The sequence below is a fragment of the Schistocerca serialis genome, chromosome 5 (genome assembly GCF_023864345.2).
Source record: "Schistocerca serialis cubense isolate TAMUIC-IGC-003099 chromosome 5, iqSchSeri2.2, whole genome shotgun sequence".
NCBI classification, from domain to species: Eukaryota; Metazoa; Arthropoda; class Insecta; order Orthoptera; family Acrididae; genus Schistocerca; species Schistocerca serialis.
Window position 1 is genome coordinate 66,160,439 of NC_064642.1, and position 576,716 is coordinate 66,737,154.

The window sequence follows — 576,716 nt, forward strand, 5'->3', positions numbered from 1 at the left end:
GGATGTAGTTTCAGTGTTTCTTCTAAAAATAAAACATACGCTCAGTTTTAACAATTCAGCTGCCCAGTGTCATCTACCGTTCTTCATATCCAACTAGCATGGTTATTTATAATTGTATCTATAAGAGTACATATTATGTATCTTAATATCCCTGAAAACGTTTTTTACGTAAGTCATAAAAAACATCAATAATAAAATTGTGATCATGCCTTCCTCCATTAACTTTCAAGCAGAAGCATACTCGCGAGCCTGAAACTAATAACAAGAACGAAAAATACATAATTAATGCAAAAATGATGGATCTTTGCATTTACATTTCCAAAACGATACGATTTTGATGTTACGACAGATGCCGAGATTTTAGTCTTCTGCCTATAGAATAAGAAAGAGGTGGATGGAGAGGAATGTAGCTCTTGCAAAACGATCATCAGTATTGCTGGGCGGTGTGTGGGTAATTCAGAGAGGCATCTGATAACGAAACATCGCAAGACAACTGTGCGCGGAGCTCGTTGTATGTCTGCGTCTAAATTATCAAAACCTACAGGACCAACAGAATTTTCCGGGTGATCCACCCGGACCTCTACCGCCTCAGACTCTGCTTCAACTGCAGGAAGCGAAAAGAGGGGACCCGTGACTGGAGTTGATGCACTACCACTGAACAATTTGATGGATAGGGCAACTGCATATGCCAGGTTCGAACCCGCTTTGGTAGGAGTACCATGATTATCTTCACCAAGATTTGTCAACGTTATTAAGCTCCTTCCTATAATTTACAGAAAAAAATTATTTAACATGATCTGTAAAGAATACCAACCGCTTTCCGTTGTGGAAGATAAGGAAGTCTACGCCCCTGCTCTGCTCTACTCACCAACTTCCACATAGGAAAACACTTTCGACCAAGTAGCTCCGAACTCCAAGTCATCACTTGTACGTTAATTTTCAAAGTAAACTGAACTCGACGAGAGCAGTTGCCTTAACGAGCGGTTGACTTCCTCAACTAACCAGAGTTTGGTCGCTAGTACAGCGCACTAACTTGATAGGAACACAAAGGTTCATTTAAATGTTTTGGATTGCTTGGAATTTTCACCACTGTATACTGTCGCAAATATAGCTAATATTCTAAAAAGGATTTGGTCAACTGACCTAAAAATGATAAAATATTGGCAGTTGTACACGAAAATCCAGAGCAGTCAAATGGGCCCATGTCTCTTCCCATCCCTTCGCTATCAAGTTAGTTGTAAGGTCAGGTGTAAGCCCAATTGAGAGTACACTCGAGGAACTTAAAAATGACCAAAGAAACATTAGCAACCAAACTGTTTCAAACAAATGAAACATATAATAAATGAAAAGCAACACCTAGAAACCACAAAAATAGTATCACACAAACTAGGCAACATACCCACTCTAGATCACTGAACACTATGCCATACAAAGTAATAATTTGCACCCACAGAAGTTAGCACGTATTAGCTCTCCTTACACACAAAAGTTGACAAAGAAACACACACACAACAGAGCAGTAGCAGGCGGTTCTCCTACCAACAACACAAAACAGACGAATCCATCCCGAAATATCAAAGCGAAGTCCGCGAAACAGAGAGATGGCAGTGGGCCTGCGTAAGTGCAAACGTATCTAGTGTTGGTGAAAGTTTTGTGTGCTAAAATCTACCATATACGTGCAGAATAACGTGAAGAACGATGTAAGAAAAAAAATAACCCTGAGTAACAAAAATAATTTAATACTCTTTGTAGAAGTAAGTGAAAGCATGAGAAGTATTCATGACCCTATGGAACAAAATTTTAAGAAAAACCATATTGTCTGAGTGGCCACTGAAAATGTTTCAAAGAAAGCGAAACACGTTTGGTCTTAAGAAATCTTTTATTACAGTCACAAAAGACTGTATGAACTGTTATGACTTGAACTTAAAACCGTCGTTCGATGACTGACAAAGAAACATTTACATGGAATAAACCGAAATCAACGCTGACGCAAATGAATTTCTCAATATTGAAATTTGAACGTCTCGACCTTTCTCACTGACTTAAATCAATGGACACTCGCAGCTAATGTCTGTAATCCCTCAATGTCTTAATACATTTTTACTGGATTAGAGTGTGTATGACGAGAGAAGAAGTTTTCATTATTCGTGTGGTGTCGCCGAAAGAGCAAGGCGCCAATGCAAGATTGTTACTTCGCAAAGCAACCACAAGAGAAGATAGTCGCAGGAAGCCGCATCGACAATGAAAAACACCGCCGTAGCCACGCCCACAAACGTTTTCCTGCCCCACTGCAATCTCTTTTCTGTTAGCGGCCTATCACACGACCGATGAGGCCAGCTGCGTGGTCAATGTATTAGGCAGAACTCTAAGCGAAAGTTATTGTTAAACGTAGTCAGAGTGAGAGATCTATGCTTCATTTATACCAAATGGTACGTTAATGTTCAGATGCAGTTGTAAATACTCATCATATTCCCGTGGAAATGCACTGTACAAAGTTAAGTAATCCTTCTTATCTATATAGTGAATTCATATTTTATATTTTGTGGTACCCTTTCAGTCTCCTCCCACTGTAATGTAAATAACCATCTGGTACAAGTAATACTACATGAATTTTCATTTTAATCAAACTTTACTTAATTTTTTTCTTTAGTGTTCTAAAACGTTTTTGTTACAACCTACGATACTTATAATTTTCCATTTCTAATTTTTTGTAAGCCATACAGCATTGCAGGATTAGACAAAGAAATGGGAGCGTGAAAGAGTAAGGATGGGAATGCCAGGTTGTAAGCAGCCTGTCAATAGGTGCGTGGTTAATGTACTCACTATGCTGGTGGCTGGAGCCTGTAATGTTCGCGTAACTAATGTGCCGCGACACATTTAGCGACGTATTCCTGTAATTTATTGGTATATCCAGGGTTAGGGATAGGGCACACTTGTAAATGGCCCACACGAGCCTCTGTTAAACCGGTCTATCATCTGGGACCTAATCAGTTTACGTAAATGTGGGCTGCACTATTCACAGTCGTTACCTACCCGCAGTTTAACTGTAGTTGCTGACAGATGAAGTTTGGCATATAGTAATTATTTTTTGCCCTGATGTTCACAGATTACAATAATTGCGTAACGCAGTTCCAATCCACGATTACGCTCGTAGCTGTCGCCACGCGGACTAATGTGATTTTCCACGGCACGGTAACGCAGCGAATTTTCTAATCATTTGTGAAGTATCGTCATTTAATACATACGTTGTCTTACACTGAAATTACGCGCGAAGGTATCAGTTAAGATCCTTGTAACGTCCTCCTTCCCTTCTATCGACAATATTAGAAATATACGACCGTGCAAGCATGTGCCTAAACAATTGGAATAAAATTTTGAAAAGGCTATCGTTCCGAAGATTCAGTATAAAGTCGATAAATGAGGTGAAGGTGAACAACAAGATGCCTTCTAGGACAACTTATTCTGCCTACTTAATTACTGTAAATTTAAGAATGGTTGTTCGAAAGGTTTGTGCTATCATTCACGTACTGTGCCAACGAGAAGGGGTACCACGTGGATCCGAACAGAATAATAAGTGTTCCTGAAATAATTATAGCGAAAAGAAATACCGTCGCCAGCCCAATTGGGCAAAATTTCTGTTCGGTAGGTGAATTAATGAGCCGAACACGAGCGGCAACAGAGGGCTGCACGCACGTTAGCAAAGACAGTTGAAACATTTACGTAATAAGGCGAGAAAGAAAATAGTTTGCACTCTAAACATCACTAACTAATAGACCTCAAATTTTGAAAACATACAAGATAACACTTACATTAATGGTTACTTACTGTTGTAAGTGACAATGGCGCTACCTCACAATAACGTCTACTATTTTCATGTGAATTTTGGGAAATAGCAAAAAATAATTAAAAGAAACTATATTGACTTCTGAACAGGGAAGTGGAAATTGATAATTACTCTATCAAAAGGTAATTATTATACTTTAGCACGACTGCAAGTCAAAGTTTGAACCAGAACTTTACTAACAACAAATTACATAATCACTGATATTTGCAATCACTCATTAATTCTAGTTAGTGCTTTTGTTCATAGAGCAAGGAATCATTTTAATTTGATTAGTTGATTTACTATTTGCAACAATTAGATTGCCTCAGATTAAAGTTCAAATTTAAAGTTAGTGAGACTGAAATTACTGAATGCTTTAAGTTCAAATATGTAATGAAACTGAATCATTTAGTTCATACGCAAAATTAACTGGCACTGAAATTTTCATTTTTCGTAAACGTGACTTGGATTATTGTAACAATAGGACAGGACAGGAACGTACTTGGTTAATGATTTTAGGAGAATCATGGGTAAACAGTTTTGATTAAACTATGGTAATTATTCACTCGCAAAACACCACAAAGCTGCGTAACGCCGTTACAAAACTAGTTGACAATAAGCTGTGACGCAGCAGCCTTACTTCAGTCCATTCTCGCCGTGACGAAGTTTCTGACGACGATACTGCTGCTGGCTCCTTTCCATGATAATTAGCGAGCACGGGAGTTATTGGCAATGATGTTGGCGTGGCCGGTTCTTGATGTTGCTGCAGCCAATATTTCCACAGCCCACACTCATCACTTGCCAATCACTCCTCCAGTACAGTGCACGGCATCCATGCGTCCGCACTTAACCAAGTCTCACACCAGAGATCTCTCTCTGTGTAGCGCGCCCTCTGACGTAACATCCTCCCGCGTCCAGAGACGCCGCTACTCCAGCGATACTTATTCGTTGACAAAAACCTAACGTTTCCCTAACATTCCCTCAGTGATTACTAAGCGATATTTACATAATATACATAACTGATTATACAGCAAAATAAACAAATTAATTCATACATCGTGTACATATAAATTTACATAAGGATGAAAGCAAGTATATATTCAACAATAAATGGTCAAAGAGCACATCGGCATGAAAGTGTTACACCCTTGAGGTCACATTAATAAAACCGTCCCGTCACGGGGGACTGCTAATCTGCACGATACGACACAACACGACACAACACACTCATCCAGTATTTAAATATGACATTCCTTAGCAACAATGAGGCTCTGTGGAAGCGATTTTATCGTATATGTCTCACTAGCACTTAACAATCCCGGTAGCTATCATTTCCATATACACATTACCTTACAACCGTAACTCCTACCTTCAACAATTACATTCGACGTACCAGAAGGAGCATGGTGTTAATATGGGTAGCAATCAGCGATATGACTGTACACCCTGTTTTATTAATTTTTTTTACTGCTACCATACATACGTTTGTCACATCATAAATCAAAAGCTTTTACAAATACGTAAAAATAACATTTGCCACCAGACGTGCTTGGTTAGCTCAGTTGGTAGAGCACTTGCCCGCTGAAGGCTAAGGTCCCGAGTTCGAGTCTCGGTGAGGCACACATTTTTAATCTGCCTCGAAGTTTCAACATTTGCCACCTTTACGTACACGTTTCAGGGCACACATTCGTAAATTGACCTTCAGATTGAAATTGTTATACATTTTTAGTTATACTACTGGGTAATACTTGACAGCTGAACTTCTCTGTATTAAAACTTTTAACTCAGTTCTTTAATTAAGTTCAGTAAGTGTCGTTACGTTTACATTTTGATGCCTTCTTGTGCTATAAACCTGGCTAAACACTCCTGGATGAATCTCAAAAAACTGCGATAACGCAGAGCGGCAGACAATGACCAGCCCTCGAGAGCTGTATGCTTACATCGACATGAGTGGAGATCCCAAAGGTAAACGGATTTGCCCACTCTCTTTCATATAACAACAGCTTAATGTGATCGCACAGAAAAACACGATAGCAGTGAAATGTAGCACCAATCGCGCTGTCTATGTCACAGGTTCTTCCATTCCTAAGAAGGGTATATTTGTTGTTTAGGGCATTACAATCGAAGTGGAAAGATACACTATCGGGTTTATACCATATCCTCTCACTAGCAACAAAAAGTAGTGTATCTAACAACATCTCGAGTAAATATCATGGAAAATGAAAAATTCAGACGGTCTGACAATAAATAAGGTGGTGTTCGTCTATTTGTGATTATTTGCAGCTTATACAGAAACCGGCCTGAATTTCTAACAGCCGAAGACATGAAAGGGAGATACTAGTAGAGAAAGGACTGAGGTGTGGGTGCCAACCAATCTCCAGTTCTGTCCAGCGTGCACATGGATCAAGCAGAAAAGGGAACTAAAGAGAATTTTAGAAGCTCATGGGAAGGTACGTTATAACTGTGATTGAGATGACATTAGGTTTGAGAGATCAGTTTGCCCAAACGGATAGTGTCTTCAACAGAGATTATAATAGAAACGGAAATAAACATAAAACAACGGTAATTGAATTCATTCGCATTACGTCTGAATATTTTGACGTACCGCGTGGTTATAAGTGCAGTGCAGCTACTCACAGAGTTCTAGTGTGGGTAGTTATCGTATGCCAGCGACACTTGATAGATGCTCTAATATGTTAATCGGAAAGATACTTATGGTGTAGAATCATGGAACATATTTTGTGTGCAGACACAATGACCTTTCTAGACTCTGAGAAGCTCATCTGCAGAAACCAGCACGGTTTTAGGAAACAACGGTCATGCGAGACACAGCTGGCCCTCTTTGTGCATGATACACAACAGGCTCTAGATACCTGTTCCCAGGTTGATGCCATATTCCTCGACTTTTGAAACGAGTTCGACTCAGTTCCGCACTGTCGCTTCCTCCAAAAAGTGAGCGCTTACGGTCTGTCCGATGACATACGCGGTTCTATGGAAAGTTTTCTAACAGACCAGGAGCAGTATGTCGTCCTGAACGGGGTGACTTCAACAGAAACAAGCGTAACTTCAGGTGTGCCCCAGGGCAGCGTAATAGGTCCGCCGCTTTTTTACGATTTACATAAACGATCTGGTTGATGGTATTGACAGCGGCATTAGACTGTTTGCCGATGATGTTGTAGTCTACAGGAAAGTAGTATCACACGAAAGTTAGGAACAACTCAATGAGGATTTGCAGAAAATAAATGAGTGGTGTAATGACCGGCAATTATCTCTCACTACTAGTAAGTGTAGCCTACTGCGTATACAAGGCGAAAATCCCCGTTAATGTACGAGTACAGAATAAATGCATAGTCTTTGGGAGCGATAACATCCGTCAAGTATCTGGGTGTGACTATTTGAAATTATCTCAAATGGAATGATCAGAGTACACAAGTAGCGGATAAGGCGAACTCTAGATTGCAGTTTATTGGTAGGATCCTGATGCGATGCAGTCCTTCAACAAAGGAAATAGCTTACAATATGTTGGTTCGTCCAGTCTTAGAGTATTGTTCGTCTGTATGGGACCCGTACCAGTTGGGTCTGATTCAAGAGATTGAGAAGGTCCAAAGAAGAGCAGCAAGATTCGTGACTGATACATCGTCATGCCATAGAAAGTTTGAAGTGGGATATACTTGCAGATAGGCGACGCGCTAAATGGAAGGGGCTGCTCACTGAACTCTGACATCCTATTTCACCAAGGATGTAGAACATATATTATTACTACCAACTTTCAAATCGCGGCCGGCCGGGGTGGCCGAGCGGTTCTAGACGCTACAGTCTGGAACCGCGCGACCGCTACGGTCGCAGGTTCGAATCCTGCCTCGGGCATGGATGTTTGTGATGTCCTTAGGTTAGTTAGGTTTAACTAGTTCTAAGTTCTAGGTGACTAATGACCTCAGCAGTTGAGTCCCATAGTGCTCAGAGCCATTTGAACCATTTGAACCTGCCTCGGGCATGGGTGTGTGTGATGGTCCTTAGGTTAGTTAGGTTTAAGTAGTTCTAAGTTCTAGGGGACTGATGACCTCAGAAGTTAAATCGCATAGTGCTCAGAGCCATTTGAATCTTTTTTTTTTTTTTTTTCAAATCGTGCAGTGATCACCACTCAAAGGTCGTTCACCCCTGGCGCAATCCGCGAGTGGAACAGAGAGGGGAAGTATGACTTTGGCACGAATTGTGCTCTCCGCCACACACCGCTTGGTGGCTAGCTGAGTATATACGTAGATGTAGAAAAATTAGTTCCAATTTTGGCCACCAGGTGCAGATTTGACGATGAGAATCCAAGAATGTCTTGTAGAAATGTTTTTACATATAATGTATTAGGGATTGGATGTGGAAAGAAAGGGTCAATAACTGCCGCCATCATACCATCATACAAACAGTGTATAGCGCCAGATATATACCTCGCCGACAAAAATTGAACTAACCTTTTCGCATCATAAATCGGTTTCACGTTAACGTATTTTCAAATCTATCACGTTCCGCTGCCATACGATAACGATAAAGCACATTGGAACTCCATGAGTAGGCTAATTGGCACCTGGTATTTCGTTTAGGAAATGAGAAGCTGAAGATGAGAGAGACGTTCTACTATTTTGATAGTGCAGTATCATGTAACGCTAGCACTGTACTTTCGTCTTTAAGTTGGCAGTTGCAAGTTTCCATCAGACGCAGTTAGCGGTCGTGCGGGATCCGGTGGACCCAATGGTGCGTGCCCGCTGAGCAACTCCTCCAGTGGCTCTGGACTACGAGAGCCCATTGCCGCCACGATACACAACGGAGGCAGCAGCCACTCAACCCACCCGCACTTGGAGCCTCTTCGCTACGTGAAGCTAGGCAGATGTCGTCTAGTTGCGGCTCTGCCACTATCGTTCATGCTTTACGTCACAGAGCCTAAGCCTTGTTGATATTGAAAGCTGGACTTTATTTCTTGCTGCAGTATTTATAAAGAGTCTTCGTATGCTTGGAGAAATACAAATTAAGTAAATCTTCTGTTTACAGTTTGAACTTCTTCGTTAATCGTTTCTGCTCCAGTTCAGCTTACTTACAGCAACAGTTCCCTCAGCACTCTGTAGCCCACCTCTCCTTAAAGTTGTGCACGAAGTCGTAAACAACAGAAAACAAAACAGCTGACGGAGACAAAAGTAAAAAGGATATGAAATGTAGACTGGCAATAGCAAGAATGAATTTTGCTTGAATAGAGATATAACATTCAATGTAAATTTGTGATAGAAATAGTTCTCAGTGTGTAGTTTAGAGTGCGGTCTTATATGGAAGTGGTACGTGGACCATAAACTGGATAGACAAACAGAAAATATTTTCAAGAGAAAGTCCGCTGGTAATGGTGAAGACAACTACCAAAAAATTACACTTGCGTATTCAGGACCTGAACTTTTGATCTGAAGATCCGGACACCAGATAATGAACGTAGTTGATTACACAGTTACCTGCTAAGATCTTTAATCATACTGATAGGCCGGTACTATGGAAGAAACGCTAACATCGTGAAGCCTTTTCTAGATGAACCCGTCTGAGAGCGACGCGTGTGTAGTTGCCTCTGTCAAGGTATGCAGATTCATTGACTATGGCTTCGTGTACATTAGGACAATAACAGGTTCCCCGCGCAGCTGGTATACGTTATTATGGAGATTTCGGGTTATAAAAACTGAAGTCTCTTGTTCTGGTTTAATATCCTGCCCCCTATGCGAATCTGTAGTGATGTTAGACACCCTGATTTTGGATGATTGCTTCTGAATGTAAGAGCCGTACGGTATTAATTGCATTTACTAATGACAAACTGCATCCTGGGATTGTAGCCTTGTTAATTTGTAGTAAGTGCGCAGTATTACACCACTTTGTCTCGCAATGCAGCCCGAGAAGAAATGCTCAAGCTACCAGAAAAATATGTGTACACTTGTTTCAAACAATGCCAAACCTTCTCTAGTTCCGTATAGAACACAGTTTGTTATCTAACTGAGGATTGTGGACATACACGGCAAAAAAAAGCAATGTTCTTACACAACAATTTACCAAAACACTTTTTGGCTTTCTTATTATGGCGCCGAAATACAGTTGCTGACAACAACTATGGCGTTTAGCGAATTGTATAAGAAGCAATTCCGAAATTTTTCAGAACAGACGCAAGAAACCTCATAGTTTTAAGAAAACTCAACATATCTTTGAGATGTTGTCACCGTATCGATTTATAAACTTAGCACCTGATGTATGAAGACGACGGAGGACTGCCAGTGAAAATTAAACATATACTGTACTTTGTGTTCTGTTTGATGGAAATAAAATACAACTATGTTTTTCCTGCAGTTGCGGCAATGAAAGAACAATAGGGCATAAAAGGTTCACTACTTTTGCGATAAATTCTAAACGCTGAAGAGGAAATGAAATAAATGAAAGACAGCTTTACAACAAGATTAAAACAACCACGGTAAACAATACCTACAACGTTAAAGGTTTCCATACGCAGCGGCTGCTGAAGACTTACTTACGTCAGAGCTGAGTGTCGCTCGCCGCACTCTGCAGCCATCGCCGAAGGCGACAGGATCACAGCCAACTGCGCGAGAGTTGTACGAGGACTATCCGGGATGTAAGATCCGATAGGCCGCGAGCAGTGGTGCCTCATGAGTATTCATTCAGGGTGTCCCCAAATTTTTTAGATTTAGATAATTTTGGGAGTGTGAAAGTAATAGCAATTGATGTCAAAAAGTTATGGTTATCGAAAAATTTACTGTATCTTCCGCCGGTTCTTGGTAGAACAACGTTGTAGTATATGAAAATCGCTAGTTTGCTTTTGTTCTACAGTAATACATTTCTTGCGTGAACCTGTTTTCAGCTTACAAGGCCATCTTCAATAGTGTATTGAGTATGGTAACCCGTAAAGTTACAGTATTTGTAAACAACATTGGAAGAGAAGCTACACAGAACTGTACAGAAAATAACATCTTTGATAGTGTGATGGTAATGCAATGCAAAAAGTAAAAGGCTGAACAGTAACTAAATAAAAACCGAGTAACAGGCCAGCAAGCCTATATAACACTTTACATAACAAACAAAACCAATAAAACAAAATAAAATTAGTACTTGATAAGGCTACTTCAGGTGCTATAGGACACGGAGGATAATATACAAACCAATGAAAAAATATTAGTGTAGGTATAGAATATATAAGCTACTTAAGCAATATCAGTAAGATAAACAGAAATGAATAAATTCAGGAAAATGGACAAGTGTGAGGGAACATACAGTAAATGCAATATTTGAGAGCCGGCCGTTGTGGCCGAGGGGTTCTTAGGCGCTGCAACCGCACTGCTGTACGGTCGCAGGTTCGAATCCTGCCTCGGGCATGGATGTGAGTGATGTCATTAGGTTAGTTAGGTTTCAGTAGTTATAAGTCTAGGGGACTGACGGCCTCAAATGTTAAGTCCCATTGTGCTTAGAGCCATTTCAACCATATTTTGAATCTTTGAGACTGTGGTGGCACTGCATTGTAAAAGGTAAAAAAGCTGAAAAAATCACAAATACGAAAGGAACAAACAGGAAAAACATTAGCACTAGAATCAAAACTGTGCCTATGTAACACTTTGTAGTAAATAAATGAACCAAGTAAAATACGAGTAAAAACATTGCTTGATGAGACAACGTGAGATATTAAACATGGAAAGCAATACAAGTACCAGTTAAAAGAAAGCTCTAACAATTGAAACTACAGCTATACGGATTACATAGACAATTGCAATAAAATAAAAGAACTCACTAAATACAGGAAAATGGAGGAATGTGTAGGAACATACAGTGTGGGAAGTAATGAAAAACAGGGAGGGTTATGTAAATTTAGAGAAGGGAAGTGTTAAGCTGTGTCTGGTCGTGTAGGATTAGCTGTAACATCCTGAATTAGCCTTGTCAAGTACTTATTTTATTTTATTGGTTTTGTTTATTAAAATTAACTGTTATGTGGGCTTACTGTTCCTGCTTTATGTCAAAGTTTTTTCCTGTTTACTCCGTTTTTATTTATTTTCTGTTCAACTTCTTACTTTTGTATTGCATTACCACCGCGCCATAAAAGATATTATTTACTATACGTTTCAGTTTCAGTCTAGATATGTAACTTTCTTCCAATGTTGTTTACAAACATTGTAACTTCTTTGGTGACAATACTCAGTAAACGTCTGAAAATGACCTTGTAAGGCGAAAACCAGTTAACACAATAAAAGTAATACTACAGAACAAAAGCAAACTAGCGCTTTTCATTTATTACTTATCAACAGGTTTATACAACTACAGCCACTGCCAATAATAATAACAACAGTATAATAATAATACTAATAGTAATAAGATGCATAACTTATCTGACAAAATGAAGAATTGTTTTTGTGAAATTTTGCTATTTTGTGCTTAATTAAGTACATTTTAGGGCAGCAACGAAATAATGTGTAAGCTTTCGCTCCTCTCCATTTCGCGTTTTTGTGAAAGTGCGAGTTTTTGTGCTTTTACATTTCTTCAGATAAATGCATAAGATTCTTAATAAATGTATTACTTCACGATTTTCATTCTTGGCTACAAATCAAATGTCCTTACATTGCACCCACACAACATTGTGCTAACTGTACACTTATCTTGTTTAAAGTTCGCTTGTGGTCACGGAGGCTCTAATTCCTTTCCAGCCAACTTTCCCTGATAATTTATTAATATGTTCCCAGAATGAGATTTTCACTCTGCAGCAGTGTGTGTACTGAAATGAAACTTCCTGACAGAGTAAAGCAGTGTGCTGGACCAAAACTTAAACTCAGAACCTTTGCCTTTCGCGGGCAAGTGCTACCGACTGAGTTACTCAAGCGCGACACACGACGTGTCCTCATAGCTTTACTTTTCTGTTAACGCTTAAATTAGATTCTACATAGTTCATATTTACACTGTACACGTAAGCCGATTCCCGTGTAGTAAAATCCCAACTCCAAACACAAACTGCCGTTTGCGGGAATGTGTAAACTCAGGTAGTAATGTCTACCAACATGGTCACTTGACTAGAACACAAACGAGGCGCTGAGGTCCATAAGGGCCTAAAGCACATTTAAGTTGAAACGTCCCCTATTGAACAATTACAAATGACTGTGCTTAAACTGACACACAATATTTGGTTAGCGCAACGCAATCTGACTTTCAATAATCCCTACAAAAGAATGGGCCCTGACTAACATTAAACTATACCTTTCACAAATCACTTACCTCCCAAAAATCTTCGCTACTCAAGCTATTGCAATACAGCGAGCGCCACTACTGCCAGCTAAATAAAAGATTCAAACTACTGAAGGCACTAACTACTGATAGGGATAGTTAGCAAATAAAAGATATTAATAGAGAACAAACAATGTATTTACCTTGATATCATCATATATAAATATAGCAGTTCATGACAAATTTCAAAACTCCGCCATCTCTCTCCCCACATCCACCACTGCTGGCGGCTCACCTCCAACTGAGCAACGCTACGCGCTATTCACATCCAGCTGCCGCTGCCCAACACTACAATGGCAGACAACAATGCAAACTAGACACAGACTGCACACAGCACAGCCAGTGATTCTCACACAGAGTGCTACGTGGCGTTACCAAGAAGAAAACCTAAACAGCCTACTTACATAGCCCCCATGCTCCCCACAAAAAAATTTACAAATTATTTTGGGCAGTGGCCAATAATGATTTGATAAAATTGTTCATAATTACAGTAAGAAAGATATCAAATGCACACACTTATTAATACAATGTTCGTCAAAAGCTAAAATTTTCTCACAGTCCATAAAGACAGTCCTGATCATTCATCACAGTAACATTGCAGTGTTTTTCTCAAAGTCTGAGCAGTAAAAGAAAATGCACACGGAAGTAGTGGATTTCCATGCAATCTTGAAGAAGTAGTGTTGTCCTTCCAACGGAAAGACAGTGCTGACTCTTGACATGCAGACAGGTAATGGGCCACAACAGAGCAAACCCACAGCAGAGTCAATCGAAGTTTTGAAGAGTATTGGTAGGTAGGTCATCACACAGTAGACCCACTGTAGTCTTGGTAGAGATTACGGTATTGGTGGGCCACCAGAGGTGCAGACCCACTGCAGTCCTTGTAGAAATAATGGTATTGATGGATCATCAAAGATGTAGACCCACTGTAGTCCTTGTAGAGATAATGGTACTGATGGGTCATCAAAGATGCAGACCCACTGTAGTCCTTGTATAGATAGCCAGCAGCCATCTGTTGTGACTGTGCAGGTGCACAATCACCATTGACGAGTCTTGCGGAGCAGATAGCAAGTCCATAAACCACCACTTGTGCACGCACAAAGTTTTAGGAATTGTCCTTAGAATCAGCAATGCTGTTATCCAGTCCCTTGCTGATTTATTAACACACGTGCAAACACTATCAGTCCCTACTTCTCACATATTGTCCATATACTATGACCAATGGAAATGTGTGCAGTGAACTGAATGCTTACAAGTTACTTAGTTTGATAAACTGGTGTCAATTACAATTTTATAACATGAGAATACAATAACAAAGGTACAGAATACATCATTAAAGAACATAACAATACAGATAACATTTGTAGTACAGGCTTTACAAAAGAATCGAACTAACATATACATCAGTGGAATTATGACATGAGTACATACATAAAAGATCACAATAACTTTTGAAACATCAACTTCACACATGAGCATTAAACAGAACAGAATTAATAATGTCTAACATCTTTACAAAGTAAATAACATATTATTAATGCCAATTATATTCGAGGATAACAGCATTCCTCATCATAGTGAATGTAGCTTAATATTAAAAGAAGAAAAAATTCTATGAAACTACACAGAGACAGGAAGAAAACAAATACACAAGGGTACACAAACATATAGTGGGATAATACAAAAGGAAAGGACAGGGTTTGTTGTACTGCAGTATTTTGCAAACAAAACTTTCTTTACTTCTTGGAGATCTCCCTTCATTCATCATTATTCCCAAAAAGTCCTATCTATACCTGCTTTCTGTATTCTATTAATATTTCTTTCAATATAATTATTTCTCAGTGTACAATACTCATTTTGGCCCAAATCTTTTTCATATAACTTCGCAATGCATTTTTTCCCTATTGTCCATAGTCAGTTTCTTATATAGTCTACCCCCTCTTAAGTTAACTTAAATCTACTGAGCTCAGATGCTAAACTAAGGGACGAGGCAATGCAGCAGCACAGAACAATTAACACAAACAGCAATGACAAAAAAATACAAAAGGCAAAGCAAGCAGCATAAACTACAACTAAAATAAGGCAATGAGCAGCAAACAAGAAAATAAATCAGTAGTAAAACTGGCTTAAAAGAATAATACAAAGTGAAATTTAGTAGCACTATGCCTGGCAAACAGCAGCAGTAAATGCTATAACGTATACCTAAACATGACAAAGCTCAAGCAGAAAAAATAGTACACTAAAAATGGCCATGTCTAATACCTATGTCACACCTTAATACTAGAGTGATGCATCACAATTTATTCTAGAAAAGAAATTACCAAGTCATTAAAAATAGTATTTATGCAATTCCTGTGAAGGGAAATGTCTATTTGTGCTCTCTCATTTTGTTGGAGTACATCCATCATAAAGTTATTTTTTACTGGATCTGTAGGCATAAAATATCTATATTAGTACATCTATAAAATTTTATTTTAACCAATGCTGCAGTGCAGCTAGAAACTAGATATCAAATAAAATAAGCAACTATGTACAAAGTAAAGCGTAAGAACATCATTCAGTAGTCATTAGGCATTTCATAAGTTAGTAGAAAAATCTCTCAACTGGAGAGACAGTAGTCATAATCAGGCGTATAGACATAAAAATATTTCTCGTCATTTCATTAGGCATTTCAGTAAATCATAAATTAAGAGCTCCACAGTGTAATCATATGTTACCATGTTCGACCGTGTCGTTTATCTGATGCTTTCTACAAAGGAACATCAATAGCAAGGTTAATGGCATCCCCTTTTTTTTTCTACCACCTAATGGCTTTTTCTCAAGGCGGCTGGCACACCTGGCCGCTCAGAACGAATTACGTGCAGGTGGTCACTTAACTTTCTTACGGAAATATTTACGACAGCAGTTTCCGCGACAGTGGCAGTCTCATATAAAAAATTTCAGAGGTCGAGAATTTGCGTTGCAAATGTGTAGATACAAAATCTTATTTCATAACTCTTAAAGTACGATTCTTGGTTTCCAACAAACTTTTCCACAAATCAGAGTCCCTAAACACTACTCATTATTCCTTACCTCATTATACATATACATATTCATCGACACTTCTTCAATATTTCATCATGAGAAATACGTAGCATAATAAACATTCCTCAACAACATAATACACATCGTCGTCGTAATAATAACATCATAACACCTCAGTCAAATCTCAAAAACGTCGTAGCTTTCTGCAATAATTTCAAACCCTAAAAAATATTCTCTGCTCATTTCAATAATGTCATCTACCTCAAACGTACTTTAAAAATCATGAGCTCATACCAAATACATCATTCAAAGCTCTCGTAGTATCACAATGGTTCCGAAAAAATATGAACAGTTCACAAAGCAGAGACAAAATACGGTTTCATAAGTGTGAAGTTATCCAACTGTGTAATTGCGTAAACATGTGTCACTGATGTATTAAAAAAGTTTATTTCTCTGTTAAATGATCAGATAGGTGTGTAATTTGTGTGTTAGAGAAATATGGTATCGGTGTGTAGAGTTGTATAAGCAAATACCATATTAGCTAGGGTTCCTTGTGCTTGCCAAACACATGATACACAAAGTAAGCGTGTACCCCCCTGAGGATTAATGTAATTATACCCTCAGGTGTTACAGATTACAGCAATGAAATGAAATGTATCACTGAAAACCTTTGTATCATTGTACTTCAAATATCTTTAAAAATAAATGTTTTAAGCATAAAATTAATCACTCAAATGCGTGTCCTGTAGCGCTAAATGTGCGTCTTGCTGTAAGATAACTCTGTGGAAGTGTCGTACTTATCGTCCTCCGAAAGCTAAGTTCTGGAGAAGTCAATGTACTTACCTCATGATAAACAAAAGTGAAATGCTTTATGTACAGATATCTTAGTTATTACGCTTATTGCCATGATGAAGAAAGTACTGTGCTGTAACGTATTGTTGTGCTACGGAAAAGGCAGTCTCATTGTAGCTATACCACAAAAGTTACTACTAAAACATGTTTTACTTTCCAGAATAAAACAGAAAACTGTGCAAATATAAAACAGAAACCGCAAAAGCAACATTGTAAATTGTCACTCATTAGTAGCGGCGTGATAAAAATCGTGTAGCTGCCACATAAACTAACCTCTGTGTCATCTGGTATCTCACTGAAAGTACATTAAACCCAGAATGTATTTTCAAGTAAATCAAAATGTTGCATTAAAATCTCATTAGCAGTACCAGTATGTGTCCAAAGTATGTAAGCCTGATAGTCGTTACGTAATCGTGCAACTAACAAGCAAGAATGTACAAATACAACACTGTGTCGTCTGTTCACTATAACAATGCATTCGTAATTTCTGTTTAAAAATGTTCCCTAGGTTCTAGACTGGATATTTAACTTCAAACATTGTTGCATGTTAACAGTTTCTTAAGTCTGACAAAGCATACTAGAAATGTGAAGTGAAAAGTTTTATGGCAAAGACAAAGTTAAAAAGCAGATTATCTTTCAATAAACGGTTTTACATGTGAAATGTGGTGTAAACCTTTACTCTTCCTAGTGCACAGAGTTCAAAGCCATTATCATGTGGTATACATCGGTAAAGAATGCTAAAATTTTTCTCAAGGCTAGCGTCTATGTTATTTTTCTCGGAGCCAGCGGGCGCAAGCGGCTGCCTGCTGTGCGAGTCATTGTCTGTCTCTTTGTTGGTGCGCGCCGTTATTGTGATTTGGAGACCTAACTTCTACAAATTCACCGTGACGAGAGGGCCCTGCCCTGTTTAAATCCCGCCAGTTCTGATGCAATTCAGGTCTGTCGTTACGATCACATCGTCTGTCGTCATGTCGGTAGTTCCTGTAGTTTCTTTCTTGTCGGTTAAGTGGTGGAGAATTTCTCCCTGAATCGTAACTACGCGCTGGACCGTTGCGTCTAAAGTTATTCTGTCTCCCTTGATAATAATTATTTTGGTTCCCAAATTGTCTGTTTCTCTGATTGTCTCTGTGATAGTCACTACTGCGGAGAGGTGATCTTTCCCTGTAATTATTACTACTCTGCCAACGGTTGTAATACGGGTGGTGTCTGTTTCGGTCACGATTTGTGTTGTGAGAATAGCCTTGTCGCATCCAGTTATTATTTCTTTCATCGCGGAATTGCGACTGATGTGATCTGTAATTGTTGTGCTCCTGCGTTCCGCGGTTGTCAGTGTCACTTTCCAGTTCTTGTAACAGTCCCTGAAAAGCTTCAATGTCGTCTTCGCAACATCCTGCCAAAATAATATGTCATAAATGTTCAGGTAATTTGATTAAGCAAATGCGGATGAGTTCTGAGGGGCTGTATGGGTTTGAAAGATACTGATTCTTATGCAACATGTCTTCAAAATATTTCACAAGACTTGAGAATTCAGATTGTTCGAAATGTTTCATCATTATGATGCCATGTTTTACTCGGTCTTGTGTAGCTTGAGACCAATATGCTGAGAGGAAGGCATGGTAAAATTCTCCTTCACTGTGACAATCGTGAATGACTGATCGCATTCTTACAGTTGGTTCATTCTCTAAATAGCCACACATAAATTCTAACCTGTGCTCCAATGACCAGTTGGGAGGAAAACAATGAGAGAATTGATGGAGCCACGCTTGTGGATGAATGTCGTTGCCGGAATTCTTAAATGTTTTGAATTTACGTGTAGTAATGAACAGCTTATAGTCAAAATCATCATGTCGGCGAGTCGCATGTCGGTCATTGTTACGTCGTGTCGGCTGTTCAATCTCAAAATTCGGTGCACATTGCCAATTTCTTTCATAATTTCCGAAATGCGCTGTGTTATTATTTTGTAGCTGTTCCGTATTTCTATGTCCCTCTTGCCGTATTGGGGCGCGAGTGTCCTCTGAAATACGTAATTCTTGTACTATTTGTGCCAACTGATCTTGCACTTCCCGGATTTATCTTTTGTACTGTGTATTGATTTGATTTTGATTTTGTTTGAATTTTCTAATTTCTACATACTCTTCAGTGTCAGTGAAGGCTACAGGTGTTGTGTCATTCAGATCATCATCTACCTTTGTAGATAAGTTGGTGACCTGATCTGAAAGTTCGGCTACTTTATCCGATAGTGAAATTATTTCCTCTGTATGTTTTTCTGAACCAAGTTTCAGAGTATCTACTGTGTCCTTTAAGTTTTCCTGAGTTTTTGCAAGTTGCGTAACCGAATCGGTAGATGCAACTGAGTCAATTTTAGCTTGCAAGGTGTCGTGATTTTCATGAACAATGGTTTGCAGTTCTTTTATGGCTGCTTCGTGATTCTGTAATACATTTTCATGCCGCGAAAAAATGGGTTGAAAATGCTCACAAATTTGTGTTTTTATGTCATTACAGACTTTTTGACATTTCGATTCAATGTTATGTAACTCACTAGTTAAATCTTCACTTGTTTGTTCAAGTGTGGTGTCTAACTTTTGAAGATTTTGTCCCATTGCGTCTAACTGTTGCTGTGTTTGTCTCTGGTGTTGTTCCATTGTGTCTAACTTTTGAAGATTTTGTTCCACTGTGTCTAACTCTTGCTGTGTTTGTCTCTGATTTTGTTCCATTGTGTCTAACTTTTGAAGATTTTGTTCCACTGTGTCTAACTTTTGCTGTGTTTGTCTCTGATTTTGTTCCATTGTGTCTAACTTTTCAAGCTTTTGTCCCATTTGTTGCATTAATTGTAATAACAATGCACTGGTGTCTGAAACATGTTCCTCAGTGCTTTTCGGCAGTGAATTTCCACCGGCAACATTCACATTTTGACAAGCGGAAAATGTGTCTTGACTCATTTGAGAAAACGGTGAGGACGCAAAACCTGAACCTACAGTATTTGCAAAATTGTGTCCTGTCATTTCGGATTCCTGAGGCGAGCTGTTGCCGACCGAACGATCGATAATGCTTCCCTCTTCACTAATTGTTTCACGGTCCACGCCATTGTTTGCCGCCCGCTCCATTTCCCTATGCACAATTACCAAATTACTACTTTGAACATCAGTTAATTCATTACTCGGTGGCGCTAACACACTGCTTTCATTTTCACTGTCATTTCTCAGTTTACTTTGGAGCCTAGTATTACGTTTTTCACACGCCATTATTTTCACAGTATTTCACACGACAACACAGAAAAACACAATTTGAAGATCAAAAATAAGAGAACACATTAACATAGCACTGAAAATAATATCTAGTTAATTGCAAGCGCAGCAGCGAAATACTTGGTGCAAATCTACATGCATGCCACAACTGTTTTACTGTACAACAGTGAAAGACTGCAACTACAAAGGAGATTTTCTCTAGAATTACACGCTAGCAATAAACAAAATCTACACTAATTACACAAACTACAAGAAAAAATCAGAAGATTCCAGTGAGGTATCCTCGGCTAAGGGTCGACATATGAAACGTCCCCTATTGAACAATTACAAATGACTGTGCTTAAACTGACACACAATATTTGGTTAGCGCAACGCAATCTGACTTTCAATAATCCCTACAAAAGAATGGGCCCTGACTAACATTAAACTATACCTTTCACAAATCACTTACCTCCCAAAAATCTTCGCTACTCAAGCTATTGCAATACAGCGAGCGCCACTACTGCCAGCTAAATAAAAGATTCAAACTACTGAAGGCACTAACTACTGATAGGGATAGTTAGCAAATAAAAGATATTAATAGAGAACAAACAATGTATTTACCTTGATATCATCATATATAAATATAGCAGTTCATGACAAATTTCAAAACTCCGCCATCTCTCTCCCCACATCCACCACTGCTGGCGGCTCACCTCCAACTGAGCAACGCTACGCGCTATTCACATCCAGCTGCCGCTGCCCAACACTACAATGGCAGACAACAATGCAAACTAGACACAGACTGCACACAGCACAGCCAGTGATTCTCACACAGAGTGCTACGTGACGTTACCAATAAGAAAACCTAAACAGCCTACTTACAAAGTGAGTATCAGAGAAACCAGTGATACTGCTTTTCGTAAGTTTTCGTATATACAGTGTGGGCCTAGAGCATAGGTAAACATGATTGACAGTAAGGTCAACAGATCTCAGAAGCATGAATAAATGCTACAGTCTCACAATCAATGGTGATGTGCTTTAGGCCTTTATGATTCTCACCACCTCAGAAGGATTGCTGATGACAAAAGTCATAACTTAATATTCTACAACTCATTCAGAAACCCGCGCCGGCCGAAGTGGCCGTGCGGTTAAAGGCGCTGCAGTCTGGAACCGCAAGACCGCTACGGTCGCAGGTTCGAATCCTGCCTCGGGCATGGATGTTTGTGATGTCCTTAGGTTAGTTAGGTTTAACTAGTTCTAAGTTCTAGGGGACTAATGACCTCAGCAGTTGAGTCCCATAGTGCTCAGAGCCATTTGAACCAGAAACCCGCAAAATAGGTTTACTGCCAGTACAACTTTTACATACGAGTATACTGACGTGCGATATATTTTTTACTATATAGTGAGTGGGTCAGCGTATTAAGGAGTGTCCTATCATCTAGCAGTATTTATGCCGAACGAACGGGGATGGAGTACTGTCACAGGGTGCTACCACCTAGTGGCACTGGCGTAAACTATTAGCTGAATGGCAAGGGCTAGCTATGCACATCGTGAACCGTGCACGTTGTTTATCAACTCCGCAAGTGTTTGACCTGAAAGCGCATACGAAAGCGCATACGAAAAAGCTCCTTCAAATCTGTACGAATCGAACACACATATCAAAAAGGTTTCGCATCACCCCAGTTCCCAGAGCTCCTGAAGATAGACGTTCACTGTGGGTATTGTATCACAGACACAGTCCATTTGACTGCACAGAGATGTCACTAAACCCGCCCAAAGATGTAAGCAACCATGTACGAGCAGCGCCTATTACACGGAGGGGTCAAATAGCTGATCAGTACGTCAATCCACCACGAAGGAGGTACACGGCTCGTGTTGTCTGTAGTTCAACCATACCTAGACTGTTAATACCGCGGTTCCATGGCTTACGCGTTGTTACTTTGTGCCAGGAAGGGCTCTCAACGAGGAAAGTGTCCAGGCGTTTCGGAGTGAACCAAAGCGATGTTGTTCAGACATTGAAGAAAGACAGAGAGAGAGAGGAACTGTTCATGACGTGCCTCGCTCAGGTTGCCCAAGGGCTAATACTGCAGTGGATGACCACTACCTACGGATTATGGCTCGGAGGAACCCTGAAAGCTGGTCCCGGCGGAGGTTCGAGTCCTACCTCGGGCACGGGTGTGTGTGTTTGTCCTTAGGATAATTTAGGTTAAGTAGTGTGTAAACTTAGGGACTGATGACCTTAGCAGTTAAGTCCCATAAGATTTCATACACATTTGAACATTTTTGAACCTTGAAAGGAACGCCACCATGTTGAATAACGATTTTCGTGCAGCCATAGGACATCGTGTTACTACTTAAACTGTGTTCAATAGCTGCATGACGCGCAACTTCACTCATGACGTCCATGGCGAGGTCCATCTTTGCTAACACGACACCATACAGCGCAGTACAGATGGGCCCAACAACATGCCGAAGGGGCCGCTCAGGATTGGCATCACGTTCTCTTCACCGATGAGTGTCACATATGCCTTCAATCAATCAATCGTCGGAGACGTGTTTGGAGGCAACCCGGTCGGGCTGAACACCATACAGTACACTCTCCAGCGAGTGCAGCAAGGTGCATGTTCCCTGCTGTTTTGGGGTGGCATTATGTGGGGCCGACGTATGCCGATGGTGGTTATGGAAGGCGCCGTAACGGCTGTACGATACGTGAATGCCATCCTCCGACCGATAGTGCAACTATATCGGCAGCATATTGGCGTGGCATTCGCCTTCATGGACGACAATTCGCGCCCCCATCGAGCACATCTCGTGAATAACTTCCTTCAGGATAACGACACTGCTCGACTAGAGTGGCCAGCATGTTCTGGAGACATGAACCCTATCGAACATCCCTGGAATAGATTGAAAAGGGTTGTATATGGACGAGGTGACCCACCAACCACTCTGAAGGATCTATGCGGAGTCACCGTTGAGGAGTGGGACAATCTGGGTGTTAGAGGTACCAGTATGTACAGAAGTCTGCACCGTCACCTCTGAAGATCTCGCTGTATGGTGGTACAACATGCAATGTGTGATTTTCATGAGCAATAAAGAAGTTTGAAACTATGTTTATGTTGACCTCTATTCCAATTTTCTGAACAGGTTCTGGAACTCACGGAACCGAGGTGATTCAAAACTTTTTTTGGATGTGTGTATATTGTATTGATTGTAGTAACCTCTCGGCCACCTCCAGAAGTACATCCTGGAACCCAACACAATGCCGACTAATGATTATTCTTCCGGAACACAACTGAAGAGATGTTCGCAACACTGATGCTACGTTTCACGTTGTCTATAGAAGCAGTATCGCGGTAGATTTAAGTATCTGTCTTTCAGAATGTAGCATCTATTTACATTTAACAGCATTCGAAGGAAAATAACCAATAAATCAGCAAGGTGTCGAAAGTCAGTGTGGTCACGTCCTCTTACACAGCAGCACGACTATTTGCGAAATGGAAACGACACTGAAGGTTCGATAAAGCTTCCCACAGATATGTTGGGCAGTGTGTCTACTATGCCTGTTGACAGCGTCACGTCGTTCGTTTCTGTTCTGAGCATGCAGTGAGCACATAAATATACCTGGAACAGTAGTGTCCCCCGGCAAGAATGGGTGCCCACTGCGAGGTTTCGCCTGATTTCATGCGTACGTGTCATGCATTTCCTTCTTGATGACAATTCTCAGCCGCTCACTGCAGGGACAATGAGGATGGCCCTGCAGCGTTTTCAATAGGAATTGTTTCATCGCCCTCCTTACAGCCAGAACTGGGCTCCTTCGGATGCTCACCGGTGCTCACATGAGCCTATGGCTATGAAGACTACCTTTTGGCACAGACAACGAACTGCAGTCGAGCGTAGAGAAGTCGTGGCAAGCATAGGAGGCTGCCTTCTGTGACAATGTTATTGGAAAGTTGGTACAAAGCTATCACAAATATCTAAATCAGTGCAGCGACTATGTAGACAACTAGCTGCATGGTGTAGCAAACTGTTACAAATATAACATTTTTCGTTTTCACGGTGGTTTCCATCTCGCGACCGATCAGATATTACTCTCCGAGTAGCCCTCGTAATAGACATGACTATGTAGAAAAATTTATAGTCAATTGTACATTGAGAGAAGAGACTATTATTATGTACTGTATCAAGTGATACGCTAGTGTTCACAGACAGTAACAAAGTATATACAGACAAAGCTGCTGTCATGGATTGTTTCAAAGTTAAGTATTTCACCTTGTTCAAGTTACAATAAAAATATAATATTTTGTATTGTTGGTACTAACCTTCCGGCCTCATCCAGAAGTACATCCTGGAACCCAAGACAATTCCGACGAAAGATTATTCTTTCAGAATAACAAACTGTCTACAATTTCTGACATTCCTGTCCCATACTGCAAATACATCACGGCACGTATTACGAATCGAGTTTTGAAGACATGTTATAACCCCTGATACGTGTCATTTCTCTGTATGTCTAGTAGTTTTCACGCAGTCGCGGTGTGAAACCTTGGAGGTACTTAGCAATAAATTGGTGTAAGGAGTTTCACTTATGGTACTGACAATGTAACGAAATATAAGTAACATCTATGGAAAGCATTAAATTACATGCAAAAGTGTCTTATAAAGGAATTCGGAAAGTAACAAAATAAACGTCCTCCTTACACGGAAACAGCGATGTCATGTAGGGTAAAAACACAATAAAATAAATTTAAAATCTTTGTTGTCTAGGAGCAATTTTTGTTAGATGGTGGTGAAGAGAGGAGGACAACTGACATTGTTGAAGAAAGTTTTCTGCAGTTACAGAACTCCATGCGTTTTCAGACGCTTTGCTAATTCATTACAACCACATCTGAAAGTGTGAGATGATTAACAAGAAAATCGGAAAATAAGAAACTGGACTACGTGTATCTTAGTGTCACAGAAACATACTGAGCATTTGGTATGCATAAATTTTACAAAATTAGAGGAGGTCGTACGAAATAAGTGAGGAAAGCTGTCTCCACAAAACTCTTGCGATAAGGTGAACTTATACCAAGGCATATAGAAACGAAGACACCAGAAACATAAAACGATAGTGATATATGAGTAAGTAGGATTTCTGGTCGGACTAGTACGGGCTAATATCAACAGCAGTAAAAAATAGTATAAAGGGAATAGGATTCGTTATGAACAGGAAAGTAGGGCAGAGAGTGAGCTACTGTGAACAGTTCAGTGATAGAGCTGTTCTCTTCAGAATCGACAGCAAAAGTTCAGGCATACATCTCGATGTTGCAAGCAGAAGATGAAGAGACAGAGAAGGTACATGAGGATTCGGAACGGGTAATTCAGTTCGTAAAGGTAGACGAAGATCTAATACTCATGGTGGACTGGCATGCAGTTGTAGAGGAAGGAGTAGAAGAAAAGTTACTGGAAAATATGGGCTGGAACAAGGCATGAGAGAGGAGAAAGACTGTTTGAGTTCTGTAATGATTTGAGCAAGTAATAGCCAACAATCCGTTCAAGAATCAGAAGAGGAGGAGGTATCGTTGGAAGAGGCCAGATGTTACCGGAAGATTTCAGTTACAGTAGACTACATTCTGGTCAGGCAGAGATTCCGAAATGAGATACTGGACTTTAGGCGTATCCAGGAGCAGGTATAGATTCAGAACAAAATTTAGTAATGATGAAGAGTAGGTTGAAGCTTAAGAGACTAGCCAGGCAGAATCAATGCGAAAAGAAGTGAGATACGGAAGTACTAAGGAATGAACAGATGAACTTGGAGTTCTCTGAGGTTATGGGTATTGTCGTAATGAATAGCTCAGTGGGCAGGACAGCTGAAAAAGGATGTACATCTCTAAAAATTGTAATCACAGAAGTTGAAAAGAGAAACATAGATACAAGGAAGAGGCAACCAAGGGTAACAGGAGAAATACTTCAATTAATCGACGAAAAAAGGAAGTACAAATTGTTTAGGGAAATTCAGGAATGCAGAAATAAAAGTCTCTTAAGAATGGGATAAATAAAAAAAGGTAATGAGAAGTAGTATAAATGAGAACAGCGAAAACGTTAACATCATGATTGATGGTCACGATGTAGATGAAATTATGGAGCTCTGCTACCTAGGCAGTAAAACAACCAAAAAGTATAGTATCACCGCAAAAAGGGCATTCCTGGCCAAGAGAAGTTTTCTAGTATCATAGGCCTTAATCTGAGGAAGAAATTTCTGAAAATGTACTTCTGGAGCACAGCATTGTGTATCAGGGAAATATGAACTGTAGAAAAACATGAACAGAAGAGAATCGAAGCACTGGAGATGTGGTGCCACAGACGAATGTTAAATATTAAATGGAGTGGTAAGTAAGTAATGAGGTGGTTGGCCCCAGAATCGGCGAGAAAAGGACTAAGAGGTTAAAACTGACATGAATAAGGGACAGAGTGATAGGACATCTGTTAAGATATCAGGGAGTGGCTTCCGTGGTACAAGATGGAGCTGTAGAGGGTAAAAACCGTAACGGAAGAAAGAGTTAGGAAAAAGTCCGGCAAATAATTGACGACTTCGATAGTAATGACTTCCCTGAGAAGAAATGATTGGCACAGAAGAGCAATTCGTGGAGGGGCACATCAAATCACTTACCATACTACTGATGGCTCAAATAAATACATAAACATGGATAGGTCACACTAGATGCAGAGCGTAGGAGTTACATACACGTGAAAGGATTGGCAAAATACTGCAAGGGACGGAGGTCACTGATAAGTATGTTCCCGTGTTTATGTCAAAACAAATATTGAAAGGTGACTGTAGATAGTGATTTTAATAAAAATAGCGTGTGATGTATGATTTCAACTGCAGAAGAAAGTGCTGCTGGTAGGTAGTACGAAAGGGTGAGGTGTAGGCCCTCGGTTACAGCAAAGCTAACGGGTCAACGTGCCAAGCTACCAGCATATTCCAACCGATTACAGGGGTAAGTCAAGCGTTGGATGACTTAACGTCTTTGTGCTTTTTATCAAAAGTTGTGATAGTGGGTGGAGAGGGAAACAGTATGAGCAGAGTGGAGCATATGACACAAATGATTACCTGGAAATGATAGTCTCCCTGACTCGTGCCACCATTATACAGTTTGTTGAGCAGTTCCGGCGTCATGATCAGGTATGACTTAATGCAGTTGTGAGGAGAATTAAGGTGGGGTAAATGGCACTAATGGTAGACAAATTTACGCATTTTAATCTAGTGCCATTCCATATTATCCACAGATGTGATTTCAGGAGGCACAGCCTACAAATAAATACGACTTGGAAGGGAAGACTGGGGGAGCTAATTCATGAATATATGAGGGGTGGACCTCGGACCGCACATGGCCTAGTACCTGTTTCATGGGTAAGAGAAGTACGTGTTTTTATAATAAATGGCGACAACAGGTTCCTGAGCTTAAAGAGTATCTCCTTCACTTGTAATAAAACGGCAATATGTACTCACAAGATAGATTCTAACACCAGAAATGGCACACTTACTACATGTGATAAAGAGAAAGAAACATTTGCAAAGGAACTTAGAACATTTAAAAGACTTAAAACTTGTTCATCAAAACATGTAATCAATAAAAAATTAAATATGGTTCTCTGAAGTTGAAGTCCATTCCTTGAACTATGCAACGGTTTGTGTCACTGAGCACTAGTGTAGAGACACGGAAGTCAGACATGTAATCTTATAGATGGATGAAAGGACATACTCTTAAACTAGGGGTACCGATGACCTAGCTGTTTGGTCTCCTCCCCCAAATAATCAACTAATCTTACAGCAGGACTACTACAAAGTTTGGAGGATCATGGATTTGTATCAGAAAAGGAATCAATTTTAAATGAAGACATGTCCTTGATATAGTAAGTGAAGAGAAGCACTTCAAAATAGTGCCTGTTGAACTAATAGGACTTGATATCAACAACAAATTGATCATTTTATTTGTTTGTAGATCTTCCAGTGGTAGTGACATCACTCTTTCAATAAATTAGTGGAAGTTCTAGACAAGATCTCAGCTAAAAAAGTAACATAATTTCTTGCAGTGATGTTAACATAGAACAATACCGCAAATAAAATTAGTTCCACAATCATAACAGGTTTTCACAGTATTGTCATTTCCCTATTGGTAAATAGTGCAACAGGCGTTATTAGATTGATTGCAGTGGTAACTGACCATGTGGCCACAAATTTCGGCCAGCAAATTTGCAGCGTGGCCGTAAAAGGACTTTGACTTTCAGACAATTTCTGCCAAATAAGTACAGTAAAATTCACTAAACTGTAACAGACATTAAGATAAAAGATATTTCAAGTATACCAGGAAACCAAAGTAGGGATGAAGTGTATAGAGAAATGTACGTAATGTTAAATCCTCTAAGTTCTCAGCATTATTCATATTAAAATTTGAACAGGCGTTTCTAAATGTACCCATATCAGTATCAATATCTCACAAAACAAATTGATAACGTGGTATTAGGAAGCCCTCATACATCTGTACCTCAATTATTTGAAAAAGAGGTGTAATGAACCACAGTTGTTAAGTTTGTATTACAGGTACGAAAAGACTTGTAGGAGTCTTCTGACTGCAGCAAAAACGTCGTTTAATGATAAAATATTATAAATTTTAGAGTATAAAAGCAAAACAGTTTGGCATGCCACTGGACAGAAAACTGGGAGAGTCAAAACAATGCATAAGAATAGACTGGTGAGGGAAGAGTTTAAATTAACCGAACCATCTAGCAAAGTAAGTGGATGAGAATTTTGCGAGTAATACAGATAAAATATGAAAAATTCGAAAAACATATGTAACATTTGTTAATAATTATGTACTCGTACACGATTATTCTACCAATCACAGAACATGAAGTCAAAAAAACTGTACAAAACTTAAAAAATAAAAATTCTCTAGGCATAAATGAAATGGCAATATGTGTCCTGAAATAATACATGCAGAGTATATAAGTTCCACTAACAAACATAATTAATAAGTCAATAACATCTGAGAAATTACAGGGATAAAACAGACATAAGGTATACCTCTGCTAAAGAAACATAATGCAGAAGACATAAAAAGTCACCGTTCTGTTTCCCTTCCTTCTTAATAATAATAGAATAAATTTCTGGAAACTTAATACAGTATTTCATATATAATAATAACTTCCTGGTGACTCTCACTCAGGGCTACAATGTGTTTGAAGAACAGAATTAGCCAGTGTAGAATTAAAAAAAGTGATATTTGGTTCTCTTGACATGGATGAGTGTTTCTCAGGAATGTTCTTTGATTTTTCTAAAGTTTTTGATACTGTTGACTATAAGAATCTAAATAATCCAGAATTGCTAACAATAAGAGGCATTGCTAATGACTGGTTCTAATTATAGGGCTTGTTCTACTGTCTGCTTGTGTGACGTTTTCCCATAATAATGTCAAGCCACCTGTTTGTGCACAATCATAAGCTCTTATCACAGGTGCTTTGGATGGGGGCAACTGGATCATCCACCTCACAGTCCAGACCCAGCACCCAGCAATTTTCACTTGTTTCGGTACTGGAAGGAGTTCCTTGGGGGTTAACGATTCAACGACAGAGAAGTAGTGCACTCTGGAGTCAAGGGTTGCGTTCATTCCAAGCAGACAGGCTTCTTACACTTCGGAATTCAAACAGCTATCGAACTGTATGACAGATTTTTGAACAACAACGAAACGTAGACAGAAGTGATTTGAAAACAGATGGAAATATATTTTAGTGATATTCACAGTATTTTTCTTGGTATTAAAAAACCCTTCTTAAAATACCTCATCTGGTTAGTAGACAGGATGCAAAGAGTAGAGACAACACAACTCTCAAATAAGTTTGAACTTTCAGTGAAACATGTATTAGAACCAAAACACATTAATATAGGTGTTGCTCAGCGTAGCATATTACGACTAACACTGTTCCTGATATACGTCAATGGGTTTCGTAATAGTGTTAATCATAGGGAAAATTCGCTTTGCTTATGACATAAATAGTATAGCCACCGAGAAAACAAGATAACATCTTGCAGATAAAGCAAGTAAAAGTCTCGAGAAAGTTTACAATTTGTCAATATGGAATAAGGTGAGAATGAACAAAAAGAAAACGTATGCTACAACTTTCAGTTTCAAAACGACACTGTTAAATTAAATATATACTTTGCCTCTTAAGACTGTGTAAGAAACACAGCTAGGAATGGGCATTGATTCTCAGTTGAAAGTATGTGAACAGTCAATGATATTTGAAAACAGAACGTTATTATCATGTGTTACCCTTAGAGACCAGTCATCAGTGCTTAACAGCTACTGTCTTTTATTTACATATTTTTCGTATATACACTTAGTTCTTAGCTATGGTACTCTTTCGTACGGAAGAAATACACAAAATATCGACACAATTCTCAAAGTACACAGAAGCGTCACGAGAATAATAACCAAAAATAATAGTGGAGTACATGGGAGAGATCTATTCAAAACTTTGGGGATATTAACTGCACCACGCAAGTACGTTAACCAGTCAGTTACGCACATAAAAATAAGGTCGATAATTAATTATTGCACAAAAAACTGTGTCTATGACAATGGGACAAGATCTAAATTGAACATACATTTACAAACATAAGATTCAAAAAAGCATTTGCTACCAGAGAATGCAGCGGCAACAAATGCCTGAGGAAATTAATGAGATTCCGATGACGAATGTATTTAAAAACGCAGTTAAAATGTACCTGATAAACAATACATTCTAAGCAACGAAGAATTACTTAGACAACACAGAGTAGAGGTTTGATAAGGAATGTAATACAAATAAATGACAATAATAACAATGATTAAACAGCTGTCTTGTTACGTAACACTCTTACATTATTTTTTTCTTGTTTTATCTTTCATCTTGATATTTCTCTTTTTCTTTTTTGGGAAACTTTACTCAAAAACCTAAGCAGTGTGTAACAATAACATCTCATTCTCCCTCTGAGGTCAACATCTCACTCACTATACAGCAGCGGTGACTCAATTTTTCAAGCTAGAAAATGAAAATAGTACACAAAATGGAAACAAAACATCGCTCTGCGTACAGTGTACCCAGGGCTACACTCTGAAACAATGTGTATATAGCGTGCGCAGTGACTGGTAATGGGAACAGAATGAACAGTGTACAACTAGCATCTTACTTTATGAAATAGCTGCGTTATAAAACAATATTGAGCTTCAGGAATATCCTGATTTAGGTCTTCCATGGTTTCTGTAAACTACTTGAGGCATTGGTGGGATGATCCAGTTCCAAGGCCACGGTCGACTATCTGTCCCATGCTTGTCAGACTATACCTGTAAGTATGTAAATGTGCTTTGATATGAATTGCGTTGTTTTCTTGTTCTTAAACTGTAATACAGTGGTATGTCCAATATCCTTGCAAAAGTGATAAAAGTGTGAATAAAACTACTACTACTACTAATGCTGAAGCTGCTTCTATAACGACTACTACTAGTATCCCAGTGGTTCACAAATAGCAATTGTTAGCGCGTACTGTAAAAGTTCATTGCTATTCCCTACTAACATCCCATTTGTACTTTCTTATAACAACTTTTTCGCCGGTATTTCGGCCTTAGCACATTCTAAAAAAACAAAACTATTGCTGTGGGCTGCGAAGAACGACTCACTTTATTTTACTTTCTCTTCTTTGTAACTATGAGAGAGCTGCAATGCTATAGGTTTTATAATCTTATTTCTGTATTTGTTGCTTACGAAATTATTTTCCATTTTTGCTGACGTTGTAACTGATACATTTGTTAACATTTGGTGTAAATCACTTCTGGGAACAGAGTTTTGTCAAACTGAAATTAAACTTAGGAGTCTGAATATTGTAATATGTGTAAGTTTGTGCGAGAGAAGTTGTGCTTTAGAAACGTATCGAGTGGTCGCTAGGTGAAATCGGTAACGAACGTGTCTGGAGGTCAACCATTTTCGTGTCGTGAGCAAGCTTCTGAATAGCGTATGTTCGTGGCCGAAGTTCCTGGGACTGCAACTTTGGTATAACGCCTGCTGTTTCAGTGTTTGCAACGCATAATGAAGCTACAAACTGAACATAATACTGTGGTTCACATCGCGGACTAACGCCACGCAAAGTAAACTAGAATATACGGTATGTATTTAGCACAGTCAAGTGGTCGCTGAGTGGTACATTTCGATGTATACAGTATGAACTGTTTCGATGCGTTTCGTGGACTGCCAATTTAGAATAAAAACATGTTGTAGTACTCTCGTATCGGAGCATGTTTTTCAAACTGTGATCTTGAAAAGTATGATGCCCATTCAGTGCAGCTGGATTTTGCTAAGTCCATGGTTTCAACTGTGCAGAATGAATTATAAAATTAGTGAGCGTGTGCAATAGATCAGACTGGTTACAGTACTACTTATTTTGTCATAAGCAAATAAGGTGAAAGCTATCAATCGGGCCAGCAAAGATTTTAATTTTCTTCGTTAAACAGTGCAGGCTATGAGAATATGGCAAAAGAATTAACTTCTTGCCACGGATAAAATATTCATAGTGTAATAATCTAACAGTACATTGTTAGACTGTGGAGCAACGTGTTTAATTAGTGAACGGTTACTATGACGAGAAATTATTAACAAGCGCTGCGAAATCGATAGAATGTACGTGTTTGCTTAATGGGGCACATGTAGTCTACATCGATGGTTGCAGACATTTTACCCAATGAGGAGGCTGTAACTACAGGACTTCCCTTCTGCATCTACATTCCAGTGGACATTTTCAAGAGGACTATTACAGCAGAAATTATTACTCAAATTACACTTATGGTTTATGGTCCGCTAGAGTGGGATGACGACACGCCGGTTTCCACAGTTCTTCTCTCATACACAAATGTAGGAAAAAACTCTGTAATAAACTACTATTTTGTGATGAAATTCTTTATACAACTTCTCATTTTTCACGTAACCGAAACCACAAAAATTTTGAATAACATTTCCAATAATTTTCAAAAGCTTTCAAAGAAAATTAGTTTATTTTACTGAATAATTTCCCACAACCAATATTTCATTTTTAGAGCACTTTTTCTTTTGACACAGTTTTTGTTCTTGTAGCATTTACAGGAACTACATACTTGTATTTATGTGCAGTGATAGAATTTTTCCAGTGTTTCTTCTTCACCTTTTGCTACATATAAATCTCTGATTGGAGTATTTGTGAACGCTGCCCCTGTCTTTTTCGTGTTTATCCAAATTATACGTCGCGATTTATGTTATTTATTACAACACGATAGAGGGATATGTGCATTGCTTAGCGTCCGCCATTAAGCAGGCTGGCTGCAACCAACCTGGAAAGAGTATCTCTGTCTCCACTGGTGAAGTTTTTAGATCGCGTGAAAATTTTCGATCTCGTAGGTATGTCACGCATGACATTTGTTTACTTGTCATCCTATGGTATCCCAAAGCAATTGTGGGGTCTTGCTTACTTTCTTGGTAAAAATTAGCGATTACTCCATTCTGGGTGGCTGTGATTTTGAACATTTACTTAGTTAATTCTGTGGGTGTTTTCAGTTTTATCATTTTAGTTACTCCAACACTTGCGTACACAAACGAATTAATTATCCTCCTCTTTTAATATGTGATAAATTATTTTGTTACTCTATTTTATATATAACCACTGTCTTTCTGGTGGAAGCAATCTTAGGGTGCTTCCAGTTTAGTTACAACGCGAATATTATGTTCGAAGTAGAGTACCTGTTAAGCCTCGGGGAAGACGAATACAGCAAATAAAATTACAGAGAGCGGTAAATAACTACGAGCAGAGGAAAATGAGATTGAACTTCTGACATCCCAGTAACACGAAATAAATTCTTTATTCAAGATGAACTGACAGTTACTGTTTAATCACTGGACTGGAAAGTAAATGGACATAGTGTTCAGTGAACGCATGAAAAATCAGAACTGACTGCACAGTGGTTTCATAGTACGTCATCAAATATCAGAACTGATACCTACTTTAAACAAAGAATACAAAAAAGAAATTTAAAGACAATCGTAATTTTCAAAAGATTGAAAAACATTTCTTTATAGCACTTTAAAATGAAATATCTTAAGTTCACTAAGTTTCAGGGCTGCAGATTTATCCAAAAATCTTCTTAAAAATCGTTAATATGATTTGTCTTTCTTTTGTCTGCTAACCTAAATTTCATCCTTCCATATACTTGCAAAAGTATATATACGCCTGTAATCTATTAGTTATCAGCTCACTTTCCAGTACACGTGACATAAACGTGTATTTAAGCTGTCATAGTTGCCTGTCTAAAGCTATTGCAATGGAATTCAATTCAGAAAAATAATTTTAACCTGGCGTTTTCCTGAAACAGGTTCACACAAAAAAGATTTCCCTGTAACCTAGCGTCGCTGAACTACTTCGACCAGTTCCAGAAAGGCGTACACACTTCTCGAAAACGTCGACTGAATCAGTGCACATATAAAACAAAGGAGTGCATTGATGGTATTGAACAGAAAGGGAATTGGCAGATTATATTTAGAAACATCCATTTATTTCAAGGAACAAAGTACACCAAATACACAACTCTACAATATAATATTGTCGGAAGTTTCGAGGTGGAAATTCCTTCCATGATTAAAATTTGTACTGATAAAATTGCAGTACTTTATGCGGCAAGCTTGCTTGCAGCACAACTGGAATTTTTTTTTATTTCTCATATTATTCGTAGCTTATTCTAGAATCATATTTTATACAGTTATTTTGAGGAACATTTAAATCACGAGAGAACGTTACCAAGTTGATGAATGCAAGACTTTTTCAAATCTCGTCGGGTGTAAGGACAGAATAAACAGACGCACACCACATTCTGGTCTCAAGAACTCCACGCAAATCATTTTTGACTCTGTGTACCACCTAAGAGTTATTACGTTGTACCAACTGAGATGGCGTACGTATTAAGTGTCGTTATGTACGTGATTTTTACGTGCTAGAATGTTGCAACTGTAGACACTGATAATTTGATACTGCAAGAGAAATACAGACAATTCGTTATCTTAAGTATTGTCGAGAACGTACTGCACAAAATAAATGACAGATGTACCTTAAAATATATAGGTGTCACTAAGTCTAAACATACCAGTGAAGTAAATCAAGTGATAACTGTGGTCGATTATCATTTATAAAATAATAAGTCAGATGAGAACAGACACTGACTGTAATTAATACACTCTCGTATAAAGAGTGGTAACGACTTAATAGTTAAAGAAGCGTTTGGGGATTTACATTCTTATCCTTAGTAGAAAAAACTTATATTTTGATACACATATCAACTTTCTATTCAACAAGTTAGACACGTATCAAATTTTTAAACTAATATCACTTGTATTTTCACACGAAAGGGTGAGTTTAACGCACGCAAGCCCGTTTAAACCAGAAAAAAATTAACGTACAACAATAACTGTCTGAGTAGAAACGTCGCCAAACACCCCTGTCCCGGAAGGAGCACATTTCAATATTTTCCGCTGTAAATTATTTTGTTTAACATATATTTTTATGGAAATGGTTCAGGTAGCTGGTCGAAACCACATAACATATCCTGAAACTTAGAGTCACAAATAAAAGATAAAATTAGAAGTTGACAGGCACGACTATCTCAGCACTTTAAGACAGGTCAGTCGAATTCCGCTTTTCAGTAGCGTGTCCTTAAAATGTAGAAAGGTCTCGAAGATAGCACTATTTTTTACACTTCACTTGCTTTTCAGATATTTTGCACCAGAAAAACACAGTTGTGAGAACGTATCGTGCAGCTAACAAAACGGCGAAGAAGTACACACTGCATTCTTTTTGCAGTGTAACACCAACAGAATTGTGGTAAACTCCAAAACCACGAGCAAATTATATACATTGATTGTCTGGAATGAAATGAAGTACATATCCCGCACGGAGACCTCTGATGCTAGGTCTGAGCAGCAGATGGCCCAACATGTTTCGCTTACGAAAACTGAGCAGATGCCATTCTGATATTAGGTATATGATTGTCGAAAATCGTCGAACAGAATACACTGATTTCCCATAGCACCTTCGAAATACGAATTAGACGAGTCAGGCTGTACTCAACACACTGTGAATTTTTGATCCACAATTTAATGGCAAGCATAACGGTAGGTCACTTTATCAAATTCTACGGGCAACAAAATCCTGGAGACTTCGTTTATCTATTCCGAACATTCTCAGCAGGCAGTCGTGTTTTGCACACGGTCACGCCACAAGTCTTCAGCTCGTCACGCGTGGGAACAGAGGGTGTGATGTTCTGACAATGTGACTTACACATCGCTGCGTCTCTAGCGACGTGGAATCGTTCGTTTACTGTCATTTCCCTCTGTTTTCCGAAACGGAACTTTTGTATCCCAATTTGATAGTGCACAATTTTTTCTAAGACAGTATTCTGCGCATACAGGAAAATGGGGGTATGATTCCGCCAATGTGTTCCTCGACTGTGCTTGGCGTTGGACGGAAGTGCGGATAGAGAGATGAGCCAGGCCGCCTGTGTGTGTGGAGCTTCCAGGCAGTGGCGCTCTCCAGCGACGATGGACCACCGGCCCTTCAGAGCCGCTCACCCCTCGTCTTGAAGCTGCCAGACTGGATGCGCTTAATGGGCCCGTTCGCTGCCGCCGGCACTTCGTCGAGCAGCCAGAAGGTCCTCATTACGCCCTTGCCCTGCAAAAATAATGGCACGCTTAATTACCGGATCAACATGTGTCGGCACCTATTTGCGCTGCTCTGAAGCAATATAGAGCAGTTAGAAGTGGATTATAACATCGTATCTTACAAGAGTCTCTTTCTAAGATTTCGCAAACGACGACTAGAATAGACTGAAGAGATGTGACGCTACCATTATTTCTAAAACTGTTAAGAAACTGGTCGAGTAGTTAATTTCCAGCGGCTTTTGAAAAATATAGTACAGTGGAAAAGTTGCAATTATGCGAAGATATTCGTTTAACTACACTACTGGCCATTAAAATTGCTACACCACGACGATGACGTGCTACAGACGCGAAATTTAACGGACAGGAAGGAGATGCTGTGATACGCAAATGATTAGCTTTTCAGAGCATTCGCACAAGGTTGGCACCGGTGGCGACACTTACAACGTGTTGACATGAGGAAAGTATCCAACCGATTTCTCATACACAAACAGCAACTGACCGGCGTTGCCTGGTGAAACGTTATTGTGATGCCTCGTGTAAGGAGGAGAAATGTGTACCACCACGTTTCCGACTTTGATAAAGGTCGGATTGAAGCCTATCCCGATTGCGGTTTATAGTATCGCGACATTGCTGCTCGCGTTGGTCGAGATCCAATGACTGTTAGCAGAATATGGAATCGGTGAGTTCAGGAGGGTAATGCCGGACACCGTGCTGGATCCCAACGGCCTCGTATCACTAGCATTCGAGATGACAGGCATCTTATCCGCATGACTATAACGGATCGTGCAGCCACGTCTCGATCCCTAAGTCAACTGAAGGAGACGTTTGCAAGACAACAACCATCTGCAAGAACAGTTCGACAATGTTTGCAGCAGCAAACCGCTCGGAGACCATGCATGCGGTTACCCAACGCTGCATCAGAAACAGGAGCATGATGGTCGCATCCGTGTTAGGCGACATCGCGGTGAACATACATTTGTGTGCATTCGTCATCGCCTTACTGGCGTATCACCCGGCTGCAACTGGTTCATCACCATACGCCAGTCACTACTCTTGATGAACTGTGGTATCGTGTTGAAGCTGCATGGGCAGCTGTATCTGTACACGCCATCCCAGCTCTGTTTGATTCAAAGCCCAGGCGTATCAAGGCCGATATTACGGCCAGAAGTGATTGTTCTGGGTAATGATTTCTCAGGATCTATGCACCCAAATTGCTTGAAAATGTTATCACATGTCAGTTTTAGTATAATATATTTGTGCAATGAATACCCGTTTATCATCTGCATTTATTCTTGGAGTAGCAATTTTAATGCCCAGTAGTGTAAGATTTTGCAAACGACGACTAGAATATACTGAAGAGGTGTGACGTTAACAATTCCTCTAAAACTGTTAAGAAACTGATGGAGCCGATTATTTACAGCTGCTTTTGAAAAAAAATAGTAAAGTGGAAAAAAGTTGCAATTAGGCGAAGATATTCGTTTAACTACTTTTTCACGATTGCCGTAAAGGGCCAAATCAACTACAATGTATTAGGAAATTTTATGTGCAAATTTCGAATCTAAATTGACTTCAGCTGTACTGTTCACTGGTGACACATAGAAATTTCTGCTAGGTGTTGTGGGACATCCTCCTCTAGCTTTACTTTTCCTCAACAGTAGTTGTCGATAACAGTATTAGTTTTCGAGGTTCGGACGGGTCAGTATTATCTCAATTGCTCTTTTGAAAACTTTCATATAAATATATACATACTATGTTATATTTAAAACTTAAATTTATGAAAAGGAATTACTTTATAAAATATTTTAGTTTCTATATTGTATTCTGAAGGTGGTAGGGGTAAAATACAGGGAGCGAAAGACTATTTACAATTTCTACAGAAACCAGATGGCAGTTATAAGACTCGAGGGACGTGAAAGGGAAGCAGTGGTTGGGAAGGGAGTGAGACAGGGTTGTAGCCTCTCACCGATGTTATTCAGTCTGTATATTGAGCAAGCAGTAAAGGAAACAAAAGAAAAATTCGGAGTAGGTATTAAAATCCATGGAGAAGAAATAAATACTTCGAGGTTTGCCGATGACATTGTAATTCTGTCAGACACAGCAAAGGAATGGACAGTGTCTTGAAAGGAGGATATAAGTTGAATATAAACAGAAGCAAAACGAGGATAATGGAATGAAGTCGAATTAATTCGGGCGATGCTCGGGGAATTAGATTAGAAATGAGACACTTAAAGTAGTAAAAGAAATTTGCTATTTGGGGAGCAAAATAACTGATGATGGTCGAAGTAGAGAGGATGTAAAATGTAGACTGGCGACGGTAAGGAAAGCGTTTCTGAAGACGAGAGATTTATTAATATCGAATATAGATTTAAGTGCCAGGAAGTCGTTTCTGAAAGTATTTGTATGGAGTGTAGCCATGTATGGAAGTGAAATATGTACGATAAATAGTTTGGACAAGGAGAGAACAGAAGCTTTCGAAATGTGGTGCTAGAGAAAAATGCTGAAGATTAGACGGGTAGATCACATAACTAATGAGGAGGTATTGAATAGAATTGGGGAGAAGACAAATTTGTGGCACAACTTGGGTAGAAGAGGAGATTGGTTCTTAGGACATGTTCTGAGGCATCAAAGAATCACCAATTCAGTATTGGAAGGCATCGAGGAGGGTAAAAATCGCAGAGGGAGACCTAGAGATGAATACATTAAGCAGATTCAGAAGGATGTAGGTTGTAGTAGGTAATGGGAGATGAAGAAGCTTGTACAGGATAGAGTAGCATGGAGAGCTGCATCAAACCAGTCTCTGGACTGAAGGCCACAGAAACAACATGTTATAATCAATAAGCATAAGTTATGAAAGCACAGTTAAGATTATTTTTTTATAAACATTTGAAATTACGAATTATTTGCGCATTTAAGATTTCCATTATTAATTAATCAATGCTGTAATGTTTACCATGTTTATTTTCTGGGTTCATTTATGAAATAATAATCGAAATTATTAATGTAACGAAAACTACTGGAATTCATTTGTTAAGAAAAATTGCAAACGCTTTGGAAGATTGTTATTTCCGCAGAGTGTGGGAGTCAGAAGCTTGTCTCTGATGTGATGGGATGTATTTTCGTGTAATTGGTGCGAACAATGTAATTTCCACTTTCTTGATGTGCACACATCAGAATAGTGTATGGTTTACCAACATGTAAGAAAGTCAGTGGAAAATATATTTAAGTAAAAAATTCTGCAACAACAATCTTCCAGCTTACTTAGTTCAAACCAACCGTGAGGAGCTGAATTTAGATTTTCAGCTTCAAGAATCATACTCCTGGACAAGAAGAACTGGTGCCATCTCAAATGACAAGCTAAGTAAACTTGAAAGTTTATTGTATCTTAGCTTCTCTCGAATCTCCATAAAAGATTTCGCTTATTAATTACTTGGATTGGGCATTGTTTAATGTGGACAAAACATGGAAGAAAGAAGGAGGTGGAAGATTACGCAGCCCTGGACTCGAACCGAAATTTTCCGCTTTGCGAGCTGTCGCTTTAAGCGTTTCGGCTACCAATCCACGCCTCCTGGACCCACCCAAATCTCCGTATCTCACTCTCTTCCGTACAACCTAACGATTTCACACACATTATATATTCCCGCAGCGGGGAGGAACATTAGTTGTTATCGTAGTTTAACCCGGCGAGGCATAAAATACTTATTACTTTATTGTACAACGTCTGTGTTTACAATTCACATTATACACTGTTCGTTCAGACGTGTATTCATCAGTGGTGCGCGCAATACACTTGAGAAGGATCGACATGTCAGATTATGAGGGTGTTAGGCTAATGTAAGACGGCAGTACATTCGGTTTTGCATGAACTGATCTGTTCCCTAGAGATTTTGCCCAGTGTGTGCTGAGATCATTCCACACTTATGTCCATTACTGTAAGGAAGTGCTCAAAATATTCGACTGGTCGAATTATTATTAACACATTTTGTCACAATCACAAATTTCAGACAATTTCTTTCTTCCGCGTATCCTGGATCGGAAGCATACTTTACCGATGTTTTCTACCAAGTGATCAGTTACTGAAGGTATCGCAGTCTTTGATTAGCTGACAAGGGACCTCTTCTGTGAGTTGTAGCGGTAACCAATGGGGGGTGAGTGCATCGGCGTGTTTCTCTGTGAGCACGCTGTTTGAACCACAGAAAGCTTTCCACTCTTGCCTGGGATTCCTGTCGGCAGTTCCGGGAGCTGCAGCACTGCTGTGGACGTGCAATGAACTAACTTGCATCGATGTTGTTTTCTGTTCGTCATTCTGAAGCCACGATTAACAAATGTATGGTAAGATTCGAGCTTACATTGTGCAGCCAGGCTTAAAATTGTTTGCAAGATTTTCAGATATGTAATGTGCATTTACTTAGATTCAAACTAAACGATCCTCGTCCAGGGAGGTGCATATTTTCAAGGCATATGGTACAGAATTGAGATTTCAGTGGTCCAGCCAAAGAGTGGGTTTGTTCCAATCATCACACTCCAGTTTAGTTAAATATGTCCATCATTTCCCAACGCATATAGAATTATTTGTTGTTCAGTTCTTTCGCTCGTGCTGGTCCAGCACGATACGTGTTTCATGCTCGGGTAATTGTATGCATTCTTGTATCGATGATCCTGTTTGAAATGAAATAATTATCAATTGAATTTCGGCTTCTGAGATTTATTCACATTCCTGTTAATTTCGTTTAATGGGTTATATACTGTAATCTGCATTTAACTGCGCCATGAACCATTAAACGTTCTCTGCAATCAGCAGGAGCACTAGTCAAAGTCATGTAGTGTTGCAGTCAGTATACGCACTCCAAGAACTGCAATCAGCAAAACGCTTTTGCCATTCCTTGCGTGTCTTAAGGGTCAGGAGGTAAGTAATAATGTCAGGAGCTGGCAGTTTATCACATTATGCTCGACGTAACAGCTATGCATTTTAAATTTAGCTTTCTCGCCAGAAAGCGTTTGGTTTGACAGTCTGAGCTACGTATGGTCATTGCAGATGATTCGACTCTAAAGTGGGTTATTCACACGCTCATAAAATAAGATAATGGGCTTGTTGGAAGTGAGAGTCATCATAAAACTCACTTACATATTCGTTTAAGTCCACTATCTTTCCATTTCGCAAAGTAAGCACTGACCACCATTAAATACACTACTGGCCATTAAAATTGCTACACCACGAAGATAACGTGCGACAAACGTGAAATGTAACCGACAGGAAGAAAATGCTGCGATATGCAAATGATTAGCTTTTCAGAGCATTCTCACAAGGTTGGCGCCGATGGCGACACCTACAAGGTGCTGACATCAGGAAAATTTCCCACCGATTTCTCATACACAAACAGCAGTTGATCGGCGTTGCCTGGTGAAACGTTGTTGTGATGCTTCGTGTAAGGAGGAGAAATGCGTACCATCACGTTTCCGACTTTGATAAAGGTCTGATTGTAGGCTATCCGCGATTGCTGTTTATCGTATCGCGACATTCCTGCTCGCTTTGGTCGAGATCCAGTGACTGTTAGCAGAATATGGAATGAAATCGGTGGGTTCAGGAGGGTAATACGGAACGCCGTGCTGGATCCCAACGGCCTCGTATCACTAGCAGTCGAGATGACACATATCTTATCCGCATGGCTGTAAGGGATCGTGCAGCCACGTCTCGATCCCTGATTCAACAGATGGAGACGTTATCAAGACAATAACCATATGCACGAACAGTCCGACGACGTTTGCAACAGCATGCACTATCAGCTCGGAGACCATGGCTGCGGTTACCCTTGACGCTGAATCACAGATAGGAGCGCCTGCGATGGTGTACTCAACAACAAACATGGGTGCACGAATGACAAAACGTCACTTTTTCGGATGAATCCAGGTTCCGTTTACAGCATCACGATGGTCGCATCCGTGTATGGGGTGCCATTGGTTACACGTCTCGGTCACCTATTGTTCGCATTGACGGCACTTTGAACAATGGACGTTGCATTTCAGATGTGTTACGACCCGTGGCTCTACTCTTCATTCGATCCCTGCAAAACCCTACATTTCAGCAGGATAATGCACGGGCGCATGTTGCAGGTTCTGTACGGGCATTTCTGGATACAAAAAATGTTCGACGGCTGCCCTAGCCAGCACATTCTCCATATCTCTCACCAAGTGAAAACGTCTGGTCAATGGTGGCCGAGCAACTGGCTCGTCACAATACGCCATCACTACTCTTGATGAACTGTGGTATCGTGTTGAAGCTGCATGGGCAGGTGTAACTGTACACGCCATCCAAGCTCTGTTTGACTCAATGTCCAGGGGTATCAAGGCCGTTATTACGGCCAGAAGTGGTTGTTCTCGGTACCGATTTCTCAGGATCTATGGATCCAAATTGCGTGAAAATGTGATCACATGTCAGTTCTAGTATAATATATTTGTCCAATGAATACCCGTTTATCATCTGCATTTCTTCTTGGTGTAGCAATTTTAATGGCTAGTAATGTATATCTAAACTTCGTCCAAACCGGTCTTGGAAGACCATAAGAGTACGAACCGACCGCCGTATCATCCTCAACCCATATCCGCCACTGCAGGCAGATATGGAGGAATGTGTTGATGATTACAGCGCTCTCCTTGCCGTTTCCAGTTTTCGGCGGAGCGGCTACTCCTCAATCAGTGAGCTCCTCAATTTGCCTCACAAGTGATGACTGCACCCCACTTGCCAACAACGCTCGACAGACCGGGTGGTCATCCATCTAGGTGCTAGCCAAGCCGACAGCGCCTAACTACGGTTATCTGACGAGAACTGATCCCAACTAAATGCACAAAAGGAATTTCATTCATGGCATTTTTATGAAGACATGTACTCTAGGACAAAAGGAAAAACAGCGATGCACCAGGAAGAAGTTTTTCCAATCGGTCACAAACTGATATTCATACCGGTATCGACAAAGAATAAAAAATTGTAAACTTTGAAACGTGTGACCAGCCCAGTTTCACCGGGCAGTTGGTAAGGATAGTAAACAGAGGACACGTCGATACCAGGGAATAAATCGCCAGATATTTCAACAGGAGAAAAGCCAGTATTCAACGATGTTGGGGGCTATGAACCATGCCCGAACATAGCGTCAAGAAAGAAGGGCCCGACCTAAAGAGACAACGGAACGTGAGGAGTGAGGATCGATCAATAGTCAGAGAGACACTCCGAGACCAGGATTCGTGATTACCACTGATCCAACGTGCAGCTCGTGCTTCAGCGAGCGCATGCACAATTAACAGGAGGCTCATCGGAAGAGATCTTAGCTCACGGTGGTCTTCGCGCACTTCCGTTGACATCAACAAGCCCGTTTGTAGTGATTTTGGCTCATTCGGACTGGAATCCCAATGAATGGAGTTGAATTGCCCCTAGCAATGGGCCTCACTTCGAACTGAGCCCCGATAACTAGTGAAGACGTGTCTGGAGAAACCCAGGACAGCCGGCCGATGTAGCCGAGCGGTTCTAGGCGCTTCAGTCTGGAACCGCGCGACCGCTACGGTCGCAGGTTCGAATCCTGCCTCGGGCATGGATGTGTGTAATGTCTTTAGATTAGTTAGGTTTAAGTAGTTCTAAGTTATAGGGGTCTGATGACCTCAGATGTTGATTCCCATAGCCCTCACAGCCATTTTAAGCATTTGAAACCCAGGACAGCGGTTGGACACTGTTGCCCTCCGTATGGTCCGACAGCCGTCAGTGACTGTCTGGGGTGCAATTTCTGTCCATAACAGGACGCCTGTGGTTGTCATCCGCGGCACACTTACTTCCCAGCGGTATGTCGATCGTATTCTCGACCCAGTTTTGATGTACTTAATGGCAAGCCATCCTGGGCTTATATTTCAGCAAGGTAATGCCCTACCTTGGCCAGCGAGGTCACCAGATTTCTTCTTAGTTGAGGTTTGGAACAGTGCAGCCAGGACCCAATTACCAGCTCCGTATTTTCTAGATTTAACGCACCAACTGGACAAAGTGCGGCACGATATCCCTCAGGAGAAATTGGAAATTAGCGTTTGGCGTCATTGGCCGGGAGGCCCCTCGCGGGGCAGGTCTGGCCGCCTTGGGGTAAGTCTTACTATATTCGACGCCACACTGGGCGACCTCCGGACCAGATGGGGATGAAATGATTATGAAGACAGCACAACACCCAGTCCCACAGCGGAGAAAATCCCCGACCCAGCCGGGAATCGAACCCAGGCGCGTAGGACGGCAATCCGTCACGCTGACTACTCAGCTGTAAGGGCGGGCATCCCTCAGGAGGACATCCAACAATCCTAGCTGTAAGTCCCAAGCCGGTTAAATGTTGGCATAAGGGCTACAGGTGGACCCACACGTTATTGACTTGGTCAAATTGTAAAACTATTTATCGTAAATAAACCATTCAGTTTTTCAGGAACTTTAATAATTTGTTTCTCTGTACGTGTACATCACATCTACCGATTTTCGTCCCATTCGGACAATACCTTCGTTGTGGTCTTTTTTATTTTTGTTTTTAATATTTTTTTGCCTTTGCATGTATTCAGATAAGAAACGAATGTTAGTTCCCAGAAATGTGCCCGAAGCTCATACCGCACTAGTGTCCATTGTTGTAAAGAAATATTCCACATATTAGTCTGATGAAATACCAAATCCGCATACAACATCGTTATATTAGGGACTGAAACACATTACTAACAGTCAGATACTGAGTAACAATCCACTGTTTGAGTGTTCTTAGACGAACAAAAATATACAAAATATTTTCATTAGGGAAAATTTTTCACGAAATCAATAACTTATTTCCTTGACAACACCGGACTTGTCGTAGCCATTGATCTAAAAGATCTAAGAACGATCCATATCGAATGGTGCCTATGAATTAGTTTGCCTCAGGTCATCGCTCAATTCAGGAAGAACAAACGTAAACTTTGCATCATTCTTCGTCGTCACATCTCATTGATTGATTGACTAGAGAAACTGCGAATTAATGTCTTACAACCCTATTTATAGTTGGCGATATTACAGTGATCCAATATTTTAAATAAACCTTTGGTGGACAGCTCTTCAAGAATATTTGGGATCCTCTCAGAACTACGTTTTCCAGGTCCCCACATCAGGACTGAGACAATGTTCACAGAACTAGTTTGAGGACATGCAAACGCGTGTTAATTTTTCTTTAAAAAAACTGTTTAGAACGAATAAAAAGATTTGTGCTAAAAATTATTTTCCATTTTTAATGTAAAAATTTTAAAGGCAGCCTTCATATTGCTACGTCATGTTCTTCAGACGATATGCCGTTGCCTCTTCCCAGCCTTATAGCTACCTCCCCTACTGTCCTGGAGGTGGGATGTAGCTTAAAATGGGGTATAACCTTAGCACTTCCTGTTTACAGACATTAGTGCAAGGAAATGATTCGTCATTACTGATAAATATACGGAAATTAATCGCTAGCAATTTTATGTTCGCGAAAATGGTATTGTCATGAAATAACTTTTACATGGCTGGAGCTAGCTAACTTGAAGAGTGAAAACATATCATAAGAAATATCACTGACATTATGCTATTCAAATGCGAAACAAAGGTTTTTGTACTGTCCACATGCCTCTACATCTACAATGCATAAGCACTGTGAACTGCATAGCAGAGGCTATGATGCAACAGAGGACAACAATTACACTTGTTTCCTTATTTATTATCAAGGATAAAGTTTTTTTCTCGCATATTGAGTCAAAATACCATAAACTGTAGACTATCTTTATCAGTTATTCCAGTTTATTGAACTGTAACTGGAATTATGTCATCTTAAACATGAGAATGAATGAAAATCTTACCATTAAACAGTTGTGGAATATTGTCTAATTCAGTGTTTAGGTTGACCTTTGTTTTAACAGACGATGTCTCAGATGTTTTGTGGCATGGTTTATTAATTTTATTACTTATCACTGCAACACGGGCACTGTGAATTTTCCTGCATTGCTGTCAACATTAAGGATACCGTTTTTGCATTCAAAAAAATTAGAATAAATTTGACAGGATCAGCTTTGCATATCATTCATAGTTTAGCGCGGAACAATAACGGTGCGACCAGAGCAATGCGGCTTTTGCGATGTCGCTGGCAGAGAACAAACATGCTACTTTGCAATGCATGAGGATGTCCATACTAATTATAGTGAATCCTATTACACCAGTGTATTGTGCAGAGAGTAACACACGCACTATCGACTCTTCTGAGCTGTTCACTCAAGCTGAAAATTCGTATGGATTCAGTTCTGTGTGTGGATTCTACAAAAGCTCAGATTCCTACAACTCTCACTGAACATTTTCAGCAGCAACCAGTTGCTAAATAATTTCCTTAAATCCTTACAACTTGAACTGAGTCGTTTCAGATGCTGTCAATTGCTATTTAATTTTATGATCAAATCATACATACATACATTTATGCGTAAGAATTTCTTTGCAGCACTTCGATTTGTTAACTATTCTGCAGCCTGATTTGTCTAGTAGTCTTCTCGTCAGCTTGTCTAACACGAGTACCAAAGTGAAACGACCTGTTAGGTGCGTTACATTTCCGGATGCGTAAGAGAGAGAAGGCGTCACTGCTCGTACTGACCACTGATTAACTATGGCAGTAGGGGATAGCTCTTAACTCCAAATATTTAACGATTTGTTAAGTAGAGGAAGATCATAATATTTAATACACTACTTGACTTTAAAATTGCTACACCACGAAGATGACGGGCTACAGACGCGAAATTTAACCGACAGGAAGGAGATGCTGTGATAGGCACAAATGATTAGCTTTTCAGAGCATTCACACAAGGTTGGCACCGGTGGCCACACCTACAACGTCCTGACGTGAGGAAAGTTTCCAACGTGAAACGTTGTTGTGATGCGTCGTGTAAAGAGGAGAAATCCGTACCATCACATTACCGACTTTGATAAAGGTCGGATTGTAGCCTATCGCGATTGCGGTTTATCGTATCGCGACATTGCTGCTCGCGTTGGTCGAGATCCAGTGACTGTTACCAGAATATGGAATCGGTGAGTTCAGGAGGGTAACACGGAACGCCGTGCTGGATCCCAACGGCCTCGAATCACTAGCATTCGAGATGACAGGCATCTTATCCGCATGGCTGTAACGGGTCGTGCAGCCACGTCTCGAACAGATGGGGACGTTTGCAAGACAACAACCATCTGCACGAACAGTTCGACGACGTTTCCAGCAGCATGGACTATCAGCTCAGAGACCATGGCTGCGGTTACCCTTGACGCTGCATCACAGACAGGAGGGCCTGCGATGGTGTACTCAACGACGAACCTGGGTGCACGAATCGATAAACGTCATTTTTTCGGATGAATCCAGGTTCTGTTCACAGCATCATGATGGTCGCATCCGTGTTTGGCGACATCGCGGTGAACGCACATTGGAAGTGTGTATTCGTCATCGGGAGACTGGCGTATCACCCGGCGTGATGGTATGGGTGCCATTGGTTACACGTCGCGGTCACCTCTTGTTCGCATTGACTGCAGTTAGAACAGTGGACGTTACATTTCAGATGTATTACGACCCGTGGCTCTATCCTTCATTCGATCCCTGCAAAACACTACATTTCAGCAGGATAATGCACGACCGCATGTTGCAAGTCCTGTACGGGCCTTTCTGGATACAGAAAATGTTCAACTGCTGCCCTGGCCAGCACATTCTCCAGATCTCTCACCAATTGAGAACGTCTGGTCAATAGTGGCCGAGCAACTGGCTCGTCGCAATACGCCAGTCACTGCATGGGCAGCTGTACCTGTATACGCCATCCAAGTTCTGTTTGACTCAATGCCCAGGCGTATCAAGGCCGTTATTACGGTCAGAAGTGGTTGTTGTGGGTACTGATTTTTCAGGATCTATGCACCCAAATTGCGTGAAAATGTAATCACATGTCAGTTCTAGTATAATATATCTGTCCAATGAATACCCGTTTCTCATTTGCATTTATTCTTGGTGTAGCAAGTTTAATAGCCAGTAGTGTATGTAGGTGCGTGAGAAACAGCGAACTGTAATCGAGTTTCTGATTCGAAGATTTCGTCTCCACATGGAGCACCATCTCCTGCAGCAATCCAACGCCTTCTGGTTCACTGCCATCGATCATCCACCGTACAGTCCCGACCCGGCCCTCTCCCATTTCTTAAAGAACACCTTCGGGGATTTCAATTTGATAGTGATGAAACGGTGTAAGCAGAAGTGAAGTTGTGGCTCCGTCAACCGCGTCAAACATTCCACAGTGACGATATCAAGAAATTGGTCTTTCGTTGTGAGAAATGTGTACGCCGGGAAGGTGAAATTTCTGGAAACCAATGGGTATGGCTTAATTTGAGCCGGAACTGCGTTCCGACGCCACCAAGTAATTAGTTTTCAACTCACGGGAAGAAGTCGGCACCGGAGACTCGACCTTGTATACGTGTATTAAGCCGCAACATAACGATAATTTGCTGCTTCACTGGCACAAGTGAACGTGAAAATGAATGACCAACTTGGCCCGATGGTCAGGGGAGTCGGGCGAGGTACTGCGATTGTGTGTTTTGTTTTTGCTAACTCTTCGAGAAGCTGGAATCGTACGGGACCCACATAGGCTGTCAATCATCTATCGCTAAATGCTCTACAGTAAGTAATTTACAGTACTGGACGTGCATCACCGTGCGGTTACAATGAAACTGTTGCGGCTGGCAGCAGTTGAAAACATGACGTCGTAGTGGCCAAGACAACCAAGTTGTGTCGAAAGGATCAAGCAGTACTAGGAAGTCAGGTGTCACAGCTAGGGGACAGACACGGTAGCACCTGTTGTTTGTGTGAAATCTTGTAGTTTCATTGCTTCGATTATAAGCAATTATGTTTCAAAAACCTGGATTTCAGAACAGTGTTTTATAGAAAGTGATTTCTCCTTGTTAGTTCTATCATAAGTTTTAAAAAACTGGAATATTTGATTTTATTGGGAGGGAGTGTGTGGTGGAAGAGATGCCTTCCGGAACCTGAAATTTTGGAAATGAAGCACTGCAAATATGTAGACATGAACAAAAAGGTGGATAATGTTAATAAAGTTTGTTTTATTTAAAACTTTTCAAAAAGGAAGAAGGCTTTCTGAATATATTAGTGTGCGTAGCATACTTACACGAGGTAATTATGAAATCCTTGAAAGACTTTAAAACATCAATGTATGCAAATATCTACACATAAAGTCTACTTTGGAAAATCGCAGACAGGGGTCCCACCTATAGTATTTGCTAAAATGGCAACGAACCAGTCATAGACAGCATTTTGTACGCTAGAATCTGACCGTGGGCACTCAGTAGTGCGTATGCAAAGAGCTTTCTGTGGCATATTTCCCAAAACACTACCAGTTTGCAACAACATATAGTGAAGTGGTACAACAAATTCGAGGATGATGATTGTTAGTGCAATCCAAAGCCGGCCGGCGTGGCTGAGCGGTTCTACGCGCACCAGTCTGGAAACGCGAGACCGCTCCGGTCGCAGGTTCGAAATCTGCCTCGGGCATGGATGCTTGTAATGTGCTTAGGTTAGTTAGGTTTAAGTAGTTCTAAGTTCTAGGGGACTGATGACGTCAGCAGTTTAAGTACCATAGTGCTCAGAGCCATTTGAACCATTTTTTGCAATCCAAAACGTTCTGGCCGACAGGGCGTTCCAAAACAGTAAGCGAGGGACGTGTTGTTGGGAAGTCCTACAAAGTCAGTCTATTCCCTCAGCCAGCAGTGTGAAAAATCCTTGGTATGCGATAAAGAGTGAAGTCGTACAAAAGCGGCTTCTGCAACCCATAAGCCGTGATGACAAATGATTCCGTTTTCATTTCTGCTTTGAGGTGCAGAACTACCTTCAATACGACGACTTCGCAGGCAAATCTTCAGTGTCAAAGCCACTTTTCATCTTTCGGAAAAGAACTGACAAAACACACGTTTACGGCGGATAGAGAATCAACGTGTGTAACTGTTGATCACGGCCAGGATTCTGAGAAAGTTAAGGGAGGACGTGCACTAAAATGCAAAGAAAATGTCACATTTAGTTCTATCTATTATTCATTGGTACTACTGATTGACAATACTTTCCTATAGTTTGATAATCCAAATCGCATCCTAAGTTCCATAAAAGAGAATTAAAAGCACAATGTGCTCATCGTGTCCCGCCCACCTGCCGAAGAGACTCTTCAGTATTACTTTTCTTAGTAGCTATGTAATTAGAATTTCTGAGCACTTCATTAAAGCAAACTTACTACTTTTCTTGTACGTCATCTGTGATAGCTGGATAGTCTCCTGGAAAATATAGGCAATCGTAATCTCTGTTTACCAAATTTAATTATTTATTTGCGTTATTTGAATAACTTGGTCGTTGTCTTTGTTCTGAGTGTTACTCATTCTACGAAAACTAAAAGTCATTACGAAGATGTGCAAGAAACGCGTGCGTGGTTTATAAAATACCAGGCAAAGCCGGTAGTGGAAACGAGGTAATGTCTGACGAGACTACGTGATTTAAACATATGAAGTTGCCACCCAGGAGCTCTCGACGGATGGTATCAATGTGTAAATACTTGTAACAACAGTGATGAATGTCAAAACAGCACTGGATACAGGTTGACTGACACTGAGTTGTCCCCCATTCCATTGTAACTGCCATATGTCTGTAAGAAATGGGCTCCAGCAATATGGAATGGCAAGGAAGCAGCAAGCTCAGCTTAAATTGGCACTTGCTCAGAACTAACATTACCATTATACAGGTACACTTCTCTTAGAAACTACAAAAGATAGAACCATGACTTTCTGCATGCACTTCGCAGTATGTACAACAAACATATACACATGGGTAAATTTTAATATCACTCCTGTAGGCCAAGATATAGAATACAGGGTGATTCAAAAAGAATACCACAACTTTAAAAATGTGTATTTAATGAAAGAAACATAATATAACCTTCTGTTATACATCATTACAAAGAGTATTTATAAAAAGGTTTTTTTTTCACTCAAAAACAAGTTCAGAGATGTTCAATATGGCCCCCTCCAGACACTCGAGCAATATCAACCCGATACTCCAACTCGTTCCACACACTCTGTAGCATATCAGGCGTAACAGTTTGGATAGCTGCTGGGAGAGGTGGCCGAAACACCATATCCTTAACATACCCCCATAAGAAAAAATCGCAGGGGGTAAGATCAGGGCTTCTTGGAGGCCAGTGATGAAGTGCTCTGTCACGGGCTGCCTGGCGGCCGATCCATCGCCTCGGGTAGTTGACGTTCAGGTTTCATAACTAACCTTTTTCGTAGGACTCCCCATACAGTTGATTGTGGAATTTGCAGCTCTCTGCTAGCTCTGCGAGTCGATTTTCCTGGGCTGTGAACAAATGCTTGCTGGATGCGTGCTACATTATCATCACTCGTTCTCGGCCGTCCAGAACTTTTCCCTTTGCACAAACACCCATTCTCTGTAAACTGTTTATACCAACATTTAATACACCACCTATCAAGAGGTTTAACACCATACTTCGTTCGAAATGCACGCTGAACAACTGTCGTCGATTCACTTCTGCCGTACTCAATAACACAAAAAGCTTTCTGTTGAGCGGTCACCATCTTAGCATCAACTGACGCTGACGCCTAGTCAACAGCGCCTCAAGCGAACAAATGTATAACTAAATGAAACTTTATAGCTCCCTTAATTCGCCGACAGATAGTGCTTAGCTCAGCCTTTTGTCGTTGCATAGTTTTAAATTCCTAAAGTTGTGGTATTCTTTTTGAGTCACCCTGTACTATCATATCTTTTTAGCTACCAAAATGAATTAAATATAAAAATTCATTAAATATCAAGGGATGAAAATGCTTTTGTGGATTTGTTTCTGTACATATTGAGGTTACACTGCAAAATTTGGAAGATGATTTGGTGAAAAACTTTTGAGAAAACGGGAGCTTTGTAAATCATGGGGTTAAAATATTATGTCCGCTACTTAGTATCATATTAAATAATACTTCTTATACTCACATGCGAAAACATGTAACTTTGTCTCTTTTTCTCGTAAAACTTAGAAGGGAATAATCAACAACGGAATATTCTAATTCCACAGAACAAAGGGAAAGAATAAACAGTACGCAAATAATTAACGCCTTTGCCGGCGACTGCTTTACTGTGCATAACTGTTTATTTATTTTGTCTGTCTTAAAAATTTAAGAACAACCTACTGAACTATTGTCAACCTTAGTACAAAATTTGTCACGTACCTCAAAAATTGTGATTATGGTGAATGATTATATTATGTACTTTTATTTTGTTTACGTCCTGCCACGTGTTCCGTGCCGTGTCTAACTAGATAGTTTATGAGCCTCCGTTCTTCACTGAGAGAGGTGTCAGTGGTATCCCCTATTACGAAATGCAGCTACTGCATCTCATGTCACAACTTGAAACTGACAGCAGGGATTTCACCTTTCACCAAGATGATGCCCCTTCTCTTTCCCAGAGTCGTGTACAAGATTACCAGAATGAGACGTCGCCTCGTTACTGGATAGGCGATGCAACCTGTGCTGAACAGGTACTCACCGCAATGCAGCAACTGTTCTTTCCGCCACTACTGATATGCTGGGACGGTTAGGAGTGGAATTGGACTACCGATCAGATGTGTGCCGCGTGACCAACAATGGGCACGTAGCCCATTATAAAATAATTGTTAGAGTTTGTCTTCCACACACTGTATCACTTGTTACTTTACTCTTGGCCACTTGTCTTTACTGGTATTTTGAAATGTTTCATGGACTTCGTAATTTCCCAGCATTGCATCGCGAACCACTACAGCACTAAATAATGTCTTTGACTAAACCAATGGTAGAGCTATATCACAGTGTACAAGAACACAACGCAGCTAAGGGCCCTAAATGAGATACTGTGACTGCTTTGGGTCAACTGAAAATGTGTCTATTGGTGGTTCGCTGGGAGATCGGGAACTGAGCGAAGGGAAGAGATTTGTAAATAATGTCCTATTGGGAAGCTCTATGTTGTTGCGGACTGTATGCAAGCAAGAACAAATGCTGAAGAATTGACTGTAAAAAAAAAAAAAACTACCTGTTAATATTAAGACAATTAGAAGAATAAGGATGTTAATATTGAGCAAAAAATATGTTTGTAAAATTTTACTCATTTAGCAAGTTTTTTGAAACCTCTTTAACAACCCTTATGGAAATTGGAGATATCTCGCAAGTTATCCAGAACCAAGACAGATAGCCAGTTTCTACCGAAATAAATGATTACTTCTATAGCAAATGACACGTAAGAAGGTCGGATTATTGGAGGGGTGTCACTTAATGGAGACGTCCGGCTGAGGTATAAAACTTGTCGTACCGTGACACACGTACACAAAATGATTTATGCTGCGGTATGTGTGCTGACATATTCGCCGAAAAAGCTGACGAACAACGTGTACAGGCTGTGGAACGCAGCATATCCAGGTCAGCCACATCGGCTTTCCTCGCCTGGAGAAATGAGGCAATTGTTCTCCAGGAACAACTGAAGTTAGACGACGGGCTGTTATACTGTCCTGGAATTGCAAACTAAACGTAAGTAACAAAAATACCTTCTTCGTCGAATTTTCGTAATAATTGGTCAAAAGATAATTTTTTGTCCACCATATTCGATTAGCTATTGGCGATTTTGAAAATTTGGCTTCAGATTTGTGTGCAGCGACATCAGAAATATATAATAACATATAGCCTTTAAGCAAATTGAACTAATAGTACATATAAAAGTTTTCCGTAAACTTCAAACAGGTTTCTCTCGAGAACTGCGTGGAGCATGAAATTGAAACGTTTCAACTTATGAATTTCTATCTTTGACCATCGAAAAGTGAACACTTACACCTATAATATATGAAATTTGCTAATATTAATTGTTTTTCGGAAAGCGATAAAAAGTGAAACAAACCACCAAAAATCGAACTCAAATTTCGACTTAACACCTAATCGTTAAATTTAAGGTTATTTCATTGTAGTTAAGTATAAGCTCCCAAGAATTTAATGTAGTATCGACTGATGTTATCCATTTTTTGATTTCATATAAGTCCTGAAGGGCTACACTGTACGCACTCAGGGCACTTGAAACTCGCAGGCCCTTGATCAAGCCATGATTTCAGGCGCCATTTTGTGTTCCGTTTTGTATTGAAAATCTAAAACAAAGTTCAAAGTATGATCAATCATGATCCCTAAACAGATCCTTTGTATGTCTTTTCAGTGTCTCAAAGAAGTTTCTAAACTTTGCCTATTTTTTGCTCGTTTGAATGAGAACTTGGCCTTAAGCACCGAAAGCAGACTCAAAAGCTTCAAAAGCTCACCTTCTGTGCCCGTTAACTACATGCACAGCGATCAAGATACCAATGTAACTTATAAAGAGAATTTATCTTCGAAGTCTAACAACAAAAAGTATCTTAATATGCAAAAAGCGTACACTCGAAGGAATAACATTTATTCGTTGTCAGGATTTAATATCTCCAGCACTGGAATAATGAATGATTGTTTTGTTCAAATGGGACGTAAATGGAAATGTACATTATGCGGCTAATTTTACAGTAAGTACAAAATAATTCAATTTTCAAATAAAACTCAAATATTAATAACAGTACGACAAAAGTACTGAGTTGTAACGAGGCATGCCAAGTGAAGACGCTGAAATCAACAGCCTGTGTCTTAGTGGTTGTGTATAAAAATAGCATAGTGCCCCCAAAGCCGGTAATAACAGTTGTGAAATAATCTGGATGATTTTATTAGTAAAATAAAAGAATGGCAATAACACACTCTCAGCTCCAATGTAATAATGGTGCCTTTTGACTGTAATGATTTTTACCATAGCGGTAATGCTTGCTATTTGTGTTTCAGTACTAAATGGAGACTATTGTGTGCATTATAAAAATGTCATCAGGTTTGTGACGCATCTGAAGCAAAATATACACCAGCAAAATTCACATTTATTATGATTACATCTTTGTGCCGGCGAAAGGAAGTGTGCAACAGAGTAAGAAAAATATCGTACATGTTAGAGGTATAGCAAAATTTACCAAATAATGAATGAAGATTGATACCCGATAGTTAAGTAGGTACCATATTTTAATGTAATTAAGAAAGTTACGTAAACAACTCCTGTCCATACATTTTGTTAGTGCGCGGAAGCTGTAACAAGTATGTATGAACCGGAGTTGGCCCCCAGGCGAATTGTACGAATCGGTTAGATTCTTTTGTAAAAGATTTTAATTGGGCTGAAATTAATGCTCAGCGAATAACACCATTTGCATGTGCACCTTTCGAATTTCACGTGCAAAAACAGTTACCATTCTACAACTCGGGACTGGAACGAGTTTGATGGTTCATATTTGGATCACCGGTGTATCAGATCTTCGTGTAAGATAAGTTTTAAGCGTTTGAGAAAATCTTGCTTCATTTGCTTTTCACAGGCAAAAACACGTTTTTCTTTTTTTTTTTTTTTTTTGAGATTCTTGAAGCGCATCACTTCTGCATTTTAAACTTGTGGTTACGATTTCAAACTTAGCACAAAGTTAGATAAATGGACAAAGTCAAAACTATTAACTTTTATCATATACTCATTCGAGATACGATGGTTTAAAGTCGAGCTAAACGTCGCATGTAAATTTCGTTCTTACGTGAACTGAATGCGCGGAAACGGTTTAAAGTGAATTACAGAAGTAAAAAATGCATTCTTACGTCAAAATTGGAAATTTGCCTTCAAAAATCTAGCTTCATTTGGATTTTATGTACAAAAGCACGTTTCTTGTTAGTTTTTTTACGCGGACCACTTCTGTGTTTCAGAGTTGTGCGAATTGGTTCAAATTCACAGAAATGCCTTGCAGTTTAATCGCTGCATTTGGACGTAATTAAAAATGGTTATCACAGTTGATTAATGTTTCATTTTTCATACGTTAAATATTTTAAACATAAGTGGCTTAAAATTATCGAAAAATCTTTGGACGTGCAAAACCGATGATGTACCAAAGCAGAATTAAGTCCGGTCCTATACAAAATGATGTTACACTGTTTAATCGAGCATTTTAAGTTTTATCGATGACCACGCAGAAAATTACTCTTACCTGAAATTTGCTATAAAAATATCTCTATAAAAATATCTCTCTGAAAAAAGGTCACCTTGTTTTTAGCCAAAAGAAAGTGTTCCACCACTTTTTCTCGTAGAAAATTTATTTGCGCAAAAATCAAGTTTGAGTTCATCAATTTTCGTACAGCACTGAAAAGTTGATTCTATTTTGTCGCGTGTACATTGTTTCTCAGACCTCTTGTTGATCATACGGGTACTATATTCGGACTGGTTGATGCCACTTTTAGTGCCAAAATTATTCACGTGAGTTTTTCTAGCTGAGGTTTCTTAATTTTCAGTTGATATTATTGAATACTTCAAATAAACAATTACAAATATTTTAAGGTAAGATATAAGAACAACATGTAAGCTGTTCAATAGTTTACTGTTTGTTGCGCTACTCAGTATACCGCAAACCCACGCACAAGGACCGTTGTTTGCACCGGGATTCGAACCACCACCCACAATAGAAGCGGGGTGTTATCAAGACGTTAGCGGACAGAGCTAGAAATATTTGTGAACCTGAGTTTCTCAACGCTGAGATGGAATGTCTCCACAATGCACTAAGAAGAACGGATATTCGTCCGCCGAAATAAAACGTGCGTTGAGACAGCCACGCAGAAATCATAGTGACGTACAGGCTACTGCAAAATCTAAGGTTTTCCTGCCGTTTGTTAAAAATGTAACGGAAAGAAAAGGGAGGATTTTGACGAAGCGGAATATTACCGTAATTTACAAGCCCACCAGGAAGATACAGGGATACCTTAAGCCTGCCAAGGACGCTCGTAAACCATTGGAAAAAGAGTGTATTGGACCACATGCAGCTGTGGAGATGTTTATGTGGGTACCACTAAAAGAACTGTTTCGAAACGTTTGTAAGATCACAAGGGCAATTGTAGAAGAGGGGAAACGGAACGATCAGCTGTTGCGGGGCATGCTTTCCAGCCAGGTAACCACCATATTCGTTTCGAGGAGACGCAAGTAATAGCGGCCACAACCGGATACTACGAAAGGCTCTACAGGGAGGCAATCAAAATCGCCAAACACCCTAGTAATTTCAATCGAAAGGAGGACGGCGTGAAATTAAATGGTATATGTATGCCGGTGTTGAAGAAGATGTATACCATCCGTCCACCACTGGGTGATGGCAACAGCGATCGACGGAAACGGACAGCGGCCAATTGCACTGACGTTTTCAAAACAGGTGACGTCACGCCTCGGCGCGGGAGCGCGCAGACACGGAATTTAGGGGCAGTCAGTAGCGAGCCAGTGGGTGTGTTGGACCTTCCATCGAGCTACAGACCCTCTTGAAGATGTACTCCGCAGACGGGGACGAAACGATGGGAACTGACACAGAATTCATCAACCGACCACGGCATAACAGCCCGGATAATTACAATGGAAACAGTAAGCTTTTATGTAAGTTTATCAATGTACTATAGTTGTATCGTAGGTTTATCTACGTAATATAAACTATTTATAAACCTTATTCTTCGTACATTATTTAATAATTCATTCGGTTTCGTACGTAGTGTCATGTGTGTGTAAATAACCCAAAAATATTAAAAAACAATAAAAATTATACAACATTTTAAAAAATTGGAAATATAAAACAAAATAACAAAATAACGAAAAATAAAAAGCGTGATAATAAAAGAGAACAGAAAAATAAATCAAAGAAACCTCCTGTGGACATATGACCTTGACGTGGTTGTGATGTTGTGTGCTGTGAGGAGACAGTAGGCTGTACTGGGCAGTGTCAACTACATCAGGCAGGTAAATGTAGAGGAGCGAAACTAACGGTTCCCTGCTGAAACAACATGGCTCGAAACACAACAAAAAACCTATACCGGATCAGTCGTCGCCAGTCAACGAAAATGAACATTGGTTGTCAAGATTTGGCGGTCTAATGTCAAAATTATGGAAGAGTAAAACTCGGGAACAAGAACAACAAATGCTCCCGTCGTAGCACAAAAACGGCGAATATGGCCTGGGCAGCTCCAAAGACATTTAAATGAAAATATTTTGACTTATTCTTACTTTATAGCGACTTAAACTTACTTCCACTGCGGAGTGAGCTCTCTTAGCTGCAAAGTGTTGGTACACCCGTATTTTGCTATTAATAGGCCAAATTCCCCAATCTGACCCCTAAAATCTACAAAATTCAATAGCCAAGTTAAACACCACACTGGCTGAAGAGCAGATACTATACAGCCAAAAAAGTGTTTATATGGAGTTAAAATTTACGGATGTGGATTAGTTCCTGGAGGAACGCTAAATCAAATTTTTTATTTCTGGATTGGGGCGGCTGACTTTTCCCTTAGGGCACCACTCTCCCCCAAACCGACCTTCTATTACATGTATGATGATGTGTGTATGAACAAGTGGATACAAATTTATGTGCCTATCTATCAAAGGGGTGGGGGTGGGTATGTAATAGTAGTATCGCCCACGATGTGTGAATACTCATACTTTCTTACTGTTTGAGAATAAGAGCACTTCTGTGTTGCAACAACTACGTAGTTCGTTCCAAACCTTTCCTTGTTGACAACCCCCACAAAATTATGAAAGCAAGAATAAAATTATGGCTTACTACGTTCTCGCTGTTCGTGGGGTAATACTGCTGTGTGAGGCATGACGTTTTAATTTATTATTTATTTTCTACTAACTGTGTGGGTTTACTAACTGTGTGGGTAAGACATTTTGCCGCAGTATTCACATACGCCAGTGAACATAACGTCAAAGTTGTATCACTGTACGTCACATAGTTCAGGAAATACCACTTCATAAACATTGAGCTGTGAGAAAATGAAATTGCAGGGTGATATTCGCTAGAGATACAGCTGAAAAATGTGTACAAATATGTTAAATATATGTGAAATATGTCTAACATGTGCCATAAGTGGGTAAAACGATGGGTAAACAGATCATCCTAAACACCTGGGACGATTTCAGTCAAGTTTAGGACACATTTTCGTTACGATCTGAAAAGAAATACTGTGGGGGTAAAACAACCAGCCTCCTACTGGCGTGGGGGTCACAACATGGAGAGAGTAGGGAAGAGGAAAAGTAGATCAACAGACAGAGAGAGAGCAGGCCGAGATAGACAGGGAGAGGGGAAGGACAGAGGAAAGAAAGAGGACGAGATGAACAATGGTGAAGAAGAGATGGGTAGGTAGAAGGGGGAGGAGGAAGTGGATGGAAATAGGAAAGGGGAAGAGATGGAATGAAACAATGGGGGAAGGAAGAGATGGAATAAGAAGGGGAAGGAGACAGAGGAGATAGATAGATAGAGAAAGAGCAGGTGGAGGGGAGGGGGATGGGAAGGAGACAGAGGAGATAGATAGCGAAAGAGCAGGTGGAGGGGAGGGGGAGGTGTAGAGAGGCAGAGAGAGAGGTGGAAGCAGATGGACTGAGGGAGCGAGTGATGGACAGAGAAAGGGGCAGGTGGAGGGCGGAAGGTGGAGACGGATTGCAAAAGGAAAGTTGAGGATATGGACATAGTGGAGGGAGAGGAGTGGGACAGAGGCAGAAGGAGCAGATGGGCCAAAGGAAGGATAGGAGGAGATGGAAAAACAGACGGGCAAGAGGGGACGAAGAGAGATTCGGGGTGGTGTAGACGGACTAACATAAGATTGGAAAAATACATACTCAGGCAATAGTGGGTACTCCACTGCGTCTATTATAAAAAGTTAAGGTAAAATGCAAAAAGGAATAAATGCTGTAGATGATAATAAATGCTGTAGATGATAATAAAAGCTGTTTTGTAAATTTATTTATTTTTTTAGGAAATTTGGAGAACATTGTTTGAATATGGTAATTTCACTAACACAAATATGTAACATCCTTTGCAAACTGAAGACCTCTCTTGTTTTCAGAAATCCCATCTAGTACGTAGCCTTCCAAATATATCTCTCATATTCTTTCTCTGTTGACAGATATTTAATTTATGTCAGTGAAATTGATTTAGTGAAGAGTCGAATCTGCAAATAATGTAATCTCCAATACTGAGGAAGACAAGTCATTCTCGGTGAGACAAATTCGAGTAGAAATGCTGCCATAATTTTCGTTTACTGTTTTTATTGTGAACTGGATGACGCATTATCTGGATGTTGAGGTTTATGCCTTTCTCAGCTTTTTCTTAATAAAGTTGTGAATTAGACTTCGTTGTGTATGAATAAAGGATAGTGGTATTAATTTCCACATGGATTATGTTTATTTTGGTATTATAAAATCATAAGGAACATGACTGTCGTACGGTTAGAAGGTGGAACATTCCCTCCCCCTTTACGGTTCTCCCGCCTGACAGTAGAATTTGCTACGTTTCAGTATTTCGCTATGAAGATGAAACTCGTAGCAGGCGTTCATAGAACGGTGCCATCATTTCGAACAATAATCTTCACCTTGGCAATAAATTTATACTGGAAGAGATTTTAAATGCTAAGTAATCGGAAGTGGAAATAGGTAGTAACACACTTCGTAACAGAAAATTTTGTTAGCTGTCCACGGAAGGAGGAGAAGCGAAAATGCAAGGTAGGTTGGAACCAGCTGTTTGTAAGTATAAGAACAGCATTAGCAGGTTCAAGAGACGAAGGTAACCTTCGCAGTGAGCTTTGATCACTAGAAACACTGACTCATAATAATTAAAAAATGCAATGTGCTACCAAAACACTACGTCATCCAATACCCACTGTAAATGCCTCCCTGCGACTCATCTTAGAAGATAGGTTGAAGAGAGAGAATTCAACGTTTAAAGCATTTGTAGGCTAGAGAGAGCTTTTGACAGCGTTGACTGGAAATAAACTCTTTGAAGCTCTGAACGCAAAACGGGCCAAATATAGCGAGCGACGGTTCATTTACAACTTTTACAGAAGCCAGAGTGTAGTTATAGCAGTCGAAGGACACGAAAAGGAAGCAATGGTTGAGAAGGGAGTTGTAGTCTGTACCCGATGCTATTTAGTTTGTACGCTGAGCAAGCTTTAAATCAAAGAAGAATTTAGAAAGGGAATTAAAGCACAGGGAGCAGAAATAAAAACTTTGAATTTCGGCGACGGCACTGTAATTCTGTCAGGCAGCCAAGGCCTTGGAAGAGTACCTGAACGGTATAACAAGCTCCACTACCTCTAATGGGATAACATAGTGAGCTGTACTCCTTACACATGGCTAGTTTCTGGAACTTTCAGAGCCGAATAGGTCTTTCTTCCTTCTGGAGGGGGCATTGTTTTGGTATTAACCTCAACAATGCCCAAGCGGTACTGGTCACATGCATGTGCGTTAGTGAGGGAGTCGTAGCGCGAGTTTCTTAAGGAGCATTTGCGTTGTGCATAGATTGAAAAGTTTGCTAAAGCGATAAAATTATGAGTTTGAAAGCACTAAACGCTCGCCAATCCGGCCCTCGGTAGTCCGGCGTCTCAGTAATCCGGCCCACAAATGTAAATGGCGCACAAAAGTGAATTATCATGCGCCAAAATGTTGTTAGTGAATTACAGTGTTAATCAATGTTATACATATCTGAAACTGCGGTATTATTTACAGTAATCTCTCATGCCTGCTAAAGGGAAACGCTATACGCTACACCTCAAGCAGAAATTCGTAATTTTAGGTAAGCTGACCGAGTTTCTTCGCAGAAAGCCATTGCTTCTGACTGCAATGTTAGACGAGTAACTGTTTGTGACATCAAAAAGTTGTTATTCGATAGTAAACAACCCACAAGAATATTAAAAGAAATTCCATTCCGTAGCTGAATAATAAAGGGAAAAGTGTTGTCAGGCTGCAGAGCTTAGAATATGTTACGATGGGGTACGACTTCTTGTTTTATGTACGTGACATAAACGAATATGATGAGCATGATACGTAATCCATTACGTAGCAAGTGCGCTTGATAATGGCTCACGGTCGAAATTAGCTAACAGCATGATTTTAATAAAGCACACTACAGCCTTCAAGAGACAATGTATTCTTTTATTAAAGGCCAAAGCAGTTGCACTTAAGAAACAATTTGGCGGCAGTAACTTGTTTACAGGAAGCGAGGGTTGGCTATCAAACTGTAGAAAATGGCGTGGCGCTCGGCAACTGACAGTCACCGGGGAGAAGATACTCAGCTAACGAAAAAGACGCAGACGAATTTGTAAACAAGATGCAGAAGACAACAGACGAAGAAGATTTTGCTCGTGCCTTGTACAATGCTGATGAAACCGGACTCTTTTACAAAATGCTTCTTTCAAAAACGTTAGCTGCCACGAACGAGATGGAAGCTAGTGCGTACAACAGTGCATAACATTGATGGCGTCTTATGCCGCAGATGGGAATCATAAACTACCACTCATGGTGATTGGGAAATCCCAACATCCACGTTGTTTCCGGCACAGTGACATAAATACATTACCTCTGGAATACTAGCCTCAGCAGAAAGCGTGGATGGACAGTTAAATATTCTCTCGTTGGTTCCACAGAACATTTGTAAATGCAGTGAGAAAAGAGCTGAAGAAGAAGCTTACATTGGGATTTACCCTTATTATTGATAATGCTCCCAGTCACCCTTTGCCGGCCGCGGTGGTCTAGCGGTTCTATGCGCTCAGTCCGGAACCGCGCGACTGCTACGGTCGCAGGTTCGAATCCTGTCTCGGGCATGGATGTGTGTGATGTCCTTAGGTTAGTTAGGTTTAAGTAGTTCTAAGTTCTAGGGGACTGATGACCACAGATGTTAAGTCCCACAGTGTTCAGAGCCATTTGAACCGGCCATCCTTCCAATGTCACTCTTAAGTCGGATGGTCTACAAGCACTCTTTCCTCCACCCGCTGTGGCAGCCATGATTCAGTCCATGGACCGTGAAATTTTGGAATGAGTTAAATGTAGTTATCCACATGCGGTTCTTCTCTTCTCGCAGAACGAATGTGAAGACTATGCTGAAAGTGTGGAACCCAATCAGCTCACGCGATGTTGTTTCCCAAGCAGCCGAAACTTCGAATAATGAAGAGAATGCTACAGTAGTGAAGGAGTGGGAAACGGTGTGGCCATCCATTGATGCAGAGTTGGTTCCACTACAGAGCGACAGAGATCAGGCAGTGAATTCGGAATCGTCAGTTGCTGATACTTTGTACACTGGCGAGTTCCACAAGCTTCCAGGAGGAGGAGAAATTGGTGAAGAAGATGTTGCTAAGTGGTTGAGTGAGGAATAATGTGGGACAGACCAAATTTGAGCAGATGAAGAAATAATAAAAGCCTTGCAGGGAAGTGTTGAAGAAAGTGATGATGAAGAGGACATAGGAGGAGAGAGCACGAAGATTTTTCACACTGCTGGTGCTGACCATGCACACTCTCCCTGGTGCACATTATGGAACAACTATAACCATTGCGACAGTAAAAAATTCTGTACAACTGTATAATTATGTGCACACTCAAGGACAAAGTTTTCTTTGAAAATGAATGTATCTTAGGATTCAATAAAGTAGAGCGTTATGTTTTTTTAAAAAAACCTTTGGATTTAATGAAGTACATTGAAGACCTAAAGAAAGTGGTACACCTGCCTAATATGGTGTAGAGCTCGCGGAAGTTCCGCAGCATGACGTGGCATGGACTCGACTAATGTCTGAAGTATTGCTGGAGGGAAATGACATCCTGAATCCTGCAGGGCTGTCCATAAATCCGTAAGACTATTAAAGGATGGAGATCTCTTCTGAACAGCACGTTGCAAGGTATTCCAGATATGCTCCAGTGTGTTTACGTCTAGGGATTTTAGTGGCGAGCGGAAGTATCTAAATTCAGAAGAGAGTTCCTGGAGCCATTCTGCAGCAATTCTGGACGTGTGGGGTCTCGCACTGTCCTGCTGGAATTGCCCAAGTCCGTCGCAATGCACAGTGGACATGAATGGATGGAGGTGATCAAACAGGGCGCTTACGTACTTGTCACCTTTCAGAGACGTATCAGGGGTCCCATATCAATTCAGCTGCAACGCCCCACACCATTACAGAACCTCCACGAGCTTTAACAGTCCTCTGCTGACATGTAGGCTCCATGGATTCATGAGGTTGTCTCCATACTCCTACACGTCCATCGGCTCGATACAATTTGAAACGAGACTCGTCTGACCAGGTTATATCTCTCCAACCATCAACAGTCCAATGTCGGTGTTGACGGGCCCTGGCGAGGAATAAAGCTTTGTGTCGTGCAGGCATCAAGAGTACACGAGTGGGCCTTCGGCTCCGAAAGAGTATATCGATGATGTTTCGTTGAATGGTTCGCACGGTGACACTTTTTGATGGCCCAACATTGAAATCTGCAATAATTTGCGGAAACATTGCACTTCTGTCACGATGAACGATTCTCTTCAGTCGTCGTTGATCCCGTTCTTGCAAGATCTTTTTCCGGCCGCAGCAATGTCGGAGATTTGGTGTTTTACCAGTTTCCTGGTATTCACAGTACACTCGTGAAATGGTCGTGCGGGGAAAATCGTCACTTCATCGCTACCTCGGAGATGCTACGTCTCATCGCACGTGCGCCGACTATAACACCACGTTCATACGCGCTTAAATCTTGATAATCTGCCATTGTAGCAGCTGTAACCGATCTAACAACTGCGCCAGACTTTTGTTCTCTTGTACAGACGATGCCGAACTCAACACCGTATTCTGCCTATTTACATATTTCTGTATTTGAATACGCTTGCATATACCAGTTTGTTTGGTGCGCTAGTGTATATCGCCCTTACGCTTAAAATAAATTTCAGACACGCTCAATAATCCAGCACAATCCGGCACCCATATGTGCAACGAATGGCCGGATTCATGGGAGCCTAGTGTATTACCACGCTTAGAAGGTAAAAGGAATTAATGATTCAGTTTATTCGTGGAAAGGCGTTCGCATTTAATATATCAAATTTGTGGAAGAAAAAGTTTCGTCGTTGTTGGTCAGAAACTTCCGTTGGCGTAATGTATTATCATTCGAACGATTACAAATATGCTTCAGTGAAGGGAAATGACGCTATAAATTAATACGGAAATGCAGTGCAGCAATGGCAACTTCAGCGCGAAAGTAAAAGAAGCATAGTTGTAGTGAGTGTTGTATAGCGGAGACATTGTGCGGAAGCGTATTTCGTGCCAAAACGTTCATGAAACGAAGTACTTTCTTTCAAAGTGACAATTTTACTTTTAAACAGAGAAAATTTAATATTGGTGAAGTAAAAGAGAAACGTATTCCACTGTGATTCATTTAGCAACGAAGTGTGTTCTCTCTGTGAAACATCACATGCAAGTGTCTGATACCTGCAAGCATTACTCGTAATACAGAGGGAAGTGCGGGAGTTTTCCAGCTGAATGGATGCTTGAAGTTACAGTGAAATCCAGACCATTAGCTGCTTACAGCCGTTGATAAACATCAAAGGGAATATTTGAAAATACGTGCACCCACCGGGACTCGAACCAGGGATCTTCTGCTTTAATGACAGACGCTCTATCCGACTGAGCGATATTCTTTTTTTTTCTGCCGTTCGTTGCATTTGTTGGGGGTGGACGTCTTCAGACACCCGTTGAAGTTCACCGTTGATCTATCCACTCACTTTTTTTTTAATTACAGAGGGCAGCTACCACTCTGACCGAACACGCTGAGCTACAGTGCCGGCTGCCATCGAGGACACAGAGGACAGTGCGATTGCAGGGACGTATCTCTGGCACGCTCCCCTGAAACTCACATTTACATTCACTGCTTTTGTAGTGCCCCTGCCTATTATACTCATTACTCGCGGCGGTTAATCTACCGATTCCCTCAAGAGTTTGAGTAATGTGAGTGCATCCGCATTGAAGAAGATCATTGGCCGGTAAGCTTTATCTATATGAAGACGGTATCTGTTCTTTCAGATATGTCCGAAAGAACAGATACCACATTCATATATGAATGGATGGAGTCTTGAAAAGAGGTTATAATATACATCAGTGAAAGTTAGAAAGGGTACTGGGACGTAGTCGGGAATTATATTACGAAATAGGGCATTAAAAGTAGATGCGTTTTGCTATTTGGGCAGAAACGTAACTGATGATGGAAGAAGAAGAGAGAATTTAAATCCACAATAGCTGTAGGACAAAAGCATTTTCAAGAAGAGATATTTGGTAACACCTGATATAAAATAACGTGCTAAGAAGTCTTTTGGGAAGGTATTTGTGTCGAGGGCAGACGTTTACGGAAGCTAATCGGAGACCATAAGCAAATCCGGCAAGATGAGACTGGAAGCTTGTGAAATACGCTGCTACAGGAGCTGTTGAAGATCAGATGGGTAGATCGAATAATTAATAAGGTGATATTGAACCAAACTAGGGAAAACGGAAACTTACTGTGCAACATAATAAAACGAGGGATTTTGTTTATAGGCCTCATCTTGAAGCATGAATACTCGTCGTGGAGAACTGCATCAAACCAGTCAACGGACTGAAGAACGGCCTTTTTGATGATAGAATACCAAAGCGTAGATGTACTGGATAATATATCCGTTTAATATACGAGTCTTTTGTACGGTGGCTTGGTTTTAAGCTGCAAGCTGAGTCTAGCAGGTATCGCAAAATATTAGGGTGCCCTCTAAAGTAATAAATTGGGAATTTTACGACTACTAAATAGAACACGAATCACAATTAGTTTGATTTACACCGACAAAATTACTGACCAAAAATACGAGAAACTTCGGCAACATTAACGTAATAAAGGCTTGGCGTATCTGAGGTAAGGATAGGGGAGAAATATGGTAATAACTGTGCAACTGAACGAATTGTAATCGAGAAGTGTCCTGTGATTGTTGTGAAGTTAATGGAAGACACGTAGTACTATAGAAGCAAATACGTCACACATTTGTCGTAGTAGTTACTTTAAAAGACAAGTCTTCTGGGTGACATCTGAAGTAATCGGTTAAAATAAAATTATCTGGTTGAACCTACACATCGTCTCGCGGCGGCGGCTCGACATCGTCAAAGTACTGGAGGTGGAGGCTGAAGTGGCTGGAGAATCAGTCGTTGGCGGAACCAACGACCCTCGCCAGGGGCTAAGTGCAGATCAGCTCGAAATGTTTCTAAGTCCCAGGTTTATAAACTCAGGCAGTTCGACCATCTGGGACAGTTAACGGCGGCTCTCAGCGTAGACGTCTGGCGGTGGAGGCTCATAAAGATCGAGTTCGATTTGGAGTTGGAGACGAAGTGATTTCTGATCGAATGTTTACGTACCTTGAACTGCCGAGTTTTGCGTCTCTTACTAAATTCAGTTTAGCAGGGCTCCCGATCTTCCGAGCGCCAACGATAAAAATGATCCTCAGAAAACACTTGTCCCCCTTCCTCTAGCTCGTTAACCAATGACATCCGTCTTGCCATTTTCCGCTGAAAAATGTCGCTTCACTCTGTATCTCTCGCTGCGGCCAGTGAGGTGGTCGCGTCATCACTGCCCCATTCTTTTCTGTAACCTGTAGTTTACTTACGCAAACCAATGCTGGCACTTCTTCCATTGTGTCAAAATTTGTTTTTTGCAGAGTCAGTACGCTCAGCGGTGTCTAACATTTTCAGAGGGCCTAAACTATGGCACAGAAATTCGTCTTCCATATGTTTATCTCTGGCCTTCATGGCTTTCTGGTGAAACTGTCTACACTTGAGTACAGTATACTAAGGTGACAGAAGTCTTTGGATACCTCCTTATACTGTGTCGGACCTCCTTTTTGCCGGCGCAGTGCAGCAACGCGACCTGGCATTGACTCAACACGTCGTTGGAAGAAATTGAGCCACGTTGCCACTATAGGTGTCCACAATTGCGAAAGTGTTGCCGGTGCAGGATTGAGTTCACAAACTGACCCCTCGATTATGTCCCGCATATGTTCGGTCTGATTCATGCTGGACGATCTGTGTGGCCAAATCATTTGTTCTAACAGTCCAGCCAAAGTTCTTCAAACCAATCACGAACAGTTTTGGCCCAGTGACATCGCTGTTCGGGAACATGAAGTCCATGAATGACGGCAAATGGTCTCCAAGTAACCGAACATAAACGTTTCCAGTCACCGATCGGTTCAGTTGGACCAGGGGACCCATTCCATTCCATAAAGACTTACCGCAAACCATTATGGAGCCACCAACAGTTTGCACAGTGCCTTGTTGACAACTGTTTTCGTTAGGAAATCACGATTTAAGATTGCGTTATTCAGTTACTGACAATCGTAGCACCGCTGTTTATAATATTCCCCAGTGTCAATTAAATATTTCGTTCAAATGGGTCTTTCGTTATGAATTTGCATCCGTTAAGTGACTGTTTCCTCAAACACAGTCGCGCAACACTGTGTTCAGAAACAGAAGTTGTGGAGATCAGAATATATATAACAGCTTTAACGAGGACAGTGGTTACACTCTTGGTGATGTATGAATAGGTGCTTGATGTTGAAAGACAACAGAGAAATTATCTGAGTCACATACTGTCTAATGAAACCCAGTGTCCTTCATCCTCTGCACCTAAGGGCGTACTGAAAGCTCATGGCGATGACGATGAAAGCAGTTGTAAATAGCTCGAGGCTGAATACAAATCCGATGTTACAGGAACTCCATGATGGATTGATTCAAGAATGTTTCCGCCAAAAAATGCACTGTCGTACTAAATTTTCATGTCATTAGTAACTTTGAATTGTCTATAAATAATGATTTACATCTATTTTTCGTACACTTTGGCACTGTTTGTGACCATTAATGATTTTTTGCTGAATGTGGACAGTTTCTAAACGTTTGAGATATACCAAATAGTTACAGGTCCGTATATAAGGTCGATATTCATAACTACAGCAATATGACCAACTTGCTCCAAAATGTACAGCACACAATGAGGAGAATGGGCGCAGAGGAAGAGGATACACCTGTGAGCCGCGGAAAAAATTGCTGTTTTGAAGAGCGCGCCGCAGCATGTAGTGTGAAGCAGTCGCCCTCCGTTTCTGACGGAGGCGCCGCTGTGGCAATCGCAGCTTTGGTGTCTCCCTCTGGTGGGAAAGGGGAAAGGTTGCCTGTTCACGTGCATTGAAGGGTGACTATGGGCTCGCCAGTCACTCCCGTACTTTCTACCCCTCTGCCGGCGTGCCCCAAGGTTCTGTCCTTTCCCCTCTCCTCTATCTCCTGTACACTGCTATTATGCCCAAACCTCCCCCTCCTGTTCATCTTCTCCAGTTCGCTGATGACACCGCCTTCCTAGCCCTTTATCCTACCCTTCAACGGTCCCAACGTACCCTTCAAACCCACCTTGACCAATTCACCGATTGGTGCATCCAGTGGTTCCTCCGTGTTAATCCCTCCAAGACCCAGGCGATCATCATAGGCCGCACCACCCGCTCCTTCCACCTCCATGATTTCTACCTCACCATGTATGGCCGTCCTATCCACCTCACTCCTACCCTCAAATACCTTGGCCTCACCCTCGACCGCCACCTCACCTGGACTCCCCAACTGCTTACCATCCAAAACAAAGCTCACAACTGCCTCCGCCTCCTGAAACTCCTGTCCGGCCGGACGTGGGGTCTGCATCCTTCCACCATCCTCCACAACTACAAATCCATTATCCGCCCCATCCTTTGTTATGCCAGCCTCGCTTGGATTTCCGCCCCTCCCCGGTTCTATAACGCCCTCCAAATCCTCGAACGCCATGCACTCTGCCTCGCCTTCCGCATCCGCCTTCTGTCCCCCACGCGCATCCTCTATGACTTCATCCCCTTCCCCCACCTTCTCCTTTTCCTTGAACACATCCGCACACTATATATTGTCCACTGCCTTGATCCCCCTCACCCCCTGGTGTCTCCCTTCCTCTCCACTCCCAACCAGTTGCCGCGCCTTTACCGTTGTGTCCCTCCCTCTCTCCATCTCCACACCATCCATCTCCTTTCCCCAACACAACTTCCACCATCTACCACTCCCAGATGATGAGCTTCGCCCTGACATCTACCCTTCCTACCAACTCTAACCCCCTCTTCCTGCCTCCTCCTCAGGGCTCCCTCTCCTCCCCCTCCCTCCTTCTGAGCGGATTTCCCCTCCTACTCCCCCTCCACCTCTTGTGCCTTCTTTCAGTGTCTCTGCGCTCCCTCCTGCCCTGTCTTCCCTTTTCCTCTCCCGCCCCATGTGTCTCCTGCCTCTTCGTGAACCCACGGTTGCCCCTCCTCTCTTCATCCCGCCGCTTCCCCAGCTGCCCCATGCTCTCCCCTCCTTTTCCATCCTCTCTGACCTTTCCCTCGGCAGGTCCCACCTGGTAGTTTTATTCTTCGTCGTGTGTGCTCCAAGTGGGTTTTAAGTGTGTTGTTTCGGAGTGTTTTTAATACTGTGGCCAACTTTTAACCTGTGCATGCCCATCCAGTGTCTTCTCTGTGTTTTAAGAATCGCCAACTGTGTTTTTTAACTTTCTGGTAACTTTTTAAACTGTCCCCAATGAACGTCTACATGTCAGTGTATTTTTACCTCCATTTTCTCCCCTTACTCTGTTTTATGCTCCCCTTTTTTACCTCCTTATGTATGTATTATTTTATTCTTGTTTTAGTTGGCATGTCACTCGGCTGAAGAGCGGCGGATTGTGCTGCTGACAGCCCTCCCCTGCCCATATGGGGCAGGGGAATGAAATCACAATAAAGAAAAAAAAAAACTCGCCAGTCGGTCAGTCTGGGTCAGTCTCTCGTCCCCAGCTTGCTAGTCTGTCTCTAGTCCGCATTTGTTAGGCAGTTAGTGTCTGTCTGTCGTTTGGAGTGCTAGTGTGTCTGGCGTTCGGATCAACCTTTAAAGCCGGCAAAATGAGAGTCTTTCCACACCGCTAGTAGGAGAGCTCAGCGAGTGGTCGCCCGGTCGGGGCTTAGTTCGTGCATCTGAGTCAGCGCGTTAGGCCGCCAGTCTGCTCGAGTTTGCTCAGGCAATGGTCATTGGCGGTTGGGTCGATCGGTTGGTCGGTCGCGCACTGAGACACAAGATGGCTTGTCCGTCTTGAGCGTCGGCGCATGTGAGGTCGCCACGTGAGTCCAGTGGGCCGCGGCGTATAGCGAGGGGTAGTGACTTCGCGGCCGACACGAGAGCAACAATAGTCAACCCACGACATCAGTCTGGCCGGTGCGAGCTGCGACGCCGTGAGACGGGAGATCGGCGCGCCTTACTGCGTCCGTTGAAGCGGCTGCCAGCGGACTGTTCGGGAGAGCGATTTGGGGGTACTGCCCCAGGTCTTCTCGAGAAATCGCAGTTTATTAGCAGTTAAGTGATTGGTGATATGTTGTTTAATTTATTCTTGTTAAATTCTACTTGTTTTCTTGGTGAGGCCACCAGCCGTTTTGCTTTGGGCTCGTCCCACCATTCTTCTCCGTTTGCCCACTCGCGGGAAGGTGGATGTTTATAAATTGGGTGGTCCGTTTTTCCCTTGTGGAGTAGGGGCGGGTTAGAGCAACCTGCGGTTCGGGTTGTTCGGTAATCTCCTTATCAATCTACCGTACGTTAGTAGCTGCCTCTGTCATGTTTGTCGGATTTGGTGTGTTAACGAAGTTATTGCTTGGAGTGTAACGGCCTAATATCTGAAATATGTTTTGTTCTTTGGAAACTTTGATATTATTGCCTATGACCTTGAGAGGCGGTATCTGTGTACTGTAGAGCATCTTAACTATTGCTTGGCCGACCTCGTAGAATTTTATATAAGATTGCATTACATAACCTTTTATTTAAATGATCATTTTAGTATATAAAGTTGCCACCCTTTCACCGTAAGACTTTTCTTAGAAGTTAAAATCAAGTTACACCTTCGGTAGCAAGGTTAATATTTTAATTGTTAGTGTTTTGTACCATTTCCATCCCTCCTACGGGGGTGCATAGTTTGTGTGCTAGTGTAAATTGTTAAAACTCTTAGTTTAAAGTTATCTGGTGTGTTGCAGATTTGCACCAGTGTAGTCTTTCAGAGGCTGTTGTGAGTGGTCGTAACTACGGCCGTGTCAAAAGGGAGCGGCAAGGTTCTCTGCCCTAAAGCTCATACAGTCAAAACTTGTTTCTTTCTGCCTCTGAATAAATTGTAACTTTAATATTTAGAGGGTGCTTTCTGATTATAATTTTAAATCTTTTTCTTTTAAAAAATGCTTTTAGGCACTATTAAAGTGAATAAAATTCCCATTTGTTAAAAGGAATTTGGTTATGATTTCATCAGTTACTCCTTGGCAACTACTTCCATGCTTACATAGTAGGATTAAATGTGTTAATGTTCTTGATGAATCGCTAGTAAATAAAATAAATTCTTAAGAATATTTTTCGAAAATAAATCACGGTTCAACCTGGTGGAATATTTTGAAAATATAGTTTGAGAACGTTTATTCTTTGTACAGTAATTTCCGAGTAAATTATTATGTTGTAGACAAGCCTCTGTAATGATGAAAAGCTCAAAATAATAATAATAATGACAGCAAAGGTTGTCCGCAAGAGGACTATTATGGATGAACTTGTACCACAACACTTGGACTCTATTAAAGTTAAGTAGCAGCTATCTGTTCATGTAAATACAGAACTGTGTTAACCCACGCGTGCATTTGTATTCTAGAAAGAGGATACCAGCCACTCGTAACAACATCCTTTTCCTTGCTTCCCAACGGTACAAGCCCCTTCAGTGGCGACGAGGATGGGATACTGTAGCGACGAGGACACTACAAATGTATTAGTGTATCACAATGTGCACTTCTCGGTGAGTAAATACGCAATTCCGCAATTCTCATGGAATCTCGGATGAATGTTGGCTACGAATGTAAAAACGTGGAATTATTATATAGTGCTCTTCTGGTAATTAGAAGAGCCATGTTTGATATTCGGGAATTCTGTGCCTATGTTTATGCAATAATTTCGGAGCCTAAAATGAAATGACCGTATGGTAATACTAGCCCGCCCGGTTAGCCGTCCCGTCTAACGCACGAATTTCCGGACTGAGAGGGAGCGCCTGGTCCCCGGTGCGAATCCTCTCGGCGGACTTGTGTCGAAGTCCGGTGAGCCGACCAGTCTGTGGGAGGTTTTCAGGTGGTTCTCATCTGTCTCGGCGAATGCGGGGTGTTTCTCCTTATTCCACCTCAGCTACGCTACGTCGGCGATTGCTGCGCAAACAAGTTCTCCACGTACGCGTACACCACCATTACTCTACATCGCAAACATAGGGGTTACACTCGTCTGGTGTGAGACGTTCCCTGGGGGGGTCCACCGGGGGCCGACCCGCACAATAACCCTGGGTTTGGTGTGGAGACGCAGAGGGGTGAAGTGGACTGCGGTAGTCGTCGTGGGGTTTTGGACCACTGCGGCTGTGGCGGGGACGGAGCCTCTCCGTTGTTTCTAGGCCCCCGGTTAACATACAATACAATACAATACAATGGTAATACTGGTCAATGCTGAATCAGCGCTTCGCATTGTGGCTTCCAAGCAAAGTACTGTAAAAAACGCAGGGGCTGGTATTTATTGTCTGTTCCCTTATTAGTGCGAGAAGGAAATTTAAGTACATGATAGTACCTATGATAAGATACTGAACAGTTTTCTAAAATATAGCCGGCCGCGGTGGTCTAGCGGTTCTAGGCGCGCAGTCCGGAACCGCGCGACTGCTACGGTCGCAGGTACGAATTCTCCCTCGGGCATGGATGTGTGTGATGTCCTTAGGTTAGTTAGGTTTAAGTAGTTCTAAGTTCTAGGGGACTGATGACCACAGATGTTAAGTCCCATAGTGCTCAGAGCCATTTGAACCATCTAAAATATATTTTATGTGATCATTTAATGCAAAACTTTCTAGTTCATCCCAACAAAGACTGTGAGAGAGTAATAAATACGCGAGAAATAATTGATGAGTAAGGAAAGCTCAAAACATTTTAATCAAACTATTGCACTATATTGAAATACTATTCGAAGTTAATAATAAGTCTATTATTAAGAGTAGTTTGAAAGTAACTTAATTGTGGTAGTACTAATCAGCAAACATCCAAGAAAAATCCTTAAATCTTGTTCATTACATTACCTTATGTGAAAAATGTGTGCCAATGCACGTGTACTTGTGCTGAGAGAAAATATACGTAAAAAAGCTTATATTACATTATAATTTTAAACGTTCTTTAGTTAACATCCAACGTGATTATTTTTGTTATCGTTAACGTGAGTGATTTTTCTTGTTAATTAGTATCCCACAACTAAGGACAAAATCAATAACGTATTGAAAGGATGATCCAATCAAATAGTTTTCTTACAAAACAGCTATTGCAAAAAATTAGTTTCTTACTGAAATTTTGAGTTTAAAGATGATGTGTATCTTGTTCGCTAAAATGAATTTCGGATTTGGACGGGCGGCCGTAATAGTTAATTGTTATAAATCGAAACAAAACTTTACCTAATTTAAAAGAAATATTGCGCTGTCCACAAATTTTTGTATATGATTATGCTATGTTTCGATTGCCTACCACTGGCACGTTCAAAAGTTAGTAAAATAACAGCACACAACTTTTAGAATTGTGAGGAGGTGTGATAAATATTTTTACAGATTTGATTGTCTTTATGATCATGGATTTTTTTTGGCACATTTAATAGGAAATATTGTCCGGAATCCGTTAGTGGCCTTAACAAGTGTTTTATCTCAGAGAGCAAATCTTTTTAACTATTTCGTTTTGGATGTATGGAGTATCATGTTGACGGTGATTCGCTGATCACTCTGCACTGCTACTACTACTGCTACTAGTACTACTACTATCCTTGAGCTACAATGTGTGTCTGAGAAGGTCGGCGGGTGGCCTCAGAAAATAAAGACAGCAAGAGTTACGAACTAAACACCTTTGCAACATGTGCCTGACATCGTTTGCAGAGCCGCTGGGAACTGTCAGGAAACACTTGTTGTAGAATCGCTTGAAGCATTGAGCCATGCGTTGTTGGATACCGGCATCATTACGCGAGTAGAGACCTAGCGCTACCGGTACGATTCGGAGCCCAAGTGACGGTCAATGACACGATCTTCATCGCCTTTCCCTCCCCCCAAGATTACCTTTTTCGACAGAAAGGGCTTGACTAATTACGAATTTCCACTCGAGGCAGGTGAGTAATACGATGACCAGCATGACACATTGGTCTCCAGATCGTATTGGCAGTACCAAGTCTCATCTCCTGTAGAGGTGCTGACATTTTAAAAAAAAAAAAAAAAAAAAAAAAAAAAAAGCTTATCTCGGTGCTTTGAGCGATTCCACAAGAGGTGTTTGCTGGAAGTTCTCAAGAGCCTCACAACCGATGTGAGAAGTCTGTTATACGAGGGCTGCCAGGAAACCAATGCACCGCATTTTTTTCTTCAACAATTTCTTATTGAACGTAATGAAAACTACACACACGAAAGAACAGTGTTTTATCTACACACCCTATTTTTCCACGTGATCTCCACCCCGTACTATGGCCTTCCTCCAGAGCGAAACAAGGACGTGTATGCTCTGTCAGTACCAATCCTTGTCCTGGTGGCGGAGCCAGTGCTTCACTGTGTGAATCATCTCCTCATCGTCCTCAAAATGTCTTCCACCAATGGCATCCTTTAATGGCCCAAACAAGTGGAAGTCCGAGGGGGCTAGGTCAGGTGTTGTCAGGTGTGACCGCCATGGATGGTCTCTCGGACCTAATGCATATCGTGGAGCTCTGACGAACCGCCTTCTGATGACCTCACCCTCCGTGCCCAGCGACTAACTCTACTTCTGTCGACAGAAGATGCTCAATAGACTTTGCACATGCATTTGTGAATATTCCCCACAGTCTCTTTCTCTGCAGTGAGAAATTTAATGACGGCACGTTGCTTGTAACATACTTCACCTACAGACGTCATTTTGAATCTATCCTGCAACTACGCTATCTGTCGGAAGTGACGGAACTTTGCGCGCTCATTCAGGAGACTTCAAATAATTCATACATAATATTTCGCATTCGTAGCATTGTTTTCGACTAAGAAAAGAAATGCGGTGCATTTATTTTCTGTGTAACCCTTGTAGTTAATTTTAAACGCGAACATTTTTAGGTTAGGCTTTACCGTGACTGTTATTGACATTAAATGAAACATCAAGTTTACTGTTACCAGTCATCGCTTTATTTATTTCCACGACGCGTTTCAAAGGTTTAAACCTCCATCATCGGATGGATTTACATTAGTTAGTATGACATTTGTGTGTGTGTTGTGTTACGATTTTGGAGGAACTTGTGGCACTGCCTAGTGGAGAAACAAGACTATATCAGAACATGGTTTAGGATTACTTTTGACAAAAAATTAAACTGATATCTAATGGTAAACATAAAATAAGTAAACTAGAGTACCTTGTGTTACGACAGCGAAAGGAACCTGTGACCACTGGAGGTACTCTAGTTTACTTGTTTTATGTAAAAGTCTTTTGTTTCTTACTGTTGTTTCCTTTATTTTCTGACACGATTTATCGAATGTTTCAGATGCACCTTGTATTTGGCATACATACAGCACCTAGTCATGCCAGCGGGAAAAAAACTAAGAAAACCTCACCAGAGACCAGACCTCGACTTTCCGGATTGTTTACTTGACAATGGAAAGGGAATATTTGTTTCGCACAGCTGAGTGACTCCGAGGACTATCTGTAACATTCTGTCTCGTAATTCGCAAGTGTCTTTTTCAGTGTACAGTTTCCTAATGCAAATGAGCTATTTTCTTTCTCCGTGAAGATATCAGATTAAATTTTAGAGCTACGTAATAGTCTGTTAGCTCGTTTAAGGATTTCTTCTATCTTCTGCTCTCATAGTTAAAACGATATCACCTATTCATTAGTCACAGAGCTTAAGACAGTCACTTTCATTCAAATACGAGGAAAGTACCTAGATGATTTTCCTTTGTTGGTGATACTTCTTTCCGTCTGTCTCCTTCAAATGGTTTATGATTTATATTGAATTTCCAGTATCTAATTAACCCTTACAATTATTACATTATAGTTAACATACTAACCTTGAGTTCTATTTCTCCTCGTTCTTCCAAATGGAAGAATCCAAATGTGTCCAGCAGCTTCTTCGTGTCAGAACTAACGTGTATTTTCAGAGCTGAAAAAGACCCAAAAATAACTGAAATCATATAAATTGTACAGATTATTTTTGATAATTGGTAATACGTGTGCCTTCCTAGAGCATCAGAGTTATAACTAAATATGTAAAGTTAGAAACCAATCAAAATAACACGAGAAATAGAATTTATAACTGGACATTGTTTAATTTGACAGAAGATGTGAAAAATAGAAACAATAAATCAGTTAAAGTTAAGCAGTACAGAGCCACTGGTAAATGCTTGTGCTTGTTTCACCATTACTATTCAAAGCCAAATAATTTTCCGTTCTTCATCAAAAAAGTGTAGTCAAAGTAATGTTTAAAATAAGTTAAAGCTACAGTAGGCTCTTATTGCAAATGTATTTGATTCTTAAAATGTTCTGCGATTTCATTTTACGCCGGCCGGTGTGGCCGAGCGGTTCTAGGCACTTCATTCTGGAACCGCGCGACCGCTACGGTCGCAGGTTCGAATCCTGCCTCGGGCTTGGATGTGTGTGGTGTCCTTAGGATAGTTAGGTTTAAGTAGTTCTAAGTTCTAGGGGACTGATGACCTCAGATTGGTTTCATTTTACTTTTAGTTGTCCATTAACCACTCTGCTTACAGTGAGCTGTCTCGTGATATGTAGCCATTCACGAAGAATATCTGAAATTGATAAGTTCTTGAAGTTTTCCGGCTTATTTCTTCTTCTGATACGAGAGTGCTGCCGGATCGCGTGAACTTTCTGCCACGATATTTCGGCCCAGAGACGTCCGGCCATGTCCAGTTGAGTAGACAACTGCTGAAGAGGCCAGGTGCATTCACGGCTATTATGCCGAATCTCGCTCATGCGATATGTGCTGTCATGCGGCCAACACATTTTCCTACAGCCAACATCGCGATACAGGGGGCGCTGCCATGAACGATTATGCCCTCCCCGGAGCTCCAGGGGCGAGTGTACTTAGGTTCGAACGTTCATGCACTGAGTTCATTTTTGTGTGTTTGCCAGTTGAGTAACATTTACAGACTTTTATAGTGGCCAGGGCCCGTGATGTACTGAATAGTTATTGTGCTGAAGACTGACTGATAATGTAAATCTGCGATATCTGTATACGTTCCAACATTCAAAGATACTGTTAGTGACTGACGCTACCACTACAACAACAAAAGTATGTCTTATTTTTATTGTTTTATATCAGTTGTAGAATAAATTAATATCTGAACTCTCCGTTCATTAACATCGTCTGTTCCTCGCTCCTGTATCCACAAAAGAAACACATAGCGTGTAACGAAGGTATAACATGAACAACATCTGTACAATATATATAAGTGAGTAAATGTTTTCAAACGTACCGGTGCAGGCCAGAGAAGTTTCCACTCCTCTGGGGATAACATTACCAACCTCCCTGGATCAGTTCCATAGATGTCCAATAACACAGCGTCCCCTAACCTCAGAGCTTCTTATGCCTTTTTGGTCCGCTCTGTTGGCTAGCCAGTATACCGGATTCTTCCCGATCCATGTAAAAATGTAGTCCTGTCTCCAACCGCCGTGCGGGGCTGCTTTTTAGAGACACTGTTGGTGGGGCCAGCGAATTGTGAGTATGTCTGTTGTTTAGACCATGACCAGATGTAAGTCCTGATTCCTTACTGTAGGCTATATTGACGATGGAGACATAGCAATCAACAAGTTTAAATTTGGTTCAAAACGTATTATTGGTGAAAATTCTGTTTTGTTTGCGATTAAATTCCTATATATTACATGAAAGAGTTAATGTGCTTTGTAAGAGCCAGACCACGTGTTATAAACACAGTAGCCTTGATTTAGCTCATTGTCCCTCCTCCCCACACACCAAAGAGTAATAAGCTAATGCATGCAATTTCGTGGGGTGTTACGCCATTGCAGCGTTTAGCATCAGTGAGTGAATTCGATCAGGAGCAACAGATCTTGTAGTTCACGGATGATAAACCCATGTGCTGTTTTCTGATAGACTAAATTCCAGTGATCATTCGATCATTCGGTCACCCTCAGCGATCTTCCAACATACGTTCAGTCGAGTTTCCCATCGGTTTTCCATGTTTTTAATTCTTCATGCCCTTTTTGTTATATTAACCACTAAGAAAGAGCTCATTCTATTGAATAAAACGAGCCGCTATACCACTGGCAACATTTTCATGTATTGAACTTTCATCTTCTGTAATATCAATGACGCTAACGTTACTGGGTGGAATAAACCCCTGTACGTTTGGTAGCATTTCTACGTGTCGAGTTTTTATCAGATTGATTGGGTTTTTATCCCAAGGCTTGGTTTTATTCATATTATATACTCTGTGGCCTTACAACGGTATAGCAAGCAGTAGTTTCATAGATTCCCGCCTCTTGCGGTAGACTGATAGATGTTGTTCAAAATTAATCATGATTCAAAGATTTCCATGCTTCATATCCTGATTTCTGCTAAGAGGACTTTGCTACTAATCAAATTAATGCAGTACATAAGTTATTTCCATAGTTTTATAAGGGCCCCTGTAAAATGAATTCCTGTTCGCGATGTCTTCACTGTGTATTTTGTGGTAACCAAATTTGACTGTAATAAAGGTCTATCTTTACCAGATATGGTCTTCAGACAGACTATACTTTCTCACAGTCTGTGTCTGACCAGTAATTAGCAAAGTGTATTTCCAAAAACTTTTTAGTTTGGGATTTTGTGAGGAATATTGAGTTCAGTTATGAATTTTAAATGCTCAAAGAAACGATCGACGTTGTGTATTCCTACAGAGACAGTTGCGTTTATCCGTTGCGCGCCACAGGTTTTAGTAAATAACTTCAGCAGGGTTTACTCTACAATTCCATCAAAGTTTCGTACGACATTTCACACGCATCGAGCGACGATTCAATTGAGAATTCTAAACGATTGAGCAAAAATCCGTATGATATGGTGAAGAATGTGTTCCCACGAAGTCCGACAACCTACGTCACGGAATTATAGAAAGCTTACGCCCATCTTAACGACCCACATTTTACTTACAGTTTTTTTTAACTAAAGTATGGACCGCGTTTAATTGACAGTGCATACGAATATCGTCTTTCTTAAAACAACACACTTGTTGTACTCTGTTATATTTATTAAAAGAGCATTTAATTCTTGTCATATATTTCACTTTCTTGACTGAGAGCACTAAAATGGTTGTAAAGAATGTCAGTCGCTTGTAGTTGTCATTGCTCTTTTCGGTAACAGTTCGCTCTAGTTGTTTGTTATATATACCAAAGAAATTCCGATACTGCCATGATAATATAAAAACGTACCCCAAAAACTTGGTGCAAGCCCATTATTTTAATAACAGTAGATGTCACTACATGCTTAGCGTAATAGCTCATTTAATGACTGATTTTGTGCCCATACTAGTAGTAGATGTCACATCAAAAACAAATGGAATGTGATTAAAGTATATCACCACCAACAACAATTTGTCGTATGCCTAATTATATTCACTGAAATGCAAGAGGTTTTTGTGTCTTTATTCATATTGATTGCCATTCTCATAATTTTAATTATAAATTATCACTGTTTTTTGCAGTTCACTTACTCATCGCTTGAACAAAAATACTGTTAAACATTGATGAAGCAATGTTTCAAAGCACTATTAGTATTACGAATAAGGAGACGTCCTGTCCCATTCTAATTTCCTTCTAAATACATATGACGTCACATCCATATCAAAATAACGGTAAATAAAGGTGATATTCCATCGAGAAAATGACAAGTTGATTGGAATTCCATTTCTGAACTCAACATTAAAAAGATAGGAAAAAAAATTTTCTCGGCAGTTTTGTAACCAATGAATCGGTATTAGTAGGGTATCCGCCAGTGGCAATGCTCAACCCAGACTGCCGAAGATAACAGACAATGAAGAAATTAACCGGACTGTTTTGATTGTCACACTCCCAAATTTGCAATCGGTTCCCCCTGTATAGAAACGAATCGCGGGGCTATCGTTTCCGTTAGCCACTTCCGTGGCGGCAGGGCCGAACTAATAACGGGGCGTCGCGATCAGTAACTCGCGGTCTTTTGTCAATATGCTAATCCACAGCCCCCGTGGATGGTGCCGTGCTTGGAGCGCATCACCAGCAGGATTCAATTACTACGAACAAAAGCGGATAGAAGTGCATATTAACGAATGCATGCATAAAATATCAGGGGGCGTCACACATATTAAAAATACACGGCCAAATGCGGGTCTAGAGAAACTAATGATATTTGGGAAATTTATTAGCCCCCTCTGATCAAGGAAACGAGGAAACGCCACGGAAATAAACTCTGAGTCGATTTTAATTTACAGGGCCTCATCGCAAAGCCACCTCAAGCTGCAGTACTTTATCAGCAGTAAATAAGACTGACAATAACGCATCATTTTCTATGATTGTGATTAAACGAGGCTAAAGACTGAGTAACTGATTGTTTCGTCGACTTTGATGCTGTCGATATCAGAGATGCTCAAAATGGCTCTGAGCACTATGGGACTTAACTTCTGAGGTCATCAGTCCCCTAGAACTTAGAACTACTTAAACCTAACTAACGTAAGGACAGCACACACATCCAAGCCCGAGGCAGGATTCTAACCTGCGACCGTAGCGGTCGCGCGGTTCCAGACTGTAGCGCCTAGAGCCGCTCGGCCACATCGGCCGGTTCTGAGATGCTGATTCAGCAAATATGTAGATGCAGTTAATTTGACTTGAAAATAGCGTATTCTTTTATGTTTTTGTAAACATTGTCGGATAGTGACTGCTAATAGATGAAGGATTGTGGGCGTTTTATTTCTTGAGAATTTTGTTTGGCTAGACAGGCAATTTTACGACAGACATCAGATCAAAGCGGACCTGTGGCCTCCATTATCTTAACCAAGGATGTAAAGCTAACGCCGGCTGTAGGTATCACAGCGTACGGCGAAGACACTGGACAGGATGAGCGGACGCAATGCTAACGACAGGTCACGCCGTCGTTGGAGTTCTGCACGATATGACGGCCGCTCCCACGTTCCTATGGCGTTTTCCTGCGGTGAGGGCGTTGTAAAGTACAGTAAAGGTCCCGGAAGGCGGAACACAATGAGCCTTGGCTCGAGAATGCAGAGAAGACGGCGCCAGTCTGTCGATTTAATTAATTAATCGTATGGCTAGGGTCCCCCGTCGGGCTGGCCGTTCGCCGGGTGCCGGTCTTTCAATTTGACGCCACTTCGGCGACCGGCAGTCGATGTGGATGATAGGATGATGGTGAGGGCAGCACGACACCCAGTCCCTGGGCGGAGAAAATTCCCCGACCCAGTCGGGAATCGAAACCGGGCCCAGAGGATTGACAAACCGTCACGCTGACCATTCAGCTACCAGGGGGCGGACAGTCTGTCGATAGGAGAGCAACATACTGATGGACACTATGCAGGCTCTGTGAAAGCAACTGGTACTGAGGGGCTCTATGCCCTCGGCAGAATACGGCACACCAGGTGTGAGCATTCCGTAAGTGCAGGGACCGATGACCGTAGCAGTCTGGTCCCTTTAATCCCCCAAACCAACCAACCATTCTGTAAGTGCGAGACTGAAACTTTCTCTTCCCACAAAAATCTTTAGCTGAGCCGTTATATGCATATAAAGCAGATAGGAATCTTTGGAGTGTCATAGGAAACAAGATGTTAACGCTTTCCTTTGAGGCACCGACAGGACAGAGCCAAAAGGCATTCCATTCTTTAGTTATAAGCTTCTGGGCGCAAAATGTGGGAATTGAATTGATCAATCCTGTGTTACGTAGTAGTCTTGGAAAATTACTGAGAAGTGGGAGGACGCTCCACGAGAATTGTGTCTCGTAATTGGTGAATTGCTCGTGAGAGGCTAGGGCTGACTCTCGAAGAAGGTGCGAGTGTTACGAGGGAAGACAGGCGGAGCGAAGATGGCACTTCGATCGCTGCTAGTGATATGATCACTTCGAATTGTCATTTCAATTTGCTTCTCCAACTGGAACATTATATAAAGTTTCCGTTGGGCAGCTTTTCGGGATCACAGGTGTCGACCACAGTGGACACCAACAGCAGTGCTAGCGGACAACACAACGACGCTGTTAAAAAGAATGGTAAGATCTGCAATCGGCTTCGGCATGTATAGGTCGCAATGCATTTAGTAAACGTTAGGATGTTAAGATGTGTTTACACCCGTGCGCCTTGAGGCTATTCATTGTGTGGATGCAGCTTGCCCCATACACCAGCAGAGCCACGATGTAGTTTGCATGTCTCATCCTCAAAATGGGCGTGCAACTGATTCCATTCACACCTGTGTTCACAGTGGGTGCCTTTACTTCCACGTGGGGCAAGCCGCAGTCACAGCGCAATGAGCCACAAGGCCCACATTTAATGAGTAGGAGGAAGACGCCCTTCTGGCATTCATAATTTTACGGATTCAAATTTTGGCCACCGCTGTCGTCAGATCGTGGAAACGGATCCGTGCGCTAATAATGTAGTAACCCACCTATAGGTGGGTTACTTGTAACTGTTTCATGTTCTTGTGATAACCTGTCAATAGAGAGGATTTTTAAATAGGCTCTTGTTACACTTCATTGCAACTAATACACTTGTTTTGTGTGAGGATTTATAATAAGCAATAAAACTTATGATAACTTTGACATTCATTACATACGGATCTCAACTGGTCACAGAATTACTGTCGCTCTTCCAGTACCCTTTTCAAGTCTCTACGGCCGTAATTTAGCCTTAGTAAAAAAATTCTTGGGTAACAAATGATAGTTTACTGTCTTCGTTGGGCATCTACATTAATTACCTACAGATTAATTACCTAGCGGCTTAGGCGGTGGGGTAGTGCAAATGGATTGTGAAAAGATACTATTTTAAAGAGCAAGGTGTTAAATATTTTATTTAGAAACGCATTTATTAATATCAGTAACTGGCGTACTGAAACGAACGGGGATATTGTTGCATTATCGTAAAATAGACAGTCGATGATTCGTTTCGTTGGGATGGAGATAAAAGGAAGAAATTTAACTATCCCCACACCGTAACCAACTACGAGCTCCTTGTCCAGGCCGTGTTGCCGCAAGAGATGTTTACCGGCCGCCGTGTCATCCTGTGCCATGCGGCGTCGTGCGTGTGCGATATGGAGGGGCATGTGGTCAGCACACTCCTCTCCCGGCCCTTTTGTAGATTTCCAGACCGTGGAGCCGCTACTACTGGGTCAAGAAGCTCCTCAGTTAGCATCACGATGCTGAGTGCATCCTGTACCATTCCTCCCACAAATGAAAAATCCTTGGCAGTACCGAGAATCGAACCAGCGTCTTCCACATGGCAGCCATCTACACTGACCAGTGAGCTATGGAGGCGGACATATCCTAAAACTTTGGGGACAAGGTAAAACAGATGATACCAAATATTAAACTAATTAGATAACATAATGAACTAATTACATAAGATACCAGATGGTCCAATATAGCTATTCCGATTCTGTTGGACATAAACAACTTACACTTCACAGTAACAACATAAGATCACAGGTTATTCCAGGCCACTTGTTCCAAAAGATTGATTGAGGGTGAGTTGAGATCATCATGGCATTTGGATTTTCACTTCTCCACACATTGGTGTCGTGCAAGTTGACAACACTACAAGAGCGTTCATTGCCTACACTTCTATTTTATAATAGTGTATGATACGTGTTCCTCTACTATTTTCCGCACGGTATTCATATAAGTGTCTGAGTGTCTGGAAGTTGATTAACGCTTAATGACGAATCTTTTCCTGTGCGATCCAGCAATATCCCCTCATATTCTACAATGGTAACAATTATTTGACAATAATCTTCCGTAGATGTTGTCAGGGACTTCCACACCCCAGGCACTCATAACTTTCTCGCCACAGTGATAAATATCTTCTTGTTAGAATGACTCCGATTACAGATCTTTCTCTGTCCATTTGCAAGAACGACATCTTGCAGCACCATAAATCAAGTGAAAATCTAGAAGATCCTGTAAGGAGTAATTCCCTAACGCCGACAACCAGTGACGCACTTTAAACAATGGTAAACCTCGCTTTAGACAAGTCATAGGCGGTTGTGTATTCTTTCAAAGTAGCATTATCTACGTCCATGCGGCAGTTAGTAGTTCGTTGTGAAACACTGGCAATCTAAAACACGTGGATCACAAGCATTACTTACCCAATCCTCACTGAACCTTAAATATGCATTTCAGACTAATGGTTACTTATCACACGATTCTTATTCTAGGTTCATCTATCATAATTTTGAACCTACAAAATTGAGGCAAGTGTTCAGTATATCAATAAAGTCAAGCTAACATTTTTTAAAAAATCGTAGCTTCAAAACAATCAGAGGAAACAGTGGTTTGTTGTAAAACGTTTAGTAGTTTGCAATGTTCTTTTATGTTTTGCCAGAATTTCAATGAGTGGTCCTCTAATCGCTCATAGAACACCAAGCAGTGTTATAGTTTTGCCCATGTACGGGTCAGAATTACAACTACAGTTCTGATCGATTACATACACGAAGGGTGGAAATGTCACTGACTTGTGTTGTGTAGCCGGCCGGAGTAGCCGTGTGGTTCTAGGCGCTACAGTCTGGAGCCGAGCGACCGCTACGGTCACAAGTTCGAATCCTGTCTCGGGCATGGATGTGTGTGACGTCCTTAGGTTAGTTAGATTTGATTAGTTTTAAGTTCTAGTCGACTGATGACCTCAGAAGTTAAGCCACATAGTGCTCAGAGCCATTTGAACCACTTGAACCATTTTTTGTGTTGTGTACACAAGATCCTTGACATAACTCCACAGAAAGAAGTCAAATGACGTGACATTGAGAGATGGCACCATCACCACCCGCCCAACTACCCACCTCTCAGGAAATGTGTCATTCAGCCAGCACATCCCACACTTTCAAATTCCAAAGAGAATGTGCTCTGCCATGCTGGAAGACGATGAGCGGCTGCAGCTCTGTGGTAGCAGGAACTGTTCTAACATGCCCAACTAAACATTTCCAGTTACGATTTTCTCTGCGTAGAAAAATGGACCTGCAACCATATCGTGCATTAGGCCACACGAAACACGGCGCTCCGAGCAATAACGGATGTTTCCACTCATGGGTTATCGATGCCTCAAATCCTTCTTTTGTGAAAATTAATGTATTCAGAAGTGTGAAACGTTGCTTCATCCGACAACAGGCACTTTTTCTGGTAGCCTTTGTCGACATCTATGGAGGCCAGCCTAGAATCCGTGAACGTATACCGCATTGGACGATTGTTTGGCTACAATGCTTGTACCGTTTGCACTTGGTACTCAGAAATGTGTAATCGCATATACAACATTTTATGGACAATTGATTGTGCTTCCGGAAATTTGCTTGATGCACGAGGAATTGACTACTGGGGACTGCTTTGAAATGTAGCTTGCACTTTATCAACACATACTTGAGATAAAATAGGAAGTCCACTTCGAGGAACGTCTATGAAATTGTTTTTCTCTTTAAAGTTCTTGAAACAAATCTTTACGCTGGTTTTTGCCGGTGCTGCCCTCTAATTGCGGCGTCGGTAATCCCCAATACCGTTGCCACAAATATGGATTCTGCATATCTGATCATACGTTGTACCTCCTCATAGTCTGTCGCCATTTTGATGCACTCCTAACTAAATCTGGACCAAAGTACAAAGGAAAACAACGTTGAGAGGTGCTAAACGTTTTACAACAAACCAAGATTCTCTGTCTCTAGTATCTTCGAAGCTACGATTAATTGAAAGGCTAGCTAGACTTTATGGACAAACTGCAATTTCCCATTAGATGTAGGAATAGTAAGTGAACAGAGTAAACCTACTAAATTATGTCAGTCGGAGTACTCACGCAGGCCGTTGGATTCCATGCGGGAGGCGGTGTTGACGGTGTCCCCGAAGAGGCAGTAGCGGGGCATCTTGTGGCCCACCACGCCCGCCACGCAGGGACCTGAAACAAGCCGCAGGACACTATGACGGTCTAAAAATTTTTGAGCATGCCACTGTTATAAACACTGCATTGTCCTACGCTCATAATTAGTGGGGTTCTAATGCACTGGCATTGCGTCACATGTGATTAAAACTTGTTTGTGACAAACTGTGAAACGTCCCCTTAGAAAAATTTATGAATTACTGTGCTGACAAACCCCTTACGTTATTTGATTTTCAAACAGCTGAGCAGAACTGAAAATACTCAGGCATTTCGCTCTTTACCTATTCTGATCAACACTAAACTGACACACAATATTTTTAGAGCAACGCAATCTGACTTTCAATAATCCCTGCAAAAGAATGGCCCTGACTAACATTAACCTATCCTTTCACAATTCACTTACCTCACAAAAATGCCACTACTACCAGCTAAATAAAAGATTCAAACTACTGAAGGCACTAACTACTAATAGGCATACTTAGCAAATCAAAGATTTTGATAGGGAACAAACAATTTATTTACCTTAATAGTATTAAAAAGCGATACAGATGGCAGATACAGGTGCAACCACAACGGAGGGGTATCTGTTAAGAGGCCAGACAAACGTGTGGTTCCTGAAGAGGGGCAGCAGCCTTTTCAGTAGTTGCAGAGGCAACAGTCTGGATGATTGCCTGACCTGGCCTTGTAACATTAACCAAAACGGCCTTGCTGTGCTGGTACTGCGAACGGCTGGAAGCAAGGGGAAACTACAGCCGTAATTTTTCTCGAGGGCATGCAGCTTTACTGTATGGATAAATTATGATGGCGTCCTCTTGGGTAAAATATTCCGTAGGTAAAATAGTCCCCCATTCGGATCTACGGGCGGGGACTACTCAGGAGGACGTCGTTATCAGGAAAAAGAAAACTGGCGTTCTACGGATCGGAGAGTGGAATGTCAGATCCCTTAACCGGGCAGGTAGATTAGTCAATTTAAAAAGGTAAATGGATAGGTTAAAGTTAGATATAGTGGGAATTAGTGAAGTTCGGTGCAGGAGAAACAAGACTTTTGGTCAGGTGAATACAGGGTTATAAACACACAATCAAATAGGGGTAATGCAGGAGTAGGTTTAATAATGAATAAAAAAATAGGTTTGCGAGTAAGCTACTACAAATAGTATAGCGAACGCATTATTGTGGCCAAGATAGATACGAAGCCCACGCCTACTACAGTAGTATACGTTTATATGCCAACTAGCTCTCCACATGATGAAGAAATTGAAGAAACGTATGATGAGATAAAGGAAATTATTCAGGTAGTGAAGAGAGACGAAAATTTAATAGTCATGGGTGACTGTAATTCGAGAGTAGGAAAATGGAGAGAAGGAAACATAGTAGTGGAATATGGATTGGGGCTAAGAAATGAAAGAGGAAGCCGCCTGGTAGAATTTTGCACAGAGCACAACTTAATCATAGCTAACACTTGGTTCAAGAATCATAAAAGAAGGTTGTATACATGGAAGAATCCTGGAGATACTAGAAAGTATCAGATAGATTATATAATGGTAAGACAGAGATTTAGGAAACAGGTTTTAAATTGTAAGACATTTCCAGGGGCAGATGTGGACTCTGACCACAATCTATTGGTCATGAACTGTAGATTAAAGCTGAATAAACTGCAAAAAGGTGGGATTTTAAGGATATGGGACCTGGATGAAATGAAAGAACCAGAGCTTGTACAGAGTTTCAGGGAGAGCGTAAGGGAACGATTGACAGGAATGGTGGAAAGAAGTACAGTAGAAGAAGAATGGGTAGCTCTGAGGGATGAAGTAGTGAAGGCAGCAGAGGATGAAGTAGGTAAAAAGACGAGGGCTAGTAGAAATCCTTGGGTAACAGAAGAAATATTGAACTTAATTGACGAAAGGAGAAAATACAAACATGCAGTAAATGAAGCAGGCAAAAAGGAATACAGATGGAAACCCAGTTCTAAGCAAAGGAGGGAAAGCAGAATGGTGGAAGGAGTATATAGAAGGTCTATACAAGGGTGGTGTACTTGAGGACAATATTATGGAAATGGAAGAGGATGTAGATGAAGATGAAATGGGAGATACGATACTGCGAGAAGAGTTTGACAAAGCGCTAAAAGACCTGAGTCGAAACAAAGCCCGGGAGTACACAACATTCCATTAGAACTACTGATGGCCTGGGAGAGCCAGTCCTGACAAAACTCTACCATCTGGTGAGCAAGATGTATGAGACAGGCGAAATACCCTCAGACTTCAAGAAGAATATAATAATTCCAATCCCAAAGAAAGCAGGTGTTGACAGATGTGAAAATTACCGAACTATCAGTTTAATAAGTCACAGCTGCCAAATACTAACGCGAATTCTTTACAGACGAATGAAAAAACTAGTAGAAGCCGACCTCGGGGAACATCAGTTTGGGTGCCGTAGAAATATTGGAACACGTGAGGCAATACTGACCTTACGACCTATCTTCGAAGGCAGATTAACGAAAGGCAAACCTACGTTTCTAGCATTTGCAGACTTAGAGAATGCTTTTGACAATGTTGTCTGGAATACTCCTTCACATTCTAAAGGTGGCAGGGGTAAAATACAGGGAGCGAAAGGCTATTTACAATTTGTACAGAAACCAGATGGCAGTTATAAGAGTCGAGGGGCATGAAAGGGAAGCAGTGGTTGGGAAGGGAGTGAGACAGGGTTGTAGCCTCTCCCCGATGCTATTCAATCTGTATATTGAGCAAGCAGTAAACGAAACAAAAGAAAAGTTCGGAGTAGGTATTAAAACCCATGGAGAAGAAATAAAAACTTTGAGGTTCGCCGATGACATTGTAATTCTATCAGAGACAGCAAAGGACTTGGAAGAGCAGTTGAACGGAATGGACAGTGTCTTGAAAGGAGGATATAGGATGAACATCAACAAAAGCAAAACGAGGATAATGGAATGTAGTCGAATTAAGTCGGGCGATGCTGAGGGAATTAGATTAGGAAATGAGACACTTAAAGTAGTAAAGGAGTTTTGCTATTTGGGGAGCAAAATAACTGATGATGGTCGAAGTAGAGAGGATATAAAATGTAGACTGGCAATGGCAAGGAAAGCGTTTCTGAAGAAGAGAAATTTGTTAACATCGAGTATAGATTTAAGTGTCAGAAAGTCGTTTCTGAAAGTATTTTTATGGTAGCCATGTATGGAAGTGAAACGTGGACGATAAATAGTTTGGACAAGAAGAGAATAGAAGCTTTCGAAATGTGGTGCTACAGAAGAATGATGAAGATTAGATGGGTAGATCACGTAGCTAATGATGAAGAACTGAAGAGGAGTATGTGGCACAACTTGACAAAAAGAAGGGACCGGTTAGTAGGACATGTTCTGAGGCATCAAGGGATCACCAGTTTAGTATTGGAGGGCAACGTGGAGGGTAAAAATCGTAAAGGGAGACCAAGAGATGAATACACTAAGCAGATTCAGAAGGATGTGGGTTGCAGTAAGTACTGGGAGATGAAGAATCTTGCACAGGATAGAGTAGCATGGAGAGCTGCATCAAACCAGTCTCAGGACTGAAGAAAGACCACAACAACATATATATATATATATATATATATATATATATATATATATATATATATATATATATATATATATTAGTTCATGACATCCAGTCTTACAAATATATTGTCTCTGATGGACACACGTCCAGATCATCCGCTCTCAAAACTCCGCCATCTCTCTCCCAACATCCACCACTGCTGGCGGCTCACATCCAACTGCGCAACGCTGCGCACTGTTAACAGCCAACTGCCCAACACTACAATAACAAATTCCAACAATGCAAACCAGCCACAGACTGCACTCAGCACAGTAAGTGATTTTCATACAGAGCGCTACGTGACGTTACCAACAATGCAAACCAACCACAGACTGCACACAGCACAGTCAGTGATTTTCATACAGAGCGCTATCTTACGTTACCAACATAAAAACCTAAACAGCCTACTTACAACTGTTTTAATCTCATGACGAGTGGGAGGAAATCCATCGACGCCTACTATACGTTGGGTAAGTGAAAGCTAGCAGTAAATCATGAGCTCACAGAGGAGTGACATCGGCCGTGAGCTAGACAATATGCACCTCGCCGCGGGCTGCGAGATTGGTTGGTTGATTTGCTCAAGCGATCACTGAGAACGTAAATCAGGATTGCCGGTCGCGGGTTTCGCTGGCTTCGAGAGTTAGTACTATTGCGCAGTATGAATTATATCTCCGCATTAATGACGGACCTTGCCGTGCGCTGTGGCGTGCGTGGCTCGGCGATATGTATAGGGCACCACAGGTGCAACCACAACGGAGGGGCATCTGTAGAGAGCCCAGACAAACGTGATTCGTGAAGCTGCGCAACAGACTTTTCAGTAGTAGCAACGGCAGTAGTTTGAATGACTGAATTATCTAACCTTGTAACGTCAGACTGAATGGTCGTGCTATGCTGGAACAGTGTAAAGCTGAAAACAAGGCGAAACCAGAGCCGCTACTGCTCCCGAGGAGATGCAGCTCTGCTGTATGGTTTAAGGGCCCTTTTGGGTAAAATAATCCGCAGGTGAAATAGTCATTACCCCCCATTCGGATTCAGGGAAAGGGACTAGTCAGGAGGATGCCATTATACGTGTCGGCGCGTGTAGTATTACATTTCTTAATCGCGCAGATAGATTAGAAAATTTTAGAAACTGAAATGGATAGGCTGAAGTTAGAGATAGTGGGAATTAGTGATGGTTCAAATGGCTCTGAGCACTATGGGACTCAACATCTTAGGTCATAAGTCCCCTAGAACTTAGAACTACTTAAACCTAACTAACCTAAGGACATCACACACACCCATGCCCGAGGCAGGATTCGAACCTGCGACCGTAGTAGTCCCGCGGTTCCGGACTGCAGCGCCAGAACCGCACGGCCACCGCGCCCGGCGGAAATAGTGGAATTCGGTACCAGAAGAAACAGCACTTCTAGTCAAGTGAATACAGTGTCATAAATACAAAATCAAGTTGGGGTAAAACAGGAGTGAATTTAAATAGGAAAGCGGGTAAGCTACTATGAACAGCACAGCGGACGCATTATCGTAGCCACGATAAACACAACGCCAACACCCATCACAGAAGTACAAGTTTATATGTCAGTTAGCTTCGCAATTAATAAAGATACCGAAGAAATGCATGATGAGAGAAAACAAATTGTTCACACAGTTAAGGGAGACCAAAATTTAATCGTGATAGGTGACTGGAATTCGATAGCACGAAGAAGAAAAGGAAAAACATTATGGTGATATGGACTGGACGAAAGGAATGAAAACCTGGTAGAATTTTGCACTGAGCATAATTTAATCTCCGCTAACACATGGTTTAAGTTTCATGTAAGAATGATGTATGCGAAGAAAAAGCTTGTAGACAACAGTAATATTAATTTTAATTATGTAATGGTATGACAGATTTCTGAAGCAGATTTTAAACTGTAATATATCCCTTTAGACAGACGTGCACTACGACGACAATATATTATTTATAAACTACAGATTAAAACTGAAGAAGCTGCAAATTGATGGGAGGTGGAACCTGGGTAGATTGAAGGAATCGGAGATTGCTGAGAGATTGAAATATGGACTGAAGCATGGAGAGGGAATAAAAAAAAAAAAACGAATGCGAAGCTTTGAGAAGTGAAATATTGAAGGCAGCTTCGATATCACAGAAGATACTGGCTGTAATTGATGAAAGGGAAAATGTACAAATACAGAAAATGAAGAAGGCGAAATGGAATGCGAACAGCTAGAAATGAAACCGAGAGAAAGTGCATAATGTGCGAATCTAAGCTGGAATGTGTAGAGGAAAAATGTAAATCTATAGAACGATATGCAACTGGGGGAGAGATACATGCCGGACGGTGTGGCTGAGAGGTTCTAGGCGCTACAGTCTGGAACCGCGTGATCGCTACGGTCGCAGGTTCGAATCCTGCCTTGGGCATTGATGCGTGTGATGTCCTTAGGTTAGTTAGTTTCAAGTAGTTCTAAGTTCTAGGGGACTGATGACCTCAGCAATTAAGTCCCATAGTGCTTAGAGCCATTTTTTGAGAGATACGTATACGACATACACGAAAACAAGAGAACCAGGTAGCATACCTATAACAATCAAGAGCTCAGATGCAAAACCAGTACTAAGTATGGAACAGAAACCTGAAAGATGGAAGGAATCTACATAGGGACTATAAAAAGGAAATGAACTAGCACACAGTAACATAGAAAGATAAGGGAAGTAGACGAAGTTGAGATGGGGGATATGACGCAGCGAGAAGAATTTACAGAGCGCCGAAAGACTTAAGTTGAAAGAAAACCCCTGCACACACGAAACTCACTCGGAATTATTGAGATCTTTATGAAAGCCAGCCACTACAATACTATTCTGCTTGGTATGTAGCGTGTATCAGGCATGGAAGACACACTCAGACTTTCAGAAGACTGAATTATTTCAAATTCCAAAGAAAGAAAGTTTTGAAAGGTGTCAGTATTACTGAACTAATGGTTTCATAAATCATTATTGCATAATACTGACACGAATTATTTACAGAATAATGGAAAAACTGATAGAAATCGGCTTCGGGGAAGACCAGCTTGGGTTCTGGAGAAATGTAGGAATACGCGAGGCCAAACTGAGCCTACGACTTATCTTATAAGATACGTTAACGACAGTAAAACCATCGTTTAAAGTACATTTAAACTTAGAGAATGCTTCGTCAGTGTTGACTAGATTATACTCTTTCAATTTCTGAAGGTAGCAAGGACAAAATACAGTTAGTGAAACGTAACGTACAACATGCACAGAAACCAGACAGGAGCTACAAGAGTCGAAGGACATGAAAGGTAAACAGAGGTTGAGTAGGGAGTGAGACAAAATTGAAGCCTGTTTCTGACGTTATTCAGTCTGTACATTGTGTAAGCAGTTAAGGAGACCAAAGAAAAATTTGGAGATGTGTTAATGTTCAGGCCGAATAGCTAAAGGCTTTGAGGTTCGTCGATGACCTTGTAATTCTGTCAGAGGATGGTTTTGGGTTAACAATTGAATGGGATGGATAGTGTCTTGGTACGATTTAAGGCGAACATCAAAGAAAGTGAAACAACGTAGTCGAATGAAATCAAGCGATGACGAGGGCATTGGATTAGGAAATGGGACACTAACAGTAATAGATCACTTTTGCTACTTGCGCAGTAATATGAGTGATGTTAGCCGAAGTAGAGAGGGTATAAAATGCCAAGAATGATGTTTCTGAAGAAGAGAAGCTGGCTAACATAGAACACAAATTTAAATGTGAGGAAGTCTTTTCTGAAGGTATTTGTCTAAAATGTGGCCATGCGCGGGAATGTATCGTGGACGGCAAGCAGTTCAATCAAGAAATATGGTGGTGCAGAAGAAAGCCGAAGATTAGGTGGGTAGATATCGTAACTAATGAGAAAGCGCTCAATAGAACTTGGGGAAAAAGAAATTTATGGCTTTCCTTGACTTAAAGATGGGATCTGTTTATAAAGCCGTGGAGGGAAGCGAGGAAGAGCGATGGGCGGAGGTGGGAGGGGAGCGGCGAAGTCGTAGAGGAAGAACAAGAGACGTATACAGTAACCAGGTTCAACTTGATGATATTTGCTGATGAAGAGATCTGCACAGGAAAGAGAAGTATGGAGAGCTGCATCAGTGCAGTCTTCGGACCGAAGACCACAACAAGAACAACTTGAATAATATAAAGAGACCATGACAGCGCTGTAAGTTTTGCACGAAATTTGTTTTGGTTAATCGTTGGGCAGGACACATGATAAGCAGTTGAGAGTTTGTTTGGGGCCTACAGATGTAACTGGGACAATTTACATTCTTCAAACCAGAGCAGAGACACTTATAACTACTACTCGCGCAGTTTCAGTAAAATATCAAACTGTTCTGAAGTTTCTATAGTCATTTTGCTACGGATGATGTGATGGCGGTCATCAGGAGATGAACTATGACGAATAATTAATACTGAAGTGGTAACCTACGAGTACATGGTGGAGAGCTCTTGAAATGACGGTGTAATGAAGAATGGTTTTACACAAGTATCACCTTAAAACATGAATAGCACATTCTTCGTTTCATGAGCTTGCTTGTGGAATCATCTAAGAAGTGCATGAAATAGGGTGGGAAGCTATTCACAGAGGAAGCTAACGTCTATTGAAATGACATATTATTTTTAAATTTGCCAGAAAGGCTGTGGTGGCAAATAGTGACTAAGCTTTCACTATTGTTTCAGACCACCTCTAGTGGATAGGTGATGAGCTGTTATAAATGGATACTCCAGTCCAGCGAAAAATTAAATAACAATTTATTTCGTCTCGTTTGTAGTCTTGGATTTTCGTCCCGTTGTTGTACCTTTTCTTAATTCACCCTGTTCAGGTAATAGAAAAGGTGATGCGATCGTAGTCTAAGATAAAAAGCTGAAGCTCGATGGAGAAAGTAAGAGAAAGAAATGTCAAAGAACTGTTCCTCTCCCCAAGAAAATAAATAATCTATTTATATCCTTCGTAAAAGGAAACGAGTGCAGTGATAACGAGATCTTCTATTTCAAGAACTGTTATATAGTAGAAAAAAGAGGAATAATTAAAAATCGCGAATGCTAACAGTTTTCAGAAATTTTATTTTCAAGGGGATATTTCCAAAAACTCTTGATAGTGATTAAGAGGTAATAGCATTCACAAAGATAATTATTAGAGACATGATTTAACGCGAGGCGTCCTGCGGCAATGTAATAATTAGATAATATTTGACTGTGTTTTCACCGCTGATATGGCATGCTCAAACGTGCTATGGCCATTCACGTAGCTGTGCAAAATCACTGTGCCAGGTGTCGTAGTGTTTTGCGCATTTACGCAGCCACCAGAAGACTCGGGTTCGAATCTTGGTCCTGTTACAAATCTCCAATCGTCGCTTCAGCCTTCACATATATATTACATAAATTTTCTTAGTGGTTACGACAGAAATATCACCTGGAAGTACATAGATTTGACTACTCAATTACGTACATGTACTGAAAATGGTTATTTGATCCAAAAGTTCATCTTTGTGTCTAATCGCTTTGTCAGGCATACTTAATCTGTAGCGTTTGCCATCGAACTGACAATTTCTATCTATAATTTTCCAGTTACTACGTCAGGTAGTAACGTCAGTTTATGCATGCTGCGGATACAAATATTAATCTTTGGGAATACAACACAAAGTTTTAGAGAATGATATTACATTGTCGGGCTTAAAACTGATAAACTACCTGGCTATCAGTTATAAATCTCGTGGGGCTGTTAGCGGGTAAACCGCCCCATTCCCGATTCTTTAAAGAATCTAATCACTCTATTAGTTTACTCGTTTTCAGTGGTAAGGGGCAATCTGGAATGATTTCTTGAGTGGAAGTGAACATCTTAAGCAAGATCGCTTGAAAAGCAACTTTATTGCCGATTAAAGGTTTCGGTATGCATGGTTAGCACCTTCAGATGTCGATAAGAGGTTATTACGCGTCTCCTGTACTAGCTGTACCTGGAAATGTTTTAGAATGGTGACTTGTACTAGGTGTACAACAATGATGAACAATGAATATCTAAGTTGCGGTTAAAACCACAATCATAGAGTAATTCGCCACATGCTCGTGTCCATTACGAGACACTGCTGTGTACTTCAGTGCACTCAGGGCGCCGCTAGGCTGTCGCAATGAAGTACACAGTAGTGTCTCGTATGGGACAGGAGCATATGGCGAATTACTCTGTGTACTGTGTTTTTTTGCCAATTAATTGTTCATCTCGTTCCTCCCATAACTGGCAATGTTTTATAATGGGGACATGTACAGCTAGTATGGGAGACACCTAATAACCTTTTATCGAGATATGAAGGTGGTAACCATGCTTACCGAAACCGGTAATCCACAATAAAGGTTCTTCACAAGCGATCTTAGCTGAGCCGTTCACGTGCTCTCAACGAATATCTCCCTTTTAAGAAAGGTTAATAATCAGGTATATCTATGCTTATGATGTGATATCTCCCGAGCAATGTGTAGTACAATGGTATAGATTTGCAAGTACATTCGGTAGTACAAACAGGTACTGTCTGCAAGATGTGTTGCGAATGGAGACGATAGTAAATAAATAACAAATTGAAACGTTATGTCAGATGCCGAATGTCTATTGTATGTATAGCGGAAAAACAGTAAGTAACAAACTTTTTTTCCTTTCATCATTTTGTGTGCGACGTGGGCGAGAAAAATTTTCGAAAACCTTTAAAACCATATGAAAAGTCTGCTGGAGGTCACTAAGCACTCTCATTCTCAAATACTAGATAATTATAGAGTAGGGGAGGGGTTGACATGTAATTTTAGATGGGTCCAGATAGTTTTGAAAATTTTTATCGAGGTCCAGAAGAAAACCTTCATATTCCACACTAATTTTTTTAAATTTTCACTCACAAAATAATATGAAATACAACAGTCAGTCATACATGTATTCCAAAATCCACAACAAAGCTCACATTCCTTACTAATTTTTTATTTTAATTTTCATGTTCAAACTAATATGAAATGCAAAGACAAGCATGTATGTATTTACAAAATTCAGAAAAATCTTATATTCCTCAATTTTTATTTTTATCTTCAGTCAATAATTTTGAAATACAACAGATAGCCACATCTTCATTAAAAACTCAATGGAAGAAATTTCATTTGCGGTCTTGAGCTAGTTTCTTAAAGTTATTCATGTTGGGAACAGCTTATGCCATTACAGTCTAAATGGTGGACAGCCGTTAATCTTGAGCGATACTTGTTCATCAGTTTCACATGTATATGTGGAGCAAAACATAATAGCCACGTATGTGATTAATTTTTTGCAATTTTCACTGTTTTATGAGACATGTCCATTCAAAATTTTTCAGCGGATGCAGTTTTATACGTTTGCAAGGAAATGTTTTCCTGTAAGTCTGGTATCTCCATTCGAAATAAAGGCTTTGAAAGGTAGGACTATTTCGCAACCACATCCGTCCATTCTGCCGCTGGAGAAGCTTCAAAAGGCGATGTTAAGAATCTCGACAGCTTCTCCATCTCTGAAAAGTATTGGAATCTTGCTGCAAATTCCATCTTAAGATCTGACATAGAATTTTACAATGTTGAAATGTCTATTCCAGAAATGTTTTTTTACTCATAAATTGCTTGAAAGTGAAAATATTCTTGACTTGCAATGTCTTTTTCAACGATAGCCAGCTTGCGACGAGAGGAAGACACACTTTGTATCAGATCATATAGTAATTTCCCACTTCCCTGTGGCTCGGTAGTGAGTGCATTTAAATATTTCAGAATGTCTTTCAGAAAGCTACAGCTAGTGAACTGCGTTCGTCTGCCAGGGATTCCAATGGTGTCTTGCTTCTTGTGGATCCAAGTTTTCTAAGAAGGACGTTACTTTCTTTATTTGCCAAAACGTTCAATCACTTGACCTTTACTTAGCCAACGAGCACTGTTGTATTGCACTAAGTCAGAATGCGCTGAATCGCACTCGGAAAGAATCTCTTTGATCTGTCTGTGCTGAAGAGCAGAGCCAGACCTCATAAAATTAGTCAACTTGATCTACCTGTCAATTACTTCTTACAGAATCAGACTAAGTTTTCCATGAATTGCTGCCTGGTGAATTATGCACTGATAAGATAGTAGCTCGGCATTCTTATCTCTGATTCTCTTTATTAGTCCTTTTTCTTTGCCGATCGTCGCTGGGGCCCAGTCAGATGAAAGAGACACCATTTTATCGTAACTAATGATTGATTTAGTCATCAGAAGTCTTAAATAAATCTTCTCTGGGGGTCTTGCCTTTCAACGGCAATATTGTTAGCAATTCTTCTCTAAATTCGTTACTTCCAGTATCCACGAATCACACGTAAATGGACAATTGCTCTTCATCAACAACATCGCATGATTCATCTAGAGATATGGCATAGCAAGTCGCCTTCTGCGGAAGTTCGAACAAATTACTTTTACTGAAAGCAGCCAAAATTTAGCTTCGTCTTTTATTACTTCTTGCCTACAATTGAATACCTTGAATTGCGTCAACAACATGTTTTTCTCATCAAAAGTGCCACGGCCATTTCCATCATACATTTGTTTTACTACTCAGAGTCTGAAAATGGCTTCTGGTATTTAGTAAATGTCCAACACACACGCATCGCTGCTTCTACAGATTTTTCTTGCTCGGTCATAGAGAAAATTACGATAGCATGTTTTTTTTTTTAAAGCTAGATGTGCCTGGAGTCTTTCTTGACGACCTTCACTACCCACAAGAAAATTTTTATGGAATTGCTGATGAGTTGTTTCGTAGTGTCGTTTTAAACTGGCACTTGTAGCAAGAGCGACAGTTCTGTTGCACATGAGACAAACTGGAACAGCTCCATACCAGTCAGGCAGCGTAAAACAATATTGTTCGGTCCACTCGGTCAAAAACGTCTTATTTTCAGTATCAACCTTGCGCCTCTTAGGATTCATGTAGATGCAAAAGAAACGTTATAAGCCTCGATAATTCCGAAACGCTTCGTGCGAGAACGCAATAACTACTGACAAAGTAACAATAAAATATGTGTACTTTATTTAGATTCGGTCTTTACGAAAATACCTTCGCCCGACACACAGCACGCGACGATGCAACGCAAAAGAGGCACTTTTGTGTCAGTGTATCCCGCCGCACACCAATGAAACCGCGTGCAAAGGAGCCGCACTGCAAAGGAGGCGCTTCGATGTCAAAGATTCCCGCCGCCAAGTGAACTCGTCCAAAGTTTCATGAAGTAGCTTTAGGCTGTTGTTCGAGTTCCTAATAGGAGAATGGTGGTCAAATATATATGCATTCTCCGATTTAATGGAGGTTTCAGACGCTGCCATAGTCTGAGATTGATTTATAAACTGAAGAGACAAAGAGACAGGTACACATCCGTAATATCATGCAGCACCCCTGCTAGCTGGCAGAACTGCGCAACACGACGTGCCATGGACTCGACTAATGTCTGAAGTAGAGCTGGAGGGAACTGACCATGAATGCTACAGGGCTGTCCCTAAATCTGTAAGAGTATGAGGGGGTGCAGATATCTTCCGAACAGCATGTCGCAAGGCATCACAGATACACTCAATAATGTTCATGTCTGCGAGGTCTGGTGGCCAGCGGAAGTGTTTAAACTTAGAAGAGTGATCCTGGAGCCACTCTGTAGCAATTCTGGACGTGTGAAGTGTCGTATTGTCCTGCTGAAATTGCCCAGGTCCGTCGAAGCGCACAATGGACGTGAATGGATGCGAGTGATCAGACAGTATGCTTACATAAGCGTCACCTGTCAGAGTCGTATCTAGACGTCTCAGGGGTCCCATATCACTCCACCTGCACACGCCCCACACAATTACACAGCCTCCACCAAGTCACCTGATGACACACAGGGGCAATGGATTCGTAAGGTTGTCTCCACACCTGTACACGTCTATCCGCTCTGTAACAGTTCAGACACTAAATGTAACTGGGTTTTCTCTTTTTATGCTAGTCAATTGTCAGGATGAGCATTACTGAAAAGGGCATTTGATTCTAAAGCATTATGTCAGGGTGAAAATACTAAATAAATAAATTTTTCTCTCTTAACAACATGTAGGCAGGGTGGGTTCTTCCTTGGCTCGGGTTTGAGGTAGAATGAAACAGCATTTTTACATAAGATAACTTTTATTGAAAGTTTCGTACAACTGTATCTTACTGGATGTTCTGGTTCGGCGAGCGGCAGCTGTGTCGTTTGTGAAGCCCTCTGCTGCGGCGGCGACGGCGTCTGATTACGCGTATCGGTGTGTATCTCGTGTCGCCGTCTCGCCCAGCTGACTGGAGACGCGCAGCGCGAGGTGGCCCTTTTAATTATTGCGAGTGAAGTCGTGCATCGGATGGTGATACTTTGGATGTGGTGTCCCAGTGTTTCTCTTCTCTAAGCGGCCGCGTGTGTTGTGCGTCGGCCAGCGGAGCGGCGCGGCGGGGAAAGGCCAGTGTCACGGACTCGAACAACGGACTCCAGCTTGCCAGTCTTCGGCTGTCAGATCTTCATCCCAGCTCACAGGTGACTGCTGATGTGAGGCCGTCTCCTTCCTGTTCTCACGAGTCACCCGGGTACGTAAAAATCAGACTTCAAATACCTTTTAACTTCTGTCTTCTGACGCCGAGGCTGCTGCTTGCTACTCCATTACAGCGGCGGACTTGGTGCGTCTGTGCATGATGCAGTCTCTTCTTGCATGACGGTCTTCAGCACCGAAACTGACTGAAAACTACTGCTACTCTTCTCTTCTTCCTTCGTCTGTCGGGCCCACTGCGTCTCGCGTATTTATTCACTTCAGTTTACTGGAGGTGAACGACTTCACGGTCATTGCCTCTTCTGTCACGTTGAAAAGCTTCTCGAAGAATCTTCTTAACATCGGTCATTGGCTCTTGAAATGTAGGCGAGGGCCTTTGATCACATGTGACGACTGAGAAACACGTGAGCCGGTCGGGCGATGCCCTGACGGCTGAATCGACAGCGTCCGCTTATGTGGAACTTGCTGACTTCATGGTCATTGTCTCTTCTGCTATGCTGTTCTGCCCGCTGTTTGCCAGTGTGTAATTCTTCTAAACTAAACTAAGTTTTTCATTTATATTCTAATTTCTACTTCACTTTGATTTCACTAATTTATTTACTTAAGTACCACTCAACAGCTCGATACAATCTGAAACGAGACTCGTCCGACCAGGCAATATCTTTCCAGTCATTAACAGTCCATTGTCGGTGTTGCGAGGCGTAATGCTTTACAACGCATAGTCAGTCATCAAGGGTACACGAGTGGGCATTCGGCTTCGAACGCCCACCCCGAAGATGTTTCGTAGAATGGTTCGCATACTGACACTTTCTGATGGCCCAGCATTGAAATCCGTAGCAATTTGCGTAAGGGTTGCACTTCTGTAACGTTGAACGATTCTCTTCAGTCGTCGTTAGTCTTGTTCTGGCAGGATCCTTTTCTGGGCGCAGCGATGTCGGAGATTTGATGTTTTGGCTGATTCCTGGTATTCACGGTACACTCGTGAAATGATCTTAAGGGAAAGTCCCCACTTCGTCGCTACCTCGGAGATACTGTGTTCCATCGCTCATGCGCCGAATATAACACCTCTTTGAAATTCTCTTAAAACTGGATAACCTGCCCTTGTAGCAGCAATAACCGATTTAACAATTGCGTTCGACACTGATTGTCTTTTATAGACGTTGCCGACAGCAGCACCGTATTCCGCCAGTTTACATATCTCTGTATTTGAATACGCATGACTATACTAATCTCTTTGGCCCTTCAGTGTAATTATTCAGCAGTTAATTTTACACTGTTGGAAAAAATTACAAGGGTGACGCTGAAACGAATCGTTACCTACAGAAAAATATTTTTTAACTAATTTGAGAACGTAATTTGTGCTTAAAACGTGTGTCTCGCTGACCAGTTCTTGACCTTTTTCCAAAGCTGTTTCACAAAGGAAGACCGCACTGCAGTTCCTTCTCTAATTCCTCGCACAAACGAAAAAATGGCTGACATCGAAATAAGTGTCCAAGGAATAGAAAAGCAACTGGAATCACTCAACAGAGGAAAGTCCACTGAACCTCACGGGATACCAATTCGATTCTACACAGAGTACGCGAAAGCACTTGCCCCTCTTCTGACAGCCGTGTACCGCAAGTCTCTAGAGGAACGGAGGATTCCAAATGATTGGAAAAGAGCACAGGTAGTCCCAGTCTTCAAGAAGGGTCGTCGAGCAGATGCGCAAAACTACAGACCTATATCTCTGACGTCGATCTGTTGTTGAACTTTAGAATATGTTTTTTGCTCGAGTATCATGTCGTTTTTGGAAACCCAGAATCTACTATGTAGGAATCAACATGGATTCCGGAAACAGCGATCGTGTGAGACCCAACTCGGTTTATTTGTTCATGAGACCCTTAAAATATTAGATACAGGCTCCCAGGTAGATGCTATTTTTCTTGACTTCCGGAACGCGTTCGATACAGTTCCGCACTGTCGCCTGATAAACAAAGTAAGAGCCTACGGAATATCAGACCAGCTGTGTGGCTGGATTGAAGAGTTTTTAGCAAACAGAACACAGCATGTTGTTATCGATGGAGAGACGTCTACAGACGTTAAAGTAACCTCTAGCATGCCACAGGGGAGTGTTATGGGACCATTGCTTTTCACAATATATATAAATGACCTAGTAGATAGTGTCGGAAGTTCCATGCGGCTTTCGCGGATGATGCTGTAGTATACAGAGAAGTTGCAGCATTAGAAAACTGTAGCAAAATGCAGGAAGATCTGCAGCGGATAGGCACTTGGTGCAGGGAGTGGCAACTGTCCCTTAACATAGACAAATGTAATTTATTGCGAATACATAGAAAGAAGGATCCTTTATTGTATGATTATATGATAGCGGAACAAACACTGGTAGCAGTTACTTCTGTAAAATATCTGGGAGTATGCGTGCGGAACGATTTGAAGTGGAATGATCATATAAAATTAATTGTTGGTAAGGCGGGTACCAGGATGAGATTCATTGGGAGAGTGCTTAGAAAATGTAGTCCATCAACAAAGGAGGTGGCTTACAAAACACTCGTTCGACCTATACTTGAGTATTGCTCATCAGTGTGGGATCCGTACCAGATCGGGTTGACGGAGGAGATAGAGAAGATCCAAAGAAGAGCGGCGCGTTTCGTCACAGGGTTATTTGGTAACCGTGATAGCGTTACAGAGATGTTTAGCAAACTCGAGTGGCAGACTCTGCAAGACAGGCGCTCTGCATCGCAGTGTAGCTTGCTCGCCAGGTTTCTAGAGGGTGCGTTTCTGGATGAGGTATCGAATATATTGCTTCCCCCTACTTATACCTCCCGAGGAGATCACGAATGTAAAATTAGAGAGGTTAGAGCGCGCAAGGAGGCTTTCAGACAGTCGTTCTTCCCGCAAACCATACGCGACTGGAACAGGAAAGGGAGGTAATGACAGTGGCACGTAAAGTGCCCTCCGCCACACACCGTTGGGTGGCTTGCGGAGTATAAATGTAGATGTAGATGTAGATGTAGACCTAACGCGGTCAAGGGCTGCGCCGCGGTCCGCCAATTCCCGACTGCTGGTGTAGATGACACGCGCGCAGTGAGCACTCTGGCCCACGACACTTTGGTATTTGATATAATTTATTAAGGCTTAAATATATAATTTTACCTCTTAATAAGCAGATTTTTATTCAGTCGTATGGCTAGGGCTCCCTGTCGAGCAGACCGTTCGCCAGGTGCCGGCCTTTCAGTTTGACGCCACTTTGGGGACCTGCAGTACATGAGGATGATAGAATAATGATGAGTGCAGCACAACACCCAGTCCCTGGACGGAGAAAATTCCCCGACCGAGCCGGGAATCGAACCCTGGCCCAGAGGATTGGAAATCTGTCACGCTGACCATTCAGCTACTGGGGGCGGACAATGAGCAGATTGCAACAACGTTTTAAATATGTAAATTCTGTTAGTAAATTTATGAAATTCTGGATATTTAGTTTTTTTGCCGTTGGGAGTCGTTATGTAGGCAACCTGCAGCTAAGGCTGCGATCGGTTTACCCATTGAGTAATATGGACAGTCTGCAAGTGACTCACATAGCTTACAACAAAAGCATCTGCTGTCTCTCCTTACGACTAACAGTACAAACATAGGGAATTTTAAAGAACAGCTACATCAGCAATGAACGCCCCGGACTTCGCAGTAATTGCTGTGTGTTGCTGGGTTGCCTACCTGTGTGGATGCCGATGCGCAGCTTGAGCTGGTCGTGCGGCCGGTGGCGGATGGTGAATCCCCGCACGGCCTGCAGCAGCGCCAGCGCCATGCGAGCCACCTCGCGGGCGTGCAGCGTACCGTTCCGCACCGGCAGCCCCGACACCACCATGTACGCGTCGCCGATGGTCTCCACCTGCCGGGAAAGAGAGGCGTGAGTGCACATTCATCAAAGCATTACTTCCCCTGACAGTGCTTACAAGTCAAAACCAAGAATCGAACATGTTCATGCTTCTCTTTCATGCTATCTTTGGGGGACAAAATGAAACTTTCGGTACCATTTTCCACCTCTGACCCTGATTGTCTCCATCTAACTTAACGGAGGCCTCGGGATACCCTACGAATCAGCATCACACAAAAAAGATTTCGTATTCTCATTCATTGTTTTCGACAAATAGCAACCTTCCCAGGATCATGGGCTTCTCTACAGACCCATCTGCCACCACAACTTTCATAATATGGGAGCATAATACATATTGTCAGTATTTTCTTCTCTTCCTATTTGTGTATGGCGCAATGTCACACGCCACAACATCATACGACCCAGTTTAAAGCCGATATCCAGTAAAGGTATGATCGGTTGACCCGTTTTTTGGTCTTTTGACAAGTTCAGAATTCCTTCAGAATTTAGGTTTTGGGATTACTTTTAAAATGCGCACAGGCAAACAGTCATAACAATCGACATTCAAGAAATTGCTATCAACATACTAATCATCATATGTAAGCACTAGCTTATTGGTTGTTGAAAGCAAAAGGATTATCCACTACTGGCTTGCTGAACATTTCCTAGCTTCACCAGAGCTGCGCTGGCTGTCATTTTCCAGTGTTCTTGTAGGACCTTCACAACTACCGTAGGGGGCTCGTGGTACACACAGTCCCCACTTCCTTCTCCTTGTGGGCAATCCGCTACTTACTGCTGTTGATAGTCTCCTACCATGTGGACCAAATGTTGGACTTGAGGGAGAGCAACAAGGATTTGACGTGGAAGATCAACTACAGATGTCATATTTACAGCCAGGCAAGTAGTAGAAAGGAAACAGCAATTTGGGAAAGCTATCATAGTTGCATTTATAGATATAAAAAAGACTTTGATGCATTTAGAAGAGAATAGATATGGTAAGGTCTGAATAGACTGCTATTGTCAAAAGGAATGCAACTCAGAAGAAGAACAACAAATAACAGTATAGCACTATAATAGATAGAAAGAAATCATATATATTCGCTAACGATGTGTGTTCTCTCGAGTGCTCTTTACTATAGTCATGGGCAACAAAAATAGGGAAACTTCGCCAAGAATCAATATAAGATGGCATTAAAATCATAGCACATGCATATAATGAGATGATTTAGGAATGAAATGAGCAGAAATTAAAAAGAACAACTAAATACCAGGCAGAAGCAATTGAAGAATAACACATGGAAATAAGCTTAGCAAACAATGAGGTAGTGAATATCAGCAGGAAAAATAAGTAGTGAAGGTGGAATTTGTAACGGACAACTAATTAACGAAGTAGATGTTTTCCAATATCTGAGAAGTTAGTTAAACAAGAAAGGAAATATCAAGGACGAAATTTCGGAGAGGAGACACGATTGATGAAAATTTTATTATTATATATCTCATAAAATTAGAAATTGAAAAGTTCTTGCCAAAGCCAAGTTGTAGTGTACAAGGCGTATTATCTGCCAATTTTTACCTATGGATCAGAATGCTGGACTTGGGTAAAGAAAGATTTGAGCACGCTACAAGCGACAGGGATGTGTTTTTACCAGGGATCCTGGGTAAGATTTCCTTACAGCAAATGTCAACAATAAAAAGAGAAATATAATTGAAAGTTACTTCTAAAATAAAACATCGTAGGAAAGAAACCTCTTCGTGTCATAGCTGAATGAGTAACCAGCTACCATACACTTTGTGAAGAATAGTTTAGGTCGATTGGCATTACTAGCTTCAGAATATCCCTACTTCCTGAGGCTATTGTTAAACAGGGAAGTATTTTTATTTTATTTTTTTGTTTTTGCTCATCAATCTTTTGGCTGGGTCAATGTTCTCTCTTATGGCTCCATCCCAGTTATTTGTTGGATATATTGCAATTTCTGTTTTTGCCCATAGCCTTTGCTCCCTACAGCTCCCTCAGGTAAAATGGATTTAATCTATGATGCCTTAACACATGTCCTCTCTTCCTGCCTCTTCTTCTTTTAAATGTATATCACGTATTCCTCTCTTTCTCCATTCTGCGGAGAATCTCTCCATTTCTTATCTTCACAGTCACCCTGATTATCAACATCTCCCCACAGCATTACATCTGAAACGCATCGATTCTGTTCCCTTCCGTTTTCCCTCCATAATTCATTTCTATGCAACACTGTAATTTTGGACATAGGTTATGAAAATTTCTAGCTCAAATTAAGACCAATGTTTGATACCAATAAACTTATTTTACACAAGAATACCCTCTTTGTCTCTTTCAGTCTGCTTTTTGTGTATTCCTTGCTTCGTGCGTCATGCATTGCTGTCCTTATAAGACAGCAGAATATCTTCACTTAATCTACTTTGAGGTCTTCAATTTGATGATGATGAACTCATTGCTAATCTCGTTTCTGATACTCATGATCTTGGTACTTCTTCATTTTTTCTGTCAAACCATGTTATGTGCTAACTGAACTGCAACATGTTCTGGAATTATTTTTCACTTACACTGAGATTAAAGTGTTATCAATGAACCATATCATTGACGTTTCTTTTCATCCTGTATTTTACTACACTTCTGAACGTTTCTTGAAATAATGCCCATTAAGAAACACCAATCAAAGAATCCTGAACTGGTCCTTAATGACCAAACACTGTTCCATTACACACCCTTGTTAGAGCAGGAGCCAGTTATTATTTCTCTGACCATTAAGTAAAAAGCTTGTTATAACTGTTCCACAGCCACATTCCATAGACTTCTTTATTCCCCTACCTTTATTCGGTGTGTTCGATACATTCACCAGTTTGTCCATATGACATAGCAGTCTGTACCATTACTCACGTGTAGAACAGTTGTGTTTTATACAGTCATATAGTTTTAATATTTTAATATACTGTAATATAAGATTTATTTGTTCAGAATCTCTTTAGGTGTCACATCATACTTGTGTTTTGTATCGATGCCGTCACAAAATGTCACATATCTTGGTACAACATTCTATATACAAATACGAATTCTTGCAGAAGTTTTGTATACTATCTGTTTAGCATTACATTATCTGACAATGACCTATGAGGTCGAAAGCAATAAAAAAAAATGGTTCAAATGGCTCTGAGCACTGTGGGACTTAACATCTGAGGTAATCAGTCCCTTAGAACTTAGAACTACTTAAACCTAACGAACCCAAGGACATCACACACATCCATGCCCGAGGCAGGATTCGAACCTGCGACAGTAGCGGTCTCGCGTTTCCAGACTGAAGCGCCTAGAACCGCTCGGCCACACTGGCCGTCTGGTATCAAGCCAGTTCATAACGAAGTAGTAAATATCACTGTGGAACATTAATGCTAGGTATTCTAGTTATTAATACTTTCTTTCCTTCATTGCTTCTTCGGTGTATAGACTGAACAGTAGGGGCGAAATACTGTGATCTTGTCGTATATCTTTTCTAATTCAGTCACTTCATTCTCTTTTCTCCATTCTTCACTTTTCCGTTAGTTACTGTACATATTGCATACTAGTCGTCTTTCACGATAAGTTAGACCAATCTTCCTGAGAATTTTTGCTCAGTTTTTCTCCGTCAAACGCTTTTTCACAGTAGACAAATCGTATGAACATGTTTTGATTTTGCTTGAGTCTTGTTTCAAATATCAAGCGGAAGGTTGGAACTGCTTCTGTAGTGCCTATATCAATTCACAGCTACTGAGTGTGATTAACCGACAGCATGTTAGCAGGATCTTTTTGAAGACTAGCCTGCAGGTAGGTTACGAAGAGAACAAACTTAATTTTAATAAGAAGGAGATGCCGTATATAGCTCGGCGTTCATGTAGAAGGCCTCCAGGTGACCGATCCCAGTAACCACATCTCTGAGGCAGTGTAAATACAATCCGCCGTTCATCGCTGGAACTTTAATAATTTACTCGGGAAAAACTGCTGCCGTCAGATGCAACTACTGTAGTATACATGATAGTTGATAACAGAGGTCGACGTTAAATATCGCAGATAGCGAAAGCAAGCAGAAGGTCTCAGTGCAGCATATAACCTACTAATTCAGCGTTGGAAACTAAACTGGTGAGCAATATAAACTATCATCGTCTGGGTGACAAAAGCTGTAGTACATCTGTTGCCAGCTAGGCTTTAACCTGTGTGTAACGGCTGACAAGCAACGAGCTGGAAATGTGATAGTAACATTAGATCTCGTGCGAATGACTGGGTTTCCAGAAGAACAAGCATTCCAAAAATATCTGACAACAGAAATAAAATTTTATTCTGTCTAATTACAAAATCCTTTAGAAAAGCACTAGCAATTCTAATACTCTTCAGGTATTAACAAGTGACTCATAGTTGTTCTATACGGTATGGCCGTGCGGTTCTAGGCGCTATAGTATGGAGCCGAGCGACGGCTACGGTAGCAGGTTCGAATCCTGCTTCGGGCATGGATGTACGTGATGTCCTTAGGTTAGTTAGAATGAATTAGTTCTAGGTTCTAGGCGACTGATGACCTCAGAAGTTAAGTCGCATAGTGCTCAGAGCCATGTGAGCCATAGTTGTTCTGTCCACAAAAATGTTACAGCTGTAACAGAAACATCAATGACCGAGCGAGGTGGCGCAGTGGTTAGCACACCGGACTCGCATTCTGGAGGACGACGGTTCGATCTCGCGTCCGGCCATCCTGATTTAGGTTTTCCGTGATTTCAGTAAATCGCTCCAGGCAAATGCCGGGATGGTTCCTTTGAAAGGGCATTGCCGACTTCCTACCCCATCCTTCCCTAATCCGATGACACCGATGACCTCACTGTCTGGTCTCCTCCCCCAAACAACACAATCCCCGCCCCCCACCCCCCCAAACATCAATGTCTTGCGGTTAGCAAGCAAAAACGAGTTTCTACAGTGTTACCACGACGGCATACCACTACCGTCCACCAAGCTTACTAGAGAAGCCAAGATGATCTTCACTAAGTCTCCACGAGTGGAAAACCTTGGCAGATGGCACCTTCTGCCAGGCCAGCACTTCGTAACAAGAAGCACCAGCCAATCACGGGGGGCTATCCCTTCTCTCTGTCTACTTTAGCTGTTATTTTTTAACATTTGCTTATATTCAATTCTAGTTTTCCTGTCTGAGCCGGATTTTAGTGTAAGATACCATTTCTCTCTTCTAAAAGTTGGTTTAATTTTTTGGGGTGATATTCAAATTTATCTCTGTTCTGTGACTTTTTCAGACAGTATTTGGCACGTAGCCCTGCTAGCCACCTCCCTGGGAGGATTGTTAGGGTGTGTACACAAAGGAAGTGGAGTATCTGCGTAGCGCAGTCCAGCGTAAGGCGACTACAAGCAGCACAAAGAATATCGCCATGTTATCTAATGGGACAGCTCACAGTGGCCGCTAGATGTCAGCACCTCCTACCGAACGGAACGTTCCTTGCTTCTTTCAGAGCTGCAGGTCGTCTGCGCACTGCAAAACGGGAATGGCTGTGTGCAGACGCCTGCTGCTCTGGGACCTTTCTCAAACAATTTTAAAGATACTGTTCAGTAAAGACATGTCATTCTTTCGCATCTTCTAACCTCATTGATAAGCCATATGATGAACTAACTAGTGTTTAATTGTCGCAGAGATTGTTATGTTTTGATATTAAGTAACACACTGACCTAGATTATAATAGATCTAAATGAAAGATAGGAGCCACTGTGAGTTTACGTTTGCTTCATGTCAGGTCACACATTGTTGTGTATAAAATGTAGCTAACATACTAAATTTTTCTTTAAACTGGGTAAAAGTTCAATTACTACCCACAGTCTTGAGAAAATGATTTGTATGTAGCACTTTCATTCAGCATGAATGCGCAAACGATTAGGTATTACTGATATATTCATAACATCCCTTATATCACAAAAAAAGTTTCAAGATACGAAACGAGATTTTGACAAATGGGGCATACAAGGAACAGACCGCTTCGCCATATGGCTTACAAACAAAACTATTTTCTCTATCGTGACATATGAATAACTTCAAACTTTTTCTATGGAATCATCTAATTTGTAAGGTTCATCAACAGCTAATGAAATGAGAATTAGTGTGCCTTGGAAACAATGTAAGAGGAGAAATCATAAGATCATTTTTATACCAAGAACGTGCTTTTTCATAACCAACAGACCTGATTAATTCTCACTTACCAGTTTAAGAAACCACCGTTTCGGAATTCTGTGGCAACATTACAGTACATTAGCATGTTAGTGAAGTGACTTTGTGAAATCTCCACTGTGATTTGCCAAGGAAAGAAGATGTAGGTGTTTCTTAAAATTTGCCACTAATCCCACTACGCTGCAAGTATGAAAGGATTAAGAAATTAGTCGAAAATCGCTCCTTCAGTTACAATTTCGACTAAGTCCTATATCCCAGTGTGGTGTGATCCTGAGATCACTGTGGGACAAGTCGAATGTGAGCAAAATTTAAGTACCAACAACAAAATTTGCAAAGCCCTCCAAATTAACCAAAACTCTGGTCCCACATTCCTCAACCATGTCTCTGTGAAGACTCTAGTACTATACATTACCTCCTTCAAAATGGAGCCTGCATGTATCACCGAAAACACAAAGTAGAACCTTACTGATCCCAAACCCAAGTTTGATTTCAAAAGACGAAGCAGCATAAAATCAGCTCTCACAAACATTTATGCTTTTTCAGTGTGCGATATAGATACTTAATGCACAACACACAAACTCACTTGCTTTATAAAGTTCACACTTGATTGTTTTAACTTATTGTAAGTATTCAGTTCAGGACGAGGGAAAGCTGCGGTGTTCTATCCCATTAAAAGTTTAATGTGACGTAATTATTACATCAGCGTGTGTTTAGTGATCCTGTGTTGTGTTAGAGCCGATCAAAGTTCATCACACAGTAGGTGATCATTGCGGTAAACTCGCATATTATCCATTGCTCATTGACTATAAGTGTATATGCTGTTTTGATAGTACTTTCTGAAGACTGTTATTTCATTTAAGGATACTAGTGCATTAACAATCTTTGTAATGTGAGTGTTCTAGAGGTACCATTCATGCTAGACATTAGGCGTAATATGTTGTGCTAATGACTATCCTTAAATCAGATTCATTACTCACTACCTCTGTGTGTGGCTGAATATGATGCCTTAACTTAACATAGTTTATAGTTATTACTTGTGTTATTGTAAAAGTTGCAAGAGAAAATTTAATTAAGAGTATTTCGTATTGGAAAAACTCTTGTGTCCTTTATGGAGAGCATAAAGACTTGGTGGTATAGCAGGGGGGGAGGCGGTGGGATTGGGTCTGTGACAATACGTACCCTCCGCCACACACCACACGGAGGTTTGCGAAGTACAGATGTAGATCTACTCAAAAGTAATTTAAAAAACAATTTCAACAAAATTTTCAATTACTTTGGTGGAATATATACCTTGTATACGTCGAAATTTTCAATGATTGAATCGAAACAGCTGTAGAGATCGTTCAGCAAATCCACCACCTGAAACAACGCAAGACAGTTTATGAGTGATACATTTACTGGAAATAACGCCTCATGACCAGAGATCACACAAACACTTCTAGCGTACAGCACTGTTATGTATAGCGGCCGCGCAGTAGTAAGTTTCAAATTGTTGGACGATTTAAATTTAAAATTTCGTAAACGCACAACTTCGTTTGATACACCGTCACCTTACAGAGCTGTACACAAATTGAAATTCAAATCTTAAAAAGTGATGGTAGCGCATCGACTGACCCGAATGTATGTGGGCAGATGAAGCTGACATATGCGTGTCAGGAGCTAAATGCCGCAACTACACTGCCTGACAAGAAGTGAACCACCCAGAAGACAAGATCGGATGGCAGTGTAACACACAGTGGGTATTTAAATGATTAGAACTGCAATTTTCTTTCACAGGAGGAACGAGCACCAGAGTACATTAGCCTTACTAGAGTTAAGTGTTGTTGGCAGGCCTGATAGAGTATATAAGGGACACGAACAATGTCAGATGTTGCTTGATGACTGAAGTAGACGTAGGTGTTGCGTAGTCGTATGAGACGGTGTTATTGGTAACAGGCTGAGAGGAGATGCGACCTCATTGTAGGTTTTCATATGGACTTCTAATAGAATGGTGCAGTATCCGGGTTTATGGGACATTCGGAACAGTCTGTTGCCTGACGTTGGACAGCCTGAGGACGTAAGCGTTGCCTTGCTGGTCGTCAAGGTTCCGGTCGGTCATCCGTGACCACCACACGGGAAGATTTCTCTATTGTCCACAAGGAATGTACGAGGTGCATTCAAGTTCTAAGGCCTCCAATTTTTTTCTAATTAACTACTCACTCGAAATCGATGAAACTGGCGTTACTTCTCGACGTAACCGCCCTGCAGACGTACCCATTTTTCATAACGCTGACGACATGATTCCATGGCAGCGGCGAAGGCTTCTTTAGGAGTCTGTTTTGACCACTGGAAAATCGCTGAGACAATAACAGCACGGCTGGTGAATGTGCGGCCACGGAGAGTGTCTTTCATTGTTCGAAAAAGCCAAAAGTCACTAGGAGCCAGGTCAGATGAGTAGGGAACATGAGGAATCACTTCAAAGTTGTTATCACGAAGAAACTGTTGCTTAACGTTAGCTCGATGTGCGGGTGCGTTGTCTTGGTGAAACAGCACACGCGCAGCCCTTCCCGGACGTTTTTGTTGCAGTGCAGGAAGGAATTTGTTCTTCAAAACATTTTCGTAGGATGCACCTGTTTCCGTAGTGCCCTTTGGAACGCAATGGGTAAGGATTACGCCCTCGCTGTCCCAGAACATGGACACCATCATTTTTTCAGCACTGGCGGTTACCCGAAATTTTTTTGGTGGCGGTGAATCTGTGTGCTTCCATTGAGCCGACTGGCGCTTTGTTTCTGGATTGAAAAATGGCATCCACGTCTCATCCATTGTCACAACCGACGAAAAGAAAGTCCCATTCATGCTGTCGCTGCGAGTCAACATTGCTTGGCAACATGCCACACACACGGGCAGCCATGTGGTCGTCCGTCAGCATTCGTGACACCCACCTGAATGACACTTTTCGCATTTTCAGGTCGTCATGCAGGATTGTGTGCACAGAACCCACAGAAATGCCAACTCTGGAGGCGATCTGTTCAACAGTCATTCGGCGATCCCCCAAAACAATTCTCTCCGCTTTCTCGATCATGTCGTCAGACCGGCTTGTGCGAGCCCGAGATTGTTTCGGTTTGTTGTCACACGAAGTTCTGCCTTCATTAAACTTTCGCACCCACGAACGCACTTTCGACACATCCATAACTCCATAACCACATGTCTCCTTCCACTGTCGATGAATTTCAATTGGTTTCACACCACGCAAACTCAGAAAACGAATGATTGCACACTGTTCAAGTAAGGAAAACGTCTCCATTTTAAGTATTTAAAACAGTTCTCATTCTCGCCGCTGGCGGTAAAATTCCATCTGCTTTACGGTGCTGCCATCTCTGGGACGTATTGACAATGAACGCGGTCTCATTTTAAAACAATGCGCATGTTTCTATCTCTTTCCAGTCCGGAGGAAAGAAATCGGAGGCTCTAGAACTTGAACGCACCTCGTAGTAACCGCTTCACACCTGCTCTTGCCATCTGAGGACAAGTACCGAGCTCCCTCCAACTTTCTGTCATCCTGCACCTTTGCTCGGAGACCAGCATCAGACTGATTAGGGAATTACCGTATCAGGCTAAGTTGCTGTTAATATCACAACACAAACTGCTTCGTTTGGAGTGGTGAAGTTACCGGGAGGCATCAATTGCTGATGAACTGCCTTGTCGTCAGTGATCAATTATCGTTTCGCACTACCCACGTTGACTACTGTCAGTGACTATTGTGATGGCCATGGGGCTGGTCCCATTGCTCCAATACCTTGTCGAGTCACAGCGATATTACTCTTTCCATCACGGAGTGAGGAGGCACTAAGTATGACTGCAGGTCACGGGTCGTAGTGATTGAGGAACTCTGAAGGGTTAACGGTACGTTTCCGACATCCTGCGTCCTCACGCGTTACCTCTCATGCTTATGTGTGGTGACGCCATTTTCCAACAGAATAATGCTCGCTAACGCATGCCTCGTGTCTCTATGAACTAACAGCGGCACATTTAGGTTCTCGCTTGCCAGCAGGATCCTCAGATCTGTCTGAAATAGAGGTGTCTGGGACTAGCTAGGACGGCAAATGGTTCAAATGGCTCTTAAGGACTATGGGACTTAACATCTCAGGTTATCAGCCCCCTAGACCTAGAACTACGTAAACCTAAATGCCCAACGCAGTATTCGAATCTGTGACTGTAGCAGCCTCGTGGTTCTGCGCTTAAGCGCCAAGAACCGCTCGGTCATGACGGCTGGCTAAAATGGCAACTCCGTCTCAGTATATACAGATTTTAAGACGGCTATTTACAATTTGTACAGAAACCAGACGGCAGTTATAAGAGTCTAGGGCCATGAAAGGGAAGCAGTTGTTGGGAAGGGAGTGAGACAGGGTTGTAGCCTCTCCCAGATGGTGAGCAAGCAGTAAAGAAAACAAAAGAAAAATTCGGAGTAGGTATTACAATCCATGGAGAAGAAATAAAAACCTTGAGGTTCGTCTATGACATTGTAATTATGTCAGAGACATCAAAGGACCTGGAAGAGCAGCTGACCGGAATGGACAGTGTCTTGAAAGGAGGATACAAGACGTACATCAACAAAAGCAAAACGAGGATAATTGAATGTAGTCGAATTAAATCGGGTGATGCTGCGGGAATTAGATTAGGAAATGAGACGCTTAAAGTAGTAAATGAGTTTTGCTATTTGGGGAGCAAAATAATTCACGATGGTCGAACTACAGAGGATATAAAATGTAGACTGGCAATGGCAAGGAAAGCGTTTCTAAAGAAGAGAAATTTGGAAACACCGAGTATAGATTTAAGTGTCAGGAATTCGTTTCTGAAAGTATTTGTATGGAGTGTAACCATGTACGGAAGTGAAACATGGACGATGAATAGTTTGGACAAGAAGAGAATAGAAGCTTTCGAAATGGGGTGCTACAGAAAAATGCTGAAGATTAGATGGGTAGATCACATAACTAATGAGGAGCTATTGAAGAGAATTGAGGAGAAGAGAAATTAGTGTCACAACTTCACTAGAAGAGGGGATCGGTTGGTAGAACATCTTCTGAGGCATCAAAGGATCACGAATTTAGTATTGGAGGGCAGCGTGGAGGGTAAAAATCGTAGAGGGAGACCAAGAGATGAATACACTAAACAGATTCAGAAGGATGTAGGTTGCAGTAGGTACTAGGAGATGAAGGAGCTTGCACAGGATAGAGTAGCATGGACCGCTGCATCAAACCAGTCTCTGGACTGACCACAACAACAATAACAACAACAACAAGAACCCATTGCAACGGTTGTGAGACAGATGGCATCAGGAGAGGACACAACGGCTTCATGATGCTGTTCCCAAATGAATAAGTGCATGCATTCAGCCAGAGGGAGTACAACGTTATACTGATAAGCGGGCTCATACTGGGAAGCTTTTTATATATTTTACTCAGTTTTATAACCACTGAAATAACATCACATGATCTCATCCTTTTAATTTGATTACATTTCCTCTTCCCTTTTCGGATGCGTTACTTTTGTTGACAGGCAGCTTTTTCGGACGATAAAGCAGTCTGCATTTATATTTCTCGCTTACTTAGCTAACCATCGAGAACAGCAAAATCAGCGCTAGAAAGCTACAACTATCTTACATCAGACTAAAGTGTTTGGTATGTAGGATCTTAAGAATCGTTTAATGTACATGAAATAGAGCTTTCGGACAAGAATAGTACTTATAAAGACTAGGATATACTTCTTCATTTAGGGAAATGAAACATGTTCCATTTTCTTCCGACAAACCTTATAGTAAATAGAATCACAATGACAAGGGATGAAAATCAAAGATATGACCACATCTTGAACAACAACACACGTAAATGCAAAGAATGACCTCTCTAATCCCACTTATATAAAAGGGAATAAGAATTCGATCCTTTCCTCAAGGACTCACATTTAGAACTGAAGGTATCTGCAGATTATATCCGTAAAACACCATACACTAAATCTCTAGCGTAACGGGACTCAGATACCCGTACAGGTGTTCAGTTTAAGGTTTGCCGCTCTATTAGTGCTGTACGGGTGACTGACGTATGGTTAATCTGAGTAGAACACATACGGTTTGCTCAATATGCATGTCCAACGCAGGTAGCGGTCTGCCTCTAAAAACGTAGACAAACACAAGGTGTTAAACGGAATCTACAGGATATTTATGTATCTAATACTTATCTAGCACTTTATAAGTGTTACTTAAGTCCTTTAACGCAGTACCAGCAACAGTAAAGTTCAGCTTTTTCCGTGCATCATACTGACCTGCATTGGCGTGCTCTCGGCTGAGAGTGCGGTGAAGCCGACGATGTCGCTGAAGTAGATGGTGACGCTGTCGTACGTCTCCGCTATCACAGCCTGACCCATTATCAGCTGGCTCGCCACCGACCTGACCAACAGAAAAATACTGTCAAATGTAAGGAAGACCTTCAGTCTCGGAACATTTTGGACACACGGAATAACTGCTTGCATTCAACCACACGACTGTATCGCTTGATAGCGTTGATTTAGAAGCTTCAATTATTTACACTGAATACATTTCAGCTTGATACCTTTATCCGTATCTGGATCTTAACAGGTGGACAGGCTCTGAGCACTATGGTTCTTAACATCTGTGGTCATCAGTCCCCTAGAACTTAGAACCACTTAAACCTAACTAACCTAAGGACATCACACACATCCATGCCCGAGGCAGGATTCGAACCTGCGACCGTAGCAGTCCCGCGGTTCCGGACTGAGCGCCTAGAACCGCTAGACCACCGCGGCCGGCAGGTGGACAGGGACACAGATGGACAACAAATGCAAAAGAAGTGATATAATCAGAAATTGTCAACATTCGAATTTCTTTCATTGACCTGTGATGTAAAACTATCCATGTTGCAAATTTTATGATCGTAGGTCAGCGGGAAGTACCCTATAGATTTTTTATCAGTGATCTTGCGAATACCGAAATATGTGATATAAATGGCTCTACCTCTGGATTGCATTGACGTAGGAGATTAAATTCTCCACACACCCAAGGGACAAAACACTTCAGTATTTGACATACATTTCAACTTGATCCCCATAACCTTCCAAGAGAAAAGGGGATCTCAACGGTCAGACAGACACACGGACGTTCAGGCAGGAGGACACTAAGGTGATTCTGTGTGAATGAAAAAACACACGACGTTGGTGTATTATGTATAATGTTTGTTATTTAGTCTGTTTCACAAACCGGTGTTTGGCTATGGCGCCACTTTATGATGGTGTAACTGCCGAAAACCGGTTTGTGAAATAGACTAAATAACAAATATTATACGTATTATACCTATGTCGTGTGTAAATATTTTACCAACAGCGCTTGCGTCAGCGCTTGTATATACAGTAGGGTGGCTTGCAGAGTATGTACGTAGAAGTAAATACACATTTTCACAAAAGAATGGCACTTTTTCTTCTTCAAGTAGTAATTAATACTCTTGTAACAATGACAGATATTTAGAAACATCAATAACTTAGGATTTTCTTTTTAACCGCTCCAGTCTGCTGATAGTTGGTGTTACACCTGGCATTACTACGATAAAACAGATGGAAATCCATAGTGTAAGGTACCGATGTCCATTTCGTCATCGTCACCGTCGTTCTTCTTCATCTGCTTCCCAATCGCATCGGGGAACTGCTTCTCAAAATTCCACATTTGGACCATCAGTAATTAATGGAAGTGCATATCATTTCCCGTGTGGGATCTTTGCGGAGTGTAATGTGGATGAGCCGGCCGCGGTGGTCTAGCGGTTCTAGGTGCTCAGTCCGGAACCGCGCGACTGCTACGGTCGCAGGTTCGAATCCTGCCTCGGGCATGGGTGTGTGTGTGATGTCCATAGGTTAGTTAGGTTTAAGTAGTTCTAAGTTCTAGGGGACTGATCACCACAAATGTTAAGTCCCATAGTGCTCAGAGTCATTTGAACCATTTGTAATGTGGATGCAAGTATCGATATTCAAATATTTTTCCTATCTGTTAAACTCTGTAACATAAGCATTTGTATATGATAAAAATGCAGCTGTATAGCACTAGGCTGGAACATCTTACGGGGTTTAATAAACTCAAGTGGCAGACTCTGCAAGAGAGGCGCTCTGCATCGCGGAGTAGCTTGCTCGCCAGGTTTCGAGAGGGTGCGTTTCTGGATGAGGTATCGGATATATTGCTTCCTCCTACTTATACCTCCCGAGGAGATCACGAATGTAAAATTAGAGAGATTAGAGCGCGCACGGAGGCTTTCAGACAGTCGTTCTTCCCGCGAACCATACGCGACTGGAACAGGAAAGGGAGGTAATGACAGTGGCACGTAAAGTGCCCTCCGCCACACACCGTTGGGTGGCTTGCGGAATATAAATGTAGATGTAGATGTGGGTTCATCCTCGTGTCGAAAAGGGTGTTCTTCCTCCGCGCCCATTGGTCCTCCCCCTTGTGGATCTGTGAGAGGTGTGTCGTATGTGTATTTGAACAATGTAGGTGACTGTATTGAATACGTGCGTAGTGTAGTGTCATGTATGTGTTGCGGAATGATAACAAGAGAAAGAGAACGGTAGACGCTGGTGCATACACAGAGACTACAACAATCGAATGGCACCGAAGTGGCCACCCAGTTGAAATTCCCCATCCGACGAACGAATCACCATCAACAGCCTCACATGCCCTCACTTCATGAGACCCTGCGGAGAGGCTTGGAATATAATTTACGGCATTGGTGGAAAGTGGGCTGGTCGAGGACGAAGCGATGTGGCACCATAGTTATCCCACTGGACTCGCATTTGAGAAGACGACGGTTAATATCCCTGTCGAGCCATCCAAATTTGGGTTTCCTGTGATTTCCCTAAATCGCTCGAAGGAAATGCCGGGATGGCTACTTTGAAAATGGCACGGCCGATTTCCGTCCCTACCCTTTCGTAATCCGACCTTGTGATCGGTCTCTAATGACTCTGCTTTCGATGGAACGTTAAGTCCAATCTTTATTTTGGTGATCAGGTACTTAAAGCCTCCACCTCTCCTCTCTTTGCCGTTCAAATACTGGCAATGAATATTTCATCCAGCAGCAGTACTGAAGCCGGCTTATCTGTGTGTCGAGAGCCAATGCAAAGGCGTGCATTACGGATCTCGTGTACAGACACGGTTATAGTTGATTACTGTCCCGCAGTTAGATGCAACTGAGTTTTTCATTCGATTATTCGTACAACGCCACTCATCAAGCGCTTGTCCACTCTCAGGTACAAATTGTGCCAACTGGCAGCAGTGAGAATTACGCAGAAGTGCTTCTTGAGCCAATGAATGCGTTGCCAGCCAACGATCACTGAACCAATAATGGTAGAGTCGAATTTGTCATAACTTTCAAGATGTGTTAGCTACAGCCACTCATGTGGTTAGCTACGGCTCGAAAACTTTAAATTGTACAGGGTGTTTCAAAACGGACTTTACAACTTTAAAAATTCATATAAATTCATTGGAGAAAGATAAACGGCTGGGTTTAGTGTTATTTTGTAGTGAAACACATCAAATTTTTCTTACCTTAAACTAAAGATGTTGTATGTGGCTTCTGTTGTTTATCCTGCACACATTTCATCGGAAGTCAATTTCTTCCCGAACTCGCTGTAGCACTGCAGGTGTAACTTGGTCAGTGGCGGCGTAAATAAAAAATGGTTCAAATGGCTCTGAGCACTATGGGACTTAACATCTGAGGTCATAAGTCCCCTAGAACTTAGAACTACTTAAACCTAACTAACCTAAGGACATCACACACATCCATGCCAGAGGCAGGATTCGAACCTGCGACCGTAGCGGTAGCGCGGTTCCAGACTGAATCGCCTAGAACCGCTTGGCCACAACGGCCGGCGCGGCGTAAATACTTGCTGTAAATTCATGTAGAGAAACCATCATACGAGGCACAAGCACGATATCCTTGATGAATCCCCATTTTAAAAAATCGAGTGGTGTCAGATCTGAGGAACGTAGGGCCATGCAAATGGCACATCACGGCCAATCCATTGAACTCGAAAGCGGTCACTGAGAAAATCCTATATTGCAAGAAGTAAACATTCCGCTCAGCGATCTGTGGTATCAAAAAGTATTGTAACATATCCAGGTTCACTATCCAGTTGATGGTTGTCTCACGGAAAAAAAGGGGACTGTACAGTTTTTTCTCGCTCAGTGCACAAAAAACGCTCAGTTTATGGATATCACTAACATGTCGCAATGTTTGATGTTGGTTTTCAATGCCCCAAATTTTATAATTATGTGTGTTAAGCTTGCCACTTAAGTGAAAAGTCGACTCGTCAGAAAAGATGATTTTGTCCAAGAAATGTTCATCCTCATGTCATAGATTTAATTTATCAGTGTCTTTTATTGCTTGTACGATCGTCAATCTGTACGGTTTCAAATGCGAACAGTCTCGCAAGACACGCCAAACAGTCGTATGTGAGATCTGCAGTTCGTGAGACGCACGCCGGGTCGATTTCGTAGAGCTGTTGACAAAACGTTGTCTCACTCACTCAATGTCGTCGTCAGATGTGCTTCGACGGCCTGATGATTTCCCGTGTCTCATCGAGCACCCTGTTTCTACAAAATATTCATGCTACTCGTAAATTGTAGGCCTGCTAGGAGGATCTTTAGCGTACTTGGTACGGAAATTACGCTGAATTGTTGTCGCTGACTCCGATTCTTCAAACCGAAACACGCAGCTAGCACACTCGGGTCCAGTGAAGGCAGCCATCTTTAACACAGCTGCCGCTACCGCTACTTACGGTGCGATTCAGCACTAGCGAACTATGCGAGACAAAACCTGGTGTATTTCCCTACATCTACAACCATACTCCGCAAGCCACCTGACGGTGTGTGGCGGAGGGTACCTTGAGTACCTCTATCGGTCCTGCCTTCTATTCCAGTCTCGTGGAAAGAAGGATTGTGGGTATGCCTATGTGTGGGCTCTAATCTCTCTGATTTTATCCTCATGGTCTCTTCGCGAGATATACGTAGGAGGGAGCAATATACTGCTTGACTCTTCGGTGAAGGTATATTCTTGAAACTTCAACAAAAGCCCGTACCGAGCTACTGAACGTCTCTCCAGCAGAGTCTTCCACTGGAGTTTATCTGTCATCTCCGTAACGCTTTCGCGATTACTAAATGATCCTGTAACGAAGTGCGCTGCTCTCCGTTGGATCTTCTCTACCTCTTCTATCGACCCTATCTGGTACGGATTCCACACTGGTGAGCAGTATTCAAGCACCGGGCGAACAAGCGTACTGTAACCTACTTCCTTTGTTTTCGGATTGCATTTCCTTAGGATTCTTCCAATGAATCTCAGTCTGGCATCTGCTTTACCGACGATCAATATTATATGATCATTCCATTTTAAATCACCCCTAATGCGTTCTCCCAGACAATTTATGGAGTGAACTGCTTCCAGTTGCTGACCTGCTATTTTGCAGCTAAATGATAAGGGATCTATCTTTCTATGTATTCACAGCACATTACACTTGTCTACATCGAGATTAAATTGCCATTCCCTGCACCATGCGTCACTTCGCTGCAGATCCTCCTGCATTTCAGTACAATTTTCCATTGTTACAACTTCTCGATACACCACAGCATCATCCGCAAAAAGCCTCAGTGAACTTCCGATGTCATCCACAAGGTCATTTATGTATATTGTGAATAGCAACGGTCCTACGACACTCCCCTGCGGCACACCTGAAATCACTCTTACTTCGGGTGACTTCTCTCCATTGAGAATGACATGCTGCGTTCTGTTATCTAGGAACTCTTCAATCCAATCACACAACTGGTCTGATAGTCCATATGCTCTTACTTTGTTCATTAAACGACTGTGGGAAACTGCATCGAACGCCTTGGCCCTCTGAGTCTCGTGGACGAATAGCGCGAGCTGGGTTTCACACAACCGTCTTTTTCGAAACCCATGCTGATTCCTACAGAGTCCTACAAATTGACATAACAATCAACTCTTTCGGTACTATGAATTAATTTACATATATTTTCAAAGTTGTAAAGTCCTTCTTGAAATACCCTATAGTTCACCGCTTTGCATCCATACAAGTAATGGTGAGGGCTTACAAGAGTGCTAAGTGCTACCGACAGATATGGAACCAGGTGCTTCCATGGAAACGAAGGAACAACAGTCAGTGACGAGGCATTCGACGTAGTTCTTAACGTACAAGTAGAACACGGAGGAACGAGACATATCTCAACAATTTTATGCGATAGCTACAGGAAGGCCATTGTATGCGTCAGCAACCAAGCATCAGTTTTGGAAATGAGGGTAATGTAAGTACCCATTGGAATGGAATTGCGGTTTAGGCAGCAGCTGCTCACACAACCGCACCTCGGATATAGCAGTTTGCGACGACACCCGGTGACCAGCAAAAGCGTTAACTGGGCATTTGTAGTGCAGCCAGCTTGTGAGCGAATGGTTCTGTGCGCAGTTGTGGTGCTAATGACAGAAATGAACGAGCTTAATGTAAATCGGGCACCCACAATCCAATGCGCTTTTGTTATACACTCCTGGAAATTGAAATAAGAACACCGTGAATTCATTGTCCCAGGAAGGGGAAACTTTATTGACACATTCCTGGGGTCAGGTACATCACATGATCACACTGACAGAACCACAGGCACATAGACACAGGCAACAGAGCATGCACAATGTCGGCACTAGTACAGTGTATATCCACCTTTCGCAGCACTGCAGGCTGCTATTCTCCCATGGAGACGATCGTAGAGATGCTGGATGTAGTCCTGTGGAACGGCTTGCCATGCCATTTCCACCTGGCGCCTCAGTTGGACCAGCGTTCGTGCTGGACGTGCAGACCGCGTGAGACGACGCTTCATCCAGTCCCAAACATGCTCAATGGGAGACAGATCCGGAGATCTTGCTGGCCAGGGTAGTTGACTTACACCTTCTAGAGCACGTTGGGTGGCACGGGATACATGCGGACGTGCATTGTCCTGTTGGAACAGCAAGTTCCCTTGCCGGTCTAGGAATGGTAGAACGATGGGTTCGATGACGGTTTGGATGTACCGTGCACTATTCAGTGTCCCCTCGACGATCACCAGTGGTGTACGGCCAGTGTAGGAGATCGCTCCCCACACCATGATGCCGGGTGTTGGCCCTGTGTGCCTCGGTCGTATGCAGTCCTGATTGTGGCACTCACCTGCACGGCGCCAAACACGCATACGACCATCATTGGCACCAAGGCAGAAGCGACTCTCATCGCTGAAGACGACACGTCTCCATTCGTCCCTCCATTCGCGCCTGTCGCGTCACCACTGGAGGCGGGCTGCACGATGTTGGGGCGTGAGCGGAAGACGGCCTAACGGTGTGCGGGACCGTAGCCCAGCTTCATGGAGACGGTTGCGAATGGTCCTCGCCGATACCCCAGGAGCAACAGTGTCCCTAATTTGCTGGGAAGTGGCGGTGCGGTCCCCTACGGCACTGCGTAGGATCCTACGGTCTTGGCGTGCATCCATGCGTCGCTGCGGCCCGGTCCCAGGTCGACGGGCACGTGCACCTTCCGCCGACCACTGGCGACAACATCGATGTACTGTGGAGACCTCACGCCCCACGTGTTGAGCAATTCGGCGGTACGTCCACCCGGCCTCCCGCATGCCCACTATACGCCCTCGCTCAAAGTTCGTCAACTGCACATACGGTTCATGTCCACGCTGTCGCGGCATGCTACCAGTGTTAAAGACTGCGATGGAGCTCCGTATGCCACGGCAAACTGGCTGACACTGACGGCGGCGGTGCACAAATGCTGCGCAGCTAGCGCCATTCGACGGCCAACACCGCGGTTCCTGGTGTGTCCGCTGTGCCGTGCGTGTGATCATTGCTTGTACAGCCCTCTCGCAGTGTCCGGAGCAAGTATGCTGGGTCTGACACACCGGTGTCAATGTGTTCTTTTTTCCATTTCCAGGAGTGTATTTTATTTCACGCAGGCGTCAGATGCATTGTTACAGTTTCGGTGTTTTAATCATATGTGGTTTTAATGTTCACAACCTAAAAATGACAGCAATATGTCTTGTAATATGTTTTCTTAGGGTCCCTTACCTCAGTCGGCAGTAAAAGAAACATAATGCAATCACTTTGCACTGTTCCGTCGCTTGTTGGTAAAATAATTACACACGACATGGGTATAATACGTATAATATTTGTTATTTAGTCTATTTCACAATCCGGTTTTCGGCAGTTACACCATCATCAAGTGGCGCCATAGCCAAACACCGGTTTGTGAAACAGACTAAATAACAAACATTATACATAATACACCAATGTCGTGTGTTTTTTCATTCACACAGAATCAACTTAGTGTCCTCTTGGCTGAACGTCCGTGTGTCTGTCTGACCGTTAAGATCCCCTTTTCTCCCGGAAGGTTATGGGGATCAAGTTCAAGTGTGTGTCAAATACTGAAGTGTTTTGTCCCTTGGGGTGTGTGGAGAATTTAATCTCCTACGTCAATGCAATCCAGAAGTAGAGCCATTTATATCACATATTTCGGTATTTGCAAGATCACTGATAAAAAATCTATAGGGTACCTCCCGCTGACCTACAATCATAAAATTTGCAACATGGATAGTTTTACATCACAGGTCAATGAAAGAAATTCGAATGTTGATAATTTCTGATTGTATCACTTCTTTTGCATTTGTTGTCCATCTGTCTCCCTGTCCACCTGTTAAGATCCAGAAACTGGTAAAGGAATCAAGCTGAAATGTATTCTGTGTAAATAATTGAAGCTTCTAAATCAATGCTATCAAGCGATACAATCGTGTGGTTGAATGCAAGCAGTTATTCCGTGTGTCCAAAATGTTCCGAGACTGATTTTATTCCTGGGACAGAAGCGACGACAGCGCAGTAACTACGGTGACAGCTGGAACTAGCAATTTTAAACAACAGATGTGCCTTCGACGAGTCAGTTACGAGCTGGCAGCGTTAAGTAGTGGACGTGTGGCTGTTTGCCAGCGTTTAGTGTCATAAATCGCAATGGAGCAAATCCCTACATCAAATCTTACAAGACATTCCCTGTAAGTTTGTGAGGAAGGGAAAAGTGTCTGCAAAGTTTGTCACATACACCTCGAACCTGAACAAACAGGACGACGCATGGTCGCTTGCCGCAACTTCATTGAAATCAAAAACGCAGACAATTATTTTCTGGCTAAAATCATTACAGATGGTGGGACTTTGTGTTACCCGCACGAGCTAACCAAAGTAAAACAAAGTACAGAAATTCTTACGAGGTCCAGTTCTTCGACGACATAGCCGAAATTCAGTACATTTCTAGCAGTTCTAAGTGGTTGTACGAACGTTGTGTGCGTTGTGGTCAATCGACATCTATACTTTTCTCTACTTTTGATTAATTCGGTTGTCAAAGATTTTGAACTGATAAAATACAGCAACCGCTTCCTTGCATCCATGAAGTGGATAACTTATCTTACACTGGGTCATTCTTCTGGAGTGTTGACAGCTATTTTCCTGTTAGGTGCTTGACAAAAAGCCCCGCCCCTAAGTCTTTAAAGAATGAAACTCCCCTGTACAAAACAGCTTTTACAAGAACAGATAATTTTTTCATGCATCTCAGTGTTTATGCCGTCGTATTTTCTGAACTACAGGTCGTGCAATAATATAATTTTGTAGGTACATTTTGTGATATGTGTGAATACCACCTACATAATGTATGCAAGTAGCAATAAACAATTAATAAATTAAAAGTTGCCGCTGATCATGAAGCTCCATTTACATCCCCCCCCCCCCCCCCACCTCAAATCCTGTATCATGTCAGTGACACTCTCTCCCTCTTTCGGGATAATACAAAACGTGCTGCTCTTCTTGGACCTTTCTCGATGTACTACGTTAATGCTATATGGTAAGGATCCCAGACCGCGCTGCAGTACTTCGAAAGAGGACGGACAAGTGTAGTGTATGCAGTCTCTTTAGTAGATCTGTTACATTTTTTATGTATTCAGCCAATAAAACGTAGTCTTAGGTTTGCCTTCCCCACAACATTTTCTGTGCGTTCTTTACAGTTAAGTTGTTCGTAATTGGAATTCGTAGGTATTTAGGGGAATTTACGGCCTTTAGAGTTGACTGATTTATCGTGTAAACGAAGTTTAGCGCATTCCTTTTCGCACTGATGTGCATGCTCTCACACTTTTCGTTATTTGGGATCAACTGTCAAATTTCGGACCACACAGATATCTTTTCTAAATCGGTTTGCAATCCGTTTTGGTCTTCTGATGACTTTACTAAGCGATAAACGACAGCATTATCTGCAAACAACCTAAGCCAGCTGCTCAGATTGTCTCCGAAATATTTTATATACATCAGGAACAGCAGAGTGCCTATAAAACTACCTTGGGGAACGCCAGAAATCACTACTTTTTTACTCGAACTGTAACCTCTCTAACAGGGAATCACGAATCCAGTCGCATAACTGAGACGATATTCCAAAAGTAGGCAAATTAATTTTACTACAAGCCGCTTGTGTGATACAGTGTCAAAATCCTTCTGAGAATCTAGAAATACGGAGCCAATTTGAAATTTCTTTTCAATAGCACTCAACACTTCGTGTGAGTAAAGTGCTAGTTGTATTTCACACGAACGGTATTTTCTAAACCCGTGCTGACTGTGGGTCAATAGACCATTCTCTTCAAGGTAATCCATAACGTTCGAACACAATACGTGTTCGAAAATCCTGCTTCATGTCGACGTTAACGATATGGGCCTTTAATTTAGTACCGAGCGAGGTGGCGCAGTGATTAGACACTGGACTCGCATTCGGGAGGACGACGGTTCAATCCCGCGTCCGGCCATCCTGATTTAGGTTTACCGTGATTTCCCTAAATCGCTCCAGGCACATGCCGGGATGGTTCCTTTCAAAGCGCACGGCCGACTTCCTTCCCCGTCCATCCCTAATCCGATGAGACCGATGACCTCGCTGGCTGGTCTCCTTCCCCAAAAACCAACCAACCAACTTTAATTTAGTGGATTACTCCTACTTCCTTTCTTGAATATTGTTATGACCTATCCTATTTACCAGTCTTTGGGTACGGATCTTTCGTCAAGCGGAATGTTGTATACGATTTTTAAATGTTGAGCTATTGCATTAGCATACTCTGAAAGTAACCGAATAGGTACACATTCCGGACCGGAAGACTTGCTTTTATTAAGTGATTCAAATCGCTTCACTACTCCGACGATATCTACTAAGTTCCCATAATGAGATTTTCACTCAGCAGCGGAGTTGCCACGCATACGAAACTTCCCGGCAGATTAAAACTGTGTGCCGGACCGGGACTCGAGCTCGAGACCTTTGCCTTTCGCGGCAAGTGCTCTATCATCTGACCTACCCAAGCACGACTCACGACCCGTCGCAGAAGAGCTTATGTGATGTTTGGAATGTAACAGACGAGGTATTGGCAGAATTGAAGCTGTGAGGACGGGTCGGGAGTCTTACTTGTGTACCTCAGATGGTAGAGCATTTGAGCGCGAAAAGCAAAGTTCCCGAGTCCCAATCTCGGTCCGGCACACAGTTTCAATTTACCAGGAAGCTTCATCTACTAAGTTAAACAAGTTTGCAGCCGTTCTTGATTCGAATTCTGGAGTAGTTGCTTTGTCTCCCTTGGTGATGAAATTTCGGAAGGCTGTGTTTCTGCTTCTTGCAGCACTGTCGTCGATAGTATTTCCATTGCTATGGCGCAAAGAATGATTCAGATGACTCTGAGCACCATGAGACTTAACATCTGAGGTCATCAGTAGCCTAGAACTTAGAACTACTTAAACCTAAGCAACCTAAGGACATCACACACATCCATGCCCGAGGCAGTATTCGATCCTGCGACCGGCCGGCTACGCTATTGCGCAGAGAAGGGATTTATTGTGCCTTGAGGGGTTGACTGCCAGACTACATTAACAGCAAAACTGTAGGAAACGTTTTCGTTCGTTATTTTTAGGGGTGTCAGACATAAAAAGTTTCGAAAAAATTTTAAGTAATGTATAAAGTTTTCTGGAAGTCTCTAAGTGGTCTCGTTCTCAAATACTGGAAGAATACAGGCAGGGAAATATGCGCAGCGTGAGTTACACTGCTTGAAGACATACAGACCGTTTCTTTTTGTAGTGGTAAACGTATAACGTAAGATTATACCCCCTAATGGGTAATTTAGGGCAGAATTTGTAATGTTTAAATTCAGTCAATATTTAAATGAATCAGGTGAACGGCAGCTCCTATGGGTCACTAGCCAAAATTGATATAAATGTGTTGTTGTTTTTTCGAAATGAGATATAAGCGCAAAAACCCTTTATTTGAGCATTTGTTTTGGTGCACATAGTGGAAAAAGGTTTCCAACGACGCTCACTTCCTGTACTCTCGTGTACAGCGCCGCCTAGCAGCATACGACGACGTTGCGTGGCCATGAGTCGCTATGCAATTCTCAGTCCTCATGATGTACCCCACAACCTCCACAAGTTCGTCGCAACATTTCTGTAACACCCCGCATGTAGACGTTCCCTCCGAAGACACGTGATTATTCACAGTGTCTCCCCAGATCAGTTACGAGAGGTGGATCACAGTCCCAGACAGTGTGAGCGTGGAGAATTAAATCAGCCGTCCTGTTTGAATGGGACCCTCCTCACTCTCGCCTGAAGGGATTTAGAGAAGTCACAGAAATCCCAGATCTGGTTAGTTAGCCACAAAAGTAATCTGCAGCCCTGGCGAATACGAGTCGAGTGCCCTGGCGATGTGCCACCCCTCTGGGTTACACAGGGTGTCCGAAAAGTCTCCCTGATTACATAAATTGATAACTCAGGCTAGAAGTAAGATAACAATATGAAACTTGTGTCGAATTGTTTACAACTATCAAAGTTCTTTTTCTGTTTTAGGTTCGCAGTACGTAAGTAGTGGATGAGGTGCAGTGCCCAAGAAGCCATGTTAACCAATCAGGAGAAGGCACAGTGTGTCCTGTGGTACCATGAGACACGACCACCAATCACAGTGCAGAGACACTTCCAGACAAAATTTGGAAGGAATCCACCTGATGTCAAGAGCGTTAAAGCCTGGTATGAGAAGTTCAAGAACACAGGATCGGTTGCTGACCTTCCGAGGTCTGGTCGACCAAGAACCTCAGTAGACAGGGTGGAAGCTGTAAGGCAGTCTTTTCTGCGAAGTCCGAAGAAATTGGTGCGCAGGGCCTCGCGTGAATTATAGATGCCAAAAAGCTCTCTCCATGACATTTTACACAATCGTTTATTGTTTCGTGCATACAAAGTGCAAATCGTTCAGGTCTTGTTGCCCAATGACAGTACACGTCGATATGACTTTGCGGTCGAAATGCTATCACGTATTGAGGACGATGATGGTTATCTCAGACGAATTGCCTTTTCCGACGACTTTTTTTGTCAATGGAGTAGTGAATCGCCATAATTTGGGCATTTGGGGTTCACAACCCCCTGGCGAGATCATGGAGTGCACCAGAGACACTCCAAAGGTGAATGTTTGGTGCGCGCTACGGCACGATCGAATTATCGGGCCATTCTTCTTCGCTAAGACTACCATCACATCTGCAGTGCATCTGGACATGTTGCGACTGTATGCCGTTCCTCAGCTGCTTCAGTATCATCCCGATGTCTTGTTTCAGCAAGACGGTGCACCGCCTCATTGGTGTTTGGACGTCAGTGCCTATCTCGGTATGACCTTTCCTGGGCGATGGATTGGTCGTGATGGGGCAATGGTTTGGCCTCCACGCTCTCCTGACATAACCCCATTAGACTTCTTTTTATGGGGTTATGTCCAGGACGAGGTCTACCGAACACGTGTACCAGATCGTGAAACCCTGCGGCAACGGATAACCACAGTCGTTGAACCGATCCCTCCAGTGATGTTGGCTAATGTGTGGACGTAAACTGAATATCGCCTAGATGTGCTACGTGCTACCAAGGGTGCTCATGTGGAAGTTTACTGATGTGTGTAAAAGAACTTTGATAGTTTGCAAACAATTACACATCAGTTTCATATTTGCATCTTACTTCTAGTCTGAGTACGACTTCATAGGGACAGTGGCGTAGCTGACGCTCTGCTGGAACTCCAGCGGAGCTGCAGCGCTGGGCGCTTACTTGGGCAACAGCTGGTACAGCAGTTCCTCGCACTTTCGCTTCTCCTCCAGGTAGTCGGACGTCCGCTCCTCCACCAGAGCCTCCAGGTTGTTGGCGTACTGCTCCATGCGTGACAGCAGGTTGTCCAGGATGTTGCCGCTCTCGTTCTCCCTGTAACACAGCCGCAAGGAGAATGTAACGTCATTCGCCATGGTTCCCAGGCACTATCCCTGTTACGTGTGTCGGCGTGCTTTCGGAGCCAAACTCGTCTTACAAGGAAACATCACCAACTTGACCTCGTATTTTAGGGAGAAAAAAAGAGAACCTTGCAGTGTATCTGCCCCTGTAATCGATCCCGCTCGAAAATTTGGGCCGTAATTACGGCAGTATGCAATTATGACCTTCTGAAGGAACAGCTTTCAATCCTGGGCATGCACCGGTTGTGGGTCACTCGCTCCGTCCCACTACAGCCTCCTGATGACGAGCGCCAGGTACTGTACAGTAGAGTAAGTAAGAGGTTTGCGAAATAATGCTGCGACATTGGTAATACCATTTTTTTCATTGTGTCGAAGTGCACGGTTAATAACCGGAAGCTGAGGCCAGAGATCTCTTTGCTTTGAATATTTTCACACTGTGATTCTCAGATGCAGTGTCAATGAATGAAACGAATTCATGTATTGTTCGGCAAGTAGCGTAGTGCTATTTGGTTGTCAACATCCGTGTTATGACGTTCTTTTCATTGGACTGTGAAGCTGACACGGCTATGGTGAAGTACATTTGCAGGAGAGGCGCAATTCATCAACGATATTGCCAAGATTAATTTATGAATCGAAGACCACTCCAAAATCGATTTTCGGTCACTTAGTGACCATCCTCAATACTGTAATATACAATTAAAATTGGCAGGCACTGGTATCAAGTTATAACCACAAGCATAGAGCTTGTGATCGCTCTATGCTTGTGGTTATAACTTGATAGCAGTGCCTACCAATTTTAATTGTATATTACAGTATTGAGGATGGTCACTAAGTGACCGAAAATCGATTTTGCTGATGATAAAACAACAAAATACGGCCAATGCTGATTTTCCTTCCAATTCTATCCACTACTTGGTCGTGGAGCACACAACACGCCTTGGAGTCGCCAATCAAGAAGACCACTTCATTTCATAATACACCGAACAGCCAAAGGAACTGGTAAACCTGTCTAGTATCGTGTAGGGCCATCGCGAGCACGCAGAAGTGCCACAACACGACGTGGCATATACCCGATTAATGTCTGAAGTAGTGTTGGAGACAATTAATACCATCCATCCTGCAGGGCTGTCCATAAATCCGTAGAAGAACGAGGGGGTGGAGATCTCTTCTGAACAGCACGCTGCAAGGAATCCCAGATATGCTCAATAATGTTCATGTCTGTGAAGTTTGATGGCCGGCGGGAGTGTTTAAACTCGGAAAAATGTTCCTGGAGCCACTCTGTAGCAATTCTTGACGTGTGGGGCGTCCAGTTCTCCTGCTGGAATTGCCCAGGTCCGTCGGAATGCACAATGGACATGAATGGATACAGGTGAACAGACAGGATGCATTCGTATGAGTCATCCGTCAGAGTCGTATCTAGACGTATCAGGGCTCCCATATCACTCCAACTGTACGCGCCCCACACCATTACAGAGCCTCCACCAGCTTGGACAGTGCCCTGCTGACATGCAGGGTCCATAGATGCACGAGGCTGTCTCCATACCCGTATACGTCCATTCGCTCGTTATAATTTGAAACGAGACTCGTCCGACCAGGCAACGTCTTTCCAATCATCAACATTCCAGACTCGGTGTTGACGGGCGGAGGCTTTGTGTTGTGCACTCATCAAGGGTACACGAGCGGGCCTTCCGCTCCGAAAGCCCATATCGATGATGTTTCGTTGAACGGTTCGCACGCTGATACTTGTTGATGGTCCAGCACTGAAATCTGCAGCAATTTGCTGAAGGGCTGCACTTCTGTCACACTGAACGATTCTCTTCAGTCGTCGTTGGTCCCGTTCTTGCAGGATCCTTTTCCAGCCGCATCGATGCCGGAGATTTGATGTTTTACCGGACTCCTGATATTCATTGTATACTGGTGAAATGGTCGTTCCGAAAAATCCCCACTTCATCGCTAACTCAAAGTTGTTGTGTACTGTCGCTCATGTGCCGACTATACCACCACGTTAAAACTCACTTAATTCTTGATAACCTGTTACTGAAGCAGCAGCAACCGATCTAATAGTTACACCAGACACTTGTTGTCTTATATAGGCATTGGCGACTACAGCCCCGTATTCCGCCTGTTTACATGTCTCTGTGTCTGAATACACCTGCCGATACCAGTTTTTTTGGCACTTCAGCGTAAATCTTCAGTTGGTCATGTTTATTCATTTTGAATTTGAGGCCCCTATACGACTACAGAATATCAACATGAGAATATTCTTAAAAATAATATTTATCATATATTTCCGTGAGGTTGAAATGCTATTTACTCATTTTACTTACTGTTATCTGCATGGAATAAAATGTGTTCTCAAACAAGATTTCAATACACGATGGGCAGATGCATCCAACTTCGGTCTTCGATATTCCATGAACACGAGCGCTCTGCTCCTCACGTCGCTGTACACTGCTTCCTACGAGCTGCATTCAAGTTCTAACGCCTCCGATTTTTTTTTTTCTAATTAACTACTCACCCGAAATCGATGAAACTGGCGTTACTTCTCGACGTAATCGCCCTGCAGACGTACACATTTTTCACAACGCTGACGCCATGATTCCATGGCAGCGGCGAAGGCTTCTTTAGGAGTCTGTTTTGACCACTGGAAAATCGCTGAGGCAATAGCAGCACGGCTGGTGAATGTGCGACCACGGAGGGTGTCTTTCGTTGTTGGAAAAAGCCAAAAGTCACTAGGAGCCAGGTCAGGTGAGTAGGGAGCATGATGAATCACTTCAAAGTTGTTATCACGAAGAAACTGTTGTGTAACGTTAGCTCGATGTGCGGGTGCGTTGTCTCGGTGAAACAGCACACGCGCAGCCCTTCCCGGACGTTTTTGTTGCAGTGCAGGAAGGAATTTGCTCTTCGAAACATTTTCGTAGGATGCACCTGTTACCGTAGTGCCCTTTGGAACGCAATGGGTAAGGATTACGCCCTCGCTGTCCCAGAACATGGACACCATCATTTTTTCAGCACTGGCGGTTACCCGAAATTTTTTTGGTGGCGGTGCATCTGTGTGCTTCCATTGAGCTGACTGGCGCTTTGTTTCTGGATTGAAAAATGGCATCCACGTCCCATCCATTGTCACAACCGACGAAAAGAAAGTCCCGTTCATGCTGTCGTTGCGCGTCAACATTGCTTGGCAACGTGCCACACGGGCAGCCATGTGGTCGTCCGTCAGCATTCGTGGCACCCACCTGGATGACACTTTTCGCATTTTCAGGTCGTCATGCAGGATTGTGTGCACAGAACCCACAGAAATGCCAACTCTGGAGGCGATCTGTTCAACAGTCATTCGGCGATCCCCCAAAACAATTCTCTCCACTTTCTCGATCATGTCGTCAGACCGGCTTGTGTGAGCCCGAGGTTGTTTGGAACACAATGTTCTGCCTTCATTAAACTGTCGCACCCAAGAACGCACTTTCGACACATCCATAACTCCATCACCACATGTCTCCTTCAACTGTCGATGAATTTCAATTGGTTCCACACCACGCAAATTCAGAAAACGAATGATTGCACGCTGTTCAAGTAAGGAAAACGTCGCCATTTTAAGTATTTAAAACAGTTCTCATTCTCGCCGCTGGCGGTAAAATTCCATCTGCCGTACAGTGCTGCCATCTCTGGGACATATTGACAATGAACGCGGCCTCATTTTAAAACAATGCGCATGTTTCTATCCCTTTCCAGTCCGGAGAAAAAAAAATCGGAGGCCTTAGAACTTGAATGCACCTCGTACTTCGTACTTGGGCAGAGCAAGTGAGAAACAACTGGGGCTCGCGGAAGTTTAACACCTATACTTTCAGGAGGTCATAACTGCGTCCTGTGCTAATTATGGCTTAAACTTTCGAGCGGAATCGATGTCGGAACTGATATCCTGAAAATGAGCGTTTTTTCTGTAAACTATGAGGTCAAGTTGGGGATCTTTCCTTATTACACAGCGATCAGATGCTAATGTTACGAAACGGGCTATGAAGTTTTCGTACAAAGAACAGTAGAAGCTCTTCAAATTCATGAAAGCGATATTTATTTCCTTAGGAGGAGTTTGTGGAGGAAGTGCGAGAGGGGTTGGAGCTGATGAGGGAGGACAGGTTTCGGTCAAGTTACACCCGCTTTTACTGGCCACAGTGTTTGCGCAGCAATAGCGGTCGCGCTAACAATTCGCCTGCCTTGATCTTCGCCGTTGAATAACGACTTACAGCCGTTTTTCAGGATCAAATGAAAGACAAGTTTTGTGTGTCCATCCTTGAGACTGCAGGATTGGGTGTCTAAGGCCGTTTACTATTGTAAGAACCTGAAAAAAACAAAAAATGATTCAAATGGCTCTAAGCACTATGGGACTTAACATCTGAGGTCATCAGTCCCCTAGACTTAGAACTAAGTAAACCTAACTAACCTAAGGACATCACACACATCCATGCCCAGGCAGGATTCGAACCTACGACCGTAGTGGCCGCGTGGTTCCGGACTGAAGACCTAGAACCGCTCGGCCACCGCGGCCGGCGAACCTGAAACACTTACAGCCGTTCTTATAATGTAGTTTATTGTGTAGCTGGAAGTTTCGGCGCTTGAGTGCACCATTTTCAGGCCTTCGTTGATCTCGAGAGAGTTAACACCGCCGGCCGATGTGGCCGAGCGGTTCTAGGCGCTTCAGTCTGGAACCGCGCGACCACTACGGTCGCAGGTTCGAATCCTGCCTCGGGCATGGATGTGTGTGATGTCCTTAGGTTAGTTAGGCATAAGTAGAGCTAAGTTCTAGGGGACTGATGACCTCAGATGTTAAGTCCCATAGTGCTCAGAGCCATTTGAACCATTTGAACCAAGAGTTAACACCGTCTGTATACACGATGCATCAGTGTACAACGTAGCTGGTTTACACAGACTACCTGCAACGGTGATGTCTCTAAACACACAACTGTCAACTGAGATGACAATTTATGGTAGGAAAACATCACCATTGCAGGTAGTCTGTGTAAACCAGCTACGTTGGCCACTGATGCATCGTATATACAGATGATGTTAACCCCTTCTGGGTCAACTAAGGCCTGAAGATGATGCACTGAAGTGCCGAAACTGGCAGCTACACAATAAACTACATCTTAAGAACGGCTGTAAGTGTTTCATATTCTTACAAATGAAAGACAAGTGGGTGGGAATTTCTTCATACGTTTCGTTCATTATCTCGAAGGGTAAAGTGGGGCGTTGCGCAAACGTAAAGCACAGTCCTCTTCAGTCAAATACCAAACGAGCCGATAGTTGAGTGGTGCAGCTCTCAAGTGCAAATTTTTGGGAGTGGGTTTCCAGTTCAGACATTTGGCTGACATCAACTGATAATCCTCGTGAAGACCTATTCGAAAACAGCTGATTGAAGCAGTTCTAAGTTATTTCTGACACAATAAGCCGCAAATAAAAATATGAAGGCTTAGTATGTGTCTTCACTGCTGTCCATAAAATTGTAATACTAGGAATAATAAAAAAATACACGGAAGCGCCAAAGATATGTTTACAGACATGCGTATTCAAATACAGAGATACGTAAACAGGCAGAATACGGTGCTGCGGTCGGCAACTCCTGTACGAGACAACAAGTGTCTGGGGCAGTTGTTAGATCGCTTACTGCTGCTACAGTGGCAGGTTATCAAGATTTAAGTCAGTTTGAACGTGGTGCTATGGTCGGCGCACGAGTGATAGGACACAGGATCTCCTATGTAGTGATGAAGCGGGGATTTTCCCGTACGACGATTTCACGATTGTGCCGTGAATATCAGGACTCCGGTAAAACATCAAACCTCCGACATCGCTGCACCTGGAAAAAAAATCCCGCAGGAATGGGGCCAACGACGATTGAAGAGAATGGTTCAACGTGACAGAAGTGCAACCCTTCCGCAAATTGCTGCACAGTTCAATGATGGGCCATCAGCAAGTGTCAGCATACGAGCCATTCAACAGAATATCATCGATTTGGGCTTTCGAAGCCGAAGGCCCGATCGTGTAGACTTGATGACTGCGCACCACAAAGCTTTACGTCTCGCCTGGACCTGTCAACACCGACATTGGACTGCTGATGACTGGACACGTGTTTCCTGGTCAGACCAGTCTCGTTCCAAACTGTATCGAGCGGGCGGACGTGTTAGGCTATGGAGACAACCTCTTGAAACCATCCAACCTGTATATCAGCAGAGGACTGTCAAAGTTGGTGGAGGCTCTGCAGTAGTGTGGGGCGTGTGCAGTTGGAGTGATATAGGATCCATGATGCGTCTAGCTACGACTCTGACAGGTGACAGGTACGGATGCATCTTTTCTGATCACCTGCATCCATTCATCTCCATTGTGCATTTTGACGGACTTGGGCAATTCCAGCAGGACAATGCGACACTCCACAAGTTCAGAATTGCTACAGAGTAGCTCCAGGAACACTTCCGAGCTTAAACATTTGCGCTGCCCCCCAAATTCCTCCCGATATCAACATTATTAAGCATATCAGGGATGCCTTGGAAAGTGCTGTTCTGAAGAAATCTTCACCACCCTTGCTCTTACGGATTTATGGATAGTCCTGCAGGATTCATGGTGTTAGTTCCCTCCAGCACTACGTCAGCCATTAGTAGAGGCCATGCCACGTCGTGTTGCAGCACATCTGCGTGCCTGCTGGTGCCCTACACGATATTAGGCAAGTGTAACACTTTCTTCGGCTCGTCAGTTTACGTTGCAGTAAGAACAATACATGGTTAAATTTGTAAGTGACTTGTAGGTATTTGTGGTGATAAATGTAGTAGACAGTGTTGCCACACCCGACAGCTGCAATGACTGTAAACTGGCCACCTGGACAGGGTCGAATACAGTTTGAATAACAGGTACAGACAGGCACGTCACTCCACACTGCTTCAGCTCTGTGACAGAGGTCTTCAGTAGTAGTGAATGGCTCGCGGCCGGCTGCCAGTCTCTCCACCACGAAGCCACGTGTTTTCAGAGGGTGATACATCTGGCTGAAGTACTCGCCAGGTCAACACTACAACATTCACTGTACTGAGGTATGTCATGAAAGCTAGGACAAAATGGTCTTGTATTATCTAGTTGAACGGAAACGTCACGGAGGCCTCCAAGATGTGACACATATGTTGGCCTTAGCACCTCAGAAATGTAACGTTTTCTGTCCGAATTCCCGACTGTGCGAACCCGAGTTTATCTCGTGTATCCACTCAAACCCAAAACCATCACGGCATCTGCTGGGCAGGCAGTGTGGTCCGCTCACCTCGTATCTCCTCCGAATCTCCACACACTGACACGTCAATCGTAATGTTTACACAGAACCGGTGCCTTGTTTGAAAGGACAGAGTGTTAGAAAAAAGTGTTCCATATTTTCAGAACAAAAACGAGAACAAGTGCCCACCAAACATGGGCGCTCTAAAATGCAGAGCTTACCCCTTTGAGTCCCAACAGCATAAAAAAATCAGTTCTAAAATTTTTCACAAAATCGACCTCTACCACCACAGCAAGTAACGCATACAAGACGAAACTGACAAACACTGAACAATCAATGGTTTAAGGTGGTGGTTTCACTTCGAAATATAATTTTAATTTTTTTACAAAATTAATCGTTACCATCGTAATAAACAACGAACACAGGCAGGAATTTCCAAAAGGTACACTATCAATTATATTAGGAAGGTGATTTTACTTTCTGGGACATACAGATATCAAACATTCATCGTTTCATGAGATATACCCCAAAGCAATTTCGCAATTTTCTTGGACAGAATTTCATATCTCGCAACTTACATAAAGTCATAATGCCTAAAAGAAATTATAGTCCTAAATACCAAGCAAAAAACGCCTGAAATACAATAAATTTATATGAGAACATCATACTACTCCCGCAGCTTCATTTAGAAACCACTCATTAAAGATCCCAAACTCGAATTAACGTTACTAAAATAATTTCCACTGTCAAAGATCTCCTCACTGTGATCGCTACAACATAAACAATCCGAATATGACATCGGTTTATCCATGCGAAAGGCAGTGCAGTGGAATTAAAAATAAAATTAAAAAATTCGCTAAAATCGTGGTTTCCACTGGTACTCAAAGAGTTAAGAACTGCGAGCACTTGTACATTTTCGCTACTGTGAAATGCATCCCTTACACTGCAGCTCTTTGCTACTACGAGTGATGTACACAATGCAGTAAACAAATTAGGACACAGTCGTCTGTCATTTTCCACGGACACAGAGCGCAATAAATATCTGTCGATATTGTATACTACCACACTTCTGGGTAACTGCAGTCGATACATTAATTCTAATGGAACCATTTCACAAATTTACAAAACAAAAACTGTTCCGTTTTGTAAATTTGTGAAGTGCTTTTACACTGTAGTTTTATTTTTTCACATACCAACATAATGGAAGCCACCTTTTCAGCACGGATTCCATTAGAGCTAATGAATGCGCTGAACCCTGAACGCGGTTTACATTAACATATGACCGGAGTTTCATTTTTTTCTTCTATGATTCTTTCTTTCTATCGTCCCTCGCTGGTGTGGGCGGACTGGCAGCGTTATAGGAAAACTACTCTTTAAGCCTAACCCTATCACCAATAATTTTGGTGATGTTGCAAGGAGGGGATATCAAGCAAACTGAAGAGTTGATATTTGGTAATGGGTGTAGTGTGGGATAGGGATTTGAGATAAGTTTAACTACAGTGGAGGCGACACTACAGTTATATGGAGGAACGAATAGGGAACGATGGTAAGAGATGAAGGGGTTTTCATATCTGGTTGGTAAGGAGTGGGTTAGGTTTAATAGGAAGAGCGAAAATGTTGATGGATTTCATTTTCTGACAGAAAGAATCTGTTGAAATTGCGTAGAATGAGTAGCGAAGAATGTAGGGTTGATGAGAGGCATTGTTACAATCGGAGCAGATACCAGGATTAGAGATTAGAGGGGAAAGAATGTTGTTCGAACTACTGAATCTGTAAGATATACGGAGGCATTCGATGACATAGAAGAAATAGAAAAGTAATGAGCAGATAAAGGTTGCATGTAAAGAAGGTTAAATGGGTATGGAAAGCCAAGCAGAGCGCGTATCTTTCGAGGATCTGGAGAGAGTGATAGAAATTTGTTGGAGAGTGTATATAGGCTATAATAGCATTGGAGAGAGTGGAGAAGATGCGTTCCTTTTAGAGGGGAGGGGGAGGGGGCAATGCAACTCAACTCATTGGCCGACTTGTAGTTCGGTAGTAAGTAGGCTTTCAGTGTTACTGGGAAGTCGAGGTACTTCAGCGCGTTTTTTAATTGGATAGGGTGGTCACGACTGGTCAGAAAAAAATGATGATGATGATGATGATTGGTTTGTGGGGCGCTCAACTGCGCGGTTATCAGCGCCCGTACAAATTCCCAACCTTTGCTCAGTCCAATCTCGCCACTTTCATAAAAGATGACGAAATGATGAGGACAACACAAACACCCAGTCATCTCGTGGCAGGTGAAAATCCCTAACCCCGCCGAGAATCGAACCCGGGATCCCGTCCTCGGGAAGCGAGAACGCGACCGCGAGACCACGAGTTGCGGACTGGTAAGAAAAAAGTAATTAGAGAAAAAGGGAGATATATCTCAACCGTTTATCATAGCTACTACGCTGACGTGTGTGTGTGGGAGCGTATAATACTTGACTGCTGCTGCTGGAAAATCCGAAGTCAGTTATGCCACTATAACGGCGTTGTATTAAGTCAAACGTGAAACTTCGAGTACCTCATTTATAATTTATTTCGATCGTTAGTTTGGCATAATGTGTCTCCACAGCACATTGTCATTGTCGCGAACGGGTAGTATTACATTATTTTCTGAACCCCCTTCTTCCATTGCACATTTTTTAAGACGTAATAGCTTGCCGTATTCGCTATCGGTTTCTGCAAGTTGTGTGATGTTACAATTTCAGCGTCTCTACCAAAGTTAACTCCCAGCAGGGGAACATTTAAGTTGGTTGCTAAATGTGGCTACGAGGCCAATGACACAACGACCTGCAGAACCCGACTGCCTACCTTCTGCAGCGAGAGTTCGTACGACGCTCCGCTCCTTCTTGTAAGACATCCGCTCACCTTTAAGACCAGTGAAGGGGTTGATTAACCTGTAGATAGGATCTCAACTACTTTGGTAAAAACAACCTACGTTGCTGAAGCTCTGTATCCTTCACTTAAATTATTATACACAAGGTTCGTATTGTAATCAAAGTAATTTGTTCTCCACACCAAAATCCAAGGAGCCTTCACTGGGTCACAGATTAAGAGTAATAGACTTCCGAACGCACCGTTTAAGAATAATTAAACACATGGCTAACAGTTAAGTGCTCACTTTCGTTAAAACATTCCTCTCACGCGGGATTTTCTTCACGAAAGGCCAGGTTACTGAAACTCTCCTATGTCACGGTTTATCTTTTTTAATGAGTGGTCATTCTTCTGACTGGTTTGATGCTGCCCACCATGAATACCTCTCCTGTACTAACCTCTTGCTCTCCAAGTAGCAATTGCAGCTAAGGCCCTCAAGTACACTCTTGAGCAAAACTTATGGACGAAAGTAACTTTCGCATGACGTGTTGCTGCCATACTGTGAAATTACACAGTTCTTCGAAACCTGCACCACACATAGAACGAACCTCTTATAGTACACTGTGATGTCCTTACGTTAGTTAGGTTTAAGTAGTTCTAAGTTCCAGGGGACTGATGACCTTAGAAGTTAAGTCCCATAGTGCCCAGAGCCATTTTAACCATTTATAGTACACTACAGTACAGTACACTGCAGAAGGTAATCGAAAAAAATACGCAACGAGACGCACAAACATGACTCTTTTAATCAATTACAGTAATTACATTGAGGTCGTCACGATTTATGAGTGGTCAGCGTGACAGACTGTCAATCCAAAGGGCCCGGGTTCGATTCCCGGCTGGGTCGGAGATTTTCTCCGCTCAGGGACTGGGTGTTGTGTTGTCCTAATCATCATCATTTCATCCCCATCGACGCGCAAGTCGCCGAAGTGGCGTCAAATCGAAAGACTTGCACCAGGCGAACGGTCTACCCGACGGGAGGCCCTCGTCACACGACATTTCATTTCACCAAGGATGGCAATCCAAGCTCTGCACGTTCTCCCATGCTGGCCACAAAGTTGGTGAGGAGTTTTTGTGGTAGAGCGTTCTACTCTTCCACCAGCAAGGCTGACCACTGGTGGCTGGTCGTTGGTGCACGTGGACGGGCTGCGATACGTCTCACCAACGCATAACACGCGTGCTCGATAGGCATTAAGTCAGGGCAACGGGCAGGCCATCAAGTTCGTCGTATATTCTCTCGGCCCAAGAGCTCTTCAAACTGGGCAGTTCGATAAGGCCGCGGACTGTCATCCATAAAAATGAAGTAACGGCCGAAAGCACCCTGGAAAGTCGAACTTGGGACGGAGTACAGTGTCACAATACCGTTAACCGGTAACGGCAGCGTGTTCAAATATTTGGAGGTAAGTACTCCCATGCAACATTATGCCTCCCCGCAGAGTAACACCTGGATCACTACACCATCATGTTCCATAATTTTTCCGAGTTCATTACGCGTTCCCATCTCACGACGTACGAGGATACCAGAACCACTGCGACCGAGCGAGGTAGCGCAGTGGTTAGCACACTGGACTCGCATTCGGGATTTAAAGTTCTTGTCAGTTGCCAGAATGAGATTTTCACTCTGCAGCGGAGTGTGCGCTGAAATGAAATTTCCTGGCAGATTAAAACTGTGTGCCGGACCGAGACTTGGTAGAGCACTTGCCCGCGAAAGGCAAAGGTCCCGAGTTCGAGTGACGCTCCGGCACACAGTTTTAATCTGCCAGGAAGTTTCATATCAGCGCACACTCCGCTGCAGAGTGAAAATCTCATTCTGGAAACATCCCCCAGGCTGTGGCTAAGCCATGTCTCCGCAGTAACCTTTATTACAGGAGTGCTAGTTCTGCAAGGTTTGCAGGAGAGATTCTGTTAAGTTTGGAAGGTAGGAGACGAGGTACTGGCGGAATTAAAGCTGTGAGGAGGGGTCGTGAGTCGTGCTTGGGTTGCTCAGTGGGCAGAGCACTTGCACACGCAAGTCAAAGGTCCCGAGTTCGAGTCTCGTTTCTTGTCAGTTCTTATTTTTATTCTCTCTATTATTGAATGAGCGTTTTATTAATGTGATTGCGTATTATTATTAATTGATTGTTAATTATGGTTTGGTTTAGCGATTCCTTTTTACCGTTTGCTCCTTTTATTTAAGTCGAGACCTTTTAATTATGTTTGCTGTAGTTATGAAGTCTATATTGCTTACTGTTCTCCATAAGTTAAAGAATACAGTAATACCATATGCGTTTCGCAGCAGCAGATCTCGTTGAGTCTCCTTGCTGGAACTTCTCCACCTGAAATCGCTAAAGATAATTTATCGCTCTACGGAAATCGATCGGTATAGCCAAGTGTTATGCTGTGTCATTTGTATGGAGTGTGGCGTCCAACTTCCGTTCGTGAAATTATTTAGGTCTTCGGAGAAATATTTTCGACGAATCCCAAAATCATGTAAGACTGCAGGTTCGCACCACAACACTTCCGAACGACTTGCGTCTTTATAATAACTGAATATTTCTTTTGAAATGATTAAGGGTTATGAACTCTACACACCTGATATTCCTTTTGTGCTTTTATATGTATTTTTTTCTTCAATACCATAAAACATAGATTACTGCCTTAATGGCGGCTTCCAACAATCTCCTCTCAATCCGACTTCGAACATCTCTCTTCAAATGTCCAACATGGAATAATTATCTCTTTACCATAGATTAATATGGTCTATATGTCTTTTTTATCGAGTTCGCACTGAAATGCTTAAATCCCACGTGGTATTTAACTCTCGCGCAGGTATGTTACATCTGTCGTCCTATTAGTAGTCGGTCTCACCAATCTTCTGTATTTTTGCATGAAATAACACTACAGGGAGGACGACGATTTTGCGAAGGGTTGTGTACTGTACTGATCTCTACGTGGTTGGTATTTATTGGGAATAATTCACGTAGCACATAGTTCCACTCGACTGACTCCAGTGTTTAAGAAATTATGAAAGAACGGTCCCGGAAAATTACAGACAAATATTCCTAACTTTTGTATGCTGCAGAATCCTTGAACACATACAGGTAGAATATAATAAACTGTTTTGAGGCTAGCCAACTTAGGCCCACGAATCAGCATTTTTATAGAAAGTATCACTCGTGGGAAACTCAGCGAGCCCTTCTCTCACATGATATACTATGGATGAAGGGCAACAGGCACATTCCATGTTTCTACATTTCCGCAAAGCATTTGACACAGTACTCCACTGCAGGCTGTTAAGGAAGGTACGAGCATATGGAATAAGTTCACAGATACACTAGGTGTCAAAAGTATTCGGACACCCACAAAAACATACGTTTTTCATATCAGGGGCATTGTGCGGCCACATACTGCCAGGTACTCCATATCAGCGACCTCAGTAGTCACACATAGTAAGAGAGCAAAATGGGGCGCTCCACGGAACTCACAGAGTTCGAACGTGATCAGGTGATTGGGTGTCACTTGAGTCATACGTCTGAACACGAGATTTCCACACTCCTAAATATCCCTAGGTTCACAGTTCCCGATGTGATAGTGAAGTAGAAAAGACACGTACAGCACAAAAGCGTAGAGGCCGACCTCGTCTGTTGACTGACAGAGACCACCGACAATTGAAGACGGTCGTAATGTGTAATGGGCAGACATCTATGCAGAGCATCACACAGGAATTCCAAACTGAATTAGGATGCACTGCAAGAACTGTGACAATTAGGCGGGAGGTGAGAAAACTTTGATTTCATGGTCGAGCGGCTACTCCTAAGCTACACGTCACGCCCGTAAATGCAGAACGACACCTCGCTTGGTGTAAGGAGCACAAACACTGGAGGACCGAAAGATGTAAAAACGTTGTGTGGGGTGACGAATCACGGTACACAATGTGGCGATCCGATGGCAGGGTGTGAGTATGGCAAATGCCCGGTGAACGTAATCTGCCAGCGTTTGTAGTGCCAACAGTAAGATTCGGAGGCGATGGTGTTATGGTGTGGTCGTTTTTTTTTTTTGCGTGGAGAGGGCTTACGCTTCTTGTTTTGCGTGGCACTATCACAGCACTGGGCTACATTGATGTTTTAGGCACCTTCTTGCTTCCCACTGTTGAAGAGCAGTTCGGAGATGGCGATTGCATCTTTCAACACGATCGAGCATCTGTTCATAATGCGCGGCCTGTGGCGGAGTGATTATACGACAATAGCCGGCCCCTTGTGGCCGTGCGGTTCTAGGCGCTACAGTCTGGAACCGCGTAACCGCTACGGTAGCAGGTTCGAATTCTGCCTCGGGCATGGATGTGTGTGATGTCCTTACGCTAGTTAGGTTTAAGTACTTCTAAGTTCTAGGGGACTGATGACCACAGATGTTAAGTCCCATAGTGCTCAGAGCCATTTGAACCATTATACGACAATAACATCCCTGTAATGGACTGGCCTCCACAGAGTCCTGACCTGAATCCTTTGGGATGAATTGGAACGCCGACTTCGTGTCAGGCCTCACCGACCAACATCTGTACCTCTCCCCCGTGCTGCACTCCGAATAGAATGGGCTGCCATTCCCCAAGAAACATTCCAGCACCTGATTGAACGTATGCCTGCGAGAGTGGTAGCTGTCATCAAGGCTAAGGCTGGCCAACACCATATTGAATTCCAGTATTACGGATTGAGGGTGCCATGAACTTGTAAGTCATTTTCAGCTAGGAGTCTGGATATTTTTGATCACATCGTGTATGTGACAGGCTCAAAGACTTCTTAAATAATAGAACCCAGTATATTGTACTCGACGGCGAGTATTCCAAGGATATCGGCATGACTACCACAGAATAATATAATAGAACCGCTATTGTTCTCTATACACAATGATACGGCGGACAGGGTGGGCAGCAATCGGTGGTTGTTTACTGATGATGCCGTGGTGTACGGTAAGGTGTAGTAGAGTGACTTTAGGAAGATACAACAACGTACACAAAATTGCCAGGCGGTGTGATAAATGGCAGCTAGACCTAAATGTGGAAAAACGTAAGTTGATGCGGATGAATAAGAAGACCAAACCTATAATGTTCGGATACTGTATTTCTCGGGTCCAGCTTGACACATTCAAGTCGTTTAAATATCTGGGCGTAACATTACAAAACGATATGAGGTATATTGGGAGAATTTTACGAACAAGTGGTTCACCTGTGAAGGACACCGCATAGAGGACGCTGGTGCGACCTATTCTTGAGTACTCCTCGAGTGTTTGGAATCCGTAGGAGGTGGGATTGAAGGAAGAACCTCGAAGAAGCTCAGACGAGGGCTGCTAGATTTGTTATCGGTAGGTTAGAACAACACTTAAGTTACGGAATTGCTTCGGGAATTCAAAAAGGGATTCGCTGGAGGGAAGGCGGCGTTCATTTCGGGAAACACTATTGAAAAGTTTCAGAGAACCGGCAATTCAAGCTGACTGCCGAACGATTCTACTGCCGCCAGCATACATCACGCGTAAGGGCCACGAAGACAAGATACGAGAAATTAGGGCTCATACTGTTTGGGTACGAACTGGTAGCCCCGATTCGCAAAATTCAAATACAGAAGTCGACAGCTATTTATGAAAACATATTGTTCACCGCAGTGTAAATGCAAGGTACCTACTCAAAAACCACCAATTAGCAACATTCAAGCTATTCAATAATTAACGGATGCGCCGAACGATTCTACTGCCGCCAGCATACATCACGCGTAAGGACCACGAAGACAAGATACGAGAAATTAGGGCTCATACAGAGTCGTACAGACAGTCGTTTGTCCCTTTCTCTATTTGCGGGTGGAACACGAGGAATTGACAAGTAGTGGTACAGGGTACCCTTCGCTACGCAGCTGACGGTGGCTTGCCGAGTATCTACGTAGATTTAGATGTACACTCCTGGAAATTGAAATAAGAACACCGTGAATTCATTGTCCCAGGAAGGGGAAACTTTATTGACACATTCCTGGGGTCAGATACATCACATGATCACACTGACAGAACCACAGGCACATAGACACAGGCAACAGAGCATGCACAATGTCGGCACTAGTACAGTGTATATCCACCTTTCGCAGCAATGCAGGCTGCTATTCTCCCATGGAGACGATCGTAGAGATGCTGGATGTAGTCCTGTGGAACGGCTTGCCATGCCATTTCCACCTGGCGCCTCTGTTGGACCAGAGTTCGTGCTGGACGTGCAGACCGCGTGAGACGACGCTTCATCCAGTCCCAAACATGCTCAATGGGGGACAGATCCGGAGATCTTGCTGGCCAGGGTAGTTGACTTACACCTTCTAGAGCACGTTGGGTGGCACGGGATACATGCGGACGTGCATTGTCCTGTTGGAACAGCAAGTTCCCTTGCCGGTCTAGGAATGGTAGAACGATGAGTTCGATGACGGTTTGGATGTACCGTGCACTATTCAGTGTCCCCTCGACGATCACCAGTGGTGTACGGCCAGTGTAGGAGATCGCTCCCCACACCATGATGCCGGGTGTTGGCCCTGTGTGCCTCGGTCGTATGCAGTCCTGATTGTGGCGCTCACCTGCACGGCACCAAACACGCATACGACCATCATTGGCACCAAGGCAGAAGCGACTCTCATCGCTGAAGACGACACGTCTCCATTCGTCCCTCCATTCACGCCTGTCGCGACACCACTGGAGGCGGGCTGCACGATGTTGGGGCTTGAGCGGAAGACGGCCTAACGGTGTGCGGGACCGTAACCCAGCTTCATGGAGACGGTTGCGAATGGTCCTCGCCGATACCACAGGAGCAACAGTGTCCCTAATTTGCTGGGAAGTGGCGGTGCGGTCCCCTACGGCACTGCGTAGGATCCTACGGTCTTGGCGTGCATCCGTGCGTCGCTGCGGTCCGGTCCCAGGTCGACGGGCACGTGCACCTTCCGCCGACCACTGGCGACAACATCGATGTACTGTGGAGACCTCACGCCCCACGTGTTGAGCAATTCGGCGGTACGTCCACCCGGCCTCCCGCATGCCCACTATACGCCCTCGCTCAAAGTCCGTCAACTGCACATACGGTTCACGTCCACGCTGTCGCGGCATGCTACCAGTGTTAAAGACTGCGATGGAGCTCCGTATGCCACGGCAAACTGGCTGACACTGACGGCGGCGGTGCACAAATGCTGCGCAGCTAGCGCCATTCGACGGCCAACACAGCGGTTCCTGGTGTGTCCGCTGTGCCGTGCGTGTGATCATTGCTTGTACAGCCCTCTCGCAGTGTCCGGAGCAAGTATGGTGGGTCTGACACACCGGTGTCAATGTGTTCTTTTTTCCATTTCCAGGAGTGTAGATGTAGAACGACGTTTCTAACGCGCGTCCGGCCGTCCAGATTTAGATACTACGTGATTTATTTAAATCCTTCCAGGCAAATACAGTGACGGCTCCCTTAAAAGGGCACGGGCGATTTCCTTCCCCATCCTTGACTAGATTCGAATTGGTGCTCCGTCTCTAATGACCACGATGTTGACGGGACGTTAAACCCAACCTTCCTTCCTTTCCTTCAGAATCAGTGCGCACACTGAGTCTCCGCTCATCGGAGGAGAGCAAGTGAGCCGCACTCCTCGCTAGACCAGACCCTGTGCTCTAAACACCATCGCAAACAGTGCCGCGGATGTGCGGGTATCAACGGAACGCAACACACTGGTAGTCGAGCAAAGAGACCACCCAATGCAGACACCGTGCCACTGTGGTGCTTGAGATTCCATGCCTCACATTTCTGTAAACTGTGGTTGCAATTGCACCTACTGTTTGACATAGGTGCTTCTTGTCTGTTGCAAACGTAGCAGCCCCCACCTGCTGCGGTTGGCAGAAGTCTAAAACCTTCGTTCCTTCAATAGCGTCGCCTGTGGTCCAGATCGCTCCCCAAAATATTGAAATAACGCTTTGAGCAATAAGGTACTCCTGGGCTACATTGGTTCCCCTTCGTCCTCCTTTTGGTTTATCGATGAATGGCTCTGAGCATTATGCGAATGAACTTCTGAGATCATCAGTCGCCTAGAACGTAGAACTAATTAAACCTAACTAACCTATGGACATCACACACATGCCCGAGGCAGGATTCGAACCCGCGACCGGAGCTGTAGGGCCTAGAACCGCCGGCCACTCCGGCCGGCTTATCGATGAATCTTACCCGTGTTAACGAGCCTCGTTGTAATGGTCTCACCACCATTGTCCACCGTAGCTGCTCGCTGATTGTCATATACACTGATGCGCCAAAGAAACTGGTATAGGCGTGCGCGTTCAAATACAGAGATATGCAAGCAGGAAGGATACGACGCTGCGGTCGGCAACACCTATATAAGGCATCAAGTGTCTGGCGCAGTTGTTAGATCGGTTTCTGCTGCTGCAATGGCAGGTTATCAAGATTTAAGGGAGTCTGAAGGTGGTGTTATAGTCGGCGCACATGCGAGGGGACACAACATTTCCAAGGTAGCGATCAACTGGGTATTTTCCCGTACCATTTCAGAAGTGTACAGTGAATAACAGGAATCTGGTGATACATCAAATCTCGTACATCACTGCGCCCGGAAGAATATCCTTCAAGAACGGACCAACGATGACTAAAGAGAATCGTTCAACGTAAAAGAAAAGCTAACCTTCCGCAAACTGCTGCAGATTCAGTGCTGTGCCATCAACAAATGTCAGCGTACGAAACATTCACTGAAACATCATCGATATGGGTTTTCCGAGCCGAAGGCCCACTACTGTACTCTTGATGACTGCACTACACTAAGCTTTATGCCTCGGCTGGGCCCGTCAACACTGAAATTTGACTGCTGGTGACTCGAAACATGTTGCCTGATCGGACGAGGCCCTTTTTAAAATTGTATCGAGCGTATGAACGTGTACGGATATGGAGACAACCTCATGAATCCATGGACCCTACATGTCAACAGGGGATTGTTCAAGCTGGTGGAGGCTCTTTAATGGTGTGGGGAGTGTGTAGTTGGAATGATATGGGAACCCTGATACATCTAGATAGACTATGAGAGGTGACACACACGTAGGCATCCCGTCTGATCACCTGCATCGATTCGTGACCACTGCGCATTCCGACGGACTTGCGCAATTCCAGCAGGACAATGAGACACCACAATGAGACAGAATTGCTACAGTATGGCACCAGGAACACACTCTTTTGAGTTTAAACACTTTCCCTGGCCACCATACTCCCAAGAGATGAACATTATTGAGCATATCTGGGATGCCTTGCAAAGTGCTGTTCGGAAGAGACCTCCACCCCTTCGTACTTTCGGAAGAGACCTACACCCCTTCGTACTCTCACGGATATATGGACAGCCCTGCAGGATTCATGGCGTCTAATTCGCTCCAGCACAACTTCACATATTAGTCGAGTCCATGCCACGCCTTGTTGAGGTGCTTCTGCGAGCTCGTGGGGGCCCTACACGATGTTAGGAAGGCGTACCAAATTTTATCTTTATACAGGGTGGTCCATTGATAGTGACCGGGCCAAGTATCTCACGAAATAAGCGTCAAACGAAAAAGCTACAAAGAACGAAACTTGTCTAGCTTGAAGGAGGAAACCAGATGGCGCTATGGTTAGCCCGCTAGATGGCGCTGCCATAGGTCAAACGGATATCAACTGCGCTTTTTAAAAATAGGAACCCCCATTTTTTATCACATATTTGTGTAGTACGTAAAGAAATATGAATGTTTTAGTTGGACCACTTGTTTCGCTTTGTGATAGATGGCGCTGTAATAGTCACAAACATATGGCTCATAATTTTAGACGAACACTTGGTAACAAGTACGTTCTTTAAATTAAAATACAGAACGTAGGTACATTAGAACATTTTATTTCGGTTGTTCCAATGTGATACATATACCTTTGTGAACTTAGCATTTCTGTGAACGCATGCTGTTACAGCGTGATTACCTGTAAATACCACAGTAATGCAATAAATGCTCAAAATGATGTCCGTCAACCTCAATGGATTTGGCAATACGTGTAACGACATTCCTCTCAACAGCGAGTAGTTCGCCCTCCGCAATGTTCGCACGTATACCTTGACAATGCGCTGACGCATGTTGTCAGGTGTTGTCGGTGGATCACGATAGCAAATATCCTTCAACTTTCCCCACAGAAAGAAATCTGGGAACGTCAGATCCTGTGAACGTGCGGGCCATGGTATGGTGCTTCGACGACCAGTCCACCTGTCATGAAATATGCTATTCAATACCGCTTCAAACCGCACGCAAGCTATGTGCCGGACATAAATCAGCATACATTGCACCATTTTGATTGCTATCGATAAAATGGGGCCAATTATCCTTCCTCCCATAATGCCGCACCATACATTAACCCGCCAAGGTCGCTGATGTTCCACTTGTCGCAGCCATCGTGGATTTTCCGTTGCCCAATAGTGCATATTATGCCCGTTTACGTTACCGCTGTTGGTGAATGACGCTTCGTCGCTAATAGAACGCGTGCATAAAATGTGTCATCGTCCCGTAATTTCTCTTGTGCCCAGTGGCAGAACTGTACGCCACGTTCAAAGTCGTCGCCATGCAAGTCCTGGTGCGTAGAAATATGGTACAGGTGCAATCGATGTTGATGTAGGATTCTCAACACCCACGTTTTTTAGATTCCCGATTCTCGCGCAGTTTGTTTGCTACTGACTTGCGGATTAGCCGCAACGGCAACTAAAACACCTACTTGGGCATCATTATTTGTTGCAGGTCGTGGTTGACATTTCACATGTGGCTGAACACTTCTTGTTTCCTTTAATAACGTAACCATCCGGCGAACGGTCCTGACACTTGGATGATGTCGTTCAGGATACCGAGCAGCATACATAGCACACGCCCGTTGGGCATTTTGATCACAATAGCCATACATCAACACGATATCGACCCTTTCCGCAATTGGTAAACGGTCCAATTTAACACGGGTAATGAATCAGGAAGCAAATACCGTCCGCACTGGCGGGATGTTACGTGATACCACGTACTTATACGTTTGTGACTATTACAGCGCCATCTATCACAAAATAGTTAATTTGTTATGGCACTTTACCGTTCTCGTCCTTACGTTTTGCAGAGCAGTGTGTCTGTTGATTATATTACTCTGCAGTTCCCACTCTCTAGAGCTCCCTCGACTACCACGGAAGTTATTCCTTGTATCCTTATCAAGTGTCCTACTGTGAAGTCCCTACTTCTTGTCACTGGTTTCCACGCGCTCCTCTCCCATATTTTAACCGGAGACGTGTCCATACGCGGAGATTCCTAAGCATTCCCGGAGCCACGTTAGCATCTCCACGCGGAACCTCTTTCGCCCACGTCGGCAACTTGCGTTGCGCCTGTGCCTCTTCTGCCAATTGTTCCTTGCGAAAGTTCCAAACACTGGGAAACATGGGTACCGTGTACATCTTTGAATTCTGTTGCTCCGATGTCTACACAATACAATAGGCCCAAAACCATTGGCTGATTTGGATGCAGATTGCAGCAGTAAACTTAGAATTTTAAGCCGCATGTTATCAAACGCAGGAATCCATAATTCCATTTTAAATAATCTCGAGTTATTACGAAACGTTACGCTATATATTTCTGACATGCTCACTGTGGTACGATCTGCAACGTATTATGGTAACTGAAGGAAACGTCACAAGCCGCGATCGCTAAGAAAGCATTTTATTGAATGGCCGATTTTCACAGAATTTATGCTGTCGTCATCGGATCTTGAGCTTAGAAATGTTTACAACATACGAGGGCAGTTCAATAAGTAATGCAACACATTTTTTTTCTGAAACAGGGGTTGTTTTATTCAGCATTGAAATGCACCAGGTTATTCCCCAATCTTTTAGCTACACAACACTATTTTTCAACGTAATCTCCATTCAATGCTACGGCCTTACGCCACCTTGAAATGAGGGCCTGCATGCCTGCACGGTACCATTCCACTGGTCGATGTCGGAGCCAACGTCGTACTGCATCAATAACTTCTTCATCATCCGCGTAGTGCCTCCCAAACATATGGAAATCCGACGGTGCGAGATCGGGGCTGTAGGGTGCATGAGGAAGAACAGTCCACTGAAGTTTTGTGAGCTCCTCTCGGGTGTGAATACTTGTGTGTGGTCTTGCGTTGTCATGAAGAAGGAGAAGTTCGTTCAGATTTTTGTGCCTACGAACACGCTGAAGTCGTTTCTTCAATTTCTGAAGAGTAGCACAATACACTTCAGAGCTGATCGTTTGACCATGGGGAAGGACATCGAACAGAATAACCCCTTCAGCGTCCCAGAAGACTGTAACCATGACTTTACCGGCTGAGGGTATGGCTTTAAACTTTTTCTTGGTAGGGGAGTGGGTGTGGCGCCACTCCATTGATTGCCGTTTTGTTTCAGGTTCGAAGTGATGAACCCATGTTTCATCGCCTGTAACATATCTTTGACAAGAAATTGTCACCCTCAGCCACATGACGAGCAAGCAATTCCGCACAGATGATTCTCCTTTGCCCTTTATGGTGTTCGGTTAGACAACGAGGGACCCAGCGGGAACAAACCTTTGAATATCCCAACTGGTGAACAATTGTGACAGCACTACCAACAGAGATGTCAAGTTGAGCACTGAGTTGTTTGATGGTGATCCGTCGATCATCTCGAACGAGTGTGTTCGCACGCTCCGCCATTGCAGGAGTCACAGCTGTGCACGGCCGGCCGGCACGCGGGAGATCAGACAGTCTTGCTTGACCTTGCGGCGATGATGACACACGCTTTGCCCAACGACTCACCGTGCTTTTGTCCACTGCCAGATCACCGTAGACATTCTGCAAGCGCCTATGAATATTTGAGATGCCCTGGTTTTCCGCCAAAAGAAACTCGATCACTGCCCGTTGTTTGCAACGCACATGCGTTACAGACGCCATTTTAACAGCTCCATACAGCTCTGCCACCTGTCGGAAGTCAATGAAACTATATGAGACGAAGCGGGAATGTTTGAAAATATTCTACAAGAAATTTCCGGTTTTTTCAACCAAAATTGGCCGAGAAAGAAAATGTGTTACATTACTTATTGAACTGCCCTCGTATCATCCAACAGTGTTATAAAGCGCTTCACACTGGATATGCACTTCCCACTACCACGAAAATGACCACACATGGGATCCGATGATGGCACCATAGCTCTGTCGAAACCGGTCATCCAGTAAAATGCTTTCTGAGCAGTGCTACTTGTGAAATTTTATTCAGCTACCAAAAGTTTCTTGATGAGCATGCAAATGGATACAGCCCTTAACTGGGAGCAGTCCAGGTCAAGAGGACCTGACGCTCAGATTATAATTAATTTATTCGTTACCTTTATTACTATCGCGATGTTTTTATGTTTTTATCAGTGGATTCATCATTTTAGTTGACCGTTATCACTAGTATGTTGTTCATTGTTGAAAACTATTACATCACTGTCAGTTTGCCGGCCAGAGTGGCCGAGCGGTTAAAGGCGCTACAGTCTGGAACCGCACGACCGCTACGGTCGCAGGTTCGAATCCTGCCTCGGGCATGGATGTGTGTGATGTCCTTAGGTTAGCTAGGTTTAAGTAGTTCTAAGTTCTAGGGGACTTATGACCACAGCAGTTGAGTCCCATAGTGCTCAGAGCCATTTTTCACTGTCAGTTTATGGAAAGGTACTTGAGGATCCGGCTGCTACAATTAGGTTTCCTGTTTTCATTTTTTACTAATAACATAATTGTCTATTCTTATGAATTATTTAAGATTACTGAATTTTAAAGAACGTAACTGTATATTCTAGTGCCCTATATTAAATTACTTTAGGTTACAATGACGAGACTGGGAAACATTGAGTAGCTGTCTCTGAATGACCATCGTGTCCTTGAGTTTGTTAACTACAACTTTAAACGAAATGACAAGTGATCCTGCTGATTGTGAAATGGCTCTGAGCACTATGGGACTTAACTTCTGAGCTCATCAGTCCCATACGACCTAGAACTACTTTAACGTAACTAACCTATGGACATCACACACATCCAAGCCCGAGGCAGGATTCGAACCTGCGACCGGAGCGGTCGCGCAGCTCCAGACTGTAGCGCCTAGAACCGCTCGGCCACCAAGGCCGGCGATGATTGTGAAATTAAGCATGTAACTGAAAGTGAATACGAAACAGACAGTGATCAGGATATGTTGTTGTTGTGGTCTTCAGTCCTGAGACTGGTTTGATGCAGCTCTCCATGCTACTCTATCCTGTGCAAGCTTCTTCATCTCCCAGTACCTACTGCAACCTACATCCTTCTGAATCTGCTTAGTGTATTCATCTCTTGGTCTCCCTCTACGACTTTTACCCTCCACGTTGCCCTCCAATGCTAAATTTGTGATCCCTTGATGCCTCAAAACATGTCCTACCAACCGATCCCTTCTTCTAGTCAAGTTGTGCCACAAACTTCTCTTCTCCCCAATCCTATTCAAGACCTCCTCATTAGTTACGTGATCCACCCACCTTATCTTCAGCATTCTTCTGTAGCACCACATTTCGGAAGCTTCTATTCTCTTCTTGTCCAAACTAGTTATCGTCCATGTTTCACTTCCATACATGGCTACACTCCATACAAATACTTTCAGAAACGACTTCCTGACACTTAAATCTATACTCGATGTTAACAAATTTCTCTTCTTCAGAAACGATTTCCTTGCCATTGCCAGTCTACATTTTATATCCTCTCTACTTCGACCATCATCAGTTATTAGGATATAGTAATAGTTATGTGCGAACGATATCTGATAAACGAACTGAATTGGTGAGTCGGATAGTGACAAACGTTACTATGACAAAAATCGAAAAAATGACAGAAAGAAATATGTGAAAAAGTTTTAGTATGCACTACATCTACTTTGACTACTTTTTTATTTGATATCTATTCCAAAAAAATGTAACCAACTTTTAAATAAAATTCTTTCAGTATATTCAACGCGACTAGCCTACAGAAAAATATTACAAAGATGGGTCAGTGGGATCCATCTTCTCCAGTTCTGTATGAGCCTTTGACGAAAACTATCAAAGGATAACATGACAATGCCACTTCTCAAAAGTTTCTGCTTAACAAGCCACTTAGGTTATCAAACTTAGCATAAATTAGTTTATGTCTTCCTCTGCTCTCCGTCATTTACACCTGTGAGAGAAAACAAACAGCTAATGTTGTCTCAAACGAATCAGAGGAACATTTATTTTTGATTGAAAGTGAGTATTTCTAATCTAGCTGGCTCATTAAACAGAAACATTACTTGTGAATGGAGTGTTTACCGCACAAAATTATGTAATACTAACGCGTAATGTCTAACTGATACTATAAACTAAATACCGGATCGGAGTTGCGTCAAGTTTAGCAAATTTCCTAAGACAGTCCCAGAGCCAGTGCCGTTTTCAGAGGGATAAATCTAAGTTGTAACGAGCAGTTGGGGACAAGACGCCGATAGCAAGGCGGGGTGGACTCGCGCCAAGTTTGAATGCGAGGCCATTAGCAGAAGTTAGCGGAACGGAGGCCGAGGGCTCGGAGGAGGATTCTGGCGGGGTCACTGCTCCCCTCGACGCCCACCTGGAATCACCGCCGCCAACGTCACAGAAACAAAAGTCCCTATTCCGCTGGCAGTCTTGGATTGGGTTCACTTTTTTTTCATTAATATTTTCATACCTACAAAATTCTCAGCTTACAGGGAGGGAGAAAATCCGACTCATATGACACCAGGTGGTTCGGGAAATGGTGAGGCCTGCTTTGGAAGAACAAGATTCGACTGAAAATTGAGATGCGATACTGCGGACTTTCGACATAAGCTTTAACTGATCCAACCCAGTAAGTGTTCAACAAACATTATTGATAAACTACACTTTAAACGAAAGTTCCAGAACTTTCATTTACACAATGTTATGTGACAGCGGCTTCAAACTTCGAAAGGTTTATTGACATCATCTGTACCCACAGGAAGCGGAAGAGTAGACGCTCCACGCAAACGATTTATCAGATAATTCCAGAAGCGGTCTCAAACTGTTCATCCAGCGATTATTGTCCCTGGAGGAGTCCAACGAAATGCACAGCGACTCAGTTCGCAGGAATGTTTTTTGTACTGAGTGGCAAATATCACTGAATGTTAATAAACGTAGGATGATACACAGAACAAAGACAAAAGAACAGCATACACCACTAGTAAGTTTCTAGAGCCTGTTATTTATTTATTTATTTAAATGTCAAGTTCCGTAGGACCAAATTGAGGAGCAAATCTCCAAGGTCATGGAACGTGTCAGTACATGAACTTACAACATAAAAAGTAATAACTGATAAAAATAAATGTTCATGAACCTGACAGAAAATCAGTCCATAAGTTTAAGCAAACGCTATCAGCAATACAATGAGAATCATCTTAATTTTTCAAGGAACTCCTCGACAGAATAGAAGGAGTGACCCATGAGAAAACTCTTCAGTTTCGATTTGAAAGCGCGTGGATTACTGCTAAGATTTTTGAATTCGAGTGGCAGCTTATTGAAAATGGATGCAGCAGTATACTGCACACCTTTTTGCACAAGAGTTAAGGAAGTCCGATCCAAATGGAGGTTTGATTTCTGCCGAGTATTAACCGAGTGAAAGCTGCTTATTGTTGGAAATAAACTAATATTGGTAACAAGAAACGACAATAAGGAATAGACATATTGAGAGGCCAATGTCAAAATACCCAGACTCGTGAACAGAGGTCGACAAGAGGTTCGTGAATTCACACCACTTATTGCCCGAACCGCCCGTTTCTGAGCCAAAAATATCCTTCTAGAATGGGAAGAGTTACCCCGAAACATAACACCATACGACATAAGTGAATGAAAATAAGCAAAGTAGACTAATTTACGTGTCGAAATATCACTACCTTTCGATACCGTTCGAATAGTGAAAATGGCAGTATTAAGTCTTTGAACAAGATCCTGAACGTGGGCTTTCCACGACAGCTTACTATCTATCTGAACACCTAGGAATTTGAACTGTTCAGTTTCACTAATCATATGCCCGTTCTGTGAGATTAAAACGTTAGGAACTGTAAAAACTGAGTCTTACTGTGATTTAACGTTAGTTTATTTTCTACAAGCCATGAACTGAGGTCATGTACTGCTCTACTTGAAACCGAGTCAATGTTGCACACAACATCCATTACTACCAAGCTAGTGTCATCAGCAAACAGAAATATTTTAGAGTTACTCATAATACTAGAGGGCATATCATTTATATAAATAAGGAACATGACCGGCCCCAACACTGATCCCTGGGGCACCCCCCACTTGACAGTACCCCACTCAGATCCCACATCACAGCCGTTACCAACATTGTGAATAATGACTTTTGCTGCCTGTTGCTAAAGTAAGAGGTGAACCAATTGTGAGCTACTCGCCTTATTTCGTAATGGTCCAACTTCTGGAGCAATATTGTGTGATCAACACAGTCAAATGCCTTTGTTAAATCAAAAAATACGCCAAGCGTTCAAAACTTTTTGTTTAGCCCATCCAGTACCTCACAGAGAAAAGAGAATGTAGCATTTTCAGTTGTCAAACGACTTCTAAAGCCGAACTGTACATCTGATAGCAAATTGTGTGATATAAAATGATCAATTAACCTTACATACACAGCCTTTTCGATAACTTTTGCAAACACTGATGGCATAGAAATAGGTCTAAAATTATCTACATTATCCCTTTCTCCCTTTTTACAAAGCGGCTTTACTACTGAGTACTTTAATCTCTCAGGAAACTGACCATTCCTAAAAGAAAAATTACAAATATGGCTAAATACAGGGCTAACATGTGCAACACAGTACTTTAATATTCTAATAGACACTCCATCATAACCATGAGAGTCCTTAGTCTTCAGTGATTTGATTATTGTCTTAATCTCCCTCTTGTCTGTATCGCAGAGGAGTATTTCAGACGTCAATCTCGGAAAGGCATTTGCTAAGAAATTTATATGATTTCCTGTAGATACTAAATTTTTATTTAATTCACCAGCAATGCTCAGAAAATGGTTGTTAAATACTGTACATATATCTGATTTATCAGTAACAGAAATATCATTACTGCAAACTGACTTTATATCGTCAACCTTGAGCTGCTGACCAGACACTTCCTTCACAACTGACCATATTGCTTTAATTTTATCCTGTGAATTAGCTATTCTATTTGCATACCACATACTTTTTGCCTTGCTAATAACATTGTTAAGCACCTTACAATACTGTTTGTAATGGGCTACTGTAGCTTGATTGTGACTACTTTTAACATTTTGATATAATTCCTGCTTTGCTCTATATGATATCTTTATCTCACTAATCAGCCAACCGGGCTGTCCATTACTGCTAGTGCCCCGTTTAGAATGTTCTAATGGAAAGCAACTCTCAAGGGCACTATAAACGTCTTGCCACTCTTGTTCCTTGACAAGTTTTGAAAAACTCCCTATTGCTGATGGATTAACTTTCTTACATAGTTTGTAATTAAATACGACATTGGTTAGAGTACAAAAACGTTTTAGTGTTAAAATTTGTGCATCATGGTCTGAAAGGCCATTCACCCTTTTACTAACAGAATGCCCATCTAGTAATGAAGAATGAATAAAAATATTGTCTATGACTGTGCTACTGTTCCCCTGCACCCTACTTGGAAAAAACACAGTTTGCATCAGATCATATGAATTTAGGAGATCTACCAACATCCTTTTTCTTGCACAATCATGTACAAATTTAATATTGAAGTCACCACATATAACTACTTTCTGGAACTTCCTACAAAGTGAATCAAGAACCCCCTCTAGCTTAAGCAAAAATGCTCTGAAGTCGGAGTTAGGGGACCTATAAACAACAGCAATTAGAAGTTTAGTTTCACTAAATTCAACTAATGCTGCACAACTTTCAAATACCTGTTCAATACAGTGTCGTGATAAGTCTATGGACTCAAATGAAATACTGTTTTTTACGTACAGAGCCACTCCACCACCCCGCAAGGAACTCCTTGAGAAAGGGCCAGCTAATCTGTAGCCTGGTAAAGGAAGCCTCTGAATTATCAAATTATTTAAGTGGTGCTCTGATATACCAATAATTTCAGAGTTAACATCTATTAGCAGTTCACTAACTTTATCTCTAATACCTCTCATATTTTGATGAAATATGCTAATTCCTTCTCTACTTGGAAACATTACATCCTCTGGAGGTGAGCCCTTAGTTAGAGGCACTTCCTTTAAGCAGGTATACCTATCAGCTGACTTCAATCTAAAAAAGGTGCAGCTCTAACACCAACTACTATAGGAATTTTTCCATGAGTGATACCACTACCACCACCCACAACACTGTCACCTATAAGCTTAGCCAGCCTCCCTTTCCCATAGCTATTGAGGTGCAGGCCATGCCTAGTGAAACCCCATCTACTGATAGACCCAACTGGCACCACTGAGATGTGATCCATGCCCTCCGCCATCAGTGCCCTCCCCAGCCCCACATTAACGCGCCTAACAGCCGCATTAAGGTGAGGCCGATCATGACGCTGAAACAGTTGCACGAAATGCACATTAGTATCACCAGTTTGGGTAGCTATCTTAACCAAGTCACCACTGACATCATATTCCCCGTCCCTATCGAGACTGTTCCCTGCTCCACCCACTATCACTAGCTGATCCTCTTTCGTAAAATTCTTACATAACTCCCCTATGCTTTCAGTCACCTGAGCCAACCCTGCACTAGGCTTCACAATGCTGGTGACCTGGTACTCACTCCCCAACACTTCCTGCAACTGCTGGCCCACAAATCTACCGTGGGAACTACCTAGCAGCAGATCCTTCTTTCTGCTAGACTTTGCAACTAACCTAGGCCTCCTAATTGCTGAGGACTGCTGCAAGTTACCTACATCTACGGCTACACGACGCTCTTCTCCACTCAACTCTGACAGTTGGTCGTATCTATTGCATGTATGCAAAGTAAAACTGTCTGAGTACCTCCTCTTCCTAGCTGCCTTCTTGCCAACTGCCAGTTCCCATTCCCCACCACCCTTCACCCTCCTCAACCTATTTTGTGCATTGTAACTGCACCTGAAGGGCACAGATCTTACGCTCCTGCTCCTCTATTAACTTGTTTCTACTACAGATTCTACATTCCCAGGAGAGGATCTCCCTAAAATGACCACTGGCTTCCCCGCTGCATTGCCCCTCCCCCCCCCCCCCCACCCCCAATGAAAATACTTTGAACAAATCCCACACCGTAATCCACTACTCACAAACCTACGACAGAGCCCACACTTTTCTCTCATGGTAAATTTTACAGTTACTGAAAAAGAAGCTATACGTCTACGTTACCAAAGTTCAGTTACACCAGTAGAACTATTTAAGAACTAACAATAATGGTCTCGAAATTCTCTGCCTACTAAGAAAGCAGCTACTTGTATTAATACTACTACAACGCAGCCGATACCAATACCAGCAAAACCTCACAAAATCATTAGCTACAACCAAAAAATTAAAACTATCACTGTAACACTAAGCGAAGTTTAAACACTATATGAAAATTTTACTGAAATATTTCACTAGAAATAATAATAAACGTCAGTTGAAAACTACAGCACGAAAATTACTAACGACTTCAACACACTGAAAACTCTCTAAAACACAGCGAGCGAACGATTACAAAAGTTTATTAAGACGTTATTTCGCCGCAAACGGCACGCAACACCGCTGAAAGCTATTAAATTTAAAAAACTGTATTACAGAGCACAAATAAGTTTGTCAGTACTTAGCTTATAACCGCTACAGCTGCAGTGCACGCCGCAAAATGTAAACACACTACTGAGGCACGAGGCTTAGACGAACGACGAAAGCAGACTCACAAATAACGAGTCAATAACACAGGAAGAAAGACTGAGATTAAAGAAAATCCACTAATAAGTTACTTTTACGGCAAATATTAAAACAAATAAACTTTAAAATAAGCAAATGAAGTCTAAAATTTATAAAATATTAACGAGCTATTTTTTCCCGAGGGCATGCAGCTTTACTGTATGATTACATGATGATGGCGTCCTCTTGGGTAAAATATTCCGGAGGTAAAATAGTCCCCCATTCGGATCTCCGGGCGGGGACTACTCAAGAGGATGTCGTTATCAGGAGAAAGAAAACTGGCGTTCTACGGATCGGAGCGTGGAATGCCAGATCCCTTAATCGGGCAGGTAGGTTAGAAAATTTAAAAAGGGAAATGGATAGGTTGAAGTTAGATATAGTGGGAATTAGTGAAGTTCGGTGGCAGGAGGAACAAGACTTCTGGTCAGGTGACTACAGGGTTATAAACACAAAATCAAATAGGGGTAATGCAGGAGTAGGTTTAATAATGAATAGGAAAATAGGAATGCGGGTAAGCTACTACAAACAGCATAGTGAACGCATTATTGTGGCCAAGATAGATACGAAGCCCACACCTACTACAGTAGTACAAGTTTATATGCCAACTAGCTCTGCAGATGACGAAGAAATTGAAGAAATGTATGATGAAATAAAAGAAATTATTCAGATTGTGAAGGGAGACGAAAATTTAATAGTCATGGGTGACTGGAATTCGAGTGTAGGAAAAGGGAGAGAAGGAAACATAGTAGGTGATTATGGATTGGGGGACAGAAATGAAAGAGGAAGCCGCCTGGTAGAATTTTGCACAGAGCACAACATAATCATAACTAACACTTGGTTTAAGAATCATGAAAGAAGGTTGTATTCATGGAAGAACCCTGGAGATACTAAAAGGTATCAGATAGATTATATAATGGTAAGACAGAGATTTAGGAACCAGGTTTTAAATTGTAAGACATTTCCAGGGGCAGATGTGGACTCTGACCACAATCTATTGGTTATGACCTGTAGATTAAAACTGAAGAAACTGCAAAAAGGTGGGAATTTAAGGAGATGGGACCTGGATAAACTAAAAGAACCAGAGGTTGTACAGAGATTCAGGGAGAGCATAAGGGAGCAATTGACAGGAATGGGGGAAATAAATACAGTAGAAGAAGAATGGGTAGCTTTGAGGGATGAAGTAGTGAAGGCAGCAGAGGATCAAGTAGGTAAAAAGACGAGGGCTAGTAGAAATCCTTGGGTAACAGAAGAAATATTGAATTTAATTGATGAAAGGAGAAAATATAAAAATGCAGTAAGTGAAACAGGCAAAAAGGAATACAAACGTCTCAAAAATGAGATCGACAGGAAGTGCAAAATGGCTAAGCAGGGATGGCTAGAGGACAAATGTAAGGATGTAGAGGCCTATCTCACTAGGGGTAAGATAGATACCGCCTACAGGAAAATTAAAGAGACCTTTGGAGATAAGAGAACGTCTTGTATGAATATCAAGAGCTCAGACGGAAACCCAGTTCTAAGCAAAGAAGGGAAAGCAGAAAGGTGGAAGGAGTATATAGAGGGTCTATACAAGGGCGATGTACTTGAGGACAATATTATGGAAATGGAAGAGGATGTAGATGAAGATGAAATGGGAGATACGATACTGCGTGAAGAGTTTGACAGAGCACTGAAAGACCTGAGTCGAAACAAGGCCCCCGGAGTAGACAATATTCCATTGGAACTACTGACGGCCGTGGGAGAGCCAGTCCTGACAAAACTCTACCATCTGGTGAGCAAGATGTATGAAACAGGCGAAATACCCTCAGACTTCAAGAAGAATATAATAATTCCAATCCCAAAGAAAGCAGGTGTTGACAGATGTGAAAATTACCGAACTATCAGCTTAATAAGTCACAGCTGCAAAATACTAACACGAATTCTTTACAGACGAATGGAAAAACTAGTAGAAGCCAACCTCGGGGAAGATCAGTTTGGATTCCGTAGAAACACTGGAACACGTGAGGCAATACTGACCTTACGACTTATCTTAGAAGAAAGATTAAGGAAAGGCAAACCTACGTTTCTAGCATTTGTAGACTTAGAGAAAGCTTTTGACAATGTTGACTGGAATACTCTCTTTCAAATTCTAAGGGTGGCAGGGGTAAAATACAGGGAGCGAAAGGCTATTTACAATTTGTACAGAAACCAAATGGCAGTTATAAGAGTCGAGGGACATGAAAGGGAAGCAGTGGTTGGGAAGGGAGTAAGACAGGGTTGTAGCCTCTCCCAGATGTTGTTCAATCTGTATATTGAGCAAGCAGTAAAGGAAACAAAAGAAAAATTCGGAGTAGGTATTAAAATTCATGGAGAAGAAATAAAAACTTTGAGGTTCGCCGATGACATTGTAATTCTGTCAGATACAGCAAAGGCTTTGGAAGAGCAGTTGAATGGAATGGACAGTGTCTTGAAAGGAGGATATAAGATGAACATCAACAAAAGCAAAACAAGGATAATGGAATGTAGTCTAATTAAGTCGGGTGATGCTGAGGGAATTAGATTAGAAAATGAGACACTTAAAGTAGTAAAGGAGTTTTGCTATTTGGGGAGCAAAATAACTGATGATGGTCGAAGTAGAGAGGATATAAAATGTAGGCTGGCAATGGCAAGGAAAGCGTTTCTGAAGAAGAGAAATTTGTTAACATCCAGTATTGATTTATATGTCAGGAAGTCATTTCTGAAAGTATTCGTATGAAGTGTAGCCATGTATGGAAGTGAAACATGGACGATAAATAGTTTGGACAAGAAGAGAATAGAAGCTTTCGAAATGTGGTGCTACAGAAGAATGCTGAAGATTAGATGGGTAGATCACATAACTAATGAGGAAGTATTGAATAGGATTTGGGAGAAGAGAAGTTTGTGGCACAACTTGACCAGAAGAAGGGATCGGTTGGTAGGACATGTTCTGAGGCATCAAGGGATCACCAATTTAGTATTGGAGGGCAGCGTGGAGGGTAAAAATCGTAGAGGGAGACCAAGAGATGAATACACTAAACAGATTCAGAAGGATGTAGGTTGCAGTAGGTACTGGGAGATGAAAAAGCTTGCACAGGATAGAGTAGCATGGAGAGCTGCATCAAACCAGTCTCAGGACTGAAGACCACAACAACAACAACGAGCTATTTCAACAGCAGTGCAGCACACGTGACGTCACACCGAAGGGATCAGTGTTGGGGCCGCTCCTGTTCCTTATTTATATAAATGATATGCCCTCTAGTATTATGAGTAACTCTAAAATATTTCTGTTTGCTGATGACACTAGCTTGGTAGTAAAGCATGTTGTGTGGAACATTGACTCGGTGTCAAGTAGAGCAGTATCGTCTAAATATCCATGTGTAATACAGTTAGGTTACGTGAAGTAGGATGAACACGTGGAGTCAGTAGAAAAGAAGGCTAAAGGAATACTTCCATTTTCTAAAGCGAATACTTGTAAACTGTGATGGTTTGTAAATGAAATCGCATGCCGGAGATGGTGTCACAGAACACAGCACTCGAATTCAGAGTCACGTTGCTAAAAAGCAGTCACAGATTGTTTCTACCAGCAGTTACTGGCCTTGGATGAGTGCAATGTGATACAGAGTAATTTAACCGTAGTTCATACTCACCTTTGGTGTACAGAATTGGAGATATCATCTACTCGTGATAAATCTATGATAAAACTCAGGCTACTGTTTTCAATGTGAAAGTGTAGCAGAAATGCTCATGGAATTTAGAAGGAATCTTTGAGAGAAAGGTGGTACTGTTTTACGGAAACTTGTGAGGTAATTTTAGAGAAACTGTTTTTGAAAAAAATTTTGTAATGGTTTTCATGTCTCCATCGTCTGTCTACCAGTGAGCGAAGAAACTAAGGTGAGTGAAATCGTAGGAATGAAAGGATAAATGTGGAAAGGGATTTAAGTACAGGGGGAATAAATAAAAATCTTGATGTCTGCGGTTGACATTGTAATTCTGCCAGATTCGGCAAAGGACTAAGAAGAACAATTGAATGCAGAATGTCGTGAAAAAAAGTTATATAACCATCATCAACAAAAGCAAAACAAGGACAGTGGAATGTTATCGAATTATATGAAGTAATGATGGTGAATTAGATAAAGAAACGAGACACGAAAAGCAGTCCACGATATTCGGTATTCTGGAAACAAAATAACTGAAGTTGAGAGAAGCAGAGAAAATACAAAAGACTGAATGCAAAGAACAAGAGAAGCGTTTCTGAACGTCAGAGTAACCATGTAAGTGTAAGTCTCCTACAAGCAGAATCTGAAGACGAGCCCGAAGTAAAATGAAAACTTAATTATGTTTCGGCAAGTGTCTTGGAGAAATTATTTGTAATTGTAATTGGTGTAGAGCAGCAATATAATGTCTGCACTACAGAGGCTCTGCATCATGCATGCCCTCTATGAACCTACGTAAAATCAATAAGCGGGTCGAAGGCTGCCATTCAGTCCCTTGTTGATCAGTCTGGTGTGACAGTTGAATAAAGCAAAACGAAACCCGAAGTTTTAAATTTCACGTTCAAGAAGTGATTCACTCAGGATAATCGTAGAGGCATACCGTCATTTGATCATCGGACTGCCCTATGGACGACATAGCGATAAGCATCACCGGCGTAGAGAAACAAATGGAAAATTTGAAACAAGTATATCACCAGGTCCGGATGGATAGACAGTTCGGTTTTGCGAAGAGTACTGTACAGCATTGGCCCCTTACATAGCTTGCATATATCGTGAATTTCTGGTCCAGCACAAAGCCCTAAGCGACTGGATAGAAGCGCAGCTGACCCTTGTATATAAGCAGGTAAAAGAATATACGCCGAAAATTACAGACCAAAATACCTGACTTAAATTTGCTGCAGAATCCTTGAACATATTCTCAGTTCGAATATAGTAAACTTTATTGCGACTGAGAAGCTTATGTCATCGAATAAGCACGGTTTTAGAAAGCATCGCTGGCTCGAAACTCAGCTTGCCTGTTCCTCACATGATATTCTCAGAACTATGGATGAAAGGCAACAGGCAGATTCCAGATTTCCAGAAAGCATTTGACACGGTGCCCCATTGCAGACTGTTAACGAATGTACGATTATTCGGAATAAGTTCACAGATATGTGAGTGGCTCGAATTCTTAAATAATAGAACCCTGTGTGTTGTCCTCGACGAGTGTTCATCGGAGACAAGGGTATCGTGAGGAGTGCCCCAGGGAAGTGTGATAGGACCACTGTTGTTCTCTAAATAAATGGTTTGGCGGACAGGGTGAGCAGCAATCTGTGGTTGTTTGTTGTTGATGGCCGGCCGGAATGGTCGACCACTTCTAGGCGCTGCAGTCTGGAACCGCGCGTCCGCTACGGTCGCAGGTTCGAATCCTGCCTCGGGCATGGATGTGTGTGATGTTCTTACGTTAGTTAGGTTTAAGTAGTTCTAAGTTCTAGGGAACTTATGACCTCAGAAGTTAAGTCCCATAGTGCTCAGAGCCATTTGAACCATATTTTTGTTGATGACGCTGTAGTGCAAGGTAAGGCGTCGAAGCTGAGTGACTATAGAAAGATACTGTAAGTAGGCTGTTTATGTTTTCTTATTGGTAACGCCACGTAGCGATCTGTGTGAAAATCACTGGCTGTGCTGTGTGCAGTCTGTGGCTAGTTTGCATTGTTGTCTGCCATTATAGTGTTAGGCAGCGGCAGCTGGATGTGAACAGCGCGTTGCGTTGCGCAGTTGGAGGTGAGCCGCCAGCAGTGGTGGATGTGGGGAGAGAGATGGCGGAGTTTTGTAATTTGTCATGAACTGCTATATATATTATGACTATTAAGGTAAATACATTGTTTGTTCTCTATTAAAATCTTTCATTTGCTAACTATGCCTATCAGTAGTTAGTGCCTTCCGTAGTTTGAATCTTTTATTTAGCTGGCAGTAGTGGCGCTCGCTGTATTGCAGTAGTTCCAGTAACGAAGATTTTTGTGAGGTAAGTGATTTGTGAAAGGTATAGGTTAATGTTAGTCAGGGCCATTCTTTTGTAGGGATTTCTGAAAGTCAGATTGCGTTGCGCGAAAAATATTGTGTGTCAGGTTAAGCACAGTCCTGTACAATTTTTCAAAGGGGACGTTTCAATACAAGATGACACACACACAAAATTTGTAGTTGGTGTGATGACTGGCAGCTACCTCTAAATGTGAAAAAAATGTAATTCAGTGCGAAGACTAGGAAGAACAAACCTGTAATGTTCGGATATAGTAATTCTAGTGTTCTACTTTACACACTCAAGTCTTTTAAGTAATTGAGCTTAAGGTTGCAGAGTGATATGAAGTGGAACAAGCATGGTAGAGAAGGAGAATGGTCCACTTCAGTCTGTTGGGTGAATTTTAGGAAAGTGTGATTCATCTGGAAAGGACACCACGTATAGGACGGTAGTGGGACCAATTCTTGAGTACCGCCCGAGTTTTTGGGTTCCGTAGCAGGTTCGATGGAAGGAAGACATTGGAGCAATTCAGAAGCGGGCTGCTAGATTCGTTACCGTCAGGTTCGGACAACACGTGTTCGATGCGGAGATGCTTCGGGAACTCAAATGGGAATGCGTGGAGGAAAGGTGACGTTATTCTCGAGAAACACTATTGAGAAAATTTAGCGAACCGACATTTGAATCTGACTGCCGAACGATTCTAGTGCCGCCAACATACACTGCGCGCAAGGACCACGAAGATACGAGAAATTACTGCTCATATGGAGGCGTATAGACAGTCGTTTACTCTTGCTGTATTGGCGAGTAGAACAGCATAGGAAGTGACTAGTAACTATACAGGGTATCCTTCGCCAGACACCGTACGGTGGCTGGTGGAGATGTAGATGTAGATCCCCGAAGCAACGGCGCAGACGCGGCAGTGAGTGTTGCAGTCTGACAAAGATTGCCGCTTGCGATATGAGGCAGGTCTGCTTGCGGCAGCCGGCGGCTATTCACCTGGTGAACCAACACGACACAGGTCACCGAACCACACAGCTCACCCACCTGTCGGGTAGTTAGAGTTCGCCGGCCCACGTTTGCATTTGGATCGTTACGAGATGACAGGCCATACCCTGCGGTTTCAGGCTTGCAGAAAGCAATATCAGCAAGGCGCGTGTAAACGCTGGATACTAGTGGTATTACTAGTCCGATTCGTCATTGAAGAATTGGGTCTTTACTTTCTGTATGTCTCCTATCAACATTCGACAGCATTTGGAATCATGCTGTCCGTGTGCGAACTTCTTTCCACAACTAAATTGATCGGGTTGCCGCGATCAATATCTAAATCCAACAAAATGGTTCGAATGGCTCTGAGCACTATGGGACTCAACTGCTGAGGTCGTAAGTCCCCTAGAACTTAGAACTACTTAAACCTAACTAACCTAAGGACATCACACACATCCATGCCCGAGGCAGGATTCGAACCTGCGACCGTAGCGGTCGCGCGGTTCCAGACTGTAGCGCCTAGAATCGCTCGGCCACTCCGGCCGGCCTACATCCTACAAAAGGACCATAAATATCATTAATTGTGTTAATCACGTCATTAAACCAATACATCCATATATATTATAAAAATGAATGCAAGCATACGTATGTGTTGTATGCTTCACATCTCCTCCTAAACCGCTGGACCGGTTTCAACCAAACTTGGTATACACGACCCTTAGTGTATGTTGGAGTCGGAACCACGTTCCTATCACAGTTCAGGAGATATAATGTCAAACAATGAGATGCGTGGAAAACTACCCCATCATGCGTGACATTTACATTTATTACTTCTGTACTACAAACTCTACTCGCAGTAAATTCCGTAGACGGTATTCACGTATGGCGCTAAATGCACCTACATTATATCATGGTGCCACACAATGTTCAGGAGATGTGACGTCATACACGTTGAGATGCCTGAAAAACTAGCGCATTGTGCATAGAGTTAAATTTATTACTTGTTTGCTACTATCTCCGTTCGCAACATTTTGGGAGATAGTATCAACGTATGCAGCTGAATGTACCTACAAAATTATATCGTTCAATGAGACGTAGGTCAGGAGATATGACACCATAAACTCTGAGATGCGCGAAAAGGAACCGCATTGTGCAAGTCATTTAAATTTATTACTTCTTTGCTACTGACTCTATTCGCAACATATTTCGCAGACGGTATCTACATATGCCGCTGAATATACCTACACAAATACATCACAGCACGACACATAGTTCTAGAAATATAACGTTATGAACATTGAGAGCCATGAAAATATGTCGCATCATGCATGAAGTTTTAATACATTCATTCTTTCCTGCTAAGACATTCCTATAATCGAGTCAAGTTAAGGAAATTCCTGACACACGACAGCGCTTTTGACAGCTTTCAACTGCGAAGCGCAAACGGCTGTAGGCGAAAACAATAGGCGTGTAATGAGCTGTGAAGAGGTGTTGTCATAGAAACGTTTACAATATCGCTTTGTGGACACCAGAAGCAGCTCCTCCCAGCGTACAGAAACTATTCTGGGATATTACACTACAAAGACAGTTGACTTTTTGTTTTCGTTTCTGTTAGGGAATTGGCAAAATGCATACCCAGGCAATGTCGGGTTTGTCGGTTAGTACCGTAGATAAATTCTAATTTTGCGCAAGACATTTACGCACAGCCTGGTTTAAAGATTTTCCCAATATAATTCTACAGGTGCTCTCTTAAGCAATTTGAATTATCGTATGGTTTTGAGCCCAATCCGTGTAGTCTAAAAAATGATACACAAGTATTCTCATTAATGACAATGGAGCACCAAACCATGCCAATGGTGCGTTTCGTATCAGCACACAGCAGAGTCAGGCAACAGGGCTAAATCTAAGTTAGAGTCAGTGTATAAAACCGACAGAATTATTGGTATCATCTATCGTATATGAACTTTCAGACAGAAAAATCATTTGTATCCTTTGATTTCTCTGACAAAAACTATTTCTCTGTTATCGAAGGACCCCATTAAATAATAATTGAAACTAATGTCAGAGGGCTCACAAATTTCAATTATGTTTTTTGGAAGTTTTCGCTAGACTTAATATGGTACTCCAAGAAGTTGTACTCAGTATTAAATCAACAGAGTTTAACCAAAGAGAGAATAATCTGAAAAACTTGCAAAGTTTTGGGTCGAGAAAGATCATAAAGCTAAAATTGTTAAAGCTATGAATTCAGCGGAACGTAGTAAGGAAAATAGTCAGCCAGTTAAATGTCTCAAAAATTAAGAATGCTGTACTGCCAAGAAATCACATTTCACAACTGAAAGTTTGAAGTGAAATTTCTTCTATAACGGATAAGACAAAAGTAAGTCAGCTACTCAAAACTAAATGTAAATTTAAGAGTACGTGGAGGATATATAGCATGAAAGTGGAGCTGATAAAAAGAGTTGAATTATGTCGCGAATTATTCTTGGATGGTTGCCATACAAAATTCGTTCCATTTCTATGTTGGATAATTTAGACGCCGGCAATATTTTTGTTGTATAATTTGAACGTCTCCCTATGAAAAAAGACATATTAAATGAAATAGAACAGTCCATAAAAGCAAGTCAGCGGGCCACGTCTACAGTTTAATGTTTCACTTGCAGCGAAATGCGTGTGTAATGAAATATTGTGCGAGAAAAACACTTACCAAATACGAGGGTTGGAACTTTAATAGTGGAAACTATTTATTTACAGCTCGTACCAAATAGATACGTGGTTCAAAGTTTTACTGACCTTCAAAGTAGTCACCAGCATTGTGTAAACCCGCTGCCAGCGATGTGAAAGTCGTAGGATACTCTTAGCAATGAGAGCGGCGTGGTCTATTGCCCGACGAATTTGTAGCAGTTCTGAAGCAAATGCTGTGAAATGTTTCCTTGAGTTTAGAAATCTAGTTGAACTTACGAGGTCTTAAGTCAGGGAAGTGCAGTAGGTGGTATAGCGCTTATCAGCCCCATCAGCCAAACAAATCAGTAACAGATTGTACTGTACGTGCTTGGGCACTGTCCTGTAAAATGATGGTCAGGTGCTGCAGAAAGTGTCATCACTTCTGTCTCCAAACTGGTCGTAGGCTGTGTTCCAGAAATGAACAGCCTTGAGACAGTAGCGATGACACTTTCTGCAGGACCCGACCATCATTTTGCAGGACAGTGCTCAAGCACGTACAGTGCAAGCTGTCAGTGATTTGATTATGTAGGCTTTCCCGGCGTAATAAGTCTTGAAAGTCTCTTCGGGTTTGCTGCCGGATCCTAAAATCAACTTGACTCGATATTTCGGCGATCCAACTGTTCGCCATCTTCAGGAAATGCTGCTTCTGCTGATTAGTCCCGCTGAGAACTGACGCCAGGTTTTTTTTTTTTTTTCCTTTATTGTAATTTTCATCACCTCATACAAGGCGGGCTGGCAGCAGCTTAATACGCTGCTCTTCAGCCGTATGGGGTACAATAATATGATATAGGTGACACAGACAATACAAAAAATGGTGGGCAAAGAAAGTAGTTACAAAAAACAAAAAACAAGAAGCCGTTCACGTTGGACGATAAAAACACTAACACTTGTTGACACGGCGCACAAAACACGGAGAACGGCGACGGCACATGTGAACAGTGGAGTTGTAACTGCACGAAACACAAAACGAAGCACACACACTAGACACTGATGGCGATGATCTCCGGCGCGCGAATGTTCACTATGCGTGTGCGAGTCCGGTGACCTGCCAAGACAGGAGGAGGAGGAAGGGGAGTGGGAGAGGGAGAGGGGAAAGCAGAGATGCCACGGGCAGGGGAGAAAGGGGGGGAGGGAGGAAGGGGGAGGGGAAGCCTGGGGGGAAGAGGGGTGGAGGGAGGGGACGGGGGAAAAGGAAAGAGAAGGGGAGGGAAGGGAAGAGAAGGGAGGGAGGGAGGATGCCTAAAGGAAAGGACACCGGAAGTGGGGGGGGCAGGGTCAAAGTTGATAGGAGGGGTAGATGGAGGGGAGGAGGACATCATCAGGGAGGGGGAGCTGGCGGAAGCCACCTTGGGAGAGAACGCCAGGTTGCAAATCGACGTCGTATATAGGCCACCGTTCAGTACACGGCGCATGCGCCGCCCATCACGGTTTCTGCCTTCCAAAACAGGGAGGTGGCGCCGCCCTTAGTGAAACACTGCTGACAACAATATATCGCAATCAAGGCCGCACCGAAGAACGTTCAGTTTTGATGCGAGATAATACAGGATTCCACGTTTTGCTAGGAGGAAACCCATTGTCTCTGTGACGCTCTTAACAGATTTTTGGACCACTTCAACTGTCTTCATCCCCGTATCAAATTTACTATGGAGGTTGAAAATGATGGGATGCTTCCATTTTTAGACGTAATGGTTTATAAAAAACCAGATGGAACTTTCGGACACAGTGTTCACCGAAAGCCGACACACACAGACTGGTATCTGCACCCTAAGAGTTGTCATCCACCACACCAACGTAGTGGCGTCCTTAGGACTTTGGTACGGAGAGCATATGCCATTTCCGAAAGGAAAATGGATACACCGAGAAGCAGATTCGTCGGGCTATGGAGATTGGACCATCTCCGGAGGTGTACGAAGAGGAACATAGATCTGTGGCCTTTCTTCCTTATGCTGGAGGCTTATCGTTTAAGATTGGACGAATTTTAAGGAATTTTAACATTAAGAGTGTGTTCCGTCCACCTTCTAAGGTTATGGCTCTGCTCGGCTCTGTGAAGGATGATTTGGGACTTAGGAAACCCGGGGTGTACAAAATCCCGTGTCAATGTGGGAAAGCTTACGTTGGCCGTTCTATTCGTACAGTGCATGACAGGTGTGTGGAACATCGCCGTCACACGAGGCTACAACAGCCGGAAAAATCGGCGGTAGCAGAATACTGCCTAAATGAGGGACACAAAATGAAATTTGAGGAAACTATTGTGGTTGGCAACATTTACGGTTTTTGGAACAGTCCCTATAAAGAGGCGATTGAAATTAGGTTGGCTGATAATTTAATCAGCAGAGACAATGGGTTTCCTCTTAGCAAAACGTGGAATCCTGTATTATCTCGCATCAAAACTGAATGTTCTTCGGTGCGGCCGTGAGTGCGATATATCGTTGCCAGCAGCGTTTCACAAAGGGCGGCGCCACCTCCCTGTTTTGGAAGCCAGAACCCGTGATGGGCGGCGCATGCGCCGTTTACTGAACGGTGGCCTATATAGGACGTCGTGTTTGCAACCCGGCGTCAGTTCTCAGCGGGACTCATCAGCAGAAGCAGCATTTCCTGAAGATGGCGAACAGCTGGATCGCCGAAATATCGAGTCAAGTTGATTTTAGGATCCGGCAGCAAACCCGAAGAGACTTTCAAAAAAATGTTAAAGATTTGTTTGACTGATGTGGCTGATAAGTGCTACACCACCTACTAACTCCCCTGACTTAAGCCCTCATGAGTTCAACTCGATTTCAAAACTGAAGGAAACACTTCACGGCATTCGCTTCAGAACTGCTACAAATTCGTCGGGCAATAGACCTCGCCGCTCGACCTGTCGATACAATTGGCTCTGCTAAGAGTATCCTACGACTTCCACATCGCTGGCAACGGGTTATGCACAATGCTGGTGATTACTTTGAAAGTCAGTAAAACTTTGTAACACGTGTCTATTTTGTACGAGCTGTAAGTAAACAGTTGCCACTATTGAAGTTACAACCCTCGTATTTAACATACTGAACGGACAGTTGATCATGTAACAACGGTAATCAATAGTTTTATCTTTTTAGGGAATGTACAGAAACCAAATTATACAGCCTCGCAACACTTGATGTTTGGAAAGGTCTGGGTAATAATTATGTAAAACTGAATAAATATACGAATGTGTTGAGGAGCGATTCCAGTGAATTAAAAGGGAATGGAATGGAACATGTCGGTGGCTTTTACGGAGAACAAAGGTATCATGCAGTTCTGAAGAATTTTTGCTATATGCCTAATACAATTTTTTATTCGTTTTCAGTCACTGGTATATCAGAAAAACGATAGTTTCAGATTGTTGATGCATACATGTCATTTTTCATAACAGCTGACAACCTGGAAACTGCAACAATAAGTAGATATGTGCGTCTAAAACGACATTCTGTGAAATGAACTTAAGTGACGTATGACAGGAACCTATACTGAAATATCTTGTGATGTCAGAGACCTACTAAAGAGAATTTTCTGAAGACTAAAGACAAATCTTTCTTACAAATTAACAGCTTTCGTATAGAAAGCTGAACCCAAGTTTCAGGACAAGGTGAAGGGACCCAAATCAGGGAATTTGGCACTAACAGACTTCTATATGAACTCTGAGTTCCTTTCATCAAGAGCAACATCTAGCCACCTGAGTAAAATGGAAGAACTGAGAAAGAAATGCACGTATTTCTCAAGTCGGCACTATCAGCAATACATTTGTGAAAGATGATTGAGAATCTGTATACGAAGCGATAAATTATACAGTCCTTACGCTAAATATATCTGGAAGGAGTTCCAAAAAGAAAAATTTCCCATTTATTTGTGGTTTGGACGTAAATCTGATCTCACTAATTTCAGAAGTTCTAAAAAAAAATTTAAAGAAATGAATCTTGGTTGGAAATGGTACGACTTTTCCTGGTACAGTATCTACATACCTCATGAAAGAACGTTGTTGTTTCTGGTAATGTAATTTTTGATGAAAGAATCGAGGACGAAAATGAACATATTGATGTTAAGACTTATATAAGAGAAAACAGAAACGAAACAGAGTACCCACACGACAACAAGTTGTGTAAAGAGTCACTCTGTAGCGCCTGCGTAGACTGAAACGTAATATCTGATTATATAACTCAAAATAGAGTCTCACCACTGAAACAACGTGAACGACAGATCCTTAGGACGCCATCTGATTCTCATATTATGAATTGTGTCTTGTAAAACGCACTAATATTGCAAAAACTGGCATCGTATGAGAAGTCGATGAGATTTCATGAGTACATGAAAAAGGGATTAAGTTCAAATTTCATGAATTTGAGTTATTGGCTTCTTCATCAGACGTACTTTCAGTTGGGTCAACTTGGCTGAATGTAATTGGTTTAGTCTCAGAGTTATAACCATATAAAAATATGACATACACTGAAGAAACAGGTACAGTCAATTCAAAACACTACAAGAAAGATTGAAGTCCTACAGTTGTCAGTTTCTGAACCGTGTTGATTTTTTTGTCCTGTTTTATGAAAGTTCCCCTGTTGTTATTGTTAAATGCAATGTCAGTGTTGATATTATATTTTTTACTATCGAAGTTCGAGATTTCTACTAACACAGTGCAAACTTCAGATTAGCTTCTTTAGTTTGTGGAGTGGTCGAGTTGCATTTCGACTAATATTCAACTGCGATCTGTGTTTAATTAATAATCGAATATCCAGACTCAAGCAACAGTAGTAGGTCAAGAAACAGACAGAGCTATTAAAGACAATAAGAAGTATCTAAAAACCTGAGACCAATGTCACACAAAATAGGGGAGCGTTGAAGCTGCAAGAAGGAGTGTACTGATGTGCTAAATGATGCAGAAATGTCTAAACTCATGTCTAATATTCAGCTGAAGTACTGGAATGAGAAAAGTGGTCACCTTACGGGCCTGATTTTTGCTGATAATATACAACGCTGAAGTTCTCGCATAGAGGAGACAGTACCTACCTTGCGCGATTATACGAAGTGCGACAATAATGTAATGACACTGATTTTCTTTGCAAGATGTTGCAACCTTGCAGGCTTGTGTAGGCACAATATCTTTGACCTTGGTCCATAAGCTGCTTCTAGTCCAAGTGGCACATCGATACAACTGATCAGTCGTGAGTCGTGCTGTAATAAGTTAACACGTGTTTGCGTCTCTCGTCACGCAAATGGAACCGCATAATACATTAGAGCAAAGGGAAATCAATCCAGAATTGTTGAGCCGTGTTAGCACTGGTGATGAAAGTTAGTTTTTTCAGTACGATCCAGAGACAAACCGCCAAAGTTCGCAATGGTGCTCAAAGGGATCACCCAGACCAAAAAAGGCTCAAAAGTGAAACGCATGCTTGTGTGCTTCTTTGATTCCAAGGGAATTGTTCATAAAGAGTGGGTGCCTCCTGGACAAACAGTTAACTAATAATACTACAAAGAAATTTTAGAAACATTGCTGGTAATTTGATTCTGCATCATGATAATGCGACCATCCCATACTGCTCTGTCAGTACAGCAATTGCTAACCTCAAAACAAATTTCAGTACTACCACAGCCACGTTATTCGCCACATATCGCTCCATGCGACTTTTTTCTATTTCCAAGAGCAAAAACAGCGGTCAAGTGACACCATTTTCAAACAACACAAGATGTCCAAAAAGCTGTGACGAGGGTTTTGAGGGATATTACAGAAGGTGAGTTCCAGAAATGTTACCATCAATGGGAGAAGCGCTGGAAGAAGTGTGTGCAATCAGAAGGGGACTACGTTGAAGGAGACAACACTAAACTTAACTAAAACGGTAAGCAACATATTTTTTCACGTCAATCTTATTACTTTATTGTCGCACCTAGTATATTATATTATAAGGCAAGAATAATGAAAAGTAATACTATGACAGAACTGTCTGTTTGTCAAACGGCGTTTGTGTCACTGCACGGTATTTCAAAAACGAAAGCATGTCTACAGGTGAGAAACATCTACATCTACATCTACATTTGTACTCCACAAGCCACCCAACGGTGTGTGGCGGAGGGCACTTTACGTGCCACTGTCATTACCTCCCTTTCCTGTTCCAGTCGCGTATGGTTCGCGGGAAGAACGACTGTCTGAAAGCCTCCGTGCGCGCTCTAATCTCTCTAATTTTACATTCGTGATCTCCTCGGGAGGTATAAGTAGGGGGAAGCACTATATTCGATACCTCATCCAGAAACGCACCCTCTCGAAACCTGGCGAGCAAGCTACACCGCGATGCAGTGCGCCTCTCTTGCAGAGTCTGCCACTTGAGTTTATTAAACATCTCCGTAACGCTATCACGGTTACCAAATAACCCTGTGACGAAACGCGCCGCTCTTCTTTGGATCTTCTCTATCTCCTCCGTCAAACCGATCTGGTACGGATCCCACACTGATGAGCAATACTCAAGTATAGGTCGAACGAGTGTTTTGTAAGCCACCTCCTTTGTTGATGGACTACATTTTCTAAGCACTCTCCCAATGAATCTCAACCTGGTACCCGCCTTACCAACAATTAATTTTATATGATCATTCCACTTCAAATCGTTCCGCACGCATACTCCCAGATATTTTACAGAAGTAACTGCTACCAGTGTTTGTTCCGCTATCATATAATCATACAATAAAGGATCCTTCTTTCTATGTATTCGCAATACATTACATTTGTCTATGTTAAGGGTCAGTTGCCACTCCCTGCACCAAGTGCCTATCCGCTGCAGATCTTCCTGCATTTCGCTACAATTTTCTAATGCTGCAACTTCTCTGTATGCTACAGCATCATCCGCGAAAAGCCGCATGGAACTTCCGACACTATCTACTAGGTCATTTATATATATTGTGAAAAGCAATGGTCCCATAACACTCCCCTGTGGCACGCCAGAGGTTACTTTAACGTCTGTAGACGTCTCTCCATTGATAACAACATGCTGTGTTCTGTTTGCTAAAAAGTCTTCAATCCAGCCACACAGCTGGTCTGATATTCCGTAGGCTCTTACTTTGTTTATCAGGCGACAGTGCGGAACTGTATCGAGGGAAACATAGAAAAACCAAGTTCATAATCGTTTATCAGAAACAGAGAAATACACCTGCGCTCACAGCATGCCATTTGAAAGCATGTCCAGTCATTACAGCATACATAACAGAAAAACTCTACTTATCTGAAGAACTAACTATCAAGATGTTAAATGACTCTTCCGTCAAAAATGGTTCAAATGGCTCTGAGCACTATGGGACTTAACTTCTGAGGTCATCAGTCCCCTAGAACTACTTAAACCTAACTAACCTAAAGACATCACACACATCCATGCCCCAGGCAGGATTCTAACCTGCGACCGTAGCGGTCGCGCGGTTCCAGACGGTAGCGCCTAGAACCGCTCGGCCACTCCGGCCGGCAATCTTCCGTCGGTTCTTGGTAGAACAACATTGTAATAAATGAAATGCACTAGTTTGCTGTTGTTCTACAATATTTACTATCAAGAAGACGTTTGAGGTGTCTGAAGAGACGCACCCCACCTGTTCACCGTCATATGAAACCCATTGCAAAATATTTAATACAAAGTTTAATATCTCATTCGGTTTCCATCGCAGTGATAAATGCAGTATTTGCGAAAAGTTTTCTGTAACTTTCAAAGCTCTAGAGGCGCAATTCACATATGCAGCTGATGGAAAGTAAGGGAGAGAGAGAAGATTGAATAGGAATTACACCGCAAAAAACGTGATGCATTCTATCACCGTAAATTATAATCTCGACAGAGAGGCAGAAAGTTTACAAACACTGAATGGATATATATGGATTTCCAACGGAATCTTCCGTGTCCAAACATCAGCACCAACATTGCCTATTATAAACGCCAGCTTTCTCTCTATCTGATAAACACACCTGGATCTCAGACAGTAACGCACAGTTTTATGTTTGTTTTGGACCGACTGGGAAGAAAGATTCAGCTGAAATAGTTTCTTTCCTTCATCACTATGTCACTATGATTCTAAATCCAGAGGTTAAAAATTTGGAAATTTCTGTGCCTCCTGTTGGGGCCAAAACAAAAACCGTACCCTTTTCAGGTTTATACACCATCTTGTCCATCAAGTAAAGCGTTTTGAATCACTTTGTGTAACATTTCAAGTTAGATCACATTCGTTTTTCGGAAGTGACGAATTGATTAACTGATTTATTGATTGAATGATTGTTGGAAGTTTTGTTGGATTCAGTCGACTAACGCAAATACCCAGGTGTTGCTGTTTGCAGAGATACGAAATGTAACGGTCACATAGGCTCAACATAGGTAACGCTCACTAGCAGAATACTAGGAAAACGGAATCAGTCTACAAACGAGTTTCCATACGAAACACTCAAGCAACCCATCCCAGAATTGGTAAATTGTGTGTGACACGGGTGGAATAGGACTGAAAGGTAAAGTCTGTGGCGCTCAACATGTGAACGAACTTCTGGACTGAAAGCAGGTAGCGAACAGCTTTTCATTAGCCACGGCACTAGGAAAGGGATGGTGATGATCCCATCGTCCGGGCTTCCTGTTACGCCGGGGAAAGATCCCCGGTACTCAAGATAATAGCAGTCTGAGTGGATCTAGGGTCTTCCTGGAGGATCTGGAATCATGAAAAAAACCCGCATGTATCCGAAACTGAACCCGGGACCACCAGAGCCAGAGTGTGGCACTGTACCCAGCAGACGACCACGGTCTCTCAGATAGGAACAACAGGGGATACTGGACCTATACTCGAACAAAGAATAGCAGCACGAATGGACTCATGATAGTTTGACACATGGGAGAGTGTCACAGAGAGGTTAAAGAACTGAGTTGGCATACGTTCCAAGACAGACACAAACTATCCCTAGAAGCCTACTTACAAAGATTCAGGAGTCTGCTTTAAGAGACCACTCCAGGAATATACTACACTGTTCTACTCACCATTTTGGTAAATATCACGAAGGTAAGATTACCCTAATTACAACACGCACAGAGACGTTCAATCAGCCATTCATCTCCCGCCTCATATTTGAATTTCACAGGCTCTGATAACTGATGTGAAGGGACTTACCCTCTGCTATGGACCTTACATAGCATTGGAGAGTGTAAGTACCGATGCAGATGAAGCAATTACGAAAGGAATAAAGGGATGACAAATTTCGTGGGTTTCGAACCTAACCACACGGTCACAGAACGTACTGTACGTTTGGAAAGAGCTGGAAAGCAATTAGTTTGCAAAATGTCAAGTGTGGTTCTAAAACTTATATGCAATATTCTGAACGTATAGCAAGGACTTGCTACTTCTCCCTAAATCTAAATAGGGATTAGATTAACAGTTTTCTGAAACCATAAAATCCTATTGGAAATTGTATAAAATCCTACTGAGACCATTCAGGAATTATGTTCTGGCTGATTTGGAAGTCAAATTATATGTAGTATATATATGTACTATATATTATTATACATTTAGTAATATATTATTAATATATTATGTTATAAACAGAAATATATTATAAATTGTAAATTATTATTATATCATAAATTATTATAAATTAAAACACAGTTAGGTGAAGAAAGTAATGGGAAAGCGGTATGCACGTATACAGATGGCGGTAGTACCGCCTACACAAGGTATAAAGGGGCACTGCTTTAGCGGGGCTGTCATTTGTGCTCTGGTGATTCATGCGAAAAGTTTCCGACGTCTTTATGGAGGCACGAGGGGAATTAACAGACTTTGAACGCGGTATGTTGGAGTCAGGTGCATCGGACATTCCATTCGGAAATCGTTAGAGAATTCATTATTCCGATATTCAGACTGTGAAGAGGGAACCGAGAATCTCAGGCATTACCTCTCACCGCGGACAGCGTAGTGGTCGACTTTCTTCATTTAAAGACCAAGAGCAGCGGCGTTTGGGTAGAGTTGTCACTGCTAGCATACAAGCAAAACTGCTTGAAATAACCGCAGAAATCAATGTGAAGCGTACGAAGCGTATTGCCAACAGCACGACTTCACCTGTTGCGCCTCTCTTCGCTTCATGACCACATCGGTTGGACCCTAGACGACTGGAAAACTGTGGCCTGGTCAGATGAGTCCCTGTTTTATTTGGTAAGAGCTGACGGCAGGGTTCCAGTGTGGCGCATACCGCACGAAGCCATGGACCCAAGCTGTCAGCAAGGCACTGAGCACGCTGGTGGTGGCTCCATAATGGTGTGGGCTGTGTTTACATGGAATGGAGTGGGTCCTCTGGCTATGCTTGGCTACTTGCAGATCATTTGCAGCCATTCATGGACTTCATGTTCCCACAAAACAATGGATTTTTTATGGATGCGAATGTGCATTGTCACCGGGCCACAATCGTTCGGGATTTGTTTGAGGAACATTCGGGAGAGTTGGGGTGAATGAGTTGGTCTCCAAGATCGCCCGACACGAATCATATCGACCATTTATGAGACATAATCAAGAGGTCAGTTCGTACACAGAATCCTGCACCGGCAACACACTCGCAATTATGGACAGCTATGGAGGCAGCATGGCTTAATCTTTCTGCAAGGGACTTCCGACCACTTGTTCAGTCCATGTCACGTAGAGTTGCGGCCATAAGCCGGGTAAAAGGAGGTCCGAGACGACATTAGGACGTATTCCATGAATACGTACACAACTCGCCAGGCTTTTCAAAAATCCATATGGATTGCAAGTAATCGTTATATTCCACATCGATTGCTTCAGGTGAGAACTGCTCGTCGTAACCTAAATTCTACATAATAGGAGTTGCTTCTGAAGTAAGATAACAATTAGCGAAACTATACAAAATTACTTGGAATTATCCGTTATTCCATAATCTTATTTTTACCTGGATTTATTTTCAGGTTGCTTCGTTTGTTTCACATTTTGTTTCTCTGTTACTAAATTACCCCCAGCTTTACCAACATGTATTCCAAGTGACCATCTCTCATTCAGAGACATATAGTAGATTACTTACGGTATATCTTGCATCAGCAAAGACCTCAAAGAACACTGATCATCTTAATTTCGGCACTTCTTGAAGTCACTAAAGTATTTCAGTTGAAGAATTAAGTTAAAATAATTCGAGTTTGACAACTAGCTTCACTTAAAATATAATATTTTAGTTACTATTAACTGCTTAATTCATCGATAAAGGCGTATCAAAAAATTTCGTAACACTTTGCCCAGCAAAAATCCAGTTTCAGTTTCGGTATGCCATAATCAAACGGAATCGTTTGATATTCATCTCAGTAACGCTCTATCTGATTCTTTTCTGGGTTCAGTGCTTCTGTCGGTAAAAACGGAATCCTCATAGCGTCACTACGTAGTCAATTTGTTGGTCTGTCTTTCTGTGTGTCTGGCTTTTAAGAGCCCTCTTTCTCAGGAAGGAGTAGACGCATAAAGCCTAAACTTATGTCACATACTAAGGTCTATGGTCTCTTTGCGGTGCGATAAAGGTTAGCTTCTAAGTCAATGCAGTCAAAAGATACGGCCGTTTCTGTCACATATTTTAATACTGGCAAACTCACATATCATAATCTATACACTACTTATCTTTGGCCTAGATACATGTAATTTCACAATAAGCAGGGTTTCAAAGTTAAATCAAAAGCAAAAGATCCAAAAATTGTGAATTTGTTAGTAAATCGCACGAAAAACATTTCGTTTCGTCAGTTATTAGCCGATTGTTATCTGTCCGTTCGCCTGATAATCTCCATTTTTTTCTCAGGAACGGATAGACGTGACATGTTGAAAGGCACATAGTAAAGTCTATGGTCCCTTTACACTATAATAATGTTGAGCTTCTAAGTCAATGACATCAAAAGATATGGCCACTAATGTCACGTATTTTAATACTGGCAAACTCACGAATCAAAACCTATAGAGTACTTCCCGTTGTCCTAGATACATGAAATTCGGCAGGTTTCACAGTACAAGTAAAGGAAAAAATCCGAAACTCTGAATTTTTAATTACATTACGTAAAAAAATTAACTTTTGTTATCCACCGGTCTGTCTGTCTAACTACCTGTTAAGATCTCTTTTCTCAAGAAAGGGTAGTCGCTCAAGTTGAAATTTGTCACAAATTAATATCCATAGTCGCTTGGTGGTGTAAAAAGTTATGCTTCCAAGAAAATGGAATCAGAAGATACGTTTATTTATGTCAGATGCTTTGGCACTAGCAAACTGTCTCATTAAAATGTATAGCTACATCCCGTCGACCTAGAATTTGGAAACGAAAAAGGTTTCACAATACAAGCAAAGAAAAAAAAAACGGAAAATTGTTAATCTGTAAATTACATCACACGAGAAAATATTGCTTATGTCATTTGTTATCCATGTTCAAAGATAAAATTATAACTTTCGAGGAACTCTTGCAATCGCTGAACCGACGTCTTGCCATTATCAGTGCCTATAATCGACAAAAATGGTAGATTTCCTCGATTCGTTGGGATCGATGGGCTGTCTGTATGCATAATTAAGTTTGTACGGACCCCTCAGAGCGCGACTGCTACCTGTTCCTGGCCAATTTTTTGCTGTATTTCAAGGGATTTTTGTTTTTATATGTTTTTAGACCATCGAACGCCTTTCATGCTGGTTCAACCAGTATATAACATATTACATTATGAAGTCTGCACGGTAGGAATTGAGTTACTGGTGGAAGTAAAGCTGTCAGGATTGGTCATGAGTCGTCGATTGATAGCTCAGTTGGTAGAGCGCTTGCCCACAACGGGCAAAGTTCCCAGGTCCATCTCCCGGTACGACAAACAGTTTCAATCTGGCAGGGAGTTTCAGGATATTATAAACACTGTTTGTATGCGACCGGGACCAGCTATTTGTGAGGGGTTCTGAATACCACCTGGACGCGGTAAACTATCTGCATAATGAGCCGTAAATATAGGTTAAAATTCCATTACATTTACGTAGAGTCATAAGAAACACGATTCTGCGGCATGGATCGTCTAACGCCATGGGCATGACGTCAGAAGTCAGTAGACGATATATTAAAGAAACGGTAATGAGCGTTTGGCGTCATTGGCCGGGAGGCCCCTTGTGGGGCATGTCTTACGGCATTCGACGCCTCATTGGGCGACCTCCGCGCCGGATGGGGATGAAATGATGAACAAGACAACATAACACGGAGTCCCTGAGCGGAGAAAATCTCCGACCCACTCGGTAATTGAACCCGGGCCGCCGACCGGTGTGGCCGTGCGGTTCTAGGCGCTTCAGTCTGGATCCGCGTGACCGCTACGGTCGCAGGTTCGAATCCTTCCTCGGGCATGGATGTGTGTGATGTAATAGGTTAGTTAGGTTTAAGTAGTTCTAAGTTCTAGGGGACTGATGACCTCAGATCTTAAGTCCCATTGTGCTCAGAGCAATTTGAACCCGGGCCCGTAGGACGTCAAGCCATCACGCTGACCACTTTTTTGGAACTCATTTTGTTATATATTGTTCGTTGAATTTGACGCCCTTTTAGGTTCTCCGTTGATCTGTTCACTCAGTTATTTGTTACAGAGGGTAGCTAACCCTCTGACCGAACGCGCTGAGCTACCGCGCCGGCACCACTCAGCTATCGGGGCGGACGGTAGATTAAAAGAAGCAGCCTCAATCGAAGTGGTGGATGAAGGGCAACAGGCAGATTCCAGATTTCAGGATTTCCGCAAAGGATTTGACACGGTGCACCATTGCAGCCTGTTCACGAAGGTACGAGCATGTGGAATAGATTCACAGATATGTGAGTGACTCGAAGACTTCTTAAGTAATGGAACGCAGTACGTTGCCCTCGACGGCGAGTGTTCATCGGAGACAAGGGTGTGGTCAGGAGTCCCCCATGGAAGTGTGACACGACCGCTATTGTTCTCTATGTACTGTACATAAATGATTTGGCGGACAGGATAGGCAGCAATCTGCGGTTATTTGCTGATGAAGCGATGATGCACTGTAAGGCGTCGAAGTTGAGCGACTGTAGGAAGATACGAGATGACTTAGACAAAATTCTTTCTTCGTGTGATGAACGGCAGCTATCCATAAATGTGGGAAAAGGTGAGACAATGCGGATGAGTAGGAAGAACAAACCTCTAATGTTTGGGTACAGTATTACTACTGTCCTGCTTGACACGTTCAAGTCGTTTAAATTTCTGGGCGCAACGCTGCAAATCGAGATGTGATGGAACCAGCATGTGGGAGCTGTGGTAGTGAAGGCGAATGCTCGACTTCGGTTTATTGGGAGAATTTTAGGGAAGAGTGGTTCACCTGTAAAGGAGACCGCGTATAGGACGCTTGTGCGACCTATTCTTCAGTACTGCTCCAGTGCGTACGATCCGTACCAGGTGACACTCAAGGAAGACGTCGAAGCAATTCAGAAGCGGGATGCTAGATTTGTTACCGGTAGGTTCAAACAACACGCAAATGATACGGAGATGCTTTGGGCACTCAAATGGGAATCGTTAGAGGATAGACGACGTTCTTTTAGAGAAACACTGTTGAGAAAATTTAGAGAATCGGCATCTGAAGGTGAATGCCGGATGATTCAACTGCCGCCAACAGACATTCGGCGTAAGGACCACGAAGATAAGATAGAAGAAATTAGGGCTCATATGGAGCAATATAGATAGTCGTTTCTCCCTCGCCCAATCTGCGAGGAAACAGGAAAGGAAATGATCAGTAGTACAGGATTGCCTCCGTCACGCAGCCGGCCGCTGTGGCCGAGCAATTCTAGGCGCCTCAGTCCGGAACCGCGTTGCTGATACGTTCGCTGGTTCGAATCCTGCCTCGGGCATGGATGTGCATGATGTTCTTACGTTCGTTAGGTTTAAGTAGTTCTACGTTCTAGGGGACTGATGACCTCAGATGTTGCTGATATGTTCGTTGGTGCGAATCCTGCCTCGGGCATGGATGTGCATGATGTCCTTAGGTTAGTTAGGTTTAAGTAGTTATAAGTTCCAGGGGAGTGATGACCTCAGATGTTAAGTCCCATAGTGCTTAGCGCCATTTGAACCATTTTGAACCTCCGTCACGCACAGTACGGTTGCTTGAAGGGTATCTGTAAATGTTGATGAAGATGGCTGGGGAAGGTGGGAAGAGGCAATACGACGTGGTCAGTTGAGTGGAATGTTGCTGTTTTGACAGCTACGGTGTTAGCATTGCTTTGGTGACGCTGTATTGCTTTTCCCTAGCAAGAAACTGTTTGTTATTTCTAGCGGTAAAAATTCGCCTTAAACATAAAAATAGACCTGTGAATCTGAAAACCTGAACAACCAATGAGAGAAGATAAGTTTTCGTATTTGGTTGGCGCATACGTTCGTAGCGTTTTTGTTTTGAATGCTAGATTCCGGTTGCTATGGGTATATTAATCGATTAACATTTTTTATTTGTAGTTCACTGCTGCTGTTTCAGTCTTTATTACACTGCAGGCCATTAAAGCAGCTACACGACAAAGATCACGTGTTACAGACGCGAAATTTAACCAACAGGAAGAAGATGCTGTGATATGCAAATGATTAGCTTCTCAGAGCATTCACACAAGGTTGGCGCCGGTGGCGACATCTACAACGTCCTGACACGAGCAAAGTTTCCAACCGATATCTCATTCACAAACAGCAATTGACCGGCGTTGCCTGCTGAAACGTTGTTGTGATACCTCGCGTAAGGAGGAGAAATGCGTACCATCACGTTTCCGACTTTGATAAAGGTCGGATTGCAGCCTATCGCGATTGCGGTTTATCGTATCACGACATTACTGCTCGCGATGGTCGAGATCCAATGACTGTTAGCAGAATGTAGAATACGTGGGTTCAGGAGGGTAATACGAAACGCCGTGGTGGATCCCAACGGCCTCGTATCACTAGCAGTCGAGATGACAGGCATCTTATCCGCATGGCTGTAACGGATCGTGCAGCCACGTCTCGATTCCTGAGTCAACAGATGGGGACGTTTGTGAGACAACAACCATTTGCACGAACAGTTCGACGACGTTTGCAGCGGCATGGACTATCAGCTCGGAGACCATGGCTGCGGTTACTCTTGACGCTGCATCACAACAGGAGCGACTGCGATGGTGTACTCGACGACGAACCTGTGTGCAAGAATGGCAAAACGTCATTTTTTTGGGATAAATCCAGGTTGTGTTTACAGCTTCATGATGGTCATATCCGTGTTTGGCGACATCGCGGTGAACGCACATTGGAAGCGTGTATTCATCATCGCCATACTGGCGTATCACCCGGCGTGATGGTATGGGGTGCCATTGGTTACATGTCTCGGTCACCTCTTGTTCGCACTGACGGCACTTTGAACAGTGGACGTTACATTTCAGATGTTTTACGACCCGTGGCCTTACCCGTCATTGGACACCTGCGAAACCCTACATTTCAGCAGGATAATGCACGACAGCATGTTGCAGGTCCTGTACGGTCCTTTCTGGATTCAGAAAATGTTCGACTACTGTCCTGGCCAGCACATTCTCCAGATATCTCACCAATTGAAAACGTCTGTTCAATGGTGGCCGAGCAACTGGCTAGTCACAATACGCCACTCACTACTCTTGATGAACTGTGGTAGCGTGTTGAAGCTGCATGGGCTGCTGTGCCTGTACACGTCATCGAAGCTCTTTTCAACTCAATGCCCAGCCGTATCAAGGCCGTTATTACGGCCAGAGGTGGTTGTTCTGGGTGCTGATTTCTCAGGATCTATGAATCCAAATTGCGTGAAAATGTAATCACAAGCCAGTTCTAGTATAATATATTTGTTCAATGAATACCCGTTTATCATGTGCATTTCTTCTTGGTGTAGCAATTGTAATGGCCAGTAGTGTACCATTTCGTCTTTTGCAGATAGTGAGTGCGGCAGTGGACGCCAAGTGCAGAAATCAGAACATTGTCGATACACAGAAACATTTGTGCCCCGTATGGATGTAATGCCATTCGACAGAACACGATACGAAAACGATTTTCTCGTTTCAAGGAGGATATTTTTGACATCAGTGTCTCCCAGGTTTCAGGAAAACCTTCGGGATTTGCTGCATAAATCCACCATGATCCACGACTGGAGAACTGGCAAATGTGATGAACTGTGATCATTCCACCATGGTGCGGTATTTGGATACAATGGGTAAGGTTAAAAATCGGATGTATGGAAACCGCATGCTCTAAGGCACAATCGCAGAAATCTGTGGGTGTCACTGTGTGCATCTATGCTTACTCGTCATCAACTGGACGTCACGATAAATGCTGTCTTTACACTAACATAAGGAAAGGAATGGAATTCTTGGGTCCAAACAAGGAAGCAGCTTGCCGTACATAGACCTGCGCTCATCCTCACGTGATAATTTTGTACATTTGGTGGAACAGTTGTGGTGTGGGGTACTGTTAATTGCTCGCCTGAAGCGTTACCATAACTGCTGGCATTTATTGTCAAAAACTGAGTAATCTTGCAGTCGTAATCCAAGAACGACGACCAGGATTACTGCGTGAAGTGGTGCTAGTCCAAGATAACGTCTGCACACCTAGACTGACAAAAAACGCTATTCAAAAGTAGGGGTTGGGAAGTCATTGACCCACCTTATTAATCTTATCTTGCCTTTTCCGGTCTCTATTGAACAACGATGGAGAAACTTACTTTGTAGATGAAAATTCGCTCCGAAAATAGCTCTAGGGTTTCTTCACTTCAAAAACCACGTAATTTCTAGGGTCTTGCAATCGAAAAATTTTTACAATGTTGGCAGATTCTGAAGATAGTGAAGGCGAATATATTGTTGATTACTAAAGTTTTTGTAATGTGTGTCTGTTGTGTTACGGAAGAACGCTACAAACTTATGCAGCTACCCAATATATCCACAGGAGTTGCGCATCTGGGAATCTGTGTTATAAGTTTTGGACTCTAATTAATACCATTAAACAAACTGTAAGTTCAGCCCAATGCTACAGTGAGAGCTAGGTAGGAGTACGTGAGGTGCGGTTCGCCTGCTGTGGGACGCACTTGTTGAGCCTGCGGATGGCGCCCTTGAGCGAGCTGAAGTCGGGCCGCTCCTGCGGCTCCTCGGCCCAGCACTGGCGGAGCAGCCGCTGCAGCTGCAGTTGCGCCTGCCCGCCGCCGTCCGCGCCACCAGCACCGACGCCAGCGCCGCCTTCCAGCGACGGACGGAAGCTCGGACGGTCTCCCGCGCGTACGCGCTGCACGATCTCTGCAAAGCACCACATAAAAAAAGACTCAGGTCATAATCATCCTGCGGAAAGCCTCAGCAGATGCTAACAATGTAATCTGGACCTCTGCCAAACATCTTCAGGTGTGTCGCCTAACGTCAGTTTTTCTTTTTTTCTTAATTTATTGTTCATTTAATCTGCCCTCTCTCCCCCATCCCCCTCCCACGTGGGGGAGATGCCATCAGCCACGCTGCTTCTGATCAACCAGAGGTTAAAACACACACTGGATTACATTTCCTTTGTAGTTAAAAGTTGAAAATGAACGTCGTAAAATGCAACAAATATGGCTCCTCCTGAAAGCTCAAGAAGAAGTAAGTAGGCTGTTTAGGTTTTTGTCTTGGTAACGCCACGTAGTGCTCTGTGTGAAAATCGCTGACTGCGCTGTGTGCAGTCTGTGGCTGGTTGGACTCATTGTTGGAATATTTGCTTGTGTAGTGTTGGGCAGTTGGATGGGAACAGCGCCGGCCGAAGTGGCCGTGCGGTAAAAGGCGCTGCAGTCTGGAACCGCAAGACCGCTACGGTCGCAGGTTCGAATCCTGCCTCGGGCATGGATGTTTGTGATGTCCTTAGGTTAGTTAGGTTTAACTAGTTCTAAGTTCTAGGGGACTAATGACCTCAGCAGTTGAGTCCCATAGTGCTCAGAGCCATTTGAACCATTTGATGGGAACAGCGCGTAGCGTTGTGCAGTTGGATGTGAGCTGCCAGCAGTGGTGGATGTGGAGAGAGAGATGCCAGAATTTCGAGAAGTTACAATAAGCGAACGATCTGGCCATCTGTCCGCGAGAAAAAGGAAATTTCTAAAGACGGATGACAAATAACTTTTGAACATTATTAAGGTAAATACATTGTTCTCCATCAAATTCTTTCAAAAATGGTTCAAATGGCTCTGAGCACTATGGGACTTAACATCTGAGGTCATCAGTCCCCCAGAACTTACAACTACTTAAACCTGACTAACCTAAGGACATCACACACATCCATGCCCGAGGCAGGATTCGAACCCACGACCGTAGCATTCGCGCGGTTCCGGGCTGTAGCGCCTAGAACCGCTCGGCCACTCGGGCCGGCTCAAATTCTTTCATTTGCTAACTATGCCTATCAGTAGTTAGTGCCTTCAGTAGTTAGAATCTTTTATTTAGCTGGCAGTATTGGCGCTCCCTGTATTGCAGTAGTTCGAGTAACGAAGATTTTTGTGAGATAAGTGATTCATGAAAGGTATGTAACATGCCCATAGAAAAATTAGTGAATTACTGTGCTGATAAACCTCTTGCGTTATTTGATTTTCAAACAGCTGAACATAACTGAACGTACTCAGACATTTCTCTCTTTACTTATTCTGATCAACACTAAACTGACACACAATATTTTTAGCGCAACGCAATCTGACTTTCAATAATCCCTACAAAAGAATGGCCGTGACTAACAATAACCTATACCTTTCATGAATCACTTACCTCACAAAGCCGGCCGCGGTGGCCGAGCGGCTCTAGGCGCTTCAGTCCGGAACCGCGCGACTGCTACGGTCGCAGGTTCGAATCCTGCCTCGGGCATGGACGTGTGTGATCTCCTTCGGTTAGTTAGGTTTAAGTAGTTCTAAGTTCTAGGGGACTGAAGATCTCAGATGTTTAGTCCCATAGTGCTCAGAGCCATTTGAACCATTTTTTACCTCACAAAAATCTTCGTTACTCGAGCTACTGCAATAGAGAGAGCGCCAATACTGCCAGCTAAATAAAAGATTCTAATTCCTGAAGGCACTAACTACTGATAGGCACAGTTAGCAAATGAAAGATTTTGATAGAGAACAAACAATGTATTTACCTTAATAATATTGAAAAGCCATCATATATATATCAGTTCATGATATACAGTATTACAAATTTACTCTCTCTGATGGAAACACGTCGAGATCGTCCGCTCTCAAAACTCCGCCATTTCTCTCCCCACATCCACCACTGCTGGCGGCTCACCTCCAACTGCGCAACACTACGCGCTGTTCACACCCAACTGCCCAACACTACAATAGTGAATATTCCAGCAATGCCAACCAGCCACAGACTGCATGCAGCACAGCCAGTGATTTTCATACAGAGCGCTACATAACGTTACCAACATAAAAACCTAAACAGCCTGCTTACAGGTATAGGTTATTGTTAGTCACGGCCATTTTTTGTAGGGATTTTTGAAAGTCAATTGCGTTGCGCTAAAAATATAGTGTGTCATTTTAGTGATGATCAGAATAAGTAAAGAGAAAACTGTATGAGTATGTTGAGTTTTGCTCAGCTGTTTCAAAATCAAATAACGTAGGAGTTTACCAGCACAGTCATTCACAGATTTTCAGAGGGGACGTTTCAAAGGTGACATCGACGGGAACAGTGGTGCTGACAGTGAAGCATTTAAATTCCCTCGATGTCAGCTGCCAGGAGATGCTGTGCATATAGTTTTGTACAGATGTTAAATGTGGACAACAAACAGTTCCGACAAGAAAAGAATATAAGCATTTGAAATGTTATGTTATTAAATAATCTTGAAGATTAGTTAGGTAGCTCGAGCAACTAATGGGGATGCACTGGATTCAAATTGGGGGAAACATAAATTTATGGCACGACCTGAGTAAAAGAAGGGATCAGTTGACAGGAGACATTCTGAAGCGTGACAGGATCGCCAATTTAATAATGGAAGGGAGTACAGGTGGTAAAAATTGTAGACAGAGACAAAGACTCAGCTATAGCAAGCAGGTTTATATGAACATAGGTTGCTATAGTTGTGCAGAGATGAAGAGGTTTGTATAGAATAGGGTAGCATGGAGGAGTGCAGTAAAACAGCATTTGGAATGAAGACAATAATAATAACAGAATGAAAGGATAGAGGGGATGTATGACAATACAGATAAATAGATGGCTGCACTTGTGAGTGGGGAGACAATGTTGGGCTGCTAGGTGTGATACATACATACATCAGCAGAAGTTTTGCATTACCTAGATATGTCGTTGTGGTGTGTTGGTATTGTCACAGTTCCTTGACTGATCTGATGGTCACCCCTGACGTTGTTCGTAAAGATACACATTAGCAGTATCTACACACTCAAATGGATTTCAGTTGAGAGTAAGTTACCGGGAGCTACACATTAGAGTCGTCTGTGGAACAGCAGATTGAACTCCCATAACCCCATGAAGAGAGGTTTGTCTATTAGGGAAGTTCGTCAATGTGCTCATCAGAGTGAAAGTTATGTGGTGTGAAAATACAATCGGCTGCAGCTGACATTTAGCGTTAAGGATTTACACTGCGTAAGCGATCCACGCTTCAAATGTGCACAGGATGATAGATATCTACGACTTTCGAGTCAGTGAAACTGCTTGACTGCCCCGAAGTGAATTCGGCTTTCAAAGAGGGTACAGAACGTCACGCATCTGATCAGATTTTAAGGAGACGATTGTGAATCCAATTCCCGACGCCCGACATCTTATACCACAACACCATGCACTCCGTTACAGACGAACAAAAAATCATTCTTGACAGACACCACAGGAACGGCGTCAGGTGTTGTTTACGGACGAAACATGTATCTGTTTGTACCCCCCTAATTGGAGGCGGCTTGTTTTGGGACACCTCGAAATTATCGAATGTCTAGAGATCTGTGCCCCACACGTGCAACAAGGTGGTGATGGAGTGATGTTCTGGGGCAGCATTGCTTGGGGTCACTGTACACCTCTCGTGGTCGTTAAGAGCAATCTCACTGCTCCATCGGACAGGGACGAGATTCCACAACCAACAATGCGACTGTATTGGCAACGTTTTGGTGATATTTTCATCTTAATGGATCATAACTCACAAGACCATTGTGCTGTTCTGATGAACACGTTACTTCAGCATGCTTGGATTGCCAAAATGGGGTGTCTGCCTTTCCCCAGACATCAACCCAGTCCAACATGTGTGGGAACAACTGAAACGAGCTGTTTCTGGACGATGACAGCGATCACCTTCTCTTCGTATTTTACGCAGAATCGCCATTAAAGAGCGAGGCATTTCGAACAGAGCTTGTCTGATGATCTCATCGATAGTATGTCATGACTAATTTAAGCCTCCATCTGAGAAAGGGGACGTTCCACCACGTGTTGACGTTGCTCATGAGTGCTGTAAAACACCCTCCCCCATTCCTCCATGGGAAACAGACGATTTCGTCGTTACGGGAATGTTTGTTTCCTGATTTCGACATCTCGACACATTGTAAATGAATATATCAATAAATGTGATCCCTCAGTGATAATTTTTGTCTTCTTGTCATTTATTTCGAAATGAAGGTGTGATGTAACACTTTTTTTGACGTATATAGTTAGAAAACACACTGAGAGATGGCTGTACAAACTTCAGAACGAAAGCCAAAAGAAAAGAAAAATTAAGGCCAGAGCAGGAAGGAGAGAGGCTGACAGAACAGCGTTGATCTCAGGAGGGGACGTAGGGACTAAGGTTACTGCTAATAAGATGGGTAGATTTTAGGGTTTCTGGATCAGGAAGGAGCAGCCTGTTGAAATTGTGTTGGGATAAGGTATGCAGGATGAGGAGGTGGAGGGAAGATGGGATGTGTTGGGGAAGACTGGTAGACAACTGGCTTATGTTCATCGAGTTTGCGAGATGTTAGTGTTTGTGGAGATGCGTGAGAAATTTAAGGCGAGGGGAAATTTTATCAACAGGTAGACGATGTGTGAAGTTTCAATGGAAGGCGCGTCACGTTCTAGGAGTTGTAAGATTTTAGAAATATGGAGATCCAGGCTATATGGGTATAGGTGATGATGGGACAGATAAGACGTTTGTAGGTTCAGAGGTTTTGGAAGGATGTAATACCACTTTAAGGCCTGTTTATAGTTTTAATTATTTCAGTTTATTATTGAAATTACGCTGGACCGTGAGCACTTCTTAAAATTTATTAGCGCTCTATTTTGCGCATTTGCCATGATCGTAAATGTGAGACAGTCCGTACCACCAGCAGACAGCACCCTCGATGGCAGATATGCAAAACGCAACTGTGTGGTGGGTTGCCGTCCAGCGTGGCGCTCGACGCGTTCTGTCTTCTTCGCTAAGAGCATAACACGGAAATGATGGAATTCCATGAGTTGCCCCATTGACAACTCCTTTACTGGCTAATAAGGTTTTCCGCCATACGTATCTTCAGGAACTTTTTAATAAGGAAATCCCAAATTAAATTGGCAGTAAACAAATTTTTATATAATCGTGTAACCTTGTGTCCGGTAGCTATGCAATTATCAGCAATAATAGACTTCGTCGGCAGCTGTATTGATTATCAAAGCCAAATGTCTCCACGTTACATATGATCTGACCTGTAGACCCATACCCCAGTTGACAGGTATTTACTGTGCTCCAGCCTCCCACAATAGTAAATCAGCGTCAACGATCCAGGGAACTCTGCAATCTTAGATGGTGAACGATAAACGACTTTAACTTGAAATTTTCAAAGGATCCCGGTTATCGTAAACGATACATACCCTACAAACGGAGGAAAAGCTTCGGATTTTGCTAGCATACTATCCTCCTCGCCCGAGTAATAGTAATGTCCTCCTGAAAAATTACCAGTTCATGACACGAATGTGGGTGTGCCAACTTTAAAAATTGTTAGTTCACCTAAACAGGTCATTCCAAAGGATTTAAATATGCTACATCCATGTTAGTAAATTGTCGAAGTGTCTCTAGCAAGATACCCGAGTTACTCTCCGAAATAAACAGTAACAATGCCAAAATTGTATTAGGTACCGAAAGCTGATCGAAACCAGACATAAATAGCAGTGAAACTTCGAACTCGGATTGGACAATTTTTAGGAAGGATAGGACTGATTCTAAGGGAGGTGGTTTGTTCATTGCAGTTAAAAGCTGTTTAAACGCTCTTGAGATCGATGCTGGGTCAGACTGTGAAGTAGTCTGGATAAATCTGTCAATCACACAAGGAGTGGCCGTTGTATTACGATTTTTTATAGACCACCAGCATTCGCAACATACGTCGCAGAACGTTTCAGGGAAAGTCTTGAGTACATAGGAAACAAATATCCAAATCATCCATTAGTTGTAGGTGGAGAATTTAACCTGGCATCCACTGACTGGGAAAATTACACGTTTATCACAGGGGGCAGAAGCAAAGACTCGAGTGAAGTTATTCTAGGAGCGCTACCAACATACAACCTTGAGCAATTGGTTAGAAAACCAATTCGAGATAGAAATATATTAGATATCTTGGCGACAAACAGACCCGATCTTTTGAGGAAGTTAATCTATAATGTGTGGCTTCTATGTCAGTGGAAGTTGCAAAAAAAAAAGAAACAAAGAAAACAGCCTAGAGTTTTCTTGTTTGGGAAAGCAAATAAAAGTGTCAATAATGAATATCTTCATAGTTAGCTCGAAGCGTTCACCACGGGACGCAAAGATATTGGTCGGAATTTAAAGGTATTGCCCACGTGCTAGAGAAGTATGTGCCTAGCAAAAATATAGGGGAGGGGAAGGATCCACCTTGGTACAACAAACATATTAGGAAGTTGCTGAGAAAGCATAGAATTTTGCACAGTCGTTTCAAATGTAGTTACTGCCCCGCTGACAAACAGAAATTATGCGAAATGAAAGCAGCTGTCAAAAGGTCAATGAGAGATTCTTTTAACTAATTTGAAAGCAATATTTTATCTGCAGATTCTAAAAATAACCCCAGAAAATTTTTGGTCTTACTTAAAATCTATGAACGCTACAAATAATTCGTATCTTCTGACAGTACGCGTAATGTAACGAATGATGATAAACAGAAGGCCGAAATTCTAAGCCTAGCTTTCAAAAGCTCGTTTACGACAGAGGACTGCAGCATCATCCCCTTTCATTTATCGAACAAACGCAAGGATGGCTGACATAGCGTTTAGTGTATCTGGGATTGTAAAACAGTTAACGTCTTTAGACATCAGGAAGGCATCTAGCCCAGACGGTATCCCCGTAAGATTATATATTGACTATGCTACAAACATAGCACCATTCTTATCCATTATCTATCAGAGATCATTGGAAGAGCGGAAAGTTCCACGGGACTGGAAGTAGACCCAGGTCATAGCAATCCATAAAAAAAGGAGCAAATCTGATGCGCATAATTGTCGGCCAGTTTCACTGACATCGATTTGTTGTAGAATCACCTAACGTATTTTGTGTTCAGACATAATGACCTTTCTAGACTCTGAGAATCCATCTGCAGAAACCAGCACGGTTTTAGGAAACAGCGGTCATGCGAGACACAGCTGGCCCTCTTTGTGCATGATATATAACGGGCTCTAGATACCGGCTCCCAGGCTGATGCCATATTTCTCGACTTTCGAAAATCTTTCGACTCAGTTCCACACTGTCGCTTGCTCCAAATAGTGGGCGCTTACGGTCTATCCGATGACATATGCGGATGGATAGAAAGTTTTCCGACAGAGAGCAGTATGTCGTCCTGAAAGGGGTGACTTAAAGAAAAACAATCGTAGCTTCAGGTGAGCCCCAGGGCAGCGTAATAGGTCCGCTGCTTTTTACGATTTACATAAACGATCTGGTTGATGGTATTGACAGCGGCATTAGACTGTTTACCGAAGATGCTGTAGTCTACAGGAAAGTAGTATCACACGAAAGTTGTGAACAAATAAATGAGGATTTGCAGATAATAAATGCGTGGTGTAATGACTGGCAGTTATCTCTCAATATTAGTAAGTGTAACCTACTGCGTATAACAAGGCGAAAATCCCCGTTAATGTACGAGTACAAAATAAATGCCCAGTCTTTGGGAGTGGCAACATCCGTCAAGTATCTGGGTGTGACTATTCGAAATGATCTCAAATGGAATGATCAGAGTACACAAGTAACGGATAAGGCGAACTCTAGATTGCGGTTTATTGGTAGAATCCTGAAGCGATGCAGTCCTTCAACAAAGGAAATAGCTTACAATACGTTAGTTCGTCCAGCCTTTGAGTATTGTTCCTCTGTATGGGACCCTTATCAACTGGGTCTGATTCAAGAGATTGAGAAGGTCCAAAGAAGAGCGGCAAGATTCGTGACTGGTACATTTAGTCATCGCGGGAGCGTTACAAATTTCACAGAAAGACCAACTTTCAAATCGCGCAATGATCACCATTTATAGATAAGGGAAATTAGAGCTCGTACTGAGGTGTTCAGACAGTCGTTTTTCCCTCGCGCGATCCGCGAGTGGAACAGATTGGAGAAATCTGACCTTGGCGCGAATTGTGCCCTCCACCACACACCGCTTGGTGGCTAGCGGAGTATATATGTGGATGTAGATGTGGATGTAGATCTGTAGGGCATATAATTCGTTTTCGCTGAAGGCTATTCTATTTTAGGTCAGTTCTTTCGGTAAGTTCTCAGAATCTAAAACTGTATATGTGCCTTAAGCACACTCATGAGTTGTCACGGGTGATCAAAACTCGTAGATTTAAATCTAGCGACCTCAGACAGTAAGTTAATCATGTCGTCCCGCAATAACACTATTGCGCAACAAGAGTGGCGCATTGTCACATGGGAATACTTTTTCCTGGTTTTCTGCGGACGTAATTCTGATTCGGAACGGATAGAAGATGCATCACAGTGTGCGAGTGAAATGGCACGGCAACTGAAAAAGTACTATGAAGTTGAAGTAGGCGGTACAGTGCGATTATTCTTAAGGACGTGAGACTCTTGAGGCTAAAACGTCTAAATTGCACACAGATTCACTGTGTGATTCTGGCGATATATGTACCAAATGCTGTGTCACATCCAACTGTAGTGAAATGGCGCCAACAATGTGACCAAGACCATACAGATGTGGCTGAGGCTAATAGCCAAGGATGCCATAGACTTTTCCCACAGACAGTGTCCAGGCAGTCGACGAACTGATTCGCACAAGTCGCAGACAAAGCTCAACAAATGTGTACCTCAGTATGCGGTGCTCATTCCACCGTTCGAGATCGTCTGCAGTATCGGAAATTGTTCCCGCGCTTGTTTTTGCGAAGTATATATTCCAGAATTCGATCCAAGAATAACTAACAGCAGGGGTAACTTGCAAGTAGATATCTTCAGTGTAAAAAAGCAGCTTAAATCACTTTATAAAGGCAAGGCCTCCGGTCCTGATTGTGTACCAGTGAGTTTCCTCTCAGTGTATGGTAATACAATAGATTCACATTTACCAATCATAATCAACAGACAGCTCGTTGAAAGATTCGTATCTAAAGACAGGAAAGTTGCCCAAGTCACACCAATACCCAAGAACGGAAACAGGAGTACTCGGCTAAATTACAGACCCATATTGCTAATGTCGATTTGCAGTAGGAATTTGTAACATATAGCTACGGTCGCAGGTTCTAATCCTGCCTCGGGCATGGATGTGTGTGATGTCCTTAGGTTAGTTAGGTTTAAGCAGATCTAAGTTCTAGGGGACTGATGACCACGGCACTTGAGTCTCATAGTGCTCAGAGCCATTTGAACCATTTTTTGTAACATATACTGCGTTAGAACATTGTGAGGTATCCCGAAGTAAACAATTTATTGACAGACAGCCAATACGGAATCTGAAAACATCTCTCTTGTGAAACACAATTAGCTCATTGCTCTCACGAAATAAAGAGTGCTGTTGACAGGCGATGTCAAATTTATTCCTTATTTTTAAATTTTCAGAAGACTTTTGACACTGTACCTCACAAGCGACTCCGAATCAAATTGGGTGCTTATTAGTATCGTCTCAGTTGTGCGACTGAATTCGTGATTTCGTGACAGGAAGGTCACAGTCCTTAGTAACTGACGGAAATTCGTCGAATAAAACAGAATTGGTGTTTGGCATTCGCAAAGGCCCTCTCCTGTTCCTGATTTACTTAAATGGTTTAGGAGACAATCTGAGTATCACTCTTAGATTGTTTGCAGAGGACTATCATTAAAAGTGATCAGAAAATCAGAGCAAGTTTCAAAACAGCTTACACAAGATACCTGTACTGTGCGAAGATTATTGGCTCTTAATAATTAAAAGTGTGAAGTCACCCACATGACTGCCAAAAGGAATCCGCTAAATTTAGATTATACGATGAAACACACAAATCTAAAGGCTGCAGCTGCAGCTAAATACTAAGGGATTACAATTACGAATAGCTTAGATTGGAACGATCACAAAGATAATGCTGTGGGTATAGCAGACTTAAGATTACGATTTATTGGCAGAATACCGAGGGAACGCTACGGTTTTACTTAAGACACTGCTTACACTACGCTTGTACGTCCTCTTCTGGAAAACTGCTGTGCAGTGTGTCGGATCCGTGTCAGATAGGATCAGTGTGTAACGCCGGAAATGCATATCCTCGTATTTCCATCTATTGTACTATAATTTTTTTTCCTTATTTTGTTACCTGAATATATGACGTTTCTGTGTCTTTGTATATTGTAATTGTTTTACTATTTGTATACATATGCATTTATGTCGATGTATAATTGGTTTGTTGTGTAAAGATTATTTGTATTTTTACGCTGGGTCTGGCCTAGGGAAACTATGCTATCGAACCATTACATCGATAGGTCGTGTGGAGAACCAAAGTGTTTAGGATCTTTGGTAGTGTTAACTCTGCCACGTGGAGCGCGGGCAGAGCAGAGAGAGTCTGGCTGGGGTGGTGCAGTGGAGCAGGTGTGTTGTGTAACGCTCCCGCGAGTTGCCGCGCTTTCGGGGTTTGGCAGCATGTAATTGCGCTCGACTTGCGATGATAGTTTCTGAAATGGTGTCGCGGACGCGAAGCATTAGCTGGCGCACATCAAGAGCCCGTTTCGCCTGGTGACCGTGTCGAGGAGAAGGCGCGCCAACATCCAGCTTCTGCAACAGCGACGGCCGACAATGCGTGACTGTCGCCACCTCCTCGATCGACGGCTTCAAACCTTCAATCAACCGACAAGGAAGACTGGAAGCACGTAAAGTTATAGAGCTGTATGGCAGACCTCAGCTTTTCAAACTTTTAAAATTGTTGCATCACAAAATTACAGCAACTTAGCATGAACCTTTGTTGCTCATTGTCCCAATTGCATTGCCAAGCAGGGTCCCTTCCTTTTCCGAAATGAGCCCGAGTGTCGTTGAAATTCAAGCGCCAGCATCATTCGATTTCACTGCTTTAATTTCAAAGTTCAGTTAAGGTATTCATAGCTGGCTACAATATTTAAATTACACAAGCACAAATTAAGAGTGCGGGTTTTGTTACCGTATTTTAGTTACCTGTGACTGCAGCTCAGCTTGGTACGTACTAAATTTTACTATTGTTAATTGTTCAGAATCATTTAATTCAAGTTCAAAGTTAAATCTCTTATTTCTAAATTGCGTAGATTCAAGTAGCTTTTGAAATGATTGTTGAGGTAGTCCAAGACTAACCGTATTTTACTGAATTTCGATGTGCTTCAGAAAGAAAGCTCACTATTAACATCAGTCACTAAATTAACTTTCGATTTTCCGGTTTTATTAATTCTTTTGCTAAATTAAGTCAGAATGTAGCGAAATTTATTACTTCTTACAAACTTTCAGTTTTCACACTACACGTGTCAACCTTCAGTTGCCACGCTTCTAGTGCTAATTATATGTGTAATAACCTTTCTTTTTCAGTTACTATAGTAATTGTCCATAGGACTGGCGACCGTAATTTCCCCCAAATCTCAAATATCTAATTACCGCTAGTTAATTGTTAACGTAACGGCCGCACATTTACTTTCTTTATTAACTTTACCCCTTTTCAAAATTAATTTCCACCAGTTTAATTGGCATTTTTCCTTTCATTTAGATGTAACCCTTTCCTCCCTCTTTACCGACAGATTAACTTCGGTGACGATTGCTTTTCCCAAATTTCCATTAGGTACACGCGGTTTAATTTTTCACTGTCATTAAGGTCGATAAGTGAGGGGGATGTTACAAGTGGAGGACATCGAAAAAGTTCAAAGAAGGGCAACCTGTATTGTGATTTAGCGAAATAGATGGGATATCACCACAGATGTGATACGTGAATTGGAATGGGAATCATTAAAACAAAGGCGTTTTTCTTTACGGAAGTGTCTTCCAATGAAATTTCAGTACCAAATTTTTCCTCAAGTGGTGAAAATATTTGTTGGCGCTCAACTACATAGGGAGGAATAAGTATCCTAATAAAATACGACAAATCAGAGCTCGCACAGGAATTTTTAAGTGGTCGTTTTTCCTGCGCGCTTTCCGAGAGTGGAACGGTTGAGGAACAGCTTGAAGATATTCAATGAACCCTTTGTCAGGCACTTAATGGTGAACTGCGGAACAATTCTGTAAATGCACTTTAACCTGCCCATAAATAAACAGGGGATATGGCCACACAGAACAAGAGGGGTGGAGAATTAAGCAAAGGCATTGTTCTCTAAGACGACAATGCAACACCACATGCGGCACGCACAGCATTAGCTTTGATTCAACGTTTTCAGTGGAAGCTTTGGAAGCATCTGTCATATGGTCCAGATCTTCTACCATGTGAATTCCATCATTTCGGCAAACTGACAAAACATGTGGGACGCTAAGAGCTTTTGCACCGTTGCGGGCGTTCGCATAGCATTTCTTGAATGGTCCTGTGACCAAGGAGCGAATTTCTACCTTCGAGAAAATGAACGACTGGTAGAACGTTCCGATCACTGTTTACGGAGACGTTGACTTTTATCAGTTGGAGAAATAAAGCCTGAAAATGAGTCCATGATCATATTGTGACATTTAATTTTACAAGTCTGTCTTGATCACCCAAACTTTTACACTTCACCATTTCCGGTTTCGGCCATGCCATCTTCAGCTCCGTTACAAACAAAAGCAGTGGTGTAACCAACTAACCTCAATTTGCTGAAGCTAAATCTATAAATGGCATAGTACTAAACAAGAAAAATATAAAAAGTTTACATGATTAACAAGCATGCAAATGAAAGGTAAAATTGGTTCTAGGCTACGCCATAAAGTTGGCAGCAACAGCAACAAATATTAAGAAACTGGTGTCTGTAAGATCAACACCCAATACTGTGATAAGTTTTATATCAGTCAGATGGGAAGGAACTTCGAGACTCGTTTTAGAGAACATACTTATAACAATCGTATACAACCATTCGCTCGACGGAAGATCCGTAGCCAAAGACTGGAAAGTTGCAAAGAGCACACCAATATTCAACAAGTGTAGTAGGAGTAATCCACTAAATTACGCACCCATATCATTAACGTCTATATGCAGCACCATTTTGGAACTTATATTGTGGTCGAACATTATGAATTACCTTGAACGAAACGGTCTATTGACACACAGTCAACATGCGTTTAGAAAACGTCGTATTCTTAGTATACGTATACTCTTAGTATAATGCTTCATGATTATTTACACCAATAGTCATTAAAACTCCCATTTATCAGTTTGCTCTTTTTGATACTGGAATTTTCAGATATTTGGCAAAATACAAAAAAATACAGCTTTCCTAGTGGCATGTTAAACGGAAGACAGCACAAACCTTCATGGGCATTACAAAATGGTGCATTAGTCAGGACTGCATCTTGTAAATTTGCAGAATGGCAGTCGGTACGGACATGGTGAACACTAGGACGAAATTCATCCACAACCAAAAAATAGCATTATAGTTTGGGCTTACACATTTTTGGGCATATAATAACGCATGTAACCGTCCTAAAATAAAACAATGCAATTAATTAAATGAGACGTTATTCTTAAAACTATTATGGAACAGCTATCATATGCGGACTTTGTGAAAGAATTCAAAGCAAAAATAATCGTGAAGTACATTTTCCATCAGATAATACCAGAGAAATTGATTTTGCACGTATAACGGAAACATAACCCACTCACTGCATGAAACGTACCACCTAATTAGGCCTTTAATTTCTTCCATGGATCTGATGTAAGAATAAAAACTCGAAATAACTTCGAAAGGAAGATTGTAAAAAACAGGAATTCAGTATGACAAATATATGCCCCCCCCCCCCACACACACACAAACACAAACACACTTATCTTCGATAATAACCCATAATTATACCTTTAGAAGATTATCGAGAACCCTGAAATTTGGGGTAGTGAGCGTTTAGGTGCGTTAGGACTGAACAATCAAATGAAAGCATCTGTTGTGCCGAGAACGATTTGCTGGGCACGGCTGAGTAAAATTAAAACGCCTTTTGCAACTAGTACAAGAGGCTACTGAAGGAGGTCAGATCCGGCTGGCCTGGCGACGTTACATCGGGGGCTATCTGCTGATATGGCAAGTACTGAGACCTGAGATTCTCCCAGCGTATACAGTGTTCAACTACCTTACAGGAATGCAGCTCGTGGCATCGTCGATAACTGCCGATATTTCGACAGAAGCAGGCCCTGCAGCAAGTAAGCGCTGTGCAAGGGAATTTAAAATCTCGGCTTTTAGAGAACTCCGGAAAGATAACACTCACATACGCTGTAAACACTAGCACCATCAAAAACCGGAAATGATCGACGTCAGACGTTGTCATAGTGAAATTAATAAACAACGTATGATGTAGCATTAGCTCTGTCCCTCTGTTTTTTGACAATGGAGGGAGCTCTATTTCATGCAGAATGCAAACAAAAACCACCATTTGTTCAACTGGCTCTGAGCACTATGGGACTTAACATCTATGGTCATCAGTCCCCTAGAACTTAGAACTACTTAAACCTAACTAACCTAAGGACATCACACAACACTCAGTCATCACGAGGCAGAGAAAATCCCTCACCCCGCCGGGAATCGAACCCGGGAACCCGGGCGTGGGAAGCGAGAACGCTACCGCACGACCCCACCATTTGTATTTATAGGTTTACTTGCTATTTAATTTCAACAGATTTCTTAATAAGACTATCCCAATAGCAGGAGGTGCATGGCAGAATCTTCGTGTTCTTACATTCCATGGGATGATCGATACCAAGACAACATTCTGCAGTACTACCGAATTTGCTCGGCTGATTTAAGCGTGTGTTTGCGTTATCTCAGTACACCGGTGTTCCACAGTCCTCATAGTCTGACTAATATATGAAATGCCACAACTGCAAACAATACAACAGAAACCCCAACTATGCAAACCAAGATCATACTTCACGGAACATAAAAGGAAACTGATGTTACACAGTGATCGAATAACACACTTCACATCAAATTTCCGGCAAATACGACCAATCCTGTTCGAAACGGTCCCTGCGTAAATCAGAAAGGCCTTAGACGTCTGTACTACGTCGGTATTATCGTCACTCACCCGTTGCACAATTGATCGATAGCGCAACACTCGTCTGATCTGTCTTTCATTCTAATCTTTCTGACGAAATGTAACTTCGATATGTGCTAACTTATAAGACAAACTCTCAAGGTCCGAGGTGACACTGGCTTTGTGGACCAAAGTACGAAGTAACCCCTGACGTTGAGCCGGATGGTGGCAACTGTTATTCTGCAGATACGAGTCGGTGTGAGTAAGCTTCCTAGAAACGGCAAGTCCCAGCGTACTATCAACCTTCCCTCTAACTAACACATCAAGGAAGTGAAGAGATCCACCCTTTTCCACCTCTATCTTAAACAAATATTTGGATGGATTGAGTTCAAGTGTTTTAAAAAGTAGTTTAAATTCTCACTGTTATGAGATCAAACAACTACAGTAACGTCGACATATCTGAAAAAAAGCGCAGCTATCAAAGTCGTGTTAATAAGTAACCTTATAAACCGAGATTGTGGTTTTTGTTCAAATTCTGCATGGAATCGAACTCTCTCCCTTGACAAAAAACAGAGTGACAGAGTTAATGCTACTTCAGCCGCTGATTACTAATTTTACTATTGATGTCTTCTGACATCGGTCGTCTTTGGTTTGTGATGGCGGTAGTGCTTACAGTGTGTACGAGTGTTAGCTCTCCGGAGATTCTATAAAAACCGAGGCTTAAAACTGTATTGCACAGCGCTTACTTGCTGCAGTTAAACCTTTGAGATGCCAGGGAGTGCACTTGTCTAAATATTGGTGGTTGTCGAAGTCACCCAGCTGCTTTCTCTTAGGTTATTTGAACAAAGTAAGTATAGTGCAAGGTTCAACTTTTATAGTCCTGTCTTCCTCAGTTGCGTGTAATATTACGGTATATTAATGATTTTTACTTATGGACCGTATGACAGCAACTGAATAAAACACAATTTTAGTGCCATACGCGTTTCGCCTTTATTTTCTGCAAGGCATCATCAGTGGCCTGGAATATGTACATATGTTAGCTATTTTATTTACATTTTTGTCATTGTGCCTATAGGTTATAAACAGTTCTGGTGGTTGGTATTTCCTATTAAGTAGTAATGTTTTGAACTGTACTTACAGGTTGCGTGGACAATTTCCTACATATTACGCTCCTGTTGCATTTTTGGTGTTGTTCTTCTTCTTATGAACGCCAATTTGCTGCTTTTTCCCCATTCCACAACACTATGCACTGAACGCTTGTTTTAAAGAAATGTTTTGGTTTCTGTTGCCGACTGTCAAATGTTTTTGCCGAAGATCGAATGTTATTGCCAAACTTATGAGTGTAACTATTGAAGTATCTGTGGTCTGTTCGTGTATGCATTTGTGTGTGCGTTTGTGTGTGTGTGTGTGTGTGTGTGTGTCCAGATGATGTGGGGAAGAGTTTTCTTTTTTTTTATTACTTTTTGTTTTATGTTATCATTTCCTTTACTAAGTGTGGTAGGGAGCCTGTGCTGATGTGTGTTTGTTCATTTATCACATGTTTGTTTTCTGCTATGGCTTTCTGGATGTGGAAGTTTTCTTGGATTTGTATAAGGTGTTTGTCATGGTTGCTTATTCTCATTATTTACATTTCTTGTTCCATGTTTGTAGGATGATGGTTGTAGTGTTTTAAATGCTTTGCAAATGTGGAATGGTTTGTTTCATACTTCCAACATCTGATATGTTCTTTGTATCTTGTTTGAAAATTCCTGCATGTCATGCCTATGTATACTGCATCACAACTTTGACATTCAAGTCGATATATTCCTGATTGTTGGAATTTGTCTCTCTTGGTAGCTGGCCGCCATCCCTGGAAAGGATGATTCAATCACTATAGGGCTTGTAGATCACGCACACCATAAAAATAGAAGAAGGACATAATCGATCTACTGGTGTTGTAAATATTTGCTAACGAAGATAGTATTCCGGATTGCGTAATGAATATCTAGAGTAGGCGTGGAACACTTTCATTAAAATGTTCCACAGTATAATAAGAGAATTCAGTCCCTGTACGAGATGTAACCATAGCATTTAAGATGTTATACTACCAATTTAAAAATAGCGGGCGGTTTAAAGCAGTGCAAACATATTAAAGAGTATAAAATTCAGTGCCCTACAACTTCCAGAACTCTCTGTGCTTGGTAAAAATTTGCGAAAACTTGAGCTGGCAGCAGTAACAAAATATCTTCTGTAGCTGCTGATGTTGGTACGGTTTGGTTTTTGATAAAACGCATTTCCATATCCGGCTGTTGGATAAATCGGGAAAAATGAACATGTACCGTGTACATAATAATTCCAGTATTAACTGCGCAATTTACTTTCTAATTTAAAAATATACTGTAGTCGCCTAAATTAAGCTTAACTGGTTTCTCGTGAACTGTATGGTAACAATGTTTCATCTTATAAGGAATCATATTTCAAGGTAACCCATAAAAGTCGCCTGTAACTCGTGAATAATATTATATGTAACTTATCATAACTAGGTGTACGTATTAAATTGCTGTGTATGTTGCTAGGGTCACTAAAACAAAACACGGCACAGTTGTTACAATGAAAGCCTTTGGCAGGTCATGAGGATAAAATAATTACGCAGTTAAGTGTGGTAAAAAATGACAAAAAAGTGGATGCATCTTTATATAAAAGTTCATATGCAGCACTCACTCGCGTATGCAGTGTTTATTCAGCGGCCCTTACCGAAGTAGTTTTATGCATCCCGCTATGATATACCTGGCGTTCAGAAACCATATTTTCATATACAACCGCTTGCTACTCGCAGATTATCAGTCCTAGAGAAAAACGTGATCTTCGTTTAGGAAATTTAAATTAGTTAAACTTGGTAGAGCATTACGTTTTTGCTGTAGGGCACACTTTCCAAATTATACAAGAAAAACGTGGAAAAGTAACCTTCAAACGCACCTCCACCCCCACAATCATCTCTCACATTCCTAGTATGTTGTTCGTGGAACTCCCTCCTATCAGTGTACAAAAATGATCGATTTTTCGAACTACCCTCGATATCGACCTCTTCTGGTTTTTATTGACAGGGATACTACCACATCAGCGTAGTCAGCTATTTTGTTAACAGTGCTAATTGCTCGTCAAGGTGATGAAAGGGAAACAAGTTTTGCAAACTTTACGCTAAAACTAATTACGTTGACAATTCGATCCAAACGCAATACTTCCAAGCACAGTAGTTTCTTAGTCAGAAGGCTTTTCAAATGCAATGAAGTAATTATTTTATGTTGCTAAAATTCACAAAACTGTTCGGTAAAACTTGTACAAATTTTAATTTTACCATTTTTAGCGCTCAGCTAAGCCGGTGGCGAAACATGGTGAGTCAATGAAGACCAAAAAAGGCCGAATATGGGAACTAATTCGTGCAGTCGCAAATTTTTTCACAGTGGTAGGAGAGAGTGCCATGAAAACCACATCAGGTACCCAAACCATTGGGGTCTGACTGTGTGAATGGGAGTCCATTTGAAGGTCACTTTCCTGCGTTTTTTCTTGACTAATTCGAAAACTATATAGTCCCTGGCGAAAACGTATCCCAGCACGACAAGTAACAATATTAAATTTCTTATAAAATGTTCCTCTTCATTTCGTCTTTAGCACAGTTTGCGCTTAGCGACCTGGAGAATATTAATATCTCCTGCGTGGTTTTTCAAGGCCGACAACAATACTGTCATTTGCATAAAGCATCATTGGGAGGGGCAGTTCATACAACCTGTAGAATTTAAAATTATTCAATCACAATTTACTTCGGTTAAATGAATTTTGTGACTTATTTTGCTAATATTACATTATAAGATGCCAAACTGTACAACATACGCTCGTCAACTGAAGCTAAACACATCAACACGGCGCCACACAATATATAAATTTGGTAAAATATAGTCGAATGAACAGTACCTCATGCTGAGCTCTGCTTCACACAGGTGAAGTCACGGTTTATGTTATAGTGACTGATCGCTGCAAACGTCTAATAATCTAATTGTATACTACAGATCTGAAATGCCATTAAATATACGATGTAAATAATCTTTATTTTTTAATCACCTAATTAGCTTTCTGTATCACATGCATGTAGCGGAAGATAAATTGTTTGAACGTACTCGTACAAAACATACCTGATCGTTTTCCAGTATTCTGTTCACCAGGATCATACAAGAAATTAAATGCTATGCACTGAATAAAAAGTATGTGGCAAGTAAAGAGATAATGGAACTTCTATAAGCGTACAGAAATAGATGAAGAGAATACGTTGGCCTGAGGTAATGGTAATACAAATGAACTGTAGGAATACAACACTGCAGGTACTTCTCATGAGATTATCGGTGAGGAAATTATGAGCAATTATTTATATTGCTGAATGGTAACCTTTGAAACAGTACTGAAATATGCCTTAGCGAGCAAAAAACATTTACTGGAAAGATGCCTTTTGTGAATTGTATCTATTGTTATTTAATGCAGGCTTTCATGACCGAGGTTTACTTCTGGTGGAATTTCCGGGCAGAAATGTCTTGTTTTATATATATCGACCTGGGCCTCTCAGCCAGGAAGTTTTAATAGAACAGTGTCAACTGTGTTAATGAAACGATTTTTATCTCTACTTACCCCTTGGGGTATAATGTTTGTCGGCGACGAAGAATGGTCCCTGCCGGGTAATTATTTCGTGGACGATGATGGCGAAGCTGTACACGTCTCCCTTCTGGGAGCCCTCCGGCGGCCGCTGCGGCATCCTAAGCAGCTCTGGAGCCGTCCACAGGAGTCCTGGTACAGCAACAAAGAAATTGTTGCTAAGTTATTTACGCAGTACGGTAAAATTAACTGTCCAAAAACAAACCCATACAGATTCACTTGACACGGGTAATTGTTGTCTTGAACATGAAACTATAACAGATGCCCAGCGTCACTGGTCTGTAAATCATTTCAAAGAGTACAATGTCTGCTGTTTGTGAAGAAATAGCTGAAAATATAGAAACATATGGAAAATATATAAAGGGCGAAAGATATTGATTCCTTTCCCCCATCTCTCTCAGTGCAATTGCAATATTTTTGGGGACCTGAAGAAAGACATTTCTAGCTATGAGTTTGCTTCGGACGAAGAGGTGCACTCCTAATTAGGGAACCTTCCCATCGCACCCCCCCTCAGATTTAGCTATAAGTTGGCACAGTGGATAGGCCTTGAAAAACGGAACACAGATCAATCGAGAAAACAGGAAGAAGTTGTGTGGAACTATGAAAAAAATAAGCAAAATATACAAACTGAGTAGTCCATGTGCAAGATAGGCAACATCAAGATAGTCTGAGCTCAGGAGCGCCGTGGTCCCGTTGTTAGTGTGAGCAGCTTCGGAACGCGTGGTCCTTGGTTCAAGTCTTCCCTCGAGTGAAAAGTTTACTCTCTTTATTTTCACACAGTTATGATCTGTCCGTTCGTTCATTGACGTCTCTGTTCACTGTAATAAGTTTAGTGTCTGTGTTTTGCGACCGCACCGCAAAACCGTGCGATTAGTAGACGAAATGACGTGCCTCTCCAATGGGAACCGAAAACATTTGATCGCAAAGTCATAGGTCAACCGATTCCTCCACAGGAAAACACGTCTGATACATTCTATACGACACTGGTGACGGCATGTGCGTCACATGACAGGAATATGTTGTCGACCCATCTAACTTGTACGCTTGGCGAATTGGTAAAAAGATTCTTCTACCTTACCCGATTTAGATTTTCTTGTGGATGTGATAATCACTCCCAAAAAGTCGTGAAAACATAACGGACGGACAGATAATAATTGTCTGAAAATAAAAAATTAAACTTTTCACTCGAGGGAAGACTTGAACCAAGGACCTCTCGCGCCGTAGTTGCTCACGCTAACCACGGGACCACGGCGCTCCTGAGCTCGCCTTCTCCTTTATGTTGCCTATCTTACGCATGGACTACTCAGTTTGTATATTTTGCTTGTTTTTTTCATAGTTCCACACAACTTCTTCCTGTTTTCTCGAGTGATCTGTGTTCAGTTTTTTCACTGTTCCAACTTATAATTAAATCTGAGGGGGGTGCGGTGGGGAGGTTCTCTTGTAAGTACAATCATAGTTCCGTAGGCAAACGCAAACATTTTTTCATGAAGGGACTGATCGTCGTTCGCAGCTCGTGGTCTATGGGAGCCGGCACGGTAGCTCAGCGTGTTCGGTCAGAGGGTTAGCTGCCCTCTGTAGCAAAAAACTGAGTGAATGCATCAACGAAGAACCTAAACGGGTGCCATCTGACGTCCATCCCGAACAAATTCAACGGACGATATAGAACAAAACGAGATAAAAAGTCGCTAGCGTTGTTGCTTCTAGCTCACGGGGTACCGTCTTCGATTCCCGGCTGGGTGGGTGATTTTCTCCGCGCGGTGACTGGGTCTTTTTGTTTCCCTCATAATTTCATCATCATTGGGACTTTGTATGGGCACTGATGAACGCGTATTTGAGCGCCCCACAAATCAAACATATCACAAACCAAACATCATCCCGTCTCACAGTGGAAAAAATGTATTAACAGTTATGGAAACAACTTTAGAAACAATTAACAGCCTAGTTACGTATTTTCTTCCATGTTCCTCCTTTTCATTCGATTTCCCCTACAATTATATAATCTAAGAGTACATAACTCTCTACTTCTCTGCTACTAGGGAAGAAAGCTAAACGACAGATTTTATAAACACATTCGTAGGTAGTTAGTTAATTCAATTCTGATAGTACTTCTTCTTAATTTGATTCCCCTTCTTATTAATGGTTCTAGTAGACTAATAATGTAGCATGTAGATGATTAAATACGATGTCGAAAGTTTCAGGATTAACAAACTCCTAGGTGGAAAGTTTCAGGATTAACAAGCTCCTTGGTCCATGGCTATGTTGTAGCTTGGAACAAGTTTTCGGCTTTGGAAAAACTTTAACTTTCCGGAGTAAGTTTTCCTATTTCAGTAAAGGCCTACAGCCCATAAAAAGAGAAGACCATTATTTAAAAAAGGAATAACAAATGTATTTAACTTCTGTTACAGGGGAGACTAGAGGCGAAAGTCTGAAAAGGATACTAAGGTTCAACACTCTCACCCATGATGCCCAGAGTAACATCGATGAGGCCGTCGAGGGGACTTTTTCTTATGATGCAAAGGGTAGTTACGAACGAGAAGACGGTATTGGTGATTCTAAACTCTAGCATCTCTACAAATAAAGGTCTATCGTAAAAATACGTACGTGAATGAGATGTCAGTCAGCGTCAGTAATGCACTGCGACTGAATAATGGTGACTACTAAGGACAGTATGACGGATCAGTAACCGTAACGGCTTTTGGAATGTCTCAGGCCGGCCAGTGTGGCCGTGCGGTTCTAGGCGCTTCAGTCTGGAACCGCGTGACCGCTACGGTCGCAGGCTCGAATCCCGCCTCGGGCGTGGATGTGTGTGATGTCCTTAAGTTAGTTAGGTTTAAGTAGTTCTAAGTTCTAGGGGACTGATGACCACAGATGTTAAGTCCCATAATGCTCAGAGCCATTTGAACCATTTGAATATCTCAGATAAAGTGTAATGGATGCTAAACACTCGACAAGGTGCACGAAAATGCGTGCTGTAACTTCCCATCACAGGATTGTAAAGGTGTCCTTACTACAGAAATTGTTAATTTTAAAAGTACCTTCACAGAAATGACCTGGAATTATGTATACAGTGCTCACGTTGAGAATGAAAATTGCAACACAATTTCTAATAAACTCCTCACTTCATTTGACAGCTGGCTGCTACCAAAAGTAGCCAAGATTAAACCAAAGTCAGTAAAAGAGACCCGGATTACTCACAGATTAAAGTTATCGTGCAGGACAAATGGGAACAATATGTTAGAAGCAGCTCTGATATGGATGCTGTAGCTTAGTACTCAATGTACTGCAAAATGTTTAAGATACTACTACAGACATCAAAGCAAATCCATAAGATAGTCCTTTCACGTAAAAAAGCAAGGACAAAACGGGGTATAGTGAAGCAGTCTCCCAAAAGCAGGTAAGAGTAGCAGATAATTTTAAGAGTGAGTGACACATTGCTAATATCTGTGTGTAGAACAAGATATTGTGATACTTTATACCAACCATTTCACAAAATTACTTAATAGGTGCATTTCTCATATTCAGTAGAAGCCGTCATAAAAACTCTACGTCCTGAGCTAGAGTCTCGGACCGGCACACAGTTTTAATCTGCCAGGAAGACTAGACCAACAACAACAACAAAAAAATGATTCAAATTGCTCTGAGTACTATTGGATTTAACATCGGAGGTCATGAGTCCCCTAGAACTTACAACTACTTAAACCTAACTAACCTAAGGACATCACACACATCCATGCCCGAGGCAGGATTCGAACCTGCGACCGTAGCAGTCACGCGTTTCCGGATTGAACCGCCTAGAACCGCTCGGCCACCGCGGTCGGCAGACCAACAACACACAAGAAAAAGTGAGGTCCATCATAAGATCTTTATAACCGAAAAACTCAAGTGGTTATGGTAAAATATTAAGAAAATTAAACAATCAATTTTTTTCTTAGTTTCGTAACATGTTAATGTATGTATGTAGCCAATCGTTTATCGCCGGCCGGTGTGGCCGAGCGGTTCTAGGCGCTACAGTCTGGAGCGGCGCGACCGCTACGGTCGCATGTTCGAATCCTGCCTCGGATGTGTGTGATGTTCTTAGGTTAGTTAGGTTTAAGTAGTTCTAAGTTCTAGGGGACTGATGACCTCAGAAGTTAAGTGCCATAGTGCTCACAGCCATCTGAACCATTTGAACCAATCGTTTATCGCTGAAACATTTACCGATTTACTGAAATAAGCTGAAGTGTATACTGTGAGTGGAAAACGAGATACGGGTAATGAAATACGATCAAACATCCGTCAAGTTTACTTTTATCAGATTTCTCGAAAGTTTTAGGAAAGATAGTATACAAGTTGCTTCTTAACCATCTGACCTTAAGTACTATCCGCTCAAAGTTAAAGCTTGAATCTCTGAAGGGCTGTAATACATAGAAGGCTATTTACACATACAGCGACAGTGTACTTCGCTCGTTAGACAGTAAATTACAGGCTGAAACTTCCGGGCAGATTAAAACTGTGTGCCGGACCAAGACTCGAACTCGGGACCTTTGCCTTTCGCGGGCAAGTTGGTAGAGCACTTGCCCGCGAAAGACAAAGGTCCTGAGCTAGAGTCTCGGTCCGGCATACAGTTTTAATCTGCCAGGAAGTTTCATATCAGCCTACACTCCGCTGCAGAGTGAAAACCTCATTCTAAATTACAGGCTGTTGCTACCTTCTGTGATCTGTCAAAGGCATCTGACTGCATACATCACAATATCCGTTTAAGAAAATTAGAAGGTTATAGTGTAGCAGGGAACGGTGGGAACTGGTTCTAATTGTATTTCATTAACATGAAACAAAGAATGTCAATAGCAAAGAGTAATACATTCATAAGCTAAAAGAATATGAGCACTGCCCAACGAAACTTTGGATATCGCGTAGTACCGTTGTGTGCATATGACGCTGTAACATCGTATTTAAGCCGAGCAGACACGGGCGAGGAACCACCCTGGCGAAGATATGGGGTCCAGATGGGTAAATCCACTACGCTAAGCGACTCTGACAAAGGTATCTCGACAACGGCGAAGCTGGTAGAATGTTTACGTGCTACTGTCGTGAGCATCTACAGAAAGAGGTAGAAGGACAGTGAAATAACCGCTAGGCGCTAAATGGTTGGACGTCCATGACTCTTTACAGAACGTGGGGTTCGGAGGCTTGTCTGTTCTGCCGAAAGAGCAGAATTCTGGGGGACGCACAAGTATTTAGGAGCACAACGTTCCTCGTACATTGTTGAACATGGAGCTCCTCAGCAAACCACCCCTACGTGTTCACATGTTGACTCTTGGACATTGTCAATTACAATTACAGTGTGCACGGTTCCATCGAGGTCCGATCATCCATCAGTGGAAATGTGTAGCCTCTTCGGGTGAATCAGGCTTTTTTGATACAGTAGGTCGATGGTCGTCTCCACAAACGCCGTCAGCGAAGTGAATGGCGACTCGAAATGTGTAGCGCGCTACGGGCGGTGGTTGCGCTATTAAGCTATGGGAAACATTCTCCTGTACTTTCATGGGACCTGTAGTAGTAATATAAGACACGCTGACAGCCGCGAACCACTTGCAACTTGCTTGATGTCTTCCCCAACGGCAATGTCCTCATTCAGCAGTATAAGTGTCCTTGACTCAGAGCCAGAACCGTAGTCCAGCGGTTTGAGGAGCGTTATAGTGAACTCACGTTGATGTCTCGACGACCAAATTCCCCTGATGTAAATCCTATGGAACGCATCTGGGTCGCTATCACCGCACACGCAAATCAGCGGCCCGTTAATTGCACGAATTATATGACCTGTGCGTAGACATCTAATGACACATATCTCCACAAACCTATCAACAAACTGTTGCATCCGTGATCCGCCTAATTGGTGATTTCATGGACTGTACGGCTGGTCCCGGTGGAGGTTCGAGTCCTCCCTCGGGCATGGGTGTGTGTGTTGGTCGTTAGGATAATTTAGGTTAAGTAGTGTGTAAGCTTAGGGACTGATGGCCTTAGCAGTTAAGTCCCATAAGATTTCACACACACGTTTAATCGGTGATTTATCTCGTTCCAAAGACGGATAAACAAACTATTAAGCAGGTGGTCATAATGTTTCAGTCATCATTCAGCTAGTGATCTAGTATCTGTTATGTATCACAAGGGTACACATTAGGATTCTTAGTTCATTTTGTGGGTATTAATGACACTTCATCAGTAACATTTTCAGGTGGCAATTTGGTTTTGTTTGCAGATGAGACAAACAGTGCAATATGGCAAATGAAGTAAAATTTTTGAAATATCAGTAAATGAATCTTCTATGATCATCACTAAATGGTTGCTGATTAATTCTTTTTAACTAATCTTTGAAAATACGCATTATATGCCGTTCAAAACTAGTGAGAGGTTTTCACGCAGCATATGTCAAAAATATGACGACACTCAGGTAGAAGAGGTTGACAGTGTTAAATTTTTAGTATTACAGCCTGATAATAAACGCAGTTGGGGGACGCGTATCACAGAACTGCTGAAACGCCCAAAAACATCTTTATTTGCAATGTGAATGTTGTTAGACACATGTGATTAAAAAAATAGAAAGCTAACACACATCGCTTACATCCTTTTCACGGTGTTACACACGATCATTTTTAAGGTAACATCACGCCGAGGTAGAGTTTCGAGTCCAGAAACGTGTAATACGAATTATTTTTTGGAAATCAAAAAAGTCCTGCAGAGATCTATACAGAGGACCGGAGATATAACTGATTCTTCCTAATCTATTCATTCTTCGATGAAATTTGTCATTAAAAACATATTTCTTTTCCAAACCAGCTGCTCAGTTCATGGAATCAGTACTAGAAATAAGACTAACCCGAAATAAAGATTTAAAGTTACTTACTTTGGTTCAAAAAGATGTCCATCATTCAGGAACACGCTTTTTCGATAATTTACTGTCAACCATACAACGCGTAAGTGCCAAAAAAATTCAGCTTAAGATGAGCCTAAAGGATTTATTTCTGGGCAAGTTCTATTCCATTGAATAATCTCAATTAACACGAATGTTACACAACATCTGACTTCTGCACATCATTGTCAGTGGAGTAATGTGATAAAAGGAAATAAATGTTTAAACTGACTTTCTGTTTGATGGTGCGGTGGTGTTTGTTGCACATCTGCGTACTTCGCTAATTGCCTCTTAAATTAAAATATGTCTGACATTCTTGAATTGTTACACTATTATATCTAGAGTCTGTGAGAGGGGTATTAGTACATTTCGCTAATATCCAGGTGATGTACCAATACCTCACCTTTGTACACCCAATAATGTATTTTTTATCCTCTACTGTGACTATTTTTATCTTTAACAAGTTTGTTAGCATGGCCATCCTCCACAGTAAGCATAGAAATACTTGTTTTGTAAATAAAACCTCCTTTTCCTTCTGCCACTCAATTTATTTATCAAAGACGCGTTTCGGCTTTTTCTTGTTCTAGGACATCAACAGTAGGATGATTTGCTGATCTGCGTTTCCTCACATCTGGTCTGTAGGTCGCACTACCACTTTATTACTGAAATATAAGCACGACTGTTTCGTCGGAAACGTAATGGAGTTGCAATATTTACGTTGTGAAAAGCAGTGCCCGACGAAATAGTAATATCGAGTGGCAAAAGAAAAATAGTACACCACAAAAAAGAAGGAGAAACATGGTGAACATTGTGAAGACGGTCAGAACGTAATGTTGTGCTTCTATGTCAGTAATAAAGTGGTAGTGCGACCTCCAGATCAGATGAAAGGAAACGCAGATCAGCGATTCATCCCACTGATGGCGCCCTAGAACAAGAAAAAGCCGAAACGTGTCTGGGATAAATAAATTGAGTCGCAGTAGGAAGAGGTGGTTTTATTTACAAAACAAGTATTTTTATCATTATTCCTGCCAGTCGTAGTAGTACCGCTAGCATTATTGCTCTTAGTTCTTTGTCAGTGCTATTATGCCAAGTGGCATTTTATGAAATGAAATTTTGTTTTAAATGATTTTTAATTCTAATACTGTCAGTTCATTATTATGTGCTAGATTAAAATTATAGCTTTTCTTCCCGCAAAAATGATGTAAAAAGTGTTGTACGAGTAAAACAATGGTTCTGTGTAAGAGAGGACTTCAGTGGCCTAATCTTAAGAGGACCGCTGAAAAATGTGACATTCAGGCTGTAAAACCAAGCAGACTCATTCATCAATGGGAGTATGTGTGGTTGGAGGTAAGGAACAACAATTTGCGGTCCGTACAACCAACTATCCACCGGTTTAGTTTCGTCTGCCAGTAAAAGAAACACCGCCACGTGTTTATTACTCGTCCATCTCATTGCAGTACATTAGCTCATTACGTAGCTTTTTGCTCCGGAGGAGCAACGTACACATTTTTCACAACTCTGGCGCCATGATTCCATGCCAGCGGCGAAGGCTTCTTTAGGAGTCTCTTTTGACCACTGGAAAATCGCTGAGGCAATAGCAGCACGGCTGGTGAATGTACGGCCATGGAGAGTGTCTTTCATTGTTGGAAAAAGCCGAAAGTCACTAGGAGCCAGGTCAGGTGAGTAGGGAGCATGAGAAATCACTTCAAAGTTGTTATCACGAAGAAATTGTTGCGTAACGTTAGCTCGATGTGCGGGTGCGTTGTCTTGGTGAAACAGCACACGCGCAGCCCTTCCCGGACGTTTTTGTTGCAGTGCAGGAAGGAATTTGTTCTTCGAAACATTTTCGTAGGATGCACCTGTTACCGTAGTGCCCTTTGGAACTCAATGGGTAAGGATTACGCCCTCGCTGTCCCAGAACATGGACACCATCATTTTTTCAGCACTGGCGGTTACCCGAAATTTTTTTGGTGGCGGTGAATCTGTGTGCTTCCATTGAGCTGACTGACGCTTTGTTTCTGGATTGAAAAATGGCATCCACGTCTCATCCATTGTCACAACCAACGAAAAGAAAGTCCCATTGATGTTGTCGTTGCGCGTCAACATTGCTTGGCAACATGGCACACGGGCAGCCCTGTGGTCGTCCGTCAGCATTCGTGGCACCCACCTGGATGACACTTTTCGCATTTTCAGGTCGTCTTGCAGGATTGTGTGCACAGAACCCACAGAAATGCCAACTCTGAAGGCGATCTGTTCAATAGCCATTCGGCGATCCCCCAAAACAATTCTCTCCACTTTCTCGATCATGGCGTCAGACCGGCTTGTGCGAGCCCGAGGTTGTTTCGGTTTGTTGTCACACGATGTTCTGCCTTCATTAAACTGTCGCACCCACGAACACACTTTCGACACATCCATAACTCCATCACCACATGTCTCCTTCAACTGTCGATGTATTTCAATTGGTTTCACACCACGCAAATTCAGAAAACGAATGATTGCATGCTGTTTCTAGTAAGGAAAACGTCGCCATTTTAACAGTTCTCATTCTCGCCGCTGGCGGTAAAATTCCATCTGTCGTACGGTGCTGCCATCTCTGGGACGTATTGACAATGAACGCGGCCTCATTTTAAAACAATGCGCATGTTTCTATCTCTTTCCAGTCCGGACAACTTGAATGCAACTCGTATATCCGAAAATCAACTTTTAATATAAACATGTTACATTCTGACGAGGTGACTAATTGCGGACCTGTCCACTATTTTAAGCGACCAAGGGATGATTGTGGTAGTACTTACGGTATTTATGGTGGAGCTGTTAGGGTGTTGCACGAGAAGTTTCTAATTCTATTTTAGTCCAGATCATCTACCACATTTTCCTACAGCACTACTTTAGATATTTCATTGTTTCATTCCTTTTCGTAAACAAACTTTTAGAAATTGTTAATGAACCGCACCACCTTCGCATGGGTAGTCATAGGTATCTACGGTCAAATGATTGATCGCTAATAAATTGAACATACAACCTTTCCTTCCAATCAGTCTGTCTGTTAGTGAAAACAGTATCTAAATTCCTAGAGTGGTTCCTGAGATCAGCCTTCACATACAGACAGAAAAAAGGCGACCTAGTAATTCAGTTTAGCAATATGTGTAGGCATGTAATTAGATTTGTAGTGTAAGCATATATGTGAGTACTGTATGTGTGTGTGTGTGTGTGCGTGTGTGTGTGTGTGTGTGTGTGTGTGTGTGTGTGTATGCGTGTGTGTTCCTTGTTATAATCTCGCTCGTGTGCTTGTAATAATGTATGGATGTTAGGGACTTAGCTCTACTGTGCCCGGACAGTTTTGTCATCTTCATCGTTATTCATATTGCTGTGTAAAACTATTCGACGGTTTCTATCTCACGACTCCCATAAAGGTGATAAGAACATGATAAATAACGTTAGATCGTGAAGAGAGAGAAGCGGACGGTAATTTTTTCCTTCACAGCATTCGTGAAAGGGACACAAGCGTGACAGACAAGTTCTCGAAGTATATACCACCTCGGAATTTGGGAGACGTTCTGAGGTTTACATCAATGAAGCGAGTCGGAGAATATATTTCACTTGAGAATGTTGTAAGCTTGTGTAAAACGGTGGAGGGAAGTTGCTTAACGCAAAGAAAATTTTCCTATTTCGTATGAATGAAACTAGGGAAGTTTCTCACAAGCGGAGAACATTCTCCATCTTTTGAAGTTAACTCTGTAACATACTTCGAGCTGAGTAGGTTCTGGTGAGCTTAAGTTCTACGGAACTTTTTTACTAAGAATGGCAGAATTTATGTTGCTCATAAGGCAAAGAAAAATATACGTAGCCCAATGAAATATGGAAGAAAAAAACTGTAGACGTTTTTACAGGTTTAACAATAAAATATCTGACTGGCGAACTTCCTTCCGAAAAATCATGAAAGAAGGGGGGACTATCTATCAAAGGAATCGTAAATGAAAGCATCTTCGTGCTAGTTCGCAGATCCAGGCTTTCAGATTGATACAGGAGAAGCCTTAGTTATACAGCACACAACTGTGTCACTGACATTTTCAGATGTTCTTTGTTGCGTTTCCTCACACAATAAATTTAATATTTTGCCACGTTAGAACTAAGTAGGCGTATCATAAAAATAAATAACTGGTTTACTACAACGCTAGTTATCCGTTTCTCGTAACGAAACCACACGGGTGAAGGATTAAGTACTTGACGTGCGAATGGATCATTACGTGTCATATATGACTGCAAGCTTTCTCGGCGTATTTCAGCTATGAAATCTTGTCTGATAATCAGCCGAGTGGCGCCGTTATCTTCTTGCAACATTTCGGTGGATTCTGTATCCATCATCTTCAGGCGTCACACTTATCCAAAATTGTCTCGTGTTAGAAAGACTCTAAAAGAGTTCCGGTTTGGTGTATTGTAGATGAAAATGTGACGAATCCTCAAGATTTTGCTGAGCAAACATTAATAACAAAAATTTTCCCGGCATCTCGAAATTTCTTTAACGTCACCAGAAAATGCATTTTCGTAAACTGTCCGTAATCGTCTTAATGATTTGTTGCCGCACATAAAACTGAAATCGAAACGTAGCGCAACTCCTTCAGAACACATTGATGTGAATTCGACAGCTCTGTATTCAATACTTTTCCTGCCCGAGCGAGTTGAGTGAAAAGTAGAATTATGCGTGTGTACTGTGCTGGCCGCGGCACATGACACACATCCAGACGCATCTAGAGAGTGAAAGAATAATTAAATGAAAACCTTAAACTGACGACAGGCGTTGATATACATCAACGGGGACAGTTGAAACTGTGTGCCCCGATTTGGACTTGAACTTGTGATCTCTTGCTTACATAGCAGACGCTCTATCCATCTGAGCCACCAATTGCACAGAGAATAGTGTGACTACAGGGTCTTATCCCTTGCACGCTACCCGGGAGACTCACGCTCCAAACTTAATGTCCACACACTACATCCGTAGTGCCCATGCCCATTACACTCATTACTTGCGGCAGACAATTTTACCGACTCCCGTAAGAGTTCGGTATCTGTTTTTTCGGAGACGTCCGAAAGAACAGGTACCACCTTCATACACACAAGTGGCCATTAAAATTGCTACACCACGAAGATGACGTGCCACAGATGCGAAATTTAACCGACAGGAAGAAGATGCTGTGATATGCAAATTATTAGCTTTTCAGAACATTCACACAAGGCTGGCACCGTTGGCGACACCTACAACGTGCTGACACGAGGAAAGTTTTCAACCGGTTTCTCATACACAAACAGCAGTTGACCGGCGTTGCCTGGTGAAACGTTGTTGTGATGCCTCGTGTCAGGAGGAGAAATGCGTACCATCACATTTCCGACTTTGATAAAGGTCGGACTGTAGCCAATCGCGATTGCGGTTTATCGTATCGCGACATTGCTGCTCCCGTTGGTCGAGATCCAGTGACTGTTAGCAGAATATGGAATCAGTGGCTTTCAGTAGAGTAATACGGAACGCCGTGCTAGATCCCAACGGTCTCGTATCACTAGCAGTCGAGATGACAGGCATGTCATCCGCATGGCTGTAATGGATCGTGCAGCCACGTCTCCATCCCTGAGTCAACAGATGGGGACGTTTACAAGACAACAACCCTCTGGACGAACAGTTTGACGACGTTTGTAGCAGCATGGACTATCAGCTCGGAGACCATGGCTGCGGTTACCCTTGACGCTGCATCACAGACAGGAGCGCCTCCGATGGCGTACTCAACGACGAACCTGGGTGCACGAATGGCGAAACCATACATTTCAGCAGGATAATGCACGACCACATGTTGCAGGTCCTGTACGAGCCTTTATAGAAACAGATAATGTTCGACTGATATGCTGGCCAGCACATTCTCCAGACCTCTCACCAATTGAAAACGTGTGGTCAATGGTGGCCAAGCAACTACCTCGTCACAATATGCCAGTCACTACTCTTGATGTACTGTGGTACCGTGTTGAATCTGCATGGGCAGCTGTACCTGTACACGCCATCCAAGCCCTGTTTGACTCAATGCCCAGGCGTACCAAGGCCGTTATTATGGCCAAAGGTGATAGTTCTGGGTACTGATTTCTCAGAATCTATGTACCCAAATTGCGTGAAAATGTAATCACACGTCAGTAATAGTCTAAAATTCTGGGTGGTTTCTGTTTGTTCTAAGTCATGCCTCCCTACCACTTTCGCGCAACGACGCTCTGAGCGTGTTTTTTAGGGAATTGACTAGTTTGAACCTGGGACCTGTTGCTGGTAAGGAGACGCCAGACCACACATGACATGTAGAGTTCAGAAGAGTTCAGTGAGACTAGCGGTGATATAACCAAATACTTAATGATTTCAGCGTCAGCTCCACTGCACTCCCTGTAAAAGAATCTTAATACTAACTAAATTTAGTGGAAGGGGTTCAAGGCTTTCCTATTTTTAGTTAGCTGGTAAAATAACGTCGAAAAAGCAATTAAGTTTACCACTGGAAATTTTATTCTACTGACAAAACATTCTTTATAAATTGCACTATTTATAGAAGGAAATGTTTTAATACAGGATGATAAAAACCAATTGCGTTCAACAAAAATGTGAACGAATATTCCCTGAATGGGTTTCCAAGTTCTATAATGGATCGAAGGATGACCTATGCCATATCACATCTATAATCTAGGTTTAAATTAAGTTTCACAAAAGAGAAAGCTATCAAAATGGTCTACAGTGACCCTCAATTATCTACTTATCTAACTTGTCGTAAATTACAGTGGCTGATGTGGCTTCTCAGTAATTGTATAACAGAAAAATCATCGCGTTTGAGATTTTAACTTACGTAGCAAATGGGAATTGACGATCGACACTAGTATTACGTAAAAAGGGGATGTAGCTAAATGAGACTTCTGCAGTTGTGAGTGAAGCCTTATGCGCTCAAAAATGCGGCATCGCGTGCGTTCATTACCTTGTCGGTGTTCTCCAGGGGGCGGCGGGCAGCACAGCTCCGCTCACCTCACCGTCTCTGAAGCAACTCATCTCTAACTTCTCCTTACTAAAATTTACCAAAGTTGGTTTAAAAAAAAACTATCTGGCTGTGTTTTCATCTGACCAATCAAGGTCTCAATGTTAACCTTAAGCTCCGCCTACAAAAATTCTGACTATCCAATGAGAAACGTTATACTTTTCGTGGTGGGGCAATGTTTTTAAAATCTGCAACGTAACAGAGACGCGAAAAAGTCTCACGCTGAAACTTGTGGCTGGTGTGGCCCTTTTAGTATTATCGTAAGATCTATACTGTTCTTCTGGAGGGCTCTAGCTTTTAACATGGGCTGGAGGGTGGTCCTAGCGGTTAGCTGGCGACGTGGGTGTCCGTCCCTTATCGTAGTGCCTTCTAGCTTAACACGGTTCTGCTCTCGGCTTCTGTTCTCGTTTCTCCCCTCGGAACTACGTCTGTCTCACGGTGGGAAGGTATGACATGCATTCAGGCATTCTTGTGTTAGTCTGTGGTATTCCATTTGCTCACTCGTTACTCGTATTACTTTGGTTAATTTAATGTCACGATTTATTCGGAGCTATGTGACATACTGCTGGATTTGCTTATCATGTCAGGGTTTTCATGGAAGGTGTTGGATTTGCCTGAATCCTTACAATAGTATAATATATTTGTCCAATGAATACCCGTTTATCACCTGCATTTCTTCTTGGTGTACCAATTTTAATGTCCAGTAATGTACTTCTCGAGAAGGAGGGCAGGTAGATGGGAACAAATCGCTCGTCAGAGATTATGCTTCCAATTTGTTATTCAAATTAAAATGAGAACTTTCTCAGAAAAAGTTCTTTTGCTCTGAGAATCCTGTCCGGAGAATATGCAATTCCCTCTACGTGGAAGAAGAAGTGCTGTTACAGCACGAAATCTGCAATAAAACTGCGCTACGGCAATAAGAAATTAACAGCTCTACGCGATAGCCGGTGCCGGCGGTGCCAGACAGGTGCCTGTCTTGGTGTACTCACGCCTCCAGTAGGCGTACGAGTCCTGGTCATCCGACTCGTCGCCGACGCCTCCGCGCAGGCAGTGGAGGCCGAAGTCGGTGATCTTGAGCACGAAGCGGCTGTCCACCACGCAGTTGGACGACTTGAGGTTGCCGTGCGAGCGGATGTCGCTCGCGTGCAGGTAGCTCATGCCCTGAAACCAAAGGTGAGCAGCTACAGTGAGCAACGGAACAAATCGCCTCGACACGACAGCTGCGTAAGGCGTAGATATATTGTGTTTGAACATTATGAATAACCTTGAAGAGCCGGTCGTGGTGGCCGAGCGGTTCTAGGCGCTTCAGTCCGGAACCGCGCGACTGCTACGATCGCAGGTTCGAATCCTGCCTCAGGCATGGATGTGTGTGATGTCCTTAGCTTGGTTAGGTTTAAGTAGTTCTAAGTCTAGGGGACTGATGACCTCGGATGTTATGTCCCATAGTGCTCAGAGCCAAAAACCTCGAAGAAACCAATCTACTGACACAGTCAACACGGATTTAGAAAAATTCGTTCTTCTGAAACACAACTAACTCTTTACTCGCACGAAGTGTTGAGTGATGTCGACAAGGGATTTCAAATTGATTCCGTATTTCTAGGCTTCCGGAAGGCTTTTGGCAATATACCACACAATCGGCTTGTAATGAAATTGCGTGCCTATGTAATATCGTCTGAGTTATGTGACAGGATTTGTGATTTCCTTTCAGAGAGATCACGGTACTTTGACGGAAAGTCATCGAGTACAACAGTAGTGTTTTCTGGCGTTCCCCAACGTAGTGTTGTAGGCCCTTTGCTGTTCCTTATCTGTATAAAGTATTTGTAGGAGACAATCTGAGGAGCCATCTTAGGTTGTTTGGCCCTGTTGTTTATCGACTAATAAAGTCATCAGAATATCAAAACGAATTGGAAAACGATTTAGAAAAGATATATGTATGGTGCGAAAACTGGCAGTTGACCCTACATAACGAAAAGTATGAGGTCATCCACATGAGTGTTAAAAGGAACCCGTTAAACTTTGGTTACACGATAAATCAGTCAAATCTAAAGGCCGTATATTCAACTAAATACATAGGAATTACAATTAAGAAGAACTTAAACTGTAAGGAACACATAGAAAATGTTTTATTGGCTGGACACTTACGAAGTGTAACAGATATGCTAAGGAGACTGCCTACACTACGCTTGTCCGTTCTCTTTTAGAATACTGATGCTCGTGCTGGGATCCTTACCAGATATAATTGACGGAGTACATCGAAAAAGTTCAAAGAAGGGCAGTACGTTTTGTATTATCGCCAAATACGTGAGAGAGCGTCAATGAAATGATACAGGATGTGGGATGTACATCAGTAAAACCAAGGCGTTTTTCGTTGCGGGAGGAATCTTCTCTCGAAATTCCAATCACAAACTTTCTCTTCCGAATGCGAAAATATTTTGTTCACGCCGACCTACATAGTGAAAAACGATCACCATGATGAAATAAGGGAAATAAGAGCTCGTACGGAAAGATATAGGTATTCGTTCTCTCCGGTCGCTATACGACATTGGAATAATAGAGTATTGTGAACGTGGCTCGATGAACCCTATGCCAGACATTTAAATGTGATTTGCAGAGTATCCATGTAGATGTAAATGTAGATCAGTTTTGTGACTGAGTCTGTGGAATTTCGTTCTAGTGGCATGTAACACGGTCAGTATCTGCACTTCAAATAGAAATAATAATTTTAACTTCATATTGGTGCCGTACAGTGCCGACAATGAGAGTTATACAGAATGTTTCTAAAATGAGTGTAAGAAAATCCATGACAATGTGACTAAGAATTGCGCTATGTGGGTTCCATACAAATTAATTATGTGTATAGATGATAATACTTGTACTAGAATCCTGTGGCTCAATGGCCGTGTGCCACTCTTTCTATGGACGCCACTTCGGCGACTTGCGTGTGTCCCTAGCCAACCCAGTTATCCAACTGGCGAAAGTGAACCTAATGTTCGAAGTAGAATCTAAGCCACGTATTGCTCCTGGCGACTTCTTGTACCGTTATCGTTGAGTGGTGAAGTCTAGGTTAAAACGAATACCGAAACCCTGTGATCCGGCCGACATTCGATCCCGAGAAATCTCGGGTCCATGCATGTACTTCACTGCTAAACCACATGGCCCCACATACACTATGTGATCAAAAGTATTCGGGATCCTGGCTTAAAATGACTTACAAGCTTGTGGCGCCCTCCATCGGTAATGCTGGAATGCAATATGGTGTTGGTACACCCTCAGCTTTGGTGATAGCTTCAGCTCTCACAGGCATTCGTTCAATCAGGTGCTGGAAGGTTTCTTGGGGAATGGCAACCAATTCTTCACCGACTGCTGCACCGAGGAGAGAGATCGATGCCAGTCGGTGAGGCCTAGCACGAGGTCGGCGTTCCAAAACATCCAAACGTGTTTTATAGGATTCAGGTCAGGACTCTGTGCAGGCCAGATCATTACAGGGGTGTTATTGTCGTGTAACCACTATGCCACAGGCCGTGCATTATGAACAGGTGCTCGATCGTGCTGAAAGATGCAATCGTCATCCCCGAATTGCTCTTCAACAGTGGAAAGAGAGAAAGTGCCTAAAACATCAATGTATGCCTCTGCTGTGATAGTGCCGCGCAAAACAACAAGGGGTACAAGCTCACTCCATGAAAAACACGACCACACCATAACATCACCGCCTCCTTATTTTACTGTTGGCACTACATACGCTGCCAGATGACGTTCACCGGGCATTCGCCATACCCACACCCTGCCATCGGATCGTCACATTGTCTACTGTGATTCGTCAGTCCACACAACGTTTTTCCACTGTTCAATCGTCCAATGTTTACGATCCTTACACCAAGCAAGGCGTAGCTTGGCATTTACCGGCTTGATGTGTGGCTTATGAACAGCCTCTCGACCATGAAATCTTGGTTTTCTGATCTCCCGCCTAACTGTCATAGTACTTGCAGTGGATCCTAATGCAGTTTGAAATTCCTATGTGATGGTCTGGATTGATATCTAGCTATTACACATTACGACCCTCTTCAACTGTCGGCGGTCTCTGTCAGTCAACAGACGAGCTTGGCCTGTACGCTTTTGTGAAGTACGTGTCCCTTCACGTTTCCACTTCACTATCACATTGGAAACAGTGGTCCTATGTATGTTTAGGAGTGTGGAAAACTCGAGTACATACGTATGACAGAAGTGACACCCAATATCCTGACCACGTTCGAATTCCGTGAGTTCGCGGAGCGCTCTATTCTGCTCTTTCACTATTTCTAATAACTGCTGATACGGAGTACCACACAGTAGGTGGCAGAAAAATGCACTTAATATGAAAAACATGTTTTTGGAGGTGTCCGAATACTTTTGATCACACAGCGTACGCGTGGATGTACATATATAGGTCAGTTTGTGTGTGTCAAAATGCATGAAAGATGTGGCCATATCTCTTGATTGCATAGCTTAGAATATTATTTTTTTTTACACCGCGAAGAGACGATGGACCTTAGTATTTGACACAAATTTCAGTTTGATCTCCATACCCGTTCCTGTGAAGAAAGGCTCGCGAGGAGGTACTGAATATAAATGGGGAGAAGGGGTTTTTGTGGCACAACTTGAATAGAAGAAGGGATCGGTTGGTAAGGCATGTTCTGAGGCATCAAGGGATCACCAATTTAGTATTGGAGGGCAGCGTGGAGGGTAAAAACCGCAGAGGGAGACCAAGAGATGAATACACCAATCACATTCAGAAGGATGTAGGTTGCAGTAATTAGTAGCTTGCGCAGTATAGAGTAGCGTGGAGGGCAGCATCTAACCAGTCTCTAGACTGAACACCACAACAACAATCATTACAGATTGGTTATCTCAAAAGATAGGTTCAGGAAAGACAAATCTACGTTCTACAATTTGTTGACTCAGAGAAAGCTTTTGAGAATGTTCACTGGAATACTCTCTTGCAGATTCTAAAGGCGGCAGGGGTAAAATACAAAGAGCGAAAGGCTGTTTACAATTTGTATACAAATCAGATGGCAGTTATAAGAGCCGGCCTCTGTGGCCGAGCGGTTCTAGGCGCTCAAGTCCGGAACTGAGTTGCTGCTACCGTCGCAGGTTCGAATTCTGTCTCGGTCATACATATGTGTGATGTCCTTACGTTATTTAGGTTTAAGTAGTTCTAGGTCTAGGGGGCTGAGGACCTCAGATGTTAAGTCCCATAGTGCTTGGAGCCATTTGAACCATTTTTGAGCAGTTGTAAGACTCGAGGGGATCGAAAGGGAACCAGTGATTGATAAGAGAGTGAAATAGCGTTGTAGCCTATATACGATGTTGTTCAATCTGTATATTGAGCAAGCAGTAAGGAAACATAACAAAGATTTGGAGTAGACATTAAAACCCGTGGAGATGAGAGAAAATCTTTGAGGCTTGCCGAAGACATTGTAATTATGTCTGAGACAGCAAAGGATCTGGAAGAGCAGGTGGACGGAATGGACAGTGTCTTGAAAGGAGGATATAAGATGAAAATCAACCAAAGAAAAACTAGGATAATGAAATGTAGTAGAATTAAATCAGGCGACGCTGAAGGAATTAGATTAAGAAACCAGACACTTAAAGTAGTAGATGAGTTTTACTATTTGGGAAGTAAAATAACTGATGATGGTCAAAGCAGAGGGGATGCAAAATGCACACTTGTTATGGTTAGGAAGGCGTTTCTGAAGAAGAGAAGTTTAATAACATCGAGTATAGGTTTAAGTAGAGGCTTTCTAAACGTGGTGCTACAGAGGAATGCTGAAGATTAGATGGGTAGCTCACGTAACTAATGAGGGGTACTGAACAGAATTGGGAAGAAGAGGAATTTGTGGCACAACTTGACTAGAAGAAGGGATCGGTTGGTAGGACAAGTTCTCAGGCATCAAGGGATCACCAATTTAGTACTGTAGGGAAGCGTGTGGGGTAAAATTCGTTGAGGGAAACAAAGAGATGAGTATAGTAAGCAGATTCAGAAAGATATAGGTTGCAGTAATTACTCGAAGATTGCTTGCCCAGGATAGAGTAGCATGGACGTCTGCGTCAAACCAATCTGTAAAGAACCAGTCTCTAGAGAACAACAATTACAGATCATCAAGATTCACTTTTTTCTTTATTTGTACTGTTAAGCCTTGGTTCTTGTCGAATTTCATTACTCTAGGTCAATGAGAAGTGCGCAACAGATTGAGATGAGTGAGTTTGCCAGGATCGAATATGTGGCATAAATGGTCGTATCTTTGGACTTCATTGACTTAGAAGCTTAAATGTTCCACACTAAAAAGGGGACGATGACCTCAGAACGTGACCTAAATTTCAGCTTGATCCACGTACCCTTTCCTAAATAAATAGATGTGGGTCTTAACAGTCGGACAGACAGACGGACAGACGGACAACAAAGTGATTTTACAAGGTTAATGTTTCTACTGAATGAGGTACGAAACCCCAAAATTGAGAGGGCTGACAGAGTGGATCGTAATAAGCAACTTTCACATACCAAGCCATGTCCACACTCCTCAGCATTCGGCGATGGGCGTCTTTTAACTGAGTCGCGTGCAGCTGGGAAGTTAGGCATACAACCCGCCATCCGAGTGGACATAGTAGCAGATCCTCAGGATAACGTTTTCAATTTCTTACTGACGTAAAGGTAAAGGAAAGGTGGGATTGACATTTCATGATCTATATTTTCAAGCAGTCACAAGAACTGATCGAAATTACACCCACCAGCTTGAAAGTACCGCCTTGCAGCGAGGCCTGAGTGACTGTCACACAATTTCAGATACCTCTGGAAAAGTGAGGATTGCATCACAGGTGGCCATAATTCATGCTATTAGGTCTCCATCCGTGTAGATAGATGTCTCGCAAACAACAGATTTCATGTGACTCCAGATGAAAAACGTCAAGGGTGCCAAATTGGGGAAACGTGCTGGCCATGCCACCGGTCCACCCAATCCTATCCAGTTCTCACCAAAGGTCTCATACAAGTGATTTTGCACCGGACGAGCGAAGTACCCAGATGCATCATTTTGTTGGTATGACACGTCCTGTTTAACACTGAGTAGGACACTCTGTCAGTGTTTCCCTTAAGAACATTAAATATCTGCATTCAAGTGTCAGGGGGGCATGTTTCAATCAATCACATTATCGCCTACCGAACCAGCCCAAACGTTGCCAGCGAAGCACCCTCAATAGCCATGAACAGAGGTGGAATGCAGAATTCACTGAGCCTGCACGTGTTGATTTTGGCTGTTGAACGCTGCGTCCCTTGTAAATGATGCCTCATCCGTTAAAAACACAAAGCCTGGGAATTCAGGATAAGTGGCACACTTCTGAAAATACCTCTGGCAGAAGTCATTGTGAAGCGGAAAATATTGTGGGTTAAGGGCCTGAACGTTGAAGGCGGTAAGGGTGCAAATCGTCTTCGTTACACACACACGCCAGACATTGGAACAGCTTACACCCACATCTCAAGCAGCACTCAGTTGTGGGCGTGTTTTGGAGCAGTGCTAACATCTCCTCCTCAAAGTCTGAGGTATGCACCGTGCGCTGATGACCACATCAGACGGGCCTTGCGTCCGTGTCACAAACTGAATGCGTTGGGTTTCGATGTAAGTCTTAAACGCACACGCACCATTACGACGCCAAGTCAGCAAACAGTTCACACTCTTAGTGACGCGTGGATGGCGATGAACGTACGTGGATCTGGCACTTGACGACTGGAAACTACTGAACGTACAACTGTTGAGCAGCGAGACCATTTCAGTCCAATGCCCTTTCCACCTACGAAAAGCGTTGCATTTCGTGTACGCTCCGCACAATACCAAACCTGAGAGTGTCCCTGTTTGTTGACACACTGACGCAGGGCGAACCAGACTCTGCAGTGTGCACAATACCCGCCCTCTGTGCGACATGGTATCAAACAGGCCTCTGCACTCACAAACGCAACACGTTTGAGATCCGGCACATTCCGGAAAATCGCTCTGAGCACTATAGGACTTAACATACATTCCGGAAAAAAGCCGTGGTGTTGTCCTTCCCGGAATACATGCTACTATTTTGACTCGGATTGCGAGTTGGATGCCTAGCGCTTTTATAAGTGAAAGTAACTTGTGGCCCTTTCATTTTCTACATTCATTTTAGAAACACCCTGTACGAGGAGCGATTAAAAACACTCCGTATGAGGGTGTCGCCACAGCGTATATGTCACGTATCGCGACACCGATGCGGGTATATAAGCACCGACGTGTAGGGAAGGGAACAGTGTGGCGACGTACGTGCAGTAAATGCGGAAACGTGAACTATGGCAACGTAATTGCCAAATGCTCCAAATGGGGTCAACGTGCCGTTATTCTTTTCTTGGCTGCCGGAAGACCAGCACCGGAGACATCCATCGGAGAATGAAGAATGTGTATGGCGCAGCATGCCCGGCAAAAACTACCGTTGTAGAATGATGTGCCAAGTTCCGTGCTGGTGTCGGCTCGACACCAGGCGCTGGTCGACCTGGGTGGCCAGCTTCGTCCATTACGGACGCAAGAACATCCGTCCTGTAGTCCTGATCTCTCGCCACGCGATTTTCAAGCCTTCGGTCCCTTAGAAAAGGCACTGAAGTGTCGACGATTCCCGTCGTACGGGGATGTACACCAGGCAGTTACGGACCTCTTCACGCACCAGGACACGGTGTTCTACGAAACGAGTAACTTCAACCCATTGCTTGACTGCCTCAGTGCTCATGACGCTTTGTCTGATTAGCATACTGAGTCTGGACTTCAGAGCTTTCGAATGAAAACATTTTGATCTCCCCTAATATAATAACTACACTCATACTCATAAATTAAGGATAATTGCAGAATGTGGTGTCACGCAACGTGGCACTACACAAAACTGGCGCTAATAGTATAGGCACATAGGGAACATGCACGACACAGATCTGTAAGTCCACGTTAATGGTGATAAGTTGAGAAAAGCGTCCTGAAACACATGTGCTACAAAGCGCTACTGTTTCCTGCCTATATACACCGACATCAATGTGGGATAAGATCACCATGCACACGTACACAGGCCGCACAACGGGTTAGCATACTCTAGATCAGGTGGTCGAGCAGCTGCTGGGGTATAGCCTCCCATTATTGCCTGTCGGAGCTCCTGAAGTGTCGTAGGTGTTTGAAGACGTGCAGCGATACGTTGACCGAGAGCATCCCAGTTGTGCTCAATGGGGTTTAGGTCTGGAGAACAGGCAGGCCACTCCATTCACCTGATATATTCTGTTTCAAGGTACTTCTCCACGATGGCAGCTCGGTGGGGTATTGTGTTATCATCCATCAGGAGGAAGGTGGGACCCACTGCACCCCATAAAAGGCGAACATACTGGTGCAAAATGACATCCCGATACACCTGACGTGTTACAGTTCCTCTGTCAAAGACATGCAGGGGTGTACGAGCACCAATCATAATCCCACCCCACACCATCAAATCACAACCTCCACACAGGTCCCTTTCAAGGACATTAAGGGGTTGGTATCTGGTTCCTGGTTCACCCCAGATGGAAACCCGGCGAGAATCACTGTTCAGACTACGAGGTGCGAGAATAAAGTAATGAGACTGATTTTCTTTGCAAGATGTGGCAACCCTGCAGTTTTCCGTAGGCACAATATCTTTGACCTTGGTCTATAAGCTGCTTCTAGTCCAAGCAGCACATCGATGCAACTGCTCAGTCGTGAGTTGTAATAAGTTAACACGTGTTTGTGTCTCTCGTCACAGAAATGGAACCGCATAATATTGCGCAGTGGTAAGCCATTTATTTCAGCGTTAGATTGGATGAAAACGCGACGACAACTTACGTTAAGCTTCAGAAGGCTTTTGGAGAGGAAATTATGTCAAGAGCTCAAGTTTTTCGCTGGCATAAAATGTTTAGTGAAGACGGAACGAATGTTGAAGATGAAGACCATAGTGGACGACCATTAACCTCATGGACGCATGTCAACTCGGCCAGGGTGCGTGAACTCATACGATCTGATCGAAGATTATCCGTGAGAATGATTGCAGAAAAACTGGACATCAATCGAGAAACGGTTCGTCTAATAATAACTGCAGATCTCGGTATGAGAAAGATTTGTGCAAAAATGGTCCCCAAAATCTCACATCACAACAGCGAGAAACATGGAAAAGTGTGGCAGCCGATCTGTTAGAGCAAACGGAAATCAATCCAGAATTCTTGAACCGTGTTATCACTGGTGATGAAAGTTGGTTTTCTCAAATTCAAATGGTTCAAATAGCTCTGAGCACTATGGGACTTAACATCTGAGGTCATAAATCCCCTAGAACTTAGAACCACTTAAACCTAAGGACATCACACACATCCATGTCCGAGGCAGGATTCGAACCTGCGACCGTAGCGGTCGCGCGGTTCCAGACTGAAGCGCCTAGAACCTCTCGGCCACAACGTGTGGCTTGGTTTTTTTTCAGTACGATCCAGAGACAAAACGCCAAAGTTCGCAATGGTGGTCAAAGGAATCACTCAGACCAAAAAAAGCTCGCATGCCAAAGTCAAAAGTGAAATGCATGCTTGTGTGCTTCTTTGATTCCAAGGGAATTGTTCATAAAGAGTGCCTCAGGACAAACAGTTAAGCAATATTACTGCAATGAAATTTTAGAAAGACTTCGTAAAAGAGTTCTTCGTGTCCCTGCCAACATTACTGATAACTGGATTCTGCATCACGATAATGCGCGATCCCATATGCTCTGTCAGTACACCAGTTCTTAACTTCAAAACAAATTTCAGTACTACCACAGCCACCTTATTCAACAGATAGCGATCCATGCGACTCTTTTCTATTTCCAAGGGTCAAAAGGGCAGTCAAGGGACACCAATTCCAAGCAACAAAAGATGTCCAAAAAGCTGTATGAGGGTGTTGGAGGATATTACAGAAGATGAAATACGCTGGAAAAAGTGTGTACAATCAGAAGGAAACTACTTCGTAGGAGACAAGACTAAACTTGACTAATATCGTAAGCAACATTTTTTTACATCAGTCTCATTTCTTTATTGTCGCACCTCGTATAACTGCACTCGTCCGTGAACATAACCTGGGAAAACTGTTCCAGTGACCATGTACTGTGTTCTTGACACCAGGCTTTACTGACTTTCCTGTGACCCGGGGTCAGAGGAATACACCTTGCAGATCCCCAGGCGAATAACCCATGTCTGTTCAGTCGTCTTTACACTGTATGTCTGGAGACAACTGTTCTAGTGGCTGCGTTAAGGTCCCGATCAAGGCTACCTGCAGTACTCCGTGGCCGTCTGCGAGCACTGATGGTGAGATATCGGTCTTCTTGTGGTGTTTTACACTGTGGAGGTCCGGTATTGTAGCGCCTGGACATGTTTCCTGTCTGCTGGAATCGTTGCCATAATCTTGAGATCACACTTTGCGGCACACGGAGGACCCGTGCTACGACCTGCTGTGTTTGACCAGCCTCCAATCGCCCTAGTATTCTAGCCCTCATAACGTCATCAGTGTGTTCTTTGAGCCATTTTCAACTCATAGTCACCATTAGCACGTCTGAAAACGTCTGCACACTTACTCGCTTCAACGTACTCTGACATGCAGCAACACACCTCTGCGTATGTGGACTGCTGCCAGCGCCACCGTGCGACGACAGCAGGTCAAACGCACCACATGGTCATAGCCCGAGGTGATCTAAACCCGCAAACCGCCCAGCAGAGCGTTGTTTCACCATGTATCAGCATTATCCTTAATTTATGAGCATGAGTGTAATTAAGTTTCTCATCTCGATTCCTTTAAAGAACAGAACTGTCATGTATAAAACATTGTCCTGCCTGTATTGCCCGAAGTGTGTGTCATACAATGATGTAATTTTGCAGGTACATTCAGAGGTGTATATGGATATTGTCTGCTAAAGGTGTTGTGAAGAACTAAAGAAGTTAAAATCTACAACTCCATGCCCGACTCTGTAATTTTATTGGGTGTTCAGCGAAAATGTAGTACACTTTTTCCATTCATTATTTTGTGGGGTGTCGTAAGTGATACTAATTTTCAAAACAAATTTGTTGGAATCTCAAATTGATTCCATATTTATAGATTCCCAGAAGCCTTTTTTTACAGTTCCTCACAAGCAGCTTTTAATCAAACAGTTTTTCTTACAACCGTTCAGTGGGTAAGGCACCATTTTCTCATACACTGAGCCAATAGGCGTGCTCTCCCTAAACGTTGCTCAATGTGTCTGCAGGAATAGTTCCTACAATGCTGTTTCTAAAGTGGGGTGTATCAGCTGATACGGGAAGCACATAAGCATTACACTTTATGAACATCCAAAGGTAAAAATCGCGTGACGTCAGAACATGGAGGTCACGCAAAAGAAGCTCTGTCGTCCGTCCCTTGCATCGCACCATCTTCCACCAAATAAAGTTCTGTGGTTCAGTTTATTCGACCTGAGGAAAGAGCAATAGTTCTAGCGCATCAAGGTAAGAAATACCAGTTTCAGTTGCTTCATCAAAAATGAAAAACCCACACACTTTCGAATGGGATACGGCACAAAAAATGTTCAATTTATGGTAGTCTCGTGTCATGTGTACCATGTAGTAGGAATTTTCTGACTGCAAGATGTGGAAATTTTGTTTGTTCAGTTTTCCACTTACAAGGGAACCTCCCCATCGCACCCCCCTCAGATTCAGTTATAAGTTGGCACAGTGGATAGGCCTTGAAAAACTGAACACACATTAATCGAGAAAACAGGAAGAAGTTGTGTGGAACTATGAAAAAAATAAGCAAAATATACAAAGTGAGTAGTCCATGTGCAAGATATGCAACATCAAGGCAATTGTGCGCCGAGGAGTGCCGTGGTCGCGTGGTTAGCGTGAGCAGCTGCGGAACGAGAGGTCCTTGGTTCGAGTCTTCCCTCGAGAGAAAAGTTTTATTTTTTATTTTCAGACAATTATTATCTGTCCGTCCGTCCGATGCGAGGTAACTGCGCCGTAATATGGGGACGCTACACATAAACGGAAAAATTTGAAAACGTTAAAAACAAATGTTTTGACAGAGCACAGGGAAAACTGTGCGACTATGAAACTGTTGCATTCATTTGTTGTAGTTTATGTGACAAACTCTTATGTTGTCATCACTTTTTTGGGAGTGATTATCACATCCACAAGAAAACCTAAATCGGGCAAGGTAGAAGAATCTTTTTACCCATTCGCCAAGTGTACAAGTTAGGTGGGTCGACAACATATTCCTGTTATGTGACGCACATGGCGTCACCAGTGTCGTATAGAATGTATCAGACGTGGTTTCCTGTGGAGGAATCGGTGGACCTACGACTTTGCGATCAAATGTTTTCGGTTCCCATTGGAGAGGCACGTCCTTTCGTCTACTAATCGCACGGTTTTCCGGTGCGGTCGCAAAACACAGACACTAAACTTATTACGGTGAACAGAGACGTCAATGAACGAACGGACAGGTCATAACTTTGTGAAAATGAAAAAGTAAACTTTTCACCCGAAGGAAGATTTGAACCACGAACCTCTCGTTCCGCAGCTGCTCACGCTAACCACGGGACCACGGCACTCCTGGGCTGGTAGTATCCTTGATGTCGCCTATCTTGCGCATTGACTACTCAGTTTGTATATTTTGCTTATTTTTTTCATAGTTCCATACAACTTCTTCCTGTTTTCTCGATTGATCTGTGTTCAGTTTTTCAAGGCCTCTGCACTGTGCCAAATTATGACTAAATCTGAGGGGGGTGCAATGGGGGGGTTCCCTTGTTAGATGAAACGTCAATTCATCATTGAAGATGACACGATCCAGAATATCTTCATGATAGCCCAGCGACACTTCGTCTGTAAAGTGGGCGCGGAAACCGTAGTCTGTAGGCTTCAGAGGTTTTAACAACTGCAGGTGATAAGGACGTACTTATGTCTCCTTAAAACTGTCTACACAGACCTCAGTGGAACTGCTAATTCACGACTAGCCTTCCTAACTGATTTCTTGCGGCAACGCAGAAACACTCTCACACGTTCAGCGTGTTATTCAGTCACTCTTGGTCGTTCCACTCATCACGTGGGCCACAGGTATACAAGCTAAAATGTCTGAATTTGCTGTTTAGTTTGATCTATTATTTATAATTGTAAGTTAAATGTAACAATGCCTTAAAACCCTGAAATTCATTTTGAAACACCCTGTATATTTGAGACACATTAAGTGAACACTGTTATTTTATCGTAGCTGAATATAAACCTTATCATCACTAATCCAAGAAAGTGTCATTACAGGTGATCTACTGATAATAGTTTACAGCGGTAGGTACTTCTGCTGTTACTGACACGCAGAAAACATATGAAAGTGGACTATCACCTTGACGATGTCGTGCATGAGGCTGTAGCGGAACATCCAGTCGAGCTGTATCTGCTCGTTCTCCAGGATGTCCTGCAGGCTGCCCTTGGGGCAGTACTCGGTCAGCAGGTAGCAGTTGGGCGGGTCCACGCAGGCGCCCAGGAAGCGCACCAGGTGGTCGTGGTGCAGGTCCTTCATCTGCAGCAGCACACGCTCCTGTAAACACTCAGCTAGCGACGTGGAAGAGTGGCTAAGCAGAAAATAAATCCAGTGGTTCGTAAGGGGAAAAAGGAAGAATAAATACCTTTGGAAGCACTGTTATTAACACAAAATACTGTTCAGTCTCTAACATGATCATATTGACTTCCCCGGCACTTGCGTGGGCTGGACAAAAATATAGAAACATTGAAAATAACACAGATTGCCATGGGTAATATTGTAAAGGAAACACGTCGACATTCAAAACAACTACCAGGAATCGATAAACAGAGGATCGGTATGGTTTTCAAAGGGAAATCTTAAACTATTTACTTACTTATCCGTGGCTTGGGCCTTAGTGACCATATACCTCTTCCACACTGCTCCTCAACCGTTCCCGATTGCAAGCCTCCTGCCACCACTCGCCCGCCCCTAGCCCCATGTCCTCGGTGTCCTTTTCAATATTGTCCTTCCATCTTGTCCGCGGTCGTCCTCAGTATCTCCTTCCAGCTACAGCTTCCACAAACACATCATGGGGTGTCCTCCCTTAATTCATCCTTGCTACATGTCCAGCACAGGTCAACCTTCTTCTTATTATTCTTTTTATAATGTCAGGCTGTGCGTAAAGCTCTTTCAATTATTGTTTTTTTCGAATTCTCCATTAGCCTATTTGTGAATCTGTCACAGGACCATATACTTTTCTGAGGATTTTTCGTTCAAAAACAAGTAGTTAAACTATACTTCCTGCTAAATAGTGACAATCTCAGGTAACGACCATGGAGATGCACTCTTCTCTCAAAGCAGACCACGAAGCTCACTAATACTGAGACCTGATGACTATGAAACTCGCCGGCCGGTGTGACCGTGCGGTTCTAGATGCTTCAGTCTGGAACCGTGCGACCACTGCGGTCGCAGGTTCAAATCCTGCCTCGGGCATGGATGTGTGTGATGGCCTTCGGTTGGTTAGGTTTAAGTTGTTCTAAATTCTAGGGGACTGATGACCGCAGGTGTTAAGACCCATAGTGCTCAGAGCCATCTGAACCATTTTTGAACTATGAAGCTCGGGGGAAATGCGACAGTTCAATCATGTGCTCACAAAACCAGACCTGGACAGTGCGAGTTGTGTGAACCGGAGCCCTTTAGTCTTAGAAAACAGCATCAGCATTGGCGAAAATACATTGTACCATGGGATGGACCTGATCATCCAAAACGGCAGTAATGTGACCTTACAGTATAACCGTATGGCTCATAGACTACCAAATCATCACCAAATTCCAGCCAAGGTTCAATCTTGAGGCGCAATCGTGGACAGAAGTCGGGAACAGCGTCAAACAAGACTCACGTGACCAAATAACATTCTTCGATTGCTCCATAGTCCTGATCTTATGGTTTCAGCACCACGTGTTATGTTATGGGTATTAGCATCATTCATGAGTGGTGCTGGAATTGGTTCCGACATGGTTCGCAAGTTCTACATTCAGTTCTGCTGTTGCTTTTGAAGCAACCGTCGTCTTATTTTTCGTCGCAATGTCCTTCGATGACCTTTTGTCACGATTATTCAACACATACGTCCACGTTGTGACTTATGTTTTTCCACTTACCTTATATGCGGTATACACTCCTGGAAATTGAAATAAGAACACCGTGAATTCATTGTCCCAGGAAGGGGAAACTTTATCGACACATTCCTGGGGTCAGATACATCACATGATCACACTGACAGAACCACAGGCACATAGACACAGGCAACAGAGCATGCACAATGTCGGCACTAGTACAGTGTATATCCACCTTTCGCAGCAATGCAGGCTGCTATTCTCCCATGGAGACGATCGTAGGGATGCTGGATGTAGTCCTGTGGAACGGCTTGCCATGCTATTTCCACCTGGCGCCTCAGTTGGACCAGCGTTCGTGCTGGACGTGCAGACCGCGTGAGACGACGCTTCATCCAGTCCCAAACATGCTCAATGGGGGATAGATCCGGAGATCTTGCTGGCCAGGGTAGTTGACTTACACCTTCTAGAGCACGTTGGGTGGCACGGGATACATGCGGACGCGCATTGTCCTGTTGGAACAGCAAGTTCCCTTGCCGGTCTAGGAATGGTAGAACGATGGGTTCGATGACGGTTTGGATGTACCGTGCACTATTCAGTGTCCCCTCGACGATCACCAGTGGTGTACGGCCAGTGTAGGAGATCGGTCCCCACACCATGATGCCGGGTGTTGGCCCTGTGTGCCTCGGTCGTATGCAGTCCTGATTGTGGCGCTCACCTGCACGGCGCCAAACACGCATACGACCATCATTGGCACCAAGGCACAAGCGACTCTCATCGCTGAAGACGACACGTCTCCATTCGTCCCTCCATTCACGCCTGTCGCGACACCACTGGAGGCGGGCTGCACGATGTTGGGCCGTGAGCGGAAGACGGCCTAACGGTGTGCGGGACCGTAGCCCAGCTTCATGGAGACGGTTGCGAATGGTCCTCGCCGATACCCCAGGAGCAACAGTGTCCCTAATTTGCTGGGAAGTGGCGGTGCGGTCCCCTACGGCACTGCGTAGGATCCTACGGTCTTGGCGTGCATCCGTGCGTCGCTGCGGTCCGGTCCCAGGTCGACGGGCACGTGCACCTTCCGCCGACCACTGGCGACAACATCGATGTACTGTGGAGACCTCACGCCCCACGTGTTGAGCAATTCGGCGGTACGTCAACCCGGCCTCCCGCATGCCCACTATACGCCCTCGCTCAAAGTCCGTCAACTGCACATACGGTTCACGTCCACGCTGTCGCGGCATGCTACCAGTGTTAAAGACTGCGATGGAGCTCCGTATGCCACGGCAAACTGGCTGACACTGACTGCGGCGGTGCACAAATGCTGCGCAGCTAGCGCCATTCGACGGCCAACACCGCGGTTCCTGGTGTGTCCGCTGTGCCGTGCGTGTGATCATTGCTTGTACAGCCCTCTCGCAGTGTCCGGAGCAAGTATGGTGGGTCTGACACACCGGTGTCAATGTGTTCTTTTTTCCATTTCCAGGAGTGTATATCTACGATACGTTGTCTCTTGAAACAAGAAACACTGTGGCTACCGTGGTTATGGTCAGCTCCCACCATACGAACGCCGACAGTTCTCCCACGTCTGAATTCACTTACCTCCAACATAATGCACTCACAGCAACACAGAGCACAGCTCTGGCCACTGCTGGCACTTGAATCGTACTGAAGTCATTGTGCAGATGTTGCTCGTGGTAAAATATAGCAGCGCAACCAACACGCTCGGCTAGCGTCCGAAATTACGTGCAAGGATGCACGTCTTGCTGTATTTCCACATTTTTGTCTAACCCCGAAACCTGCGTTGTTTGTGAGGAGTACGTACTTACAAGAGAAATCATAACATTATGCAGCGTGATCGAGATGAAAGTGTAGGGCACTGACTACAGTTTCATCAAAAAACTAAGGAATGGCTTAGCACAAGGATCACTGCTCGCACCACTGCTGTTTAGCTTCTTTATTGCAGACCTGCCGGAATCACAATCAAGACAGTTCGGGTATGCTGACGACTGGGCCCTCGCTACAAGATGTAGCACAATTGAAGCATCTGAGGACATCCTAACCAACGAGCTGAAGATAATGGCTGAATATTTCCGTAAGTGGAGACTTAACCAAATGCTTCCAAAACAGAGGTTAGTTGCTTCCATCTCAACGACAAACTCTCTGTAAAGGAGTTCAACATTCGATTTGAAAACACCATCCTCAGGCACAATAAAACTCCGAAGTACTTGGGCATGATTTGTCTGTTTCGTTCTTATGTGTCCGTATTGCCGTACGATAAATAAATAATAATAATATTTATAAGTGTGATAAGAAATGAGTTACCGTTGCTAATGACCAGGTAAATTACTTATTATGGAAGATGGTTTACGTAATCATCGTTGGCGTTTATGCACGATCTCTTTCCTGTTTAGACTGCGTTGTGGTGAAAGTCCAAAGTGACACCACCACAATGTTCATTCACTCTGTACGTCGGCGTCGCTGCAACTATAGACTCGAATTAGTCCTACCGTCGAGCTCTTTCTTTGATTTCAGCCTTTACTGTGGTGTCACCTCCAGACACCACACTTGGTAGGTGGTAGCCTTTAAATCGGCCGCGGTCCGGTAGCATACGTCGGACCCGCGTGTCGCCACTATCAGTGATTGCAGACCGAGCGCCGCCACACGGCAGGTCTAGAGAGACGTCCTAGCACTCGCCCCAGTTGTACAGCCGACTTTGCTAGCGATGGTTCAATGACAAATTACGCTCTCGTTTGCCGAGACGATAGTTAGCATAGCCTTCAGCTACGTCATTTGCTACGACCTAGCAATGCGTCATTATCAATTGCTATTTATCTTATGATGCATGTACCGTCAGACCGATGTTCACCAATTATGGATTAAAGTTAAGTATTCCAGAAGCTACGTACGTCTTTTACTAGACTCAACTCCTTTAACTGTTCCAGACCTCACGCCAGCCTGCGTGAGCTTAAACGCGTGCCTTTCGGCTACCTCATAGTGGCTTGGCTGTCTCGCCAAGTCACAACATTTACTGCGTAGAGTTTTCCTGTTTGCTTAATCGGCGTCGGTCTGCTACAGGATACTTAAATTTGTGAAAATGTGTTGACACTTTATACTTACGCTGTCACAATATCGTTTTAATAGTGCAATTTAAGGATTTCATCGTTTTTACAATATTTAAAGTTCTTTTATCTTGAAACACCCTCTGTCAGCCACAGTCAATCGGCAGCCAGCGCATTTAGTCCCCCCAAAACCCTGAAGTGAGATAAAATTCAAGGCCATGCGAGATAAGCAACCTTTAGGAGCGTGACTCAGAATGCTTACTTTCTTTGTGGCCAGAAACCGTCACAGCATCGTCCTTACATCTGTTCCACTGTCGTTGCCAAGTTGTTGTCACGTCGTTGCTCACACTATTCCAGTATCAGAAACCAAAGCTATTTCGATCATGCGCCAAGTAATCTTTAGAATAAAGTGCAATTCTAAACTGGAGGTGTGCCCTTGCCTTCATTCCTTAATAATTAGTAAACATTTAGTATGTTGCATATTAGATGTAGCTAATAGCATGCGACTCGTAATAAATGTAACGCAAAAAATGTAAAATGCCTTGTTATATGCAACATAGGGCATGATCGCTCTAAAATTGTCAGGTTAATTAAATAGGTAAATAAACTCCCACGATAAAAAAAGACCTACGTGAGACTAAAGCCATACAAACGAGTGACGATTAAAGACCTAACCATTGTATTACTAGCTGGAACCCGTACAGCCGGCGAATGGTATTATCTTGCTTGTACAAGTCACCAAAACTGAACACTGGCTGGACACCATGATAAAAAGCCCACAGGTCAAACGAAACAGTGAAAGTATTTTCACTCAGTACCACTAAAGCAGGACCATGTTTTATATCCTATGAGTAAGGTAGCAGTCTAGTCATCTTCGACAATCATTAGTCTTTGAATACGAAATCGCTATTGGAAGCACAATTTCTCTCAAACTTCCTGGCCTATGGCCTATGCCTGAATGGGACACGACCCCGGAACCACGACTCACTTCCCTCCCTCACAGCTTTGCTTCCGTCGCTATACCTCTCCTACTTTTCAACCTAAGCAACGGTTTTATATGATTACTGCAGACATTACTATCCGAGATCCAAAAAAAGCGAAAGTTTTCTGACAGATGACGAGGTGCCCCGGAATCAGTCCCCGTTGCGCAAAAGGAATTTCTTCTATCGAATCTATTCTCATCCTCAGCGCTGTTACGGATTCGCAGCAAGTAACTTCCAACCTGTCCACTGATGAAGTAATTTTGAAATAGCACTCACTGCAATGTTCGTTTAAGCCATCAATTACTGGTTGCTGAGTGAGTCGAACAGTGGATATGCAAAGATGGTGTCTTCCTGAATGACGGTGATACTGGTTAAATACGTATAAACTGAAGTCGTACATATGCTAAGACGAAACTTTAACCATTTTTCTGTCTTTGACTACGTGCTATTTACTTGATACTAAATACTTAGTTACTAGACCTGACTTACAGTTCGTAGCTCTTACATAATCCATTGCAAAGAGATACTTGCCGCGCTCCAGAAAGGAAGTTGAGGAAGTGTGAATATGAAGGAAATGCGACCAACAACTTATAAACTAGATTTAATTTATAGTTCTTAATCTGGAAGTGTACGTGGGTGTGTGTTTGGTGCGGGGCGGGAGGAAGATGAGGAATCATTTGCGTTGTGGAAAAAACGAGATAGCGTCACCAGTATTTAATAACACAATAATGGGTGTGGCTTAATATTCAGAGTTATTGTAGACAGATCAGCGCCGTCCAACAGAATATTTAACACATTATTAATAATATTAATAAAATAACACGCACAAATCACGCACAAATACATACATACACACACTCAAACACACACACACACACACACACGCACACACACACACACACACACACACACACACACACACACACATATATATATATATATATATACACATATACATACACACACACACACACACACACACACACACATATATATATATATATATATATATATATATATCCTCCTAAAACGCTAGGCATGGAACGTAATGGTGGGACAAAGAATATATGACATAAAGAGAACATGTACATACCCTCTTTAATTCGAGGAGGAGAGCTCTGTTTAGTTCCACCTTTTTGTTTATTTCTTTAAGAGCAACTTTCGAGCCCTGAAACAATCACCATAGTTTTCTTATACTCGTAAATATAGTAAAAATAAGTTTTTATGACTAATAATTATTGTTGTTAAAGCTTTTGAAAAATATTCTTGAATCTGACAATGGCAAAAAATCGCTTACCCTATAGATAGCTGTCTGTACGTACATCTGCTTGTTTCCATCACCTATGCTGAAATCATCATCCGAGATTGTCTGAAAAAAGTGTTAATCCATGACATTACAAAAAGTTTGTTGTGAGTTACTTAGCTTCGTTAATTAAAATTATAGCTCAAGTATTTTCATAAACCTTCACAAATATCATAGTCATGAGAACTTCATTCACTTTAACAAAAATGTACTGCGACATAATTACATGAATATTCCTGATAATGTCAGAATAGGAGGCAGCGACCGAAAGTGTAATGTAAAATTACAAAAATTTCAAAACTTCTAATAAAACTTTTTAAAATTTCCAGAACTCTTCATATGTTGTCTTAATCGCATTTAACATGAAAAAAAGTTAGTTTTGCGAAATAATATCCAGTTCAGTAGCTTAACTACCATCTTCAGATCACTTGCAAATGCAGTTGCAGTATACGACAACATTGCATCGTCCATAACAGTCTTATTTTCAATCTTCAGGTAAAATCTGTGTCTGCTACTGAAACAAAACGCCAGTTCAGCATCGTAAAAATTTTATAAGCTGATACATCTATATAATTGTTATCGTTACAGTTGTAACTGTAAACAGAGATTTGCCAGGTAAACTGCACTTGAAGCCAAGTTGACAAGTTACTTAGTGTGACAATGTTGTATACATATATTTTTTTCTACTTTTGAATTCAAGTACAGCTTACTTGGAAAATTTCTGCTTACAGTTACCGACTGTAACGAAAATAATTATAAGGACGTGTCATCTGATGATGGGAGTTAAGCTACCGAAACTCGTCATCACTCTGTAAAAAAAGATTTTAAGTGTTAAATGCGATTAGAGACAATATACAGAATTTTTTTGCAAATGTTAAACTGATTTACAGGAAGTTTTAAAATTTTTGTAATTTCACATTTGATTAAATAATCTCATTTGAATTTTTTGTGTCAATTTATAAGGCGCTGTCTTACAGCCACAGTATTGTTGGAATTTTTTTTAACAGAAGCTTGTAAAAGGCAAAACACTAGAATGTACAAGAATTTCTGCAAAAACCGAGAATTACATTTGAAGTAGCTGTCCAGGAATGTTATTGAAATCTAAAGAGGGAAAAATTAGTTATTGTATTTTTCCCTTGCAATCAATAATGATTAGTAACGATCTCATCTTATTGTTATTAGAGTCCAGTACGAAAATGATAATTTTTGGATCGCTGAGAAAAAAAAGTAACTTTCTTCTACGTTTCAAGACAAATTTATTGAGCCACTTCTTTGACTATCAGTAACTGTACATCTCGTTCCCACAGAACTGCAAAATGAAACTCTTGCCAAATTTGCTGGTACAGTCTCTCCAGAAGAGACATCGTTGACTCTAACAGCGAGGTCGTGCAGTGGTTAGCACACTGGCCACGTATTCCAGAGGACGATGTTAAAATCCGTATTTGGCCATCCGGGTTTAGGTTTTCCATAATTTGGATCAATGGCTTTAGGCGAATTCCGGGATGGTTCCTCTCAAAGGGTACGGACGTTTCCTCCTCCAGCCTTGAAACAATGACGGCTTGTGCTTCGCATCCAATTACTTCGTTGTTGATGGGACGTTAGTCATTAATCTTCCTTTCTCCTTTCTGCTGGAATACCAGTCTCCCCATTTTATGGCACTAACGAACAACAAAGAAACAAAATCATTGAGAAATGTCGTAAAAAGCGTCAGGATTTGAGTCTGGAGCTTGTTCCAGCGAGCAGGATGTTCAGATCACTTATGGGAATAAGCCTTCTTGCAAGAACACAAGTCACGTCGTCTTCAGTTGAGTCTTTCTTCCATTGTTTCTTTTTTCCTTTGTGTGTGTCCTGTAGCTACCAACAGAATTGTGACACACAAGTCTAAATTAAGGTAACCTGTCATCATTCGTTGACGTGTCCTGATATGTTCTTGGTTTCATAGTTATTTACAGTGTGTGTTGTCTTTCTGTATACGCCGTCTTTTGGCTGATGCAAACCTCTCCCTCCCCTCTCTCCGTCCCTCCACCCAGCACAGGATTTAAACTTCTATGCAGATTCATGTCTCACCTCATCTGTGCTTTGAAACTTACAAGGTCTCCATATGTCGAAATATCAGCCTTTCTGTGGGACGTCACCCTTGGACGTTATATGCACAGTGCCAGCGTTAATCAAACGAATTGAAAGCCTAAACTAAAATTTATAAGGACTGTAAAACCAATATTTAGTTTCCAATAAACCCAAGAAAAGAGTCAGATTAAGGTTAACAAAACAGAGTTATCTGAATTTCATTCAAGTGACATCAAGGTGCCACGTAGATAAACGAAGAAACAATGAACTTCGTTTCATATACACGACTTTAACTTTATGAGTCACTCAATGCTAATTTCAGAACTTCACTGCCGGCCGTTGTGACCGAGCGGTTCTAGGCGCTTCAGCCCGGAACCGCGCTGCTGCTACGGTCGCAGGTTCGAATCTTGCCTCGGACATGGACGTGTGTGCTGTCCTAAGGTTAGCTAGGTTTCAGTAGTTCAAGTGTGGGGGACTGATGACCTCAGATGTTAAGTCCCATAGGGCTCAGAGCCATTTGAACCATTTTTTTAGAACCCCACTATCATAGTGTGCCTGACGATGCAGGTGAAGCACACAAAAGACTTCGTGGACGTACACACCTTTGGCCATTATCTAAATACACTCCTGGAAATGGAAAAAAGAACACATTGACACCGGTGTGTCAGACCCACCATACTTGCTCCGGACACTGCGAGAGGGCTGTACAAGCAATGATCACACGCACGGCACAGCGGACACACCAGGAACCGCGGTGTTGGCCGTCGAATGGCGCTAGCTGCGCAGCATTTGTGCACCGCCGCCGTCAGTGTCAGCCAGTTTGCCGTGGCATACGGAGCTCCATCGCAGTCTTTAACACTGGTAGCATGCCGCGACAGCGTGGACGTGAACCGTATGTGCAGTTGACGGACTTTGAGCGAGGGCGTATAGTGGGCATGCGGGAGGCCGGGTGGACGTACCGCCGAATTGCTCAACACATGGGGCGTGAGGTCTCCACAGTACATCGATGTTGTCGCCAGTGGTCGGCGGAAGGTGCACGTGCCCGTCGACCTGGGACCGGACCGCAGCGACGCACGGATGCACGCCAAGACCGTAGGATCCTACGCAGTGCCGTAGGGGACCGCACCGCCACTTCCCAGCAAATTAGGGACACTGTTGCTCCTGGGGTATCGGCGAGGACCATTCGCAACCGTCTCCATGAAGCTGGGCTACGGTCCCGCACACCGTTAGGCCGTCTTCCGCTCACGGCCCAACATCGTGCAGCCCGCCTCCAGTGGTGTCGCGACAGGCGTGAATGGAGGGACGAATGGAGACGTGTCGTCTTCAGCGATGAGAGTCGCTTCTGCCTTGGTGCCAATGATGGTCGTATGCGTGTTTGGCGCCGTGCAGGTGAGCGCCACAATCAGGACTGCATACGACCGAGGCACACAGGGCCAACACCCGGCATCATGGTGTGGGGACCGATCTCCTACACTGGCCGTACACCACTGGTGATCGTCGAGGGGACACTGAATAGTGCACGGTACATCCAAACCGTCATCGAACCCATCGTTCTACCATTCCTAGACCGGCAAGGGAACTTGCTGTTCCAACAGGACAATTCACGTCCGCATGTATCCCGTGCCACCCAACGTGCTCTAGAAGGTGTAAGTCAACTACCCTGGCCAGCAAGATCTCCGGATCTGTCCCCCATTGAGCATGTTTGGGACTGGATGAAGCGTCGTCTCACGCGGTCTGCACGTCCAGCACGAACGCTGGTCCAACTGAGGCGCCAGGTGGAAATGGCATGGCAAGCCGTTCCACAGGATTACATCCAGCATCTCTACGATCGTCTCCATGGGAGAATAGCAGCCTGCATTGCTGCGAAAGGTGGTTATACACTGTACTAGTGCCGACATTGTGTATGCTCTGTTGCCTGTGTCTATGTGCCTGTGGTTCTGTCAGTGTGATCATGTGATGTATCTGACCCCAGGAATGTGTCAATAAAGATTCCCCTTCCTGGGAGAATGAATTCACGGTGTTCTTATTTCAATTTCCAGGAGTGTAATTAGAGATGCAATACTCCGGAACAGGTAGAACGGCCACCAGTGTGCGTTAGGGTGGTAGGCGTTTAGTGTTGTTACCAGGCCTGGGGAAAGTGGTAGCGAAACGACTATTCACGTTGGTGTGTGGAATGTATGGGTCTGGTGACATACCATCTGACTATCGGAAAGATATTATCCACACAATTCCGAAGACTGCAAGAGCCGACAAGTGCGAGAATTATCGTGCAATCAGCTCGACATCTCATGCATCCAGGCTGTTGACAAAAATAATAAACGATACAGAAGAATGGAAAAGAAAAGTGTGACCAGAGAGTCCATTCTGACGTTGCGGTTCATAATGGTAGCAAGACTAAGGAAAAATCAGGATACGTTCATAGGATTTGTCGACCTCGATAAAGCTTTCGACAAGGTAAAAAGGTGCAAGCGGTTCGAAATTTTGAGAAAAATAGGGGTAAGCAACAGGGAGAGACAGGTAATACACAGTATGTACAAGAGACAAGAGAGAATAATTAGAGTGGACGATCGAAGTTCTCGGATTAAAAAGAGTGTAAGACAGGGATGTAGTCTTTCGCCCCTACTGCTCAATCTGTGCATCGAAGAAGAAATGATGAGAACAAAAGGAAGGTTCTGGAGTGGGATTAAAACGCAAGGTGAAAGGATATCAATGATACGATTCGCTGATGACGTTGCTATCCCTAGTGAAAGTGAAGAAGAATTACATGATCTGCTGAACGGAATGAACAATCGAATGAATATAGAGTATGGATTGAGAGTAAATCGAAGAAAGAGAAAAGTAATGAGAAGTAGCAGAAATGAGAACAACGAGAAACTTAACATCAGGGTGTATCGTCACGGAGTAGATGAAGTTAAGGAATACTGCTACCTAGGCAGGAAAATAACCTACGACGGATGGAGCAAGGAGGACATCAAAAGCAGAACAGCACTGGCAAAAAGGGCATTCCAGACCAAGAGAAGGCTACTACGTCAAAGATAGGATTTAATTTGAGGGAGAAATTTCTTAGAATGTACGTTTGGAACACAGCGTGGACTGCGGGAAAACCGGAAAAGAAGAGAATCTAAGCATTTGAGATGTGGTGCTACAGACGAATGTTGAAAATCAGGTGAACTCAAAAGGTAAGGAAGGACGAGGTTCTGCGCAGAATCGGAGAGAGAAGGAATATGAGGAAATCCTTGACAGGGAGAAGGAAAAGGATGATAGGACATTTGTCAAGACAACAGAGAATGACTTCCATGGTACTAGAGGGAGCTCTAGAGGACAAAACGCGTAGAAGAAGACAGAGACTGAAATACATCCAGCAAGTAATTGAGGACATAGGTCCCAAGTGATACTCTGAAATGAAGAGGTTGGCAAATGAGAGGAATTCGTAGCAGGTCGCATCAAACCAGTCGAAAAAAAAAAAAAAAACACAAAGGCCTCTAGGGTATACAAGGATCGTTAACAGCTTCAGATGCTGACTAACGACTGTTGAAACAGACGTACTTGTTATGTACTAGTGATGTGTCAAGGGCAGCTATTGGACTACATGGGAACGTGAGGGCAGAGATGCTCCTCACCAACAATCCTTTCGAAGACGTCTGTCCGCTACAAGGCGGCTCGCCATATTATACACCAAGCACATCGTAAACTCTTCGCATCGGCGCCTGCCATCTGTGAAGAAGTAACGAAGAGCCTGCAACATTCTGCGGTGTCCTACACCACTGGTCGGAGATTCCATCGCCGGGGAACATGATGATCACCTGGAGAGTGGTCCCACTCTTCCAACGTTTTGGAGAGGCACAACGGTGTTCCTTCTGGCGTAATGGTGAGAGAGACACCAAGTACGACTTCAAGGCATGGCTGGTACTGAGTGACGAACAGCACAACGGTATATTTTGTGTCCTCATGTGTTAGCTCTCATACGACAGTTTCGTGGTGCTATTTTTCATAAGGACGATGCTCGTTTACACATGGCACGTGTCTGTACGAATTGTTTGGATGGTGCTGAGATACACCCGTGGCCAGCAAGATACACAGACACGTCCATCATCGAGCAGTGTCAGGAGAGGACACAACCACTTTATGAGATCCTTACCAGCCCAGTCAGTGTATGCACGGAAGCCAGGAGGGGTGCGACAACATATTGTAAGTGGGTTCATAAGTCCAAGTTCTTTGTAAAATTGTTTCGATGCTTAATTAGTAAGATAACATCATATATCCTCTCAAACCATGAAGCTTCATTTCGTTTCCTTCTCCTCTTTTTGGCGATTCACTATTTCTGTGAGGCAGTTCATAATTCGAATAAAATGTAGCAAATGTTACACTATTTCCATTTGACACTCCATTTTCCAACGTTTAAAGAAGACTTTTACTAACTTTCAACTTAGTTACATGCAATGCATCACCGCAAAAACAACTCTAGAATCCGAAATTAAAAAAAAAAAAACCTCATTTGATACATACGCTGATAGCAACTTCTATGTCAACTTGACAAACCGCAAAAACCACAAACATTAGAATCATGAAATATTTTCCAGGTAAATTTTGGCAGCTATGGTAAATTATATACTTACGAATTCCTCATGTGATGTACTGCATGAGAAACGTTCACACCACTGTTGTTACAGCATTGTGTTTACTGGGTTTGTCGAAAATATTTCACGCGGTAAATCAAACCTGCATCTTAAATAATTATGTGCTCATCACTGAGAGTGCGGAAACGTGGGCCTCAGATCGGAGCCGAAGGCCCTCTCGTGTACCGTCGACGACTGCGCGATGCAAAGCTTTATGTCTCGCCTGGGCCCGTCAACACCGACAGTGGATTTTGAAGACTGGAAACGTGTTATCTGGTCGGACGAGTCTCGTTTTAAATTGTATCGAGCGACTGGACGTGTACGGGTATCGAGACATCTCATGAATCCTAGGAACCTGCATGTCAACAGGGGACTGTTCAAGCTGGTGGACGCTCTGTAATGGCGTGGGGCGTGTGTAGTTGGATACGACTCTGACAGGTGACACGTATGTAAGCATCCTGCCTGATCCCCTGCATCCATTCATGTCCATTGTGCATTCTGACAGACTTGGGCAATTCCAGCATGACAACGCGACACCCCACAAGTCCAGAATTGCTACAGAGTGACTCCAGAAACACTCTTCTGTGTTTTAACACTTCCGCTGGCCACCAAACTCACGAGACATGAACATTATTGAATCTGGGATGCCTTGCAACGTTCTGTTCAGCAGAGACGTCCACCCCATCGTACTCTTACGAATTTATGGACAGCCCTGCAGGATTCATGGTGTCAATTCCCTACAGAAGTACTTTAGACGTTTGTCGAGTCCATGCCACGTTGTGCTGCGGCTCTTCTGGTTGCTCGCGAGGACCCTACACGATATTAGGCAGGTGCACCAGTTTCTTTGGCTCTTCAACGTACATACCCTCCACTGCTAGTGCTGCCACCTGCGGTCTGTGAGCCATTACTGCACGTTGATGTCGAAGATAGGCGGTGGTTACATCAATATGACTAGATTGTGTGAGTAAGGGGCCAATGCCCGAGAATACTCCTTGTAAAACAGAAGTGGGATTCTATCCGGACCTGGTGACTAATTTGGTTTGAAATCTTTGAGTTGATGTTCAATACCAGGGATGCTAGTTTCTATCTACTCTATATGACAGTTATTGCGGAGGTCAAAAGATGGAATCTCTACGCTTGTTCTGTACAAACGGTTTTTTAAAAGCAAAATCTAAATCTTTAGCTTCACATTTGACAATCAGGCTCGTTGACGAGTAATTGGATAGAAGCCTTCTAACGGTTTAGTTTTGTGAATTTTCTCGCGTTCTCAGAAAGATCATTCGCTAAGGTTTTGTGGTCGAAGTTAACGTATTCTTCGCGCATCCATCTTAGAACGGAAAGTGTAAACATCTCTATTCTCTCAGCAGTTTCTTACGTTCATCATACTGGAACTAAAGTATGTTCATTTGCTGTCGTAGTAGGATGCTAATCACTACTTACCTGCTCTTTCCAGCATAAAACTGTATAGCCTTCTTCATGGGTTTATTACCTTAGTAATAATCGTGGGTATGACGACATAGTGATCGGAAACGCCAGACTCCATACAGGCAGTGTATAAGGTGAGGCCCGTTTCTGTCTACGAGGACTAAAATATTTACGTTGTGTACTCAATGAAGTTTCCGGAGAAACTAGTCAGAAATACTTCGCAAATCTGTCAGTCTTTATCATTCGTAGTGACTCCATAGATATCTCAGCCTATACTCAATTGATTAAAGTCCATTACAATCCAATATCCTTGTTTCACATTTGTTGATATTCATCTTATCCTCCTTTCAATATGCAACTAATCTCCGAAGTCTGCTACTGTAATTCCGTTTCCAAATTTCTCCTCGTTTTACTCAACGCACAGATTGAATAACACCTGGCATACGCTACTGGCTCGTCTCACTTCCTTCTCAACTATAGATTGCCATTCATTTATATTGACTCTTATATCAACAATCTTGCTTCTGAAAAGGTTGTAGAGGACATTGAAATGACTGCATTTTATCCATGTTGTATAAAGAATTTCAGAAATTAGTCACAAGTCTAATTTCGTTTATTTATACAAGCTATTCCCCTCGGATAAAATGCTATAGGTACAGTATCGTGGAAGGTGTAATATGGAGATGTTAATGAGGCACAAAAGCATATTTGTGAACCTTGCGTCAGTTCTCTGGACAGACTGAAAAGATTGCAAGGAGCATAGCTGCATGTAGTGTCCTGCTGTCACCAGCGTTGTCCAGAGTGTGTGCAGTAACAATAGTAAACAGATGGAAAGCAACAGAGAAAAATTGTTCTTCGTATTGTAAGTTGTCTTGCGCAGACTGTGTACAATTAAGAAAGCAATTTACAACATGGAACCACTAAACGAGGCAGTGCACTTTTCAAGACTCTGACTTCATACACCACTGGCCATTAAAATTGCTACACCAAGAAGAAATGCAGTTGATAAACGGGTATTCATTGGACAATTATACACTCCTGGAAATTGAAATAAGAACACCGTGAATTCATTGTCCCAGGAAGGGGAAACTTTATTGACACATTCCTGGGGTCAGATACATCACATGATCACACTGACAGAACCACAGGCACATAGACACAGGCAACAGAGCATGCACAATGTCGGCACTAGTACAGTGTATATCCACCTTTCGCAGCAATGCAGGCTGCTATTCTCCCATGGAGACGATCGTAGAGATGCTGGATGTAGTTCTGTGGAATGGCTTGCCATGCCATTTCCACCTGGCGCTTCAGTTGGACCAGCGTTCGTGCTGGACGTGCAGACCGCGTGAGACGACGCTTCATCCAGTCCCAAACATGCTCAATGGGGGACAGATCCGGATATCTTGCTGGCCAGGGTAGTTGACTTACACCTTCTAGAGCACGTTGGGTGGCACGGGATACATGCGGACGTGCATTGTCCTGTTGGAACAGCAAGTTCCCTTGCCGGTCTAGGAATGGTAGAACGATGGGTTCGATGACGGTTTGGATGTACCGTGCACTATTCAGTGTCCCCTCGACGATCACCAGTGGTGTACGGCCAGTGTAGGAGATCGCTCCCCACACCATGATGCCGGGTGTTGGCCCTGTGTGCCTCGGTCGTATGCAGTCCTGATTGTGGCGCTCACCTGCACGGCGCCAAACACGCATACGACCATCATTGGCACCAAGGCAGAAGCGACTCTCATCGCTGAAGACGACACGTCTCCATTCGTCCCTCCATTCGCGCCTGTCGCGACACCACTGGAGGCGGGCTGCACGATGTTGGGGCGTGAGCGGAAGACGGCCTAACGGTGTGCGGGACCGTAGCCCAGCTTCATGGAGACGGTTGCGAATGGTCCTCGCCGATACCCCAGGAGCAACAGTGTCCCTAATTTGCTGGGAAGTGGCGGTGCGGTCCCCTACGGCACTGCGTAGGATCCTACGGTCTTGGCGTGCATCCGTGCGTCGCTGCGGTCCGGTCCCAGGTCGACGGGCACGTGCACCTTCCGCCGACCACTGGCGACAACATCGATGTACTGTGGAGACCTCACGCCCCACGTGTTGAGCAATTCGGCGGTACGTCCACCCGGCCTCCCGCATGCCCACTATACGCCCTCGCTCAAAGTCCGTCAACTGCACATACGGTTCACGTCCACGCTGTCGCGGCATGCTACCAGTGTTAAAGACTGCGATGGAGCTCCGTATGCCACGGCAAACTGGCTGACACTGACGGCGGCGGTGCGCAAATGCTGCGCAGCTAGCGCCATTCGACGGCCAACACCGCGGTTCCTGGTGTGTCCGCTGTGCCGTGCGTGTGATCATTGCTTGTACAGCCCTCTCGCAGTGTCCGGAGCAAGTATGGTGGGTCTGACACACCGGTGTCAATGTGTTCTTTTTTCCATTTCCAGGAGTGTATTATACTAGAACTGACATGTGATTACATTTTCACGCAATTTGGGTGCATAGATCCTGAGAAATCAGTACCCAGAACAACCACCTCCGGCCGTAATAACGGCCTTGATACGCCTGGGCATTGAGTCAATCAGAGCTTGGATGGCGTGTACAGGCACAGCTGCCCATGCAGCTTCAACACGGTACCACAGTTCATCAAGAGTAATGACTGGCGTACTGTGACGAGCCAGTTGGTCAGACAGCATGGACCAGACGTTTTCAATTGCTGAGATATCTGGAGAATGTGCTGACCAGGGCAGCAGACATTTTCTGTATCCAGAAAGGCCCTACAGGACCTGAAACATGGGGTGGTGCATTACCCTTCTGAAATGTAGGGTTTCGCAGGGATCGAATGAAAGGTAGCTTACCTGAAATGTAATGTCCACTGTTCAAAGTGCCTTCAATGCGAGCAAGAGGTGACCGAGACGTGTAACCAATGGCACCCGATCCGTCACGCTGGGTGATACGCCAGTATGGCGATGACGAATATCCGCTTCCAATGTGCGTTCACCGCGATGTCGCCTAACACGGATGCGACCATCATGATGCTGTAAACAGAACCTGAATTCATTCGAAAAAATGACGTTTTGCCATTCGTGCAGCCAGGTTCGTCGTTGAGTACACCATAGCAGGCGCTCCTGTCTGTGATGCAGCGTCAAGGGTAACCGTAGCCATGGTCTCCGAGCTGATAGTCCATGCTGCTGCAAACGTCGTCGAACTGTTCGTGCAGATGGTTATTGTCTTGCAAACGTCCCTATCTGTTGAGTCAGGGATCGAGACGTGGCTACACGATCCGGTACAGCCACGCGGATAAGATGCCTGTCATCTCGACTGCTAGTGATACAAGGCCGTTGGAATCCAGCACGGCGTTCCGTATTACCCTCCTGAACCCACCAATTCCATATTCTGCCAACAGTCATTGGATCTCGACCAACGCGAGCAGCAATGTCGCGATACGATAAACCGCAGTCGCGATAGGCTACAGTCCGACCTTTATCAAAGTCGGAAACGTGATGGTACGCATTTCTCCTCCTTACACGAGGCATCACAACAACGTTTCACCAGGCAACGCCGGTCAACTGCTGGTTGTGGATGAGAAATCGGTTGGAAACGTTCCTTATGTCGGCACGTTGTAGGTGTCGCCACCGGCGCCAACCTTGTGTGAATGCTCTGAAAAGCTAATCATTTGCATATCACAGCATCTTCTTCCTGTCGATTAAATTTCGCGTCTGTAGCACGTCATCTTCGTGGTGTAGCAATTTTAATGGCCAGTAGTGTAGTAGAGAGGCTGGAGTTTTCTGTATACAGCTATCCTGGTGCAGGTATTTTGTGGTTTTCAAAAATCAGTTCAGGTAAATGCAAGGTGATTCGTGCAATGAAAACACACCTGTAGTGATATATAATCTTTGTATGTGTACATTTGAACCGTTTATTTCCTTTGCATTAAGGTGATTAATTCCGTGTCATTGATGCCAGGATGAATGAAAATATAAAACATGATATTAAAGGTACTACTTGTGAAGCTCAAGATGAAGGTGGACAGACCACGAGTGGCGGTCCATTACTCACCGCCTGGCTGCCGCGCCGCTTCCCGAAGCTGGTGAGGCTACCCCGCGTGCGGCCGTGGGACAGCAGCAGCAGGTCGTGCCACTGGACGCGCCACGTCATGGACGCGATCTCCGCCTCCAGCCGGTAGCGCCTGCCGACCATCACATCACAACAGCGTATGAAAATCTGACGCATGTCAGCAGTACCGACGGGCTAAACTATTAATTACAAATATTAAGTCACATCATTCGAGTTCCAACCAGATTGTAGATTGTACAAAAACATTCTAAAGCTGAACAAGTCAATAAGCCGTTGGTGCACCTCTGGCCCTTATTAAAGCTGTTGTTCGGTTTCGCATTGACTGATAGAGCTGTTGCATATCTCCATGAGGGACAATATCTCGAGCTAGTTTTAGGGCACCGCCAACAGTGCTGTGGACATTCTGAACTGAGGAAAGATCGAGCGACCTTCCTGGCCAATGGGGGGTTTGGTAAGCACGAAGACAAGCAGTAGAAACACCCACAGTGAAAGGGCGGGCATTATCTTGCCGAAACGTAAACTCAGGATGGCTTTCCATGAAGGGCAACAAAACAAGCTGCATAATATTTTAGACGGACCACTGTGTTGCAAATGTGCCACGGATGAGAATCAAGAGCGATATCCTAGACGATCGCTACAGGTTGACGGGCGATATGGCGGGCGACAGTGAAGTCTACGCTGGTCGTCGGACTTATTTCGAAGCGAGACCTATCACTGAAGACCTTTTGTATTTCCATCCTCTTAGCAGGACGTCTCTGGGACGACGGCCGTTTACTGTCGTGACAAAAAATAAAAACAACTGCGGCCGTCCTTATGATTTTATTTTATTTTGTTTTTTCGCTACCAGTTTCGAAGCTTCATTGCGTCATCTTCAGGCTGTTTTGATGCGGTACAGTTTGATACGAACCCATCAGCTGCCAGCATTACTGGATTCGCAGATAACCTGGAACTTCCGTGTCAGCACTCCAACCTGCAGCTGTCAACTGTCTCGTGTCAATTGAGAGTTGATGGAGTCGCCGGCCGTTGTGGCCGAGCGGTTCTAGGCGCTTCAGTCTGGAACCGCGCGACCGCTGCAGTTGCAGGTTCGAATCCTGCCTCGGACATGGATGTGTGTGATGTCCTTAGGTTAGTTAGTTTTAAGTAGTTCTAAGTTCTAGGGGACTGATGACCACATATGTTAAGTCCTATAGTGCTCAGAGCCATTTGAACCATTTGGTTGTAGTGCCGACACGGAAGTTTCAGATTATCTGCGAAACCAGTAATGCTGGCAACTGGTGTGTTACGCATGACGATCGTATCAACCTGTACCGCATCAAAACAGCCTGAAGATGACGCAATGAAGTGTCGTAACTGGTAGCGACAAAATAAAATAAAATCATAAGGACAGGCGTAGGTATTTTTATTTCTTGTCACGATATCACTGAAGAGATTGCCTCTAGTCGATGAGATTCCAGGCCGAAGACGTGTACGGAGACGGCCCAGACAGCGATGGGATACCATCCTGTGTGTCACCTGCCATACATCCCGACAACCACAAGCGATGATCTGGGGTATTATTTCTTTTCACAGCAGAAGCCCTTTGGTCGTCATCCGCGGCACCCTTACAGAACCATGATACGTCGGCGAAGTTCTACGGACTGCTTTGTTGCCCCACATGGCAACATGCTCGCCTCACTTTGTAGCAAGACAATGCCCTCCCGCACAAATCAAAAGTTTCTACTGCTTCTCTTCGTGCTTACCAAACCTTACCTTGATCACCAAGGTCACTGGATCATTTTCCAATTGAGAACTTCTGGAGCATTATGGGCAGCACCCTCGATCGATATGGAGATTTTGACTATTTAACACGCCAATTTGGCAGAATTTGGCACTTTATCCCTCAGGAGGACATTCAACAACTCCGTCAATTAATAAGAAGCCGAATAAATCTTTGCATAATGGTCACAACTATACCAACTCGTTATTGACTTGCTCAATTTGTGTTGCTCCTTCTCTTGAATAAATCATCCAATTTTTCGGAAATTGTAATACGTGTTTGTCAGTACATTACATCACATTACCGATTTTAGTCCCATTCGGATAATTTCTTTGTGATACTTTCAGAAAAAGAGGAGGATACAAAATATAATTTGCTGGTTGAGAGGGTATGTGCTATTATTTTATTCATTGCAAAATCGAGGTAAATTTGCAAAGAACTTGCCAGTAGGAGCCCATTAAACAGTATAATTTTGCACCCCCCTGGCCTAGATGCATGATATTATTGAGCTGAGAAAAGAGTCGCAAAGACGCGGTATTCTCGCCTCAGACAAGCTGGCTCACAATTGTTGCAATTGGCTCTTTATTCCTCGATATTGGCACTGGCACGGAATGAATATCCGAGATTGTCCCATACTGTTCTGTTGGGGTTGATCTGGGGATCTTGCTAGCCATGGGAGTACCTCAACACCCCTCAGACAGTTGACATAGGCACACGTTATCTGTGGGCGAGTATTGTCCCGCGGAAAAATTGTACCGTGATACTGTTGCATGTCCGTGACTTTTTGCTGTGCCATCAGTATCCTCAATCGTTACCGGCAGTGACGTGAAGTGATGCTAGGAGTATCATTTCCGTACCCCTCAAAACACTGGAAAATAGGGATCTCTTCCCATGTCACCACCATAGTCATCAAAGACGGTCATCTCGAGTTGTGAGTAACGGAGATTCATCGCTGAACTCAGTGTAACACCATTCGTGAGCAGTCCATGATTAAAAATCACGGTATCACTCCAAATTCAGCTATTTGACTCGTGGTGTTGATGACAGCCTATGTGTGGGTAGATACTGCTCTTGTCCAGGTGCTATTAGTCTGTAAAAAAGTGTGTGGAATGACACAGGATGTTGCAAGGAGTGAGATGCTAGTCCTCGAATGCCAGGCGCAGATTTGAAGGTGATACGATGTGCTATGTGTACAACGTAGCGATCCTCACTTTGGCTGGTCACATGTAGTTGATTGGAAACTTGACAATCGGTATTCCCATCCTCATCTTCGCGTGCTGTCCAACATCGGACCACTGTCACATCCAAATGCACCACAAGTCTGGATACTGTACAATTCGACCAGATGGCCAAACGGAGATCCACAACGAGGTCCATTTCAAACTCTCCCACATACTGATAGCGTTGACTCACAGGAGTACACGGCATCTCCGATTTCTTCACACTGATCACTCAGCGCCTGATGTTGTTCGCTCCCCAAGTATATCTGTCAGAAGTGCTAAAAGCACTAGACATGAACAACACCAATGACGTCTGGTGGCCATTCTACACTGTAGAACCCAAGAAACTGGTACACATGCCTAATATCGAACACACAGAATTGCTGTAACACGACATGACATTGACTCGACTAATGTCTGAAGTACTGCTGGAGGGAATTGACACCATGAATCTTGCAGCGCTGTCTATAAAGCCGTAAGAGGACGAGGGTGTGGAGATCTCTTCTGAAAAGCATGTTGCAAGCCATCCCATATATGCTCAATACTAATTATGTCTGGGGACTTTGGTGGCCAACAGAACTCTTTAAACTAAGAAGAGTGTTCCTGGAGCCACTCTTTAGCAATCCTGGACGTGTGGGGTACCCCATTATCCTGCTGGAATTGCCCAAGTCCGTCGGAATGCACAATGGACATGAATGGATGGAGGTGATCAGACAGGATGCGTACGTACTTGTCACCTGCCCGAGTGACAGAAGTGCAACCCTTCCGCAAATTGTTGCAGATTTCAATGCTAGGCCATCAGCAAGAGTCAGCATGTTAACCAGTCAATGACATATCAACAATATAGGCTTTCGGAGCTAAAGGCCCACTCATGTAACGTTGGTGAGTGCACGGCGCAAAGTTTTATGCCTCGCCTGGACCCATCAACATGGACTGTTGATGACTAGAAACATTTTGCCCTGTAGGACGAGTCTCGTGGAGCGGATGGATGTGTATGGGTATGGAGACAACCTCATGAATCCATTCACCCTGCGTCAGCACTGCACTGTTCAAGGTGGTGAAGGCTCTGTAATGGTGTGTGGCGTGTGCAGTTGGAAAGATATGGGACCCCTCATACGTCTAGATTCTGACAGGTGGCACGTACGTAAGCGTCCTGTTTGATCACTTGCATCCATTCATGTCCATTTTGCATTCCATCGGATTTGGCCAATTTCAGCAGGACAATGTGACACTCTACAAGTCCAGAATTGCTGCAGAGTGGCTCCAGGAACACTCTTCTGATTTTAAACACTGCCGCTGGCCACCAAAATCCCCATACACGAACTTTATTGAGGATATCTGGGATGCCTCGCAACGTGCTGTTCATAAGGGATCTCCATCCGTCGCACTCTTACGGATTTATGGGCAGCCCTGCAGGATTCATGGTGTCAATTTCCTCCAGCACTACTTCAGACATTAGTCGTGTTCATGCCACGTCATGTTGCGACACTTCTGCGTGCTCGCCGGCTCCCTACACGATATTCGGCTGGTGTGCTAGTTTCTTCGGCTCTTCAATGTAAATCGTAAGGTGTCCACGCGTTCGGTAGGTAATCAGTCCTGGAAGTTACCTGAAGTCTCTGTTGTTCTGTTGTGGATAAGGAACAGCGGCTGAGCAAAGATTTACCAATGAAAATCACCAAAACAGCGGTATTTTTTGAAAACGAAAGTTTTTATTTAATTAATGTTGTTAGGCTTATTTGAACTTAAAAACCTGAATATCTACATCTAGTGTTTTTTATAAAACTCAAAATGGTGATTTCGTTAATTTGGTGGTTGTAGGTTAATCGCTTTATTGATTGTACTTAGTTTAAGACAAGGCAGTTTAATTGATGATGTTTTATTTTTGATAGTTTTTGGTCTTAAGAATTCTCGCGGGTGTTCACCCTGTTTATTTTGTATAAAACTGTTAATGCATAAATAGTAGTGAATGTTATATTGCGGACAGTTACCGCGGGCCGAATATACGTCAAGTGCTAGTGATCGTGGCAGACTCTTGGCTATGTGTATCTTATGTCCTGTTGTAAACGTACTTGGTGTCTCTTTGGCACGATGTGGTATTCTGTTGTAAGAGTTCCGGCAACTATTAGTGTTCCTTATTTGATTGATGCAGAGCTGGGCTGAGCAAATGAAATTTTTATTGCTTTTAGGGAATGACTTTTTTTCTTGGCCTGGTAATTTGCACTCCCACCTCCTCGCTCCCTACCGTTCAGAGAGTTCGTAGCGTAAAGCATCAGTTTCCGCTCCGCAGTGTTTCATGAAGTAAGGACACGTGCCTCTGCTAAAGGCGATCCGTTCGTCCGGTAGGGACATTAAGCTCGGCTTTCTCCTTGGTGGTTTTAAGGAAGCGTACGCCAAGTGGCGGTTTCAACCTCTGCCTTCTTTTATCATCATCATAGAACACAAACGTAATAACGCTCTGCACGCGCAACAATCATACTTGCCTATACGCCACAAATAGACACAAATAAAACTCTATCTCATGTTCGATTTCATGGGAATGACTGTGCCCGTCGACCACTAATGTAATCCAGGTCAGAAAGGGCGTCAACATCGGTCCTGTTGTCATCTCTTTTTATTGCATCGCAGGTCTAGACTTCAGCTGAGAATTATAATATCTCTTCCTCAAGTTAATTACAATAATGTACTAATTCTCTCTAGAACGTAAGTGTTCAAAATTCAAATGTGGGTGAAATCTTGTGGAACTTAACTGTTAAGGTCATCAGTCCCTAAGCTTACACACTAATTAACCTAAATTATCCTAAGGACAAACATACACACCCATGCCCGAGGGAGGCCTCGAACCTCCGCCGGGACCAGTCGCACAGTCCATGACTGCAGAGCCTCAGACCGCTCGGCTACTCCCGCGCGGCAATGTGTGTGTAATGGGCGATTGTGGAGATAAAGAAAATGAAAAAAACTAGAACGTTATGAATGTTTGTTAAGTTAATTGCAAGAATTTTCCTAACAAAAAAACTTGAACATTCTCTGGAAGTAATAATAATAATTATTATTATTATCATTTTTGTATTTTCAGCAATAGAGATTCGCTGGAGGAAGAATTCTTCTTCTGAATCTCGGCGATGTCGGTCCCGGGACTCCACAGCTGCGCCGATCGCAGATTTAGTGTTGATGGCTCTGCACAAGCTCAAAGAAGAACAGGACGAGAATGAAAATTACAGCAGATCCTTAATCGTTGTAGGGAGAATAAATCCACGTCGGCGCTATTAAACGTTACTTTCGAGAAAACACGGCAAAGTATCTCGTCGCTGGTTTTGATCCATGTTGTTATAAATTCGATGCAGGCTCTTGAAATTAATTTCGCCACTGGATGTAAATCATGCTGGTAAAACTTAAACATATATAATGTCCAATGCGAAGTTTCGGGTTATTAAAAAAATCAGTTATCTTTTCCTACTGTGTTGTCTTCGACGATGATTATATTCGCTGTTTACCTATCAAGATGAGCTCTTTCGAATTACATTGCTTTCTAACCCACCAAACATTAAAGTCACAATTCTGAAGGCAACGGCGGACTATCCCTTTTCGTACAATAATGTATATCTCTCTCTACCTCCCTAGGAAGAGTACATAAACAAAAATTAGAAATTGCATCCAAGTTGGCAAACACGGGCAAAGATACAATGTAAAATAGTCTCTTTTTGGCGTAATTGCTGCCACTCGCAGCCACTATATCTTTGAGTGTAAATATTACATCGTAGGTTTCAACAGAGTGATTTTACGGTTATAACCATGTTATGACCATGTTATGAAAATGGTTCAAATGGCTCTGAGAACTATGGGACTTGGCATCTGTGGTTATCAGTCCCCAAGAACTTAGAACTACTTAAACCTAACTAGTGTAAGGTCGTCACACACATCCATGCCCGAGGCAGGATTCGAAACTGCGACCGTAGCTGTCGCGCGGTTCCAGACTGAAGTGCCTAGAACCGCTCGGCCAACGACGTTATCAATCAGCACTTTCGCACTGGCGTGTAAAGGGAGAGAGAGTAATGAAATATCAAAATTCCTTGATGTGATGTTACGGACTGCAGCTACTATCAGTGCGTTATGTTGTAATTAGTAGTGTAGACTGTATAAGCATTAGTCCAACTAACGCTGGACTACTGCGGTGCATTCCTGAGTTAGACTGAAATATGAGTCGTTATAATTAGGTTCGGTCAACATATACACTGATAGTAGGTGCACTCTCATCTGAAGTCTAGATTTGCAATGCAGTAAAAATTGATGAAATCACGACCATGCTGACCTTCTTTCTGTCGTACAAAAGTCTTACATATGCGTAAAGAAAGAGACCACTGTGTGCGGCGGAAGAAAATCATTTGCTGCTAGACGTCTCAACCTGCACCTTGAGATCTTCCAGCCAACAAAACCACACAACTCGACTCTACCTGACGCCATGAATTCTCTCGGACATGTTCGAAAAGACAGTCACTATGTAAGCGTAGGCTTCCGCGGCCGTTGTCTTCTTCAATAAAATTCTTCAGGGTATCAGACCGCATCGTCATAATTTAAAATGCGCCAACGTTAACGTAAGGCCCTGATGAAGGCTAGCTGCAACGCTGGCCGAAACGTTGGCGCATTTTAAATTATGACGATGCGGTCTGATACCCTGAAGAATTTTATTGAAGACAGTCACTATGCATTCGTATAACTGATACGCCTAGCTGAGCGATGGATCCACCTTCATCAGTGTGGGGTCCTGCCCACTCGTCTCGTACAGACTGCCTTACGGATATTGCGTTCTCGGAATGCTATACAACAATTCAAGAAAATTTCATTAGTAGTTTTATTTCAACAAAGCAGATTCACAATACTTATCTTGTACTGACAACAAGCGTCGCAAGCGATGGGCGTCATGCCAAGAATAATGTTCTTCACTATAGACGATGTTCATGCAAGTTTGACACACAGTTTGTGGATCAGTGATAACAGCTGTCGCAGCGTTCTCTGCTAGGCCTGTCCGTATACTGTCCTGATGCTGAGCGGCCGAGGTAGTCAGGAGCATCCCTTATATTCTCCTCTTGTAGAGGCCGCCCTTGTCGTGGTGCGGTTCTTATCAACACACCATTTGCCGACGTCGTTTCACCTCCTTCTCTTCTCTTGCGTTCTTCATCTTCTCTCGGTGGGAAAGTGAATCGGCCGTGAGGCGTGCCGTGGTAGTCCGTCCATCTGCGATAACGCTATGTACCGGATGGAGCATTCATTATTGCACCAGCCTAGTAAGCAGGAGATCCCGGGTTTGATTCCCGGTCCGGTACACATTATCGCTCGTCGCCGCTGATTCCCCATAATGTCCTGCTGCAACTGACAGCAACGATCACCATCAATTTACATAGTTGTTACCTGCTGGTCCTATGCAGGAGTACCAAGTACCAGTCGCAGACGAACCACGGAAAATGGTCTCTTGAAAGGTGCCGCTACTAACATAAACCATAACACGCCCTGAAATGATAAATGATTGTCTTCACCGTCAGCTGAGAAAAACGACAGAGGACATCTGTGTGCCATGTGGCCCTGATCTGCACGAAGTTTAACAACCCGGCCACTTACATCGACATCTATATCGACATCTACATGGTTACTCTGCAATTCACACTGAAGTGCCTTCCAGAGGGTTCATCGAACCGTGTTCATACTACTTCTCTACCATTCCACTCCCGAATGGCGCGTGGGTAAAAGAAACACCAAAATCTTTCTAGGTCTGATTTCTCTTATTTTATTATGATGATAATTCTCTCTACGTAGGTGGGCTTCAACAAAATATTTTCGCATTCGGAAGAGAAAGTTGGTGATTGAAATTTCGTAAATAGATCTCGCAACAAAGAAAACCGCCTTTGTTTCAGTGACTGCCAGCCCAACTCGCGTATCATTTCAGTGACTCTCTCACCACTACTGCGCGATAACGCGAAACGAGCTACCCTTCTTTGCACTTTTTCGATGTCCTTCGTAAATCGTACCTGGTAAGGATCCATCACCGCGCAGCAATATTCCAGCAGAGGACGGACGAGTGTAATCTAGGCTGTCTCTTTAGTGGATTTGCGCATCTTCTAAGTGTTCTGCCAACAAAGTGCAGTCTTTGTTTCGCCTTCCCCACAACACTGTCTATGTGGACTTTACAATTTAAGTTGCTCGTAATTCTAATTCCTTGGTATTTAGTCGAACTGACAGCCCTTAGATTTGTGCGATTTATCGTGTACCCAAAATTTATCTGATTTCTTTTAGTACCCATGTGGACGACTTCGCACTTTTCTTTGTTTAGTGCCAATTGCCACTCTTCGCACCATACAGAAATTCTCTCTAGATCATTTTGTAATTGGAATTGATCGTCTGAAGATTTTACTAGACGGTAAATTACAGTGTCATCTGAAACAATCTATGGGGGCTGCTCAGATTATCACCTAGATCATTTATGTAAATCAGGAACGGCAGAGGGCCCATGATATTACCATGCGGAACGCCAGATATCACTTCTGTTCTACTCGACGATTTACTGTCTATCACTACGAACTGTGCCCTCTCTGAGAGAAAATCACGAATCCAGTCACACAACTGAGACGATACTCAATATGCGCGAAATTTAATTAATAGCCGCTGGTGAGGAACACTATCAAAAGCCTTCTGTGAGTGGCGCTGTCTGTCAGTGTGACTCTCCAATGGCTGCAGTTTAGCGACCTGGCGCATGCAGCGGCCGGGGCGTAAGGTCTTTCCTTTCGCAAAGCGGAACTGTCGAGTAGCATGGGCCCTCTCTTGCGGCTGCGGTGTACTTTTCCTCCTCGTTGTATTGCCGAGATGGGTTGAGATGTATTTAGGTGTTGACGCAGCAGACAGTGCATCGCGCTATTATGGGTGATATAGCGGAGTTGTGTTCTGTTTCGTTCTCTACTAAGTAGCTGAAGTTTTTAACCTACTTTTATCGAATGTTGGTAGCATTGTGTTGCACTCTTACTTTCTGCGAGTTGTTTCAAGATTTTGTTTTGTAGGGACGAGCAAAGAGATGTCTCAGTGCTTTCGCGATCAGTGTAGTGTGTCCTTGTGTTCGTAGTCAATCGTAACTCACGTGGTCTTTAATGCACTGGCATTGCTGTGAACGGTTTAGCAAAGGGCGTGTGATTAGTTATTACGAATACGTGTTGTGTGTGTCTTGGACGCGAGCCACTGGTACTGATAGCTTTTGACATTTGTCGGCCTCACGTTTTCCACAAGAGAACGTGTGTGATGCCGGAGGCTCTAGACACCACGACTAGTGAAAGCGGTTTGATCGTTTTGGGAGGCATCCAGCGTGATGTGACGATTCTAATCGGTCTCTTATATTTGTCATCCGTGTGAAACGAATTCAAAAGGCTCCGAGCACTATGGGACTTACCATCCGAGGTCATCAGTCTCCTAGAACTTAGAACCACTTAAACCTAACTAGCCTAAGGACATCACACACATCCATGTCCGAGGCAGGATTCGAACCTGCGACCGTAGCAGTCGCGCGGTTCCGGACTGAAGAGCCTAGAACCGCTCGGGCACCGCGGCCGGCGTGTGAAACGACTAAGGTTCAGTCCGCGAAGGCATATTGCTAATGTTTGGTATTGTCAGCTATACATTGAGGTTGGCTTGTGAAGTCTGATATCCTGTGTTTGGTTTCTTTAACAGTGATTGCATCGTATAGCGAGTTACACCATGTGTAACGAAACCCACACAGGGATGCTACGAGGGATGCTTTGGAAGCGAGAGTATTTTTCGAATTTTCTTCTCCGCTGTCAAAATGGTTGGTTATTGGCTTATGAAATGTGTAAGTAATCGTTAGCTGCGGTCATGTTCCATCAACACCAGGCTATGATTTACAGGATGATTCAAAAAGAATTCCACAACCTTAGGAATTTAAAACTCTGCAACGACAAAAGGCAGAGCTAAGCACTATCTGTCGGCGAATTAAGGGAGCTATAAAGTTTCATTTAGTTCTACATTTGTTCGCTTGAGGCGCTGTTGACTAGGCGTCAGGGTCAGTTGATGCTAAGATGGCGACCGCTCAACAGAAAGCTTTTTGTGTTATTGAGTACGGCAGAAGTGAATCGACGACAGTTGTTCAGCGTGCATTTCGAACGAAGTATGGTGTTAAACCTCCTGATAGGTGGTGAATTAAACGTTGGTATAAACAGTTTACAGAGAATGGGTGACAGAGCACTTCATCACTGGCCTCCAAGAAGCCCTGATCTTACCCCCTGCGATTTTTTCTTATGGGGGTATGTTAAGGATATTTTCGGCCACCTCTCCCAGCCACCATTGATGATTTGAAACGAGAAATAACAGCAGCTATCCAAACTGTTACGCCTGATATGCTACAGAGAGTGTGGAACGAGTTGGAGTATCGGGTTGATATTGCTCGAGTGTCTGGAGGGGGCCATATTGAACATCTCTGAACTTGTTTTTGAGTGAAAAAAAAACCTTTTTAAATACTCTTTGTAATGATGTATAACAGAAGGTTATATTATGTTTCTTTCATTAAATACACATTTTTAAAGTTGTGGTATTCTTTTTGAATCACCCTGTATTTTCTGCGGCAGGCACCGACAAGGTGTGGCCACATAGGGATTCTGGGGATTCTGTGGTTTCTCAATAGCGTATGTGTTCCTCGTCTATCACGTAACACATGTTCGAGTATCGGTTATACCTCCATAGTGGCCGGCCGGTGTGGCCGTGCGGTTCTAGTCGCTTCAGTCTGGAACCGCGTGACCGCTACGGTCGCAGGTTCTAATCCTGCCTCGGGCATGGATGTGTGTGATATCCTTAGGTTAGTTAGGGTTAAGTATTTCTAAGTTCTAGGGGACTAATGACCACAGATGTTAAGTCCCATAGTGCTCAGAGCCATATACCTCCATAGTGTTGTAGATTGTTAGGCACTGACGTGCCGTGTGTGTGTTTTGGTAGTCCAACTTTGAGAGCTTGCTTCTGGCGGCAGGAATCGACAAGCTGATGCCAGCATTGGTATGTACACTCCTGGAAATTGAAATAATAACACCGTGGAATTCATTGTCCCAGGAAGGGGAAACTTTATTGACACATTCCTGGGGTCCGATACATCACATGATCACACTGACAGAACCACAGGCACATAGACACAGGCAACAGAGCATGCACAATGTCGGCACTAGTACAGTGTATATCCACCTTTCGCAGCAATGCAGGCTGCTATTCTCCCATGGAGACGATCGTAGAGATGCTGGATGTAGTGCTGTGGAACGGCTTGCCATGCCATTTCCACCTGGCGCCTCAGTTGGACCAGCGTTCGTGCTGGACATGCAGACCGCGTGAGACGACGCTTCATCCAGTCCCAAACATGCTCAATGGGGGACAGATCCGGAGATTTTGCTGGCCAGGGTAGTTGACTTACACCTTCTAGAGCACGTTGGGTGGCACGGGATACATGCGGACGTGCATTGTCCTGTTGGAACAGCAAGTTCCCTTGCCGGTCTAGGAATGGTAGAACGATGGGTTCGATGACGGTTTGGATGTACCGTGCACTATTCAGTGTCCCCTCGACGATCACCAGTGGTGTACGGCCAGTGTAGGAGATCGCTCCCCACACCATGATGCCGGGTGTTGGCCCTGTGTGCCTCGGTTGCATGCAGTCCTGATTGTGGCGCTCACCTGCACGGCGCCAAACACGCATACGACCATCATTGGCACAAAGGCAGAAGCGATTCTCATCGCTGAAGACGACACGTCTCCATTCGTCCCTCCATTCACGCCTGTCGCGACACCACTGGAGGCGGGCTGCACGATGTTGGGGCGTGAGCGGAAGACGGCCTAACGGTGTGCGGGACCGTAGCCCAGCTTCATGGAGACGGTTGCGAATGGTCCTCGCCGATACCCCAGGAGCAACAGTGTCCCTAATTTGCTGGGTAGTGGCGGTGCGGTCCCCTACGGCACTGCGTAGGATCCTACGGTCTTGGCGTGCATCCGTGCGTCGCTGCGGTCCGGTCCCAGGTCGACGGGCCCGTGCACCTTCCGCCGACCACTGGCGACAACATCGATGTACTGTGGAGACCTCACGCCCCACGTGTTGAGCAATTCGGCGGTACGTCTACCCGGCCTCCCGCATGCCCACTATACGCCCTCGCTCAAAGTCCGTCAACTGCACATACGGTTCACGTCCACGCTGTCGCGGCATGCTACCAGTGTTAAAGACTGCGATGGAGATCGTATGCCACGGCAAACTGGCTGACACTGACGGCGGCGGTGCACAAATGCTGCGCAGCTAGCGCCATTCGACGGCCAACACCGCGGTTCCTGGTGTGTCCGCTGTGCCGTGCGTGTGATCATTGCTTGTACAGCCCTCTCGCAGTGTCCGGAGCAAGTATGGTGGGTCTGACACACCGGTGTCAATGTGTTCTTTTTTCCATTTCCAGGAGTGTAGTAACTTTTCTTGTTGTGTGTGATACCGATATATCTTGTACCACGTGCTCGGGAATCGGTTATACGACGGTTGACCAGAAAGTAATGCACCGAATTTTTTTGTTCAACAATTCTTTTATGAACATAATGAGAATTACACATACGAAAAAAATGGTGTTTTATCTACACATTCTATTTTTCCACGTAATCTCCATTCCGTTCTATGGCTTCCTCCAGCTTGAAACAAGGGCGTGTATGCCCTGTCGGTGCCAATCCTTGTCCTGGTGCCGGAGCCAGTGCTTCACTGTTTGTATAACCTCCTCATCGTCCACGAAATGTCTACCATGAATGTCATCATTTAATGGCCCAAACATGTGGAAGTCCGAAGGGTCTAGGTCAGGGCAGTAGGGTGTATGGGGTAACACTGTGCAACCCTGTTTTGCGATGTGTTCATCAGTCACGGATTGTGTGGGGCAGAGCGTTATCGTGCAGTAAAAAATCTCCTGGGTTGCTGAGGAGCCGAAGTCGCCAGAAGCGCGTCTTGAGTTTTGTTAATGAGTTCACATGTGCTTCTGATTTAATGGTATGGCCTCTTGGCATCACGTCAGTGAGAGCCACCCCTTCACAGTCCCGGAACACGGTGATCATGACCTTACCGCCGGAAGCAGTTGCTTTGAATTCTTTCTTCTGTTGGGAGTTGGAATGGCGCCATTTCATCGACTGTCGGTTTGTTTCGGGCTCAAAGTGGTGAACCCAGGATTAATCAGCTGTCATAGTCAGGGGAAAGAAGACCGCCTCTTCAGCCTCAAATCGTTGCAACAAATGAAGACAAATGTTTTTCCTGTGTGATTTGTGGTCCACCATTAGACACCGCGGGACCCATCTGACACACACTTTTGAACATCCAAGAGTGTGGATAATTGCATCCACATTTCCTTTGCTCATTGACAGATGCAGCGCCAGCTGCAGAGTAGTAATGCTTTTGTCCTCGCGAATGGCAGCATCAGATCGCTGCTACATGTCAGGTGTGACAGCCGTGGATGGTCTCCCCGACTGCTGCAAATCGTGGAGCTGAGCCGAACCATCTTCTGATGGTCTCACCCTCCGTGACCAGCGACTAACTGTACTTCTGTCGAGTCCGCAGCACTTGGTCTAGTGGCTAGCGTTGCTGACTCTGGATCGTGGGATCCCTGGTTCGATTCCCGGCCGGGTTGGGGATTTTCTCTGCCCGGGGACGGGGTGTTTGTGTTATCCTCATCATTTCATCATCATCATCATTCGAGACAGTGGCTAGATTGGACTTCGTAAAAATTGCGACTTTGTACGGGCGCTGTGGACCGCGCACTTGAGCGCCCCACAAACCAAACATCTTCATCGTCATCACTTTTGTCGACAGGAGATGCTCCATAGACTTTGCACAAGCGTTTGTGAATATTCCCCACAGTTTCTTTCTCTGCAGTGAGGAATTCAATGTCGGCACGTTGCTTGTAACGTACATCACTTACATCCGCCATTTTGAAACTGTCCTGCAGCTATGCTTTCTGTGGGAAGTGACGAAAACTTTGCGCGCTCACTCACGAGACTTCAATAATACATAGGTAACTTTCTCATTTGTAGCATTGTTTGCGGCTGAGAAAAAAATGCGGTGCCCTAGTTTCTGGGCAACCCTCGCACCTCCAGAGTGAGTGGTTCAGCTGGAAATCTGTTACAGCTCCATTGTGAGTGGTTCGACGGTTACGTGTGATCCATGATTAGGCACACATGTGTCATGTGTGATTTGTTGATGTGACTACGTGAAAGATCAGTGCCTTATCATCTGTCTGTCAGGTGTCTTTTATTAGCTGTTGTGTTCAGACCTCGTAGTCTGTGTTTGAAATCTGTTTTATTATCTACCTCAGTGGTATGACACGAGTAGTGCTTATTGACGAGGAAATAAGTTCTGTATGTCATACGAGAGGTCGACCCGAAAGTTTCGCGTGATTTTCTGTGCCGAATCTGTAGTGACTGGGTTAGGAAGTGCAAGCACCACTGTGCGTTTGATTATTGCTTTGTTGTGTCGTTCAACGACCTGCTATTCGCGAGACCCTTGTTTCACAGAGTATTAAATTTGTCAGAAGACTGTTTCTTAATTGCTACGATTATGTTTTTCGTTGCTGGACGAGCGTGGGAAACCTCAATTTTGTCACCTCCTTACGTTCTTTTGTATTTGTTTTGAGTGTTCTCATTGCGATTTTCATATTACTTGCCTACTGATTAGCGTGTGGCTTCGACTTCTGTTGTGAATTTTGAGAGGTTTTAAGAATCGATGTCCTTGTGGGTGATTGCATGACCATGTTCTGTATTGGTCTGTGTATTTTTTTTTACTAATGTGTCCATTTTATGTTAAATTGAGCGCAATAATACGTAAGGAATAACGGACGTGTGCTCGTTCTCGCCGCAGTTCAGTTCCTCAGTGGCGGTCTTATTTCTCATCTGAAACATCCTGCAATAAGAACTGTCCTTATTATGTAGTGTGTAATTAGCCTAGGTTTTGCTTATCACGATGATCGCCGCTGTAATTCAGGTTTTACTGTTAGTCACGCCAGCGACTAGTTTTGCTATAAAGGTATTAGGTCTCCAATTAAACTGAAGACGTAGTTTAAGTTACAGCTATTGCCAATTACCGGAGTCACAGCTCATCATAAGGACCTACTCGCATAGCTATAAGCGACGCCTTGCTCGTTAGCTTTAACTAATTGTGACCGCTTTAGTTTGCGTAGCTTGGAAGACTGGCCTATGTTACTAACTGGCTACACGGAAATGGCGCGTTCATGGTGAATGCTCCTTTCTTACTCACTATGCTTGTTTTCATGATGAAGGTTTATTGAGGTCAGAATCTTAATAATGTTTCTCTGATTTTAAGGGAAAGCTCAGTGGATTGTTTTTTGTCTGATTTTAAATGTCATCGGACAGTCGTGTCGTCCCTTGAAAAGAGACCAGTTGCTTATTCCGACCTTTGTTGTAGAGCAAGAATGTTCCGCTTTCCGTCTGTCTTGCTCTCTCGGCAGTCAATGTGGAGCGTACCGTCGCTGCCACTGACACTACGATAGTCTGTCCCTTAAGAATCCTCATTTCCGGCACATTGCTCAGTCAAGGGACGTCGGCCGTTCCAAATTGACGAGCGGACGTGCAGGAAGAGACTCACTGAGGTTCTGCAAGATACATACAGGGATGTAGAGGCGTGCCGACTTCACTCCAATTGTCAGCTCCGCCAGGTTTCTCAGTTGAGGCTCGACGTCGCGAAGAGCCGGATCGACATGGCCCAACAGGTTCTCAATTAGGTTTAAATTCTAGCAGTTTAGTGGTCAGGAGAGGAAGATAAGCTGACCTTCCTGCTATTCGAACCACGCACGTACACGTGAGCTATATGACACGTTGCATTGTCCTGCTGGTAGATGCCACTGTGGTGAGGAAATAACAAACGGTATATAGGGGAGCACATGGTCCCCACGGGTACCAATAGTGCCTTCCAGAATTACGAGGTCGCCCAGGGAATGACAGACCATAACACTCCTTCTCTCCGGCCTAGACTCTTCTCACCATTGTTGTAGGACACTGCGAGCCAACAACCATCTTTCCAGTGGAGCATGAAATGTGATTCATCTGAAAGGGCTACCTGTCTCCACTGTGTGGACGTCCATTTGCGTTTGCTGACGTTTGGAAACCAGCGGATGAATAGCAATCAGCATGGTTGCACGAACCAGGCAGCTGCTGCAGAAACCCATAGCAACGTCGCTGAGGAGTCACTGTTTGTAGCCTCTTGGTTCACCTGGGCGATTAGATGCTGAACAGCTGCACGTCCATTCGCTCGTTCACATCTCCACAGCTGTCGCTCAACTAGTTCATCTATGGTCCGTGGTGCACCGCAGGTGCCTAGGCGCCGGTTTTTAAAAGCGGCCTACTGCCATGCACGGTATGCTTTAACCACGGAAGCACGCGAACAGTTTACAAACAAAGCCGTTTCGGAAATGCTTCAATCTTCGGTCCGAAAACCAAATATCATGACCTTACAGACATCAAATCACTCCGTTTCCGCATTAGTACAACGACTGCACTTTATTTTGTGTGCTCCATTCTATCTACAGGGCAACTTTGCGTGAGGTCCAATGCAAAACGAACACATTTTTGAAGACGGAGAGTCTGTCAAAACAGGATGTCAATAAATAAAGAAATATTAATGCGATCTTCATTTTGGAAAGTTTACTGCACTGCTTCCCGCGTCCTCCCGACATTCTTTTTGTACCCTGCAGCGCTGGTGCTGCCGCCGGCCGTTATGTTCGTGGTTATTGGACGATGACGCTGAAAATAGGCGGTGGTCACGTTAATGTGACTCTAGCATATAACGGAACGGAAACAGGGGAATGATTCTAGCAACAAAACCGGTCACAAATACGAGAACCACTAACACACGACACTTCGACAAAGACCATACTACGGCGGCTGGGAACGAGAATCTCGGAACCACCGAACCTGGTCGGCTGTTGGCTTGTTACTGTCGTGAGCATCTATGGAAAATAGTTCAAATACGTCGAAATCACGATCAGATGAAGACTTGGACGTCCATGCCGCATTACAGAACGTGGAGATTGTACAATTGTTCACTCTGCAAAGCAGGTCAGGCGGCGTTCTGCTGCAGGTCTAATGAGAGAGTGCAGTGCTGTACAAGCACAATTTTCTTTCGGAGCGCTCCGTTCAGTTCTCTCTATTTAACACACGACATGCTCGAATACGACTGCAGCGACCACCATGTCATAGGGATGGAAAAAATCGAACGGTTAAAATCAATACCGGTATTTTACTTCTGAATAACCGGTATTTAAGGTATTTGTTTAGTCTCCGTAATAACAGGTTTCTTTTTAATTTTCTTACTAATATCTTGATTAAAAACGGCATGTCAATTCGTCATAACAGTAGCGCAAAGATTTTCGATTTTTAAATAAAACATTATTTACGAGTGACTAATGCTTTTTCGTAAAATTCCCATTGCTTTGAAACACTGGGTTATAGTAGAAAATAGGAAAAGCAATCAGTGCTAATTTCAAAACAACGCTGACTGTTGTAAACCAGGAAGAAACATATGACGTAAGCACGTACAATATTGCTGAAACAGTGATGTACCCGTCGCTGTGTCGCGTGGCCTGTTAGACAGTACGTGTGTACATACAGTGTGTATGACATGTTCCCATATGATGTGTATGGTAGTTTCTTGCTGTCGTCCGCAGACATCTGCTGTGCTGCAGAATGCCAACATCCCTAGTCTGGAAGTTTTTTACGAAGTTCGGTAGTAATGAAGTGCAATGATTTGTTTAACTTAATAGATTAGAAGCGAGAGGAGACCCAACAAACTTGCAACATCATATAAGGAGAAAGCATCACTGTTGTCCCTTGGGTGGGAAGGTTAATTTGGTTGATTAACCTACAATTTTATTTACGTGTTATGAACTTGCGATGCTACGAAATCCTTAATTTTGTTGTTGTTGTTGTTGCAGGATGAAAAATGCACGGCATCCTAAAGTGACACTGCAACGAAGTCATCATCTTTTGACGTTTCGCTCTCGCAGTCCCAGTGTCCGTCTCATTCACCTTTGGCGTATTTACTGCATCAGTGAGACAGATTTATAGCACAGCTTCACCTACAATTAAAGCGAGATTTCGTACTTCTTCACGTTTACTAAATTTTTTCAGTCTTTGTTGACGTCAGCATTTATATCTGAAAGTAACAGTAAATAAAAAACCGAAAATCGGTTATTGTGATAACCGATTTTTTTGAGCAGTTCTAACAGTCACGTTAAAATTCAGGCAACAAGAGCTGGTACAACCAAAAACCGATTGTCTAAGCGATAACCGCCATTCTTGGCAGACCATCGGGAAGGGACTGTTGATCAATGTCAAACGTTTCACGTGATATCAAGCGATGGTTGTGTCCAGATATACTGTCATCCAAGACAATAGCTGGTCGGAACAGGTACCGCGCCATGGACACAGGTCGTTGGGGGCCGTATTACGCTACAGAAGACTATCAGATAGGCAACAGTGGGAGTTTTTGTATTATTCGAAGGCATCATTACAACTGTAGACTAGGTGAATATTATTGCGAACCACTGTCATCGTCGACTTGGATGACTGTCCGTGTCACAAGCGTTGAAGCGTGCTACAGCGTTTGAGGATCATGATTGTGAACTCGTCTCATTGGTTTGGGTGCCGAAGTCACCCGATGCGAACCCGATGGAACACATCTCGGATGCAATTGAGCACCAACTCACCGTAGCTACAATCTACGGAAATTGCTTATCCTAGTGTACTCATCTGGTACCACATGTACTGTTGAGCCAAAACATTACGACCACCTGCTAAATAGCCGGTATGACAGCCTTCGGCGCGGATAACAGCGGCGACGCGTCGTGTATGCTCCAGGTCCATAATTGATGCAATTGGCTCTTTATTACTGGATACTGCACTAGCACGGAATGAATGTCCGAGGTGGTCCCATACATGTACTGTTGGGGCTGATGTGGGGATCTTTCTAGCCGTGGGAGTACCTCAGCATCCCTCAGGCAGTTGACACAGGCACACGTTATAAGTGGGTGGATATCGACCCATGGAAAAATTGTACCATGATACTGTTGTATGTCCGTGACTTCTTGCTGTGCCATCAGCCCCTCAATCGTTACTGGCTGTGACGTTGCAGTGATGCCAGCAGTATCATTTCCGTGTCTCTCAAAACACTGGAAGATTGGGACCTCACCCACGTCGTCACCATAGTCATCAACGACGGCCATCTCGAGTAGTTCGTAACGACGAATCATCGCTGAACATAGTGTAAAACCATTAGTGGGCAGTCCATGATTACAGATCATGGCACCACTCCAAATGCAGTCATTTGAGTCGTTGTGTTGATGGCAGCCTATCAATGAGTAATTCTGCTCTTCTCCAGCTGCTATTAGTCTGCAACAAAGTGTGTGGGATCACACAGGATGTTGCAAGGAGTGAGATACTTGTCCTCGAATGCCAGGCCCAGATTTGAAGGTGATACGATGTGCTTGGTGTACAACACGGCGATCCTCACTTCAGCTGGTCGCATGTACTTGATTGGAACCTTGACAATGGGTATTCCCATCCTCATGCTCCCGTGCTGCCCAACATCGGACCACTGTCACATCCAAATGCCGCACAAGTCTGGATACTGTACCATTCGACCAGTCGGCCAAACGGAGACCCACAATGAGTACCATTTCAAACTCTCCCAGATACTGACAGCGTTGGCTCCTTTTACAGTACACAGCATCTCCCATTTCTTCACACCGATCACTCAGCGCCTGGTGCTGTTCACTCCCCAAGTATATCCTATCAGACGAGGTAAATGCACTAAACATGAACAATATCAGTGACGTCTGGTGGGCATTCTACACTGAAGAACCAAAGAAACTGGTACACCTGCCTAACATCGAACACACAGAAGTGCCGCAACACGATGTGACGTGGTCATAAGAATTCATGAATGTGTACAACCTGTTTAATTTGTATAAACCTGGTGATGCCTAGATAATAGTGGTAGCTTTTTGAATGTTATTGTGCGGCCGGTTACCGCGTGCAGAGTGTACGTCAAGTACCAGTGATTGTGGCCGTCTTTTGGCTATGTGTATCAGACGTCCTGTTGTAAACGTACTTGGTGTCTCTTTGGCATGATGTGGTATTCTGTTGTAAGGCTTTCGGCAACTATTAGTGTTTCTTATTTGATTGCTGCAGTGCTGGTCTGAGCAAATGAAATTTTTATTACTTTTAGGGAATGATTTTTGTTTTCTTCGCGTGGCAATTTCCGCTCCCACCTCCTCGCTCCCTGCCGTTCAGAGAGTTCGGGTGCGGGGCAAAGTCAGGACATGCGGGGACCTAGCAGCAATCGGTATTGTAATTGTCAACTGTCGAAGCTGCGTTGGTAAAGTACCAGAACTTCAAGCGCTGATAGAAAGCATCGAAGCTGAAATCGTTATAGGTACAGAAAGCTGGCTTAAGCCAGAGATAAATTCTGCCGAAATTTTTACAAAGGTACTGACGGTGTTTAGAAAGGATAGATTGCATGCAACCGGTGGTGGAGTGTTCGTCGCTGTTAGTAGTAGTTTATCCTGTAGTGAAGTAGAAGTGGATAGTTCCTGTGAATTATTATGGGTGGAGGTTACACTCAACAACCGAACTAGGTTAATAATAGGCTCCTTTTACCGACCTCCCGACTCAGCAGCATTAGTGGCAGAACAACTGAGAGAAAATTTGGAATACATTTCACATAAATTTTCTCAGCATGTTATAGTCTTAGGTGGAGATTTCAATTTACCAGATATAGACTGGGACACTCAGATGTTTAGGACGGGTGGTAGGGACAGAGCATCGAGTGACATCATACAGAGTGCACTATCCGAAAATTATCTCGAGCAATTAAACAGAGAACCGACTCGTGGAGATAACATCTTGGACCTACTGATAACAAACAGACCCGAACTTTTAGACTCTGTATGTACAGAACAGGGAATAAGTGATCATAAGGCCGTTGCAGCATCCCTGAATATGGAAGTTAATAGGAATATAAAAAAAGGGAGGAAGGTTTATCTGTTTAGCAAGAGTAATAGAAGGCAGATTTCAGACTACCTAACAGATCAAAACGAAAATTTCTGTTCAGACACTGACAATGTGGACTGTTTATGGAAAAAGTTCAAGGCAATCGTAAAATGCGTTTTAGACAGGTACGTGCCGAGTAAAACTGTGAGGGACGGGAAAAACCCACCGTGGTACAACAACAAAGTTAGGAAACTATTGCGAAAGCAAAGAGAGCTCTACTCCAAGTTTAAACGCAGCTAAAACCTCTCAGACAAACAGAAGCTAAACGATGTCAAAGTTTGCGTAAGGAGGGCTATGCGTGAAGCGTTCAGTGAATTCGAAAGTAAAATTCTATGTACCGACTTGACAGAAAATCCTAGGAAGTTCTGGTCTTACATTAAATCAGTAAGTGGCTCGAAACAGCATATCCAGACACTACGGGATGATGATGGCATTGAAACAGAGGATGACACGCGTAAAGCTGAAATACTAAGCACTTTTTTCCAAAGCTGTTTCACAGAGGAAGTCCGCACTGCAGTTCCTTCTCTAAATCCTCGCACAAACGAAAAAATGGCTGACATCGAAATAAGTGTCCAAGGAATAGAAAAGCAACTGGAATCACTCAATAGAGGAAAGTCCACTGGACCTGACGGGATACCAATTCGATTCTACACAGAGTACGCGAAAGAACTTGCCCGCCTTCTAACAGCCGTGTACCGCAGGTCTCTAGAGGAACGGAGGGTTCCAAATGATTGGAAAAGAGCACAGATAGTCCCAGTCTTCAAGAAGGGTCGTCGAACATATGCGCAAAACTATAGACCTATATCTCTGACGTCGATCTGTTGTAGAATTTTAGAACATGTTTTTTGCTCGAGTATCATGTCGTTTTTGGAAACCCAGAATCTACTATGTAGGAATCAACATGGATTCCGGAAACAGCGATCGTGTGAGACCCAACTCGCTTTATTTGTTCATGAGACCCAGAAAATATTAGATACAGGCTCCCAGGTAGATGCTATTATTCTTGACTTTCGGAAGGCGTTCGATACAGTTCCGCACTGTCGCCTGATAAACAAAGTAAGAGCCTACGGAATATCAGACCAGCTGTATGGCTGGATTGAAGAGTTTTTAGCAAACAGAACACAGCATGTTGTTATCAATGGAGAGACGTCTACAGACGTTAAAGTAACCTCTGGCGTGCCACAGGGGAGTGTTATGGGACCATTGCTTTTCACAATATATATAAATGACCTAGTAGATAGTGTCGGAAGTTCCATACGGCTTTTCGCGGATGATGCTGTAGTATACAGAGAAGTTGCAGCATTAGAAAATTGTAGCGAAATGCAGGAAGATCTGCAGCGGATAGGCACTTGGTGCACGGAGTGGCAACTGACCCTTAACATAGACAAATGTAATGTATTGCGAATACATAGAAAGATGGATCCTCTATTATATGATTATATGATAGCGGAACAAACACTGGTAGCAGTTACTTCTGTAAAATATCTGGGAGTATGCGTGCGGAACGATTTGAAGTGGAATGATCATATAAAATTAATTGTTGGTAAGGCGGGTACCAGGTTGAGATTCATTGGGAGAGTGCTTAGAAAATGTAGTCCATCAACAAAGGAGGTGGCTTACAAAATACTCGTTCGACCTACACTTGAGTATTGCTCATCAGTGTGGGATCCGTACCAGATCGGTTTGACGGAGGAGATAGAGAAGATCCAAAGAAGAGCGACGCGTTTCGTCACAGGGTTATTTGGTAACCGTGATAGCGTTACGGAGATGTTTAATAAACTCAATTGGCAGACTCTGTAAGAGAGGCGCTCTGCATCGCGGTGTAGCTTGCTCGCCAGGTTTCGAGAGGGTGCGTTTCTGGATGAGATGTCGAATATATTGCTTCCCCCTACTTATACCTCCCGAGGAGATCACGAATGTAAAATTAGAGAGATTAGAGCGCGCACGGAGGCTTTCAGACAGTCGTTCTTCCCGCGAACCATACGCGACTGGAACAGGAAAGGGAGGTAATGACAGTGGCACGTAAAGTGCCCTCCGCCACACACCGTTGGGTGGCTTGCGGAGTATAAATATAGATGTAGATGTAAAGCATCAGCTTCCGCTCCGCAGTGTTTCATGAAGTAAGGGCAGGTGACTCTGTTGATGGCGATCCGTTCGTAAGACAGGGACATTAGTCTCGGCTTTCTCCTTGGTGCTGTTCGAGAAGTGTACGCCAAGTGGCGGTTTCAACTCTAACTTCTCTCATCAATATCATACAACACAAACGCAATAACTCCCTACAGGCGCAACAGTCATACTCACCTACGCGGTACAAATAGACGTAAATGAAATTCTTATCATGTTCGATTCCATGGGAATGATTGTGCCCGTCGTCCACTAATGTTATCCAGGACAGAAAGGGGATCACCATTGGTCCTGTTGTCATCTCTTTTTATTGCAGGTCTAGACTTCAGCTGACTTGGAGACTGTGCAGATAAAAAAATGAAAAAAAACAAGAATATTATGAATGTTTATGAAATTTATTGCAAGAGTTTTCCTGACAAAACTCTTGAAGATTCTTTGACAATATTATTATTACTATTGTATTTCTAACAATAGAGATTCGCTGGAGGAAGTATTCTTCTTTTGAATCTCGGCGTTGTCGATCCCGGGACTCCACAACTGCGGCGATCGACGATTTAGTATTGATGGTTCTGCACAATCTCAAACAAAAACGGGAGGGGAATGAAAATGACAGCATATCCATAATTACTGTAGCGAGAATAAATCCACTTCCGGGATATTGAACGTTACTTTTGAGAAAAGACGGCAATGTCGCTCGTCGCTGGTTTTGACGCGTGTTATTGTAAATTCGATGCAGGCTCTTGAAATTATTTTCGCCACAGGATGTAAATCTTGCTGGTAAGACTCAAACATATATAATGTCCAATGTGAAGTGTACGGGTATTAAAAGAATGAATTACGTTTTCCTGTTTTCTTGTCTTTGGCGATGATTATATTCGCCGTTTATCCATCAAGATGAGTTCTTTCGAATTACAGTGCTTTTTAATCCTTCCACCTTTTATAGATACGAAACATTAAAGTCACAATTCTGATTGCAGTGGTGCACTATCCCTTCCATAGAACAATGTATACGTCTCTCAACTCTTCTAGGAAGACAACACAAAACAAAAGAAATTAGAAATTATATCCAAGTCGGCTAACATGGCCAGAGATACAATATACGACAGTCTCTTTCCAGTATCGCTCCTGCCACTCGCTTCCACGATATCTTTGAGTGTCAATATTGCACTACTGGCCCTTAAAATTACTACATCAAGAAGAAATGCAGATGATAAACGGGGATTCATTCGACAAATATAATATAATAGAAATGGCATGTGATTACATTTTCACACACCTTCGGTGCATAGATCCTGAGAAATCAGTACCCAGAACAACCACCTCTGGCCGTAATAACGGCCTTGATACGCCTGGGCATTGAGTCAAACAGAGCTTGAATGGCGTGTACAGGTACAACTGCCGATGCAGCTTCAACACGATACCACAGTCCATCAAGAGTAGTAACTGGCGTATTGTGACAAGCCAGTTGCTCGGCCACCATTGACCAGACATTTTCAGTTGGTGAGAGATCTCGAGAATGTGCTGGCCAGGACAGCAGTCGAACATTTACTGTATCCAGAAAGGCCCGTACAGGTCCTGCAATATGCGGTCGTGCATTACCCTGCTGAAATGTAGGGTTACGCAGGGATCCAATGAAGGGTAGAGCCACGGGTCGTAACATATCTGAAACGTGACGTCCACTGTTGAAAATGCCGTCAATGCGAACAAGAGGTGAGCGAGACGTGTAACCAATGGCACCCCGTACCATCACGCCCGGTGATACGCCAGTATGGCGATGACGAATACACGCTTCCAATGTGCGTTCACCGCGATGTCGCCTAACACGGATGCGACCATCATGATGCTGTACACAGAACCTCGATTCATCCGAAAAAATGACGTTTTACCATTCGTTGTTGAGTACCCCATGACAGTCGCTCCTGTCTGTGATGCAGCGTCAAAGGTAACCGCAGCCATGGTCTCCGAGCTGATAGTTCATGCTGCTGCAAAGGTCGTCGAACTTTTCGTGCAGATGGTTGTTGTCTTGAAACGTCCCCATCTGTTGACTCAGGGATCGACACGTGGCTGCACGATCCGTTACAGCCATGCGGATAAGATGCCTGTCATCTCGACTGCTAGTGATACGAGTCCGTTGGGATCCAGCACGGCGGTACATATTACGCTCCTGAAGCCACCGATTCCATATTCTGCTAACAGTCATTGGATCTCGACCAACGCGAGCAGCAGTGTCGCGATACGATAAACCGCAGTCGCGATAGACTACAATCCGACCTTTATCAAAGTCGGAAACGTGATGGTACGCATTTCTCCTCCTTACACGAGCCATCACAACAAAGTTTCACCAGGCAACGCCGATCAACTGCTGTTTGCGTATGACAAATCAGTTGGAAACTTTCCTCATGTCAGCACGTTGTAGGTGTCGCCACCGGCGGCAACCTTGTGTGAATGCTCTGATAAACTAATCTTTTGCATATCACACCGTTTTCTTCCTGTTGGTTACATTTCGCGTCTGTAGCACGTCATCTTCGTAGTGCAGCAATTTTAACTGCCGGTAGTGTACCTCCGTAGCTTTTAACGTATTACTGAATGCACAACTGTATTAGCCAGTCCAGACACAATGAAAAGCAATTGTGCAATAAAGTCCAAACCATAATCGATGCAAACTTGGAAATTTATGGTAAGGTCTTCTACGAGCAAATTGATGATGTCATCGGTCCCCAAGCTTACACGCTACTTAATATAAGCTTAACTTACGCTAAGGACGACACACACTCCCATGCCCGAGAGAGGACTAGAACCTCCGACAGGGGCAGCCGCGCGGGCTGTGATCAGATGCCTGAGACGCGCGGCTATATATACGAATGTATTTACAACAGCACATATTCTAGCCTAAATTAGACATGCATAAGCATTAGTCAAACTAATGTTGTACTAATGTGAGCGCAAACCTGAGTTAGACTGAAATATGAGTCGTTATAATTACGTTCGGTCTACATACCCACTGATGTAGGTGCACTCTCATGTAAAGTCTAGATTTGCAGTGCCATAAAAATAGATGAAATCACGACCGATGCTGACCTTCTTTCGGTCGTACAAAAGTCTTACATATGCGTAAAGAAAGAGGCCATTGTGTGCGGCGGAAGTAAATCTTTTGCTGCTAGGTGTCTGAACTTACTCCTTCAGATCTCACAGTCAATAAAACCACACGGCTCGACTCTGCCTGACACCTCGAATTCCTTTGAACATGTCCGAAAGGACAGTCACCATGCTGTCATATAACTGATACGCCTATCTGAGCAATGGATCCACCTTCGTCACTGTGGGGTCCTGCCCACTCGTCTTGTACAGGCACACAGTTTGTGGATCACTAATAACAGCTGTCGCAGCGTTCTCTGCTGGGGCTGTCCGCATACTGTCCGAATACTGAGAGGCCGAGGCTGGCAGGAGCGGCGCTTATATTCGCTTCTTGTAGAGGCCGCTCCTGTAGTGGTGTAGTCCTAGTCAACGGGCTATTGGCTTAAGTCGTCTCACGGCCTTCTCTTCTCCTGCGTTCTTCATATTCATTCTGGTGCTTGTGATTACGCCAGAACAATCAGTGCTTATGTACAAATACGTCCGACCTCTAGTACGAAGAGTAGTGAAGAGTGATTAAAATAGGCTGGGACTGCGGACACGTGGCGCTCGGTGGGAATGGGGATCGGCCGTGAGGCGTGTAGAGATAGTCCGCCCAGTTGGGATAACGCTGTGGCCTGGATGGAACAGTCATTAACGCACTTACCTAGTAAGTAGGAGACCCATGGTTCAAACCGCATTCCGGTACACATTTTCGTTCGTCGCCGTATGATTTTCCTTTAATATACCGCTGCAGCGGACAGCAAAGATCCCCTTCAATTTACATAGTTGTTATCTGGTGGTACTATGCAGGAGAACCAAGTACCAGTCACAGACGAAACACAGAAAAAGGCCTCTGAAAAGGTGCCGGTACTATCATAACCCATAACACGCCCTGAAATGATAAATGATTGTCTTCATCGACAGCTGAGAAAGACGACTGAGGACAACGCGTGCCATGTGGTCCTGATCTGCTCGAAGTTTAATAACCTGGCCACCTACATCTACATCTACATGGTTACTACGCATTTCACACTTAAGTGCCTTGCAGAGGGTTAATCGAATCATTATCATACATTCCAGTCTCAAATGGTGCGTGGGTAAAAGGAACAACTAAATCTTTCCTTTCGAGCTCTGATTTCTCTTCTTTTATTATGATTATCATTTCTCTCTACGTAGGGGGGTGTCAACAAAATATTTTCGCATTCGGAAGAGAAAGTTGGTGATTGAAATTTCGTAAATAGATCTCGCCGCAAAGAAAACCACCTATGTTTCAGATACTGCCACACCAACTCGCGTATCATATCAGTGACATTCTCACCACCATTGCGCGATAACACGAAACGAGCTGCCCTTCTTTGTACTTTTTCGATGTCCTCCGTAAATCCTACCTGGTAAGGATCCCACACAGCGCAGCAATATTCCAGCAGAGGACGGACGAGTGTAATGTAGGCTGTCTCTTTAGTGGGTTTGCGCATCTTCTGAGTGTTCTGCCAACAAAGTGCAGTCTTTGTTTCGCCTTCCCCACAACACTGTCTATGTGGACTTTACAATTTAAGTTGCTCGTAATTGCAATTCCTTGGTATTTAGTCGAACTGACCGCCCTTAGATTTGTGCGATTTCTCGTGTACCCAAAATTTATCTGATTTCTTTTAGTACCCATGTGGATGACTTCGCACTTTTCTTTGTTTAGTGCCAATTGCCACTCTTCGCACCATACAGAAATTCTCTCTAGATCATTTTGTAATTGGAATTGATCGTCTGATGATTCTACTAGACGGTAAATTACAGCGTCATCTGCAAACAATCTAAGGAGGCTACTCAGATTATCACCTAGATCATTTATATAAATCAGGAACAGCAGAGGGCCCATGATACTACCATGCGGAACGCCAGATATCACTTCTGTTCTACTCGACGATTTACTGTCTATCACTACGAACTGTGCCCTCTCTGAGAGAAAATCACATCTACATCTACATCTACATCTACATCTATACTCCGCGAGCCACCTTACGGTGTGTGGTGGAGGGTACTTATTGTACCACTATCTGATCCCCCCTTCCCTGTTCCATTCACGAATTGTGCGTGGGAAGAACGACTGCTTGTAAGTCTCCGTATTTGCTCTGATTTCTCGGATCTTTTCGTTGTGATCATTACGCGAGATATATGTGGGCGGTAGTAATATGTTGCCCATCTCTTCCCGGAATGTGCTCTCTCGTAATTTCGATTATAAACCTCTCCGTATTGCGTAACGCCTTTCTTGAAGTGTCCGCCACTGGAGCTTGTTCAGCATGTCCGTAACGCTCTCGCGCTGACTAAATGTCCCCATGACGAATCGCGCTGCTTTTCGCTGGATCATGTCTATCTCTTCTATTAATCCAACCTGGTAAGGGTCCCATACTGATGAGCAATACTCAAGAATCGGACGAACAAGCGTTTTGTAAGCTACTTCTTTCGTCGATGAGTCACATTTTCTTAGAATTCTTCCTATGAATCTCAACCTGGCGCCTGCTTTTCCCACTATTTGTTTTATGTGATCATTCCACTTCAGATCGCTCCGGATAGTAACTCCTAAGTATTTTACGGTCGTTACCGCTTCCAATGATTTACCACCTATGGCATAATCGTACTGGAATGGATTTCTGCCCCTACGTATGCGCATTATATTACATTTATCTACGTTTAGGGAAAGCTGCCAGCTGTCGCACCATGCATTAATCCTCTGCAGGTCCTTCTGGAGTACGTACGAGTCTTCTGATGTTGCTACTTTCTTGTAGACAACCGTGTCATCTGCAAATAGCCTCACGGAGCTACCGATGTTGTCAACTAAGTCATTTATGTATATTGTAAACAATAAAGGTCCTATCACGCTTCCCTGCGGTACTCCCGAAATTACCTCTACATCTGCAGATTTTGAACCGTTAAGAATGACATGTTGTGTTCTTTCTTCTAGGAAATCCTGAATCCAATCACAAACCTGGTCCGATATTCCGTAAGCTCACGAATCCAGTCACACAACTGAGACGATACTCCATATGCGCGAGATTTAATTAATAGCCGCTGGTGAGGAACACTATCAAAAGCCTTCTGTGAGTGGCGCTGTCTGTCAGTGTGACTCTCCAATGGCAGCAGTTTAGCGACCTGGCGCATGCAGCGGCCGGGGCGTAAGGTCTTTCTTTTCGCGAAGCGGAACTATAGAGTAGCATGGGCCCTCTCTTGCGGCTGCGGTGTACTTTTCCTCGTTGTATTGCCGAGATGGGTTGAGATGTATTTACGTGTTGACGTCGCAGACAATGCATCGCGCTATTATGGGTGATATAGCGGAGTTGTGTTCTGTTTCGTTCTCTACTAACAAGGGAACCTCCCCATCGCACCCCCCTCAGATTTTGTTATAAGTTGGCACAGTGGACAGGCCTTGAAAGACTGAACACAGATCAATCGAGAAAACAGGAAGAAGTTGTGTGGAACTACGGAAAAAATAAGTAAAATATTTCAAACTGAGTAGTCCAAGATAAGCAACATCAAGGATAGTGTCAATTCAGGAGCGCCGTGGTCCCGTGGTTAGCGTGTAGAACGCCGAAACGAAAGGTCCTTGGTTCAAGTCTTCCCTCGGGTAAAACTTTTACTTATTTTCGCAAAGTTATGATCTGTCAGTTCGTTCGTTGACGTCTCTGTTCACTGCGATAAGTTTAGTGTCTGTGTTTTGCGACCGCACCGCAAAACGGTGCGATTAGTAGACGAAAGTACGTTCCTCTCCAATGGGAACCGAAAACATTTGATCGCAAGGACATAGGTCAACCGATTCCTCCACAGGAAAACACGTCTGATATATTCTATACGACACTGGTGACGGCATGTGCGTCACATGACAGGAATATGTTGTCGACCGACCTAACTTGCACACTTGGCGAATGGGTAAAAAGATTTTTCTACCTTGCCCGATTTAGGTTTTCTTGTGGATGTGATAATAACTCCCAAAAAAGTGATGAAAACATAACAGTTTGTCACATAAACTGCAACAAATTAATGCAACAGTTTCACAGTCACACAGTTTTCCCTGTGCTCTGTCAAAACATATGTTTTTAACGTTTTCCAATTTTTTCCGTGTGTAGACCGTCAAATCCTGCGTATGTCCAAGCAAATCTGAACATGTCATGGAATTTTCGAGAGCGAAGTTGACTGTGTGAGTGCCTGAACTTTGATAATTGACACACGTCAATTGCTAGAAAATAAAAAAGAAAGTTTTTACTCGCAGGAAGACTTGAATGGAGGTTCTTTCGTATCGCAGTTGTTTACGCTAACCACGAGACTACGGCGCTCCTCAGATCACTTTGTCCTTGATGTGGCTTATGTTACACATCGACTACTCAATTTGTATATTTTGCTTATTTTTTTCATCGTTCAACAAAACTTATTCCTGTTTTCTCGATTGATCTGTGTTCAGTTTTTCAAGGCCTATCCACTGTGCCAACTTATAACTAAATCTGAGGGGGGTGCGATGGGGAGGTTCCCTTGTAAGTAGCTGAAGTTTTTAACCTACTTTTATCGAATGTTGGTAGCATTGTGTTGCACTCTTACTTTCTGCGAGTTGTTTCAAGATTTTGTTTTGTAGGGACGAGCAAACAGAAGTCTCAGTGCTTTCGCGATCAGTGTAGTGTGTCCTTGTGTTCGTAGTCAATCGTAACTCACGTGGTCTTTAATGCACTGGCATTGCTGTGAGCGGTTTAGCAAAGGGCGTGTGATTAGTTGTTACGAATACGTGTTGTGTGTGTCTTGGACGCGAGCCACTGGTACTGATAGCTTTTGACATTTGTCGGCCTCACGTTTTCCACAAGTGAACGTGTGTGATGCCGGAGGGTCTAGACACCACGACTAGTGAAAGCGGTTTGATCGTTTTGGGAGGCTTCCAGCGTGATGTGACGATTCTAATGGGTCACTTATATTTGTCATCCGTGTGAAACGAATTCAAATGGCTCCGAGCACTATGGGACTTAACATCCGAGGTCATCAGTCTCCTAGAACTTAGAACCACTTAAACCTAACTAGCCTAAGGGCATCACACACATCCATGTCCGAGGCAGGATTCGAAGCTGCGACCGTAGCAGTCGCGTGGTTCCGGACTGAAGAGCCTAGAACCGCGGCCGGCTTGTGAAACGACTAAGGTTCAGTCCGCGAAGGCATACTGCTAATGTTTGGTATTGTCAGCTATACATTGAGGTTGGCTTGTGAAGTCTGATATCCTATGTTTGGTTTCTTTAACAGTGATTGCATCGTATAGCGAGTTCCACGATGTGTAACGAAACCCACACAGGGATGCTACGAAGGATGCTTTGGAAGCGAGAGTATTTTTCGAATTTTCTTCTCCGCTGTCAAAATGGTTGGTTATTGGCTTATGAAATGTGTAAGTAATCGTTAGCTGCGGTCATGTTCCATCAACACCAGGCTATGATTTACAGGGTGATTCAAAAAGAATTCCACAACCTTAGGAATTTAAAACTCTGCAACGACAAAAGGCAGAGCTAAGCACTATCTGTCGGCTAATTAAGGGAGCTATAAAGTTTCATTTAGTTGTACATTTGTTAGCTTGAGGCGCTGTTGACTAGGCGTCAGGGTCAGTTGATGCTAAGATGGCGACCGCTCAACAGAAAGCTTTTTGTGTTATTGAGTACGGCAGAAGTGAATCGACGACAGTTGTTCAGCGTGCATTTCGAACGAAGTATGGTGTTAAACCTCCTGATAGGTGGTGTATTAAACGTTGGTATAAACAGTTTACAGAGAATGGGTGACAGAGCACTTCATCACTGGCCTCCAAGAAGCCCTGATCTTACCCCCTGCGATTTTTTCTTATGGGGGTATGTTAAGGATATGGTGTTTCAGCCACCTCTCCCAGCCACCATTGATGATTTGAAACGAGAAATAACAGCAGCTATCCAAACTGCTACGCCTGATATGCTACAGAGAGTGTGGAACGAGTTGGAGTATCGGGTTGATATTGCTCGAGTGTCTGGAGGGGGCCATATTGAACATCTCTGAACTTGTTTTTGAGTGAAAAAAAACCTTTCTAAATACTCTTTGTAATGATGTATAACAGAAGGTTATATTATGTTTCGTTCATTAAATACACATTTTTAAAGTTGTGGTATCCTTTTTGAATCACCCTGTATTTTCTGCGGCAGGCACCGACAAGGTGTGGTCACATCGGGATTCTGGGGATTCTGTGGTTTCTCAATAGCATATGTGTTCCTCGTCTATCATGTAACACATGTTCGAGTATCGGTTATACCTCCATAGTGGCCGGCCGGTGTGGCCGTGCGGTTCTAGTCGCTTCAGTCTGGAACCGCGTGACCGCTACGGTCGCAGGTTCGAATCCTGCCTCGGGCATGGATGTGTGTGATGTCCTTAGGTTAGTTAGGGCTAAGTATTTCTAAGTTTTAGGGGACTAATGACCACAGATGTTAAGTCCCATAGTGCTCAGAGCCATATACCTCCATAGTGTTGTAGATTGTTAGGCACTCACGTGCCGTATGTGTGTTTTGGTAGTCCAACTTTGAGAGCTTGCTTCTTGCTGCAGGAATCGACAAGCTGATGCCAGCATTGGTATGTAGTAACTTTTCTTGCCGTGTGTGATACCGATATATCTTGTACCACGTGCTCGGGAATCGGTTATACGACGGTTGACCAGAAAGTAATGCACCGAATTTTTTTGTTCAACAATTCTTTTATGAACATAATGAGAATTACACATACGAAAAAAATGGTGTTTTATCTACACATTCTATTTATCCACGTAATCTCCATTCCGTTCTATGGCTTCCTCCAGCGTGAAACAAGGGCGTGTATGCCCTGTCGGTGCCAATCCTTGTCCTGGTGCCGGAGCCAGTGCTTCACTGTTTGTATCACTTCCTCATCGTCCTCGAAATGTCTACCATGAATGTCATCATTTAATGGCCCAAACATGTGGAAGTCCGAAGGGTCTAGGTCAGGGCTGTAGGATGGATGGGGTAACACTGTCCAACCCTGTTTTGCGATGTGTTCATCAGTCACGGATTGTGTGGGGCAGAGCGTTATCGTGCAGTAAAACATCTCCTGGGTTCCTGAGGAGCCGAAGTCGCCAGAAGCGCGTCTTTAGTTTTGTTAATGAGTTCACATGTGCTTCTGATTTAATGGTATGGCCTCTTGGCATCACGTCAGTGAGAACCACCCCTTCACAGTCCAGGAACACGGTGATCATGACCTTACCGCCGGAAGCAGTTGCTTTGAATTCTTTCTTCTGTTGGGAGTAGGAATGGCGCCATTTCATCGACTGTCGGTTTGTTTCGGGCTCAAAGTGGTGAACCCAGGATTAATCAACTGTCATAGTCAGGGGAAAGAAGACCGCCTCTTCAGGTTCAAATCGTTGCAACAAATGGAGACAAATGTTTTTTCTGTGTGATTTGTGGTCCACCATTAGACACTGCGGGACCCATCTGGCACACACTTTTGAACATCCAAGAGTGTGGATAATTGCATCCACACTTCCTTTGCTCATTGACAGATGCAGCGCCAGCTGCAGAGTCGTAATGCTTTTGTCCTCGCGAATGGCAGCATCAGGTCGCTGCTACATGTCAGGTGTGACAGCCGTGGATGGTCTCCCCGACAGCTGCAAATCGTGGACCTGAGCCGAACCATCTTCTGATGGTCTCACCCTACGTGACCAGCGACTAACTGTACTTCTGTCGAGTCCGCAGCACTTGGTCTAGTGGCTAGCGTTGCTGACTCTGGATCATGGGGTCCCTGGTTCGATTCCCGGCCGGTTTGGGGATTTTCTCTGCCCGGGGACGGGGTGTTTGTGTTACCCTCATCATTTCATCATCATCATCATTCGAGACAGTGGCTAGATTGGACTTCATAAAAATTGCGACTTTATACGGGCGCTGTGGACCGCGCACTTGAGCGCCCCACAAACCAAACATCTTCATCGTCATCACTTTTGTCGACAGGAGATGCTCCATAGACTTTGCACAAGCGTTTGTGAATATTCCCCACAGTTTCTTTCTCTGCAGTGAGGAATTCAATGACGGCACGTTGCTTGTAACGTACATCACTTACATCCGCCATTTTGAAACTGTCCTGCAGCTATGCTTTCTGTCGGAAGTGACGAAAACTTTGCGCGCTCACTCACGAGACTTCAGTAATACATAGGTAACTTTCTCATTTGTAGCGTTGTTTGCGGCTGAGAAAAAAATGCGGTGCCCTAGTTTCTGGGCAACCCTCGCACCTCCAGAGTGAGTGGTTCAGCTGTAAATCTGTTACAGCTCCATTGTGAGTGGTTCGACGGTTACGTGTGATCCATGATTAGGCACACATGTGTCATGTGTGATTTGTTGATGCGACTACGTGAAAGATCAGTGCCTTATAATCTGTCTGTCAGGTGTATTTTATTAGCTGTTGTGTTCAGACCTCGTAGTCTGTGTTTGAAATATGTTTTATTATCTACCTCAGTGGTATGACACGAGTAGTGCTTATTGACGAGGAAATAAGTTCTGTATGTCATACGAGAGGTCGACCCGAAAGTTTCGCGTGATTTTCTGTGCCGAATCTGTAGTGACTGGGTTAGGAAGTGCAAGCACCACTGTGCGTTTGATTATTGCTTTGTTGTGCCGTTCAATGGCCTGCGATTCGCGAGAGCCGTGTTTCACAGAGTATTAAACTTGTCTGAAGACGGTTTCTTAATTGCTACGATTATGTTTTTCGTTGCTGGACGAGCGTGGGAAACCTCAATTTTGTCACCGCCTTACGTTCTTTTGTATTTGAGTGTTCTCATTGCGATTTTCATATTACTTGCCTACTGATTAGCGTGTGGCTTCGACTTCTGTTGTGAATTTTGAGAGGTTTTAAGAATCGATGTCCTTGTGGGTGATTGTATGACCATGTTCTCTATTGGTCTGTGTCCTTTTTTTTACTAATGTGTCCATTTTATGTTAAATTTCGCCCAATAATACGTAAGGAATAACGGACGTGTGCTCGTTCTCGCCGCAGTTCTGTTCCTCAGTGGCGGTCTTATTTCTCATCTGAAACATCCTGCAATAAGAACTGTTCTTATTATGTAGTGTGTAATTAGCCTAGGTTTTGCTTATCACGATGATCGCCGCTGTAATCCAGGTTTTACTGTTAGTCACGCCAGCGACTAGTTTTGCAATAAAGGTATTAGGTCTCCAATTAAACTGAAGACGTAGTTTAAGTTACAGCTATTGCCAATTACCGGAGTCACAGCTCATCATAAGGACCTACTCGCATAGCTATAAGCGACGCCTTGCTCGTTAGCTTTAACTAATTGTGACCGCTTTGGTTTGCGTAGCTTGGAAGAGTGGCCTATGTTACTCACTGGCTACACGGAAATGGCGCGTTCATGGTGAATGCTCCTTTCTTACTCACTATGCTTGTTTTCATGATGAAGGTTTATTGAGGTCAGAATCTTAATAATGTTTCTCTGATTTTACGGGAATGCTCAGGTGATTGTTTTTTGTCTGATTTTAAATGTCATCGGACAGTGGTGTCGTCCCTTGAAAAGAGACCAGTTGCTTATTCCGACCTTTGTTGTGGAGCAAGAATGTTCCGCTTTCCGTCTGTCTTGCTCTCTCGGCAGTCAATGTGGAGCGTACCGTCGCTGCCACTGACACTACGATAGTCTGTCCCTTAAGAATCCTCATTTCCGGCACATTGCTCAGTCAAGGGACGTCGGCCGTTCCAAATTGACGAGCGGACGTGCAGGAAGAGACTCACTGAGGTTCTGGAAGATACATACAGGGATGTAGAGGCGTGCCGACTTCACTCCAATTGTCAGCTCCGCCAGGTTTCTCAGTTGAGGCTCGACGTCGTGAAGAGCCGGATCGACATGGCCCCACAGGTTCTCGATTAGGTTTAAATTCTGGCAGTTTAGTGGTCAGGAGAGGAAAATAAGCTGACCTTCCTGCTATTCGAACCACGCACGTACACGTGAGCTATGTGACACGTTGCATTGTCCTGCCGGTAGATGCCACTGTGGTGAGGAAATAACAAACGGTATATAGGAGAGTACATGGTCCCCACGGGTATCAATAGTGCCTCCCAGAATTACGAGGTCACCCAGGGAATGACAGACCATAACACTCCTTCTCTCCGGTCTAGACTCTTCTCACCATTGTTGTAGGACACTGCGAGCCAACAACCATCTTTCCAGTGGAGCATGAAATGTGATTCATCTGAAAGGGCTACCTGTCTCCACTGTGCGGACGTCCATTTGCGTTTGCTGACGTGTGGAAACCAGCGGATGAATAGCAATCAGCATGGTTGCACGAACCAGGCAGCTGCTGCAGGAACCCATAGCAACGTCGCTGAGGAGACACTGTTTGTAGCCTCTTGGTTCACCTGGGCGATTAGATGATGAACAGCTGCACGTCCATTCGCTCGTTCACATCTCCACAGCTGTCGCTCAACTAGTTCGTCTATGGTCCGTGGTGCACCGCAGGTGCCTAGGCGCCGGTTTTGGAGAGCGGCATTTTGCCATGCACGGTATGCTTTAACCACGGAAGCACGCGAACAGTTTACAAACAAAGCCGTTTCGGAAATGCTTCAATCCTCGGTACGAAAACCAAATACCATGACCTTACAGACATCAAATCACTCTGTTTCCGCATTACTACAATGAATGCACTTTATTTTATGTGCTCCATTTTATCTACATGGCAACTTGGCGTGAGGTCCAACGCAAAACGAACACATTTTTGAAGACTGAATGACGAAAAGTCTGTCAAAACAGGACGTCTATAAATAAAGAAATATTAATGCGATCTTCATTTTAGAAAGTTTATTGCACTGCTTCGCGCGTCCTCCCGACACTTTTTTTGTACCCTCCAGCGCTGGTGCTGCCGCCTGCCGTTATGTTCGTGATTATTGGACGTTGACGCTGAAAACAGGCGGTGGTCACGTTAATGTGACTCTAGCATATAAAAGCGGAACGGAGACAGGGGAATGATTCTAGCAACAAAACGGGTCACAAATACGAAAATCACTAACACATTCGACTTCGACAAAGAGTAGATTGTTGTGGTATGGCACCTGGGAACGAGCACCTCGGGAACACCGAAGCTGGTCGGCTGTTTGCTTGTTACTGTCGTGAACGTCTGTGGAAAGTAGTTGAAATACAGCGAAATCACTATTAGATGAACAGTTGAACGTCCATGCCGCATTACAGAACGTCGAGACTGCAGAATTGTTCACTGTGTAAAGCAGGTTAGGCGGCGTTCTGCTGCATGTCTAATGAGCGAGTGCAGTGCTGTACAGGCACAAGTTTCTTTAGGAACACTCCGTCCAGCTGACTTTATTTAACACACGACATGCTCAAATCCGACTGCATAGGGATGGGAAAAATCGACCGGTTAAAATCAATACCGGTATTTTACTTCTGAATAACCGGTATTTAAGGTATTTGTTTCGTCTCCAATATAACAGGTTTCTTTTTAATTTTTTTACTAATATCTGGATAAAAAAACGGCATGTCAACTCGTCACAACAGCAGGGCTAAAACGTTTTATTTCTAAAAAAAACTTTATTTACAAACGAGTAATGTTTATTCGTAAAATTCGCATTGCTTCGAAACACTTGGTGTAGTAGAAAATAGGAATGGCAATCAGTGCTAATTTCAAAACAACGCTGACTGTTGTAAACCAGTAAGAAGCACATGACATAATCATGTATAATATTGCTGAAACACTCATGTACCCGTTGCTGTGTCGCGTGGCCTGTTAGTGGTACCTATACACATGCAGTGTGTATGACATGTTCCAACTTGATCTGTATGGTCGTTTATCGCTGTCGTCCGTGAACATTTACTGTGCAGCACAACGCTACCATCTCTAGTCCGGAAGTTTTGTACGAAGTGCGGTAGTAATGAAGGGCAATGATTTGTTTAACTAAATAGATTAAAAGTGGGAGGAGAAACAACAAACTTGCAACATCATATAAGGAGAAAACATCTCTGCTGCCCCTTGGAAGGGAAGATTAATTTGGTTGATAAACCTACAATTTTATTTACGTGTTATGAAGTTAGGATGCTATGAAATCCTTAATTTTGTTATTGTTGTTTCAGGATGAAAAATGCACGGCATCCTAAAGTGACGCTGCAACGAAGTTGTCATCTTTCGACGTTTCGCTCTCGCAGTCCCAGTGTCCGTCTCATTTACTTTCGGCGTATTTAGTGCATCGGTGTGACAAACTTATAGCACAGCTTCAACTCCAATTAAATCAAGATTTCGTACTTCTTCACTTCACTAAATTTTATCAGTCTTTGTTCGATGTCAACATTCATATCTTAAAATAACAATAAATAAAAAACCGAAAATCGGTTATTTTGATAACCGATTATTCTGAGCGGTTCTAACAGTCACATTAAAATTCAGGCAACAAGAACTGGTATAACCAAAAACAGATTGTCTAAGCGATAACCGTCATTCTTGGCAGATCATCGAGGATAGACTGTTGATCAATGTCACTGGTCGAATGAATCACGTTTCATGTAACATCGAGCGATGGTTCTGTCCAGATATACAGGCATCCAAGACAATAGCTGGTCAAGCCGGCCGAAGTGGCTGTGCGGTTAAAGGTGCTGCAGTGTGGAACCGCAAGACCGCTACGGTCGGAGGTTCGAATCCTGCCTCGGGCATGGATGTTTGAGATGTTCTTAGGTTAGGTAGGTTTAACTAGTTCTAAGTTCTAGGGGACTCATGACCTCAGCAGTTGAGACTCATAGTGCTCAGAGCCATTTGAACCATTTTTGAATAGCTGGTCGGAACAAGTACAGTGCCACGGATACAGGTCGTTAGGGGGCCGTATTACCCTACAGAACACTATCAGATAGGCAACAATGGGACTTTTTGTATTAGTCGAAGGCATCATGACATCTGTAGAAAGGTGAATACTATTGCAAACCACTGTCATCGTCGACTTGGATGACTGTCCGTGTCACAAGCGCTGAATCGTGCAATGGTGTTAAAGGATCATGATTATGAACGCGTCTTGGTGGTTTGGCCACCAAAGTCAGCTGATACGAACCCGATGGAACACATGGGGTGAGCACCAACTCACTGTGTCCACTGTCTATGGGAATTGCTTGTTCTGTGTGTACTCCTTTTGATCAGCTAGAACATTATGACCACCTACTAAATAGCCGGTATGACCGCCTTCGACACGGATGACAGCTGCGACGCGTCGTGCTATGGAAGGAATGAAGTCTTGGTACGTCTCTGGAGGGAGTTGATACCACATCTGCATACACACGTCACCTAGTACCCGTAAACTGATGAGCTCTGACGCCACGTTCAATCACATCCCAGATGTATTCGATCGGCTCCAGATCTGGCGAGTTGGGGTGCCAGTACATCAGTTACAGTTCGCCACTGTGTTTCTCGAACCACTCCGTTGCATCCTGGACTTGTGACCACGCACACCATCTTGTTGAAAAATGCCACTGCCACCGGGAAACATGATGGTCATGAAGGAGTATTCGTGGTCTAGAATAAGTGTACTATACTCGTTGGTTATCATGGTGCCTTGCACAAGCTCTACTTGACCCATAGATGTCCACGGGAATGTTACCCAGAGCATAATGGAGGCGCCACCCTCTTGCCTCTGTCCCGTAGTACAGGTTCTTAAGAGCTGTTCCCCTGGAAGCCGACGGATTCGTGCCGTCCCTTTGGCATAATGAATTAGGTATCGGGATTAATGAGACCATGCAACGCTCTGCCACTGCGCCAACGTCCAGTGCCGATGGTCACGTACCCTTTTCGGTCCTAGCTGTCGATGACCTGGTGTTAACACTGGAACAGGAATGAGTCGTCGGCTGCAGAGGCCCATCGTTAGGAGCATTCGGTGCCCTGAGTGTTCCGACACGCTTCTGCTCTGACGAGCATTAAAGTCTGATGTCTGTTCCGCCACTATTCGCCGCCAATTCCCAGCCTACGACGTGAGACATCTGTAAAGAGCGATGGCTGCCCAGCCCCACGAAATCAGGACGTTGTTTCACTTTGGTTTCGCCACGTATTGAAGACACTAACCACACTACTCCTCGAACATCAGACAAATGGTGCTGTTTCCGAAATGTACGTGCCGAGCCTCTGGCGCATTACAATCCGCCCTCTGTCATACTCGGATAGCTCGCGCGTCTTCCCAAATCTACAGCCGGATAGCCCGCTCACTTGTACTACATGCACTATGTGTGTGTCTGACTAGCAGCAGGTGACGCTGCTATCACCCGGACGAGTTTATATCGATAGTAGGTCGATGGTCATAATTTTCCTACCGATCAGTGTATATCCGAAATCCTGACAAGGACTGTTCAATCCATACCACGCTGAATCGCTGTTGTATTGGGTTATAAAGGTGGACCTACACACCATCAAGCAGGTGGCCCTCATCTTTTGGCTCTTCGTTGTATGTACCTAGATAAGTAAACAAATAGTTTGCTGATAGCCCACATGTTTGTATGAAATTAACAAAAAATTGATTGATGATGAATACAAGACCGCTATTTTTAAGAACTGGGCAACAGTTGTTTTAAATGTTTAATCGTAAACTGTGCTCTACTCTAATTAAGTGACTTCAGTACACTTATATGCATTTTAGAAATAATTAATTCAAGCAGAATTCAATTGGTCGCCATTTGAATTTCATTACAGTCACTGAAAAAATAATTGCGTAACTTGAAAGAGAATTGCTTTTCCTTAAGAACTGTTTTACACGTGACTAACATAGTTTAGGCACAGTCCACCTGATATAAAGACTAGGAAATTTAGCTTATTAAGTTTTACCTCACCTCAAGCTAAAGGAACAGACGTAGAAACCATCCTAAGCAGTGTGATTCTGCCAAAATAGTCAAATTTCATCCGACATAAAAATTTCAGAAGTTATATATATGGATGCAACAGAAAAAGTTGCAGGATCTTCGGCTCTTAGTATAACTGGTCCGCCATCTTCATCCCAAGAAAGATGAGACGTGGTACTAGCACCTACACTGTGACCGGTCTGCAACCACACGTACACCGTTGTCCCACATGTAGCCTAGCATCAGGCGAAGTCAGCTGTCTGCACAGACGTCTGCAAGCCAACTACGATGGCAGCGGTTCGAAGTAGCGATCCAGCACAAAACAACAACAATAACAACGTGGCTGGATTCCGCAGGGAACTCAGGCCGCCAGTACTGCGAGCCCTACTCTCACCGTCTGGTGGCATTTTGATCGACAACATGATGCGCTGGCAGCATGGAACTCTTTTCCGCCACAAGTCGCGTGCCCGGAAACAGTTCGCGCTGTATACCTCCACCTGAACATTACCTACTTTGGCGAGTGGCCCGTCAGAAGCCAGTCATCACTGAGAGTTATTCCAAACATTTGCGTCCCCCGCTCCTTCGTCCCTCAAGTGTACTGTAATCTCGACCAGCGCCGACGCTGGGCACAGTGTGTAGTAGCGGACGCCGGCCTGTACACCTAGGCCTCGTGCTCCAGCTCACTGTGATAGAGGTTCATCACGAACCTTCCCACACAGTTACTTGATTGTGTTCTCTCTACTTGTGACTATAATCAGACCTGTTCAGTAACTGGTAGTGTTATTTCATCCTCTAATTGTTCCTCCTATTCCAACCCCAAAGAAAGCAAGTGTTGAAAGATGTGAAAATTACCGAACTATCAGTTTAATCAGCCACGGCTGCAAAATACTAACACGAATTCTTTACAGACGAATGAAAAAACTGGTAGAAGCCGACCTCGGGGAAGATCAGTTTGGATTTCGTAGAAATGTTGGGACACGTCAGGCAATACTGACCCTACGACTTATCTTAGAAGATAGATTAAGGAAAGACAAACTTACGTTTCTAGCATTTGAAGAACTTAGAGAAAGCTTTTGAAAATGTTGACTGGAATACTCTCTTTCAAATTCTGAAGGTGGCAGGGGTAAAATACAGGGAGCGAAAAGCTATTTACAATTTGTACAGAAACCAGATGACAGTTATAAGAGTCGAGGGGTATGAAAGGGAAGCAGTGGTTGGGAAGGGAGTGAGACAGGGTAGTAGCCAATTCCCGATGTTACTTAATCTGTATATTGAGCAAGCAGTAAACTAAACAAAATAAAAATTCGGAGTAGGAATTAAAAACCATGGAGAAGAAATAAAAACTTTGAGGTTCGCCGATGACACTGTAATTCTGTTAGAGACAGCAAAGGACCTAGAAGAGCAGTTGAACGGAATGGACAGTGTCTTGAAAGAAGGATGTAAGATGAACATCATCAAAAGCAAAACTAGGATAATGGAATGTAGTCTAATTAAATCAGATGATTCTGAGGAAATTAGATTAGGAAATGAGACACTTAATGTAGTAAATGAGGTTTGCTATTTGGGTAGCAAAGTAACTGATGATGGTCGAAGTAGAGGGGATATAAAGTGTAAACTGGCAATGGTAAGGAAAGCATTTCTGAAGAAGAGAAATTTTTTAACATCGAGTATAGATTTAAATGTAAGGAAGTCGTTTCTAAAAGTATTTCTGTGTAGTGTAGCCTTGTATGGAATGAAGCATGGACGATAAATTAATTAGACAAGAAGAAAATAGAAGCTTTAGAAATGTGGTGGTACAGAAGATTCCTGAAGATTAGACGGGTAGACCACGTAACTAATGAGATATTGAATAGAACTGGGGAGAAGAGAAATTTGTGCACAACTTGGCTAGAAGAAGGGATGGAATAGTAGGACATGTTCTGAGGCATCAAGGGATCACAAATTTAGAATTGGAGTGCAGCGTAGAGGGTAAAAACCGTAGAGGGAGACCAAGAGATGAATACACTAAGCAGATTCACAAGGATGTAGGTTGCAGTAGGTACTGGGAGATGAAGAAGCTTGCACAGGACAGAGTAGCATGGAGAGCTACATCAAACCAGTCTCTGGACTGAAAACCACAACAACAACAAGTGTTTCTCAATAAATAAGCATCATTTTCAGTCCACTGGGAAAGCAGCATGCCATTCGGCATGTCCTTTTGTATTAATACGAGAATAACACTCTATTTAGAGGATAATGATGGTGCGAAATATAAAAGTATTGCATAAAAGTTAATTTATTTACTGACTTGTAACTAACTTCATATCTTAACTACATTTAACGTGCTAAGGGTCTTTTTTTGTTTACTTTACGAGAGTGTTTGGGAATAGGACACACATCGGTTCTCAAACAAATCAGGCGGTTTCCGACGTAACGAAAAAAGCCAAGCTGAGCTGCCAGCGAGGCCTCTATCATTCACACAGAGTTAGTGTTGGATGTTGTCTCCGAGAAAGTAGCATCTCTGTGCGAGCACCGAGAACTGGCGTTATTGTTTGTTTATGACTCACCTCCACCCTACTGACCGAGCAGTGGCAAAGAGAGGGAATTTTTCAGCTGGTGACTGGTACTCCTCTATGTTCTGAAGAGTGCCTTCCACAGATAGCAGTATTGCGCCTTCTTAAGAGAAACACGGCATGCCGAAATATAAGGGGCTAGCCTCGGGCACTTTCTGAGGGCCTCTGATGTAAGGCAGTTACTGAACACGAAAGCTGCTATTCGTGAAAACTTTAATGATGTCAGGAAAACTGACCATAAGCAGTAATTTCTTAATAAAAGGGGATGGATCGGAAAGTCAGTGGAGTTTTGACGAGACGCATTTTTCTTAGCATGATATATGCAGAAGAGCCTATCATGCCACCGGCAGGCTGAGTGTTCTTATTCAGCGGTTGGGAGTCATGTCTTATTTGGCAGGAACGAAAGAGCAGCATATACAAGTGAAGTAAAAAAGTCATGGGTGTGAGTTCGTGCAGAGACGGAGATAACGGCGGATCACTGTGAGTAGTGGTTTCCACATCAGCAACCGATAGGGTCCAGGGTTCGCATCGCTGGAGGCACAAACATAGTCTTGTATTTAAGAGATGCAGGCATGTCGGCAGCATTCCATGCGTCTCATGGTAACTATTCATGGTAAGCATTAGTAGCAGCACCACCATCGCAGGACAGCCCTTGGTCCATATTTAGTCAGATCATTGCATTTATCTATCTTAAGTCCAGGTTTGCTTTGCTTTGAAATGGTTACCCTGACCCAGAAAATTAATTACGAACCAGACACATCCTTAAGACTCATGGTCAAAGTACTTTGCACAATCAGTCTGTCCGACCAACGGTCACTGTATTCATTTACTTACAAGCTCGCAAGCCATTTTTAGAACGTCAGTTGCGTCTAAATGACATGTTTTCGTTGACGCCCAAGTAACTCTGAAAACCAGCAGGTTCAAATGGTTCAAATGGCTCTGAGGACTATGGACTTAACATCTCAGGTCATCAGTCCCCTATACGTAGAATTACTTAAACCTAACTAACCTAAGGACATCACACACATCCATGCCCGAGGCAGGATTCGAACCTGCGATCGTAGTAGCAGCGCGGTTCCGGACTGAAGCGCTTAGAACCGCTCGGCCACAACACAGCAGGTTCACTTCGTGTAATTGATTTAGGGTAGATACGTAACATCAGCTGAAGTTCTTTCGCAGTCAGGTGCGTTTTGTGTTAGTGTTTAAATGAATAACTTAATGTGTTAATTTAAAACATGCCTCTAATAGAATTTTCACTTAAAATCATTTTTAACATTACGGAATTATTCAGTTAAGTTATACTGTTACGTACAGTAATTTCAGCGGGCGGCTTAATAGAGGGTCCGGCTCTTAATTAATATTCTGAATCAGTTTAACCGTCTCAAACACACACACGATTTTGCAACTGTTGTTCTGGATGTACTGCACTCTGGTTCATATACCTGCTACAATTGTTTTAATCCTGGACGAAACCAAACAATTGCAACTACACTGGAGCTTTTGATAACTGATAAATATTATGAAATCAATCGTCACTTGACGTCAGTCTGTTCCCACATAACGAACAGAGGGCGAGTGCATAAATTGTATATGGCTCGTCTGAAAATTAGGAGTTCGGTTGTACACTTTAAACCATTATGGAAACGCTGATTACTAATCTGGGCTACATAAAATGCAGTCAGTTAAAATATGACGAACACATCAATGAATTATTAGATAAGGCATAACAAAGGAATAATCCCTCAGGATTAAAGTACATTATCAATTTATTGAAATCAAACAACGTTGATCTGATACAGGCTGATAAGTAAGCAATAAGGGACGAATTAAATGAAAAAGCACAGCGTTCACAGGCGATGACGAATGTAAACCAAAAATATTCTCCAGTGCAACCAAATCACTTAACCAGAAGAAAATTCCTAAATTTAAATAACTTCATTCAAGAGTACATAATAGTCAATTCCACAAGGTGATACCTGTATGAGCACTTACTGTCCTAATATTTTGGAAATCTAAACCGTTACACTGAAAAATCACAAAGTCCGAATAGGAGAATATCGAAATAACACTATTTATGAACTACAATTTAAACACACAAGATTCTCTGCTTGCTGAAAACCTTACCAACGCCATTACTCAACCAGAGCCTAACATAAAAAACACTGAATCGTTTTAGAGAGCGGAACTTGTACGGCAGAACTGCCGATGGTGCCCATGACGGCCTATGTGAGACAGTGGCGTGGCGACCCAGTCTTAAATTATTTTGATATGGCGACGAGTTCAGATCTCGCAACTTCAGCCATAAATGCCAGTAGAACCATAGTGACTTTTCATTTGTATGCAGAAGACAACAATATGTTCAGAACTCACTGAAATGGCGGTATCATGTGCACGTTTATAATCTCACTGTGATGTCACCGCCAGACACCACACTTGCTAGGTGGTAGCCTTTAAAACGGCCGCGGTCCGTTAGTATACGTCGGATCCGCGTGTCGCCACTATCAGTGATTGCAGACCGAGCGCCGCCACACGGCAAGTCTAGTCTAGAGAGACTCCCTAACACTCGCCCCAGTTGTACAGCCGACTTTGCTAGCGAGGGTTCACTGTCTACATACGCTCTCATTTGCAGAGACGACAGTTTGGCATAGCCTTCAGCTACGTCATTTGCTACGACGTAGCAAGGCGCCATATTCAGTTACTATAATTACTATCTTCAAGAATGTATTCTGGACAGATAACATTGTGAATCATGTACCGTCAAGAGCGACGTTCATCATTAATGGATTAAAGTTAAGTATCAAACTAATTACGTCCGCTTTCTGAATTCTCATTCATTGTCATGTTCCAGACCTCACGTCAGTATAGTTCTTCCCTCCTCACGCCAGCCTGCGTGAGATAAAACGCGTGCATTTCGGCCTCCACTCGTAACATGGTGTTGGCTCTTCCGCTAGCACAAAACTTACCACAGTCAAACTCGAACAGTCGCACCTCTCACTGCTGTGAAAGTCTTTATTGTCTGACGGTTCGAACGACATTAGAGCCCCTAGCGGCGAGAAAGCCAACCGTAGGATCATTGTTAGTTTTGAGTTCTATTTCTATTTAATTGAAGAAATATTTAATACATTTTTGCGTTCCTTGCATCAGTAAACTATCAAGAGACACGGATGATCGCGAAATAAATGTAATCTCACTGATTCAGTGACATAAGAAATAACTTATTCATGAATAAATACTTTTAAATATACGTATAATTGCAGCTTAGTTTGTATAAGGAGTTAAATATATACAGAGTAGATCACGCATGAAAAGCGTTTATTTTTGCAGCAGTCTTTTGTTATTATGATACCTAATTTTCTTCAGGCGTAACAATTTTGTACGGAGTGTAACTATACGCAATTCTCACACGCCATTTGACTTCCTAATACACAATTATTGTTTGTAAATGTAACTACTTTTGTTTCAAAAACGAAAGTGTGAGGGTTGTAGCATTTATAAGACAGACGTAGCAACACTTGAGGAATTGGTGCCTTCTGTGTTGAAAAACAGTTATATTGCTTTGACGTTTTGTTATTATGTCTGCTGGTTCGCCCTTCAGCAACGGCTGTGGTGGCGTGTTTTGTACGTTAAATAATGTATTACAGCATTCCATACATGATTCACACGTTCCATGGTCACTGATTTAACTGGAATCTTTGTGAGGAAAACTTCACGTCGCTGAGTTGATAAACGACGTCAATCTGCGAAACATCTATTTACAAGCCATTCTTTATTCTTAAAGGAAAACAACATTCTTCAGAAAATATGTGTAGGTCACAAGAGACTCGTATTGTACCCTGCTGTACTGTAATGTACCCTTTCATACCTTGCAGGATCCCTAGAAAACTAAAGAAACACAAATGTGGTTTCGTATTTTAAGTAGCGCCGATTTTATTGCAATACAACGGCTCCCAGTCCGAAAAAACACGTGACACAAATAAATATAAAATACACTACTCCTACTCATCCGAATTCCTGTTCAGAAATGTAGCTGTGTATCCGCTGTTGCAGTGTCTAAAAATAATCAGAAGTATCGAAACTATAAGTGTAACACGGTGGTTGTACCCACAATTTAGATGGGATCTTTGGTAAGACGGATGCCTTGTTAACGGCCATTTATTCTCGATTTATTCTTGATATATATTTGAGCACGAATCGTGAAAGTGTCGTTATTGAAGTTAGTCTTGTCAGACGAGAAAAGCTAACTGTAACCATCTCATATTGTTCAATTATTTCGCGAGAATCAGCGAGCAGCGTCCGCAGGCACAGCAGTGGGTGGATGGATGTACGGCGTAGGCTGCAATACTATTTCTGCTGATAAAAATAGTGACAGCGCTCCCGTCAGGAGGGTCATAGTCAGTTTTAAGAGTGAAATAAGTAATTGTGTAGTTGAAGATGACAGATGGAAGAAAGCCGTCGGTCAGTAACAGGGAAACCGACCAAGTTTTAGATATGACAGAACAGACAGCTCCACATGAAGCTCCTAATATCAAGACTAATGATGGTATTTGTGAATATATAATGGAAAACAAAAAGGATGTAGATTAAGAACTGTCGCCGACGGATTCAAATCCAGCAACATCACGTGAACAACATCCTGGCAATTCACATGCTCGGCCGTAAACGATCCTGAGGTACAGTCGATCAGAAAAAGAGTTATTGCATGTAAATCATGGTATGTGGTGTGCTCTATTCATATTACTTGATGGTTCCACAACAAACCGAGAAATAACAGCTCTTTGTCTAATTTAAGATTCTCACTGACGGCACCTTTGTCAAGATATGTGCGTGTACATAAAGGTGAGCGCCAAAAACCTGGCTGCCAGTAGGGGTAATGTGCATAGATCTCGTACCAGGAAGAAGCTTTCCAGTGACAATTTGTACAAATACGAGGATGATCTGGATAAGGATGACTCAGATAAAGATCCTGAGTGTGTTCCTGAATGCAATTGTTCTTCAAAATTTGTTGCCCATTAGGTTAATCTGAATAATTATGTAAGCAATTAAACGATCTCAAGTTGTACCTCTTGCCACAATTTACGTGACTTTACGTGACGCTGTGTTGGTGGAAATGTTAAGTGTCATCCTTATTATTCGTTACGTGCTGTAGTTAAGTGACAGTTAAATTACTTTTAAATTGTTCTTAATCATAGGTAAATTTTTGAGCTTCTTATACTTTTTTATTGCAAAAAATTGGTAAAGCAAAACGCAGTATAGTAAACTTAAACTATTCGACCTTCCAGATTTGTATTTTTGAGAGGTTTTACACTGATGACTCTCCAGCAAGTAAACAGAGGAAAGTCAATGCTAATCCATGTTCAGTCCACTCAGTTTGGAAGGAAATAATGTTATGTCGCCACTGACGCATTTTTAATGTCGGATATAGCTCACACCTTTAATAATATGTCGTTCTCTACAAATATATGGAATAAACGACTAATATAAGTTAAAAAATCACGGTGAATGAACTCGAAACATACTACTCATGAAATTTTATTGAAACATTACAACACAGTTTCTCAAAACAATAACTTTTCCTTCACCATTTTTTAAATTTGAGGTCATCATGTGAGCACCCAAATAGAGATAGATATATAGCGCATTTAGAAAACAAAAACAGTACATGTAGGAGGCGTAATCCTGTGGCGTTAGTACAAATTATTCACTGTCGTATGTCAAGGACCAACGGCCAAACTGTCAATATCTCGCAGGCCGCTAAGAATTAATTAAAAATTGAAGCCTATTCTCAAGTAGCTGAAAATTATCATTACAGTCAGAAAACTTATCTCAGAAGTATTTGAGACGTATTTTCTAAACCATATGGTGACGAAATAAGGAGTAATTCGAGGTGTATATATAGAACTTTATGAATCAGTAATTGTGGAAGCAACATCATCCATTGTTCGTGTCACGAAAGTAGTGCGAAAGACGAGACGTAACATCCCGAAAGACGTATGTCGTATTATAAATCTGAACACCTTTTTGCTCATTTGGACTCTCAAATCACCGCCCGCGAGGCCGAGACGTTCTAGGCGCTTCAGTCCGGAACCGCGTGACTGCTATGGTCGCAGGTTCGAATCCTGCTTTGAGCATGGATGTGTGTGATGTCCTTATGTTAGTTAGGTATAAGTAGTTTTAAGTTTTAGGGGACTGATGACCTCATATGTTAAGTCCCATAGTTCTCAGAGCCATTTGAACCATTTTTGACTCTCAAATCATTTCTCAGCATGTTTACATTCATAACACATGCTGTATTGTTATTCTGTACGAACCAGAATGAAACAATGTTTCCAATGTTTACGTTATGGCTATGGCCAGACAATGTCGCAGTGAAAATGGTTGTCATCGACGTGGCGGTGAACACCCTAGGAAACAGTGTCACAACGCCAGTATATCTGGCGTACACTGCTGTGAGGGGCACGAAGCTACGAACAAAAGATGTAGAGACTTTCTAGTCAGCAAGCGAGTTGATGATGAAGATGCAGCTCAAATCAAATAGAGGTTTAAAGCGGCTGACAATTATCGATGCAATTCAACGTATTGTGTGGATGTTCAGTCTTTCCCTGCTTATGCCAAATTAATGTACCTCATACTCAGTGAGATGGACTAACATTGATGTAAAAAGGCACAGTATTCTTCTTACCTCCTTCCTCCGCGAAGAGCTGCTACGGAAACAAAAAGGATTATACAGACTCTCAGAGTCATACACTATAATACGTATGACATGTGACAACCAACCACTCACTGATAGAGCAGAATTACAGGCAGGAAACTCATGTATGGCTTTCAAATGAAGGAGTTACAGAGGCCATAGTTGTCCTTACCAGCTATTAACCGATCACACAGGAAATTTCGGAAATATGATACTAGATAACACACGCTCTCCGGCATTACAGCCACAGACAGAAGCTGTTTGGGGCTTCAGTGATACGCTAGAAGAAAAACTGTGCAATTTGGTACTTCATTCGACAGAATAAATACAAAGTGATGGAAAAATGCAGACGTCATCGATTAATAACCTGTCAATACCAAGTTATGAAGTTTAACATTTTATAGTGGAACAGTTGCTCCGTTGTTTCAAATCGAGAAAGTTAAGTCGGATAGTTACAGCAGAGTTGAGTAAAGTGTGCAGAAATATCGAAAAAGTGGCTTTACTTGAATAAACAACTTCTTGTCGAAAGCTATACTACATATAGATCTGACCGAGGAAGAGAAGGATTTATTGTCCTATAAGTATGAAGTTCGGGTGTGTCACACTGCTAAATGAACTTTAGAAAAGCAAACTGAAGGGAGATCAATCGTTAACGCAACCGCTTCTGTGGCGAGGCCGGCTGCTGTGCCCGCAGCGCGAGCAACAGAAGGTCCGCACTTAAAAAAGTAAGTTTTGTCGCGTTATTTATTCCTAACGTACGTAACACAGACAAAAAGAAAAGTAAATTACTCATGTATATTACGCAAGGACAGGCTGGAACTGCATTGCTTCATTGTTCAAGCACGTCTGACACCTGGTTAGGAAATGGTTCACTACAGTCTGCCAGTTCCCCTTGAGAAACAGCGGCTATTTATTGACGAATGTTAGTTGGTTGGGGTTTGGGTTGGGTTGTTTGGGGGGAAGAGACCAAACAGCGAGGTCATCGGTCTCATTGGATTAGGGAAGGATGGGGAAGGAAGTCGGCCGTGCCCTTTCAAAGGAACCATCCCGGCATTTGCCTGGAGCGATTTAGGGAAATCACGGAAAACCTAAATCAGGATGGCCGGACGCGGGATTGAACCGTCGTCCTCCCGAATGCGAGTCCAGTGTGCTAACCACTGCGCCACCTCGCTCGGTGAATGTTAGTCGGAAGTTAATCTAAAGCGTCTGAGTTTGATTTGTACTGTTTCTCTTTTAAAGCTCCCTAGATATAAAAACTGCAGGTGTTTAAATTGGGAAAATGAGGAGACCATATGCTGCCAGTGATAACTCTACCTCGAAACACGTCACGAATTTTCAGTGATGAGAAGTTGGTCGTTTGTAGCGTCGCAGAGTCCTGCTAAAAGGTCGTTAGATAATTTGTCAAAAAATTGTCTGAAAAATGTTTTATAGGTATCTCCCACTATTGTTATTCGTCCCTGGAAAAAAGGGCCTATTCTATCACCGCTAGTAGTGCATCACCCACCTAATCTTTTATCATGTAGGGATGCCTCGTGTTTTAAAAATCCAGTTAGGATTATTTTGTGAAGTTATGTACTTAGATGGAACTATGATTCATTCGGAAAAGAAGTTAGGTTATGGTAAATTTCTCCGTCATGACTCTATTCAAAATCCGTTCGCAAAACCGTAACCTCTATGCAGGGAAACCCAGTTTAAGTTCTGGAACCGTAGTTATTATATAGGGCTTTAGCTTCAATATGTTTGCAGTCCTTTGAAGAGCCATAGGAAATTCCCACTTGCTGAGAAATAAATCGAACTGATGTTCTAAGTGACCTTTCAAGAGCATGCCCAATGTCATCTCGACTTTCTTCTGTTAGTACTGCACTTGACTGTCTACGTTATCTGTCAACAACGCTTCCCGTCTCACGAAATGTATTTATCAATCGATGATTCATACTCCTATAAAAAACTTGAACATCACGAAATTCCTCTTCAAATAATTTCCTTACTGCACGCGCTGATTCCGTACGCATGTATGAATCATACATGAATACTCTTTGGCCAACAGAATACTTGTATTTCACTTGAAAGACTTACACTCATTACAGTGTATTGTATCATAAATAAATAAGCGCTACCCACTGAACACATTTACATAAACGAAGGCCTCGCAGAGGAGGGGAAATCTACCACCGCCAGCGCCGCCGCCCGCTAGCTGACGGCGGGGTAACGAAGTCTTCAAGAGGCGGTTGCGTTGAGGATTGATCACGTTATACAACGTAAGAAATAAATGAAAATTTCAATATTCTCAAGCAAAATGGTGGGTACTATAAGTTCGTCTCAGCAGTTGAACGAGCAGATAACAGAGTTATCCCTCTTCCAGTAAGCAACAATTAAGACAAACGAGTGACGTTTGTCTGGTGCAAAATAGACTGCTCCAGGTCCTTAGCGAGGAAACGATTAAATGTATCGTAATATAGAAAGACACCAAGTTTAGAAAATTATTACATTACAAGCTAACGGGAACAACAACAAGAAGGTTTTGAAGGCGCGCAAAAGGGAGGGACGGAGTCGACAGTGTGAGTCGATAAACTTGAGAGGTCTCGAAAAATATTAGATGCTTTAAAAGTGGAAAATGAAACACAAAGTTCATCGAAAAACAAATTCCTTTGTCAGAACCGTTCTTGGTCACAACTGCACCAGCTTCGACCTGTCACGAAGAGATTACTTTCATGACGATGAAACAGAGCATAAACTGATTACTGCTTTGCAAACTTCACCCAACGTAACACCAGCCATCGACGGAAAGCTTTATAGCAAGATACGAAACTCTCCATCCGAGCTCTCTCCGTACTTCGAAAGTTGTACAGTGAATGGAAATACTGAAATCTTCAATTACACACGCCCAAAAGCTTAGCTCTGACGAATATAATAGCTCTAAAATACGTCACAGACAGTGCTTCATTTGCGTTACAAGTACATACAACAAATCCGGGAGTTCGGTTAATTGGTGGATACAAATGACGCTAGATAGCGCGGCCAGCGAGAGGTATGTCGTCGAATAATGATAGAATTTTGGCAGAATATTCAGCGTTACTTGAGGGACAAAATGATTACCTCGGGAATCGGTGACGATGGTAGTGTTGAGCTATCATCGTTAGTTTATCTAAATGCATTGTCGCTACTAGCGAAGAATAAGATAATTAACATGATTTCTCGTTGAAAAGCGGTAGTTATTGTTAATCGTGTAAGGCTTCAGGCTGAACTGAACTCCTACAGATATGGCACCAAAAGTAAAAGTTCGTGTCATCTGATGGCTGACTATACAGATCGTGGGAGTGTAGTTTGTTCTCTCGATGTTCAGGTGGACATTGAATGCGACGGCTCTAATCTGATCAGTATTTAAATCCTTTGTCCACTGGGAAAAACGGTCGACGGACAAATGTGACACTAATTTTTGTGACAAGACTAACTAGCTGCTTGTGAAAATTTTTAAAAAGACCATTCTCGAACGTTAGGCTGTCAGCTTGTGGCAAATTATTGCCTCCAGTTTCCTCTTTGAGGAGTCAGATGTTGTTGTGGTCCTTAGTCCAGAGACTGGTTTGATGCAGTTCTCCATGCTACTCTATCCTCTGCAAACTTATTCATCTCCCAGTATCTACTGCAATCTACATCCCTCTGAATCTGTTTAGTGTATTCATCTCTTGGTCTCCCTCTGCGATTTTTATCCTCCACGCTGCCCTCCAATACTAAATTGCTGATCCCTTGGTGCCTCAGAATATGCCCTACCAACTAATCCCTTCTTCTAGTCAAGTTGTGCCACAAATTTCTCTTCCCTCCAATTATATTCAGTACCTCCTCATTGTGTGATCTACCCATCTAATCTTCAGCATTCTTCTGTAGCACCACATTTCGGAAGCTTCTATTCTCTTCTTGTCTAAACTATGTATCGTCCACGTTTCACTTCCATACATGGCTACACTCCATACAAATACTTTCAGAAACGACTTCCTGACACTTAAATCTATACTCGATGTTAACAAATTTCATTTCTTCAGAAACACTTCCCTTGCCATTGCCAGTCTACATTTTATATCCTCTCTACTTCAAACATCATCAGTTATTTTGCTTCCCAAACAGCGAAACTCATTTACTACTTCAAGGATCTTATTTCCTGATCTAATTCCCTCAGCGTCATCCAATTTAGTTCGAATATATTCCATTATCCTCGTTTTGCTTTTGTTGATGTTCATCTTACATCCTCCTTTGAAGACACTGTCCATTCCGTTCAGCTGTTCTTCCACGTCCTTTGCTGTCTCTGATAGAATTACAATGTCATCGGCGAACCTCAAAGTTTTTATTTCTTCTCCATGGATTTTAATTCCGACTCCGAATTTATCTTTTGTTTCCTTTGCCGCATGCTTAATACACACTTTGAATAACATCGGGGATAGGCTACAACCCTGTCTCACTCCCTTCCCACCCACTGCTTCCCTTTCATGGCCCAAGACTCATACAACTGCTATCTGGTTTCTGTACAAATTGTAAATAGCCTTTCGCTCCCTGTATTTTACCCCTGCCATCTTCAGAATTTGAAAGATAAGTCAGATTATCCTCTCAAAAAGACTTAGTTTCAAAGGATACAGCCACATTAATTATCATTTGTGTCTTACTGTGTATCCTCTGTGTATCGATTCGCAAAAACCAGGGGAAAAAAGGCTCCCACACCTTTGGAAGATCGTTATAGACTATACGGATACCTATATTCGACATTAACAAGAGGTGTGTCCACCCCTCGCCTCTACGACAGCTAGAAATCTACCGGGCATACTTTCAATGACATGTGTGAATTTCTATGGAGAAATGACTGACGAAACCAGCGAAGGTAATGAAACTAGATGCTGGCGGCTGGAGCGAAGTCGACTCACTGACGTATCCCATATGTGTCTCGTTTGGTTCAACTATAGATTCTGGGCAGGCCAGTTCATTTCGAGAATGTTATTGTCCACAAACCATTGGCTCAGAGAGGCTACTTGATGGCAGAGTGCACCGTCATGCGATATAAACAATCAGCGTCTCAGAAATGTTACTCTACTGCATACAGGACACAAAAAAATTGTAAAAATTGTTCCCATCCTTACGCATTTACAGTTTTCTTAAATGCAGTAAAGTATCCACACTCTAACCACGAAAAATACCCCAATACCGTAACTCCTGGGTACTTCACTTTTGTCGCTATAAATGTTTCCAGGTAATGTTCTCCAGGCATTCAGGAAACCCAAAGCATTCCACTGGATTTCCACACGGTATAGGGTGCTTCAACACACCAGATCACTGTTTTCCAGTCGTACACTGTCCAATGTCGTCACTCTTTACGCGACGTCAAGCATCGCAGAAATGCGGCTGCAGAAATATGTCAGTTAGGGTGAGCCCTTCGACCATTGTACCCCATTGTTTTTTTCTGCGTACGCACAGTAATTACGCTAGCTGGACTGCTGGTAGAGCTTTGGAACTCACGAGCGATTTCTTACGCTATTCTGACGCTATTTTTTACACTCATCCTGTCCTCAATGCTCGACGATCCCTGACCGTCAGTTCCTGGAGCCTGCCTGGTCCTGATTTAGTCGTGGTTGTTTCTTCGAGTTTCCTCTTCGTGTCAGTTGAAGTGTCTCTGGCGGATTTTTTGCTCAGGTGACATCCAATCCCTAGTCCACGTTCGAAATCAATGAGATTTCCTCACCAACTCATCCTGTTTCTCTACTGACAACACAGAACTCCCCGACTCTTTCTGTACGGGCGGGTCCACCTCTAGTGACATCTAATGGCCAATTCCTCATTACATAGGGATGCCGGAATACTTTCTGTCAGGTAGTGTATTATTCTGATCTTTCGATGGTTCTTGAAAAACGCACAAAACTAATATTTAAATATTGCATAGCCTTAAATTACTACAGAGGTTTCATTAATCTGTAGCTTCAGTCGATCCTCTTACTTAATTCTGCGTGATAATCGAATATTTAATTGATATTGCCACCCCTTAAGGGTGTAACAACATAAGCTGTCCATTTTCCAGGGAAGGCCATCTGAATTGAGCACCGGATGCGAGTAGCCCGCTAGACAGCGGCGAATGTGTGTTTGACATGTCGGGAACTGGAATTCTCGGAAGCCAGACAATTTTCCTCATGTCTCTCGAGTGTGTATTCTGCCCATCGAACACAATTCGGCTTCGACGAGCTGGGCAGTGCTGCTGCGAATCACAGGTACCCAATGGCGCGCGCTCGATGAACAGACTGGTGGCCATCACACAGAGGAAGGTTTCACGACCGCTTCTCTTAGTTGATTCTGAAGATGTCCAACGCAGCTCTCAACGACATGTCAGGAACAAAACCGTTTCATCGATCACCACCGAACCCGGAAGACGCATCAGAAACGAGAACTGGTGATCATGTTATTCCTGCTGGCCTCTGTCACCCACTTTCGGTGGAGGATGCTATCGTACCAGGCATAATTATGAGTCATACGAGAACGCCTGACATCCGTTTCATTTGTTCCTTGCTCCATCGTAACCGATGAATTCCGATATACAACTCCTAACTACAGGGCCAGATAACAACAATGGCTTATCTTTATGTTAAAGTATTTATTTATAACAATTTTTTGATCCCTCTTTGTTTGCTAAATAATTGTTGGTGGTTGGTTCATTCTTTAATGTTTCTGTCTAGTTTTGTTTTTATGATTTCTGTCTATTCATATGCTGACTTGAAAATAATTAGATAATATTTTGGTATTGATTATTTTTCTTTTAGTTTAATTTTGTTGAGTTTTTGAATTTGTTCTTTTATACCGGCAAGTTGCTCACAGGGCACAAGTTGTAGTCTACTGACACCAATTAGCATCTCATTAACATATCATTATTCCGCCTGAGTCTTTTAATAAGGAGTATACTAGCACCTTTTGTGCTCCGACAGCAGCATTTTTCCACTAGTTCCCTCCTCTTCTCTGCTGCAGCATAGCGCGCCACTTGTATGAAAAGACCTGAAAGTGTCAGTAAAATTCTGATAGTTTATTTATGCGAAATTGAACCAACCCTTAACTAGTTTTACAAATCAGACCGTACTTTATGAACACAAAAATTTTTGGTATGCTTTAGTGCAACAACATAGGGTTCTCAGAACGTTTTTGATAACAACGAAGACACTGTATACCATATTCCTACGTGCTAGACCACTTTACAAAGGAGATTCTTTAAAGCATATTTCTCCGTGCTATGTCACTTTACAAACTACATTTTTGCCTCACACCGGATTTTACAGGCGTATTTTAAGTGCGTAAGACGGGTAACTTGGATCCACTGTGTCTCGGAAACGGATAAAGGTATTAAGCAAATTTAAAAGGCTGTCCGAGATCGGGTTCTTAGGAAGATGTGGTAAAAATTTCACCTATTTGTTGTACGTTGCTGTCTTGGAATCTGCGGTTCGGTTTTGGTTCCCAAAAACCATGTTTGTGAAAGTGGGAAGATAGGAATTCCCCATGAAATAAATGGTGCATCCATAAGATCCTTATGTTGCACCGTATGCCACATCTAATGCAAACAGAGTCAACCGACTTGCACCATTTGCCTAAGCTGGAGGAGGTGTGCAGTATTCAAACTTTGTCCCTGTACTGTAGGACAATTATAGTAAGACGATCATTATGGTGAGTGGACGAATGACCACTAGACCAAGGGCTATCCAAAACACTTGACCGTTCCTTCCTAACACCAAAAGGACCCGAAGCATGAGCTCCTGAAAAATCATATTTTTATTCGCGGCACATTGGAACACATTGGTGGAGCATACTGTCGCATGCATACCAGTGTAAGTACTCACTTGTTTGAGAGAGTACTATTGTAATACGAGGTGCGTTCAAGTTCTAAGGCCTCCGATTTTTTTTCTAATTAACTACTCACCCGAAATCGATGAAACTGGCGTTACTTCTCGACGTAATCGCCCTGGAGACGTACACATTTTTCACAACGCTGACACCATGATTCCACGGCAGCGGCGAAGGCTTCTTTAGGAGTCTGTTTTGACCACTGGAAAATCGCTGAGGCAATAGCAGCACGGCTGGTGAATGTGCGGCCACGGAGAGTGTCTTTCACTGTTGGAAAAAGCCAAAAGTCACTAGGAGCCAGGTCAGGTGAGTAGGGAGCATGAGGAATCACTTCAAAGTTGCTATCACGAAGAAACTGTTGCGTAACATTAGCTCGATGTGCGGATGCGTTGTCTTGGTGAAACAGCACACGCGCAGCCCTTCCCGGACGTTTTGTTGCAGTCTAGGAAGGAATTTGTTCTTCAAAATATTTTCGTAGGATGCACCTGTTACCGTAGTGCCCTTTGGAACGCAATGGGTAAGTGTTACGCCCTCGCTGTCCCAGAACATGGACACCATCATTTTTTCAGCACAGGCGGTTACCCGAAATTTTTTTGGTGGCGGTGAATCTGTGTGCTTCCATTGAGCTGACTGGCACTTTGTTTCTGGATTGAAAAATGGCATCCATGTCTCATCCATTGTCACAACCAACGAAAAGAAAGCCCCACTCATGCTGTCATTGTGCGTCAACATTGCTTGGCAACATGCCACACGGGCAGCCATGTGGTCGTCTGTTAGCATTCGTGGCACCCACCTGGATGACACTTTTCGCATTTTCAGGTCGTCATGCAGGATTGTGTGCACAGAATCCACAGAAATGCCAACTCTGGAGGCGATCTGTTCAACAGTCATTCGGCGATCCCCCAAAACAATTCTCTCCACTTTCTCGATCATGTCGTCAGACCGGCTTGTGCGAGCCCGAGGTTGTTTCGGTTTGTTGTCATTAAACTGTCGCACCTACGAACGCACTTTCGACACATCCATAACTCCATCACCACATATCTCCTTCAACTGTCGATGAATTTCAATTGGTTTCACACCACGCGAATTCAGAAAACGAATGATTGCACGCTGTTCAAGTAAGGAAAACGTCGCCATTTTAAGTATTTAAAACAGTTCTCATTCTTGCCGCTGGCGGTAAAATTCCATCTGCCGTACGGTGCTGCCATCTCTGGGACGTATTGACAATGAACGCAGCCTCATTTTAAAACAATGCGCATGTTTCTATCTCTTTCCAGTCTGGAGAAAAAAAATCGGAGGCCTTAGAACTTGAATGCACCTCGTACGTTGCCAGATATCATGAAATGGGCGTAGTTGCGGTTGCTCAGATCTGTTGCCTATATTAAAAACACGTTTATACTTCAAACATATCTATGCGCTGTTTAACTTGCTCAATGTTTGAGTTTGGATTTATCTGAATGGCGACACTGTCCTCTGCTTTAATATGCTTGCTTTCTTTCTTTACAAGGGGTGGTACGTGTGTCTATTTTTGTCACACAGCGACTTCAAAGCGGTTGTAACGTGTCAGAGGACGATGGTGATCTCATTACCCCACAGAAGCAATAGTGCACGCTGCGTTACGGTGTGAACGCTGTTCGGGCCAGCTCAACTTTTCAGCTTTCATTATCAGTTTTAATCAGATAATCGATTATCGACGGTGAAATTTGCTGCTTGCTGTTTTAAATTACGCAAGTAACTACGTTAATAACAATAATGGCGCTGTTGGCTACAATGCGTGCTGACTTTGGAATGAAAGCAGTGTGTAATGGTGATCCTTTATACAAGTATCAGTAGCTCCACACGTGATGAGTATAACATGTCGTACATAGACACATTCGCTTCTATCTATAGTCATAAAGATAATACAGGGTTCAAATTACTTCTCATTACAGTCAGATGACTGAAGGTTGGTAAACAGTTATTAACTGCAAAATCAACGCAAAATGACATTACAAAGAAACTCAAGCTTCTGGAAATAGTTCAACCCATATACAGGGTGGTCCACTGATAGTGACCGGGCCAAATATCTCACGAAATAAGCGTCAAACGAAAAAACTACAAAGAACGAAACTTGTCTAGCTTGAAGGGGGAAACCAGATGGCGCTATCGTTGGCCCGCTAGATGGCGCTTCTATAGGTCAAACGGTTATCAACTTCGTTTTTTTTAAATAGGAACCCCCATTTTTTATTACATATTCGTGTAGTACGTAAAGAAATATAAATGTTTTAGCTGGACCACTTTTTTCGCTTTGTGATAGATGGCGCTGTAATAGTCACAGACATATGGCTCACAATTTTAGACGAACCGTTGGTAACAGGTAGGCTTTTTAAATTAAAATACAGAACGTAGGTACGTTTGAACATTTTATTTCGGTTGTTCCAATGTGATACATCTACCTATGTGAACTTATCATTTCTGTGAAACGCATGCTGTTACAGCGTGATTACCTGTAAATACCACATTAATGGAATAAATGCTGAATATGATGTTCGCCAGCCGCCTAGAGAGGCCGAGCGGTTCTAGGCGCTACAGTCTGGAACCGCGCGACCGCTACGGTCGCAGGTTCGAATCCTGCCTCGGGCATGGATGTGTGTGATGTTCTTAGGTTAGTTAGGTTTAAGTAGTTCTAAGTTCTAGGGGACTGATGACCTCAACAGTTAAGTCCCATAGTGCTCAGAGCCATTTGAACCATTTTTTTGATGTTCGTCAACCTCAGTGCATTTGGCAATACGTGTAACGACATTCCTCTCAACAACGAGTAGTTCGAATACCGTAATGTTTGCACATGCATTGACAATGCGTTGACGCATGTTGTCAAGCGTTGTCGGCGGATCATGATAGCAAATATCCTTCAAGTTTCCCCACAGAAAGAGATCCGAGGACGTCAGATCCGGTGAACGTGCGGGCCATGGTATGGTGCTTCGACGACCAATCCACCTGTCATCAAATATGCTATTCAGTACCGCTTCAACCGCACGCGATCTATGTGCCGGACGTCAATCATGTTGGAAGTACATTGCCATTCTGTCATGCAGTGAAACAACTTGTAGTAAAATCGGTAGAACATTACGTAGGAAATCAGCATACATTGCACCATTTAGATTGCTGTCGATAAAATGGGGGCCAATTAGCCTTCCTCCCACAATGCCGCACCATACATTAACCCGCCAAGGTCGCTGATGTTCCACTTGTCGCAGCCATCGTGGGTTTTCTGCTGCCCAATTATGCCGGATTACGTTACCGCTGTTGGTGAATGACGCTAAATAGAACGCGTGCAAAGAATCTGTCATCGTCCCGTAATTTCTCTTTTGCGCAGTGGCAGAACTGTACACGACGTTCAAAGTCGTCGCCATGCAATTCCTGGTGCATAGAAGTATGGTAGCATTCTCAACACCGACGTTTTTGAGATTTCTGATTTTGGGGCAATTTGTCTGCTACTGATGTGCGGATTAGCTGCGACAGAAGCTAAAACACCTACTTGGGCATCATCATTTGTTGCAGATCCTGGTTGACGTTTCACATGTGGTTGAACACTTGCTGTTGCCTTAAATAACGTAACTATCTGGCGAACGGTCCGGACACTTGGATGATGTCGTTCAGGATACCGAGCAGCATGCATAGCACACGCCCGTTTGGCATTTTGATCACAATAGCCATAAATCAACACGATATCGACCTTTTCCGCAAGCGTTAAACGGTCCATTTTAACACGGGTAATGTATCAGGAAGAAAATACCGTCCGCACTGGCGGAATGTTACGTGATACCACGTACTTATACGTTTGTGACTATTACATGCTTATTTTGTGTGATATTTCGCCCGGTCACTATGAATGGACCACCCTGCATATATGTGAATATCATGCGTGAGCTATAAACCAGAATGCATTAACATAAGAGGAGTATTCGGAAAGTAAGGTACTATTAGGCGCGGCCTGTCGATCGCTTCACGTCGCTCTTTTCAGTTCGGAGCGAAAAATGATCACGTAGAAATGCTTAAAACAACAGTGTCTCCCACCAAGTATGTGTTTGTGGTGAGAGACTTCGTCTGAAGCTATGCAACCCACATAACGTGCATGCCATGCGTTTATTTCTTCAAGACAATTTTCAGCCGCATTCTGCAGGGACAATGAAGACACTCCTGCGGCGTTTTGGATGGGAAGTGTTTGATCACCCACAATACAGCCCCATCTCTGCTCACATGAATCGCTGGCTACGAAGACAACATTTTGTTACAAACAGTGCAAGGGAGACCCGCATAGGGAATTGGCGGGAAGCACAGGCGGCTGCTTTGTGTGACGAGAGTACTGGAAACTATGTACAATACCACGATAAATGTCTAAACGGCGACTATTTAGAGAGGTAGCTGGAAGGTGTGGCTAACTGCTGGAAATATAAAATTTTCGATTTTCACTGTGTTTTTCATTTCGCGACCGATCTGACCTTACTTTCCGAACAACTCTCGTACACTAAATACAACCGCGAAAATTGAAATAAACTAAAACATTGTTGAAAAATCAACAAATTAGTTCCTTTGGTTTTCATCCATAGTCAAACATCACTCCTTGTATTTAACCACGCGTAAGTGCTTTCAGTATGGCGGTACCCAAAAAAATAAAACAAAACTGTACAAACAAAGAGGAATAAATGTAAGAATTTCATTAACTAATTAGATATGTCTTGCTGGAAACTTGATTCAAACAATGGCTCTAAGCACTATTGGACTTAACATCTGAGGTCATGAGTCCCCTTGACTTAGAACTACTTAAACCTAACTAACCTAGGGACATTACGCACATCCATGCCCGAGGCAGAATTCGAACCTGTGACCGTAGTAGCAGCGCGGTTCCGGACAGAAGCGCCTAGAGCTGCTCGGCCACAGTCTCTCTCTGACTAAAGAGTCGTTTATATAGGGTGATGTCGTACTTAAAAGGAGAAAATGAGGATTTAATGTGTAGTTGAGAATAATGTCATGATACTATAAACTTAAACATAACAGGTAAGGAAGATTAAATCATTTGCCTTAAATTATTTATGGCAAATAAGAGAGCGTCGCCATACGTGGAACCTAAATCTCCTTAATTTTCGAAGCGTTAACCTCTATGCCACCTCACTCATATCTAAAGTTATCCTTAACATAACAACATTAAGTACGGAGCCGCAACACTAACTGCCATTTTCGCTTAAAATGACGACAGTTTTTGAGGGATAAGCATTTGTCGATTCTTTTCGTTAGTTTGTTAAATTACTTACGTTCATCGGCGCTTCAGTTCTTCCTATATTATCAAAGAAATAAAGCGTCATTTAAATATGACAAGAAGAAAAGCAAACAGTGAGTATTACTGACACGTGAGGGGCAAGCACGAATTTAGGGTTGTAACATACCTGTACGTGATGACGGAAGCCACGGCTAGGATGATGACTGCTGAGCTTAGGATGATGCTGAGCACAGCGTAGTCCGGCAGGGCTGAAACACAAAAACCAGACGGCTCACAAGCGTTTCAGCGCGAAGTCTGCTTTCACATTACTGGGTAGAATAAAACATGCAGTATATCACTCTGAAAGTGTTCTTGGAATCCTGAAAAACACACAACCTAACCTGTAGTTAAACGTGGACTCTTCAAGTATATCGTCGGCTCCATACTACATTACAGTAAAGACATGTACATTTGTATTCCGTAACACACCATATAGTTTGTGGCAGAGGTCACATACTACACCAGGAATAATTTTCACCTCTTCCTATTCTATTCACCGATGATATGTGGGAGAGAACGGCGTCAGCAGCAGTCTGTGACTGAGTTTTCTTTGATTTGAGCGTCATAGACGTTTAGAAAGATGCACGGTGGCGAGCCAGAACTTTATGGTAATGTGAAAGTAAACGTTTCGCGATCTGGCCGTAGACGAGACCATCGGGCTATAAAATGACTTTTATCTTAATAATATGAATATTTATACATGTGTTTGGAGAGAGAGAGAGAGATTGATTTTTTTTTTAGATTTTTACTTTAAGTTGTAACTGGTACCCGAATTTTGGTTGCTGCCTCCTTGATTGATCAGCTTCTGCACCTGTTGGTGACGTATTATAATTTGGAGGAAGTTATTGTTCTGTAAGGTTTAAAATACGACTCTGTTAGTTAGTTGCCCGTATTGCGGATACCTTTGAGCCTAGTTTTCGTAGCTTTTCATACCTAAAGGACCACTGTTGTAAGTAAATAAGATCAAAGATGTGCTTTTCATGGGAAAAGTAGATTGCTTGGCACACAGTCTTCCTTCAGACTACACGTCCTGCTACATCAAAATTGGTCAGTGGAGTTCAGCACCATAATATTGTACAAGAACATAATCCAATTACTGTAATTAAGAAATTATGAGAGGTTGTTACTTATTGAATGAAAACTATAGAGAATGCATTTCTTCTCCTATATTTTAGTCAACTTTGTACACTTACAATTCCGTCGATTGATAAACGGCGACGACAATGAAGTTCACCTCCTTTTCCAAAAACAAGGTATTTCTATTCTTCACTTCCAGAAAATTTGTATACATAAATGTTTGGCAACTCTGACACATAATTTACTCGGTTTTATCACTAAAATATCAATTTTCATTAAATGTAACAATACGTTCTGAGCGACGGCCTAACAACACGTTCTATTTCCACAAGTTACAGATTAACAGTTCTTTTTTTTTTAATAAATGACTTGTCTTTTTATTAGAGTCCATACTCAAAGATTCACAATTACTATAGTTGCGGGGATTGCGCGCTAAAGAGTTTCTTGTTGTCCATCTGCGCTTCACTTCATTTCAAGTACTTTTTGAATCACATTCACATTTACGATATTTACGTACATTACTGAGCTTCTCAGAATAAAATCAGGCACAAATTAGTTAAAAAAGAAAATCAGTGTGGCACACATAACATTACAGGGTCCGACCGACCGCCATGTCACCCCCTGTCAGTGGCGTCACTGGATGCTGCATGGAAGGGCATGTGTTCAGCGCAACGCACTATCGGCTGTCGGGTTTCTTGACCTTTGACCGCTACTAATCGTCCGAGTAACTTCTCAGTTGGCCTCAGGAGGCTGGGGGCACCCTGGCTGAGTCCTGCTACTAAAGAAAATCTGACAGTACCAGGAATCGAGCTTGGGTTCTCCGTATGATAGACAGCGGTGCTGACCACTCAGATACGGAAGAAAGCAAAACATTATGACCGCCTGCTTATTGGTGTGTTGGTCCACCTTCACAACGCAGTTTAGCAGGGATTCTACGTGGCATAGCATAGACAAATCCTTGGCAGGGTTGCAGGTGTATGCGGCACAAGGTCCAGCGTTTGCTGTAAACTTTGTGGCGGTGATCTGTGGTGTGGATCTGGGGCCCAAGAGCATCCCCTATATATTCCATAGGACTCGGGTCGGGTGCATTTGTCGTGCAAGAAAATAACATGATTTCTCTGTCATATTACACTAACCACTGCAACACCATTAAGGAAGACATCAAGCACGATGGGATGCAAGTGGTCCATGATAATGTTCATATGGTCCACAGCTCTCATCATGCCTTCAGTAATTAACACATGTCGCTTGAAAGCCAAGATGAATGTCGCCAGTAGTATAATGCTGTCCATCACAGGCCATCGTCCTTAGCGCGGAACGTGTTTCGAGTAGTTCGCCAAGATGACGGCATATCCATGTACGAGCATCGAACCTAGTGTAACAAGAAACGTGATTCATTCGAACAGGCGACACGTTTCGTTTGACGTATGGTCCAGTCTCGATGATCCTGAATCCACTGCCATCGTAACTGACGATGGCGTGTGGTCAACGTGGGGAAGAAGTCTGCTGCGGAACCCTATGTTCAACACTTTAGTCTGAACTTTGCGCTCTGAAGATGGTTCAAATGGTTCAAATGGCTCTGAGCACTATGGGACTCAACTGCTGTGGTCATAAGTCCCCTAGAACTTAGAACTACTTAAACCTAACTAACCTAAGTACATCACACACATCCATGCCCGAGGCAGGATTCGAACCTGCGACCGTAGCGGTCGTGCGGTTCCAGACTGTAGCGCCTTTAACCGCTCGGCCACTCCGGCCGGCACTCTGAAGATGTTGTGCCTTATCCAGAATTGCACTCTCTCATTAGAAGTGCCACGCATCGCCACCTATCCTGCTTTACAGAGCGGGGGAAGGAGTTTGAAAGAGCCCCCCACCCCCACCCCCCACCCCCACACACACACACTCGTACTACACCTCCAGAAATGTTCCACGTTAGCAGGTGAGTCCATAGATGGATCTATAAGGGGCGTACAGTATAAGTCCACCTCTTTTCCGCCTGAGTTTTGCGGTAGTTAAGCCAGTCCGTCCTTGAACTGAATTAGTGAGCAGACGCGTAGGAATTCTTCCTACCTGATATGTGGGGGTGCTCTCGTAGTTTTATGTCGCCTTGCAGATCCGTAGCAGCGCCGTCTGATTCTGAAAGTGCGATACTACTGTCCATGTTACGTAATGAAGCGGGAAGAAGGTGCGTTTATCTTAGAGACAGCGTAAAACAAATTTGTTCACTGTGATTATAAGCTAACTATTAACGGTACGAGAGACTGGTCTACCGCATGACTAGATCAAAAGGCAACCTATCGACGACTGTCGATTATGGCGAATAGTCTGCAGCTTGCGCATACATTCGGTATAGTCGTATAAGATCGTACATGTTCGGTTAAGTCACAGTTATTCATTTAGTTATTATTATCAATGTTTCCGGGCATTGTAAATTTACTGAAAGATACTATTTGTGGCCCATAGACTCGTCTTAACACCTGAGTGGCAACTGCTGTTAGCAACATTTATTAATTACAATTAATTGATTCGCGCCATAAAAAATTGTACTTTCCCTGCTCATCTCACGAGAGATTTCTGCAATGGCGCTTCATCCCACTGGCTCTGAAAGTGCCACATGGCTAACAGCCTGTGCTACCCAACGTGGGAACATACCGCTCGCTCCTTACTCTGTACGTACTGGAGCACTGATACAATCACTTCACATATGTGAAACAGCAAAGCTGGAAATAAAGTAGAATGCGCTCCACACATAAGGGGTACCTTACAAGCTCCACGTTCTGTGATAAGGCTGGACGTCCATCTAGTTACTTGCCGCTGGTTTCACCATTCATCACCCATTTTCTACAGTAGGTCACGGCAGTAGTGCGCGAAAAGCCGACCAGCTCCGCCTTTGACGAATCGATCGTTCACAGGCACCGAGCCACAGCAACAGCCCCTCTGAAACTTCGTGGCACATTAGAACTGTGCGACGGACGGGGGCTCCGACCTGGGACCTTTGCCTGCTGCAGGCGAGTGCTACACCAACTGAGCTATACGAGTGTGACTCACGACCTGCCCTCACAGATTTACCTCTGTCAATAACTCATTTACTTCCTTCCAAAGCACTAGCCAGATTGCCCGGTATCTTGGAGCTGTTTGAACCGTTCTTCATGATAACTGGCGCTATTCTCATCACTTACAATGTACATGAGCGCTATTGCCTACGGACTTGCCTTCACAGCCGGCTCGTCACACAGGCCACCATGGTGCTGCGATTCCTCTCGTCCATTCTCTTCACAGATGGGGCTATCTTTACCAAGGATAGTATCGCCAACCTACCGAACACCCACATGTGGGCTATAGAGTTCTCGTGCTTTGATGCTAGCGAACCTTTAGCTCCAGTTCGGCCTCATTCTGTGTTCAGGGTTTACTGACGACCACCTCTTGGGGCGTCATCCTTCCACAACGCCCCACAAGGGAGGCATATCTGCCCTTCCTGCGGTAGAAACTGGTGGATGAGATGCCTTTGGTTGTACGAAGGGTCACGTGCCTACTACTTTACTGATGTAGCGTATCACTGCCTCTAGAATGTGAAGCCAAAACTCTAGCACGGGCGGAGGTTCCCACTTACCTGCTGGGTTCTTATGGGTGCTTTCATCACTGCAACGTACACTGTCGAAAATCTTTTACCTCCAAATGGGTTTACATTCCTCGCAACACATTCTCGGGCCATATCCACATGAGTCTTTAATCTGTGTTCTTTCGCTGACAGGCCATTCCGCTGCCTGTTTTAGTTTTTGCTAACTCGCTGTTGGGGTGTTTATTGAGCGCTTGTTGTGTTTCTGAAGTTTCAGTTTTTCCTGTTTTTTTTTCAGTTTTTCCTGTAGTTTTAAAGTTTCTCTGTAGTTTTGAAGTTTTTTTTTTGTCATCAAGTATTTTTCCTGTCATCGAGTTCTTTCCTGTCATCTAGTTTTTTCCTGTTATCAATTTTTTTCTGTTATCAGGTTTTTCCTGTTATTTTCTTCCTGTTATATTTTCCAGTTTTCTCCTGTTGCATTTTCCAGTTTGTATTTTCCAGATTTTTCCTCTTGTATTTTCCAGTTCGTATTTTCCAGTTTTTTCTTGTTGTATTTTTCAGTTGGTATTTTTCAGTTTTTCCCGTTGTGTCAAATTTTTACATTTTCCCCGTGTATCCAGTATTTCACTGACCTCATCCTGCATTTTGTCCTCATTACCAAAATCACTCTGTGTATTTTCTGCACCATGGCACGTGTGCACAGCGCCAGTAGGAGGCATTCAGTCCAGCGATGGGCAGTAGTCTCAATATTGTGGGTCATCAGTATATGCCGGAGGAAGAAATATGTTTCCAAAATATTTCAGGAAAGTGGTGTTTGTGTAATCTTGTGAATAACATGATATGCATTCGAAGTTGCAGATATTTACAATCATCAGCAGGATAATGGAATGACGACAATGACAATATGTGCCGGACCGGGAATCCAACCTGTATTTCCCGCTTATCACGACAGGTCACGTTAGCATTTTCTTGTTTTTTATCTAATCTTGTTTGTGGTTGTTCGTTGCATTTGTTCGTGCCAGACGTCCCAAGACGCCAATTCAAGTTCAGCGTTGATCCATTCACTCAGGTTTTTCATTACAGAGGGCAGCCCAACGCTCTGTCTGAACACGCTTATCTACTGTGAAGACGGTTTACTGATTCATGGAAAGCTGCTTCCATTGAGATTGATTTGGCAGAAGTCATAAGTCCCATCGGATTACGGAGGGGAAGGGGACGGAAGTCGTCTGTTTTGTTTCAGAGGAACCATGCTGGAAACTGCCTGAAGCGATTTAGGGAAATCACGGAGAACCCAAATCAGGATAACCGGAGCGGGTTTGAACCGTCTTCCTCCCGAATGGTAGTGGCCGTGCGGTTCTAGGCGCTGCAGTCTGGAACCACGAGACCGCTACGTTCGCAGGTTCGAATCCTGCCTCCTGCATGGATGTGTGTGATGTCCTTAGGTTAGTTAGGTTTAAGTAGTTCTACGTTCTAGGGGACTAATGACCTCAGTAGTTGAGTCCCATAGTGCTCAGAACCATTTGAACCTCCCGAATGCGAGTGCAACGTGCTGCTGGAGGAAGTAATAAGTTTCTGAAACCTTTCAGGAAAGTGAAGGTCATGGAATTTTGTGAGTAACATGAAATATCTACATCTACATCTAAATCTACATGAATACACTGCAAATAACATTTAAGTGCATGGCAGTGAGTTCATCTAACCACCTTCACAATTCTCTATTATTCCAATCTCGTATAGCACGTGGAAAGAACGAAAACCTATATCTTTCCATACGAGAACTGATTTCCCTCATTTTATCTTGTTGATCATTCCTCCCTATGTAGGTTGGTGTCAACAAAATATTTTCGCATTCGGAGGAGAAAGTTAGTGATTGGAATTTCGTGAGAAGATTCCGTCGCAACGAAAACGCCTTTCTTTTAACGATTTCCAGCCCAAATCCTGTTTTATTTTTGTGACACTCTCTCCCATATTTTGCGATAGCACAAAACGTGCTGCCTTTCTTTGAACTTTTTCGATATACTCCGTAAATCCTATCTGGCAAGGATCACACACCGCGCAGCAGTATTCTAAAAGAGGACGTACAAGCGTAGTGTAGGCAGTCTCCTTAGCAGGTCTGCTGAATTTTCTACGTGTCCTGGCAAAAAATGCAGTCTTTGGTTAGCCTTCCCCACAATATTTTCTGTGTTCCTTCCAATTTAAGATGTTCGTAATTGTAATACCTAGGTATTTAGTTGAATTTACGGCTTTTAGATTAGACTGATTTATCGTGTAACCCAAGTTTAATGAGTTCCTTTTAGCACTCATGTGGTTGACCTCACACTTTTCGTTATTCAGGGTCAACTGCCAGTTTTCGCACAATTCAGATATTTTTTTCTAAATCTTTTGTAGTTTGTTTTGTCCTTCTGATGACTTTATTAGTCGATAAAAGACAGCGTCATCTGCAAACAACCGAAGACGGCTGCTCAGATTGTCTCCCAAATCGTTTATATAGATAAGGAACAGCAAAGGGCCTATAACACTACCTCGGTAATCACATCTATTTTACACGATGACTTTCCGTCAGTTACAACGAACTGTGACCTCTCTGACAGGGAATTACAAATCCAGTCACATAACTGAGACGATATTCCATAAGCACGCAACTTCAGTACGAGCCGCTTTTGTGGTTCAGTGTCAAAAGCCTTCCGGAAATCCAGAAATACGGAAACGATCTGAAATATCTTGTCAATAGCACTCCACACTTCATGTAAATAAAGAGCTAGTTGTGTTTCACAGGAACGATGTTTTCTAAACCCACGATGACTGTGTGTCAATAGACCGTTTCCTTCGAGGTAATTCATATTGTTCGAGCACAATATATGTTCCAAAATCATGTTACATATCGACGTTAACGATATAGGACTGTAATTTAGTGGATTGCTGCTACTACCTTTCTTGAATATTGGTGTGACATGTGCAACTTTCCAGTCTTTGGGGACGCATCTTTCGTCGAGCGAACGATTGTACATGATTGTTAAGTATGGAGCTAATGCATCAGCATACTTCGAAAGGAACCTAATTGCTATACAGTCTGGACCAGAAGACTTACTTTTATTAAGTGATTTGAGTTGCTTCACAACTCCGAGGATGTTTACTTCTACGGTTCTCATGTTTGCAGCTGTTCTCGATTCTAATTCTGGAATATTTACTTCGTCTTCTTCTATGAAGGCATTTCGGAAGGCTGTGTTTAGGAAATCTGCTTTGGCAGCACTGTCTTCTATAGTATTTCCACTGTTATCGCGCAGAGAAGACTTTGATTGATTCTTGCCGCTAACATACTTCACATACGACCAGAACCTCTTTGGATTTTCTACCAGATTTCGAGACAAAGTTTTGTTGTGGAAACTGTTATAGGCGTCTCGCATTGAAATCCGCGATAAGTTTCGAGCTTCTGTAAAGGATCGCCAATATTGGAGATTTTGCGTCTGTTTAAATTTGGGATGTTTGTTTCGCTGTTAAAAAAATGGCTCTGAGCACTATGGGATTTAACTTCTGAGGTCGTTAGTCCCTTAGAAATTAGAACTACTTAAACATAACTAACCTAAGGACATCAAACACATCAATGCCCGAGGCAGGATTGGAACCTGCGACCGTAGCGGTCGCGCAGTACCAGACTGCAGCGCCTAGAACTGCTCGGCCACATTGGCCGGCGTTTCGTTGTTTCTGCAACAGTACTCTAACCCGTTTTGTGTACGAAGGAAGATCAGCTCCGTCGTTTGTTAGTTTATTTGGTATAAACCTCTCAATTGCTGCCGTTACTATTTCTTTGAATTGAAGCCACATCTGGTCTACACTTATATTATTAATGTAGAATGAGTGGAGATTGTCTATGAGGAAGGCGTCAAGTGAATTTTTATCTGCTTTTGTGACTACGTATATTCTTCGTTTATTTTTCGAGGATTTCAATATTCAATCTCGCTACGACAACGCTGTGTTCACTAATGCCTATATGTGTTTTGATGCTGGTTATTAACTCAGGACTATTTGTTGCTAAGAGGTCAAGTGTGTTTTCACAACCGTTTGCTATTTGCGTGGGCTCAAGAACTAACTGCTCGAAATAATTTTCAGAGAATGCGTTCAGCACAATGTAGGATGATATTTTATGCGTATCTCCGGAATTTATATTTCCGCCAACATATCGAGGGTAAATTAAAGTCACCACAAACTCTTATCGTATGAGTCAGGTATGTGTTTGAAATCAAACTCAAGTTTTCTTTGAACCTTTCTGAAACTGTATCATGCCTGCCGGTGTGGACGAGCGGTTCTAGGCGCTTCAGTCTGGAACCCCGTGACCGCTACGGTCGCAGGTTTGAATCCTGCCTCGCGCATGGATGTGTGTGATGTCCTTAGGATAGTTAGGTTTAAGTAGTTCTAAGTTCTAGGGGACTGATGGCCACAGATGTTAAGTCCCATAGTGCTCAGAGTCATTTGAACCATTTTGAAACCGTATCATCTGAATTTGGAGGTCGGTAAAAGGATCCAATTACTATTTTATTCCAGTTGCCAACAATGACCTCTGCCCCAATTTCGCGACAACTTAAACTACTACTGACAGCAACAAAATATATTAGAAGTTGCAAATATTGACATCCATCAGCTGCATAGTGGAATGAAGACAGTGGAAATTTCTGCCGGGCTGTGGTTCGAACCAGGATGTCGCGTTACCACTACGCTATGCAAGCACGCTTCACTCGCAAACTAAAACTGCCATATGTTGTGAACCGTCGTATTTTGTGAACAAGGCTCTCCACGATACACAACGTCGCTCTTGTAACGCATCGAGCGGCAGTTCCTTGAACTTTTCTGTGATACACTTGCGCTGGTAAGAGAGAGAGAGAGAGAAAAAAGAAACATTGATGAAGAGTACAGCTCTTCCTCGAGTCCATTCTGCCACTGACGTTAATTGAACGTGTTACGAGCTACAGACCCGCGAACAGTACTCAAGAATTTGTCGAACTGTTACTTTGTAATTCACCTCGTTGCTTAGGATTCTTCAAATAAATCCGAGCCTTACACACGAGTAAGTTCATGAATTCGTTCGCTCTTAGACGCATTGCGAAGCGGTGCTCCAGGCAGATTTCAGAAACATTGCTATAAAAGTGCTTTCAAGTGGTTAATTCTCGTTGTAAACAATCGCAGCAACATTTTTAGAGACTGAATCAATTAGCTCGCTAGTATAATTAAAAAAATATGGTCATTTTATAAATTGTTTGCAGTAGCAGACCTGCAAAAAATTGCTGTTAGTGTAAAATTTTCAGTACATAACCATAGAAGAGGCTATTACCTGCATTAACACAGAGAAGTGCACTTTTTATTAATAACTACGATATTACTGAACTTAGCTGAATAAGACGTACAGTTATGAAAAAGACAGTGTAATTACTATGGAAGAAAGGCTAACTTCATTCACAGACTTTTGACCGAATGCTTACCGCCGTAAAGCAGTAAGAGCAATTCATTCATATACACTCCTGGAAATGGAAAAAAGAACACATTGACACCGGTGTGTCAGACCAACCATACTTGCTCCGGACACTGCGAGAGGGCTGTACAAGCAATGATCACACGCACGGCACAGCGGACACACCAGGAACCGCGGTGTTGGCCGTCGAATGGCGCTAGCTGCGCAGCATTTGTGCACCGCCGCCGTCAGTGTCAGCCAGTTTGCCGTGGCATACGGAGCTCCATCGCAGTCTTTAACACTGGTAGCATGCCGCGACAGCGTGGACGTGAACCGTATGTGCAGTTGACGGACTTTGGTTCAAAAATGGCTCTGAGCACTATGGGACTCAACTGCTGAGGTCATGAGTCCCCTAGAACTTAGAACTAGTTAAACCTAACTAACCTAAGGACATCACAAATATCCATGCCCGAGGCAGGATTCGAACCTGCGACCGTAGCGGTCTTGCGGTTCCAGACTGCAGCGCCTTTAACCGCACGGCCACGTCGGCCGGCGACGGACTTTGAGCGAGGGCGTATAGTGGGCATGCGGGAGGCCGGGTGGACGTACCGCCGAATTGCTCAACACGTGGGGCGTGAGGTCTCCACAGTACATCGATGTTGTCGCCAGTGGTCGGCGGAAGGTGCACGTGCCCGTCGACATGGGACCGGACCGCAGCGACGCACGGATGCACGCCAAGACCGTAGGATCCCACGCAGTGCCGTAGGGGACCGCACCGCCACTTCCCAGCAAATTAGGGACACTGTTGCTCCTGGGGTATCGGCGAGGACCATTCGCAACCGTCTCCATGAAGCTGGGCTACGGTCCCGCACACCGTTAGGCCGTCTTCCGCTCACGCCCCAACATCGTGCACCCCGCCTCCAGTGGTGTCGCGACAGGCGTGAATGGAGGGACGAATGGAGACGTGTTGTCTTCAGCGATGAGAGTCGCTTCTGCCTTGGTGCCAATGATGGTCGTATGCGTGTTTGGCGCCGTGCAGGTGAGCGCCACAATCAGGACTGCATACGACCGAGGCACACAGGGCCAACACCCGGCATCATGGTGTGGGGAGCGATCTCCTACACTGGCCGTACACCACTGGTGACGTCGAGGGGACACTGAATAGTGCACGGTACATCCAAACCGTCATCGAACCCATCGTTCTACCATTCCTAGACCGGCAAGGGAACTTGCTGTTCCAACAGGACAATGCACGTCCGCATGTATCCCGTGCCACCCAACGTGCTCTAGAAGGTGTAAGTCAACTACCCTGGCCAGCAAGATCTCCGGATCTGTCCCCCATTGAGCATGTTTGGGACTGGATGAAGCGTCGTCTCACGCGGTCTGCACGTCCAGCACGAACGCTGGTCCAACTGAGGCGCCAGGAGGAAATGGCATGGCAAGCCGTTCCACAGGACTACATCCAGCATCTCTACGATCGTCTCCATGGGAGAATAGTAGCCTGCATTGCTGCGAAAGGTGGATATACACTGTACTAGTGCCGACATTGTGCATGCTCTGTTGCCTGTGTCTATGTGCCTGTGGTTCTGTCAGTGTGATCATGTGATGTATCTGACCCCAGGAATGTGTCAATAAAGTTTCCCCTTCCTGGGACAATGAGTACACGGTGTTCTTATTTCAATTTCCAGGAGTGTATATTACATGAGATGGAAAATTGTTTAAATTAACTGCAATGATTTTACATGTGTTCTTCGTGTAATTTGTTACGTGTCCAATGCCTGTCGATGGTGTCTTATCGTCGTCCCACTATATGTTGTCAAAAGTAGCGTCCTCATTCTACTGTGTTCATGGTACTACTTTACTTCGGGTGGGCTAATGAAGTTTCATTTTAGAATTGCAAAGAGTGCTGGTTGGATCATTAGAGTCACATAGGTATTTCCAGGCGATGCACAGTAGAACATGGCCATACCAATCTTAAGTTTCGAAGTGTCAATAGTCGCACCTGTCAGCGATCTTGCTTAGTTTAATAATGAAGGGAAAGAAAAGTGACTGCTAAAGTCTACGTTTACTGGAAGTATCGAGACCAGATCAAAAGTAACGTATCTCTTACGGCGCGTTATTGTCCGTGAAATAAACTGTAGCACTGTAGTATTTGTGTACTACGAGAAGCGTTCAATAATGAATGCAACTTTTTTTTCTCAGGCAATTTCGGTTGAAAAAATGCGAAATTTGTTGTGGGACATCGTGAAATGTTCTTGCTTAAGCCCCTGTAGTTAAATGAAGTTCCGATAAGTGGCGGAGCTACCCATAGCCTTCGAAATGGCGTCTGCAATGGAGGTGTGTTCCATGCAGAGAGCTGTCATTGAGTTTGGTTTGACGGAAAACCACAGCATCTCAGATATTCACAGGCGCTTGCAGAATGTCTATGATGACTGTCAGTGAAGAAAACCACGGTGAGTCGTTGGGCTAGTCGTCTGTTACCATCGCTACAAGGTCGCTAGAACCTGTCCGACCACCCGCGTGCCGGCCGGCCGCAAACAGCTGTGACTTATTCAATGTTGGAACGTGCGGACACTTTCATTCAAGACACAATCGTTCACCAATTGGGGTACTGAAAGATATGTTCCCCCTCTGTTCGTTGCCATCTAACAGAATATCTCTTACCTTCCGACGTCCATCTGTCTGGCCCAGTTTAGCATACAGTCCACGGGATGCAGGACATAAATGATGGGGAGGTTATTGCCGCAGTAAAATTTGGCTCCGATTACCATTAGAACGGTATCATGCGTGATAGAGACCGACCGAGTAAGGTGGCGTAAGGTCGTCGCATTTAACGGAGATTCTGTCGAAAAATAGGTTTTGTAGGCAGAAGAGTGGGGAGTAATATGGTGTACTGGAATCCTGAATAAAGCCAACCTGCTATCAGAATAAAAGTGTTGTATTCGCTTCTTAGGTAATTAGACTGATCAACTCATATTTGTCTATATTTTTCTTTGGCATAGTTTTGGAAATTACCAGGCTGTCATTTCCAGATTCTGTTTCATTCGCGTCTACACACATTTTCACGATCGAATGCAGTGAAGTTACTTGTACGTGTCGCGTGTGGCTTTTGAATTCGGTTCCGTGATTCTCTGTACATCTCACTTTCTATTCATAAGAATATTCGAGATTTTGTAACAGACACTACCACAAAATTTCCGTAAACCGATATTTTCAACAATGAGTATAATAAATTATAAATGTCCCACGGGAATCTGAGTCGTTTTCTTCGTTGTTCGAGCCCTCTAGATTAATCATCGTAACGGCGCTTCCCGTTTCTATCAGACTGCATTATCTGCTCTTTACCTCTCATTACAAAGGGATGGAAATAGTTCATGTATAGGGTAGTGCATTGATGTTCGTCGACTGCGGCATTGTGTTTCTACCAACAGACTGACTGCCATGTTGAAGCGCTGCCAGGTTTCTCATTTCGGATTAATATGGTAACCTTAAGTGAGCACAGTTGAGTGTACTAAAGCACACTACTGCCCATTAAAATTGCTGCACCACGAAGATGACGTGCTACATACGCCAAATTTAACCGACAGGAAGAAGATGCTGTGATATCCAAATGATTAGCTTTTCAGAGCATTCACACAAGGTTGGGGCCGATGGCGACACCTACAACGTGCTGACATGAAGAAACTTTCCAACCGATTTCTCAAAAAACGTTGTTGTGATGTCTCGTGTAAAGAGGAGAAATGCGTACCGTCACGTTTCCGACTTTGATAAAGGTCTGATTGTAGCCTATCGCGATTGCGGTTTATCGTATCGCGACATTGCTACTCGCGTTGTTCGAGATCCAATGACTGTTAGCATAATATGGAATCAATGGGTTCAGTAGGGTAATACGGAACGCCGTGCTGGGTCCCAACGGCCTCGTATCACTAGCAGTCGAGATGACAGGCATCTTATCCGCATGGCTGTAACGGATCGTGCAGCCACGTCTCGATCCCTGAGTCAACAGATGGGGACGTTTGCAAGACAACAACCATCTGCACGAACAGTTCGAAGACGTTTGCAGCAGCATGGACTATCAGCTCAGAGACCGTGGCTGCGGTTACCCTTGACGCTGCATCAATGACAGGAGTGCCTGCGATGGTGTAATCAACGACGAACGTGGGTGCACGAATGGCAAAACGTCATTTTTTCGGATGAATCCAGGTTCTGTTTACAGCATCACGATGGTCGCATCCGTGTTTGGCGACATTGCGGTGATCGCACATTGGAAGCGTGTATTCGTCATCGCATACTGGCGTATCACCCGGCGTGATGGTATGGGGTGCCATTGGTTACACGTCGCGGTCACCTCTTGTTCGCATTGACGGCACTTTGAACAGTGGACGTTACATTTCAGATGTATTACGACCCGTGGCTCTACCATTCATTTGATCCCTGTGAAACCCTACATTTCAGCAGGATAATGCACGACCGCATGTTGCAGGTCCTGTATGGGCCTTTCTGGATACAGAAAATGGTCGACTGCTGCCCTGTCCAGCAAATTCTCTAGACCTCTCACCAATTGGAAACGTCTGGTCAATGTTGGCCGAGCAACTGGCTCGTCACAATATGCCAGTAACTACTCTTGATGAACTGTGGTATCGTGTTGAAGCCGCATGGGTACACGCCATCCAAGCTCTGTTTGACTCACTGCCCAGGCGTATCAACGCCGTTATTACGGCCAGAGGTGGTTGCTCTGGGTACTGATTTCTCAGGATCTATGCACCCAAATTGCGTGAAAATGTTATCACATGTCAGTTCTAGTATAATATATTTGTCTAATGAATACCCGTTTATCATCTGCATCTCTTCTTGGTGTAGCAATTTTAATGGCCAGTAGTGTACATGCAGACGAACGTTGGTTTCATGATAGCCCACTTATATTAAAATAATTCGCCTACACCATCACATTAGGCAGTGCTAGTTACAGAGTGTAAGAGTTAGGAGGATTGGTATGTAGACCCTTAAAAGTAAGCTGTTCACTAATTTCGTACAAATTTTTAAGCACTCATTTTTGCCAAATTCATAATTTTCTGAATATACTATTAAGGGTTTTCTTCTCCTCCGCAGGTCATTGAAGCTCCTTCAAAATAATTGGCCGTTGTGTCTGTCTTGAAAGTACTTTCGTGACATCCGTTCTTTGGGTCACCCAGTGGAAAATATGTCTTTTAATGGCATGATTATTATGAACAACACCCCGTAGTGTAGCTGGCTGTTGTTAATAATAAACGTTTGTGAGTGTTTCTTGAAGTATTATTTCCCTGCAGGTCTTGCTCACAGGGACATGGCCTCGTGTTACAGGTGAGTCTCGTCTTACTGACGTAAGTTGGAGGAGCTTTTGTACTTACACAGATCCGGACACAGTGATCCATCGTACGCACACTGAGGGGTGTCCAGCGGTGGTTCCGTTCGCCCACCTGGCCAGTGTATGCTTCTGTGCCGGATGTGGTGCAGTACACCCCTGCTGTAGTGAACCACCGTCTGAAATACAAGTGGAGGATTAGAGATTAAACAAAAATATGACAAGTTAGCGATAAGCAATTTTAAAACTAAGAAGATAAACCTCCCAACCCGGAAGCTTATTCTCAAATGTCCTACAACTTTATCAAAGTATCAGAAATTACAATTTTTTTATGACATCAGCCATGGGAAACATACATACACATTACAGACACCATCTGATCAAAAGAATCTTGACAGCTATTACTGGACGTTAATATGCGTCGTGTTCACCGTTTGCTTTTATAAGGCTTGAACTCCGCTTGGAATACCTTCAGTGAACTGTCCGTGTGTCTCTGGAGGGATGGCAGCCCATTCTTCCTCAAGAGCCTGAATTTGAGAAGGCAGTGATTCTGGACGCTGGGATCTGGAACGAATCTGAAGTTCTCTCTCATCTCAAAGGTTACCCATTGGTTTCCGATCGGGACTCTGGCCAGAGCAGACCATTTTAAGAACCTATTGTCTATCAACCATTGAGTCAAAGATGCAGCTCTATGAAAGGGTACATTGTCATGCTGATGCGAACAATCATCGACTTGGAACTGTGTATCTACTGTACACTGTACGTAGTGATGTAAAATACTTTCACGTAATTCTTAAGCGCAATAAGGGGGCCACACCCTAATCACGAAGAACATCCAATTAAAACAACATCACTCCCTCTATAGCACTTTACATGATGGCATGTGGCGTTCTGCAAGCATTCGCAAAACCTAAACAGTTCCATTCGATTTTCACAGCGTACAGGTTGAATTTTCAGTTCAAGTTACTGGTTTCCAGTCATTCACTCTCCGATGACGACTCTTAGCAATGACTACAGAGTTGTGTGGCCTATGGGGAGCTGCTGGAACATTATTCCTCATTCTTTTTAACTCATTAAGCCGTCGGCACACGGACCGTGCATCTGAACGTTGAGTGTTGAGCGTGCCGAGCTTCTGACGTCATAGCGTGGAATAGCACGTTCGGGAGTCTTTCCGAACGTGCAAATCAATATCTGACGTGTCAGATATTCTCAGCGTGCGTCTGAGCGTTGACCAATGAGACGGTACAACGCCACCTGCGTACCACGCACGCCGTCTCCCTTCAGTACAGAGTTGTGAGGCGCCATATTGGCATTCATTTCAAGCTTATACGTATCTATGCCGTTTCTGAGCACCAGCAAATTCAGAATCACTGGAAAACCCGTTGTTAACTGTGTGATTCGTTCCAATAAAATAACGAGAAACATCATATTGATGGCAAAAGAATTGTTATAACTTGCGTATTATGAGAGTAGGCTATTTGAAGTCAGCGACACACAGAAGATCCACCAAAAACGCATTGTTCTTGGTACAATTTGTCATAATTATATTTCAATTAGTAACATATGTACGATAAGGTTTTCTGCAACGGGTAACGTACTTTGATTACTTGCAATGTATATGTGTGCGTGTATTATTAATTTAATATAAGTATATACTATAATATTTGATGTTATGTAAATATAAGTTCACCTTTTTTTGAGGGGTGACTTCGTTCGATTGGCTTAATCTACAGGAGAGCTTGCGCTACTTGTATAAAGATATTTTGCTCCTTTTCCTTTTACGCTTCGTAATTCACATGTTGCAAAGATTTTGCTACTGGGTAGGAACAGTGATTAAGTAAGACTGACCTTGGGGTTTTACTAAAATGTGGGAATGATGAAATAATTTTTATCTTATGCGGAGAAGTATTCCACATTTGTAACGCACAGTTTGTAATGGAACTATTATATGTCTCTGTCCTTATTGATTGGACATGGCACTTTCCTTTTGGTGGACGAAGGAGGAAATGTGCGTTTTAATAGAGCTAACGTGGGAATTTTACGCGCGCCCGTTGAGTGAACAGTGTCATTTACGAACTAGAAACATCCCTCAACTGCCGCTGGAGTGCGTTGCGATCGCGTATACCACGTTGGGGCCCACGTACCGTATGCACAAGTCGCATCATTCCTGAGCGTTCAGCAGCACGTTGAACTTGGCACGCTCAACGTTAACGTTCGACAGCACGGTCCGTGTGCCGACGGCTTTATGTACAGTGACTGTGCTAGCCGGACTACTGCTAGCACTTTCCCAATCACGAGTGATTCCTTTCGCTGGCTCCACGCGACTTTTGCAACCGCTCTCCGCAACGCCCAACGATCCCTGTCCGTCACAACATGAAGTCAGCCTGGTCTTTGTTTAGCTGTGGATGTCTCTCCGAATTTATTCGCGCTTTTCAGAAAGCTGATTTTTTCAAACCAAGCTGGCGCCGAAAACATTAGTAATCTCTTTCGCGTGCGTTCACTTATAGTCACAGAAGGTGGCCGCCATCGTAACAAAATAAGCGAAATCAGTGACTACAATACTAGTCACCATATACAAAGGTCGTCAGGCAGGAGGTACTTCTCTGCAGATACTTCTGGGCATCGACAAACAAGCAGAAGTGAATAAATTAAACAGAGTCACCTGTACATCACTAGGACCATCACACAATTTAACGACATCCTTCCGTTTTGTAGCAAAATCCAGATTATTATTCATAAGCAAACTCATGTTGACATTAACTTGGCAGTTGATATGTTTATTTGGTTATTCAGGAGCTTGTAACGCCGGAAATGCATATCCTCCTATTTCCATCTATTGTGCTATTATTTTCTTTCCTTGTTTTGTTACCTCAAGATATGACATTTCTGTCTCTTTATATATTGTAATTGTTTTACTGTTTGTATATATATATTTATGCACTCATGTCGATGTATAATTGGTTTGTTTCGTAAATATTATTTGTATTTTTACGCTGGGTCTTGCCTAGGGAAAACTGCTATCGAACGATTACATCGATGGGTCGTGTGAAGAATCAAAGTGTGTAGGATCTTTGGTAGTGTTAACTCTGCCGCGTGGAGCGCGGGCTGGGCAGTCGGAGTCTGGCTGGAGTAGCGAGTGGAGCAGGTGTGTTGTGTGACGCTCCCGCGAGTTGCCGCGCTTTCGGGGTTTGGCAGCATGTAATTGCGCTCGACTCGCGATGATAGTTTCTGACGTGGTGTCGCGGACGGGAAGCATTAGCTAGCGCACATCAAGAGCCCGTTTCGCCTGGTGACCGTGTCGAGAAGAAGGCGCGCCAACATCCAGCTTCTGCAATAGCGACGGCCGACAATGAGTGACTGTCGCCACCTCCTCGACCGACGGTTTCAAACCTTCAATCAACCGACAAGGAAGACTGGACGCACGTAAAGTTTTAGAGCTGTATGGCAGACCTCAGCTTTTAATCTTGTTCCATTTTCGTAACTATAATTACAGCAACTTAGCATGAACGATTGTTACTCATTGTCCCAATTGCATTACCAAGCAGAGTCCCTTCCTTTTCCGGAATGAACCCGAGTGTCATTGAAATTCAAACGCCAGCATTAAAGTAATATTCTATTTCGCTGCTTTAATTTCAAAGTTCAGTTAAAGTCTCAGAGCTGGCTACAATATTCAGATTACACAAGCACGAATTAAGAGTGCGAGCTTTGTTACCGTATTTTAGCTTACCTGTGACTGCAGCTCAGCTTGGTACGTACTACATTTTACTATTGTTAATTGTTCAGAATCATTTAATTCAAGATCAAAGTTAAATCTCTTATTTCTAAATTGCGTAGATTCAAGTAGCTTTTGAAATGATTGTTGAGGTAGTCCAAGACTAACTGTATGTTACTGAATTTCGATGTGCTTCAGAAAGAAAGCTCACTATTAACTTCAGTCACTAAATTAACTTTCGATTTTCCGGTTTTATTAATTCTTTTGCTAAATTAAGTCAGAGTGTAGCGAAATTTATTACTTCTGACAAACTTTCAGTTTTCACACTACACGTGTCAACCTTCAGTTGCCACGCTTCTAGTGTTAATTATATGTGTAGTAACCTTTCTTTTTCAGTTACTATAGTAATTGTCCTTAGGACTGGCGACCGTGATTTCCCCCAAATCTCAAATATCTAATTACCGCTAGTTAATTGTTAACGTAACGGCCGCACATTTACTTTCTTTATTAACTTTACCCCTTTTCAAAATTAATTTCCACCAGTTTCATTTGCATTTTTCCTTTCATTAAGATGTAACCCTTTCGTCCCTCCTTACCGACAGGTTAACTTCGGTGACGATTGCTTTTCCAAAACTCCCATTAGGTACACGCGGTTTCATTTTTCACTGTCATTAAGGTCGGTAAGTGAGGGGGAGGTTACACGTGGCGACCTGGTGACAGGACAATCTTCAGATTTGAGGTTGTTCTGGACACGAATTTTCTTTGGTGCAAATGTCGTAACAAAGTACTGGTTACGTACAGGCCGTTACGTCAGCGAGAATAAGTAGTGGGAGTAATCCTAATTACATTTGAGATTTGTCAGTTATATTGAAAATTATTAAAATGAGTGAAGGCAACAACTGCCAAAATTTGGTAGACTTGGATACGGAACAATCGGTCGAACAGTGGGAAACGCGCACCGCGGTACCCATTGTTCAGGGGCAGGCGGCTAGCATGAAAGACGCGACCGCCGAAACGCAACAAAGAGCAGAAATGGAATTCCAAACTTTAGAAAATGTTTCGGAATCGGAAGCGAAAATCAAATCTGTACCCCTTGATGATGAATACGGGGGAACATGTATAGAGGAACCAGCTACGGAAGTAAAACCAGTAGTCTCCGGGAATTTAACTGATTTATTGAATGTTTTGATTAATGAAATCAAGAGTCAATCGGCAGAAATTATAGCTCTGTCTGCCAAGCAAGAAGCTCAGTCTGAAAAGATTGAACGAAAGCTAGACAATCAGAACAAAGCTATTAATGTTGTTAACAACAATGTTGGAGTTGTTAATACAAAAGTTGATAAAATCAAAGAAGATATTGTTGTAATTAATACCGAAATCGGTAATCTTAAACAGGAAATGATAGGCGTTCAGGCGGAAATTGCGAGCATAAATACTCGTTTTGATTCCGAAATTAGCAGAATCGAGAAAAGTGTAGGAGAAGCAGTTGCTCCGATCATCGAGAATAAGGTGACGGAACAAATTCAATTAGTGAAAAAAGAGGATCAACAGAAGGTGGAAACTTTAAAGGCTTTAGTGTCCGAAGTAAACACTAAAGTGAGGGAGCAGGCTAATACCTGCGAAGAGAAAAAGAGGGAAGTGGAAACGCTTGCGACAACCACTTGCCAAGTAATTACGAGAGTGTCGGAATTAGAAAAGAAACTTGACGAAAAACAGAGCTATGTGCCAATCTGTGCACATAGTTCGGAATTGTTGACGAAAGAGGAGCGGTTCGACCCCTTGAAAAAAGGCGGTATACACGCGACGGATTTCATTAAAAATTGTGAAAGAGTTTTACCCAGATCATGGACTTGTGACAGCCAGAGCGAGAGCACCAGCAGCAGCGAGTACTGTTTGTATAAAGCGTTTTTGTACTTATTTGCTGCGCTTAGCTTTTAAATAGTTTTTCTGGGAAAACCTAGCGTAGTTTTCGCGTCTCGTATTTCAGTGAGTGTTTCTTGATTATCAGAGTAGCTCATCAGAAGATTATCTTGGGAATTTGTCACCGTATAGAGTAGGGTAAACATAGTCATGTGTAGGGACTGTGGTTGTTGTGAGCGGACGCAAGGAGAATTGGCCACTCTTCGGGGGCAGGTGGAGGCTTTGTCTGTTAGGCTCATCGAGCTCGAGGCGCAGGCGTCGGCTCGTAGTGGCGTTGGGGCAACTGTGGTGAGACCTATGCCTACTTCGGTGGCCTTGGAATCACATGGAACCCCTGATGTCGCTGCGTCTTCCGGCAGTGAGCATCTTACCGGTCAGCCATCACTCCAGGGTGAATGGCGGACAGTGGTGGGCTCGCGCGTGCCTGGCCGAAAGGCGAAGGTGGGATCTGGCCGCGTGGCAGCTGCCTTACCCCTTTCCAACAGGTACGGGGTGCTTCCTAGTGGTGATGACATCGTTTCCGAGCCACCACAGGATGCCTCGCCTCTTGGGCCAGTGGCCGATTCTCCGGCAAGGTCCCGACAGTCACAGAGGGCGGGCCTATTAGTTATAGGGAGCTCCAACGTTAGGCGGGTTATGGAGCCCCTTAGGAAAATAGCGGGTAGGTCGGGGAAGAATGCCAGTGTGCACTCGGTGTGCTTGCCGGGGGGTCTCGTCCGTAATGTGGAGGAGGCCCTTCCGGCAGCTATTGAACGCACTGGGTGTGACCGGCTGCAGATAGTAGCACATGTCGGAACGAATGACGCCTGCCGCTTGGGTTCTGAAGCCATCCTTGGTTCCTTCCGGCGGCTGGCTGATTTGGTGAAGACAACCAGCATCGCACGCGGAGTGCAAGCTGAGCTTAATATCTGCAGCATAGTGCCCAGAGTCGATCGCGGTCCTCTGGTTTGGAGCCGTGTGGAGGGTCTAAACCAGAGGCTCAGACGACTCTGCGACTATAATGGTTGCAAATTCATCGACCTCCGTTATTGGGTGGAGAACTGTAGGGCCCCCCTAGACAGGTCAGGCGTGGACTACACACCGGAAGCAGCTACTAGGGTAGCAGAGTACGTGTGGCGTGCACACGGGGGTTTTTTAGGTTAGAGGGACCCCCCCTTGGGCGAAACGATAAAATACCTGACGGCTTACCAGAGAGGACATTATCATCGTTGATAAAGAACGTCCGTCCTCAGAGACCAAAAACAGGAAAAGTTAACGTAATATTGGTAAACTGCAGGAGTATCCAGGGCAAGGTTCCTGAATTAGTATCTCTTATTGAAGGAAATAGTGCGCATATAGTATTAGGAACGGAAAGTTGGTTAAAACCGGAAGTGAACAGTAACGAAATCCTAGACACAGAATGGAATATATACCGCAAGGATAGGATAAACGCCAATGGTGGAGGAGTATTTATAGCAGTAAAGAATTCAATAATATCCAGTGAAGTTATTAGCGAATGCGAATGTGAAATAATCTGGGTTAAGTTAAGTATCAAAGGTGGGTCAGATATGATAGTCGGATGCTTCTATAGACCACCTGCATCAGCAACCGTAGTAGTTGAGCGCCTCAGAGAGAACCTGCAGAACGTCGTGAAGAAGTTTCGTGATCATACTATTGTAATAGGGGGAGACTTCAATCTACCAGGTATAGAATGGGATAGTCACACAATCAGAACTGGAGCCAGGGACAGAGACTCTTGTGACATTATCCTGACTGCCTTGTCCGAGAATTACTTCGAGCAGATAGTTAGAGAACCAACTCGTGAAGCTAACGTTTTAGACCTCATAGCAACAAATAGACCGGAACTTTTCGACTCCGTGAATGTAGAAGAGGGTATCAGTGATCATAAGTCAGTGGTTGCATCAATGACTACAAGTGTAATAAGAAATGCCAAGAAAGGAAGGAAAATATATTTGCTTAACAAGAGTGATAGGGCACAAATCGCAGAATATCTGAGTGACCACCATCAAACGTTCATTTCTGAGGAAGAGGATGTGGAACAAAAATGGAAAAAATTCAGAAACATCGTCCAGTACGCCTTAGATAAGTTCGTACCGACTAAGGTCCAAAGCGAGGGGAAAGATCCACCGTGGTATAACAATCATGTACGAAAGATACTACGGAAACAAAGAAAGCTTCATCATAGGTTTAAGAGTAGTCGAATCATAGCTGATATGGAAAAGCTGAACGAAGCGAAAAAGAGCGTAAAGAGAGCAATGAGAGAAGCATTCAACGAATTCGAACATAAAACATTGGCAAACAATCTAAACAAGAACCCTAAAAAGTTTTGGTCATATGTAAAATCGGTAAGCGGATCTAAATCCCCTATTCAGTCACTCGTTGACCACGATGGCACCGAAACAGAGGACGACCGAAGAAAGGCAGAAATACTGAATTCAGTGTTCCGAAACTGTTTCACTGCGGAAAATCGTAACACGGTCCCTGACTTCAGCCGTCGCACGGACGCCAAAATGGAAAATATTGAAATAAACGATATCGGAATTGAAAAACAACTGCTATCGCTTAGTAGCGGAAAAGCATCCGGACCAGACGAGATACCCTTAAGATTCTACAGTGATTATGCTAAAGAACTTGCCCCCTTTCTATCAGCAATTTATCGTAGATCCCTGGAAGAACGTAAAGTACCTAGCGACTGGAAGAAAGCGCAGGTCGTTCCCATTTTCAAGAAGGGTCATAAATCAGATGCGAATAATTATAGGCCTATTTCGCTTACGTCAATCTGTTGTAGAATAATGGAACATGTTTTGTGTTCTCGTATTATGACGTTCTTAGATAATACAAATCTCCTTCATCATAACCAACATGGATTCCGCAAACAGAGATCATGTGAAACTCAGCTCGCCCTATTTGCCCAAGAAATTCACAGTGCCGTAGACACTGGCGAGCAGATTGATGCCGTATTCCTGGACTTCAGGAAGGCATTTGATACGGTTCCGCACTTACGTTTAGTGAAAAAAAATACGAGCTTACGGAATATCGGACCAGGTTTGTGATTGGATTCAGGATTTCCTAGAAGAAAGAACACAACATGTCATTCTTAACGGTTCAAAATCTGCAGATGTAGAGGTAATTTCGGGAGTACCGCAGGGAAGCGTGATAGGACCTTTATTGTTTACAATCTACATAAATGACTTAGTTGACAACATCGGTAGCTCCGTGAGGCTATTTGCAGATGACACGGTTGTCTACAAGAAAGTAGCAACATCAGAAGACTCGTACGTACTCCAGGAGGACCTGCAGAGGATTAATTCATGGTGCGACAGCTGGCAGCTTTCCCTGAACGTAGATAAATGTAATATAATGCGCATACATAGGGGCAGAAATCCATTCCAGTACGATTATGCCATAGGTGGTAAATCATTGGAAGCGGTAACGACCGTAAAATACTTAGGAGTTACTATCCGGAGCGATCTGAAGTGGAATGATCACATAAAACAAATAGTGGGAAAAGCAGGCGCCAGGTTGAGATTCATAGGAAGAATTCTAAGAAAATGTGACTCATCGACGAAAGAAGTAGCTTACAAAACGCTTGTTCGTCCGATTCTTGAGTATTGCTCATCAGTATGTGACCCTTACCAGGTTGGATTAATAGAAGAGATAGACATGATCCAGCGAAAAGCAGCGCGATTCGTCATGGGGACATTTAGTCAGCGCGAGAGCGTTACGGAGATGCTGAACAAGCTCCAGTGGCGGACACTTCAAGAAAGGCGTTACGCAATACGGAGAGGTTTATTATCGAAATTACGAGAGAGCACATTCCGGGAAGAGATGGGCAACATATTACTACCGCCCACATATATCTCGCGTAATGATCACAACGAAAAGATCCGAGAAATTAGAGCAAATACGGAGACTTACAAGCAGTCGTTCTTCCCACGCAAAATTCGTGAATGGAACAGGGAAGGGGGGATCAGATAGTGGTACAATAAGTACCCTCCGCCACACACCGTAAGGTGGCTCGCGGAGTATAGATGTAGATGTAGATGTAGATGGACTAATGAGAGAAAAATTAATGCGGTTATTGATGTGCTGGCTGGTGATGCCAAGCGTTGGGGCTTAAACCTCAACATTACGAACCTGACTTTTGACGAGTTTAAAAATTTGTTTCTGGCTGAATACTGGTCGGAGCAAAAACAGCAAAGTGTCTGGCGCGAATTTGTCGTATCGAGGCCTTTCGATGCGAATTCGCGCGGTTCGATGAGGGAGTTTTGTGAGGGCTGGATCCGCAAGTTGGAATATTTGCGTGATCGCCGCACGGAATCCGAAATAGTCTGGGAACTCTACAAGAAGCTTCCAGATGATACAAAACGCTACGTAGGAAGCAATTACAGGACAATCAATGATTTCCTGGAAAGAGTTGAGGACGAGGACAATTGGCGCAATAATCACGACAGTGGTAGAGGCCGTGGTAACAACAACGGGTACCACCCCAACCATAACAACGATAACCATGGGAATAATGCATACCGCAGCAATGACAATAATGGTTCGGACCGTAATAACAATCGGTACAATGCAAATAATAACCGGAATGACGGAAACCAGTATCATACTAGCGTGATACGGGCTGCGCAGAATAGTAATAACGCCAGAGGGTGTGACCAGCCGCCTCAGCAGTATCCGGGGAGCGTATCTGCTGGGACGAGACAGGGAAACCATTAGCCGCGCCGGTGAGGGGCCGACCGGGCGTGGAGAAATTTTGGCGGCCCAATAACAGGAGAAAACCCAGGTGTCGTCGTTATGAAAATTCCGTATGGAATAATCAACGGCGGGAGAGTGTGCCAGTGTTAGGAGAAAGGAGTGCGCCCACAAGTAGTAAATCAGCTGTATACATGGCAGCAGAAAATACATTCACTGTCAGTGAGAACAATTTAAGTAGTGTTCCGGAAATCGATTATAAAGTGGCAGCTGTAATACCCACAGCGGAACTGGAGATTGAGTTTAAGAATGATTCGCAATTGTTGAGAGAAGATCAGATGTCGGATAACACGTCCGTCATTGAGCGAGGGGATGCAGAGAGGGATGAGGTCTGGTTACGGCAGTTCGGTCGCTTATACGACGAACTAAGAGATTATAGGGGCCTGTACAGGAGAAGTGTTTATAGGGAGCGCGGGCAGGATTTGCCGCGTCTCGTCCCACAGGAGGATAGTAGTTGTGAAGTGATAGAAAGTTCTGGCCCTAACCGCCAGACTTTACTAGAAATAGTTGATGTTAATGGGGAGCACGAGCAAGATGCGTCGTGTTTCGTCCCGCAGGAATTGAATGTTGAAGTAGTAACGGAAAGTTCTGGCCCTAACCGGCAGACTTTACCGAAAGTTGTAGTGGTAGAAGTAGCCGACCCATCCGACGCAAACCTCCAGTTTAAATATTGCGAGAGTATTAAGGAGAAAGATTACGAAAATTTTAGTGATAGCCGGACACGATTGGTAGAAAAGCACGTAGATTACAGCGTGTACGAGGTTAGAGCTGACGTTATACGGTCAGACGGTAGCAGTGTGGGTTGCGCAGATCCAGAGGAAGTAATTGCAGATACTACTGGGCACATTTCTCCAGGTAGATTGGCGGATGAGATTAATCTGACCAAAGTGGAATCAACGAAGGTGACGATTAGTGAATTGATAGCAAAGCAACACTCACTAGTTGACGAGTTACAGGAAAAGGTTTCGGTATTGGAGGCGAAGCTACAGACTAAGCCTCAGGACAAACGTGTTAAAATTAAAACTGTATGTAAACAGAGGCTGAAAAAGCCGCCAGATAAATCGGATTTAGGATCAAAGCCGGATGGTTTTTTCTGGAATGACCTGGATATAGACGAGGATTTACTGTGGGAAAATAAAGAAACAGTCGAGGACAAGTGTAGACAGATAGTAGTGTCTGTTAATATGCACGACCTACAACTAAACGTGTTGATTGACACCGGTGCAGAATTGAGTGCTGTATCTGGGAAAATATTTGAGTTACTGAAAGACAGACCTGGCATCGTAGTTATGCCAGTAACAGGAGTGAAAATTATCGGTGCTACTGGGAAGGCCAGTAAACCGGTCACAAAACAGATTTTTGTCAACTTCGAGATATGTGGGGCACGATTTGAACAAGAGTTTGTCGTCGTGCCAGACTTAACTACGGAAGTAATTATCGGGTTAGATTGGCTATTAAAGTACCGTGCAGTGATTAACTGCGAAAGCAAAACTTTTACATGTATGTCACTAGATAAAACAATGGTAGTTGGTTTTGACGAGGCAGGAGACGGTGTGCATAGGCAATACCAGCCTATACACATTGTTAACTGGCCGGATGACATTGACGTAGGAATGAGTTTGAACTGCCATAACATGAGGAATTTCGGCATTGACAAAAGTGTAGAAAGTGAATTGGAAGAGATAATCAAATTCCCTCCACGGATTAACATTAGTATTGGTGTGAAAAAAGATCGTTTGCGAGAAGTAATGAAGCTAAAAGCCGATGCTCGCATACGTCGTCATGACGCTAAAGCGCGTTTTGCTAAGTTTGCAATCGGAGACTTAGTACTTGTAAAAGCTCATGAGAAATAGAGCGAGATAGACCATGAAAACTCTAAATTTAAGTTTGTTTATAATGGACCATATAAAGTCATTGGTATGCCTCACACAAATGCTTACGGAATATTGTAGACTTGAAATTGTACCAACCTAGGATCGATTAATACCACACAATGGGTAATTTATACAGTATGTAAAATAGAATGTAAGATTTAACGATTTGCTAGATTGCCATGCTTTTGACTGACCAAGGTCATTAAAGAAGTTGTAATTAATAAGTAATTAATTTTGATTAATCAATTTAATTTTAATCAATTTAATCATGATCTAATCAACTGAAAAATCCAAGCTGCTAGTTTAAGTTTTCAGCTGAGTCACAGTAGATTAAGGAATGTAAATATGATTTTGTAAATAGCTGTAAGATTTCATAAATATGTGATTTACTAGTCATTGCCGATGTACTTAGACGCTGTTTTAAGTTTCAGGCTAGTACATGCGTGTGATGATGGACAGTGTTGAGTTATCCACTGTGATAGTATTAAGGGACTCCTTGAGATTACTTGGGAGTGAGTTTTTCCTAAAGAATTCAGTGAAGCGGACGTTCTGGAAACGCCGTCACAAGGGCGAGTGAGATCAAGCGTGCCGCACACGCGGGCGCAACAATACTGGCGAGGCGAGCCGCTGTCGGCTCTTGTGCCGCTGTTGGCTCTTGGGCCGCTGTCGGCATTCTTTGTACTTGCGAGTACGGAAGGCGGAATTGTTTTTCTTCCTGGACAGCTGAAAGAATTCTACTGTCAATATTTATGTTTTTTTCGATCTGATGTGTGTTATTTTCTTGTTTAGCGTTTAATGGACTCCCATGACGAGAATATTAATTATGAAAGGGTTATGTAAAAATGTGTATTCTATGTAATTAATTATTAATTTGCGTATTTTGATCTACCTGTTTTTATGACCATGTACTCTGATTAATTTTGTAAATAGTATTCCATTTCATGATAGTGTTACGGATTTTGACGATTTTGGAATAGCTAAACCATTTTCTATATCTTCTATGAATTTTAATATGTTGTCAACTTGTTTTATTTCGTGTAAGATGACAGAGTGGAATAAGATTAGGAGTGTCTCCACTCAATTATTATGGTCTAAAAATTGATTTATGATTAATTAGACGAATGCTAAATTTTGTTGATGTTTTGAGCATATGCATTTCCGCTGTTTCTTTTTTGGGACATTTTCTGAGTCTGTTTACGTTACACGAACATCCTCAGACAATGTGGGGCACGTGTAACGCCGGAAATGCATATCCTCCTATTTCCATCTATTGTGCTATTATTTTCTTTCCTTGTTTTGTTACCTCAAGATATGACATTTCTGTCTCTTTATATATTGTAATTGTTTTACTGTTTGTATATATATATTTATGCACTCATGTCGATGTATAATTGGTTTGTTTCGTAAATATTATTTGTATTTTTACGCTGGGTCTTGCCTAGGGAAAACTGCTATCGAACGATTACATCGATGGGTCGTGTGAAGAATCAAAGTGTGTAGGATCTTTGGTAGTGTTAACTCTGCCGCGTGGAGCGCGGGCTGGGCAGTCGGAGTCTGGCTGGAGTAGCGAGTGGAGCAGGTGTGTTGTGTGACGCTCCCGCGAGTTGCCGCGCTTTCGGGGTTTGGCAGCATGTAATTGCGCTCGACTCGCGATGATAGTATCTGACATGGTGTCGCGGACGGGAAGCATTAGCTAGCGCACATCAAGAGCCCGTTTCGCCTGGTGACCGTGTCGAGAAGAAGGCGCGCCAACATCCAGCTTCTGCAACAGCGACGGCCGACAATGAGTGACTGTCGCCACCTCCTCGACCGACGGTTTCAAACCTTCAATCAACCGACAAGGAAGACTGGACGCACGTAAAGTTTTAGAGCTGTATGGCAGACCTCAGCTTTTAATCTTGTTCCATTTTCGTAACTATAATTACAGCAACTTAGCATGAACGATTGTTACTCATTGTCCCAATTGCATTACCAAGCAGAGTCCCTTCCTTTTCCGGAATGAACCCGAGTGTCATTGAAATTCAAACGCCAGCATTAAAGTAATATTCTATTTCGCTGCTTTAATTTCAAAGTTCAGTTAAAGTCTCAGAGCTGGCTACAATATTCAGATTACACAAGCACGAATTAAGAGTGCGAGCTTTGTTACCGTATTTTAGCTTACCTGTGACTGCAGCTCAGCTTGGTACGTACTACATTTTACTATTGTTAATTGTTCAGAATCATTTAATTCAAGATCAAAGTTAAATCTCTTATTTCTAAATTGCGTAGATTCAAGTAGCTTTTGAAATGATTGTTGAGGTAGTCCAAGACTAACTGTATGTTACTGAATTTCGATGTGCTTCAGAAAGAAAGCTCACTATTAACTTCAGTCACTAAATTAACTTTCGATTTTCCGGTTTTATTAATTCTTTTGCTAAATTAAGTCAGAGTGTAGCGAAATTTATTACTTCTGACAAACTTTCAGTTTTCACACTACACGTGTCAACCTTCAGTTGCCACGCTTCTAGTGTTAATTATATGTGTAGTAACCTTTCTTTTTCAGTTACTATAGTAATTGTCCTTAGGACTGGCGACCGTGATTTCCCCCAAATCTCAAATATCTAATTACCGCTAGTTAATTGTTAACGTAACGGCCGCACATTTACTTTCTTTATTAACTTTACCCCTTTTCAAAATTAATTTCCACCAGTTTCATTTGCATTTTTCCTTTCATTTAGATGTAACCCTTTCGTCCCTCTTTACCGACAGGTTAACTTCGGTGACGATTGCTTTTCCAAAATTACCATTAGGTACACGCGGTTTAATTTTTCACTGTCATTAAGGTCGATAAGTGAGGGGGGAGGTTACAAGCTTAGATATTTAATTATCAGAAACCATACTTAAAAACCTGCACAATACCTTGCAACTAGTGGTACGTTAACAACAGAAGGTATTTTAGGAATTAGTAGTTACTTAATGGGATGCAATACCACAATTTTAGTTAGCAAAAGGTATCGTGTATTTTATACTTTAAAGTTGTCCAATGTTCTACATTGTCACGTTTTTTGTTTGTAGAAAATGCGTTTATGCCACCGATTTAATGAGAAGTAATGGGAGACATTATTACCAAGGCAGTAAAATAAACTACATTGAAGAAAAAGATAAAAAGATGTTGGAAATCTAAATCAAAATGTCCAGATGGAGATTCGTCCGCTGGTGGCTAGTGAAGTCCGTGCTATCAATAATAATAATAAAAATAATTATTCATTTTTATAAAAAAATAAACAATATTTATAAGCATTAAGTACTGGGACTCAAGTTAAACATCATACACGTTTAATTAACTTACGGAATTCTATAGCAGTATCGGTCATCATCGTAATGCTTCTTAGCAGTGTTTCAAACATAGATGGTGTGGTGTCACCGCCAGACACCACACTTGCTAGGTGATAGCCTATAAATCGGCCGCGGTCCGATAGTATACGTCGGACCCGCATGTCGCCACTATCAGTGATTGCAGACCGAGCGCCGTCACATGGCAGGTCTAGAGAGACTTCCTAGCACTCGCCCCAGTTGTACAGCCGACATTGCTAGCGATGGTTCACTGACAAAAAACGCTCTCATTTGCCGAGATGATAGCGTAGCCTTCAACTACGTCATTTGCTACGACCTAGCAAGGCGCCATTACCAGTTACTATTGATGCTGTAAAACATGTACCATCAAAAGTGACGTTCACCATTTATGGATTAAAGTTAAGTATTCCACCAGCTACGTCAGTTTTTTCTACAGTCTAATTTCCTTGTCCTGTTCCAGACCTCACGCCAGCCTGCGTGAGCTAAAACGCGTGCCTTTTAGCTTCCTCTGATAACCGGTGTTGGCTCTCCTGCCAACCCACAACATTTGGCGACGAGGCTACACCGCGTTCGTAACTATACTGCCCTGATTTACTTGTGCAATGGCTTCGCCACCATCTCCAGATGTACTGTGCGAATTTTATCGCTTACAGAATCAGCAGACGCAGGCCTTACTGGATTCCCTTGGACAGCTCGTCCAGGGTCAACGAGCAATGCAAAACGATGCGGCAGCCGCCGCTCCGCCGCTAACGCACCCACAACACGCAGTTGCACCAACTTTTCGTCCTTTTGATGCTGCACTGGAAAGCTGGATGGAGTGGTCACGCCAATTTGGATTCCATCTCGCCGCCTACAGAATTCAAGGTAACGAGCCGCAGCCTTTTTTATTATCTTCCGTTGGGGTGACCACGTACCGTGTGATAGTCAAATTATTTCCCCGACGCGACGTAGCAACTCTGTCCTACGACGTTAATTTTGTCTGCATTAGATACATATTTCAAAGAATCAGTCAATGTAGTTGCGAAAAGGTATACCTTCTTTCGTACAAAACGTATGGCAGGTCAGACTAATCAAGAGTGGGTTGCAACCTTGCAAGGCCTTACTAGGGATTGTGCTTTTGAGTGTCAATGTGGACTCCCTTATTCAGATACTATGGTGCATGATGCAATTACACAGAACGTTTCTGATGTTCGTATAAGGGAACAGATTTTGAAACTAGTCAATCCTTCCCTTCAACAAGTGATGGACATATTGGATCGGCAGGACACACTTGACTTTGCTCAGGAATCATTTGCAACTTCGCCACCCGTGTGTCAGGTTAACCGGCCCGCCGGGCGAGCTGCACGGAACAGTAAACAGTCCTCGCGCACGACCGAGCAGCTGCCGCCAGGCTCTCAGCCACGTGTACCGCGCCGGCAAGCACATGCAGTGCTAAAATCATGCCCGCGGTGTGATACTAGACATTCGCGTGAGAATAGCCCGTCACACCAGGCTATTTGCTTTTCCTGTAATAAAAAAGGACTTGTTCAAAGTGTTTGCCAGAAAAAGCTCTGATCGGTAGCTCAAAACCATTCCAGGCCCTTTGCTTCACGCCGGAATCGGAATAGAACCAAGGATATTCAGGCTCGCGACACTTCGCCCATGGAAATTCATATAGTTCATGCCATTCCACCCAGTGCCACTCTCTCTAACAGTGACTGTGTTCGTCCCAAAAATAGTGTGCGTCGACATCGCCGGAACTCCCGTCAAGTCGCAAGTGATTTTGTACCAGTGTCAGTTCACGTTTCACAAGACAGTCGCTCTTGTCGTCAGCAGGACAATAAACTTTTTGTGGACTTGGACATTAACGGCAAAGTGATACCATTCCAGCTCGATACTGGGGCTGCAGTTTCACTGATCAATCAAGACACTTAACAACAGCTGGGCGCACCTCCGTTGAGTGCCACAACTGTTCAGTTAAGTACCTATTTAGGCAGCCTTCTTGCAACATACAAGGGACAAACAAAACTTGTGTCATTTTACGTCCTTCGTTCTTCTTCTGCAGTGAACTTGTTTGGTTTCGATTTATTTCAGTTGTTCAACTTGTTGTTGTTGTTGTGGTCTTCAGTCCTGAGACTGGTTTGATGCAGTTGTTTAACTTGTCTATAGTAAATCAGGTCCTATCAGTGAACCAGACTGTGCCTTCAGACAGTGTTTCTCGTCTATGTGAAGAATTTGCAGACATTTTTGCACTGGGTCTCGGTTGCGCTAAGAACTATAAAGCACATTTGGAATCGACAGCAAACGCGTAACCGAAATTTTTCAGAGCGCGCAATGTTCCCCACGCATTGCGTGATGAGGTCGCAAAATCATTACACGATTTGGAATCACAAGGTGTAATTGAACGTGTGCAGGCATCTCTCTGGGCATCACCCTTAGTAATTTTGCAAAAACCTTCTGGATAATTGAGACTTTGTGTGGACTTAAAGGCAACAGTGAATCCACAACTAGTGACTGCAACTTTTCCTTTACCCCACCCGGAAGATCTTTTTGACAAACTGTGCCCGGGTAAATAGTTTTCGAAGTTGGACCTAGCAGATGCGTACTTGCAAATACCGGTGGACGAAGAATCCCAGCGCGTTTTGGCGGTTAACACACATCTTGGTTTGTATCGATTCAAACGACTGCCATTCGGGTGTGCATCCGCCCCTGCATTGTTTCAGCAATATCTACAAACTGTTTGTGCGTCGGTCCCTACTGCAGCAAACTATCTGGACGATATTGTGATCTCCGGAAAGACGGAAGAACAACATTTAGCCAATCTCAGAACATTATTTCAGGTCTTGCGACAAAATGGTCTTCGCTTGCGGAAGGACAAATGTGTGTTTTTTGCTCGTGACTTACCCTATCTGGGACATGTACTCAATGCCCAAGGCATACATCCCAGTCCCGAGCACCTCCGTGCCATACAAGACTTGCCTTCGCCGCAGAATTTGAAGCAGCTACAGAGTGTGCTGGGAAAAATTAATTATTATAACCGTTATATCCCACACGCCTCTTTCATTTCAGCTCAGCTTCATCGCTTACGCCGTAAAGGTGTTCTGTTCGTCTGGACGACGGAATGCGAACGCGCCTTTCGCCAGTTGAAATCGGCGTTGATTTCCAATACTTGCCTTACGCCATTCGATCCCCGGAAGCCGCTTTTGTTGATGGTGGATGCATCAGATTTCGGGATCGTTGCTGTGCTTGCGCACAAAGATGGTTCGCACGATCGCCCTATTGCCTTTGCGTCCTAATTGCTCTCGTCTGCGCAACGAAATTATTCACAGATCGAGAAAGAAGCATTGGCTCTCGTATTTCGTGTTACAAAGTTTCATGATTTCTTGTATGGTCGTCACTTTACCATCATCACAGACCACAAACCTTTGACATCGCTTTCTCATCCGACCAAGCCTGTACCTCCACGTACAGCGCAGAAATTCATTCGCTGGTCTATTTTCCTCTCGCACTACCGCTACGATATCTTGTATCGGTCCACTGCTAAGCACGGAAACGCCGATGCGTTGACGCATTTGCCTGTGGCTGAGGATAGAGCATTCGATTCCTCCGAACTCGCTTGCATGTTCATTGATTCGGAAACCGATGACGTGGTCGAATCGTTTCCGATTGATTTTCGTCGTGTAGCTACAGCCACAGCTGCCGACCCTGTCCTTGCTACTGTTCTGCGTTTTGTTGCTACGCAATGGCCCTTGTGAAAGTCACGGATCGGGGATCCGTTGGTTCGCCGATTTTTTGCTCACAAGGAGAGACTTTTTGTACGACGTGGTGTTTTGCTGTTGCGTTCTGATAATGATCAGTCCAGGGTCGTGGTCCCACGTTCGTTACAGTCCTCTGTCTTACGGCTTCTCCACCAAGGACATTGGGGTATAGTGAGAACGAAACAACTAGCTCGTCAGCACTGTACTTGGTTCGCAATCGATGCCGCCATTACGAATATGTGCTCTTCTTGCATGGTTTGTGCCGAACAACAATCAGCACCACCGTGGAAATTCTTTGCATGGCCAAAAGCCACTTTCCCTTGGCAACGCTTACACATCGATTTTGCTGGTCCATTCTGGAATGCTCGATGGTTGGTTGTAGTAGATTCATTCAGTAATTTTCCTTTTGTTGTCCGAATGTCTTCCACGACGTCATCTGCCACCATCCAAGCGTGATCTGCTATCTTTTGCATTGAAGGTCTTCCACAGACTATTGTTTCCGACAATGGTCCGCAATTCGTGTCCGCAGAATTTCAGTCTTTCTGCAAGGTCAATGGTATTCAACAACTGACTTCCGCGCCGTTTCGCCTCAGTCAAACGGTGCCGCTGAACGATTGGTCAGGACTTTCAAGTCACACATGTTGAAGTTGAAAGAGTCATATTCTCGGGAGGACGCGTTATTTCTCTTTTTGTCCTCGTATCGCTCTCAGCCCCGTGATGGTCGCTCTCCGGCTGAGTTGCTCCACGGTCACCCTCATCGAACCTTGCTGTCTTTGCTACATCCGCCGCCTCAGGTTCCTGTGCAGCGGCAGACACCTGCTTTTGCCCCAGGCGACGTTGTCTACTATCGTCACTATCGAGGTTCACGGCGCTGGCCCGAAGGGCGCATTCTTCGCTGCTTCGGCCGCGCTATGTATCTGGTTTTGGCGGCCTCTGGTGAGGTGCATCGGCACCTCAATCAGCTGCGCCTCTGTCGTCGCACGGGTTCTGCCGCTCCCCGTCTGCTTTCAGCGACGGTGCCGTCCGGTCAGCACCCTGGGGACCCATCTGCTGGCTCGCCTCAGCCCCAGGTGTTACCGACGCTGCCTTCCATTTTGCCCCATGCCGACGCGCCGCCGCCGCCGCCGCCGCCTGTTCTCCCGCCGGTGACGCCCGCAGTGGACGCGTCGCTGCAACCGCCGGGCGCCTCCCTGGGTCACGCGCCGCCGATCGCTTCCCGTGACCAGTTGTCCTCCGCCATGGAACTCTTGCCCGCTCCGGACCATATGTCGTCTTCGCCCGTCGGGTGCCCCGGCCCGATGGAGGTCGACCCTTCGGCCCCTCCTGTCTCTCTGCGGGCGCATACGCCGCATGTTGGCGTGCACCCTGAAGAAGGTTTTCAGGCGTTTCCTAGCTCCCATCGGACCGAATGGCAGGGTGCGGGTGGCACAGCCTCGCCTGTTGTTAGGCTCCCCACCTCGTCGCATACGTCAACATGGGGTCCTCCCCACGGCGGGCGGAAGCCTTATGCCACAACCGTCCGCCGATTTGCGGGGGAGGAATGTAGTGTCACCGCCAGACACCACACTTGCTAGGTGGTAGCCTTTAAATCGGCCGCGGTCCGTTAGCATATGCCGACCCGCGTGTCGCCACTATCAGTGATTGCAGACCGAGCGCCGCCACACGGCAGGTCTAGAGAGACTTCCTAGCACTCGCCCCAGTTGTACAGCCGACTTTGCTAGCGATGGTTCACTGACAAAAAACGCTCTCATTTGACGAGACGATAGTTAGCATAGCCTTCAGCTACGTCATTTGCTACGACCTAGCAAGGCGCGATCACCAGTTACTATTGATGCTGTAAAACATGTACCGTCAAGAGCGACGTTCACCATTTATGGATTAAAGTTAAGTATTCCACCAGCTATTTCCTTGTCCTGTTCCAGACCTCACGCCAGCCTGCGTGAGCTAAAACGCGTGCCTTTCGGCTTCCTCTCAAAACCGGTGTTGGCTCTCCTGCCAACCCACAACAGATGGAGCAAACGGATCTTTTCGAAGAAGTATGAGTTAAAGTGGACTTCGGCTTATGTGGGAAAACGTGAAGCTGTTGTACGCTATAAATAGCTCACTGGGCTGGAATGCCTATAGCTGTTCGTTGCTTATTTATCAGAGCATCTTCTCACGTCGCCTGTTAGACTGAGTTGCACTACTGGCCATTAAAATTGCTCCACCAAGAAGAAATGCAGATGATAAACGGGTATTCATTGTACAAATATATTATACTAGAAATGACATGTGATTACATTTTCACGCAATTTGGGTGCATAGATCCTGAGAAATCAGTACTCAGAACAACCACCTCTGGGCGTAATAACGACCTTGATACGCCTGGGCATTGAGTCAAACAGACCTTGGATGGTGTGTACAGGTACAGCTGCCCACGCAGTTTCAACACGATACCACAGTTCATCAAGAGTAGTGACTGGCGTATTGTGACGGGCCAGTTGCTCAGCCACCATTCACCAGACGTTTTCGATTGGTGAGAGATCTGGAGAATGAGCGGGCCAGGGCAGCAGTCGAACATTTTCTGTATCCAGAAAGGCCCGTACAGGACCTGCAACATTCGGTCGTGCATTATCCTGCTGAAATGTAGGGTTTCGCAGGGATCGAATGAGGGGTAGAGCCACGGGTCGTAACACATCAGAAATGTAACGTCGACTGTTGAAAGTGCCGTCAATTCGAACAAGAGGTGACTGAGACGTTTAACTAATATCACCCCATAGCATCACGCCGGGTGATACGCCAGTATGGCGATGACGAATGCACGCTTCCAATGTGCGATCACAGCGATGTCACCAAACACGGATGCGACCATCATGATGCTGTAAACAGAACCCAGATTCATCCGAAAAAATGACGTTTTGCCATTCGTGCACCCAGGTTCGTCGTTGAGTACACCACCGCAGGCGCTCCTGTCTGTTATGCAGCGTCAATGGTAACCGCAGCCATGGTCTCCGAGCTGATAGTCCGTGCTGCTGCAAACATCGTCGAACTGTTCGTGCAGATGGTTGTTGTCTTGCAAACGTCCCCACCTGTTGACTCAGGGATCGAGACGTGGCTGCACGAGCCGTTACAGCCATGCGGCTAAGGTGCTTCTCATCTCGACTGCTGGTGCTACGAGGCCGTTGGGATCCAGCACGGTGTTCCGGATTACCCTCCTGAACCCACCGATTCTGTATTCTGCTAACAGTCATCGGATCTCGACCAACGCGAGCAGCAATGTCGCGATACGATAAACCGCAATCGCGATAGGCTACAATCTGTCCTTTATCAAAGTCGGAAACGTGATGGTACGCATTTCTCCTCATTACACGAGGCATGACAACAACGTTTCACCAGGCAACGCCGGTCAGCTGCTGTTTGTGTATGAGAAATCAGTTGGAAACTTTCCTCATGTCAGCACGTTGTAGGTGTCGCCACCGGCGCCAACCGTGTGTGAATGCTCTGTGTGAAATCGTTTGCGTATGACAGCATCTTCTTCCTGTCGGTTAAATTTCGTGTCTGTAGTACGTCATCTTCGTGGTGTAGCAATGTTAATGGCCAGTAGTGTAATAACACGGTATGCACAAACATGAATATTTCACAAGTTCGTTTGTTGTTTTTGTGTTAGCTGTTGCGATTGTTAACAAACATTAGGTAGCGGATACAAAAACGAATTAAAGTGTAAGCACAAAGAGAAAACAAAAGGAAAGAATAACAACTGTCGAGTGTTACTAGAACCAATTTATTCCCTGAAAAAACCGACAAACAAACTGAGAGTCGTCAAACAACTGGAGGACGCAATAAAAACAGCGACCAGCGACGCAAATGAGTACCTCTGCTCACTTGATGGGACGCAAAGCAGTGGCGGAAAATCGCAGCCAAAGCCTGGTACAGCACTGACGTGAATGAAATCCAACGTGCCATTTTTCCGGATTACGTAGACAGCCCGCAGAAGAGGAATTATTGCTTGAAATATTGCGCAGAATTCCTCTGCCTGTCTTTAAATATATTCTAATGAGACACAAAAGATTTTCTGCTAAAAATGGTGTTAGCTAGAGGTGCACTGCGAGATACTTAACACAGCTGATCGCCACTAGTAAAATGATGAACCTATAGACTTAGTACGTGAAGTGGCAGAGATTCGATTCGCTGTAAACTGACTTTTATTTCTTATTCTTTCTTGCAACAAGACGCACATAGTATATATAAAACATATATACCTCCGTTCTAACGTTGTGCAGTTAATTTTCAACAGTACTATAGTTGTGACTGTTCTTTGGCTATTAATCGAAGAGGGCTACTTGTGGTGGGAGATAAAACTAGCGGTAACATTGATATGACGTCTTGAAATAATAATAATTATATAATAATAAATTAATCCCACCGCAGTCCAGCAGAAGTGCAAAGATTATCATGAATTGATTATTCACCGAGGTTTCGCCTTGATTATACGAACGACGTTCAGTAAGTAATGCAACACAACCTTTTCTCGGCCAATTTCGGTTGAAAAAACGCAGAACTTGTCGTGGGACGTCGTGGAATATTACGGCTTCAGCCCCTATGGCTTCATGAAGTTCTGCTAGGAGGTGGCACTAGACGTGGCGTTTGTAATTGAGGTGTGTTACAACCATAGAACTGTTGTTGAGTTCCTTGTGGTGGAAAATCAGAGCATCGCAGATACTTACAGACGCTTGCAGAATGTCTACGGGCACCTGGCAGTCATCACTGCAACTAACTACATTACACTCCACCAGAACAGTCCACGAAAGCCCAACGCTACCGAACGACCGCCGTGTCATCCTCAGACAACAGGCGTCACCTGATGCGGGTAAGGAGGGACCTGTAACCAGCACACCTTGGTAACGCGAACCTGTCCCGTCTCCCGGGTGCCGGCAGGCCTCATATGGCTGTGACTTCTGCAGTGGTGAAACGAGCGGACACTTTCATTAGAGGTGACCTTCTTTTTTTTCTTTTTGGTCATCAGTCTACTGACCGGTTTGATGCGGCCCGCCACGAATTCCTTTCCTGTGCTAACCTCTTCATCTCAGAGTAGCACTTGCAACCTACGTCCTCAATTATCTTCTTGATGTATTCCAATCTCTGTCTTCCTGTACAGTTTTTGCCCTCTACAGCTCCCTCTAGTACCATGGAAGTCATTCCCTCATGTCTTAGCAGATGTCCTATCATCCTGTCCCTTCTCCTTATCAGTTTTCCTTCTTTCCTCTCCGATTCTGCGTAGAACCTCCTCATTCCTTACCTTATCAGTCCACCTAATTTTCAACATTCGTCTATAGCACCACATCTCAAATGCTTCGATTCTCTTCTGTTCCGGTTATCCCACAGTCCATGTTTCACTACCATACAATGCTGTACTCCAGACGTACATCCTAAGAAATTTCTTCCTCAAATTAAGGCCGATATTTGATATTAGTAGACTTCTCTTGGCCAGAGATGCCTTTTTTGCCATAGCGAGTCTGCTTTTGATGTCCTCCTTGCTCCGTCCGTCATTGGTTATTTTACTGCCTAGGTAGCAGAATTCCCTAACATCAATCATGATGTTAAGTTTCTCGCTGTCCTCATTTCTACTACTTCTCATTACCTTCGTCTTTCTCCGATTTACTCTCAAACCATACTGTGTACTCATTAGACTGTTCATTCCGTTCAGCAGATCATTTAATTCTTCTTCACTTTCACTCAGGATAGCAATGTCATCAGCGAATCGTATCATTGATATCCTTTCACCTTGTATTTTAATTCCACTCCTGAACCTTTCTTTTATTTCAATCATTGCTTCCTCTATGTACAGATTGAAGAGCAGGGGCGAAAGGCTACAGCCTTGTCTTACACCCTTCTTAATACGAGCACTTCGTTCTTGATCGTCCACTCTTATTATTCCCTCTTGGTAGTTGTACATTATTGTATATGACCCGTCTCTCCCTATAGCTTACCCCTACTTTTTTCAGAATCTCGAACAGCTTGCACCATTTTATATTGTCGAATGCTTTTTCCAGGTCGACAAATCCTATGAAAGTGTCTTGATTTTTCTTTAGCCTTGCTTCCATTATTAGCCGTAACGTCAGAATTGCTTCTCTCGTCCCTTTACTTTTCCTAAAGCCAAACTGATCGTCACCTTGCGCATTCTCAGTTTTTTTTCCATTCTTCTGTATATTATTCTTGCAAGCAGCTTCGATGCATGAGCTGTTAAGCTGATTGTGCGATAATTCTCGCACTTGTCAGCTATTGCAGTCTTCGGAATTGTGTGGATGATGCTTTTCCGAAAGTCAGATGGTATATCGCCAGACTCATATATTCTACACACCAACGTGAATAGTCGTTTTGTTGCCACTTCCCCCAATGATTTTAGAAATTCTGATGGAATGTTATCTATCCCTTCTGCCTTATTTGAACGTAAGTCCTCCAAAGATATTTTAAATTCCGACTCTAATACTGGATCCCTTATATCTTCTAAATCGACTCCTGTTTCTTCTTCTATCACATCAGACAAATCTTCACTCTCATAGAGGCTTTCAATGTATTCTTTCCACCTATCTGCTCTCTCCTCTGCATTTATCAGTGGAATTCCCGTTGCACTCTTAATGTTACCACCGTTGCTTTTAATGTCACCTAAGGTTGTTTTGACTTTCCTGTATGCTGAGTCTGTCCTTCCGACAATCATATCTTTTTCGATGTCTTCACATTTTTCCTGCAGCCATTTCGTCTTAGCTTCCCTGCACTTCCTATTTATTTCATTCCTGATTTTCCCGGAACATGTTTGTACTTCCTCCTTTCATCAATCAACTGAACTATTTCTTCTGTTACCCATGGTTTCTTCGCAGCTACCTTCTTTGTACCTATGTTTTCCTTCCCAACTTCTGTGATGGCCCTTTTTAGAGATGTCCATTCCTCTTCATCTGTACTGCCTACTGCGCTATTCGTTATTGCTGTATCTATAGCGTTAGAGAACTTCAAACGTATCTCGTCATTCCTTAGTACTTCCGTATCCCACTTCTTTGCGTATTGATTCTTCCTGAGTAATGTCTTGAACTTCAGCCTACTCTTCATCACTACTATATTGTGATCTGAGTCTATATCTGCTCCTGGGTACGCCTTACAATCCAGTATCTGATTTCGGAATCTCTGTCTGACCATGATGAAATCTAATTGAAATCTTCCCGTATCTCCCGGCCTTTTCCAAGTATACCTCCTCCTCTTGTGATTCTTGAACGGGGTATTCGCTATTACTAGCTGAAACTTGTTACAGAACTCAATTAGTCTTTCTCCTCTTTCATTCCTTGTCCCAAGCCCATATTCTCCTGTAACCTTTTCTTCTACTCCTTACCCTACAGCTGCATTCCAGTCGCCCATGACTATTAGATTTTCGTCCCCCTTTACATACTGCATTACCCTTTCAATATCCTCATACACTTTCTCTAACTGTTCATCTTCAGCTTGCGACGTCGGCATGTATACCTGAACTATCGTTGTCGGTGTTGGTCTGCTGTCGATTCTGATTAGAACAACTGTTCACAGTAACACACCCTCTGCCCTACCTTCCTATTCATAACGAATCCTACACCTGTTATACCATTTTCTGCTGCTGCCTACGGATCACAATCAAACATCTTGCTGCTCAACTGGACGTCTCTGTTGGCAGTGTTGACACATTCGTCCACCAGTTGGGATACTCAAAGATGTGTGCCGGCCAGGTCCCCCGCTGTTTAATTAAAGACCATAAAGTGTAATGAAGCACTATCTGTGCGTTATTGCTTGCACAGGGGTTAATAACTTCAAACCGGAAACTAACCGGCAATCCATGAAGTGACAGCACACCAACTCTCCTTGGAAGAAAACATTGAATGCCGCGCCCTCAGCCGGTAAATTCATGGCGACGCTCTTCTGGGACTCTGGTGGGGTTATTCTGTTTGTTGTCCTCCTTTCTAGTGTAAGGATCAAAACCGAGGTTTGGCATTACCCTCAGGAAATTGAAGAAAGGAATTCATCGTTTCCGTTGCTATAAAAATGCAAACTAACTTCTCCATGACGAGGAAAGGCCTCTCGAAAGTCTGTGCATCTGGGAGGAGCTCATAAAGCTTAATTGGACTGTTCTCCGTCATCCATCCTGCAGCCTGGATCTCGCATCTTCCGACTTCCATCTGTCTGGCCCAATGAAGAATGCACTCTGGGGAAACAGTTGGTGGATAATGGAGAGATTACTGATGCAACAAGATGTTGGCTCCGACATCGACCTATAGTGTGTTGCCACGCGGCTATATAGGCCCTCCCAGTAAGGTGGCGTAATACCGTCGCATTGAAGGCAGATTATGTTGAAAAATATGGTTTTGTAGCCAAAAAAGCGGAGAATAATATGGAATTCTGAAAAAAAAAACCTGCTCTCGGAAAAAAAGAGTCGCATTAATTACTGAATGCCTCTCGTATAACCAATTCTGGTTGGGGGAGACTACATCAAACGCAGCGCGGGATTAGCCGAGCGGTCTTAGGCGCTGCAGTCATGGACTGTGCGGCTGGTCCCGGCGGAGGTTCGAGTCCTCCCTCGGGCATGGGTGTGTGTGTTTGTCTTTAGGATAATTTAGGTTAAATAGTGTGTAAGCTTAGGGACTGATGACCTTAGCAGTTAAGTCCCATAAGATTTCACAAACATTTGAACATTTGAACTACACCAAACGAAACACCGATTTCAATGTTGTTGAAAATTACGGTTAGAGATGGCTCAAAAGTAGTTCTTGTGAAAGGGTTCATGTCATTGCTTGTGTCGTCCGCTGTGGCCGCGCGGTTCTAGGCGCTTCAGTCCGGAACCGCGCTGCTGCTACGGTCGCAGGTTCGAATCGTGCCTCGGGCTTGGATGTCTGTGATGTCCTTAGATTAGTTGGGCTTAAGTAGTTCTACGTTCTAGGTGACTGATGATCTCAGATGTTAAGTCCCATAGTGCTTAGAGCCATTTGAACCATTCGAATCATTGCTCGTTACTTAAAAAATTGTAACACATACCGATTCGTATTATTATTCAGGCAGTCTCTTCCTTCACTTTGTGGTGCCACTGTGTCGAGTGATACATGTAATAATAACATTCAAAACACGTAACGCTACTACATCATGTATACTGAAGACAAGACACTTCGCGCAGAGGTTAGCACACTGGACTCGCACTCAGGGGGACGATGGTTTAATCCGGCGTCCTGCCATCTTGATTTAGGTTTCCCGTGGTTTCCCTAAATCGCTCCAGGCAAATGCCGGGATGGTTCCTTTGAAAGGGCACGGCCGAGTTCCTTCCACGTCCTTCCCTAATCCGACGAGACCGATGATCTCGCTGTCTGGTCTCCTTCCCCAGAACAACCCAACCCAACCCAACACCTCAGTGCATGGCTATATCTTTAACCTAATAGCCGCTCTAAAAGAAAGTAGTATTATATTCGTAAAAGTGCTAAGCTTCGCAATTAGTTGGTGATGATGGACTGGATAAATGATAATGCGAAACAATATGCATTACGGTTATAACAGCGTCCTGTATTATTCACACCGATATTACCACATCATCATGAAATTATTGCATAAAATTAAGTAAATCATCATGTTACTAAATTTAACTAACCACCTGATAAATAACAGGAAACGTAAACGCGGAGATCTGATCCTATGCTCTATTCGCTGGACCAACGCTTCAATTGTAAAGTAGTAATGCTCTCAAATATAATATCTGCTAGCATATTTTTTGCGGAAACTAAAATCTGAAGGCCTAAATCATGTATGAACACGTTTAGAGACATTAACTTACTTAACTACCGCACTGGGTAACCTTCTCCGTAAAAGAACGGCATTTTGAGTATTTTATCACGTCATATGTTACCCACGCATGTTCTCGCAGTATTCATCTGCGCTGACAGTAACGCGGCGAGTTATGCCTGTCTTCGCGCCATTCATTCTGTAATAGCCAATAACAGTACACGGTTCAAGCTGAGATAACTGTACCCCACTGGCTTTGAGTGCAGCAACTTTATTCCTCATTGGTTGTTGCTTTATGCTTCATTGGTCTTGGAGGCTGGGGCATGCCACGGCGTTTCTGAGCGCATTGCGCAACGATGGACAGAGCATTGAGGTACTAGAGAATGCGTTACGTCTGGGGCAACTGGGCGATGCGGGTAACAAACACCAGTCCAGGGCAGTGGACTTGGAAGCCTTTTTTAAATATTATGCAGAAGCAAGTATCCCGGGTCGATTGACAACGTTCGGCACCGGATTGGTCAGGATGGTGTACAAAGTATGCTTCCGGCCATCAACGGGGATCTCCGTGGAATCAGTATTTCCTGTATTTTCCAGAGTTAATGATGCTTCATTACGAGTATGTAGGCCGCATTGTGTCCGTTTGGACCAGAAATACATTTGCGCGTGAACTCGTAGTGGGGCGAGATGTGACATTATCGCATACTTGGGATGCTTCACAAGACAGGGGGGCAAGATTATGCTGGTGAGTATCCTCAGAAGTGGGTAACGTTGTGACTGCATCAGGGCGACAATCCTGCAACTATATCCTGAGGGATTAACGTATTCCCAGAAGAAAAAGTCTCCATTACACATGTCACCTGTGACTCAGAAATGTTATATAGAACAGAATAAGAGTTCTGCGACTGGGTTCCTCCTGTACCACAACCCAGCTTAACTGAAAATTTATGGCCAGAGGCGAAACGGACGATGCAAGAAAAGTGCCGTCACCCCGCGCCGAGAACCAGCGGTCATCCATAACAACCTGTGAGGTTATGGCAGAAAATAATAAATTCATTACTCATTTCAAAAAATCACCTCATCGCAGGACGTAGATGGTTACTGAAGTGGGAGTCCTCTTTGCAGAATATTAAGAGGTAAGGAAGCTACATTCTGTTGTCTTCAGTGCCGACAAAATCTTGTTATAAACCGTGAATTGTTCACTCTGTTAATGTCGTAATTTCTTCTCTTTCGTCTTTTTTTTTCATTTGCCTATCTGATGAGCACATTAATCCACCTCAGCTTCATTTCTTCTAGTCTTTCTCCTTGTCCAGTATTCTTTCACTCTCACTTTACAGCCTTCTTCCCTCTTCCGTCCATGATGATTTTTTTCTACGTGTAATTCTGTCCTCTAAATCTGTGAAAGCCGGAATTTTTTGTCAAAAAAATTACCTTGTTGTGCATCTCAGTTTCCTGTATTCCCATTTCTTCTATATCTCTTAGTATCTCTTGGATCCAGCGTAATTTCGTTGTGTTTTTCACCAGATTTGCTAATAGCAATGGGAAACTGCAGCTGTAACTTTTCTCGAGGGCATGCAGCTCTACTGTGTGGTTGAAAGATGATGGAATATTCTTGGGAAAAATATTCCGGAGATTTTAGCCCACTATTCGGATCTCCAGGCGGAGATCACTCGGGAGGATGTCGTTATCGGGAGAAATAAAACTGTCGTTCTATGGGCCGGAGCGTGCAGTGTCAGATCCCTTAATAGGGCTGGTAGAGTAGAAAATGAAAAATGGAAATGGACAGGTTAAAGTTAGATATAGTGGGAATTAGTGAAGTTCGGTGGCAGGAGGAACAAGACTTTTAGTCAGGTGAACACAGGGTTATAAATACGGATAAGGTACTACTACGAAGAGCATAGTGAACGCATTGCTATAGCCAAAATAGACACGAATCCCGCACGTACCACAGTAGTACAAGGTTATATGCGAACTAGCTCCGCAGATGATGAAGGGATTGCAGAATTTATGATGCGATAAAAAGAAATTATTCAGATAGTTAAGGGAGATGAAAATTAAATATTTATGGACAGGAATTCGATAGTAGTGAAAGGAAGAGAAGGAAATGTAGTAGGTGAGTATGGACTGGGGAAAAGAAATGAAAGAGGCAGCCGCCTGGTAGAATTTTGCCCAGAGCATAACTTAATCATAGCTAACACATAATGAAAGGAAGTTGTATACGTAGAAGAGACCTGGAGATACTGAAAGATTTCAGATAGATTATATAACGGTAAGACAGGGATTTAGGAACCAGGTTTTAAATTGTAAGACGTTTCCAGGGGCAGATGTTGACTCTGGCCCCAATTTATTGGTTATGAACTGTAGATTAAAACTGAAAAACCCGCAAAAAGTTTGGAATTTATGGAGATAGAACCTGGATAAACAGAAATAACCAGAGGTTGTAGAGAGCTCGGGCCAGAGCGAGGCATCTGGTCAGGTGAAAAGAGGGTTACAAATACAAAATCAAATAGGGGCATTGCAGGTGTACGTTTAATAATGAATAATGTGGTAAGCTACTATAAACAGCACAGTGAACGCATTACTGTAGTCAAGATAGACACGAAGTCCACACCCGCCACGGTAGTACAACTTTATATGCCAACTATCTCCGCAGATGATGAAGAGACTGAGGAAATATATGACAGGATAAAAGAAATTATTCAGAAAGTTAAGGGAGACGAAAATTTAATAGTCATGGCGTACTGGATTTCAATAATAGGAAGAAGTTCAAATGTTTCAAATGGCTCTGAGCACTATGGGACTTAACATCTGAGGTCGTCAGTCCCGTAGAACTTAGAGCTACTTAAACCTAACTAACCTCAGAACATCACACACATCTATGTCCGAGGCAGGATTCGAACTTGCGACCATAGCTCTCGTGTGGTTCCAGGCTGAACCACCTAGAACCGCTCCGCCACACCGGCCGGCAATAGGAAGAGGAAGATAAGGAAAAATATGAAATGGATCTGGGCTGCGGGAAAGGAACAAAAGAGGAAGCAGTCTGGCAGAATTTTGCACAGAGCATAATTTAATCATCACTAACACCTGGTTTAAGAATTATGAAAGAAGATTGTATATGTGAAACAGACCTGGAGACACCGGAAGGTTCTGGTTCACTATTAATGGTAAGACCGAGATTTAGGAACCAGATTTTAAACTCAATACAATTCCAAGGGCCGACGTGGACCCTCATCACAAGTTACTGGTTGTGAACTGTATGTTAAAAATGAAGATTTGCAAAAGGTAGGAAATTGAAATGTTGGAACTCGGAGAAACAGACAGAACGAGAGGTTGTTGATAGTTTCAGAGGGAGTACTAGGAAACGACTGCCAAGAAGAACAGGAAAGAATAAAGTAGAAGAAGTATGGGTAGCTTTGAGATATGAAATAGAAAAGACAGCGGACGACCAACTAGGTAAAAGACGACGCCTAGTAGCAATCCTTGGATAACACAAGAGATACTGAATTTGATTGATGAAAGCAGAAAATACTAAAATTCAGTAAATGAAGCAGGTGAAAGGAAATACAAAAGTCAAGAAAATGAGACTGGAAGGAAGTGCAAAATTGCCACATACCTTTTCTGGCTGTTTCAGGCCGACGTACGTAAAGCAAAATTGCTGAGCAAGAATGGATAGAGGACAAACGTAGGGATTTGGAAGCATACGTGACTAAAGGAAAGGTGGGTTTCACCTATAGGAAAATTAGTTAACCCATTTGAGAAGAGGAAACCATGTATGAATATCAAGATTTCAGATGGAAAATCAGTCCCAAGCAAAGAAGGAAAAGTTGGAAGGTGGAAGGAGTATATGGAGGGTCTATAAAGAGAAGAGGTACTTTGATGGCAATATTATAGGAAATTGAAGACGACGTAGACGAAGATGAAGCGGTAGATATGATAACGCGAGAAGAATTTGTCAGAACACTAGAAGACCCAAGTCGAAACAAGGTCCCAGGAGTAGACGAGATTCCATTAGAACTACTGACAGCCTTGGGAGAGCCAGCCACGACAAAACTCTTCCATGCGGTGAGCAAGGTACATGAGACAGGAGAAATACGCTCATACTTCAAAAATAAAATAATAATGGCAGTTCCAAGGAAACAGACGTTGACAGGTGTAAGTATTACCAAAGTATTAGTGTAAGGGAAGCAGTGACTGAGAAGGAAGTGAGAGCGAGTTGTAGCCTATCCCCGATGTTATTTAACCTGTATACTGAGGAAGCAGTAAATGAAAAAAAATTGAAGCACGATTTAAGTTCAGGGAGAAGAGACAAAAACTTTTAGGTTTGCCGATGATATTTTAATTCTGTCAGAGACAGCAAAGGACATGGAAGAACAGATGATCGGAATGAACAGTGTCTTGAAAGAAGGATGTAAGATGAATCTCAACAAAAGGAAAACAAGGACAATGGAATGTAGTCGAATTAAATCGGGTGATTCTGAGGGAATTAGATTAAGAAACGAGACATTTGAAGTAGTAGATGAGTGTTGCTATTTGGGAGCAAAATAACTAATGACGGTCGAAGTAGACAAGATGCAAAATGCAGACTGGCAATGGTAAGAAAAGCATTTTTGAAAAACAGAAATCTGTTGACAACGAGTAGAGATTTAAGTGACAGGAACTCTTTTCTGAAAATATTTGTATGGAATGGAGTGTAGAAATGTATGAAAGTGAAACATGGACAACAAACAGTTTAGACAATAAGAGGTTTTGAAATATGGTGCTACAGAAGAATTCTGTAGACTGGATGGGTAGATCACATAACTAATGAGGAGTTACTGAATAGAACTGGGGAGAAAAGAAATTTGCGGCACAACCTGACTAGAAGAAGGGATCTGTTGACAGGACATATTCTGAGACATCAAGGTTCAAATGGTTCTGAGCACTATGGGACTTAACTTCTGAGGTCATCAGTCCCCTAAAACTTAGAACTACTGAAACCTAACTAACCTAAGGATATCACACACATCCATGCCCGAGGCAGGATTCGAACCTGCGACCGTAGCAGTCACGCGGTTCCAGGCTGTAGCGCCTAGAATCGCTCGGCCACACTGGCCGGCAGGCATCAAGCGATCACCAATTTAGTACTGGGTGGAAGTGGGGATGCTGGGGCCAGATAAAAACCGTAGAGGGAAACCAATAGCTGAAGGGTGCAGGCTGCAGTGGTTACTCGGAGATGAAAAGGCTTGCACAGGATAGAGGAACATGGAGAGATGCATCAAACCAGTTCTTGGTCTGAAGACGACGACGTGTTTGACTTTCTTTAGATGTCCACCGTTACTAGGCGGATACAAAGTGGGTGACAGTGTTTAGTGGTGAGAAACAGAGTACCTTCTTCTTGACTGGCACTTTCAGTAAACGCTAAGTGCACAAGCAAATGGAACTCAACACAATGGCTATGAGTGTTTCCCTACCCGCCAAACTGGAATGCGCATATCACCTATTGAAGTACAGACAGCAGTTGCAGTGCACTTAGGATCTGCTCGCTGGGGCGTTGGTAACTGTGCATATAGCGTGTATCCCGTGCCTGCAATCGCCTGCCTACAAAGTGGACTTAGAATGCCGTCTGAAAACTCCTATGGCTGAAATTACCTCAGTACAAAACAGAAGACGAGTCCAGATTTCAGTTGGCTCACTAACCTGGAACAAAAATTCGACTCAGATTTCTTCTGTACAGAAGCACTTCCATTTGAGTTAGACTCCACAGTGGGCTACAGAGTCGCCACTCGAGTAAACAGAAGAACAACTCTGTCACGCGCTCCCTGTGTTGAAAGAAACACTCTCAAAATCTAGCAGCCAGATGCTCCACTGTTGGTCTCTCCAGCAAAACCAGTAGATCGATCCCGGTAGGGAACTGTCTCCGATCGCTCCTGGCAGGGAAATGCTGTCGATCGATCCCCGGACAGAAGTCCTTGCTCGTGTCATTCTCTGCTCCTTCCTCGACACGTTGTGTCTATGTCTATACCCAGGCAACAAATTCCAGCAACCATTACGAAAACAGTACCTCCCACAAAGTGGGTCATAAATCTGTCAATCACCCGGAGTCCATACTCCCTCCAGAAGATTTTCTGGAAGTTTCCATTTCCCCTCCTACATTATTAGTACTGCCGATCAGAAACATGTATTTGTGTTTCAGCAGAAAGCATACCCAGTGCTTCCCGTGAGAAGATTCTTTCAAAAATGGTTCAAATGGCTCTGTGTACTATGGGACTTAACATCTGAGGTCATCAGTCCCCTAGAACTTAGAACTACTTAAACCTAACAAACCTAAGGACATCACAAACATCCATACCCGAGGCAGGATTCGTACCTGCGACCGTTGCGGTCGCGCCATTCCAGACTGAAGCGCCTAGGACCGCTCGGCCACAACGGCCGGCTGAAGATTCGTTGAAGATCAGTTCACAACCATTGTTTGTGACGTAACTCGACACATTCCTTTGCACTCAAAGATGTCGTTTCTCCTTCTTCTGCCACAGATTCTCTTTCTCCAGGTACGCTATCCGGAACAGAGAAAAAACGTTTACCCACTCTGTTTGTACTACAGGGGTTCTGCCGTCTCCAACATTGCAAACCACCGCTGCCACACTCTGCTCTCTCTCAGGCCACTAAATGTCCACCCCTGCAGAACACGTCAAGTCTCTTCACAGTCCCTCTTTAGCCGTAGTGGCGTCTGAGGACCATGTAGCCCACTTCACCTTTTCTGTCAGTTCTCAGCCCTAATTACCTCCCAGACATGCAATAATACAAAATTGTTAGTACGTAGTGGTAGCCAGTATTAGACAATCAAGCGATTAATAATATGATTGTGCATCCAAACACTGATCTGCTATACGTCTACGAGAAAATTACATGTATGGCGGCAAATTCTTGTTGCGTTACAAGCTTTACTTTTATTACCAGTACAGTAAACTCTTCAATGCGACTGGCTTCTGCTTAATGTGGCTGGCTATTCAGATGTCAGGCAATAAATATGCTTTCAGTTATATATCACGGTCTGTTTGTATACATTAATACATTTTGTTTTTTTCTGAAAAATGATCACTGAATCTGTCATGGTTGTAAAATTTTGTTAACACAAGTGGTGTTACGGATGCAATTAAAAGAAAAGAACCTCACTAAGTAATTATTTTAAAACAAGTGACCAATTGGGCATCAGGAAGTGGTTTTATGGGCTACAAATACATGTGAGGTAAGATACTGATGGCCTGCCGAGAAAGTTGACATGCTGTAACTGCTGGCGAGAATGACAACCATCAAGCAGAACAGTTCCAGAATGTCCTGGAAAATCCAAGTTCTTAGAAATACAGTATCTTCGGAAGAGTTAGGGGAAAGTAATGTTATAAGAGTAACTCTCAAAGGAGCCCTGAAAATTTAGGATACAAGCGGCTAACGGAGACAACCAAGTACGTCAGTACCTTGAATGAGAAGGAGGATTACCAGGAAGCAGCCAGGAGCAGAGCTACAGAAGATTTCTAATACGGTTGTCCATCGACGGTGGGTCTTCTCCATCCCTCACAATTTCGCTCGGCACATAACTCTCTAAGATGTATTGTACAATGCTGTTGAATTTTGTTCATTCAAGCTTACCACTGTGATTGCAACAGTTGCTATTACATGTGCTGAGAGCACACACTGTTCGAAAGATTGCTACAAAATCCAGCCGCTACAGTGCTTCCTGTGTTGTGTACACAATAACTGGAATACTGCAGACGTTCGACGTATGGGGCTGAAGAAGTCACTACTGGGGCGTTAAAACTATCAGCCTAAACACAGTTTTCAAAAATAATAGCTGAGGCACATTTTGTCTGTTACATGAAAATGTCTTCCAAAAGGACAGTGTATCATAATTAAACACATGGAGAGTAGGGAAAGCCGTTTCATGACATACGAGTATGGATTATGAACGACTCTCAGTGCGTTAACCTGAAGACGAACGGAAGTTCACAGTATAGGACTCTGCATCAGGCGTCAGACGCTCATTGCTTACTGCAGTTCTTCAGCAAGAGAGAACTATAGCTTATTTACAAGCATGTGATGTTTTTCTGCCTGCTTTTCACGCAATGAATGATGGAATTTCTTTCTCAGTTTCCACATTTTACTAATTGTAAACAAGAAGAGAACAAATTAAAACTGTGTACCGGACCGAGACTCGAACTCGGGACTTTTGCCTTCTGCGGGCAAGTGCTCTACTAACTGAGCTACCCAAGCAAGACTCACGCCCCATCCTCACAGATTTACTTCTGCCAGTACCCCGTCTCCTACCTTCCAAACTTAACAAAAGCTCTCCTGCTCTCCTCATTCTGGAAACATCCCCCAGGCTGTGGCTAAGCCATGCCTCCGCAATAACCTTTCTTTCAGGAGTGGTAGTTCTGCAAGGTTCGCAGGAGAGCTTCTGTAAAGTTTGGAAGGTAGGAGACGGGGTACTGGCAGAAGTACAGCTGTGAGGACGGGGCGTGAGCCGTGCTTGGGTAGCTCAGTTGGTAGAGCACTTGCGCGCGAAAGGCAAAGGTCCCGAGTTCGAGTCTCGCTCCGGCACATAGTTTTAATTTGCCAGGAAGTTTCATATCAGCGCACACTCCGCTGCAGAGTGAAAATCTCATCCTAGAATCATCCCCCAGGCTGTGGCTAAGCCATGCCTCCGCAATATCCTTTCTTGCAGAAGTGCTAGTTCTGCAAGGTTCGCAGGAGAGCTTCTATTAAGTTTGGAAGGTAGGAGACGAGGTACTGGCAGAAGTAAAGCTGTGAGGACGGGGCGTGAGTCGTGCTTGGGTAGCTCAGTTGGTAGAGCACTTGCCCGCGAAAGGCAAATGTCCCGAGTTCGAGTCTCGGTCAGGCACACAGTTTTAACCTGCCAGGAAGTTTCATATCAGCGCACACTCCGCTGCAGAGTAGAATCTCATCCTGGAAACATCCCCCAGGCTGTGGCTAAGCCATGCCTCCGCAATATCCTTTCTTACAGAAGTGCTAGTTCTGCAAGGTTCGCAGGAGAGCTTCTATTAAGTTTGGAAGGTAGGAGACGAGGTACTGGCAGAAGTAAAGCTGTGAGGACGGGGCGTGAGTCGTGCTTGGGTAGCTCAGTTGGTAGAGCACTTTCCCGCAAAAGGCAAAGGTCCCGAGTTCGAGTCTCGGTCCGGCACACAGTTTTAATTTGCCAGGAAGTTTCATATCAGCGCACACTCCGCTGCAGAGTGAAAATCTCATCCTGGAAACATCCCCCAGGCTGTGGCTAAGCCATGCCTCCGCAATATCCTTTCTTTCAGGAGTGCTAGGTCTGCAAGGTTCGCAGAAAAGCTTCTGTAAAGTTTGGAAGGTAGGAGACGAGGTACTGGTAGAAGTAAAGCTGTGAGGACATGGCGTGAGTCGTGCTTGGGTATCTCAGTTTGTAGAGCACTTGCCCGCGAAAGGCAAAGGTCCCGAGTTCGAGTCTCGCTCCGGCACACAGTTTTAATCTGCCAGGAAGTTTCATATCAGCGCACACTCCGCTCCAGAGTGAAAATCTCATCCTGGAAACATGCCTCAGGCTGTGGCTAAGCCATGCCTCCGCAATATCCTTTCTTACAGGAGTGCTAGTTCTGCAAGGTTCGCAGGAGAGCTTCTGTTAAGTTTGGAAGGTAGGAGGCGAGGTGCTGGCAGAAGTAAAGCTGTGGGGACGGGGCGTGAGTCGTGCTTGGGTAGTTCAGATGGTAGAGCACTTGCGCGCGAAAAGCAAAGGCCCCGAGTTCGAGTCTCGCTCCGGCACACAGTTTTAATTTGCCAGGAAGTTTCATATCAGCGCACACTCCGCTGCAGAGTGTAAATCTGAATCCAGGAGAGAACAGGCTTAGAGTGATACAGTCACTGCAGTGTAAGTAGTTATGAATGATAATGTCCCACTTCAATTTCAGGCAATAATACTGAAGTATGATATAGCAGTGCCTGTGTTATTCCAAACTTTGAACCATTACAGCCGTTATGTAAATATATAAGTGCGTTCGCAGTTGCGAATACGAACGGAATGACGGCAACGAAAATCTGCGCCGGACCGGGACTTGAACCCAGATTTATCGCTTATGGCGAACAGTCGTTTTACTATTGTGAGTTACGGCGTAAGGTCAAGTGCCGACACGCCAGTCGGGAACGACAGCGAAGAGGAGGCTGTGAGAAGAAGTCAGCCAATGGCACGCTGACCGGATCTATACCCTGTACGACAACGCGACAGCAAAGGCCCCTATGTGAAGAGGATGTAAGAGTCGCGATCGACTGGTGGCGGCCAGTTCGATAGCAGCGTCAGATCTACATCTACGTCTACATGGTTACTCCGCAATTCACACTTAAGTGTCTGGCAGAGGATTCATCGAACCATTTTTGTACTACTTCTGTACCATTCCACTCCCGAATGGCTCGTGGGAAAAAGAAACACCTAAAATTTACGTTCGAGCTCTGATTTCTCTTATTTTATTACGATGATCATTTCTCCCTACGTAGGTGGGTGTCAACAAAATATTTACGCATTAGGAACAGAAAGTTCGTGATTGAAAGTTCGTGAAAAGGTCTCGCCGCAAAAACAACCGCCTTTGTCTCAGTGAAAGCCAACGCAACTCGCGTATCACGTCAGTGATACTCTCACCCCTATTGCGCGCTAACACGAAACGAGCTGCCCTTCTTTGCACTTTTTCGATGTCCTCCATCAATCCTACCTGGTAAGGATCCCATACCGCCCAGCAATATCCCAGCAGAGGACGGACAAGTGTTATATAGGCTGTCTCTTTAGTGGGTTTGTCGCATCTTCTAAGTGTTCTGCCAACAAAGCGCAGTCTTTGTTTCGCCTTCCCCACAATATTATCTATGTCGTCTTTCCAATTTAAGTTGCTCGTAATTGTAATTCCTAGGCATTTAGTCGAATTGTTAGCCCTTAGATTTGTGCGATTTATCGTATACCAAAAATTTAGCGGATTTCTTTTAGTACCCATGTGGATGACCTCGCACTTTTCTTTGTTTAGTGCTAATTGCCACTTTTCGCACCATACAGAAATTCTTTCTAGATCATTTTGTAATTGGAACTCACCGTCTGATGATTTTACTAGACGGTAAATTACAGCCTCATCTGCTAACAATCTAAGGGGGCTGCTCAGATTATCACCTAGATCATTTATGTAAATCAGGAACAGCAGAGGGCCTATGACACTACCTCGGGGAACGCCACATATCACTTCTGTTCTACTCGATGATTTACCGTCTAACACTACGAACTGTGACCTCTCTGAGAGGAAATCACGAATCCAGTCACACAACTGAGACGACACTCCATAAGCACGCAATTTGATTAATAGTCGCTTGTGAGGAACAATATCAAAAGCTTTCTGGAAATCAGAAGTGTGGAATCGATCTGAGATGCCTTGTCGACAGTACTCATTACTTCATGGGAATATAGAGCTAGCTGTGTTGCACCAGAACCATATTTTCAGAATCCGTGTTGGTTACGTACCAATAAGTCATTATCTTCAAGGTGATTCATAATGTTCGAGTACAGTATATGCTCCGAAATCCTACTGAAAATTGAGATCAGTGGTATGGGTCTGTAATTCAATGGGTTACTCCTATTTCCTTTCTTAATATTGGTGTGACCTGTGCTACTTTCCAGTCTTTAGGAACAGACTTTTAGTCAAGTGAGCGGTTGTATATGACTGCTAAGAAAGACGCTATTGTGTCTGCATACTCTGAAACGAATCTGATTGGTATACCATCTGAATCGGAAGACTTGCCTTTCTTAAGTGATTTGAGTTGCTTCGCAACAGGTAAGATATCTAATCAGATCTAGTCACTTCGCTTATACTCTCTATGTATCACAGACTTGAGACTGTTTATATTCAAGAAGATTATTTTGTATGTCGCCCTTTGCCTGCGACACATCGGTGTGATTGCAAATGCTAAGTACTGTAAATTTCTTATTGTAATTAAAGTGATTAATACGACTATTTGACTGCTTAGGAAGCGAACCAAGTATGCAGCCTTCCTAGACACCACGTGTCTGAGGACGAGGCTGGACGAATACCACAGCGACAATCCAGAACCTGGCTGCCACAAGTCTGTTTTTGTCGTGGGCGTTTGGTTTTTGCTGGCGCCTTGTCTTTTCACTGCAGGGGTGTGTTTACATGTTTTAACAGTGTGTCTTATAGTGTTGTTTCTAGTCAGTGTTTTCAGGTGGGCGTGTGCATATTTTTATTGCTTGCGTTGTATGCTTATTGCATTTGCTTATTCCAACATGAGCAACCCACCTCTCCCACTCCCTCCTCAGGCGCCTCAGCTGCAAGCGATAGATGCAACGCAGCTAACACACATGTTTCAGTTTCAGACGCAGCAGATAGAAACTCTACTAAACACGGTACAGAAGTTACTGGCGAACCAAGCGCCTAAGGCAGCGCAACTGGCAACAACTGTAGCTCCGAGTGCCATAACGCCTTTTGGCCAATTTAACGAAAAAGAAGAGGAATGGCTCGCGTGGTAGCAACAGTATGAAGTCACATCATTGCTCAAAAAGTACCGGGTACTGTGGAACTACACTACTTTTTGTCAACAGTAGATAGTGCGCTGTTTCGCCTCATTTAGAAATTGTACCGTAACGCCACTCCGAGTGAAATTTTCTATGATCAGATTGTAGATTGTCTAACTATTATGAACAACCAGCGAATGTGGTGGCAGCTAGGTATCACTTCTTTCGTTGCAAGAAACGGTCAGAACAAACTTATCGCGAGTGGGTAACAGGTTTACAGGGTATGAGGAGTAAATGCAAATTCATATGTACTTGTGGTGCCTTATATTTAGAAGTTATGTTGCGTGATGCAATAGTGCACAATTTAACTGATGTCAGACTTAGAGAACAGATTTTGAAACAGCTAGATCCATCATTTCAGCACGTATCGCTGATTATAGATCAGTATGATTCAGGTGCCGTAGAGAACAGAATTAAGTCACGCCCTTGGTGCTATTTATCCATGGCGAAAACGTCAAGACTGCCCGTCCAGACAAGCACAGTGTTACACTTGTGGCAAGAAAGGCCACGTCCAATTCGTATATTTGCAACGGATCAAACATAAGGATTCTGCCCACTCACAAAAATCTAGTCACAAGCCCCATGTAATCAATGCACTGTAATCAAAAAATGCCTCTGAGCACTACGGGACTTAACTTCTGAGGTCATCAGTCCCCTAGAACTTAGAACTACTTAAACCTAACTAACCTAAGGACATCACACACACCCATGCCCGAGGCAGGATTCGAACCTGCGACCGTAGCGGTCGCGCGGTTTCAGACTGTAGCGCCTAGAACCGCTCGGCCACCCCGGCCGGCGCACTGTATTCAAATCCTGCTGCAGGGATTAGCAAAATAGCAAGGAAACAATTTCTTCTGGGATACGCCAGTCCAACAAACTTTTTGTTCATTTGCATGTTAATGGAAAATTTGTGAAATTTCAGTTGGACACGGGTGCCTCTATTGTATTGCTGAATCGTAACACATACCAACTGTTAGTCTCCCCACACCTGTCTAAAACTAGCAAGCACCTCACGTCTTATAATGTACTTTGCCTGCCATGTATCGCTCGCATACGCGAACAGTGACTTTTACGGTGCTACAATCACGTGAGTTGGAGCTGATTTGTTTGGCTTTAACATTCAGGACAATGTGTTTTCAGTGTCTGCATTCAACGACAACTATAGTGTAGCTCCCCGCTGAAAGATTTCCTGGTACTCTTTTCAGAAGGTTTAGGCAGGGCTAACAATTTTGTTACACATATTACTAAGAAAGACAGCACTCAGCGTAAATTTTGATGTACCAGAACTGTTCCCATAGCATTATGGGACAAAGTCGCTGCTGAACTTAAACAATTTCAAGCGGAGCTATTGCCCCCATATCAGCTAGTAAATGGGCAAGTCCACTGCTTTTGTTCCTCAGACCTTCTCATTCGCCTCTGTGTTGACTTTAAGGCTACTGTCAACCCACAAACTGTGATTGATACTTATCCGTTGCCACACCTAGAGGATCTCATGGTCAGGTTAGGCGCTGGACACTACTTTTCAAAACTGATTTGCGCAATGCGTATCTTCAAATACCGCTCGATGTAGAATCTCAAAAGTGTGTAGTCAATACTCATTTATGCTTATTTGTTACAATATAATTCTGACACGGTCACTGAACCTTAGCAGCTATGTTCAAAATTTTACTTATTTATGCTTGTTTAAATATTTGCGTTTTCCTTTTGGCAGTGTTTCCACACCTGCCATTTTCCAAAGGTATTTGGAACAGCTGACTGCTCAAGTGCCAAACTTTTGAAACTATTTGGTCGATATTGTCGTAGCAGGTCTTAAACCTGAAGAACACATTGTAAATTTGCAAGATTTGTTTCGTGTATTATCTGAGACAGGACTAAAGTGTAGACTGGACAAGTGTGATTTTTTTAACTGAGCTGTGGCATCTTCGTCTTGTCATAAACAGTCAAGCATACATCCGCTTCAGTCACATATGTTAGCTATACGTGACCTGCCAGTTCCTCGAAATGTCAAAGAATTTCAATCAGTCTTAGGGAAAATTAACTGATATATTCGTTTCATACCGTGTTGTCTCAACACCAGTACGAAATTGTGTAGCGTCCGACAGCTCAAGATGGTAACGCGGACGCACTTTCCCGTCTTCCTATTGGTCCTGATAGAGACTTTGACGTTTCTGCTGCATCTTGTTGTCACATCGATCATTTTTTATGAACTACAGGAAAATTGCACAGTCCACGGAAACTGATTCAGATTTGAACATTTCGCTAAAATACATTCGCATTCATAGCATAAAGACTTCTGTAGTGCGCCGATACTTTGCACGTCGGCTATACAGCAAGGTGTGATTCTTGTTTAAAATGACAGTGGACAGTCACAGGTGTTGACCTCCAAAGCCTTGCAAAAAGAAGTGTTACAGTTACTTCACCAAGGACACTGGGGGATTGTTCGTACGAAACAGGTATAACATAATGTGAGTGAAAGGAAGTTTTGTGATATAAAACTTTATTATGGTACATTCACACAAAGATTCAGAACCCCTATATAAAAATAAAGTTTAGCGTTCCTATCAAATTTGCACTTAGTGAAATTTACTGGAAACAGGGTCATCTGTAACAACAAAGACTCTCTACTATTGTACATATAAATAATTCTTTTCATCTGATTTTACGATAAACTTGGTAAATGATGTTCTGATTTCATTTCTTTTTGATTCATGCCATTATGTTAAGAAAACTGTAAATAAGTTTCAATGTGAATATTAATGTTTATGTCAAATGTCAAGTAATATTGTAATAGAATTGAACTGTAACAAATGTTGAAACTGTTGTAAGACGTTTAAAATAGTAACTGTGCGTCTGGTCCATACGTAGGCAATGTGTCAGGGAGCGGTAAAAGGTGGATGGCAGGCGAGCGCGGGAAAATGCACGCGGGCACTGCACGGCACAACGGGCACAGTAGTAGTTGGAGTTTGGCACTGGTTTGAGCAACGCCTTCTGGAGCGAGGAGGCTCTCCTGGAAAATATAGCTTCACTGAGCCTCGGGAATACCGTTACCACGCCCACACAGCATGGTACTAAAGGGAAAAGTATTGCGACGCTAAGAAGAATTAAAGTGTCGATACGTCAAGAGCCATAGCTGTGGTTGTATGTGTGCTGTGTGCCTCGCCATCTTGCCGCCCGCCAACCGCCGCATGATACTAGCAGGTTGAAACTTTTAGTACTGTATTCGTGCGGATCAGAGAGTGAACTGTGTTTATTTGGTGCAATAATAACCTAAATTTTACCAGAACTTTTCCATCATTTAATTATCCTCACAACTAACATAGACAGGGTCCTTTCCAAACGCTGTGCAATAAGAGTGTCCCGAAATGAAAATTAAAAATTTTGTTAATAATAATCATTGCAGAACTAGCTATATTAGAATGGTGTTTAAAGAAATGTTTTTTTTAATGAACCGGTAAATGAATAGCGAAGGTGTAACGAAGTCGAAAGATAACTTTAGTATTGATATAGTAATGAAGTTTATAATTTCGAGACAGATTTAAAGGCATTTAAATGAGCAGTAAATAAGATGAAAAGAGTAGTAACTTATATACTGGATATCATGAATGAATAATAAATTCAGTAATCATTTTTTTTAAATACAGCGATCGTAACAGTTTCAGGGTCCCCCCTTCATTCATTTAAATTCTGAAGTGTTCTAAATTGGTTTGACTAGCAAAAGTTAAAGTTAATATAAAAGTCCAAATTTATCAGTGTTTCATCTTTATCAAAACTGATATTTTGTGCGTGCCATGACAGTACAATTTCCAGGGTAACCTATGGCCGATTTTAATCACATTAATATACAGTATAAAGGTCTGTAGTAAACATTATAGTGTAGTGTTATGTATTCATGATTTTCAATATCAGTACTGAACGTGGAACTATCAGTTCAATAGGTTTTCTGGTTCAAAAATTCTACTATATTATGCAGTGTTACAACTTGTTAAATGGTTTAAATGGCTCTGAGCACTATGGGACTTAACATCTGAGGTCATCAGTCCCCTAGAACTTAGAACTACTTAAACCTAACTAACCTAAGGACATCACACACATCCATGCCCGAGGCAGGATTCGAACCTGCGACCATAGCGGCCGCGCGGTTCCAGACTGAAGCGCCTAGAACCGCTCGCCCACAACGGCCGGCTTACAACTTGTTGTTTTGCATAAATATATACCAACTTGTACAGGGAAGGAACTCAGTTAATGCCTAATTAGGCTGGCGACCGTATTATTGTCACGTTGATAGCACCTTCTGGTTTGCTTTTGAGCCATCTTGACGTGTGATTGCATTTCGAACTTACTTGGCGGATCATTGTTATTACAGAGTGGATGTAAGTCTGATTTGCCACCATTCAGGTACACACGGACGATATCTATGCGAAAATCCTTTCTCATGAGGTGAATCCCGCTCAATTACCATAGGACGGGCTTTAACGAGTACTGTGTCAGGAATTACAAACGCTAGATCACTTCGCTTGTACTCTCTACGTAGCACAGACTTGGGATTGTCTATACTAAAGAAGATTTATTATTTCGTACGTCGCCCTGTGCTTGCGACGCATCGGTGTAATTGCAAAACTATTGTAAATTTCGTATCGTAATTAATACGACTATTTGATTTTTTGTCAAGCGAACCGAGTATGCAGGCTCCCTAGACACTTACGTGCGCTATTTGAGCATGACTCATGGTTAATGACGGCGAAACTGACGGTTACTTTCACTTTCACACTGTCGATATTTCATATGCAAAGAGAATGGAGTTATATGTAGATCGAAGTAATCTGATTTTAAAATAGAGTATTCCTTTGTTTTTACTAAAGCTTATCCAGTAGTGACTGCCAATATTGTAATTACCTGTAGGCGTTTTATTTCTTGCGAATTAAGTTTGGCTGGACTGGCAATTTCATTGACTGACAGCAGATCAAAGCAGGCTCTAAAAGATGACGCCGACGCCAGGTAGGAAAGTAGGATGACGGGATCCCTGTCACGAGCCGACACGATGTGGTCAGCGGTCAGCAGATAACACCACAGCCAACCCGACGGCCGCAAAGAAATCATCAGAATTCTGCAGGGTATGACCACCGCTTCCTGAAGCGTTTTTCTGCGGTGACGGCGTCCCGGAAGGCGGATAACAACGAGCCTTGGGCGGCGAATACAGAGAAGATGGTGGCAGTCTGACGGTAGAGGAAAATATACCAGTGGACACTATGCGGGCTCTGTGAAAGCTACATGTGTTATGGCTCTGTGCTCTCTGCAGAAAACAGCAGACGAGGTGTGAGGATTCTGTAAGTGGGAGACTGCAACTTGCTCATTCCAAAAATACCTGTAGTTGGCCCCTCATATATATAAAGGGTCGAAGGAAACAACAAGGACTCCACAAGACAGACCGGAAACAAATCCCTTTCTCTAGCTCTGGGTGTGGATATGCAGAAATTTTATTTGTCGGCCTGGTCTGACGTAGTAGTTTAGGAAAATTGTTGAAAGATGAAAGGGTGATCCAGGAGAATTGACGCTTGTCATTGAATGACTGCTCACGAGGTAGCTAGAAAGCAATGGTTCTCTTGCTCACCAGTATAGGTTCCGTACCGGGGAGGACTGATGGAGGAAACACAGGGGATCCGAAGAAGATCAGTACGTTTCGTGACAGGTTCATTCAGCAAGCGCGAAAGTGTTACGAAGATGCTGGGACAACTCCAGAGGCAGACTAGCGTTGCGCGTCTGTCAAGGTACCAAGAGCTTACGTCCCTACAAGAGTCAACTAATATATTGCTTTCTCTTAGGTATATCTCGCGAGAAGAGTATGAGGATAAAATTAGAGACCCGACCCCACTCGGAGGCTAACCAGCAATCGTTCTTCGCGCGAACCACGCACGAGTGGAACAAGAAAAGGAGGAAGTCACAGGGGTATACAAACTCTCCTCCGTCACACAGTGTAAGGTGGCATGCGGAGTGTGGAAGCAGAGGTAGAACAGGAAATGTAGACTGTACTCTAAGACATTCAGTCTACAGAAGCTGTATACGACGGAGAAGTCAGTATCTGGTTATATGTAAATAACTTCTTCCTAATTTACTTTATTATATTATCTAACACACAAATACCTGCTATTAAGCAATGTAACAATATTGTTAAGCCTTTCTGATTATTTGTCCTGACCGTTTGCTACAGGATAAATTTCTTCATTTGTGCGTAGAGCACAATAATACGCCCGCTAAACCCTCTGGGCAGAAAAGGTGATTAGGACTGTGGAAAAGGCCAAGTAAGGTGCCGGTCAGTTTCACCTCCAAATTGCAATTTATTGTAATTTAATCACGCATTTACAACCAAAAGGCACATAGCCGAACTTTTACAACTACGAGTTTCAAACTCCAAATCTTTCATGGCTGAAGGCATCCAAGCAAGAAATCTTAAAAATCAAAAAGGCAAATTTCAAGTGACTGAAGACACGCAGCTACAATTACAAAAAAATTTTATATATATATATATATATATATATATATATATATATATATATATATATATATATATATATATATATATATGGGCGGAAAGCCTCAAGGCAGATGTGGATAGACAAAAGTAAACAAGTTACAATAAAATGGCTGACGGCCCAGAATAAAATTCTCAAGATTTTAAAATAAATTACCGTTACCTTTCAAAGGCAGAAGGTCACTTTTTTTTGCTTTAAGGATAATTTTAAGGATAAGGTCTCAAGCGGCTGAAGGCCCACAATTGATCTTCCAAAATTCAAAAATACCATAAACTTTTAAGGGAAGAAGGCCGCAGTTTAAGAATAAGATTCCAAGCAGCAATGTTTAAGTTTGAAAGGTAATTTTAAGAATAAGGTTCCTGACGGCCGAGAGCCCACAATTAATTTTCCAAAATGTAAAAAAAAATATTACCATAAGCGTTAAGTTTTAGGCAGCTGAAACCGCACTAAAAGAGAAGACAACACAACGGCAATAACATTTCAGCAATTATCCACTTGCCAGAACTCAGACTTACTTATACTCGGGTGAAGAGCTTCAATTTACATAAAACACAGTAAAACCAAGAGTTTTTAAATCATTGGGTATGATAGATTATAAATAGACAATTAAACACCGGGGAGAAAGCCAATAAAGACAACGGCACTCAGAAGCCTCCAAGGGGTCGGTCTGCCCTCGTTCACTTAGGTGAGACAGGTAGTGAGCCCAACTACACTTGATCCGTGGGAACCCAACCAAGGGACAGCCACGGAACGACCGACAAAACGACTTGCTTGCCACCAATCGGCACATGAGAACTCTAACACAAAATGTTACTGACGTGATTACCCACAGTGAATTATGTATTAAGCTGTCAAAACTACACACCATGTTGGACAGCGACAACGGGTGAGGAAAGGACGCTGCCTGGAATTACGTTACTGGCCAGGGCAGGTAACCGGAACACTAACGGCCACAAGGCAGAAAATTCCGCTGGTGCACTTGAATTGTAGTCTAACAATATAGTTAACTCCAGCGCATGGCGGCTAAATTTCAGCAATACAAACGCGCGGTGTTTCTCACAGGAAAACCTCCCCAACAGCGAACCACCGAAACGAACCACACACCATGAGTGGACTTGGCTTGGGTACTTAAGACACCACTCAACCTTGACGTTCTGGGTCGGTGAGCCACGAAGCTCGTAGCGATCGGAAAGCTCCACACACGTTCCGACACTGTGCATGGACCGTCAGTGGAGCCAGCCGGCTGCACTGCGCGGAGATATTCTTCCTGATCCGTACCAACCGAGTGACTCCTCTCAGAATGCCAACAAGATCTAAAATAGTCGTCAGGGGAAATAACGCCAACTACACACACCGACCTGACAAACACTTGCACGAAGACCTGAACGATACCCAACAGTAAGTAAGCACGCACGAAGACAAATCAGGAGTCGATGCGCACACACACACACACACAGCCGACTCATGAATGATCGGGCGACCGACTGACTACCCAGCAAGACCGTGGCCGGGCTCAAGTGATGCGTGGCGGCAGTAGTCGGGCGAGCCATGTCGACGCAGACCTCACTCCTGTTCCAACCCGACTGCACTAGTGCCGCATTGCAACTCCCCGACTGGCAGGTCCGGACTGCGCTCCAGACGTATTCCAACTGACTGGCAGACCCGAACTTGCGAGCCGATCTCTTTATGACAGAAAACGACTGGGAAGTAATAGCATTCGAGCAAAGATACTACGAGAGGGGATATATCGAATGCGCTGCTAGCGCCCGTCACGGTCAGCCAAAGCAGCAACTCAGTGACAGTAGTAATTTAAATTACCGTAGTGACGTGGAACTACGTTAAAAACAGTGTGTAAAATACATGACGTCGGGAATACGAGCCACGCACGGCTCACATAAGAATGAAATTTGTACGGTTTTCCTGTCGTTCGTTAATGTATAACTAAATCTGTTAAACACCCTCTGTGGTTCAATTTCTGTAAGATACTTGCTGAAAAACATTTGCAGCGATCTGATTTTACGACTAGCATATACCATTTGACATATACACTACTGGCCATTAAAATTGCTACACCACGAAGATGACGTGCTACGGACACGAAATTTAACCGACAGGAAGAAGATGCTGCGATGTGCAAATGATTAGCTTTTCAGTTAATTCACACAAGGTTGCCACCGGTAGTGACACCTACAAAGGGCTGACGTGAGGATAGTTTCCAACCGATTTCTCATACACAAACAGCAGTTGACCGGCATTGCCTGGTGAAACGTTGTTGTGATGCCTCGTGTACGGATGGGAAATGCGAACCATCACGTTTCCGACTGTGATAAAAGTCGTATTGTAGCGTATCGCGACTGCGGTATATCATATCGAGACATTGCTGCTCGCGTTGGTCGAGATCCAAAAACTATTAGCTGAATATGGAATCGGTCGGTTAAGGAGGGTAATACGGAACGCCGTGCTGGATCCCAACGGCCTCGTATCACTAGCAGTCGAGATGACAGGCATCTTATCCGCATAGCAGTAACGGATCGTGCAGCCACGTCTCCATCCCTGAGTCAACAGATGGGGACGTTTGCAAGACAACAACAATCTGCACGAACAGTTCGACGACGTTTGCAGTAGCAGCGACTATCAGCTTGGAGACCATGGCTGCGGTTACCCATGACGCTGCATCACAGACAGGAGCGCCTGCGACGGTGTACTCGAAGACGAACATGAGTGCATGAATGGTAAAACGTCATTTTTTTCGGATGAATCCAAGTTCTGTTTACAGTATCATGATGATCACATCCGTGATTGGCGACATCGCACTGAACGCACATTGGAAGCGTGTATTCGTCTTCGCCATGTTGGCGTATCACCAGGCGCGATGGTATGGGATGCCATCGGTTACAGGTCTCGGTCACCTCTTGTTCGCCTTGACGGCACTTTGGACAGTGGACGTTAGATTTCAGATGTGTTACGACCCGTGGCTCTACCCTTCATTCGATCCCGGCGAAACCCTACATTTCAGCAGGATAATGCACGACCGCAAGTTTGCAGGTCCTGTACGGGCCTCTCTGGATACAGAAAATGTTCGACTGCTGCCCTGGCCAGCACATTCTCCAGATCTCTCACCAACTGAAAACGTCTGCTCAATGGTGGCCCAGAAACTCTCTCGTCGCAATACGCCAGTTACTACTCTTTATGAACTATGGTATCGTGTTGAAGCTGCATGGGCAGTTGTACCTGTACACGCCATCCAAGTTCTGTCTGACTCAATGCCCAGGCGTATCAAGGCCGTTATTACGTCCAGAGGTGGTTGTTCTGAGTACTGGTTTCTCAGGATCTATGCATCCAAATGGCGTGAAAATGTAATCACATGTCAGTTCTAGTATAATATATTAGTGCAATGAATACCCGTTTATCATCTGCATTTCTTATTGGTGTAGCAATTTTAATGGCCAGTAGTGTATTAAGTTGTTCCTTCAGGCAGGCTGTAAGAAACGGTATCTTCCTGAAAGATGGACGACAAGTAGTAGAGGGATGAGTCTTCCAGGAGTGTGAGGGGTTACGCGACCGTCACATTTATCAGCTGCCCTAGACTGCGATAACGCTCGCGATTCGCGGGCGCCGCGGGCGGCGTTGTCGGGTGCCGTGAGAGCGGTAATGGGGCAGCAGCTGGAAACGCGCGAGGGCGCCGAATGCCACTCGGGGCGGCTGCGTGGAGACGGCGAAGCGGCAGTGAGCGTAAGTTGGTTACCGAACTGAACTGAACTGAACGGAACTGTGTGCCGGCGCCTCGGCCCGTAAATCCCATTAGCGGGATGCGCTGTCTCACAGGGCGCGGCGGGGTCGCGCCGGCGCGGCGTCACGGGACGCGAGATGTTCATTAAAGGGAGAGCAGCACCGGCTCAGCGGCGCGGGCTCGCCGCCTCTGTGCAGATCTCAGCGGATGTCGAGGAAAACGCTCCTTTCACTCGTGGTACTTCTTTTACAACAAGAAACGTGTCTTCATTTCTGCGCAGACTACCTGTGGTATACGCTTCTATCACAGGAATAAATGGCGAATGTGCGACTGGTTAAAAGACTCTGTCTGAAAAGTAGGTTGCCAGCTGCCTCATTCTACACTACTGGCCATAAAAGTTGCTGCACCAAGAAGAAATGCAAATGATAAACGGGTATTCACGGGGCAGATATATTATACTAGAACTGACATGTGATTACATTTACACGCAGTTTGGGTGCATAGATCCTGAGAAATCAGTATACAGAACAACCACCTCTGGCCGTACTAACGGCCTTGATACACCCGGGCATTGAGTCAGACAGAGCTTGGATGGCATGTACAGGTATAGCTGCCCATGCAGGTTCAACACGATACCACAGTTCATCAAGAGTAGTGACTGGCGTATTGTGACGAGCCAGTTGCTCGGCCACCATTGACCAGACGGTGTCAGTTGGTGAGAGATCTGGAGAATGTGCTCTTCAGGGCAGCAGTCGAACATTTTCTGTATCCAGAAAGGCCCGTACAGGTCCTGTAACATACGGTCGTGCATTATCCTGCTGAAATGTAGGGTTTCGCAGGGATCGAATGAAGGGTACAGCCACGGGTCGTAACACATCTGAAATGTAACGCCCACTGTTCAAAGTGCCGTCAATGCGAACAAGAGGCGACCGAGATGTGTAATCAATGGCACCCCATACTATCACGCCTAATGTTACGCCAGGATGGCGATGACGAATACACGCTTCCAATGTGCGTTCACCCCGATGTCACCAAACATGGATGCGACCATCATGATGCTGTAAATAGAACCTGGATTCATCCGAAAAATGACATTTTGCCATTCGTGCGCCCAGGTTCGTCGTTGAGTACACCATCGCAGGCGCTCCTGTCTGTGATGCAGCGTCAAGGGTAACCGCAGCCACGGTCTCCGAGCTGATAGTCCACGCTGCTGCAAACGTCGTCGAACTGTTCGTGCAGATGGTTGTTGTCTTGCAAACGTCTCCATATGTTGACTCAGGGATCGAGACGTGGCTGCACGATCCGTTACTGCTATGCGGATAAGATGCCTGTCATCTCGACTGCTAGTGATACGAGGCCGTTGAGATCCAGCACGGCGTTCCGTATTACTCTCCTCAACCCACCGTTTCCATATTCTGCTAACAGTCTTTGGATCTCGACCAATGCGAGCAGCAATGTCGCGATACGATAAACCGCAATCGCGATAGGGTACAATCAGACCTTTATCAAAGTCGGAAACGTGATGGTATGCATTTCTCCTCCTTACATGAGGCATCACAACAACGATTCACCAGAGAACGCCGGTCAACTGCTGTTTGTGTATGAGAAATCGGTTGGAAACTTTCCTCATGTCAGATCGTTGTAGGTGTCGCCACCGGCTCCAACCTTGTGTGTATTCTCTGAAAAGCTAATCATTTGCACACCACAGCATCTTCTTCCTGCCGGTTAAATTTCGGGTCTGTAGCAATTTTAATGTCCAGTAGTGTACCTTGCTCACACTTTAAAAAAAATTTCCCGTAATTTTGGTATGCCAACATATTCGCGCATTTCTTAACACGCATCTCACTTTTCACTACATACAAACTCCTTTCGCTATAGCTTGCTCACTCCCACTAGCCCATTGCTGTAACTCGTTCTTACCCATCCAGTCCTAGTTGCCTACTTTCACTCACGCATTTAGCCCACTCATTGTGATTCTCTCTTTGTGTGTCTCTAACTGTCACTATCTCCTGTCTCACACCTACAGTCTCCTTCGTTCTGTCCTACTACTACTGTCTCTTCTCACCATCACTGTCTCAATCTTGCACTCATTTACTACAGGAGCATATTCGTCTTTTTCGTGCTCCGATAGGAGAATATTTCCACTGACTCACCTCTTTTACCTGCTACATTAACACTTGTTACTGGATCGAAAGAACTATATGGATGAGTAAAATTTTGTTAGTTTACTTATGTGAATCTGGTATAACGCAGAACTTATTTTCCACCCCAGACAGGAATTTTGGTAAAGAAAAATTATGCATGTGCTTCGATGCTACACCACGGGGTTCCCAGAATCTTTATGATGATAACGGAGACGCTGCGTCACTTTATAAGACACGTCCTTGCCTCAGACCGGCCGTTACGTCCATATTTTACGGTACAATTGGGTAACTTTGAACCTCTACATCTCGGAAAACGGATAAAGACGTGAAGAAATATTTCTGGTTTATTTGAGTTTGGGATTTTAGGAAAATTTGCTATGCATAGCCGCGTTGAATTCGAGGCTTGGTTTTGCTACCTATAAACTATGTTTTTGGGATAGTTCTCGATAGCAGATAAAGATTTTTGAAAACGGAAAGACGGTGCTTCTAGATGAATGCCTAGAGAATGAGCAATTTGCTGCGGTTACTTATTTACATATCAGCTGCCGAGCACGAAAAATGGCAAAACACGTATTTTCGTGTTTGTCAGTAACCGTGAGTGAATTAAACAGAGCTTTCATAACCCCACTAACGTTTGGCGTACACCACATCTAATGCGAAATTGATCAAACAAATTTGCTCCATCTGCATAAGATGGAGAACTGCGTAATATTATTGAAACTTTGACCCCATACTGTAAGACAGTCAATGTAAACTGATCCTTCTGGAGGAAATTTAGCCATGCTGTCTCTATAGCCGTCCATAATTGCGAAAGTATTGCCGGTGAAAGATTTTGTTCACGAAGTAACATCTCGATTGTGTCCCATAAATGTTCGATGGGATTCATATCGGATAATGTTAGTAGCCAAACCATTGACCCGAATTGTCTAGAATATTGTTCAAACAAATCGCGAACGATTGTGGCCTGGTGACTTGGGCATCGTCATCTGTGACAATTACGTCGTTGTTTGGGAGTATGACCTCCATGAATGGCTCCAAATGGTTCCCAAGTTGCCGAACATCCAGAGGATCCACTCCATTCCATGTAAATACAGCCCACACTATTATGGAGCCACCATCAGCTTTCACAGTTCCTTGTTGACATCTTGGACCCATGGTTTCGTAGTGCCTGTGCCACACTCGAGCTCTACCTTCAGCTCTTACCAACTAAAATCGAGACTCATCTGAACTTGCCACGGTTTTCCAGTCGTCTCGGGTCCAACCGGTACGTCCACGGTGCCAGGAGAGGCGCTGCAGGCAATGTGGTTCTGTAAGCAAAGGCAGTCGCGTCGGTCCTCTGTTGCTAAAGCCCATTAAAGGCAAATTTTGCCGCACTGTTCTAATGTATAGTTCATCGTGCGCCAACATTGATTTACGCAGTTATTTCATTTATTTCATGCAGTGGTGCTTGTCTGTTAGCACTGACAGCTCTAGGCAAACGCAGCTGGTCTTGGTTGTTAAATAAAGGCTGTAGGCCGCTGTGATGTCCCTGGTAAGAGGTAATGCCTGAAATTTGGTATTCTAAGCACATTCTTGACACTATGAATCTCGAAATAATGAGTTCCCTAACGATTTCCGAATGGAATGTGCTGTGCGTCTAGCTCCAACTGCCATTTCGTGTCCAAAGTCCTTTAATTTCCATCGTATGGCCCTTACCACGTAGGAAACCTCTTCGCATGAATTAGCTGAGTACATATGACAGCTTCAACAATGCACTGACCTGAAACTTCCTGGCAGATTAAAACTGTGTGCCGGACCGAGACTCGAACTCGGGACCTTTGTCTTTCGCGGGCAAGTGCTCGAACTTACAGACTTAGAATCGGTCCGGCACACAGTTTTAATTTGCCAGGAAGTTTCATAGCGGCGTACACTCCGCTGCAGAGTGAAAATCTCATTCTGGAAACATCCCCCAGGCTGTAGGTAAGCCATGTCTTCGCAATATTCCTTTCCTCCAGGAGTGCTAGTTCTGCAAGATTCGCAGGAGAGCTTCTGTGAAGTTTGGAAAGTAGGAGACGAGGTACTGGCAGAAGCAAAGCTGTGTGGACGGGGCGTGAGTAGTGCTTGGGTAGCTCAGGCGGTAGAGCAGTTGCCAGCGGAAGGCAAAGTTCCCGAGTTCGTGTCTCGGTCCGGCACACAGTTTTCATCTGCCAGAAAGTTTCATATCAGCGGAATCTCCGTTGCAGAGTGAAAATCTCATTCTGAATGTACTGCCCTTGTATACATTGTGTACGAGGCACTACCGCCATCTGTATATTGCATTGTGTTGTATGTTAACCTAAGGCCTAGAAACGACGGAAAGGCTTCGTCCCCGCCGCAGCTGCAGTGGTCCACAGCCCCACGATGACTACCGCAGTCCCACCTCATCCCTCCGCCGGCCCACACTGAGCCACTCGCCACTCTCTCGGGGTTATTGTGCGGTTCGGCCCCCAGTGCTCCCCCCCCCCCCCCCCCCACCCCTAAGTGAACGTCTCACACCAGACACCAGACGAGTGTAACCCCTATGTTTGCGTGGTAGGGTAATGCTGGTGTACGCGTACGTGGAGAACTTGTTTGCGCAGCAATCGCCGACATATTGCAGCTGAGGCGGAATAAGGGGAACCAGCCCGCATTCAGTTTCTATTGGTTACAGCCGCGCGGGATTAGCCGAGCGGTCTAGGGTGCTGCAGTCATCTACTGTGCGGCTGGTCCCGGCGGAGGTTCCAGTCCTCCCTCGGGCACTGGTGTGTGTGTTTGTCCTTAGGATAATTTAGGTTAAGTAGTGTCTAAGCTTAGGGACTGATGACCTTAGCAGTTAAGTCAGATAGGATTTCACATACATTTGAATATTTCTATTGGTTACAGAGATACTGCTGGTTAATGAGATACGTTTTCATTCCACGTGGTGGAACTCCAGTTGTGATGGGTTCACGTATGGAATTTCCTTTTTTGTTTTGAAGTTAGATTGTGGAGTTGTGCACGAGTTTACGTAAGTGAATTTTTAATCTGTGATTGTGAATTCTTGGCCGATTTGGTTACAAATGCTGGGTACGCCGATATACCGTGTTTGTGCACTGGTCTTGTAATGAAAACGCTGCTGCTTGTGAATAATACGCTGTGCGACTTCCTAACCACAGAGAAACGGTTTAAAGAGTGTTTACTCGTGCGTGAGACGGGTGCAGCGTCCGGCACGCCCATTTCATTTGAACGTCCAAACGAACAGAGCGGAGATGAAGCAGTAGGCATTGTTCACTTGGTAGAAGATCTTCCTTCAATAAGTACGCGCACATTATCTACACATATTGGTGCTGCACATAAGAGAAAATGATGGACGTAGCGTACGCCAGCCTCTACTCATTAATTACTTTCAGCAGAGTCAGCGTCACGCAACTAGAATAAAAAAAGTTTATTTCTTTTTCTTCATGAAAAACATAAGGAAAACTTGAAAGCCTGAGTATGTCGATACAGAATTGCGAGACATTTGCACATTTTACTAATAGTTGTCAGGTAACACACCACCTAAAGGTAAAACTCTCAGGAAATGGGTCGGCGGAAATGGTCACGTTTGATGGTCATCCATGTCCCCAGATATTACCCGTTCAGAATTTTGCCTCTAGGGAAAAATAAAAGGTACGTCTATAGGAAAATAAAAGTTAATTCAAGGGACGACTTTATCGTTCGGATGATGAATTGTGCTTCTCAGTTAAGATGACCTCCGGAGGGCTATAGTGGAGGTGCATAGAGAATTTGCGAGTGCTATGGTCGGAAGTGGTGTTTACCAAAATCAACTTTGAATTTAGACATTTACTTTTGCTTAAACGTTTCAGTGATCATTTGTTTGGGTACTTTCTGACAGCTGTACCTTGTAACCATTAAAAATGAGACGCATGTTATATGGAATGTTTAAAGGTAATGTCGAGTATTTACTATTCATCCTGAAACACCAAGTATAGGCTGAAGCCAAACTCTAGCCACAACATTTCGAGATTGATCAGCGATATTTTCTTAGTATTTTAATAAAAGGAATCCGTGGTCTCTGGTAGGCTGTCGCAGAGTAACTGCAATTCGTTTGATTTCAAATTACCTTTCATCTTTGTATCTCTCTCGCACTGAAAAGACCGACACAACTATACAAACATCGACGGTATGCGCTATGTGTCTTTCTGGGAAACATGTACCAAGTACGATATTGCAGTGCCTCAGTTATTTCAAACTACAATGCAAAGTTCCCTCGGTCATGCATAGCCGAAGAAACTTTACATCGTAATTCGGAATAATACAGGCACTGCAATATCGTATTTATCCACCGACACCGCGCAAGCGACTTACAAGTGAAATGGCTCCCCTGTACGCGAATATACACTAACTGATCAAAAGTATCCGGACATCCCCAAAAACATACGTTTTTCGTATTAGGTGCATTGTGTTACCACCTACTGCCAGGTACTCCATATCAGCGACCTCAGCAGTCATTAGATATCGTGAGAGAGCAGAATGGGGTGCTCCGCGGAACTTACAGACTTCGAATGTGGTCAGGTGATTCGGTATCACTTGTGTCATACGTCTGTACGAAAGATTTCCACACTTCTAAACAAAACATCCCTAGGGCCACTGTTTCCGATACTGAAGTGGAAACATAAAGGGACACGTACATCACTAAAGCGTAAAGGCCGACCCCGTCTGTTGACTGACAGAGACCGCCGACAGTTGAAGAGGGTTGTAATGTGTAATAGACAGACATCTATCCAGACCATTACAAAGGAATTCCTAATTGTATCAGGATCAACTGCAAGTACTATGACACTTAGGCAGGAGGTGAGAAAACTTGGATTTCTTGAATGAGATTTTCACTCTGCAGCGGAGTGTGCGCTCATATGAAACTTCCTGGCAGATTAAAACTGTGTGCCCGACTGAGACTCGAACTCGGGACCTTTGCCTTTCGCGGGCAAGTGCTCTACCATCTGAGCTACCGAAGCACGACTCATGCCCGGTACTCACAGCTTTACTTCTGCCAGTATCTCGTCTCCTACCTTCCAAACTTTACAGAAGTTCGCAGGAGAGCTTCTGTAAAGTTTGGAAGGTAGGAGACGAGATACTGGCAGAAGTAAAGCTGTGAGTACCGGGCGTGAGTCGTGCTTCGGTAGCTCAGATGGTGGAGCACTTGCCCGCGAAAGGCAAAGGTCCCGAGTTCGAGTCTCGGTCGGGCACACAGTTTTAATCTGTCAGGAAGTTTCAACTTGGATTTCTTGGTCGAGCGGCTGCTAATAACCCACACATCACGCCGGTAAATGCCAAACGACGCCTCGGTTGCTGTACAGAGCGTTAACAGTGGACGGTTGAACAGTGGAGAACCGTTGTATAAAGTTACGAATCACGGTACACTATGTGACGATCCGATGGCATGGTGTGGGTATGGCGAATGCCCGGTGAACGTCATCTGCCAGCGTGTGTAGTGCCAACAGTAAAATTCGGAGGAGGTGGTGTTACGGTGTGGCCGTGTTTTCCATGGAGGGGGCTTGCACCCCTTGTTGTTTTGCGTGGCACTATCGCAGCACCTTCTTGCTTTCCACTGTTGAAGAGGAATTCGGAGATGGCGAATGCATCTTTCAACATGATCGAGAATCTGCTCATAATAAACGGCCTGTGGCGGAGTGATTACACTACAATAACATCCCTGTAATGGACTAGCCTGCACAGAGTCCTGAATCCTATAGAACACCTTTGGGATATTTTGGAACGCCGACTTAGTGCCAGGCGTCACCGACCGACATCGATACCTCCTCAGTGCACCACTCCGTGAAGAATGGGCTGCCACTCCCCAAGAAACTTCCATCACCTGATTGAACGTATGCCCCCGAGAGTGGAAGCTGTCATCAAGGCTAAGGGTGGGCCAACACCATACTGAATTCCAGCATTACCGATGGAGGGTGCCACTAAGTTGTAAGTCATTTTCATCCAAGTGTCCGGATACTTTTGATCACATAGTGTACGTAATGGATGTGCGAGTACAGGTTGTGGATACATGGTTGACGAAATATATAAGTTTGGGTCTGACTGTGACTCGTGGACGGATAGCCAAATGGCAAGACGACCGCTCATGGTAAACCGAAAATCCGGGTTCGGGTCCCACTCTGGCACAAATTTTCACTGTCGTCATTCCGTTATACAGCGATGGTGTTCCATATTCCAAATTGCGAATACATTTCGCGTGTACCACAGTCCTTGATGCTTAAAAAGAAATGCCCGTTTGATTTTTCCGACCATGTTAGTTGTTCGGTGACTGTGGGGCACAGAAGTATGGATAGATGCGAAATATGCACCTCATGCATCTAATGGCAGATTGGCAAAACGTAGGTATTCTGAGCCGTTCGCACAGCCAAGCTCTGGGAACAAACCAAACAACTGTATTTAAACGTTATATGAACAGCAATTGCGGGTTATGATGACTCATTACTATTGTTTATTCCATCTTTATAAAGGTAGTTCGACAAAATTAAAATAACTGGAATAACAAACCACGTAAATCAACATTACGTTGTTACCCTAACAAGGGCCACTTGATACCGCGGGCTCCTCATGCAAAAATACTAAGATATTGTTCTCATGTCCATCATTATTCCGTTCTGCTCTCACTTTTGACACATATAAGTCAATTTTAGCTGTGAGCAAACAGTTTCACTCTAAGAACAAGTTTGACATACGATCAGCTGGGGTGAACATGAATACCACATGAATAAGCACAAGCTTAGGGAAAATCTATAAAAAAGATATTGTAACACCATTATCGATTATGTGCAATTATGTGTAGTGTAACTTTATTTTAGGTGGTTAGGTGGTGGTGGTTAGTGTTTAACGTCCCGTCGACAACGAGGTCATTAGAGACGGAGCGCAAGCTCGGGTTAGGGAAGGAGTGGGAAGGAAATCGGCCGTGCCCTTTCAAAGGAACCATCTCGGCATTCGCCTGAAACGATTTAGGGAAATCACGGAAAACCTAAATCAGGATGGCCGGAGACGGGAAACTTTATTTTAAAAGTGTTTACTCGTTACTAGTTAAGTTCTTTTGACCACTGGAGGGAGGTGTTACTTTATAATGTATAAATTGTTTGACGTAATAGTGTGCTTAAATAATGGAATTTTATCAAATATGTTTGTTTATGCAATGTAAAAAAGTAGTCCATACTTAGGGACTGTGTATTACATAGTGTTAAAGACATAGTGATTCCCCTCCGCTACGAAAATGGAGTGGCGCGGGTTAAAAGGTGGAATTGGCGCTCAGACTGAGCGGGAAGCGAGAGAGCACAGTAGGCAGTCAGTGACCAACAGTTGTGGAGTTAACACCGCAGGTGCCGAGGGAGGCGTTAGGTATCCTCATCTATGATGGAACGGCCTCGGATGTGGTTACTGCTATAAAAGGGTGCTCTCGCACTGGGAATGGCTGTAAAATTAATATTTACGTTGCCAAGAAGAAATGAAATAGAGCAATAATCCGCCAGAGGAGAGACCAGGTAGCCGCCACGTGCTCGGCACCGCTATTGCGCCACTGCTCCAACAACTTCAGGAAGTTAGAATTGTATATCAGCATGAAACAGTGCGTTTGTGTGTGTTTAATTTTGCAATAATAATCCAAGTGTTGCAAAAACTGGTATTTGAACGACGAAAATTTCCCTTTCAATCAACCAAGCAGGGTCCTTTTCTCAAAGTATTTTAAGTCCGAGTATCCTGTTTGTGAAAGACTGATATTAATCTATTTTATTTTACGTTGAATTTATGAAAAGCTCCAATTTACTGTGAATAGCTTCTAATTTATAAGTGTCATTGTTTAATATGTAGGGACATTAAGATTGTGAGTTAAAAACTACTCGCTTCACGAGTAATATAAGGGGCACATGATATTTAACAGATGAAAAGTTTTTGATTTATTATGAAATACTTCAATACGAAAGTGCCAAATGGTTAGTACTAATGAATCTAAATGTGACTGGTTAAAATCACTTGCTTCACAAGTGATAAAAGAGACAGAAACATTAGAAACGTTTCGAATAACTGGTTTAATTTGAAGTTAGCAATCCAGATAAGAATATTGCGAGTGTATATTGTTTTCAAGCTTTGAGGGCTAAATGATCTTAATTGGGGTTGTAGTTCAGCATTTATGAAAATGATCGTATTTTCTGTAAAGTGTGCTTATTCATGGAGAAAGGAGTGGTCAGTTTGTAGGATTCCACTACACTATTTAATAACAGAATAAGTCAGACTGAGAGTAGGTTTATGTTAATGAACCTGAAACACTGACAAAGTGTAATGCATATGAAATATGAGTATTGTGAATTTTATTTCATTTTTGATATGTATAAGTGTGTTAACCTAAATTGAACTCTGGTCAGATGTTATTTACTCTCGTTTTAGTCTTTGAGAACTTTTTTTGTGCTGAATTATTTAAAGACTGAAGTAGTGATTGTAGTCAGCAGGGATAAATCTCTATATTGTAGGGTGTAGAAAATATCCGCTACCAGTCACAATAAAAGGTATTTATTTGTCACTCGACCGGTTTCGGGGTGGCGACCATCCTCAGGTGTCTACACATTCATGTACATGTTTATACTGTTGGAGATCAATAAAGATGAAGCACCATTATTACAGTTATGCTGTGGTGATAGTTTTGCCACTTAGTTACACACTTATTGTCATTGTCACCTCCATAATTCAGTTTTGCCAAGTATAGCTTCATATTTCACTATTATGATGTGCACCCGTGAAATACATTATGTAGAACGTGAAAATGACAATAAGTGTGTAACTAAGTGGCAAAACTGTCACGACAGCATAACTGTAATAATTGTGCTTTATGTTTACTGATCTCCAACAGTATAAGCATGTACATGAATGTATAAACACCTGAGGATGGGCGCAAGCCCGAAACCGGTCGTGTGAGAAATAAATAACCTTTTATTGTGACTGGTAGCGGATATTTTTCTGCACCCTATAAAAGAACAATCACGGATTTCGACAACATCCGCTATGTATAAAATTCATTCTCTATTTTGTTTCCGAGAATTCCAGTCTTTGCAGTTGAACGCCACTGCTACCAACTGTTTAGTTTCGTCTGGTTATTGTAGGTGTTCACTGCACTTTTCTGAGAAAGAATCTATGAAAGTCACTTTTGCAAGAGAATATGCAAATCCATTGAAAATAATGCTTTCACATTGTTATGCCTAATTAGATTAGCGACCATTTTATTATTTCAATTGTGTTAAATCTCTTTCTGTAATTTCTTACCAAATTTTAGTCTTTCTGTTGTCTACAAACTGCTACTCTTACGAAGTTCGTGTTCGATACCCTCTTTCTGTAAGGTAACACACGGTCAAATTCGAAACTCCTCCCAGGGGGTAACACAATACTGTGCAGGTTTAAGCCATTTCTGGTAATCATTAATCCGCGGTAGTGTTATAGTACCTACTGCAGAATTCCACACAGACTTTTCGCTCCCCAAAATACCATCAAGATTTCGAAGAGAAAACTATACTCAAAATTTTCAAAAGCTTTTTCTAAAGCTAAAAACGATATAAATACACTAACAGATCTGTCCCCAAGTTAGGTTTAACCACTCCTTCCATTTTTCTGTGAGATGTTAGCGTTATTATTTTTGCAAGCACGACTGCTTAAACGGATGATAATGTAATATAAACGTGTCGGCTGCCTTCTTAGATATTGGGAATATTAAATTCTTCTTGAAGTCTCACGTTATTTCGCGTGTCTCAAACACCCTACATACCATGTGAAGCAGTTGTTTCGCTGTTGGTTCTCAGGAGGATTTTAATACTGTTGATGGAATTTTGCTTCAGGCGACGTTTAATGAAAAATATTATTTCAGATTTTGACGTTATCGGTAAAGCAATATGGAGCAACAGACTGCAGTACACTGCAGCTATAGGGCTCGAAGAACATGAGAGAATGGCAGTAGAAGCAAAAGGAGTGCTGCTGGGTTGAAACTGTCCCTCATGTTACTCGATATGCAAGAGACGAGGCAGTAATGGAAACTAAGGAGAAAGATGGAAAAGAGGAAATATTTGGGGGTGAATAAATAACACCTTTAAAATCTGCCAATGACGTCGTAATTGTATGAGTGACAGTTAAGGGCGTGGAACCTATAATCTCTTGAAATGGTATTATAAAATGAAAATCATTACACGTAAAACGTGTTCGAAACCTGGAGATGCTGAGGGACTTATATAAGAAAATAGAACGAGTTTTGGTAATTAATCAACAAAGTAACGAACGATGGCAGGAGAAAAAGTCCGGAACCGCGCTGCTGCTACGGTCGCAGGCTCGAGTCCTGCCTCGGCCATGGATGTGTGTGATGTCCTTAGGTTAGTTAGGTTTAAGTAGTTCTAAGTCTTGGGGACTGATGATCTCAGATCTTAAGTCTCATAGTGCTTATAGCCATTTTGAAACTATCGTTGTGGGGGTAACCACTACCCGCGTGTCAAAGAGTGGGGTCGGGGATGAAAAAGATGTGTAGGCCACGACACGCGAGTGTCCAGACTTTATTCATACACTCTTTGAGAATGAATGCAGTTACTGACTTCAGCAAACTTTACACATAATTTCAAATCTATTTCTTCCTGGCAACCCCCATAAAATAATGAAACGCAAAATGTTTGTCGCTTACTACATTTTTGGTGAGCATGTAGAAAAATTTCTGCATAACAACTTACAGTGCCGGCCGGTATGGCCGAGTGGTTCTAGGAGCTTCAGTCTAGAACCGCGCGACCGCTACGGTCGCAGGTTCGAATTCTGCCTCGGGCATGGGTATGTGTGAGTCCTTAGGTTAGTTATGTTTAAGTACTTGTAAGTTCTAGGGGACTGATGACCTCAGATGTTAAGTCCCATAGTGCTCAGAGTCATTTGAACCATTTTTATGACCCATTATTCAGGAGATAAAGTCGTCATAAACACTGACATGCTTGAAAAAGTGCCGCATCAAGCATGACGTTTTAGCTTATTACTTCTTTACTGCTAATACTATTCACAATAATTTTGGCAGACAGTAGACACATGTCCGCAGCTCGTGGTCATGCTACAGCGTTCTCGCTTCCCGCGCCCGGGTTCCCGGGTTCGATTCCCGGCAGGGCCAGGGATTTTCTCTGACTCGTGATGACTGGCTGTTGTGTGCTGTCCTTAGGTTAGTTAGGTTTAAGTAGTTCTCAGTTCTAGGGGACTTATGACCACAGATATTAAGTCCCATAGTGCTCAGAGCCATTTGAACCATTTGAAGTAGACACATATGCCGATGGATTTACCTGCAAAATTATATCGGTGTACGAAACGTATTTCGGGACATACGATGTCAAAAAGATTGAGCTACGTGAACATTAAAACTGCAGGGCGAAATCCGCTAGAGATACACGTAAAATAAAATGCACAAATGCGTGTAAAATATTTTAATTATATGTGAAATATATTTGACATGCACGTACGTGGGCTAAGCTAAGGGGACAAAGCTCATCCTAAACCGCTGGAACGATTTCAGTGAAATTTGCTGCTTAAATTAGTCACGATCAGGAAAGAAATACTGTGAGGTTAAGAATCACAAGCTTCCTATTGGGGTGCAACGTGAAGAACAGCATCAAACCAGTCTTTGCACTGGAAAACTGAAACAACAGTTTTTTTGGCAACATCGTTTCTGCAGCATCCTTCCTTCGTACCGTATTATTACTCATCAGAAATGGTTCTTGAAATACACTCCTGGAAATTGAAAAAAGAACACCGTGAATTCATTGTCCCAGGAAGGGGAAACTTTATTGACACATTCCTGGGGTCAGATACATCACATGATCACACTGACAGAACCAAAGGCACATAGACACAGGCAACAGAGCATGCACAATGTCGGCACTAGTACAGTGTATATCCACCTTTCGCAGCAATGCAGGCTGCTATTCTCCCATGGAGACGATCGTAGAGATGCTGGATGTAGTCCTGTGGAACGGCTTGCCATGCCATTTCCACCTGGCGCCTCAGTTGGACCAGCGTTCGTGCTGGACGTGCAGACCGCGTGAGTCGACGCTTCATCCAGTCCCAAACATCCTCAATGGGGGACAGATCCGGAGATCTTCCTGGCCAGGGTAGTTGACTTACACCTTCTAGAGCACGTTGGGTGGCACGGGATACATGCGGACGTGCATTGTCCTGTTGGAACAGCAAGTTCCCTTGCCGGTCTAGGAATGGTAGAACGATGGGTTCGATGACGGTTTGGATGTACCGTGCACTATTCAGTGTCCCGTCGACGATCACCAGTGGTGTACGGCCAGTGCAGGAGATCGCTCCCCACACCATGATGCCGGGTGTTGGCCCTGTGTGCCTCGGTCGTATGCAGTCCTGATTGTGGCGCTCACCTGCACGGCGCCAAACACGCATACGACCATCATTGGCACCAAGGCAGAAGCGACTCTCATCACTGAAGACGACACGTCTCCATTCGTCCCTCTATTCACGCCTGTCGCGACACCACTGGAGGCGGGCTGCACGATGTTGGGGCGTGAGCGGAAGACGGCCTAACGGTGTGCGGGACCGTAGCCCAGCTTCATGGAGACGGTTGCGAATGGTCCTCGCCGATACCCCAGGAGCAACAGTGTCCCTAATTTGCTGTAAAGTGGCGGTGCGGTCCCCTAAGGCACTGCGTAGGATCCTACGGTCTTGGCGTGCATCCGTGCGTCGCTGCGGTCCGGTCCCAGGTCGACGGGCACGTGCACCTTCCGCCGACCACTGGCGACAACATCGATGTACTGTGGAGACCTCACGCCCCACATGTTGAGCAATTCGGCGGTATGTCCACCCGGCCTCCCACATGCCCACTATATGCCCTCGCTCATAGTCCGTCAACTGCACATACGGTTCACGTCCACGCTGTCGCGGCATGCTACCAGTGTTAAAGACTGCGATGGAGCTCCGTATGCCACGGCAAACTGGCTGACACTGACGGCGGCGGTGCACAAATGCTGCGCAGCTAGCGCCATTCGACGGCCAACACCGCGGTTCCTGGTGTGTCCGCTGTGCCGTGCGTGTGATCATTGCTTGTACAGCCCTCTCGCAGTGTCCGGAGCAAGTATGGTGGGTCTGACACACCGGTGTCAATGTGTTCTTTTTTCCATTTCCAGGAGTGTATTTCTTCCGTAGAGAACATATTATTCTTTCACTGATGAGGGACCCATCTTCATAATCGAGGCTACTACGGACGCCTGAACGTTGGTGCTCGACTCGGGGTAGCTAGTTCGAGCCCTGGTGGGGGAAGAAACTCTCACCGCTAGTATTTGACCGATAAAGCGAGGAAGAACTGGTAGTATAAAGTATCTGATCAGCAAACTCTGCTTCAAAGTCCTTGATTAAATTCCTAACCTCTCCGCAGTGTCTGACAGAGTTAGTGCATGTGATTCTGTTGATGGTGATCCGTTGGTCGAGTGGGGGCGCTATGCTTGGATTCCTCTTCGGTGCTATTGTAGGAGATTACGTTATGTGCCTGAACAAGATCTGACCCTGTTCCTTCTGTCATCATCACACAACAAGACATGTCACCACACTCAATACATACCCCCATTACCGTCACCTACACTCAACGAATACACGTATCACATACTAGTCACATTTCGCGAATCAAACGTGGCATTGTGTACAAAGGAAGCGAAACCTTTCCAGTTAGGGAGCTGCACCTATATCTAGTTAGTTAGTTACATATTCCCTACATGATTTCAACGATTCTTTATTCAAAATTATGTGGAACGAATCAGATAACGAGATATGGACACACGATTAGTGTTACCATTAATAAGCACATATTTTTTGAGTTCTACTCTTGCGCCTACACTTAAAATAACTTGTTTTTTTAGTCCTTTTGTTTGCGGCTTGCAGTTTTTAAGTCAGTGGAATCATAGGAGCTGAAAAGGAGAAACATTTTAAGTTGAATTTAAAATTTACTTTTATATTATTTGGCAAATGTTCCGAATTTTTTGTTGCTGCCGACTGAACTCCTTTCTGAGCCGCTGACAGCATTCAGAATGGGTAATAGAGGTCAGTTTTTTCTCTAGTGTTGTGGGTCTGTACACCACTCTTCTCCTCAAATTGTGGTGGATTGTTTATGACGAATTTCGTTAGGGAATATACACTCCTGGAAATGGAAAAAAGAACACATTGACACCGGTGTGTCAGACCCACCATACTTGCTCCGGACACTGCGAGAGGGCTGTACAAGCAATGATCACACGCACGGCACAGCGGACACACCAGGAACCGCAGTGTTGGCCGTCGAATGGCGCTAGCTGCGCAGCATTTGTGCACCGCCGCCGTCAGTGTCAGCCAGTTTGCCGTGGCATACGGAGCTCCATCGCAGTCTTTAACACTGGTAGCATGCCGCGACAGCGTGGACGTGAACCGTACGTGCAGTTGACGGACTGTGAGCGAGGGCGTATAGTGGGGATGCGGGAGGCCGGGTGGACGTACCGCCGAATTGCTCAACACGTGGGGCGTGAGGTCTCCACAGTACATCGATGTTGTCGCCAGTGGTCGGCGGAAGGTGCACGTGCCCGTCGACCTGGGACCGGACCGCAGCGACGCACGGATGCACGCCAAGACCGTAGGATCCTACGCAGTGCCGTAGGGGACCGCACCGCCACTTCCCAGCAAATTAGGGACACTGTTGCTCCTGGGGTATCGGCGAGGACCATTCGCAACCGTCTCCATGAAGCTGGGCTACGGTCCCGCACACCGTTAGGCCGTCTTCCGCTCACGCCCCAACATCGTGCAGCCCGCCTCCAGTGGTGTCGCGACAGGCGTGAATGGAGGGACGAATGGAGACGTGTCGTCTTCAGCGATGAGAGTCGCTTCTGCCTTGGTGCCAATGATGGTCGTATGCGTGTTTGGCGCCGTGCAGGTGAGCGCTACAATCAGGACTGCATACGACCGAGGCACACAGGGCCAACACCCGGCATCATGGTGTGGGGAGCGATCTCCTACACTGGCCGTACACCACTGGTGATCGTCGAGGGGACACTGAATAGTGCACGGTACATCCAAACCGTCATCGAACCCATCGTTCTACCATTCCTAGACCGGCAAGGGAACTTGCTGTTCCAACAGGACAATGCACGTCCGCATGTATCCCGTGCCACCCAACGTGCTCTAGAAGGTGTAAGTCAACTACCCTGGCCAGAAAGATCTCCGGATCTGTCCCCCATTGAGCATGTTTGGGAATGGATGAAGCGTCGTCTCACGCGGTCTGCACGTCCAGCACGAACGCTGGTCCAACTGAGGCGCCAGGTGGAAATGGCATGGCAAACCGTTCCACAGGACTACATCCAGCATCTCTACGATCGTCTCCATGGGAGAACAGCAGCCTGCATTGCTGCGAAAGGTTGATATACACTGTACTAGTGCCGACATTGTGCATGCTCTGTTGCCTGTGTCTATGTGCCTGTGGTTCTGTCAGTGTGATCATGTGATGTATCTGACCCCAGGAATGTGTCAATAAAGTTTCCCCTTCCTGGGACAATGAATTCACGGTGTTCTTATTTCAATTTCCAGGAGTGCATATATATTGTGGTGGCGTAGTTAAAATGCCTATCTCCCTGAAGGGACGCCTAGCGATCCACGATATCCGACTGTTACTTGGTAACACAAATGTGATTCTGTTGTTACGTTCATAACTTCGCAATTTCTTGATTGTAACAGTAGTACTGGAGTCTTCGACAAGTTCCTTGCTTTCGCATACAGACGAATACACATTTTTTCCCTTCAATCGCAAATCTGTACATCTAACAATCGAATATTACAATACTTTATGGGCTTATATTTGCTATTTTGATCTCAGAAATTATGTACGGAAGGCAATGAGAGCTGCTCAGTTGTTGGCTGTTCTGTATTGGATTTAAGCCACAGACTAACTTGAGACACTGCTGTTTACGTTTCCTCACTGGGAGCCAGCCGCCCGTCACTCTTGCACTTGTCGGACACGCATTCACAGTTCGAATCCATTTGCTGCGATTCGGCTTGCACAACATGATACTTCGAAAGTTACTCGCCCGTCAGGTTTCTGGTTGTGCCTCTCCCCTTCAGAGCAAGGTGTGATTGTCTACAGCGACTGGTCGCTCATTCATACTGAAGCCGGATATCGTGCTAGGGGATGAAGCGACTTACACATTTATTTTGTTCAAGTGGAATTGGCGCTGTGAACAATATATGGGTTGTCCAACTCAAAAAACACCACTTCTGAACTATTTCTTGCACCTTTCTCACGACAGCCAACGACCAGCATGTGATGAGTAACTATATGTTGGAGGTGCTATGTGAATACTTTAGTTCGTTGTAGTTGTTATGGTCTCCAGTCCAAAGCCTGGTTTGAAGCAGCTCTCCACGCTGCTGTATACCGTGCAAGCCCCTTCATCTCTTCATACTAAATGCAAAGTGCATCCATTTGAACCTGCATTCTGTATTCGAGTCTTTGTCTCGCTAGACAGGTTCACCCCCACCCCCCCCCACCCACACCGCAAACTTCCCTCCATTCCCAAACTGATAATTCTTGCATGTCTGGATGTCTCAGAAAGAGTCCTATCAAATTATCCCTTCTTTTAGTCAATTTGATCCATCAATTGCGTTTTTCCCTATTCCTCAACGCAGCAGGGTAGCTTCAATTCCCGTATGTTCTCGGTATGCTTGGAGAATCTTACTTTGTCAAAAATTGGAGAATCTGACTTTGACAAAAGTAGGATGCAACGCCAGCTTATACTCAAGACCGGTGATAAAATACCTTAGATCCACTGTGAGCATTTTCTCCTCGTGGATGTATTTTTGGATGAGCTCTATACTTCGTCGACATTTTTTTACTAACTTATACTCCTACTTCAACACACTGACTCAAGACAATGTCAACAAGAAAAAGATACGTAAAACTGAGTACTAGCTTTCTCGAATTACAAATAACAACAGTCGTATGGAATAACTGAATGGTAAACACCAGGAGTAACGATGAGCTAATATATTTGCGCCATTTCCACTCATGACAAGTTGGAAACCTATATCTTTCGGTAACACTGAGAATAGGGTGGACGATTATGCTCATAGGATTCCTGCCTTTCAGAGTGGTACAGATTTTTCCGTAGTATCTTGAGGAATATATGTTTGCTTCTAAAATAGGTTGAATATACAGCTCCTTAACTATTTGACTGTGTACCTTTCAAGTAACATAGCTAGAACAACTTATCGCATTTAAATAATTATGTCAGAAAATCTGTGCGAAATTACATTTTTCACTGAAAAGTGAGATCATAACATAAGCTACTACACTGAAGAGCCAAAGAATCTGGCACACCATCCAAATATCGTGTAGGGCCCCTGGGAGCACGCAGAAGTGCCGCAACACGACGTGGTATGGTCTCGACTAATGTCTTAAGTAGTGGTGGAGGGAACTGACGCCGTGACTCGTGCATGGCTGTCCGTAAATCAGTAAGAGTACGAGGGGCTGAGATCTCTTCTGAACAGCACGCTGCAAGGCATCCCAGATATGCTCAATAATGTTCAATGTCTGGGAAGTTTGGTGGCCAGCGAAAAAGTTTAAGCTCAGAAGAGTGTTCCTGTAGCCACTCTGTAGCAATTCTGTAAGTGTGGGATGTCGCATTGTACTGCTAGAATTGCCCAAGTCAGTCTGAATGCACAATGGACCTGAATGGGTGCAGGTTCAAACATGATGCTTACATATGTGTCACTTGTCAGAGTCGTATCTAGCAGTATCGGGGATCCAATATCACTCCAACTGCACACGCCGCATACCATTACAGAGCCTCCACCAGTTTGAACAGTCCCCTGCTGACACTGACGGTCCATGGATTTACGAGGCTGTCTCCATACCTCTACACGTCCATCCACTCAATACAATTTGAAGTGGGAATAGTCCGACCAGGCAACATGTGTCCAGTCATCAACAGTCCTATGTAGGTATTGACGGGCCCAGGCGAGGCATAGATCTTCGTGTCGTGCAGTCATCAACGGTACACGAGTGTGACTTCGGCTCCGAAAACCCATATGGCTGATTTTCGTTGAATGGTTCGCACGCTGACACTTCTTAGTGGTCTAACATTGAAATCTGCATCAATTTGTGGGAGGGTTGCACTTCTGTCTCGCTGAACGATTCTCCTCAGTCGTCGTTTGTCCCGTTCTTGCAGGATGTTTTTTCGGCTGCAGCGATGTTGGAGATTTGATATTTTACTGGATTCCTGATGTTAACGGTACATTCGTGAAATGGTCATACGGGTAAGTACGTACTTCATCGCTACCTCGGAGATGCTGTGATACATCGCTCGTGTGCCGACTATAACACCACGTTCAGTCTCACTTAAATCTTGATAACCTGCCATTGCAGTAGCAGTAACCGACCTAACAACTGCGCCAGAGACTGGTTGTCTTATATAGGAGTTGCCGACCGCAGCGCCATAATCTGCCTGTTTGCATATATCTGTATTTGAATACGGATGCCTATACCAGTTTCTTTGGAGCTTCAGTGTACATGTTGGACCATCTTCAACAAACACAGGGTGCATCGAATAATGGCCTGCACAAAAAATCGGTGTCACTTTAAAATTTCCTCTTACTCACCTCGAACTGCTGTGTGACGGGATTCAAATCTTTCAGCACATATTCTGTGATGCGGTCTCCGTTCTCATCAATAGACACGTTGCCTGCGATTCCTGCAACACGAAACGAGTATCATCACCTAATGAACCATTCATTGCTCTTAATTACATCTTTGATGGGGAAAATTTTCTATTATTATTACCATATTTATAATGTACACTAACTGACAAATAAACTGGAGCACCCAAGAGTGGAGGAGGATAGTAAACGCAACTTCATAAGTTCACAGGGTGAATGGTGCAATTTAAGCGACAGAAAATTGGAGTCAAATATTCAGAGAACTTACCAGTATGAGCCCACGTGACGGTATTACGTAGCACCGCTTCCGGCCTGCATGCATGCAATGATTCTTTGGGAAGAGCGAAATAAAGCCGTTATATCCTCAAGCATGGCTAGCTGTCCACAATTCTTTTAACTGGTCTTTTGTAACATGGATACTGTTACTGGGACGAAGTTCGCGTTCGACCTGCTCGCACATATGTTCTGTCGTGGACGTACTTGGGAAATCTTGCTGGCTACGAGAGTACTTCAACATCAGGCAGACTGTTCATAGAGACACGTGTCATGTGTGAAGGAGCATTGTCCTGATGAAAAGCGTCACCACAGAACTGTTGCACGAGAGGTAAAAGATGAGGACACAGGACACCCGCGACGGACCGTTGTGCCATCAGGGATTCATCAACCAGTCTCACCTGTGATCTGGAGTCACACCCGATGGCTGCCCGCACCGTGGCGCTAGGTGTAACACAATTGTGCCTCTCCATAACATTGGAAGTATGGCGTCTCTCCCAGTATTACCGCTATACTCGTCAACAATGGTCATCCAAGGCGACTCGTCACTGAACAAAATTACGCCATTCATCAGCAGTCTGGTTTGTGGTCATGGCAACACGCCGGACGCAACCGTTTGTGTTGTAGTGTCAATGGCAGCTTAAGCATGGGACCTTAATTCCCTAGTGCGCCTCCTGCTAGCAGACCAATGGTGTCGTACGTCACACAATTTTTTAGGGAGTCAATGACTTGTCATCAGACGGCAGGCACTGATATGAAGGGGCTACGATGTCCTTGGTGCACCGTACGAATGTGATGATACTGCCTGTGTAATGCATTACGGCAGCCAATAAAAATAAGAACACGTCATTCAGAAAACTGGGAAGCATTTAAATACTGCACATAATCGCAAAAATTATGTCTTCACTTCGTAATTGAAATGTTGCAAGCCCTGTGCTGAGCGGTCATACGAGGTGTGGCTAGAAAAAGCCGGACTGATGCTGGAAAAAACATTTATTTACAATTATTTACAATTTCATGTTATCTCCTTCAATGTACTCTCCTTCTCGGTCTCTACACCGCTCCATACGAATTTTCCACTGTTCATAGCAATGCTGCAGATCATTTTCGGTAAGTCCATACATTACTTCCGTCGCTTTTTCTTTTACTGCTTCAACAGTCTCAAATCTAGTTCCTTTCAAAGCTGACTTGAGGGAAAAGAAAAAAGTCACAGGGGGCCAAATCAAGTGAGTAGGGTGGATGATCTAAGATGGGAATGTTGTGTTTTGCCAAAAACGTCTTCACTGACAACGCACTGTGAGCTGGGGCATTGTCTTGGTGAAGGATTCATGACTTTTTTCTCCACAAATCGTTCCGTTTTCTCCGTACTCGCTCACGTAGGGTAGCCAGGACGCTAATGTAGTAATGCTGATTCACTGTTTGTCCCTCTGGTACCCAATCAATGTGCACAATCCCTTTGATGTCAAAAAAAACATTCATCATTGCCTTGAATTTCGATTTTGACATTCGTGCTTTTTTTGTCGTGGAGAACCAGGAGTTTTCCAATGCATCGACTGGCGTTTAGTTTCGGGATAGTAAGTAAAAAACCACGATTCATCGCAAGTAATAACATTTTGTAAGAAGGTGGGATCACTTTCAATGTTTTCCAGGATGTCAGAACAAATCATTCTTCGGCGTTCCTTCTGTTCAGTTGTGAGACACTTTGGAACCATTTTTGAACACACTTTGTTCATGTTGAAACTTTCATGAAGAATCTGCCTAACACTTTCCTTGTCAACTCCTGTTAACTCAGACACTGCTCTGATTGTTAAACGGCGATCTTGTCGAACAAGTTTACCGATTTTTTCAATGTTTGCATCAGTTTTTGCTGACAATGGTCTGCCAGTGCGAGTGTCATCACTGGTGTCTTCGCGGCCATCTTTAAATCGTTTAAACCAGTCAAACACTTGTGTTCGCGATAAACAATCATCGCCGTACACTTGTTGTAACATTACAAACGTTTCACTTGCAGATTTTCCTAGTTTGAAACAAAATTTGATGTTAACACGCTGTTTTTTCTGTACACTCAACATTTTCCGACGCACAGACAAAACGTCAACTACTTAAAATAGACGCCACGGGCAGACTGAGTGCAGGAGGCAGATGAAACTCGAGCAGTAGGCGGAGCGAGAGTCACGTGACAGGCCACGCGACTTTCAGCCTTATTGCATTCGTTTTATTGTTTCACCAGTACTAGTCCGGTTTTTTTCTAGCCACACCTCGTACAATACACACGGAAGAAAACTACGTCATTTTGTTTTTGGCGAACAAAATACACGAATGTAACATGTTGTAATACGTCGCATTACTTTCCGTAAATACACTGACCTGCCCGGATAGTTGCACGCGTGGGCACGCTGCTCGTGAGATTCAGAGAATTGTGCTGGCCCCAATCGATCCGACTGAATCCGCTCCGTGGATTCATTACGAAGACTGAAATGCCGATCAGTGACGATGTCGTTCTTATGCGGTATCTCACGTTCGACTAGGTGAATATCGGCTGATATCAGCATCCCACTTCAGTTACACACATCAAAAAAGTTATGTATCTCCGTGGTTCCAAGAACTGAAGACAGACGTTGACCACGGATATTGTATCACAGACACAGTCCCTTTGACTGTTCAGAGATGTCACTAAATCCGCCCAAAGATGTAAACAACCATGCATGAGTAACGCCTATTAGACGGAGGAGGTCCGACAGTCGATCACTTCCAGTTAGTCCACCAGCAAGGAATTATACGGTCGTGTTTTCTGTAGTTCAACTATGCCTAGACGGTCAATACAGCGGTTCGTTCGCGTCCGCATTGTTACTTTGAGCCAGGAAGGTCTCTTAACAAGGGAACTGTCTCGGAGTGAACCAAAGAGATGTTGTTCGGATATGGAGGAGACACAGAGAGACAGGAACTGTCGATAACGTGCCTCGCTCAGGCCTCCCAAGGGCTACAACTGCATTGGATGACAGCTACCTAAGGATTATGGCTCGGAGGAACCCTCACAGCAACACCACCATGTTCAATAATGATTTTCGTGCAGACATAGGACGTCGTGTTAAACTGAAACTGTGCGCAATAGGTTGTATGATGTGCAACCTCACTCTGGACGTCCACGGCGAGGTCCATCTTTGCAACCACGACACCACGCAGTTCGGTACAGATGGGACCAACAACATGCCGAATGGACCGCTCAGGACTGGAATCAAGTTCTCTTCACCAATAAGTGTCGCATATTCCTTCAACCAGACAATCGTCGGAGACGTGTCTGGAGGCAACCCGGTGATGCTGAACGCCTCACACACACTGTCCATCGAGTGCAACTAGGTGGAGGTTCCCTGCTGTTGTGGCGTGGCATTATGTGGGGCCGACGTACGCTGCTGATGGTCATGGAAGGCGCCGTAACGGCTGTACGGTACGTGAATTCCATCCTCCGACCGCCAGTGCTACCATATCGGCAGCATATTGGCGAGGCATTCGTCTTCATGGACAACAATTCTCGCCCACGTAGTGCACATCTTGTGATCGACTACCTTCAGTATAAGGACATCGCTCGACTAGAGTGGCCAGCATGTTCTGCAGACATGAACCCTATCGGACATGCCTGGGTTAGATTGAAAAGGGCTGTTTATGGACGACGTGACCCACCAACCACTCTGAGCCATCTACGCCGAAACGGCGTTGAGGATTGGGACAATGTGGACCAACAGTGCCTTGATGAAGCTCTGGATATTATGCCACGAAGAGTTCAGGCATGCATCAATGCTAGAGGACGTGCTACTGGGTATTAGCGGTACCGGTGTGTACAGCAATCTGGACCACCGTCTCTGAAGGTCTCATTGTATGGTGGTACTACACGCAATGTGTGGTTTTCGTGGATCAATGCCAGAGGACGTGTTACTGGGTATCAGAGGTACCGGTGTGTACAGCAGTCTGGACCACTACCTCTGAAGATTTCGTTGTATGGTGGTACTACACGCAATGTGTGTTTTTCATGAGCAATAAAAAGGGAGAAAATTATATTTATGCTGATCTCTATTCCAGTTTTCTGTACAGGTTCCGGAACTCTCGGAACGGAGGTGATGGGAAACTTATTTTGATGTGTGTGTGTGATTCTCAATCATTTTTAGAACTCTCGAAATCGATCTCACTCTCTCAAACGGGATAATGCTAGACGCAGACAGATGGGATACACCAATTGTGTCCCGCCCCCGGGAGGAGTGGCCGGGTGGGGGGTGGAGGGGCAGGGAGGGTGGGAGGGAGGAAGGGAAGTGACAGGAAGGACATCCGGCCACCGACAGTCACTAACATTGCTAACTCCAGATTAACACGCCAACCACGTGAACACGCAGCAGAAGTCCAGGAAAAATAAGAAGAAATAAAAGATTTTCCGTACATGAACTAATGAGCGATAACATGTCTAGTGCCTGCCGCCAGACGTAATTCTGCCTGGTGCCGTTGTGGGCACATGAGTTGGTAACGAAAGTATATAAACACAGCAGAGACGATTGTGCAAGCATTCTAGTGACGGTACCAGCTGCAAAGCAGCTTTGACAAATTGTTATGGGCCAGTGAACCGAGTAATGAACATTTCTGTAATGGCAAGCCTGGAAGGCACATGCTACTGCTCTGAGTAATCTAATACAACGAGATGAATTGGAGCGGAGCTAGCACCTAAGAACAACACACCAGAATACGGTCATCGACCTCCGCCAGTCGTCACCCCTGTCTGCTCAGCAACCCTCAGCAGCAGTAAGATGATTCCGTGTCAGTGCCCTGGGATTCGTGCTTATCGCTAGTGACGACTTTCGTCTTCTCAGTGTAAGATTTATTTTACACCGTTCTGTATTTAAGCGTAGGTGGTTATCCATCGTGTGGATCCCATGCAGAGGAATAGTAAACCGAGCACGAGCTTTCCTCGCAATCTTTTCTGCTTCCCCTCTGTGACAGTAAGTACTCATTCGTGCGACATTGCTAGCTATTGGTGTTCAGTTGGTGCAATGTGCGCAGGAAAAGTTCGATTAATCTTCTCAGATAATAGAGGAAACAAGAGTTACAAGGAAAATACCTTTACTGGCCTTCAAAGTGATCACAATTAGCAACAACAGTCTTCTGATATCGGTTGCAAGGCTTTTGTGAACTATCAGCAAACACTTCTTGCGGCCTGTCTCGAAACACCATGGTCATGCGTTGTTGGATACACGCATCATTACAGGCGATGAGACTGTTGGATGCACGCATCATTGCAGGCGATGGGACCGGTTGCTGCCACTATGATTCGGAGCCCAATCAACAGTCAGTGGCATGGTTTTATCGCCCTTCCCGCCTTCCTCGGGTAGAAATTCATGATGCATCTACATCTACATCTACATCCATACTCCGCAAGCCACCTGACGGTGTGTGGCGGAGGGTACCCTAAGTACCTCTATAGGCTCTCCCTTCCAATCCACTCTCGTATTGTTGGTGGAAGGAAAGATTGTCGGTATGCCTCTGTGTGGGCTCTAATGTCTCTGATTTTATCCTCATGGTCTCTTCGCGAGATATACGTAGGGGGGAGCAATATACTGCTTGCCCCTCGGTGAAGGTATGTTCTCGAAACTTCAACAAAAGTCCGTACCGAGCTACTGAGCGTCTCTCTTGGAGAGTTTTCCACTGGAGTTTATCTACCATCTCCGTAACGCTTTCGCGATTACTAAATGATCCCGTAACGAAGCGCGCTGCTCTCCGTTGGAACTTCTCTATCTCCTCTATCAACCCTATCTGGTACGGATCCCACACCAGCGAGCAGTATTCAAGAATTGGGCAAGCCTTTGCTGCCGACAAATGCTATCAACGTCTTAACCTTGGATTTTATCAGCCGACTTTTTTTTTGGGAGGTGCAGAAGACGATGAATACCACGCCTTTGACTGTCGCTTGTGCTCCGGATCGTAATGGTAACAAACAGGTCTCATCTCCTGTAACGATGCGGATATCAGCAACGCGTGACCACGATGCTTCGAGGGATCACCTAGCGAGGTGACGCACTGGCCAGTACACTGGACACGCATTCCAGAGGACGATGGTTCAAATCCACGTCTAGACACCTTGATTTAGGCAATCCGTGATTTTCCTAGATCGCTTCAGGCAAATGCTGCAATGGTTCCTCTGAAGGGGCACCGCCGATTTCCTTCCCCATCCTTCCCCAATCCGAACTCCGTCTCTAATGACCTCGTTGTGGACGGACGTTAAAACTGATCTCCACCTCCTCCTCGAGAGATTCCATAAGAGGAGTTTGCTGCCAATTTCCAACAGGTTTACAAATGGTATGGGAAGTATATTGTAGCGAATGGCAATTGCTTTGAAGGCTAGTAAAAGTATTTTCTTTGTAACTCTTATTTCCGTTATTTTCTGAGATCGTTAACCGCACTTTTCAGTCGAACCTTGTACATAACATTACAATTACTACCAACGTAGAAATATTTAAAATAGGCCAATCCTGTAGCCAGTTCGCTATTTTGTGAATTAACGAAACGAGTTTAGGTGTGATTCTACCAAAATTTTTATGTTTATTATGAAAAAATCGTTCTCCGGATCTAAATCCTGCTGTTTGTTGACACAAATAGGTTACAGGAAAGCTGACACGTATAGATATACCTCATTAAATTCTTGTGAGTTATTAACGCTGCCCCATATGTTGTCGTTGCAGATAATCGGACTGCGTGACACAGAATCGTATGAAATATTACATGTAGTGCGCGTGTTAGAATTTACGTACAATTAATTTAATTAACATTTATGTTCGAACTAATGACCGGCGTAATTCTCGCCCTCTTATAAAATGCTAGCCGATGGCATTTAGCGCATAATATTTGAATGCGTCCTCCATTCTATCCCCACTGCTTGCCTCCTACCCTTTCACTTCCGCAACCAGCGCTACAGCTCTACGTTCCAGTATTACGCCTGTAAGATCAACATTTACTTTTCTAAAACACTATCCTTATTCCACAAATCAAACCATAATTTTTACGCCATTCTACGTCGTTTCCGGCATTTCTGCATCCAGTCAATTCACTGAATATAGAGAACTCAGGTGTGCATTACTGTTTCCACTGTTACAAGCTTTAAGTGGGAAGCATAGAACTTGAGCTATAGAGCACAACTCAATTTAGACTGTTCATTAAAAGTACACAGCATGGACCGAGCGAGGTGACACAGTGGTTACAACACTGGACTCGCATTCGGGAGGACGACGGTTCAAGCCCGCGCCAGGCCATCCTGATTTAGGTTTCCCGTGATTTCCCTAAATCGCTTCAGGCAAACGCCGGGATGGTTCCTTTGAAAGAGCACTGCCGATATCCTCCCCCTACCTCCCTAATGCGATGGGGCCGATGACCTCGTTGATTGGTCCCCTCCCGTCGCCCAGATCAACCAACCAACCTACACTGCCCGACAAAAAAACTGAAACATCTAGAGGACATGGCGGATATCGATGTAACTTAGTACATATGCACACCATCGTAGGGCGTGTAAATGATTAGAGTGGGGCGATTTCTGTTCACTTTTAGAGTTGTTGCCAGGCCTCGTAGAGTACGCAAGGGGCCTGAAGAGCTTCAGATGTTGAGTGATCAGTCCGAAGGACACGGAGATGCCACCTGCACATGTGAGACAATGTTATCAGTACTCGGTAGAGTTTCAGATGGGCTTTATTTTGGGTCTCTATTTGGCCGGGTGATAGAATCACGCAATATTCAGATTTTTGGGGCATTCGGATTTGACAGTGACCCGATTCTGAACTGCGTAGGACCGTGAGGGCAGTCACACTCGTTGACAAGTTTCGGTCGACCATGTCTAACAACCACAAGCGACGATCGCTGTACTTAGCACCATACACACCGTAACGCCTTCACACCTGCGATTGCCATCCGAGAACAAATAATGAATTCCCTGCGACATTCTGCGTCAACCCATACCACTGGTCGGAGATTAGCGGCAGCCGAACTAGGAGATGACTGTCCCTAGGGTAGGCTACCGCAGCAAAGCCGGCTGTGTTTTAAGTTGTGCCCTACAAGAAAGCAAGGCCTTCTGATGAATGGCGTCATATTGTGTTCAGCAATGAATCGCGCTTCTGCGCTACTCCTGATGATTTTGGAGTGGCACAGCGGTGTCAGTCTTGACGTCATGGTGCGGGGAGCGGGGGCCACTGGGAATACGGGCCCCACAACGAATCTGTGACGTCACACTAGCCTTACCCGACATATATCGCAAACGCTCGGCCACGACTAGATCCAGCCGGGAAATATGTGTGTAAATGAAAACACACCCAAACAAAGTCCTTAACTTTGTCATATACCGGGTGATCAAAAAGTCAGTATAAATTTGAAAACTTAATAAAGCACGGAATAATGTTGACACCATGAATTCAGCAGGGTCACCCATAAATCCGTAAGAGTACGACGGGTTGGAGATCTCTTCTGAAAGGTACGTTCCAGGGCATTCCAGATGTGCTCAGTAATGTTCATGTCTGTGGAGTTTGATGGCTAGCGGAAGGGTATAAACTCAGAAGAGTGTTCCTATAGCCACTTCGTAGCAATTCTGGACCTGTGGGGTGTCGCATTGTCCCGCTGGAATTTCCCAAGTCCGTCGGAATGCACAAAGGACATGAACAGATGCAGATGATCAGACAGGATGCTTACGTATGTGTCACTTGTCCGAGTCGTATGTAAACGTACCAGGGGTCCCATATCACTCCAACTACACACGCCCGACGCTATTACAGAGCATCCACCAGCTTGAACAGCCGCTGCTGAAATGCAGGGTCCATGGATTCATGAGGTTGCCTCCATACCCACACGTCCATTCGCTCAAAATAAGTTGAAACAAGATTCATCAAACCAGACAACATGTTTACATTATTCACCAGTACAATGTCCGAGTTGATGGGCCCAAGCGAGGCGTAAAGCTTTGTGTAGTGCGGTCACCAAGGTACACGAGTGGGCCTTCGGCTCCTATAGCCCATGTCGATGATGTTTCGTTGAATGGTTCGCACGCTGACACTTGTTGATAGTCCAGCATTGAAATCTCCGGCAATTTGCGGAAGGGTTCCACTTCTGTCACGTTCTCTTTAGTCGTCACTGGTCCCGATCTTGCAGGATCTTTTTCCGACAGCAGCGATGCCGGAGATCTGATTTTTTACTGATTCCTGATATTCACAGTACACTCGTGAAATGGTCGTGCGGGAAAATCCCCACTCCATCGCTAGCTCGGAGATGATGTTTCCCATCGCTTGTGCGCCGAGTATAATACCACGTTCAAACTCATTTAAATGTTGCTAACCTACCATTGTAGCAGCAGTAACCGATCTACCAACAGCGACAGACCCTTGTTGCCTTTATAGGCGTTGCCGACCGCAGCGCCGTGTTCTGCCTGTTCAAATATCCCTGTATTTGAATGCGCATGCCTACACCAGTTTGTTTGGTGGTTCAATGTATTTGGACCTCTAGACACCATGAAATCCTAGTTTCTCTTTCTAGGAGCCTTTTGCTTCTAAAGAGTAAAAAATTCTTCACGTCCATATACTCGTAATCTTGAAGGGAGATGTTAACTATAGGTGTAGAGGGCCTCGAGGATTCGCCTAAGTGACTGCACAGTAAAGAAAGGATTTCCTCCAACTATTTATTTATCCCTGCAAGACCAATGGGGAATGAACAATCAGAGAGTCTTGTCGACGCTGAAAATATGTCTTTGGAAGCCTCTAAATGTGGTAAAGAGACGTGTACAATTTTCTATAAAGCCTTAGTTCAGCGCATTGATCAGCTGTTAGTCAGCCATGTAATGAAGAAAGGTCCGATCGGTCGTGTGGCCATTAGAGACAGAGAATTTTCTCAGACGGGCAAGGAAGGTGAAGGAAATACACCTCAAATAAACCACACCGGTGTTCCCGGAAATTATCTGAGATACTACAGTCACCTCTGCAGGAAACCAGAGATGCAGAATTGCTTTCATTTCCTCCGTTTCCTCCAGTGAACATCCTTTTAGTTCTCTTGATAAGCCTGGTATGCCTAAATAGATAGGATGAATTACAGGTCCAGGCTACGCTATACGTATTGGTATCTGCAAACGTACTTAGAATAAAAGTAAGTGCGTTGAATGAGGAGACTTATATTGTAAATCAGTCTTACAACATTCTATAAAACGAACACTAATAATCGGTGTTCAAATCTAAGAAACAGCAGACGGTAAAATCTAACTCAAAACTATGTGACACGGGTTACTGAGACACTATCCTTTATCCATCTTCAGTATCTAAACACATGCAAAGAATACACGGAAATGAATAAATATGAAATTGTAGCATATATTAACATGGAAAACTGACGTCTTGTCTGTGAGATTTGCATCAGCAAGGTTAACAGAACAAATATACTCAAGCATATCACACTTATGAACAAACAACGCTTCGTTTTTGAGATGATCGAAAGAACATGTTGGCCTGGCAGGCAAATACCATTTTTAGGTCAGACATGCACATATTTGTAGACTTGTTAGTTCCTCTTTATGTAAAAGTACGTTGTCCGAAGATTCGTCAGCGAGTAGAGTCTGAAATCCGATTATAAAGGGTCTACCAAATATTTGTTTAAGGCCGCTGTAGCTTCTGCAGTGTACTCAAAATGATTGCCATTCTGAAATCTTGCTTTTTGTATCACCGAGTGATAATCAAATAGTGTGAATCTTAAGAAAACTGTGAATCAATATATCTGGATAGATATTTCTGAAGAAAGATGATTATTTATCATCCAGACCTATTCCCTCGTATAATACATCCACACAACAGGTACGTCAGTTTTATATGTTAAGCCTCACACATTTTAGCATTTCATCTCCATCATATTCAGTTTCAGGGATAAGCTTTTAAGGCTGTTCCACCTTCGTGAGTTAGTGTTACTCATGTTTGGAACTACCAATAATACTTTTTCTACACTGTCTGAAAAAAAAAAATCGCAACACCAAAAAATAATTCATGTTGAGCAATGGAATTTCTGGAATACATTTGTCTAGGTAACATATTCAAGTGACTGACACTGCAAGATCGCAGGTGAATGCGAGCCCCAGATAAGCCACTGCAAAGGTAAAATGCTGGTACAATAATAACTGGTGTAATCGCCTGTATGTTCAGTGCAAGCATGCAAATGTGAATCCACAGTGTTGTACAGGTGCCGAATGTCAGTTTGTGGGATAGAGGTTCACGCCCGTTGCGCTTTGGCTGTCAATACACGAATATTTAATCCTATTTGTGTAATTGTCACCCTATGGTGTCCCATACGTGCTATATTGGAAACAAATAAGATGATCAAGCAGGTCATGGCAATATGTCGATATTCTGTGGATCATGTTGTGTTACATCAGTGGTGTGTGCGCGATAGCTATCCTGTTGTAAAATACCCTGTTCATGATTGGCAGCACAACAGCTCGAATCACCAGACTGGCATACAGAGTTGCAGTCGCGGTGCGTGGGAGAACCATGACAGTGCTCCTGCCGTCATACGAAATCGCACCGCTGACCATAACTGCAGGTGTAGGTCCAGTGGGTGTGGCAACCAGACAGGTTGGTTACTGGTCCTCAGCTGGTCTCCATCTAACCAACGCACGGCCATCACTGGCACCGATGCAGAGCAAGATTTCATTAGGATACACAACAGACCTCCACCTTGCCCTCGAATGAGACCTCGTTTGAAACAACTGACGTCGCAAATGGTGGTGGTTTGGTATCATTGGAATGCACGCTGCAGTTCGTCTGGCTCGGAGTCGTCCTTGAAGCGACCGATTTGTGACAGTTCGTTAAGTCACCATGGTGCCAACATCTGCTCAGGTTGCCGCTGAAGATGCAGTACGTTGCGCCGCAGCCATATGCCGAACTCGATGGTCTCCCCTGTCGAGGACGTCCGTAGGCCGTTTTCCTTGTAACCGTACATTCTCGATGTCACCGATGCTAGTAATCATGTACAGTGCCTACATTTCTACAAGTCTTCCCTCAATAAAGCAGAAGAAATATCGAACGTCTCCGAGCTCGATTACACGACCTCGTTGCACCTTTTTTTTTTACATCTCTTTGTACAGTGCAACGCAAAACTATTAATTTAGCAAGATTTTTATCTCCATCTTGGTCTTGTATAATAATTGCTTAGTTACTAACACACTTTAACCTTCTAAATTGTTCTTATTATTTCGACCCCACTAAACTGGCTCCCTCGTTCGGCAACGCAGGCTGTGCCTCCCTCGGGCCAAGGCAAAGGGGAGTGTTTTGGCTGGTGGGCGGAAGACCGTCTTCACCTGATGTTTCAGGAGAATTCGTTCTATCTTCCCGGATAACGCGCCATAAAAAAAAAAAAAAAAAAAAAACACGGGCACTGCTTGTTAATGTGGACAACGGAAATCCGTTGTCTATCAGATACTCTGTAAATATGGTGAGACATACATAGGTCGGAAGGCAACACCAAAGGCATCCTAGAACGCAGCAGCTTCAAAAATCCGGCAGTAACACAACACTGCCCGAAGTAATTACATGGAATGGTTATGACCACAACAAGGTTCTGAAACAGAGTAAAACTTCTGGTTCTGCGTCATTAACAAATCTATTACGATTCGAGTAAGCGAACCGCCCATTAATCTTGATAATCATGAGTTATGCATTATAGTGCTCAAAAACAGAAATGGGAGATCAGACATCGAAGTGACGTAGGGGAACGTGGAGGAACAGCAAGCAGAGGTGTGGCCCACACGTAAGTCGGAGCACTGTGTCGGCGGGAGCAGTGGGGGAAGAGATACAGGGCGCGGACGGCCGATAGAGCGGCCGATCAGGGGGAGAGGGGGAGGAGATAAAAGCGCGGCGCCGCCCCTCCACCCTCCCCCATCAGTAAGGTCATCCGTGAACTATTTCAACTTTGAAAATACTTGTAAGATGTAAAATGCAAGATGTGAGATGCATGCAATAGATAACAGGAGGAGGTGGACTATTCATACATCAATTAGCAAGTAGCGTAATAGCATGGAGGTGAACTACTGGAGGATCAATTACGCGTTTTTCGCTTTTTGCCTTGTGTATGCGAAATTTTCCAGTGGATGTCAAACAGTTTGAGGAGATTGTAACAGGTACATGGCGTAAATTTCACAGTTGTATCGATTTCCCTTCACCTGACTCAATCAGTACATCTAGAAGGCTGTAATGTAATGTACTCAGTTTTATTAATCGTCATTGACTGTTCCCTGTCTTCGTAACAATAACAAATTAGCTGCTTCGTTATTAAGAAGCAATTCTAGTTTTGTCACAATTTCGTCTGCTATAACTGTCAGAATTGCGGCTTAGGATGCAGTTCTTGTATACACAGAAACATAGAGCTGATGAACGTATTAGAGAGATTGCGCTTTAAGATAAGAAATGTCACTCAAAATATCTTGAGAAAAATAAACTTACAGCGCCTCTGCAGCCGAAAGGTCAAGTGAACATCTGATAAAGGAGAGAAGGCAGGCAGAAAACAAGAAACCAGAAGAGAAGCATTGAACGGAAAATGGACCACGAGCCCAAATCTTGGACCTTCTAAAGAGGTGACATAAGAAAAACTGTTATGTTGAACTTTAAATTGCAGTTACTGAAAATTATGTACGAGCGTGAGTCAAATGAAAACCTTAAATTTGTAATAACAAATCGAAATTTCGCACCGTTATCCTGTAAGTTGGTAAGTGTGCTACAAACAGGTTGTAGAAAGGCATGTAGGTGGCAGCATAGAGCAGATGCACACATACCGTCGCAGTATCAGTATAAAGATGGCCGCCCCACTTGCGACTTGCACCAGGGAAGAACAGCGTTCTGTTATTCGGTTTTTGCGTAGTGAAGGTGTGAAACCTACTGAAATTCATCGGCGAATGAAGGTTCAGTATGGTGATGCATGCTTGTCACAGCAGCAAGTCTACAAATGGAGTAGAAAGTTCGCAACTGGCGTGACTTCAGTGGAAGATGCTCCTCGCCCAGGTCAGGCACGAGTTGTGACTTCACAGAACATTGCAGCAGTTGAAGCCACAGTGAAGGAAAGACGCCGAGTGACACTGAATGACATTGCAGCATGTTTACAGATTAGTCATGGGTCAGCACACCACATTGTGCATGATGTGCTCCAGTTTCACAAAGTGTCTGCAAGATGGGTGCCACGGCAGCTGACTCCTGAAATGAGAGAACGACGTTTTGATGCTTGTAAAGAACTTCTTCGGCGCTTTGAACGAGAAGGTGGTGGGTTCCTTGCAAGAATAGTTACTGGGGACAAAACTTGGGTTCACTTCCACCAACCGGAAACGAAGAGAGCTAGCAAGAAATGGCACTATTCCTCATCACCAAAACCAAAGAAGTTTCGAACAGAACCATCAGCAGGGAAGGTTATGCTGACTCTCTTTTGGGACGAAAAAGGCGTCATTTTGGAGCATTACATGCCTAGAGGGACCACTGTCACCAGTGCATCATACACAGATCTCCTAAAAAATCATCTGCGGCCTGCAATCAAATCAAAGCCACGTGGACTGCTGTCAGCAAGGTGTCCTTTTGCAACATGACAATGCAAGGCCCCACACTGCCCGTACAACAGTTGCAACAATCACAGACCTGCGTTTTGAGTGTCTTCATCATCCACCATACTCACCACACCTTGCCCCAAGTGATTTCCATACGTTTGTATCACTCAGACACGCAATGGGAGGAAAGAAGTTCCGTTCTGATGAAGAGGTACGCCACACAGTACATGAGTGGTAGCGTACATTACCAAAAGAATTTTTTTTAAAGAAATTTATGCAATTTGTAAGCGCTGTAGGACTTGCATTGAGCGTGGGGAAGATTATGTTAAAAAGTGACACAGCTTTGTACCACTTCTGCACCATAAATAATATTTAATAAAATACGAGGGGCGTTCAGAAAGTAAGCTCCGATCGGTCGCGAAATGGAAACGACTATGAAAATCCGATAAAGGTTTGCACAGATGTGTTGGGTAGTGTCTCTAGTATAACCCCAGTTAGCATCACGTCGCTCTTCTCATTTCTGAGCTCGCAGTGAGTGCGTAAAAATGTCTAGAAAATAGTGTCTGCCGCCAAGTACAAGGGCATGGTGAGAAATTTCGCCTGAAGCTATGCAGCTAACATTACATAACTGTCGTGCTGTTTCGTCTTCACGACAATTCTCAGCCGCATTCTGCAGGGGCAATGAAGATGCTCCTGCATCGTTTTCAAATGGAAATGTTAGATTACCCACAATACAGTCCGCAATTGTCTCCCCCTGAGTTTCATCTCTGGTCACATGAACCGCTGTCTTTGAAGACAACATTTTGACACAGACAACGAGGTGTAGGCCAGCGTGGAGAATTGGCGGAAAGCACTGGCGGCTGCCTTCTATGATGAGGCTATTGAAAAGTTGGTACAACGCTATGACAAAAGTCTAAGTCAGAACGGCGACTACGTAGAGAAGTAGCTGAAAGGTGTAGCTAATTGTTACAAGTAAAACATTTCTGATGTTCACTGTGGTTTCAATTTGGCAATCAATCGGAGCTTACTTTCTGAACAAGCCTCGTATTTAAAGTTTTCATTTGACTCACCCTCGTACTTACACGTTCATGTATCTTTTTCTATAAATCTATGAAGCCTACAATTACGAAATTTTCGACATTTGTTTCTATAAATCTAATAAACGTTGCCTCAAGAGCAAACTGTTAAGCTCTATGTGTAAACCAAGATATGGAGCGAAGTGCGTAAAATTTTTCATGAATGCTATGTATTATACTTACAGAAATACAAAGAAAGATATAGTTCTCCTACTCGTTGTATTCAAAAACCTTCATCAGAATAGCTTCCTATATGTAAAGAGATCAAACAAGAAATTTTGTAGAAATCTCTTTAACAGGTTCTGAGAAAAGACACATATATTATCTGTTTTTTAATGCAGTTTTTAAATTCCATGAAAAAGTTAAATATATATAATGTGTCAATATTATGTATCGCAGGGTACAAAATTTCAGTTTTGTATCTTAAAAGTTTTGGAGTTGGGCATCTTCAAAGTTGTGTCAGCTTTTCATGAAGGTTCCCCTTAATAGACATACAGGAGGACCCTTACAAGTTCGCACCGAAATTAGAACTTGAAGACCACTTGCCTGCGAAGGTCCTGTTCCACATCCTTCGGACGACGGCCTGTCCATCCATCTCAGAACCGCCGTAGAAGAGAGTCTCGTTGAGGGCGATGGCATACAGCAGCACGGCGTCGTAGAAAGCCGTTACGAACGTCGAGATGGTCTCGGAGCCGAAGGTGTAGTTGTAGTCGGCGCGCGCCACCTCCTTCACCTGCTGCGAGAAGCTGCGGTAGGCATCGCTGTGTGGCGTCGCCGCCGTCACCGTCAGCAGAGCCTCGTAGGCGCGGCGCGCTCGCTCGTTGCGCTCCGGGGGTTCCCCGGGCACCAGCCACGGCTGCGTCACGTCATCGCTGCTGTCCATGCTGCCAACACAACGCGCGACACCAGTCTGCACAGGGCGAGGACGCTCCACTTTGCGCGTCAGTGGTACATGACTTCAGGTCTGTGCCTCATCTGATCTAGTCGAGAGCCTTCATTTCGTCTACATCTACATCTGCATCAGTACTTTGCAATCAGAGGGTACTTCTGGTGCCATTAATGGATTCTTCTCCCCCTCGCCTTACCTGTTCAGCTTCCGAATGGCGCATGTATCGGTAACCCTTAGTATTCGCTCTAATTACTTCAAATGTTGCATTGTAGTCATTTCGCGAGATCTTCACTGTGTGATCAAAAGTATCCGGACACCTGGCTGAGAATGACTTTCAAGTCCGTGGCGCCCTCCATCGGTAATGTTGGAATTCAATATGATGTTGGCCCATTCTCAGCCTTGACGACAGCTTCCACTCTCGCACGCATACGTTCAATCAGTTGGTGGAAGGTTTCCTGGGGAATAACAGCCCATTCTTCACGGAGTGCTGCACTGAGGAGAGATATCGATGTCAGTCGGTGAGGGCTGGCACGAAGTCGGTGTTCCAAAACATCCAAAAGATGTTCTATAGGATTCAGGTCAGGACTCTGTGCAGGCCAGTCCATTACAGGGATGTAATTGTCGTGTAACCTTTCCGACACAGGCCGTGCTGGATCGTGTCGAAAGATGCAATCGCCATCCTCGAATTTCTCTTCCAAAGTGGGAAGCTAGAAGGTGCTTAAAACATCAATGTAGACCTGTGATGTGATAGTGCCAAACAAAATAACAAGGGGTACAGCCACCTCCATGAAAACCACGACTGCACCATAACACCACTGCAGACACTGGCAGATGACTTTCACTGGACATCCGCCATACTCACACCCTGCCATCGGATCGCCACAATGTGTACCATGATTCGTCACTCCATACAACGTTTTTCCACTGTTCAGTCGTCCAATTTTTACGCTCCTAACACCAAGCGAGGCGTCGTTTGGCATCTACCGGCGGATTGTGTGGCTTATGAGCAGCCGCTCGACTATCAAATCCAAGTTTTCTCACCTCCCGCCGAACTATCATAGTACCTGCAGTGGATCCTGATGCAGTTAGGAATTCTTGTGTGATGGCCTGAATAGATGTCTCTCTATTAGGCATTGCGACCCTCTTCAAATGTCGGCGGTGTCTGTCAGTCAACAGACGAGGCCGGCCTATACGCTTTTGTGCTGTGCGTGTCCCTTCACGTTTCCGCTTCACTATCACATCGGAAACAATGGACCTAGGGATGTTTAGGAGTGTAGAAATCTTGCGTACATACGTATGACACAAGTGACACCCAATCACCTGACAAAGTTCGAAGTCCGTGAGTTCCGCGGAGCGTCCCGTTCTGCTCTCTCACGAAGTCTAATGACTACTGAGGTCGCTGATATGGAATACCTTACCGTAGGCGGCAGCACAATGCACCTAATATGAAAAACTGTTTTTAGGTGTGTCCGAATACTTTTTATCACATAGTGTATGTGGGAAAAAATTCATAATTTTGTCAACATTTCTAAAACTCTAATTCCCTTCTCTCAAACACCACCCTATGGGGAGAGAGAGAGAGAGTGTTTCAGTTCTAGCGAATCAAAATTTACGAAGAAAGAAGTATTTTTTATTTATCCGTAACCATTTTCCACGCAAAAATGAGAACAAAAACTTTTTGAATTAAAGTGCCAAATACAAAGAATAAAAAAAAAGTTTAAGACGAAATATACGTAGCTTTTTATGCAGAATCTGATCCTGCAACGAAAAGTGGGGGTTCCGATTTGAAATTTTAAAGTTGCCTCCCGCCTCACCCCCAGGGGGCATGGGTGGGGTGCTAATTTTAGCACCAGCAGATGTCCCTCTCGAAAATAATCAACTTTGGATTCTAAACATTTTTTCGTGTGTAGCTTAGTTTTGGAGTTATTCTGGTTTGTCAACTTAAAATTTACACCTTGTATATAGAGTCTTAAGTGAATGTGTAACTACATTTACGCATGAATTAGCTCATATTATCTGTAACTGATTTATTGCATCTCATTACAACGTCTCATACAAATTTTCCAAGCCATACAAAGCTAACATATAATTACAGAAATGGACGAGTTCTGCAACACTCTACGTCTAAATTCTATTCACATAATATAATAACACAAATATACTTCCAGTACAGACGTTTCACCCACTTTTAAAGTATTGTCTTTTCCGAGAATGGTAATACTAGACACAAAGGTAAATCATTCGATGCGAGTAAATAATGTGGTAATAATTCGATATTAAACTTATTTTTAGTATCTCTGAAAATTAATTGTTGACTGATTCATACAAATCGGCTACCCTAATATTAAATAAAATGGATTTTCAACGTATAAACCACGAAATTTGAACCAAAAGTCTGCTTCAAACGAAAGATCCGTTTTGAAAACTATTTAAAGCTTTTTGTTGAATCGAACGGAAACCAATGTTTTCATATTACAATTCGTCTAGCACGTCTAACCGTAGCAGAGAAATCTCATTACATTTCTCTGAAATAAACATTCTAACTATTATGCGCTATGACAATCATACGTCCAAATTCCAATTGAAACCCTTGCGTAAGAAGCAGTCAGGATGTAGAGGAGGAAATTAGTGGAGACTGATATACTAGAAGGATAATATACCTAGGACCACGTGGTGTGCATTAGTCAATGTTCCAATCGAAGTCTGACTTTAGAATCGCGTGAGCAGTTTACGGAATTTTCTATCTTTTTTGCTGTTAAACATATATGAGGGATTGATTTGAGCACTGTTTTTAATTATTATGAATTCTACATATTTAAGTGTTGTATAATATATGAAAGGAATTTGGAGGATATTGTTAATTCTTCAGTTACGCAATTTAATAATGAGAAAAATTAAGTAGGCTATATGCGTAAAACACGTTACATAATGCATGGACGTTTAACCCACATTTCGTCAGTCTTGTACTATATTATACTTTCCAAATGAAGTGAATTTACGTAATTTCTATTCCAAAATGGGTTTAGTTGGTAACTGGTTTTCGATGAAATTTACTCTTAATTAGGTTTGGCTTAGTGCTGATTGGCGTGTAGTAGATTAGTAATGTAACCCTTAGACTATTAAATACAATAGTGCCATGGTACCCTCGACTGCAACAATTTGGATTTGAACGGAATATTTGTGTCTATGTACATGACCTACACATACTTTGGAATGGCTTTCAGCATTAGGAGAACCCTTACTTTCCAGGAGTAGTTTCTGTACTTTCAGCAAAAAATTGCACCATACATGAAGGGAATGCTGTCATTTAAAAATGGAATAAGAAAAAATGTTAAACTTCTGTTACAGGCTTCGCTGGACGCAAATGCATGAAAAGTGCTCCAAGGAGCAACACTCTCCCCCACAAAATACGCACTAAGACAAAAAGACGCACCACGAAGGAATTATCTGAATGGAACGGACATCGGTAGATGTGATACATGTACGGAAAAACAAATGATTTCAGTTTGAGAAATATAGGATGACTTATGAAAGACCAAGAGCGACACAGGGCTGGCAAGTAAATGTCGCCTCGGCACATCTCTGGTCTTTCTGCAAACTGTTATTCAGCTTGGCACTGGTTGATAGAGTTGTTAGATGTCCTCCTGAACGACACCGTTCCCAATTCAGTCCAATAGGCACGTTGGATCGTCAAAATCTATAGCTGGTCGGAGGGCCCTGCACATAGTGCTCCGGACGTTCTCAGTTCAAAAAATGGTTCAAATGGCTCTGAGCACTGAGGTCATCAGTCCCCTAGAACTTAGAACTACTTAAACCTAACTAACCTAAGGACATCACACACATCCATGCCCGAGGCAGGATTCGAACCTGTGACCCTAGCGGTCGCGCGGTTCCAGACTGTAGCGCCTAGAACCTCTCGGCCACTCACCCCCACCGCTCTCAGTTGGGAGAGATCTGGCGACCTCGTTACTCAAGGTTGAGTTTGGCAATCATGTAGGCGAGCAGTAGAAACTCTCGCCGCGTGTGGGCTTGTGTTATCTTGCTGAAATGTAAGCCCAGGTTGACTCATCATAAAGGACAACAAAACGGGGCTTTGAACATCGTCGAGGTGCCATAATGGTGCTGCGGATGAGAACCAAAAAGGTCCTGCTCTGAAAGGTAATGGCAACCCACACCACCACTTCTGGTTGTTGGGTCGTACGACGAGTGACAGGTACCTTAGTATCCCATCAATGTCCAGGGCGTCTCCATACTCGTCTTCGTCCTGAATTCACATTTACCGCACTAGAGCTGTCTTCAGTGATGAGGCCTCCTTCAAATTGACATCCGATGATCAACGAAGACTTGTCTGGAGACTCCCCAGACAGCTGTTGGATAACAGCTTGACTGACGCCCGCCATACATCTCGACAGTCAGAAGCGATGATCTTGGATGCCATTACCTTTCATAGCAGGGCCCCTTTGGTTGACACATGCGGCAGCCTTACAGCACAACGGTACCTCAACGACATTCTGCGCCCCATTTTGTTGTCTTTCATGTCAAGAACTCCTGTGCCCTACATTTCAGTAAGATAATGCACACGCAAGCCCGGAGAGAGTTTCTACCGCTTGTGTTCATGCTTGCAAACCCTATCTTGGCCAACAAGGTCGCCGGCCACTACGGCCGAGCGGTTCTAGGCGCTTCAGTCCGGAACCGTGCTGCTGCTACGGTCGCAGGTTCGAATCCTGCCTCGGGCATGAATGTATGTGATGTCCTTAGGTTAGTTAGGTTTAAATAGTTCTAAGTCTAGGGAACTGATGACCTCAGATATTAAGTACCATAGTGCCTAGAGCCATTTGAAGCATTTTTGTTAAGTCCCATAGTGATTAGAGCCAACAAGGTCACAGGATCTCCACCCAGTTGAGAATGTTTGGGAGCATTACGGGCAGGCCCCTACAACCAACTTGAGATTTTGACGATCTAACGCGCCAGTCGGACATAAATTGGCATGATATCCCTCAGGAGGACATACAACTACTCTATCAAACTATGCCAGGTCGAAAAACTGCTTGCATAAGGCCCGGAGGTCGACCGTTATTGACGTTCTAGGTTTGTTAAGCCTTTTCTCTTGCATAAGGCTTCCAATTTTTCTGAAATTTCACGCATTTGTTTGTTTGTACGTGTGCATTACATCTACTGATTTCCGTATCATTCGGTTAATTCCTCCGTGGGATGTCCTTTTTGTCTTAGACTGTATTTCGTTGTAGCCCTTCAGGCTTCAAGAAGCAGGTACAACAACAACATAAACTACAGATCAGACTATTTCGTGAAGCATTTGTGATTTTCAAAATCTTCTAGGTTCACCAAGAGCACAGAACTGGGAAGTCCTTGGAATACGCTAGCAGCAAAGTATTACAGTACTTTAAAAGATTAAGTGACAACCTAGTCACTGAGCCGTAAGTTACAGTCACACGCCCAGTGAAACGACCCTGCGGCAGCTTCTGCTCACCTGTTGAAGAGCTCGACGTTGAAGAAGACGTACTCGCCGCTGCCCACCATGTTGAGCTCCTCGGCGGCGAGCAGGATCTCCCTGACGGTGCCGGGGTCCGCACACAGCAGCACGACTGCAACATCGGCACCTGTCGCCGATTACTCTGGGAGCACGGTCAGCGTCTGTGTAGTCTCACACCCAACAAACACTTACATGTAAACACTTTACAGCGTACACTACCTGCTCACAAGCATGCTGGACGTTAGCATGCAGTGTTATAAGGAGCCTAGTGTTTTCAAAAACCGTTCGCACCTAGTGTGGAAAGTATCCGTGCGTGACTTACAAATTTTAACTACTGTTATGGATTTTTATAGTTTACGAAATAGGCGTGCACACTATCAGCTCATTTTTATAAAATTTTAATTGTTATTGTAACTAAACAGACGATAGGGAAAATTAAATTAAAGAAAAATAGAGGACGTTTAAGCTTCGAGATTTATTTTAAAATTTATCAGTGTTCAATGAAACGTAAAACATGGTAAATCTGACTCAAAGCTTGGGCCTTATTTAATGTCAGGAAAACGTGAATTTCTAAGAAGAATAGACAAAAAAAAGGAAACAACGAAAATGAAACGAAGACTGGGAAACAGGGTGGAATACCACATTCAAAACTAACACACAGAGATAGTTGAAGGGTACACAAAAGGAAATGAACCACAAACCACAACCAATCTGTCTGTTAGTTTTGATGTGGTATTCCTCCCTGTTTCGCAATCTTCGTTTCATTTTCGTTGTTTCCTTTTTTTTGTTTCTTGTTCTTAGAAAGTCACGTTTTCCTATCATTAACTAAGGCACAAGCTTTGAGTCAGGTTTACCATGTTTTACGTTTCATTGAACACTGATAAACAAAGAAATTCGGCTCGTACCATAGTCTTGTTCCTAATGGATAATCACAGACTGCTATAGTAAGTTTACACAAAGAAAACGTGGTGCGATATATCCACAATCTTACCGTATTGTCTACGAAATCTTTCAAAAAGAATGTGAAACAGGAAGAACTGCTCGTCGTACCGATTAATTACGTTTGAATACCCGAAGTATTATTCAAAAGAGTAGCTGAGAGCCAGTTTCGTTACTACACCACATGCTGCACGTGGTCAACTTGATTTACAGAAATGTCTAATTCGACAATAATTTTAGTAACAAAAAAATTAAATCGAAACATTAGTTACAAGAGAAACTTCCGAACTGGATTACTAACGCCATACATAGTATTGACCTGATGGGTCAAACAATTTTTACGAGCACATGGTACTGGTACCACAAAGCACACACCACGTGGCTAGAACATAAAGAAAAATTAGTAATTTGAAAAATTTTATTGAGAGGAAAGCTTACAATCACATGCATATTTACACTAAAGACCAATGATCTTAAATACAACTACACCTCATCACCACGTGCTTCCACTTTCCTTTATTCGACTGGGGACAAAGCGTCTACCGCAACACATTCTGAAACTAACACTGAAATTGCATTGCGTCGCGATTCAAAATAATATAAAAACATTTTCAATGTAGACCTGTAACAAAAGTGATTAATTTTTCAGTTAGGCGTCCTTCTGACTCACCAGACACGAGCTTACCCGGTGATCTTATCACCTCAGAAACTGGCCGCAGACTGAGTAGCGTCGGCCCCTTCCGAGGGTGTCCCACAGATACAGTAGGAAGTGACCAGAGGCAGCATCCTGTACCAACTTGACAAGGGACGGACAGGACCACACAAAGGAGACAAACCTTTTGCCTTAGAAATCTTAGATACCTACTCAGACGTTGGTCCTACTGTTCTATAGCAGACAGACTTCTCTGCTACCACCGAGCATGCAACTACAAATACACTCACTCATTTATCTTTTCACACGAGAAGGGAAGGAGATGACAATATCTTAAGACATCATATACACTATGTAAAGGAGGCGGCTGTGGGTTCCATATGAAACTGTATGATATGAATTACATATAAAAATGTGTTTGAAAGTGTTGTATGACAAGTTGTTCCTGTTTATGTGTCAATATAACATATTCCACTGCTCAGTCTCCTCCCAGATAAATTTAGAAATATCACAGTAAATTTAGAGGTGGAATGTATATCGTAAACCAACAGTAGACCGAGGAAAACAGCATGAAAGGATTCTAACGGAGACCTTTCAGTGTATCTAACCTTAATTTTTATGACGTTGTCAGCCATACTGAAGACACTTTCAACTAGGTGTCTGCATTCTACATGTTTGTAGAGCAATGCCAGCTCATTATCCCTTAACCGCCGAAACCAAAGTAGGTAGTAATGTTAAGCGTTAGGGTGTGGTGCGAAGTCCGCGTTCTATCGCATACCAAAAGTGTTTCGTACAGTTCATTTCTGATTTCTGGCATTTCCAGAATGCCTCATAACTGATGTTGTATGACAGGAGGCAATGTCTTGCTGAGACAAACAATCATCGTCTTCGAACGGTTCTCCTACGGTACACAGTTCATATCCTTCCGTACTTTCCGTTTTCTTATCCGCAATAACATGGCCAACGTAACCGTGAAATACACCCTCATACCTTAACGCCACCTCCTCCGTGCTTCGCATAAGCCCCTACACAAATGACAAATAACGCTCTCCAGGCATTCGCCAGACCCAAATGTTTCCTTCGATTTGTCACAGTCTATTTTGATTCATTACTCACTACAGAAACGTGATGCTTATGAGGAGCGGCTCGGTGATCGTACCTATTCTTTTTAACTCCCTGCGCACATTCATTGTGCTAATTGAACTGCTGGTAGCACTGTGGCACTCAGGAGTAATTCATTTCGCTGATTTCATGATATTTTGACAACCACTCTCCGCATTGCTGAAGGCCCCTGTCCTTCAGTACATGAGACCTACGTGGCTTCGGTTTAGCTGTAGTTTTCCTTCGCGTTTCTACTTTACAGTCACATCAGCAGCAGTCGACTTGGGTATCTTTAGAAGAGTGTAAATGTCCCTGATGGGTATATCACTCAGCTGCCTTCCAATGACTGGCGCACTTCCAAGTCCCTGAACTCTCCTGACGACCTATTTTCCTGTTACTGTTTCCCTACTGACAACACAATGCTCCCCGCCTCCTTCTATGCTGTAAAGCATTTGTAAAGGGGAGATGAGCTGTACCGTTTCCTTTCGACACTTGTAGCGACATGCTAGAGTACTGTGGCGTGGAGATTTGAATCTGTATCAGACATGCACCTACGAAGATACAAAAACATTAGGTAGCTCTCTTTATGGGTGACAGTTAAAACTTTACTACTAAACGTCTTATGTGTTCTATTTAGTTACAATATATATATCGGTGTTCCTAGAGACTTCCCATTACAACATACGGTAATGTTATGAACTGAACTGCTGATAGGGTCACCCAGCGTTGGGTGCCAAATAGGGACCGAATAAAATTCACCGAGGAATTTATATTTGCGTAAGATCAACCTACACTGTGTACCAAAATACAGTAAATTGATTTTAAACGATAAATACACGCAAACCTATATTATTATTTCCAAAATGAGATTTTCACTCTGCAGCGGAGTGTGCGCTCAGGTGAAAGTTCCTGGCAGATTAAAACTGTTTGCCGGATGGAGACTCTAAAACGGGACCTTTGCCTTTCGCGGGAAAAGGTCCCGAGTTCGAGTCTTGGTCCGGCACAGAGTTTTAATCTGCCAGGAAGTTTCATATATTATTATTATCATTATTATCATTGGCATATCAGCATTACAAATACATTGTCAGGGTTGATCCGACTGGACAAGAGATGACTCAGTACTAGAGCAAGTTGGAATGAAATTCAATCATTTCGTCTTATTGCTTGAAGAAGTCAGTGTTACTTCCGGCGTATGCGGTTGATTTAATCTCGTCAAGAATGTCAGTCTCATTATCTGTTGTGTAGCTGATTCATTATCCGTGTCCTGCGGCTGTCGTACAGCGTTCCTTGCAGCTTATCCCCTACGTAATTCCACTATTCCGTTTCTGGGTAGAGCACTGTCTGGCGTCAGATGCGTTGTTACTGACCTAGCGTACTGTATCTGTTGTCTCGAGCGATTATCTCACAGGGTCAGCGAAAATAAGATATTTGGAGGTTGACGGAAGCCAGAAAAATGAAGTTGAATGCTTAAAGATTAAACCACCAGACTGAAACACTGCGGAAAAGCCCATCATACATGGAATGGAAAGTTGGGAAGTGACAAAGTGACAACAAAGAACGGAATGAGCTATGGGATGTCACTCAGAGAACTGTGTATACATCAGGCAGATAGCCATTTTACAAGCTTGATGTGAAGCAACGTGCAAATGGTTTCTTCTGAGTCACTTCTGGGTCCTCCTCTTGCAGAGTGATCATTCATTATTACAATTCACTGTCACTTCTTGCTACTAGCCATACTTTAAGAGTTTTAATCATTTTCCCCTACTCTGGGCGGTGAATTTCCCGTAGTGTTGTCTTTGTCACTGGCGGGGTTCTGTGTGCAATAACTAGGCCTCCTAGTTTTCGTACAGGGTGACAAAATTTCTGGCCATTTACGCCAAAAAGCGTCGGCTGGTGTGGGAGACGACGACTTCCGTGTCGTTCGCAATTATTTGGCATTATAGCACTTCCCAGAACTGGCTGCTAACGAGATTTTCTAGTGAATACCATCAATAATTCATCAGACATTTTTCTGTCTTCATGAGTTGTCAAGAGGGCTGCAGCCCAACAACAAACATACTTGTTCGTAGTGGGAGTGCTTGACAGCTTTCGCTCTATAGCCTCCACGCGTTTGGGACTCGTTGGTGGCATCATCGAGTCAGTCAGCTTTTAAACGGAACTTCCCTTTGAAAGTAACACAAACACTTCAGTCAAGCCGTACATTTCTGGCTTTTGGGGAGGCCTCACTATGGCCATTAGCAGCTTAAGAGGAGTGCTCTTGCTCCGAGGACCTGGTAGCAAAGTATTACTGTATGGATTATCAATCTATGTAAAAATGATCCATTTATAGAGGCACGAACATGCAGAAAACTGTAGCTATATCTTTTTAAGTTTCCCAGTATTTAAAATACTATCATTAAACTCTCTGGTCAATTTGTAACTGAGTAGCATTACTTCACAATTACATAGTGTGTTGTCGAGATACGACTTGATACAGTAATAATTACGTGATGATCATTGTGTGGAAAGATAATGTGAATATATTATTATAAAAGTTCATTTGAATTAACAATTAAATACTGATTTTATTGTTCGTTAACCTGTTTTACATATATATAAAGCATCTCCTCCAAAATCCTTGGATAGACTTCGACAAAATTTGGCACAAAACAGCATACCTCACAAGTATCATGGGCAGGCAGAAAGGAAGAGGTGAAGACACAGATGGAAAGAGGGAGGGAGAGGAGGATATGGTCAGAGGAAGGAGGTGGAGGAAATGCGCAAACAGAGAAGAGTAGGAGAGGAAGAGACTGAGAGTGGGGAGAAGGAGATAGAAAGAGCTTGGAGGATAAGGTGGACCGGCTGTGGAAGATGTGGACACAGAGAGGGGGAGAAGGAGATGTGTTCAAATATCTGCCAAACATATACATGGGCGAAACTGCCTCACCTCTAATTGCTCTCTGCTTCACAGTTAACATTCGAGTCCCACCTTAACTACTGATTTACTGTTATTATCGTATTTATGATATTCCCCCGTGTGATACCTTCAGAGTTACATGTTAGGACTCCTTCCCAGCGCCTTCACACCCTCTCTTTTTTCCTACCCACAACACTTCAGATCGTCCTGCAAGATTTTTTTAATGCAATCATTATAATATGCTATTCATCATTGAACTGGCTCGCTGCACGAACCTGTATAATAATTAAAATTCTATAATTCACAATTGATCTGACTGGGAGAGAGTTCTTGTGTAGCTTTGGTTGACGTCAGAGCGAAGGTGCACTGGATTTTCTTTTTGTAGCAGTTTCCCTTTTCCATTGTTTTCTACTGTATGTTTAATGTCTTTCAGAGTGTTTCCAACTTCGTTTGGAATCTGTTAGCTGGATTTGACTTCAGTGTCAGAATTTAATTTTTTGTGATGAACTCTTGTGTCTTACTGATGAACTGCTCTTTGTCCATGAGAATCACTATGTGTGAGCGACGCCAAATAAAGCTACACCAGAAAGATCTCCATGTGAGAGCTATTGGGTGTTACAGAAACGCTCCCACTTACCCAACTGCAAGATACATGTTGAAAGTCTTATCAGAAAACTACAAGTTACAAGAAGACAGGACTATTAGAAACACCACACGACTTATTCAGTACATAAAAGAGATACAACTTCCAGACAAAGCCACCCTCCTGTCATTTGAAATAGAGAATATGAACTCCAATATAGCAATAACTGATAAAGTAAACAATATAGAACAAAATCTTAAAACATACAGTACACTTTCACATGAATACATCAAAGAAACAGTTAAGCTTCTAGAGCTAATGGCAGAACAGAACTAATTTCAGTTCAATAATGAATTCTATTTACAAAGTGAAGGATTGCCAACAGGATTCCCAGTGTTTGTAACCATAGCAAACATATTTATTTAACAAAATAGGGCCAAATAAGTACAACATCCTATACTAGATTAGATACATGGATGATATCTTGTGCCTGATAGATGAACCAAACAATAAAATTGACCAGTTACACACAGGCATAGATTATGTTCACGAAAAGATACATTTTACAATAGAGAAAGAGCAAAATAGACAGTTAAATTTCTTGAACATCACCATAAAGGTTCAAAACAACCAACACACATTTGACATATACAGAAAACGAACAACAACAGACACAGTTTTATATGAGACATCACAACACCCCTGTTTTCAAAAGCAGGCACCACTTATATACATGCTCCACCGACTAAACAAGTCGCGTTTAGGCTTACATTTTGTAAACGTGTTTGTTTCTAGTTTCACGATAATTTGACTAGTTTCTCGGTAACAACTACGTAAACTACCGTAAATAGCGCATAACTTCATTGTTTTAATACAGATTTCAGAAAAACAGCGTAACTTTATATCAGATACTTGCTTATATACATTTGTTTATAGGCCTAATTCTCGTAACGTTTTTGGAGAATCAAACTTAAAGTATCTCGTTTAATTGTCCTTTTTTTCATTCCATCGAGTGAAATATATAAGAAATAGCGTATACCTTCAATGTTTTAATACAGATCTCAGAAAAACAGCGGAATTTAAATCAGAAACTTGCTTATATACATTTGTGAACAGGGTTAACTCTTGTAACGTCTTTTTTGATTTTCGGTAATTTAATTGATTTATTCTAGCTAAAGTATTATTTTTGCCATGAGTGAGAAGTGCCTGACTTGCCGTAGAATAGTTAGTTCCGGGGTTTGGTGTGATGGGTGCAGTATTTTTTTTTCATTGGGGGGGACTGCAGTGGCGTGGGTGTCGGGAAAGTGGATCAGGCTCATCAGTAGTTATGTAGGATTTGCTGCAGAGATAGGAAGATATTGGAACAGGAGGGGAAAATTGCTGCCCTTCAGGCTGAGCTAGATCAGGCTGGGGAAGATCTGGACAGGTTAAGGAGGGAGAAGGGCAAAGAGAGGTGGGAAGTGGCAATGGGTAACAGAAGGAACAGGCCTATAACTAAGTCTGACAGTTTTGTGGTTAATGTCAAAAAGAAGTTTGACCTGTTGCTTCAGTTAGAAACTGATGAGCCTCAGGCAGAGGTAGGTGTAGACAGGACACAACAAACTTTCAATAGGAAATGGAAAAAGAATGTAGGAAAGTCATCGAAAAGGATGAAAGTTTTGTTGTTAGGGAGTTCTCATGCCAGAGATGTAGGCCAACTTCTGCAGCAGGAATTAGGAAAAGAATACCAGGTCACAAATTTTTTCAAACCAAGTGCTAGTCTGGATCAGGTGACAGAGGATTTAGGTTCATTCTGTAAAGGATTTACCAGGGAAGACACCGGGTTATTATGGGAGGGCCAGGGAACAGTATGCTTCAGTTAGAAACTGATGAGCCTCAAGCAGAGGTAGGTGTAGACAGGACACAACGAACTTCGAATAGAACATTGAAAAAGAATGTAGGAAAGTCATCGAAAAGGAAGAAAGTTTTGTTGTTAGGCAGTTCTCATGCCAGAGATGTAGGCCAACTTCTGCAGGACGAATTAGGACCAGAATACCAGGTCATAATTTTTTTCAAACCAAATGCTAGTCTGGATCAGATGACAGAGGATTTAAGTTCACTCTGTAAAGGATTTACCAGGGAAGACACCATGGTCATTGTGGGAGGGCCAGGGAACAGTATCGACAGAGATCCTGGGTACAGTATAGAGCGTGACCTGGTAAAGATTGCGTCGGCATCGAGACACACCAATGTTGAATTTGTATCTATCCTGAGACGCCATGACCAGCCTCGTTTGAACTCTTATGTTGGGAGAGTTAATTTGGAGGTGGAACGGCTGCTTGGGTCAGGTGTGGGGGCTCATATTGGTGTGGTTCCTGTTGATTCTCTCAGTAGGTGGGACTATACCAGGCATGGCCTACATCTCAACAGGAAAGGGAAGGGTAAACTGGCTGGGGTAATAGCAGGAAATTTAAGGGGCGAAGGCACTGCCATGATTGGTAAAATACCAGTGGTTACAAGTGTTGGAGTAGCACCTTTTTTAGGATAGGTTAGACAGAAAGATGTCAAGTTCTACGAGAGGTCAGGATTGAAACAAATCTTCAATTTAGGAAAGAAATTAAACAGCACAATTCTAGCACATTGGATCGCCAATCACAGCTGTCAGTTATAAATTTTCACCACTCCCCAGAAATTTTATCTCCACCAAGTTGTATCTCAGTCCTAGGTAATTGCATTGATGAATTAAAGTCACCTAACCCAGTTGACATAATCTGCCTGTCTGAACACCATGTGACCACTGGTATAGGAACTAGGCCGAAGCACAATGAGAAACTCAGACAGGAGAGTACTGCAAATGTTAGAACAAGGAAAGGTTCTCATAAAAGTATAATTAAAAATAATGTAAGTATATTTCATCAAAATATTTGGAGTTTAAAGAATAAAATAGATGAGCTTCTAGTTTGTTTAGAAGATTTAGAAACTGAGGATGAAATAGATATACTATGCCTGTCCGAGCATCACATTGTTACTGACATGGATAAGGTAAATGTAAGTGGATATAAGCTCTCTGCACATGGAATTAGAGAAAATATGGAGAAAGGAGGAGTAGCCATATATGTCAAAAGTTATCATTGTGAGAAAGTATGGAAACAAAAAAGTTTTGTATAGAGAAACATATAGAAGCATATGCCTGTGAGCTTAAATTAAATAAAGGCACATTTATAATTGTAACTGTATATAGGTCCCCATCGGGAAATTTTCATCTGTTTCTGAAAAATTTGGACTCCTTGTTGTGCTATGTGTCAGACAGGGGGAAGCAAATTATTGTTTGTGGGGACTTCAATGTAGATTCTCTGAAAGAGTGTAATAGGAAAAATGACCTTGAAGTATTACTTGGTTCTTTTAATTTGACACCCGTTATTGATTTTCCTACTCGGGTGGTAAAGGATAGCAGCTCACTGATAGATAATTCCTTATAGACCAAGATAAGTTTAACCAGATAAATGCTCAGCCTGTTGAGAATGGTCTTTCTGATCATGGTGCACAGCTAGTTACAATATATGACAGCTCCATTCAGCAGTACTAAACAGTCCTCCAAAGTAGTACATTCAGTCAACGATTTAACAATTGCAAATTTCAGGGAAAGCCTACAGCAGTGAGACTGGGATGAGGTGTACTGTGAACCTAATGCCAATTTAAAATATAATTTATTTCATGACACATTTGTAAATGCATTTGAAAACCGCTTCCCCAAGAAAATAGTTAAATATACTCATAAGAAACCATGTAACAAACCATGGCTTACTAGGAGTATAATAGTATCTTGTAACAGGAAAAGTGAAATGTATCTGACAGCAAGAAAGAGTAGGGACCCAGAAACTATCAAACATTATAAAAACTACTGTGCTATATTAAGAAAAGTTATTAAAAATCCAGAAGTATGTGTATCATGTCTGAAATCAGCAACTCTGATAATAAAATTAAAACAATTTGGAATATTATTAAAAGAGAAACGGGTCAACCAAGAGCACAGGAAGACAGTATTACAATCAAATTGAATGAAAACTTTACAAACAATAAGTCAGAAGTTGAAAATATTTTTAATAATCATTTTCTAAATGTTGTGGATGTAGTAGGATACAGGTGTTCATTAGAAGATGCTAGGCTGTCAATGGAAGAGGCCATACCTATGCAATTTGATACAATTGAAATCTCACCCACTTCTCCCTCTGAAATTAGTAAAATAATAAACTTGCTTAAAAGCAAAAACTCACATGGAATTGATGGCATATCCAGCAAAATACTAAAAGCTTGTTCTCAACAGATAAGTAAGATTTTCAGCCACCTGTGTAATAGCTCTCTGGAACAGGGCATTTTCCCTGATAGACTGAAATATGCTATTGTTATACCTTTGCATAAAAAAGGGGATAGATCCGATGTCAACAATTACCATCCAATCTCCCTTCTAACAGCTTTATCCAAAATTTTTGAGAAAGTAATGTATTCAAGAGTAGCTTCACATATCTGTAAAAATGAAGTACTAACTAAATGTCAGCTTGGTTTCCAGAAAGGTTTTTCAACAGAAAATGCCATATATGCTTTCACCAATCAAATTTTGAATGATCTGAATAACCGAACACCACCCACTGGAGTTTCTTGTGGTCTCTCAAAGGCTTTTGATTGTGTAAATCATGGAATTCTGCTAGACAAGCTCAAGTATTGTGACATCAGTGGGACAGTGCACAAATGGTTTAATTCGTACCTAACTGGAAGAGTGCAGAAAGTTGAAATAAGCAGTTCTCATAATATGCAAAGATCAGCACATTCCTCAAACTGGGGAACTATCAAGAATGGGGTTCCACAAGGGTCAGTCTTGGGTCCTTTGTTGTTCTTAATATATATTAATGACTTGCCACTCCATATTCATGAAGAGGCAAAGTTAGTTCTCTTTGCTGATGATACAAGTATAGTAATCACACCTGACAAACAAGAATTAACTCATGAAATTGTCAATAATGTCTTTCAGAAAATTACTAAGTGGTTCCTTGTAAATAGACTCTCACTGAATTTGGATAAGACACAGTACATACAGTTCCATACAGTAAATGGTTTGACGCTATTAATAAATATAGACCTTAATCAAAAGCATATAGCTAAGGTAGAATATTCAAAATTTTTAGGTGTGTCCATTGATGAGAGATTAAATTGAAAGAAACACATTGATGATCTGCTGAAACGTTTGAGTTCAGCTACTTATGCAATAAGGGAGTTGCAAATTTTGATGACAAACACCTTCATAAATTAGCTTACTACACCTACTTTCACTCATTGCTTGCATATGGCATCATATTTTGGGGTAATTCATCACTGAGGAATAAATTATTTATTGCAGAAAAGCGTGTAATCAGAATAATAGCTGGAGTCCACCCAAGATCATCCTGCAGACATTTATTTAAGGATCTAGGGATATTCACAGTAGCTTCTCAGTATATATACTCTCTTATGAAATTTGTTATTAACAGTCAAACCCAATTCAAAAGTAATAGCAGTGTGCATAACTACAATACTAGGAGAAAGGATGATCTTCACTATTCAAGATTAAATCTAACTTTGGCACAGAAAGGGCTGAATTATATTGCCATTAAAGTCTTTGGTCACTTACCAAATAGTATCAAAAGTCTGACAGATAACCTACAAGTATTTAAGAAGAAATTAAAAGAATTTCTGAATGACAACTCCTTCTACTCCATAGAAGAATTTTTAGATATAAATTAAGAAAAAAATTATAAATTAAAAAAAAAACAAAAAAAAATAAAAATGTTGTTATATTAACTTAATTATGTTGTTAAATTAACTTAATTATGTCATGTATTGGAAAATGTGACTCGTTCCACATCATTACGAAATATCGTATTCATGATCCATGGAACTAGTATTAATCTAATCTAATCTAGTACCATTAGATACAGACAATTACAAAAAAGAAATGAATGCCATAGGACAAGTAGCTACAAACAATGGATACAAAGAAAACTTAGTAACAGATCTGAACATGAAAATTTAGAAACAGGAAAGAACAAACACCTAGCTGTCACCAACATAAGGGTCAAGCCAGTACATAAAATTCAAAAATAGAAATAACAGAAAGTGTGAAAGAAACAGAAAATAATAATGGTATACTATAACAAACAACCTCAAATACACATACAGAATATCCAGTATTTTCAAAAAACAAGCTATAAATGTGGTGCCACAGAAGAATGCTGAAGAGTAGATGGGTAGATCACATAACTAATGAGGAGGTATTGAATAGAATTGGGGAGGAGTTTGTGGCACAACTTGATTAGAAAAAGGGATCGGTTGGTAGGACATGTTCTGAGGAATCAAGGGATCACCAATTTAGTATTGGAGGGCAGTGTGGAGGGTAAAAATCGTAGAGGGAGACACAGAGATGAATACACTAAGCAGATTCAGAAGGATCTTGGCTGCGGTACATACTGGAAGATGAAGCAGCGTTCACACGGTAGAGTAGCATGGAGAGCTGCATCAAACCAGTCTCTGGACTGAAGATAACGGCAACAACAAGGCATAAAAATAGCACACCAAACCAACAACACAGTAGAAAAAACTGATCTGCATCTCAAATCAGGAATATACCAACTGAGTGCAATACACATGATGGAAGATACATAGGTCAAACCCGGAGGACATTTGTCACCAGATACAAAGAACATGTAAGAGCATGGGAGTATAGAACACATCATTCAACTATTGCAGAACGTTTACACCAACACCAACATAAAATTACAACTAGAGACACAGACATGGAAATGATAAGGATAAACAACTACGAAATATACCTCTTCATCTTACAAGAAAACTACCACCTCCATAGAACCATAACGGAAAAGGAATAACTCACAAATGATCAGGTCAGCTTGGCAAACCACACACTCTTTAAACTTACTGACCACTTAATATAACATTAAATGTACACATGTAAGCAGAAGCTCCATTTACCACTACCATCTCCTCCAAGATTCTGTCCTATAATCACCCCCCGCCCTGCAAAAAAAAAAAAAAAAAAAACAAACATTAAATTAACTGGCCCCCACTCCTCTCACGTCTCTACCTATATACAACACATTTCACAGATCTCACTAAATCTCGCTCACACACACCAAAAAAATAGTTTCACAGTTTGGCAACACTCATAACGTGAACGAAAATAAACAAACAGGTATAAACACGGTGGCAGTGTGGAATGAGAAATAGTTTAAGGAAGTCAAGTGTAAATAAAGCAACGCAGGAAATACTGCAGAATACCAAAAACTGCCAAGTGCAAATGTGAAATGAAGCCTTTCGACACCAACCGCTGCTGGTAAGGAGGGAAGGAGCAAAATATGTAAAGAGACACCGTAAGTTACTTGCAGACCAACTTTATAAAGAAAACGCTGTTTTTAACCTAGAAAAATCAAAAATGTACAAACGTATGTATCCAATTTACGGAATAACGACGGAAGATGATTTATAAATAAAGGCGAAACGCGTTTGGTGTAATTCTTTTTAATTAGTCTGCAGTCAGCTCAGGACGCGTAACCTACAGTAACAGATTTTAACAACTAATGCGAAGATGACCACTCAAGCAAGCGTAGCATCAATTATACTTGTCATATTTTAAGTGAAAGGTCAGTGACTCACATGAAGAATAGGAGTGAACCCAAAATTCAAAGCTATCGGACTCCCTCTGTTATTTCACTCCAACCACTAAAATTTTATAGACTTCCGACATGGTTTGCATTATTCAGCACAAACTTTAGCATTCTGTTTGTTAATATGATTCACACTAGCTGGTGAGTAAGACCATCAATTACATAAAATTGGAATTTCTCTGAGAGAGTAACTTGATGATTGAGGTTTGCCAACAACGAGAACTTCAGCGTCCACACAAGCATTATAATTATTTCTGTGGCTAAATTATGTGAATTGTTTAAGAGTGGCTGAAAAAGATGTGGGGATGATAATTTAAAAATATGTGCCGTACTGAGATTCGAAGTTTGAACATTGCCTTCCGTGTTCAATTGCTGTACCATCTGAGCTATCCAAACACGACACACGACCCATTCTCACTGCTTCACTTCCGTCAGTACTTTGCCTCCTACTTACCAGATTTTTGAACAAGGTACTGATGTAAGATAAAATGTAAGGGTGGGTCGTATGCCGGGTTTGGATAGTTCAAGAAAGATGAGAGTATTCCTGGTTGGTACATAGGGCGCTGCAGTACTTTTAAAACAAATTCTACCGCAATACCGCTACAAAAAATAGAAGGAGAAGTGGGCGCTAAAAATGTGGGAACAGGAATGACAGTCTTATCCGTGAAAGAAACCATCAGTATAATGCAAAGCAACAATAACTTCATAACAAAATGCCTCCTCAGAGAACTTTAAACTACAATCCATACAGATTCGTAAAGAAAGATTTCTTCTAAGTAACACATTATTAAGATAATTGTTTGGGATGTGGCTACTTACAAGAGTCAACGTGTGAAACCCTTACGACAAACGTCTACATGGAACTCGTGGAAAACAGTCCACCCAGTTCTATTGAAAATATTTCCGCACATCGAACGGAAATGCGTGTGCAGGAACTTTAGAAACCCAGTCTCATAATCAAGCGTTGCCGCAACGTAATGACAATAGCCTTCAGCCAATGGCTTGGTTGTGCGTTACTGTCTGTTCTGAACCGAATTTCACGGCTACAGCTCACAAGCCCAGCCAACCACTGACTGCTCAAGAAATTATACGATTGTAATCAAACTCATAAGAGGTTAAGTGGTTAAAGGTTTGCTTGAAACTGTCTGCAGAGACTAGGCTTTGCACCACAAAAAATAAAAATAAAACGGATTGGAAGTGCAGTCAATGGAGGGGAATTGTTTATTTAAAGAAATCGCTACTGAGTCAGTGGAAATGCACTGCACCAAGTGTACTGTCATATGACACAATGCTTAGGTCGAGTAGAAACTTCTAGCGTGGTCAAACAACTACTTGACGAAGAGCAAAGTGTCAGTCCAAATCTCTGTGAAGTTATGGGAGTTGCATGATAAACGTAAGGCGTGGCGCACGAAGATCAGCGTATCACATTGGATACGATAGTATAACAGCTTAAATGTAGTCACGAATCGTTTCATTACCCCTTGCAGGACATTTTCAAGTTGACAGGGGTGCAGATGACTTCTTTGTCTGTCTAGTAACTATAGACGAGTCTGGATGTGTCATTGTGACTGACAGGCGGAGGAGACAAGCAAGGAGTGGATTCATCGCTGCCGAAAACGCCGAAGAGCCAAGAGTCGGCCGACAGCGTGATACTGGACTGCCACGGTGTAGTGCTAACAGATTGTGCCCTTCAGCGACAGACCATCATGGGAGAATGGCTCCGAAATCTCTAACGACGTCAGAGGAGGCTGTCAAGATGTAGCATCATAGGAAGATGTTAAAGGTGATGGTTTAGCTCCGCGGCTAGGCTGCAGTTCATTGTCCGCATGACAGTCACACCTGATGCTTCTCTAGGCTATCAAACAGTTCGAGCATGCCCATTGATGCAATTACCGTTATGATCTTCTCTGCGAAGTGAAATGGGCTCATCATCCTATCGCGCATTAAGACACTCCAAGCATTACGCTTAGGTTTATCACAGATGTGTTCACGTGTGTTGTGTCGGAGCACTAAACCCTAATGTTGTTGCGATGTACTCATCCAGAAATGAAGAACGTTGCTTCATGCGAAAAAGAGGCACTTTTTTAGAGGCACTTTTTTAGATAGCCATTGTGTGTCTATCCAGGATGGAACACACGAATGCATACCGCAGAGAACAATCGTCTGCTGCAGTGCTTGGACAGTTTGTTCTTTGTATGGTAAAATGCTTAACAGATTATGTAACACTTTAAGGACAGTTGATCTAATTCGGTACAATCTGCGCGATACGAGAAGAATTGACATATGGGGGCTGCGTTGAAATGCATCTTGCTTTTCGTCCACAGGTTCTTGAGGCACAGCGGGACGTCCACAGCGTTTTTGACCCTGCCTATCTCTTTAAAGTTTTTGAAACACCTTATTTTTCTTGTTTCGTCGTACTGTCAACCACAAAAGTTCCACCTACCTCAGTACGGCATCTGGTCACCAACGCGCTTCTCTGCAACGTAGATGCTGTTTGACGATGTTAAAAGCAGCGATGAAGAAAAACTTCGTAAATACTTACGTTAGCACAGTCCACATTAACTCTGTAGCAAAATGTCAAGTATATATCTTATAAGTATTTTTGACTGGAGGGCGATTGTTTCATCTCTTGCAAAAATGTCAAAATTCAGCAAATAGTTCTGTATTTGCTTTAGATGCCAAATCAAATAGGTGATATCAGCCCGAAAAAACTAACAGCTAATATCACTGTCCTCATCTCACAGCTCATACCATCCAGTGCACAGCCATAAATGTACCAAAGTTCAGCCTGAATTGTTACGCGATTTTCACAGTTTATACTCAGCTACAACATGAATTTGACATTCGGTCCTTTTCAGTGGATTTCCTTAAAAGAAATTGCTCGCCAACTATTTTGTAAACGATTACGAACTATGCCACGCGGAATTCTTCACAAAGGCCGAGAGTTCACACGCGATTATCTCTCCAATTAATTCCTTCGCAAAGCTCAAATTTTCACAATCTGTCCGTAAATGCATCTGCTTTCACGGCAGTATAAACCGAACGCAAAATAACAGTACCTTCTTCATTTTACATATAATTTTTTCGGACACATTCAACATGACCTGCGCATCCGACAGCGAGACTACGATTGCCTCAGTGCCGATGCGCACAGCGCATATACTACTTGACAGAGCACGGAAAGGACTTCACTCTGATTGGTTGATCAAATGAACAGCCAATTAGATCAATCTTTCAAGATCATATTCGCTCCTAAACTGTTTTACTCCAATCAAAATTCAAAGATGCATTTACGTCATTTTATGCTGCAAATATTAATAAAATGCTCCACCAAACCAAACCAAACCAAATAACTATTCTGGCTGCCTTCTTACAAAAACAAGCACACTTGGACGTAAGTCATCAGCAAGTAAGGAGAATTACAGCTTTCGTTGTAACAGCTTGTTGCACACTTTCCCATGACCAAGTTACATAATGTTTAAAAGGAGATAATATTGAATCTTTACATATGTCATGTATACACACTCTCATTTGCTCTCATTTATTTGCAACAAAACAAATAGTTATTAAATTAATATAAATTCTTACTGAATTCTCTATTACGAAAACGAAAAATAGTGAACGTATGTAAGTATAAAAATTCAAACATACTGACCTAACATTTTGTAAACTTCAGTAATGATTCCAACTGATAGCAAAGGACAAACTGTTATGCATCCGAACTGACTGTAATCTTACTAGTGTCGGCTTTTGGTATTTTTGCTAATTTTCTCTAACTTCGAAAGTATCCCAGCCAGAAAGCTGAGATTTTGCAATCAGATTTTATTTTATAACAAAAGGCTAAATATAATTTTTTTTCTACATTGAATCAGATTTAGTATAGTTTCTTTAGGTTATTACGGGTTTGAATATTCTGTCGCTGGAACTGACACAAGTAGCGCTTCCCACTGTCGTGATTGTGACAGGTGCGAGTGAATCACGCCGATATACAAACGGCTGTCGCCGCCACCGTCTCCAAAGCTACGAGGCCGTACTGCAAGGTAACTTACTGCAACAAAATGCTGTTTGCGGATCGACTCGCAAAGTTAAAATTGTTCACGGAAATCTGCACATGTACTCCAGAATTACCTCCAAATACGTTAATGCAGAGGAAACGTGAGGTTGAAGGTTGAGAGAAGCAAATACTGTTTATACCAGACAGTCAGAGTGGAATCACTGACAAAATTTTGCAAGAAACGACTCATTAAATATTTTCAATTTTTTAAAACAACAAATCTGGCTATTCACAAAAACAAATTCCATAGACAAAATGACATATCTCGTAATATTCTCGTGGCCCCTACTGTTTCACGAACATAATTTGCCAAAGTGATGATGTCAATTTATTTAATGCTATAAGGGAAAAACAGATGGCGTGAAGATGCACAGGTCGTTGTTACCTAACTTGGCGATCTATACATGGAACATGTGCCATATAGTAGTGTCTTCCGTGAACATTAAAACCCCTCCACCTACAGTGAGTAGCACTCTCTATCAAAGCGACGCTCCCTGGCGACTATTTGCGCCACTCGGCACTTGCAGCAGCCGGAGAGATGGCTTTCTCTTTCGTGACGTGCAGAAGTGCGGAACTAGCAAGCAGTATAGGCCGCCTCTAGTGGCTTTGGTAATAGATAGGTTTCCTTCTGTATCGCCGAGGCATGAAGTCGTACACCTGTATCAAGGGCGGCCGAAATTTCAGCTCGTGAGCCATATCCGGGCATGAGTGCTACAGTGCTCAGCCTAGCTACACACTTCCCCCACCACCAGAGCATGTTAGCTGAGAGTGAGAGGAGGGAAATGGAAAACGCGCCGCATTTAAATAGCAATGCAATCGCAATGCATATGACTTGGATTCGTATTCCACACGTCTCGACAACACATATGACAAACAGATATTTTTCGGTAGTTTTGAATGCTGAATACATTGTATAATTTCTGTGTAGTACAAACTGTTGGCATACAGACACATGAGGACAATTTCGCAGATTTTTGCAGTCAGGTTCCCACGTAATCATGACTTAATTTCATCACTGAAGAAAGGTCTTTCCCACACATATGGTTTATCGACATATTGCAGCACTCTTGTAACGGCGTTATGGAGATGTGGAAATTTTATCTGATGAAAACTATCTAGACATTTGGCTTCAAAATGGGATTTCCATTGCTAATCCATCAGTTACACCTGCACGTACACGGGATGTTTTCAACTGAAACAGCAAATGATCACGAAAACTGTACGAAAAGAGATGTGAGATTGGCAGTATCCTCAAAACTTTCAGAAAACTGCATTTATAATTCTTTCAAGGCCATGATGAATTCTCCAAACCTCGCCAAAGATATGTGAGATTGGCAGTGTTCTCAAAACTTTCAGAAAACTGCATTTTTAATTCTTTCAAGGCAATAATGAATTCTCCAAACCTCACCAGTGAGCTCAGGGAAATGAACGGCGCTTTTTGTCAGAATTTTTCCCTTTCATAATGCGATTATCTTGTTCAATCAATCCCCACGATATCAGTAATTAGTTGTTTATCACTTTCCAGTGTCTTATTGTGGGCAGCCTGAAGTCAAGTCCACTTAAAACGAGAGGTCCGCAATCCATTCCAGATGTTCTAATTTTCGTTCCTGCACTCCTTTTTCCTTCATAAATTGGTCGATAGCGGATTTTAAATCGAAAAATCGTTTCAGGTGTGTATCACATGTCTTAACCAACGTACTTTGCAGTATATGTGTAGAGTCTCTGTACACTTCGTTCAGTTCCATCCAAACTTCATAATTCCTACCACAAATTTCTTCACACGATTCATGACTGCTAATTTAACGCAAAGCGCTTCTTGATGTACGGAACAATGAACCCTGTCTAACGATCGTTGTAATTTGTTGTTCTCTCATTCTCAACTAAATCTTTAAATTCTCTCTGCGTAGTATCGCTATGTCGTTGCGTAGAAAATTTGCAGTATTCGTCACTTGAGTGACTGCATAACAAATGCTAAGAATTCTCATCTCACTTTTGCCGTTCCAATTCAGTTCTAAAGGCCTGTGATGACAGATCGCTATACAGCCTCTTTCTGTGCAAATAGCTACTGGACTTGTGAAGACTTACCAGGAACAAACAGTGAAGGGTTAACACCGCTGACACCACGATTCTTCCGAACGGACCAAACTTGCCCCGACCAAACAGTGCTACTCCACAACACAAAATGAAATGTCGTCCTAAACCAAGCATTCGCTCGTGCGTAGCCCGCACACCCAGCTCGCGAACCGTTTGGCATGTCATGGCCGACCCCGATGTAAGTGTTGGAATGACGGACTTAACATCGTGCCCTCGTGGCAAATGGAGTGAAGCTGCGTACTGTTCAGCGTTCTCTAAGTAGCTCGAATGCTTCAAGTATTTTGCTCAGCTGGTCGAACGTTGTAAGTATCACGTAGAATTCTTACCGTCTGCCAGCTGTAATGAGAGTTTGTTTCTTGTAGGGGCCAGCAAGGTGTTTACTTGTTTCGCGCTGTGTTTAGTATGTGTTTGTGTTCCTACTCGATCATGTATCACATGTTCTGAAATGCGTTGGTTCCATGGTGAGTCGTTTATCAGTGACCCATTGTTAATGATTATTGATATGTGTTGTGTTTGTTTTGCGTGCTAACCGCGTGTGTGATTAGTTACTGATACCTGTCAGTCTCGTGTTTTGCACCAGTGAGCGTGTATGTTTCTAACAGGTTTCGGGATCACCACTGCGGAAATTGCTTTTCGTTTGTTGGCGAGGTTTCCAGAATGATGCGCCGCTCCTAATGGCACTAGTTTTGCCATGTGTGGGAACTGTTATTCCCGATTCTTGGTACTCTCTGCTGTACAAAGAGAGTTGAGTTGCGCTGTCTGATGGAAATGCTATATTGGAATATTGTAACAGAGGCTACACCAGTCACATAGTGATTTCAGTCATGTACAACAAAGCCTGCACAGAGTGAGATACTGTAGCGTACGCTTCTGAAATCTGGAATCTTTTAAATTTTTCTCCCCGCTGTCACATGGTATGGTAACTTGGTAACGAAATGCGAAAGTACTGACTAGCTTCGATCATGTTCTATCAGCAACAGTTTAGGGTCTATTTCCTGCCACAGACACCTGTAAGATGTTTTCGAAGTGGTTTTGTTGTACGTTTGCACGGCATATACTTTCCTGTTCGATAATGTATGACCTATGATCAGTGGTTAGGGACACAAGTCCCGTGTCCGTTTCGTAGACAAAGTATGTATAACATGAGTTGCTTATAGTTTGTCTGGATGGTCTGTTGTATTAACTATTGTGTTTTCAGATCTTTGTGAGAACCTTTGACTTCTCAGGGTGACTCCATATCACCGTGGTATTGCACGAGTGGTGAATTTACTGAAGAGAAATTAAATTTTGCGCGTCATTCGAGAGGACCAACTAGAATGTTTCGCGTATGTACTGTGTGGAATCTTGACCAATTAAACTAAGATTGGAGGCATTACTCTCCGTTAGATGGTCACTCAGAGACGATGTCACAGGACATATGCTTTGCGAGAACTGTGTGCGGCAGAGTAGTAAACTTCACTGGCTGTGTTTTATTAATCTGTCATGATTTTGTTGATTGTCTGTTGTCGAACGAAAACTGCGTCTCTAGTTACGTCGTCGCCTTGTGTTCCCCTGTATTTCCGCTGAGTAGTCACGTCGCGCTTTGATATTACCCGTGTGCTGGAAACACGTCTGTGGATCTATTTCGAGTCGTCGGCCTGTGATGATCAGTGTGTGGTTTGAGGACTCCCTTTATGTGTTTACACTGGTTCTAAGGGACGAAGTAATTTTGGTTGTATTATGTGAACATTTCCTAAACTTGTCCGTGATGATTATTTTACGCACACGTGCAAATATATTAAGTTGTACCCGTGTGTTGTGTAAGTAGCAACAGAACGGACATGCGTCCGTTCTCGATATTGTGCACTTTCCTCATTGGATGTCTTAAGGCAGTTACTACTAAGGCAACCGCCATATGCTGAGTTTTACAGTTAGTGTTCATCAGACTAGTATCTCTTTAGTTATACAGAGGTTAAGTCACTGCTATAAACAGCAACTTGGATTTGGCTACGTCTAGTGCCGATTACATGAGTGATATTTTATCAAAAGTGGCTATTGGCATAGCTGTGTGACGTTACGCTTAAGAAACAGAGACAACTCTAGCTTAAACAGCTCTGCGTGTAGCTTAGAGAGCGCTCCCTACTGCTTCTACTAAAGTCCAGTAACTTCCGTTACTAGCTGGACATATGCTAAAATCCACTGAAGCGCGAAAGAGTGCGTATTCAAATACAGAGATAAGAAAACAGGCACAATACAGCGCTGCTGTCGGCAACGCCTATGTAAGACAACAAGTGTCTGGCGCAGTTGTTACATCAGTTACTGAAGCTACAATGGCAGGTTATCAAGATTTAATTGCGTCTGAACGTGGTGTTATAGTCGGCGCACGAGCGATGGGACGCAGCGTGTCAGAGGTACCTACGAAGTCGGGATTTTACCGTACGACCATTTCAAGAGTGTACAGTAAGTATCGGGAATCCGGTAAAACATCAAATCTCCGACATCAATGCCGCCGGAAAAAGAGCCTGCAACAACGGGACCAACGACGACTGAAGAGAATGGTTCAACGTGACACAAGTGCAACCCTTCCGCAAATTGCTGCAGATTTCAATGATGGGCCATCAACAAGTGTCAGCGTGCGAACCATTCGAAGAAACATCGTCAATATGGTCTTTCGGAGCCGAATGCCCACTCGTGTACCTTTGATAACTGCACGACACTCGGCTATACGTCTCACCTGTGGCCGTCAATACCAACATTGGACTGTTTTTGTCTGGTGGGACTAGTCTCGTTTCAAATTGTATCTAGCGGATGGAGGTGTACGGGTATGGCGAGAAAGTTGGTAAAGCTTCTGTAATTGTGTGGGTCGTGTGCAGTTAGAGTTTTATGGGACCCCTGACACGTCTAGACACGACTCTGACAGGTGACACGTATGTAAGCGTCCTGTCTGATCACCTGCATCCATTCATGTCCACTGTGCACTCCAGCGGGACAATTCGAAACCCCACACGTCCAGAATTCCTACAGAGTGGCTCCAGGAACACTATTCTGAGTTTAAACACTTCCGCTGATCACCAAACTCCCCAGATATGAACATTATTGAGCATATCTGGGAAGCCTTGCAACGTGCTGTTCAGAAGAGATCTGCAGCCCCTCGTACTCTTACGGATTAATGGACAGCCCTGCAGCATTCATGGTGTCAGTTCCCTCCAGCACTACTTTAGACATTAGTCGAGTCCATGCTATGTTGTGTTGCGGCAGATGTACGTGCTCGCAGGGGCCCTACACGATATTAGGCAGGTGTACCAGTTTCTTTGGCCCTTCAGTGTATGTTAATTATGGTAATTTCTTCGTTGTGAATGTTGTTTCTTAATCCTTTGTTGTGAATGTTATTTCTTAGTCGTAGTGCGTGTTGCGGCATATTTAATATTTACTGAGGCCAGAACTATTGAAATCGCTGTGTAATGATTAATCATTCAAGGTCTAGTGCATTTGTCGACTGAACCTTTTGTTGTGGTTCTACATTTGTTTAGCCAGTGGTGTTGTTGGCTGAAGTGAGAACAAGGCGTTATTCAGATTTGTTTCAGAACGAGAGTGCTTCCGTTTGCCATTGGTCTCTCACTCTCGGCAATAGAGGGGTGCATGCCATTGTCGCCAGCAACGTCGCGATGGCCCAGGTGGATCAACTTCCCAAATCTGGCACCTGGTTCGCTGCAAGAATGTCGAGTGTTCCAAGTTAGCATCGCATCCGGGGATTTGTTAGTTGTACTTAAAAAGAATTAAAAAATAAATTTGTGTTCACCCAATGGAACCTCAGCCGCAAACAATGCAGCGCTGCACTGCCTTGCCACGTCCCTGTCGTTTGAGAACACCTTGAAGCCAAAGGCACTGTATCCACCAAGTTGAAAGCAACGTTCCTCTATCGGTACGTGGATGATATGTTTGTGATGAGGCCAAATGGAGCGGAAAAACCTGAAGAACTCCTGGAACATTTTAACTCTATGCATCTCAATATAAAATGCACGCTGGAACTTGAAAATGCGGGGCCAGCTGCTATTCATATACTTGTCATTTACGAGAAGACCGAATCAGGTTTCCTACCATTAGGAAAAGTTGGTGCACTCGGCGACTGTGATATGATTTAAAAATTATAGAGCTCAGCAGTCAGTCGTGCTTTCTTTTTGCAGGTTTTATTTGGCAGATACAGATATCGACTAGTGCCTAGCCACTATCAATGCACAACTTTCTAGTCTTGGTACATGTCAGTTCCCTGTTGTTGCCCGAACAACAGGGAATTGACATGTACCGAGACTAGAAAATAGTGCATTGATAATGGCTAGGCACTAGCCGAAATCTGGATCTGCCAAATAAAACCGGCAAAAAAAAAAAGGACAACTTATTGCTGCGCTCTATGATTTATAGAAGATCGAATGTTTCTCTGGGGTCACAGTGTGTATAGAAAACTTACACACTCTAGCCTCTATGCCCATGCTTCCAGCAACCACCATACTGCACAAAGAATTTCGTTGCTAAAGACTCTGATGAATAGAGCTCGAACACTTTCAGAGAGCCTCGCCGAAGAATTACAACGCCTACATATAGTGTTCCGAAGGAAGACAAAATAACGAACACCTGAGAAAGAGACTCAGACAAAGTGAGAGAAGCCAAGAAAAGCTAATCTAAATTTCATTGGTCCAATATTGGAAAAGATCGGTAGATTCTTACGGAATCCAGAGTATTTCGCTCCCGTCAACTAAGATTAAGACGATCGATATCTCCGAAAGCCGGGCACTTATGGCATTCCATGCGAATGTGGTATGTTTCATGAGAGGCAAACTATCAGAACAGTCTAGGAGATATGCCAGGAACGTCAGCGATACACGCGACTAAACCGAACAAGCAGCCGAGCTGTGCTTCGGAATATAAGCATGAAATGAAATATGATGAGAACAGTATCGTGGTGCGAACGCCGAGTTTCTGGCACAGCACGATTAAGTAGTCTATCGAAATAAAGATGTCAGAATACTTAATAAACAGAGATGGAGGTTTCAATTTAAATGACGCTTGGGGTCCAGTAACCAGTTCTTTAAGTTATCGCCGCCCATCACATCAACCAGAGATGGGAAACGCTGCGAGAATTTGCGTTTCACAGAAAATCGGTGCAGGTACTGGAAACAAAAAGAGCATCACGGGCCGCAGTCGGCGTTGGGAACCGATCTCAATTACAGTATTATTATAATATAGATTATAATTCTCCCCCCCCCCCCCCCACCCCCCGCAGGCCATGAACCATGGACACCTTGCTATTGGTGGGGAGGCTTGCGTGCCTCAGCAATACAGATAGCCGTATCGTAGGTGCAAACACAACGGAGGGGTATTTGTTGAGAGGTCAGACAAACGTGTGAAATAGTGAATGTAGCAGAGGATCAAGTAGGTAAAAAGATGAGGGCTAATACAAATCCGTGGGTAACAGAAGAGATATTGAATTTAATTGATGAAAGCAGAAAATATAAAAATGCAGTAATGAAGCAGGGAAAAAGGAATGCAAGCGTCTCAAAAATGAAGTCGACAGGAAGTGCAAAATGGCTAAGCAAGGATGGCTAGAGGATGTAGAGGCGCATATCACTAGGGGTGAGATAGGTACTGCCTACAGGAAAATTAAAGAGACCTTTGGAGAAAAGAGAACCACTTGCATGAATATCAAGAGCTCAGATGGAACCCCAGTTCTAAGCAAAGAAGGGAAAGCAGAAAGGTGGAAGTAGTATATAGAGGGTCTATACAATGGCGATGCTCTTGAGGACAATATTATAGAAATGGAAGAGAATGTCGGCGAAGATGAAATAGGAGAATGATACTGCGCGAAGAGTTTGACAATGCACAGAAAGACCTAAGTCTAAACAAGCCCCCGGGAGTAGACATCATTCCATTAGAACTACTGACAGCCTTGGGAGAGCCACGCCTAACAAAACTCTACCATCTAGTGAGCAAGATGCATGAGACAGGCGAAATACCCTCAGACTTCCAGAAGAATATAATAATCCCAATTCCAAAGAAAGCAGGTGTTGACAGATGTGAAAACTGCCGAACTATCAGTATAATAAGCCACGGCTGCAAAATACTAACACGAATTCTTTACAGACGGATAGAAAAACTGGTGGAAGCCGACCCTGGGTAAGATCAGTTTGGATCCCGTAGAAATGATGGAACACGTGAGGCAGTACTGACCCTACGACTTATCTTAGAAGAAAGATTAAGGAAAGGCAAACCTACGTTTCTAGCATTTGTAGACTTAGAGAAAGCTTTTAACAATGTTGACTGGAATACTGTCTTTCTGAAGGTGGCAGGGGTAAAGTACAGGGAGCGAAAGGCTATTTACATTTTGTACAGAAACCAGATGGCAGTTATAAAAGTCGAGGGGCATGAAAGGGAAGCAGTGATTGAGAAGGGAGTGAGACAGGGTTGTAACCTATCCCCGATGCTATTCAATCTGTATATTGAGCAAGCAATAAAGGAAACAAAAGAAGAATTCAGAGTAGGAATTAAAATCCATGGAGAAGAAATGAAATCTTTGAGGTTCGCCGATAACATTGTAATTCTGTCAGAGACAGCAAAGGACCTGGAAGAGCAGCTGAACGGAATGGACAGTTTCTTGATAGGAGGCTATAAGATGAACATCAACAAAAGCAAAACGAGGATAACGCAATGTAGTCGAATTAAATCGGGTGATGCTGTGGGAATTAGATTAGGAAATGAGACAATTAAAGTATTAAATGCGTTTTGCTATTTGGGGAGTAAAAGTAACTGATGGTGGTCGAAGTAGAGAGGATATAAAACGTAGACTGGCAATGGCAAGGAAAGCGTTTCTGAAGAAGAGAAATTTGTTAACATCGAGTATAGATTTAAGTGTGAGGAAGTCGTTTCTGAAAGTATTTGTATGGAGTGTAGCCATGTATGGAAGTGAAGCGTGGACGATAAATAGTTTAGACAAGAAGAGAATAGAAGCTTTCGAAATGTGGTGCTACAGAAGAATGCTGAAGATTGGGTGGGTAGATCACATAACTAACGAGGAGGTATTGAACAGAATTGGAGAGAAAAGATATTTGTGGCACAATTTGACTATAAGAAGGGATAGGTTGGTAGGGCATGTTTTGAGGCATCAATGGATCACCAATTTAGTATTAGAGGGCACCGTGGTGGGTAAAAATCGTAGAGGGAGACCAAGAGATGAATACACTAAACAGATTCAGAAGGATTTAGTTTGCAGTAGGTAGTGGGAGATGAAGAAGCTTACACAGGAGAGAGTAGAACGGAGAGCTGCTTCAAACCCGTCTCTGGAATGAAGACCACAACAACAACGGATAATAATTTATTTCATAGTACGGTTGAAGGCCGGCAGCGAGTACTCAGACTTCATAGCACGCGAAGAAGGCTGCTGGTAGAGGGCTCGGAAGCCCAGAGTAGAATGAATCTGGCAGGGGCTCAATGCTGTCGCCTCCGTTTTAACACTCCACATTCGGCGCAGTGTAGCCCTTTTCTGACGTTAACAGATTCCGTGAAAGCAGATTCCTAGAAAGCAGAGCCCGAAGGCTGCATATGGCCACGCAGGGCGGTGGCGAATTTCCGGCACGTGTCACCGCTGTTGTGGCAGGCGCGGCGTGAAGAGGTGCAGGGAGGATCGTGCTCCTTCTCCTGCCAAATGCCTCGGTCGTCACAAACACGCCCTACAGGAGGTCCCACTTTCACACGGAAACTTTCACTCTCGGGCGCGCACTGTGCCTCCCTCTCAACAAGACTCGCGATTACAGCTCTTCTCACAAGGGACCCTCCCCATCGCACCCCCTTCAGATTTAGTTATAAGTTGACACAGTGGATAGGCATTGAAAAACTGAACACAGATCAATCGAGTAAGCAGGAAGAAGTTGTGTGGAACTATGAAAAAAATAAGAAAATATACAAACTGAGTAGCCCATGCGCAAGATAGGCAACACCAAGGAGAGGGTGAGCTCAGGAGCGCCTTGGACCCGTTGTTAGCGTGTGGAGCTGCGGAACGAGAGGTCCCTGGTTCAAGTCTTCCAATGCGTGAAAATTTTATTTTCGCAAAGTTATGATCTGTCCGTTCGTTCACTGACGTCCCTGTTCACCGTAATAAGTTAAGTGTCTGTGTTTTGCGACCGCACCGCAAAACCGTGCGATTAATAGACGAAAGGACGTGCCTCTCCAATGGGAACCGAAAACATTTGATCGCAAGGTCATAGGTCGACTGATTCATCCACAGGAAAACACGTCTGATATATTCTATACGACACTGGTGACGGCATGTGCGTCACATCACAGGAATATATTGTCGACCCACCTACCTTGTAGACTTGGCGAATGGGTAAAAAGATTCTTCTACGTTGCCCGATTTAGGTTTTCTTGTGGATGTGATAATCACGCCCAAAAACGTGACGAAAACATAAGAGTTTGTCACATAAACTGCAACAAATGAATGCACAGTTTCACAGTCGCACCGTTTTCCCTGTGCTCTGTCAAAATGTATGTTTTTAACGTTTTCAAATTTTTCCGTGTGTAGACCGTCAAATCCTGCACATGTCCAAGCAAATCTGAACATGTCCTGGAATTTTGGAGAGCGAAGCTGATTATACAAAAAATTAAACTTTTGACTCGAGGGAAGGCTTGAATCAAGGATCTCTCATTCCGCAGCTGCTCACGCTAACTACGTGACCACAGCGCTTATGAGGTTACACTATCCTTGATGCTGCCTATCTTGCGCATGGACTACTCAGTTTATATATTTTGCATATTTTTTTCATACTTCCACACAACTTCTTCCTGCTTTCTCGACTGATCTGTGTTCAGTTTTTCATGGCCTATCCACTGTGCCAACTTATAACTAAATCTGAGGGGGGTGCGATGGGGAGGTTCCCTTGTCAGCAACTCCACCACATGTTAACATCGAGTATAGATTTTTTTTTCTTTTTCTTTGAATCTCCCTCAGCTTCTAACAACTGATTTAAAGGTTATTTTAATGAAAACCATACAGCGTGAGCATAAAGTCATTCCATAATTACAAAAATTTAATTCTAAAGGTCTACGCAGGCAATGGATATAAATATGGAAACAACAGCGAAAAATGCATGCTTGAATATAAATGGAGGATCTAGGCAAACTATCAGCTTGCGCTGTTGCATTTGACCATTAACGGCACCGATGCCTTGTCCTCATTATTCTGCAAGTATCACTCGTGGTCACAACAGAATTGTGTGTAGCTGCGAGTGCATTACGTCGGAAGGTAACTGAACTCTCGGTGCTAGTATGGTGCTTCCGTAGTCAAGGCAGCCAAAGTGTTTGGTGGTTCAACAGCCACCATACGGAGCACTTATACCACGTACAAGTAAAACGGAAAAACAACATCCCTGAAGTCACAACGCGGACGAAACTGTGTATTGTTCGTGACAGACAGTCGTTGAAGAGGATTGTGACGAAAGGTTGCCCGACGACAGGTACAAAAGTCACTGCAGAACTAAAACTTGCACTCGCGAACCCTGTCAGCACCACAACAAAACGAAGGGAGCTCCATAAGCAGGAAACTGCAGGGCGAGCACGAATTCCAAAACCACTCATAAGTGCCGGTCGTGGTGGTCTCGCGGTTCTAGGCGCTCAGTCCGGAACCGCGCGACTGCTACGGTCGCAGGTTCGAATCCTGCCTCGGGCATGGATGTGTGTGATGTCTTTAGGTTAGTTAGGTTTAGGTAGTTCTAAGTTCTAGGGGACTGATGACCACAGATGTTAAGTCCCATAGTGCTCAGAGCCATTTGAACCATTGTTTTGAACCACTCATAAGTGATGCAAATGCCCGTAACAGGAAAACATGGTGCCGAAGCCCTAAAACTTGCACTATGGGTCAATAAAAAATATCCATTTGGTCGAACGAGTCATGTTTCACTCTCATTCCAGCTTCCGCTGTCGTTCACGTCTCAAGAGTGGTTGGTGGCAGCAGTTCGTTCATGATTTGGGCAGCCATATCGTGATGTTCCATCGGCTCCTTGGCCTCTATGCAAAGTCACATAACAGCGAAGGATTGCGTGATAAGTTTGGCTGATCAGTTCCAGCCTATGGTACAATATTTGTATTCCAATTGTGACGTCGTGTTCCTACATAACCATGTTGACACATCCACGATCGTCCAGGACTGGTTTTGTGAGCACGAGGATGAATTTGTCGCATCTCTAATAGCGACTAAAATCAACAGATCTCAATGTTATTGAGCCCTTGTAGTCTACTTTGGAGAGAAGTGTCGAGATACCTATACACTTCCATCATTGCTGCCTGAATTTGCGTCTATTTTGGAGGAAGAATGGTACACGAGTCCACTGAAAACCGTACATAACTTGCATTTATCTATTCCGAGACGAATGGAAGCTGTTCATAACGCCAACGATTTTTATGCACCGTATTAGGCATCATCATGTGTCGTGTTTTCGGTGTTCTCATATTTTTGTCCACCCTCCCATACTAGACACAGTTGGTCGACCGGTGTGGTCGAGCCGTTCTAGGCGCTTCAGTCTGGAACCGCGCGACCGCTTCGGTCGCAGGTTCGAATTGGCTTGGTTCAAATGGCTCTGAGCACTATGGGACTTAACTTCTGTGGTCATCAGTCCCCTAGAACTTAGAACTACTTAAACCTAACTAACCTAAGGACATCGCACACATCCATGCCCGAGGCAGGATTCGAACCTGCGACCGTAGCAGTCACGCGGTTCCGGACTGAGCGCCTCAACCGCGAGACCACCGCGGTCGGGCAGTTTCGAATTCTGCATCGGTCATGGATGTGTGTGATGTCCTTAGGTTAATTAGGTTTAAGTAGTGCTAAGTTCTAGGGGACTGATGACCTCAGATATTAAGGGGGGTAGGACGTCAAACGGGCCGTCTTGGAGCAGGAGAGACACCACAGGACATTTTAATTCCCACTGTGTACACGTTTACGAATAAATTCATAAGACTTTGTCAGCATCACCAGGAAGGATTCAGGATTCACACTCATAGCAGTGGAAGTTCAAAAACATTAAAAAATAATTTTTTTTACATGTGAACTTACATCATTTTTTTCACTTACTGTTGGCTGCGTTTGTTGCTACAGGTACACGTTTCTTCATAAGTAAGAGAGATTTTTCGATGAATTTTGCACAGCATGCAAATCATTCTTACAGGTGTATGAAACTCTAGAAAGTATTTAATTTGTGAATAAATGAATGTGCTGATACATTTTAAACTTCGTGTTTAGAAAAAACTCAAATTTTATAGTTAATTATATCAATTATTACCACAGTTTTCAACAGATTTGGAAAATTCTAGAGTTTCATACACCTGTAAGTATGGTTTGTATGCTGTGTAAAATTCATCGAAGAATCTCCCTTACTTATAAAGAAAAGTGTACCTATAACAACAAATGCAGCCAATGGTAAGTGGAAAAATGTCAACTTTTAAATGTAGAAAAAAATAATTATTTTCTTACATTTTTAAACTTCCACTGCTATGAGTGTAAATCCTGAATCCTTTCCGGCCATTCTGACAAAGCTTTATGAATTTATTCGTAAAAGTATAGACGGTGCAAATTAAAATGTCCTCTGGTACCTCTCCTGCTCCAAGTCGTCCCGTTTGACGTCCTACTCCCCGTCCCATAGTTCTCAGAGCCATTTGAACCATGGACACACTTCCACATACCAACACATTAACTCATGTAGTTCTTATGGACACACTTTTAATTTGCGCTGATGGCAAGATTTGTTTTCCCTTTCAGGTTGGAGTGTTGCTGCCAAAATTTTGTCTATGTATGGGAAAGTGCAATGTGTTTTGTGGTTTCTTGAAACATGGGCGCTTGGTTCAGTGACAGTTGCGAAGCGTCTATGGCCGAGATTCGCCAAGTGTGCAGAGCATCCAAGGATGGTATGAGAAGTATAAAGGCGCTAGCAGTGTAGGTGACAAGCAAATGAGTGACAGTCCTGTTAAACCGTTCGTGCAGCAGTTCTTACCTCCAGAGAACCAGGCATACCACAGAGGACAACAGTGAAGACTTGACACAAACGGCTACACTTCTTTGGGTACAGACTACAGCTTTGCAGATGATGGGCCCAGTTTGTTAGGAGCACGTGGGAACAAATTGATGCAGCCAATCACTACCTCAATAAAGTTTGTTTTTCAAATGAAGCAGATTTTCATGTTTCCGGGAAAGTAAACAGGTACAATGACAGCATCTAGGAGTCGGAGACCAAACATATCGTGGTACAGTAGATACGGTACAGCCTGAAAGAGAATTTGAGGTGTGGCTCAATGCATAACACAAACGTTCTTTTTTCACTGATCATACAATTAGGGTAACAGTTTATCTGGACATGCTGCGACTTTACGTTGCACCTGAATCACAGGAACTTCAGACATATGTAGCGTTTCAAGAAGATGGTGCATTGCCACAGTAGAGGTTCGCCAGATATTGGATGGAACCTCTCCTGACAGATGGAGTGGTAGAAAAGACTGAACATCATGCGCATCACGTTCACCAAACATCACCTCTCTTGGATTTTTTGGGAGATTACGTCAAGGAAAATTTATTCCTTTCGCCAGTTGCTGATATACAAATCCTTACTGCACGGAAACGAGATGCTGTGGAGGCTGTGACGGAAGACCGTTGGCAAAGACGTCGACAGAAATTGAGTACTGCCTTAACGTTGTAACGTTCTTTTAAAAACGCAATAATAAACTTTACGAATACGTTGAATGAATGTCTGTATGGCGGGATTGGTACTGAGCTCGAATTATCGTGTGGCGTGTTGTAACTGCAAGTTGTGTGTTTACTGTGTTATTGTTAGCAACTCCCAATACTAATAAAGAAATACAGTCACTGCAAAATACATTCAGCCCCTTAGGCACTAAAATACATTCAGCCCCTTAGGCACTGAATACTCTGGCCCTGTTCAAAACTGCTAACTTTGGTCCCTGTACATATAACGAATAAATTAAATTGTCTTAGCTCTAGACCAGCAACGGAGTAACGCGATTATTCTGGTCTCACAAAAATTGTAAATGCTAGCTACAGGCTCAGCAATGTACAATGATGGCCATAATACTTGAAACGCACATGAAATTCTTTTGGCTGATAAACGAGAACATTTAAGAACAACTTCTTTAAAAAGTGTGACCTGGACAGAGAAGCGGTACTAAGCAGATTGATTTCAGTGGCAGATTTCTCGATTTTATTATGTATATTTTCAACCTTTCCCACTCATACGTAACTAATTTCTTCTGTCTTATATACTTGCCATCGTATGTGTACTTCACTGTCGGAATCTGGACGTCTCCAAACAGTTACTGAGCGCGTAGATCTCTCAGTTACTACTTACAATTGACTGCATTTTCTAAACATTTTATTTTTAATTTCTATCGTGATCTGATCATTTGCAAAAATCAGTGTGTGCATATATCTTGCATTTCTACTAAAATTAACTCATGACACTTTACATAGGCCTATATATTTTTTCCCAGTTGTTAGCAATAAGGAACTCGTTTTTTGAAAACTTGTGTTTTAACTGGCCTCGAGTTGAGTTCAAACGTACAGCGTCTTAGAAAGGTTCTTTTCTTATTTTATATAAAAAATAGGAATTATATTCTGAATAACACAAAAAATCAAACACACATGTTCTTAGAACAATAGCGAAATGCGTACATCAGTCCCCGAAGTTATCAATCATATTTAAAACTGTGCGAAATATCACATTTAGAGAGGCACACACACACACACACACACACACACACACACACACACACACGACACAAACGCAACAGTCATATCTAATTCCAACTTTTGAGACAAATGTCACTAATAATTTACAAATATCTAATTTTTTTTTCTCCATCCTCAATTTTGTTTTGGAGGCTTTATGTAAGAAATCACGAAGTTATTAAATACTTCCCTTATGTGGTTAAGCATTTAGAGATATTTTCTTTTCATAACTGTTACACATACACCTCAAAAAAATGTGTGTGAAATCTTATGGGACTTAACTGCTAAGGTCTTCAGTCCCTAAGCTTACACACTACTTAAACCTAAATTATCCTGAGGACAAACACACACACCCATGCCTGAGGGAGTACTCGAACCTCCGCTGGGACCAGCCGCACAGTCTATGACTGCAGCTCCCCACACGGCTCGGCAACTCCCGCGCGGCGGACACATACACCTTCTAATAATATATTTATAATATCAAGTAGTGAAGCACTAAGGGTAATTTTTAAAATTTTTTTTTAGGTTCTTATCTTCTGCACTTTGCTGGTGCATTACTTTCTCTTTTCTCTTTCTTAACTGTCATCTTTCGCACTCACTAACACGTATCTCACAAAAGCATCTGTAGGTGTTATTTGTTTGAATTTGTGCACGGCCTGGGACCCACAGGGGAGCGAGCACTTTTGGAGGTGTGTCCACCACTGGGAGAAAGAAACGCAGCAGCGGACATTCTCTTAAGGTACAGAAGAGAAACGGAATTCGCTGCGGTAGCGCTGGAGTGGGTGGTTGGGAAAGAGAAAGTAAAGGGGAAAGCAGGAGGGCAGAGGGTGGGACAGGGGGGAGGGGGGGTGTACAGGCGTGCTACGGTGACGGCGCCGGCCGGCCGGCATCTGTTCTTTTTCTGCGCGCGCAGGCAGCCGCGTTACGGCGTGGCGTGGCGCTACGATCGCCCACCCTCGCGAAAGGATTTACGCCCACGCTGCCTCGCGCTAGCACACGTGTGCACTGTTACTTTCGCTGCGGCTAACACGTATTAATTTAAAATTACGCAACGCCGTTTCCTTGCTTCCTCACTCAGGCGTAAGTTTTACCGCTACGATCCCTAATCCCTTTTTCCCATTTATTCTATTTTTGTTTTGTTTTATTTTAGCGTATTAAATCTGACGATTTTTATGACTAGTCGCCCAGATTTCCCAGTGCGTCTGTGCGACCATTTCCGGAAGACGGAGAAGCGCGCAGGCGCTGGATGGAATCCACCTGACGGATCAACGGCGAGGGCTGGTGTGCCGACCAGCTTGGTTGTGTTTTTTAATCGGTTTCTCACATACGACTAGGTGAATACGCGGCTGGAACCCACATTCCGCTTCAGTATGTCGACCCAAGACGGGGGATGGTCCATTCCATGACCGGCCACGGGCCGTATCCGGTACATTCAATCCGTATGGGACTAACTAACGATGAAGTATGCGTATGCGGAGAAACTGGGACACCAGAACATGTCACACTGCTGTTGAACACGCTAGCACAAGTGAGACCTATACAGATCATTGGACGAAGTTCAAAACCATCGTACAATATGTGTTAGATGAGTATGTGACGAGCAAGATCGTAAGAAATGGAAAAGCGCCACCGTGGTACAACAACCGAGTTAGAAAACTGCTGCGGAAGCAAAGGGAACACCACAGCAAACATAAACACAGCTAAAGCCATGCAGACAAACAAAAATTACGCGAGGATGTAGTGTGAAGAGGCTTATGCGAGAAGCGTTCAATGAATTCGAAAGTAAAGTTCTATGTACTGACTTGGCAGAATATCCTAAGAAATTTTGGTCTAATGTCAAAACGGTTGGTGGATCAATACAAAATGTCCACACACTCTGTGACCTAAATGGTACTGAAACAGAGGATGACAGACTAAAGGCCGAAATACTAAATGTCTTTTTCCAAAGCTGTTTCACAGAGGAAGACTGCATTGTAGTTCCTTCTCTAGATTGTCGCACAGATGACAAAATGGTAGATATCGAAATAGACAACAGAGGGATAGAGAAACAACTAAAATCGCTCTAAAGAGGAAAGGCCGCTGGACCTGATGGGATACCAGTTCGATTTTACACGGAGTACGTGAAGGAACTTGCCCCATTTTTGCAGCGGTGTACCGTAGTTCTCTAGAAGAGCGTTGCGTTCCAAAGGATTGGAAAAGGGCACAGGTCATCCCCGTTTTCAAGAAGGGACGTCGAAAAGATATGCAGAACTATAGACCTACATCTCTAACGTCTATCAGTTGTAGAATTTTGGAACACGTATTATGTTCGAGTATAACGACTTTTTTGGGGACTAGAAATCTACCCTGTATGAATTAGCATGGGTTTAGAAAAAGACGATCGTGTGAAACCCAGCTCGCGCTATTCGTCCACGAGACTCAGAGGGCCATAGACATGGGTTCCCAGGTAGATGCCGTGTTTCTTCACTTCCGCAAGGCGTTCGATACAGTTCCCCACAGTCGTTTAATGAACAAAGTAAGAGCATATGGACTATCAGACCAATTGTGTGATTGGATTGAAGAGTACATAGATAATAGAACTCAGCATGTCATTCTCAATGGAGGGAAGTCATCCGAAGTAAGAGTGATGTCAGGTGTGCCGCAGGGGAGTGTCGTAGGACTGTTGTATTCACAATATACATAAATGACCTTGAGGATGACATCGGAAGTTCACTGAGGCTTTCTGCGGATGATGCTGTGGTATATCGAGAGGTTGTAACAATGGAAAATTGTACTGAAATGCAGGAGGATCTGCAGCGAATTGACGCATGGTGCAGGGAATGGCAATAGAATCTCAATGTAGACAAGTGTAATGTGCCGCGAATAAATAGAAAGATAGATCCCTTATCATTTAGCTACAATATAGCAGGTCAGCAACTGGAAGCAGTTAATTTCATAAATTATCTGGGAGTACGCATTAGGAGTGATTTAAAATGGAATGATCATATAATGCTGATCGTCGGTAAAGCAGATGCCAGACTGAGATTCATTGGAAGAATCCTAAGGAAATGCAATCCCAAAACATAGGAAGTAGGTTACAGTACGCTTGTTCGCCCACTGCTTGAATACTGCTCAGCAGTGTGAGATCCGTACCAGACAGGGTTGATAGAAGAGGTAGAGAAGATCCAACGGAGAGCAGCGCTCTTCGTTACAGGATCATTTAGTAATCGCGAAAGCGTTACGGAGATGATAGATAAACTCCAGTGGAAGACTCTGCAGGAAAGACGCTCAGTAGCCCGGTACGGGCTTTTGTTGAAGTTTCGAGAACATATCTTCACCGAGGAGTCAAGCAGTATATTGCTCCCTCCTACGTATATCTCGCGAAGAGACCATGAGGATAAAATCAGAGAGATTAGAGCCCACACACAGGCATACCGACAATCCTTCTTTCCACGAACAATACGAGACTGGAATAGAAGGGAGAACCGATATAGAGGTACTCAAGGTACCCTCCGCCACACACCGTCAGGCGGCTTGCGGAGTATGGGTGTAGATGTAGAACGACAACGACATCGCCAGAATAATGCGTAATCCCGATGACTGGAACACAGTAAATAGCGTAGTCGATATTGTATCGAACACTCTGTACAAAGAATACAAGTGTCAAAACCCATTTGGAAGAAGGCGTAGACAAGCACAAACAACACAAGAAACCACATGGGAGGACACAAACACGACCACAGATTCCGAAACCGAGGAAGGAACACTAAGTAAACATGACTCAGAAGGGATCAACATGTAAGGGACCAAAACCAACAATGCATGACACTGCATGCCACAACACAGTCACAAACGACACAACAATCATAAAACAAATAAACACCGGCATCACATACTAAGACTGTAGTAATAAGGTGATGTCGTGTGGGAGGAGAAGGCTCAAACAACTTTTATTCCGAGGCTTCTCCTCCCCAGTGACATCCTGCATAGTGTTTAAAGTATACTGCACGCAAGCAGTAATGTATTGCTTGTCTTATTGTGTGCAGACAGTATATTCTTTTCTCTATTCAATGCTACAATCAATGAATTGTATGCATAAGAAATGTATTAAGTTATTTAAGGAATAATGCATTCAAGTAGCAATGAACTATATTCTATTTCTACTAACAAGTTACAAACATAAGTGTGTTTCTCATGTAAAATTCATGTATTCCATGTGTGAAGTGCTCAATCAGCTTTTAATCTGTATAATCTGTGTAAACATACATTAGCACAAGCCATTTCAGATGAGAATAGCTCGAGGTTGTACCGAGACTGAAATAGGTAGAAATACGCCATTATTAACCAACATGCTACTTAGACTGTATTACACATCCAAATACAGCGTATCACTTCCCTCTAAATACTACAAATTATTCTCACCTCACTTATTGTGCTACATTTCCTTTTTTTAAATTTTTCTTCAACATTTGCATTATATAAATTATATCCTCATCAACTAGGTACTAACAAATTATATGGAACCATTTTAACAATTGTTAAGCATTCAATTCGCTGTAACCTCAGAGAAATCTTTATATATTATGTTCTTTATATTATTAAAAAAAGCATCAACAACTGTATACCAATAAGATTGTGACAATGACAAGTCTTTGCTATTAGATTCAGAAGCATCCGACCCACCTTACGCTTCAAGGTGGTGGGCTACTCTGTACTGTTAATGAAATTAAATAAATAAATAAGTAATAATTCCGCTTCAGTTACACGATTCGAACACCTTTAGAAAAGGTTGTCACACTTGCATATAACATAACACTAGTCGGAGACAGATGGGGTACACTATTTCACTCCCAAGGGAAAATGGTGGCGTCAGCAAAGTGATATCACCACCCATTACTACTAACATTGCCAAATCACAAACAATATGGCGATCTCTTGGAGACACAGGGTAAGGGCAAGAACAAGAACAATACTTACAGTTATTTGTTGTTGTATGAGGCCAGCAGTGCAAAATATGTGTTTAATGACATGATTATTATGAATAATAGCCAGATACACTGCCATGTAAATTGTTTGTATTTTATATCGTTCACGATGAGCCCATTTCGCATATTTCTCTGTAAATGCGTAAGTGCGCGATGGTCTTAATATAATGGCCTTGTAACTATGATGTGAAAAGCTACAATACATCACTAGGTATTTTTACCCTACATGTAACATTGTTGCTGTCGTGTCCTGTCTTTGTTAGAATTATTACTTTCTCCTAGGTGTGCACTGGACATGTATGTCGGATTTTACTGGTTTCCATGTGTGCAACTTATCTGACAGCTAGGTTGACAATGGATCAGCGATATTACATGTTTACATAGTTACCATCATAAATAAGTGATATGAGAAATTCAGTCGTTTCTTATTATTTTTATAGGATTGGTTTGAATTTTGTTATTGCCTAGAGCTCGTTTTAGTTTTATCTGAGATTTTTAATTTACATTTTTTATTTTTTACTAATCATTTTGTTATTTTCTATGATTTATATTGGTGTTATCACTGTTACTGTGGATGCGTATAATTTAGCGCCTATGATTTATTACTTTACCCGTTGTCTTGATTCATAATGTGAATACAGTTCTCTATGTACTTTTGTGCTATAGGTCGGTTTGTTCGTCAGTATATTTCTCGGGTTGGTGTATGCATGTGAATATATCTCTATTTACTTGAGGACCAACGAAGCACTAGAAATCCACCGTATTATACAGAAGGGAAAATTCATGAACACAAATCACACCATGAAGAGTATAAAACAGAGACATAAGACCAACAAAATCCCTTGATATTTGCTTATTTTGAGAAGCACTTCAGAATATGTACGGTTAACAGTGTGCGCTGCGCGTCGAAAACAATTCGCCTCGTAGACAAGTTACTCCAATGTAATTTTGAAGTTATTTTTTGAGATGATACTCCACGACAGGAGCGCTTTTTATTTATTTATATTTTTTTATTCACAATCCGAGATACGAGAACAGTTCACGTCATACACGGAGAACTCAGCCTGAAGCTGCTGCTATGAAGACCCCACTCCCTCGCTCAGGCACAACAATAATCGCCCTGCGTACTTCTCCCCAGGCTGCTTTGTTAACGCCTCACATGGCGCCCTATCGATGTATTTCACTGCTCACCTCTGCCGCAAAAATTTTACATAGATTAAAACGTTTTACATTCTTCAACGACATGACAATTTAAGCACATAGAAATACTCTATAACATAATAGCAGAAAATGGAGAACAACAATTCCATAGATGAGAACCGCAGAATAGAAATAGACAGCAACACAAAACGTGCTTTGTTGTAATTCTGTTTAGTGCGAAAAGAAAAGAATACAGAAAGAAAAAAATTATACTGGCCTATTGTAGTATCTTCACAGTATCACGTTTTTTTTTTTGGTTAGCAAATTTGTTTTTAATGATTTCATTATGTAATCCTGGTTTTTAATTATTATTTCACTCGTTTGACACCGGATACAGTATACGGAAATTGTAACCAGTGGTGACAGGTCGCTAATAACAGCCAATTGGCTATAGCTGACAGTTTTTATTACGTTAGGCGCTTGTGGTGTAGCCCATCTTCAGACGGTCAAGTAACAAAGCTGACGAAATAATTTTAAACACAATCAATGTGCCATGCATTATTTCATCAAATTTGTTACCTACCATCTGATGATAACGCGCAACGAAATAAAAAATCTCAACTAATATCTGATGACCGTTATTAGCAACGTATCAGCATTGGTTGTAATTTTCATATACAATCTTTGATTAAAGAAAAAAACCATACATCACTAAGGAGTTACATAAACTGGTCACAAATTGATAATCATACAAGTTGTAAACTCTGGCGGCCGGTGGATGAATGAGTGACGCTGCAGGACGGTTTCACAGCGCAGATGGCAAGGATACTAAACAGAGGATTCGTCGATACCAGGGCGCAAAGTTTCGGCGAATTTCATTTTGTGTACTCTGATGGAGAGTAAGTATGCCTCGCAGACAGGCACGCCAACAGTATATGCAGATGTCCGAGTCTGAGAGAGGGTGTGTAGTTGGGCTAAAAGAAGTCGGCTGGAGCGGCGCCACTATTCGATGATGCTTGTGGGAATGGATGAGTCATGGCTGAACACGACTTCAAGAAGAAAGCGGCCAGCATAGGGAGGCGACAGAACGAGATGACCAATCAGTCGTCAGAGAGGCACATAGCATCAGATTTATCGTTAGTATCAACCAGACGGGCATCTGATGCTTCAGTGACCACAAAGACCATTAATGGACGGCTTACAGAAAGGGGCTGAACTCACCGTTCCCCTTGTGCCGACTACTATTGACCTCTGTATACCAACAAGCCAGTCTGCAGTGGTGTAAGGCACATTGGCCAGCAGTCACATGGACTGGAGTAGAACTGTCTTCTCTGATGAGTCCCGCCTTCGATTGAGCCCTGATGACCACCGTAAATGTGTCTAAAGACGCCCCGGACAGCGGGGAATATCACTATGACTGTCGCCATCCTTCGGCCCTACAACCAGTAGTGATGATTTCATAGCAGGACCCCTTTGGTTGTTATCCGCGGTAACCTCGCAGCACAAAGGCAATTCGACGAATGTTCTACGCTCCGTTTTGTTATCCCTCATGGCAAGCCATCCTGGGCATACATATCAGGAAGATAATGCACGCCCGCACACGGTTGGAGTTTCTACTGCTTGTCTTCGTGCTTGCCAAACCTACCTTAGCCAGCAAGATCGCAAGATATCTGCTCAGTTAAGAAACTTTGGAGCTCTATGGGCAGGACCCTCCAACCAGCTCGAAAACTTAACGATCTAACATGTCAGTTGAACAGAAATTTGCACGATTTCTCTCAGGAGGAAACCAACGACTCTACAATCAATACTACTACTACTACTACTACTACTACTACGTGATCAGGCCCAGTGGACCGCACACACCTCCTTCACTGTATTCTGTACATTGCTGCTATCCACCATCCGTTCACATCTATTGACTCTTGGTTTAAATCTTCATGGGGTCCATCCCTCCAACGCTTCTTGGGTCTCCCTGGCGGTCTCTTTCCTGTAGGTGTGAAATCCAGGAGCTTCCGAGGCCATCTGTGATCCTCCATCAGGGCCACATGGCCGGCCCACTGCATTCGTTTGGCTTTGGCAGTTTCTGCTATGTTGGACTGCTGGTATAGTTCCTCAAGCTCTTGGTTGTATCTGATTCTCCATTCCCCTGTATCTGCATGCAGAACCGGACCTGGCCGGCCGGTGTGGCCGTGCGGTTCTAGGCGCTTCAGTCTGGAACCGCGTGACCGCTACGGTTGCAGGTTCGAATCCTGCCTCGGGCATGGATGTGTTTGATGTCCTTAGGTTAGTTAGGTTTAATTAGTTCTAGGCGACTGATGACCTCAGAAGTTAAGTCGCATAGTGTTCAGAGCCATTTTTTTAGAACCGGACCGAAAATCTTCCGAAGCACTTTCCTCTAAAAAACAAAGAGCTTATGGAAGTCCTGTTTCCGGATACTCCACGTCTCACAGCCATATAGAACAACAGGCTGGATCTGGCCTTTGTACAGTCGAATCTTGAACTGTCTGGAGAGATATCTGGAGCGAAGCAGTTGTGCTAGGCTGTAATAAGATCGGTTTCCTGCTTATATTCTGGCATTGATCTCTGCTTCACATGACGAGTTCTCAGTGAAAAGTGCCCCTTGGTATTTGAATTCTTGCACTCTCTTGTAGGACTGGTCCCCAACCTGCAGTGATTGTAAATGATCAGCAGTCTGACAATGATCACGCGTCATAACGAGGCACTCTGTCTTGGCTTCGTTTATGTTTAGCCCAAATTTGCTGGCAGCCTCCTTTAGTGCTTTGGTCATTTGCTCCAACTCCTCTTCCAACCAAGAGAGTAAACAGATGTCGTCTGCATAGGCTAAGTGTGCCAGTCTCTTTTCTTCGATTTCAATCCCTTCCTTCTTTTGGAAGGTCTCGCGTACGTTCTTCTAGAGGGCAAAGTTGAACAGGATAGGGGACAACCCATCTCCTTGCCTGAGTCCTGTCACAATTTCAAACTTCTCAGTTACGCGATTTCCCATCTTCACCTTTGCACGTGTTTCGTTCACACAGATCTTTATCAGACTGATGAGTTCCTCTGCTATTCCAAACTCCCTTAAACAGTTGAGCAGGCTCTTGCGACGTATGCAATCATAGGCCTTCTTAAAATCAACGAATAAAATATGCAAATCTTTACCATATTCACCCAGTTTCTCAGTGAACTGCCGGAGACTGAAGATTTGACCGTCCTGGCCGGAAACCTCCCTGGTACTCCCCAACCACCGATTCTGACACTGGCTGAATTCTATGTATGAGGCAATTGGACAGGATCTTATAGCAGACGTTAAGCAGCGCGATTCCTCGATAGTTGTCACATTTCAGTTCGTTGCCCTTATTATGTATTGGGCAAATCAGAGCTGTTTTCCATTCTCCTGGTAGTTCTTCTTTGGTCCATATTGCCAGTATCAGTTGGTGTATTTTTTCTGCAAGTTTCTCTCCTCCTGCCAGGATCATTTCAGCCTGCATCCCATCCGCACCTGGACTCTTATTCTGTTTAAGGTGTCTGATTCTAGTTTTTATCTCATCCAGGGTAGGTGGGGGATAGTCTGCATCGGCTATAATTGGGTACTGGAAATCAAACTGCAGTTCGGGTTCATCACATTTTAGCAGCTGTCGAAAGTACTCTTTCCATCTCTCAGCTATGTCCCTATCGTTCTTCAGGATCTTATCATGGGAATCTTTGACAAGTTTCTGCTTGGCCTGGCGACTTTTACAGAGGTACTTCACCTTCAGAAACATTTTCCTAGTCTTTTGTCCTCTGAAGTCTGTTTCTGCTTCAATGATGATATTCCTTACGTATTTCCTCTTTGCTCTTCTCAGAATTGCTTGTGTAGTCTTTCGGACCTCCTCAAATTGTGCTTTGCCCTCTGCCAGATTTGTCCCCTTCAGCCACTTGCTCCTAGCTTCCTTTCTCCTTTCCAGGGCATCTGCACATTCCTTTCCAAACCAGATCTTATTGCCCACTGGGTTTTCCATGTGTGTTTCCTTTGCTGTATCCCTAACTGAGATCTGGATGTTTCCCCACATTAATTCAAGGTCCTGATTCGCGTTCATTTCACTGAGTGCTTCAAAGCGGTTACTAAGTTGCAACTGATATCCGGTCATCGTTGCCTCATCTTTAAGTTTCTCCACATGGGTACCTTTACACTCTTTTTAACTTAGGCCCCGTTCTTCCTTTGCACTGTATGTTTAGAAGGCTTCTGACCAGGAATGGTCACTCCCATCTTCGGCACCCCGCGCTGTCATAACGTCTAACACCCATCTCTTGGCTCTGAGATCAATGGCAACATGGTCTATTTGATTTAAAGTTCTCCCATCACGTTTTTCCGCTGGAAGTTTGTGTTAGAGATGAACAACCCTAATGATGTAGCGAAGCTGATGAACCTAACCCCATTGTCATTGCTTAGCTTGTGTAGACGGTGGCTTCCTGTTGTGTCTTGGAATATTTGTTCTTTCCCAACCTCGGCATTCCTATCACCAAGAAGGATCCTCAGGTGTCCATTTGGTACAGCGTCCATCACTGCCTCTAGCTATGCATAGAACTCGTCTTTCACTTCACTTTCCTCTCCTCCGTGGGAGCATGACAGTTCACAAAAGCCGCCTTAATATGCTTTACGTCCAGTGTTACAACAGATATTCTTGGGTTGACTGAAAGGAATTCTGAAACATTAGTGGGCAACGTCTTACTCACGCAGAAACCAGAGCCTAAAAGATAACCTCGTTCACAGGCTCCATACAGAATAGTACAGTTTTCAACATCAATGCTGCCAGCATCGTCCCACCGGATTTCTTGCAGTGCAACTAGGTCTAGTTCGTACCTCTGAATTTCTTTGACCACACTGATAGCAGCTCCTGCAGACTCCTTACATTCCACGTTCCAAATGGTGTACCGTTTCTTTGCCATTGACGTCGTCTATGTTTGTCAGTAATGTTCCGAGGCTTACTTGTAGTCGTGAAAGCATGTTTAATTTTTCACGAAGAGAGGGTGCTGGCCTCCCGTCCAACCTGCGGCGCTACCCTCACAGCTCACAGGACTGCTGGCTTTTCTTAAGGGGTGGGCTCCCCTCAGGAGTTGGGTTAGAGGTAGGAATAAGAAAATTGGAAAGACACCCTCGGGCCTCGAAACCTAATACCGTTGGGGTCGAGAAAGCAAGAGTTAGCCAAGAGAGGCCGACAGGGGAGGAGAAAGAAGGAGCCTGAAACAAGTAAGTGGAAGCAATGTCAGACTCAGCTCCCCGCGGACGCCACCAGCGTATTTCTAGCTGAAGCCCCTGGGGAAATCAATACCAAGCCAAATAGCTGTATGCATAAAGACCAGAGTCAGACGAACTCGTTATTGACTTACACAACTTGCGAAGGCCTTTTCTCGAATAAATCATCCAGTTTCTCTGATTTTGTAATCATTTGTTTGTTCATGTACACAAGATTTACACATCTGGCGATATCCGTCCCGTTCGGATAGTTCCTTTGTGGTGCGACATTTTTTTCTTTTAGTCGTATTTCAACATGATCTGAAGCGTCATGCACGACTTTTTATTGAATTTATGTAAAACGAGGTATAGTGTTTGTCGAGATATACAGGGTTGTCCATTGATAGTGGCCGGGCCAAATATCTCACGAAATAAGCATCAAACGAAAAAACTACAAAGAACGAAACTCGTCTAGCTTGAAGAGGGAAACCAGTTGGTGCTATAATTGGCCCTCTAGATGGCGCTACCATAGGTCAAACGGGTATCAACTGCGTTTTTTAAAATAGGAACCCCCATTTTATTACATATTTGTGTAGTACGTAAATAAATACGGATGTTTTAGTTGGACCACTTTTCGCTTTGTGATACATGGCGCTGTAATTGTCACAAACGTATAAGTACGTGGTATCACGTAACATTCCGCCAGTGCGGACGGTATTTGCTTCGTGATACATTACCCGTGTTAAAATCGACCGTTTACCAATTGCGGAAAAGGTCGATATCGTGTTGAACTATGGCTATTGTGATCAAAATGCCCAACGGGCGGGTGCTACGTATGCTGTTCGGTATCCTGGACGACATCATCCAAGTGTCCGGACCGTTCGCCGGATAGTTACGTTATTTAAGGAAACAGAAAGTGTTCAGCCACATGTGAAACGTCAACCTATACCTGCAACAAATGATGATGCCAAAGTAGGTGTTTTAGCTGCTGCCGCGGCCAATCCGCACATCAGTAGCAGACAAACTGGGCGAGAATCGGGAATCTCGAAAACGTCGGTGTTGAGAATGCTACATCAACATCGATTGCACCCGTGCCATATTTCTATGCACCAGGAATTGCATGGCGACGACTTTGACCGTCGTGTACAGTTCTGCCACTGGGCACAAGAGAAATTACGGGACGATGACAGATTTTTTGCGCACGTTCTATTTACCGACGAAGCGTCATACATAATATGCACTATTGGGCAACGGAAAATCCACGATGGCTGCGACAAGTGGAACATCAGCGACCTTGGCGGGTTATTGTATGGTGTGGTATTATGGGAGGAAGGATAATTGGCCCCCATTTTATCGATGGCAATCTAAATGGTACAATGTATGCTGATTTCCTACTTAATGTTCTATCGATGTTATTACAAGATGTTTCACTGCATGACAGAATGGCCATGTACTTCCAACATGAAGGATGTTCGGCACATAGCTCGCGTGTGGTTGAAGCGGTATTGAATAGCATATTTCATGACACGTGGATTGGTCATCGAAGCATCATACCATGGCCCGCACGTTCACCGGATCTGACGTCCCAGGATTTCTTTCTATGGAGAAAGTTGAAGGATATTTGCTATCGTGATCCGCCGACAACGCCTGACAACATGCGTCAGCGCATTGTTAATGCATGTGCGAACACTACGGAAGGCGAACTACTCGCTGTTGAGAGGAATGTCGTTACACGTATTGCCAAATGCATTGAGGTTGACGGACATCATTTTGAGTATTTATTGCATTAATGTGGTATTTACAGGTAATCACGCTGTAACAGCATGCGTTCTCAGAAATGATAAGTTCACAAAGGTACATGTATCACATTGGAAGAACCGAAATAGAATGTTCAAACGTACCTACGTTCTGTATTTTAATTCAAAAAAGCCTACGAACTGTTCGTCTAAAATTGTGAGCCATATGTGTGTGACTCTTTCAGCGCCATCTATCACAAAGCGAAAAAGTGGTCTAGCTAAAACATTCATATTTCTTTACGTACTACACGAATATGTAATAAAAAAATGGGGGTTCCTATTTTAAAAAAATGCAGTTGATATCCGTTTGACCTATGGCAGCGGGCCAACTATTGCGTGAACTGGTTCCCCCTTCAAGCTAGACAAGTTTCGTTCTTTGTCGTTTTTTCGTTTGACGCTTATTTCGTGAGATATTTGGCCCTGTCACGATCAGTGGACCACCCTTCACACGGCTGCGTAATTTGCGCGTTATTTCGCGTGACGGACGCTGCGACAGAGAGATCGTTATCCCAGAAGTAGCTATGTAGGTGATTTGGTAAATGCACGCCAGCTTGACGAATGCTTAAGTCCCTGTTAAACGTTAAAACTATCATATACAAGTCTAGACCACCGCCCCAAGGCTACAAGTGTGGAAATGACGACTTTTTCGTTAGCCTTCTCGCAAGATACATCGAACGTGTGGAAGTCTGCAAAGGTGCCCCAAAGGTACATTACCACGTATTCGGTACTGCAGGCTTGTTACGTCGTTGACTGCAGAAGTTGATCTTTTTGTAAAGCTGCTATGTTCTCATATTAATACTTCTGAGAGGTCTAGATGCGTATGTACTAAGCAGTTATTGTTCTCTTGTGCGATTCTCACGACGTTACGTTATGACTGTACTGAATTATGGACTTAGGTTTTCGTATTTCGCCGTGCTAGTATAAGCAAATGATTGTCTATATTTACGTTTCATAGCATTTTTGACATGGAGAGCCCAGTAATACAAGCAGCACTGACAATGGTCGGCGTAGTCGTTAGGTGGAAGGGAGAACGACGGCGTAATGTCAGGCGTTGGGAGTAGGAATCGGGTTCTACCTCGCTTGGAAAGAAGCGGTAAAGGCAGATACATATACTCACTCATAATGATATAATTGAAGCCCGACGATCAACAGGAATTTAGAAACTTCGTCAGAAGAATGTGTGTCTTGATTTACTGTCTGTTGTATACGACGCGATTCGCGCAAATGACACAGTACAGCGGGAAGCTGTTTCACCCAGCGTGCGCTGTTCGTCCCAGTTTCTTTTATCTTTGTCAGCTTGGCACTATAGCCGACCGCAGAGATGTAAAACTGCTTAAAGGAACCTCACTGGTTGCAGCCGGAACAATTGATGTGACCCTTGCGGCTATTCTCTCAACCCTACTCATCAAGAGATGCTGAAATAATACAATAGATGCAGTCAGATCGAAGACGTGTGGTACTTTTATCAATTAATGTGATACGTACCCATATCGAAAGTAAAATTATATTATCATTTACGTAAGACATTTAAACTCAGAATTAAACATTTGCAAATGTACCTTACTATGGTACAGCATTTCTAGATGACATATAAACATCTTTCCATGCTACATACCTCAATTAGCAGGCTTATATTTTGCTTGTTCCATTTCATTTCTACCCTCAAAAGATGCAGACTATTTCACAATATATGTTACTCCTTCTAGGGTTATAGAGGGAAATGGTATATCATGTTTTACATAGGAACCCATGTCCTGAAACGTCCTCCAGCGACGCTACAGATCGTCAAATTTACAGACGCCAGCGCCTGTAAATGTACGTATATACAGGGCGATTCCGTGATGATGTTACAAACTTTCATGGAAGGTGGAGAAGGATAAATGTATCAGTTTGAAGTATGGTTTTCTGTACCAGAAACGAACGAGTCGGAAGTTATTACAAAATACCGTACTGGTTTCTTTGACAGTGGTATACGTGTGCTGGTACTGTTATTGCTAAGACTGTTGGGTAAACGCCTTTCAAAGATGGTAGTGTGGACCACGACAAGAAGAAAGTGTAGTAAACATGTGCTCCAAAAAGAATACCTGTGGAGCTATGAGATTTTGTTCACCTTCATCTTCACCAGTGTGAACCACATCTCCTCTATTGCTTATAGCTTATAGTTCTTAAGGTATGCATTTTAGAGGACGTGTTTCGTTGATTTTTTTTTCTTGTGTCAGTCCAAATTGCCTTCGCTACAATCGAAGCAACAACCGGCACATGTATTCTACTGTTAGAGGTATCAGATCGGATTTCGCTTATAACTTTCGACTCGTCCGTTTCTGTTACAGGAATCCTTACCTCACATTGATACATCTATCCTCCTCCATCATCCTTGAATGTAATATCATCACCGAATTACCCTGTGTACACACGTATTTACAGGCGCCGGCACTTGTACCTATGACGCTCTGTAGGAGATACAGGTTTCTACTGAGTCCTCTAAAAGTATCTAACACGAAATGTGAAACTCCAGGTATAAAGCTTTTCTCAGTGGCAATACAAAAAAGGAGAGTTTTCATTTGTTTTTCATTGCATTTATTAAAAATAACACTTAAAAGTATGTACAATATATTGTGAAATATCCAAAACAGTTCTCAGTAGCTCACGTTAGCCTCGTCCACTGACCACATGTGAATACAATAACAAGCAGAAAGCCAGCTCGAAATGATACGCACGAACAAGGGGGCCGTATCAACTTCCCCTCACCTATTTGATTCATACTGACAGTACGTGTATGGCAATGGTACTCCGACAGATATGCTAAAGCCTGCTACTGAAAGGACACTAGAATATTACGCAGAGGGTACGGGGTTAGCTTGCAACAAGCGGCGCGAACGAAATAGCTGTCCTTACACCTACGGCTCAGAATCCACATATTAGCTGCAGGGAAACTGCTAGTGCCTCTGGATTAAGTCATCCCAGCATTGATCGTATTTTGCGGGCAGACAGCTTTCATCTGTACCATGTATCAATTCACCAACTGATTAACCAGTGGGGCTTTGGAAGACGCACGGAATTCTGTCGCTCGACTCTGATGCAAGTCACGACAACAGGTTCTTTCATCAGAGAATTCTCTTTACCAATGAAGCTACGTTTACAGATCACGGAAAGCTGAACGTAAGAAATATGCATTATTGAATCGCTGATAGTCCGCAGTCGCTGAGGCAAGCTGAACATCACAGGCAATGGAGTGTGAAGGACAGGTGTAGTATTATTGGAGACTACATGACTCATCCTTAGTTCATTCAAAAAACCTCACTGGATAAAAGATACACACAATTTCTTACCAAAGTTATACCGGCCCTCTGAGAGGTATTAGAAGTACGCAGATGCACATTCCACTCACGTCAACGAGACCACTGCTTATGTTCAACATCGACGTGCAATAACCATTCACAAGAAGTCAAGCGGCAGTACTAGCGGCTAGCGGCAGAGGGTATATAAAGTGTGTTCTACATCTACATCAAAATATATATACTCCGCTAGCCACCATGCGGTGTGTGGCGGAGGGCACAATTTGCGCCAGAGTCATATATCTCCCCCTCTGTTCCACTCTCGGATCGCGCGAGGGAAAAACGACTGTCTAAACGCCTCAGTACGAGCTCTAATTTCCCTATCTTTGAATGGTGATAATTGCGCGAATTGAAAGTTGGTGGTAATAATATATGCTCTACATCCTCGGCGAAGATCGGATTTCGGGATTTAGTGAGCAGCCCCTCCCGTTTAGTGCGTCGCGTATCTGCAAGTGTGTCCCCATTGAAACATTCTACGAGATTTGTAACGCTCTCGCGATGGCTAAATGTACCAGTCACGAATCGTGCTGCTCTTCTTTGAACTTTCTCAATCTCTTGAATCAGGCCCAACTGGTAAGGATCCCATACAGACGAACAATACTCTAATACTGGACAAACTAAAGTATTGTAAGCAATTTCCTTTGTTGAAGGACTGTATCGCTTCAAGTTCTACCAATAAACCACCTTGCCCGTTACTTGTCTAATCTGATCTTTCCATTTGAGATCATTTAGAATAGTCACACCCAGATACTTGACGGATGTTACCGCTTCCAGAGACTTGGCATTTATTTTGTACTCGTATATTAATGGGGATTTTCGCCTTGTTATACGCAGTAGGCTAAACTTACTAATATTGTGAGATGACTACCACTCATTACACCACGCATTTATTTTCTGCAAATCCTCATTGATTCGTTCACAACTTTCGTGTGATACTACAGTCTAATTCCGCTGTCAACCAGATCGTTTATGCAAGTCTTAAAAAGCAAAGGACCTAGTATGCTGCCCTGGGGTACACCTGAAGTTACGCTTGCTTCTGTTGAAGTCACCCCATTCAGGACGACGTACTGCTCTCTGTCTGTTAGCAAACTTTCTATACAACCTCATATGTCATCGGATAGATCGTACGAGAGCACTTTTTGGAGCAAGCGATAGGGCGGAACTGAGTCGAACGCCTTTCTAAAGTTGAGAAATGTGGCATCAACCTGGGAGCCGGTATCTAGAGCCTGTTGTATATCATGAACAAAGAGGGTCAGCTGTGTCTCACATGACCGCTGTTTCATAAAACCGCGCTGGTTTCTCGATATGAGCTTCTCAGAGACTAGAAATGTCATTATGTCTGAACACAAAATATTTTCCATGATTCTACAACAAATCGATGTCAGTGAAATTGGCCGGTAATTATGTGCATCCGATTTTCTACCCTTTATATAGATTGCTATGACCTGGGCCTTCTTCCAGTCCCGTGGAACTTTCCGCTGTTCCAATGATCTCTGATAGATGATGGATAAGAATGGTGCTACATTTGTACCATAGTCAACATATAATCTTACAGGGATACCGTCTGTGGCAGAAACCTTCTCGGCGTCTAATGATCTTGACTGTTTTATAATCCCAGATACACTAAACACTATGTCAGCCATCCTTGCGTTTGTTCGATAATTGAAAGGGGGAATGGTGCTGCAGTGTTCAACCGTAAACGAGTTTTTGAAAGCTAGGTTTATAATTTCGGCCTTCTGTTTATCATCGTCCGTTACAATACCCGTACTGTCAGCAAGAGAAGGTATTGAATTATTTGTTGCGTTCATAGATTTTACGTACGACCAAAATTTGTTGGGGTTATTTTTAGAATCTGCAGATAAAATATTTCTTTAAAATTCGTTAAAACAATCTCTCATTGACCTTTTGACAGCTGCTTTCATTTCGCATAATTTCTGTTTGTCAGCGGGGCAGTGACTACGTTTGAAACGACTGTGAAAAATTCTCTGCTTTCTCAGCAACTTCCTAATATATTTGTTGTACCAAGGTGGGTCCTTTCCCTCCCCTATATTTTTGCTATGCACATACTTCTCTAGCACGTGGTGGATAATACCTTTAAATTCCGAGCAAAGATACTCAATACCTTTGTGTCCCGCGGTGAATGCTTGGAGCTGACTATGAAGATATTCATTAATGACACTTTTATTTGCTTTTCCAAACAAGAAAACTCTACGCTATTTCTTTGGTTTTTTTGCAGCTTCCACTGACGTAGAAGCCACAACCATCTTCCAGATTAAGTTCCTCAAAAAGAACAGGTCTGTTTGTCGCCAAGATACCTAATATGTTCCCACCTCGAGTTGGTTTTCTAACCAATTGCTCAAGGTTGTATGTTGAGAGCGCTCCTAGAATAAGTTCACACGAGTCTTTGCTTCTGTCCCATGTGATAAACGTGTAATTTTCCCAGTCAATGGATGCCAGATTAAAGTCTCCACCTATAACTAACAGACAATTTGGATATTTATTTCCTATGTACTCAAGACTTTCCCTGAAACGTTCTGCGACGTTTTTTGCGGATGCTGGAGGTCTACAAAAACATCCTAATATAATGGTCAATCCTTGTCTGATTGACAGCTTTATCCAGAGTATTTCACAATCCGACCCGGTATCGAACTCAACTGCGCTTAAACAGATTTAAACAGCTCTTAACTGCAATGATCACACCACCCCCACATAGCATCAGTCCAATCAGTCCTAAAGATTGTCCAATCCGAGTTCAAAATTTCACTGCTATTTATGTCTTGTTTCAACCAGAAGCAGAAAACAGTCGTGGTCGTATTGCGGAAACGGAGTGATTTATCTGACGTCCAAAAGTGCATAACCATTGGCTTTCTGACCAGGGATGGAAGAATTACTACCTTTGTAAACAGTTAGCGCGCAACCGTGGTTAAAGAACACCGTGCATGAAGAGATGGTGGTAGCCAAAAGCGGCACTCAGGAAACTGTGGTGCATCTCGGGGCCATAGTTGACAAGGATGAACGACAGCTGCAGAGATGTATACGGGCGAACAGATGTACAACTGTTGAGCAAATGACTGCTAACTTGAACCAAGGGGTTACCACCAGTCTCTCCTCAATGACTGTCCACCCAATGTTGCTGCGCATGGGCCTCCCAGCAAGCTCCTAGTTCATGAACTCTTTATCGACAACGAAGGTTGGAATTTGCACGCCAATACCGCTGCTGGACGTCCACTGATTTGCGACAGGTGGTCTTTCATGTTGAATAATGTTTTATGCTCCATTGGACAGATGGCCATTGGTGTAAGAGGTGTGAAAAGTCTGAAACCAGACACTCTGCAATAACCGTCAGAAGGGTCCAGGCCGGAGGATCTGGTCATTCTTGAAGGTACAGTAAATCAGCGCAGCCGGCCGAAGTGGCCGAGCGGTTCTAGGCTCTGCAGTCTGGAACCGCGAGACCGCTGTGGTCGCAGGTTCGAATCCTGCCTCGGGCATGGATGTGTGTGATGTCCTTAGGTTAGTTAGGTTTAACTAGTGCCGGCCGCGGTGGTCTCGCGGTTCTAGGCGCGCAGTCCGGAACCGTGCGACTGCTACGGTCGCAGGTTCGAATCCTGCCTCGGGCATGGATGTGTGTGATATCCTTAGGTTAGTTAGGTTTAAGTAGTTCTAAGTTCTAGGGGACTAATGACCACAGCAGTTGAGTCCCATAGTGCTCAGAGAAATTTGAACCATTTTTTGTTTAACTAGTTCTAAGTTCTAGGGGACTAATGACCTCAGAAGTTGAGTCCAATAGAACTCAGAGCCCATACTCCCCTGGCCACTAAACTCCCCGAATTTAGTCCCAATCGAGAATCTGTGGGACCACCGCGATCGGACTGTTCGCGCAGTGGGACCTCACCCGGTAAACCTACAGCACTAGAGTCAGCATGGCTCCGCATCTCTGTCGGTACCTCCTACAAGATCGTTATTCAGACTTCTGGCAGGTGATGTGGCAGGACAGTGCACACAATGTACCAACAGGATGGGCATCCCGCTCACTATTCGCTTGTGGTAAGGAAAGCGCTCGCCCAGGCCTCTAATGTCGCTGCAGCGGACGTGAGGCATTACCACATGGTCTGCCCCTTTGCTTGATTTGAGGCCACTAGACTTTTTTCTCTCGTGTAACATCAAAGATGAAGTCTACGGACAAGTGTCGAGGCAAGAGGACTTAAAACCGTTGCAGCATATGAATGATAGCGAAGAGATCTCTTCAGTCTACCTATAAGTCCTTGCACTAGCGTCTACAAAAGTGTCTCGCAGTACACGGAGTGCATTACGAACATTTCATGATGTACACTGAATTTTGATGAGCAGTTTACGAGCACATCCTTTTATGATTTCCTTCTTCTTGTTGTTGCTGATGTACTTTTGCAATGTGTGTACCTTCACATTAAACTTATGAAGCTAAGTTACTATTTAACAAAATTCTTATACCTGTTTCAAGAGCCAATCAAGTCTTAGGTGTGCACCTGTTTCTCAAGGCTGCAACAGAAATAAGAGCAGAACTGTTAGCGTAGTTAATTAGCGATCATCCTTAGATGCGACATCTTTTGCTTTCCAGTTAGTGTGTTGCGCCAATTACATGTAGCCATGTCTGATTAGCGTCAGCTTTAAAGGAAACTCTTCCCCGCTATTCTGCTTCTTTAAGTACGCTCTGTTAGCTGCGTCAAGGCATCAGCCTGATGCAACAGTGCCCTATAACAAACCTCACTTCCACATAACAAAGCAATATGCTTTGTTTCCAAATGAGATACATCCTACGTGCTGGATATTGTAATTTCTCCGAAACTACTAACCACAGTTTGACGCGTAAAACGCCTTTGAATTTGTCTCTTTTGCTAGCAGCAGAGATTATTATATTCCTACCTGAAACATGAAGTTTTTAGTGATAACTCTATAATTAACATTGCTGTGAGAAGAGTTTGCACGTCATTTGGAAAGGATTTTTTCACAAATCATTTGTGTTCAGAAAATATCTGAGGCGGGTAGCCTAGCTGAACACCCTGTATTTCGATAATGCGAAAGAACATCCTCTTCCTTCTAGCAGCTGTACGTCGCTGGACGCTAAAGCAATACAGCGTAATAATCGACTGGGAAAGAAGTCGAGATCAACAGCATTTTCAGTAAGAGTCGCCATACAGATGCACTAACACTATCTGATGAAAAATATCCGAATAGCGTTATGTAATGCGGAATTGACCGCCAGATTTCACGAGAGGCGAATCCGCCAGTATAAAAGGAGGCTGGGAGTACTGCGTTGTCAGTAGTGAAGCGGCAACAGTTGTGCATGGACTACTCACCGTATGACACCTGAATAACATATACATTAGTGACATTTCAACTCTTCTAAAGCTGCCCAAGTTGACTATTCGCAATGTTACTGTTACGTGGTAACATGAAAGTACAATCACATCTAAAGTGTAAATGAAAAAAAAATCGCATGAAAACAGCAGTTCAAATGGCTCTGAGCACTATGGGACTCAACTGCTGAGGTCATTAGTCCCCTAGAACTTAGAACTAGTTAAACCTAACTAACCTAAGGACATCACAAACATCCATGCCCGAGGCAGGATTCGAACCTGCGACCGTAGCGGTCTTGCGGTTCCAGACTGCAGCGCCTTTAACCGCACGGCCACTTCGGCCGGCTGAAAACAGCAGTAGGAACCACTCCTGAGCCCCAAAGTGCTACCAGCAGTTCACCTTCCGTAATGACTGCGATGGGACTTAGGAGGTGGTTCGATGATCGAGCAACTGCTAACAAGCCACCGGTTTCAGTTGTCAGTGCTAAGTGACTCTTGAAGTGGCGTTAGGAGCGACGCAACCCGTCTCTCTGCGACTGTAAACAGGTAATTTATAGTGATCAGTTACACCATACTCTGTGACAGTCCAATGGAAGGGTTTGGGTTTGGCGAATATCTGCAGAACGGTAATGGTTTGTGTCGATGATTGCCCGAGAATAGCATGCCTGGAGTAGACTGATCTACCCGGAGTCCCGAACTGAACCCGGCGGAACGCCATTGGGATGAATTAAAACATCGACTTCTCTCCGTATCCAAGCAGCCAACACCACTACCTTCTCTGGCTTCGGCTCCTAAGGAAGAACGGGATGCCATTCCTCCACACACACTCAGACCCTCCACTGAAATCGTCCCCGGCCCAGACCAAACCGCCATAAAGGCAACGGGTGAAGACATCCCATAACAATGTCCAGTGAAAGAAATGAAATGTCGTGTGGCTAGGGCCTCCCGTCGGGTAGACCGTTCGCCTGGTGCAAGTCTTTCGATTTGACGCCACTTTGGCGACCTGCGCGTCGATGGGGATGAAATGATGATGATTAGAACAGCACAACACCCAATCCCTGAGCGGAGAAAATCTCCGACCCAGCCGGGAATCGAATCCGGGCCATAAGGATTCACAGGCTGTCACGCTGACCACTCAACTACCGGGGGCGGACACAATGTCCAGTAACTAGTGTGGGCAAAGCTTAGATGAGGTAATGTAATTTCAGGGCTATAGTGGCAGTGGTGTTATTCTATTGTGGAACAGATTTTACGCTCGCAAGTGATGACAATTTGAACAGTGAAATAGCACTTCGGCAAACAGTGATCTTGTGAAACTCAGCTCGCTCTTTTCGCTCTTGAAACTAGAAGGCCACAGACAACGGTCCTAAAGTTAATGCTGTGTTCATTGAGTTCCAGAATAAATACTTCCGCTCTGTCGCTTAGTGAACAAACAATTAGCATATAGAACGCCAGTCTATCTGTATGACTGTTGTCAAGGCTACCCGCAGATAGAGGTAAATATAAATTTCGCCGCACCTCTTTTGGAATGTTAAAATGCTGATAGCATTCGTGATACTAATAAATAATCTTATGGATGTCGTATGAAGCTCTATGAAGTTGTTCGTGGAAGTCATAATTCAAGAAAATTGTAGAGAAATGTAGAAACATTGGTAGTGCCTCAATGATTCTTTTATAATACGGCAGGTGCCCCTCATCGTAATTAAGTGTACGATATCACGAATAGATAGGAAGAAAGACGAATTATTGTTCCATTATACGACTGGTTATCAGTCACGAAACTGAACCAACATAAAATGTCTGAGAATAAACGTTCGTTTAGGAAAAGCGATTCTGGTCACGGAAATACCCATCAAATGTCAGTGACAGGGGCTACAAGGCAGATGCTGAGCACCACAGAGATCGTACACTCCAAGGCAAGTTGAGGAGCTGTTCTTCCTACGCATCATTCGCCAGAGGAACACAGATGAGAAACCGTAGGGTATAGTAGATGACGGTTTGACAGCATTGAGAGGATGGAACTCGTTGCTAGCTCAGCCAGGTTCTCACGAATAACACTGTCGGTTCCGCCGAGATAAAAGTCCCCATTGTGCTAAATGTATATGCTGATTGACATTCCTCGGGAAGACCTTAAGACAATGTACATCATCGACGAAGGTAGGACTTTTAGAGAAACCTCGATTGACCGAGTCTGCAGTATTACTCATCAGTACGAGATCTATACCAGATAGGGTTAACAGAATGGGTTGTTGTTGTTGTGGTCTTCAGTCCTGAGACTGGTTTGATGCAGCTCTCCATGCTACTCCATCCTGTGCTGGCCTCTTCATCTCCCAGTACCTACTGCAACCTACATCCTTCTGAATCTGCTTAGTGTATTCATCTCTCGGTCTCCCTCTACGATTTTTACCCTCCACGCTGCCCTCCAGTAATAAATTGATGATCCCTTGATGCCTTAGAACATGTCCCACCAACCGATCGCTTCTTCTAGTCACGTTGTGCCACAAGCTCCTCTTCTCCCCAATTCTATTCAATACCTCCTCATTAGTTACGTGATCTACCCATCTAATCTTCAGCATTCTTCTGTAGCACCACATTTCGAAAGCTTCTATTCTCTTCTTGTCAAAACTATTTGCCGTCCATGTTTCACTTCCATACGTGGCTACACTCCATACAAATACTTTCAGAAACGACTTCCTTACACTTAAATCAATACTCGATGTTAACAAATTTCTCTTCTTCAGAAACGCTTTCCTTGCCATTTGGCAGTCTACATTTTATATCCTCTCTACTTCGAAAAGCATCAGTTATTTTGCTCCCCAAATAGCAAAACTCCTTTACTACTTCAAGTGTCTCATTTCCTAATCTAATACCCTCAGCATTACACGACTTAATTCGAGTACATTCCATTATCCTCGTTTTGCTTTTGTTGATGTTCATCTTATACCCTCCTTTCATGACACTGTACATTCTGTTCAACTGCTCTTCCAAGTCCTTTGCTGTATCTGACAGAATTACAATGTCATCGGCGAACCTCAAAGTTTTTATTTCTTCTCCATGGATTTTAATACCTACTCCGAACTTTTCTTTCGTTTCCTTTACTGCTTGCTCAATATACAGATTGAATAGCATCGGGGAGAGGCTACGACCATCTCTCACTTTCTTCCCAACCACTACTCCCATTTCATCTTCATCTACCTCCTCTTCCATTTCCATAATATTGTCCTCAAATGCATCGCCCCTGTATAGACCCTCTATATGCTCCTTCCACCTTTCTGCTTTCCTTTCTTTGCTTAGAACTGGGTTTCCATCTGAGCTCTTGATATTCATGCAAGTGGTTCTCTTTTCTCCAACGGTCTCTTTAATTTTCCTGTAGGCAGTATCTATCTTACCCCTCATTAGATAAGCCTCTAAATCCTTACATTTGTCCTCTAGCCATCCCTACTTAGCCATTTTGCACTTCCTGTCGATCTCATTTTTGAGACGTTTGTATTCCTTTTTTCCTGCTTCACTTGCTGCATTTTTGTAGTTTCTCCTTTCATCAGTTAAATTCCGTATCTCTTCTGTTACCCAAGGATTTCTACTAGCCCTCGTCTTTTTACGTACTTGATCCTCTGCTGCCTTCACTATTTCATTCCTCAAAGCCAGAATGGGTAGAGAAAGAGTAAAGAGGGGCGTAGTGCATACCACCGCGAGAATTCGATTTGTGGATGCGGGGGTTTCACAGAGACGTGATCAAGTTGTAGTATGAGACGTTGCGAGAGAAGGGGTGTGCATAGCACAGAGCGGTAGTGCTAAAATTACGGAGCCACACTACAAGGCGACTTGCGGAATATGAATGTCAGTGTGGATGAAGACAACGTGACTATGATGAGTTTCTACTGATCTTAATGAAACATGAATATCTATACCTCGACAAGTGCATGCCGACGTAGTGTGTCCCTTTTATCTTCAGAGTATGTAATATTGGTGTCTAATAAATAATGCTCTGGTAACTACGTTTTATTTATTTCATTCAACTTTTTTTCGATGAAATCTTTCAATAATGTTTCAAATGTCTCTGAGTACTATGGGACTTAACATCTGAGGTCATCAGTCCCATAGAACTTAGAACTACTTAAACCTAACTACCCTAAGGTCACACACATCCATGCCCGAGGCAGGATTCCAACCTGCGACCGTAGCGGTCGCGCGGATCCAGACTGAAGCGCCTAGAACCGTTCGGCCACAGCGGCCGGCTTTCAATAATGAAACTACCTCCCATGGACGTGGTAGCTCTAATAACCGTGATGGCAAACTATGATCTTCTAATAGCCAAGTACAACATGTTGTAACTATGGTTGTTTCGTTTAATCTTCTTTTGATTAAATGTGCCGAGTTTGCTGAATTGTTTTAACGTAACGGCGATGTGCAAATTATATGGCGCTGCTTAATACGCTGCTGAATTAGGTTTGGCCTATTAAATTCTCTTCCCTCCTATTAAACGCACTTGCAGCTGAAATCAGCCTGCCACAGTTGTTAACATTACGAATGTATCCATACTAGATGACAGTACAAACAAAGCGCATTACTAACTCATATTCGTCTTTAGTGCAGGCGTTAAAACTTGAGAGCTCTACATTTTAGGAGAAATGGTTATGAAAAATGTATCTTCAGGGTGACACTTAGTGAACGATATGAAATAAAATCATCACAGCTTCTGAACGGCTTGTGTTGGGACGTTCAAACTGCACAGTTGGCCGCGGGGCCTGATGGGAATTATTATGCGCTTGCATGGTTTGGTTTGGCGACGATGCCCACTTTCATTTGGATGGGTTCGTCAATAAGCAAAATTGGAGCATTCGGAGGACTGAGAATCGGCATTTCGCGATCGAGAAGTCTCTTGACCCTCAACTGGTGACTATGTGGTGTGCAAAGTCCTGTCACGGAATAATCAGTTCGATATTCTTTGATGGCACGGTGACTACGGTACGGTATATAAAGGTTTTGGAAGATGGTTTCACCCCCATTATCCAAAGTGACCCTGATTTCGAAAATATTTGGTTCATGCAAGACGGAGCTCGTCCCAGTCGAAACGGGAGAGTTTTTGATGTCCTGAAGGAGCACTTTGGGGGCCGCATTCCGGCTCCTGGATGCCCAGAGGCTACTGGCATGGGCCTCGATTGGCCGCCATATTCTCCGGATCTGAACACATACAACTCCTTTTTGTGCTGCTATATTAGAGACAAGGTGTACAGCAATAATGCCGAAACCACTGCTGAGCTGAAAACAGACATTCAGGTGGTCATCGACAGCATCGATGTTCCGATATTCCGGCAGGTCATGCAGAATTTCGCTGTTCGTCTGCGCCACATCATCACCAATGATGGCTGGCTAATCGAACGTGTCATAAGCTAAATCCGAATATCTGTAGTGACGTTTACATGTTGAATAAAGTGTATGCACCACGTACTTTTTAACTAATTTACGTTTTCTTTCCAGATAGTTTAATAACTGTCGCCCTGTACCATGCGAAATGATAGTCTGGTATATTTTACAGTTTATTTGTATTTTTACCAATATGAGCATTTTTGCACGCCTGAAAACATGAGTGATAGGTATTCTTTGGCTATCAGAAATTGTAGCCTTACAGCGTAGAGCTCGGGCGAGCGAGGGAGTCGGAAGCAGTTGTCGGCCATAGAGGGAGTGTTGTGTCATGGCAGAACCGGGAGCTTCGATGGCGAACATGCCGCACAGAGAATGATTTTTCTTTGAGATGCTCCTTATGTGACTGAGGATCAAGAATGATTCTGAGATGCTTTCATACAGCGAAAATATGATTGGAAGAAGGTGACATGCACAAAGCTATATTTGCTGCAATCGCAAATCGCGATGCACTGAAGTGTAAACATTTCACAGTGTGTTTCATCTGTGTATTGATGACCGAGATGAAATATCAGTCTTGTGTTCAGTACTGCAATTAGTTTTCTCACACCATTCTTAATAAAAAGTATTTAATTTAAAAAGACAACAGCCGGCCGGTGTGGCCGTGCGGTTCTAAGCGCGTCAGTTTGGAACCGTGTGACCGCTACGGTCGCAGGTTCGAATCCTGCCTCGAGCATGGATGTGTGTGATGTCCTTAGGTTGGTTAGGTTTAAGTAGTTCTAAGTTCTAGGGGACTAATGACCTCAGTAGTTAAGTCCCATAGTGCTCAGAGCCATTTGAACCATTTAAAAAGACAACAAATAAAGTGTACCTAATGTATTTAAATCTCTGTGTAAAATTAAGCTGTACGGTTTACAACAATTCTAAGAGAATTTATTGTTTATGTCAGTTCGAGCTTATTTTGTGTCGTTAAATGGATTAAATATAATTGGAGAATACTTTCCTATTCATTTAAAAATATTTCATGAAGCTTATGCTTACTATTAGATGAAAGACAGATTTAGTAAAATCAAAAGTGTGACGCCATGCGCTGTTGAGTGGACAGTGAACCATATAATCATAAAAGGAACAAAAGTTTAATTTGTTAATGCAAGCAGACACATAAAATAAGTAAGTAAGGTAGTAATCGTGGCAGTGATTTACACTACTGGCCATTAAATTTGCTACACCAAGAAGAAATTCAGATGATAAACGGTTATTCATTGGACAAATATATTATACTAGAACTGACATGTTATGACATTTTCACGCAATTTGGGTGCATAGATCCTGAGAAATCAATACCCAGAACAACCACCTCTGGCCGTAATAACGACCTTGATACGCCAGTATGGCGATGACGAATACACGTTTCCAATGTGCGTTCACAGCGATGTCGCCAAACACAGATGTGACCATCATGATCCTGCAAACAGAACCTGGATTCATTCGAAAAAATGACGTTTTGCCATTCGCGCACCTAGGTACGTCGTTGAGTACACCATCGCAGGCGCTCCTGCCTGTGATGCAGCGTCAAGGCTGGCTGATTTCACGTATGTTACTTTCCGCCTGTGACTGGAATCGCAAATGCGTAATATCCTCGTTAATTACTTGTTTTTCCGGTGCTGTTACAGATACGGATGTGGTTGCAGACTCTGTGCTTGTTCGATCCTGCTCACTGCGCTCTTCAGTGGTTTGCAACAACTCTGTTCGCAATTTCTGAAATTGTCGCTTCGTTTGTGCTTCTATTTTGACTATACGGTTATCATATCCTTTCAGCGCTGATTTTGTAATACGTTTGTGTAACACACTGTTTTCAACAACTTTACGCGCTGTACCTGCTGCTTGTTTAGTAATTACGTTTATCTGTTTCTCTAGTTTCTTGACTTCTCCCTGGGTGTTCTTACGTAATGTTTTGATTTCGTCCTGAGTGTCATTACGCAATGTTTGTACGTACACTTGTACCTTGTCAATGTCTGTTCTCAATTGATTGTAACCTGTTATTAAGTTTCCTATCACTTCTCTAGATTCTTTTGCCTCGTCTTCAAATTGACTAAGTTGTAACTGAATTGTTTGTTTTGTTCTTTAATCGCACGCATTTGTCTCATGGTTTCTGCATTTTGTTTCGTCATTTATGCATTCTGAATTTTAATTTGGTTCGCAGTTTCTTTATTTTGTCTTGTCATGGTTTCCGTCATTAATTGTAATAATTCTGCCAGATTGGTGGGTTCTATTGCGTTTTCTTCCGAAGTCCTACGTTCTGTGTTTTCGCCCAAGTGTTGGTTCGCAACCGATTGCATTGAACTGTGCTGTGACACGTTTCTGCTCGCATTCCTCGTACTCTGTGGTGAGGGAGCTCTGATTACTTGTACTATGGGTTCTACGTATTCAAGGCGCAAGTTAGAATCCTCATCGACTGTCTCTCTACTTTCCTGCCCCGCTGTCGTATGCTGACTTATGTTTTCTATGCCTTGACGTATATTATCCTCGTTATGGTCCTATTTCTTGCGATACTGCATCGTCTGTTGTACTGTCCTCTATTCTCTGTCCGTCTTCATGCTGGGTTTCTACCTCAATTCGATCAAGGTCTCGATCTGCCACTGCTAATCTTTCCGAATCCCTTATTTTCTGTTTTAAAAGCAATTCACGCGCCGTACTTCGCGTCAACATGCGCTCATACGATCTCACGCGTTTCATAAACTTTTTGTTCACACGACTTGACAAACCATTCATTTACTTGTTGGGTCAGAACCAACTTGTCAACGATGTATCCGCCACCTGTGCGCTTGCATTGGAGAAAAACTTAATTCTAACAATATTAAAATTCATAACTTAATTATGCTATTGTCTCTGCCAGACTCACTTTCTATTGAATACTTTTGCTATCTATCGCTCCAGCTACTGTTCTCGACTATGTATAACTTTAGGAAAAAAAATTTTTTACTACGAAAATTTTTCAACAGGATATTTTTCTGACCTAGTTAGGCATGTGGTCGATCTTCAATCATGGTATTTTACCATCCCGGCAGGGTCGCCATTTTCTAACATTCTGCGTGGTGTCTGTTTGTTCTATATCGTGTCTCCCTACCACTTTCGCGCAACGACGCTCTGAGCGTGTTTTTTATGGAATTGACTAGTTTGAACCTGGGACCTGTCGCTGGCAAGGAGATGTCAGACTACACATGACATGTAGAGTTCAGAAGAGTTCAGTGAGACTAGCGATGATATAACCAAATACGTAATGATTTCAGCGTCAGCTCCACTGCACTCCCTGTAAAAGAATCTTAATACTAACTAAATTTAGTGGAAGGGGTTCAAGGCTTTCCTATTTATAGTTAGCTGGTAAAATAACGTCGAAAAATCAGTTAAGTTTACCATTGGAAATTTTATTCTACTCACAAAACATTGTTTATAAATTGCACTATTGATAAAAGGAAATGTTTTAATACAGGATGGTAAAAACCAACTGCGTTCAACAAAAATGTGAACGAATATTCCCTGAATGGGTTTCCAAGTTCTACAATGGATCGAAGGATGGCCTATGCCATATCACATCTATAATCTCGGTTTAAATTAAGTTTCACAAAAGGGAAAACTATCAAAATGGTCTACAGTGAGCCTCAATTATCTACTTATCTAACTTGTCGTAAATTACAGTGGCTGATGTGGCTTCTCAATAACTATATAACAGAAAAATCATCGCGTTTCAGATTTTTACTTCAAGTGGCAAATGTGAACACCATGAGCTTTAATTGACGATCGACACTAGTATTACGCAAAAAGGGGGTGTAACAGATGAGACTTCTGCAGTTCTGAGTGAAGCTTTATGCGCTGTTATGCGGCATCGCGTGCGTTCATTACCTTGTCGGTGTTCGTCAGGGGGCAGAGGGCAGCACAGCTCCGCTCACCTCGCCGTCTCGGAAGCAACTCTCTCCTAACTTCTCCTTACTACAATTTACCGAAGTTGGTTTAAAAAAACTATCTGGCTGTGTTTTCATCTAACCAATCAGGGACTCATGTTAACCTTAAGCTCCGCCTACAAAAATTCTGTCTATCCAATGAGAAATGTTATACTTTTCGTGGTGGGGGAATGTTTTTAAAGTTTGCAGCGTAACAGAGACGCGAGAAAGTCTCACGCTAAAACTTGCAGCTGGTGTGGTTCTTTTAGCGTTATTGTAAGATCTATACTTTTCTTCTGGAGGGCTCTATCTTTTAACATGGGCTGGGGGGTGGTCCTGACATAACAGAGACGCGAAAAAGTCTCACGCTAAAAACTTGCGGGTGGTGTGTGGCTCTTTTTGTGTTATCGTAAGATCTATACTGTTCTTCTGGAGGGCTCTAGCTTTTAACATGGGCTGGGGGGTGGTCCTGACGTAAGAGAGACGCGAAAAAGTCTCACGCTAAAACTTGTAGCTGGGGTGGTCCTAGTGGTTAGCTGGCAACGTGGGTGTCCAGTCCGTCCCTTATCGTAAGGCCTTCCAGCTTAACACGGTTCTGCTCTCGGCTACTGTTCTCGTTTCTCCCCTCGGAACTGCGTCTGTCTCACGGTGGGAAGGTATGACATGCATTTAGGCATTCTTGTGTTAGTCTGTGGTATTCCATTTGCTCACTCGTTACTCGTATTACTTTGGTTAATTTAATGTCACGATTTGTTCGGAGCCTTGTGACATACTACTGGATTTGCTTATTGTGTCAGTATTTTCATGGAAGGTGTTGGATTTGCCTGACACCTTACAGACAGAATAGAGCAAAGTTAACCACTGAAAGATAAAAAACAATTGTAGGATCTAAGAGAACCTTCTGAAAAATTTAGGAACAATATCCATTACGTAAATAGTCATATAAAGGCATTAGATGCGTTTTATAGAAGGGCACAGTTTTCATTACGCAACAGGTAGTCATTGTGTGTCATTGTTTGATGTGATATACATTTTGAGTACAACTGATAACCATCCTTTGTAATTATTCACTTAAAAAGTACACTGGTGAGCAAAAACATTATCACCACTGCCCACGGCGACACTGAATGCCGCCTGGTGACGTTGCAGCTCGCCACGAATGCAAGCTGGCGGGAGAAGTATTATGCTATGGGAGGTACTCTGCTGTGCTTGCTTGGGACCTGTGGTAATAACTGAAGACACACTGACAGTTGCGAACCACATGCATCCATTCGTGCTTGATGTCTTCTCCTACGGAGATGTCAGCTTTGAACAGCACAACTGTCCGTTTCTCGGAAACAGAACCGTATTACAGTGGTTTGAGGAGCATTTTAGTGAACTCACGTCGATGTCTATGCGACCAAATTCGCCTCTTGTAAATCATATGGAACCCACATGGGCGCCACCGCGCGACTGCTACGGTCGCAGGTTCGAATCCTGCCTCGGGCATGGATGTGTGTGATGTCCTTAGGTTAGTTAGGTTTAAGTAGTTCTAAGTTCTAGGGGACTGATGACTACAGCTGTTCAGTCCCATAGTGCTCAGAGCCATTTGAACCACATGGGCGCCATCATCGGGTACGCAAATCAGCTGTCCGTTATTTACGCGAATTACATGACCTGTGAGTAAACATCTAATGCCACATATTTCCACAAATGTACCAACGAAGTGTCGGAGAGCTGGTACGCCGAATTAGTGATGTATTTCGTTTTAGAGATGGACAAACAAGCTGTTAAGCAGGTGGTCATAATGTTTTGGCTCATCATCAGATGCATTTCAGAGTAATTGATATCACACACATCGAAAGTATTTTGCACAAATACAGGGTGTTTATAAATGAAGTTTGTGGTTTTAACGCTTCATAAAATTTATTACATCAAACTTACAATTACAAATGATATGTCAAATGGAAGAGCAACTCAGACAGTTTTACCAAGAAACTTATAAATGTTCAATGTGAGCACCATTTGTCTCACGGCACACATCAAGTCTACAGTCGAGTTCTTCCTAAACGTTAATAAGTGTGTCTTCAGTGATTGTAGCAACAGCTGATTCAATCCGGTTTCTTAATTCAGGGAGGTCTGCTGGTAGCTGAGGCACGTACACACGATCCTTATGAAGCCCAAAAGAAAAAATCGCATGGCGTTAGGTCGGGCGAACGTGGAGGCCATGCATAGCAACCCCTGTCATTGGACCTCTTGCGGCCTAACCAGCGCTCGGCTATAGACTTGATGTGTGCCGTGTCACAAATGGTGCTCACATTGAACATTTATGAGGTTCTTGGTAAATCTGTTTGAGTTGCTCTTTCATTTGACATATCATTTATAGCTGTAAGTTTAATGTGGTGCTCACATTGAACATTTATGAGGTTCTTGGTAAATCTGTTTGAGTTGCTCTTTCATTTGACATATCATTTATAGCTGTAAGTTTAATGTAATAAATATTATAAAACGTTAAAATCCTGATATTCATTTATGAACACCCTGTATGTTCCTCTTTAAACGTAGGGTAGCTAAGGATATTCTAAATCAGCACCTGTAATCTGAATTTAACGGTTATACAGTTTCCAAGTAAAAAGTTGTAGTTGTATCATGTTCATTCAGGTACTATAGGAGAAGCGTATTGAGAAAGTTTTACCTATTTAGAATGTTTCAAACGACTAGTTTGTTATCCGATATTAAATGCCCGAAGTTAGTCATTCACTGACTATGAATGTACGCCCACATAAAAAAGAAGTATAATTTAGGTTTGAATTCTCTGCCAAATACATACAAATTGTCGACAGGATATTCACTGAACAAAGACGAAGAGACAGGAACTGGCATGATAATATTTATGACAAACCGATCGCTCAACATGAATGCTGTGTAGAGCGATTCCCTAATTTGTAAGCCCGCAAGATTTCAAATCCTAGAAAGGCAGTAGATGGTTATATTCTTTTTAAAATTCATTATGTTGGCATTAAGATCTTCGCGGCAACCGCTTCACATATTGCCTGGAATTTTCAGTTACGGGTACTTCAACCGACGGCTGTTTGATTTATCTTCCATAATTCTTCAAGAATGAGAGCGGCTCCAGCGCCATATGACGCTACGCTCCATATAGCCGCCCTCAAATGAAGATATATTTGCTGAGGCTCTGTGGGACCTTACTGCACAGCTCCCCCATTGGTTCATCCCTTGCGTGAATATCAATGCACGTGATGTGCTTTCGGGATCCCCGACTAGCGATCTCTGGGGTCGAGCTCTCGAGAATCTCATTTTTTCAGATGCATTACGTCATCTGAACACGGGTCCGGCGCACTCTTCAACACTACTGCGGAGTCATTTTCTGCCACAAATCTCACGATATGCTCTCCTGCCATCTATTATATCGCTCAGTAGAATGTGATTGGCAATTTTCTCTGCATTGCGAAATCTCTGAATATATCCAGCAGGGTGCAAATGTAGCTCCCAAAGCGCATATTCAGAAAGGGTAACTGGTCTTCAAGGTATCTACCAAGGACGTAGCCAAAGAGTGGCCCAGGCAGTCATGACCAGTATATATCACCTAAATGAAATCACACATGACCTAGCTGCGGCGTAATGAATCTGAAAAGTATTTTGGTTTAGAATTATACGATGAAAAAGGAAAACGGTTCAAATGGCTCTGAGCACTATGGGACTTAAGTTCTGAGGTCATCAGTCCCCTAGAACTTAGATCTACTTAAACCTAACTAACCTAAGGACATCACACACATCCATGCCCGAGGCAGGATTCGAACCTGCGACCGCAGCGGTCGCGCGGTTCCAGATTGTAGTGCCTAGAACCGCTCGGCCACCCCGGCTGGCGATGAAAAAGAGATACGCACTATCTTTACTTATCAAAGCCAATGATAAATTTATACTGGCGTTTAGAATTAAACAAACAAACGGCAGTTTTGCAAGGCTACGTTTATTTTGCCACAGATGAAATGGAATGAAATGATGGTATGGCATTGTTGCCTGGGAGACCCCATGCGGGGTTGTTCGGCTGCCGTATTGCAAGTCCTTTTTAGCTGACGCCACTTCGGCGACTTGCGAGTCAATGATGATGAAAGACACACAACATCCAGTCATCTCGAGGTAGAGAAAATTCCTGAACCCGCCGGGAATCGAAACCGGGACCCCGTGCACAGGAAGCGAGAACGCTACCGCAAGACCACGAGCTGCCACAAAACATTATAAACAGGTGATAGTAAAGTAGAAACAATGTAAAGAATACACAACGTCTAAAACTGCAACATGAATGCCGGCCTTTGTAGCAGAGCGGTTCTAGGCGCTTCAGTCCGCATCCGCGCTGCTGCAGCGGTCACAGGTTCGAATCCTGCCTCGGACATGCATATGTGTGATGTCCTTAGGTTAGTTAGGTTTAAATAGTTCCAAGTTTCGGGGACTAATGACCTCAGATGTTACGTCCCATAGTGCTTAGAGCCATTTGAACCTTTTTTTTTTTTGCATCATGAATACCGGTAGATAAAAATGTTTTTCGTTTTCTACAGCGATACAGATAGCCGTACCGTAGGTGCAACCACAACAGAGGGGTATCTGCTGAGAGACCAGACAAACGTGTGGTTCCTGAAGAGGGTCAGCAGCCATTTCAGTAGTTGCAAGGGCAACAGTCTGGATGATTGACTGATCTGGCCTTGTAACAATAACCAAAACGGCCTTGCTGTGCTGGTACTGCGAATGGCTGAAAGCAAGGGGAAACTACGGCCGTAATTTTTCCCCGAGGGCATGCAGCTTTACTGTATGATTAAATGATGATGACGTCCTCTCGGGTAAAATATTCTGGAGGTAAAATAGTCCCCCATTCAGATCTCCGGGCGGGGACTACTCAAGAGGATGTCGTTATCAGGAGAAAGAAAACTGGCGTTCTACGGATAGGAGCGTGAAATGTCAGATCACTTAATCGGGCAGTTAGGTTAGAAAATGTAAAAAGGGAAATGGATAGGTTAAAATTAGATATAGTGGGAATTAGTGAAGTTCGGTGGCAGGAGGAACAAGACTTCTGGTCAGGTGACTACAGGGTTATAGCCACAAAATCAAATAGGGGTAATGCAGGAGTAGGTTTAATAATGAATAGGAAAATAGGAATGGGGGTAAGCTACTACAAACAGCATAGTGAACGCATTATTGTGGCCAAGATAGATACGAAGCCCACGCCTACTACAGTAGTACAAGTTTATATGCCAACTAGCTCTGCAGATAACGAAGAAATTGAAGAAGTGTATGATGAGATAAAAGAAATTATTCAGATAGTAAAGGGTGACGAAAATTTAACAGTCATGGGTGACTGGAATTCGAGAGTAAAAAAAGGGAGAGAATGAAACGTAGTGGGTGAAAATGGATTGGAGGAGAGAAATGAAAGAGGAAGCCGTGTGGTAGAATTTTGCACAGAGCATAGCTGAATCATAGCTAACACTTGGTTTAAGAATCATGAAAGAAGGTTGTATACATGGAAGAACCCTGGAGATACTAAGAGGTATCAGATAGATTATATAATGGTAAGACAGAGATTTAGGAACCAGGTTTTAAATTGTAAGACATTTCCAGGGGCAGATGTGGACTCTGACCACAATCTATTGGTTATGACCTCTAGATTAAAACTGAAGAAACTGCAAAATGGTGGGAAATTAAGGAGATGGGACCCGGATAAACTGAAAGATCCAGATGTTGTACAGAGTTTCAGGGAGAGCATAAGGGAACAATTGACAGGAATGGGGGAAAGAAATACAGTAGAAGAAGTAGTGAAGGCAGCAGAGGATCAAGTAGGTAAAAAGACGAGGGCTAGTAGAAATCCTTGGGTAACAGAAGAAATATTGAATTTAATTGATGAAAGGAGAAAATATAAAAATGCAGTAAATGAAGCAGGCAAAAAGGAATACAAACGTCTCAAAAATGAGATCAACAGGTAGTGCAAAATGGCTAAGCAAGGATGACTAGAGGACAAATGTAAGGATGTAGAGGCTTATCTCACTAGGGGTAAGATAGATACTGCCTACAGGAAAATTAAAGAGACCTTTGGAGATAAGAGAACCACTTGTATGAACAGCAAGAGCTCAGATGGAAACCCAGTTCTAAGCAATGAAGAGAAAGCAGAAAGGTGGAAGGAGTATATAGAGGGTCTATATAAGGACGATGTACTTGAGGACAATATAATGGATATGGAAGAGGATGTAGATGAAGATAAAATGGGAGATACGATACTGCGTGAAGAGTTTGACAGAAGACTGAAAGACCTGAGTCGAAACAAGGCCCCGGAGTAGACAACATTCCATTGGAACTACTGACGGCCTTGGGAGAGCCAGTCCTCTGGTGAGCAAGATGTATGAAACAGGCAAAATACACTCAGACTTCAAGAAGAATATAATAAATCCAATCCCAAAGAAAGCAGGTGTTGACAGATGTGAAAATTACCGAACAGTCGGTTTGATAAGCCACAGCTGCAAAATACTAACACGAATTCTTTACAGACGAATGGAAAAACTAGTAGAAGCCAACCTCGGGGAAGATCAGTTTGGATTCCGTAGAAATACTGGAACACGTGAGGCAATACTGACCTTACGACTTATCTTAGAAGAAAGACTAAGGAAACGGAAACCTACGTTTCTAGCATTTGTAGACTTAGAGAAAGCTTTTGACAATGTTGACTGGAATACTCTCTTTCAGTTTCTGAAGGTTTACCACTGGAACCCTTCTTCATGGAATTGTACGGGTGACTTGGCAAGGTTCAATTGCTGTCGGGTATCGTGACAAAATCCTGCGACCTCACGTGCAGTCGTTGCGAGGTGCTGTGGGCCCAGACATTGTGTTGCTGGACGATGCTTCTCGACCTCATAGAGCGCAGATGGTAGATATATTCTTGCAAACGGAAGACACTGCACTCATCGCATGGCCTACTCGCTCTCTCGATTTAAATCCAATAGAGCATCACGTCAGCATCCACCAACCACTCTCCAAGACTTGCGAGCAGCTCTGCAGGAAGAATGGCCGTTACTGCCTCAACATGAGACTGATGACATCATTCACAGCATGCCCCGCAATGGGCCACTGTACTTTTCGACTGTCCAGCTTCCATTCTATGGCCTTTCACTGCAGAGAGTCTGGTAGGCGTCTTCTCTGTGACATACTGCAACGTCTGTGACTTGCGTACACAGCGATTGTGGATGTAGGACTACCGTGCAGACATTACCCCATTTTATAGGTGTGGGGGCAGGGATTATGTTTACCACTGGGACCCTTCTTCATGGAATTGTACGGGTGACTTGGCAAGGTTCAATTGCTGTCAGGTATCGTGACAAGATCCTGCGACCTCACGTGCAGTCGTTGCGAGGTGCTGAAAGGGGTAAAATACAGGGAGCGAAAAGATATTTACAATTTGTACAGAAACCAGATGGCAGTTATAAGATTCCAGGGACATGAAAGGGAAGCAGTTGTTGGGAAGGGAGTAAGACAAGGTTGTAGCCTCTCCCCGATGTTATTCAATCTGTATATTGAGCAAGCAGTAAAGGAAACAAAAGAAAAATTCGGAATAGGTATTAAAATCCATGGAGAAGAAATAAAAACTTTGAGGTTCGCCGATGACAGCAAAGGACTTGGAAGAACAGTTGAACGGAATGGACAGTGTCTTGAAAGGAGGATATAAGATGAACATCAACAACAGCAAAAAGAGGATAATTGAATGTAGTCGAATTAAGTCGGGTGATGCTGAGGGAATTAGATTAGGAAATGAGACACTTAAAGCAGTAAAGGAGTTTTGCTATTTGGGGAGCAAAATAACTGATGGTGGTTGAAGTAGAGAGGATATAAAATGTAGACTGCCAAATGGCATGGAAAGCGTTTCTGAAGAAGAGAAATTTGTTAACATCGAGTATAGATTTAAGTGTCAGGAAGTCGTTTCTGGAAGTATTTGTATGGAGTGTACCCATGTATGGAAGTGAAACATGGACGATAAATAGTTTGGACAAGAAGAGAATAGAAGCTTTCGAAATGTGGTGCTGCAGAAGATTGCTGAAGATTAGATGGGTAGATCACATAACTAATGAGGAAGTATTGAATAGGATTGGGGAGAAGAGAAGTTTGTGGCACAACTTGACCGGAAGAAGGGATCGGTTGGTAGGATATGTTCTGAGGCATCAAGGGATCACCAATTTAGTATTGGAGGGCAGCGTGGAGGGTAAAAATTGTAGAGGGAGACCGATAGATGAATACACTAAGCAGATTCAGAAGGATATAGGTTGCAGTAGGTATTGGGAGATGAAGAAGCTCGCACAGGATAGAGTAGCATGGAGAGCTGCATCAAACCAGTTTCAGGACTGAAGACCACAACAACAACAACAACAACAAAACAGATTTGCACACACAATTCAAAATTTTGTTAATATACTCAGTATGGGACGTGATCACCTGCGGCAGCAACACAGACCTGGCAACGACGTGGCATGCTGTGAATGATGTCATCAGTCTCATGTTGAGGCTGTAACGGCCATTCTTCCTGCAGAGCTGCTCGCAAGTCTTGGAGAGTGGTTGGTGGATGCTGACGTGATGCTCTATTGGATTTAAATCGAGAGAGCGAGTAGGCCATGCGATGAGTGCAGTGTCTTCCGTTTGCAAGAATATATCTACCATCTGCGCTCTATGAGGTCGAGAAGCATCGTCCGCCAACACAATGTCTGGGCCCACAGCACCTCGCAACGACTGCACGTGAGGTCGCAGGATCTTGTCACGATATCTGACAGCAGTTGAACCTTGCCAAGTCACCCGTACAATTCCATGAAGAAGGGTTCCAGTGGTAAACATAATCCCTGCCCCCACACCATTAGGTATCCACCTCGATATCGGTCTCTTTCCGCAATGGGCCACTATACTTTTCGACTGTCCATCCTCCATTCTATGGCCCTTCACTGCAGAGAGTCTGGTAGGCGTCTTCTCTGTGATATACTGCAACGTCTGTGACTTGCGTACACAGCGATTGTGGATGTAGGACTACCGTGAAAACATTACCCCATTTTATAGGTGCCCTGACATCGTCGTTGGCGTGGTTGTCCGTTGACCGGAATGCCATCTTCCGTGCAGAACACTATCGTACGGACATCCGTTGGCAATTAGTACGATTATGTAGTGAATTTGATTCAAAACGGGGAGATAACTGTTTGTTGCTTTAATCTTGGACGCCAGTGTATCTATACATGCATAGAACTACTGGCTTTCGCCCATCCCTATTATAGCCAAAACCAATTGTTCGGCTTCCTTCAGCTGACTTGTTTTGTTAATTAGTTCAGCTCTTACTTGCAGTTGGATCTAATGTAAGTACTACCGTTTTGTCCTGTGTGCTGTTCTAATAGTTTCGAATTGTGATAAGTTTGTACAAGAAAGAAGAGGAAAACAGATTTCGATCTATCTGCTGGGGTTATGATAAGTTGAAAAAACATACGGATTGTTATAAAGTCTAATTACCTATCTACAGCAGTTTAATGTTGCACTTGAGTCGTTATTTAGAGGGCGGTAAGGCTTTTGTGCTACAATATTTCAGTGTATCGCCAGGCGGCGGAGTGGTAAATAACATTACAAATAACATTTAATTAAAATTTGCGCATAAATATTTGTCTGTGTCACTCTACAATAGCGGTCACCAACAAAAATATCGCCCAAATGGCGATGGTTGCACTTATTTAAAACTTTAGCTCAATACATTATCAAAGTGTCGCCCCGTCCGTTTACTCGGGCGGTGTTCAGTAACGAAAACCAGAGTTGGTATGGAACGATGGTGAGGGGTTTGTGGAGAGCGGAAGCGACGTGTGATGACAAAACAGTCTGTAGTTCGTTTGCTTCTAAGTGTTCTTTTTTGCGGGCCGCTTGAATTCTTCCGTGGCGGGTGCGCTTTGCTCCATCTCCCCCTGCCACCTCCCCCCTCTCCAGCCCTTTGTTCCACCATCTATTAACGCTCTTGTCATACTATAAAAGCCAGAATCACATGCACCGTTAAATCTTAAAATATGCTAGCATTCATGCACAATGAAATGACTAAACACCCACAATGAAAGGAGAAACGTGCAATGTCAGAATTCAATCTTTTGTAGTGAGCCTTCTTACGTGAAGATCATTAACGCTATAAACCATGAGAGGATTAGGCTTGCCACGGGCGCTTACAGGACCAGCCCCACACCCAGTGTCTGTGCTGGGGATGGTGAACCCCCACTTACGATCCGAGGGCAGCTCTTCATGATGCTTCAGGTGTCAAAGTTCCTCGCTGCTCCCAGTTCACCGGCACACCGTACCGTTCGTTGTTCGTTCAGCTATGGAACGCCTCTGTACGAATAGTCCCCGGCAACTACGACGTTTGGCATCCGCATGAAGTGTTAACTAGCTTCATTGGCCGTGGAGCAACTTCAATCCCAAATCCAGGGTTTTAACCGCCTGCCATGCTGGTTACCGCAGAGATTCGGAGTAATTTTAGATTTAGTGGAGTACAGGAGAAGTTGTACTCCTGCACATGTCCTTAATACACAATTTTACGACTTTACAGCTGACCACCACAGCACTGTAGATGTCTTCACGGATGGGTATACAGAGGGGGACTCCGTTGGTAGTTCTACTGTTTTCCCTGATTGTGTTTTCAAGATCCGACTGCCTGAACAAGTTACTATCTTTGACGCGGAATTATCCGCGATCTTATGGTCACTGGAGCAAACGAGACATGCTTCGAGTGCTACATTCCTTGTCTCAAAGAAATGGTTCAAATGGCTCTGAGCACTATGGGACTTAACATCTGAGGCCATCAGTCCCCTAGAACTTAGAACTGCTTCAACCTAACTAATGTAAGGACATCACACACATCCATGCCCGAGGCAGAATTCGAACCTGTGGCAGTAGCGGTAGGCGATTAAGCTCTGTTCTACGTCTTAGTTAATCACAGCCTCTGAAAAACTCCGTAACGGGATCTACGTGACCTACCCATTGTCCATTAAATGTCTACGTGATTTGTTATTGGACATTTCGGAGAAAGTGACTGTGCTCCATTCAGTCGTTTAGATCTACTCTTCGAAAGCTGACGGAGTGTGGCGGAGGGTACATCTGGTACCAGTAACTGATACCCTTTTCCCTGTTCGCTAGCGAATGGCGCGTGGGAAGAATGAAACTCGATAAGCCTTCGTAGTAGCTCAGATTTCTCGAATTCTCTCGTTGTGGTCATTTCGCGAGATGTATGTGGGATGAATTAGTTTGTTGTCCGACTCTACGCGGAAAGTACTCTCCGGAAATAAGGTGGTACACAACGCCTCTTCTATAGCGTACATCACTGGAGTTCGTTGAACATCTCTGAAAACGATCCCGTGACGAAACGCGCCGCTATTTATTGGATCTTCTCAGTCTCTTCTATCTGTCCTACCTGGTAAGGATCCCAGATTGATGAAAAATATCGAAGACTCGGTCGATCAAGGGCCTTGTAAACCAATTCTTTCGTGCATGTGTTACATTTACCTAAGATTTAGTGTGGCATCCACTTTTCTTGTTGTTTGTTTATGTGCTCATTCAGCTTAAGATCCCTCTGGATAGTTACGCCTAGATATTGCACGGTAGATACTGTTTCCGGCAATATGTCGTCAATAGCGTAGTTATACAATACTGGATTTCGTTTCCTGTGTACACGCGGTATGTCACATTAACTCACGTTCAAGGTCATCTGCCAGGGCCTGCACCATTCAGCAATCCTCTGTGGGTCATTTTACAAATCGAAACTTTCTTCTGGCGTTGCTACTTTCTTATGCACAATCGCATCACCAGCGAACATTCCTACAGAGCTTTCGACGCTTTCTACTAGATCATGTATACATACTGTAAACAGTAACGGGGTACTCCCAAAATTGTCTTTACATCTGTCGACTTTGTTCCCCTAAGGGGCTTATAAATTACATCTTTCCTCACAAAGTATTTGAGGTAGGAAGTTGAACTTTCTACAGATTATTTATTGGAATATGGGCTACAACTTAACACAGGGATTTTACAAAATTTTTGTTCAGTTATTAAAGATGATTTTTTTTTCAATTGTAATGGAAATTCACAACATTTTTTTGCAATTTTTTATTTATATATTCAAAAATATACAGTTTTTTGGAAAAAGGCTGTGTTAAATTATGCAGAAGGTACTGTGTAACATTTACTGAAAGTTTGAAACAAATATGTTTGGAAGATCCTTAGAAAACATGTAATTAGTATGAGAAAAGAAAAGTTTTGGGAATCGAGCGACAAAGATTGGATTAACTTTTTAGTGCATTCCAGGTCCATAGGATGGATTATCTTCATCCCCTGCAAACTCCTACTCCAGCTTCCTCTTGTTCCTCCTCCTGTTTGCTCTTGCTTGTATTTCTAGGCTCTTTACAGCCCTGTCTGCAGCCCGAAGGCGTTCCTTGTCTAAAGCAAGCATCGCTCGTTGTTGTGTTCGTAGATTTTGCTACCATTTTCTTCAGTTGCAGTTACTGCAACACTGTTCCAAAAGGTGGTCATGTATGAACACTTATCACATTTCGGTTGTATTTCACTAGCAAGTCCTACGAGCTTTATTATGGAGAGTTCCAGACCAACTTCACTACAATGAATACATCTTACACAGTTTGAAAAAATTCCTTTGAGAACCGACATATCAAATATTTCATTCACATCCGATTCGCCCATAAAACATTCATAGTTTTCACTCATTGAACCAAGCTTCTTCTGTGAAGTATTTTCTTTCCCACTTTGACTGCTATGGGCAGGTGTACTTGAGAGGTTAGGTTCACTCACTTGGTTATCGTCTTTATTGTTTACAGTAATAACACATACCTTTGGCTTTCCAACATTTCTCCTTTTCTTAAAAGCCTTCAGAGGATTTCTAATAACTTTACTTTTACTCATTATTATACTTCAACAAAACAGAGACTCAAGAAACAGAATTAATTACGAATATTTTCAAGATAACGACAGAGTAAATAAACATGAAACAATCGACAATCACACCAGCGATATATATATTGAACCATCACAGGTTAGCCACAACACATACTTTATCTCACATCACTAAAATGTACCTGATGAACACGGACGTTAATAATAACACCATTTGACAGCAGTTTAACAGCGCCACAGTGGGTCACGCCCATGTAGAACACATTTCAAAAAAAATTTAAAAATAGTTGTAGTCTTCGGAATTGAATAAATTATATATCTATTAAAAGGTAATAGTCTGCAGATTCAGAAAACGCAAAAAAGTAAAAATTGAACTTTTCATGATTTTGAGCCTTTCCGGAGCCCCTTAAGAGCGATGTGTTAAGTTCTGTCTGCAAGGAGGTCTTGAATCCAGTCAGAAATCTAGTCCGATACTCGGTAAGCTCGTACTTTGTTCACTAAACGGCAGTGCAGGACGGTGTGAAATGCCTTCCCGAAGACAAGGAACGGGCAGTCAACCTGACCACCGTTATCTACAGCGCTATGTGTCTCAGGGAGCAAATGCGAGTTGCGTTTCGCCAAATTTTTGTTTGCCGAATCCATACTGATTTTTATAGAGGAGACTTCCGTAATCCAACAACAGCATAGATCTTGGAATGGTACGTCTGGCGGTATACGCAAGTTTGATAATAGCAGAACATACACTCCTGGAAATTGAAATAAGAACACCGTGAATTCATTGTCCCAGGAAGGGGAAACTTTATTGACACATTCCTGGGGTCAGATACATCACATGATCACACTGACAGAACCACAGGCACATAGACACAGGCAACAGAGCATGCACAATGTCGGCACTAGTACAGTGTATATCCACCTTTCGCAGCAATGCAGGCTGCTATTCTCCCATGGAGACGATCGTAGAGATGCTGGATGTAGTCCTGTGGAACGGCTTGCCATGACATTTCCACCTGGCGCCTCAGTTGGACCAGCGTTCGTGCTGGACGTGCAGACCGCGTGAGACGACGCTTCATCCAGTCCCAAACATGCTCAATGGGGGACAGATCCGGAGATCTTGCTGGCCAGGGTAGTTGACTTACACCTTCTAGAGCACGTTGGGTGGCACGGGATACATGCGGACGTGCATTGTCCTGTTGGAACAGCACGTTCCCTTGCCGGTCTAGGAATGGTAGAACGATGGGTTCGATGACGGTTTGGATGTACCGTGCACAATTCAGTGTCCCCTCGACGATCACCAGTGGTGTACGGCCAGTGTAGGAGATCGCTCCCCACACCATGATGCCGGGTGTTGGCCCTGTGTGCCTCGGTCGTATGCAGTCCTGATTGTGGCGCTCACCTGCACGGCGCCAAACACGCATACGACCATCATTGGCACCAAGGCAGAAGCGACTCTCATCGCTGAAGACGACACGTCTCCATTCGTCCCTCCATTCACGCCTGTCGCGACACCACTGGAGGCGGGCTGCACGATGTTGGGGCGTGAGCGGAAGACGGCCTAACGGTGTGCGGGACCGTAGCCCAGCTTCATGGAGACGGTTGCGAATGGTCCTCGCCGATATCCCAGGAGCAACAGTGTCCCTAATTTGCTGGGAAGTGGCGGTGCGGTCCCCTACGGCACTGCGTAGGATCCTACGGTCTTGGCGTGCATCCGTGCGTCGCTGCGGTCCGGTCCCCGGTCGACGGGCACGTGCACCTTCCGCCGACCACTGGCGACAACATCGATGTACTGTGGAGACCTCACGCCCCACGTGTTGAGCAATTCGGCGGTACGTCCACCCGGCCTCCCGCATGCCCACTATACGTCCTCGCTCAAAGTCCGTTAACTGCACATACGGTTCACGTCCACGCTGTCGCGGCATGCTACCAGTGTTAAAGACTGCGATGGAGCTCCGTATGCCACGGCAAACTGGCTGACACTGACGGCGGCGGTGCACAAATGCTGCGCAGCTAGCGCCATTCGACGGCCAACACCGCGGTTCCTGGTGTGTCCGCTGTGCGGTGCGTGTGATCATTGCTTGTACAGCCCTCTCGCAGTGTCCGGAGCAAGTATGGTGGGTCTGACACACCGGTGTCAATGTGTTCTTTTTTCCATTTCCAGGAGTGTATTTTACACCAGTCATTCTGTTTCGTAGCATTGAAGGTCGTTGGCAGTAGCAAAGAGTTCGTAGTAGAAGAAATATGTTTCACAGCCGCTAAAAGGAACAATTGCTGAAAGGTCCTGGGGTACCTGTTTATGAACCCTTGTATAGTGGACTTTTATGTCTTGTCCTGGTCTATACTACGGCGACTGAAATATGGAATACTGCTTTAGCACAGTATGCTTTTTTAGCACAGCGTACAGTATTTAGATGGCTGTACTTGTACCTGCTTGACGCGGCTGTGCTGAAATCAATATCCATGTAGCACACGTGAAGCCAGGTTGTCGCTTGTTGCACGCCAGTCATGACGTTACAATTTTAATGGTCAAGGTGTATTACAGATCAGTTGTGTTGTCTCCACACGGTATACCGTAGAAGCGACGCTTCTGCCTGCGGCCGCCGCTGGTGAAGTTTCAGGATAACGTGACGTCACACGTGCCAGCGCTCGTCGCCTCCGAGCTGAGGACACGCGGGGGTGGCAGCTGCGGCTCTTCCCGTGGGGCGGCTTGGAGTGGCCGGTAAGTTACCCCAGCCAGGGTCGGAGGATGGACCGGGGGCGGTGCGAGCTGCCGAAGCATTCCCGTTGCTCGCTCGGGGAACTCCCCCAGGGGCGGGCAGTACGAATCGAAAGGGAAACTGGGGCAGCACGTGACACAAGACGGGGGCCCCAGTGGGCGCCTTTTGCAACGACACGGCGCATGCCACGCAGTCCAAAGAGGCTGTTTTTACAACTGTATAGAAGGAACCTTCCACGAGAATAACTGCGTTCCGTTAGGAGAAATTTGTACGTATTACTATACATTACTCTTTCAACGAGTTGGCTATGTCACATTAATACTCTTCTCCTACTCTAAACGTATTTTTTATTTAAGAGTACCTTTTGTAATTTACGTTCATCATTAACATGTTCAATGTTTTTAGTTTTAACCACATCAATTTTACTGTGTTGGGATTGTGAAGCTCTTCGGATTGAAAAACAGTAAACCTAGAAACTGAGGTTTTTATATAAGAAAACATTTAAAATTCCCTTTTGGTTTCCATTGCGCCAGGATCCGCTAATGATAACTACCATTGGAGTACATCATAAAGTGCCAAATGGAACTTTTAAAAAAATCTCATACAGTAGAGAAATTAATCGTTTTTACGCTATTGCTTAACATTATGCCAAAATACGTGAGAAAAGTGGCAATAAAAATCCATTTAGGAACCATTACGCTACCAACACATTATAGAAATCTGACAGTAACTGTACATTTTGCATGACGGTAGCATAAAGATTTTTTTCTTTATTTTATGTATTCAATTATTAAATAGTATTAAAAATAAAACAATTAAAATGCCGTGTGCACTTGTTATAGTTGTGCAATTCATGCACAGTAATATTATCTGTGGTAGGCATGTAAAAATATTGTGATCAGGTTCTTATATCTTTCATTTGTACTATGATTGTACAGGTATGCAGACTGTTATGGGAATTGTTTTCTCCTGGTATATTGCGAATCGGAAGATGACAGCTAGATGTTGCCAAAACTGGCCATTCAGCAAATACAAATATTTGAAGAAACGGTCTTGGCTGTAAAAATTCTTACTTGTCCTGAGTATCAGATCGCTCCTGGCGACATGTGCAGCTTATACAAGTCATCTGTGTCTAGTATTCCGTGTATAACAATACGCAATATGTGGTCGTGGTGTTGGGAACACGAATGGTAAGATAGGAATATAGAAAAGTAGTAGGAAATTCTTAAAATCTTCAACAAGAACTGGAAGTTGCGGCTTCAAAAAATGGTTCAAATGGCTCTGAGCACTATAGGACTCAACTGCTGAGGTCATTAGTCCCCTAGAACTTAGAACTAGTTAAACCTAACTAACCTAAGGACATCACAAACATCCATACCCGAGGCAGGATTCGAACCTGCGACCGTAGCGGTCTTGCGGTTCCAGACTGCAGCGCCTTTAACCGCACGGCCACACCGGCCGGCCTAGTTGCGGCTTCAGTGAGTTTATAAATTCTTGTAGAGGGAACAGGTAGGTGAAAGATCTTGTAGAATCCTGGGCAAGTGCCTCATTGACTCAGCCTCCTTTCTCGGTAGCTCTCTCTGACAGCAATTACAAGGTATTAAATACCATCTGACTGAAAAGAAGACCTAATAAACTGGAGAAAAACGAAAGAAATTGCGCTAACGAGGTTGAAAGACGCATGAAATCCACACGAATTATATGTAATGAAATAGATTAGTACGAAAATATTAAGTATACCCAGATAAATATAGTTTTTCCACATATGTTCGTCCTGAAAATAACCGCATAAGAACAGTACCTAGGTGATGTTTGAAATCATGTGGCTGTCTCTGCTCCTCGGCCTTAGATTTTTGCCTGAAGCTGCTTGTGCTGATCAAGTCCTATCACCAAAAACATTTACTAATGCAGGATATCAGATGAAGCAGACATCAGTAGTTTTAGTTAGTTTCAGTGCAGCATAGGCCATGATATGATTTGGAGGCATGGGCTGCTTTATAAATTATTAGAAGATATTCCATGCAGGCGGACAACAAAACTGATTCACAACACGTTAAACTGAACGGCATTTACTGTAAATACAAGAAAAGACACTCGCTGTGCAAGAGTATTGAATAATGGTTTATGCATGGATCTGCAATTTCTCCTCTCTTGTTTAATTTATATATCCACTGCTTGACATAAAAAAAAATGTATGACGCAGAAATTGAAAATTTGTGGTAAGTTCCTATGGGAGCAAACTGCTGAGGTCAACGGTACCTAGGCTTACGCAATACGTGATCCAACTCAAACTAATTTACGCTAAGGACAATCCCACACCGATGCCCGAGCGAGGACTCGAACCTCCGACGGGTGGACCCGCCCCAACCGTGGTAAGGCGCCCCAGACCGCGCAGCTACCCCACGCGGCAGTATCACCCAGAAGCGGAACTGGAAGCGAATCAGAACTTTCCTGGTTGAGAGAGTTTGTGATGTTATTTCAGTAGTTACAATATCGAGTCAAATTTACGAAGAACTTGGCAGTATGAGTTCCCCTATCACTATGACACTGCACCCCCTGTGGCCTGAATGCGTCCAAGTATTCAGTTGTGGATTAAAGCCATTATGCCGTCTACTCAGGCAAGCTGGCTAACAGCTGTTGTATGTGGTCTTTGATTTTCTCGATACTGGCACTGAGACTGAACTGACATTCGAGCAGGTACCACACATATTCTGTCAAGAACAGGTTCAGGGCTCTTGCTGGCCACGGGCAGGCAGACAGTTCATAGAGCAGTTGTGTAGGCGAGCGTTGTCCAGTTGAAAAATGGCACAACAGTATTACCATAGGAGAGATAACACATGGCGACACAGGATGTCCGTGAAGTAACATTGCGGCAGCAAAGTTTTTGCCGTCACTACTAACCTTGACCTGAATTCATATCTCATGGCTCCTGAAGGCATGACGTTGAGAGTAACAATGTTGTGCCTCTCAGAGACAACGGAAGAACGGCACCAACTCACCAGGTAGCCTCCATACTCGGAGGCGATGGCAATCTGGGGTAGTGCAGATCCGCGATTCATCTTTGAACAAAATACGACACCATTCGTCAGCAGCCCATGTTTCCTGCTGACGACTCCACTCCAAATGCAGCCCATTATTTGGGATGTTATCAGCAGCCTACGCCTGAGACGGTAATTCCTGAGTTTGGCTGTTAATAGTCTACACCCAATGGTGCAAATTGACATAGGATGTTGCAGGGAACCCATTACTTGTTCTCGGCTGGCAGACGACAACGGGGATAGGTTTTTAGTACTTGGTACACAATACGAAGTCTCTCCATTATGCTGATCATACGTGGTCCATCAGTACCTTGATAAAAGACATGCTCATGGTCATGTCCCGTTGCATTCCAATATCGTGCGCTGTCACATCCGAATGTGCGACAAATCTGGATATTGCACTATTCGATCATTCGGCCAGAAAGAGGCCCGCTTAAACTGCAGTTACGTGCTGATAAACGGTCTGTCACAAGAGTACGCCGCTTCTTTACAGCAATCACTCAAAATCCGCCTCTGTTCACTCCCCTTACGTATATTTCCAGGCCTCGTAAAAACACTAAACACCGTCAAAACTAATTTGCTCTGATGGCTCCTCTACTCGTTACGGAGAATTGCCACTCTAATCGTTTATATAACTGCCCATGGTGTGTAGGTTTAAGAAGTCCCATTGACATTTCAGCATTTCTTCTGGATGCTTCACTTTTTTTGTCTGGCAATATGTGTACAGTAATAAACTGCAAGGCTGCTAATACACCTTTTACAGGTAGTCCTGAATTTATTTCTACACTAATGCTCATAAATTAAGGATAATGGTGATACATGGTGAAACAACGCTCTGGAGGGCCGTTTTCGGGTTTAAATCACGTCGGGGTATTACCGTGCGGTGCATTTGACCTGCGGTCGTCGCACGATGGAACAGTCCACATACGCAGAGGTGTGTTGGTGCATGTTAGGTAAGATGCAGCGAGTAAATGTGCAGACGTTTTCAGGCGCGCTGATGGTGACTGTGTGTTGTCTTCAAGCTTTCCCGGCGGATAGGTTATTAATAGTCTTCACTTCTTTGCCCCTGAATGACGCTGTGCAAAATCCACAATATTTCCTCGGAGCAGCTGACCGAGATCTTCAGGTGGTTGAACCTTGCTGGTGGCTGGGTACGACAGACGGTATCCGCACGTCGACACTCCTGTATACAGAACACGAGCCCGAAGAACGGGCAAGCGCGGAATGAGTTTCGCCAGATCTGTCTATGGAATCTATGCTAATTTTTATAAACGAGATTTTTCGTCTTCCAAAAATGTCATAACACGTAAGCCTTTAACATGTTCTACAGTTCTACAACCGACTTACGTTAGCGTTATATGCTTAAAGTTATGTACACTCTCCCAGCATCCAAAACGGGAATGATTTGTGGCTTTCTAAGCTGCTGGGCATCATTCGTTGCCGCAGAAAACCTTGATAAACAGTTCGATTAGGGGCACAAGTTCTTTCGCATGATCTCTGTAGGTTCTCACACTATCTCATGCATCCATATGCATTTCCAATGCTAAATTATTGCAAACGCATTCCATGGTCCAAATCACTTATCGAAATGTCTGCAATTTCGGTGTTCGCGCCATGACTGAAAGGTGGTATCATGTTAAGATTTTCAGTGGGGAAATAGTTGCAGTGTTAGTGAGATAACTGGATGACGGGATAGATGTTTTCGATCCATGTACAGTCTTTACATAACACCAAAGCTTCTTACGGGTGTTAGTCAGATTGTGGGGGAGATTCTGAGTTTCCAGTTCATTGTTGTTCTTACGGTCATTTGTACCTCGTTCGGCTGTGGCCTCCGCTAAAATCTGTGAAGAGGCTCTATGCCAAGCTGGCACCAGCAACATTGTTTACCTTCAATACAGGGTTGACAAGCGGGTTGCCAAAGCACTAGCCCCACCGACGATTCTGCTGTAGCATGTAAACTGTACTTGCGACCAGAACACGCTGCTTGTTTTCAAGATATGACCAACAATCGCTGTAGAAACAGGCTGCATCCGCTTCGCCACAGATTGCGTTGGTATCGCCGATGGGGGCGCGACATTCGCTGGCACTACTTTCTCTCCACCAATCACATGTCCACTAAGCGCTGAACTGGTACCCATTCGAGCCTCTGCCTCTCTGTTTCTGGCCTCCCATCGGTATCAGGATGTGGCATCTATAGGTCACTGTTGACTTTTGTGACAGGAGTGGCGTAAAACCTTGGGTTCGTCTTGACATAGGCTAGTTCAAAATGGTTCAAATGGCTCTGAGCACTATGGGACTTAACATCTCAGGTCATCAGTCCCCTAGAACTTAGAACTACATAAACCTAACTAACCGAAGGACATCACACTCATCCATGCCAGAGGCAGGATTCGAACCTGCGACCGTAGCGGTCGCACGGTTCCAGACTGAAGCGTGACATAGGCTTGTACTTTTAAACACTCTGCAGTGATTGAAATCTGACCCGGACATACACAGACGGAAAAAAAATCGAAACACCAAGAAATAATTAATGTAGAGTAATGAAACTTTGGGAATACTTCAATAGAGGTAACACATTTAAGAGAATGACATTGCAAGAGCCGGCCGGTGTGATGGAGCGGTTCTAGCACTTCAGTCTGGAACCGCGCGACCCCTACGGTCCCAGGTTCGAATCCTGCCTCGGGCATGGACGTGTGTGATGTCCTTAGGTTAGTTAGGTGTAAGTAGTTCTAAGTTCTAGGGGACTGATGATCTCCGATGTTAAGCCCCATAGTGCTCAGAGCCATTTGAACCTTTTTTTTTTATTTTTGACATTACAAGGTCTTAGCAGACGATAACTCCAGATTGTAGGTCCAGTTTGTGTGCTATTCGGACACATTGGTTACTGGCGCTCACGTAGCCTCTTGCTAACCAACAACTGGCCATCACTTGCACTGGGGCAAAACCAACACTCATCAGGAAACACAGGAGACCTCCACCACCCTTCCCTGCAATGAGCTCTCACTTGACGCTAGTGAAATCTTCAATGGTGGTAGTTTGGGATCAGTGAAATGCAAGCTACAGGTCATCTGGTTCGCATATGTTCCTGAAGTTATCGATTTCTAACAGTTCGTTGTGTCACTGTGGTGCGAAATGCTGCTCAAATTGCTGCTGCACATGCAGTACCATGAGCCAGGGCTATATGCCGTGCAGTATGGTCTTCCCTGTCGGTAGTGCCACGTCGCCGTCCGGAGCCCGGTCTCACTGCGGCAGTACATTCTTCTGACGACCACAGTCGGCAGTCACTTACTGTGGCTACATCCTTGCCAAGTATTTCTGCAATATCGCAGAAGGAATGTCCAGCTTCTCGTAATCCTATCACACGACGTCGTTCAAACTCAGTGAGGTGCTCATAATGGCGAATTTGCCGCTTTAAAGGCATTCTTGACTACAACAACTCACCACGTTCGATCTCAAATGTAACTGACGCTGTTTCGACCGCTACAGTGAGTATTTAAAGCAAATCTGATTTGCATCCTTATAGTGGCGCAGCTAGGGCGACTCTTATGCAACTAGGCACGTCTTTTAGATGTGCGAACACGCATATCAACTTTCGTTTATGTCGCACATCTCCTTCTTTATGTTGCGATTTTTTCCGTCAGTGTTTTAGTTTCAGTCGTGAACTAGTTGAGGCAGTTATTCCATATTTGTAGCAGATCAAGAAGATCCATAACTTGTCTATTGTCAGTCTTACTGACCTTCCTTGTCAGTGACCACTGACTGTGATGCATTGCTTTTCCTGTGTACTGATATGAAGCGTCTGTATTTTTACCACTATCTCCGAATCTTATCGAAAGTACGTAAGGATACAACAATATTGGCTGCAACTTTCTTAACATGGCTATTTAACAATTTTGGGTCTTTTAGATCCCTTGAAACCTTGTTCAGCCCTTACTTGTTTAAGATATATTCCATAATGCTTCGAATTTTATCGACTTGTGCTCTTAATCTTCTTAGGCAGGGAAGAATGGTTGATGCTGCCTGGTCAAATATGCTGTAGTTTTCATCCCGTCATTTTCGCTAACCAAATATGTTTTCCCATCTTTCTTAACATTGATTTTAATACCCGTAGTAATTGATGCTATCACAGAGTTATGATGACTGTTGCCCTCCGCTACGTTAAGTGGATCGAAAAGTTTAGATCTCTTTGTCGCTAAAAGGTATAAGATGTTACTAATTATCTGCTCGAAGTAATTGTCAGACAATGTCATACGAATATCTGTGCCTGGCATCTGTTCTGATCGCGTGACTCTCATTCTATTTCTGAGAAATTAAAGCCCCCCACTGCTACGATAGTGTGACAAAGTACCTGAAAGTTATGCACAGTACTCTTCAAGTTCTCTGCTTCCGACGAAGATGTTTGGCCACCCTATGTCTCCTAGTTTCACATTTATTACTTCACATTCACAAAACGCCATTAAATCAATAGTTATTATCGAATTGCCATCTATCTACGTTCGTGAAATTGACCCCTTGTTTGCCTTTTCATTAATTTTCTTTTAGGAGGAGGGGGAGGGGGGGCTACTACAACCTGTCTCTCTTCTTCAGTGATGCAAAATAGCGGACAGCTATTCTCAGTCACTTGCCACCGAGACACCTTCGATGCAGTTGTCGTAATTAGTAAATTTCACAAGAAACGAAGCTGCACGACGTTTCTAATGTCATCCATGTCTGATCCTTGCTGCCACATAGCGGTGAAACTGGGAATCTCAGATGCCGTGCTCAGCAGATGGCAGCAGAAGCGGCAAGCAACCTGTTGCTCTCCGATCGATAGCTAAACGGATAATGAAATTACGAGAGAGTCGTGGAAAATTCAAATGTCATTTCTATTTACAAACTCAAATGACTTCCACGACGCGAAAATTTATGTGGCTATATTTATGGCTCGCAGAATCAGCTATTAATAGTACAGCTCGGCTTAAGGCTCTCGCAGTCTCTACTATTATACGCACCAAATGCGCCATAACCAGTTGTCTATTATTGGCCGCTCATTTATTTTTAAAAAACTAAAATGATTTCTGTATACAGTCTTATTATTCAAGGAGGTTGGAGGGAACAAGACAAGACTGATAACATTCGCCTAATCCCAATTAACTTGTGAGTACAACAACACCATTTTTAATCATACTCAATTGCAGTAGGATACTTCAGTACTTATTCATGCAGTACTTTATGAGTCGTGCAGCATCCCCGGAAACCCTTAGGTTTTATTTTAATTGATTCAACTGTGGATTGTTGCTAAAGCATCGTATTTTGTACTAACTAAACGAAACACCTTTTTTGTCTTGCATCACAAAACTATTGTGTTTGTGCTACCTATGTTTCGGGTTGTAAGGCGATTTTCCAGTACACAACTGATTTAAACGAAGGTAACTAAGAAATAATGAACACTTGTCAACTTCTTAAACGTTATCTCTGTTAACTGTTTTCACACGGTTACATTTGTATTACGTTTGTATTGTACAGTATTGCGGTATAACATTCGTTAGGATAATATATACTCTGACTAAGACTAAATATACACTGGATTAGAGAAATGTGCATAGGAATGGGTACATGCGTGTTTATATAATTATGACCAAAGGCACAATGATTCCACCTCTGTTTGGAAGTTACCAAATTATATAAAAGGGGAAGGAGGAGTGAGTAATTGAATTCAATCTGTTCGTTCCATAGTGAATGTAGAGACGCACAACTATTAATTAATTTTTACTTTTAATTATGTTTTAAGTAAGGAAATCCCATTACTCAAATACCAGTGTGTAATACTGCGGGGCGTTTAAAGGCTATCTCTTACCCTTATAGGCAAAAGTAACAACGTTAAATGAACGTATGGTGTTTTTGGTATTCAGCCCCCGAACGAAGAAAATCTCCGACCCAGCTAGAAACTGAACCTGGAACCCAAGGGTTTAGAAGCAACAACTCGAGTCCACATTAGATAAACTGTCCACACAAGCATACATACGAAAACAAATGCTTGTTGAGTTCTGAGCCATTCCGTCCTATGATAGAAATCATTCTGTTGACACGGTACTTGCATAATCGCTAGACGTGTAGCACCTGCCCACACACGTTTGTGTATTCTGTAAGAATCTCGCATCAGTCATGGATGAAATGTAAACTGGGAAATATCTAGCCTGTCTTTGTTTGACCAAAAGAAGGGATCTATTAACAAAAAAAACCTGAGGCAGCAAGGAATTGTGAATTTGTCAGTGGGGCGCAGTTTGGGAAGAAAATTGTTGAGAGAGATTATGGACAGTAAGCGGGTTCAAGTGAATGCAAGTAAAACTAGGAAGAAAGGAAGATTAGGATTAACGTCCCATGAACATCGACGTCATTAGAGATAGTGCACAAACTCGTATAATTACAAGAATGAGGAAGGAAATCCACTGCACATTTTCAAAGGAACTATTTGTATGAAGGGATTAAAGGAAATCACGGAAAATCCCAATCTGGACGGGTTTGAACCGTCGTCCTCCCGAATGCAACCCCTTTGTTCCAAGCACTGCGCCACATCGCCCAGTTTGTAGGTTTCTGTTGGTACACATTGATGAAGAGGGTTAAGAGTATAGGCTTAAGTGAAGAGATGCCTCTAATCAGTCTTCGATCAGAAAATCACAACAACAACTAAGTAGAAATTAAGTGATATCGGAAGATAATTTTCACCACTGGGTACTGCATGTTCTGAAAAGAGTGTAAAGCAACATTTGTTTCCAAGCTGTTATTTACAGGAGGTTTTATTTCAATTCATTAGTGTATCCAGTGTAAGAGTAACACATCCCACTTTTTTGCACACACATTGTACACATCTAGCTAGCATCCAATATGAGGTGGATGCCTTTCAGAAATATTTTATGATTCTCTTTCATCACCGTAGTATTGCATGACAGAAGGTTGAACCATACGGAGAAGAATGTCGGGTGTTTAGAAAGAGATTCACAGCATTGAATAAAGTCCCGGCTTTTTTTTCAAATCAGTTTTGGTACATGCAATTTTAGGGCATTCAGCTGTATTCTTTAATAACATATGTTTGAATTATTAGAGACAGCGGATTCTAGTTACGACTTTCATACGTAGAAAATCTTCACGATTTTGTGAGCCTGGTATGACACCATAGCAGCTAACCACGCTCAAATCACGGACGCAAAAAAAAAAAGGCTTTTGGATTGCGAAGTAATAATTATGGTCAAAGGGAAACTGTAAAACCTGGACTCGTAGGAGCGTTTGTGGCGCTGAGGTAACGAGAAATCCGAATAGGAAAGCAGTTATACTGTTCCGAGCCGATGTACGCTCGTTAGTATGTCTGGAAACAGGAAAATATTTGTATGTAGACTTGAGAATATGGAGGCCGGCCGGGATGGCCGAGCGGTTCTAGGCGCTACAGTCTGGAACCGCGCGACCGCTATGGTCGCAGGTTCGAATCCTGCCTCGGGCATGGATGTCTGTGACGTCCCTAATTTAGTTAGGTTTAAGTAGTTCTAAGTTCTATGGGACTGATGACCTCAGCAGTTAAGTCCCATAGTGCTCAGAGCCATTTGAACCATTTTTTTAGTTTCAGAAAATGTCCACTCATCTGCCTGTGGTCTTCTTCTACATGTCGTGACTTTCCTGTGGCGAAACGAGTAGAGTTCCTTGGCTGGCGACGCTATCATAGAACGAGAGGCACTAACAGTATCTAAAGGGCGCATCAACTGTTTTCTAGTCACTCGTTTAACTAGCTATTAAATGAGAGATACTTGTTAAATGAAAATTATGATATGTTGCCATTCTTTGTATCAAAACTTTCTACCAAATTCAAATCTAGACTCATGTTACAGTTTCGAAGTTCACACGCAATCATAGTCACTTGCGAAGCCACCTTATGGTATGCACCGAACCTACTACCAGAAAATCTACAAACTCACTGTCTGTGAAATAGAATTGTCGTTCTATGTTACACAAATCGATCACTTTGAACTATCAGTTCTCTGTCCCGAACTGTACTATACGTCACGCGGACTTTAGTTATTCATAATGTCACAGTGCACACAGAAAATCCGGAGTTCCCCTTTCGGCCTTACAGTTAGTCCGTGATTGTCTTCTCTTTTTGACCATAATTTCATAAAATTAAAATATATAATAACAGCACGCAATAAACACGTCCTATTCTCATGAGGATCGATTCTGTAGCCCCCAAGGTACGCTCTGAATGCTCTGTCTTCTGACTGGCGGAGAAACATCGCATCCAGTAAGGTTGCAGTTGTATACGGCTAATCCTGCGTCTTTTACTTTGGACCAATCGCAACATTAACGTTTTTTAAGAGCAATTTATAAAATAAAAAATTTTGGAAAACCCACAAATAGCAAAATTAGTCCATCTTTAAATAATTAAATTAAATTATCTGAGTATGCTTCTCGTTTTCCCTGCACCGTAACCTGGCGATTTACAAATTTCAAATTTTCCCAGAACGTATGATTCACTCACGCTGCCCAGTTACAATTTTGCACTCCGTCATTTACTCAGTTAATAGACGCTGAAATTTACCCATATCGCGTTTCTTCTTATTTATACTTCCATTCACAGTAATAACTAAATACATTTAATCGGCAATAATTAACAAAGGATATAACACAAACTGGAGTTAAAAAATTCTATTATACTTCGTTCTGACGCTGTAGGATTTCACTGCTTGTGCGATAGCAACATTTTGCAATTAGAGTCATAAAAGTAGTACCTGCTAGATCGTAACAGCACAACGGTCACGACGTAACCGTGACTCATCACCGCCCATATGAAGCAACTTGCTGTCGAATAGCAACGACGCATGCTGCTATGCCGCAAGGGCTGTGCTATGGTAGCCACTTGTGCGACTCTTCAGAGCTCAAGCCGGTCCAAATTACTTCTTCATGAGCGCTGGTACCCGTCTGCATTGCACTGCCATGGTAGGCGATGTTCTCGGATTCTATCTCCGATTCACTGAGGAGATTAATCACAGTCACAAGAAGTTTTCCAGACTGCATTTTCTTCCAGCACTGTGATCGAGAGCAAACTTCGCTTTTCGACCACCTTATAAGGTCCACGTGACGGCGGTAGCAAATATAACTTGCTGCTATGAACACCCCCTGTTTCCTACCTTGCTTTTGTAGGAAGAATTTTCTGACTGGGTGATGCTATTTGTGCGTTATGCACCTTAAGTGGTAGGGTCTTCCCGGCGGAGGTTCGAGTCCTCCCTCGGGCATGGGTGTGTGTGTCTGTCCTTAGGATAATTTAGGTTAAGTAGTGTGTAAGCTTAGCAACTGATGACCTTTGCAGTTAAGTCCCATAAGATTTCACACACATTGAACATTAAACATTGTTAGGGTCTTTCCGATTACTTGTTTTGGATATTGTATGCGCCAACTACCTCGTAACTGCGCTTTACCTTGTCCTGTAACATCTCCAGCTCCTTTTACATGAAATAAGTTATTCCTTCCCGATTATGCTTAACATTTGGACACTAATGTACCAACAAATTTTGGTGTGGAATCAAAAGATGAATCTGAATAGGCCTTTCAAATCCCACTACACTGTTTCCAATAGTTTTGAAATCAGGGATGTGCATTACTGTCCGATTCGTAAAATCTTCATTACTTGAAAAAATGATAATTTTATTACTTTACCTCTGAGTGTTTTGAACAGACGTTATTTCAGATGAATGGCTAAAAGCGTGTCTCTAAACCATTAGGAAGCAGAGCAGCGGAGGTATTGGTTTGTGTCCTTGCAGGTAGCCAGGAGCAGTTCCTTCATAGCTTGAGCCGCGCAGCTGATAGCTCTTCTTCAGCGTACCCTAGATCACTTTGTGAGCTAGCAGAGACTCTCTCTTTCATTAAAGTTTACCAGCATGAAGCACGTAGTGTACATTTGAATACAGTGAACAAAGAAACGAATAGGAGAATGGAGTCAGCTACATTTCAATCGTAAATTTAAAACGGGGTTAAGTCAACCGCAACACGTTTTCAGGAAATTGAGAAAAACTGTCTAATTTAGGTACTGACTTTGTATGGACATTTTTGTGCAATTCTTATGTTATATAATGCAAATGAGATTTTCAGAGGAGGGACTGAAGTTCTGATGTTACATTTTGATACTGTGATTAGTCACTAAAAGATGGAAACTGATGCCTTAAAAAATGTAAAAGGTTCTGAAAGCACATATCTTACAATTCAGATTAATATGATATTGCCTGCATACAATATAACCTGTACAGCTCCACATTTCACAATACTAACGCATCGTTCTACAGCACCTTTCAGTATTTAACAATCCATTCACTAGCTGTCTTGGCTGTCGATCAACACACAACAGGACACTTCAAAATTTCGACGCAGAACGGTTGGTATCCATCAGGCAGATGAGTCAGTTGGAGGCGTAGATGAAAAGTGTAGCTAATCAGTCCACTGATAATTTTAAAAGCAGTAATACAACCCTTTCTTGTGTTATCAAAACGGACTAAGAAAAAGTATGTCTTCCAGTACTTTGAGTTTCTTTAGAAATGTTGTCAATTCCGTAGTACACTGCCACAATGACATGAAGTCTAATATTTCAGTAGCAGAAACCTCTCTGACAAGAATTTCTCCTGATTTCGAGCTCTTAATATCCACCTTCGTGTCGTCATGCACAGTAAACGATCTGTCCTGTTTCCTTGTTTTCCTTTTTATAATGCCGAAATCCGTATCGCAGGATAAGAACTTATGTGCTCTCTCTGGAAATTAGTGTCAGATTTTGCTGAATTGCACAGAATCGCTTTGAGGCAACAGAAACCTGCTGAGAGTGTGATTCTTATTCTGATATGAGAAGTTCTCTGGTGCAGTTCGGTATAGTATACTGATGGAAGCACTCATTCTGTAACAAGTAATCGGTAAACACTATTGTCAAGCTATAATGAAATGCATGTTTAACTGCAAAAAAGATAAAAATGCACAACATTCATAATGACTGCCGCACTTTGTTTTATTGTAAACCCTACAGGTAAGGTTATCCTGGAGTGCTACTCCAAAGTATTAAATGACACACAGCATCGGCAGTGGTGCTAGCTAATCTTTATTTTCAACTGGGGATGTGTCACGACTGATGTCTCTTTACTTTCAAAAGGACATGAGTCTTTAACTGATGTTCCTATTAAGATAGCATTGTTTTTCAGAATCCTGTAGAATATAAAGTAACTGACTGCCTGATACATCTTTAATGTCAGTTTACGCAGTTCCAAATGTAGTACACTACTGGCCATTAAAATTGCTACACCAAGAAGAAATACAGGTGATAAACGGGTATTCATTGGACAAATATATTACACTAGAACTGACATGTGACTACATTTTCACGCAATTTGGGTGCTTAGATCCTGAGAAATCAGTACCCAGAACAACCAACTCTGGCCGTAATAACGGCCTTGACACGCCTGGTCATTGAGTCAGAGCTTGGATGGCGCGTACAGGTACAGCTGCCCATGCAGCTTCAACGCGATACCACAGTTCATCAAGAGTAGTGACTGGCATATTGTGACGAGCCAGTTGCTCGGCCACCATTGACCAGACGGTTTCAATTGGTGAGAGATCTGGAGAATGTGCTGGCCAGGACAGCAGTTGAACATTTTCTGTATCCAGAAAGGCCTGTACAGGACCTGCATCATGCGGTCGTGCATTATCCTGCTGAAATGTAGGGTTTCGCAGGGATCGAATGAAGGTTAAATGGCTCTGAGCACTATGGGACTCAACTGCTTAGGTCATTAGTCCCCTAGAACTTAGAACTAGTTAAACCTAACTAACCTAAGGACATCACAAACATCCATGCCCGAGGCAGGATTCGAACCTGCGACCGTAGCGGTCTTGCGGTTCCAGACTGCAGCGCCTTTAACCGCACGGCCACTTCGGCCGGCTAATGAAGGTTAGAGCCACGAGTCGTAACACATCTGAAATGTAACGTCCACTGTTCAAAGTGCCGTCAATGCGAACAAGAGGTGACCGAGACGTGTAACCAATGGCACCCCGGGTAAAGTGATACGCCAGTATGGCGATGACGAATACACGCATCCAACGTGGGTTCACCGCGTTGTCGCAAAACACGGATGCGACCATCATGATGCTGTAAACAGAACCTGGATTCATCCGAAAAAATGACGTTTTGCCATTCGTGCACCCAGGTTCGTCGTTGAGTACACCATAACAGGCGCTCCTGTCTGTGATACAGCATCAAGGGTAACCGCAGCCATGGTCTCCGAGCTAATAGTCCATGCTGCTGCAAATGTCGTCGAACTGTTCGTGCAGATGGTTGTTGTCTTGCAAACGCTCCCATCTGTTGACTCAGGGATCGAGACGTAGCTGCACAATCCGTTACAGCCATGCGGATAAGATGCCTGTCATCTCGACTAATAGTGATACGAGGCCGTTGGGATCCAGCACGGCGTTCCGTATTACCCTCATGAACCCACCGATTCCATATTCTGCTAACAGTCATTGGATCTCGACCAACGCGAGCAGCAATTTCGCGATACGATGAACCGCAATCGCGATAGGCTACAATCCGACCTTTATCAAATTCGGAAACGTGATGGTACGCATTTCTCCTCCTTACACGAGGCATCACAACAACGTTTCACCAGGCAACGCCGGTCAACTACTGTTTGTGTATGAGAAATCGGTTGGAAACTTTCCTCATTTTCAGCACATTGTAGGTGTCGCCACGGCGCCAACCTTGTGTGAATGCTCTGAAAGGCTAACATTTACATATGACAGCATCTTCTTCCTGTCGGTTAAATTTCGCGTCTGTAGCACGCCATCTTTGTGGTGTAGCAATTTCAACGGCCAGTAGTGTATTTAATGCCCGTTTTAATTTGTATGATTCATTTTTTGTGGTAGCTTTGAGAGAGACTGTGGGCGAAATACTTCTAATCTTCGCAATACGTGAATAATATATACCGGGTGATCAAATAGTCACTATAAATTTGAAAACTGAATAAATCACGGAATGATGTAGATAGAGAGGTACATATTGACACACATGCATGGAATGACATGGGGTTTTATTAAAAGCAAAAAAATACAAACGTTAAAAAAATGTCCGATCTGAATATCAGTAATTAGCATAACAAAGTAAGACAAAGCAAAGATGATGTTTTTTACAGGAAATTCTCAATATGTCCACCATCATTCATCAACAATAGCTGTAGTGAAGGAATAGTGTTGTGAACGGCACTGTAAAGCATGTCCGGAGTTATGGTGAGGCATTGGCGTCGGATGTTGTCTTTCAACATCCATAGAGATGTCGGTCGATCACGATACACTTGCGACTTCAGGTAACCCCAAAGCCAATAATCGCACGGACTGAGGTCTGGGGACCTGGAAGGCCAAGCATGACGAAAGTGGCGGCTGAGCACACGATCATCACCAGACGACGCGCGCAAGAGATCTTTCACGAGTCTAGCAATACTTTTTTTTGTTCTAATAAAACCCCATGTCATTCGAAGCATGTGTGTTCAATTTTTACCACTCTATCTGCATTATTCCGTGATTTATTCAGTTTTCGAATTCATACTGACTTTTTGATCACCCAGTCAATCCACACTCCTCTTTAACATACATCTACTACATTCTGTTACGTAGTAGTACAGTGCGAGGTTGTGATTTCCCTGGTACCAGTGATCATATTACTATGGAATATTCCACAGCCAAGGAAAAACTATGATATAAAAGTGAAAGCTGTGGAGAAGTCAGATGTAGGAGGCGTAATGAGATCAGATCAGTAGCCTTGATGGATAACCATGCTGTGCTACCATTACTGGACACAAGCCAGAAAAATCTACCATCCAGCTGACAAATCGTCCTGTCTTGCTCCAGGAATAACGTACAGTCTGAAGCACACATGGTGAACACCGCTATCAGAGCTAAGAAATAAAGCAACGAGCCTCCCATCAGAATTATATCGTAAAGTAGATAAGCAACAGGTACGGGGAGGTGGGACAGCCACACAGTGATTATGGTGGCAATTATCGCCTGTGCCATTTTGGGCCTCATAACTAACCGGCGTAAAAGCACTGCACTGCGTGCGGCGAATGCCACAAATCGCAGGGGCTGCATTGGCCCACACCGTCACTACAATTCCGAAGTATGCCTCGCCGGTAGGCGGCAGAGGCATCGTACAACAGGGCGTAGTCAGCGCAAATCTACTCGCTTCCACAAGGTCACGTGCTCGAAAATAGGTCTGACCGGACGCTGGTACCTCACCAGTATCTACAGGATGAAAAGTATTTAAACCGACAAACACTGGGAGGTTGTAGGGGCATCAAAACAAATATTTTTCCCTAATGTCATTTTTTTCTATGAGGATTATTTAAACCGGTGGAGGCCGTATTACGCTCTTCAGTTGTTAGAGCCCGTAACATGATCTTCAGTTGTAGGTAACAGCTGTCCACCAGTGTAGTAGTGCATTGTCTCTGTTTACTAATGGAGCGATACACCTGGAGTGAGTACACTGATATGGTTGGTGCGTACTACGTAGCGCACCACAACGGACGAGCTGCACAGCGGGTTTATCAACAACAATATCTTGATCGCCGTATCCCGCATCATACGACCTTTGCTGCTGTGTACCAACGTCTGCGTGAGACCGGGTCATTTAGCAGATTACCTGGACAGGGACGCCGTCGCACGGTAAGAACGCTGCAATTTGAGGAAGCTGTCTTGCACCATGTGGAGCGGCATCCTTCAATCAGCACTCGTGCAATTGCACATAACATGGGGGCGAATCAGACGACTACAAGAACAGTTCTTCGAGAGCAATTGTTATGTCCATTTCACTTACAGCGTGTCCACAACCTGGAACCAGTTGATTATAGACCCAGAGCACAGTTTTCGCAGTAGTACCTGGAACAGTGTGAAATGCAACGTACGTTTCCATCCTCTGTGTTGTTTACCGATAAAGCAACGTTCGGGCGTGATGGAGTCTTCAACATTCACAATTCGCATGTTTGGAGTGAGGATAACCCACATGCCACAGTTAGTAGCGTTCATCAAGTGCGGTTCTTCGTTAATGTGTGGGTCGGTGTTGTTGGGGACCGTTAAACTGGGCCGTATCTGCTACCTAGGCCATTAAATGGCAGGAACTATTACAAATTTCTCGCCAGAGCATTGCCAGAATTGCTGGAAGACGTCCCGCTCCCTACAAGACAACGCATGTCCTTCCAACATGACAAGGCGCCGGCACATTTCAGTCGTCGTTGTGAGTCAGGATCTGGTTGCCCGAATAGTAGGAGCAGCAGGAACAATTCAGGGTACTCCTGGGGTTTTTGCCCGTGTCAGACGGAACATGATCCGACGGTCTAACCTTTGTTTACGTGTCAATGGAGGCATTTTTGAAAATCTACTGTAATAGAAATTGATTTGTGTTAATGTGTTGTCTCTTGGTAATAATAAAATGGAAAAGTGTTTGTTCGTATAATTGATTTGCCTCCAGAGAAATCTTCCTCTACCGGTTTAAATACCCCTCATAGGAAAAAATGACATTAGGGAAAAATATTTGATTTGCTGTCCCCTACAACCTCCCAGAGTTTGTAGGTTTAAACACTTTTCACCCTGTAGACTGGTTTACGACTACGAGCACCCAGTTCTCCAAAAACGAGCTCTCCGGACATTATACCAACAACTGCCGCCGTTCCTCAACCAGAAGCTCTTCTGGAGTCATCCTGTGGCCTGTCATCCTACGAACCAGGACGCCGTGGAGTAGCCAGCAGTCGTTCAAATGGCTCTGAGCACTATGGGACTTAACATCCATGGTCATCAGTCCCCTAGAACTTAGAACTACTTAAACCTAACTAACCTAAGGACATCACACAACACCCAGTCATCACGAGGCAGAGAAAATTCCTGACCCCGCCGGGAATCGAACCCGGGAACCTGGGCGTGGGAAGCGAGAACGCTACCGCACGACCACGAGCTGCGGACCCAGCAGTCATCCTCAAGCTACTACGACACTTGGTCTCTACAGCATGGTCCTCTTGGACTTTGGTCTTTGTTCCGACGCAACGTTGTGTACTTCGACATTAGTTTCTCGTGAACTAGTACATTGACTTTAGTTATTGTGATTCAGTTTTCCGTGGCAGGTAGTGCGCCGGATATGTGATTTCTTCTGTCATTACAAAGACAGAGAGTTGACTTTGAACTCTGATTTCTGTTGTGCAATTACGCGCCAAAGAAGGATTCTACTTTTGCTTGTGCGTTTGTCCCGCGTCTGTGCAGGGTCGATGTGATTTTAAACGGATTAGGTATGCTCAGTTTAAGGGCTGGGCGAATGCCCCTTCCTATTCGCGCCTCCCCGTCCTGGAAGCGGCGATTTACCAAGCTCGGCTGTCCGTGTGAGAGTTGCAGTTTTATGTTCATTGTAATAAACTACTTTTCGTTGTCTGCATGGCATTTAGTTTCTCTGCGCCGAAGCCGGTGTGGGCCACCTGAGGTAACCCAGCACTCCTGTCAACAAGTGGAATGCAAAGAAGGAGATGGCGTACTGTGTATCCGTGGACAGACTTAGATCCATGCTACCTACATGCAAAACCAAACAGTCCATTTGAACAATGATTAGCTCAAAGCTTAATGTGGGAAGTAAGTTAAGAGCATGGGCCGTACCACAGTCGTAACAAAGGGAGGAGCCCAGACTTGAATTATCAGATGAAACGTTTCCTGTATTAAAGCTTTACGAACATACAGGAAAAGTAATACAAGCGACTGAAATCGGGTACATGAATATTATAGTGTTCAATATCAGGGCTTGAATGTGATCACGCGTGACTAAAATTAAAAAATGCAAAATGATAATATCAGATTATCCACTGTACTGTTGAGACGAGGGAGCGAGAGAGAGAGAGGGTTGAGAATGATGGCGTGTTACCTAGTCTGCAGGGAATAACATCTCGTCCTGTTATGCAGACAGCATCCGGCCTTAGAGTCATACTTTCACCATATCAACCACGACATCCACTGGCATAGACAATGCTCCCGAAATCTCCGTGTTAACGGCTCCAAGACATTGATGGCAGTGAAGCTGACTGATTCAGCTCGGTCCTATTTAAAAATTCAGTCCCAGCACGAAGAGAGCAGACTGTCAGGATGAAAACTACAATGGGGTGTTCAAATTTGTTTCAAATGGCTCTGAGCACTGTGGGACGTAACTGCTGTGGTCATCAGTCCCCTAGAACTTAGAACTACTTAAACCTAACTAACCTAAGGACATCACACACATCCATGCCCGAGGCAGGATTTGAACCTGCGACCGTAGCGGTCATGCGGTTCCAGACTGTAGTGCCTAGAACCCCACGGCCACTCCGGACGGCCCAATGGGGCGTGCTTTTCATCACTCCACTGCCTCACGTATTTTACAGCTACTTGACTGCACTGGTTTAAAGCCAGTATTTGAAACAATATGTATTTATTAATTCTGTCAGTAACTAGTGTTCATGAACATGTAATGTATGTTGAAAGAGTAAGTAAAAAAAAAATGGCTCTGAGCACTATGGGACTTAACATCTATGGTCATCAGTCCCCTAGAACTTAGAACTACTTAAACTTATCTAACCTAAGGACATCACACAACACCCAGCCATCACGAGGCAGAGAAAATCCCTGAACCCGCCGGGAATCGAACCCGGGAACCCGGGCGTGGGAAGCGAGAACGCTACCGCACGACCACGAGATGCAGGCTAAAGAGTAAGTAATAAATAATGATGTCCACTCGGTGTAATAAACAGACTGGCAATGAAAGAGAAATTTATAGTGCTGTGCAAATGATACTCGTATTTGAACGCGTTCGAGGTTTCCTCATGCGCTGCTGCGTTCGATACAGTATCGATCTTTTTCGAACAATCACGTGACATTTGACCCACGCGGTGTGAGTGCAAGGGATACGCAAGAAACTACAAACTAACTACGACATTAAGCTTTGGCTCAGCATAAATCTGACAGTTTCGTGAAACAGGATGGAAACAGCATTACATCCCAACGCTGCACAAACTCCTATCATGTTTGAACGAATTTACAATACGAGGTATCATATGTATGGATGTATAAACGTTTATGCCGATATTTAGGTATAGGTAACAGACGACGACGAAAATCTTGTCCTCTAAAACTTCTGTTTGATGGAATGCAGTATAATATTTTACTTAACTGTGAGAGGCGGTAATGATTTACCAAGTGGGCTGCAAATCAGCAATTCAGTCGTTGTCCACATTCTAGAATAACAAAAGAAAACCTTGCCGGATTTTAATCACATTGAAAACAAAACGCCAGCTTTCAAATGAAGTAATCAAAACATCCAATCAAAAATTAAATTTCGAACAAACGATATGTATTGTAATAAACTGGCTGTAATTTTTATCGCTAGAATAACTTACTGCGGAATGGTCCATATTGAAGATAGATCACGAGACCTCACTACATCGCTCTACAGAGTGACGTCATGTTGCCTTGGCCTGCACGATAACCCTTTCTGTCTAGAGTCGAGCGCATACGGAACATCATCGGACACCAATTTCAGCGCCGTGCCCAAACAGCATTATCCTTTCCTGTAGTGACCGACTAAGTGGAACGGCCATGGAACTCCATCCCAGAAACTGACATCCGGCGCCTGTACAACACACTGCATGCGCGTTTGCATGCTTACATTCGACTTTCTGGCCGTTGCATCGGTTATTAATGTACCGGCATTTCCCATCTGCAATGGCTTATCTCGGGCTTACATTAACCTTAAAATGTTTATCACTTAAAAAGCAAAGGTATTCGCGAAATTTCATTACTCTAGACTAATTATTTTTTGGCACTGCGGTTTTTTTCTGTCAGCTTACTTCTGCGGAAGGCGCACTAGACACTGACTCGTCCCAAATTCCACCGGACTTCGCGAAGGCAACCACATGTAACACAGAAGCTCCTGCCTAACTCGTCAGTGTGGGCCAATAAAACATTTCTGGCATCACGCCCTGACATGCTTTTCATCACCGGCCGGCCGCTGCGTTATCCTCTGGAAACAGCGTCATTCTGATGCGATAACCGCGTGACCGTTACGGTCGCAGGTTAGAATCCTGCCTCGGGCATGGATGTGTGTGATGTCCTTAGGTTAGTTAGGTTTAAGTAGTTTTGAGTTCTAGGGGACTGATGACCACAGCAGTTACGTCCCACAGTGATCAGAGCCATTTGATTTGAACCCTCTCTTGGTCGCTCTCAGCTTCCCAGGCCTCATAGCGCTACTTCCCGCTCAAACACTCCCCTGTTGCCCTTAAGAGGCTGAATGCACCAATTCCGTCCCTTATGTTGGGAAAGGATCACCGTCAGTGCGAGAAATTGAATCCGGCCCTCCTCATGACTGTCAAACATGCTGAACGCTAAGCTGTGGAGGAAGACGTGGGACAGCGAAATCCAGTTTTAAATTACCACCAATTAACACCCTCAGCTTCCGACCTTTCCGCTTCCGACGTCCAGTCGTATTAAGCAGGAGAGCGATGCCTAAATTGTACTGGTTCGTTATTGGTATCACTGATATAAAATTTGTATGTCTTGTACTATCTGACATTCAATTGAAACCATGTGAAGTACAACTTTCTAGGAGCTACATTGACAGTTATGGGTTTTGTGTGTCGAGGAACAGATCGTCTGAAGACAGCGTTGGTTTTGTTGTAGTTTCAATCTACTTTTTCGTGTACGCGGCGAAGAGAACAAACGTTACCATGTTTATTTATGAACCAATATGAGTAAAACAAGCTTAGTTTTGAGACAGTCATCAGTCCTAATTCGTTGTAATTCGTTTGTAAAAAATAAAAAAATGGTTCAAATGGCTCTGAGCACTATGGGACTTAACACATATGGTCATCAGTCCCCTAGAACTTAGAACTACTTAAACCTAACTAACCTAAGGACAGCACACAACACCCAGTCATCACGAGGCAGAGAAAATCCCTGACCCCGCCGGGAATCGAACCCGGCAACCCCGACGTGGGAAGCGCGAACGCTACCGCACGACCTGTAGGAAATCAACAAAGAGAAAACTGTATGATTACCTGTAATGTACGCTATTTGTTTCCACTATTATACCGATACAATTTAAGAAATTTGTTAGCACTCTAAGCTTCAAAAATGATTTTAGCATTATTGTGGAAACATAATGTTTATAGATGATGTGGCGAATTTCCTAATGCATTCTTTATCCCAAGCTATTAATCAAATAATAATTTTGTATTGCAAAGCGTACGGCAACAGAAACGCGTCATGGAAATTGAGCCATAGATGAATTGCATTTATCTGTAATAGCACACACAAATGGAGACCATGTATTAAATTACTGAGCACATATACGAAATGTGCCTAAGCCAACAATTAAGAGGTATCCCAAAATTAAAACAAAAATGCAGACGGGGATATTAAAATGTTCGTTGGTAGTAAAAGTGTTTCCCAAAGAAGTTAAAAACGGATTGGAATAACATATTTTTACATTTGAAGAGATAAAGTTCTGTTTAAGCATGTCGCATGCAAGAAAGCTTATGTTTGACACTGATGAACGAAGGGATTGTCCCTTAACTTTAATGGAGCAGAAGCCATGGCAGGCAAAATGTTTGATGTACATTCCGCCTAAGAAATATTGCCGAATCCGAGGGAAATGATGAGAGCTCCAAGCAAAACTTCAAGGCTTAGCCAAGTACCCTGTGAGATGACATGCAGCCATGAAAAGAAATCTAATGAAGCAAAGGAGAACGAATCTACAAATACTTCTTTACCTGGGAAAATAAAGTATTTTGAAAACTCTGCCGGGTATGCATCTCAGAAACTCAGTCGTAACACAGAGGAATGGTACTGCCAGTTGCCCGAGGAAGATCGAATGGGAGAAACGATCAGATGCATGAAATACAAAATGTGGATTCATGCAAATTGTGCAAGGGTGGCGGAAAAAGCGGAAAAGTTGCGTTGCCTGCAAATAATGATGTAAGAATTGAAACAGGGAACATTTCCTTAAACTCCGTACATATCTTCAGGCTCAAGCACGTATTTTATAAGGGTGGCACAATTTACGCACCCATTGTACAGGATAGAACGTGGGAAATTGCTTTTTTAGAATTCACGTTCTTGCGGCTCTGTTAGTCGAGTAGATGGGAGAGTGGTCGTCGCTTATAGTGACCGACGTGAGGTTTGTATTCAATTGTTGTTCAGTTGCGATAATGCAGTGGACACGTCAGGAGCGCTCATTTTGTGTTGAAGTGTATTTCTCGAAATCCTACTGTTTCACTGCAGTGCAGCGTGCTTTTCGTTTGCGATTTGCAGTACCCCCACTTGGACGTGTTCCTGAACGGAAATCAATTTCAAACTGGGTAAATGCATTCATAACAAAAGGGAATGTGTCTTCTGTACGAAGAGGATCTGAGAGAACACAAAATGTCGAACCAGTTAGAGGAGCAATACTGCAATCTCCGAAAGAGTTCGGAACACGCACATGCGCTTGGCATTTCTAGACGTTCTCTCCATAGGATTCTTAATAATGAATTGAATTTTCACCCGCATATAATGTTCGTGATCCAACAAATGTCAGTAGAGAATTACGTAACACGAAGAATATCTTGTGAAGAGATGCTCGCAACCATACCCCGAGACGCAAATTGTGTTCTTTTCTGATGAGACTCATTTTCACCTCAGTATGTGTATAAGCAAACAGAATATGCGGTACTGGAACCCCCAGCAAAGTCACCAGAGACCCCTGTGTTGTGTCTAGACAAGACAGCCTAGACACAATGAGAGGAAGCCGAAAGGCACGCGCTTAAACTCACGCCGGCTGGCGTGAGGTCTGAAACAGGATACGTAATGAATGCTATAAAGAAAAGTACGTAGCTTCTGGAATACTTAACTTTAATCCACATTTGTAGAACATCGCTCTTGATGATACATTAATAGAATCTCAATATCAATTGAATATGGCGCCTTGCTAGGTCGTAGCAAATGTAGCTGAAGGCTATGCTAACTATCGTCTCGGCAAATGAGAGCGTAGTTGTCAGTGAACCGTTCCTTGCAAAGTCGGCTGTACAACTGGGGCGAGTGCCAGTACGTCTCTCTAGACCTGCCGTGTGGTGGCGCTCGGTCTGCAATTACTGACAGTGGCGACACGCGGGTCCGACGTATGCTACCGGACCGCGGCCGATTTAAAAGGCTACCACTTAACAAGTGTGGTGTCTGGCGGTGACACCACACCCTGCACTCAGACCGTGTAACTGTGTGGTGCGCCGTATCACGAGTAGGCATCATTGGCCCTTACTTTTTCAACGAGACGGTGCCACTGCACACACAGTGATCATTATCATGAATTTTTGAGGCAAACGTTTCCAGGAAGACTTATCTCTCGGATTGGGAATCTCAACTGGTTCGCACGATCACTGAATTTAGCCTCATGCGATGTTTTTTAAATTTTTTTTGGATTACCTGAAGTCAAAAATGTATTGCAACCGTCCCAACACCCTGGAGGGCCTACAGAACAATATTGAGGCTGAAACTGCAGGTATACCAGAGGACATGCTTGAAAGAGTGCATTAGAATTTCAGAGACCTGCCGCGGCATTGCATTTAAACCATGCAATTAGAAATTTCCACTACTGTGCTCTATGAGAAAAATAAAAATGTACTTTTTTAAGTGTTCATTATTTTTTATTTCATTCCCAAATCAGCAATTTACCGCGTTCCGCCCAGCACAAAATACGAAACCATATTACAAATTTGTACCGCTCGCAGATGTTCAGAAAAGTAACTGTAGAGTATCTATTTTTCTCAGAATTTCCATTCCTTAAATCAGATACCCGGAACTGCATCAAGAAGATGAGGATTTCATTACTGAAATAATTTTTTGACTTACTCTTTAGGCTATTGTAAGTAAAATCTTGAAGGTAGTACACTTCACGCAACTCTCCCCTACTTTACTTTAAGGAGCTACTAGGGTAGGAGTGACGACAATATTTGTTTATTTAATTTTGTTTATTTTCTGTCGTCAGTCTTCAGACTGGCGTGACGCGGCCCGCTCCCCTGTTCGAACCTCTTCATTTCAGAGTAGCACTCTACATCCTCAGTTACTTGGTCGATACATTCCAGTCTCTGTCTTCCCCTATGGTTTTACCCTCTAAAGCTCCCTCTAAAACAATGGGAATTATTTTCTGATGTCTTAACACATGTCGTATTATCCTGTCCGTCCTTCTTGCCACTATTTTCCGTATGTCAGTTCTGTGGACAACTTCTTCATTGCTTTGCAGTCCACCTAATTTTCAACATCCCCCTACGGTGCGTACACCAAACGCTTCGATTCTCTTCTCTTCCAGTTTCCTGCACAGTCCATTATTCGCTATCAAACAATTCTATTCTCCAATTGTTGTCGATTTTCAGAAATTCCTTCCTTAAAATAGTGCAGAAGCTTGACAGTAGCATAATTATTCTGGTCAGGAACGTCCTCTTTCGCTGTTGTAATGGATCCTGTCTCCTCAGAATTTCCGTACGGCAGTTGAAATCTTCGACTGCCTGTAAACTTCGGCCTGACTTGAGTTAATTTTTATACTAAAATTATATATTCCATTTATAAACACACTTTTGAATATATTTTAAGACCAAAATACAATTTTTCTGATGATACAATTTTATTTTTCATGACTATCTATTTCGCAACACTGATCTTCAACCATAAAAACTAGTAATCTTGATCGTTATCTTAAATGAGGCAAAAATAACTTCTTAATTATTATGCTTAAAATTTCATATAAACAAAATTTTTATTTTCATTTTTAATTCGTCTAATTTTACTATCGATAATTCAATCAATAACTATACAAAGACAGGAAGCTGATAATTTTTAAATTTCACTCTCGTTATTAACTATTAAGCGCATGAATCTTTACAGGGTGTTACAAAAAGGTACGGCCAAACTTTCAGGAAACATTCCTCACACACAAATAAAGAAAAGATGTTATGTGGACATGTGTCCGGAAACGCTTAATTTCCATGTTAGAGCTCATTTTAGTTTCGTCAGTATGTACTGGACTTCCTCGATTCACCGCCAGTTGGCCCAATTGAAGGAAGGTAATGTTGACTTCGGTGCTTGTGTTGACATGCGACTCACTGCTCTACAGTACTAGCATCAAGCACATCAGTACGTAGCATCAACAGGTTAGTGTTCATCACGAACGTGGTTTTGCAGTCACTGCAATGTTTACAAATGCGGAGTTGGCAGATGCCCATTTGATGTATGGATTAGCACGGGGCAACAGCCGTGGCGCGGTACGTTTGTATCGAGACAGATTTCTAGAACGAAGGTGTCCCGACAGGAGGATGTTCGAAGCAATTGATCGGCGTCTTAGAGAGCACGGAACATTCCAGCTTATAACTTGCGACTGGGAAAGATCTAGAACGACGAGGACACCTGCAATGGACGAGGCAATTCTTCGTGCAGTTGACGATAACCCTAATGTCAGCGTCAGAAAAGTTGCTGCTGTAGATGGAAACGTTGACCATGTCACTGTATGGAGAGTGCTACGGGAGAACCAGTTGTTTCCGTACCATGTACAGCGTGTGCAGGCACTATCAGCAGCTGATTGGCGTCCACGGGTACACTTCTGCGAATGGTTCATCCAACAATGTGTCAATCCTCATTTCAGTGCAAATGTTCTCTTTACGGATGAGGCTTCATTCCAACGTGATCAGATTGTAAATTTTCACAAACAACATGTGTGGGCTGACGAGAATCCGCACGCAATTGTGCAATCACGTCATCAACACAGATTTTCTGTGAACGTTTGGGCAGGCATTGTTGGTGATGTCTTGATTGGGCCCCATGTTCTCCCACCTACGCTCAATGGAGCACGTTGTCATGATTTCATACGGGATACTCTACCTGCGCTGCTAGAACATGTGCCTTTACAAGTACGACACAGCATGTGGTTCATGCACGATGGAGCTCCTGCACATTTCAGTCGAAGTGTTCGTACGCTTCTCAACAACAGATTCGGTGACCGATGGATTGGTAGAGGCGGACAAATTCCATGGCCTCCACGCTCTCCTGACCTCAACCCTCTTGACTTTCATTTATGAGGGCATTTGTCTACGCAACCCCGGTACCAAATGTAGAGACTCTTCGTGCTCGTATTGTGGACGGCTGTGATACAATACGCCATTCTCCAGGGCTGCATGAGCGTATCAGGGATTCCATGCGACGGAGGGTGGATGCATGTATCCTCGCTAACGGAGGACATTTTGAACATTTCCTGTAACAAAGTGTTTGAAGTCACGCTGGTACGTTCTGTTGCTGTGTGTTTCCATTCCATGATTAATGGGATTTGAAGAGAAGTAATAAAATGAGCTCTAACATGGAAAGTAAGCGTTCCCGGACACATGTCCACATAAAATATTTTCTTTCTTTGTGTGTGAGGAATGTATCCTGAAAGTTTGGCCGTACCTTTTTGTAACACCCTGTGTATGCATGAATCTTTATGCAAATAATTATTTACAGAAAACATTATGTAAATTATACCTGAAAAGTAATTTTAGTTAAGACAGTTATAGTAAAATTCATTTTAAGTAACTCTTGTTCTAGAAGGATGTGGAAGCTATGTACGTAATACTTACGGAAATTTTAGACGCCAAAAGCGTTGTAATAGTTACAGTTGTCGAGATGGGTAAGTATAGCTATCAAGTTCTTTGCTTTGTGCTGAAATGTTGCACAATGCATTTAGTTAACAACTGGAGTCGTAGAATGTCTCAAGAATTTATGAATAAATACTGATGATTTCAAAAATCAGCAATACTTCAGCGACTTTTGTTGAAACAAAGAAACCTTGGATCCATTAATTGGAAAGCGTAATGGGAACCGACACCCTAGACAAGGTAACAGCCATAGCAAGGTAAGTAACATTTATGTGCTAATATAATGTTTGTGGCAACACGAAATTATACAAACGCTGACAACACTAGAATAATTAGTTCAACGTAGGATATTTTCTTTCTGTAAAGCTAGGAGGATTTTGATAGTAAGGGATATGTAACATCATACTGTGTTCGTCGCATGATGTATCCTTCTTGCTTCGTCGTCACAAGTTATTTTGTTTCCAAAATGGAACAGTTACTTACCACTTGCAAGTCCCTACTTTAGTTCTTAATCTTACCGCTAATCTTAATTTTGCTACTCTTAATCACTCCCGTTTTCGTCTTCCTTAAGTTTACTCGCAGTACACAACGTATGCTCATTACACCATCCACTTCTTTTAACAGATCTCGCAATTCCTCTTTACTTTCATTTAGGATAGCACTGTCATCAGCGAATGTTTTATTCATACCCTTTCACTTCATATTTTAATCCCATTATTGAGCGTTTTTTATTTCCATCATTGCTTCTTCAGCGTATATATTGAACAGTAGGGGCGAAAGACTACGTACCTGTCCTACACCGTTTCTAATCCGAGCATATCATTCTTGGTCTTCCGGTCTTACTGTTCCTTCTTGTTTCTTATATATTACGTACACTACCCTCTTTCCCTTTAGCTTGCACCTACTTTTAAGAGAATTTTGAACCTCCTGCACTACTTTACATTGTCGAACGCTCATTCTAGGTCAAGAAAGCCTATGACAGTGTCTTTATATTTCTCAGTTCTTGCTTCCGTTATCAAGCGCAACATCAGTACCGCCTCTCTGGTGCCTTTACCTTTTCTAAAGCCAAACTACTCGTCATTTGACAAATCATCGACTTTCTTTTCTATTCTTTTGTATGTCATTCTTGTTAGTATCTTGGCTGAATGAGCTGTCAAGTTGATTGTGAGATAGTTCTCATACTTATCCGCCCTAATTGTGTACGAGATTTAAGGTAAGCATTGCAGCAGCAATATTAAACACACTGAACATCACTTTCTATAGTGGGCGAAATGACGTTACACCGTTTTCCAAATTGAGGCAGTGATCAAATTGACGGGGCCTTTCGGGCAACACCAGAAGCGATTTAGGAAAACAAGAGAAAAAATAAATCAAGATGATCAGACATTCAGATGAACCCCGATTTCCCTTGATCTAGTGTCTTATTCGAGGTGCATCCTCGGTATATGTGGCGGAAAGTTTTACAGTGTTACTTATTTGAAACTCGGTGACTCGTCCACCTAACGTGGAAGGTGTTTCGAACACTATACCCATTGGCCCTTCCTTGTGAAATTTGTGTGTTCTGTCCTATCATTGACAACAATATCATACGCATTCTCACCACAAGACACGTCGGAGGTGTTTCGTAATTAATGAAAGTTTATCCGCATGTGGTGTCTCTTCTTACGGGACTCGGTGAAACGCCGCGATTACTGAGGATAATAGACAAGGAGCACTACGTCAGTAATGTGTGTGTAAGTCGAGACTCTAGGTGCGATGGGAGGCGTGATAGTGTAGTCCGTGCAGTTGGGATGACCACTGCGTCTGAATGGATTGATTGATTTAAATCAGTTGATTTAAATTGATTTAAATCAATGATCTGATTGATTCATGTCAAGTGATTTGAATCAACTGATTTAAATCAGTTTATTTATCTAAATCGAAGTCTGATTTGATAGATTTAAATCAATTGGCTGATTTAATTAAATTGATTTATTTAAATCAGTCTCTGCTCGAAACCCATGTCTGTAATTTCTTTGGGTCTTAATGAAAGTTTGGTGAACAGGAATAATAGTCTGTTATCCCTCCTGCAACTACTGGTTGAACGCTATTAGTGACACCGTTTTTCGTTTTTCACCACCAAAGTGGTTATCTTTGCCTAGAACACCAGTTCACTTATGTGGTGGGGTACGGAGACTTGTAGTCCATAAACAGGTGTTCGCTATGAAAAGTTGTATATTGTGTATTGTGAGAAAATGCCGGGATTCATTCTTCCATTAGGTAATAAAAAAAATATATTGACGATTACAGAGTACAAGGACCCATTTAAGTGACCTATACCAAAGACATACAATTAAGGCCAGTCTTGCGCGAGATATCTGCCGTTGTTCTCGGGAGCCAGTGCTTCTCAGTGAGGCAGACGAATAAATTCCATGTATTTCTCAGCTAAAAGTGTAACACGACTGTTTCCTATGCCTTATTTTAGATGTCGAACGAGGAAATGGTAGGCTCTCCGTGGAACAGCGCTCCATCTAGATTGAATGTCATGTCACCTGCGGGAAGAGCATCACGCATGTTTTAGGTCACTGACACTTCCCACTCTTTTTGTGTAGCAACATCTACGGCGTACTGGTCTCCTTCTTCAGTTTAGACATCGAACAGTGGAGCCATCAGTGAATTGCCTCACAATCTCGACAAGCAGACGACTTACGTCAGTGACTGTTACAAGGCAGCCGGCAGCTGTGGCCGAGCGGTTCTAGGCGCTTCAGTCCGGAACCGCGCTGCTGCTACGGTCGCAGGTTCGAATCCTGCTTCGGGCATGGATGTGTGTGAAGTGCTTAGGTTAGTTGGGTTCTAAGTCTAGGGGACTGATGACCTCAGTTGTTAAGTCCCATAATGCTGAGAGCCATTTTGTAACAAGGCACGCACTGTATGTGCCAAGCTTTCTGTATTTTACACTTCCAGTAGTGAGAGTATGCGCAATTGTTAGTGTTCAATTTCCGTAACTTCAATAGTGCTACTTGATTCTTTGTCAACTGGTGCCCTGAGCTTCGTGGTAATTCGCTACGATTTGGTTCATGTTCCTTTGATTTTATTTTTCATAGTGCAGTTCCATATGACTTGGTTTCTATCCTTGTGCTATCGCGCGCCTCTTTCTTTCTGTTTTGTTAGTTAAGAAGGATGAGCATGACCTACAAAAACGTTCGAAGATAATTCAACGAAATAAAGGAGTTAACTTGACGGTGCCTGTCCTTCAGTATACTGAAAGCAATTACCGTGCCCTGCGAACATTATGAGTTATGACATGTTTTCTACTCTGAACACTACGAGAAGAATTGCTTCAAAGCTGTTTCTCTGGATCTCAGTGCCTGATTATAGACGGCATAGTTTTCGGTTTCCAAGCGGAATAGCATATCCACGTCTGCACGTAATACCTGATGATAATTGTTAAAGTGCAGCTATTCACGAAGGTACAGTGTCGGCTGTAATTATTGTATGGCACCGATACTTGGTAGGTACGCAAATTCGTTGACGCGGAACCGATTTACGCAGGAAAAATATTAGTTCCAATTTTGGCCACCAGTTGCAAATCTGGCGCTCTGAATGCAGGAAAGACGCACAGAAAGGATTGCATATGTAATGGAAAAAAATGGTTCAAATGGCTCTGAGCACTATGGGAGTTAACATCTATGGTCATCAGTCCCCTAGAACTTAGAACTACTTAAAGCTAACTAACCTAAGGACATCACACAACACCCAGTCATCACGAGGCAGAGAAAATCTATGTAATGGATTGGGAACGGAACGTGTGCAGAAAAGGTCAAACAAGGCGACAAACGCATAATGTTGATTGTATTATTAACGGCTGCTTACACAATTTGTTCAGTATGACTGCCGGAGGCACGAGATGCAGCATCCATAAAACGACGTGAACAGCAGTTTCTCGTATCAGTTCCAGTGCAATCTGAAAACGTGTCCCTGTATACTCGCTTTCAGATTAGGTAAAAACCGAACGTGTTCCTAGTAAATGCCTTTATTTTCATTTTCATAGAGCCATAAGTCACATGGATTCGGATCAGGTGATAATGCAGGCCTTGCAACCGAAAAACATCTGGAGACAATAATTTCGTGGAACTGCATTATTCAGGTATTTCACTGAGCGAGTGACATGAAGTTTTTGCATGATCTTGCATGTAAACAATGGTTTCTGCACAGTTGCACTCTATCAAAACAGGAATCATAGGTCTCGATAACGTGGAGACATCACGGTACATCTGACAAGCCCTCTGGGTGGTATTCTGCTCAAGAGCAACAAAGCGAGGATAAAAATGCTTGTGAATCCACACAATACAGCCCCATACAGAGAGTGAAATGGCTCTCTGTGCACAACACGTGATTGGAAAGTGCCTCAAATTTTGTAGATCTGCGTATTCAATGCACCCTCTAGTGTAAAATGTACCTCACCACTCCACAGAATATTGCTCGGCCTAGTGTCATCAACTTCGAGCCGTTACAGAAATCGAAAACAAAACTTCAGAACGTTCTACATCTACATCCATACTCCGCAAGTGTGGCGGAGGGTGCCTTGAGTACCTCTATCAGTTATTCCTTCTATTCCAGTCTCGTATTGTTCGTGGAAAGAAAGATTGCCGGTATGCCTCTGTGTGGGCTCTAATCTCTCTGATTTTATCCTCATGGTCTCTTCGCGAGATATACGTAGGAGAGAGCAATATACTGCTTGACTCCTCGGTGAAGGTATGTTCTCGAAACTTCAACAACAGCCCGTACCGAGCTACTGAGCGTCTCTCTTGCAGAGTCTTCCGCTGGAGTTTATCTATCATCCCCGTAACTCTTTCGCGATTGCTAAATGATCCTGTAACGAAGCGCGCTGCTCTCCGTTGGATCATCTCTATCTCTTCTATCAACCCTATCTGGTACGGATCCCACACTGGTGAGCAGTATTCAAGCAGTGGGCAAACAAGTTTACTGTAACCTACTTCCTTTGTTTTCGGACTGCGTTTCCTTAGGGTTCTCCAATGAATCTGTTTGGCATCTGCTTTATCGACGATTAATTTTATATGGTCATTCCATTTTAAATCACTCCTAATGTCTACTCCCAGATAATTTATGGAAATAATTGCTTCCAGTTGCTGACCTGCTATATTGTAGCTAAATGATAATGGATCTTTCTTTCTATGTATTCGCAGCACATCACACTTGCCTACACTGAGATTCAATTGCCATTCCCTCCACCATGCGTCAATTCGTTGCAGATCCTCCTGCATTTCAGGACAATTTTCCATTGTTACAAACTCTCGATATACTACAGCATCATCCGCAAAAAGCCTCAGTGAAATTCCGATGTTATCCACAAGTTCACTTATATATACTGTGAATAGCAACGGTCCTACGACACTCCCCTGCGGCACACCGGAAATCACTCTTACTTCGGAAGACTTCTCTTCATTGAGAATGTCATGCTGCTTTCTGTTATCTAGGAACTCTTCAATTCAATCACACAATTGGTCTGATAGTCTATATGCTCTTACTTTGTTCATTAAACGACAGTGAGGAACTATATCAAACGTCTTGCGGAAGTCAAGAAACTCGGCATCTACCTGGGAACCCGTGTCTACGGCCCTCTGAGTCTCGAGGACGAATAGCGCAAGTTGGGTTTCACACGATCGTCTTTTTCGAAACCCATGCTGACTCTTACAGAGTAGATTTCTAGTCTCCAGAAAAGTCGTTATACTCGAACATAATACGTGCTCCAAAAGTCTACAACTCATCGACGTTTGCCGCGAATCACGAGGTTTAAGTCACTGCACAGTAAGGATCATATACGGGTACCATTGGTAACAAACCACATACCTTTCGTACTGCTGTCCATGGGATGGACGATTTTCGTGACACTTCACTAGCAGTAGCACTACCCGGGGGCATGTGCTACATGCTCAGTTACAGCAACAGTATCTTTCTCCGGGATGGGCAATCTTCCCCTTCCACGTGCCAATCTAAGCTTACCAGTGTTTTCGAATTTCCTTATTACACTACTGGCCATTAAAATTGCTACACCACGAAGATGACGTGCTACAAACGCGAAATTTAACCGACAGGAAGAAGATGCTGTGATATGCAAATGATTAGCTTTTCACAGCACTCACACTAGGTTGGCACCGGTGGCGACACCTACAACGTGCTGACATGAGGAAAGTTTCCAACCGATTTCTCATACACAAACAGCAGTAGACCGGCGTTGCCTGGTGAAACGTAATTGCGATGCTTCGTGTAAGGAGGAGAAATGCGTACCATCACCGCTAATGCGGTTTTACGTATCACGACATTGCTGCTCGCGTTGGTCTAGATCCAATGACTGTTAGTAGAATATGGAATCGGTGGATACAGGAGGGTAATATGGAACGCCGTGCTGGATCCCAACGGCCTCGTATCACTAGCATGGCTGTAACGGATCATGTAGCCACGTCTCGATTCCTGAGTCAACAGATGGGGACGTTTGCAAGACAACAACCATCTGCACTAACAGTTCGACGACGTTTGCAGCAGCATGGACTATCAGCTTGGAGACTATGGCTGCGGTTACCCTTGACGCTGCATCACAGACAGGAGAGCCAGCGATGGTGTACTCAACGACGAACCTGGGTGCACGATGGCAAAACGTCATTTTTTCGGATGAATCCTAGTTCTGTTTACAGCATTACGATGGTCGCATCCGTGTTTGGTGACATCACGGTGAACGCACATTGGAAGCGTGTATTCGTCATCGCCATACTGGCGTATCACCCGGCGTTATGGTATGGGGTGCCATTGGTTACAAGTCTCGGTCATCTCTTGTCCACATTGACGGCACTTTGAACAGTGGACGTTACATTTCAGATGTGTTATGATCCGTGGCTTTACCCTTCATTCGATCCCTGCGAAACCCTACATTTCAGTAGGATAATGCACGACCGCATGTTGCAGCTCCTGTAAGGGCCTTTCTGGATACAGAAAATGTTTGACTGCTGCCCTGGCCAGCATATTCTCCAGATCTCTCACCTATTGAAAACGTCTGGTCAATGGTGGCCGAGCAACTGGCTCGCACAATATGCCAGTCACTACTCTTGATGAACTGTGGTATCGTGTTGAAGCTGTATGGGCAGCTGTGCCTGTATACGCCATCCAAGCTCTGTTTGACTCAATGCCCAGGCGTATCGAGGGCGTTATTACGGCCAGAGGTGGTTGTTCTGAGTGCTGATTTCTCAGGATCTACACACCCAAATTGCGTGAAAATGTAATCACATGTCAGTTCTAGTACAATATATTTGTCGAATGAATACCCGTTTATCATCTGCATCTTGGTGTAGCAATTTTAATGGCCAGTAGTGTATCTTCCTTAAACCATTTAATGACATCTAGCGTGTACTCAGACCTTTAAGTCGGCGGTACTCTCTCATCACACAAAACGGTTTCATTAAAGCGCACGATCCCTCTTTTCCATAGCCATACTGTACACTCACATTATGACTGGTCAAATGACAACATGGATGTCATACTGTAGTACAAACAGTGTTCAGCGTCAGATTCCCACCTGGTGATCACAAATGGAACTTATTTTTTCCAGAGTAAATCGTTCCGTATTAACTCCGTCCGAACAGGCCTTGCTAGGCCCAACGGTACCGACCGGCTGCCGTGTTCAAACTGTTTCAAATGGCTCTGAGCACTATGGGACTTAACTTCTGAGGTCATCAGTCCCCTAGAACTTAGAACTACTTAAACCTAGCTAACCTAAGGACATCACACACATCCATGCCCGAGGCAGGATTCGAACCTGCGACCGTAGCGGTCGCGCGGTCCAGACTGTAGCGCCTAGAACCGCTCGGCCACTCTGGCCGGCGGCTGCCGTGTCATCCTCAACCCACAGGCGGATATGCGGAGGAGCATGTGGTCAGTACATCGCTCTCCCGGCCGTATGTCAGTTTAGGAGACCGAAGCCGCTACTTCTCAATAAAGTAGTTCCTCAGTTCGCCTCACAAGGGCTGACTGCACCCCGCTTGCCAGCAGCGCTCGGCAGACCGGCTGGTCACCCATCCAAGTGCTAGCCCAGCCCGAGAACGCTTAATTTCGGTGATCTGACGATTCCGTATTAACCCTTCAGGATTTGTACCAAGTTTCGCTGCCGTACTATAATTAAAGCCCACACTCGACCTACGTGAGTAGCTGGGAGTCAATTACAACATTCCTGTATTTCGAGCAGTGATGTAGTCGTCTTTGCCAAACAGTGCATGTGATGTTCTCATAGGCATTTCCCACGCCTGTACTATAACAAGTCTGATTAGAGTCAGTATTTTTACAACTATCAGTATTTTGATTTTCTGAAAATTAGTATTTATTTTTATAATTATTCTCTTTCATGACATCTAGAAAACCTTCTTTTCCAAGTTGTACATCTTGTGTCGCAGTGCGTTGGGTGATGTTAATTATTAATAAGAATGGATAATAAATTGTATCAGCTTAAGCTGATAGACAGTATTTGGTTTTCTTTAGTTTTACTGCTGCGTAGTATTTTGCAGTGACGTACGGTAGACGATTTAATGATCGTGTAAACCAATAGTGTCTACTGCCAGAAAAAAACTGTGTCTTCTACGTGTAGAACGATATGGCTGGAAAGGTCATTTGGCAAATCTATTTTTTCATTGAAAGGAGGTGAACTACGGTGTAGAGATGAAAAAGTGTCACCTACAGGTTTTTTATGTACTCCATGACATATTAAATATAACTAGTAGTAATTATCTGTAAATACACAGTCCTTGATTTCTCATAGTTAATTAGCTGAAATACTCGTGATTATTGGTTCCCGCCAAGCGAGCGCTGTTTCAAAACATAAGTTGGAACTTCCTCTCGTACTTCCCAGGTTCACCACCAGATGGCAACCCCTACCGGCAGCTCCACTGCGCGGGCAGTACGCTGCTGCCCTCTGCCGTTAGGTCCAGGTACTAGAGCGACAGCGTACTGGTTGCAAGACCGCGAAAGACAAATCATTAGCTTCCGTATACTTGCCCTATAGAACGAAATAATCATCTCCTCGCATTTATAGTAGCATCAGCAGTGACACAGCAAAATCACATTAATGCTCCGTTTCTTCTCTTTCTTCCAACACCTTTTAGTGTTATGTGCTTTTATACCGGTACTGGAAATGCAGGAGGCACTATTATTGACTGCAGTTTATGGAGTGAAAAGTTGGCTTCTGGGTGGAAACATGTGTATTGTCAGTTCGACTGAGATAAGAAAACATAGGATCAAATTGCAGGATGGCTTTCTAATGTATACAGCAAATAAAATTAGAAATACGACCTCTCGCATGAACGATCAGTTTTTGTAGTACAGTAATTTGTAAAGAACAACAATATTTATCTTCAAGTAATTACGCCATTATTCATTAAGAGGTCGAAATATTTTCAGTAGTCAGTATATAGACCGGAGGTTCCCAAACTTCGACGGAACACAAAGCGTTTTGGTGGATTGATGAAACACCTTCTTTATTTTGAAGATCAATAAAATTTTTAAATAATAAGAAAAACTTGTTTTATTCGGTAACTACTTCAGTTTTAAAACGTAACCAATAACACAGAAATTATTAAAACATTTTAAAAAGTTTAATGTCGTAGAAATGTCGAAAAAGCACCGTGTTATTAATAGTTTCTGCGGAGCACTTGTTCACTTCCCGTGGAATACCGGTGTTGCGCAGAACAGAGTTTGGCAAATCCTGCTACAGAGTATTGTGTGTCAAAAACGACAACGTGTTATTATGGTGATTTTTTCCTGACACTTAGTTTCTGTCATCTGGTCATCTTCAAATCACGGAGTGACACTAATTTATAAATCATAATCGACTCATTCCTTTTAGGACAATACCCTCATGTCAATTATTTTTACATATTCCATATGCATAATAAGACAAGATTCTTCGACACGTGACCTATAATGTAATAACTTCATTGGGATTCATGTCATACTGCGTATTTAATTTCCGCTGTGCATGCACTGACACGTTTCATAGTGAGTTATGACTTGAGAATAGCACAACAGCCGACACGCCAAGTAAGTAAAAATTCTTTTAGTAACGGTCCAGGTGGATAAAGTTAGTATTGCTAAAATAGTGCAGGACTGTGGACGCAAGTAAACTAAAAATAAGCTTCGTGGTTCCACATACATTGTACTACCAACATAATGTCGTACAAGCGTCAGTTGCTACGAAAACGTTCATTGTTGCAACCGTTTCCCATGGTCAGATGTCATTAATCATCATAAAGCGCAGTAACTTTTTCAATTACATTATATTTATAGATATACGCATGTCATTCCACCCCATTCTACCTAATGTCAAAAACATGACAAGGAAAACAAATCTCAGGGCATATAATTTAAACATTCTAGGATACTTGCAACTAAATGAAACGCTTTTTGTTTTGTGTAGTACGCGTATTTCTTTCTCTTATTTCTGAAGCATCTTCAGTGGTCTGTAATACATCTTTGTTTGGTATATGTAATAATTAAGATATATAATGCTTCCAGATAAGACACTACAATATAGTTTTGGTTATTATCTCACTGTTAAGCAAGAAGGAACTCTATGGAGTGCAAGTTTCGTAAGATTACATTGCTACTTGGTTCTACGCACGATTTTCTCTTCTCATTATTCCATACATGTCGCCCTGGAGTCAATTAGTAGGCGCGCAAACACGACGGTGCCATATATTCGCGGCTTATAAACGCATTTCAGTTGAACACTTCCTTTTCACTGTCTGTTAGCTGTGTGCGTTTACTGTATACATTGTTGCCACTGTCATTGTGTGCTATTCGTTTGTCTTTTGTTTGAGTATTGTTGTTTCCATGTTGTTCGATATTCGTTTGTTATATGATTGCGTGTGTTGCTGCATGTGGATGGGCTTCGTCTGGGGAAAGAGGAATTTTGAGTGGAGGAAACCGTAAATATTGTGTCTGATGAAGGAGCTATTTAATCTGGTTATGTCCTGCTCCTCTTTTGTTGTTTTATTAATTAACATGATAAGTGCGTTGATACATGTATTGTTTTGGTCATTTATTACTTTCTTGTTCATTGCAAAAGAAGCGAAACGCGTATCACACAAAACAAAAAGCCTTATTTAGTTGTATAGATGGATCGCATGTCTAAGTATATAGAAGCAACTTAGGAACGACGGAAAACATAAGAAGTGACGAATTTATACATTGTTCAGCAGATCTAATATCTAAGTGGCATAATAGTGCATCACGTACAGTCTCTGTAATCTTTCAAGCTTGGAACAACAAGACTACTGTACGATCGTACTGCGACTAACTGACTGAGATGGTAGCGCATATACGTATCCACACACGGACTGCAAATGAAAAATTTCTTGTTCCTCAAGATGATTAGTAACAATCTAAGTTTATAGTTAAAACTATTTTCTCCTCCCACATACATATTCTGCAAACCATCCTGAAGTGTATGCGGAGGGTACCACGACGTGTTATGGCCTTTCACGTACCAATGATGTATGGAACGGGGAACAATAATTACTTAAATGCTTTGTATTTATTTTAGTCTTGTCCTCACAGTTCCTGTAGGATCAATACAAAAGGAGCTATGGCACATCTCTATACTGTGGACTTATCACGGTTTTCTGTAACTTTTCTGGATAACCTGAGGTGTTTGCCAGTTCAGGTTTCCAGCATTTTCGTGTCGTTCTCCTGCAAGTCAAGCAAACCTGTGATAATTCGTGCGTCCTTTCTTTGCACTTCACTATCCACTGTTTCGTCTTATTTGATGTAGCACTATTTTAAGATGGATTGCGTATGTAATTTTTAAACATTCTCTTTTGAAGTGGCTTCATTTTCCCAGTATTCTAACAATAAACCAAAGTCTGCTACTTGCCTCACCAAATACAGATCCTATGTGACAGCTCCATTTCACATCCGTATAAATTTTTATAATTAGGAATTTTTAACACTTTAGTGATCCCAGTGGTCAGAGCGTACTACATTCCTGCTTTCCATGACGCATAATTTACATTTCTGTGTGTTTAAAGCAATTTGCCAGACTTTGCATCCATTCAAAATGTTAACAAGATCTGACTGATGTATGTGCAACTTTTTTCAGATAGTACTTCATTAAAGGTAACTGGATTACCTGCAAAAATGGTGAGTTTACTATTATTATTGTCTTTGAGGAGACTGATTCACATAGCAACTTCTGACGGTACAAAACTTCCGACAAACATTTGCAAGCTTTTTCTTGCGTCTATAACCTCATACATTTTTCAGCAGTTACGAAGTGCTAAAATCGACAATTTGTTTCTATGTTTATCTTACTGTCTGGTTAAGACCGTAAATTTGATGTACGTAGTGTTAATCCATGATTTTTTTTTGGGGGGGGGGGGGGGGGGAGGGGCGGGCGTTGACCGAAATAAATTGTCTAGATATAAATGTCCATTGCAACAGCTTCCTTTGTTTCCACGCTGCCGTTATTCGTAACAGTGCCGAAAACGCTTTCTGTTTTCTCTCTCTGCTTGTCGATGGTACAATAGACCTTATTTATTCTTCCTACCTTTTATTTTCTGTAACGACTCCCACAGTTCCTGTGCGCCATTCAAAGTTTGAACACGGGCATTATCCTGCACTAATCGAAATTACTGTGACATCACATTTTACCTTTAACATCGAACAACTGAGTGTCGTTTTCGTAGAGTCGTCGCGATAAACAATTCAACAGGAAGTTAGTCCCGGCTATTCCTCATCGGGGCAGCCACTGTTCCTCTGTTTGTGGCTATTATCTAAATTTTTTAAGTGGTGTGTGCATACGTGACAATTACACAGAATGTTGCTTAATTCTATCACTGTCGTGGCTATGTAAGTTGGATATTCTAACAAGTGAAGATTAAAATTAATTTATCTGTTTTCTAAGATAATGAGCCTTATGCTTAGAAGTATGACAAAGTTAACAGTGAACGGCAAATTTCTGGTAGAAGATTTGCACGGGGACAACAGAAGAAACAGCACTGTTACCACCTGCGAAAGATTACCTCTTACTTAATCCGTGCCCGCGCGGGATTATCCGATCGGTCTGAGGCGCTGCAGTCATGGACTGTGCCGCTGATCCCTGCGGAGGTTCGAGTCCTCCCTCGGGTATGGGTGTGTGGGTTTGTCTTTAGGATATTTTAGGTTAAGTAGTGTGTAGGGACTGATGACCTTAGCAGTTAAGTCCCATAAGATTTCACACACATTTGAACATTTGAACTTAATCTGTACTGCACTCCAACCTTTCCTTCTCGGAAAATTCTGATGTTTTGAATATGTGAAGCAATAACTAAAATTTTTTTTATTCATGGTTCTCGATTTTCACTTAAAAATTTAAGTAATGTTCACTTTTCACGAGGATAGAGTTGCTGCAATGGCCGCGTTCTACTGAAAACTCGATCAGCAGATATTACTACAATATTTCTTCTGAACGCGTGAGTAAAGCTTAATTAAGATATTCTAGTAGACAATCGTAGATGTCTTTAGTAGGACTGTAGCAGAACGAGTTGTTATGTCACTGCCATTCGACCATATGCCGTGTGACGCTGTTTCTTATACGTCGACATACGGTATATTGTGATAGGATGGATCGGTATTTTGAATAGCATCTTTAATGTAATTTCATCCTAAAGTCATAGTTAAGACTGTAACCAGTACTGTAAAAAAGCCGTTGAGATAAAAATGTGCTATATTAGTAACGTAATGTGCTTTGCTACGCACGTTTTACCTTCCTCTTCCTCTATGTGTGATACTACAGTCGTCGCAACGCGAGAGTTGATGGAATTGTTTACAGTATCAAAATAGGCTAATAAGCCAGAACACTATGACCACCGAGCTACTATCGATATAAAGCCGTCCAGGCAATAGCAGCATCATCTGGTGAGTAAAGACTGCCAGTGAGCGCGCTGTCCTTGTATAGAGTGGGGAAGACGAGCAATGTACCTGGTTTGACCGAGGGCAGATTCTGATGGGGCGAAGGCTCGGCACGAGCATTTCGGAAACGGAACGACTTGTCCAGTGTTGGAGCAATGCTGTGGTGAGTGTCTTCAAGATGTGGCGAACCGATGTGAAACCACGACCAGACACTGGTGGTGGGGGGCCATCCCTCAGTAAAACGGCGTAGGCTGGGCAGACTGGTAAAACAGGACAGGCGGCGAACTGTGGCTGAATTAACATCAGACTTTAATGCTGGGCAAAGTAGAAGTGTGTCTAAACACACAGTGCAGGGAACATTCCTAACCGCTGGACTCCGCAGCCGACGACCCATGCATGTGCCAATGTTAACACCACGGCATCAAAAAAAATGGTTCTGAGCACTATGAGACTTAACTGCAGTGGTCATTAGTCCCCCAGAACTTAGTACTACTTAAACCTAACTAACCTAAGGACATCACACACATCCATGCCCGAGGCAGGACTCGAACCTGCGACCGTAGCAGTCGCGCGGTTCCAGACTGTAGCACCTAGAACCGCTCGGCCACTCCGGCCGGCACCACGGCATCGGCAGCTACGACTGAACAGGGCACGTGAACATCGGCACGGGACTTTGGCGCAGTGGCAGTGTGTTGCATAGTCTGATGAATCCCGATACCTTCTCCGTCATGCCGATGGTGGGGCGCGAATGCGTCATTTTCCAGGAGAAGCTCTTTGACATCTGTATGGCTGAATGCAGACAAGCTGGGGTGACTCCGTTATACTCTGGGCAACATTCAAATGGGCATCCAGTGCATCCAGTAGAGCTCGTGCAAGGCGCCACGATGGCCAAAAGCAGAATCGCACACTGGTTACAGACCCTGCATACCCCTTCATGACGATCGTGTTTCCTGACGACAGTGACAATTTTCAACAAGGTAATGCGCCGTATAACAAGGCCAACGCTGTGCTGAAGTGGTTCGAGGAGCACAGTGGGGAGTTCCATTTGATTTGCTTCACCCCTTCCACACGCTCCTCCCCAATTTGCCAGATCTGAACCCGATGGAACACATCTGGTATGTGATTGAATGTGGGGTCAGAGCTCATCACCCCCTCCCCCCCCCTCCCCCCGTGAATTTACGAGAATTAGGCGACTTGTATGTGTGCAGATATAGTGCCATCTCTCTCCAGCGACCTACCAAGACCTCACTGCTTTCAAAAATGGTACAAATGGCTCTGAGCACTATGGGACTTAACATCTATGGTCATCAGTCCCCTAGAACTACTTAAACCTAACTAACCTAAGGACAGCACACAACACCCAGTCATCAAGAGGCAGAGGAAATCCCTGACCCTGCCGGGAATCGAACCCGGGCGCGGGAAGCGTGAACGCTACCGCACGACCACGAGCTGCGGACCACTGCTTTCACACCACGACACGCCGCCACTGTTGTCCGTGCCAAGGGTGAACGATTGATAATTAGGTAAGTGGTCATAATGATCAGTGTAAATCACTCAATGTTCAATATGTCTGAGACATCTAGCATAAAACTGCTTCTAAACAGTTTACTGGAGAATATGAGTTTCTTGTGTTAAACAAATTTTTAAGTACAATCTCAGACGGTATTTCTTTGGAGTTCCCCCCCCCCCCTCTTCCCCCCGTCTAAGTGCATGTGCCAGTGAAGCGCATCCCTTTGTCAGATTATTATTTGTAGTGGAATACCCTAGTCAGCACTCCAAATTGTGTTCGTAGTATTTTCTCCCAGCTGTTGTTGTAGGCGGACGAAAATGGAATGCAATGTCATAATGTTGTGTACATAGTCCCGCGTAGTGAGCGCGTGCACAACTCTCCCACTAGAGCGCGCCCCGCTAAGCACAAGAGCGCAGGCGCAGCGCTCATCCATCTCCGCACTAGGAGATGGCGCTGCCTTAGAGACGGACCAAATTCTGCTTCCGCCGATCCGCGTATTAATGTGTAACGCAGCCAATGAGATTGCTGCTAACGTAGAACCTTTTCTCCTCGTGGATCACACTCGTGCAGTGATACCTGAACGCTCGAGGTATTATAACGAGTGTACAGACCTCTGATTAGTCATTCTGCACTAGTCTCCATTAGTCTGCATCAGTCTGCATAAGTCTGCATTTGTCTGTACCAGTCTTTAGTCAAGTTTCAGTCTGCACCTAATAAGATTATCATATTCCTGTACATAGCCATGAAGAGAAATGTATAGACACTTTGTCAAGTATCAGAGATATGTGACAATAAGATTAACGTACCAAGACCAAAGGAACTTCAGATTGTCAATTGTAAATAGCATCCAGAACCAAGTTAAGTTATTTTTTTGCTTGTTATTATTTTAATAAATGTGTGTGAAAATTTATCTAGTTCTGTTTAAAGTTGGTCACTGTCAATCTGCTACTCTAAGCGTGCAAGTGGCATTTCTATCGTCTGACCTAATGGCAGAAGATAAACACGCCACGATAAGACCACGAGACATATTGCTGACACTCGCCTACTTCGCTAGAGCGACAAGTCAAATAATCTGATGGTGTGTGTACCGAAGGTCTTACAGTACGCACACCACACGTAATTACGACAAGAACTGACAAAGGCGTCCTGTTCTCAGTCTGTGTGCTTGCTGTGAAAAGGGAGATTTGAAAATGATCCGATCTTCAAACTTATTTTGCATCCGAACGTTGCATTTCCGGACATGGGTTCCTCATCAAAACCTTATCTACTAAGTCTCCTGTACAGCTCTTAGAAGCGTATAACAGGTATAATGCAACAACTTGTTTAAAGCAACAGTGACGTAACTCGTATCGGAGTGGCACTCACCGCTGTAGATGTACTGCAGCTCCAGCCTGAGGTACTCGGTGAAGTCGCCGTCCTCCGGATACTTGCCCAGGTCGTACACCCCGTAAGGCATGCCGCGCTCCTTGAGGTACTCCACCTGTGTCTGCATGTACATCTTGCACGTGTCGTTCCCAGACACCTGCCTGTAGCCGTTCTTGTCGTACACCAGCATCACCTTCCTCCAGTTGTACCTGAAACAACGCGAGACTAGCACATCACACATGGCTCGTGTGGACAACTCTATGCTTATACCGTGAAGGGCGATTCCGTGGAAGAGTGCTGGGAAAGGAACATGATATGAGAGAATGCTCTACTAAACTCCGGGCTGTTTCATGTGCGACGCAATCTCTGTCTCCGTCGATGCGAGGGAACAAACAGCCTCGTAGGCTGCTCCTTTGGCGACAATACGCTGTGACCATTTGCACGAACCTTGTAAGACGTGGCTTGTTGGTTAACACTGATTACGTTGTCCCTCATTTACTGTACGACCGAAATTACGATTTCTTCCCTAAATTACTGTCGGATGCTTCCATTAAATGTGGAATACATTAAAGAACAATGAGTGTTTCTTGTCATTTTAGTTGAATCAACTGTGGGTTCTTGGCGAAACTTTCTAAATTAACTAGACAAGCACTGTTTTTTGCCTTGTTTCACGAATTTTACTATGGTTACTGCACAACCTAGGTATCGAGTTATAAGTCCATTTTCTAGTACGTTACTGATTCTACAGATGATACCGCAAAGATAAACATGATGATAAGACAAAGATAGACATGTCAACTTGTTAATGTATCGATCCTTGGCTACATGTAAAATTATTTCAATGACCAAGTTTTTTTGACAAATTACACAGTTCAGCAACTGCGCTAACATGACTAAATGTACCTAGGAATATAGTTATGCATCACCCTAGAAATTTTATCTATGATACCACAACGCCAGGACAGAAGTAAGACTTTGAGCCTCAGCCCATCAGTAGATGAAAAGTTCTAGGCTGCTGCATTACTTTATTTCTAGGTGTGTACAGTCATATTAGTATAACTGCTGAATTGTGTAATTCCCTATATAATCTGCCAAAAACGGTCATCGAAGTAACTTTACATTAGGCCAAGGATCGATACACTAAGAAGTTGAAGTGTCTGTCCTTGAGTTATCATTATATTTAGATAATCTTTGCGTCATCATCTTTGGAATCAGTAATGTACTTGAAAATGGGCTTATAGCCCGAAACCTAACTTGTGCAGTAACCGTAATAAAACATGTGAATCAAGGCAGAAAACAGTGTTTGTTCAGTGTTTTTTGTGTTTAACTAGGATAGAATAGAGTCGTATGAGAGGTACCTGTTGTGCCTGCAGTTGTAGGAGTTGAATACGAGATAGTCCTTCATACTACAGACGCAAAACCTTACAATTGTTTGGTTGAAATTCAGTCACTTTTATTTACGACATCTACATGTAGCCAAGCTAGCCAGGGAATATTTCCTCTGTTGGATTTGCAATTGTTCGTCTGCCTGAACACTGTCCTTTTAGTCCAGTCAACAAAGGAAAATTAGGGGGAAAACTATGCAGTCACAAAAATGGCTCTGAGCACTATGGGACTCAACTTCTGAGGTTATTAGTCCCCTAGAACTTAGAACTAGTTTAACCTAAGGACATCACAAACATCCATGCCCGAGGCAGGATTCGAACCTGCGACCGTAGCGGTCTTGCGGTTCCAGACTGCAGCGCCTTTAACCGCACGGCCACTTCGGCCGGCTATGCAGTCACAAATCTTTGTACAGTGGTAGTAGAAAGTGTCATGAACGACATACTAAAAATCTCCACCAATGGGGTGCATGAACGACATACTAAAAATCTCCACCAATGGGGTGTGAGAGTAAGAGAGGGGGTGGACGGGGAGGGGGAGGGAGGAGACCGGTGGGGCGGGTGGCTTTACAGTTCACTTTTGTGAATTTTTCCCGAAAAACTCGAAAGCTGCAGCTTCTAACGAGAATGTTTCCCAGCCCAAAATGAAAACGCATTAAATTTCCTACAGAAACAGCCCATTTTGCGCTGTTGGCTTCTGTCAGGGGTTACTCGCCCGACGCTTGTTTAATGATTGTTTCTGAAGTTTCGCCAACACGAGTGGCTGGCATTGTCAAATCTTTACTCTCGGTTGCTGTATTGGTGGTGGACTTGAGTCGAAGTCACGGTCGTAGATTACATGTACCTGACGGGGCAACATCCATGGGCTTTTCCGTAGTCATTACCGCTGCTGTTCTCTCCTTTGTACCTGCGACAGTCGATCGCTGCAGGACGGGAATCCTTGAGGCTTTACTCTTTCATTGTCATGTTTGTGTACTTCTATAGCCTCTCTAAAGGAGTGGGTGTGGTAGGTACCTTCTACACCAAGAACTTCCCAGTCGGGGTATTTTTCATGTGGTCCGTCTCACACGCCGCGTGCTACGCTACGGCCGATTTCTGCAAATACCACAACCTGCATCAGCTTATATCCGATGATCCCCAGTCATTCCAGCATAGACCTTTGCACATGTAAATAGGATGCGGTATATTCCCGACATTGCAAGTGCTTACCCGTTCTCCTTTGCCGATCTGAGACACTTCTTGATCTGCTTTGTCGCTTAATACACTACTGGCCATTAAAATTGCTACACCGAGAAGAAATGCAGATGATAAGCTAGTATTCACTGGACAAATATATTACACTAGAACTGACATGTGATTACATTTTCACGCAATTTGGGTTCATAGATCCTGAGAAATCAGTACCCAGAATAACCACCTCTGGCCGTAATAACGGCCTTGATATGCCTGGGCATTGAGTCAAACAAGAGCTTGGATGGCGTATACAGGCACAGCTGCCCATGCAGCTTCAACACGATACCACAATTCATCAAGAGTAGTGACTGGCGTATTGTGACGAGCCAGTTGCTTGGCCACCATTGACCAGACGTGAAAGGCCTGTACAGGACCTGCAACATGCGGTCGTGCATTATCCTGCTGAAATCTAGGGTTTTTCAGGGATCGAATGGAGCGTAGAGCCACGGGTCGTAACACATCTGAAATCTCACGTCCACTGTTCAAAGCGCCGTCAATGCGAACAAGAGGTGACCGAGACGTGTAACCCATGGCACCCCATACCATCACGCCGGGTGATACGCCAGTATGGCGATGACGAATACACGCTTCCAATGTGCGTTCACCGCAATGTCGCCAATCACGGAAGCGACCATCATGATGCTGTAAACAGAACCTGGATTCATCCGAAAAAATGACGTTTTGCCATTCATGCACCTAGGTTCGTTGTTGAGTACACCATCGCAGGCTCTCCTGTCTGTGATGCAGCGTCAAGGGTAACCGCAGCCATGGTATCCGAGCTGATAGTCCGTGCTGCTGCAAACTTCGTGGAACTGTTCGTGCAGATGGTTGTTGTCTTGCAAACGTCCGCATCGGTTGACTCGGGGATCGAGACATGGCTGCACGATCCGTTACAGCCATGCGTATAAGATGCCTGTCATCTCGACTGCAAGTGATACGAGGCCGTTGGGATCCAGCACTGCGTTCCGTATTACCCTCCTGAACCCACTGATTCCATATTCTGCTAACAATCATTGGATCTCGACCAACGCGAGCAGCAATGTCGTGATACGATAAACCGCAATCGCGATAGGCTTCAATCTGACCTTTATCAAAGTCGGAAACGTGATGGTACACATTTCTCCTCCTTACACGAGGCATCACAACAAATTTTCACCAGGCAACGCCGGTCAACTGCTGTTTGTGTATGAAAAATAGGTTGGAAACTTTCCTCATGTCAGCACGTTGTATGTGTCGCCACCGGCGCCAACCTTCTATGAATACTCTGAAAAGCTAATCATTTGCATATCACAACATCTTCTTCCTGTCGGTTAAATTTCGCGTCTGTAGCACGTCATCTTCGTGGTGTAGGAATTTTAATGGCCAGTAGTGTAAATAGTCTTTACGCCTTGTTTTCACGATATAAGGCCGATACTTCCCGTCACTCTGGGAGTGTGTGGTAGAAAGGCCGTAGCCAACGTTTCTTTTTCCGATGTGTCACTTCACCGAATGTTTGATTCTGTGACGTATCTTATGTAACTTGTGTAGTACCCACTGCTCCTTGTAACGCTTTCTAGGTGTTCTAATTCGCGCCTGAGATGCTGCGGCTCACCTATTCGTCTTCCTCGCGTTACGGGCGTACTAATCATGCCTCTTTCTCGGATCGGATGGTGATTTTGACAGTTCGTGCAACACAAGGGAGAGTACCGCTGCGGTAACGACCAAGGAAAGACCCGTGGGCGTCGGCGCGCACGGTATCGTACAATCTGCAGACGCAATCTCGACTACTGTCCGCCACCAGCAATGCAGGCCGAAGCTTTGACAGTGCCGGACATTTTTGCCGGCGAAACCCCAGAAAAATCATCAAACAAATGTCGGCCGAAGAACCCAATACAGAAGCCAACAGGCGGTTCGTCAACAAGTGGCGACGAAGGCTTCACAATTTTGTGCTATTAAATTTTGCTCTAGGACTAATATTTTCCCAGTTCTAGGGGATGGAAGACTCACATATTAATAGAAATAGTGTTTTAATGGTTCAGAATGAATGTTTATTGTGAAATGAAGGGGGTTAAGAGGAAATATCGAACGTGTATGCCACGTCTAAGTGTATTAGATCCATATTAAGGAATAAATTGTGTTCTGCGGTTGTGATAGGTTAGTGGGGCCCCGGATGGAGGGCAGAGGCATGAGAAAAGGCAGGTCATCGGATTGTGGTCACGCAATTCCCACCTTCACAGGTCTGCAAATTGGAGAACGATCAAAAGATTCCCCACTCTATCTACCCCTCTACGTCACAAGAGGCAACTAAAGGATGTTTCACAAAGTTTATACTAAGCTTCCTCGGCGCCCCTTTACATGCTTAGGTTTTTCTGGGCGGAAAAGATGAAGAAAAGGCAATACTTCCTAAATGTGTATGTGTGTATCTTCACTCAATAAGCTTTTGAAGAAGCTTTTTTTTTTTTTTTAAATGAGACTGACTTAAGTATTTAGGATCTAGAGACATTCTGTTGTTGCCGTATGTTGTACAGTATACAAGGAGAAACTATACTGCCATGAGATAATGGACACATGCTTATTGAAAACTTACAGTAACACTTTGGTACTTGCCAGCTGGCAGAAGCTGTGCTGATTTGAAACTTTCTTCTGCTATGTCACCTTCCTCTTTCCGAAAACTTGTCATGACATACATGAAGTACTAAAGCACTTCATGTGTTCTGTACGTTCGGTCTGCGTCAATTCAGGTGCCGCCTGACTTCGCACTCGAACACAGACAGTAAAACAGAAAAAAAATTCACATCGGCGTTTCATTCACTCGCCACGATGTGTCTGTGCAAACGTTGCCTGTACAGATAAGGCGGTGCAAAGGTGCGAACACCTGATCGTGTAAAGCATCCGTAAGATCACAGGCGACGCAATGCGCAGTCATGCCCAGAAGGTGCTTATTTTCTAGAAAGTGCATTAACACTATGTCGAATACAGATGTGAGTTACGAGGTTTCTCAGAGTAGGTGTTCGCAGTGATTCCACGGTAAATGAGGGGCAGCCAAATATTAATGAGACAGACGAAAAAAAAACAGTTAAATAAACTATTTATTATTTCAAAAGTAATAGCTGTACTGTTAATATCTATGTACAAACGGCAGTGTCCCGACTCACTAACTCACACACTGACTTATCATCGCCCTGCCCAAATCCCAAGGAACAGAAACTTAAAATTTTGGAAACGGTGTTGACCTTATACTGTACACGTCGTTTAATGAGGGATGTTTTTGAAATTCCACTCACAAGGGGATGAAACAGACGATAAAAGGTTTATTGAAAATATGTAGCTATTAAGGCAATTTTGAAGCTAGACGAACCACAGAAGTGGTCTTGTTTCTCGGTCAGAAATAAAGTAATACATGATTCAGCATTTTTGGAACTTTAGTCCCTGAGAAGTTGAAATAGTCGGTTCAGTTCTTATGAAAACAGATCATTATTAAAGAATTACTGAAGTATCTCTAAAGCTACATCCATGAAAACTGGTATCTTACAACTCGAAAGCAAATTAGAAATACGAGTTTCAGTGTTTTTGGAAATTCAACCCTTAAGATGGTGAAATGTTTTATGAAAGTATTCCATTATGAAAACATTTTTAAGGCTAAATCTACGAACATTTGAATCTGGCTTCTCAGTTAGAAATAAAAACAAAGCGTTTTGGAAAATTAAATCCAGAAGGAGGTGGAAAAGGGGATGAAAGTTTTTATGGAAATATTTCATTATGCAATCATTTTTTAAGCTAAATCTATGAAAATTTGTATTCGACTCCCCCGTTAGAAATAAAAACTTGCTCATTTCACTGCTTTTGAAAACTGAACCACTAAGGATATGAACAGAGGGTGGCATGTGTTATGAAAATATTTCACTGGGAAAACATTTTTAAAGCTAAATCTTAGAAATCCTACAAAATTTGTGTTTGGCTTCACGGTTAGAAATGCAAAAATACATATTTCGTTTCGACAAGCCAAACCCTGAGGGGATAAAATCGGTCAGATTGATTCTCTGACTCATCATTGTCCAGCCCAAACTGCTAATGACAGAAATTTAAAAATTGGAGAGGTTCTGGATCTTATACTGGAGGACTGTTTAAGAAGTGGCTGTTCGAAATTCCACTCGTATGTGGGTGAAATAGCGGATGAAAGGCATTTTGAAAATACATCGCTTTTAAGGCAATTTTGTAGCTAGCGCTAAAAAGCTGTTATTTGGTTTCTCCGTCAGAAATTTAAAAAAATTCATATTTCAGGAGTTTTGGGAATTTTATCGCTAAAGAGGTAAAATGATGGGCGAAAGTTTTTCGAAAATAAATCATTATTAAAGAAACTACTAAAGCATTTTAAAGCTACAGCTATAAAGACTGACATTTGAAATGTCGGTTGGAAATTAAAAAATAAGTGACTCAGTGTTCATGGGAATTCAACCAATTAAGAGTGTGAAATAGGGGATGAAAATTTTTATGAACATTTTTTATTGTGAAGGCACTTTTAAAGAGTAGCCTGTGAAAATTTGTATTTGGCTTCTCTGTTACAGATTAAAAAAATGAAATAGAGGATGAAATTTTAAAGAATATACTTATTTATGTTTAAAAACTTTAAACTTAAACCTGTGAAATTTGATATTTTACTTGTCGGTTAGATGCAAAGAAATATATGTTAGAGCATGAAAGTTTTATGGAAGTATCTCCACAAGAACGCAAAAGGCATGACGAACAAAACTTTCGGCTCCAGCCAGAAGAATGGCATTTTGGTCTGAAGTACATTCGCGAAAAGACCATGCTTCTATGGGCATAATTAGCTTGACAAGTTAGGAGGTGTTGCAATATGTGAAAAACGTAAAAATACAATCAGAGAGAGAAAAAAAAAACAGTGTAAGCCGTATAGAATACACGAGCGAAGCAGCGAGTGCTAACCTGGTACATTTACTCACTGAAGCGCCAGAGAAACTGGTATAGGCATGCATATTCAAATACGGAGATAAGTAACCAAGCATAATGCAACTCTGCGGTCGGCAATGCCTATATAAGACCACAAGTGTCTGGCACAGTTGTTAGATCGGCTACTGCTGCTACCATGGCAGGTTATCAAGGTTCAAATGAGTTTGAAAGTGGTGCTATAGTTGGCGGCCCAGCGATGGGACACAACGTCTCTGAGGTAGCGATGAAGTGAAGATTTTCCCGAAAGACCATTTCTCGAGTGTACCTTGAATCTCAGGAATTCGCTAAAACATCAAATCTCCGAAATCGCTGACGCCGGAAAAAGATCCCGGAAGAACGGGACCAACGACGACTAAAGAGAATCGTTCAATGTGACAGAGATGCAACCCTTCAGCAAATTGCTGCAGATTTCAATGGTGGGTCATCAACAAGTGCCAGCTTGCGAACCATTCAACGAAACATCATCGATATGGGCTTTCGGAGCCGAAGGCCTACTCGTGTAGCCTTGATGACGGCTCGACACGAAACTTTACTTCTCGCCTCGGCCCGTCAGTACCAACAATGGACTGTTGACGGGAAACATGTTGCCTGATAGGACGAGTCTCGTTTCAAATTGTATCAAGCAGATGGACCTGTACGAGTATGGGGACAACCTTATGAATTCATGGACACTGCATGTCGGCAAGGGACTGGTCAAGCTGATTGAGGCTCTGTAATGGTGTGGGGGCGTGTGTAGTGGGAGTGATGTGGGACCTCTGACACGTCTAGTTACGACTCTGACACGTGACACATACTTAAGCATCCTGTCTGATCACCTGCATCCATTCATGCCCATTATGCATTCCGACGGACTTCAGCAATTCCAGCGGGACAATGCGATACCCCACACGACCAGAACTGCTATAGAGTGGCTCCAGGAACACTCTTCTGAGGTTAAACACTTCCGCTGGCCACCAAACTGCCTAGGCATGAACATTGTTGAGCATATCTGGGATATCTTTCAGCGTGCTGTTCAGAAGAGATCTCCACCCCTTTGTACTCTTACGGATTTATGGACAACCGCCCAGGCTTCATGGTGTCAGTTCCCTCCAGTACTGCTTCAGACATGAGTCGAGTTCATGCCCCGTCGTGTTGCAGTACTTCTGTGTAATCGCCGGAACCCTACACGATGTTAGGTAGTTGTATCAGTTTCTTAGGCTCTTCAGTGTATACAGGGTGTTACAAAAAGGTACGGCCAAACTTTCAGGAAACGTTCCTCACACAAAAAGAAAGAAAATATGTTATGTGGTCTGGAAACGCTTACTTTCCATGTTAGAGCTCATTTTATTACTTCTCTTCAAATCACATTAATCATGGAATGGAAACACACAGCAACAGAACGTACCAGCGTGATTTCAAACACTTTGTTACAGGAAATGTTCAAAATGTCCTCCGTTAGCGAGGATACATGCATCCATCCTCCGTCGCATGGAATCCCTGATGCGCTGATGCACCCTGGAAAATGGCGTATTGTATCACAGCCGTCCACAATACGAGCACGAAGAATCTCTACATTTGGTACCGGGGTTGCGTAGACAAGAGCTTTCAAATGCCCCCATAAATGAAAGTCAAGAGGGTTGAGGTCAGGAGAGCGTGGAGGCCATGGAATTGGTCCACCTCTACCAATCCATCGGTCACCGATTCTGTTGTCGAGAAGCGTACGAACACTTCGACTGAAATGTGCAGGAGCTCCATCGTGCATGAACCACATGTTGTGTCGTACTTGTAAAGGCACATGTTCTAGCAGCACAGGTAGAGTATCCCGTATGAAATCATGATAAGTACAGTACATATTGATGAAACTAAAATGAGCTCTAACATGGAAATTAAGCGTTTGCGGTCACATGTCCACATAACATATTTTCTTTCTTTGTGTGTAAGGAATGTTTCCTGACAGTTTGGCCGTACCATTTTGTAACACCCTGTATAAATACAAAAAGGTGAGTACCTTAATCGAAAAATGTTTGCGGCTGCCTACGGTAACATGATTGTACATCTACATCTACATCTACATTGATACTCCGCAAGCCACCCAACGGTATGTGGCGGAGGGCACTTTACGTGCCACTGTCATTACCTCCCTTTCCTGTTCCAGTCGCGTATGGTTCGCGGGAAGAACGACTGTCTGAAAGCCTCCGTGCGCGCTCTAATCTCTCTAATTTTACATTCGTGATCTCCTCGGGAAGTATAAGTAGGGGGAAGCAATATATTCGATACCTCATCCAGAAACGCACCCTCTCGAAACCTGGCGAGCAAGCTACACCGCGATGCAGAGCGCCTCTCTTGCAGAGTCTGCCACTTGAGTTTATTAAACATCTCCGTAACGCTATCACGGTTACCAAATAACCCGGTGACGAAACGCGCCGCTCTTCTTTGGATCTTCTCTATCTCCTCCGTCAACCCGACCTGGTACGGATCCCACACTGATGAGCAATACTCAAGTATAGGTCGAACGAGTGTTTTGTAAGCCACCTCCTTTGTTGATGGACTACATTTTCTAAGCACTCTCCCAATGAATCTCAACCTGGTACCCGCCTTACCAACAATTAATTTTATATGATCATTCCACTTCAAATCGTTCCGTACACATACTCCCAGATATTTTACAGAAGTAACTGCTACCAGTGTTTGTTCCGCTATCATATAATCATACAATAAAGGATCCTTCTTTTTATGTATTCGCAATACATTACATTTGTCTATGTTAAGGGTCAGTTGCCACTCCCTGCACCAAGTGCCTATCCGCTGCAGATCTTCCTGTATTTCGCTACAATTTTCTAATACAGCAACTTCTCTGTATACTACAGCATCATCCGCGAAAAGCCGCATGGAACTTCCGACACTATCTACTAAGTCATTTATATATATTGTGAAAAGCAATGGTCCCATAACACTCCCCTGTGGCACGCCAGAGGTTACTTTAACGTCTGTAGACGTCTCTCCATTGATAACAACATGCTGTGTTCTGTTTGCTAAAAACTCTTCAATCCAGCCACACAGCTGGTCTGATATTCCGTAGGCGTGCACCTCTTCGTCCGAAGTATTCAACGACCACGAATGTCTTTAACATGGAAGACTGTTTGCGACAATATTAGCTTACCAAATCTTTCATGGGAAGTGTGTTGAACATGAACGAGACAATTGCAAGTAATAGAAAACTTATCAGAATGGACTAAACGACACCAAAAAATGCACCAAATGTGGTCTAGTGGATACGCTGCGACGTGGATTCACTTGCTGCTGACATTTAATGCAGCAACAGAAAAGCGTTCTTCGGTTGAGGCTCGGAAACCCAGTACGGCACCGACATACTCCTCTGGCCTGAATCAGAGTTCTGTTCTCTGCGATACTGATATGCAGGGGACCTATGTAAACTATATTACAAACAGTATGCGTGAAGACAACATCAAGCATGTATGGAAGAAGCCTGATGGCGAATGAAACGGCTTCCAAGTCTCAAACATGCTGACGATTATATTTGAAACGTGTAGAATGGCATGAAATCACTTTTTCCTCAAATGGTTTTTGGACATTCATTAAAAGTTAACTGGTATGACAAGATCAGTGCGTTAAGCACACCTGAAGCCCCAAGACTTACGTTGTGGAAATTGAATGAGCGGAGAGATGTCTATTCTGCAGTTTGTCATGCACTACCGGAATAACAATTACTGGAAAGGAACCTTGAATTTGTATTACGATGTTTGTAATGAGATTAATTCTTTCCTCCACTGTCGTGTGACGCAGGAAACGTTAACCAATGTACATCTACATACATACTTCACAATCTGCCGTATGGTGCTTGGCGGAGGGTACCCCGTACCGCTACTATAGTTCAATTCTTTTATCTTGGCGGCTCGCGCATGCCCGCCCAGACGCGGGAGATTGCTGCGTTGCCAATTGCACACGATGCACGCGCCGATAGAAGCAGCGCCATAGTGTAGCATAGTTCGCAAGCTTACGTTTAGGGGGGAGCGCGCAGTTTATGATGTAAAGCCACCACGGCCGCATTAACCCTTTCGCTGCTACAGAGACGTGCTCCCCGCATTCCGCGCTGTGCGCGATTTTGTCACTGCACTGCTCGCCTGTGCTGACACATGGTGTTCCGACTGCTTTGACACTCTTATCATTCGATTCCACAAAAAATATTTGGCCCAAAAATTATATTTTTACACATCTTCTTGACTGATACCTTCCCCCCATAAATGACGTAATTTTGTTTCGATGTTCAACGCAGTTATTATGCAGCATTAAATATAGTAAACCACTGCACGTTACTTTGAAGAGTTTGCAGAGGTAAAAGTCCACAGAGTATACTTTCCGTATGGTCGATTTTAGTTGCCACAATGTTTCAAAAACATTAGGACTTGAATACACCGTCTATCAGTGAAGTGCTCTGACCTATGTTAAATATAATTTTTGTGTGTGGCACACACAAACAGCGTTTATTTGCTAAAACACTGATCAGCCGACACGAACGTTGAATATTGTGTTACCGCAGCACAAAACCACGAAAGGTGACTTGGCAATGGATGAGACAAAATACTGTCCACTGAAGATGCTTCAAAAGATAGAAACGCGTCTGGTCTAAATAAGTCGCTTATTACAGTTACAGAAGAGGAATATATTTCAATACCATTGGTAAAACTGTGACTGTGGAACAAAAATAATAAAGAGCACATGAGTACCATTGTGTATGTGCCATACCTTTCATTGATTGGAGTGCTTTAAAATAAAGCGAAACGCGCCAGGCGTAAATAAAACTTTTATTACAGTCGCGAAAGACGGAATATTTCTCAATATTACATACGATACCTATGTGGTACTTAAATTAAATGAGATATTGTTATACAGTAAATTTTATATGAAATTTAGGTATCTTGTCCACATTTCATTCTCAGCATTGAGGCAACTAAAATCGACCATACGGGAAGTATACGCTATGGACTTTTACCTCTGCAAACTCTTCAAAATTTCGTGCAATGGTTTACTACATTTAATGCTGCACAATGACTGGGTTGAACATCGAAACAAAATTAAGTCATTTATGGGGGGAAGGTATCAGTCAGGAAGATTTGTAAAAATCTAATTTTTGGGCCAAATAGTTTTTGTGAAATCGAATGATAAGTGGTTCAAAGCAGTGGGAACACCATGTGTCTGCACAGGCGAGCAGTGCAGTGATGACAAAATCTGACAAAATCGCGCACAGCGCGGAATGCGGGGAGCACGTGTCTGCAGCAGCGAAAGGGTTAATGAAGAGACAAAGCACTAGAAATTTCAAAAAATTGCATTCAAACGAATAAAATTCGTGAAATAAGACACTTATATATTGTTTTTAAATAAAGAAAATGTTGAGCACTGCACAAGGTTTGAACTCCACATCTTTCACATACTATTGAAACGCCTTAACCATTACGCTAACGTAACTCGTCCTACAATGTGACTCCATGACGATTATAATAGGTCACGCAAAATACTAACAAACACTGTTGGTGTGACTGTGAATTACTCACAGTTCGTCGAAGTACAATAGGAAATAAACAATTACCGCTGTTCTTTATTGAGAAAAAGCGGTTTGTGAGATTGATACAAACACCTTTCCTTGCTATCGCCTGAATTAGTAGTCTTATTCCTTGTTTGGTTTAATTAATTAATAGAATATGAAGCAATTGGTATAAAGAATGCTTTTTTCTAAACTTTCTATAAAAGAAAGTCTGCTATCAAGACATTGCTTTTGTTCTATTACTTTATTTATGACTGAACGTTTCTAAAACTGAAGACACTCGTCCGTGTTCTGCTCTGCAGTCGAGATCTGGCAACGTCGTTCTCTGTTCATTGGCTGACTGTGTTTTGTGACGTCAGATGCGCAGAACGAACCTAAACTCGGCCGCAAACATAAATGACGCGCACTTTAGCTACTTTCTTTCTTGTTCCACTGGCAAATAGAGCGAGGGAAAAACTACTGCCTTTAAGCCTCGTATGAGCTTTACATTCTCGTTCCCAAAGCATCTCCATGACATTTGCATGTTGTTCGAACTTACCGGCAACAAATCTAGCAACTGGCGTTCGAATTACTTTGATGTGTCCCTTAAATTCGATCTGGTGGGGATTCCAAACCCTTCAGAACTACTCAAGAGCAGATCGTACCAACATTCTATATGCGGTCTGCTATACAGGAAAACCACACATTCCCAAAATTATCACAATAAACCGAAGTCGACTATTCGTCTTCCCTACTACGATCTTGAGATGCTAGTTCAAATTCAAATCCCTTTGCACCGTCACATCCAGTTAAGCAGGACACCGCTATTGCCGTATCAGGACATTAAAAGCCTGTTTTTCCTACTCATACATATTAGCTTACATTTTTATACATTTAGAGCTAGCAGCCATTCATCACATCAACTAGAAACTTTGTCTAAGTTACCTTGTATCCCCCTTCAATCACTTAATTCGACAGTAATCCCTACACCACAGCATAATTATCAAAAAAACTGCCGATTGCTGCCCACCCTGTCTGCCAAGTCATTTATGTATGGAGTAAAAGCGGTTCTGTCAAACTGCCACGGGGCACCCCTGACGATACCTCGTCTCTGAGGAACAATCGCCGTCGAGGTCAACATACTGGGTTCTATTACTTAAGAAGTCTTCGAGCCACTGACGTCACTGTGAACATACTCCACATGCTCGAACCTCCTTGTAACAGTCTGCAGTGGGACACCGTGTCAAATGCTTTCAGGAAATCTAGGATCATGGAACCCACCTGTTGCTCATCATCCGTAGTTCACAGAATTTCATTTGAGAAAAGGCTAATCTAAATATTGGGCAAGTGGTGCTTTTTAAAACCGTGGTGATTCGTGGACCTTAACTTCTCGCTCTCAAGGACAATTATTCTACTCCATCTGAGAATGTGTTCAAGGATTCTGCAGCGAACCGGTATTAGGGATATTGGTCTGTAGTTCTACGGGTCGGTTCTTCTACCCTTTTTATAGACAGGAGTCACCTTTGCTTTATTCCACTCGGTTGGGACTCTGCGCTGGGCGAGATACGCCCGATAAATGCAAGTTAAGAAAGGGGCAGATGCCGTGAAGCACTTTTTGCATAACCGAACTGGGATTCCATATGGACCTGGTAACTTATTTGTTTTTTTAATTCTTTCAGTTGTTCTTTGCACCACGGATGCGTATTACCATGTCGTCCGTACGAGAGTCTGTTCGATGGTCAAACGACGATAGGTTTATACAATTCTCCTGCGGAAATGATTTGTTAAAGGTGAAATTTGAAACTCTGGTTTTCGGTTTGCTCTCTTCAACTGGCACGCTAGACCGCTCAACGAATGACGGGATGGGAACCTTAAACCCAATTAGCTGTTTTACACAGGATCAGAATTTTTTCGTGTTCTAGACGATATCTTTTGCTAAGGTATGGCGGTAGTAGTTGTACGTTTCATGCATATATCTTATCACGGACGCAAGAACCTCTACTAACTTTAGCCTGTCGTCATCTGCATGTCTCTCTTGGACCGAGAGTGCAACAGCCTTTGCTTGCCCAGGATATTCCGAATATCATTTTTAAGCCATAATGGGTCTTTTTCGTCCTTTATCCATTTACTAGGCACATACTTTGCCAGACTACGATTTATGGTCTTTTAAAACTTTCCCCATAATCCCTCTACGTAAATCTGATTTTAACTTTGTTATATTACTACTGCTCTACATTGTGAAAGGCACGGAAAAACTTACACAGTAGCCTGACTGCAATTCTGGGAGTCGAAGGACGTGAACGGCTAGCAGTAACCGAGAGAAGATTGAGATCAACCTCTAACATTTGCCCTCCAAGCTATTCATTCTGTGCGTTTCACAAGCCGTAAAGGATATTAAAGACAAATTTCAGCATGTAATTAAAGGTCGGAGGGAAAAATAAAAAGAACTTTCGGGTTTGCCGAAGACATTGCAACTCTGCGAGAGACGGCGAGGAACTTGGGAGATGAGAAGAACAGAGCAGATAGTCTTGCAAATAATTAAAAAGTTAATATACATAACTGTACAGGTACACAAGGGTAATGGAATGTAGTTGAATTAAATGATGCTGAGGAAATGAGACGCTAAAAATATGTAGTGGATCCTGAAAACTTATTTTCTTCCTCTCTATTTTCGTCAAAACTGTATTATCATATAGACAAATATTTTGGGTTCTTTTTTAGTCCCAAGGCATGAGAGACATGTATCATGCACTACACTGAATAAGTTCTGTGCAACCCTATTAAATTACAGGACATGAATGTACTAGGGACCGTATGAAAGGAAACAGCCAGAACTCTAGAACAACGACTCAGTGTCTCGCTAGAGGCAGCTTTCACTGGGACATGGAAATTATTTCATTAAATATTTTCGTACTTTTAACATAGGGTGTCGTCAGTGGCAATGCAAAGAGATATGGGCTTAAAAATGTTTGTTCCATAATACTAGATTCGTCTGTTAGCTATAGCGAGCTCATTATTTAGGCGCTGTACACGCACAATGTCTTGTGATAATTTCTGGAGAATGTGAGTGAGTGAGAGGTATATGTCTCTGAGATATACTGCGCTCAGACGTGTAGAGGTTGGGTCGTGACACCTATGACCGTGGGTGAATCATCTGATAATAAATTACAATGGAGCACCGTCACCCACATGGACATGGGCTGCAGGTGTAGTGGTGACTGGAATCGTTTGAGGAACTGTCAATAATAATACCTTATTTATTTTAATCTTAGTCGGAGAGAAGGCTATTGGCCCCAGTGTCTTAGTTGGCACTAATTGCATGGCATGTGTGTGTGTGTGTGTGTGTGCGTGTGTGTGTGTGTGTGTGTGTGTGTGTGTGTGAGTGTGTGTGTGTGTCGGTGTGTGTGCGCGTATGTGTGTGCGCACGCGCTTAACCACTGATGCTGACAACTGCATGGCTGGGAAAGCTTGATACAAGCACGCCACCACTGGCGAAGGATGACCGTGGCAGCTTCTGATG

The 576,716-nt window shown here is 43.2% G+C and overlaps 1 protein-coding gene across 1 annotated transcript; it reads right to left on the reverse strand.

Moving 5' to 3' along the window:
• Positions 1 to 36,847: 36,847 nt before the first annotated feature.
• Positions 36,848 to 434,865, reverse strand: LOC126481746 (atrial natriuretic peptide receptor 1-like). The gene is made up of 22 exons (XM_050105700.1): positions 434,802 to 434,865; positions 434,098 to 434,212; positions 428,267 to 428,595; positions 411,748 to 411,843; positions 396,505 to 396,508; positions 391,346 to 391,360; positions 339,097 to 339,212; positions 323,764 to 323,845; positions 259,093 to 259,222; positions 246,917 to 246,988; positions 246,713 to 246,787; positions 239,851 to 240,027; positions 226,438 to 226,609; positions 211,493 to 211,648; positions 191,396 to 191,600; positions 132,462 to 132,611; positions 118,582 to 118,705; positions 113,575 to 113,643; positions 105,919 to 106,093; positions 87,990 to 88,088; positions 78,039 to 78,130; positions 36,848 to 36,961 (listed from the first exon to the last, which is right to left on the reverse strand). The coding sequence occupies exons 1-22, from the start codon at positions 434,863 to 434,865 to the stop codon at positions 36,848 to 36,850; spliced, it is 2,631 nt and encodes an 876-aa protein (XP_049961657.1).
• Positions 434,866 to 576,716: the final 141,851 nt, after the last annotated feature.

Bases quoted from the DNA above. Each gene is read 5' to 3' on its own strand.
- LOC126481746 (XM_050105700.1), bottom strand. From the start codon at position 434,865: ATGAAACGAAGATTGCGAAACAGGGAGGAATACCACATCAAAACTAAC. The intron at 323,846-339,096 runs GTAAGTACAAAA...TTTGTGTTTCAG, and splicing joins ATCACTGTGTCCGGATCTGT to CCCTGCCGGACTACGCTGTG. The intron at 246,788-246,916 runs GTAAGCGATTTT...TGATTGTTTCAG, and splicing joins TACAGACAGCTATCTATAGG to GGCTCGAAAGTTGCTCTTAA.